We start from the raw sequence: 480,792 nt of genomic DNA, 5'->3' as shown, positions 1-480,792 counted from the left end.
CTCAATCCAGTGGGATTGTCTGCCACCACTGCAAACACAAGAGTGAGGTTACTGCCAGCTTCTCCTTTTAAAACATACATCAAAGCTGCAGGCTGCAAGCTTTAAATAAAACAATCTCAACCCTGATTTCAGTGAAGACTAGGGTAAGAAAAGCCCCAAATCTCCCTGAATCACCAGCCCCACCAACTTGGTACAGATGGACATAGTTAAATTTCTTTTTGTTTTCCAAAATTTTATCTCAGTCAAGGTGATTCATGTTACAATTCATACCAATTAGGAATTAGAAAATTTAATTAGAAAATAGACCCATCAGCATTACAGTCTGACAGAGGACAGCATGTACAAACACAAGCATCCAGAAAACCTGATACACAACAGTGCAAGCTTCAAAATTCAATCACATAAGCATCATGTGTGAAAAGGCTGAATCCAACTCCCAAACCTTGTCTGGGGCTTTTTTTTGGCTGAGACAAGCTAAATCCAGCTTTGACCAGTGACTCAAGGTGTAAATCAGAGAAATATCCCTAGCAGCAGTTCCCAAGGTATCTGTGCAGAGCTTCTGGTCTGCAAGGTCTGAGAGATCCTCAAGCCCTGCAGTGCTACAGCATAGTGTGAGAAATAGTGGTTTTGGTAAAAAGTTGGATGGAAAGGCCATCTAGAAGCCGTGTGACAGCTTAAGGCAGCACTGCTGAGCCTATCCCAAACATCAGCTCGTAGTCCTCCCAGCAGCTTTACCTTTCTTCTTGTTGGACAGAACCACAGAATCACAGGGTTGGGAAAGACCTTCAAGGTCATTGAGTCCAACCCAGCCCTAACATCTCAACTAAACCATGGCACCGAGTGCCACATCCAGTCTTTTTAAACACATCCATGGATGGTGACCCCACCACCTCCCTGGGCAGACCATTCCAGTACTTTATCACCCCTTCTGTAAAACTTTTTCCTAATATCCAACCTATATTCCCCTTGATGCATCTTAAGACTGTGTCCTCTGGTTCTGTCAGTGGCTGCCTGGAGAAAGAGACCAACCCCCACCTGACTACAGCCACCCTTCAGGGAGTTGCAAAGAGTGATAAGGTCACTTCTGAGTCTCCTTTTCTCCAGGTTGAAGAACCCCAGCTCCCTCAGCTGTTCCTCACAGGGCTCATGTTCCAAGCCCCTCACCAGCCTTGTTGCCCTCCTCTGGATGTGCTCAAGCATCTCAACATCCTTCCCAAAGTGAGTGGCCTAGAACTGGACACAGAACTCAAGTACTGGACCACTGAATAGCCATGTCCACTTGTGCCCTAATTACAGCATTTAGAAAAATAAGAGTATTCTATAATCTTACCCATTCATTGATATAGTTAAATAAAATAAAGTTATAACTTTGTTAATAAAATCCTTTCTTTTATATGGGAGGGGAAAGAAGATGGTGTGTCTAATGGAGAATTTCCTCCATGACCTTCCTGACAGTGCCTGAAACCACTGCAAGGAGATTGAAGGCACTCATCTGTCTCCTTCCATCATTTTAATAGTAGAAGGATACTAACAGGGATGCTGTGTTTCTCTTCACACAGCCTCATTCATCGTGAGTGATGCATATGGTGAGTAGCACAGAACCTGGGGAAGAGAAGACAGCATTTCACGGTCATGCCAGGATTCTTCACATGAAGTCCTGTGCCGAGGATCCCAATTCTTCACTGGCAGCTGAGCTGTACAACATCTCCTCCACCTAATAATTCCCATGCCAAGGGATGACAAGTATTTCATGTGCAAAGGTTGAAAGGGAAGAGCTGGAGCATCTCAAAGCATGGTCCTCATGCACTTCTGGGGCTGCAGAAGCTCCCTCCATCCTTAGCCCTTCTTAAAAGCTTTGGCCAAACTCATCTCCTCACCTTCAACGCCACCCTGCAAGCAAGGGCCAAATCCTGCCAGTGCCCTGATGAGTGACACTGAGGGTCCAGGAGTAATTCCTTGCCAGAGGGTGCCTGTAATTTGTAGCATTTGTAACATCACCATTACTTGCACTGGTGGCTGGGAAGAAACTTGCGTCCTTCAGAATTTAAAGCCTATAGAAACAAACAGGCTTCAGGAGATACTTGTGCTCCAGCTGGGCAGGGGCCTGTAAGGCTACCCTACATCTCATTTTGAGATTAAATCATACAGGGCAGATTCAGGTCTTTCTTACTTCCTAACTACAAAAGCACTTCAGATTTTGCCCCTAACACTGAAATTTCTCCTCCTGCACCCTATCACAACAATCAAGTTTAGTGCATCTCCTTTTCTGCCTCCTGAAAAGCTGTGTGGCAGGAGATGGGCTTTGAGAAAGAGCTGACTGGTTCCCAACCCTACCCAAAACATGCACCACCTCCCTGGGTGGCTGACTTGTGCCAGACCCTTGCCCAGCCCAGACACAATCCCAGGAGAAGCCTCACAGATGCCGAGATGTCTTTGGCTGGCTGTAACCTGGGCAGGGTGCCCAGCCCTTCCCAGCCATCACAATTTGATTCTGCAGAAGCTCGTTAAAAATTCAGGGGCTGATACATGTTCCCAACTGGGGCAGAGCTGGGAATTCTTGCCTTAGGGAAGAAGGCTGCCAGACTTCAATCTTGTTTGCCCCGCCTTGGGTCTCTGCAAATGGATTTTCCCATACAAAACCAAATGGGAAATCTGCCAAAGAGGCAGCTGCTGGGGATGTGGGGTGCAGGATCACATCACTCCATGTGCTCTCCAGAAGCCTCTGACAGCAATCCCACCTCCAGCAACATCAACGCTGCCTTGGGAAGAAAGAGAAAGCTCCTTGGGACTTTCCCAGGGAGAGGGGAGGGCTGACTCAGGAGAACCCTCAACCTGAGATGGGTATTAGCTTAACTTCGTGTTAAATGAGAACACTTCCGTGGGTGCAGTGAGAACACCCGCTGGCACAGACCCGTCAGTTCGTAGAGCTGGTGTTTTCCACCCACAGGCAAGCCGGCTATCGGCAAACAGCGCTGTCAATCCACTACACGTGCCGCTCGCGGGAACCGGCTGTTCCCAGGGAAGCGCCACACCGAGTGTCTGAGGACAGCTTTGCTCCAGGCAACCCTTCTGCCAGCAACAAACCTCATCTGTCCTTAAAAACCAGAAAGGATGGTATCAGCAGGATAATCATGTAACCAAGTGGGGCCATAAACGCTTAAAAAATGTGACCTGCTGGTACAGGCGGTGCTGCTCTAGGAAAGGCAATGTTGATGCCCCAGGCAAAACACACAGGCAAGAGCTTTGTAGAGGAAGTCAAATGGGTGAGCAGGTGGGAAGCAGCTGTCCCAGCAAGAAATAAGCAACCCATTCAGTTAAAACACATGGACAACACTTGAGTGATCTGGCCTGCCTGGTATCCAGGAAAGCAGGAGTGTCATGGTCTGCTAATACAAGCTAACACAAGCGGGAGTCATGAGAAAGAACATGGGGCAACTATCAGTCCAGCACCATGAGAGGCAAAAGGGGGAAAAAATAGGTGTGTAAATATTCATATGTAACCCTATTTTGCTTTATGCACTGAAAAATATCCATTTTAATGTACTTGCCATATTATAAAACTTATGGCAGGCTGTGCAGTAGCAATCCTCCCACAGCACACACCCCCATACCCAGTGCCAGGTGCTCCCACAAGACTAAGAATGCTCCCCACCAGCACTAAGAAACTTCCAACTCTTGAAATCCTTGAGAACTGAAAAGGTGTTGGGTTTACTATTGTCTGCAGACAGACTGACAATTCATTTCTGACCTACACAGACAAATTACTGCCTACTGTAATCCAGCCAGAGCCTACCACCAGACCCAAATTAAAAAAATCAAGATCAATCCCCAAATAAAAAAAAACAATATTATCCCCAAGAACAGTGAAGTCTATTAGCTCCCTTCCTCCACCCCAGTCTCAAATGAAATGTGCAATTAGAGTTAATATCTGTTAGAAAGTCCTACATAAGGCATGGTTATTCCAAAGCTGATGAAGAGGAGCCTGTTAGGAAACCCAGAGGAAATAGGCAACTTCGTCCAGGTCAACGGGATAGTCGGTGAGCAGCACTGGGGTCTTCTCAAACAGCTCCCCCTTGTAGCTGCGCCACTTGCCCGCTGGCAAGTAGACATCCCGCTCCTGCTTGCCCATCTCCAGCACAGGAGCCACCATGAGGGTGTCCCCGATGAGGAACTGGGAGTCGATCCGGTGAGTGGCCTCGTCGCGGGGCGAGATCCACCAGATGGGACGGATGATGGGGTCGCCTGTGTCGGTGACCTCCCCCGCCAGCTCCAGCAGCAGCGGGGCCACCAGCGACTCGTGGAGCTCCGTGAACTTCTGCGCGATCTCCACCACCTCCTTGTCGTAGAGCCAGGGAGGGATGGAGAACTGCATGGAGGGCATGAAGGCCGACAGCTCCAGCCAGCGCACGTACAGCTCCCGGTCAGGGATCTCCACCGCCCCATTGGTTTTATTGGGGAAAAAATTGCCCCCTATCATGTCAGCAGATATGAAGGGGTACCCCAGCATGCTGATGGTGAGGACAGTGGGGATGAGGGACTTGAGGCCAAGCTCGTAGCCCCAGACAGAGTCCCGGTCAATGATGCGGAAGAAGCAGGAGATGTTCTGTGACTGGTAGCCCACGCGCACCTCGGCCAGCTCGTAGAAGGGGATGGCCATCTCCGTGTAGCGCCGGGACCAGATGCTGGGGTCCGACAGTGGGCGGAAGGTGCTGAACTGCTTGGGCAGGTAGCTGGTCTCACCCGCATCAAACTTGAAGGATGAGATGCCGTACTTGTGCCGGAGCTGGCGCAGGTGGCTCTGGAACCAGTCACGGGCTGCTGGGTTGGTGAAGTCCAGGATGGCCCCGATGCCGTTCCACCACTCCACCATGGCCGGCAGCCGCCCCGACGGCTCCTTGATGAACAGCTGACGCTCAATACCCACACCAAAATTGGAGGAATTGTAGTTTATGAAAGGGTGAGTCCACAGAGTGACCTTAAACCCATCTTCCCTCAGCTTTGCAAACATCTCTGTCACATTGGGGAACTTGACAGGGTCAAAGTCAAAGTCTCCATAGGCTTGGGTGTACATGTCATCAATCTCAATGTGGCTGCAGTTAAAATGGTACTTCTTGATCTTTTCAGCAAACCGCAAGAGTTTATCCTGGTCAATATCATTCTTGTAGAGGGCCCACGTGGACCAGATGGGGTATCGGAAAGCGTTCTCAGCAGGGATCTTGGAGGGCTTGTTGAAGTACCTGCGCACCATGTACTTGTGGATGGAGGTGACATCGGAGCCCACGCAGACGCGGTAGCTGAGCTCGGGGAAGGGCTGCTGGCCCGGTGGGGGCTTGTAGGGTGAGTCCTTGTAGCGGGCCTGGAAGAAGAGGGTGCGCTCGGTGGCGTTGAAGCCCAGGTGGAAGGGCACGGAGTCGTTGATCTTGATGGCCGCCGCCTTGGAGGAGAGCCAGTAGCGCTCGAGGATGCCGCCAAAGCTGTCACGGAAGGAGTAGACGTCGCTGGTCACGTAGGGCACGGGCTCCTGGTAGCCGGCCAGGCGGATGGGCCAGTGCTGGGTGCTCATCTCTGAGCCCCCGTACCAGTGGGCGTCCTCCCAGAACATGGTGTGCTCCACGGCCGGGCCGGCCGCCAGCTCCTCCCAGCGCACGCGGTAGCACATCACCGTGTCCTTGGGCTTCACCGTCTGGATGAAGAAGTTGAGCGGCCCCCGGCTCGAGCGCGAGCAGCTCAGGATCTCGCCCTCCTTGGAGCACGACTCCAGGTCCAGGCTGCCCGAGCGGAAGGCCAGCCGGAACACCACCTCCCCGTGCTGGTTGCGGATGACGAAGCCGTCTGCCCGCAGGTCCATCAGCTCCGTCTTGAGCCGCTCCGCCTTCCTCAGGGACACGGTGTAGTAGCACCAGGCCACCACTGCAGCAATGAACAGGATGAGGCCCAGAAAGATGGCACCCAACATGGGCCTCAGCTCCTTGGAGGGCTTCTGCTTCACCGGTGTGAAGCTCTCTGGCAGGAAGGTGTACATGGTGCTGTGCTTTCTCTACAGCTTTCTGCAGAGGAGTGGGAAAGAAGCACGGCTGGGGTTCTCAGGCGTAGACACTGGATTGTTAGGAGAGCTCCCACCTCCACCATGTCCCATAACACCCGTCTCTGAAAAAGGAGAGGATATAAATAGTCTGAGAGAACCTCCAAATCAAGGGACAATGCGTCATCCACTTGCTCCCCCCAGCCCCCTCTGCTTGTCGGTGACGTGCCAGGTGCTGTTTTCCAAGTACCAGACATCATCTCCAATTACTCTGGGCAAGACAACACATGTGGAGAACAGCCTGAGCCCTATAGAACGAACAAACCCAGGGCTACAATGACCAAATCATTGCCATATTTAATGTTTTTTTGTTTTTGGGAAGACTTTCAGTGAGGTGGGAGTGGAGACTGTGTGGCAGTAGGAGACTGAACAGGAGCCAGATCAGCCCACTGACAGTGTCTTTAGGAGACAGAGATAACTGAGAGCTATAAAAGACACCATGTAATGAATTCCATGCAGCTACCCCTAATTTTAATCATACTGCCTCCCTGGCAGATTTAATTCATCTGCAGCAACATTCCCTTCTTGTCCCAAGCATGTTCCAGCTGCTCCAATTGGGTGATGCTTTCCAGTGAAGGTGGGTAAATCCCTGCTTCTCCACAGCTCAGAGAGAGCCAAATGGGGCTGGGGTACCAGTAGCTCATGTCTGGTTTTGTGAGGCATGTAGGGCGTGCAGTGAGTGGCACATGGCTGGCTCCTGCCAAGTGCTCAGAACTTTACAGCAGTTCTGGGCGGAAAAGAACTTCCAGATTTTCTGGATGAAAAGCTAACCTTGTAGGAAGTGAGCGGTGGGCCCTAAGGGCCCTTCCTCCACCCAGCAAAGCTCCAGGCTGTGCTCCATCTCCAGCCCATTCCCCCCTGCGTGGCCCCGGGGAAGTGGGCTGTGCCAAGAGCCTAATGGCTTTTCCTTGGCCACGGCCTGGCTGGGCTCCGCCAAGCATAACGCCCGGGATCCAAGAGGGAAAAGTAAAGTAAGGACATGGGAGAGCAAGAAACAAACACAGCTGCAGGAGGAGTAGGGGAGGGAGAGGAGCTGCAAAGCCACAGAGCAGCTGCCTGATTTCTTCCTGGTGCCAGCAAACACAGCCACCTCCTCCCCAGGCTCTGGGGCTGTAACCTGCTGGCTATGGGCAAACCAGAGGGAAACCCCCCTCTTTTTGGGCACAAATGAAACCAGTTGCAGAGACTCCTTCTAATGAGGTTATTTTTTTGGTAAAAAAAAGGAAGAAAAAGATCCAAAATGAATTACAGAACCCTCTCCCTGCCATAGGCATGGCAATCCAGAACAAGAGTTCCCCTGTGTCTCAACAGATCTTTCTCCCCAGGAAAGGAAAAGAAAAGCAGAAAGAGGTCCTGAATGCCACCTAAGCATTGTTGCTCCACTACAGGGATGGCCATCCATAAACACACAGCAGCATCTATGTACAGGCTCAACAAAGCGTTCTGTGTTTACATTCATTTTGAAGCACATATTGGACAAGACCTTGCAGTTGGGGGAACTTTTTGTGTAGCCAGATGGGTCATTCTAACCTTCCCCAGGGAGCCAGTAACTTTCTAGACAGCCAGTTGCTTTAAATGGGATTATAGAGGCATTAGGAAGTGATTAGCCTGAACAGGCGATAGGTTTAGTTAAACCACTTGTCCCACAGCCAACTCCCACAGAGCCCTCACTTGCCAGCGGGGAGCTCAGGCACGGGATGGGGACAGCTCAAACCACTCCAGCTGTGTCACCCAGTGCAGGATCCTGCCCCTCAGGAGGGCAACAGGGCTCTCACACACACAGTATTTGTGATGTAAGGCCAGCTGAGCACAGCCAAAATAGGGCAATAAAGACAGGGAGCAGGTGGTGGTGGGGTGAGGCTGTGTTTGAGATAACTGCCTCAACTTTTCCTTGGCTTTAAGGTGAACCAGAAGCAGCACAGGGCTATCCCTGGGATGGTGAGGGAGGAGGGTTTGCAGAAGCACCTTGGCCAAAAGCAGCACAGCTGAGTGAAGCCACAAAGTGGCAAGATGCTTCTGGGAATACTGACAGGTACACTGAGCCCAAACAAGCCCTCACCCTCTCAGCACTGGGAGATTTTGGGATGCCAGAGAGAGAGGGACATCAAATACCTGTCACTCTGAAGGCATGCTTGTGTCTCACTCGTGCCTTATCTGGGGACTGCAAAGCTGAAGGGGGAAAAAATAAAATGTACCCTCCACCAAGCAGGACTTGCAAATTATTTGAGAATTTTTTTTTTAAGTTTTCACGTTTTCTTTATAAAGAAAGAGGGGAAGTTAGTGTTTTATTTGCCAACTCTCATTCAGGGTTTTAAGCCCAAGAAATATCTGATACTGCTGCTGTGACTCCATCTAAAATTGACAGCAGCTCCCACGGCTTCAGGGAGTTTCTGGATTTTTATCTCCCTTTCAGGAAGCTGGTTTATTATTTATGAACGACTTCGAAGCTGCTCTATTTTTAGGCTGTTTCTTTCTTCCCCCTCCATGGACTCAGCTCATGGCACACATGAGGGAGCCATCGCTGCTTCTGTCAGTAGAGAAATAATGTGTTTTTTAAGAAAGGTTTTGCAGCCTCTTGAGTCCCTTGGACACCCATCTGCCTCAGAGGGATGTGCAAGCTGGGTGATTGAGCTGGTGGATTTAATCCTGCTCTGACTGCTGTGGCTGGGCCAGGATCAAACCCTGTGGCTGCTGATGGACATTGCCCACTTGGACACCACTCCAACAAAAATGCTGACTGAGAACAGTGTTTGCAGGCATCACCCAGTGATGGGCCCAGGAGATCTCCAGAAACAATCTTGGTCTGTGCCCTCTATTTTTGTGCCTTGTTAACAGAGTGTATGCTCTCCAGTGGGAGATTTGGCTCAGTCCCAGGTGAGAGCTAGGTCTCCCAGGCTCCCTGGAGATGCCTTCCGCCTCTCACTCACAAGCTGCAGCCTGCAGAGGTGCCTGCTCATGCACTGCCTGTTTCAACATTTACTGATTTATTTATTTATTTATTTATTCTCTCTCTCTCTCTCTCTCTCTCTCTCTCTTTTTTTTTTTCTTTTTTTTTTTTTTGGTGTAATGCTAACTTGTTATTTTGCTCCAAGATGACATTGTGGTGACCTTTTACTCCTCAAAACACCTCCCCCCCTGCCCCCTCCTCTCCACTCCCCCCCCCCCCCAAAAAAAAAAAACAAACACAAAAAAGAAAACAAAAAGGGAGTGTCAAAGTCAAACAGCATGTTTGCAGCTTGCTGTGCTGGAGCTTCCCAGCTGACCCAAAACAAAGCTTTTTCTCTGTGTTCTGTGGAAGCAGTAAGTCGCCTTGCCTTGACTTGAGATGAAAGCAAAACATCTGAGCAGGACACACTTTATGGAGTAAAAATAAAAATCCATTTTTTGACCGCTTCTATTTTTACCAACACCACCGCTAACCACGGGCTGCGAGACCCACAGCACCACTAACCCCAGCCACTTTGCAATTAGGACATTCATTTAAAGAGGGTCAATAACACACAACTGGTCTCTATTGCCCTGGCAGGGTCAGGTCTGAACCATGCTGGGGGCCAAGCTCCTGCTGCGGACACACACCCATTTCCCACGGGACGCCAGGAAACCCTCCCTCTTCCACTGCAAGGTGCTGCTGCCTCCTCCCCAAACATCTTGGCAGGAGTCGAGCTCAGGAAACAGTACAGAAACACTGCAGATTTTAGCAGGATGCATCTCCAACCCCACACAAGACCAGGGAATTAGGACAGCAAGTTAAGGGAGAAATTTCTTCTCTGCAAAAAAGCTGTGGGAACAAAAACGCCTCCACGTGCAGAGTCTGGTACTCCCTGCAGGGAAACTGCCCTGACAAAAGGACTTTGCACGTCTGAGATGGGGGACAAGCAAACCCTTCCTTGGGGGTTTAATTTTTCTTGGAGGGGTCTGCAGAGCACTGGAGTTCTCTGGAGGGCTTTTTGGAGTCAAATAGGGTGAAATCACTGCTCCTCCTGCTTGGTGCTGATGGGAGCCGGTGGGGGCACCTTGGTGACAACACTGGCACAGGGTGCAGGGCTGTTCCACACACACCCTGATCCACATGGATCACAGGCACAGATTTCCCCCTAATCCTGTGGATTCCCCCAAATACTGAACTGGATCACTCTGGGCTCGTCCCTGCAATAGTCCAGCCACCTCGGGGAGCGTGTGTGTGTGGTACAGACACCCTGCCCCAGAGCCAGGGCAGCAACTCTGCCTTTGCAGGGACAGCGAGGGAAACACGCTGCCCCAGGGGATCCCCCACCTTCACCGTCCTTGCTGTGGTGCAGGGAGGTGACACAGAGCAGGGATGGACACACTGCCTGGCCTGCGGGGTCCCTGGACATGCTGCCCTTGGGGGGACTGCTCAAATTCCCCACCGCACCCGGCTGTCGGACACAGCCCATGCAGGAGGCACCTCATCCCTGCGGGGCACGGCGCCCCAGAGCTTACCTGGCCATGGCTTCCTGGAGATCCCTGCCTGCCGCCTGGCTCCAGCAGAGATGCCTTTTTAAGCACATAAAAAAGGAGCACCGCTACACGTCCCCGGCAGCTCCATCCTCTCCATCACGCAGGGAGTTCCGGGGCTCCGCGCTGGCGGGTGTCCGCGGGCAGGAGGAGGGGACCCGCACGTCACCGCCGTGTTTTCTCAGGCACCGTGACGGATGTGTGAGCAGCCAGCCCTCCGGCCGGGGTGTGCCGAGGCGAGCGGAGCCCGGCCAGGAGGGGCGGCCGCACACGGGAGCAGCTTCCACCAGCCTCGGCTCCCGGAGACCCGGGATCCCGCACCTCCCCTCCCTGCCAGGTGAGCGGGAAGGGACGGAGAAGGCGCATCCCCTCCCTGCACTCACAGGAGCGCCACAATCAGAGAGCAAAACGAAAAAAAAAATAACAACCCCAAAATCCAATGCAGGGTTTGGGGACTTTTTTGTTTTCTTCCCCAATTCTTGTGAGTTTAAGCAGAGTCGTGATCCAGAACAGTAATGAGGCCGCCTTGTGTGGAAAGAAACAAGCTGCCCCACTGCTGCTGGCTGGTTTATAAGATAGGATTAAACGGCATTGGGCACTCGGAGGATAAACCCCAAATCCAAGGTGGCCATGTGAATACAGAGCTCATCTGCAAAGCGCAGACAGGCTGCCAGAACCTCGCTCCATCTGCAAGAGGAGGCAGGAGATTTGAAGCCCTGGCGTTAGCTCTGCCCAGCCTTACATACTTGCACCTTTATTACAGGAATTGTGACTTTGCAGCCTAGTTTTGTCCTTTTTCGGTTTCAAGTAATCAAAAAATCAAAAAAGTTTCAAGTAAAAAGTTTTCAGTGTCAAGTAATGCTCCAAACACCTCATCCAGTGTTAGACCATGAATACAAAACAGCCACTGGGAACCAATTCTGGCAGCAGAGAATTTAATATTTAACACCCCTGGCAATTCCCCCTTTACAATATTATCTTTCTTTGTTCTTCACCCCGTGCTAATTACCAAGATGAAGTTTAATAAGCTGGGTTTTCACTTTAACCCTGCACACAGCTCGTGGTGCTTTCGTCTCATGACTAAATCATGACCAGAGGCTTTTGCTTTTCCCTGCCTGGAGGCACATCAGGAAACCTGAATTTATCTGAGCCACAAAGATTTGTGGAGACTTTAAGACAAAATGAGTCCTCCTGGTCCACTTGTATCAAAGTACATTGGGCATGAGGGAGAGAAATCTTCAGGGCTGTCCCTTTAAGGACATGTCTGTCCACCTTGGAGGAGTCCTACAGGCTCTGGGGGAGCTGAAGGGAGGGAGCCTGGCTCTGAAATTGTGGTCTCTGAAATGAGGTAAACCTGAGCCCAGCAATCAGCTCTTTGGCAGGATCTCATGCCCAACAGTGGCAAAAGCAGAGCACCAAATACTGGTGCTATTAGCTTATTTCATTTGCCATTTTTGCCATGTAAGATATACAGCCACAAAGATTTTGGTGCCTTTGCCACTGTCTGTTGGTCCCCCAGCCCAACTCTGGCTGGTACCAGACGTGTGCCATCTACCACCCCATCACTCCAACAGCCTCTTGCCAAAGCAGGTGTCAATCTCACTGCTCTTCTCCGTCCTCCAAGACAAATCACCCCGCAACTGGGGCCTAGTGAGAAGTTTTGTCACACAGATTCTTTCTTCAAAGAGCTGACTCAGCGCCTTGGGAGCACTCAGCATTTGGGATGCTGATGAAGGCTGAAACCTGAGCCCACCCCAACATCCAAACACAACAACACGATATGGGGGAGAAATGGAAACCTAAGTACATCCCTCTGGCACAGCCCTGCCGATTTTCCAGCCATCAAGTCACCATGAACTCCAGGCACTGGCAGCTCCAGAGAGCTGTGGATGGCTCATGATGCTGGGCTGTTGACACAAGTCCCGGAATTTACATCGATATCCAACAGTCAGTGACGCTGGACAACCTTGGCCCAAACACAGTCACCAATCCCTTTAAGTGCTCCCGTGCAGCTCTTCCATGTGCAGATCCAGCCATGTAGACACAACCTCACAAACGTCATTCTCCACTGGGCTGTAGGTATCTGCTGTGGCAGGCATTTGCCCTTTGGACATCATGAGTATCCCAAGGCAGTAAGGGGAGAAAAGGGGAAGAAGCATTTGTGCTTTCTAACACAGCTTAGGCTGCTCCTTGCCACGGCCAGTGATGGCAGAGCTGTCCCAAAACCCAAAACCCACTCCAAACCCAACTCAGCACAGAGCACAATGAACTGCATATACCCATCTGCAAAGTTTTCACTGCCAAGCATCTTATCAAGCGGCAAAAGTTGAAGCTACACTTTGCAAGTGGTGCCGGGGACGTGTCTCCCGGCTCCGTTCATCTCCTGGCGGCCAGGCTCCCATCCATCACAGAGCTCCCGCGGTCCCTGCGGGGTGCGGAGAGCTCGCACCCCAAGGTCCGGGCAGAGCTCAGCACCCCCACCCCGCTCCCCTGGGGCCCGCCCGAGCCATCGCCGATGCCGCAGCCTGGGGTCTGCGGGAGGGGAAGCCCCTCGCCCGCCTCCGCCCGCACCCCCCGAGCCGGGCTTGTGCCCCCCGCCCGAGCGCAGCCCCGGCAGCCGCTCACTCACCGGCACGGCCGGGCCATGGCCGGGTCTGCGGGCCCGGGGGCTCCGGCCGCGGGCGGACCGCGGTTCCGGGGTTGGGCGCTGCCCGCCCCGCCCCGGCTCCCGCCCCGGACCGGCCCCCGCAGCGGCGCTCCCCGATGGGAGCTGTAGTTCGGCTGCGGGGAGGGCAGCTCCGGGGGGCTCCGGGGGCTGGACCTGCTGGGGATGTCCGGGGATGGAGGTGCCCCCGGGGCTGAGGGGGATCGGGGTTTGGCGCTGACGGGATGCTTTTGCTCGGGGTGCGGTTTTCATGAGATGCTTTGGGGCTGAAACGGGGTTTTAATGGATGCCTTTGGGCTGTGCTGGCCTCTTCATGGATCCAGCTTTGGGGCTGGGATGTGCTTTTCATGGAATGATTTTGGGCTGGGCCAGGTTTTACAATGGGGTGCTTTTAGGCTGGGACATGGGATGGTCTTAGTCTGGGATGGGGTTTCATGTGGTTTTCCCTGCTCCCAGGAGGACTGGGGTACTGCTTGGTGTGGACACAACATGGCAGGCTGCTGCAGCACTGGAATGTGGGTCCCCAGACAGCGCTGTGCTGGAGCATCCCTCGCTGTGATGACCACCGTGCCATGGATTTATGATCAGCAGCACACATGGAGGGGCCCGGGTGGTGTTGCCCCCTGGCACTGTGCTCTCAGATGATAGTCAGACAAGGGCATTTCATGCCTTCATCAATTATGTGCTGCTTTCAAAGCACCCCTCCTTATTTAGCCTGTGTCAGTGCTCAGTATCCCAGATGGACGGCAGCTCTTCCTGGACAACTTGCCAAAAGCAAGCACGTCCTCAGCAACCCAGCATGAAGCTGACAAACACGGGTGTCAATGACTGCTTCTATTTTTGGCTGTGTTACTATGCTCCCAGAGCTTTCCCTTGCATGCTTTCTTGGTCTCCAGCTTGTGCCTTGGTGGAAGGGCACCAGCCTGCAAGGGCTGTTAAAGTGCCCACCAAACCAGCAGTCAAAAGTTTCTCCACCCTTCTGAGTGGAGGGTCTGAGGGGAACGATTTCCTAAGGCAGTTTTAATGAAATACCACCTTTGCTCTTCACCAGTGTCATGGGGCAAAGCAAGCCTAATGTAGCCTGGCACTGCCATCTCAGTGAGCCGTTTCCAGCGAGTCTCCCTGCCTGCAAACACCACTCTCTCTTGCGTAGCCATTTCCTTAAAATTCTCGTTACCAAGCCCATGCCAATCAAGGAAAATATTCCGGTTTCTCAGGGGAGACCTTAAGAAACTTCTCTTTGTGGCTCAGGCATAGGGACATATATGGGGAATCCAGTGCTCCCTGTTTATTCCTTGTTGCTTGGTTTTGGGTTCTAAACTCAGGAATTTAAAGCAAATCACAGGTTTTCAGGTAAGACTCACACCTAATTTTGGCCCATGGGGGTTTGACGCAGTAGCAGAATGATGACTGTACTGGTTGAACAGCTTCTTTTCTGCCCTCTGCCCAGGGCTGAAAAAACCTGCTTTAGGGACAGGGACATCCTAAAGGTAAACATGTGGGGATTAGAAGGTGCTGCCAGACCTGCAGTGGGTGAAGGACAGGGCTGATTACTGCATAACAAACAGTCTGGCCAGGGAACATGTTCTTGAGTGCACAATGACAACAGAAAATAAAAGTACAGCACAAGAAACACTGATGTGGTCCCAAAGTCTGGGAGATGCTAAACTACATGCAGGCGGGTTCAGGGATGCCAGCAGGATTCCAGGTGTTGTACAGTCCCAAGCATGGCTTACAAACAACTGTCCTGGGAGTAAATCTGACTTTCTTAAGGATCTAGAGGTCATAGAGGTCTCTGGGGACTATGGGGCACCAGGAGAGCATTCCCCAGGCAGCACTTACTACCAGGGGATATTTATGGACCACTGGAAATTAGAACACTCAGGATGTGCAGACATCCCTGGGACAGGGACAGTCTCAGGCCACAGAAGATGGATGGCCATGGCAAAGACACAAGCACATATACTGAGAGAGCATCTCTTTGGCATTGGGAGGAAGACACGAGATGCAAAGAGGGGATAAACAGACTTGCTGCCAGCACCATCAGACCCCCAACCCCATGGAGATGTGCTCTCTGTGACACAGAAGGACAGCTGGCACCTTAGCAGAACTTTTGGAGATGGACAACCAGTTTGCCTCAGGCTGATAGGTAGCAGGGTTGATGGTGGTGTTCCTGTAGTGCTCCTGCACTGCCACCTCAGTTACCTGCTTGGGCTGACCTTGGCTCGAAGGATTTTTTAACAGAGGCATTGTTAATTCCTATAGACAGTAGGGAGTGGGAAGAGACACCCATTCCATGTGGCAGCATCTACCTTCATGCCTTCAGGACATGGTGAAACTGATTACCAGGCAGGACCTAATGCTGGAAATGCAGCTGGAGAGCTGAGCATCAAGCCTTCCTTGGGGGTCATAGCAACTCTGTGATCCTTTCTGCAAGCTCCCCACTCATCCAAAACCATGGGACAGAGGACGGCATCACTGGCTCCTCTGCCCTTGCATCCAGGGTGTCCACAGACATCTGAGCACTTTGCCTAGTGGGAGATGGGGTGAGTGCACTGGGACTGCCAGGAATGGGACAAGCAGAGCTTGGGAGGGGAGTTACAGGGCTGTACCAATGTCCTACACCTGGCAAGGCCTGAGAGGGCTGGTTTTCATGGAGCAGAGGGGGCCTGGTTGGTAGTATGCACTATTTCTGTCCTGCACAGTGGTGACAACCCTGTCCACGCCCTCCACTTGCTCCCTCATTACAATCCATATGGTAATGAGGCTGCAAGAGATGAGCTGGTTTGCAGTGAGCTTTGCCTCAGTGCTGATGACCTTCTTAGACTGTGAAGGGAAAGCTGTGTCCCACAGACACCCTTTGAGTGGGACCTAGCTCCTCCTGCAGGACCAGGGCTGGGAGGGATTTTTCAATGCTCAGAACTCTCCCCAGCCCTTCACATGGTCCCCTGGCATGGAGGACCCACCAGATGGAACTCATCTAAGTCAGGGAGCTGTGTTACAGCATGTCTCAGAACAACCCCATCATCACCATGGCACACAGCAGCCTGGCATGAGTCCTGTCACTGCCTTAGTTTCCCTTCTTCAGCAGATCTTGTGCCTGGCGCACTCTGAAACCTATCCATGGACAGGGCTGACATGTCAGAGCTTCTGCTGGTGACTGCCAGCTCTAAGAGACCAAAGCCACTGCAGGATGCAGCTCCAGAAGTCAGCAAGCACATGCCATGGGGTGTCAAACACTTTCCTGATCAGGGAGCATGACACTGTGACACTACAGAGATTCAGTGAGGCACCCTGTGCATGAGTCCTTGTGCCACCCTGCTGCATCTGCAACTGGGTAGGTGTAGAAACCCCAAAGTTTCCTCCTCCTGCAGGATTTACCTGTGTTACAAACTTGTTGTATTTCCAGAGCTCCTGTGCAGCCCAGTCTTGGATGGTCTCTTTGACAGAGCACAGCAAGCAGTAGTTGGTGCAAGTGCTGCTGAGGGTCCTGTGTTTTTCAGAGAAGAGGAACAAGCAGCCTGCTGGGACAGGTGTGGGTCAGCACTTGCAATCCAGGGTGATGCTTATGTATTCAGTGATGCCATAGAATGGGAACACTGGGATTTGGTGGCTTTTTGTCAGTCCCATAGCCATGCTCCCTGAGTGCAATTCTTGCCTACATCCTTCTTGGGCCATACCCTCCTCATTTTGTCTTGGCTCCCAGCTCCCTCCCCCTCTGCCGGCAGCTACCTTAACAATGGTAAGAAATAGTTTCAGCTGGTCATAGTCAAGATTATTTTATTTTGGGAGGTGCAGGAGCAGTGATTGTGGCTTTTCAAATGCCTTTCTCCTGTATTTCCTTGGAAATCATACAGCAATCCAGCTGCAGGAAGAGACCCCCATACCAGTGTAGCCAATGCTTGTGCCACAGCACCAGTGCAGCTGCCCAGCCTGATGAGATAGCCAGGAAAATTATTGTTTGCTGTCTTCCTTTTTTATGAAAAACTGGATTTGTGTGCCTTGTTTGCTGTTCCATACCAAGTAATGGTCTCTGTAATCAGAGTGGGCAATCTTCATCCATCTCAGTGCAGAGGCAGGTGGGTCATGCCAGAACGGGAGTGGCATGAACTGCATTTGTTTTCTCCAGATCTGGGGAGCTGAGCAGACATGCCCCTGCAGGGAAGGGGACAAGCCAAGTCCTGCTCTGATCTGGTCTGTAACACAGTGCCCATTCAGAGCCCTGCTGTCCTCTCTGTTCCAGCCTCTCTGCTGCTTCATTTTGGCAGATTCATGGCTGAAGACCCACATCTATCTTGGGAGGGAGGATGCCAACCCTGCCTGGTTTGCTGCTGGACGACTTGGAACACCTGAGTGGGACTCAACAAAAGTGAATTATGTGCCCTTAAGAGAAGAAGAAAACAAGCTGTCCTTGATTTTCACACAGGACTGGTCTCTGTTGAGCCAGGTTTAGGCTCTCCATCAGCCCCATCACCTCCAGGGAGTCAGTGGGAGGCTGGGAGGGGAAGCCTGCAGTCTCTACCCCTGCCCCAGGTCCCTGGCCTTGGACCAACCCAGGGCACTGGTCTGGGGAGCACCATTGTGCAGAGGTGGAATCCAAGCCTCTCAGTTGTGGGGGTACTAATCCTGCACCAGATTTGTTGCCAGTGTGATCCATTTGCCTCCATGACTGTCCTCTGTCCCTGGTGGTCCACAGATTTTCCAGCTGCTGGTATTGGACTTTAAAATCAGGGCTTGGCTCCTGTGCCAACAGCTTTGAGGGGCAGAACAATTGCAAGGCTGGAGAAAAGGTTATTTTACCCACTGGTGTTGTACAGATGCAGCAGTCTTTTCTGCTTCTTGCAGACCAGATGCAGGGGCTGGGTCCAGCCTTGTGTGCCTTCCTGCTGCCCTGTGGACTTGTGTTTCCCAAATGTTGGTAGCCAGTCCTGGATTATTTACCTTGACCATTCATAAAGGTCAAGCAGACACTGTTTCTGGGACCAAGCAGGCCACGGCATGAAGGCTGCACCCCTGGTTTCAGTATCTATGACTGCTGGGGGCTCAGAGGAGCTGATGCAGTCCACACCCCCTCGCCCTGGTTTGCTCCAATGAAAAAAAAAGGCTGTCAGGCTGGTTTTCATATGTATGCTTTTTAATATCATTAATTCCGTTACACTACACACAACCAGTAACAATGATAAATACTGCAATGGAAATGTTAAAAAAAAATATTATACATGTTTTTCATGTTTTTGAAAAAAACCCCCACATTTTAAAATAAATTAATGCATAAAACTGATGGTAGAAAAGAGAAAACCCAAAACAAACCATAACACAACTGATCTGTTTAAGGCAATACTCTACACAGACGGGAACAAAGGTACAACAGTGTGCTACATGATCTGAATGGGAAATAAAGAAACAAAATAAAACCCATACAAGATGCAGATTGATGCTTCGGGAGTGAAAAAACTCCCAAAACCAGATAAAAAAAAAATGGCCAAGTTAAGTGCAGCATTAATACACTCTGCATGTCAAATGATTAGCAGGTTCCTAACAAGGACTAAGGTCAAGCTACAACAAATTTATCTTCCTAATTAAAAGGTTACTCAGGTCAAACCCTACATTTAACTCTATTTGCGTTTGGCTGTTTCAGCTATATTTCACTATATGCAAGGACAGCCAGAAATTCATCTCCTGCTCTTGAGATTAACACAAAGATCGGGAGGTCTCCCATCCTGAAATGTATTTCCATTAAATAAATCCAAAAAGGATCTTGGTTTTGGTGGCCTTGAAATGCCTCCTACTACTCCTTCCTCTGGGGCACCAGGCACCATACGGGGAATGGAGACCTGGAAGGCATTTGCTTAGGTTGATTTTTTTCCATGTTGAGGACACAAAATGGAAGTGCAGATTTGATTTGGACTTGGAGGAGTGCAGTTTCTCTGTCTGCCAGAAGTGTCCATCTGGAGCCTGCTGAAAGTACTTTGCCAGCATGGAAGAAACCCATCCTGTACGTAGGCTCTGGCTACAGCCATGACATTTGCTATTAAGGTTGGTGCAGAGCTCCACACCTGCCTGGACAGCAAATGAACCCAAATTATTAATGCAGCCCAGAACTTGGCCACTGAAAGATGGACAATAATTGTTAATGCCAAAAAAATCCCTCTCTCCCTCAAAAAAGAAAAGAAAAGGGACAGTAGCCACTTTCTGCCAACTTCCTTGGGTGGATCCCCATCAGCTGCCACCCATTCAAGATCGGCAGTGCCAGATCTCACCAGCATCGACCCAGTACATTCCCAGTAAGGTGCATGTCTACAAGGTGCTGCTGGGGGCAAAGAAACTTCTTGGGACATGGTCAGAGCCTCCTGTACTGCCCTGCTAGAGTGTGTGGGAAGGAAGCCATGAAACACAAGGAAAGAAACCCAACTGGAATTACTAGACTTGTGAAGGCCAACAACTGTCCGGATTGCCTTGGGTTTGGGTGGGAAAGGGGGATGTAGAACTGGGCTGAGAGTCACTTTGGTGCAACTGCCTCTGATGCTCATCACTAGTGCACGGGGCAGGGGGAAAAAAGGCGACGGCTGCTTTGAGAAAAGGGGAGAGGAAGGAGGATGTGTGTGCAATATAACAAGGCTTGCAATTCTAGGACTAACCACTGGACACGGATACCAAAGATTACTTGTGACAACTAGCTATCCTTCTACTGCGGTTGCTCCTTCCCCTACTTCCTGGTCTGATTCTTCTTCAGTTTGGGAAGCTGTGGCTGTTTGGCATGATGGCCAGCGCTGACCCTCCCACCCCAGCTCATGGGGTGACTCTGCTACAGGTTGGACAATGAGGTCTGGAAATCACATCAGGCACAGACCAGCTCTGCATGACAGCCAGCACCTGCTTTCAGACCCTTCAGAAACCTATTTAATGGCAGCTCATCTCCCTTATTAAACTGAAGGTTCAATAACCTCTGTGGAAGGAGTAAAAAGGACTTAAAAAGTGCAAAAAGGGGAGGGGAAAAACCCAACTTTCTGAATTGTCTCCCCTGCAAAGACTTCATCCTCCAAGAGTGTCTTTCTCCTGGCAGATCTACAGGCCCACCAGTGTCTCACAGCACCCTGCCCCAGTGTAGCAAGAGTAGAGCCAACAGGCTCCCCACTAAGGCCTCTGCTGGAGGACTCCAGCCCACACCAGGAGCACGTGTGCTGGCAGGTCTGGGACCTGATCTGCAGACCTGGACCCAGAGCACTGAGGCCAGGAGGGTGAAGGCATCCGGCTTGATGGGCTGGATATCACCAGGTTTTGCATGAACCTGGTGAATCCTCAGCCCCACAGCCTTCATGTGGGTGAAGAGAAATCCCAGCCTCCTGTCTGATTCTCACCCCATTGTGTTCATTGCCCTATAGCTGGCCTGACTTTTGCTTGGGGTTTGTCTTAGGACAGAGGCAGCCACAAGTTGAAAACAGCTGCTACCACAGCTTTTCCATGCAAAGAAACTGAACAAACAAATCTGTGGACTGGGGGTGGATATGAAGGTGTGTCATGAAGAGTGCTTGCCCAAGTTTTTCAGCTCTTTCCATGTGTCTGTATTACATATCTCAACAAACTGTGTCTCCCAAATCATGGAGCCTTGAGGAAGGTGGGTACCAAATGGAATTGCAGCTTATTTAGGTTGCAAAAGCAAAAAGGCAGCCTGAGTGAAGAACAGTGCTTCCCAAGGGAGCTCATCTGGGACAGCTGCATGATCAGCCAGGGGAGAAATGCTGCTCCAGGAGGATAAATATCTCAGCAGCTATGGGACTTAAAGACCTTTCAGTGGCCTTTTCTTTTCCTGGTGCCTACTGCACTGTGACAGTCTGCAACAGTCACATTTTAATGAGGTTTATTTTGTACCTTCCACTCCTTTATCCAATCCCACCACCCATATCACCATTTGTTATTATGGAAATACCTCCACAGGACAAGCACCAACAGTGAGGTGGGCACCTTCCAGAAGCAAATCCATCTTTTGCTGGAGCAGCTTTTTAGAGAAAGCAAAAGGCTCAAAGTCATTGCCAGTGGCAAATGGGTTTTTAAAGCAATGGGAAAAGCTGCTCTCCACAGGCACCAGGGAAAGCTGCAACCTGTCATGCTGGCATCTGTGCTGCTCTGTGCCACGGTTTGCTGCATGCTGGCGTGGGCAGTGGGGCTGTGCTCTGTGTGACCTCAGTCAGACCCAGCCTCTGCCTCTCCAGAAAGCTGTCAGATGTGCTCACACAGGCAGCGTTCAGCTGCTGTCATCCTGGGACTGCCAGCAATATCAAGTGGGGCAAAGGAAGGGATGTAGCTGTAAGTTTTGGGAAGCAATGCGACAGCTCAGCTGCATAATACAGGAAGCTAAAATATGGACCACAACCCCTATGAGAAACCTCCACTGACCTGTAGATAATTCCAGACCACAAAATTTCCCTACACTAAATTCCTAGCCCTTCTGCTTCAGGTCTTGTGTGGTTTTGTAACAAAGGTGTGTTTGTCTGATGAGGTGTGGTTTGGAGAAATCCCTCTCACAGCTGAGCCTTGAAAGGAAGAGACAAGTATGCCTAGAGGTGAAAAGCAGCTTAAAATGAAGACCTTTCCATGCCTTCTCAGCTAGCCCTGTGGCACTGTTCATCTTTGCAATGTTGCTTTTGAACATGCAGTCCAAGCTTGCTGAGCCAAGCAGCAGCCAGGTGACAAAGCCTATGACACTCTAGGTAAGAGTGGCAATACCCCAAGTGGATTTGAAGTGAGAATGGAAAAGCAAAGGAGAAGCCCAGGCAGAACCACCAATCTAAAGCCTAAGATGATGACATGGTTGCTAAAAGGAAGAACATTAAACTGCCATGAAAATATCCCAAAAATGAGCCTTTCAATCCTCTGTTCCACTTCATGACTACTCACCATCCCAAGCTGCACTCCTGAATTCCTTAAATCTGCTATCAGTGGATGGTGCTGTTGGGCCACCAAATCTTTGTACATGCTCCCTCTGGGAGCAGGCAAACTCAGAAATCAGTTGTGCAAGAACCAGCTGCCAAGGAACTGGATAACATATCCTTGACAAACATCTTTCTCCAAAGATATTTAACCTCTGTACTGACCTCCACCCTGCTGCATTCTGGCATGATGTGAGGAACATCAGAAGATGGTAAACAGAGGGTAAGCAGAGTAGTACTTTGAAAATAGGAATTAAATTTCTATAGCATGGTATTCATATCCTGCTTGCAGAACTGTCCTATCAATGATACCTCTCACACTGGGCAGTATCCATGCAGGACGTGGCAGAACTTTGGGAAGGCAGGTTTCTCCCATGTGCTCCAGAAGGGAATGGATATCAGGAAGGGATGTGACTTCCCAGAGGTTAGAGCAAATACCAACAGCACCAAGGACCCCAGATCTCACTTCTGTGTTCTAACAGTCCAGCAGACTTGCTAGGGCTGTATTTGGCTGCAGTGACAGCTCAGGGACAGGGTGTTTCTGGTGTATACCAGTGTGTATCTGAAAGCAAACTTTGCTCCCTACTGGCATCGACACTGCACTGAGACAGATCAGCTTGGACAACTGGGATCTGCCCTAGGCCAAGACAGCACTTGGCAATCTTTCTAGTTATTGCTTGTTTTCCTTTTCCTGTTTTCCATCTGTTGCCCAGCTGGGTCCTTCATTTCTTCAAAAGCATCTTCATGTTTCTGTTGAGTCACACACAGGGTGCTGCATTTTTCATGCCTGCATTCTCCTGCACAGCTTGGAGGCCAGCCCAGGATCAGAAAGTGTGTGGAAAGGAAAGGATTCTGCTCAGGACTGCAAACCTGTGTGCCAGCCAGTGAACCACTGAACAGTGGGTGCCTCCTTTTGGGACAAGAGCTGGTGAAACTAAGCAGAAGGAGCTGAGTCCATCTTGTCTGTGGGGAAGCTATCCTGAAGTCCCTTTCAAACTCCATGCAGCAGGAATGGTTACCTGCTTTTGCAGTTGCAAGGCATCTGCAGGCAGGACAGCCAGAAGAGCACAGCAGATCCAATGACCAAGCACACATGTTAGGGACAGGCATGCAGCAATGTCAGATGTCACCCAGTGGCTCTTCCAAGGGTTGACTTCACGATGTGTCTGGTAAGATATCAAATGAGCCTTCAAGATTGGCATCAGCCTCCTTTCAACCTAAGTTTATTTATGAACACCAGGAAAGCAGACATGACCATGCTATCTATAGATCTTCCTCAAGACTAGGAGGATGTTCCTCCTCCCAAAGACATCTGGAAATGTGGAATTTGCAGACGAGAGAGAGGGAACAGAGTGCTGAGACCCTAGAGTTCAAATCCAGTTCACATTAAAGGATACTAGCTGATATTTTATCATATTAACATCTGATAAAAGAAAAGGATTTGCTGAAACTCAGATAATTTGGTGACTGACATTACATAAAATCCTAACAAAAACCCAGTCTGGCTTTAGGAGGCATCAAATGCAAATTCCATTGTGGAGGCACAAGCATCACTATCCTTACATCCTGTTTACATGGTAATTTAGGTAGACAGCAACGCAGGATTTCATACTCCATGGTGTTCCTCCCCTTGGTTTTCTGTACAACTTTGGATTGAAAATGTGGCCTAAGAGTGCCATCTTGTTTGGTGAAAAAAACTGAAGGAAGGAACCATTTCCTTTCTTGCATGCCATCTGCATTTAGGAGAGCACCCAGCAGCTCTATAGATTTTGTAGAAATGCTGTGATAGAGTCTGTGCTCTTGCCTTCTGCCTTCTGGCCATGGTGGCAGAGACTGGTCTAAGGAGAGCAGTGCCAGGATAGCCATCTATCTCCACACCTTCCCAGGAAACCACCACAGCATAACCTCCAACAAGGGCTGCTTGAACAGAAAGGCTGGATCAGATGATCCTACTGTGGCCCCTTCTGGCCTTACCCATTCTGTGACTCTGAGGGCACACAGAAAACCTGCTGGCTTAAGCAAAGGCCTGAACATGAGACCAGACAGGGGGAACCAGCCTCATCTGTGGTTGATACATACCAATGGGCAGTCCTCAATACTCCATAATAAGCCAACAAACATGCTGCATGGTCATATTCTGCTGAAGGGGCTGTAGTTCAGAAGGGTTAGTGTTCAGTTTTCTATGACAGCCACATGTGCATTGCTTTAAGCCACTCAGCCTTTCTGGTAACAACCCTACACAGCTAACTACTTTTCCCCACCCTCTCTACATTATTCCCCTAATAAAATATATGAACACAAAGCATAGAGAGGAGAAGCCAAAAAATTGCCATTTTATGGTCCTGTACTGTCATGCCAAACCAACTATTTCTGCAACCAACTCCTTCTATGCACAGGCAAAAATGCTTGAGTTGTGCTTCAGTTTGTATTTGGAGGAAGCACAGGATGGAGCATGTGAATTCATCTCCCTCCCTCATCTAGAAGCAGATGCACATCACAAAATGCAAAGGGCTGAAGGCAGTTGCAGGGTTGGGGAATGTCTCAGGGCACATGGCAAGCAAAAAACAGCAACAGGGACAATTAAAGGACTTGGGTCATGGTGCTATGGGACAGTGGGTGTCATAGAATCACTCATTGGAAAAGACCTGTAAGATCATAGAATCCAGCTATTAATCCAGCACTGCCAAGTCCACTAAGTGGAAGTCTGTCCCTCATAGAAGAGGTGTTAACTCTGAGAGATAACAGTGACAGCAAGCCTCATTCTGTCCTAGACTGAACAGGACATTGCTTGGTTATAGCTGGACTCAGTGATCTTAAGGATGTTTTTGAACCTAGATGATAGCATGATTCTATGATAGCAGCACGATGGACACCTGTGGGATGTGCAGCCCTCAGTGGCTGCCCCAGGTGAAGAGATGGCTTGTTGCTCTAGCAGGCATTCCAAATGCTCCGAGCTCCTGAGCAAGGGCTGTGGGAAAGGCTGAGGGTGTGTGGCCTGGCTGGAAGGCACAGAGACTGACCCAGGAGGATAAATGTGATGAAGACATTCCATGATACCAGTGCTGAACCACAAAGTCCCTCTCCAGAAGAGTGAAGATTTAAAGAGCCTTGGTCATGTCCTATAGGATTCGGTTTGACCATGATTTTTCTATTAGGTTTTGACTACATTCCCCATTAAAAAAGACTCCTTAAGGGATGTTCTTCTCTTTTATCTTTCTCTCTACCCTCTACTTACCCCAGCTCCAGACAACTTGATAACCTCAACCTGAGTTGTATTTTGGAAATGTTCCCCCTCAGAACTACCAGGTAGTGAGAAAAGGAGATGAATTGACTTGAGGAACACTATCCCTACAGGAGTTGGCAAGGTAACCATCACTTCTGCATGAAGAGGCAGGGATGCTCGGTAAACAGCACCATTCAAATCCTCTTCCTATGGCCTAGAACCAGGGTGGCAGCATGTTGTTTTAGCAGAGGTGACAAGCACAGCTTTAAAAGTTGTCAATACCATCAAGTAAGCCTGGGAATCTTGTGTGACTTTTCTTTCACTCATGCTATAACTGGTATCAAGCTGGCACTGCCCAGAATAAATCCCCAGAATGTTAAAAAAATCTGCTAATTATGAATAGGACCTCTTAAAGGCTCAGCTTGCTTCATACAGATTTCAGATGGGGGAATCTGTCTGTTGTGGTGCAGCTCAGGCTCTGCTTTGTATTTCATAATTCTGGTGGGAAGCTCAGAACTGCCCTCATTTTTTAACTCTCCTAGGCTACAAAGCAGGTAGTCCTTCTTCCTGAAATGCCAGGAAAACACAAGAATTGTGCCTGTGGCAAAAGATTGCAACACCAAGAAAAATGCCAGCCTATCCCTTGTATATGCTGAAGCCAGTGGGAGGACATGTTCCGTAATTCCAGAAACGATTCTGCATTCAGAACAATCTGCTGGTGAACTGGGAGCTCAGGCCAGCAATCTAATGTAACAGGTTTCCAAACTCTTCCAGCACCAAATAAAACACAACTGCTCCTGACCTGGGACCATGTCTGGCTCACAAGTGGGGGTGAACAGTAGTTTCTGCTCATGGGCATCTTATAGCTGAAGCTGTTCATAACTCTGCTGTTGCTGAAAATTCCTCTCAAGCCTGACCCCACCACACTGATGACTTCAGCATTAATGAGTCTCTCTCACAGGCACCCAGAGACACCGTGTCAAGAGAATATCAAGAGTCAAGCACTGTTAAAATGTGCTTTCTTCAACTAGCTTTTCCAGCACTGCAGTTCAGGCATGTAGTCCTGACTCATGCAGGATTAATTTCTTCTCAGTTGAACAAAGTTTAAGATTTTTGGAAAGAGATGGGTTGCACAGGGATTAAATACAGGCTGAAGTCAGAATACGTGACTGAACTGAAGTCACAAGCATGGTCGGTATTCCTGGGCAATGAGCACATCCTTGAAGGGCATGAGTGGATTGCAGATCGAATCTGATGTCTTTGGTGGTAATTTAATGTGGCGCTAAGAGTAGATTGCATTGACTATGTGACACAACAGCTCTAGCTAGTACTGACTCACAGTGAAATGTCACCTACTTGTCCCTTTTGCAAGTGAATGAATTGTGTCATGCTAGTCCTGGCTAGCCTTGCCATAAGAAAGGATGCCCTGGTCCGTCCCCATTCCTGTGCCCCAGTTATAATATAATTTTGGTTATGCAAATGAAACATATTTAGTGAATGAATTAAGAACTGACTTCCTCTCATTGGTAAAACACTTTGATACCTCCAACTTGCCCTAATCTTGCAGGTGGATTGGTTTCAGTGGGCAGGATTACCTGAAGTCCCACCTGACCTTTCCCATTCTGGAAAAAGACACTTTACAAAATATCCCCAGTGCCTAAACAAACCAAGGAGGTATCTCTGGACCCCTCTGCATTCGCTCTCCAGACCAGTCAGTTTTGCCAGGCACTGCCTGGCACTTTGAGCAACTTCTCTTTTGTTTTACCATAGTTTAAAATAAGTTATCAACCAATCATAAAATGAATTTTTTGGTTTCTCCTGGCTCCATGAACACAAAGAGGTGCACGTCCTACCATAGGAGGAAGCAATGGCTGTTAAGTTTTACAGTTATAGTGGAAAGCACTGATCACAGCCTGCCGGCCTCACTACTGGATGTGACAGGCGGTGGAGGAGGTGGCTTGGCAACACATGCAGGTAGGGTTGACCGATTTAGGAGGGATTAGGTCGAGGTCCTCGTCGTCTGGGATCTCATCTAACCGGTACCCATCCTTTAGCAGCTGGATGTTCAAGTCTTGGTTGATCTGCTACAGACAAAGAGACAAAGAGTCAAACACTTGGGACTTCTTACTTCTGGTGGTCAGAAGATGAAGGAGGTCCCCTATTCTGGAATGTATTTCTGCCCCACAGTCCTAGTTGAGAGTTCTGCCCCTAGTCCCTCAGGTGAGCGGGGGGTACTAGCTTCTCCAGAATAGGAATATCTAGAGTTCTGGATATTTGAATAGATAGATATCTGAATATCTTTGTTCGGGAATATTTTTTACCTGAGGACAAACCCTCAGTTACAGAAATGTAATAATAATATTTACTGGCAGATGGGCAGTCCCCCCTCTCAGTCTGGGGCACACTATAGCAGTTAAAAGATGGTAAAGTTTGGCTCTGTGATCTCAGATTCAAGTGCTGTCTCACCGGATGTGTATAAACAACCCTTCGTCAGGGCACAGAAACAGCTCCGATCATCTGATATGGTCACTGCTCTTGGCTGTTTCCCAGGGTTTCAGAGGTATTTTTTCCAATAAAGATATACATGGGGGAAGAGTTCTGAGCAGTTTGTGGGCAGAATGGCTGCTCAGTACCTTGAATACAAAATCCTGCAGAAGTAGTAACCAGAGGCTGAGCTACAAATTCATGAGGGAGTTCAGGAATGTACTCAGAAACAATGCACAGGGACTAACAAGCCTGAGCTTCCTGCCTTTTCTCTTTGAGAGGGCAAGAGTTCATATCTGCAAGTCCTCCCTGGAATTTCTGCTTGCTCCAAGTAAACACACACTGGGTGACCCTGACCATTCCAACAACTGGAAATCACAGCACACACTCGGATCCTTTATTTGTGTCCTTGGCATGCATATAGTTGCTGAGCTGCCATGGCAGACAAGATGATGCTTTTACACCTCATCAGTCACTTCAGGACTAAGCAGAATGAGGGAAAGTTTGAGTGAAACCAAAGGTAGCTGTGAAAACTGCTGATGGGCAGATCTCTGTGCCATGGCAGTGAGGATATGGAGCTAATTGGATCACCAGGGAAGAAAGTAACATGACACCATTTCTGCCATGGCCCCTTCTTCCAGACTCATGAGGTCTATACCACTACTAAATTTGTTATTGTAGCCATTTCTGCCTGTGCAAAGCCACTCTTAAGCCATTTCTGGCTGCTCTGTTATTTGTATTCATGGCAAGGATGGCAGGAGAGAGTATAACTCACCTCAGCTGATGAGTATCCCGAGGAGGAATATCTGGACATATCAAAGTCATCATCACTGCAGGGAAGTACAAGATACAGCAAAGAAGAAATTGGTTAGATGAGACCTGTATTCCCCACTTAGCCCTATCCTTCTTGTGCCATGAAACTGTTCTTGAGGCACGGAGAAGTTACATCAAGGGAGCCTGTAGAGCAGCTTTCATCTGTGACCCTCAGATCTTTCCATCACAGTCCTCTTTTCTCAAAGCTCTTCTCACTTGTTCTCACACGAAGTGCATAGGTCAGAGGGAACAGTGGAGGGCAGAGTGTGAGTGCTGCCCTCTGGCATGAAAACTCACTTAAACTGTCATGTATTTCACCTTTTTAACCTTTTGCATACCTGTCTGTATCCAGGGCTACCAGGGGTTTTTCATCTGGACTCTGGTCTAGCGACGAGTAGCCCTTATTTGGAACGACGAGCCTGAAATAATTAAATGTTGTCCATTAACCACACAGTAAAGCTCAGCACCACACACTGCCTAGGGTAAAACTATATGATAGTCAGCTTTCCCCATTTCACTTCTTTGCAAGCCCCCATTTATTGGTGAAGATGTTTAAATGAGTGCAATTCAGAGGGAGCAAGCTCCATCTCTGGGTAGCCTACAGAAGTTTCACAGGGATTAACACTGGGCATGCTTTGGGAACACATGCCTTCCTGGAAGATGAAAGAAAAAAAATATCAGGACACTCTGTACTTCATTCTGGTGAACCTGTTTGGCTAGCACTGCTTGTCATATCAGATTGCTCATTTTTGTGTTGCCTGTTTTTTCCTGGCAAGCGTACCTGACACCAGCAGGAAGTACATAGGAGAAGGAGGCTAGGGGAAGCCAGAGGCCCAGTGATCCCAGCGTTCTGCTATTGGACATCAGGGATATTATGTGGTGTCTCTTTCTGATTCTTTACCCAGGCCCCTGGAAACACAACACTTCTGAGGTCTCAGTCCTAAATTCAGTAATATTAGAAATCTTCTTATGGTGTGCCCAGCATAAGAAACCAGTCAGACCAACACTTTTAAAATTCCATTTTTTTAGTGATGACTTCCAGTTAATCAGAAATGTTACAAAGGCTGAGGATGACTCTGCACCTTTAACTGCCTGTGAGAGTTTGTGAAATGGAGTGAGGCTTCAGAACTTCTAGGATAAGGAAAATGTGTTAATACAATGGTATCTTGTTCACAACAGAGTTCTTGCATCCAAAAAATGGCAAAAATAGTTTGGTTCACATTTAAAATAAGATTAACTAAACCCAGAAAATGAAGTAAGATTCTTTGTTCACCAGGTAAGAACCGTAAGAGCAACAAAAATCTTCTCTTTCAATGAGTTAACAGGTTTTCTCCCAAGTAGTCTTTAACAACACACAATGATGCTTCACTAAGAGTTTAAGACATATAAATCTAAAGATGATAATCCATCTCATCCATGCTCCAACTATTCTCTAACTTCCTGAAATGTTTTTCTCTTTTTGTGCAGAAAATTGCAGCAAGCCACTAACAATTTTAAAAGTCCTGGCAAACACTGTCAGAGGGCAAGATCAGGGAGAGTAAGATATATCAAATCCTATAACAAAGCAGATATATAGGTTCACAATAAGTTATACTTTCTTACTGTGTTAATTGAAACATAAATTAAATAAATTAATTTAAAACCTGATGGAGACTTTCCAAACTGCTGCACCAGGGGACTGGAGAAAATGGGATCCACCTGCAAAATTCAGTAGCCCTTCTCACAGAAGGGGGACAGTCCTTCTGCTCCTGAGGTATGTAGGCAGGAAGGGAAGAAGTAAAGATGTCTGGAACTGAAGCTGAGATTTGGCAGCACAAGTTTGCCCATACAGATATCAGAAGTACTGACTCCTGTTTTCACTCTCCAGTTTTACAGTCCCTGCTCCATATATACTCACTGATAGTTGTTATTAAATCATCAGTGAAAAAAGCACTTTCTAGGATCTAGGAGGAGAACACTGTGGTAATATTTACTTGAGGAAAAAAACTCCCACTACATTTTCTTCTTGAGAAATGTCTTTTTCCTCAGTAATAAAAAAACTTCAATTTAACTGCAACAAACAAAAATTGTTATAGTGTCTCTGCCACTGATTTAAGTCCTTCCCTCACATCCTGACTGTCCTTATTTTCACTTCCCACTGTCCTTGGAATAAAGTTGGGTAGCTGTGGTAGCTGCTTTTTCCACAGCTGTCCCGGTTTAAGCTTCTTTGTGTTTTTGCTCACTTGAAGCAACACAAGTTGGACCACAAGGCCCAAGTTTAGGTTACCCTGAGTGGACTGTAGCATCCAGTTGTGTTCAAGTGGTGTGGATGGTGTTGTGGGCTCTGTCTGTGCTCATAGAAAGAATGCAGCATCACCCCTACCTCATTCACATTTAATTTGCTTTTAAGGAGACTGAGAGTGTTATGGATCCAATTACTCTCACCTGTAAGGCTGGCTGCACCCTTGTCCCAGAAGAGGACTGAATGGGGAAGGCAACCTTGTACTAGAGGCTGGATGTCAGAAATCCACAGGGATAATACAGAATAACAGAGGCCTTGGGGAAGGAGGAGGTGGAGTAGAGACTAGGAGAGGCAAAGCACAAAGGAAAACGTATTTGATGAGAAGAGCAGAACTGTCAAAAAGGGGAAAATGGAAAAATGGCTTTAGCTTATTCGCCTGCAGAGACCGGAGGAAGCCAACAGTTCAGATTTAAATCATAATCTGGAAGTTTTTCAGTGTATCCTCCTGGAATATATCCCATTATATATGTATCTATATATATATGTATATATATATATATATATGTATATCCATCCCAACTGTTACCCTGTGAGAAGCTGCTTGAACAAGCTTGGGGCATTTCTGCCTTGCTGATGTTGCCCAGTCTGTGGCAAGACAGACCAAACCATTCAGAGGTGCTCAGATGTCCTTAAGTGAAATAAAACTGAGCTGGCTGTTTGAAATCTTTTGTCAATAGGTGTCACTGCTCTGCTCTTTCCATCAGCAGCTTGGAAACAACAATCTCTCCATGGAAAATGCACTCATGTTACAGGTAAATACCTCTATTTATCCCATCTTCTCTCCCTTATTATCTTCCTCCGCTAATTTCACTGTTTCTAAACCCCTCAAGCAGCAAATCTGCTACCATTCCTCTCAGGATGCTAGCTTGCAGCCTATTGCCAGAAGAAAAGAAGTTTTTCCAGAATGTACTTGAAAGATAATGACAAACAGTGGGCATAGAAAACCCAGCTGAGCACAGTTCCTGAATTTCTTGCTGACATGAAGGGTCTGGCTCTTTTATATGGCCTCAACACCTGAACACAGAGAAGAAGCAATGTTGCATATTCCACATGTATTTCAGGGGCTTACAACTGAAAGTTGACATGGTCCTGTCAGGATTTATGACTAGTATTTTGGGTCTGGGGAACTAGTATGAACAAGAAATCTCATCTCTCAGATGCACTGTTACATAGAGAGGCTCTGACCTGCAGCTCCTATTCTACCTAATATATGGTTATCCAGGCAACTTCCCCATTCATCAGCAAACATCCAGCATTCTGCAAATTCCTCCACCATTTCAAGTGAGGTCCTCCACTAAAACTTGCCACCTTTCCAGCAGCATGTAAAGCATGCAATCCTGTGGGCTCACGGGGTTTCTTTCCTTCTGAACATAGGTAAGTAACACATTGGTGTGCTGTGTGGAAAAAAATAAAAATACTCTAAAGGAAAATATTCAGCTCAGAATGTCTATGTTTACAGCAGGTTGTAGCACTGCCTAATACTCTTTTACACAGCTCTTCCAAAGCATCTCCAGCAAAGTGTGACTGTGCTGTTCCAAGGGTGGAGGAGGTATATAGAAAGGCATACAGAGATGGGATTATTTACAAGCCTTCATTAAATCTGTCAGTAGCAGAACGGGTCATCATCAAAAAGGAACAGTGGAACTTACGCTGACAAAAGCAAACAAGGCAGAACTAAGCTCTAAACCAGTCTGTGTTTCATGAAGCAGCACAGTTCCTCCCATGCTGGCAGGATTAGGTGTTACCTGAGACCACTCAGAACCTGCGAGATGGCTCTATAAACACTCTGATTTTAACCTGGCTGGGCTGCCTCTGCCTTCTGCAGGCTGCGCTACCACTGATCCTGGGCTCAGCTGTCCCTGCTTCTTCCCAGGGGCTGGGATGCAACACAGCACAGAGCATTTGGGCCCACCACCTCCAGGAAGAGCCATCACTGCTCTTGCAGTTTGGCTGGCAGAGGGCAAATACAATGAACACTGTCCCTGACCACCCCAGGACCATTAGGGACTGCAGCTCAGAGCACAGCTGCCAGTACTTCTCCAGTCCTTTACCTTGTTCGTGCCATCACGTTGTTCTTCTTGGGCTGCTGATTAACTGGGCTTCCCATGTTGCCATTCTTCAGGGAGCCCTTCCGAGCCAGCTCCCTCTGCTTCTCTGCATAGGAGATAGGAATGGGAAAAGCAGAATTAGAGCAACAGCCTAGCTGGCCACCATAAGAAGAAACCCAGATATGATAGTGGCAAAAGGCACAGCAGAATTAACAGCAAAGGACATGAGCTCACCACCTCTTATGGAGGGATGCTGCGAAGGCCAGATGAGCTGTGTCCCACTTTCTCCAAGGTCACCAGGGACTAAAACTGATCTAGCTTCATTCACAGCAGCCTGTTGACAGCAACACACTGAAATCTTTGTCTCCAAGATCCATAAGGTCTTGGAACTTCTGGATGAAACCCAGCTGAGGTAGACAATAGACAAAGACATTGTCCCTGTCTGCAGCTAGTTGCTGCATGGGCCCCAATACTGAGCTGTACAAATATGGCTCTGCCTCCAGCAGGTATGGGAACCCAGGGATGTATATAAATTGATATTAAATTTTCTGATTCAAAGCCCTTCCTTGTTTCTTGTGGAAGATCAGTTGTGTTATCAGCTAGTCACAAAAGTTAAGCTAACTGCCCCAGTCTCATCATGCAGTGCCAGGCAAGGCTTGTATGGAAAAGCTGAGCATGGGGCCAGTAAGGCAGAAATAAGACCAGTTAAAAAAAAATAATTCTACAGAGTGTGAGAAAATGCTGGAAACTACTTTTGTGGCATGCCTGCATAAAAGGTGTACCAGACTGCTTGCCAAAGAACCTGAATAGTGAATTTGCTTCTGCCTCTTCTACAATGTGTGAATTCTGTTGTTGGGTTGGTTATTTTTGTTGTTGTTGTTTGGTTGGGTTTTTTTTGGTTTTTCTTTTTTCTTTTGCAGATTTTATTTCCCCTTGGAGAAAAAAACAGCTTTTCCCACTTGTTGTGGAAAAGCATCATGCTTCTGTGATGTGCAAGTTCAAGGTGGGGCAACACTTTCCCTTCCTCACAAATCAGAACAGAACATGTCCAAGGCGCCCTTTCTTGAGGGAGAAATAAGTAGGAGAAATAAGTAGCAGAGATGCCTAGAAATTGCGATGATGAGGAACATGGAGACAAGAATGCATACAACTACAAACCATACCTAGCCTGCTCCTGCTAACAGCAGAGGTGAATAAATTCTCATGGAACTTGGCAGGAAAAGGACTGAATTAATAACTCACTCTGGCTTGAACAACTAAGAGACTGATTCAGGATCAAAATCAAAACCTTAAATCAGAGTAATTTCTCAGTATGGCATTTGCAAATGCATTGGTTACCTCTGTCTCCAGAATAAAAAGCTGCTATTTTGCAGGCCACATAAATTTTGCTATTCAGAGAGAGATAAAGCAAGACTATGGAGGCAAATACTTATAACACTAAATACAACCCAGTTTCCACTCATTTCTATTAGAAGCTCCAGCACTGAGCACAAATACACAGCACTGAGACAAGCTGCCAATGCTTTAGGGTACTAATGAAATGGTTACAGGTGGCTGAATACACTGTGAGTGCAGCTGTGATGACTTGTGGGCAATCAGCACCAGCACCAGCAGGGCTGAAACAGACAGGGGAAGCCTTAACCACACCCAGGTTCCTTCTGGCTTTTCACTAATTTTCCAGACTGAAGCTTCCTTCAAGAGGCAGAAAAGAGCAGAGAAGGTTGGGAGAGCATGAAGCAGTTTGTGTGTGCCTTTGACATTACAAAATATGTTGAATTAGGAGTCTGAAGATCCTGTCTGATCATTAGCAGGATCACTGTGTTGGGTGATGTATTTGGTTTGTGAGTAAGTTTTTGTGAGAAGCTTCTAGATGTTTCCCTGTGTCTAACAAAGGCAATGCCAGCTGGCTCCAAGACAGACCTGCTGCTGATCGTGGTTGGGCCCATTAGCAATGCTGGTAGAGACTATGGGATAACACAGTTAGGAAAATGAGAAAAATCCTGCACAACTACAACCTGACAGAGGAGTGAGGGTGTGTCAGAAACAGCCTTGCAGACATCCAGGTCAGTATAGAAGCAGGAGAAGGAGCTGCTCCATGTACCAGAACAGATTCCCCTGCAGCCCCTGGTGAGGTACCACTGCAGCCCATGGAGGTCCATAAAGTAGCAGAGATCCACGCATGCCAGAGATCTGCAGTCCATGGATAACCCCACAACACAGCAGGTAGGTGCCTGAAAGAGGCTGTGACCCTGTGGAAAGCTCATGTTGTTTCTGTATTCTCATTCCTCTGTCCAGCTGAGTGATAAGAAGCTTTGATTGGCTCCTGCTGTCCAGCCTGGGTCACCCCACTACAGAAAATCTACCTGTCTCCGTGCTTGAATGAAGCAAAGCAGCGGTTTTCTGTGTCAGTGGACAACTTGGGGAATACAGACAGCTGTGCTGTCAGTCTGACTTACAGGGGAATTTGGCTGCACCAGTTCCACTTCAGCTAATCCTGTACGCTGTTTCAGAAGAATACATGAAGCAGCATGTGAGTCTGTGTGTGTATGTGAGGAGGGGGTCCAGCATCCTTTTGACACCACTATACTGCTCTGAACAGCATGAGGAACAGCCTTTTCCCTAGATCTGCCAACCACATCATATCTTGCCCTTCCTTTATTGTTCACCTTGTCACTTCATCTTTAAGACACTCTGACAAAAGTCACTATAATAGGTGACCATTGCCAGGCAGGACACAAGGCTGGCCCACACTAGCCTATGCTGCTTGCTGACTCCATCTGAGCAATTCAGCATCTGTTCCAAGTGCTGCCTCAAAATAAGCTCTGCTGGTGACAAGACAACAGCCAAGCAGACCATGGAGCATCCATTAAGGCAAGAATAATACCTAAGTATAAAGTGGCAAAGGAAATGCATTCTGCAGGCACAATCAGCACCACTATAGTGGGCCAGCCTTGTGTCCTGCCTGGCAATGGTCACCTATTATAGTTGCCTGCAAAATTAATAGGAAGCTGCCCCAGCATGCCAGATACTCAGCAGACTGTCCCTGTCCCAGTATTCACTTACCTGCCTGATCCAGGATGTGTTAGAGGGTGGAAGGACAGATAACTGTCAAGTGACAGACACCCCACAGACTCACTTTAGAGTGAGTCAAGAGAGGCTGAATTCTCCCCTTATCATGGGAATACCTATAGCCCTAATGAATGATTTCAAGCACTGCTTGACATGATTTAGTGCAATCTAAAATGGTTACCTGTTCAGCTGGCAGGGTCTGTCTAGCTGCTTTATGATGAGAGAAAATAGTAATGGACCATGAGAAGCAGAATGGACTTAACATGAGTGTGTCTAAACTAAAAATCAGACTTGGATGAATCCTTAAAATTATTTCTCAGGTTTCAGCATTTGAACAGTATCATAACGAGTTTTAATAACATTTTCCTTTTTTTTTTTTTAATAAGTGAAAGGCTAACAGTTTGTTTGGTGCATGTTGCTATGTAGGGGTGGCCTTAGTTTTGCCTACTATCTTCCCCAAATCAGAAATGCCAAAATTAGTCATATGCTTGAGTCTCCTGCAGAACTGCTCCTTTTGTGACATGAGGCAAAGCAGACAATGCAGGAATCTGGTGAACATCACGCTGAAAAGCTATTTGGAGAATCAGACACCCCAAATCCACATTTTCCACTTGTCCCATGATAGTGGGCGAGTCTGGCTATGATCAGACAGTGGTGGGTGGAGAGGATGCCATTGTCACACTGTCACTGTGCTTGCCTACCTGCAGCCCCCTCAGCGGAGGCAGACTGACTGCCACAAACACTATTTTATGGCAGATGAGGCTGATTTGCCTCCTTTGCACTGCGGGGTGGAACAAGCAGATGCTGATTGCTCCTGTCTCTGCTGAGAGCCACTGCTTGGACCACAGTAACTCAACTGCTTGTGAACCTGCCTGATGAGGAGAAGATGGAGCTTCCTGCTATGGGGACAGTGCAGTGTGGACCCATGGGATTTGCTGCAGTGGCAAGACAAAGAGAAATGAATCCAGTATGACAGAGTTGTATTTTTTCATTTTCAAGGCTGATGAGATGAGATTTTGGGATGTATTTCCCTCTTTGTCCCCCACAGTCAGCTAAATAGTTTCTGAGGCTGAGGACTGTGACTACCTGATGAATTCTAATTTCTCAAGTAAGCTGAGAATTTAAATGACACACTAAATGAAATTAATACGTCTGCTCAAATTCTGCTGAATGATGAACAGATTCATGAGCAAATGAAAGGAGAAAGAATGAAATGCTCTCTACAGCTTCTTCAAGCCCAAGTCTTGATTTCAGTTCACTTGCATTGCTTAGCTAGAGGAGATTAGCATGAATCTAGGTAACACTGAAATCTTCTTTACCTTTCACCTCTGACAGAGAGTATTTGTCAGTGAGGATTGTGTCACTGCTTGGAGAGGATTTCAGTATAGGTACAAAAATTTGAGCTTTGTCTGCAGGCTGCATGAAAAGGAAGGTGTAAGGAAGTTGTGTGATAGGACCATGATGATCTCAATGCTCCCTGGAGTGTGACTATGGGGGTGGCATTAGTGCAGTGTGTCTACCTGCATAAAAAAAAAAAAAAGGCAAAAGAAAAGTGATTTTTACTGAACAGGTGTAGCAGAAACAAAAAGGACGAATCTGTGGCCAGTCCCCTGCTGTGAATCCAGGGAATATGGTTTCAAGCTGATGCAGGCCAGGCATCAGCACTGATTATTCAGGACAGGCTGTCTGAATAAGGATTGTTTCACAGTTTTCTGAAAAGACTGTTCAGCTAGCAAGGGTCAGACAACTATGTCTGCTAACTACCAGCCTGGGTGAGATGCATTATTAGCTGAAGCATGTTATTTTTCTGACCAGACAAACTTGGGGAAAATAGTGAACAATTTTCTAGTTTCTAACTCCAGCCAGTCTGTGTGGACTGGCTAGAAAGAACAGATATATGAATCCAAGGTTCCTCTTGGACCAGGTTTTAAAGATCAAATAGCAGCATCTCCATAAATTCTGTTGATCTGGCTGCTGCCCCGTGCCTTTGAGAACTGTCACAAACACTAATGGGCTGGGAGTGCTTTTAAGTTCCCTCCAGCTCCCAAGAAGGCCTGAACAAGAGCTGGTAAATGACCTAGGGACTACAAAGTAAATGCTTGTGTCTACTGTTCAAGGATGCAGCCCTTCTTGTGAAGGAGCTACTATCAGCAGCAGCCAGCACATTGCATGCACAGCAGTGCAGGGTTCATTCTGAGCTAATGCTCAGCTAGAATGCTGCCTGTGCAAGTTACTGAGAGGTTTCTGAGAGCCTGGGTGATGCTATTTTGCACTTCCCTTCAGAAAACACACACCAAAACATCACACTATTCCTTAGCACAAAGGAGAATGTGTAAAGGAGTGCTCCAGTCCCAGATGATAGCTTCAAAGCTATCATCTGTTTAAACCATGCACCTCCAAAAGTGGTTTTATGTTCCAAACAGCATGTCCTCGTTCCCTAGCCATGTTATCCCAGCCCCACATTCTGACCCTCATGTGATTATGGGAAGGAATGGTTTCTCTGCTTCTACCCTCTATTTGGCTTAGCCCCAGAAGAGAGCAGGTAATTTCCTGCAATGAAAACCTCATGGCTGTACACTTAAGTAAAAAAACCCAAAAACTAATCAAACACTATTTTGGACACACAGAGCATTACCTCTTCATGGCACAGTACAATAGTGAATCATCTTTGTAAAATAGTAAGTTGTGTTTTACTACTGGTAGAAACTATATAACTGGTTTACCTTAAAGACATAAAGAGGATCTGTGGCAGCAGGGAAGCACAGAACCAGGCAGGTTTCCTGCTCCCAGCCCCCTGCTCCAGCTGTCTGCAGCCATTTTATGCAGACAGGTTGTGAGTGCATAGCAGCAGGCAGCAATTAATCTCTCTTCATCTTTCAACACCTTTCTGTACTGATTTCAAAGGCATCTATTGTCACAGCTCCTACCTCACAAGGGCATTTATTTTGTTCTCATTCAGCATGTGCTTTTTTACTTAATTTTAAAGGATTGAGATTTTTATTCTTAATGGCTGCAAAATATTGCATGTAAGGATTTCATTTATCACTGTCAAAACTGGAATACATGAACAGCACTAGTGATATTTAAATGTAATTTTTTTTCCATTTTTCACATTTACCTTCAGAAAGGAACTTATTTGGTATTTTCATTTACTTTTCAAAGAATATTTTTCCTGCCAGCCAGAAGAACAAAGATATCTGGGAAAACATTTTCATCCTGACAAGCACAGCTAAAAAGTTTCTGTTTAGAAACTGTTTAGACTTTGTTCTGTTTAGACTGATCTCTACAAGACCTAATCCGCAAAATAAAGTTATGCTCTCTTTTAATGTATTTTAAAGAGACAAAGAGGATTCATTTACTTCACCAGGGGAGAACTTCTACAAATGCCCCCTTATTATTTTTACTCAACTGAACATAGGTTTAAGCCAAAGCCATTTGCTTGACCTTGCTAAATGACGTGACAGACAAAAAAAAAAAAAAAAAAGGAGTAAAAAAGAACAAAAAAGGGAGTCTTTTTAGAGCAGTTTAGCTCCCTTCATTCAAATAGCTCAATTAATTTAAAACATTATTTATGCTATAGGCACAATCCACAGACACACAGAGGTAATATTAGTGCCTACATCACATTTATTATGAATTCTGATGTTCTGTGAGGAAGCATTAAGGTTACTGGTGCATGTACTAAATGTGACACCTATTTAGGAAAGTAGTAGCATAGACTTGCTTAGCTGAATATTCACAGCATTTGGTTACACAGGATGTCATCATACGGAGTGTATTTGTATAAAAAACCACTGGAATAGAGTCTGACATCAGCAGGCTTGAACTGCATAGACAGTCAAATGTCCACACTTTCACACTAATAATTGATCAATGGGAGAGAGAACGTGTTATGTCGCCTACATAAACTACAGACTCAAAATAATAATTAATAATTAAAGTATTTTTAATACATTGTCATTGGGAAAGCTTTCACTGACTGGCAGATAGCCTTGCTTGGAATGACTTGTTGAGTTCCATCAGTAGGCAAAACAAATAAAGTCCTAAGTGATAATGTGACAGGCAGCACATGAGCTTAGAAGGGACTCACAGCCTGCTGACTCCAGCACTGTGCTTGGAAAGGACTCTTGGCCTTTTATTTTACCAGGACTGGACTGCAGCTGACAGTACAAGCCATGTTTCTGTCTTTATTTAGCAGTAAAATATTGTATATTTGATCCATTCTGCTTTATCATCTGCTGCATTTGGTTTCTATGAACCTATGCATTTCAAATAAAATTCTGTATTTTCTGTCTAGTAAGATGAAAGCAGATGAAGACAGGCAACTAGGCTGGTTAACAGTATCGTTTTCCTTTCTCCTTTTTACCTGGAAAAGGTAAAGAAGAGAATTAATAGTAAGCAGAGTATTTGGAGGGCATGTCACTCTCTAATTACTCTGCTCCCCAGAAGGGGACTTTCAGGCATTGTTTTACTAGATGAATTGCCTGTTTACCATGAAACTCTGCAGGAGAACAGGATATGTACAGCTGAGGGTGCCTCTTCCTGCTATTCAATTCATGAGCCCCAGTCCTGGGTACTTGGCTCAGCTGGAGAGCTGTCCCACACAGCAAACCTGCTCCCCTAACAGGATTACTGACCTGATCCCTCCCTCCATGGGGCTGCCACAGTCTGGAAATTTGACACAGGGCCTCATAGCTCAATTAGTTATTTAATAAGTTTATGATTAACCAATCTGCTGATTAAGCTTTCATTAATTAGGTTGGCGGGAATTCTGTTTCAGAGGGATAGTAGCCTCTATTGTCTCGGAGCAGGGTTGGAGAGCCCTTGTGTTTTCCATGTCCTGACACTTCTCTTTACTTCTCCAGAAATACCTGCAAAAGCTGTTTGGGTAGCACCTGGGGTGCTGCCAGATCACTGGGGTATGGTGGCCCTTGGGGACAGCTCAGTATTGTGGTCTGGTTGTTACACCTGGGGCAGCTCAAAGGCTCCTGCTCCTCTCTCCTGAAGTCTTGCCAGACAATAACAAGGCAGGCAGGGTTTAGCTTTTTATAGGGCAGCTGGAGACCTCACAAGCACAGTTTCAAAGGGCCTAGCCTGTCATTTTGGTATTTTGATTAGGGTGGGTGGCTCATCTCAGAGAGGAGTGGGAACCCCTTTCCCCTTTTTCTTTAGAGAGAGTTTAGAGAAAGCTCATAGCTTTCATAACCTCTGGCTTTGTTCTGTGGTTTAGGCTCTGATGGATGGGGCTCAGTGAATGCTGCAACCTGCTCTCTGTAGGGTACCTTGGCTGAGAGGGCAGGTTGCTGCCACCTTCCTCCTCCATGCTGGCCCCTGCTTTGGTAGAGAAATCAGGACTGGGCTCAGGGATTCATCCCAAACTATTGGAAATTATTTCATATTTTCCCACCTGCAAGGCACCCTCTGTCTCCCTTCTTACGCAGGGCTGGTATCTGCTGGAGTTAGGAGAGGATGGCAAAGGGGATGGCAATCAACTGTTTCATGATTCTTAATGTCCTCATGTTACAGGTGCAGGCTAAGGGTTTGGCAGCTGCCTTCTTACACCTCTGAAAAGGACTGGTGAGAAATCACAGCCATACTTCTAAGTGGCAGAGGGAAACAGGACTGGCCAGAGAAAACTCATGTCCTTGCTGAAATCAAGAGAAAGAGGATTAAAAGACAAGATGAAAGACAAAGTTCTGGCTGTAGCTGTTTTAAGAGCTGCAGGAGAGGAAGCAGGACTGGGGGATGACAGATGCCACCCCTACTGCAGAGCCCTGCAGCTGGAAATCAGACACAAGCACTGCTGAGCTGAAGCCTCAGTCAAAGGAGTGGCAGTTTCAGTGGCAAGGAGAGCTCAAAGGGGCTCAGGGAAAAGCCTGACTCATGCTGAAGAAAGCAGTAATGTGCTGGGAAAGATGATGACATTTTTTAACACAGATCTCCAACATCATGAGTTTATGTCACAGTTCAGTATTTTAATGCTGATGTATTTCATGTTTTTGTCACCCTTTTTTGGTGGGGCAGTGGTGCTCGGAAGAGGTTTGTTCCCACAAGCTTCCAGCTGTTAGTGTGTCCCTCCAGGGCTGAGGTTATGGCACTGCCACCCCAGTCCTGCTCGCTGCCAGACCACAGGCAACCCCAAAGGATGGGTACTAAAGCACTGCTGGCCTGAGCAAGGTTCAACACTGCTTTTCTGGGGCTTTAAACAAGAGTTTAAGCAAAGGGGAGGCAGGTGTCATCAAGACTGAATGTGAGCCCCCTTCTCTCATGCCACACACTACCGATCTTGCAAAGACTCATGCCTTTTGATTGGCAAATGGGCCCATCTCCTCCAAACAGCTGGCAGGGGAGGCTCCTGATTCTGCCTCCCAGCTGCCTGCTCTCAACACCGTAGCACTAAATGAGACTGCTGGCAATGCTGCAGCTGCCACGTCCCCGATTCTGACCCTCTCTCCTAAATGAACCACTGAGGCAGAAATTCTGGCAGACCAATATTTTTACCTCCCTCTCAAATGGCCAGCTGTATGCACTGAAGGAAGGAAGGAAAAAAAATCCCAGCTTGGATTTGCTTATCAAAAGACAATTAGCTAAGGATTTTCTAAAGCATTTCTAAAAGAAAAGGAAGGAGATACGTAAAAGCAATACAAGAATTATCATAATTTTTGTGCTCCTTTCATGCCTGGGTCAGGTATGTGTTGGGCCACAGGGAGCACATGTTCAGCTTCATGTGGCACATTTGAGAGCTAAAACTGCCCACTGCATACAAACAAAAGGTTTATTGTTGTACAGCTATCTATTTGGCTGCCTGACTGGAGCTGTGGTAAGATGAAAGGAACAGGAGAGTTGTAAGAATAGAAGAAAAGAGGAGAGAAACGGCCTGAGGGTGTCAGCAAGCAAGGCTTTATTGAAATAGAGCTAAGGGACCAAGGAGTGTTTATAGAAGACCCAGTTTCTTGCCTGAGGAAACTAAGACAGAAGAGAGACTGTGTGTAAGGACTACAGGCAGCTAGAATGGTGGGTGTTTCAGTGATGCACAGTTCCTTTTAATTACAATTTCAGTCTGATTATCTTTTGATAATATAAGATATATGACAGGCTTTAACTTTTGTACACACAGAGAGCTAAGCACAGTGAAAGTGGGTTTAATTTAATGATGAAAAAGGGGAATGAGGAGAGTCCAGATATATAAAGGACTTTTTAAGAGTCAAGGGCCTTATTAGGGACTTTATAAGAAATGTCTTGCCTCCTCTTCAGTCAGGTTGTGCTGCTGGGTGGACAGATAGAGGTGAAGGGAAGAGGAGATGACAGTGGGAAGATCCTGGCTGGTTGCTGATGGAGCAGGCAGAATGTGCAAGAAATAAAACCCTGCAGACTCCACTGTAAAGCAAAAGATGTGACGGGAGGTATAATGTCAAGGCATGCTGAGATTTCAGAGAGTCTTTGCAAAGATACAAGCTTGCTGTGTGTTTCTTTTTGCTGTGCATCTTGTAAAAGAATCTTATTTTCCATTTATAATCTGATTTGAATCAAGAACACAGGTTTCCATTGCCAATCAATTGCATGCAGGTTAACGCCAACTGCTGTCTTTTTTTTTGCCTCATTATTTCTCTCCACAGAAGCATCAGGAACTTATAGGTCATACTGTATCTCAAATTACCCTGGGGACAGAAAACAAAGGTGTCAAATTTATCTGTCCTTAAGACAACTTCACTGTGAAGCAACATCAGAAACTCACGCAGAATTGGGATGTCTGCAGGAGAGACTGGGAATGAGGCACTGCGTCCCCTGAGGCAAGAAGTTCAAGCAAGTGCAGGGAGGATGGAGGAGCTGTGGTGTGTACACACAACACGCATGTTCAGTGACTCAAGTCTGGAATCCTTCTCTCACACTGTGCTGGAAGGAGCCTGGTTTTGGCCAAGACCCAGACAGAAACAGCGTTAACGCTGAGCTTTCCGGACAGCCTCTCCACCCCACTGATGCTGGCACAGTCAGTGCTGTAAAAGGAAAAGCTGTGAGCAGAGGGAAAGCAGGGCAGAAAACATTCTCTGCTTTCAACACGTCTTTGAAGCTTCCAACAGCTGCATTTGTGAGGTGAATGGAAGGGTAATGTCAGGCTTCAGGAAATAAAAACCTTTGACTTCTCTTCAGCAGAGATATGGAGGAAGCCCAGGGACTGACAGCCTTGTCCTTTCCAGGGATGGCAGTTAAGTCAAAATCTGGGAGCTCTGGGATCTGAAGAACTGTCTTTAACAGAGCTTCTCCTTGGGCAGTGTGTGTACTGGGAGAATGACAATTTTCTGATCACTCAATAAACAATCCAGCAAAGTCATCTGATTGAGGAGACATGTCCTGACTTGGAGCTCATAGGGATAAAAATGAGGACAAACAGAAAAAGAACTCAAACTAGCAATTTTCTATCTCTTGCATCTGTTCCCTGAGCGCCTGAAGTCATATTGACTCAGCCCGATGACAGAAACAAGGTTTCTTCCTACCAGGTCTCCAGGGTCCACTAAAATATAAAGGAAAGCAAGCTGCATCTCCTCCCTTGACCACACTATGACAAAGCTGTCAGAACATCTCTGACAGTATCACGCCTGCAGCAACGTCTGGTGAAAAAGCCACAGAGAGCCACTGCTCTTCCACATCTCTCTGGAGAGAACTGTACTGGAAACCAGAGCCAGAAAGTATTTTCCTCTGTGAATTTAATCTATTTCATGCTTAAAAGCAGTGAATTGGAATAAACAAGACCTCCAACAAAGTGTTCCTGCTTTGTCTGTTCTGGATAGGGTGCTTTGCAATGGCGAATTTCAGTAACATGGACAGATAAATTTGGGGGTTAAATCTAATATACTTTGCTCCCTGGAAAGGCCTCGGTGGTGGGGAAAGTGACTGTGGTTTTTGTACTTTACTTGCAGTGTTAAGGGCACTCTGCTAACATTGGCTGACCTTGTGAAAAATTGTACTTAGGATTTACTGCTGGCTTCATAACCTGATCATATGGAACAGTCCTCATGAAGGTCAACCAACATTTAACAACAGAGCAAGAAGCTGGGGATGTGAGCACATGTCAGTGCTTGGGTAGATGGTACCCAGGGGGCACTTTCTGGAAGTCTCTGGGGACCCCTTGAAAACAATTGGGTGACTTAACACTGATGGACTGGCAGAGGGATCTGTATGTAGCAGACCCCAGAGGCTTTGAAGGACTGTCTTGAAGAATTGTTTTTTTCAGTAATACACTTTTACAAATCATGTACTCCTGAGTTTCCATTTTTAGGACCTAAAATATTTTCTGCTTAGTTTTTCACAATTCTGTGATCCTGTCTTTGGATTATAGAGCTGGTCTGTGAGGTCTGTCAAGTTCCTTTTTTGTTGCATCCTGAATTCGAAAAGTTTTAGTATTGTTCTGTAACCTTGTTAGGTATTTTGTTTGAACAATCAGTTTTGTTCTAAACTCTTGGACCATGAAGGACTATTTATTTTTTCTGGACATCAGTTTGCTGCAGACCAACATTCGCTTTCTCCCAAGGCAACCTCTACACATCTAACAGTCTTGAACATCTGCCTGCTGCCTCCACTCCTGCCCTAAGATCTTCATAAGAAGATCAAAACAGTGTTTTTCACATTAAAATAGTCAACCTCACCCTCCAGGATGGATTTTAATCTTCTTTGTTTCAAATCCATTCCCTCATTCTATAGGAAAAAAAGCATGGAATTCATAAAGGAAGAAATGTGGGATGGGATGACTCATTTATTTTCATTTTCTTCTGCATTTTCTTACATTATTCATGGCATGAAGCAGGTAGGGATCTACGTGTGACAACTAGCCTCTGGGTCGTGATCTCTTTCTGCAAATCCCCTTAAAAATCCAAACTACAGATGAAAAGAATCCCTTTGCCAATCTAACATAAAAGTGCCTTTCCCAAAGGCTAGTTGAGACATGACCTTCTTCATCAAGAAGAGCTCAAATTGGTCTAAGAAATGGAAGTGTTGCACAGCCACCTTGGTAGCTTCTTGATTGTCACCTCATACAAACACATGCAGAAACGCTTTAATTTGGTTCTGCTTTGTACACTCTGTTAGCACCCTGTGCTAATGCCCCAGTGTTTTGCTAGGACACAGTAGGTAGAAGAAATCAGCTGCTTGCTCATATTACAAAATCATTCAGCACTGAGGAATGCAAGTTAGGAGACATCTGTGAAAGAACCAATCTCCCTGTCTCTGCACTGGAGCCAGTAAGAGATGTAAGCAAAAGAGAAAATTAGTTTTAATATGCTTTTAAATTCAATAAAGAAGGTTTGGTGAACTAAAGAGAAAAAATAAAAAGCAGTAATTAAAACTTATAAAGAGCATTTATAATGGAGTGAAAATCAAGCAGCAATTGGGTTTTTCTTGCTTATCAGTGGACTTACCAGAAGACTGTTCATGCAAGTCACCTAAGTCTACCTCTGCAAGTCCAGCTGTGCAGCTGTGGTTATTCTGGGAATCCAAAGGTATAACTAGATAGTTGTTTTTTTTTTGGTTTTTTTTAAACATCTTAAAAATCCAACCTGGAGTCCTAACCAGAAGAAGGATCACAGGATTACTTCAGCTGGAAGGGACCTCAGGAGCTTTCTAGTCCTGTTCAAAGCAGCATCAGCTATGAGATGACTGGGCTGCTCAGAGCTTTATTCAGTCACATTTTCAAAGCCTTCAGGGTTGGAGATGACACAATCTCCCCAAGAAACATTTTGAATGCTTGGCTGTCCCCATGGCGAAAAAGGATTTCTGTAAGGTGAGAGAAGTAACAGGCTGGGAATGAAGTACCCTCTGATGCTACAGGCAATTTACTGCCAGCTCAGGCATGATGCTATCATTCCTCCACAGCACAGAGGAAGTTTCACATGAAGCTTTGTCTTAGAACTCTCAAGATTATCCTGGTCATGTCCCATCTGATGGTCATAACCAGTTAATGCAGACAACTGGCACTGTGCTTTGCTCCCTTCAGCCCTTCCCTTTTCCTGCTCTCTATCTGCCCTGCTTTGAAGCAGTAGAGATTACAGCCTAGTTCAAGGTCAGATGAATGTTTGTCAGTTCACTTTATCAGTAAGTCCTAGAGCAGCCACAGCCTTCTCTAAACATAACTCTGATTTCCAGGGAGATGGGAATTCCTGGTACCTAGGAATGTTTAATTGCAGACAGAAAGAAGAACATTGCCAACAAAGGAGCTAAGATCATCTTTAGTTGATCATCTTTGTTCAATGAAGAACAGGAAACCCAAAGGACCCAAAGTCAAATTTGCCCCACGGATTCCCAGGCTGCATAAAGCCACACTTCAACCTGAGAGCTGAGGCATTCAGGCAGAAAAATAAACTAAACTTGAGTCTTTCATATTCTGGCTGAAAGTCAGTAGCTAAAAAAGGCATAGCTGCTCTATGACTTGAGTCCCAAACTTGTTATGGTCAAAACCAGCTTGTGAATTAGACATGAACTTGTGGAGAATTTTGGAACCATCAGTTATGTGTTCTTTAAGTCAACTGAAAAAAAAAAAAAAATAGTGCTATGATTTACTAGGGAGTCTAAGCCCAGGATATTTTTCTTTTATCTTACTTTTAAAGTAAGCAAATCTGAAAATCCAAAATTTAAAGGCAACCTCCATCATGGACTCAAACTACCCATGCCAGACAACATCACTTTAAATATTTAGTATGCTTGCCCTGCTCAAGACACACTTTTAGCAGTGTCATTTATTACATCAAACATGGTTTCTCAGATGAACTTATACCAAGTACAACTGTCTTACTTGTACTCCTCATCTGTTCTCCCAATTTCACAGTCCTAGAACTAGTAATGAAAGTAATTCATAGAAAATTTTTCCCTTTTTTTGAAAGACAGCTCTTGCTTTCAGGCTGGGTAGTGATGGGGGACAGAGAGGGGCTGTTTTCTGGCACCGGTGTGACTTGGGAGCTGAGTTGCAGAAAAGAGGCTGCCAACAGCCCACAGCTCTGAAACACCTGGTGTGATTAAACCTTCTTCTCACAGCCAGCTCACTGTTTACTCAAGGCAGAAATCAGTTTGAAACTCATGAGCTTCAGACTAGTGAACTAGACAGACCCACATCATTCCTCTAGAGCACATTAACACCTGCTGACTTGACTGTACCAATTTCACAGCTGTGATCAAAAAGGAGGGTATGTGTGTGGGCTGTTTGGAAAAAGCGGGGATTGCCTTCCATTTAAAGTAGAAGGCTGAAAAAAATCAAAGTTATAGCAAAAACTGAGATGGTTTTGGGTTTACAGTAGAGTTACCTTAAAGCCCCGTAGAGGATTTATTTTATTGTGCTATAAACAGTGTAACTTTATGAGACAAAGGGTTGGAACATTCACAAAGGCTTAGGCTTAATCAATTCAATCTCCTCTTATGGTAAGCAGCAAGTGGGATAAAAAAGGCAGAAAGTTAAGGGAAAAAAAATTTGGGCAGAATTCACAGGTGAAAGGGACATGAAGAGGAAGGAAGGCAGGAGTCACTGAGAAAAATGGCTCAGCTGTGCAGTCTCTAGAAGTATGGATGGATGATTTCACTGATACAGAAAGTGGGAGGAAGCCTGGGAGAGGAACAGTTTGCAAAGCAGTATGGAGAGAACATAAGTCTACTACTAGTAGGAGGCAGACACAAACAGATTACAATGATTAAATAGGCTAGAGATGATTCTTTGACAAAGACTTGGACCTATCTGCCGAGAACACACGTTACCCCTCCTTTCCACTTGTAACTGGACCTGGAGAAAGCATATTGTCTATAGGGCATGTTTTCCTATAGGTCAGTTTAGAAAGAGTCTGGACAGTGCTCAAATGTTTTAAAATTTGATCAGTAATTCCTGCTTTTCCTTCTGGAAGATGTTTCAAAAAGGAGACCACAGCTATTTTGCACAGTACCAGGCTGCAAATTCTCATCTCCATGAGTGATGCAGAAAAGCATACCCACAGCACAAGCTATTTAGCCATAAAGCAGGCAGCACTTAAAGCTTTTTGAATGATAGTTGTGTTTAACAACTGGAGAAATGGGATCAGACTGTCCAGTTACTGCTGTGACTTTTTTCTTAAATTAAATTTTATCCTGGTAAATATATGGCATCTGTAAAAACAGGTTTATTTTCCTTCAGTGTGCCCTCCTTTATAAAGCGTGACTGCCAAGCAGAACAAGGAAAGAACTGTGCCAAAAGACTGAGGTTTGAAAGAAACAGAGAGGTACCAAATGACTTTCTACACATGGCAGAGCAGGAAGGCTGTGGTCTTTTCTGGAGAGATCATTGGCCTGTTCCTGCCAGGAGTGAAGGGATTGTCAGAGAATGGGCAAAACTCCTTCCTAGTCGAAGTCAGGACTCTGAAGGTTCAGAGGCCTTTTTGCATAACTAGCCTTGCTATCCTCACTACAGCTTAAATCCCACTCCTAAAGCTTTTCCATAAAGCAGTGGTGTTGGCTGGTGTAAGAGGCTGAGGTGCTGGTTGCTTCTACCAGTGTACTAACCCAGAAAACATGTGCCCAGCACCAGCCCCTACTGCTCCATGTCCTGCTTCAATCACCTCTCCTTCCCTGAAAAAAAACAGAGTGGTTTCTTCTGTGCTGCCTCCTGCTTTTGGGACTTGCACCTCCCTAGACCTCTGCACCACAGCTGATGGACATGATTAAACGTGGCTGCTGCTGACTGGGAAAAAAACGTACTTGGTTGCTGCTGCAACAAACATTTCTTGTGGCACATCTCCCTGCCTGCCACATTAGAGCTGGGCCTTGCCGGTGGTGCTTTGGCTGCACCACTGGCTGTGTCTGGTAAAATGGGGCTCTGCTGTGCACAGATGGATGTAACACTGTCTGCTCTGCCTGGAACAAAGACAGGGGTCACAGATGAAGGGTTCCTTGGGTGTATCTCTGCTCATGCTCAGGTGAGGTCTGCATCCAGGACCACCATGGTACCCTCACCTACCAAGGACTCTGCTACTGACAGGACACATGATATGGATGACATCCGTGTCTATTCTGCTCTCCTGCTGTGGCACACCAAGGTTTCTGTGTTTTTCTTAATTCTGAGTCTCCAAAGGATCCTTTAGTATCTCAGAGAAGCAACATGAAGTTTTCATGTTGCTATGAACACATCCTCTGTGCATAAGGATAGCAGCTAAGCAGTGAACGTATTATACCAGGACATGCTCCTTCCCTTTGAGAAGTGTATGTTATCTCTGTTTCACAGACCTTAATCTGCTGATGGAGCATTTTAGTGCCCACATTCAATAAGCAGACAGTAGTCTTTCCCTGTTAAGAGCTGAGTGTGCAACAAAGTGAGAGCCCACATCGCCTGAAAATCAGAACAAATTCAATTAACCATAAAGCACAGTTTAAGACTTATCATTAATAAATCAAACACATTAAATAAATGCATCGCCCAACACTGTCTGTAGATGCTGTGGTCTGTTCTGGAGCCAATTTACATTAATTATACCGGGCTATACTTGCTTCCTTCAGTTGCTAGGCAGGAACTCATTTACCTTTGAAGACATCAGAAGGAACTACAGAAACAGTAACACCTGGGTAATTCAGAACTGGGGAAATGTTACACTGTGGTGGAACAGGTGGAACCTTCATTTAAGGACACAGGACTTTGAGGAGCCAGAATATAGTACTACTGCCCTTTTCTGAGCTGATTTTTTTTAAAGATACTGACATCTGAGCAGGCAGCCTTATCATCTCAGCTGCTGTTAATCTTTTTAATGTCAGGAACAAGCTGTAAATCACCTTCGGAGACCTCTTTCTTTTAAACCAGTTCTCTACATGCTTCACAGAAAACAGTGACGAGAGTAACATGTACCTGTGTAACGAGACCTCTGAAGAGACCACTGTGTGGTGTTGCCTGCTGGGGTTAGGCTTTGCTAGACCAGCTACTACCGTCATCACTACATCTTTTACTGATTTTTTTTTCTCCTTTCTTTCAGAGAATTTCAATAATTTGCTCAGTTTGGTTTTCCTCACCTCAACCTTCTGAGCTGCTTCTCATATTTGAGGTAACTGACTATGGTGGGTCAAACAGAAGAGAACCTGTAATTTGCATTTCTGGGCTTCTCCTTCAGGCATAAAACCTCCATTCAGACTCTGCATGCTTTGGCCCATTCTTGATATAAAATTAAATAATTTATATAGAAGCAGATCTTCAGGAATAGTTCTCCTTCCTAGACTATTAGACTGCAGGTACCACAAAAATATGGAGTGGCTAAAGGACACCCTAAAATCATCTGATTACTTTACAGCTTCTTTCTTCATGACTTTTTACCTGAAGGAGTATTAGCCAAGTGTGGTGTGTGCAACACAAGATGTCAGTGGGTGTGAGTCTATTGGCTTGTGTGCTGCTACCCAGGAATGTGTCATGGGAGTGGTGCACATACCACTGTGGAAGGCTGGTTAAGGCCACTGGAGCCCTGGTGCAATGGCATAACAAATCAAGCAAAATTACAGTGATAGAGAAAGCCACGTCTTTTGGTGAACCTCATGCCACATCATTCCAATATTCATGTGCTCATGCTCTGCCCCTGGGATTTGCTGACTGGAACCTCCCTTCCCTCTGTCTCACCCTCTCACACATGCCCTCCTGCCTGGATCTTTCTGCTGAAATCCAGTGATTGCTTTGTTCCAGTTTGTCTGAATGGCTTTGCTCTACTCAAGACTGTCTCAGGCAGCTCTTTCTTTCTGCCCCTCTACTTCTCTTCTAACTAATCTGCAATAATATGCCTGTCAGAACTGGTTTTCTGCCCTCATATTGGAAGCTCTGTCTTCAGACAGCCCTACTAGCCTTAATGTGATGCAGCTGCTCACTCTCTCATCCTTTCCAAAAACAGCCTGGAAATATCCTACAGGAAGGATGCTACCATAAATCTGTGTATACCATTTCTCTTATCAATGGAAAGAGTAATAAGAGATGAAAAAACGTTTAAATAAATTCCTCCCAAGCTCCATGAGACTTCCGAGTGGTGGGCTGCACTTCTGCCTTCAGGAAGAAAATCAATAGCAGTGGTGTACTGCTCCTGCTCTCTGGCTTCCACCCGCCCTTCCCCCTGCACAGTGCACAGACTGTGTTCAAGGAAATGGGTGCTCCCAGGGGAGCAAAATGGCTTTTTGCACTTAAGGTAATGATGTCACTTGAGGTCGCCATGCAAACAGTTATGGATATGAAAATCTGCTGTTCCGTCATCAGAGCTGGAACCTGGGGACCTAGCTTAAGAGTTAAAGCCTTTTTATAAAATGTTTCCCTAATTTACCTACAGAGCATCTTCCCAGAAACAACAGCTGCTGTACCTAATTAGCATTAATCACCTTGTTACAGAAGAGCAACTGGGAATAGTACAGTACTTGAAATACTGACAAAATTATACACTAATGGCATTGATCTGTCCGCTCTACTTCAACCTCTCTTTTATTCTTCTGTTTTCTGTATGAAAAGCTTCAGAAGTCACAAGTTTTGGAGCAGACTGGGAAGTGATGATGCAGAAAAGGAGCCACAGATGGGGGCAGATACAGAGCCTTTCACCCTACACAAGATGCTTGCTGCTGGCTCCATTTGTGACTGCACTTCCCAGTTCTGCATCTTGACGTGAGGCAAGAGTAGTTCTGGAAGGGGATGTCTGAGCATGGCATCCTTTTGAGCAGCACTGGGATAGGTTGCTTTGCTGTGTGCATTGTAGCTCTTCAATGCTACAATGGAGAGGTTTAAGACAAGCTCTGAACACACATCCCACCCCAGGAGAAGTGGTTAAATACCTACACCAATTGAGAGATCAATCTTGGAAGCCGCGTGAGGCAGTCTGTTGTTTACTGGGACCAGAGACCTTTCGTAAAGTTCCAGACAGGAATGCATCAATTTTGTTAAGTTGAACCCTGAGGGTTTTGTAGTTCTGAGTGATAATCCTGGTACTATTCCTCCCTGATCACACAGCAATTCAATATCTGCCATGAATACACTGCGGCAGGCTGGAAGGCAGGAGCTAACAACACAGACATGTCGTCAGCCTCCGTCCCCTGATGGATTATTTCCTCTGTTCACTTCAATCTCCACAAAGATGAGGCTCAGTCACGAATTAGCTTTGTCCAAGTCAGACACACCAGGGAACACCATTCTCTATGTCCTTGTGATGGTGTATCTTCTGCTGTTTAACCCTACCAGTTGTGCTTGGTCTAAGTGAAGAGCGTGCCAGCACTTCCTTGAGGTGTGACTCAGTTTCTCTATCTTAGACATTCAGCTTTCACATAGTTTTATGGCCCCTTTGAGGAACCTTCCAAAAACAGTGCCTTATTCCCTATCTAGTCCAAGGAGAGGAGGTGCTTACATCTAAGGCCACACCTTGGAGGGCTGAAAGCTACTGTGAGTGTCTCTATCTCTCTCCCACACGTTCATCTGCAGACAGGCATGCAGGATATTTACTGCCAGGCTCCCAGTGCAGTGGATGTGCTGATGAAGATGCCTCTGCCACAATCTTTCATCCCACCTGTTGTTTTTTTGGCACTCCAACCAATTTTGACATTGCCCATTCTGTTTTAACACAAACTAATGTCATGACTGCTAGGAAAGACAGACACAGACTGTCTGGGTAGGGATTCAGACCAGAGACGGGAAATTAAAAATGCAAAATAGAAAAGCAGATGGCATAAGCTTCATTAAAATAATATCTCATCTCCTGGGAATTCTAGGAGGATCTGTTGCCTTTCAGTGGATGTGGTGCCCTGAGATTTACACTTGGGGATTATTCTGTTCCTCTCTCTCTCCTTATCATAACTCTCCTCTGTTTTCAAAAGGCTTGTGGTATGTGCTCCATCTGGATATGGCTCCTAATAAGGATGTGCTGGAGACATCTCCTAAGCACTAATGTACACCCAGCCCCCAACCCATGCTGCCAGGAGTCTCCTTATCAATGATCTGAAAGAAAGAAAGAAGCAAGGCTGAGCATTGCAGATCTGGATAGAAAGATGAAGTGGGAGTTGCTAGAAAAGTGACAAGTACATCATTAATATGGATACAGTATCAATAAGGGTTTAAAATTATGAGCTGTGTGAACTGGGAGACCTTATTTCCCCTTGGTATAAGGTTCTTTTTTTTGATGTGGCCCTAGCATCAAGCACTATTCCATTTATGAGCCAGGTGCAACCTTTAGGAAGTCACTAAAAATACAAGATACCTGTGAAGTTTTTCCTGTATCTAACTGACCCCCCTCAAGCAAACATGTAGCCAAATGTATTTATTTAGAGGGGAAGAAACAACCAAGGAAAAGACCACTCAAGCAGCTGGATAAATCTGTGTGCAGTATGTGCAGTTTTCACGCTCTTTCTGTCACACTTCAATCACTGCAGTGTCTGGAAGAAAAAGTTGCATTCATGCTGGGTTGGTATTTAATTGAGCTCACTTGAACCAAGCTTCCAGCAAGCACATACAACAGATTTATACATGAATCTTCACAAACTGAAAAATGACATTTATCAACCTTCCATCAGAACATTTGACATTTGAACAATTGATTCTGATTTAACAGTGAAAAATGCCACCATCCATATGGAAAACCTACAATAGGATTAAGCCCCTAGTTGCTACCATCCCCAACAATGGCTCTGCCAATTAAGCTATTAAACATTTATGTACCACCTTAATTTTTTCTAGCCTTAAAGAGATTAAAAACAACCCTGGCAATTTTAATGCAGAAGGGACAAAAAAATACAGTCAGAGGAATGGGGGCCAGAGCTAGGAGATGCAGTGATTAAGCTTCTAGAAAATTGCAGAGGCTGAACAGATTTTCAGAATAAGAGCAGCAGGAGCTGGTGTGGATTAAAGGCACGTTACACTGTCTGCAGACAAAAATGTTAGTCTCATTTTGCCTCAGATAAGCTGGAGCTCATCTGGGTATGGCTAAGAGTAGATAAAGTGACACTAGTTATGCGTTCACTCCATCCAAGAGGAACACTGTTTCCAGTTTCCAGAGATGTGTTGGAGCAGAGTTCTCTCTGGAGACGAGGCAGGAAAATGCCTGTCAGTCTTGCAGGGCAATTCCCCTTCAGCACATGTGTTTCACCCACTATTATCTTCATAATCATACAGCAGTCAGCACTGAGTTCACTTGGTGGAAGCACCAGCAGGAAAAGAGGTCCTGGCAACAGAGTGCCTCTATCACAAAAACTGTTCAAACACTTCCAGTACCAGCACTGGCTAAATGAAAGAGAATGTTTTCTGTGTGGAAAAGCAAAAGTTCTGGAAGAAAGGCTGATCATTCTCCTCTATATGATTTCTGGAAAAAAGCTGGTAAATTCTGCAAAGGTGTTACTGTGCCCTATTTTCATGTACCAGTCCATTTCAATAATTGGTAACCTTTCAATGGATGTAGTCATCCCCAGTGGATAAATTCCAGCTTACAGAATATTGAGTTTCTCCCATCTTATTTTTCTCATTTCTATTATTCCAGTTTTCATGTTTTTTTCCTCTATGCTATTTCTGAGTCTTTATTGTACTTATTCCTCCCAAATATGCTCCACTAAATTTTCTTTGCCGACTCCTCTTTTTATGTAAAAGTCATTAATGAACATATATATAAAATGACTGTTGGACAACTCCATTAATAATGTCCCTTCTTCTGATACTTCCTCCTTCAACACTACCTTATGTGTTCTGATTTCCCAAGTTTCTCATTCTACCAGCTTTATTCACAATACTGAGATTGGTTAAGGATCTACTCAAATTACTTTTCCATTTAATCTGTATGAATTGAATTTGTCTACCTGAATCCAAACCGATTTTCAATGATCTGATCTCCTAGAAAGGTCTCATGACTTACCAAAGCCAAGTCTAAAAAAGTACCATTTCCTGTCACATTAGTGAATCACAGGAGGATATTTTTATTGCCTAGAAAGTCAAGAATATCGCAGACTTACCAATAATAGCATCAATTGCTCTCTAACCTGTTTCCTGGTGTTAAATTTCCCAAAACAACTACTGCAGTAGTAATTATCTGTCTACTAACACTAGAGAACTCTCTTGGCAGTGAAAAAGGATCCTGGTGGCATATGGCATGCTGGCAGTAATAATCTTTTACCAAACTATGAATTGTGCTGTCATTAACACACACTGCTGCTCCCTGCCTTTTCCTGAAAAGCAGCCACTGATTTTAGAGTATTCATGACTTGCATAACCACCCTTAATCAGCTCCAGCAGCATCCTCTCAACGTCACTTGTTCTGATGTGAAGGACAGCCAGGGGACTCCTTCCTGCTCCTACTGGGAAATTTTCCACACTTAGATTCCCATTTTTTAGCAAAAAGCACACTGCTCCTTTGGCTTGTCTGCCATCAGGTTCTTGAAGCTGTGTGGCTAAATAGCTGCCCAGATATTGGAGGCAGGACAGGCATGTGTGGATTGCTCTTGTAAGCATTAGTCTTGAGAGGAAGCAGTGTCTTGTGGTAACATGCCGATTCTGCTTCCAGAATTAAAAAATACTGATCAGAAATAGCATGAGTATTTGTGCGGGAACCTTTATGGATCTAAAAGTCCTGCATCTCACAGTAATGCAGCTCTGTCTTTTCCTAGTACTGTCTCAACTCTCTGATCCTTTTCCTTTTGTTGCAACTATTCTGTCTTCTCTTCTTTTACAGTCCCTCCATATTATCTTCATTCTTTATCTGGCCAAGCCTTGATCTCAGCTTAATAAAAAACCTGTAGGTTTAAAAGAACTATGCCTTGCTTTTAAGGCATTGCTTTCTTTCTTTAGCACATCCACGGATACAGGGACTTTACATGTTTGTAGGTCAATTCCCTGAATCACAGCAGCAGAATCACAATGATAAAACTGCTCTGTGAGCTGCTTTAGCCTTTCTGGCATGCTCAGCCACATGCACAGAGATCTGCATATGATCCTGTCTTTCAGGCCTTGGATTCAGCCTTTTCAGTCTCCATCAGCAAAGACTCACCTAATTTCACTTGAAGCGGGGATGGCTTATAGTTCATGGCTACAGTCTCTCCCTCTCTTGTATCACAATCTCTGTCCGAAATAGCTGCAGCTGTTGGATCCTGTTAAGAAAGAACAGAAACAAAATAGAACAGTTTAGCTGATAGTTCTGCAGCTTCTTCTTTGAGCAGCTATTAGGTGACTCCACCCCCTTCACATTCAGAGGCAGCAGAGAACATGCTGGTGTTTTGAATGCTGGAACCCAGGGGCAAAACACACAACTGTGGAAGCACATTCACTATGTTTAAAGTACCTCTGGAAATGCCAAATTTCAACATCAGATTGATATGATGGATGATACTGGGAATATAATGTGGATGGTGGGTCACTAGTTCAAATTCAGTCTGGGCTGGCAGTAGTCCCAAATAATTTTCCTGTGATGATTCTTTGGGGTGTTGTATGAAACATATTTACAGTTTCAGATGAATTCCAAGTGGACCACTCAACCTCAAACTTAAAACTAAGAAGTTTGAGACCAGGTCTGTGTGAAAGTCCAGCTTGGAAGGAAAGAGACCTACAAGGGTAGGAGAACTCAATTTCCAGTGCCTCCTGGGACCTAATTCATGGCTGACAGGAAAGATCTGTCAGCACAGTACCTTTCACTGTCACTAAAATTTTCCCCCTGGGAAACCAATCTCCCCAAATACATTCTGCTCCTGCCTACTGGCAGACAACATGTATTGAACTCTGTGGTACAGCACATCAGAGAACTTGAGACAGAAACAAATTACCAACTAAGACAGTTCTACTACTGATGAAAATAACTGAAGTCCTTTCACAGCAACTGTAAACCTATTGGAACTCTCTCCACTTAGCACCATAGTGAAAATTAAAACTGGTTTTCAAACATGTTCTTATTCCCACCTAGAAGACAGAAATTAAATTGAACATGCACATACATATATGTGTATATAAATTTGGGTATATAATAGGTAGAGCTGCACAGGCAAAGCAAGCATTCAGCAGTAGGTCCAATATATGAATAAATCATCACTTGTAAGAAATGGAACAAGGCACCATAAATTAAATACTAGAATACTATTCCAAACTGGTGAATTGATATTGTCTGTCTCTCAGTTTCTGGAGATTTTATTTTGTAAATAAATTTCATGTAAAATGCAACTCATCATTTGTCACTGACACCTGTATACAAAGCAGAGTCACAGAGTTTCAAAGCAAGGTAACATCATTCTTCCCTCTCAGTAAGCAAAAAAAAAAAACAAAACACCCTAAAAAAAAGTTATAAAAAACAAATAAAAAAAAATCACTTGTTGAGTCAGTCTTCTGCCTGCCTTCTCCCTGCCATGCACATTAGCTCTTTTTAATACACTGTGCTTAGGAGATGAAATGTGATTTTTGAATTAGGCTCTAGCTTGGTGGAAACCAGTTAAATAACATATGTAGGGTTATAACATTTTATGAAAATCCTGTTCCTTTGCACTACCTAGTAGACTTTGACAGTACTTAAAATGGACGGTGCTTACAAGCATTCAAGGACAATGCTGAACAAAAGGCAATTTCTTATGCTTTTCTCTAGTGCAGTAACTGCTGCACTTTTCCTCTAATGCAGCAGTTTAGTGACTAGTTAAAAAGTTGCAAACCAAAAAACCAGTCTCCAGGAGAACATTTAGGCATAAATTATAGATCAGTGGGAAGGGAAGGGGAAGGGGAAGGGGAAGGGAAGGGGAAGGTGCGGGAAGGGAAGGGAAGGTGCGGGAAGGGGAAGGGGAAGGGATCAGCAGTCCTGGCTCCATCATTGATGCAGCTGATGGGGTGTGCAGGGTGCTGGGGTACACACACAGGGTGCTGGGCTTTGTGCGGGTACCGTTTTTATAGATGAATTTCCCTGCACTGGAGGTAAATTTCTCCCTTTCTGTGTAATTTAGTTACTGTGGAAATGGATTGGAGGCTTCAGGGTATTTGGTGGTCTCCATATCCTCCTACAGCCCATGCCTGATTCTTGACCTCATTCCTACACTTGTGCTGTGTTGTGTTGCACTTATCTCCAGGAGCCAGGGCAAGGATGTGTGTCCCAGAATGTGCTGCTCTACTTCCATGTGGCCCCTTCTCCAGCCACATTCTGTTCACTCTCCCAGTGTGCTATTACTAACAATCCTTGGCTGTTACTACCAACAATCCTTGGTTGGCTCCACAGCCACATGGCTATCAGTGTGTGAGACATACACATAAGCTCCCTTTTCTTCAGGCTTCTACATATGGGAATAGCTAAATAACACAAAAGATATATCTGTAGTTCAGACATGCTAGGATCTCTCCAAGAGAGATGTCTAAATGGTGCTAAGTGGCACCACTTGAGTCCAGGCTTCCTGGATGAGAACCTTTAATCTGCCAATGTGGGAAAAAAGCAGGATACAGCCATTTATAGGAAACATGACTCCAAGACCTGCATGCTTCCTAGTTCTATTGAACACAATAATCAAGTCCTTGGAGCCCCAATATGCTGGTTGGAGAAAGGCACAGGAGTAGACATGTTACAGGAACTGACATAGTATGATGGCCACATACTGTCTCCTGTGCTGGTGCAGTCCAGCAGAGAGTTCACTGAGCCCAAAGCCAGAAGCCCACAGGGCAGAGAAGGGGTCTGGCCAGATCTGAACTAGCCCAGGCTCACACTGTTAAAATCATGCTAAAACTCTAAATCCAAATCAGCCCTTATGTTTTGTGGCAAACTGCTGTGCTGACAGTAGCTTTTCCTTTGTAGGTAACCCCACCATGACATAACATAACCATTTGCATCAGCAGAGGGAGGGGAGAAATGTTCTGAGGTACCTTTGAAGATCTGAACTCTGAGCCTGGATGAGTGGACGTAGCTGGAGAAATCTCAGAAATGGGCTCTAGACCAAACACACAGAAAAGGCTTCCTAGGACTCCAGAGAAAATTAAGGACTTTCAAAGAATAATTATTTCCATTCTGTCTAAGACACTCATCTTAAAAGGACACAAATCTTTCCTCAGAGATGTGTTTCCCTCTCCCCACTGTCTACAGAGGAGGCTTGGCAGCTGGTAGAGCTTGTGACACTGGAGGTGGGAATGATGCAGGACATGATAGCAGAGTCAGCCCTAGGAATTCTTCCCAAGGGTTTGGCATGACGCTTTTCAGCCCCAGCAGCACATTACAGCTGCACAAATGATCCACAGCTTGTACAGAGGCATCACAAACACCATCACTCTGGGTGCATGCTTGAGCCAGGCCCACTCCCCCCAGAGAATAAAATGGATTAGAGAGGAAACGGTGCTGGGCCAGGGACAGTGTTCCCAGTGCCAGCAGGTATCTATCCCTGGCCCAGGAGTGGCAAGACACCATCTTATTTCCCATCCATCACTTCACAGACATTCTGCAGCAACTCACAGAACTCCATAGTAACAATGCCCACTGTGAGAACAGCAGTATTCCCACGCCAGCTCAGCCGGAGCTGTCTCTGCATGAACACGCTCTGCTTCTGTGCATACTGAATGGATGCAGTTCTCTCTCTACAGCTCAACTGCCCAGAGAAACGTTTATTTGACTGATTAGCCTTTTCCTTGTGAATGCCTAAGAGCACACTGAGATTCAACACAGGCTTTTGCTATAGGAATTTACTTGGCAATTTTTTCTTTTTCATAAGCCTCCCTAAGCCAATACACTCAGCTCTGCCCCCAATACCAAAACCTTAGTTACGTGGTGTGACTAGTCCCAGGACAGATGATGTTATTTCTTTTTGCTCACGGGGAACAACACAATGCTCTCAAACAAAAGGCAAGTGCTGAGAAGTACCTGCAGGGGTTGCAGATGGCTAAAGGTATTTAATGTATTTAAGGGATTTTTAAAAAAATTTTTGTTGTTGTTGTTCCTGAGGCTTCTGTATGTCTTCATTCCTAAGGAAAATATACATTTAATCAGGGCACTGCATGAACATTTGGCTGAGGCCAGAGTTTAATCAAAGTTTTCTCCCCATATGCTTACAGCTTAATTGGGCATGCACAATCACAGCATTTGAACGGTGGGGAGTTTTCTTACTAGATTGTTTGTTTCTATAGGCTCGACACAAAGGATCTTGATAACTGTCCTCCTGCTAGGAGCAGCCATGTCCCACAGTGTGTGTACCATGTGCCATTTCTGAACATCAGAAATTAGTTCCAGTGAACCTTTGTGGAGCAAGAGTGCTGTGAATCATCAGTATGCAGGAACACAGAGAGAAGGTGAAAACACTTTACACTGAAATCTGGGGTTTCAGGAAGATGGCATGCTCAGCAGGCTTTTTATTTTTTCTTTTTTAAATCACTTTCCATCTTGCAGTACTTAAGAACGCATCAGCTCAATAACCTTTTACTCTTATTATCTACCCCTCCCAGTAACCCACAGTGACTTTGGAGGGGGGGGAATAGACCCAAATGATGGAGCAGGGTGCTTGGTACACACAAACCCACCCTGGTGGCACCTGTGAAAACACAACTTTCTTTGCCTTCCTTCACAGTCAACACTACTGACCCCTTGCAAGCTTAACTAGGCCTCACTTTCCTCTCTGGAAATCCTCAGGGACCCCAGTGCATGTGGAAGGGAATGGGCACACACAATTTCTTTGATCTTCAGCTGCACCTTGAAAATATACATGCAACTTGAGAAGTCTCTATCTGCCCTCCTTCCCATCCTCAAAGTCAGCCATATTTACAGCTCTTATGAAAATGTTCTCCACTTTGCTGTCTGTGGGAAATTCTATGATCACCAATGCAGCTCTGCTGGTTTTTTTGGATAAAAGCAGAGAGGTACAATTTTCCTTATCCTCTAATCTCAAGGAAAGACCCAGTATACAGGGCCTGACCTGACCATCACTTCTCTCCATAGTTCACAGGCTTCTATCTGACCGCCATCAGTTGTATCAGTATGAGCCAACTGATCAAGAGTATCATCCAGCTAACTTGTCTCTCTGCAGTACCCATCAATGATGTACTTGCTGTCTTCTGCCCTCCTTAAAAGACAACAGAAGTCTCAGTACCAACACATGTGTGACAGCTTACAGCAAGCGGCTGCAGCTCAGCAGATGTCTGCTTTCTGGAGCTGCCCATGTGGATTGCATACTGCACACAAATGCTAACAGGAAAGGACAAGTCTAAATGTTTTGTTTCTTTCCTGCATCAAACATTGAGTCTGGAAAAATGGATAGATGTTCTGTGCGTGGGGGACTGACTTAGTGAGCCCAGAAACAAGCGAGAAACCACACACCCTGAATACAGGGAGTACATTTGGGTCAACGAGATATTTCTGATTCCCATGCTGTCATTCAGACTCTTGGGCTAGAACACAGTGATGCTAATAAATATTTATACCTTCAGTCTCTGCCCTGGGGAACAGCAAGTCCTGTGCTGCTGGCAGATTCCCTCTGCCCCAAGCTGTACCATGCCAGGTATTCCTGAGAAATCTGGCTATAGAAAGCTTCTGGGAAGGGGACTCTGATGTCCACAGGTAGGTATGTAAAATCTCAGACTGTTTTGGACAGCAGACCTCTGTAGCCTCTACATATCACTACAATATCGACATAAAGTATCTACAAACATGAAGTGCCCAGAAAACCCACCAGTAACAAAACCATTGGGAACAAAGATGCGCGTAGTTTGATGTCTATGTAAGAAACAACATAAAGGAAAGGCTGAAATTTACAAGGGGTCAGATTTGTAGGGGATGAATCCAAACCCAATGTATAGATGAACAATGGTCAGTAGTAATGGCATGTTTGTCAAGAGAAAGTGTCACGGGACGATGTACAGCAGGAATGGAACCAGAAAGCCTCACAAAAGACTCTCTGATGATTTCTTCCTCAAGCTTCAGCTTAAGGAGTTTTGGAGCCCATTTTTTCAAGGAAGATGTAATTCCCTCATCAGTCCTATGGATAAAAGCTAGAAGCTACAACCACCCCAGAACACTAGAAGAATTGGGTTGCTCAGCGAAGAAAGGAGAAGACTAAGGAAGGATATTATAGCTGTGTTCAGTTACAGAAAGGGCTGCCAGAGAGAAAAAGAGGAGTACTTTTTCTCATGTTTCTGATCATGAGAAAAATAAATTATTATCTTAAACTGCAGCAGGATTACAAGGAAGTATCATAGAAAACTGCAGAGGCTAAGAAGATGTACATTTGCCCAATGAAGTTGTGGCATTGTTGTTGCAAACCCAGGTTAGAAACTGATGTCACACACAAAGTCAACGGAGCTGACCTGGTTTTCAGGCACCCTGATCCAAATTTGGTGCAAACTGTGAAGATCCCTGGGCTTTTCAGGTCCCTTTCCCCCATCTGTCTTAACAGGAGAAGAACTTGCTTCTAGGCCAGACTTATTTAGTCAGAACACCAGTCTATCCTGGAAGAGACATTCTCCAATTTCCCCTACTTACTGCCAAGGACCACAGCTGACTTCCAACTTCTCTCAGGGAGAGATGAAGAAAACAATTTTTTTCCTAAGTTTCACACGTTGAAGGAACTCCAAAATCACATGAGGTCCAGAGCAGAAGGCTCCTGGGAAGACATGATTGTCACTTTTCATCAACATGTGCACTCCATCAGACCTATAGCAGTAACTGTTCTTCTCAGCATCCCTACTCTTCCTGTACCAAAGTCAAAATAAATGACATTTTGGTGACACAGTGACTTATGTACTGAAAAACATTCTGATAGCTACTGACTCAGTTTCAACAAAGCAATAAAACAACTGTTTATTGACTTTCTACTACCTCTGCCAAAGCATCACTTACAACATTGCTGTTTTTCTTTTCTGAGCAACTACTGAACAGATCTTGCTTAACAAATTAGGCCTGGAATATCCACTACAAGATCCAGATTTTGAACCTGATTAGTTTATAATTGTAAGACAAATCGGTGTTTGAAACCATTTTATTTCAGCTATTGAGAAACCAACAGTATTAATATTGCTGCAAGATTAAAATCTTTAGTCTTATTAATTAAACTGAACCAGAATGTAACTAAAATGACTTTTTGCTGTGTACACCTGCAGCTGGGGTAGCCCAACTCACTGACAGGTAACCAGGAGTTCAGACCATTGCTTTACTTCAAATGGGGGCAGAAGAGAAGTACCAGTCTCCCTGTGAGTGCTGCAGTGGCTGTGCTGAAATGCTCCCTTGAAACCCTGGCCACACTGGGCCTGCCCGACTGCCACATCCAGGCTGAACAAAATGCAGCAAACAGAAAAGCATAAGCTGTGCAAAGGAAACAAGACATTTCAGTGGTCTGTTTTACTAGTCAAAAATGACACTTGCAGCACAGGGAAGAATTTTTATTTTTTTTTTTTTACATGTTGATGTATGACTAATCCTGGGAGTCTACAGTAGCAGAGGAAGCACCAATGCAGTAATTAGACCAAATTCTTTGGGAAAGCATTTGAGGGACAAAGAAAAAAAACTGAAGTAATTACATTATTTCTGTTAGATTTCCTTTTGAGAAGCCAGCAGCACAAGCAGCCCTTGGTCCTTTCCTTTCAATCATAATAGAGTATATTTAACACCGTATTTCCCTCCAGGCTCTTTCACACATATAAGCCATCTCTAATATCACATGCATTTATAAGTTTGGTATCTCATGCTAGCTTTACATGACTTAAATTGGATCATTAACATTGCAAATTAGAGATATGCCACACTACACTCCCCATTGCCTGCAGCACTTGCCAAGTGGCTGGCATGCAATAGCTATTTAAAATCAGCTATTAACTGAGATATGTTTTCAGGATGATTCAATATACAAATAAGTCCTTCCTGGTAACGGATACGTGAAGATATTACACCTTTCCTTTTGTGCCTCTGATTATACAGCCACAGTTCTGAGGTGCAACATGAGTATTCAAGGCACTAAAGAATCACGGATTCCTTGGTAGCTATTGTAAGAGTCAGTTTAGCAAATGGCATCTGGCCAAAGCAGGATCATAAAAAACCCCATACAACTTTACAACTGCTCTTTAAACCTCAACTCTCGCAGGGAGGATACCCCTTAAAATGATTAAAAAATTGAGCAACGTGTCAGAGCCAAGGTCACAGTGTGTTTGGAGAACAGAGGCAGGAACAGGAGCCCAGGCCCTTGGCTCTATGTTGCAGCTGAATCTTATGGAAAACTACATGCCCCAGTGCAGTCTGCAAGGGACCACGACAGGTTCTTGTGACTCAATTTGTGCCCACTGGTTATTGTTGAGAGCTTATTCCAGGTCTGTGTCCCATCTTCTTCAAGTCTTTAACAGAGCGTCATCAAGAGGAACAGCCTGTTTTCAAAAAGAGAGCTGTTTTCCACCTCAAATGAAGATTTTCACAGACTCTCCTGTCTGTGGTGGAGGGGAGCTGTGCTTCTTTCCCATGGACAACTCTAACATCTAGAGAAACTGGCTGAGGAAGTGCAAGACAAGTGGAGCCATCACTACTGGAATGCCATGACTGTCAGCACATACAGAATGGTTTATGGATCCCCTCCATGTGCAGGTAGGCTGTCCCAGCTGTATATGAAAGACAAAATCAAAGTTTGACTGAATGAAACACTAGAAATTTTGGTTGGTTCTAGCAGATACTGCAGAAGTGACATATTCTGACAAAAAAAAGACCTGGTGCAATACAAATGACAGCAGGATAGCCCTGTTGCAATGATGTTAGTTCCCCCAATGTCCTGGAGACCAGATAACTGCTTCCACAGGCCATTGACTGGATCCAGTAAGGATGATGTTACCAAGCTTTTACAGTCTCTGGCTGTAAGAACAATAGCCAAAAAAGCAGGGATAGCTCCACATACCTCTCAACACACCAAGGGCTCTAATCAGTGGTTCAATGTCACAGCTATTAGAAGCATAAATATGGGGTCACTTGTTCTTTTCTAGATGGTTTGGGTTTTGGTTTTGTAAGGCAGCTGATTTTTACATGTTCAACTTCTGCACAAGTGTGATGAATGAGGTCTTGCTTTTTGATTCAGGAATACCCCTGGCACCTTTAATCCAATCCCTCAGATCCTCTTCTGAGCTGTTCGATTGCTTCTTCTGTTCACTCCCTCTCAATTAATTTTTCATCCTACCTCTCTCCTGCACCTAGTAAATCTCCCTTCTTCCAGACAGCAGGCTCTCTGACTGTGGTTTCAAGCCAGGAAAGGAGATGTGCTGTAAGCAGGATACACACAAAGCCCTGACGAAGCACTGTGGAGCCTCACCACTCTGGAATGGAGGCTCTCCAGGGAAGCAATTGTGGCACCAAGCCTGCAAGAGTTCAAGAAGCATGTGGACAGTGTGCTCAGGCACATAACTTCTGGGGTTGCCTTGAGCAAATCCAGGAGTTGGACTCTATGATCCTTGTGGGTCCCTACCAACTCAGAATGTTCTATGATTCAAGAGATTTATCAGGAACCATAATGGATGCCCACAGGTATTCAAAGCTCTTTAACAAATATAAAAATCACACACTCTTCCAACACAACCCCAAAAATGTGCAGCTGTCCAGAGCTCATGCACCAAGCACATCTGCCACACTGAAAACAAGTGGGGATCTCAGTGGTGGACATCAGCTTAGCCTGGACAGAGCAGAGACTCTGACACAGCTCATGCTGTTGCTGGACTCAGAGCTTTCCCAGGAGGAAAGACTGATAATCCACTTGTCCATACTGCAAAGGGGGATCTCAGCAATAAAAAATTGCCAGTTTCTCTGCACTAGTAGAGAAAACAAAGACACCAAGCTCAGAGTTCAGCAGCCTTTTTCTCTTTAGCACCATGCTTTCAACTTATCCCGAGAGACAGAGCTCAACCATCAGATTTCCATATTTATAAGGAGAGAGTTTCTGTTTAGCCAAGCTTGTGACGGAAATAACCCTGCAAACAGCAGCAGGAGCAGCAGCACAGCAAACACATCTGAGGGGCAGGGATATGAAAGCCAGGGGAGATCTGAAGGCACTCCCTACCTTGGCATGGCTTTCCAGCCTTGCCTGAGAAATTCTGAGGGTGCAAATCATTTCAGCTTCTAAAATAAGAGCTTGCCTCGCCCCCGCCCCACACTTCTGTATCTCTGTGACTAATTAGGATCCGGAGGGATACAGATTCTCTTCTGATAAAGCAATGTTTGGCTCCCTTCTCCCCTGACACATTTGTATTAGAAATATCCTCATTATGTGACTAATCAGGGAAACTGAGACAAAGGCACAGAAGCTGACTTAAAGGGAAATCACTGATTTTTATAAAAGCAGCTTATTAATAATTCTGTCTCCAAAGGGCAGGGACATTTCCTCACCTCCCAGTGCTGAAAAAAAATGCAAAATTGAGGTTCCTGAAGAAAAATCCATTTTTATTACCAGAAGTGGTGGCTTTTATCATTCCCACTATTTACTGAGCTTGCTCCCAATTCCCTTGGTTACTGAAGGGTTGCAGCTAGTGCACTGCAAAGGTCCTGGAGAGCCTGCCAGCCATGTGCTGCACACAGGGTCTGGGATCAGCAAGGTGTCCGACAGCTGCAGTGCTACTGGACGGCAAGTGACAAGGCTAGTTAGCAGTTTACCACACTGAGTTTAAAAGTCAGCAGCACATGAAAAGCCAGCCACATCCCTGGCCATCCCTTGAGATGGTCTGAAGATATTTGAGCTACGCCTTTCATGTAGTACAGCGGGCTGAGCAAAAACCAGAGTGCATTGGGGTAATCTGTGCTTGGCAGAAGGTCTCTGAAGTAAAGGCAAGCAGACACCATTTGGCAGTAGCAGAAAAGCTTTCTAAAGGAATTTGTTTCCCTTCCATGCTCCCTGGAATGGGGCTGGTGTCCATCCACCTCCAGCTTGTCTCCTTCACCTCTCATTGACAGCACCAGAAAGAGGTATCAGGCCAGACAGCTTCTGCCTCGCTTCTTTCAAGGCAGCCTCTTTATCAGCTGAAATCAAGCCATCTGTCCCCAGCACCCTTAGAGGAGCCGCAGCAGATTGTGGAGCATGGCAGGATGCACTGCATGATGCGGAAACAGGAGGTCGAGGGACCTCATTGCATGCACAAAAATCCAAACCAGATTCCTGTTTGAGCTGGGAATGGAGATGAAAAGGGGAACGCACCATCAGTGCTCCTTGGGACAGGCTCAGGCACATGCACAGACTGTTGGTCTTTATTCAGCTCCCTCTGGGCTGCTGCTCCTTCTGCTGGTGATACACAGACCAACCCCAAGGCCCTGTGCTGGCCCTCCCAAAGGTTTTGCTGGAAGGCAGACTGCTGTGAGTCATGGCAGGGGTTTCTGGGCTTTGCTTTCTGAGTGTGACAACAGAAATATTTGGATTTTGAGACTTATTTCTTAGTTGCCAAATGTCTACTCTTTGGGGTGAAATTTTGCACTTTGGACATTTTCTTAGCCTAATTTGAAATATGTTCCATATTTGTATATAATTCTAAAAACACCCCAACTTTTTTCTTTTTCTTTTGTTCAGGTGGGGCGCTGGGAACATATTTGCCCACCTGAACCCTCCCCTCTTAAGTGATATTGCTCTCTGCAGGTGCAGCCTGAGGCTAAGGCTGATGAGGGCAGGGGGGCTGGCAGAAGGTGAGCAGGGAGGAAAAGCAGGATCTGGCAGTAGGACTAGAGTTGGCTGGAGAAGGTGATGGAAGAAAGAGACTGGATGTATCCATCCAGTCAGCCAGATAGCCAGGAGGGGAAAGAAGAACATTTGAATTATGTTCCTAGAAGAAAAGATCCAATAAGAAAAGGAAGAGACAGAACAGGGACAGTGAAAGGCATCCATGGTTAAAAGCACTGGAGGACAGAGCTGTCAGACATCAGTGATATGATGTACCCTCACAGGAAGTACTCTGCCAAGGCTCACAGACATGAAGGACAACATTTGACCATTGCTGTTACTTCTCTAGGTGATCCCAGACTACCTTTGAGTGAAGCTCCAGAAGCCTTCAAGCAATGAACGGATTTAGGAACCTGACTGTCTCTGTGACCTGAATACAGGTAAGGCTGGTGGCATGTAGTAACATGTCAGACAGAACCCAGTCACATGCTGATGATGCTGTGACAGGCCATGTTGGGGTTTTCTCATAGTACATTTTTCTGGTTTAAAACTGCAGAGAACCGGCATTAGAAGAAAATAGCAGGGATGGTTTTCTAAGCTCTCAAATACAGCTACTACAGCCTAGTTTGAGCCCCTGTAGCCTATGTGCTACAATACAGCCTGTAATGACATACCCATGTAAACCGTTTCCCTTGGTAGTTCAGCATGGACCTATGCTGGAGATGAATCGGGGTTACAAACGAAAGAACAGAAGCCCAAGTCTGTGGTTCCTAGAAGAAGCTGCAAGTCATGTAGGAAAAAGGGGAGCACAGAGACAGATGATTTTGTGATTATACAATGTGGAGCTGTCCTAGACAACTGGGACCCGTATGTTCTTACAAGAAATGTAAAAACTCTCTAAAACCAGATTTCCCACAAAGGGTCAGTAATAAGGTCTCCCTACTTTGCTGGAACACTGGATCAGAACCCTGCAGTGTGATACAAGTGCTTACAAATGCTACCAAAATTAAGTGGGAGTTGCACGTTGTGCAGGTGAAAATGGGGGGAAGGACTCAGGCAGTAAGTATCCTACACTGAAAACCCCAAATGAATTTCTGGCCTTAGTTGGTTTGTCACAAGCCCTTATCTGTGCAGTCACAAGATCATGAAAGAGGGAAGGCATTTTGAAAAGACATGGGGCATCTGGTAATTTCTGGCACCTCTAATGCGATCCCTCACCTAGCAGCAGGAATGTGGAGATGAGAAAGGACTTTGTGAAGTACACAGACACTATCTGTCATGCTAAATGCCACAGAACAGTCCACAAAATGTCTTTCTGGGCCATCAGGGAAGTTTTGTTCTTCTGCCTTTTTTTCATCTTATGTGTGCATGGCTTTGACATGTCTTTCTGTACCTGAATTGTTTTTCCAGAATTACCTTGTGAACGCCTTCATGGTCTTTGCTCAGTTAATTTTCTCACAGATTTACTCCTTTTCCATTATCATCTAAACTACTGCAATTCAGGGAGAGAGACAGTGCTTCAATTATGTCACTCATCCCTGGCCAATGTAAAGAGTCATCTCTCTACCAATCTGTCCTTCCCTCTGTCTTGAAAGCCTATTTACAAGCTTCCCTGCCAGCATCACCCTGCTGCCTGTGCAGCCATACTCCACTAAAAACTAGGTGAGTGGAAGATATCAGTGAAGTAAGAGCTATTGAAGTAAGGAGCTATTATCAGAAATGAGAGCAACAGCCCTAACTCTTACCTTGATTTTACCAAAGCCTTGTCCTCACCACAAACAAGGGTGCATGCCCTAGGATGACCTGGCACTTGGAGAAGTTGCCTTTCCAGACCTAGTATTTAGAGGCCTGCCAGAGGTGATGAAAAAAGAATGTCTATTCCTTCTCACAGTTTATTTCTCTGTTCTCTATTCTCTACCTCTTATTTATTTCTTACCTTATAGATCCCTGCATCCAGTAAAGTGAGTCTTGTACCAGTGGATACACAAGCTGTAGGGATGGATTTATAATTCAGCCTCTTCCTCCTCACCTCACTGACTCAGCTTTGGGATCATTCAGACTCACTAAGTCCTTAATACCTTGTATTTTGGAGCAGGAGTTCAAATATCTACTAACCCTTTACCTTATTTTTTCCCACCTATTTGATTGCTTTCTTCCTCACAGCATGCCTCCAATGTGCTGTTTCAAGAAGAAACAATCTCAGTATTTTCACCATTTCTTTCCTTCTTGATAGAGATGCTCAAACTCTTCCTGATTCCAAAATAATATTTTTAGGATGGCTGAGCAGAAACACACACCATGCTCCAGACAACATACTACTGATCTAGGATGGCTTCACAGTTTTTTGCCTGCATTTTAATCTCCCTGAACTTTTGTTTGCCTTGATGTTGCTATCACTACATTGCACAGTTGGCTTCATTCCTGTTCCCTGCACTGATGCTAAGTTTTGTTTCCCCCGTGTCTCAGCTTTTCGACCTTCCTTTTAATCTTCCATAGTGTTTTTGCAGGAGAAGTCTGAATAATTTTCCCCTATTTTGTATATGGGAAAATTGAGATCCAGAGAAGTGAATCTGCTAAACACAAGAGCAGGAGAATTGGGTCCTTCTCCAGAGTTCTGTCCCCTGCATATAGGCAGTTCTACTGAACACATTAGAGAGCATGCACCAGAAAGCAGTGAGGACCAAGGCTGCACTCCAAAATACAATGCAGGGGGAAAAAAAAAGTGGTCAGGAGCTGCAGTTCCAGCACTATAGTCCTGAAATATGGTCCCTTCCTGCAAGCATTTTAAATGAAGAAGAAAGTTACATAAATCACCAGTTTCACATGCCGGACCATTCATCAGATGTTTTAAATATTGGTGTCAGTATACAGGTTTGCATTCTCGTCCTATTATCCTCCTTTTTCAGCAAATTGTTTTTCCAGAATTAGCTTGTGAATGTCTTCATGCTCTTTGCTCAGTAATTCTTTCAGTAACTTACCCTCTCCTATTACCATCCAAACCATTCTAACTCAAAGAGAGTGCCAATGTTTTAATTATGTCACACATCCCTGACCAATTTGACGAGTCACCTCTCTACCAATCTGTCACTTATGACAATTTATTCTCCTGATGAGTCGTCTCACTCACATAAGGAGCTTGGAACTCAAAAGGGGAAGAGCAACAAGTGATTTTAAAAAGCAAATTAATAATGTGTATCTTTTCTCTGAAGGTACCCTCTCAGTTTTAAGTTTGGAGCTGCACACAGCATGTATGGAAAATCAGAGACTAGAGAAAGAAACAATGAAACATAAAAATGGGAACTTGTGGGGTTTCAATTTGGTTTCTAAGCTGCCAATAGAATTAACACAAGTGGAAGCATTAGGAAGACCTTTCACTATCACTGAAGCCTTTTAGATTAATAAGGACAGCTTAGACAACACATTCAGATAAAGGAGAGATGGTTCACATAAAATTTCTATAAGAAAGGTCCCCTGAGCCTGGTTCTAGCTGTGTGTCTTCACAGCTTTCAATTAACACTGCAGGTAGGCACAGAAACACTTTCAGCTCATTATTCTCTTTTCAAATAGTGGTGGACATAAGATATTTAGCTGAAACAGCCCTTTGTAGATCTTTTAAATTCCATTATCATTAGGAAGACAGGCATCCAAAAGAGATATTGTTTTCCTTACCTAATAGTTTTATCTTCTGCAGGGTAGAAGCAGCTTTGTGCATTAATTTAAGGTTTGCAATATCTGTGCTGCTGGAAAAATCTATCTGAAATGTTAATCTTCAGAGCAATGATGGATTGAAGCTGAACTTGGGCACTTGACTTATGGAGGCATAAATAGGAACATTACTGGATCAAATATTCATCAGCCTCCCAATGAAATAAAAAATGGTAAATAAATTGAAGTATCTCTGGGTGATCATTTTCATTATCTGGCTATACAACATAGCCACAGAATCACTAAAGAAAGTTTGTCATTAGTTGTTAATTGAAGGTACTTTCAGAAAGTGCTGCTTAAGCCTTGAAAGATTGACTGTCTTTCTAACCACTGCCTAATGTGTATGTTAGAGCTGAATTATGAAGCAATCTCATTAGGACCCTGCCTCCAGCACCACAACTCAGAGAGAGCTTCTGATGCTTTAGATGAAATTCATGTTTCAAATAGCTCATCTACATACAGCCTAACCCCTGGGCACATCTTCAGCATATTTAACTGCATACAGATCTATCTAAGCTGATAGTCATGTTGTAGAAACACAAGATACCTAAGTGCATTGTAATGACACTCAAAAGAGGCAGCAGAGTCCTGGCTCTTGGTGATGTACAATCACACAATAATAACAATCAGCCTGTAAAAGCTGAGAGCAGCTACCTCAGGACAAGATTTCAGGTTCACTTGCCTTTTATTGCTCTTTCTCATACCTTCTCTTGTTCTTACCATCTTCCTCTCCTTATTTCCAGAGCTTTTATTTTCACTCACTAATGGGAGCCTGTTAGTGTTGAAGAGGATCTCCTGTAGAGATATAATTCTTAGATGAGACACCATACTTCCCATGAAACAGCCAGCCACTATCTGCCTGTACCATGTTCTAAACTGACAAATTGTGAAGGCTTTCAATTTACTTTAAAGTGGATATACTTTCACTTAAACTTTTCTCTGCCTCTACAATTGTTGAAGCAAAAATCCATCTTCTACCTTCCTTACCTCCAAAGCAAAGTTCTCAGTCTAAGTATGGTAACTCAAAATCTGGCATCATCACAAGAGCTGGTGCAAACTGCCTACAGAACCACTGCTTTCAACTGAGGGGCGTGATGTAGGATGATCCTGAGACAGCACACAGGGAGCCTGAGCCCAACAGAACAGGGTCACAGAAAATGAAACAGGGTCATGGCCAGAAAACACCCAAAACAACTCAAGTGGTTCACCTATACCAGAGAGACCAACAGTTTGACTGTAATCTGTGCTTACAATAATGTTGCGGGAATAGTGTCTAAAAAGCCCTTGGAGGAGTTGAGGTAAATGGCCCTAAACAATACTGTTTGTGCTATTTAATATTAATTTCTGATCAAATAAATTCTGCTGGGATTTTACATACTGAAAGAGCAGAACAACTCTAAAATTACTGAAGTGGGAAATTCAGGTGAATTACATGTCTCTATGTAAGCACAGGTATATGCTCAGTGCTGCCTATTGTTCTGCTTCAAATGTTTGCAACTACTACAGAAGTGGAAGCATAAAAAACAGAGATAGGGTAGATGCATACCTCTATCCTGTGAACAAACACAACACAATCTCAGTGTTATTCTTCTCATCTGATATTTATTCTAGTGGCTGTGCAAACTATATCGTAGAACAAGCCGAGTTGGAAGAAGGGAAGGGGCATCATCAAATCCAACTCCTGGCCATTCACAGGATATCCCAAAAGTCACACCATGTGCCTTAGAACACCTGTCCAAACACTTCCTGAACTCAGGCTTGGGGTGACCTGAGTCATTTTCCCTGGGGAGCTTTTTCCAGTGCTCAGTCACCCTCTGGGTGGAAAATATTTTTCTGATATCCAGCCTAAACCTGCCAGGACACAGCTTCAGTGATTTGCTCAGGTCCTGTTATTGAGCACAACAGAGAAGATATCAGTGCCTCCCCCCTCTGCTTCCCCTCATGAGGAGGTTGTAGATTACAATGAGCTCTCCCCGCTCAGTCTCCTCTTCTCCAGGCTGAACAGACCAAGTGACCACTGCCACTACTCATAAAGCTTTCCCCTCCAGACTTTCACCATCCTCATGGCCCTCCGTTGAGTGCTCTCTGATAGCTAAATGCCTTTTCTATGTAAAATCCCAGCAGAATTTATTTGATCAGAAATTAATATTAAATAGCACAAACAGTATAGTTTAGGGCCATTTACCTCAAGTCCTCCAAGGGCTTTCCAGACACTACTCCCCCAACATTATTTAACAGGGTAGGGTTCAGGGAATTTGTGACTGACTGCTTTTGAAGCTTCCAAAACCACCTGTATGGCTGAACTCCAGTTTGAGCTGCTAGCTCTCAGGTCCAGTTTTTACAGAAGGCAAATTACAAAGGTAGCTGCCTCCTGCCATCATGCCCATAACATGCTTGAGCTGCTGACAGTGACCCCTGCATAAAGAAACAATGTGTGGCATCTTAATTACCCATTAATTAATGCCAAATATCTTCATTTACAACCATTCCCAGCACCCTGTACCCCCCCAACACTCACATAAACATTTTGGTTATCATTCTATATTTTCATTGCATAGGTGGGTTATTGCATTAGCACACCATGTTTTAACTCCAGACACAAAAAGTACACCAAGTAAAACAGGAGCTTGTATTGTGATTTGCGCAGAGCCAAAATCTATCTCACAAAAGCGTGGCTGTGTGAAGAGCACAGATGCTGAAGCATCCTCCCCTCATTTCAGTTTAACTCTTCGCTGTCTCTACTCCCTGACATATCCAACAACTGCTGCACAGCCTTTCCTGAGGCTGTGCATTTCTTCTGAAATGAATATAATTTCCCAAAGGCTTTCAGAACTAGCTTAGGTCTTACACCAGCAATACAGTTTTCAGGAGGCAATTATCACAGTGAAGGTGTCTTAAGGGAGAAGAATGCAGCCCACTAACAACCAGCAATCAGGGCTTCTTACTGAGTCCCTGTCAGGAGGAACTCCTGCTCCTTCTGTCATTGTGACCCCTTCAGACTTCCACCTGCAGGTGAGACGGACAAAAAGAAGAGTTTGGAAAATCACTTTTTAGTCACATCCCCACAGACAGTATGAACTAATAGAGGCAGGTGAGTACAGTCTATGACTGTGACTTGAGTCAAGACCTCAGCTATTCACGCGAGATTATTACTGCTAACACAAAGCATTCCTCCTTCCACTACAACCAACTGCTAGGATGACAAGTCTGACATTCACCCACAAATTGTGACATTTGCTCATATAATGTTTTTGTATTTCCTCCATCAGCGGCACAGTTAAGCTGGAATGCTGCTTTTTCCTTGAAAGAGGAAGGATATGGCTTTTCTGGCAGCATAGGATGCTGTATCATCTGATTACCTCCTCAAAGCTGTGGTGCTTACCTGCCCAGAGAGTGTGAGCTGCACTCCCTTGAGGGAAAGAATAAAGCTGGGATCACACCATTCTTTGCACACACAAGCATCCCAGTGCTTACTGCTGGGACCACAACTGCATTGTGGCCAAGACTGGCCGTTAAATCTGGGACCCAGCTCTGTGAAGACACCACAGCTGTGCTGTGCTGATTCACAGATGCTGCTGGCATAGCAAAGGGAGGGAGCTAGAGCATCTCATGTCATATTCAAGATGACTGTCACAAAAACACCACTGGTGAAAAAAGCAGACTTTGTAAGCAAGAGAATCCTACATCTGTTTAAGTCTGTAAGGTGTGTAAGAGGACACGTGGCTCTGCCTTGTGCAGACTCATCCCTGCTTCAGAAGCAGAAGCTTAAATGTTACCTTAGCAAGCTTTGTATTTTATATGCAAAGAATTACATTATTCTGATAAACTTTCCTTAGCTGGGGAAATGGAGTGAAGAAAATTTCAAGGTCTAGACCAAGCGTCTTTGACACAAATGCACTCAGTAGGTCCCGTGTACAATTGTTTATAGCTGGAGGAACTTTGTATTTCCATTCAGATCTTTCTAGCTGAGTGTGTTGCACCAGCACTGAAAATTAAGAAATGCAAGTCATTACTATTGTTCCCCCTGTTTTCAGGAGAAAAAATTGTAAGGGGGGAGGAGCAACACTTCACTGCAGAATTACTGGAATGACATTATACTTACATTGGAATGAAACAGCAGACTTACTTAAGCCCTGTCAAGATACCAGGATCTAAGAACAGCAAAAAAGCCCTACCAGGATGAGGAAGCTGCTTTCAGTGTGAGAACCATCTGTTAAGAGATTCACTTACGTTGTTGGAATAACAATGCCACAGCTGTTCTCCATGAAACAAGAAGAAAGCCAAATCTAAAAGAATTATGTGTATGTGTGTTTCAGAAGACTGTTAAAGAGACTCTTCCTTTTTACAGCATTTCAAAACAATACAAGGAGAGAGATGCCACTGGCAAACTCCTGTTTTTCCCTAGAGAAAACAGGAAAGCACATAACTTTAAATTAAACCTCACCATTGGTCTTCTACATTTCATAACCCAAGGAATTTCAGTTAATACACATTTTACCCAGTAACAGATATTTTGAAAATTGTATTAGGGTTTTGATCACTGTGTGCTAAGTATACTTCCAAAACAAACTACAAATCGCCTTGGTACTGAATACCCTGCAAACAGAGGTGGAAGTAAGCAAAACAAAGCATAAGGTTCTTCAACCTTCTCCCAGAGTGGACCTAGAAGTCTTCTTTTAGCCAAATGAAAGTTCCTCTATTGTTTCTGTTTATTTAATGATTAGGCAAGCCTCACACAAACTGGCATCCATTCAAATCTTATACAAAGACAAGATGCCAGTTATAAAAATGTCCTGTGTCCAAGTAATTATAAAGTAATTATAAAGTAATTCCTGAAGACTCCACTCAAACCATGTCCAGTGGCATCTGAAATGCTGCTAGCTCCCAGTGCAATGAGCAGGTCAATAGTCTGTATTCAGACCACAGGCTCCAGATATCAGTCTCAGGCAGTGTGATGACTTCTTTACAGCAGCCAGGACATGACAGATTTAGACACTGAGTACTGTGAATCATTCTCTGCCCTTTTTGCCTGGATGGATGTAGTCCTGACCCCTACCTGCTGCTTTTCTCCTGTGTCAGCTGTGACTTTCCTACTCTTGTTTCTGCATGAACACTGTGATGAACCAGTGCTGGCTAAAGGTGTGTCCCACAGTCTTTAATTAGTACAGTAAGCAAAGCATTTTTGTAAAGCAGCAAACCTGGATTATCAGGATGCTACTCTGCATAAGGAAAGGGCTTAAAATCCAATTACTATTTTTCTTTTCTGAACAGAAATCTAATGATGCTTTTTTTTTTTTTTTTACTGCCCTGGAGATATAAAAAGCATGGCCAACACTAGTCAAATGTAGCCTTTTCAGGAACACTGACTAACAGATATTGATAAGGCATAGATTAATTACTTTCCCTTGAAACCAGACTAACGTGGAAAAGTCTGGAAATGCTAAAAAATAATAAACATGAAAGTCTGTAATAGTTACTTTTATTTGAAAAAAAACCCCTAAACTGTTCTGCTTTTAAGAAACTGTCCTCTCAGCTTCATGGACTCACAGAATATTACTGGATGTACACGCTGTGCAGCACCATAAACTGTAAAGAACAGGGCTACTGCTTCAGGCTAATAGTGTAATTTTCCACAGGGTGGTTTTCATTTACAATTCACTTATTGTATCTGGAATTCTAATTGTAGCCAAGTACATTTTCGGGTTATTCAAGGTACAATAAAGAACCAAACAGCTTAAAAAGGCAGCTTTAACTTTATAATTAGAAACATTTGCTATTTCAGGTGGCTTCTCCCTACCATGTTTATAAGTTTCTCTTTATACCTTTCAGCATGTTGTAAAAATAAATTATGACAACCACAGGGTGACTCATAGATACAATAAGAAAAGGGAGAGAGGAGTCTGGATAAATCTGAGATGCAGAGCATCTGTATGTTCATAAGCAAAGTGTCTTCTAGACAATCTAGAAATAAAGATAGGAATAAAGACAATGAATATCTGCACTTGTGTCATGGTTTTAAAGCAGTAACTAAAAAATAATTACTTCTTGCTGTGAGATATGGATTAGAACAAGAGCAAAACAGGCTTAAAACTTAAAAGGAAATAAAGAAAGTTTATTAACAAAACTACAAGAATAAAAACACCAGAATAAACTTCCAGAATACCCTTTTATCCCCCACTACCTAACTATTCTCTTGTACACGTGACAACATAGAGACAAAAAAAACTTTGGAACTTTGGTGGTTAAAACAGTCCCAATTCTTGCTAGAGTCTTTTCATCAGCCTTTGTAGAGAAACAGAAGTCTTCTTCTGCTAATCTATGGAGTTTCTCACGAGAAAACTATTTCTGTTATAGTTTTCTATTTCTCCGATGCCAGCTGCCCGGAAATTCTGTCATCAGAGTTCACTCCTCCCATTTCACATCACTCTGAGGTGTGTATGGGCCATGAGTCTAGGGATGTCATTTTAAGGATGAGTTATTCAAAGGCAAAAGTCCTCTTCATCTGCCTCTGTGAGCTTCCCTGGAAACAGTTTACTCATTGGCCTCAAACAGCCTCAAATCTTTGCCTCACTCTGTTCCAACACCTCATTGTATCACAATTTCTCTCTTTTGCTCAAAATCCACACTTTGAACACTCCATTCCTCTAAATATACTGTCATGAATTAAAGGAGTCTTTTCAAAACACTATTGTCCATCTCCATAGCTTTAACAGAAAAATATTTCAGCTTATAAAGCATCTCCTTATTCTCTCTTCCCCATCTAAAACTTAACTCTTTTTCTTCACTGTTTTTGGTGGTTTTATGATGTCTTCTTCATGTTGATTGTCTCTCTCTCTGTCTGGGAAAAATGAGTAATCTGTACATTTTATCCAGGTAGTAAAAGAATTAAAGTCTTAGAAAAGCTGCAGATGTTCATGGTGTCAGGTTTCAGTCTGGCAGCAGAAACTGAAAATTAAGCCAAGCTGGCTGGCTCCATTTCTCTTCCTCCCCCCTTTTCTGCGGCCTTGTCCGGCCTGGAGGCGGGGGGGAGGAGGCTAAGACAGAGCCTTGTTACCGTGTCAGAAGCCAGAAACACAAAAAAGAACAAGAGAGCTTTGACTGTACATCTTAAGGTGGTGTTCACAAGTTCATCTCACTTTTTAATGGTCAAAACTGCTGTCAATTTTTAGAAATGACTGATAATTGGTCAGGAGAAAAGACTCCCATCAGCCACCAGCAGCTTCAACTTCTTAGCTCTCAAAGCTATCTTAAAGGTAAAGTCACCCCATGACAACTTGATTCCCAGAAAGCCCATTAAACACAAGACAACAATGGCAATTGCTCCCCATTTCCCCACATATGAGATGAGGATATGTTATCTGTCCATGTCAGAAAAAATGCTGTGCATTGGCAGCCACCATCCCAATGTAACCTGGTAGCTACTACCCACTGAAACAGCTAGAGATTCTTCTCCAACCACTCAATGACCCCAGTTAATACTGACACTCCAGACCCTTTAGTGCTGCTGGCAGCAACCCACCCTCTTCTAGGAAGTCACTGGGAGCAGTCTGCAGTGATGGGAACAATGCAGGCCATCCTGCAGACCCTCCAAGTTACACTAACACATGAAGCAAGAAGCTCACCATGATGGGGGAGATCCAACAGTATTCCTTTGCAGCCAGTTTGGTGAGATCAAGAGCAAAATTAGTAGAAGGCACGTTTCATAACCAACTTTTGTTTATATGGGCTCTGGTATGGCAGAATTCAGTCTTTATGAAAATCAGTGGTTTACTGTCCAAAGAGTATTCTAATGACTCTTGGTTATTATCTTTGCTAAACTGGAAGCAAATGTTTTCTACTGTCTCACCAGTTCTCCAACTCCCTAATTTGTCTCCGTGTAGGAAGACTATGAAAATTATGTTAGAGAAGATACAGAAAACAATACCTTAAATTTAAAAGGCCCAGAGTCAGTTGTTCTAAGGTTAGTGGAAGGGTCATAAATAAACGGTTGAATGAAAAGATGAAGTTTCTCATAATTCCAGGAATTTAAGAGTTAACCCTTTCCTACTGCTGCCCCTAAAGTGGATATTAAGGAGCAGTGCTGAGCAGCAAATATTTCTGATTGCTTTATTTTCTGCCCCATTTCACTGCAAGCTACCTTTTCTGTAAAATGTACAAGGATATAACTGCCATTGCAGAATACACAAGTAAACAAACAGCAAGTCTTCTAAAGACTCTCTCCCTCTTTCCCTGCTAGCATGTCTGGATGCAGCTTCAATCATCCTAATGACTTGGATGATACAGTTAAACTCTCTTTAAGGACATTTGTCCCAAATACCCTGTGAACAGTCACAAAAAGGAGGTCAGCAATCTACTTAAAAAAGGAAAGCAGCACTGGACATAAGCATAAGATCAGACACCACCTTTTCTGACTAGTTCTGTGTGTGGCTGCCAATCCTCCGCTGCACTGCTGCAACCCCTCACCTCCTGTCCACCATAAATGCAGCTCTGCATGCCAGCACTGCATGGGACATCCTGGTCAGGCTGCATACAGACTCAGTCAGCATGAGGACATGGCTTGGGGAGGGGGGGCGTTCCTTACTTTTTCATGCTATATTTTTGCATTCTGTAAAAGTAGATACATTGCTGATGGCTCTTTTTTATGTTTTGTGATTTTATCAGCACAGAGATTTCCACGCTTAGGACACAACACAAGACTGCAGACCATTCTCTACTTGCAGTGCATTAAAGAAACCTGAATAAAAACCTTTCCTTCCAGTGGCATTGCTTGAACTTTACATTTAAAGCACTTCTGCAGTCCATACAGCCTTGTTGAGGGCTCTCACCCCTGTCAAAGCAACACGTAAGAAGAGAATATAATACCTAAGTTTAAGCCCTTCTCTTTCCATAAATAACAATATGAACATCTCTATACTATCAACATTTAAAATATATGTTTGCATTTAACATCTTTTGTATTATTCCCATTAAGATGCCCATTTAAACCAACAGACTATTGCAGATAAGGAAAGATAAAGATCATGGAAACCAGCTACCTTGACCCTTACACCAAAAAAAATGAGAATTTCTGAATCCTAAAACTGTACTAAAAACATACTATAAAGAAGAAAGAAAATTTCTGACTTTGCAACTTGACAAAATATTGTCTGTTGCCTAATAAAGCAGGCTAGGGGTTGGACAATTTGATAAAGTCTGTCACTGTTAATTAGGAATGTTTAACAAGAAATTAAAATTAAAATTTTTACAAGTCTCAGTATAAGCAAGGGAATTAAGAGAAGCTATCAAACATATTAGTGACTGCCCCACTAAGCAAGCCACAGCAGACGGAGAGGCTGGAGATGGCCAGAGATTCTGCAGTGCTGTTAGCTCTCCCTCCTGTGGTGTCCATGTCTGCAGCGCTCCCTGGATGCAGGGCATTCCAGAACACACTCCCCATGGCTTTAAGAAATTAGTCTTTTATCTGTGATAAAATACTCTCTTGGTAGTACATGAGCTAGCTGTGTGATGAAATGGTGCCTTGCTGTGCTCATACCTGCTCTAGCTCTGCTCATGGCAGGTACCAGTAGCAAGTGCAGAGCACTGAGATCCACCTGCAGAACAGGAACCTAAAGCTCACCTTGGGCAATCACTACATGATAGTCATACACAGAACAGCAACTGAGTGACTATTTATCCATCATCTATGGCATGTAATTAACTAATTAGCATCTCCCCAGTAATATTCTGCAGATGAGGCTTATTACAACCAGACATCACAATCAGCTCTCAGTGCTTAAACTGATTTGAACCTAACAAGTTCCTTCTGCGTAATTTACTAGCTATGGCATTTCTAAAAATCACCATCTTTGCCACACAAATCACCTCTGTAGGCAAAGGATCAGCCACATGTCCTAGGATAGGTACTTCTGCTCTGAAGTGATTTATTTTATACAGCTGTTAGGTTATAACCTCTTTGCAAGATTCCCTAAAGCTGGAGCATATTGTCTTTGGAGTTAGTTTCTTCAGTAGTTAGTGTTGCCTTGCATGTCACGAAACACTGGGGCATTTTGTGCCTGCAGTGCTGCTGTCCTCCATTTCATCCAAGGCTCCAGCAAATTTCCCATCTCCAGACTGGCCATGGTGCTGGCTTCCAGCTAATCAGCAAAAAAGAAAGTCAGGGTTTTATGAGGCCATTATTCAGGTTCTTCCTGAATTATCTCTGAACCTGATGTTTTAAAAGTCAGTGTAAAATAGTTGCAGATAACATGGCTACTAGCAGACTTCAGCAGATAATTTTCAACAGCTAAAAATCATGTAACTGAGCCTCTAGAAAGTTTTAGGGGCATAATAATACCCTGGCAGATAATACTGAACAGCTAAAATCATGTAACTGAGCCTCTAGAAAGTTTTAGGGGCATAACAATATCCTGGCCACAATGACAGGCGACAGACACCTAGTTATCTCAACTGCAGCAGTTAACAGAAGTTTAGAGAGAACAAACAAAAAAATCTTATTTCAAACTTTCAGTATCTTTAATTGGATTCCTTAGGCTTAAGGTAGAGAACAAGAAATTCAGGGGAAAGAAATGGAAATGCTACAGATTAACTAATTTTAGAATCAACCACATGCTGTTTGCTTGCAGCTGGTGAGTGACCTTTCCATTATTCTCAGCTAGCAGGAAATTCCAATCTACATTAATAAGCAGAATATTGTTCACTCTTCCAACAGTGTTTGCTTTAAAGGCTTTCTTGCACACACAGACTTCAGTCATTTTCTATGCTTCGCACTGTCTGTTCATCTCAGAGCATCTGAATCAGTGAAGTGGTTTGCTACAGTGGTAATCACCATGTGGCTGCTCTCTCAAACGAAACACTCTACTCAGAAAGTTTTAAATAGGAATGGAGAGGGAGGGATACTTCACCCTTCACAGCTATTCACAGGCATTTCCAGATGGTCACTGCTACAAGATAGTTACTTTTAATCAGGGATTCACCCCAAATTTTCTGAGATTATTTTAGCAATGAAGGATTTCACGTAGGATTAGATGAAGACAAATGGGGTGCCATTTGTTGCAGATATTCAGTTCTCATTAAACTCAATCATGGCTGTACACAGACGTGACTGGATTTCCAGATTTTGACTTGCTAAAATGTTTTCAGCTACAACCAAGCATATAAAAAGGCAGCCACAGCACAGTGACAAATCACCGCCTTTAAAATATAATTGGAAGGAGGTCCTAAATTAATTTTATAGAAATATTCTTCTGGTTGTTTTCTGTAGAAAGCCTGTCTGTGTGAAGTACGAAAGTGTTCTCCACTTGAGTAGAAAACTCCAATCCCATCTAACTGGAAGTGATGGCAATGATCCTGCCCACGCAGCACCTTCTCCCCTCTTTGCCCTCACACCCACAGCATGCTGCTGTCTCCAAGAGTGGCTGCATTTCTCCAGCAGGGAAAGCAGGTGTCACTGTAAGAAGTGCTGAATGAGTTCTGTGGGTACTTAACTACAAAGAAACAAGTAGAATTTAGCACAGCATCCACTAATTTGATGTCTTTCTAGCAGACAGCAAGGGAACATTGTTCAGATGCTGGAAAGCCAGTCCAAGTCACGTGAAAGAACTTCTGTTTGACAGTGGACTCAGGCCCATGTTTTGGTTACAAGCACAAACTCTTCATCTCATTTGGGAACATCAAGTGTCATCTCTCAAACCTTGGATACCCCTCCTCCAAGAATAGGCTGGTGATTGCAAATGGCCCATTCCTCTCTGTCCAGCTGCACTTCTGCCAGCTGCTGACTCACAGCGAGGGAGCATCCTTTCCCTCCTTCTGCTGGCTAAGAAGGATTACCAGCTGGCTCAGGCTTGCAGAGACCTCATGAGGTCACCTTGTCCAATTTCCCTTGCTCAAAAAAGGCCACCTAGAGCTGGATGCCCAGAACCATGATGAGATGGTTTTTGAATATTCTCAGGCATGGAGACTCCACCTGTGTGGGAAATCTCTGACCATGCTCCACCAGAGAAGAGCATGTTTATGTTGCTGCCCCACTACCTGTATTCATCTCCCAAGGCAAATTGAGTCAGGCAAGCAAGTGGTTGCTCTGCTGCCCTAAAATGTGGAGACCTTCCCTAAAGAGGTCACCAATAAAAATTCCTACAGCAGTGTTGAGTTGAGGAGCCCTGGCTTATGCTAGGTCTGAAGCATTTAAGTCCCATAAGTATATACCCTTCCTTCTTTCTAGTAAGAAGACATTGAACCAGCTAGGGAAAACAGCCAATTAAACATTTCCCTGCAGGTCATAACCATAGCTAGAAATTTTTAATTAACAAGTTAAAACTCATTTACAAAAGGCTTATTAACATTTTCAGGACTGGTATACTCAGCTTGCCAACCAGAAAATAGCCTGAAACACCATATGGGAGTCATCAGATTTTCCTTTTGTATTTGTCTCAGTTCATATACAGCAAGTCTCAGAAGAAAGCATCTGATCCGCTGAGGGTGTATTTATCTGAGGGTTTCTTTCAAAAAAAAATTTTAAAAGAGCTTTTAAAGCTGTAGTTTATGACTGGTTTTGGAAACTGTGACGAAGTATTTACTGTCCAAGACAGTGATTTGAAGGTTTTTCTTCATTTAAGGATCAGTGGCTTTATCTAATCATCGAAATGAATGAGCAATTACATTAAAAAAAATGGACTTGTCAATTTGTCAATTAATTTCTTGAGATTTACTCAGGTGTCTTAATGCTGTAAGGCACTGATGAAGTACAGTGCAGCTTTTTACCTTGGTATCCTCTGGCTTAAACTGTTTATTTTATGAGCTGTTGCTTTTATGTAAGCCAACACAAAAAGAAACTGCAGGCCAGAACTCAGTCCCTAACAGAGATATGACCACATCTACCAGAAAAGCAAATTTTCACATGAAAGCAATGAAGCCCCTTTGCTTCCACATGTGAGGTAATGCAGTGTTGTTCTCCATCTGCAGACAGACAGGACTTTCATGGCATCTTGAGCTCTGCCCACCAGCAAGCACAGCGAGAACAGATGTTCTGGGTACTTCTGCTAGAGTGGAGAAAAGAATTGTGGGCAGTAAAAATTAACAACATCAGCTCTGCTTTACTCTGCTGATTTTGGAACAGACTGAAAAGCAGCTATGAGCAATTGAAAAAGATCAAAAAAATGGTCAGGGAAAAAGACAATGGGAATTCTCTCTTGTTCCCAGCCTATTGATGTACAAAACACTCGCTCGTGGTGAGAGACTTCCCCAGGGTCAAGCTGTTCAGGTATAAGCAGTTTATTATATGGGTAAAGAGAGGGAGAGACCCGTGTCCGCCACCAGCCTCGGTGTCCACGTGGCTTGGGGGGGGAGAGAGAGTGGGACGGGGAGAACAGGAGAGGTGAGGTTAAAGATAGGGAGGGAAGAAACAAGGGAGCACGAGAGAGAACGGGGAGAACCAGGGAGGCTTAGGAGAGACGGGAGGACAAGAGAGGGGTAAGAGGGGAAAAAACCAAGAGGGTAAGAGCAAGAGAGTAAGAGAAGGAGAGAGGGAAAAACAAGAGAGCAAGGGGGGGAGAAAACCAAGAGAGTGAATTTCCTGTTACATACAATATATGTCTTTCTATAGTGAATATTCTAATTCCCAGTAACCGATCACTATGAGATACACCCACTAAAGAATTTACATACAGCCTATAAGAATTACTACATTACTATAAAGTGTTGCATTTCAAACTCTAAAATCTTTACATATTCTTCCCTTGCTTCTTGACCTTTGGATTCTCTATCTGCAGAATGATATTGTTTCATCATCAGGGATTCTCCTTTAGCTGGCTAGGCTATTGTTCTTTGGTTATATAGTAGCTAGTACTCAGCATCTTATGACTCAAAGCAAGCTTTCATTTCTACTTAGATTCTAGGCTTCATATTTTCAGAATCTTCTGCCAAACAATCACATTCATAAGGTTTCCTTGTTTCATCCTCCCCAACACCAACCCAAACAACATGGCTTCGAAGACGCAATGCTCCTTCTGTCCAGGAATAAAACCAACTAGAAGATCCAACTCAGATCTCTTAATTTCTGTACATACTGACTAAATGGAGCTCCAGCATGCTAAACAGCAAGATCACTTCAGTAGGAATTATGACATATTTTAATTCCAGCACAACCCATGGCAGACAATGAAATGTCTCTCCCCTACTCTTTAGCTCCACCTCTTACATAAGATATGTGTAGGTATGTTTCATTAGCTTTATGTGAACTCCAAAACTTCTTTGCTACTCCATCTCTCCATAACTCTCCTACACAGAAAGCCTGTGTCTGAGATGTCTTGTGCCTTTTTTTTCAAAGTCAGACAGGTGTGCAATATTGGAGAAAGGGGAGAAATAGACTTCAGAGAGAATGAACATGCTCTGTTGGTCTCAAGCACTGCACCTTGTCTCCTCTCCACTTCCCACCATCCTCAGTCAGCTCAGAAAATGCTGCTTCATTCTGGCTATGCACAGTCAGTAAGAAGGACTTCAGGAGGATGAAGGTTTACAGATTACAGTGACTTACATTTCATATCTCCATCTGACCAGAATGAAATGAGCTTCCCCTGCACTGCAGTGTTACAGAGGGTAGCTCTGAAATTAAAGATAATGGGATAAAAGCCACATCCACCAAGACCCTTCCTTCCCTGTTTGAATGAAACAAGCAATTAGTGGTTAGCACAACCACCCCCAGAACTGCAGGCGGGTGACAGAAATAGGAGAGGAGCCCCGAGCTGTGCAGAGAGAACAGCTTGTCTCCACAGGGATATGCAGAGTGCAGTGAACTGCCTTTCCTGAGGTGGCCGAGCCAACGAAGCTCAGTGTGCCAGGGCTCAATCTCTAAGTGCTGTGTGGTGGAATGACACTTTTTAGTCCACAGTATCACCCTCTCTGCTGACTGTCAGCATCTGTCCCACCCCTGATTTGGCTACTGCTTTCAGAGTCTCCCCACAGGCTGGGAATGTTTAGGACTTCCTTGTCAACCACCATACCAGAACATGTTTGCACCAAGTTCCCAGAGCGTGAAACATGCTGAGATCATTACCCAGCCCTGCTGTGAGAGGCAGATGGTTTTCACTGAATCTAGCTGGTAGGCTGCTAGTCACGCCCATCCCTGCCCTTGCCAGGTGAGGGGCCTGAGGAGGGACTGCTCACAAAGCCAGGCTGCCACGGCACTGCTCTGCCATGGATTGTACATGCACAAGCAAGGTGACAGGTCCGTGTGCATGGGGACAGTCATTGACCTTTGTAACAGAACATCAGAGCTGCAGAGGCAAATGAATTTATATTTTGATTAAGATTTTGAACTGAATTCATACAAAGAAAAGAAGGAACTCTGCTTATTACAATGGAGCACAGCAGGACCTGAGTGGCTGGATTCTGCTACGATGTGGTGGAAGCTGACCCATTTAAAGGGTCTGAAACACTAGTGCAGGTTTCTCCAATACTGTTTTTCTCCTAAACACATCTTCCATTCCATTGGAATCTGTGTGAAAGGGGGAAGAGCCAGCATTATTGCAACAGAACGATTTCATCTGTTGCTTAGATTTTTTTTTTTAATTCACTGTCCACCTGAAAGAAATCACAACCTATAATTAAAAAGAAACAAACCAACCCCCAAAAAGACACACTAAGAGAACCTCAACAAGCATTATACAGAGGAACATTGGTGTACTGGGGACAATAGGAGATGCATCAGAGAGCTGGGGACAAAGCGTGGAAGGAATAAACTTACAGCCTCAAAAATAAGATGAAAGTTAACAACACATGATGCTCTCACAGGGGCCTTTTCTGAACCATTAATACTATTCTGACTCCAAGTGCTGTGCTATCCTGTGGTCAGAGTTCACCCTTTGTTAATATACTTTAAGCCTTCCAAGTTGTTGTCTAGTGGTTGTTTGATGACACCAATCCATAGCCAGATTTTTTTCTCTAAAGATCAACCTCTTCTGACTTTCTTCTAAAATATAACAGGCTGTTGCCTAACTAGGAAAATGAAAGAAACTTGGTTATAAATATTTATTTACTTACCCTTCAATACCCCTCCTGGAACACCACTGTCAGGAAGGAGAAAGCATTGCTCACACTTGCAGTGCATGGTCCAGTTTGCAAGCAGCTGCTATGCAAACCCCAGCCTGCCTGAATTCTGCTCATCCTTCCCACTCATTTGAGTCTTCTCTACTCTAACGCTGTGTTTTCTAGTGAACCCTGAAATATGGAATCCTAATTAGTTTTCAAGAAAAGCTCTAAAATGCTCTTGTATCAGACAACAGAAACATATGTCAAGGGGTAATGGACAGATTCACTGTCACATAAGCCGCCTGTCCCTCTGCAATCAAACTGTGCCATGGAGGGAGGATCTGCACTTCAATCATTATCTCACAAGACACTTCCACGTTTCAACATGCTGCTGAAAATACGCTGTCATTTTCCTGTGTGCCACAGAGATGCTTCAAAGTAGCACTTACCCCACAACTAAGCGAGGCAAATCGATAGCATTCTGGGCATTCACCTGCATTTCAATCAGGATGAGTGTAAGAGCATTTACCTCTAGAAATCTGAACAATACTGAATAACTGAAACATTGTGGGCTTTTGTGCACATGCCTCAGAAACTGGCAGATATTAGTGAGAGGTTTCCCAGGGCCACCTTTTTTCTCTCTTTCCCCACCATCCATACATCAAAACAGAGCCTCTGTGTTCAAGTCCTCTTTTGCTCACCTGAAACTATTAAAAATCAGGTTTTTAATTTTTAATTAGACTCATTAGATACAGATGTGCCTCCTTCAAGCCCAATCATGCATTTACAAGGGTCAGCCGACCAGTCCTCCATAGAAATTAAAGCATGGCTCTACATCTGGAAATCAGTTCTAAAAATATTATTGTAGAATCCACAAATCTTAATGGCCTAGATCAAACACACTCCTTAACATCTAGGAACATCTAGGAACATCTTCCTGGTGAGCAGTGTGCAATATAATCCTGTGGCAGAATCCTTTCCCACAACCAGAATGTAACTGTTGAGTGTTTTTAAAGACTCACAGCCATATTGTGGCAAACAGGGAAGTGGCAGTGTCAGAGACTGTGTGATTTGACCTGCACCACTTCAACTACAAGTGATGCTACATGAAGCAGAATGACGACCATCCAGGCCTGGACTGAGCTGCTCTTATAAAACAAGCATCTTCCCACCACAGCAGGTGAGAGCTAACCCAGTCAGAAAACCGGAAGCACACCACCACCATGAGCCAGGACCATTCTCTACCTGAAGTTTTGGGAAGCCAAACTCATTCTTTGTAGTTCAGAATTCCAGCTCTTTATGTCCAATTTTCTTCCTTATTTGCTCTGTACTACCCCCACTCAAAATTTTTAATTCTTACAGAGAAAACCCAGGAAGGCTTCACTTCCTCAGATCAACCAGCCTTTAAATAATGGACGTGTTACTGGTAAAAATCTGCTGATTCCCAAGGGACAGAAAGGCTCCTTGGAAAAACATGCTTGCACAATTGTGACCCTTTCCCCCCAGTTTCACACAGGGCACTGTACTGTGTCTGTAGTGATGCTAAGAGAAGGATTTTCAGCCCTCAGATTCCAAATCCAGCCTATCCTACCAGCACTAAACCAGGACTGAATAACTTCATGGCTCAAGATTAGGATCAAAGCTATTGTATGAAGACACTAAAATACAATGTAGGCACTATGACAACAATACAATGATTGTTGGGTTCAAGGGCAGCTAATTCTAGAAGGAGTGTTTATTCTTTTTTTTGTAATGATTCCATGAACAGACATTATTTTATGGTGAGAGAAAACACAGCCATGTTGGAACAGTTGAGTCTTTAGCAAAGAGCTTTATGAAACAGCAAGTAGTGCAAACACATTCATTAATGAGAACAACAGAAAATCCATCAAGAGCACATGCTGAAATAGAACACTCCATAAAGTTTTACAGAACAATAGATTGGAGACTAAGCTGTACTGTACTGATCAGAAGAGCATGAAGGCACAAGGCTTCACCAGGGTAGAATGACCTGTTACACAGAAATGACAAGGGAAAACACAACTTGGGTCCCTCTAGTATATTCTTTGAAGCACTGGTTTTCATTGCTTTGAATTGCAAGGGAAAGACAGAGGATGAATTTAAGTGATTTATACCCCTATTAACATCAGTGACTTAAAAATAAAATCAGCAAGCATGGAATATAAATTTATGTCATTAACTTTCCATTTATGCATTAGTTTTTACTCTGATAACTGGTCTTTCTTCATTTTTCAGACAAGGTTAACTTTCACTTTGCCACTAAATCTAGACTTATAGTTACTATTTTTGCTACTGGTATCAGTCTGCAAAGAAACGTAATCATCCATTCTTATGTTTATCCAGAGTCTGGTGACACAATAATATAAATCTGGTATCCCACACCCCCAATTCCTACTCTGCTACTGAAAGTATAGAATAGAAATTGGAGGTATAGTCAATTATTATGGATTTTAAAAAGCAATGAGAAGCCTTAAAAATCCAGCACATTTAAGATTATAAATTCATTTTGAAGCAATGTGTTGCAAAATTCATCAAATTTCTCACCACAAATCAACAAGATCTTAGAACAAACAAGTCTCTGCCTCAGTCCTATTCCAAGGGTTGATCTAAAAAAGAAAAAAAGCTTTCTTCCCTTTTTCTCTCCATTTCCCAATTGTGAAATTGTTATTAATAAACTGAAAATCTTTCTCATGCTCATGAATTACCAACAAAGCTGGAGTTTTGCATGCCAAACCTAGGCACCAGGTAGGTATTCACCAGTCCAGTTTGCTAGTTGGACCATTAAGTGTGGATATCCACAGTTCTCTGAAAGTTTTCTTCATACAGTAGAAAGTTTCTTTCATACAGGTTGAAGTATTTGTCTCAAATCTTTAAAACAGCTGATCACATGTTTAAAATTGTATTCAATTATGTTAGCCAGCAAATTGCCTGGCAAATTCCATGTGATTACGTTACCTGACAGACATCACTGGGTAGAGACTGCAGCAAAGAGCAACAGTATCATAATCCAGACTTCAAACTCAAGCAGCTTTCTCAATCGCTTTCTTCTTGAAAAGTGTGTGTAGTAACCACCACTCCCTATTTTGTCATAGTATTCTCAGAAACCTTCTCTGCACTTTGATATCAAAGCATTTCTCTGCTCAACTGGCTTTCACACAACTCCAGAAGTGGCTGCTTTAAAAAAGAGAAGTTGGAAACTGTCAAGAGAACAGGCTGATAACTAATCAGACACCTTTGAAGTCACCCTCTTTGTTTCCAGGGAGCAGAAGTGTGTGTTGTTCAGACTGGTACAGAACACTTCTATATGCACCTAACCAGACCCTGCAATTCTCCAGAAGCAGAATATTGCATATTCAAAGAAGAGGTAAAAATGATTCGCAGTCTTGAGTGTTTGTATGAAAAACAACACTTTCTGCTTTTGAATTCTGTTCTGCTGACAACCAGCTTTTTAGAAATGCACAACAGAACAAGCAAGTGTCAGAAAACCAGAGACTTTAATGCTTTAAGTGATTAAATGAGTGACTTACCTCCCCATGAATGTGTCAACAAGAATTTCTCAAAGTGTCATTTAAAATAAGGTGGCCAAAAAAGCTGGAAGTTGCTCTAATTTGAAGGCATTTCTTTTATGCTGCAATTGCTTTTGGTTTCTAATGTGTTGATTTCTATACCTGTACTGTGAAGGGACCAGCCTGGACTGTGCAACCCAACTAACAGGGACAGGAAAATCAGAGGGGTCTAGCAGAATCTAGAGGCCTCTCCCTCTGAAAATTCTGAAAACTGAGCTAAATTTATGTTGAATCGTTTAGAAAAAGAAGTTTGTGCTGAGAGGACCACCCAAAGTGCTGTATTTAATATTCTCTAAAATGCTCACTCCATTTCATCAGATTTTAGTGGCAGATTAGTGTCTACCAAGGTTTCAGAAACTCTGACCTTGGAAAAGATTTGACTTTTATGAGCTATTGGTTTTCTATCAGAAGCCTTGTTAGACCTCAATGGCCTCTGGCACTTCTTTATCAGTGCTATTGCTGCTTAATTACAGCCTAATTGCTGTCTCCCATCGCACTGAACACCCAACAAGCCTGTGGCTCCCTCTTCTGTGTGTGTCTGATGGATGGTAGACTGATCTGCAGTACTCCAAAGTCTCTTTACCTTTGCTCTGCTACACAAGTAGCCTGTATCACATCTCATGTAGTCCCATGACCTGTGTGCTGATACCTGCTGTCACCAGGTACACCCTGTCACACAAAAACATCCCCACAAAGCCTCTGCTGGGAAACTGCAGTCTTTCCTTAGCTGCTTCATCTCCAGTCTCTTGCAGACACACACAAAGCATGGTGGCTCTCACACCAAGGACAGAAGCCTATAATTGCAGAGAGGTGCACCTGGATTTATCCCAGTATTTAAAGTAAGATCTAACCCCACGGCAACCTGGAAGTAATGTGGGGGAGCAGCAGCAGAAGGGCTCACAGCAAAAAGGCATCTTAAGACAAGCATCTTTGGTGATACCTTTGAAAGCAAACTAGTTGATGTGTAGAACCATCATGCAAAATAGTGGCATCTTAATCAATCTAAATCTCAGCCAACCCCACTTCCAGGGCAGGGAAACCTCAACTTGCTGCTGAGCACAGTTGCATGGATGTCCAGGAATAAAAAGTCTGCGTCAAGGATCTGAGCCTTACAGATTGGCCAGGAAATGACACTGCATGTTCAGTCCTTTGGGGCTACTTGTCCTAAGAAACAAAACCCTGCATTGTAGCTCTAAGCCAGCGCTTAGGCACATCCATACTACAATGAATTGGCATCAACCCTTTTAGATACCTTTTTTCCATACAGTATTCTGACACAGCAATGGTCTAGCACAGACTTGTATTTTAGCTCACGTATTTACTATATTTGATATTACTGTCCTGAGACAAATCCTTATTAGAAAAAAAAGTTGCATGTAGTTTCTCCTGTGAACCCAAGGCTCCACAATCATTTGGCAAAATCTTAAATCACTGTTTGCCCTCTCATTGACTTACTTATTTTATAGATACAGCTGAGGCATATAGGTAATTTGAAACTCTGATCTGATGGCTTTCATGGGGGTATTGCTGAGCTCTTCCATTGTTTTCAATTTTCTTCATAGCCTAGTGCACCATGGCTGCATAGGAATCACAGAAAACCATCTGAAAAATGTTTAATGCGTAAAATTATTTCAGGAAAAAGCAGGACAAATACCAGAGGCAAATCCACACAGCTTGCCCATTTTCCCTACAGCTGCAGGATGCAAAAAATACTTTTCCAAAACACCTTCCTGATAGTTTTTTAAGAGGAAACACAGCAGCATAGCTGGCAATCCTGATAATCTGCAAAAGCTCTACAGACTGTCCTCTGTAATCACTGCCTTGAACAAATAAGAAAGATGCAGAGCTCTATACAATATTCAGTAGCACTTAGAATTTGCTTGGAAATCTGATCACAGTTTAGTTCAGCAAGTAACTGTAAAGGGAAATCACATTTTCTTCTCTATTTCTTAATCAAAGCCACTTGAACCCAAGTTTCCATGCCGCAACCCCTGTAGTTACCTACTAAACACATCCTTTAGGACACATAAAACTGCAGTCAAATAAGTGAATATCAAATAATCTCCCTCCTGGCTCTCTCTCTACAAGTAACCTGTCTGGAAGCAGCTGGAATTTGTTAGTAAATGAAGACACAAGTCCAAGAGGCAATGCAACCTCATTGTGACCAGCACACAACTCTTGCATAGCTCAGAAGCAAATCTTTTTCAAGCGGTTAGAACATTTTCAGTGCTCTGAGGGGTTTGGAACTATCTGAGTTAGTGCAGTGCAACTGAAAGACAAGTTCACTTAGTTTTAAACAAGTTACCTGAGGTATGTTTTCACCAAAAAACCACAAAGCTCACTGAAAGCTAAATGAACCAACTTTTGGCATGGTCACTGCAGTCCTGGAAGGCTTCATTCTGGCATGTCTGGACAGAGATACTCATCTTAACATTATTTCAGGCGTCTTTATATTATGCTGGAGTCTCATTGCGGTTACAGGATGGATGCACTCTCAGATATTCCTGGAAGTGGAATCACAGCACCACATCCACATTCACTTTCTCATGTGGTTGAAACCTCCAGAAACCACCAGATCACATCACTGCATACTGGACAGGAGGTTCCTCCCAGGAAAGAGACTTAAGAGATCTGTTAAAATAAAATGATACATAGCTCATAATGAAAGAAATAGTTCCATCCCAGTCAGCTGAAGGAGATGGACAAATCATTCAGTTTTAAGAGAGAAATTGTTACAGAAATGTTTTTTGTTTCTGGTAAAGGCATATTCATATACTTCTTCCCTATATAAAAGGTAAAGAATTCCAGAACTGTAGGTCTTGTATCATGTTAGCTTGTAACAAAACCCTGTCTGTAGGAACAAGAGGACTCGTGTTCAGGGAAAACGGAGGATGTCAACCTCACACTTCCAAAAGGCTTTTCCTAGCCCATGCTGGCTGCTACCCGCCATGACTTCAGCAAGAACAATCAGAGGCTAGAAAGAAAAAAAATCAATGCTGCAGGATTACATTAGAGATCATCTCTGGAAAACAAGTGTCTAGCTCTTGGGAGCTGTAAGGTTGCCTACACTGTTTCACTGTCAGGATAGAATTAATTTTTCTTTGAGCTGTTTTCATTGGAGAATCCCTACTGTTTCTAGGAGAGTCGTGAGCTGTTGAGCTCTAGGGGCAAGTTCACATGAACAGTTTATTAATTTAGGCTTGTTTTGCCCTCGTCTGTGTTGGTTTCTTAGGAGATGGCCAATACCTCCACAGGGAGACCTGCCAGTACCTCAGAGGCACTGCTGAAATGTGAGCCCCAAATTCATGTTTCACCCTTAAAAACAGAAGATGGCATTTTGTGATGCCAATGTGTTTGTCCCTGACCACCCCAGGAAGCAAAGAAAAGACAGACTTAAACAGAAAACTTCTTCCACAATGGAAAGACATTTAAAAAATAATCAATTGAGAACAGACATCTAAATCCCCGATCTTGTTAGCACTGCTGCAGTGTCTTCAAAGTGCTATCAGAACTCTCTTTATCTATGGGAAGAAACCTTGTTTGTACCAGAAAGAAAATGGAAACATTAAATATAAATCTAATATTAATGAGTTTACAACATGTTGGCTGCCCATAGAAACGAAAGGGCAGTATTGCCAGACTGCTTAAATGAGACTGCAATTTTAATCAATATTAACCAAGTGTACATCCCACCAGATGTTTATTCTTGACACAGAGCTGACATTTATGTACAACTATCAGGTTAAAAAGCTACTTTTTAAACATTCAAACCTGAGAATACTGAAAGATACAATGGTACAGCACCACAAAATTATCCTGTTCTTAATCAATACTGCATATAGAAAGTAGAAACCTTATAAAGAACAATCTAGAGGAGCATGAGACTCCTTCCTGGAAGTCTGGGAAAAATGTCTCTTGTATTGACCAGAAAATTTTACTGATTCTGACTCAACAGGATGTTTCTGCGACTTACCCACATTCCACACATTTTGGAACAGAACTGAACCTCTTCTGCACCAGTTATCCAGGTCACCCCTTTTTTCAATAGCTCTTTAGAGAGAGGTTCACAGACAGAACAGACTCAAAACAATTTGGACAAGAAGGATTTTAGCATTGATTTTATAACTCATCCCTTCAGCAGACCATAGTGGATGGAGCTTTGGCACAATTTTTAGCTTCAACAGGGAACCACAGAATATTCTGAGTTGGAAGGGACCTACAGGGATCATCAAGTCCAACTCTTAACTCCTACGTGTGTACCTGCTATGCCAAAACAGCAGAACAACAGCTTGCAGGGAGGCTTTGCCTTGCATGCCCTGAAGTACCTGAAGTACTCCACGATACCCAAACTTGTCAGAGGCGTGCAGGTAGCAAAGGAACCACCACACAAGCCTCCCACCATCCGCTGGATAAATAGCCAGATGGCAAGCCTGCAACAAAGGCACCATGACAACAGTCCATGTTCCTGTTCACTGAACCTTGTAATGCAGCTTAATTTCTCCAATCTAAATACCAAGCCCTGAAAGCTGCTCTATCTCTTGCCCATTTTCTAGATAACATTAGGTATCCAGAAGGGAGCTGTTTGCATTAAAAATAGGATGTGTCACATTAAGCCATTGGCACATTCTATAAAAGCTAGGGAAAATATTTTTAAGAAAGCACTCTGAACGATACTGGCTGTTCTTGACACTTCAGTAATTCAAGGGGGATTCAACACAGTAAAGGTGGCCTGTGGCCGAGTTCTCTGTGGGAAAAGTCCAAGCTCAGCACCATAAACATTGCTAAATCTATAGAAATCCTTGTCCAGGTTATAAGAAGGAGATAAGGACTTCTAAGAGCAAATCCTCTGGCAAATAGAGGGAATCCTTGCTAGCTGCTTCACCAGCAACTTTTAACCCAGCTTTGAACCACAGGTTTGTTTTCAAAAGCTTTAGCTCAAGAGTCCCACAGTGTGCAGTATAATTCAGCTGACACTGGGGCTGGTTGGTGCCCTGTCCTGTGATGTTTCCTGGCATGTATGATCACAAAGTCACCTCTGCAACATTCAAGACTGTGACCATACAGCTTGCTCTGGAACAAGTGACAGAAGCACACAGCAACGCTGCATCAGGGGCAAGGCAGCTAAGTTTACATATTTGTGTAAACTGAGCTTAAACACATGCTGAGGATGTTACAAACCAGCCACTGCAGTGTACATGTACGAACTGGTTTTCCTTAAATTGAAATGTTTGCGCACTATTACTGCCAGCCAATGCACTGTGAAACCCTTTCTGTTTCACCAGACCACTGTCATACAATATTACTTTTAGACACTTTCACTTACACTTAGAGCTCTAATAGTTCACCTGCTACAAGTACTGCTGGAAGGGGAACATTAGCCAACAAAAGCTTGTTGCAGTACCAAAGCCAGCACCTGAGAAAAAACTAGAGTGATGACCAGCACCTCCACTGGGACTAGGTATATCCTTCTTACCAGAAGAAATTATTGCAGCAACTCAAAGCAACATAAAAGAGTAATGTTCTATGCACTGACAGCTGTAAGAATCTCAATTATCCCATCATACCAACCTGATAATAAAAACAAAACAGATTTCAAGGAAAAATGTTTCTCTTCTCAGAAACCTACCAGATGAGGTTTGGAACAAAACAAAAAGGTAAAGGTTTCTCATTTATTTTTTTTTATTTCTTGACTTCAGAGGCATGAGGGAAAGAAAACCAGAGAGAAAAGTTGAAATATAAACATCTGTTCAACATCAAATAATCCTAGCTAGTGGTGAAATTCTACCAACACAACAGAGGAGAGACCTCTATAAAAAAATAGCAGTAAAGGCAGGAATTACTCAGAGTAACGTAAAACAATACCAAGGCTAGGAGAGTTGGTTACTCATGATTTTTAGCCCTTCACAGAGCACAATTTAGTGATGCAAGACAGGCCAGTAACAAGAAAATGCCTTCCACCTCTTTACTCAAAGTTTTGTAGCCTTTGAAATGGCTTGGAGTTTTGGTTGTTTGGTTAGGGTTTTTCAAGGTATCTAAAGAGACTGATACAGATCTTCTGTGTACTGGGGAATGTGCAGGTTTATCAGCAGCTCACTAGCTTTGTGAAACTGAAATTCATGCTGTATTTCAGCCAGGTCTGAAGACAGACCTGCACCCATGGCAGAGTAAAGCAATACCAAGACATCAGAGGTAATGGCTCATTAAGAGTCCTTAAGATGTTTTTCTCTCTCTTGCCCTCCATCACTGATGCTTAGATTTCAGGTACCAATCCTTCCATCCCAAAAGATACCTCTATTCTCAATTTAGAGCTTTTTGATGTGCATTCATCACTTAGTATACCACTCTGCCCTAAATAAAGTTTTTGCTCTTTTTTGAAACAAATCCAGTTGAGTTTCAGAGCAGGAACTCTAATCAGGAAACATTAATTAGGCTGAAATAGCTGGACATAGCTGGTGGTTTTCCAGGTGATCTGCCAAACTGAAGGAGGGCGAGGTTTAAAGAGCCACTTATTTCACTCCAGCAAGCAGTAAAAGAAGTTTTAAATAAACCTCAGTGGTTTCGAAGTCCTTTCCAGAACCTAATTTAGAGGAATTACCAAGATATATGTGAATATTAACAGGTAGAAACTGGACATACTCAGGAACTGCTAAATCATAGGTTCATAGAATGGCCTGGGTTGGAAGGGACCTTAAAGATCATCCTGTTCCAACCCCCCTGCCCTGGGCAGGGAAACTTTCCGCTAGATCAGGCTGCTCAGAGTCTCATCCAACCTGGCCTTGAACACTGTCAGGGATGGAACATCCACAATTTCTCCGGACAACCTGTTCTAGTACCTCACCACCCTCAAAGCAAAGAATTTTTCCTAATATCTAATCTAAACCTACTCCCTTTCAGTTTGAAGCCATTCATCCTTGTCCTGTCACCACGTGCCCTTGTAAGAAGTTCCTCTCCATAATCCTTGAAGGCTCTCTTTAGGTACTGGAAGGCTACAATTAGGTCACCTCAAAGCCTTCCCTTCTCCAGGCTGAACAAGCCCAATTCTCTTAGCCTGTCCTTGTATGAGCAGTGCAACAACTCCTCTTTTTAAGCTTTTATACTTCCAGGGTTGTTTATTTAAAAAAATAAATAAATAAATAAAAAATCTGCAAGATAAAAGCAAGTACTTTTGAACTGTTGACACCATTTAGGAGAGGTCCTATCCATATACAGTTTCTACCCCATCAAGGCCATGAGTGCCTCCTGCACTCTGAAAGAGGCTGTACATTCCACCACCACTCAAGTGACCACAGCACAGGCTCATCCTTCAGACAGGAATCTTCCTGGAAACTAACCAAGCAGCTCAGGTTTAGTGCTGTGTGTGCTCACCATCCAAGCACTGCCTGTACCATCTGATGCACAGTGAGACCGTAGTTCAGGCAATATTTGCTTACAATAGACTTTAGCTGTGGGCAAACACTTGAGGCATTAACTGGAGGTCATGCTGACAAATACAGCAAAATCTACTTAGAAACTCAGGGAAGGACAACAGCAGCTTTTAAAAAATCTGACCCAGCAATACAAAATGGCAACTGACAGAACTAATAGAGGATGGATTGAGTAAAGGATGGTATTTCCATATGCGTAACAATATTTTGAAGTTGATTCTGGTAACAGTGACAGATGCATAAGGGCATTCACTCTGAGCTTCAATACAGGATGGAAAGCACTACAATGTTCCAGGGAAGCAGCCCTGTCTTTGAAGAACATAGATCCATCTAAAAACTGATTTGGATGCATTGTATTTGTTAATAAAGAAAAAAAGAGGCTGAATGAGGACTGCTGAAATTAACAAAATACTCATTTAGAAGTGACCACCATTAAATTTCATACGATGTATCAGTTAAGCTGATGTTTTGTTATTATTATCACTGGCAATCAGCACAATTAAATCCCATGTCCTAGAAATGCCCCAGGAAGAGCACTTCTATTTCTGCATAATAAAAGGGATGAACTGACTTCAGCCTTGAAATATTAAAAGATTTGTGATGTTTATCAATTAAGACCACAGCCTGAAGTACAGCTTCAGACTACTAAGATAAAGTTCTTTAGCCCCACTAAACCAAAAGAACAAGTTTTTATCAAGGGGATAAAAACTCAGCAAGGGTCTAACACACTTCAGAATATCAAGCTTGGAGTGGTATTTACCAGACCTGCTTCATCCACACATCCTGGCTCTGTGTGTGTCAGAATGAACACATTATCACCGTTGCAACTGACTGCTGGCTGTTTCCTGTGATGTTAATGAGTTCTGAATTTATGCAAAATCTCTCAGCTGGTGCTTCCGCAGCAACTACCAACTGAGATACCAAGACAGGATACCTGTGGTAAAAGCATCTAGCTTTCTCCCAGTTATAATTAATATGGCAAGCCAGACTTCAGTGGCCATTTGAAAATCTTTCAAAACACAAAATGACTGGCCTAGAAAAAAAGAGTTAACAAAAATGCACCATGACTCTGTTTTGAGGTCCTACCTATCTTGAAAAAACTTTATGACATATCAGAAACCAGAAATAAAATGCTTGATCCTCAAAGCAATTAGGATTTGCAAAAAGCTGCCAGGACCTTGTGCAATCAAGTAAATCTGCAACGACAGAATAACGTCACAGCTTTTTTATAAAATTATCCATGGTCATTCAGAATCACAACCACCGTGAAGTTTCCATGGCTTAAAAAGGAGGAAATTAAGTGAGCCAGCATCATACACACATCTCTTAGGCCAGTAAAAGCACCTTCTGCCTGTCCATCCAAGTCCTAGGACACTAGCCACAAGCTTCCCAAAAACCAGCACTGCTATGCACATTATACTAAGTATTGATTCAAGGGTTAATCACTTGGATAAGCAAGGGAAAACTTTGGGACTATTCGAGTCAGTACCATGAAATACTGGTTTTAACGCTATAGTTGAAGAGAGAGATTGCAAATATGTTCTCCATCTCACATGCAGACACAACAACTGGGGTACCAGTCACTGAAAAGAGTTGAAGTGTGCACCTAATTCACCCATTTGTTAAATGGAGCACAATTTATGCACAACTTTTAAGCAGAAAGCATCACTTCTCTAAAAGTCACTACAGAAGCACCTCTAATCTTGTATATGCTACCAGTTAACCTTGTGGGACAAACTTTTCTTACCAAGTTGGATTCTATGTGAAGAAATTTTCTCCCAAAATTCAGGGATTAATCTTTGAGAATTCAATGTTGCAAATATAAAACCTTAGAGTTAATACAAATTCAGATCTGACATTTCTCACTGCAGCACAGGGGAACTTTTTTCCTGCAGAAGGCATGAATTATAAATTCTATGTAGCTACATAATCCAAATAAAATATTCTCCTATAACCAGATAATCTCTTTATAATAATTCTTACATGCACAGCATGGATCATCTCAGCTATTTTCACAATCACTTTGCCCTAATTTTTGCAAAAAGTACAAGAAATTATTTTCACAGAACTGCTTTTGTGATATGCTTTCTAAGGTACATCTACAAAAGGGTTTGGCTCTGCTGGAAATGATGAAAACAAGGGGCAATGTGACATTTTATTTCATCAGAGCAGCAGAGGAATGACTAATTTTTGCAGAATTGTAGACTATATCTTCAGGTTTTGCATTAGAATCCTGAAGCGGTAATTCCTGCCGGTTAAATCTCAGTGCAGATGTGTCACAACATATTTTCAAGAGCTGGACTTGCTCCAACTCCTTTAACAATACCCATTTCTGCCTAATCACAGTGATCAAAATTGGAAGCTGATCTGACTTTTGACACACACATTAACAGGAACGGAATCAGAAGCCAGCAGTTTCTCCTTGACTTATCAACTGCCAAGAACCCAACGTGAAGTGCAGCTTTTACATGCTCCAGTGGGTTAGGTGACCTCCATCCTCAGAGCCTGTGAACATGCTGTTCCTGTTACTATTCTCAGAACTGCAATTCCCATTTTTTCCCCTTATATAAAGGGAAATTAAGATTAGATATTGAGACAGACCCACAGGCCCAAAAGAGATTGGTAGGGGCAGAAAGGAATGGTCAAGTCTTTCCCTGGACTACAACACAATTTTCCTGCAAGATCCTTTGAAGTTTTAGAATTCTAAGCTTAGAAAAGAAAGCTTTTTCTGCTGTTTCCATTTCATGGGTCCTGTGAAAGCCCTATTACAAATGTCCATTCCCACCCTATCCATATATCCCTCAGCTTTTCTCAAGGGATATCATGCTTGGCTTTCTCTTGTTCTACATATATTCCAGAGACAGATGCTATGAGAAACAAGATTCAGGTATGGTGCATTGCCTTGTGCTTTCAAAGTAATTCCACTAGGAATTCCACCACTAGGGCTCAAAGCCACAACTAAAAAAACACCAGATAATTTTGATGATGCAGGCTGTACTTATGCTAATGTATTTTGCCTCTGGAACAAAGATGTCCCACAGAAGCATTAGTGGAAGTGTTGCTGCAGAGGGGAGGCTGTGCAGTCAGAGTAGATGCCTGTACTGACATGGGAGCACTGCACATTTCTCTGCACACCTCAGGCTCTTGCTCCAAACTAGTGAAGTCTGGAAGGTTGAGCCTTCATTAGTTCTGTTCCATCAGCATGATCACCCCTCTCCATGCACTGACTGACAAAGCAGTGACTGCACAATCTGTCTGTGGTGTTCAGCTGGAGAGTCTGCTCTGGCCATTACAGACAGTGTATTTTTCATCTGCATCACATGCATGTTGTTGGGGAAAAAAGTAATGCTTTCATACAAAGAAGTACATTGTTTTTAGACATGTCAGTTACAAGATCCTGCCAGACAAAACCTGTGCAATGCTACCTTCGATTAGGAACATTCCTATTAATTTTTTTCATTTCAATTAACAACATGCAACCCATGCAATGCATACCTCCTTCCCTCCCTTTCCCATTTCTCAGGTCAGTCTGCTCAAACAGCTCCTTGGATGTTCAGGTTCTGCAAACTTCAGAAATTTAAAAATTTGTCTTTTATTACACATCAAACTGCTTGCAACAACAACAATGAAACAAATTTGATATTAGAAATTAGGCTCTACAATCAAGTCACAACCAATAACGATAAGACCCATGACTATTAAAATTTTTAAGTACTTTCTTAATAAGTACTTAATAAGTACTTAAGTACTTTTAATCAGAGATTTCTGAACAAGCACCCCCAGATGCTTTCCTGTAGTTCAACCCTTGACCTTGTACTGGTGCATATTCCTCCCTAGGTGCAGGGCTCTGCACTTACTTTTGTTGAACTTCATAATTTGATCTGAATCCCCTTACCCTCTCTTCTCTAACAGGTATTAGACCTTATGCTTCAACAACCTTCAGAAAATACTTTCCTAGAACTAGCTGGCTCAAAACATGGGAAGTCCATCTGCTTCCCTTATCCCATCATTAGTCTGCTGTAAGGCTGGTACATCAGCCAAGGTGTGAAATGGGAACAGTTCACTGTCTGGGGACATGACTTAAGCAATACTAACGAAAGACCTTAGGCAAGTGTAAATTAATCTCTTCTGAACTTAGAAATGCAACCAACAAGTCCTTTTCAGTACTGCAATACACTACCAATGTGCTCTTCAGCAGGGACTGCAGTACTTCCCTCACTTTAAGGGAAAAAGCAACAGGTTAAGTCTGAGAACCCCATCACATCTGTGCAGGTAAGCACAGAAACTCAAAAAAAGGCAAATTACCTTAGTTAACTATGCAAAAAAAGTGAAATGATGAGCTGATGAAAACAAATATAACTGCATTTAAGGCAGCTAAATGCTTGGTCCATCAGGTAAAAAAGATCTACTGGCCAGCTGCAAGACATCTGTTTGAAAGGAAGGAAGAAATGAGCATGAGAAGCCATGTCTGAAGCAGGCTCTATCTCATCTCAGCTAAAAAACTCTTCCAATGCCTGTGGCAAACTTGCTGAAATAAAAGAAATCACCATGCCCCAAATTCAGTGGAGGATAGAGAAGGAAACAATAATTAGATCAGCATAAGCAACTCTGACATTGATTCAAGAACCAAGATTGGTTTTCACCTGGGGCCACATACAACAAAAATATGAAAAAAGAAATAACCTAGGTAATTATTTTGCTTGGATATGGGTGTACTAAATCACTAACCTACATTCCCATGCAATCAGTAAAATACGCAAGAGAGAAATGATCATTAGAATATTGCTGCTCTGCTTGTCTTAGGAAAAGATACTGTCTACAGGCTTTATTGGACTGAATGCTGCAGAGCCCAAAAGAAAGGTGCTCATATAAATGGGAGTCGGCTCAGAAAGGAAACTGAAGACAAACTAAGAAAAAGCAGTGTCAGACAAGAATGAATCAAAACACAATACCATGTCCAAGGAGGAACAGTCCATATCTGATGGTGCTGGATGCTGAAAGAAACAGCAGCTTCTCAGAAAAGCTCTAACACAGACTATTCTGGAAGAATGCTGAGGAAAGAGCTGAAGTAGGTTTGTTCTACCTGTTTCAGCTGCACACAAACTCTAAACAATGTGCTCTGGCAGGCAGATGGTGCTGGGTTACAGGAGTCACTTGGTGGCTAGTTATTTGATAGCCAACGACTTTGTTCTATGGAGTAGGAATCAGCAGGCTCAGGAAGAATTTAAATATGTTCTAGCAACATAAAAAAGGCTGCATCTCCACTAGACAGCTTGCCAGTAGAGCTGGAATACCTTTCAAAGATGAAACAGTACTCTCCCTTTTCCCTTTGGGATAGGAAATAAGGTCTTAGCCATCTTTAGAGAGCCAGGGCTCTTCTCAACAAAAGCAATGTGTGTGACCTTCAGCTTTACTAAAAATACTCTTTTCTCAGTCCACAGCTAAGATGACTGCAATTCACCTAGTAAAAGCAGCTGGGATGCAGCCTGAATACTCTGCACATATTTAGGAGAGCATTGCTTTGTGAAGAGGTTTCCTGATGTGATAAACCGTGCTATCCTGTGAATTGGTGATGGATGTGTCCAAAAGTTGAGCAGATTTGCTTGTAATTACTCTTCAAAATTAAGCAAATTTTCACCTACAATTTCATTCACTCTGACTCAGTAATCCTCAGAGACAAACCAGTGAAGCAAATGCTTGCTTCCAACTGCTTGCCACAAAATGGACACCGATCCATTGCACAAGATCACACTCTAAAATTAAAAGAATAATGGTCAGACTACAAGGGCTTTGAGTCAAACTCATGATTTTACTAGTGGCAAGTGGCTGCATCAGGACAATGTCAATTTTGCAGTGACAGATACAGAATAACCTTGGGGGAACCCTACACTTTAAATGGCACAAGACTTCACTGAAGATGTATGGCACGTGTGAGTGTGAGGGGAAAGTGTAGAAAAATTTCTACAGACCACCTGGGGAAAGTGACAAATAATTGATCTACACAGAAGCTGAAAGGCAGCTACTCCAGCCAAGGTCTTAAAATTTCTAGAAAAAACAGGCACACTATCATCACTGAATGACCAGAAGTCCTGCCATTAACCAGCTTTTAATCCTCTACCCCACAGATCAAACTGGTGGCAGGGTCTCCTCCTCTGTCCTTAACAAGTTCAGGCTTCAATTTCACCAAAAGTAAAATGTAACTCCAGACAGGTCACAGCCCTGTTGGCAAGATGAGGACTTTCCTGGAATGAAGGCTTGCAGATTTTAAGGCATGCCTTGTTCTCCTCTCTCACTCTGGAATTTTGCTCATCTTTACAGACCTGCCACTACCTGCTGGCAGAGAGAGGATACGGCTACATCAGTAGCAGAAATTGCTGTCTGAGTAGGTATTAACATCACACTACAAATAACAAGCTCTTGGGAATGACGATAGAATCCCAAGAGTGCACTGTGCAGATTTAATTGTTCATAGAGTTCACTGTCCCCTTTTAAATACCTTTCTTCACTCAGGAGGAGATTTCCAAATATGACTGACAGAACAGCTGTAGTCAGAGCTTGTACAAAGAAGTGGAGAAGAAGGAGCAATGTTCCTGCAGAGACAGTGCCAGCCAGAACACGCTCCCACATCCTGACAGGTCATTCTCCAGATAGCCAGCACATCCCTCATCACCTTCAATTGGGAGCCTATGCTGGATCACTGCTGGAGTTTCAGACTGGGCTGGGGCGCTAATAAAAATATTTTTGTATCTCTGCACCACAGGCCTGACATGGGACAGGGAAGTGACACAACAGAAACCCAATTAACTGAAGTATTCAGGCAGGCAATCTTTAGGCCACTGCTGTAGATGACATGACAGCACATTAAAAAAGCTGTGTAACTGAAAAACAGCACTATCTGAAATAAATCTTTTTTAGGACCCATAGTACTGCAACATTACAAATCTCATGTACTATAAGCATTTACAAAACATGTAGCTGTGTAACCCCTGGGCTACATTATGATGAATATATATATGGATGACATTTTCATTTTGAAAGCTTTTTCCTTCTAGAAAGATGAGGGTTTTGTGTACCTGCACTATAGACCTAATGTTATATTAACATACTATTTATAAGCCCTAAAGGTATAGCCTTTCTTTTCGCCTTAGCTACATTTGGTTTTCTGTTCTTCAGTTTTTCCTTGTTTTACAGAGAGATCTTAGCATGCAGCACAACTGTCTTAAGATGTGATAAGCAGTATTTTGCAGAAATAAAGAATACTGATTTTATAAGCATGCAAAGCACTCATACACTCTGCTGACTAAAATTACAGTTTGTTTTTTAAAAATTAAGTATCTGGTAGATAAAATAATTTATTTTTTATATATATATTTTATATTCTCTTCAGATGTTAAAAAGCAAAGGTGTACAGAAATGAATCTTCTGTACCTTCAAAATTTCTGAAAATTTTACACTTTCAGGACTGGTGCAGATTTGGCATCTCAGCTGAAAAGCCAGCAGTATCACTAGGATTTGGCTGAACAAAATCCTTAGTTTGGCTGTCATCATCAAAACTAGAGCTACCAGCCTGAGGCCCCTGCTGGCAAGGAACCTGGCCAGGCACAATGCTTCAGATTGAGATATGGGAACCACCAGCCCAATTTCTCTGGAAAGAGCTCCCATTTTTCAATGTGGGCTGAAAACTGAGAAACTGAAATACCGTGTTCCTGCTGTTTTCAGAAAGTGTGCCAAAGTCTTAGAAGTTTGTGTCAAAGCTCCACTGAAGCTGCTGCACTTTGATATATGCGCTCTTAGGAAAAGTGGCACTGATGCCATGTAAGCAAAAGCACTTTTACTCTACTTTCATTTTTGTGCTAAGAACAGAAACTGCCTGTGTTGGTCTATGGGAGCAAGGTGTGATCCAACAGTGTCACCTGTCAGTTTGCCACCACATGCCAGCCAGGGCTTGGTGTATGCTAGAGGTATGGGCTTGGGAGGCATCCATGTTCCAGCAGACTCAAAATACAACCCCACTACACTGTGCTCAGTACATTACATTTTAACAAATATAGTCAGGGTTTGGCAAGAGTCTAGGTAAGAATCCAAAACACAGATTTAAAAATCACAGGGAGAGTGTGCAGTAAGACTCCAGTGCCAAAGAAAAGATGGTTCTACACACAAATTCAGGGTCAGCCATTCTTATTTCAACGGGAATTTTACTTCTTTTTCATCCACAGCATCCTCACTGTGTAAGTTTCCCTTCATCTCTCTCTCCCTTTAAAATCTACCACTGTGATAATAATTTTCTGTTAGGAAACCTTCCCTGCAAAAATCTTGGGAGAAATCAAATCATCACAACAAATGTACCACCACCAACAGACCGGGAAAGATTGACTAGTTGGAAGTTAAGACATCAAATACCAATTCCATTGACTAAGAGAGCTATCTACCAAGTGTAAGTGTCCCAGAAATAATGAATTTCAGGCCTCGTCACATCCCTGCAAACTCTGAATCCATTTTATGTGGAAATAACCCACTCCTCAGCAGCTAAGGAAGAGAGACCTTTCTGTGAGTGCAGAAGGATCACAGGTCAAGTTGGAAATTAAAAGAATCTAAGCAGAACAGAGATCCTGCAGTTGAGCTTGCATCATGTTGATAAGGATGACGTGACACTAACCATTAGGAGAAAACAAAACACCCTATAAATTAGTTTATATTAATTTGAAAAGGCAGACATTTTTAGAATAGAAAACAAATGTGACCAATGTACAAGAATAGAAATGTGGATCTATTTTCATGGATAGGCACAACACGAATGTGACCAAGTGCCAGTTACCTGCCTTCTCTTCCAGGATGAAAATGTACACAATTGTACCACAATATCAAAATATGCAATGTAATGTGTCTCTCCAAGATTTGAAACACTGGGCCACATCCCATCTGACAAATGGATGATGCTTAACCAGGTTAAAGCAGGTTACCAGGTACTGTATGCTATCTTGTCCATCTGCACATAGCAACTCTGTCTCATTTAGTCTTGTGCTGAACCTCTCTTTCGGATCTGCATCACTACCCAGCAGTTCTCAAAACGCATTTGTAGAGATCACACAGAGTGACCAGTCAAGCCAGTTTGCCTGACTTCACAATGCTTATCCAAACAAGCTGGAAAGAGGAGGAAAACGACTGCCCATCTTATTAATCTCACATCACTGCATCCAGTGTGAAGTGCTGGAGGGCACATATGAAACCTGGCCAACATATAACCTGCAGGCCAAATGCTTCTTGGCTCTGCAACTGACTTGTTATCAGCAGAGAGAAACTTGCAGCAACCAGAGATCCTGTTCAGCCTGTACTTGTTGGGTGCTGCCCTTAGCCTTGCAATGGGACACCAGTGCAGACCTTGGTGGGACAAGGCTGTAAAAGAGACAATGTTCCCTAACCAGACACATTTGATCTTTAAAGAACTTAGTTTGCAAAAAGCTATGCCATGTCCCTGCTCTGTAAATAAAACACTGGTTATTGTCAGGATGTACAATCAGTAGACACCAAACATTAATGCACTATCACCCCTGACAGACAGCTGATCAATAAATGGTTCAAGTATCAGCGGCAGGTCTGAAGGGCAGAAGGGTTTCAGTCTGCTTTCTAAGAAAGACATAGCTGCCACACGCTGAAGAGAAGCCAATCTTTTTATTTTGAAGATAGGCAGACCAGAAGGCCTGTCAGATGGTTTCCAGGCAGATCAGCAGCAGTTGTCCTGGAGTTCAGTATAAAGACATCAAAAGCTAAGATGACACTTTATCCACAGAGATGAACAGATATTCAAAAAGTATGCATGCTGGTCAAAAACACAAAGTTCAGGATTTTGAGTAAAGCCTAGCTTCACAATCCTCATTTCAGGATCTGTCACACACTGGCCAACTCTCAGAGAGAACAGTGCTTTCCTGGGACACCCTGTTCCTGCTGGAACAGGATGACAAAATAATTCATCTAGTGTATGCTCTATAAATCAAGCAAGGTACCTTCTTTGTTTGCTTTTTAGCAGGAAATAATGTTTAGAAATCTTTTTTTAATATACAGCTTCAGTGGCAAGCCACAATGACTTTTAGGTAGCACGTGAAAAACAGAATTTACTTCAGCTTCCTGGATGTGGAAAAGAATTACAGTTACATCTCTCCTTGAGACCATTGGAACTGAAAGCTTTTCAACTAGGAAGAAGACAGTAAGTCCTGAGATAAGGTTATTCTGTACTTTTGTGCTGATTTTGACAGGATATTTTCTTCACAGTAGCTATGTTTTGGATTTGTGCTGAAAACTGTTGATAACACAGGGATGTTTTGGGTATTGCTGGGCAGCACTTGCAGTATCAAAGCCTTTTCTGTTTCTCATCTAACCCCACCAGCCAGGAGCCTGGGGGCGCACAACGGATGGGACAGCTGACCCCAACTGACCACAGGGATATTCCATACCATATGCTCAAGATATAAAATGGGGGGAGAAGAAGGACAAGGGGGAATGTTGGGATTGATGGTATTTGTCTTCCTGAGTATTCATGAAGCATAATGGAGCCCTCCCTTTTTCTCTGGGCATGGCTGAACACCTGCCTGCCCAAAGGAAATGGTGGATGAATTCCTTGCTTTGCTTTGCTTGTGTGCATGGTTTGGTTTTACTTATTAAACTGTTTTATCTCAACCCACAAGTTTTCTCACTTTCACTTGTCTGATTCTCTCCCCCATCCTGATGTGGGAGGGAAGTGAGCAAGCAAGAGGCTGTGAGTGATTTATTTGTTAACTGAGTTTAAACCACAACCTTAAAAGTACAGAATGGGAGGGAGAGTGACAGACAAATGGTAATTGTAATGGTACAAAGCAGTAGTATTGGCCAGAACTGTATCACCGAAGCAAAGGAATATGATAAACTGCAGACTTGCAAGGATTCTTGCAAGTATCCAGTCCCTATCTGCAAAGTACAGACCAGGAGCTACAAAGCAGAGGAAACCACCAGAAATGCTGTACCAACCTGCTACATCCCACTTCTGAGACCATAGTCAACATTTCCATGACTGTGTAAAAAATCCTATACACCCAGTAACAGCAATTGTGTGCATAGACCTGCAAACACTCAAGACCCCCAAAACCACAAGGTTTCACTATGAGCTCTAGTTGCTAGAGAAGAACTGAAACTCTGAAGCACAGATTCAGAGTATTGTTTTAATGGAAGTGTTAAAGCCCTTTGTGAATTTTTTTTAATTCTTCCCTGTTGAAGGAAACTGTTTCCTAAGCTTACTATCACTGCTGACCAATCCACCATTCTATCCTGAGACAACTGGGTTCCACCAGAGAAGCTCTTTGGATTCTGCCAGGTTCATGTCTGTGCAAACATGCATGTATCTGCAAATTCCACTCTTCCACTATTATCATGGAGTTCTTAGAAACACTTATAAGCATTGTTTTGTCTGGCAACACCTTTTTCAAGCTTGCTACTTTCATTACTATGACTGCAATAAAACAAAGAAAAACATCCATTCTTGTCACATTTGTTGTGTCCTCCATATAAAAGCACTAACAATAATTAAGGATGGCAACAGGCCCACATTAGCTAGTATAGTTTTTTGCCCCACAACAAAGCCAAAGAAACAACAAACAACAAACAAACACCACTACCAACAACAAAAAACAAAAACAACCTCCCCCAAAAAACAACCAAAACCCCCCAAAAAACCCCAAGAAACAACAACAAAAAACCCTCCCAAACAAAAAAACACTAAAACAACCAAACCCAGAATGCAACCCAAACTAAGCATATTTTCAGAATTTATCAACACTCCCACAATAGGAGAAATGTATTTCTTGCCATCTGAAGGATAATTTGAACGTAGATTTGTAGAGCTTTTCTGTTCTCAAGACAGTGTTCTTACAAACACTAGCTGCCACAAGGAACTGAGGCTGTTTTTACATCAACTCTAAATAACGTATGGCTCGATATATTAGAAATTTCAGAAGTGGTTCAGTGCTAGCATAAACCTGGCAACAACCTATCTTCACCTGCTGCCAAAAAAACCTGTGCAAGTATTTCATTAAAGTTCTTTCCACCTTCCCAAACAATTCATATGTCTGTCTCACACAATCAGATGCCGAGATGGGAACTGCTTACTCCAGGTGCCAAAAGGAACCAACACCTTGAGCAAGTGAGCCTGTTACCCAGGCTTGCACTTTAATGCCAAGATGAACTGTATTTCAGCAGGTCCCAGGTTACTAATGACACACCTCCAGGCAGAGACTGAGGAACACAGGAGTAAAGGGAGGGAAACACACTAGAGGAACCTCTTCTAGGTAGAAAACAGAAATGGTAAACACATTGAAGAGTTCTGTGGCAGACAGATGGGGCACAACATATACACAAACAATCTTGTGGCATTGGACCAGTACAGCTACATGCTCATTGCACTACTTGATGGTCTAGCATCTCCCCTGGCTGCCAGCCAGGTGGGCTCCCTTTGTAACTCATTTAAGAAGCTACAAAAAGCCCAGAACCACTCTACCTGCCCACTTACATATCTGCAAAGTCCTGTGAGCCTGCAGACTTCCTTCTCTGCAAAGATTCTCCAGGGTTCCACGTAGCAGTGTAACCATTTTGTCAGACTCATTAATTGAGTATAATTGTGTCTACGATGTGAAAAACACATATCCTGATATGAAGAACACATGCTGTGGCTCGGCATCAAACCCTCACAGATTGCCTTCCTTACACAAATAATTGTGTGACAGAGATGTTTCTTTGCAGAACACCTGGACTTTACACAAGATGAGCATCTCCTCCTTGCAGCTTAGTGTCGAGAGCAGGCTATAAAACCATCCTCGGAGAAGGTCCTGCGGCTTCACAGCGCGTGTAACTTCCCACCCACCCCGTTCAGTTCTGCTGTCCCCGGGGAGCATCGGTCCCCGCAGCACCCAGCCCGGGCTGGGCACAAACACCGCCCGATTCATTCCTCCTTAGACCTCACCTATCTTGTAAAAGTCAATTAAAAGCCCATCCGTCCTCAGCGCCTCCAACCGGGCTCCCCAGTCCCTCTGCCGCTTCCCCCTCGACCCCGGGCCATTCCCGTGCCCGGCGGCGGGAGAACACCCCGGGATGCTCCAAGAGGAGCGGCATTTCCATCGCGGCAGGAGCGGAGACGCCCGCCCGCCTCCGCCCGCTTCTGCTACCGACTGCTCCGGGGGAGGAGGAGGACGAGGAGAAGAGGACGGGGGAGGGGGCAGGATAAGAGGATGGCCCGGGATGACACAGCAGCGGCCCCGGGCCCGCCGGGGATGGCGGCGGCAGCGCCCAGGACACCCCGTTATATAACGGCGGCAGCGCCGCGCCCGCAGGGCCGACAGCCAGGGGCATGTGCGCGACCCCCTCGGCACCGGGGTCACTTCAACCGGGGCACAGCGCGGCCCCGCCCGCCCGCCCCTCACCAGCGGCTGCATCTCGGCGCGCACGGCGGGCACCTGGAACCGGTCTATCTCCTCCATCATCTTGGCGGCGGCGCCGAGCGCGGCGGGCGGAACGCGGAGAGCAGGGCGGGCGGACACGGGCGGCTCCTCAGGCGCCGAGAGAGGACAGCGACAGCGACAATGACAACGACACCGCCCGCGGCTGCGGCTGCCTCATCGCCGCCGCCGCCGTGACTCAGCCGCGCCGCTTCCGGGTCCGGCCGCCGCCCCGCCCCTGTCTGAATATTCATGAAGGGCGGGGCGGCCATTCCTCGCTCGGGGCCCGGATGCTGGGTTCCGCTGCCCCGCCTTTTTGAATAATCATGACAGGAGGGAACGCTGTTATCAGTGACCGAATGGTGGTCTCCTTGCGGCCCCGTCTTCTTTTAAGTATTCATTTAAGGGCGTGACCACTACAACTATTTTTGTGCCCGATCACTCAGTTCCCCGAGGCCTGCCCTGTCATTAACTATTAATGAAGCAGGAGGGGCTTTGATCGCCAGGTCGAGGCCCACCTGCTCCGTTCCCCGTGACCCCGCCCTTAATTTAAATATTCATAAGGAGGCGGTGCCCGCTGTCACTCCCTCTGGGCAGCGGCGCTCTGTTTGCAGAGGCAGGTGGGATGTACCATTCCCTCTCTCGAGGGGAGAGCGGGGGGGGTGCGGGAAATGGCCGGGGCCATCGCCGTTTCCGGCGCGTTGCCATGGGTGCCGCCATCAACTTCCGGCGTGCCGGGTGGGCGCGCGATTGTGGCGAGGGGTGGCCGCTGCTGTAAGGGTCGGCCATGCCCCCCAAGGCGGCCGACAAGCGCCGGCAGGTAAGGGCTCGCCGCACTCCCGTGGTGGCGGCGCCGTGGGGAAGTCACCGCATGCGCCGCGATATCACACCCGAATGGCGTCACTGCGGCTCCTTGCGGGAGGCGGTGGCCCACCAGAGGGAACGTCGCTGTGCAGCCCCGCTGTGATCCTGTTGCCTCCTGCTCTGAGCTCTATCCTGGTGTGACACCAGCGGTGTCACCGTTCCCCAAACCGCCCCCTTTGACGTCACAGCGTGTACGCAGATCTTTCCCTCGGGGTTCACAGAATCGTTAGGGTTGTAAGGGACCCTTGGAGATCACCCAGTCCAACCCCCCTGCCAAGGCAGGGCCACCTGGAGCAGGTGACACAGGAACACATCCAGGTGGTGTTCGGCTATCTCCAAAGAGGAGACTCCAGGACCTTCCTAGGCAGCTGTTCCAGTGCCCTGCCACCCTCAACATAAAGTTCTTCCTTAAGCTGAGGTGGAGCGTCTTGTGTTTTAACTTATGGACACTGCTCCTTGTCCTGTCACAGGGCACCACTGGAAAGAGTCTGGCACAGTCCCCGTGGCACATTTATATGCATTAATGAGATCTCGTCTTAGTTTTCTCCAGATCGAACAGGGCCAGAAGTGTTTGAGAACATGCAGTGTCTACTCATAAAATTGATATTTTGGGTCCCAAATAATCTTTGTGGCCTCTGCTGGACCGTCTCCCCTAGCTTTTTGTTTTGTGCTGAGGAGCCCAGAACAGGACACAGCACTCCAGATTTGCCCTCAGCTAGGGCCCTGTGGAGGTGTGGGACCACCTCCCTTGACCTGCTGGCCATACCCTTCCCAATGCAGCACAGGATATCATTGGCAGCAGGGGCACACTGTGGGCTCATAGTCACCTTGTCACCTGCCAATACACCCAGGTCCTACTAACCAGAGCTGAGGGGTTGAAGTGAGAACTTAGGCTGTGCCACAGAGCTGTAACCCATGGGGCTGGGTGTGGCAGTGGAGTCAGCACAGCCTCTCTTGGCCTTGTTGTGTCCTGGCTGCATCATATTGCGTCACCCTCTCCCTTCAGCTGCCTGTGATGCTCTGAGAGTTCTGTGGCATTTCACAGAATTCTGTGGCATCACACAGCTGTTCAAACCAGCCTGTCCCAAATCTGCAGCATCCCTTACTCTGTCACCATGCTGTTCAATCCTGTTAGACTACAAAGTCCTCAGACATTGTTGTCAGGCCATTTCATATTGTTTCCAGTATGCAACACCCCTTACAAATCAGGTTCTAATACACTCAAGATATCTCCAGCCTGCCCAAAGATCTCTGAGAGACACTGATAAAATCCAGAGACAAGATAAAATCCTTTTTCTTACAAAATTAAAAAAAATTCTTTTAGTTATACCCACCTGTAAGTTTTGTCTCTTTCCTTTTGCTTTGCTATTTGGTCTTTGCTCAGCTCAAGCAATGAAGAGGAGTCATTTTCTACTCTTCCTGGCCCTAACCATAGAGTGCTGTGGGGTCTCTGTGAGACCTCACTGTAATCCTTTGGGCTCTGTACGGACATGTCTGCATGCATCCTCTTTTAGAATGAAAAACTCAGATTAATTCAATTAATGCCTGGGTCTGGTGTGCTACTGGAGTATCGAAGTGTTTGATTTAAAAGCACATGATGGCCTGGCCATGATAAAACCCTTTAAACCCTTTTGTTGATATGTTTAGATCAATCTCAGGATACCTGATGTTAGGGTTGATGGGAGGAGGGTTAACGTGTGTGTGAGCAAGAATGAGAGGATCAGTGACATTCCTAATCCCCTAGTAAGTACTAATAAGTATCAAGATACAAACAGGTTCATAAAGTTTTCAAAGAGCAAAAACTAAGAATCCAAGCCCACATCCAGTACTAGATAATGAAGATGTTTATGCTAAAATTGTAAAAAAAAAAATTGATAATGATGAAAACTAAACTGAGCATGAAATGCTTTAATTGAATTTCAGTTTCTTCTGGTTTCAGAATTTCCATATAAATATTTTCAATCCTTTTCAGTAGTCACTGTCTCAAATACTCTGAAATGGAGAGGCTTCCATTGACATGTTGTTTGGAAAACTTAATGTGCTGTAAAGGCATTCCTTTTATTTTAAAGCACTTGAAACATCATATACTAATTAAACTCTGAGGATGTTTGTCTTTTCACACAACCTTTATCACAATAACTTAAAAGGAAATAATTTTAACTTGTCCTGTATTACATTTCCTATATTTGCCTTGTTAAGTCTGATTGCTGTTTCACATCCTTTTACCTGCTAGGATATTCTTGCAGTGGAGGAATTTTGTGGTTAACTGTGGAGCTCTGAGTCCAGAGGTTTTTGCCTCATTTTCCCTGACTCATAGTACAGATGACATCTCAGTCATCTCCTTTGGGAATATGGGGGTGAATGCCTGTGCACTACTCACTGCCCAGCCAGGGGCTGATGTTTGATATCTACTGGGCCATAGAGGCCACTGTAAAACTAATTGGTGGGTCAAGCTTTAAATTCCAACTCCTGACAAGAATTCTTCTGTAGTATTATGCTCTTTCCCCCTGTCCCTGTGCTTTTTATTCCTCTGGTTTTTATATATTGCTTTATTCTGCTCTTGCTCTTAGGTTTTTCAGTACTGACTGCTTTCACTTTGAAAATTTTCTTCCTGAGTTTGTTCTCAAAGCTGGGATACTTACCTGTACACCTATTCCCTTTTACCATATATCACTTCCAGCACCTCCTCTGCTTTCATGACTCCATGTTTTTCACATGCTTTGTGATCAATTCTTATTTTTTTCTTCTTCTCTCTTATGTGGGGGTTGTTTGTTCTTCTGTGCCTGTCTTGTATCTACCTTCTCTTCTAACATTTTTAGCAAGTTTCTTGCTTTATTTCACTTTTTTTTTTTTTTCCTTTATCCTGGATAAAGACTTCTAGCTCAGTCTCCAGCCACCAGTTGGTGGTTGAGATGGGTGAAAATATGTCAGAGTTGGGTTTATAATAAGAATTAAAAGCTGTCGTGTTCCAGATGACTTGCTTGACTTGACCAAGCCTTATTTATAAATGCCTGTAGGCTTCCATATGTTCATGTACATTAAAAAGAAATTTCAGTGTTTCAGTGTTCAAAGTCTTTAAATAGTGTTGTATGTCTGCATCTTTGTGCTTCCAATACAGCTTTGGAAATAACAACTCTGTATGTTCTGTACTTCAGAATAACAATAATACCACTCCTTTCGGATCTGAAGTATGTTACGCACAATTGTGCTCAACAGCTTTTTGTAGGAATGTGAAATTATGGAAAGGCATAAGGCAACTTTCCTGCATCAGACTGAAAGGAATGGGTGCATCAGATTCTCAGCTTCACTGAAAAATGCTCAAGACCATGGCAAACAGGACACTTGGAAGCGTGGTGTTGAAAACACTGACATGTTTGGCATGTCACATGCACTAAGTGTTAGGGCAGAGAACAGCACCCTATGGGTCTTGTATCAGTCCTGTGTGTGGTCCTGGGTAATGAGAGAAAGTGGCCAGTGATTTTGGGATGGTTATTTTGAACATGTTTGACAGGTTGGAAGTGTTTGTTTCAGATTTCCATGCCTTTGCTGTGTAACTCAAGGAAAATCCTTGAGTGAGCTGAGTAGAGCATCCTGTGTAAATGTGTACCTCAGTGTCTGCACCCACCTTAAGGAGAAGCAAAATCTCATTATGGTTCCTTAGCAGACTATGCATTTGGCATTTAAAATACAAAACCAGACTGTTCAGTCTTATCAGTTAGGGTTAACCCCACTGCAGGAACAGATCACTTAAGCAGTGTTAGGAAAGGATCTGAATTATGGCAGAGAGGCATTTCTTGTTACCCTTGTGGTCTTGCACACCCACTGACATGGAAACAGTTTCCTTCTGTTCAACAAGTCATGAAAGAAACAAATAGACCTATTCCCCAAGTACATAAAACAATGAGATGCAGTTTACTTTTTTTGTATTTTCTTCCTTTTCTTTTTTTTTTTTCTTCCCCTGAGAAGGCTTTTAAGCTGCTTACTTGTTCTTTTACATGCATTAAAACATCCATGGAATATAAAACAAACATTCCATTTAGTGTTGCTCAAAAACATTATAGAATATATTGGCAAATAGCTCTTAAATTGGCATCCCTAGTGTGTGCAAATATCTGCTGCAGGGCAAGCTGGAAGTGATTTTGTTTCCATGCTGTGATTTCTTGCTCCTTGTGCCAACTGGTGGTTTACTATGGAGTTTGTTAATATTCAAAACAGGAATAAAAAGCTAGCAGGAAACTTATGAAATAGTTCTACAAGATGCTGAGCTTAGCTCTCATAATGTCTCCACCTCTTTCTTTTAAGAATCCAACAAGCACATTACTACCTTATAGGTACATTTTCTCCACAGATCTAGTTATTTTCTGTGCTGTGCTGTAGAGGAAGTGTGAATGACTGCTTTTGCTCAGGAAGATGAGCTAGACTTAACAGGAGTGTTCTGTGATTCCTCAGCCTTGTAACCTGATTGTATTATGGTGACAGCTGGCATGGGGAGCAGAAAGGCTGCAGGAAAGTCTCTTTAATGATACTAAAAAAATATGGTCTGGGTTTGTCATTTGCCCCGATGAGTGTTTCATTAATATGTAATCAATTTTCAGCTCTTGGAAAATCTGCTTAATATGAACTGACACTTCAGCTTGTCAGAGTGCCCAACCTGCATCATCCCTGCTACTGAGTTCACTGGTATTTGAGGCTGGATCTGTGAATTCAGGTCTTCTTGTCCACCCTTAGGCTTTGAGTGTAAGGAGAAATTTTACGTTTCTCAGTGAGTCACTGAGTATTGGTGTCTGGCTTCTCACCATACGGCAACTCATTACAGGAACTAGTCTGAAAAGGACAGTTTAATCTGGCAGTATGGGAGAAGAAAACACCAGTCAGTAAAGGCTGTAGTGACAACCCTTATTCTGGATGGCAACACAGCACATGTGGTAATAATCACTACATTTTCTGTTTGGATAGTCAGGGCTGGACATTGCTCTGAACCTGAGGAATTGACACATTTTTCCTGGAGGATTTCTGTCCTCACTAATTCAGGATTCAGCCTGGTTTTAAATGAACGCTGGCTCTTGAGAGTAAATCTCTGCTTCCTAGGTCACCAGGATGATTTATTTACCAGCAGAATTGCCACTGACAAGTCAGAGGATTTGTGCAGCAAATGATAAAATAGTTGAAAAGCATTAAATAGTAGATTTAGTAGAAAATAATAGTAGAAAAAAATCAGAAGGAAATAGACTTGGAATAAACTTCAGAGCTTGAAATAGGCTTGAAATAAACTTACTATTTAGTCAAGAATACCAAATAGCAATAACTACTGATAGCCCTGTTTTGTATAAATTCAGTTAATAAGTCTCAGATCAGCAATTAGTGATTGTCATGCCACCAATGAAAGGGAGAATGATGTGGGAAAAAATGTGGATAAACAAGAAGAACAAGACTTGAATGTATGGTTGAGTGTGATTTTTAAATTTTCTTCATTGCAGAATCAATGTAATCAGGTAACATTACTAGGGAGTTTAGGGCAAAACTTCTACTAAGCATTGCAAGTCTTTGATGGTTGCCCTTGCCATCTCTTTCTTTTTGGATGCAGAAATATGATATCTCTTTTGAAATGCCAGCCTTGTAGGGCTTTCTTTTGAAACTTTTTTTTTTTTTTTTAATTCACACCAGTGGTCTTTAGAAAGTAGCCAGTAGTTTCTTCTTATTTTTGTTTTCCTATTTTATGACCACAGAAAAATTAAATATGCATTACCTAGACATCCTACCCAAAATACAATTGGAAATGCTTGTTGGATAGCTGAGCAGCAGGAAGACTCCCTGCTTAAGGACTTGATTTTGCAGCTATTTGTACCTCTCAGAGGCTTGTTTGCAATAGAGGGAGCTGTGAGAAGGGAAAGGAATATTAAATAGCATTTAAAACATCACTTTTCATCTGTTTCCTCTTTTCATTTTTATCATCCTGTTGGATTGTGGTATCTTTGCTGTAGTCTATTTGTAATAATTTGTCTTGTAGCATAGTAGATGTCTGGCCCAGGGATGAATTCCTAGGTGCTTCTATCATACACACTCTGGAAGAAGGATGCAGAAAGAAACAGTCACTTGGGTCTTCTGTAGCCATCACTTAAGTACTCTGACTGTTACAGGCTTCTAATATGTATTAGCTGTTGGAAGTGTGGCAATCTGTTAATTTATTTAATGTGAGACAGTCATCAGAGTAAAGCATTATTAGCCTCCGTTAGTTCTGACTCTATCATTTTTCTCTGGAGCACTTGAGCATCTCCTGGAGTGGTCAGAGTTACGATGGTGACCTGGAGGTGAAAAAGTCCTTAATACCTCCTGCCTGTTCCTTAGTTCCCTAGCAACCATGTCTGCTTTTGTGGGTTTTTTTTTCCCTAATATAAATTCCTCATGATTATTCTCGGTCCTGTTCTTGTTAATTAATATTATTATTAAAGCCAGGGATAGGAGCACATTTATTAGGAATATTTAGGAAGATGATTTCTTTTTTTTCCTGTAGCAAAAATGTCTTTAGTATATCTAGCATTTGATAAATGTAACTATTTTAATTGTTACATTCAATAATGTAACTATTACCCACCACTCTAGATGCTGAACAATGTAAACCGATAATCTACAGCAACATAACCTGGGAGGACTGAAGTGAGGCTGGAAACCTACAAAAAACGAAGTGTGTGACTATGGCATTAAGCTGTGTATCATAATGCCTGAGCCCAATGGGATGAAATGAATGTTTCCCCGGCAACCTTAATTCTCACATTTGCTAAGTTCTGAATGCTTCTCTTTGAGATGTTAATAATAGTCTGTTAACTTTTTTTTCCTGTAGCTAATGTGATACACAAAAATGTGCTTGAATTTTAAACATGCATATGAAGGCAAGATATTGTAAACATCTTACTAGTAAATATATAGTCATTATGTTGATTCACAGTTATAATTTATTTTTTATTTGTATTGAAGATGTGCTTGTGACCTCTTTCCTATTGTACAAACACTATGTGATGTATTTTAGGTAGCTGTCAGAGCAGAGGGATTACATTTTTAATCATAATTTATGGGTAATGCATTGTTACAGTAAAAAGAAGAGCGAGGAAGCAATAACAATCATTCTAAGCCATGGTGGCAGGACATAAACTACCTAGGTGGTATTGAGGACTCTTTACAGCTAATGTGTCAGAGAGAACTTTTAAGAAAAGGTATGAAAAAGGAAAGTGTGCTAGCTTTGGAAAGATTTACAGAGATCAGGAGCTTGCAAAAAAATCCAGCAAAAGAACAAAGCAGAGATACACCAATAAAAAGGAATGTCAGGGCTACCCTTTTCATCAAGCAGCACAGCAGTATTGTCTGTTCTATTATCTGAATTAGGAGACAGAGTAAAAGATTTTGTATTCTTGACTGACTTATGTTTGTTCCCCAGCTTGCTTCTTGTAATAGTTTTAAACAGATCTACTAGTTTTGATGACCTTCACCTTCTGCTAATATTGCCAAGATACTAGGATCTTATCTTTCCTCATATTTTTTCATTTTTGTGTCATCTTCCAATTGGGTTCCAAAAGTTTGTGATACTTTGGGATGAACCTTCTGCAGCATAGATGGCTGTAGCAGGAATGATATTTGCGGAGCAAAATATGTCCTTGCTTTCTTTACTGACTTCTGTAGAGTACTGAGTCAAGTGGTGTTACAATCTCTATCTTCACTTGCAAGAGTCCAGAATATTCGACAAATAAGTCATTCAACTTCTGTTGTTGAAGTAGGTCTCTGCCTTGTGAGGGATGTTTTATCTGGGCAAGAGACAAGAGTTTTGATGAACGACCCTGGAATATGGTAAGGATCAGCTCCTTTTTAGGCTGCTTCAGGTATGGCTGCCCTAACTTTGTGGAGCAGACATGGTAGAAAGCCGCAGACCCACACTGATCTCTATGTGCTGGCTCCCTTTATCAGGTCTTTGGTGTGGGCTGTGTCCATACAGTGCAGCTTTTGACCAAGAATCTGTATGATGACAAAGTAGTTCTAAAGCATAACTGTTCATCTTGGATGGTGGTTGGAGCTTCTTTAGTTCAAAATACCAGATATAATAAGTATAATTTTATGTCCTGTCAGTCATGTGCTTGCTCCCTGCTGTAGGGAACTACTTTGCTTAGTTCCAGGGAGCCCCAAAGCAACCTGTCATAGTCAGCAAGTAGAGGCTGGTAGAAAAGCAGACATGAGGTATGGAGAAGGCTGGTAAATCTCACTGACAGATGCAATGTAACCTCTTCCTTAAACACCCTCTCCCAGTCATCTACAACAGCTATCCTTTGATAAAGGTTAAAAACATGCATAGGGTCAAAGTTAAGACTTTCACAGCCTGGTTCTGTATTTTGGAATAGTCTGTAAACTTTGTTGCACTCAAAGTCTTGTTTATGGGAAAAGAGAAGGAACGACTTATAAAACTAAAAATTTCATGTCAGTGTGACTGAAATTTTGGTCTAAACGTTATCATAAGTCCAGATGTATTCATTAAAGAAAATAAAAAATACTTCTGTGCAAAAAAAAAAAAATATTAGTAATGATACTGTGATTAAAATTGTTACATGGAAACTTCCCAATTTCTAACTCTTTTCTGGTATTGTGCTTCTTCCAGTGCTCTGATTCCTAAGGTTGATGGTTTGATTTTGCTGTTGTTGGTGGTGTTGGTGGGGATGTTATGAGTTGTCAGCAACCAGAGACCTTCATTGGGGAGGATAAGATGTCCATTTTGATGGTTTCTTATTCATGTCGTTCCGATTGGGAACGGCGATAAAGAACGACACTGGACTCTCAAGGGAATCTCAACACGAGAATTCTTTTAGTTTATTGCTTCAGGCCTGTCTTATAGACAGATACGTGGAAAGTACAGAAAAGAAACTCTTATTGGCTAGCAAAGTGCTACATCACCATCATTGGTCAGGGGCACACTGTCCCCCTGACCCTCTCCTGCAAGGAGAACAAGAGGACAGATAAACAGCACCTGGCAGTTATTTTCTGTCTCTGAGGATTGTTTTGAAATCCTCCTTTGAATTCCCAGGCTAGTTTCTCAGGCAGGACTGAGAGGCCATGGGCCTGCATTTTCTGCAGCTCCCTGCAGCCTGTTCCAAAGCTAGCATCCATAACTCACCCTTTCTGTTAGAAAAAATAAAAAGCAGTGTTTGTTATATCTTACTGGGCCCTTGTAGGATAGAGAACAAACACAGCTCAAGAAGTTTCTTCACAAGAACTTTGAATGGATGCTGATCTAGAATTAATCTAGAATTTTGGCTTATGTTTTGGTATTTAAGAATTGTTCTCCTTGCAAGGACTTGATGGTTGACTCTAATATTTCTAATTCAGTGAATTAGTACACACACTATATACAACACTATATACGACATTGTTAGTCTGTTCGAATTGACAGTTTAACTTGTCAATAGAGTAGTTTGAAAGAACACTAAAGTGATAAAAACAATGCACAATGCAATTTATGCTGCTTTGATCCCCTCTTCTTATCCCATTTTTTTTGTTTTGTTTTTTTTTGTTTGTTTGTTTTTGTTTGTTTGTTTGTTTTTTCATTGTATTTTTTCTTCAAATATAATTGAGGGGGTTTTTGAGGGATTTATAAAGTTTACATGGTTGCTGTTATTGTTCATCGGGTTTGAACAGTAGTTCATGAATTTCAGGAAGGTTCAGGGAACTTGAAGTTACCATCTCCTCGAGGCTGGTTGTCAGTTCTGTAAACACAAGACTTAAAAGGTACAAGGTGAGTAAGTAAGTTTGGGTCCCGCAGGGACTGCAGGATTGTGGAGCGGCTCAGGCCGCTGGAGATGACGGACTCATCGAGGTATTTCTTCGGGTTGGTGCGGAAGGTCCCGGCGGAGGGGCCTGCCGCTGTCTTTCTTTCCCCCCGCCACCTTTATGGGTGCGGGGGGGCCGCTGCTAGAATTCAGATGTGTGCGGAGCACGGTTCGCTCTCGTCTCCCCGCGCCTCCCTGCTGGAGCGCGGTGGGAGCGCAAGGGCGAGCCGTCTCGCGCACGCGCGGGGCGAGCGAGGCCGCCGGCCCCCCCCCCGCGCTTTCTCGCCGGTGCTTCGGACGCGTGGGGGGGGCGATGCCCGCCACGGGCCTGGCCCCGGCTTCCGATCTGGGCTTGGGCTCGGCTTTTTCGGGGTTCTCGCGGCCGGCTGGTGGCCGGTCGGGCCGCAGCCGGTGGCGGCAGGCAGGCGCAGGGGGAGCGAGGTTGCTGTTTCCCCTCCCCCCGCCGCTCCTCTGCCGGGGGGAGCCGCGTGCCCCGCCGCGTTGGTACACGGGGGGTCTGTCCGCCCGGGCCCCTCGGCGGCACCAGGCGCGGGGGGGGCTGAAGGGAGGCCCCTCTGCTGGCAAAGCCTGCGCGCCGAGCTCCGCGGATGGCGGCCGCTCAAACCTCTCTGGAGAGGGAGATTTTCGGGCTGCAGATTGCTCTCTCTCGCCGCCAAAGTCCTCCGAGGGTCCGGGCAGAGCCGAAAAAACACTATGCAGCTCATCCACGGTTTCATCTCCTGGTCCCTTATCTTGTACAACGAAGGAACTTTCGGCATCAAAGTTTCTCATCCCGGTTTCACTGTCTTCAGACTGGCTCCGTTTCAGCACTTTAAAAAGCACTCCCCAAGTGGCTGCCAGGCTACACACGCTGATATCTCCGTTAATGAATTCCGACCATAAATGGTTCTCTATCGACAGCCAAAGTTCGAGATCAAAGGCATTGTCCATAGTTATATCAAAACCTTGCTCTTTAACCCACTGAAATAAAGCGCGCATGGCATCTTCAGAAACACTGAGTCCCATGCGAGGCAGGGCTTCCTGCCATGCAAGGTAGGTAAGCTGTTCATCAGCTGAAGTACAGTTCCCCATTATGAGGACTTTATCTTGGCGGCTCCGCGAATGCAATTATGCACACGCTATCGGCTCAGACCCAGGATTTTGAGCTCTGCTTCACCAAGATAGGTCGTTCCAAGCCCGCTCACCGGCAGGGCTCCACTATCCCGTTGGTTTCCAGAACCAGCTTCCTCTAGGAAAGCCCGGGAGAATTCCACTTACCCCTCTAGGGGGAAGGGCTGGCTTTTTCCCGCTCGCTGCTTACCCTCAGGGGATTAGCAGATCACGTTGGTTGCTTTCTGACCTCGGGGGTCGGCTGCACTTTACGTTGGGATTACCGGACCTCGGGGGTCGGTTCAACATCACGTCGGGGTCACCAGATGTCGTTCCGATTGGGAACGGCTAGGAAGAACGACACTGGACTCTCAAGGGAATCTCAACACGAGAATTCTTTTAGTTTATTGCTTCAGGCCTGTCTTATAGACAGATACGTGGAAAGTACAGAAAAGAAACTCTTATTGGCTAGCAAAGTGCTACATCACCATCATTGGTCAGGGGCACACTGTGCCCCTGACCCTCTCCTGCAAGGAGAACAAGAGGACAGATAAACAGCACCTGGCAGTTGTTTTCTGTCTCTGAGGATTGTTTTGAAATCCTCCTTTGAATTCCCAGGCTAGTTTCTCAGGCAGGACTGAGAGGCCATGGGCCTGCATTTTCTGCAGCTCCCTGCAGCCTGTTCCAAAGCTAACATCCATAATTCATCTGGAATTTCTTTTATATGTTAGACATATTTTTACATTTCCCTTTTTCCATTGGTTTGGTGCTCCACATTACACCTGATACTACTGCATATGTTGCTTTTTCAGTGTGCTAGATATTATTTTTTTATCTTCTTTGCTACCGCTAAGCCAGATTTTCTTCAGTTCACCTGTCTGTAGATCTGCAGTTCTCTAACTGGCCAGTGGTTAGATGCTTACAGCTGTGGGGTCTGTGATGTCAAGTATGTCTTACCACCCACTGCCTGTACTCCTCTGTGCCATATCCTGAGTCTCCTCAGGGTCTCTCCGTCACACCAGGCCTGTACTGCATCAATAAATACCAATTGTAGAACCATGATCCTGTACAAAGACAAGGGAATACAGACAACTTGCCACAGGTACCTGGCTGATTAGAAAAATGTTCATGTTCTACTCCACAATTCTACTCTACTGTTCCTTATGGTATGGGAAACAGATCAGGTGTAGTGGTTCAGATTTCCCAATTTGAGTTTCCCAGCCAATGCACCAAATAATGTGGTAGGTTTAGCACTGGCTAAAATCACCAGTGCACTTACTCATTTCTTGCTGTGAGATATGGATTAGGAGAAGGGCAAAGCAGGCTTAAAACTTAAAAGGTATAAAGAAACTTTATTAAGTTTCTTTAAGGACTACAAGAATAAGAAGCATCAGGATAAAACCTCCAGAACACCTTTCCTCCCCTGGCCCAACTTTTTCCTTTCCCAACTGACCACGTAGAGACAAAACCTGGGATGTTAAAGTAGTACCAACTATACAATAATCTTTCATCAGTTCTTGTAGGGAGAGTAATTTTCTCTTGCCGTGCCATGGAGACTTCTCTACAAGGAACAGCGTTCTCTTGGCTTTTCATTTCCATGAATAGCAGCTGCCCAGGAAAAGTTCTGCATCACGAAATTCCTCCCATTTTCACAGCCCTCTTAAAGGTGTGTCCATGGGTACATGTCCATGACTCATAGGGTGTTATTTTAAGGAAGAGTTGTTCAAAGGCAAAGGTTCTGTTCATCTGTCTCTGCGATCATCTCCGGAAACAGAAGTGTACTTCTTTTCTCCCTGGGGGAAAAGGGCCTTCATCACTCTCATCTCTCTCTCTTTTCAAGCTTCTCATGGGATCTGCTTGGCTTCATCAGTGGATGCCTCTGCTCACATCTACAGTTTGAATACTTCATCCCCCATACTTTTCTCATTAATTAAAGGAGATATTTCAGTACATCATTGTCTATCTCCATGGCCCTACCAAAAGAATATTTCAGCCCCATTCAGCATCTCCTCATTCTCCTTCCACCTGAAGCTTGACTGTTTATTGACCTTGGTATTTTCATGTTGTCTTTCTACGTGTCGTCACTGTCCTTTTCTCTCCCTGGAAAGAGGAACAAGGTCTGCAGGTCTCATCTATGTAGCGAAAGGGTTAAATCTCTTTCCCAGTGGCCACAGAAGTCACGGTGTTGGATTTCAGGCCGGCTGGGTCCCTCCGTCTATCCGGCAGCCACTGGGAGGGTTGGCTCGGCCTGGAGCCGTCCGTGCGGGTCGCGGGGAGGGGGTTTTGGTGAGATGTCAGCAACCATGTCCCGGCCCAGCCTGGGGCTGGGTCTCCATAGCCTCCATACCTCGTCTGGGAGCTGCTGGAGTCCAGCCCAGCTTCCTCCATGCAGCATAGGCTGTGGGGGAGTGGTGCCGGCCCTACCAGAGCTCCGCTACCTTTCGAGGCTGGAAGCAAAAGAGTTCCCGGGCTTGTGGTTTTTAAAATGTGGAATTCACAAAGGCGGGTCTAATTTCTCAATAGTGCAAAATGTTGTTGGTTCTCAGAACTAGCCATCTGTTGGCCTGTCCAAGGCTCAGAGGAAGCTCCCAACAGCTTCTCCTAAAGAAATCACTTCTGTGGGTGGTTCCTTACTTCTTCCCCACGTTGATCAATGTGAAACCACTACATCAGGGTTTGTGCTGCTTCATTCTGGTGTACTCATAGCTCTAGCTTTTCTTTGGTCTCACTTTTGGATTTTAATATTGTTGCAGATAATTATAAACAGGTGGCTCTTTGGATTATGTTAATTTAAATCTGTGCAACCACTAAAACCAATTATCCTCAGATTGCCTTGGCAGTGCCTTTGCTAATAGATGAATGCTTCTGTAGATACATTTACAAAGGATAATAGTAAGTAGACTTTGTTTCATGTTTGAAATTAAGAATTTGATTTTTATTTGGATCTGAATAAAATTCTGCTCTGAAAATCTGTTTAGGTCATATCTAATTCACACATAACAGGATCCTTGTCAGAGAGAGCCCTCTGTTAACCATTGTCAAGCAATCACATAGGGAGGACAAGTCAGCTGCATGATCCAGTCATCTCAGTAGTGGTTGTGACATGGGACCTCTTAGCTTCTCTGCTCTGTAATCAGCCTACAGTGGGAACATAAAGAAAATGTTATAACTTTTACTTTCTCCACCTTTATTACAAAAATTTGTATTTCAAAATTAGGCACATTTTCTAAGCACAGAATATTTTCTAAGCATAGAAAATGTATTGTTTTGCTCATTTTTCATAGCTTTTAATATGTATCTTCTGGAATAAAGATAATCCCTAATGCCTTGTTAGTAACAGCAGATTTATGTGTCTTAGCTTGTACAAAGCGAAATAACACAGAGACACAGTCTCACATTTTTGCTGAACTTTGTTCTCCTATGCAAATATTTCTTTTTTGAATTCTTACTGTCAAGTCTTAACAAGTAACGGGGCTTGATGAACAATGCTTGGGGATTGGAAAGGGTGGAAGTCCTTATGGCCGCTTAGTTGTTTCATACATAGAAAGTCATAGTGGAAGTGAATATTTAATTTTCATAATCAAGGGGAATCATGAGGAGAGTGTAGGAACCTCTGTGGAGGCCTGTGCTCCTGAAAGTGTTCTTAAGACATATGGAAGACAAGAGGAAGACTAGATACTGTGATAGAACTGGGCTTTCCAGAAGAAGAACTAGGGTAACCAGGTGAGAGAAACAAATGGCAGACTTCAAGCAGTGGTTCTTTGCATTACAATGTAGTTGTACTGCAGGAGTCCTTGATGTGGAAGTTGTGCATGCTAAAAGTGTGCATGGATTCCAAAATCACAGAATAAATTTGTGGAGAAAGGTTCACTGATATGAAGTAGAAAGGATAGCATTTTGAGTTCAAGTCCCTGTGGCAAGCTAAGAGGTCATTCTGGAGAGAATAGATGCCTTCTTTAGGGCAGTGCTGGTGGCAGATATTTGGCTAGGTGGAACTTTGATCTGAACTGAAAGGCACACTAATGTTCTTCTGAAGAAAATCAATCGGCCCATGGGAGCTTGCTCTCCCACCCCTTCATTTTCCTTCCCTCTTGTCTCGTATCCCCTTCTTTTCTGTCACAAAGTCAAACATTTTTCTAAGTAACTCCTCTGCTTCTTTCATCTGTACCATCAAATGTTATTTGTGATCCATCCCGAAACTGTTCTTGCCAAGGTTTCTAGTGTTGTTTCCTTTTTTTGATTTATCAGCTCTCTCTCTTCCTTCAGGGTTCATGATCCTGTCTGTCCCTCAGCATCTCCCCAAAAGGATCCTCTTCATTTCCTTTCTCACTTTCTGTTACATTTTCACAAAGCTTTGTCAATGGTGTTCTGTTATTCCTTGATTCTGGGTAGGGTAGTCTCCCTCTATAAGGCACCCTATAAACAACTATTTAATTGTTTTCCTTAAAGCCTGTCATAATAAATTTTCTGTGCTTTCATGTGTGCAGGGGGGTTGACAGTGGTTAATTTCCCAGCTGTTCATCAGTGTTTTCCATGATTTCTCAGTGCTCATGACTTTGTGGGTGTGGATCTGTTGTCTTTGAGCTCCCTTTGCTATGCAAGCATCTGGGACAGGAGCAACCTTTTAGTATGTTTGACCAAGGCACTAAAATGTGTGTATGACCTTTGGGTGTATAACAGAGTAGGACAGTCTAATAGTGTTGTACTAGGACAGAGCCTGGCATTTCTTTATGCTAAAAAATCGCTGTCTTGTGTTGTGAAAGTGACTGTTGTTCCTTCAGATAATTTATAGACGAATGCTGTAATACTCAGCTTTTAAAACATAGCCATTGGAGCAAGCATCAAACTTTTATTCTGCTTTGGTTAAGTTCGAAAAAAAGGTGCTTTGAAAGTTTACGTTGGATGTGTTCTCATTTTAGGGCCAAGGTGGACCTTCAGGAGGAAAGGCAGGAAAAGCTGGTAAAGCTGGACGTAAAAAACGGGTAAGATTCTCAAGTCTTAAAAAAATTTTATTTCCTTCTTTTAGCTTTGAGATGCAAAAAAGATTTAGCCTGAAAAATGAGGTTCTTTTTTATAAAGTTGATAAAATATCAGTTGATTTAGCAGTAAGAGTTTGCTGTAGGTTTCCACAGAGAAAGGAAATACACCAACAAGTTAGGACAAAATATGTCTCCTGACAGAAAGGCACAATTTGGGTAAAATGCAATATGAAAAGATTAAATAAAATGTTTGGGATGTGGATTCCAAAATACAAGCAGACTCAGACTGTGAGAAAACTGCCTGCTCAGTTTAGAAAATTTAAAGTATAGCCCATATTCACTAAACAAAGAAGTACAAGCCTTAGAGAAAAAAGCCTTAACTTCTTTGATTCACAATAATGTTTTTACTGTTGAGCAAATAAATTATTATAATAACCTGATTTAATCTACCTTCGTCTTATTTGGCTTCATTGACAGGGATGGAAGAACATTCTACATGCCTTTAAACAGGCGTAATAATAAACAGCTTTTCACTTTCTTGGGATGAATCACAGTCTCATTAATTGTTCCTCTTTTCACCATTTAAAAATGGAAAGTTACTTACTTTTAAAAGAGAATCATATATAAAAATGTTAAAACCACAATAATTCTTATCTGATTCACTTGGAAAAACAGCCACTGAACTAACTGGCATCAAATTGTGTATAATAAATATCCTTCAAGTAGGTTTTCTTGTGGAGAGCATTAAATCACAAACAACTGTTCTACAGTCATCGTCTCTTGTGCATCAGAGCGCCTGACCTTCTTTACAGCTTGCCTCATTTCAGCTCCTGTGGGGGAAGAAATAAGGCTGCAGCCTGTGACTTTCCCTGGGCTCTTGGATTATGCAAAATTTACTGTACTTTCAGCCACTGCACATTTTGACACAGTGTTGTGCTTTTTACCTTTGTGTTGTTCTGTAGGTAGCAAAGCATTGCTGGTTCCAGCCTCTACAGTTTCAGCCATAAGCTGTACTTACACCTTGGACTCATCCTCAGCTTTGTATGAATGTAAAGTTAGCAGGCCTGAGAGAACAGTATTTACAAGAATGATTGATTTATTTTAAATCAACTCATTACACATTTTGAACTGAGAAAGAAATTAAGGGAAAACTGCCTGGAGCAGTTAAGCACTTTAATCAGCAGCTTTGTGTTCTGACAGTTTTTTTGGTAAGGACAATTAATTGAAATTCATTCCTTCAGTGATTAATTTTCTTTTTAATGACCTTATATCATGGAATCAACACAGTGCTAGCTCAGGGAGGGCTGTACTCTGTTGTTGGAAGAATGGAGACATACTGGCCTTTGCAAGAAATTGGTTAACATTCCTCCAGGAGCCACATCTCTGCAGCTTTGTATTTCAAACTAAATTCTAAGCATAGCTTATAGAATAATACGTCAGGAGTAATTGCAGGTTCTTGGCTTGTGGCCTTGGGTAGTCCTTAAGTCCTATATTACCCTTGGGTATTATATGGCAAGGGAAACAGAATTGCCAACTTTTAAACTGAGATTGAAGTGAAATCACTTGAGTTTTGTTATTGGAGTTAATCTAGTTTTGTGTCAGGGCAGGAATTATCTTCAGATGCAAGGGCAGGAATTATCTTCAGATGCAGCTCCTCCAACCCACTGAACTCTTGCTGGCAAGTGTAGCCATATGAAAATCTTCAGATTTTAGCCTGCCATTTGTGTTCTTCTGCTCTGTTTAAAGCAAAGATGGATGGGGGAATGTTGTTTTTACTCTTTGCTCTGTGCCTCAGGAATTGCTGCTTTGGCAAGGAGTAAAACTGTCAGACGCCTGTTGCATTACTGAGCTTGTCATTCATGTTCTAGGATGAAGGTGACTTTCCTGAAACAGGAGAGGACGGGTTGTCAGCAAGGGCTGCAGCCAGATCCCCAGATCACCTGGAGCTTCCTGAAGCTGTGAGTAAAGCAACGCCTGTTTTGTCTTGAGATATGTATGAAACTCTATAAGCAGAAGTCTACCCACTGGTTTTGGAGTAAATTCTGCAAGAGTGAAACTGCAGTACTTGCTGAAGTGCAAGTGAAGTGTCTGCAGTACCGAGTGAAATGGCTTCAAAAGGAAAACAGAGAGAATATGCTTTGAAACCCAGTTCTGGGCTTACACCACTGTAACTGACTGGAGCTAATCCAAAAGGGAAATGGGGCTGGGGCTTCACTCATTTTAGGAGGACCCAGAACCAACCCTGAGCTTTTCACGTGCCTGTGTGCAATAGACAGGACAGGGAAGTGTCCTACAATTTTATTGCTATTTCTTCAGAGATTGGTTCAATAACATTTCAATTGGTCACCCTTCCAACTGCAGTTTTTTCTCTCTTCTCACTGTCTTATAAAACTCTAGCATTGTTCTCTGTCATTAAACTAGCTGTGAAAGGGAAGTTTTATGTACATCCCCCAACTCAGACAGTAAAAACAGTTAAGAGCAGTACTTTTTTTTTTGTTCACAGTGTTCAATCCTGAAAGTACTGCTACTGAGCTTATTTATTTTTGGACAGTGTAAATTTTAAAGACATGAGTTCTCTGTCTCACCCTATAGAATGCAGCTAGCATTTTCCAAGTGCTACCATATCTTAGATAAGAATCAAAATCAAGTCACAATCAAGAATCACTGAAATACTGTGATAGGAAGCAGGAGGACTGTTCTGGATTCCACTCTGAGACAGGTTGGTCCCAAGCACTGTTCTTGTGGTGGCATCACCTGCACATGAGGTATCTGCAGTGAACTGAACGTCACAGAACTGAGCATAAACATGGTGATTTTTGTTGCTGTACATTGTATTAGTAGTGAAGTTTCATTTACAATACTATTTTGTTTCCATTCCAAAGGAGTTAAAAAAGGAAGTTACACGTACCTTGACTGCTAATAATCCCCATGTTCCCAGGGATATCGTCAGATTCAGCTTTAAAGTAAGTGTGACATGACTCATAAAACTGGATTTTTTCTCAATTAATTGGTTTTGTGTTTTCATTTGGTTTATAACCAGGTAAATTTTCTTTTAATGTGGCTACGTCTTATTACATATTTACTGCCAGTGATTCCTAAAGGGTTTTTATAGAGGGTAGAAGTCTAAAAGCATTGATGCATTTATTTAGAAGTAGGATATGACAATTACAGAACAAGATCTGTCAGTGAAGATAATTAATGCAGCTAATCTCAGGTAGTTACTTTTTCCATTCTGTGGTGGTTAAAGGACAAAAAGTAAGGGTTTTCTCAGTTTGTAAGAATTATGCCTTAGTGTCCACATGTGGAGATTGAATTATAGGAGAGTTCAGAAATGTGTTTTGTGGAACCACTGACAAGCTTTATTCATGGTGAGTAGGAGTGAGCAACAGACAGCCAGAAAATATCCAAAGTCACATGTTCACATTTATATGTGCAAGGCACACACTGCATTACCCTGGAGCAGCCTTCTCCCACTACCATATACAGCCAGCAACAAAGGCAGTCACACGGGAAGGGTGGAGTGATGGCTTTGCTTCCCACTTGTCCCTGGGAAGGATTACACACCTTGAAAGAAAGGGCATGGGAACAGCTCCTCCAAATCTGGCATTGAATTATTCCTGACTTTAGGCAGGTGTTGTGGTTTAATCCCAGCTGGCCACTAAGCCCCACACAGCTGTTAACTCACTCTCCCATGGTAGGACAGAGAAGAGAATCAGGAGTAGAGGTGAGAAAACTCAAGGGTTGAGATGAAGACGGTTTAATAGGGAAAGAAAAGCTGTGCAAAGCAAAGCAAGGAATTTGTTCACCACTTGAGGCAGATGTTCAGCAATCCCTAGGAAAGCAGGAAACTTAATGGTTGTTTGGTAACATATTAATGTTCATTCCAAACATCCCCCCCATTTTTCTTCTTCCCCACAGCATTCTTTTCCCCCCAGATTTATGCTAAGCATGGCACCACATGGTATGGAACATCCTTGTGGTCAGGTAGATGAGGTGGGGTGGGGAACAGAACTCCACAAGCGCTGCTCAGCAATAATCAAAACATCCCTGTGTTCATCACAAATCAAAACTACAGCCCACAGTAGCTACTGTGAAGAAAATTATCCTTGTCAAAACCAACACCTAAGGGAAGAGAAAACCAAGCAAAATCTTCCCAAGTCTGTCTCACCTCTGTGCTACTGTTCTTGTTTGACCAACCATTACACAATTCCAGAGAAAGAAAATCAGTCTTGTGGAATCAAATGAAGCCCTTCTTTTCTTTTTGGAGCTGAAGTTTTCCATATTTATGGTATATAGATAGGTGATCAGTAATCCATATCTTCAAATTCTCCACAATGACTGAAGTGGGCTCAGTACTGTGCTGCGCTTCACATAGTAAATAATTATATATATAAGAAAAAACCATTGAAGCATCTGTGTTCTTTTGTGGTTTCTGATTGCTTTTAGGTACAGCTCAAAACTAAATTATACAGGTTGAGCTGTTCTTTACTGTGAAGATGGTGAGACACTGGAACAGATTGCCCAGAGAAATTATGGATTCTGCAGACCTGGAAGTGTTCAAAGCCGGATTGGATGGGGCTTTAAGCCCCTTGGGCCAGGGGAAGGTGTCCCTGCCCAGGGTAGTAAGGTTGCAACAAGATGTTTTTAAGACCCCTTCCAGCTTAAACCATTCCAGGATTCTAGGATTCTATGATTTGGTTGGGTTCTTCTTTTGTAGGAACGAGCATACAAAATAGTGGACGATATGGATCAAACAGCCGTTCACTTCACTTTGAATGGATATTTGATACACAAAGATTCAGATGAAGGCAGACGTCAGAGTATCAGATCAAGCACTGAAGAAGGTAGCTTTATTGTCTGAAATCACAATAAATTTCAGATAGGTACTGGTTCCTCTTATTCAACACGATGGAATGATCATGCTGCATTACCATAGAATTAAACAGCTCCAACTTCTGCTTGCATCCTTGTTGGCAATCAAAGTTAGAAAAATTATCAGCCAGATGTTTGCCCCAGTCTGGAAAATGGTGTGTGTTTTTTGAGTCATTTGAATGCTAGCACTGAAATTTTCAAACTTATGGTCTTTGAAACATCTTTCACTACATTAGTTGGACATACATGTCTAGAATACTTAGCCTGTTTTGAAAATTCAGACATGATTTAAAGTATTAAAGCAGAAATGTTTGGAATCTGGGTTTTTGTTCAGGAAACTATCACATACATGACCAATTCTTAAATTCTTACCAAGACATCTACTTTCAGACAATGTGAGATACAAAGCCCTGAACTACTTGGACCTTTTATCTGAGCTACTATCAACACCGCTAGGTGTTCAGACAAAAAGATGCATTAACCAGAGACTGAAAGCTCTGTTATTAGTAAAGAGTTCTAGGTTTGAATTTTCTGCTGGGGAGGATGTACTGGCTAGTGATTTTATTGTATTTCTACTGTTTGTGAAGGGAGAATTTCTGTCACAATGAGTGTTCTGTCAGGGTGGTAACTTCCAGGCACAATGATAACACTGGGTAAGCTCCCGACCGTAGTTCTTGGAGCTTCTGAGGGTCAGTGCCTCCTTTATTTTACACTTAACAAACTACGCATGATGATTTCAAGTAGGGTAAAGTGCTTAATGGGATCTTCAATGCCATGAAATCATGGAATTTTGCCCGTGTTTTTCATAGATTCCAAACCAATTAGTTTCTAATGGCTCAGTGCTAGCATGGCTATGCAGTCAAGGCTGTGATTGGAATGTAGACATCCATTATTCTCTAACAAGACTGGTATATTGATTTTTATCCATATAAATAAGAATAACCATGTTATAACTTCTGTGTGCCTTGACAACATTCTTAGTACTTGTATATAACTGCAGACAGTTCTGGAGGATAGAAAGGTCCAGAGCTGAAGGGATACCCATAAACAGAGTTACTCAGATCAGAAATGGGTTACAGAAGTTTGCTTTGAGTCAAAAGATTTATTTTTTATTTCAGTTCATCCAGAAGTCTTGCAGATGAATTCTAGAAATACAATTGTCACCTTTTGTGGCTTTGAGCAATCAGTTGTTCTCCAAAGTGGGGATTTGTTACTGCGTTGTCTAATGATACAGCATTAGGAAATGATGCATATGTATATCAATGCTCCAGAAGACTGAGGATCTGTAGAATATTGGATAAGATGTCCTGTTATTCTGGGCTCATTCACATATCCTTTCTCTCATCAGAAAAGGCTCCTGTTGAGGAGGAAAAGGCTCCTGAGGAGGCTTCTGCTGAGGCAACTGAAGAGGCAGAGACTAAAGAAGAAGAACCCACAGGAGATGCTGAGGTCATTCTCTATCGCCATCTAAGAGCTGTCCATTTGATTTTTAGTATTAGCTTTTAAATGACATTACTATAAAATGGGTTTCCTTCTGTGATTGATTACTTTATGTCTGAGATGTCAGTGCTGTAGGTGAGAACCTGCAGGTTCTGCTAGGCAGCTGTTGTCCGGATGCCTTTTTTCAGATGTAGGAGCTGAGTACGGGGGTCATACTGATCTGGCTTTATCCAGACATTATAACAAAATAAAGTGTAATTTGTTGAGACCTGGAATCTTTCTGGACAGTATGTCTATTGGTGAAAAACAAAATCTGGAGGGGTGAAAGCAGCAGGCATAACTGAATGAAAGCAGTGGCCCTATTTCAAGGCAGCTGGCTGATAGGAAAAGAGTAGTCTGTGAGAACTTCATTCTTATGCACACAGTGTCAGAACACACACAGTGTCAGAGTTTCAGGTGAAACTCATTGTCTAGCAAGGAAATGAAAACACAGGGTAATGGGACTCTAAAAAAATCTTCTTGTTCCTGAGTCCATTTTACCAAAGGCAACTGTGCTATATTATCTCTATCATGTCAGGCTTTGTTTTAAAGCAGTTTCGGTTCCTGAATGTCTATATTCCCATTCAGATATCATTTCAGAATCTCATTGATTTGAGTGGTGGAAGTCTCACAATTTGCATCTGAAATATTGAATCTTCTGTTACACTAGGCAGCAGAAATCCAGCAGTCTGAGAAGAAGGAAAAAGACAACTGGTTCTCTCAGGGTAGAGTCACTGCTCTATTTTCTTTCAGGCTGCAGAAGAGGGAGAGAGAGAGGGAGAGGGAGAGGAGGCACAAGCAGCTGAAGCAGCTCAGGCAGCAGAGGCAGAAGAAGCAGAAGAGCCTCCTCCCCCAAAAACACCAGAGAAGAAGCTTCCAAACCGGTTCAACTTCATTGAGAGAGGTTCAATTACATATCACAATCCTCTGCGGGTATGTTGCTGTTTCCTTCAGTGGCTTGGAGGATCTTTCCTTTGTGAGCACATGTAGATCACCTGTATTTGTGTCATATCCTGTGACATGTCAATACTATTAGGAAAAAAGGTATGGTGGTTGTACTATTGTAAAACATCTGGTGTGATGAAAATGGCAACAGAAAATTTCTTGCCTCATGAGCTCTTGGACAGCCTACAAAAAGTTTTGATGCTACTGTAAATCTTTAAGCCTCTACTTGCATATGATATTTTTCATGTGTATTTTCTCATCTGAAAAAGTATTGAGCAATGTTAGGGTAGCAGCTGAGTACTTGGAATGTGTGAAAGCAGTTTCTGTTTGTCACCGTGTACTTTTATGGTCTTGTACTTCAATTCTTATTAAGAGACTTCAATTCTTAATAAGAGATGTAAGTTCCCATATATTAAAAGGACAACAACTTTCACTTGTGAGCTCCCAGTCCATCGGGACAACTCACCACTCCATTGGCCACTGAAACAGAAAACCACAGACGAGGTCTCTTGCCCTGAAGTAATCCTCCCAGGTGCTGGGAGCTGCAGCTGTCCCAGGAATCAAGGATTCTCCAGGAGTGAAGCCTTTTCAGTGTCAGTGCCCCTGGGTGAGTACACCACTTCTTGGCTGGTGGCACTCCCAGGGGTGAAGTAGCAACCCTCCAGGGAGGATTACTTCAGGGCAGGGAACCTCGCTTGTGGCTTTCTGTTTCAGTGGCCAATGGAGTGGTGAGCTGTCCCAATGGACTGGGAGCTCACAAGGAGGTTTGTGTGAAGAAGGGGGGTTGGTGGGTGCCCTGAGTGGAAAGGGAGTTGAGGGTGGTCACTGGGTCCTTTTCTTTTAAGTTTCATCTTTTGCCACAGGGGAGGGAGGATTTTGTTGTCCCTGACAGCATGGATGCTTGTCTGTCAGGGCAACAGTGGGAGATTCCTATCCAAGCTGTGGGAACCCTGGTGGAAGTAGGGCTGAAGTTTTCTTGGGGTTTGTTAAAATGTTTTGTCAGATGGTTGTTTTTCCACTTCCCACATGTGTCCCCCAGAGAAGTAAAGACAGTAATTAACAAAAGCAGGAGATACTTCTGGGAGCAAGTGTTATCCCTTAAGGAAAATGATGGGAAAGTGGAAAAGCAACCATCTCAGTTTTCCCCAGTTCTTCCCAAAGCCCCCTTTCCCTCATCCTCTGATCCTAACCCTTTGTCCCCTAAACCGGGTAGGCTGGAGGGAGCAAACCACCAAGAGGTGCAGGGCTGCTACCGACTCCCTGGCTCCCCACAACCTCCTCGGTACCCTTGCCCCAGTGGCAAGGTGCCAGCTGCCAGGGACCTTTCTCTAACCCCCAACCAGTTCCCACACTCCCAGTTAATAGCCCTTGAAGTTCTCAGAATGGTTTCCCAAGCTGTGCCATTTCCATCATGGGTCACACCCTCCCCAGGAAAGCTGAAACATCCAAAATAGCAGCACCCATAACACCTGTGCCGGAGCCGGAGCTGGAATTTAAGGACAGTGCCCTTCTTTATGAAGAGGTTAAGAATTGTGCCCCTCGTGAAGAGGAGATTAAGGAAATGCTCCCCTCCTGGTGACAAGATCAAGAACTGGAGGAGATTAGACTATAAAGTCTTTTCAGTTTTGTTAAAATTTCTTAAGTGTTTGTTTCTGGTTTTATTTTCTTTATGTCTATCTGTTTAATATATTTTGTTATCAGATGCTTATGTTTTTAGTACCCCACAAAGCAAAGCAAATGCACTGTGGGGTTAAGTTTTCTGTTATAAAGGGACAAGATTTTCAAATATGAAGGTTAAGAATTTGTTGTTATTTTGTTAAGTAAATTTCTGTTATTATTTAATAGTAGATTATAATACTAATGTTAATTTTAATAGTAGTGATTTTACATTTTCTATTAATTCTTTAAGTGAAGATGTGTTCATTCATTTAAGTTCTATAATTTATGATGTTTTATCCCTTATGATTAAGTCTCAAGTGCTTTTATATTGCTTATTAATTTAGCTTAATAATGCTAATTTTAGTTTTGTAAACTATTAAGTAATATTCCCAAAAATCTCTCCCTCTCCTTTCAAAACAAAAAGGGGGAAATGTTGCAGTGCATTTTTGTTTTTTTAGATATAGATATAGATATATAGATATAGATATAGATATATAGATATAGATATAGATAATATATATATATACTATATTTGATTCAATTGCCTTCTTTATTGTTAAATTGTACCCCCTCACCTGTTAATGCTTTAGTCCTAGTTGCGTCCTCCTACCCCGGCTGCCAATCCACCCTGATACCTGCCCCTTGTTCCCGAATGTTCCCTGTTCCCCCTCCCATTAAGCTGTCAATCTTCCCTTGTGCCAACCCCCTGCCTGGACTGTCCCTTTGGAATTCCCCTATTCCTCCAAGCCCCACTGAACTACGTGCCCACTCTCCTCCCCTTGTGTTCCCCATTGGTTTATGTATTGTGTAACCCCACCTTGTGCTGCTCCCCTAAGTCTTCCCTGTTGATTTATTTGTACACTCCCCTTGCTCCTCTCCCACATATAAGTTGCTGTACCCCTGTATCTTTTGTCTTTCCTCCCTGGATCCTTCAAGAGAATACATCCCTTTTGGAAGCCACATGGAAGACCTCTCCCTCGTCCTTGCTCCTGCCCTGTGCCGTAGAGCATAAGCCCTAAGCTGTCCTGCTTTCCAGGAGCAGCCCACTCTTGGCCTGGTGCTGGGAGCTGGCTGGGAAAAATGTGTTTGTGCTTGTGTTAAGCATGGGTACTACAGTAACAAACTTATCTAAGTGTGACAAATCTGTACTTCTTGCACATGATACATGTCCTTCCCACTCTGCATGCACTTTCCAATAAGTACAGGCCCAACCCTTACTCTCTTTCTGTAAGCTTTTTTCTGAACCTACAGCCGTTCCTTGTGAGCATATTTTCATGGGGCCTTCTGATTGAGCAGTCCTAGTGTTATTGGCTCCTGATAGAGTGCTCAAGGAGTTTCCTACATCAGGGATTCAAGTTTCAGAGAGAAAATTATTTTGTTTTCCTTGCTACAATTGGATTTTATATTTCCCCAAAGAACCCCTCTGTTGTCTTATAGCCATTGCACCTAGGGTTAGATGTCTTTACATATGATAGACTTGGACAGATATATGAGATATATACTGTGCTGCTGGAGACAGAAGATCTCAGGAGAGTTTGTCCAGCAGTAGAAAGCTTGCTATGAAGTTTGAGCTAAGATTCTGCATTGTTCAAAAATCCCAGTGGAGGCCATGGAATATCTTATTTCTTTGTTCCCACATCTGCATATATTCCAAATGATTTTACTGGGAGAAGCTTTTGTGTCTCTGTGTGATTCTGCATTTGAAAGCAGAATATAGACCTTAAATAGCTGCATAGTACTGCAGTGTGCTGTACAGGATGTGCCACCTCTGAGATGTCTTCATTTCAGAGGTCAGTGAAGTGCCACAGGCAGCTTCTTAAAAATGTTCTGACACATCAGTTTTTCAGAAGAAGATGCTGTTCTTTTAAAGTAATGTTTCACAGAAATATATTAATTTATTTCAGAATGTTGATGTAAGGATGGTAAAAATATTATTTCAGTAACATCACATGAATTGTTTATAAGTTTCATTCTGTTCAATTCTTTTGTTCTAACTGTTGTATCTAACTGGCTGTTTTACATACAGGACAAAACTTTTCTAATTTGATAAGATGTCATAACTGATACCATAATTGGAACATTTCAAATGGTAGAGGTGAAAAAAAAACCCCACATTTGAGCTCTTTGAAAATTAACTACTGAAATATTAGAAGTATGTGGGGAAAAATCAGAAGGTCTAGTGAACATGCTTTTAGTCCACAGCAAAATCCTTTTGTAGTTGCACAATCACCATGATAGTGTTGTGCAGTGCTCTAAGTGTCATTTGGATATCAAGTTATTCATGCAGACTGTTTCCACCACTGGACTATGGTACTGCAGAGAGCTTCAATGTTGAGATCCTGCTTCTTCAATGCTTTTTCTTTTTTCAGGAAAAGGGATTGCAAACTGACCCTGCACCTTTTGAAACATTCTCAGACAATGTTAACCAGGTATATTTATATCTATATCTATCTATCTATCTATCTATCTATCTATCTATCTATCTATCTATCTATCTATCTCCTTTTCATCTTTAAAGTTTTTTTAGAAAATATTTTGGAAATTGAAATGTGAGAAGGTTAAAACCGAATTATTGTGTTTGCATTCCTTGCAATGGAATGAATTCCTTTACTGTGGCTTTGATCTCTGGTTTGAATCTGACAACAAACTAGTATGACCCTCTCTTCTGCCTTAATAGGTGAAATTTGCTCATGGTTTATATTTTTAAGTTTAAATGTTAAATTAGTTTAATTAAAGCAGTTTAGATGCTTTCAACTGGTTTATTTTTTGCCAGCCACCCTGACCTGTCTGCTTTAGAGTCTTAAGTGAGTGGAAATAGGGAAACCACAGGTTGAGAGTAGTTTCGTATTCAGCAAGAGGTGGGCTGTAGCTTGCAGGGTATGTCTCCTTTAGGGACATAGCTTCATAGCTCTCTCCTGGAGTATTGTTAAGAATTTGGCATATGCAGCACTTGGGTTTTTACTTTGTCTAGGTTTAGCTGTATGCAAAACAGGTTTCTAAAGCCCAAAGTTTAACCAAATGAGAACCACAGCATAAGGAACATGGAAGACCTGTTGCAAGAGACTTTACTCTGTTTTGTGTAGCAGATATGTGCCTATCTATTCATGATGAAAGGATCTGTAACATTTTCTGCATCCCTTAAAAAAGTAGAAAAAATTATTTTGAATGAAATTTCACACAAGAAGTACGTTACAACTTCCAGTGGAAGGGGAATCCTGCCAATTGTGCTGATTAACAGATATTTGTAAAACGTAATTGTGTTTGTCACAGATCTAAACATTGTTTCAAACTAGTGTATCAAAGTGGTATTGAAAACATCATTTTGTTACCAGTGAGTATAGGAACGAGGAGAAGACACTGTAACATAATGGCACCGACTTAAAATATGCTGTTACGGGGAAATGATAGGAAGGGGAGCGAAAGTTATCTTTGTCAGGTTAAAACCTATTTTATTCCTGAACCTGAAATTGCGGAGTAGTTGGCCTTAGATCTTGCCTCCCTCCACCTGGAGTTTTCTTCCATTTTAATTCTGACAGTGAGATGTCCTGAGACTTGGAACAGAGGTCCTTAAGCTAATTAGCCCCTAACTAAGATTTGCATTAAATGTTTGAAAACTAAGAGGAAACGTTTTCCATTGATTTCTTTTTATATTGTTGAAATTTTTAGTGGGTCTAAAATAGTGTTTTTATATAAACTCTTTTTTTTCCTTCATCTCTTTTGTCCTATCTTTTTTATGCTCACAGTTTCCTATTCCAGACTTTTCTGTTCTTCTCCTTCTCATACTTGTCTCATCTTTTGTCCTTTCCTTGATGTTTGGAACATCTTTCCATCTAATTTCTACCTGCAAATTTACAACACAATAAAGGGTTTCTTTCTTCTAAAGAGTTCTTCTACCTTTATTCCAGTATTCTAATCTATATTCTATGTTTGAATCATGCTCCCTACTCTAAAATATGTGTCAGATTGCCTTTTGTTTTGTCCTGAAAGAAATATACCTGCTTCAGATACAATACTAGAATTTTAATACTAATGAATAATTCTTAAGAGAAATTGCTTTTGGATCTACCCGAGTAAGACGTGTGTGGCATGTGGCATAGCAGAAGATGTAAAACTGCTCTCAATTTCCATTTGATCATATGCTGCAGAGTTGGAGTCCAAATTTTCCAATACCACATGAGAAATGTCATAAAGCAAATGTTTAATGCATATTTCCTATTAAACACAGGAATCATTAATTAGAAATTTATTACTAATAATTATTAATAATTAGAAATTAATTAATTGACAAAAATTCGCCAAACACAAAGTCCTTCAAAAATAAAGGTATGGACGGAGTCAAAACAGCAAGAGTGTTGGAGGAAAGAAATTGTTAAGAATGCAGTAATGTCTTCTTAAAATAAGATATGCCCCATCATGCTTGAAAAATCTTGGATGTTAACTCTTCATTTTTTATGCAAGAAGGCAGATGTTCAGCAAATTCCATCAGCAGTGGTACTGTTGCGATGAGTATCATGTTTTTATGATGGTGTAGATGGCTATTCTCTGGAATATGATCAGGTCCTGATAAATCCTGCTTCTGTCTGTCTCTCAGTGGTATATCTATGATACCTATATGGAGGAACTTGAGAGAATGGAAAAGGCAAAAGAGAAAGAAAAAACAAAACCTGTAGCAAAGAAAGAAGAAAAGAAAACTGGAAGAAAGTTATCCTATGTGGAGCCACCGGTATGTTGCATAATGTGGGGGAAAAGGCAGTTCCAAGTGATGGTGGGTGCATCTGTAGAGCAAGTTAGGTGAAAGCAAGTCATGCTGGCTGTCGTCTTAGTGGGCAAATAACACCTTTAAGAAACAGTGAGAAGTTACTTTTTGCTAGAAATTGTGTTCCCCAAACAGGATTTCTCTTGTGCTGCATAAAACAGGATTTTGATTTTGCATAATTTTATTTTCAAACCTGATTACTGAGTGAGATATATAGCTTTTGGTTTTCATGCACTGTGTTTGTGTCACATTTTTGATTATATGAGGGATAAGAGAACTAAATAGGTAGAAACACCTGTGATTTTTTTTAAGAGCTGTAAGTGATGATGGTTTTACAAACAATGTTTCAATCTGAAAGGCGCTGAAATTTAGGATTATTTCAAAATACAGCACTGTAGTAAAACACTTTTCACTATTTTTTAATTTTGATTTTTAATGATTTTATAGAACTACAATTCATACATTTTCTAATTATAGATATCTAAGTGGCATGCTTCTCAGAATATCAGGTGTCCTAACACCTGCCATGACCTGAGCTCATGCTGTGACCTTTCTGTGTGGGTGATACTGACTCCTAATCCAGAGTCAGGAGTAGCTGAGGAGTGCTTGTGGGAATGACGCAGTTCATTCTATCAAAGTGACAGTATCCCTGTCTTACAAATATCCCACTTAATACACTGAGTGTATGATATGTAGGACAATATGGCAACCCTGGAAGATTTTTTTCATGTTCCAGAATGTTTTCAAGGGGTTCAGGAAGTTTCTGTTATGGTTTATCTGGTTGGTTCTTTCTTCCCCAGTCTAAGGTAAATGATTTAGAAGGCAAACTGAAATAATTTCTATAATGACTGGAGCAAGATACCCTGAGAATCATAATACATAATCATGGGAATCAGTTCATAACTTGCTCCTAGAATAGGTGTAGATATATCAACATAAGTAAGAAATACACATACACATACACATACACATATAGACATAGACATAGACATACACACACACACACACACACATATGTGTTAGTGTGTGTAATAGGAGCTGACTCCTGAAAGTGACTTTAACACTTTCCAGGGGGCTTGAAGGGAAGCCAAAAAGTTGGTGCACTGAATAAGTGAAAGGAAAAGCTTCTTTATGCAGAGCCAGTGTCCCTAACTGAGGTCCTCTGTGAAGCTGGTCAACCAGCCTGAATTATATGGAATGAATTCTGATTAATTCTTCCCTTATTAACTGGAAAAAATGCAATGTGAAGTACATGCTTCAAAGCTCAAATCAGATTTACTACAGTCATTGTGTCTGTGTTCAGATGTAGGTATACGGAAATTAAAGGTTGATGGCATCAGAATGTATTTCTGGCCTCAAGTCAGCAAATGGAGAAGCAGGTTTTGTGGAGCTCCTAACTCAAATGTTACATATGTACACCATGCTAATTGAAACAGCTTTTCCAGTGGAGCACTTTTTGAGGCCAAAGTGTGCTTGGCCATTGCTGAAGGGAACTGTGGAACATCAAGCAGGAGACATGGCTGATCTGGATCAATGGCTAGAAGCCACAATTAATTTCCACCATTGTTCTGGTCAGGCTAAGTATTAGCAAGAAAAACTGTGATAGCTACTGAGATAGCAACAGATTTAACCCAAGGGAAAGAAGAAGATAAAATGAGTGGCTATTGCCACTGGTGGTCTCTCATGAAAGCTGTTGCTATGGTAGGAGACCGTGAAAGAGAAGCTCCAAGAACTAGAGCCACAACTGGAGATGATGGTAGGAGTTAGATGAGGATTTGAAAATGTAGTGAATGAAAAGAGAAAACAGTATTGGTATTGGTACTGAATAAGAGGTCAAAGGAATGCATGACTAGGAGAGAAAGGATGTGATCCATTAAAAAATGTGGCCAAACATAAAGAGACGAGACTCGAGGAGAGGAGACTCGAGGGGAGGAGACTCGAGGAGACTCGAGGAGACTCGAGGAGACTCGAGGAGAGGAGAGGAGAGGAGAGGAGAGGAGAGGAGAGGAGAGGAGAGGAGAGGAGAGGAGAGCTTTAGCTTCCTGCTAGGGGAGAAGAAGTAAAATGAAGCTGTGCATTGCTCTGAAGAATTAGGAAAAGCAAGAAAGACGTGGTTTATCAAAGGAGAAGATAGAGGCGGACAACAGGAAAAGAAGGGAGATAAACAAGGATTTCAATAGAAGGAAGGGTGAGAATTTTATAAAGAAGATGTATGAGGGAATAAAAGTTAGAATAATAGAAATTATTTGACTGGAGACTGTGATGAGAAACTCCTAGAAATCTCTCTGTGTGCCTTTCTCTCAAATGGATCTAGCAGGGAAAGGGTATGCTACATCTAATAGCAGTGATACAACATTTGAAACTTTTCCTCAGTATCGTCAAGGCAGAACACAGACCACTGGCAACACAGAATACCAAAGTGGAATGATACAAAATTGTCTGAGCTGAAAATACCTGAAAGCAGAGATAACTAGGCAGAAGTGTTGTATCTGCCTGTCCTGCTCTTTCTGTTCCTGTACCATCTGTTTATGGTTCTGATTACAGGGAGGATACTCAATGATCTTAAAGGTCTTTTTCAACCCAGATGATTCTACGATTCCACAGTCCTGACCCAGAGACATGCTTGGTCTGATCTATAACCCTCCTTACATTCTTGAATGAGCTTAGAAATTACAGTATTTGAGGCAGAAGCAAAATGCAGTGTTTAATGTAATTGATGCAGGCTTGCTCCTCATACCCTGAGATGGCAAGGCATGAAACAAGTCTGACATTAAGGATTTTGAATGAATCTATGCAAAAAGGGTTGGAGTAATGTGATTGGACCATAACAAGGATGTTGTATTCAAGAGAGGTAAAAATGGTACCATCAGTCTGACCTTTACAGCACATGAGGCAACAGAATTAATAAGGAGGAAAAAAATACAGAACACAGAGGGATTAAATATGAAATGGAATAAAGTAGCACATATTTACCAAAGGTAGGCTGTGTCCAAATAATCTCATCTCTTTTTTTAATGAAAAGCAAGTTGTTTTCTTCTTGAACAAGGAAAGTAGAGGAAAGGTAATCTATCTGGAATTCTTATAAGTATTGCTATAGTGCTGTTAGGCAATTAATAGTTACACCAGAAAAGTGGTTATTATTACAGCTTGGGAGGGACTGGTGGAGTGGAAGACTTAATTTTGGAGTATCTAAACAATCTTTGGTAAGGAGCAGGCTTACAGTCTGTAATGACAGGGAGAAACATGAGTGTATTGGTGAGTTGTGATGTGGCTATGAGAGACAAGTCTGTTGCTGGAATTTACCCTGTGATGAATAGCAGAGAAGATATTTATGTTATATAAGGTGGGCTGATACCTTTTCAGGAGTAGAACAGTGATATGTGATTTTGATCACTGCCTTTCAAAGATGATTGATTGCAAACCGGCATAGGTATGAAAAATATCACAAGAAATCAAAAGCTTTAGTATACAACACTAGAAAATCTTAGCATATTTATCTGTTAATGTTAAAGAGATAGAGAGACTGCTAAGGAAGAGGATAGTATCAACAGAAATAGAGATCATGTCAACCAGTTAGGGAAAAAATTAAAATAGAAATTAAATTAAAATAGGAAATTAAAGCAGAAACTTTCTACAGTGGAACAGTCTATAATCTCCTCTGAAACAGAGGTGGTTGATCGTTGTCCTAAGAAGTCCAAACAAAATTTATATTTAACAGAAAAATGTGCATCCCTGAATCTTGTGAGGTTCTGTCTCACTCGTCTATCTCACAGTAGCATTATCCCTATCTGAGATGTGCCTGGTGAGACAGCTCACAGGGTCATAAATATCCCTTGGAAGCTCTTGGATGATGGCTACTTTTATTTTTTATATAACAGGTGAATTTAGAATGCAGTTAACTTTCACATTATGGTTCGCCTGTTCCTGGCCATCCTGAGGAGTGCTTAAGTTTGTTACTGGCTTCTCTATCTTCAATTTTCTGTTTGCAGTTTATCAGAATTTAAGGCAAAGAGTGTAAATGAAGACATGAGTACAGTTACGGAATTTAATAACTACTTGACATGATTCGAGCTGGTGGACTTTATTAGGGATTTACAGTTGGTGTTTACATTCAGGTGTTGGCTGGGCAACAGATGACAACATCCCTGTACTGTGCTTCTTTCTTTGCAAACCAGGGGCTCTTCTAGTCACAGTGTATATATTGCTAGTGGTATGATCAGTTATTGCACTGATTTCAGTTGGGGTTTGTCTCCTGGATACGCAATTACACACCAGTAGAAGTTTTTTTTCATGCTTCAGTTTTATTGCAACTGGCCAGCTGCTTAGAGGCAAATACGAGACAATTAGTGATAAGGAATTACAGAGAAAGACCAAGACATTTTTTTCCAAAGCACTAGTCCGTTATCTGTGGATGCTAATTCTGAAACAGAGAGCTTGTGAAATTACAGGCTGCATAGCTCTCTCAGTTCTGCCTGAGAAGCTGGCCTGGGAAATTCATGTGAGGATTCAAAACAATCCTCAGAGACAGAAAACAGCCTTGCAGGTGTTGTTGTCTGTCTTTTGTTTTCTTTGCAGGAGAAAGAGGGTAGTGTGCCCCACTGACCAATGATGGTGATGTAGTGGTTTGTTAACCAATAAGAGTTTCCTTTCTGTACTTTCCACGTATCAGTCTATAAAACAGAGCTGAAGTAATAAACTATGAGACATTCTCCTGATCGACTCCATGAGAGTCTGTGTTGCTCATTCCCCGCCATTCCTAATAGAGCGACAATTATCCATCTTACATATGATTCAATTAACATTGTTGCTGTTCTAAAAATAATTTATGCACAGAAGGGAGAAAAACAAATGTGTTATCCTATGAGCTCTCCTTGTATTTGGCTAGCTGGCTTAGAATTGGGCTAAGATGGAAAAATGCGTTTCAAAAAGAATTCTTTTTTTGGAAGAAGAGAAATTAGGCCTAGCACTTCCTCTGAAGATTTATTTCAGCACCATACAGAATAAATCAAATCTGAAACAGGACAGGATATAAAGAGAAAATATCTTACTCTCATCCACTTATAATGTCAACAATGTAGTAATGGATGTGTTGTTAACAGCATAGCTACCTGACAGAAAAGATGACTTAAAACTTTTTGGATTCATCTGGAGAGTTTCCTGATTTGCAGGGAAAAAAAAAAAAAAATTGAATAATTGAATTGTTTCTGCATTTACAAGGTTGTTTTGTTTTTTGTTTTATTTCTTTTTAATGTATGGCCTGCTTTGCACTGACACCCCCCAAAAATAAAATTTGTGGAATCATAGTATCATAAATTCATGGAATGGTTTGGATGGGAAGGGGCCTTAAAGAACATCTCATTCCAACCACTGTACCATGGTCAGGGACACTTTCCACTAGACCAGGCTGCTCAAAGCCCCATCCAACCCAGCCTAGAACACTTCCAAGGATGTGATGTCCACAGCCTCCCTGGAAAACCTGTGCCTGTGCCTCAACACCCACCCTCACAGTAAAGAATTTTTTTCCCTAATATTTAATCCAAATCTACTCTCTTTCATTTTAAAACAGACGTTGCTCACCCTGTCACTATACTTCCTGATAAAAAGTCTCTCCCCGTACTTCCTGTGGGTTCCCTTTAGGCACTGGAAGGTGCTTTAAGGTCTCCCCAGAGCCTTCTCTTCTCCAGGCTGAGCAACCCCAATTCTCTCAGCCTGTCTCTATAGGAGAGGGGCTCCAGCTCATGCTCTTATTCATGGCCTTCTCTCTGGGCTCACTCCAGCAGGTCACTGTCCTTCCTGTGCAGGGACCCCAGCTCTGGATGCAGTCCTCCAGGTCAGTCTCACCAGACCAGAGCAGAGGGGCAGAATCCCCTGCCTTGATCTGCTGCTTTTCCCTGAATTTGGTTTCAAGTTCTACTTAATTTTTTCTAGGATGGGAAAAGAGGACTGCACACGTTACTGGAAGTGTAAGCAAACCATGGATTTATAAAAAATGTAACAGTTTATAGAATTTTTTTTCTCTTTTGTCTTCTTATCTCTGTGCAGCCATATTAATTTCATGCTCTTTGGATGAGACTCAATCTTCCTCAAGTCTGTAGAGCCCAGGAAAGAATCAGAGGGCTGGACACATAAGATGAAGTCATGTTCCTGGTTCTGACTGTGACTCTGTGGTGTAGTTTGGTCAAACTTCTCACTTTTTCTTTTCTTGTTCAGGGCACTCTCTGAGCTGTGTCAAGGGTGGCATAGTGTTGTCACTATGAAGGAAATCTTGCTGTGCTGGCAGCCATCAGTTCATAGCAAGGTTTGAAGGGTAAAGGCTTTGAAACACTGGTGGGGCTTTAGGGCAGCAGTAGTGGATGGGGATTCAGGTACTTAGAGCAGCAAGCTCTCAGAGCACTTTGTATATGCCTTGGCATTCTGACATAATTGCACAGAGCTGTGATGACATCATACTTATATGGTCCAGCACTTCGGACTTTCAAGCTTTGTCCTTCCCACTGCTGTCCACCCACACTGCTTGTTCTTCTTTCTAGTTAGTCCAGTTTGCATTTCACCAGTGGTAACACATACACATACAGAGTATAGACAGCACACTCACAAAAAAATAATTGAGAATGGAGTTTAGTAAGATATGGTGATCAGCCACAGGGTTCTGTCAGATAAGCATATGAACCAGCCACCTTCTGACAGACAAATGCCCCTGCTGGGGTCACTTTTCTCCTCTAGTCCATGGAAGTGTGAATGGATCAGGTTGGAATTACCCGGTGATTTACTGAAGGACTCCTAAATCTTGTGGTGTTTACTTAATGCATGAGACCTTAGTGCTCTCCAGGTAGAGATGAGAGAATGCTCATTCATGATTAAGCCCCCCTGATTTCATTACCAAATCTGATGAACTGTTACACAGAGTGAGATGGGGGAGGAGTCATGTATGTCCTTTTAAGGCATCCTGTCAGGAATTACCCTGAAAGACAAGACACTTATCTACCTTTATAGGTAAGTACCTGTATTGAACTAAATCAGGAATAAACACTGAAGTTACCACAGCTCAGCTGTGGATGGCATTTTGCTAAATTTATAATAAAGCAATTACATTTTTTCAAGCACCTGTATCATTAGATGCTGGTATAACACATTTCAAATTAATCTGTATTCAAGATCAAAGGACTCAAGTTTTTCCAGTCACATGAGGCCTGAGGCACCTGTAAACAGTCAGGAAATACAGTTTCTCTTCCTTTCTTTTTTCTTCAGCACGTTGATTCTCTAAGCAAGGTTGCGAAGGCTGCTAAAATAGCGGAACGGATGGTGAACCTGAACACATTTGATGACATTGCACAAGGTATGGCCCTCTGGGAGGTGCTTCTAACTCAAGTCTGAAGTGTCAGTCCTGCAGATAAGTACCTACAGCCACAGCAAGGACAGGACAGAACAGAACAGAATAGAGAAATGGAAGTAAAATGAGCAGGTCTAGGAACCTGCTGACTCACTCAAGGCAAATAGTACATCAGACCATGGGCATTCAAACAGCATGCCACTTTAGCCCTGCTCTGAGCTGGCTGGGGGACAGCAGGTCTGGTGAGCACTGCTCTCCCTGCAGCACTTCCTTCCCTCAGCCAGTACTTCACTCCTGGATGTAGGTGCTGGTGACAGCAGCCAGAGCAGAGCTGATCCCTGTTCACATACCAGCCATGGCTATGTACTCAGTCTTGATGTCATTTTGCAAGAGTAATTTTGCTGTCTCTGCTCAGCTTCCTCCTGCAGGGCCATGTGTAGCTCTGGGAGTGGCCTGAGGTCACACCTTGCTCAGGGCTTCTATTTTCTTGTTAATCCTTTGTCTGCTGATCATCAGTTTGATTATTTATTTTTCCTTTGTGTGACAGGAATTGGTAAAATGCATTTAAAGGGCTGAATTTCTGGTTTGGAGTTAGGACTTAAGAACTGAGACAGATTTTACATTAACAGTTGGGTAGTGCAGAGGCTGTGAGGGTAACCAATTGTCTCTTAAAGCTTCCATGACACTGAATTGTGCTTTTTTATTTCTGATTTATATAATGGGACCTTTTCCTCGGGTTTGTTTTGTTTTGTTTTGTTTAGATTTTAAATATTTTGAGGATGCATCAGATGAATTCAGAGGCCAGGAAGGAACCCTCCTCCCACTCTGGAAGTTCCAGTATGAAAAAACCAAGAAACTTGCAGTTACTGCCATCTCCTGGTAAGTCTCTTCATTCCAAATTTAGTCTCGACTGTTGAGCAGGGGAGAGGAATGGAATGTAAAGGCATCTTATGAAGGCTGATTTCTCTGGGAACATGACTTTGATTTATTACAGTCGGTTGCTTGGGCAACACTGAAATGTGTCTGGTTGCAGAGAAGATTGTGTAAGGCTGAATGTGACAGGCTTGTGCCCCTCAGCACAACCTGGAGGCAGAGCAGGCTCTGTGCAGCACTGGGAAAAGGTGCTGGAGTGTGGTTAGCAGGGAAACCACACTTTCTTGGGAAGGCTGGGAGAGATGTGTCATGTCTTTGGACAATATGTTGTAGGAATCAGCCTTGCACAGGATAGCCCCAAAAATCCTGCTAGAGAGTGCTTGAGAGTGTTGACCAAACACTTCTTGAGCTCTGTCAGGCTTGGTGCTGTGACCACTTCCCTGGGGAGCCTGTTCCAGTACCCAGCCATCCTCTGGGTGAAGAATCATTTCTTAAGATCCAGTGTAGCTGTCTCTTGATGCAGCTTGATGCCATTGCCTTGGCTTCTGTCACTGCTCACCATGGAGAAGAGATCAGTGGCTGGGCCTCCTCTTCTCACAATGACGTTTTAACTGCGTTGAGGTCTCCCCTCAGTCTCCTCTTCTCCAGGCTGAACAGACCAGGTGACCTCAGCCTCTCCTCACACAGCTTCCCCTTCAGAGAAGAGAGGTATTTGTGTATTGGGATCATGCACAGTTCAGTGCAGTAGGCATTTGCCCTGAAGTCTACTTTTACATATTTGGTCAGTTCAAAAACGATCACTCATACTTTCAAATCAACTTTCTTTTGTTCTGAGATATTATAGCTATGGTTATTACTTTGAAGAAAACCCACTTATCACCAACACAAATGAACCCTTTCACTTTTTAACATGCTCAATTCTCCTCAGAATTGGCTTGGTTCATGCACTGAGCATGAGATATACCATACCCTGCCCTGTGCTCGCCTGCAGTTAGGCCTCCTCTTGTTTGCATGAGCATGTTTGTGCCTTGACAAGGAGAATGTATGGAGAGACAGAGCAGGATTGCCATCTTCTGCCTTTCAAGCCACTGTGGTATTATGTAAGAGAGTATCAAGCATGCTGTAGAGTAACAATAAAACAGTAAAACAGTAAAAATGGAAAGCAAAATTGGGAGAAAAGGCATCTTTAATAGGTAGTTTGTACTGCTGTTAAACTTGTCTCCAGCAAATTATAACAGAAAGATTGCTCTGAAATTGGAAATATGACTCCAAACTGCTTTATGGAATAAGCTTTTCTAATTCAATTTTTATTCTCTCATATTTAGCAGTGATGGTGCATTTAGTGAAAAGAACAAAAGCATTAGTACACCTAAGTATTAGCCCAAATAAGAAAGGAGAAGTGAAAAGAGAAGTGGGTTTATGTTATCAATTCACAGGAGCAAGTCAGAGAAAATACTCATTAGATAATTTCCACATGTGTTCATTTCATGGAATTGTTACCCACTGGTTGTGCTATGTGAGCTCAGGGATAGCAACAAAACTGATCTTTGTCCCATGGAAACCTTACCTACAGTAACCTACCACTCACAGAAGAGGTTGTAGAGAGGGTAGATGTTTTTCAAGTACAGGGACATTAGATGACATAGTAGACAGCTAATTGCTCATTGTCAGTGTTTGCCACAAGAAATACACTGTTCACCATCTGGATCAGAAGGGAATTTCCCTTCCTGATTTGTGGTTGTGATCATGAATCTATGAACTGATAGCTGTCTCTGGAAGCATCTCTCATAATTTAATAACAGATAGGGAAAGTGAGTTTATTGATTTAGAAACGCTTTAATTCTTGCCACTGAAAGATGGGAACCAATATATTCCCGCCTTTTCGCTTTCCTCAAAGATCTCATTTTTAAAAGTAAACTTTCAAAAATTGTGAAATGGATAAGCCAAGAGATTGACATGTCTGTCCTTTTATCTTTTTCATCTACTGTTTTGATCTTCTGATGTTCTGTTTTTTGGACAAGTTACTCACAAACTTTATTAGTGCATATGGGCAAAGGGCAGAGTCTTCAGACTGAGTGTAGTCCTGTGAGAGTGGACTCTGAAGTTAATGTGTGAAACACTGCGCATTACTGTGGAACTACGTGGTTAATAATAAATGCAATCTTATATATATTTTCTCATTACAGGAATCCAAAGTACAAGGACCTATTTGCAGTGGGGTTTGGCTCTTGTAAGTATTAAATGTAAAAGAATCGTTGAGAGATTTAAAATATTTAACAAGTACTCTGAAATCAATTCAGACAATCCTCTGAGGCATGGGTTGCATCTCATAGCAAGGACTCACCTAATTTCGTAGCAATAAATTGAGATTTAACTCAATTCTGTGATTAGGGCTTTCCATTCCATGACATGAACATTCAGAAATACATAGGCATAGGCAGCAATTGTTGTAGGACTAAACCAAATTTAAAACAGGATAATGCGATATATAATGGGATTGCTGAACTTTTCTTCCTTCCTTTATGGTCTGGAGAACAGAAGTATACGTGGTTTCAAAAGAGTTTAGATAGATTCATGGAGGACCAGTTTACTGTTGGAGGGATAAGCCACCTGATTCAGTAAGCTGATAGCTGTGGTTTGCTGGAAGCTTGAGTACTTACAAGGGGACAGACCTATGTTTGCTGATGTTCTCAATTTAAACAATTTCTACATGTTGGTGTAAGATACTCAGCTAGAGTGGCTATAGGAACCTTTGGTATCATCCCAAATATGTATTAATTCTTGTGTCTTTTTTTGTGCTCTGACAATAAACCAGATGGGTTTTCTTCATTTATACTGGTAAGGACTGTGCTCTGCTTGCAATATTGCAATATTTCATTTTCCTTTTAAATTTACATTTTTCTTTTGACTTTCACTCCATCTGAGCTCTGGAAATGTTCTGTTAGTTTGCCAAGAAGCCTAAATTTGCCTGACACTTTTTAATTCAGTAGGCAGCAGCTATTCTGAAGAGCAGATTAGAATCAGCTTTTGGAAAAGAAAGCATGGTGTGAAGTTCTCAGGATGTCCTTGCCTTGTACAGGACAGCAAAGTCTTATTGTTCTCTCATCCCGGTACTGAGAGAGTGCAGAAATTTAGCAGTACCTTCCCACTGCCCTGCCAGCCAGGTGGCAGAGGAGAGATTCAAGCTCAAGGAACGTAATCTCCCTGCTTAACCTGTTCAAGCTGTTGTTCTAATTTCATACACTTTATACACTGGGCAAAATCAGTGTGCTCTCTGGACTGTCAAAAGTACTAGTTAGTTCTGCCAGGGTCCATTGTGCCAAAGGCAATACAGAGATGCAAGGGGAAGGAGACTCTTAACTCAGTGGTTTGCCACGTAAGTGGACAAAAGAGTCAAAAATCTTCTTGTCCCGTTTTGATAGAGGACAGAGGGCATAGCTTGTCTAAGCCAGCAAGGCAACTAACAGATGAGAGCTGAGTCTCTGCTCTAGACTTCCCCTTTAGTCAGCACAGATAGACCAGCACATCCAGGGGCCATCCATCCTGATGTTCAAGGGAGGAGCTGACTGGGTCTCTGGAAGAGTAATCCCTCCTCACTAGTGAGCTGAGGCAAATCACCTAGCCTGGGTGCTTGTCTCTTAGAAGACTAAAGTGAGGTGAGATAAATCCAGTCCAGAGGAAATGATCCAAGAGTCACACAATGGCTGGGATATCTTTGGTTCTGTTGTGGACATCATTACATCACCAGTCTTCTGTGCAGCAGGCATTTGGGAGCACTGCCAAAATACAAGTAACACATTTGTCCTACTGCCTGAAGTGTACTTCTTGAAACAAAAGATCCCTTGTTTACTGTGAATTGACACCACTCCAGAGTGGTGGGCGCTTTCTTTACAGAAAGGCCCCTAGCCTCTCCCTTGCTTTTGTACCCTATTTCTGCAGTCTTCTCCAGTGATTTATTTGATGGGGCTTCTGATGCTAACGTGCTTCTTTGGCATGAGACAGTCTCTTTTGAACAAGGAAATATTGTCGTCATAATTTGCAATTCAGGGTTTATTCTGCCTGGCTGGAACTAAATTTTATTCCCATGAGGAGGAGCTGTCTTTCTGCTTTTGTTTTTGCATAAACAAGATTCTTGGGTTTCTGGCTACACTGACAGCCTTCAGTGCAGGGTTCAAAGAGGCTCTAGTGGATGTTGGGCTTGTGTTCTGCCTTGCTGATGGGAACACTATGAATACAAGCTCAGGTCTTTGCCATCACCTCAGTTCATGTTCCAAAAGCAATTGTACCTCTGACAGGCTTCAGAGATGGCTTTTTATGTGCAGCTCCAACTGCCAGCCTATGAGCTAAGTAGGGAAAAACATTGTCTCTATGGCCAATGTATTTTATCCCACAGTTTCTTTGGATTTGATGGATGTAACTTGCCACTCACAAGGACTTATGAAGAGTACAGACTCACACACGAAGCACTGGCAATTGGAGGTATTTGGCAAAGATGTGTACTCAATTCTTCACAGTCTGAAGTAGGGCTTCATGCAGGCAGAAGCAAAGCACGTAAAGATACATACACTGTTCTAGTGTAAAGTCAGCATAAGTAATACTGGCACAGGGTCCTTACACTGGTGTGACTGCATCCAAAGTAAGAATTGCTGCAATTTTGTGATCAAACTAAATCAGTGTCAAGTATGGACCAGAGCTTTCATGGAGATGAGCTGGCTCTTAGTAGATGTCGTGAGGCTCCTCGAAGCTGGAGAGTAATGGTGGAACACGGAATATAGTACATCTCTGGTTGTACTCTCCTATAACACAGAGACAGGTAAATACAGGGACATTGGGCATACTTACTGGACTGTCTTATATTTTCCCATTTCTCAAATGATCTGCCCAATGACCATGGATAATCTTTTATTTCCTGCCCTGCACTGAGGTGGATGGATGGTTGGTCCCAAAGGATAAGTATGCAATAAGGATATTCCCAAAAAGGACATGCTTAGGGTGCTTCAGAAGGAACAGGGAGAGGAGAAAATGAATCAAGTAGCTTTAACAGCAAGGTACTGCCTCTTCCTGATTGCCTCTCTACTTCATAGGCATTTTCAGAATCAGGCACTTTAATTAGAGATTAGAATCAAGAAAATGAGAAGTAAAACTAGCTCACTCACAGAGGGAAAAAAATCATTCTGCAGGGACTGAGAGGAGATATGCATAGAGATATGCTATTTGTCTCCTCTTTTTCTTCAAGATGCCTCATTTCCCTCTATCTAGAAAACAAATAGTGGAAAAAATAATTAGTAGTGAATTCCCAATCCACTACTCACTCAAAAGATTTAATAAAAACTTAAATGAGCTTCATGTTACACCACTTAGGTTTGTACACAGCCTCTTTCAAGCCCCAGAGACTTGTTCTAGGCCAAATACTTCGTTTTCTAGCAAAATATTTTTCAGCTAAATATGAATTTGACAGACACAAGTAAAGCATCATAGAATCATACTGTGGGTTGTAAGGAACATTAAAGACTGTTGAATTCAAATCCCCCTGCCACTGGCAGGATTGCTACCTAGTAGATCATGTTGCTCAGGATATCAAACTAGTCCTTGAATACTTCCAGTGATGGGATATCCACAGTTTCTCTGGGCAGTCTGTTCCAGAGTCTCAACATCTTCACAGTAAAGTGTTTATTCCTAATATTGAATTTAAACTTTCAGTTTCAGAAGGTTATCCCTTGTTCTGTCACTATCTGCCTATGTAAAAAATCACTCTCCATCTCTTTTATAAGCCCTCTTTAAGTACTAGAAGGCCACAGTGTGGTCTTCCCAGAGCCTTCTCTTCTCCAGGTTCTCAGCCTGTGTTCATAGTGGGGGTGCTCCAACCTTCTGATCATGCCTGTGATCTCATCTGTACTCATTCCAGCCTATCCATGTCTTCCTTGGACTCCAGAGATGATCATCAGTCAGTGTAAAATGGAGTGGGAGGTGCTAAACATTGAGGAGACAGAAGCTGAAGAGATTTTGTGATGATGATGTCTAAATTTTGGCTCCCCTACCCGACTTCTTGACTATCAGGATTGAGAGCTCTTGCACCGTAAGAAGTCTCTAAATGTCTCCCAGCTCTCATTCAGTCTTTTATCTCTGGGAACATTTTCCCAAAGGGTCACACATGATAATCCTCTAAACAGCCAAACTTTTGGCTCTGGCCGTGAAATATTTTTTAATCCAGTTAGTGTGTGCTCTGCTGATTGAATTTAAATTAAAATCAAATCTTATTATATACTTAACTGGATTTTGAATGAATGCATTCATACTTTCGCTAGCACAGTAATTCTATCAGTCATCCTGACAAGAGAGATGGCAGTTTTGACAAGACATTTACCCTATCCTTAAGTCTAGGGATCCAGATAATAGGTGAGAAAATTCAGCAAGATTGGAGTCCTTACACTGAAAGAAGCCCACTGCATAAGGTCTGTGATCATTAATGCATGTTAACTACTTGTTAGCTGATCCTGAAATGTAGATAAGTCCTTCAAGTTTTCTATGAGAAATAACAATTGAGAACCATAGAATCATAAAATGTCCTGAAATGGAAGGGACCCTGAAGAATCATGAAAAGCCACCTCCTGGCACAGGATCATCCCTAAGAACCCTACCATGTGCCTGTGAGTGTTTTCTAAATGCTTCTTGAGCTCTGCCAGGCTTGGTGACCCGTTCCTTGGGGAGCCTGTTCCAATGCCCAACCACCCTCTGAGTGAAGAACCTTGTGATGATATCCAACCTAGACCACCCTTGACACAAGTTCAGGCCATTCCCTCAGGCCCTGTCACTGGTCACAGAGAAGACATCAGTGTCTGCCCCTCCTCTCCTCCTCATGAGGAACTTGTAACTACAGTGAGGTCTCCCCTCAGTCTCCTCCAGGCTGAACAGACCAAGTGACCTCAGCCTCTCCTCACACAGCTTCCCTTCAAGGCTCTTTATCATCCTTGTTACCCTCCTTTGGACACTTTCTAATAGCTTCATATCCATATCCATATTCATATTGTGGCACTCAAAACTGCCCCCAGCACTCGAGGTGAGGCCACCCCAGTGCTGAGCAGAACAGGACAATCCCCTCCCTTGCCCAGCTGGCCTGATGCCCCCAGGACAGGGATGTCCCTCCTGGCTGCCAGGGCACTGCTGGCTCATGTTTAAGTTCTCATCAACCAGGACCCCCAGGTCCCTTTCCCTGGCACTGCTTCCACATCTCATTCCGTAGTCTTTCTGTACATCCAGGGCTGCCCCATCCCAGGTGCAGAATCCATCACTTGTGTCTGTTAAACTTCATACGGTTGCTGATTGCACATCTCACTAATGTTTCAAGGTCTCTCAACATGGCCTCTCTGCCTTTGAGGGAGATATCAGCTCCTTCCAATTTAGTATCATGGACAAACTTGCTTAATATTCCTTTGAGACCTATGTCCAAGTTGTTTATGGAGACATTGAAGAGCACTGGGCCCAAGAACTGCAGAACCCTACCAGTGACCAGCTGTCAGCCTGATATAATCCCATTTACTATAACCCTTTGTGTCCTATGCATCAGCCAGTGTTCACCCACTCCATGATGGAACTATCTATCTGCAAGCTGGACATTTAGTCTGAAAGGATATTTAGGGAGCCCAGCTCTTTGATACATTAGAAAATAATAAAAAATAGAACTGAAATAATTCAAAGTTATTATTAAATTAAAGTTATTAGTCCATCTCCATACAAGATAATACTTTATTTAAAACATAGTTTGAGGTCTAAACTTAGTCCACCTAATGATGATCGCGTGCACTATAATTCCTGTCATCACTGACAGCATAGCCCTGTAGATGACAGGCAATCCTTGTGACAAGGACAGAAATGTATGTTTGAGAAATAGAACATTAGAAAGCCTAAAAACTTTGATTTAACAGTGTAGGCTGTGCGTTTAAGAAGGCTCAGTGTTACAAAATGTGCCAGATGTTTGCTTGTGTTTTCTTCTCTGCAGTGGTAGATTTAAAGGTTGTGATGTAGGATGCAGAACATAATCTGGAATGGATTTACATAACAAGCTGCAGTTAAATTTGGTATTTTCTGATGAATGACCAAAGAGCTTTAACTAAAAGCACCAAGTGGATTGAATTCTGCCTAAAAAAGTCAGATCTTTGTAGCAGCTCTCAGAAAGTCTCTTCCAGTATGTTTATGTATTTAAATTATGTTCCCAGAACAGGCAGAGAAGACTCCTGGGAGCAGAAATCCCTACTAATCTTTCTCTAAGCTACATGAATTTGTTTTTATATTGGGAATAGAGATTTAAGACCTTGCCAGACAGAGAGAAAACATTTTATATTTCTTGGATGAAATTTTTTGACTAGTATAAGGCTATGTGTAGATACAATTCATGTGAGGGGACTGCTCTGGAGAATAGAGGCTGGCATGTCCCCGGTCACATACTGGCCTGTGTGCTGGACCAGGTACAGCACTGACTGTCAGATTTTTTAGACTCTACAGTGAAGCTATTGAAGTTTTCTGAGTCAAGTACTACAAAAGGCTGATAGAGATTCATATGACCCACACACCTCACTCAAAGAGAAATTCATGTTGCAGTCTGGATTCAGTTTGGTGTTGGTATGCTGTAACAGATTCCAGCTTTGGGAAAGTGTCTTCATGTTCATTCAGTCATGTCCCAGTGTGCAAGTTGATAAATATATCTTCAGTGATAAAAGACTCATGAGACTCACTCTCTGTTTTTGGTAACAGGATTGAGAACTGCATTGTACCACGGCAGAGTTTGAGTGTTTCCTTTTAGTTGTGAATATATTTTTTATTGATATTTTAGATATTTGTACTGTAAATTGGAAGACTGTCCCCTTTTTCAAATGCTTGTGATGCCAGCTATTAAAGGTAGGTGGTACAAGATTAGTGAGATCTAAAAATCAGTAGTGAAATTATTGAGTTGAGATAAAAAAAGACAATCAGAAAGAAAACATGATTGCATAGTCACCAGTGATTTTAACTGATTATACTTAACTTGCTACTGTAAGAGGATATTACAATACAGAAAACAAGCATCAGTAGAATAAGCAGAGAGAATTAAAAGGGAGTTTGTTAGTCTTATTTGTGAATTGCTGTAGAACATTTGTATGGGCACTGAGTATCCCCACAATCAAAAAGGAGCACCCTGGGGTACTTGGGCTTGCTATGTACTAATTTAAGAGTGCTGTTTGTGCTATGTGACTTTTAAAAGCTGAAAGGAATTTTCCATTAATATATTGTATTAATTAAAAGAGGCTGCTGGGGAATAAAATAAGAAATAAAATGTAGCAATCAGATGTCTCTTAGGCAAGCATATCAAAAGCCATTAGTAACTAGGTCTAATGCCAATCTATTATTTTATCCATGAAATCACTGATGAAAAAAAGTTTCAATGAGACAAACATCTGGGAGGTGTCAAAAAATGGAATAACCATTCAAAAAGCAATTTAGATCCCATTTGTAGTAGAGTACAAGGTATCACTCTATGTTGTGGCGTTCAAAAAACTTCAAGCTGCGTACACATACAGAAGGAAGCCCTATTTTCAGGAACAATGATTTTTAAAAGTTTTGTATAGAAACCCCAATGCTGAACTTCATCACAGTTCCTTGGATCTATAGAGAAAAAGAGGAACTGAGGGATTGAAAGAGCTTTTAAATGCAGTTTTTAATACTGAAATGACTACTTTGGAAAGGCATGCCCATCACTTGTGACATGCCAAGGAGAGGGATGACAGATTGGGAAGGGTTCAAAAAAGAAAGAATGATCTAAGAGCAGGGCAGCTGACCTGGGAAACAAATTTAAGGAATTCAGTTTGTTCAGCTTGTCAAAGAAAAGCTTACTAAGTCATTGGATTGTGGTCTGTTAACTCCCTGTATTGGGAAAGCAGATCATATAACAAAGGGATCTTTAATCTGGCAGACAAATGATGTAACAAGATCAAAGAAAAGCTGGAGCTACATGAATCAGGCCAGACAATGTGTAACTCTTAATAGCAGATGAGCAATTGAGAACAATTAATTTTGGCATTGAGAACAATTAATTTTGGCATGTGGTAAATTACCATCTTCTGGAGAATGTAAAATGTGGAAATTTTAAAGATATTATATTTGTTCTCTGAAGTTTTGGTCTGTTGCAGATATGATTTCTTCATTTAAAGATTTAAAGTAGTGAAATCTTTTGTCCTCTATACATTATATTCTTCAGGATTCTGATTTATTCACCCTTATAAACTTTTTAGGAGCTTCTTTCTGCACTGTCTCCTGTCTGAGGCTTCAAAGTTAATTTGCAAAACATTTATATCCTCCCCATGGTCTGACAGTCTTTGAAAAACCTCCCTAGTGGAATCACTGATAGAAATTTAAGCCATCATACATCTGGTTTATTGAGATAACCAATTGTGGTCAATTAAAGATAATTACAATTAAAATTACAAAATCTGTTTTCCAAATACTGAATGTCTCTTACCACATATGGAGGGAGAGAAAGGACCTATTACACTATCAACTCTATTAGTAATCATAACCTAGTAACCATAATACATTAAGTGAATCATATGAAAGATGAATTTCATTTGGAGACTTAATTACTGATTTGTAATATAAATTCTGTGAGCTTGCCTGGTTTTTCTGAGCCTTAACCTTTTAATACATGTAATTTTCAATCAACTCACAATATTAACTTTGTTGTAGCATTTTGTTATGCGTGAAATAATAAAGAACTCTATTGTCGTGTTTGGGAAAAAACGGTATTAACAAATTTTCTAGATCCTGGGGATCAAAGGAGCTGCTGAGCCATCCTGTTGTGTCTCCAGTGCATTGCAGGCCATTAAATTCCACCTGCTTACCTCTCTGTGTAGCCCAGTTAGTTTGATTAGTACATTTTTATCCACAGGAGACAAAACACTTGTGTACCGTAGAGTCTTACCTGTTCAAAAAAACTAGTCTGACACCTTTCCTTTCTTAGCTTTGTCTCTGGAAATGGCTTCATTTAAGTTACTGTAGGAATTCTTTTCTTAGTATTTGCACATCAGAATCCAAGGATTGACATATTAACTCCCTTTGTCATCAATGTCAAGGGGATGGTCTTGTGATGAAAATCTGCCAAAAGACTTTCTAACCATCCCTACTGAGACAACCCTTGGCTCAGTAGGAGAAGACAGTCAACAGATATTGAGGACAGACAAAACAGTTCTAAACTCTCTTAAAAGGATCAGTTTTTGCTTTATTTTAAGGATCCATTTCCCCACACACGAATCTTATGCCTGTGTTCTATCACATAAACACTATTTGCTTTTTAATTTTGCGTTCCCTCCAAATACTAAGGTTACATTTTCACCACAGCTTGACTTTTCCATAGCAAAAGTTCTGGAATGAACTCTACTTCTCACACTCTAGTCTAAGTAGCAAAAAATTGGTCAGGCCCTGAGGCTATACTGGCCATTTTCACCACTGTATCTTCTCAAGAGCAGTGGGATGAGCCCTGGCTGCCCACTGTACTGCTGGCCACATTATTGTGCTTGGGTATCAGCTTCCTGTCTCTTAGGGAGTAGTAAGTGATTCCTGCAACCAATCCTGACACATGATCTGTCTTCCTGATAATCCAGTGCTTAGGTCAACAAATAGCAAAGCAAAATCTATATAAAACACAAGCCAACATTACTTAGCTGTAATGTATTTACATGCCAGATACTTAACTATTTTTCCATTTCACTTTGTATTTTAAAAGGCTTGATTTCCTTCTGTTTGCTTTATATTTCATAGTTGAAACCTTGATATGGGGTACAAAACAGATTTCTTAATCTGAGTGTTTTGGCTTGTATCTGAGAGATAACAGTAGTAAGACCAAAGATCCAGCCTTCATTTTACTCTTTGCATTATAATTTCAAGGATGAGGTTTGGCAACTTGGGTAGATTCACAAAAAATAATTATTTTTAAAAAAAAATTTACCTTACAATAGTTCAGATTTGTATGTGACTTCAGAGGAATTCCAGAGAGTCCATGTAAAGGAAAACTCAATTAATTAATTGGTTTGGCCCCCATAGTTCTCTTCAGGTGAATCAGGGCTGAAGAATGCCAGGAGGCATAAGATCTGTTCAGGGCTTGTGCAGGCACATACATTGGTTTAAGGGAGAGTTTGGTGTGCTACGGATTTGTTCTGGTTGCCTCCCAAGAAAAGGCTCTGGATCCAGTGACCCTGACACTTTTTCCATTTGCTCTGTTTGTCTGCAACTGTGGTTGTGAAATCAGCCACACAGATAAAAAACACTGTTGGCTCTGTAAGGTTTATTTATCAGTGAATGCATACTTTCCTGTGGTTAATCAGCTATTAAAGTTCAAAAGTTTTTAAATCCTTGCTAAGAAGATAGAACTATTGTTAATCTGTCATGACTATGGGAGTGCAGCCTCTGTAGTGAAGCATCGCTGTTGAGAAACTCAATCATATAAATAATTTGTACAGAATTCTGTTATGATTTTTTAAAAGGTTACAGCCTTAGATACGACTGTGTGATCTGCATTGTTCAGTTGAATTCAAAGTCTTTCAAGCTAAGGATGTACTTCAGTGGTAAATCCCTGTATGGTGGTTGCAATTTGGCAAGTGGTTCCCTGGGAGTAGGAGGGGAATTTCAGGAGTCTTCTTGGAAGAATTATGTGGAAATAGGTCCTGCAGGGAAGATGAGTCTGAGAGAGTTGGTTGATACTCAAGGATCACTTTTCCCCAGATTTAAGAGCAATGCATCCTGATGAGCAAGCAGGCAAAGTAGATGAGAGTCCCTATGTGGACCATTAAAGAACTCCTGTCATTACTCAGGCATAAGCAGGAAACACACAGGAGATGGAAGTGGGAATGCGCCACTTGGACAGAATATAGAAATCTAACAGAAAAAGTAAAAATGAGACAAGGAGGGCCAAGGCCAATCTGGAATTAATTCTAGCCAACTATGTAAAGAACAACTGGAAAATCCTTTTCAAATACATCAATAACAAAAAGGAAACAAAGGATAGTGTGGGCCTGTTACTTAATGGAGGGTGGAAGCTGGAAAGAGAGAATTCAGGTAAGGCAGAGTTACTGAACACCCTCTTGCATTAGTCTTCATTGACTAGAACAGCCCTCAGGGATCCGTGACCCAAAAGATCATTGTAAAGGAATGTTGGAAGTAAGACTTTCCTGTGATCATGTTAGAGAACACTTAGGCAATCTTGACATGCACAAGTCCCTGGGTCCTGATGGAATGCAACAAGCACTGAAGGAACTGATGGACACCATAGAGAGGCTACTCACAATAATCTTTGACAGGTCGTGGCAATCATGAAAGATGCCTGAGGACTGGAAGAAAGTAAATGTCACCCCAGTTTTCAGAAAGGGCAAGGAGGAACAGGACCCAGGGAGCTACCAGCCAGTCAGCCTCACCTCAGACTCTGGTAAGATGGTGGAGCTCCTCATTTTGGAGGCCATCACTTACCACATGGAGGACAAGAAGGTGGTCATGAGTGGTCAGCATGGATTCACAAAGGGTAAATAATGCTTGATTAACCTGATTGCCTTCTGTGATGAAAAAGCTGCCTGGATAGATGAGGGAAGAGCAGTGGATATTGTCTACCTCGACTTCAACAAGACTTGTCAGTAACACCCCAGAGTCATGTTGTAGTGCAAAAAAATCATCAATAAGAATGCATATAATAAAGCATGCAAAATACCCTTGGTACATCTTCTCTATATGCCTTGATCAGTCCCTTGCTAAACTGCACATCCTTAAAAGCAAGACCATGTATGAAACTAGTTTTTGTTACAAACCACTAGGGGCAAAAGATCTCTATATTTGTATGTAGTAACTTAACAACTATGTTAACTAGTGTTTGTTTATTTTTGTAGATGCTTTCAAAGCAGTCTGTGGGCTAGAAATTAATGACACAGGATGTGATGGAATACTCACCTTCTTGTCTATGATAAAAATAATATATTTTAAATTGTTTTGCTAATGACATAAGGATTTGTGATGTCTTCAGCAGAGTATTTGACATATGAAAGTGAGGAAACTGGAAGAACTACAAGTGGAAAAGGTTATAAGCATTGGGAGTTCATCTCTCAGGGAGTAGGTAAATTTTATTTGATAGCTAGGAATTTTTCCCCTGAGTGGCATGGTGTTGCCATCTCATCATTCAGAGATGACAAGGCATTATGAGATTAGTGATTAATTGAAAGACTTTATTTCTTTTTATTTGCCCTCTATAATTTCAGGGTGGAATCTGTTTGTTTTAAAGCCTTCTTTTATTGCCATGAAGGCTAGTGGTGCTTTGGTGTGAAACAAAGCAGAAGCAAAATTTTGTTTAAATAATAAAGCTGAGACTTGAAAAGAAAACTTCCTGCTATTGCAGTACTCCAGATTTCAGGAAACTGGAAGCCCTCTTGCAGCTTTTGCCTCTCTACTTGCATGACCCTCTAAGCAGTATCACTTCATGAAAGCAGAGGCAGTGATTCCCAAAAATTGGAGTTCTGTGACCTTAGTAAAATCCCAGTGGGCTGTGGCCTTTGCAAATCTGATGACTTGCAACTTTTGCATTTCATGTATCTTGTATCATGGGACTAGCTCACACCTCCACTTTGATCCCTAGAATACAGTAGGAAATCCCCAGTAAATCATGGGTCTGGTCCACCTTTGCTACTTTGTTGCTCCTTGCTTTTCATTTGCTTCCTTTAAAGCACCTCAGTTTGTTTGTAATGAGATTAAATTGCTCTTGTGGCTGAATTATTTATGGATTTTAATGTAATTTTCCAAATATGTATTCCCAAAGAAATGAGAAAAATTAATTAAGTTTTGCAAAGGCAAGTTTGAAGTACATTTTCAGATTTGCAAACGAGTTTTCAGGATTTCCACCCGAACCTCAAGCCCCATGGGATCTTCCATATTTTAAAGACATTAGAGTTTAGCCTCTTCCTAAACACCTCTTGTACTGCAGGATCTCTGACAGCCTCTAATCCTTCCAGGCTTCACAGCATGCTCTGAAAATTGCAATTTCCTTTTCTTCTTCAAAACAAATTCTTATCGTTTCTTGCATATGGTATTACAGTTGACAGCACGAAGTCCCAGCCTGAATATTAAGACTATAATTCTATTTCTTGAGTTGTGATGCAGTGTATAAATTCATTCAACTGGACTTTCAAGGTGGGTGCCACCGAAAGAAAATCTCAATTAATTTGCAAATGACAGTCAGTTGGGACCATGTTCTATGTTGAGCAGCAGCTGATTCACATTTTAACAAGCTTATTGTTTTCCCGATTTGAATGCTATGATTTCTTGAATCATCAGCTTTTCTCCAAGATGCACTGGGTGGTATTTGCATGATTAATCATGCATTTTGTCTTTTACTTAGCACATATATTTACATAACTGCAGGATTAGTTAAGAGAAAGGGCAAAATGTGGCTTCCAGATGAAGTGGAAAAAAATTCAGCTGTGGAAAGAAGTTTCAGCAAACAGCTGCAGGTCAGGAATTCTGAAAACCACATGTCTGAGATAACTGGGCAGTGAAAGCTTTTTGTGTCAGTTGGACTGATGAGGGTAATACCACTTCTTACTGGTATTTTCTGTGTTGAGTAGGAGAGGTCATTCGGGCAATGTCCATAAAATACTGCCAGACTGTATTTGGATTTCATGCCTAGGTTTACTAGAGTGTCTGGCTATGACATTATATCTAATTTCTGTTCACTGGAAAGGTATTTGATAGTGTCTGCTTTCTGTATTACAAGATAAAATTTTTCCTTGTTTGTTGAAAAGAACTTTTTATAAGCATGTTGGTTTGATTTTAGTCTTTGGCTATTTCAATGTCAGTTTCATACAATAAGTGTGAATTTGAAGAATTATATAAAATCAGGCTGAAGTGGGCCTCTAGTTATATCAGGAGAGACTTAATTCTGCCTGATGGCTTCTGACAAATGTGTGACACTTTTAAAATCACTGTCTTAAAGCTCAAAAGGGTAGGGCCTCATCTCCTCTTAAGCAGCTTGTCTCAACATTCTCAGACTCACCTGGTGGAGCAAAAACCTGCACAAGTGCACTTGGCACACTTTGCTAGAGGGCTTGTTGTAGATCCAAAGCTGAAATTCATAAGTACAGGGACAGACCTTGGACTGGGAATTAGATGAGAGATTTCCCACTTCAGCCAGGTAGGCTCTTCTTCCTGGAGAAGAGCCTCCTTCCCTGTGGCTGTGCTGCAGAGTTATTTTAATTCCTTGTGTGGATGTGCATGCACAGCAGCTTGAAGCTCATCACAGCCCTACTGATGTCCGTCTCTTAGGACAGAGCATCCTGGGAGGGAGCACCTCTTCAAAATAGGGGTCTGTTATATTAAACCATCCAGAGAAGCGTGGATGGGCTAATGACCCATCGAGTATTTTGCTACCTCTTGGGAAATTTTCAAAAGACACTGAGTATCAAGAAAGGAGTGTTATTTCTGACCCTAAGAACTAGCTCATGTTTTGACTGGAAAAATTAGGGCTGAGGGTTTACCTAAAGTCTCTGAAGGTGCTTCAGCTCACTTCCTTTTGTGTGCTGCGCGGAGATAGAACAGAAGAAAGTACCCAGTGTATCCTCTGAAAACTGTGGTGGCTGCTGTCAGCTGTCTACAGATTGGATCTGTCCGAATCCTTATATTGTATGGGCAGAGTCATTCATGGGGTGTTTGGTGTAGCACCATGTATTAATGGTGGCTGGCATCACCTCTGTACTATAAATGTCCCATTGGATAGCGGCACAGCATAATTCTTCCATGTGCTCATACCATTTTTACTTGCTTTTTCTAATCAAATATTTACAAACAATGTCATTGTATGCTCTGGCATCATCAGGCAACTCCCTAAAGGAAACCATTAATTTTCTGCTGTACAGCATTGGTTGATTAGATGCTTTGTGGAGGAGGAACTGATATGAAAGCATAGAAATGAAAACAGCAACTCTCCTGCCAAGCACTGTAGCCTGTTGCTTTCATTCATCAGCTCGTTCTATTCATTCGTCTGAAGGAATGCTAGTGAATGAATCTTATTGGAGAACTACACAGACTGAGGCAGCCGTCAGGAGCACAGCAGCCTCCCTTCCTTGCTGTCTTCTATCAGTATCCTTGTTCCCAACACCAGGGGTCAGCTTTCTACTGTTAATTTGAAGCCCTTTCTGCTCTAGCTATGGCATCGCGCTGTTAAAAGATAAAGGAACCCAATGAGAAGTTCCAGCCCTCCTCTAGATCAAACATACTTTGCAGAAGGGGTTAAGGTAGAAATACTTACGTGTTGGGTAACCTCTATTGCACTTCTCCCAGCAGAGCTAATTTCTAATTGCCTTTCTCTTCCATCCAGGAGCTGCAGTTATCTATTTGTTGTTTAGAGTGACTTAGGAGGCAATGTATGTGACAGCTCTTTCACGGTGGCCTGGGATTGCAGAGTGGGCAGGATCTCTGCCTGCCTGTTTTAGTTACTTACATGGTCTTCATTGCTGTCATATCTGAGGTTCCTTTCTGCCTTAAGAGTCTGTCTTTCCAGATGGTCATGCAATGCTGCTTTACTTCTTAATGATGAAAAAGCTAAGTCAAGGGGCTCACAGAAAACAGCAAATACCCAGATTAGCATTCATCTCACATCCTGTAGAGCAGCCCTAGAAACAGCAGGCTCTATTCCAGCAATCCCCATAGAAGGGAAGTGGCTTTAAAGGCATTTTTTTCAAACAGGTTTTTCAACCCTGATTGCTGCTTCTCCAGACTTGTGCCATTCCACCTTGATTCTTTTCTGGAGAGACCCTAACTTTTCCCAACAGTCCCATGTGAAGAGCAGGAAGCTTTCCAGCTCATCTGTCTTTGCTGGCTAGCATTCAATCAGACAGCTGGGTCACCAGGCAGCTTTAAAGACCAAGTCTTCCTTAGATTTATTTTAGGAATTGCTAGTTATATGGATTGAGTGTTACATAAATGTAATGTTGCTATCAGTACCCAAAGATGGCAGTGTCATTTAAAATTATTATTTTTTTCATCCAGGTCAACAATCACAGAGCACTGGGTTGAGAACACAGAAAAGGGAATCAAAAGTGGCGGAAAGAAAGAGATTAGCATTTTTAGCAGCCGCTCATGGTTAGGTTGGTTTGTGTCAATCATGAAACTGGACTTGAAAATAATATCCTGTCTTGGTGTACGTTCTGAGAAAGAAAACTTCCAGCTAAACCTGGAAAAGTGGTTGCAGAAATGTGTGTAAGGGGGTCTGACATGGAATGCCCTATGCATTCACTTACTTGAGAGTAGCAGGGGGAAGAGGTGCTATCTCTGTGTATGATGCTGGTGAAATCTTCCCTGGAATGCTGTATGCTGCTATTAATAGTTCAGTCTTCAAGATGGATTTTAAAATTGCAAATGGTTCAGAGATGAACCACATTGTGACTTGTGTTTGAAATCTCTGCCTTACAGTTAAATTCTTAAACAATTCAACCTGGCTTGTTAAAGAGAAGATTAAGTAGTGATTTGATTACTGTCCATTAATTACTTAAAGGGAAAGGAAGGAGATATCTTATAGAAAAGAACTCTTTCATCTTACTTTTTCATCTAGGACATAATCTAGCAACTGGAAGTAGAATTCAGAGATCTCAGAAAGCTGGAAATGAATTTTTAATGGTTGAAGTGATTAAGCATAGGAACAAATAAAGGATTTATTCATCAGAACTATCTTCTTTAGTCTTAGAATTTACAAATCTGCATTGAACACATTCCATCATTAATTCTAGCAATATGTAAGTTACTTTGTATGCTCCTGAAGTTAGATGGCTTGTCATTATTCCTAGGGCAGAATGATACAAAAGAAATGTAAAAGGCCCCATTAAAGACTTTTTCTCCAAAGACTTTTCTGTCTTTTGTCCTGGAGATGAGTGTGGATCATTTTTCAGCAGAATGCATTAGTAAAAACCTGAAGGAAATCTATCTAATTTAATGTTTTCATTAGTTTAAACTTGTAAGATATCCAGACTCTTCTTAGCTTACCTTTGGTTTCTTGCTGCAAAGCAGAACCACATTTTCTACAATGTAAAATTTTCCTCTGTTCATCCCTGCTTAGGGAACTCACTCATACTTTTTCATTTCTTCTCTTCATGCTTGGTAATACCTACTAGGCTGCCAAACCATAGAATATAACCAGAAATATCTGGTTGTTAGCCTCCACTGATTCATACGATAGGCCACTTCAGCTTAAGAATCTATCAGGAATACTTTGAAAATTCTGACCATTGAAAAATAAGTGCAGATCAAATTTGCATTTTTTGTAAACTTTTTAACATCAGAACAGAGTGAAAAACTACTCATTTTGTGTGGGTTTTTTTAAAAATTATTTTGCATGGTGTGTTCTCATGGGTATCACTTTGCTGTAGCATATGTGGGAGATGACAAAATTGATTATTTTTTAGGGTATTGTAAAATGAAGTCAGCTAGAGAAGGTAGGGAGGAAAAGTCTTCAGGGATGCTTAACTGTATCAGTGAGGGATCAAAGTAGTGAATCATGTAAGTAGATTTGAGTTGTTTGATCCTTACACTTCTGTTTTTCTGGCTACGAGACAAGCAGAATACAACTTTGCTGAGTGAAGAATTTGAGGTTCACTCTGCTTCTATGACTGTACAATCTATGTATACATAATTTTTTAACATTATCATGCTGGATTTAAATCATTGATTAAGCTTAGCAAGTGGCTGCTCTTGGGAAAAGGCTCACCTACAATAAAAGAAAGGCAGCAGATATTGCTCCAAGAGCTATTGTAAAGTCTTTCAGTCCTGAGTTATTCTTACCAAATTCCTCCAGGTATGAGAGAGCTGGCTAGGATTCACTGGCATTCTCCAGCTTCTCCTATCAAATGGTGTATGATGAAGTGGTTTCCACTACTGTATAAAAGATCTTCATAGAGGGACAATTGTATTGGTTCTTGTATTGTTTGGTGAGTCCTCGAAAGAGAAGCCAGTACAGTAGATTCTCAAGATGCTGATACCTTGGTTCCCACTGGCCAGGAGTGGAATTTTATGGAGTAGAACATGCTTTGTAGATGCTGTGCAGTCACAGGCTTCTTCCTCTGATGCAGAGATGCTGGAGAGAAGACTGACTGTCCAACAGCAGCCTGGCTGGTGGAGATGGGAGATAATGGGGACATAAATTCCCCTTTAACTCCCACAGCAGATCCATGTGTTGGCCAGAGCCAGATCTGGTTTAGGTAGTGGTTGGCTTCTCAGAGTTGCAGGTCTAAAAACTTGACTGTCACTAGAGAAAGATGGAAGTTTCTTATGTGGATAAATACCTGGTGGAGGGGAATGACAAAACCAGAGATGGACTCTTCTGAGTGGTATCAAATGAAAGGCAAAAGTAATTGATGCGAACTGAGAGATGAAAGTCCCTTAAAATGTAAGATAGAACTTCTTAGCTGTGGGTGTGGTTGAGCAGAAGAGCAGTATTTCCACACTCTAGAGACTGATTTTAAAAATCTGACAATACAGTCCTGGACACTCTGCTCTGACTGACACTGCTTTAAGAAGGCAGAATTGGACTAGATGTTCTCCAGAGGTACCTTCAAACCTCAGCTATCCTGTGATTCTGTGATTTCTTTCTTTCTTTTTCATTCTTTATCCATCATATCTAAGTGTAAGCCAAAATTTGCCTCATGTTTTACACAGATACTTGATGCTTTATGTGAAACTTTTGGACCACTTCCATTCCCTAGTATCAGCTTGTTACTCTTTTGTCCTTCACTCTGAAGGACTTTCTGTCCCTTTGCCATAGCTATCTTTTTCCCCCTGACCTTGTTACTTGGTCAAAGGATTGAAAACTATTGCTTTGTTGCAATATACAGTGCAAACTGATGTTATTCAGGTAATTTGGGGGTGAGGAAGGCCAGGGAGAAGCTGGAACTGAATATGGCAAGGGACACAAAAAAGCTTCTATAGATATATTAACCAGAAAAGGGAGGTCAAATGAGGTGCAACACTCCCAATAAAAAAAATATGGAAAACGGGTAACAACAAATGAGGAAAACACTGAGGTGGTCAGCAACTTTTTTGCCTTGGTCTTCACTGGCAACCTCTCTTCCTACACCTCTCAAGTAAGAGCAGGATGAGGACTGGGTGAGCAAAGTCCCCCCACTATAAGAAACGGTCAGGCTCCTGACCACATGAGGAACCTGAATGTACAGAAGTCTTTGGGACTCAACAAGTTGATATGGTTGCCAAGCCATTATCCACAATATTTGAAAAGTCATGGCAGTCACATGAAGTCCCAGGTGACTGGAAAAGGGAAGCCATTGTACCTATCTTGAGAAACAGTAGAAAGAAGAACTCCAAGAACTACTGACTGTCAGCATCCCCTCTTTGCCTGGGGAGATCATGAGATCTGGTTTCCTCCTAGAAACTCTGCTAAGGCACGTGGAGAACAGGGAGGTGAATTGAGGCAACCAGCATGGCTTCACCAAGGGTAAGTCCTGCCTGACAAGCCAGAGGCTTTCTGTGATGCAGTGTCTGCAGGAGTAGACAAGGAAAGGATCTCAAATGTCATTTGTCTGGACTTTTGTACAGCCTTTGACACGGTCCCCCACAACATCCTTCTGTCTAAATTAGAGGGAGACGGATTTGATGGATGAACTGTTGGGTGGTGAGGCATTGGCTGGATAACCACAGAGTACTGGTCTCAGAGTCACAGTGGACATCAGTGATAAGTGGAGTCCTTCATGGATCCATACTGGGACCAGTGTTCTTTGATACGATCATTAATGGCATAGGGATCAAGATCAGTGGCATGGGGATCAAGTGCACTCCCAGCAAGTTTGATGATAACACCAAGCTGATTGGTGCTTTGACACACCTGAAGGATGGGATGCTATCCAGAGGGACTGGACAAGCTCAGGGAGTGGGTCCATGGGAACATCATAAAGTTCAAGGCCAAGTGCTGGTGCTGCAGCTGGGTGAGAGCAGCCCCCGGTATCAGCACAGGCTGGGCATGAACAGACCCAGAGCAGCCCTGCCCAGAAGGACCTGGGGGTACTATGGGTGAGAGGCTGGACATGCCCTGGCCATGGCACTCACAGCCCAGACAGCCAGACGTGTCCTGGGCTGCATCCAGAGCCCCGTGGGCAGCAGGGGAGGGAGGGGATTCTGCCCCTGTGCTCTGCTCTGCTGAGACCCAGCTGGAGCATCCAGAGCTGGGGTCCCTGCACAGGAGGGACAGGGACCTGCTGGAGTGAGCCCAGAGGAGGCCACCAAGATGATCAGAAGGATGGAACATCTCTTCTATGAGAAAAGGCTGAGAGAATTTGGATTGTTCAGCCTGGAAAGCAGATGGCTTCAGAGGTTTTTGTGGCCTTCCAGTATTTGTACGGAGCCTACAAGGACTATTTACAAGAACATGTAATGATAGGACAAGGTTGGATGACTTCAAACTGAAAGAGGGTAGGTGTAGATTAAATATTGTGAAGAAATTCTTCCCTGTGAGGGTGGTGAGGCACTGGCACATGTTGCCCAGAGAAGCTGTGGATTCTCTGTCCTTGGAAGTGTTCTAGGTGAGGATGGATGGGGCTTGGAGCAGCCTGGTGTAGTGGTAGGTGTCCTTGCCCATGTCAGAAGAGCTGGAATAAGATGATCTTTAAGATCCTTTCCAATTCAGGCCATTCTGTGATTCTGTTTGAGACTAACAAATATTTAGGCATTTCTGTTTTCTTTTTTTCTTTTTTTTTTTTCCCTTTTTAACTATTTTTTTCTCTGAAATTTACTTTAAGTAGTTCTTAAAATCCATTTATGCTAGCCCCCAATTAGATACTTAACATACCTGCTTAAGATACATAATATTTCATGTACTAAAAATAAAAGCAAGCAAAACCTCCCCATGGTTTCTGTCAAAGAAGTGACTGTCTGGTTTATATCCCAGCCTTACACAAAGAGGAATGCTGAAAAATACTGTCCAAATTTAGTGTTCAATAGCTGACTGCACAGAAAAATGGGAAGAGGTCCATTAGGGACCTGGGAGACGCTTAACTACAAATTAGTAGGGGCCTAGGCAAGCCTCTAGAAGAAATATCATTGTTTTTTGTCCTGTTTTTGTACACTTTCCTAAACATTTGATGTTAACCACTGCTGCAAATGGGTTAGGGGCAGGTGTTGGATATGTAATGGCTACTCTTAATTTTCATGGTGCATGCTAGTGCAAAATTGACTGCATGCCCATATGTATGACTCTGTTTCTTCCTTGCTTCTCTATCAAATCTGGGTCTTCTGCCAAATGTCTTCAAAAATGTTCTCAGAGCTGCTATATCATTTCTCATTGTCTCCTCAATGGCCTGAGCTGTACATGTCCATCTCATCAGGCATCATCTATCTGCTTCCAAGAGACCACAGCACAGCCATAAAACACTAACTTTCCTGTCTCTTAATTATGGAATACATAAGCATCTCCTGCAGTGTGTGCGTCTCCCTTAGAGCTGTTCTGGTCAGGAATACTAAAATGCTGGCAGCCTGTCTGGTTTGCAGGCTGGTGTGATTATCCAGAGGCAGTACATTTGTAGATGTCTATTTGTGGCATGAGCCTGGGGATTTCTAATTGTTACATGATACCTGGAAGCCCCTCACTTGGCCACTTGATGGCAGTCTTAAATATTTAGTTGGTTGCAAATGTTCTCAGATGTGCCAGTTTCGTAGAACAAGGATAGAGGAAACAGAGACTCAGATATTAAACAGTGAAATACTATCAAAATTGGGGCTTATATCAATGAAAACAAGAAAGACAGGAGCAAAAGTTCAGGTAATTGTGCCAAATGCTGCCCAGTGTATAACGAGAGGATTAGCACCTGTCCGACTTCCCAGCTCCACAGTGGTCTGCAGAGACAAGAGCTGTCTCAGCCTTTCCTCATAGGAGAGGTGATCCATCATTTTGGTCATCTTGGTGGCCCCCTCTGGACTTGCTCCAACAGGTTGTGTATGATGTGCTGAAGACACCAGAGCTGGATGCAGAACTCCTGGTGGCGTCTTATGACAGCAGAGCAGAAGGGCAGAATCCCCTCCCTCAACCTGATGTTAGCTTTCATAACATACAGGCAGCTGCACCATTATTATTTACACTGTAAAATCATGTCCTTATGACCATCTTATTTAAAGAAGAAAATCTAAGGAAGAATTTTCGTGTGTGCTAGACCCATGATGAAAAAGCCTGTCTTGAGGCAGAATGAGAAAACTCTGGTTTTATATAGAGCATAGCAAACTCAGCCAAGTCATATATTCCTTCTTTTTTTGCACTGATCACCTGCTCACCTCGCTCCCAGGATAGGGCTTAGATGAAAGCCAGATCTTCCTGCTCTTTTCAGGAAAGTGCTACATCTTTTCACCCCTTTCTCCCCTGTTTTTGTTTGCTTTTGAGCCTCTGCTCTCACAGGCCCTGTGAGAGTGCCTGGTTCTCGTGGTTCCTAAATTCTCATTTTTGTTGGCCTGGTCGACTGTGGTTTCTCTTGTATTGCTCTGACAAACTGTATTTTAGAGTAAGAAAGGCTATCTCTATCTATCCATCTCTGCTTCTGAGGTGTGTCTTGCCTCTGACATGTGTAGGGCCCACAGCACATGTTGGGACTGCGACAATGCCTTAGGACATGTATAAATTACAACTTGCTTCATCATCTGTCAATTTTGTCTCCTCTAAAATATCCAGAAGACTTTGAAATTCTGGTTTTGTACATCTCTTACCCAAACTGCAAGTTCCTAAGAGCCCCAGCTAAAAATGTTAACTGGATCAGGAATAACAGGGATTAGTCAAGCAGCTGGTGAAAGGTGTCAAGCAGAATGTTAAATTTGACATTCAAGCATCTAAATCAGCATAAGCCAAAATGATCTATCATTTGCCTCCTCTGCACTGGTGGACTTGCTCAGCATTTGCAGATCTTGAAGTACCAGCACTGCTAATTGGAGGGTACATACTTCCTTGTGATAAGAGTTCTGCCACAGAGTTCAGACCAGTGCAGGTGGTCTCAACAGGGGTGTTCAACTTCTATTGACTAATGTCAGAAAATAAATGCCCAAGGAATTATCATCTGAGGCAGTGTCTCAGAGGGGGTGCTGTAGTAGACCTGGATCTTGGTATTGTTTTCATTGGTCCTGTGGATGGGAATATAAACTCACAGCAGATGAAATGTGTGACTGATGAAAAGGCAGGTGAAGTTGTAAATCATGCTGGGAACAGAGCTGTCGTAGAGAGTGATTAATGTGGTAAACCAGAATTATTCAAAGCAAATGCATTTTAGTGCAGTCAAATATAGTATTATACCTCTCTAGACAAAAAGAAGTGTTGTATTTTGGAAGGCAGCAACTCTTTAAAATAAAAAACAAAGAAAGCCCCACTTTTGTGTACAAGTAAGAAATTTGAGCCCCCAGTGTGGTATCTTGGCATGGAGGCTGAACATGATTCAGTGTGCAAATAGAAAAGCCTGAATAGAAGTAGAGATAGTATTTAAACAGTAGTCAGACTAATACTGGAATATTATGTTTGATTCCAGAGACAACATTTTTCAAAGCATGCCGAAAAACTGTAGGTAGTTCAGAAAGAGCCCCAAGTTGATTCAAGAGCTGGAGAGCATGCCCCAGATGTGGAGAGAGAAAAACATCCAGTTGGAATTTGGACTCTAAATGAATTATATCTGGCCCTTGCACAAATCCTAGCCATGTGATATCCTCCACTAATCTCTAAAAAGTTTCTTAATATTCTTCTCTTCTCTATGTCTGCTGAGAAGTGGCTTTCTTTTTGCAGCTGTGGAGGCAATGCCTTTCACTGGATGTGGCAAAGTTAATGTTGGTTCCTGGCTTTTTGCTAAGCAGCCCTCTCTGTGCATTGCTGTTGAAAATAAATGGGATTTTTTGAGTTCAGGCTGTGATGGCTATGAAAAGCGTGGTGAAATGTGACCAGTGTTCAGTTTTTAAGGTATCTTAATGAAGAGAAGCAGCAGATATAAAAGAAGTCCTTAATCCAGTCAAGGTAGGCATAATAAGAATTAGCAGTGGCAAGCCAGGTAAGTCAAGTAAGGAATTAGGTGCAGCTTTTTAATCACTCAAAGCGATCAAATGTCAAAACAAACTGCAGAATGAAACAGTGGCTTCTCTGTTTTTTGAGATCTTCATATGAAGTATGCATATACTTGCCAAAACCAAGTTATCAGGCTCAAAACAGGATATGCCAGTAACATTTTTGGATCTGTGAAAAAGAGGAGGCCAGGCTTTCTGGCCTTGAGTTACAGAGTAATGAGTTCCCAAAACATTTTCTTTTCTGGGAAAGGACTGTTTTGAAAGTTCAGTATTCATCTTTTCATTGCCCACAATATGGTTCACAGCCTGATGCATAGTGATGTGGGATATATCAACACAGCATTGTGTTGTACACAAGTGTGGTTTACCCGAGTACTTTGAATATTTAAGGGAATAGGAACAGAATGAGCACCAGTGATCCTAGTTTAAATTTCTCAGGGATCTTGGGATGCAGTCTGCTTGAGCAGAACCCTCTGAAATCCCAGCTCTGTTCCCTGTTCTAGTTTGCTGTAGTGTCCTTGGCAGTCCCCTCTGCTGCCCTTTCTCATTCTATAAAAAGGAATGCTGCATATATAAGCTTAAAGCACTCTCAAGTGCTATAAAACTTTGAGATATTATTGTTATTCCTGAAGAGCTTTGAAAACACATTCAGCACATGGCCAAACTCTCTGAGCTCTTGGAAAGATTTGTTCTTTCCTGATTTTTCGGAACTACTGGCATACAGTTATGCTCAAAGTGCCAGCTGTTTCCTTTCTTACAGCACACCAATTCTGCGACTGCAGCAAAGTGTGGAATTGACACAGCTTTTTAAAATAAGCCAGGAGAGTCTTGCTAGAGCAGTGCAAGGTCATTCAACTTGTTTCACAGTGGGTTAGATTAGCCTGTGCTCAGTGCCCTGCTGCACAGAGTTTGCTCATTGAGAAAATAAAATTGTACTGAAAATGCACTAATCTGTGACGTGCTCAGTCATCATGTCTATGCCATGCAGATGGAAGCACAGGAATATTCTTAGATTGTGCTCAAGGTTTTGAAGGTTTCCAGTTTGCTAGGGAAAATTTGCTGGTTTTTTTTCTTTGTTTGTTTCTTTGTTTGTTTTTTTGCCCTCTACACTTTAAATATTGGAAAGACAAATAAATAGCTGAGATATATCTTTGGCTACCAGCAATTTTTTTCTGTGAAACTAACTGATCTCCCCAGAAGAGTGCCTCACCAAGTGTAGAGCACAGCCATCCCCTTCCCTTGGCTTCTTAGAAAGCCAGTCCTAAAGGATAGAGTCCCAGCCAGCCAGCTCATCAAAGCATGAGTGTATCTGGGAGAGTAGAAGTGCTTGTGTAACTGTGATGCTCAGAAGAAATCAGCTGTTCACAAATGTACTTCATTTTGCTTTTTTTTTTTTTTTCCCAGATGGGCTCTTAGGGTACAAGGGACAGATTTTAGGCACCAGTAGTTCTTTTTAACATGATGATATCTTGGTCCAAGCCATATCAGTGAGACAGCTTGCAGACTTGATTTTTAGAAAGCCATCACAGGATCACAGGATCTAAGATATAAGGCTGCAGTGTTTTGGGTTTTAAATCCCCCAAAGAGAAAGTAATTTGCCAGTTTATCACACAAGAAACTGTAGCACTGGCTCCTTGTGTAGTGAAAATACTGACTTTAACTCATGTCCATGGAGAATCCCCACTCTGAGATTTATTATGTGGCTGCAGGATTTACCCTAAGCATTGTGCTTTCTTGAGGATGCTGTTGCTTTGAGCAACAGCAATGGGTCTGCCACTAAGCATTTTGGACGAAATGGAAGAAAATCATGAATGTCTCATGGCTTTGTTTGTGAATAAAGAGGAAAATACACAAATAATATTTTTTAAAATCTGTCCAGCAAACAAAAGACTTTGATACTGTACGTTTGCTGATTATTTTAAATTCAGCTAAGGAGTAATATAAATGAAAAATCTGTTAAAACATGCACTTAGTAAGCATCAGAACTAAAGAAAGATTCAGATGCTTTTCAGATTATTACTTTGCATAAATTATTTTTTGATATTACAATGATATTCTGGGGTACTTTTCTACCACTACAGTATTTTTCTGAAAAGGATTTGGGTGAATCTCTGCACCTTTAAAGGCATATGCAGAGGAGTATTTTAGACAGTGATCATAGTTTTGAAACCTATTTCTGTTTGCATGTGATGCTTACAGGCTCAGTTCTCCATGTTGAGAGCAGTAATCACGCTATCTGCATCTTTCCTTAGAAAACCTTGTCTTCCTACATGCACTTGTTATGTGTCAGGGTCTAAAATTTAGCCTCTGCTCAGGTGAACATTGAGGGATCCTCATGGCAACAAAAGTCTGTTCACTTCTTCTTGCTGTGCTGCCTTGTTTATTCCTGTGAGGAACAAGTCCTGCTGGCACTGATTATCAGAAGAACTGTCTGATATCTCTAATATGTCCAGCCCTTCTATCTCAGAAAAGAAAACCCCCACCAGTTTGCACTTTGTGGATCTGCGTGGGGCAGTTATTCTCTGTTCCTCCAGTCCGTACTGGTGCGTCCATGAGGTGCAGAGCAGCTGTCTCAGGTCTGAAGCCACTGCTTCCATTTCCAGCAGTGGTTTACCATTGAACCACTTGGGTTCTGTTGGTCAGATCTTGGGTCTGCACCTTTTGCTTGGCTCTGCCCAGGATGTCCTGGCTGCGCAGTGTTTTGGGGCAAAGTGCAGTACTCAACTTGTTTTTGCTGAAAACCAAAAGCCTTTTTCTTGAAAATGCTGCTCTTCAGAGTTATAGCACAGATGTTCTGCTGTGAGTATGTGCTGTGCTTGCCATTCTGGAACATTGAATATCACTAATGAAATAAGCTCTTTTTAAAAATTATTCATTAAAGGATATGTTGGTATGTCAAAGGTTAGTACTCTTAGTGACAATTCACCCTACATTAAAATGGATTTATATGCCTGTTCTCAGCAGGTTAGAGTTTTACTGGGGTTTATGTGTCATGCTTCAGTGTCAATTGTGGGTTATTCTCATCACATTACCTTTTATCAAGAATAGGCTGTACTTTAGTGATCATATTATTCAGCCTTACGTGTGATATTCACACATCTGTGATTTAACCCCCATTCCTGATATTTGATAACATAAAGGAGACAATATGAGTAGGATTCAACTCTTAGATTAAGGTGGTTTTAACATTCCTTAGTGGACACTGCAGTCAGTGGAGCCTGGAGAATAAACTGGCATTCATAGAAAACTCCCCTTAAAGGTGCTGCTGGTACTGATGGTAGCAGGAACTTGGACTCTGAGTGCACAGCCAGCCATACACTGACCTGCATTTGGGTGTCCCTGCATTTTTCTCTGCCAGAGCTTCTTCCCAAGGCTTTGCTTTTCTCCTGCCAGACTAACCCCCAGGTGGACTTCGTGAAGCTGCTGAGCGATTTCACTTGATAAAATCGCTCTACCACCTCTAACTGAGGAATATGGGTGGACTGTTCCTGTCAGATACTGGGAAGAGAACCACCTCCAAAACCCCATTTAGATCTCTGGCTGAATCACCCCCTGTAGAGGTGTCTCCTCTGCTGCCTGTGCAAGGAGCATGGGGGCAGCTTTCTGAGGCTCCTCAGCACAGTGCTAACAGATAGAAAATTAATGTATGCTACAGACCTTTTGGGAATACTCCTGACTGGTCAGCCCACTCCAAGAGAAATATGAGCATGAAATAGGTCGAAATCAAAGGCTATCCAACAAATTTGGCTTCATTCTTTTCTGAGTCACTCCTGGTGGTCATTTCCACAGCTCTCCCAAGCCCTCTGAGGAGATCACAGATTCATCCTTATCATGCATGGACCTCAGCTAAATAGCAGTTCAGTGGCATTACTTGGCTAAGAACAAAGACAATTCTGTGAATTAAAGGAACTAGGAAATCTCTGATGAAGAAAGTAAGTTCACTTCCTTCTCAGCAAGAATTCTAAGAATAAGCTTCCCCTTCATTAAAAAAAAAAAAAAAATAAAAAAAAAGTTAGAAATACTATTTGGAATCAGATATGTTTAAAGTAATGCCAGTTTTGGAATCTCACCTTTCTGCAAAATAAAGAAGCCATTTTCCTCATCTGTCCCCAGTACAGAGAGACCTGTGAAAATAGTCTATTTTGATAGTCTAGTACAAAGAAACAGTAATAGTTTTGTTAATGTGTGTTTCTTTACTGGTTGTTTGAATGCTTTTATTGTGGCCCTGTTAAATATGGAGTCCACAATGTCTGTAACCTGCATGCTGACTTGGAATCAGTTTACTGCTAAGGAGAGCTCTCTAAAGTTAATGTTATCACTGGAGAACACATTTGCCAAGACCTGATCCTGCAGGTTGAAGAAAATGTTAAGAAAGGTAGGAAACACTTTTAAAAGGAGAGAACTGTTCTGGAAATAGAATGTATAGTGAGTACTTGAAGCACAGAAAGCAGTAAATTTATTTCCCATATACTGTGTGCCTGAGGGCATTGGCAGTAATAAAAAGCACTGGATGGCTAGGATGCTCTTCGAGGCAGCATTGTTTTCATAGATTAGCAAAGTTCCTTCTTTGTTTCTGGAGAGCTTATCTACATCAACAGCTTTTCTATCCCTTTCAGAGAATTTGGAAATTGTTTTCTTACATGATCGAAATGCTCTAAGAATTGCAGAGACAGTCAGGGTATGATAAGAAAAAACACAAAAGAAAGATGGTCCTACTGAGAAAAGGGAGAGCTAATTTCAGGCAGCACAAAGAAAAGGTGAAAGTAAATAGAAAAAAGATTGGAAAGTCTTGGCAAAAAAAAGAGCTTCTGTGCCAAGCAGGGAGATGTTGGGCATGCATAGAAAATAAAGCTATAGTGACTTTTTTATTGTCCAGTTATGAGTAATGGAAATTGATACAATGCTTTACAGATATGTTAATAAATGTTTTTCTTTGAAAAAGTAGTGGGGACTGGAATATCAAATGTTGTCAATACAGAAATTGAAATGGTGCTATCCTTGTTCAGCCTATATGTCTGCAGTGTAGTGGAGTCCTAGCCCACGGAAGTGTAATCTTAGCCCAAGGAAAGAAGTGTCCACAAAATTATTTCTTTCCTTCACACTTCTGCTCCAAGGCTCTCTCTCCTTGGAAAAAAAAGCACACCAAAACAGTAGTTTTTCTGCATGAGTACATAGTGCCTATGTCCTGGGGGTGGAAAGGGTGTTCAGGCATAGGCACACTGATATTACTATTTGGTCCTGTGGTAACTTTGCATTCAGGTGAGTTTCAGGCATAGGTGGGACCTATCTGTTTCTACATTTCAGTAGCTGAGGATTCGGGAAACTGATCTGACATTTCCTAATTTAGATGACTTCATGAAGCAGGGTCATGGCATGCTCCTGCTCTACACCCTGAAGAACCCCTCCTTCCCAGAGTACTCCTTCAGCAGTGAGAGTGGTGTCATGTGCCTGGACTTCCACAGTGACCACCCCCACCTCCTGGCAGTGGGCTTCTACGACGGCAACGTGGCCATCTACAACCTGAGGAAGGCAGGCTCCCAGCCCAGCTACAAGAGTAGTGCCATGTCAGGAAAGCACACAGAGCCAGTGTGGCAGGTAAGGGTGCTGTTCATTTCCTGTGACTGGGGTGTGAATGGCACGGAGCTTGGGCACAGCAAGAAGAGTCCCATATGGGGAAAGGTGCTGTTTTATACATGCAATTGATTCAGTTGATTAAGTACTTCAAACTAATTTTGAAATATGCATAAAGGCAAAGCAACTGCATGAATCCTTGGTCCTCAGCAGATACTAAATGTGTGAGCAAAAGTTTGCTGTAAACAATTATTTCTCCTTAGTTTCACTATTATAATTGGCTTCTTTTTGGAGAAGAGCTGGTGTCCTCTTCATGTACCAGCATGCAACACTCTTTGTGTTCCAAACAGAAAATCACAGGACAGCAAGTGACAAGCAGTGCATAAAAACAAGTAAAACAAGTATATCAGCCTAAAAGAGAGGACTGTTTGGCACAGTAAGGCTGGGGGCAGCTGCCTGTGAACTGACTGCCTGCAGGATTCAAGACACACTACCCTGTAGTTGACTTCTAGTTTACCTTGAAGTACTCTAGCGAATTCAGGACTGTGATGTGCAGGTAATGTTCTTAAACTACTGCCACTCTGACATCTGTCCCAAAGGGCCACCAGGTGGGTGAAAGGTCAGGGTAAATCCAGCTACATCCAGCTAACTAGCTGTGTCTACAACATAATCTGAGTTCAGATTGAAGCACTGCAAGGTATAAGTGCTTCTGATCTTGTTCTTAGCAGAAGAAGTGTGGCAGCACATATTTCAACATGGTCTGTATGAGCCTGTTGAGGTGCAGGGGTGTGTGTTTGGCTTGCTAGCCTCGGCAAAGGGTGTTGCTGCCGTGACTGTGGCTGTCACCTGACAGGCTGGCTGATACAGTCACATGCCAGTGTTCTTTGGACTTTGGTACATGCCTTGCATGGATTGTCCCCCAGCCATGGCTCCTTTTTATTGCATCTTCCAGTAAAATCCGAGAAGTCAAGGGAACCTGATGGGACTACAGATGAATGTGGAATATGCCAAGAGCAAGACCACTGCTTCTATAAACAGAGAGTTTGTGCAAATGTAATATTTCAGAGAAGACATGAATTTTATATTTACTGCCTGTCTATCCAAAGCTTTTCATCTAGTAGATATTTATAGCTCTTCTAACAGGTTAACAGAGACACACACACACACGCGCGCACACACACACACACACACACGTGTGCACGCACACACACACACACACACACACACACACGTGTGCACGCACACACACACACACACACACACACACACACACACACACACGCACTCAGAGAGCGAGAGAGAAAAAATTTCTGAGCTTTTCCCACTGCCATTTAGGCTTCCAGTAACAAAGCCTGGCCAAATATGAAGTCCTGTGTAATGTTTTTCATGGTCTTGCCGCAGCATGCTATGGGAAGTCACAGCTGTTACTGCACATCAGAGACACAAAAATCCCAGATCCCTTGTACCCCAGATGATATTGGAAAGGACTGCATGCTGAAGGGGTGTTATTAGCCACCTGTTCCCTGCAGACCAGGAGCAGGTACATACATACAGCAGTGGAGGCATTCTGTGTGGGTGTTTAAGGGTAGGTTTACATGTACCACTTGGCAGCAGTAGGGCTGTGAACTGAAAAAAAATCATTAGGCACTCTAGGAAGATGGCTCTAAAAGGGCAATAAACTACTCCGTGGATATGGTTAGATATGTAAAGAAGTTCCTACTTCTTTATTTCCACAGGCTGAGTGCTGAGAATCATAATTGTTAGTTTTCTTTGGCAATAAGAAAATTTCTCTGAGCAACCTGGTCTAGTGGAAGGTGTCCCTGTCCATGGCAAGGAGACTGGAACAACGTGGTCTTGTTCCAGCCTTCCAACCCAAACCATTCTGTGATTCTGTGAATAAGGACCAATATTTTTACTGAACTTTAGAATTTTTAAACTTGCTACAAAACTAGCAAGCAAAGGTACAGCAATGCAAAGAGCTTGTACATCTGTTTCTGTGTTGGAAAGATATGAAGCATAAGCATTTGTCAATATCAGCCAAAAGGTTTAGAAAAAGGTTTTCAGGCCTTTTAGTGTGATGAAAAGCAGCATGGACTATCTGTTAGGTTGAGACATTGGATTGCTATTCCTCATTCAGCATTAAATGATTCTAGAAAGTGATGCTTTTTTTCTTATATTTAGCTCAAAGATTCCCTATTCTCCACCATCACCCCACTAGTGTGAGGCTCAGTCTTTGTCTAGATACTAGACCTCAAAAAATCCCCCTTTTTTGTAGGAAAAGTGAACAAAGTAGAAAAGTAACAATGTTATCCTGAGCAATTAGGAACCTTTGTTCTCTGGACTGCCTGGCATTTTTCTTTTGAAACAATGCAGCCCTTTCACAATGGAAACAAAATGGGAAGTGGGTAAAGCAGACTGACAGCTCTTTTCTTGTGCTGTTTCATTTTCAGTGATTTAGTAATATCTCAGTACCTTTGCATCAAACAAAGCTGATGTAATGTTCCCATTGTTAAGAGCAAAATAAAATAATACAACTTTTCTACTTCTGCTACCTAAGAAAGAATTTTTCTACCTGATAGCACTCTCTATTTTTTAAAGAGCAAAGCCATGGTTTCTTATAGATTTGGCAATTATCTTCCATGTATTAAGTGCTATTGCATTGTAAATAATGGAAAATTCTAGCCTGTTTTAAATTACACATTTCTAATTGCTTATTACTGGCATTATAACTGGTGAGGATCCAGATCCTCAGAGAGGAATAAGCAGAGAGAAATAAACATGTACATAGACATATGAATGGATATGCATTCAGTGCAATGTAGCTAATATCACCAAAATTCAGGTGTCACAGGACATAGAACTAGAAAATGTCTCCCAGGTCAGTGAATTCAGGCCTCTATCTTTGAATGTAAACACCAGCTTAAAAGGAGTCACCTTCTGAAAACTATGTCAAACCTGTCATGTTCTGCTGGGGAAAAAAACTATGTGGCATTAACCTAAACCCCACTTTAATCAAAGTAATATTAAATTAGTCAGCAAAGTCCTCACACTCCTGTTATCTCTGAGGTGGCCTACAAAGCAAGTCCCTGAGCAATGTATGTTTTTGAGCCAATGGTTCAGTCCCAGGGCTTGGCTCTGGAGGTTAATGAGGTTGGCCAATGTGGTAGTACTGGACTACACTTTGACAGCCACAGGAGCTGTGTTCTCTGGGAGGAAGTGACACCTTGCTGGGAAGGGGCTCTCAGCAGAGAGCATCTCCTTTTTCTAGCTTTAAATTTTTTCTTTCTCCTTTCTTTTGAAAAGATGATGATTATGGTTTATTTACAGCTGAGAAGAGCTCTTTCTCTTACCTTTCCACACTGAGATATACCAAATATTTTAGGTTTGAACTATTTGGAAGCTGGAGTAGTTCAGAATCAGGAATTGATAACTGAAACTATGTCAGGGTTTGTTTCTGTTGTTCAATCTCCTTCCTAAAACACATCTTATTTGACAGATGTGTTTTCACTGTGTGCTTCTATTTTATTTTCACATCAAGCCAAAAGAATGCTATTTCTGCTGAGGCTAGTGCAGAGACAGTACTGCTACAGAGGGTTGGAAATATTTTTTTATTTTACTTGCTCACCATCAGAGTTCCTGATGAAATTCCCACTGCAGAGTGTTGACCCTAGGATCTGTAAATGGAACATTTCTTTTGGTTGTGCTTCAAGCAACTCTCAGCTGTCACAGGCATGCCCGTGGTTTGGAATTGCTATGGAGACCTCACTGGTTGGAAATGCAACTTTTTTCAGTGTTCATTTACTGAAGCTGATCTGACCTCTCTGAAGAGCTGGTACCATGGAGCTTCAGATGGCATCCTGAGAGAATTATTTTCTGGCCTATATTCGTGCATGGGAAGAGAAATGGCTGGCCACTGCAGGCTAATTTTTCACCAAATGCCAGTCAGATTAAATGTGTGGTGCTCATGTTTTGGACAAAGAAGTCAAGACAGGATGGTAATAGCCTGCAAACTGCCAAAGGAAACTAAAAGGAGTGTCAGCTTGCAGAATAGTTTTCCAGCAGAACTTGTGGAAGTCCCATCTCAAGTGTCAACCTGACAAAACACACCTGAAATTGCTCACTGGAGTTTGCCCCATAATAGTGTGATCCCTTCTATTTGTCTATTTTCTGTGTTCCAATCTAAGTTCTTAAATAAATCTACACTGAACTCTTGCAGTTTGTGAAGCCACCCCAGAGTCACTGAAGTCTCGTTATGCTGATAGAAGTAAATGAAAATCCCTTTAAAGTAAGCATAGCCTGCTGTTCTTTACCCCATTCTGTGCTTCTGCACACAGCTCTACAAAGAAAGGTCTTTATGAGAAGCTGATCATAGTTGCTGCACTTAGGAGAAAAAAAAAGGATTTTGTTCATAATCCACTGTCACACCAGCACATTGTTTCATTTCTGATGATGAGCATTCTCCTAAATCTGTCATCTGCAGTCAGACAAACAGATTTTGCTGCTTGCATTACCTCTGAGATGTTATTGCTTCACATAATACTTTGTTCCTTTGGCTTCAGGCACACAAATTGTTTAATGCAAAGGAAATACAAGAAAAATATAAGACAGAAGGTTGTTATCAAGGTCAGAATAAAGATCAGCTGTCTCAGAACAGCCCCAATACTACTCCTGTTGCCTTCACTAAGAAGCACAAAATAGGTGTTTGCTGAGGGTAGTTCAGTGAAAAAAAAATCTCGTTCACTCTGTGATGATACTGCTGGGGGATAACTCTAGAGGAGAAACAAAAATCTAGAGAAGAAAGGAAAGCAGCAGAGATCTGAAGCCAAGGAATCTGAACCCAAGAAAGGGGGAAGAATGTAGCCTGAAAGCAAAATAGAGCAGAAACCTAATTATGAGGAGTATTTAACACCAAACCTCTTTAATAATGCAAGACAACTGTGTTTCTTATATTGGGCCAGTTCAATGTTTGCACAGATGACCTTCAGCTCCAGCTTTCTACTACAATTTTTGTGCTACCAGCCATGCCTTGCATACCTGGCCCAGTGCAAACAGGGAAAAAAGTTGAATTAACTTCTGACATCCCAGAAGCAAAAGAGACCAGAGAGGTCACTTCATTCATTCTGCACTTGCACAGAAATAGGAGGCAGTGGGAGAAACATCCATGGACCAGTGAGCATTCATTTGGGGTTCAGAGATATCAGTCTGTCAGAGGCTTCCTTGTAGGAGCAGTCCTTAGCTGCAGTTCTGCTCCCTACACTGAATTCTGTGTCCAGTAAAAGGCTGTTGCAGCAGCAGTTGTCCTGTCTGCTGGGTACCTGGTACTGGGTTCATCACTGCAGCACCATGAGGCATTTAGTGACTGACAGGCATCAGTTGTCTCCCTGTCCCATCCTGGAGGGACCTGGGGAGGAAGGGCTGTGCTTGGGAAGAATTGCCATACGCCTGCAGTAGAAATCAGAGTCCAGATCAGCAGCTTTTGGGTTGTCCTCAGTTGCTTTGAGAGCTCACTACAGGCACAGCCCTAATGGAGGGAATCCTGTCTCTCACAGAGTTAACTTTTACCACTTCTTGGAAAGGCTGTGCTGAGACACAAAAATTCATCTGGAAGCTTTGGGCTCATTTATGCATGGTAGAACTGGTGGAAATTGCAAGATAATCCTGTAGATAAAGTCTTTTGCAGCATGCTTGTACCTTGTCCAAAACTGTTGGACAGTTTTTAAGCCATTATAGGTTAGGAAAGGTAAGCATCCAAATGCTTATTCCTAAATGTCTTTGACAATAATGAACAAAATCCCTGATAGTTTAACTTTGGCATTTTACTTTCTGACATTATATCTAACTGTGTCTTCTGGAGACTCAGAAATTATTCATGGTTATTTTTAAATTGTGCCTTGGGCATGGATTCTTTTGGGTTAGAAATTGTCTAGCAAAGTGTCCATTGTAGATCATGTAATGTTTGTCTAAAAAATGAGCACTTTTTGCTTTGATGCTGCATTCCCTCTGTACTTCATTCAGATGCTGAATTTATTTTCAACCTTCTGCTCTCACTAATCCTTGCTAAACAGATTCTTCTCTCATGCTCTTATTGCTCTCTTCCTTTTACTTAATATCCAAACTCTTCTTATGTGGGTTTTCAGGTTGATTATTTATTTTCTGGTGTCTGCAAGCTACATATAAGAAACTTTCTTTGCCTATTAGTTGCACTGGGGCTAATTTGTGGAGAAAATTTCACTTATATAAGTCCCTTCAAGCCTTGGGATATTGGAAGATGTTAGCCTGAGGTTTAAAATATCAGAGAAGTTGTAATGCATTTGTTTGGTTGCTTGGATCCTTGAATTCTGTTCTCTTGCTTTATAGCATGTATATAAACACACTGATGGGTCTTAATGGCTCTTATACAGCCTGTGAAACAACAGAATGCTGCTCTGAAGAGGATGAAATAAAAGTAAAAGAATGTTAATGGCAGAGTTAGAGGCAAGTTAGGCAGGGATGGTGCAGGCAAGGTCACATTGATACATAGTGAGATACAGGGAGCTGGGGCAGGCCATGCCTTCCACCCTTCTCCCACCCCAAGAGCCACGGTTAGCTGCCACAGCTTGTGGACACACGTGGTGTCCAGGGCTCTCAGCATCCAGCAGGCCCCAGGAGAGTCTCCCCCATCCCTGCTGCAAGTGATCGACTTGATCCTGGGGTGATGGGAACCTTCTGTCAGGCTTATTGCAGACACTGTCTCTGATGTAGCAACATCAGGCAGCTTGGGGTTTTGGATGTGAACCTGACTGCCCTGTGTCCCTGCTTTTCCTGCACACAGAGTTGTAAACTTCATATTTTGTCTATTGTAAATTGCGAATCTTGCATCATGAGCACAGTCAGAATTGAAACCAAGAACTGTGAATTGCAACTGGTGAAATACCCCTGAGCTTTGTTGGCATGCATTGCTCAGCTGCATGCTGTGTCTGACATGGGAGCACAGCCACTGACGGGACAAACAGGTGACAGCCTAATGTCTGGTTCCTCCCTGCTTGTCTGTTAACATGTCAGCCTAATAAATCCATTGGGCAGTGCTGTGAGGGGAACAAGCACACAGATTCCTAGTGAAATGCTGTACAAAGCAGAGCATCCCAATCCCAGCAGGAAGAAAACAAACTGAAAGTAGGGCCAGCCTTATCTAGTGCTATTTATAACTGAGCTCTGCTTCTTCAGATAAATCTGAATCTCTGAAGCATGAGTGATGCACAAGCCTCAGGCTGGGCCTTTGCCTTGCCTCGGTGGCACTCCTATGTCCATGCTCTCTGCTTACTGCTGAGTCCCTCTCACTACCACCACATGTGCTCTTTAGAAGGAAAGGTTTTGCTACCATTTTCTGGACCCCAAATTTGTGGATGGTCTGATGCAATGGGCCTAATTCCTTGCTCCTCTTGGCTGACCTTGCACCCTTGAGTTCACTAGTGCTGAAGAGATGGAGCCTGGTCCTCTGAATCCCAGGAGGATCCCATCAAGGTGGTGGGCACTTAATCTAGGTATAGGATAGCAGTGTTTTTCTAAAGTGGAGTTTTTGTGGGACTAAATATAATGTGGCAGTTTATCTTAGAGTGTCTCCTCATTGTTGTTGAGTTCATCTAGTTGTTTTCCCTCAGCTAGAAGGAAGTTTTCAAGGACTTTGGAGGAGAATACCCTGGGAATGCTTGTAGTAAAACTTGAAAGTAGCCATATGCTGCTAGAAGGAGAAAAATAATTTGCAGAATTGTTAGATGGGGAGTTCCTGGTATTGCCTGTATCCAGAACAACTGTATTCCACCAGACATTTGACACCAGATATTTGGTGGTACCCATAAATAAAGTCGTCATCCAGCCTCATGCCATGACATGGGTACCTGACAGCCTGGAGCTGAGGACTGCTCCTGGAGCATCCAGGCAATGCTGGGCTGTGTCTTCTATTCCAGAGGGTTTTGAGATGCTTTTCATTATCATAGGTATTCTAAAAGAATTCTTCCTCCTGCATCTTTGCTTGGTGACATATGTTCCTGCCAAGTTAGCTGCCTTGGTTCCTGCCTGATTTCTTTGTAGATGAAGCATCTGACTTTGTTTTAGTACCTATTTACTGTTACCAAGCCTGTCAGCCACCCTGACTCTCCTAACTGTCATGTTCATCATCGCAAACATACAGTGGGTAAAGGAAGGAGTCATCTGAGTAAATCCCTTCCTCTGCTACAGATAGGATGGCAGGGAGTCCTTTAGATCATTTAGGAGTTGCTCATTAAAGATGTAAGAGAAAAGCAGGAAGCCTGAACTGAATGACAGACATTGGAATCTTTGAACACTTTGATATTCATCAGCTGTCTAAACCATTTCCTCTCTAAGGCAAACACTACAGCCAAATATTTAAATATTACTGACTCACCTTAGAAGGAATTGCTCCTTATAGACCTTACCTCTTCAATGGCTTCTGTCCTAGAGGCAAGTTTACTTCCTAAGCAAAGTGAACTGATCTATTCTGCCTTGTTGCATATTTAATGTTAAAATCTCAACAAATTTTTCTACAAAAGACTGAACAGTACTGAGAACCCTCCTTTGCTTAGCAGCTCCCTTATCTGCAGATTCCTGTCATAGCTGAAACATTTGCATTTAAAAGAAAACCCAGATTTTAAGATAGGAACATTTTTCAATGGATTTATTTTTAAGTAACAAGTAATTTTCATTTATCTCTCCCCATCAGCTTTTACTCACACTCAAAAGACTTGTTTGCTATACAAAGCAGTCTCATCTATTGCAGTGAACAAAGCAGTCACAGTGTGATTGAACATGAAGCACAGTAAACATGTGAGAGGTGAGACTGAATTTAAAATAAAACTGAACTTTCCTTTCTGGAACTGGGAAACTGTTTGTGAACCACAGAAATGAGAAGTGGCAAAGGCCTTGAGAGTGTCCTCTTCTTCCCATCATGCCTTCACAGATGTTGTGTTATCTTTCTTGCAGTGTTTTCTTCAAAGTGAGACTGGATAGTTTAACTGTCTTCACCAGTACTAACAGACTGGAGTCATTGCCTTCTGTGTCTTACATGGTACACACTCCTTAATACATGTGAAAATATTTCTGTGCCACTCCAGCAGTATCACTTTGCTAATTCCCTCAACAGCCACTGATGCTTTTCTGCACTACTGTCACTGAGCCAGAAATTCCCTAATTTCTACACATTTAATACTTTCTTCTTCCTGTCTGTGTCCCTCTGCCCTTGTCTTTGTCACATTTCACCTTATTATTTTCAGATTATGTCTCTGGTTTTTCAAGATAACTTTGAGTCCTTATCCTAATGGAATTCAGTGTCTTTCAACTGCATCATCTGCAAATGTTCTGTGGATTTTGCAATTCAGTATGCAACTTACTAATGAAAATATTGTATAGTGCTGAACCTGATGCCTTGGAGAGGCTACCTAGAACAGAGGCTAGACAAAGTTAAAAGAATAGAGCTAAATAAAGTTAAAAGAAACAAGGATAGTCCCTAGTGGGAACCATCTAGAGATGTCCTCCCATCTGGTTAAGGAATCGCCGTCTAAACTATTGGGAATTCATTTTCAAGCACTTCTTATTTTTCTTCTGAAGACATCACAAGGAATATGCCAAAAGCCTTATGAAATTAAAGGTAACAAATCTACTCTTTCTTTTAGACTTGTTACCCTGAAAGGGAAGAAAATAAATTCTCTTTGATAAGGTCTATTTTGAAGGAGACCATTTTCACTGATTCTCATTTTATCCTGTACATATATACAGATGACTTAATACTTTGTTCCAGCTCTCAAAGTTCAGCATTAGGCTGACTCATCCACTGTCCTTTAACCTATCCTTCAAGACAGGTTTGTTTTGTGTTTCCTGGGGACATTTTTGCCCTGTTCTTGTCCCCCAGGACCTTTCCACTCTTCTAGTTTTCATAGCTAATTGCTATGAAATTAAGAGATTGCTTCAGCTGCTCCCTTAAGTGCTCTTCTAGATGGAATTTCATCAGGCCTTACAGAGTCAGATATATCTGCCTGTGCTCCTTAAAGTTAGTTTTGTTAAAATTCTAGTTTTTGGGGTTTTTTTATGTCGCTGAAAGAAGGACAGCCTCAATGCTTCTGTTTTACTTGTAGTTTGATGTGAGACTTGTCTTCCTTTAAACAATAGATGGGTTCTAGGAGGAAGAGGTTCAGATGAGCCTTTTTGGGATATCTGATTTTGCCCTCATGCAGGCATCAGCCTCCTGGTCTGAAAAGTAATTTTTGCCTCAAAAGGGTCTCAAATATCCTCCCCATGGAGGTGTCTCAGGTAGTGGCAGAGAGGTGTCCCCCAACTCATGCACTCTTTACCATTAAGTTCATGTGCAAAGTCTCTGGAGTGTGACAGTGACAGCCCAGCTCTCACCATAAAGCAGGCCTGATTCTTCATCTCTGGGATGGCTTTTCCTCTTTTTTTGTGGCTTGATTCACTGTGCTTATACTAGTGTTTTTCTAGAGCCCAGGGGTGCAGATGTAGACAGGGACTATGCTTTCACAGCAGGGTTTCTTAGGAAAAAAAAAAAAATCAAGGAGTAATACCTTCGAAGACAATGTTGACCAAAAATGTTTTTTTTTAAAAAATTTTTGAGATCTTTCATTCTTGCACAGCAGAAATGCTGTCTGTTTCCCAGGTAATAGACAGGAATGGCAAAAAGTGCAGATACAGACCACAATCTGTTTTGCTCAGTGTGTGTCTCAGGGTGGGAGCCCTTTATGCTGACTCCAGCATGGGCAGGCTGGTGATTCCATGGTTGTGGTGCCCTCACTGACAGACCAGATGGGCATACTAAGGCTCCTGCCTGCCCACATTTACCTTTGGCAGGATGTCTACACCTACAGATAACCAGAGCACAGCTAAATCTTCTCCACAGTCATATCATATGCTCTGAGTGCAAGCAGGACCCAGGAGCTCTTTCTTCATCAAGTATAGCCTTAGCTAAAGAGTCTGACTGGGCTTTGACCTTTGACCAGGCTGCACTGAGTTATCACAGCCTTTAAAATCTTCATTACTGCCTTGAGTCAAAATGAGTCATCTGGACTAAGCTCAGTTTTTGCTTTTATCTCAAATAACCATGGTGAGGAATTAAGTTTTCTGTCTTCCTTCCTCCCACCTCTACATAGGATAACTTGTACTGCTGTCCAAGTTGGCACTGGGGAGGGGCTCCAGATACTGCACTGTTCCTCTCCTCTAAACCTTGCTCTTCCTGTCTCTTGATGTATAAAATCTGATGCTGGAGTTACTTTGCTTGTGAGTTAAGTACTCTGTACTTTCTAGATGGCTGAGTGATTAATTTTGGGGTATCTCTTGTGACTGATTGCAGGAGAGCAGCCTTGCATTTTGCTTACACTCCTCAGGGTGCCTGACCTTGGCTTCGCTTGTGGTAGCTGGCAGAGGATCCTCTGCAAGGTGTCAAGGTCCACTTATTGTGTCAGGCATGATAAGCAACAAATACAGAATAGCTGGCATTGTCCTTGATGGAGGACATCTGGGAACTTTGTTGTAGATGCACAGCTTTGTCTCAGCAGCAAGGAGGGACAAATTATTTGCTTCAGCAAAACAAAAAGTCAGTGGACTCTGGATAAACTGAGTGTAGAAGCAGACTTTCACACCAGCAAATCCCTTGGCAAACAGCATAGCTGAGTGACCCAGAGAGGCAAATAAACAAAAAAAATTGTGAGGTTTTCACTGACAGGAATAGAAAGTGAAAGATTTCTTCTCTGCTGGTAATTACTTATTGTTTCTGGATGCTGTTTTGCTGAAAGTTGCTGTCAGAAACCAACAAGAAACACATTTGAGGGTGACAGAATGAAGAAATAGAACTGCTTCTCAGTTCAAATCAGAGACTGCTGTAAGGTAGTCCAGGAGAATATTTGCACCAGAGCACAGGGGAAATCAAGCTGGCTTCAGAAGATGTGACCTGTGGGGCAATGTATTGTAGATCAGCACCTCAGCATGAGCCCTCAGCATGACTAAAGGCAGGCTAGTTGCAAAATGGAGAAAGTGTCCACTACACAGATCAAAGGTGCCCACAGTTGGGCTAACATGCTCAGGTTTAGATGGGTATTCCCAGCTGGAGTTTGGTCTGTCTTACTCTATCTCGGCAAGAATCCATATAGTGTTCATCTGCCAGCTGGTGAGCTGGGCCATTGTGCAACAGATGCAGCCAAACTACATCCATGAGAGTTTGAGTTTGTGCTAAATCACAGCACATGTTCAACTTGTCCACCTCGAGAGAGCCCCAGAGCTCTTCTGGCACTTTGCTTTGGCCCAGGCTTGAGCATACTGAGACAGGAAATGTGTTTGTACAGCAGGTTTGTGTCTGTGCTTGGCTGCCAGGTCAGGCACAGCAAGAGAGAGCTGAAGCTGATTCCCATGCTCAAGGAGCAGATGTTTGCCAGTGGGAAGCCTGGAGTAAAAGTGGTTAGCCAGTGTGAATGTAAGGAGAAGGGTCTGAATCCCACTGCTTACCTTGTGTGACCATGGTATGGGCAAAAGAGGGTGGCTGGAAGAGCACAGCAGGGCTGGGAAGCACTTGTGCTTCTGTGGTGTACACATGAACTTCTACAAGTCTGTGTCTCTCTTCAGCTAAGGAGGCAGATGAGTGAAATCCTTGAGCCCTGCTGGGCTGTGCAGAGTGTCAGAGTCTCTGAGAGGGGCCTGTACAGCTACATCTACAGCTCGACAGTGACTTACAAATAAATGCTTGAGGCACAGAAACAAAGACATGTCTAAAACTGAGTATTAGGGAAAAGCACAAACATAAATTAATAAAAGGAAGTGAATGTGCTAAGTGAGCTGTGGTTATCCTGGGTCATAAAAGGGAAAGGAAAAATATTTGGGAAGCATGAAAGTAGTTAAAGGAATGATGGTATAGATTTATTACTAAAGCAAGATTACAGCTACTACTAAGTGGTATGAATAAGGATGAAATATTTGATGCTGTGTTGTTTAATCTTTTAGTGAGTGCTTGAGACTGTCTGCTTAATGTAATAAGAGGATAAAAGCACAGGTCAGAATAAGGAAAGAGCATATTAAAGAATATGTAGATAAGTTCTTGCTCATCAGCAAGATCAGATTAAACATACCCTGGAATAAATACTTAAATAACCAGACCAGTTTCAGGCCATTACATGCATTTCAGAGAGTTTTTGGGCTACATCTGTCCTGTGTTTTAGGCAGAGGCTGGGGTTTATGTGCGAGCCCATTTACAGCATCTGAGCTGAATGAGTACCTTGACTCAGAGGGAGGGGTGGGATGTGCTCTGGAGCATGGGTGAGGGGAAGCACCACTCCGCTGTCACCTATGGACTCACACTCATTTGTGTACCTGTGACATGGGCAGACTGAAGTATATTAGTCTACTGCCATCAATCCCCACACACTTTTCAGTGATGCTGCAGAGCCAGTGTCTGGCAAAAAAATATCTGCAGGTTCTTTCTTCAAAGGCCCTGTCCTTCAGGCCCCTTCCCTGCTGGAGGGGAACTGGCACAGAGAGACTATCAGAGATCAGAAAACAGTGTCCGGACAATTCACCCAGCTAGAGGCATCCAAAGCCAGCAATAGGGGGTAGAAAAGTGTGGGTAATAGCAAAGCAGTGCATTGGGCTGCACACTGGCCTGTAGCACAAGCATGGCCAGGGAAAGGAGGAAAGATCTGAAAGGGCTGGAAGGAGTGGAAAAATGTCTGGAGGAAAATTATAGGATTGGACTCAGGGAATTACTGGCCAGTCAGACCAATTTCAAAGACTGAAAAAGGACTTGAATAAATGGCAACACTACTGTTAAGTGTCTAGCTATTAAGGTGATTCAAAGAAGCTGACATGGATTTGTCCAGAATAGATTATCAAGACAGTATAATTTCTTTTCCTATTTTCCCAGAGAAATGGGCCTCATGAATAAGAGAGAGGCAATCAAGGTTATCATCTCAGTACATCTTGACTTGACTGAAGCTTTTGATCCAGACTTACACAGTGACATACCAATAACCAAAGCAGAGAAATATTAATTAGGTAAAATTGCCATAAAGAGGCTGCTCAGGTGGCTCAGGCAGTGTGCTCAAAGAGCAGTTATATGGAGCTCACTATCAGACTCTGAAGGTGCTACAAGTGAGACTCTCCAGCTGTCACTTCTGGTCTTTTTTTGATCAATACTTTCATTAACTCAAATTACAGAATAGGGAAGCCCCCCCTGGGAGGACAAAGCACTTTGCAGGACATGAGTATGTTCAAAATTATCTTGATAAATTGGAAGAAAAGCCCAAAATCAATGCAGTGGAATTCAATAAAGACGAGCAAATTCTACATTTAGAGAGGGGAAATTAAATGCTCAGATACAAAATAAGAGATGGCTGGTTAGGCAGCAGGGTGCCCAAGGGGAAGCATAGCAGATCACCACCAGTGATCAGCAATGCAATACTTTTACACAAAGATATGTGTCATTCTAATTAATTAGTGAGAATGTAAGAGAGAGGAGGTTGTGACTCCTGCCTCAGGGTAGCCCTGTACCATGTGTTTGCAGCTGTGGAGCCAGGCTGAAGAGGAAGAACGGGAGTGGGTCCTGAAGACAGGACCTGAAAGCAACAGTAGAGGCAATTGATTTGAGTTGGAGAGAGGGGAAAAGGAACAGTGGCACAAACTTTTCTTGCTCTTTTGAAGACTGTTGGAAAAAGGAGAATAAACTGTTGTTCTTGGCATCCATTGGGGAGATGGTAAGGAGTAATTGGCTTGACTCTTGGTGAATGAAATCTTTTGTATAAGATAAATTAAGCTCAGATGTATCTACAGGAAGGTTGTTGAGTACCTGTTGTTGGAGACTTGTGAGAGCAACCAATGTGAATTGTCACCAGTGGCAGGGGAGTGTCTGACTTTGCCTCAGAAGAGAATAGATACTCTTTTTCAGTCCCTTCAAGCCCTGTATTGCCAAGATGGCTTTGCCTAGGATAGCCAGGTTGGCAATGGAAGGTCCTTGCCAACCTTGTTGTCCTTGGTCAAAATAGCATGGACTTTCCTCAGCAGCCCAAGGAGATGTTGGCATGCCAAAGTCATCTGAGTGTCTTACTTGTCCAGTTCATGTAAGGGTAATCTGTGGGGGAGGGAGAGGGATTTGATAATGCCCTTGTCTTTCCTCTTCTCTAGCTGGAGCAGATTTCATTAGTTTTTATCAGACCCTGAATGACAAAAAATCTGCCTTATTTCACTTAGGGCAGGTATCAGCAGGGTTGTACTACTGTGATGCTGACAAAGAACCCCTTGAAAGATAATTATAGGGAAAGAAAGGGAAGGAATTGCTCATCAGTCAATGTGTGTGTTGCATGTGGTACCCCATACCTGAGTTTTGGCAAGCAAAGGGCTAGCCAGATCTGTGCTTGCAGTAACTGGTGCCTGCAGCATGCTCCAGCCTCCTCCAGGGTGATTTTGACCAGTTGTATTGTGTCAGCGTAAGTGACTAACAGCCTGTGTCTTGTGAAAACAGATCAAGCATTATTTATTTCATAGGAATGACATCAGAAACATGGGCGTTTTTAAATAAGATTGGATAAATGGTCTAATCTCCTGCTGGACAGGAGCCATTACCAGCTGGCACAGATAAAAATGATAGTATTCTTGTGCTGGAAATGAATGGATTATCACCCTTCTAATCTGCTGTACATAGTAATGAACATGAAGTCTTATTATTTATATTTCTGTATATTAAATAAGGTTTTGAATAGTCTCAAATTCTTTATAAATAAATGAGCTTTAAGAAATCAAAAGAAGAACTGCTAGTCTGTTCTTACAGCAATGAATTTCACACACTAATTTTGCACTGCAGAAACAGGTTAAAGATCACTGAAAAAATGGCTTGCTTTTGTTGCAGTTTTCATCATGATCAGGGACAGAAAGTGCTTGCTGCTTTTTGTTTGCTTGTCTTCTCTCAGCTGTTTACACACACTTTTCTTTCTCATGTGCTTCTTTACTCTGACTGTATCATAGTTGAACTTTTGCTCTAAATAGCTTCCCACAGCCAAAATCCTTGGCTGATTATCACATGCTTCAGGGGAAAAATTAACTTCTTGCCACTGTGCAGACAGTTGCTTGGTTCTCTCCTCAGATGCTCCACCCCTCACAGCACGGATAGTGCTAATGACAGGAGGTTGTGCCATGTTGACAAGCCTCTGGGAGCAGAGAAAAGGCCAGTTCTGAGCAGATGCCCGATTTGATTGCAGTATCATGAGGGCTAATTACTCTAATAAGCATTTATGGGATTCAGAGATCAGGAGGAAAAAGATCACAAACACGATTAAGGTGTCAGAGGTGTTGAAGGAAAATTGAAAGTATTAAGTGCCAATTTCTGCTTTCTGAAATTCAAGCTATCCTTACTGAGAGCTGCTAATAGTCATCTGAGGGCAGAGCCTGGTGTCCCTGAGAGGCTATTTTTCAAGCTGTCTACAAAGAGTACCTAACTCAAGTGCTGTTGACTGCTGTGAATAGAGGAGCAGGAGTACCCCAAGCAGATCAGCCTACTTGATTTTTGGGGCTGGTGACCCCATCTATCCATGTAATAGAGAAAGAGCTGTGACACCTAACTAATAGTAGAAAAGCTGAATAGATCCTCATCAGGGTATTTGGAGTGGGCAAACCCTGAGGTAAAACTCTTTGCTTTGGGAATGCTGAAAGGATTTAACTTGGAAAATCCCCCATGAGCTCCTGATAGCTCTTATGCTGTTTTGTGACCTCCAGATGAGGTTCTTGCAACACTCTGTGTTAGTGTAGACATCAGTACTCAGAAGATGTGTCTGCACAGAATGATGGGGATGAACTACAGCTGTTGAACCGTCATCCGTGATGTATTTGCCATTGGTCTAATGGTCTGCAAAGTTTTCCCAGATATTTGGGAAAGCAAGCTGGAGAGAAAACATGAGTTAGAGGAGAACTGTGTTGGACATACACATAAAATCTTACTGTCAGATAATTTTAGAGTGACATTTTAAAAATCTTTGATCCAAAATATGACCCTTTTTCTGTGCCCAGCATGGGACATATTGGACATGTTTTTGTAACTGGTTTCCATGAGCTCTGCATTTCTCACCTTGAATTAAAACTCCTCACTACACCATCTCCTTCATCTGGAGCAGCTGCTGGTGACTATCACTGTCAGCAGTAGCTCATGATCTCAGGGAGATGTTCTTGGAATAGATATACCCAGCACATTTTGTCCACAATGGGTCAGCCTTGGCAATCACTGTCCTGTTGAACCTTCTTTTTAATCATTTGTGATTTTATTCTGGCTCATATTTAATTATGCCATACCTTTATTGCCAGATAGCAGAAGTAGTTCCACATGGAGACTTACAGTTTCACCTGTGCAGGGATGTGCAACTCAGAACTCTTCAGCTGTATCTTATAGGCATGAAACTGGCATTTTGAGGTATTCTTGGATGGATTCCTTTGACATTCTGTTTTTCCTTCCTCTGAAAAGGAAGAAAACATGTTCATTGGAGGGTTAATTACTCTTTGCTGAGTCTCTTGCTTAATTTTCATGCTCCACAGAACTTCACAGTATAAACAATTTTACAAAAGAGAATTAACAGTTTTTCCCAAGGACCTGTCACAAGAATACCCAATCTGTGTAATTAAAGTATTGAGAATGCTCTTTGTTTTCTGGACTAGGTACGAGTTACGTAAGTGGTCATGGATAGAGTATTTGGTAAGCTCTGGGATGATCAAACCCATTTATCATGTTTATGGGATGATGTTTAGGGAACTTTATCTGCTTCACTGCTTGGACAGGAACAGATATACCTTTGAAAAGCCTCTCAGAATCTTCTAAAGTGCTTGTCCCCATCCTGATCTGACAGATGCCAACAGGAGTGTGTGCTGACAGACCCAGTGACAAGTCATTCTTTTCCCTTCAGTCTGATTGAATTCCCAGATCTGAAAATCGAGTGTTCTTAATGCTTTTGGTCTAACTGAAATGTCTCTTCTAAACTGTAAGCCATTTATCTGAGTTCTAATCTCTCCTGCTGAGCTGTCACAGTCAAAAGGCAAATCTCCTTTACCAGGCAGACAGATGCTCTGAAGGTGTAGGGAGGATTTCAGTTTTAATGGAGAAGTTTTCATCTTCCTGAAACAGAAGTGCCCCAAGGACCCTTGTCACATGTTGCTTCCAAGGTCTTGTCTGCACCCCACATAGGGGCAGAAAGCTAATTTGAGGTTATCTGGCTGAAGGCTGGCCATATGGCACTGCACTTGGAGTAATTAGGCAAATGTGAAAGGCAAGGCTAATGCTTGGGGACCTCTGTGTGGCACCACTGGTGGTGTTTGGAGATGTCTTAGGGGTCTCTGGGATGGTGTTGTGCCACGGTGTAGGGGTCTGGTGCGTAGCTCAGACACCTCACAAGGTTCTTTATTGATGGCACTGCTCCAGTGGCCATGGGTAGGTGCAGAGTTCCTAGTTTGCAGTTTCCAGTTTTACTCCCTTGCTGGAGGATCCTGCAGGAAAATGACTGACTGGAGTGCTCGGGACAGTTCTAAAACTGCTGGTGGAGACAAGTCTTCACACCAGTAAGCCACCTAGTTGCAAAGCAGTTGCTGTTTAGGAAGGATTTTAAAAGATCTTGCTGAGGCCAAGGGATTCTGTCCTGCTAGTGCTGAATGCCCTGTGCTAACTGGGACTGTTTTCTTGTTTCTTCTTGTTTTAAGGTCAAGTGGCAGAAGGATGACATGGACAACAATTCCAACTTCTTCTCTGTCTCCTCGGATGGGCGGATTGTTTCGTGGACTTTAGTTAAGGTAAACAGTAGGTGGCAATTTCTTTTTTCCAGTCAAATTATAACAAATTGCCTCAAAAGTTCAGTGATTCATTAGTAGTATTTTTATTTCTAATGAGGAAGGTTTGAAAAGAAATGTTAGCAATAGCAGCTGGTGCAGTCACAGCTGGCTCTGGGGCTCCACATTAAACTCTGAAATGAAGCGGAGTCAGCGTACTCATTGTCAGGACCTAACCTTCATCCTGCCTGCACCTGTAGCACCCCATGGGCCTGAAAATGAGAGATCATTTTCCTGCTTGGCAGCAGCAGTAATTCAAGCCTGGTCCTTGTTCTCACACTTTCTTTGTCCCAGAAGGGTCAACTAGACACAGAACAGAATAATTTGCTTTATTCCACAGCTTCCAGATTCTCATCCCCAAAATGCTCCCCTACAGATTGCAATTTGGACTGGGAGAGGGTCAATTTAAATTTCTCCCTATGTGGGGCACAGTGAGCAGTACAGAGTAAGCTTGCATTTGCAGTGGGAGGCAGCATGCTATCAGAAAGGCAGAGGGTTTCTCCCTGCCATGATACTGCCAACTCACATCCAATACAACTTTTTAAAACTAGTTTGCGTGCCCTGCCTTTGTTCACTTTTCCTTTTAGAGTATGTTGAAATATGTTGATAGCAACCGAGAATTAATGTCCCGAAATGACCCTTAGAGTCATGTCTCTGAATCCCAATGTGTGGGTTTTTCTGCTGGCTATTTCATTTTACATTTGAAGATTTCAAATCTCATGCTAAAAAATAATTGCATTGCCCTAAATATGAGTTTGAAGCAGCTGTCCCATTATTTCCCAACAAAAGAAGAAATTTCTTTACATCCTAGGATGCTCATTTTTCAATCTGTTATACTAAGGCTTGCCTATTCTGAAATTTTTAGGCCTTGCTGCCATGTCAGGGATTAATTTCTAGCATAAATGTGTAAATCTTAACTTCATATCCAGTTCAGGAACAGGAGCATCTCCTAATGAACAGTATAAGCACAGGCAGATGACACAGATTTTGAAGTTATTTTTTAATATTTTACAGTTCATACATGCAGCTTCAGAATCAAAAATCCCTTCTGCAAGTGCATCCCAAGTCCTTCTCCCAAAAGAGATCCCTAGACAGGGACAGAGTAAGAATGTCCCAGCACTCAGCTCCTGCATTATTTCCTGGGTAGCAATGCCCAGAAGATTTGTGTTGAAGCAGGTAATGCATGCCTCCAGCCAGACATGTGCAGCTGAGGTGATTTGGCAGGGTACACTTAGCAGCTGAGCCTCAGTAACTGAGTGTGCTCAACACGGTCCCCTTAGGAGGCAGGAAACACTGGCTGAAGTCACTTCAGAGAAATGCCACAGCTGGGACAACCTAAGAGTCTGCAGATGGAGTCTGGTAGCAGCTAACCAAGTGGAGGCTCTTTTGCACCAGTCCTTAACTGTTTCCACATCATAATCTGTGGTTTTTCTGTCCCTTGAGCACAGATACTTCTTTCTAAGTATTCTTGGTGTGACTTCTAAGATCTGCATTCACTTAGCACATTGTCATTTCCACTTATTCCTTATTTTTCTGTAATGAACTTGGCCTTACCCATGTGAAAATACTATTTTAAGATTTTTTTATTTTATGAAATTACCTCTAAAATTGCCAGAACTAGTACTTACTTTGTAGGCAGGGGTGGAATACAGCAACACTTCAGATGCTGTCTGCTTTGGACATTCTTGTGAGGGACAGAGACTCAACAGGGAAAACAAGAAACAGGATGAAAATAATGTTTTGTTATAATCTGTGGGGGTTTTATACAGCAAGGCAAAAAGGACAATCTGCTTGATTTCCAGTTTCATGAGAGCTTCTTCTGGGTTTCATTTAGAGTAAAACTGAAGACACTCCAGAGGTTTTCTATTCTACAAAACCATGGAACAAATAGGGAATAAATGAAAGAGTGCTTTGTTTATCTTTTTGACAGAACTATCCAGAAATAAAGCTTCTTCAAACACTGGTAGCTGTTTGACACTTCCAAAGCTGAGAGCACAAAGTGAATAATTTAATTCTTTCTTCCAGCTGAATATTTGGCAAATTACGCTCAAGATTTAGATAGAAGAGTTGTCAAATGCTAGCCAGGGACAGCTGATCTGCCTTGACCATGTTGGTTGCCTCTGTTAGAAATGGGCACAACCACTTTGGACAAATTTCATGAAAAAGTACGCGAGTTCTGTGTACTTAGACTGTCTGGACTTGACCTTGTGTCCTCATAAATGTGAAAAACATCAAGGAAGGATGCAGGATTTCTGCTGCTGGATGATTCTATGCCCCCACCTTGGGTGCACACATTGCCTATCAAAAAGGAGAAATGTCATAGCCATTTCAAAGAATTGTTTAGGATGCAGCAAGGCACTGCTTCTCAGGCTGATGCTCAGCAATCCCGAGTTTGATTAGTATTCATAATTCACCCCCTCCTGTGTGACCTACAGCTAAATTACTGAACAGCTCTGGGCCTGCTTCATCACTTAAGGCTAATAAGAACTAAGGGGGAAACAGAAGCTGTAAGGCCTGATTCACTAATGCTTACAAAGTGCTCTGCAATTATTAGGCAGAAGCAACATACTATTGCTCAGTATTCCTGGAAGGCCAAATTGTCAGCAGGCTGTTTACCCAGAGGAGTATGTGTATGGCTGTGGTGATAAAGAGCCCCAGGAACAGAAGCACTTTTTATGCTGTGGAGCTGGGTACAACATAAAACCAGCACAGCAGGGAAGTCTGCACAAGCAGGGTCCTTTGTGAAGGAGAGGGGCTGCCAAAACTGTCCGTAGGGGCCTCTATCCTGTCATAGGTGCTGGGAGAAATCTTCAGAGGAGGGCTGCAGAAAGGTGTGTGCTTAGAAGGAAGGTCTCTTGAGGTTTGCCTTTCTACCAGAACACAAAGATAGTGTGCTAGAACATCTCTGGGCCTGCACAGATCACACATCTGTCACACTGGGTGTATCAACATGACCAGCTGCAGGCAGCTCCAAAGCTGTTCTTCAGACCAGACTCGTGTCTTGAACAGGGCACATGCTCTCTGCAGAGCAAGCTAACCTGGGGGTCTGAGCAGGGACACGTGCCTGCTCACTTTGTCCTGTCTGCACTCCCAACAACCCACCAGAACTCCTATTTGGATGTGCAGTGGAATATGCTCTGCTGCTGATTACTCTGGGCACTGATCTTTCCAATTCATGCACTTGTACACCAGCACACGTGGCCTCTTTCTCAGCATCACTCCTGCCTTTACCCACTGAATCAGACTTGTAACCAATGTGCTGTAAGGCTGCTAAGGTGGAACTCTGCAGTTTGTCCTGCTTCTTGCTGCTCTCTTAGAGAACAATTTACTGCCATCAATAGGCCAAGTGCATGTGGGTGTGCAGCAGTGAGAATTAGTGAGAAGGAAGAACATTACTATATGGGGTTTTGAACTTTGTTGAATCTTCTGTAACTTTGTACCCCCAGAGTATGATAAAAATGCCTTATAGAACATTATCCCCTCTCAAATGCAGTACTGAACAAGATCTTCTCCCACATTCCCCAACATGGAAATTCCTGGGATTGACTTTGCTAGGCAGAATATCTTTTTCCACCTGAGTTCTGCTCTGGGCTAAAAGAAGCTTCAACTCCATCTTCATTCACTGAGCTAAGAAGTTATGTTTTTTTCCCACACTACTTCAGTGGGGCAGATTTGCAGATTTTACCATCCCATCCACAGCCCATACTGCTTGCTAATCATTAGTTGTTTGTTCTTTATCACATAATCAGAGAATCACAGAGTGATTGGGGTTGGAAGAGACCTCTGGAGTCCCAGGGTGTTCTTACAGTCACAACCAACTCCATTCTGCAGTGGTATTTCAACTCCCAAAGCTAGTCTGAGAATGTATCTTTCCCTTTGGTAGTTTCTTTATATTTACCTGCATTGTTTCTATTTGCATCTGTCTTTTGTCTCCCACCTCGACTGTAAACTCTTTGGGACACAACTTTTTGGCCCTGTGTTAATACACCACCTTGCACAGCAGTGTCATGAGAGCTCTTTAGAGCTCTGCTGAGAACAGAAACATGGGGCAGATTTCCCTTGGAGCAAACTGCTTGCTAGATATTACTGGAATCTCAGAGCCCATGAAGTTGAGAGTATTTTGAACTGAGGCTGCCCTGGGGATTACAAAAAGATGTTAAGGAGCAAGAGCTGGCAAGATGATAAGTTACTGTTCATTAATGTGGGGCTTTAGTTAGCTCCATGAGAATACGAAGTATCCATCTTAAACCACATAGGGTGATTTAACTAAACACTATGATTTAAACTGACTGTTCCAGCTGTCACCAAAAAAACTGATCCCAAAACTCAAAATTTTCCAGGTCAAGTGCACGTGTCAAGGTAATGTACCAGGGGATCTCAGTTCCAGTGCACCAAAGCATTAGTTTCCTGAAGGTTTTGTGGAAAGCACCATGTTAGCAAGCTGCCAAATGTGAAACATTAAGCAGCTTCTGGGCAGCTTTTTAAAATTCCTCCATAAAATTTGCTGTTTCAAAGTACTGAATGTCTCTGTATTGTTGCTGCAAAGCATGCTATTCATGTGGAATCTCCTCTGCCTGCAGAATGAGCTGGTTCACATGGATGTCATCAAGCTGTCAGCAGATGGAACAACCATGCAGGGGCCAGAGGGGCTGCAGCTGCAAAGGCTTGGTAAGAACCCAAGTCCTTGCCATGCTGATTAATTACTGACACAAAGCCTCTAATCAGTCATTCTGGGAAATTAAATTGGGAGCAGGGTGTTGAGATGGAAAGGAGCTAAAGGAGGGTTACGCCTCCTTGCTTCCATCATGAAGAGGGCAAATTCTGTCTGGAGCAATGGCCACTGAGATAAGTTTTGGTGGTTACATATTGCCTTTACTTATATAAAAAGATTATTGAACATTAATTTGAAAAATGTCCATTTTACTGGGCTATCTCTTTGTGGGTAAAGCACATACCTGTTTATGTCAGAACTCAGTTTTATTCTTACTGTCAGACATTGATCTGGACTGGCAAAATCAAGGTGAAAAGCAACCTCTGCCCTTTGCTGGGTGCACAGTTCACCCAGTCAGCTTTGGGATGTGCGTCATTGAGTTTGGACTCTGTGAAAACACAGCATTTATTCTGAGCTAGTATGTTAAGCTCCCTCCATACTAAGTGGAGTCAGTGCAGTCCTTCTAGGCTGAATCCTCTCATCCAGATCATCCTGCGCTTGAGACAGGATGGGATGAGTCAGCTCTGGAGGTCCTGAATAACACAAGGTAGTCCTTCAGGAATCCTCTTATCATCCTTCTACACCCGCTTTTGGCTGAGAAGATGAGACCTCTGTTTGGAGGAGGGCCTTGCTCTGCTTTTAAGAATTGCTGTGTTTCTAGGCTAGAAACTGATGAACAGTTTGTGGGAAGCTTTGCAGTGCCACATAGGTTGCAAGAAACCAGCTAAAGCAGCACACTGCAGAACTCTTGGGGGCTTTGGGATTATTTGTTAGTTTTACTGGGAAATGGATTTTCAAAGACTTGTCTTGAATATTGAACAATCTATTTGAATGTTAAAAATGCAGATAGTATTAGAGAGTTGAAATTATTTTAACAATTCCTTTGAGAACTACATTTTGTTAAAGACATAATGCTTAAGACAACTACCTGTGTAGAAAGTTTCTGTAACTGTGTGTTTCTGAGCCTTGTCTGCTTGTTCCTGTTTCTTGTCTGATGGTTTCTGTGGGTGTCCCTGCCGGTAGGGACAGCCTCAACTAGCTCTGGCACTCAACAGACATCCCATCTTCAGCTCAAGAACCCTGCTGAAATTTTCTTTCACCAGCATGTGAACTGGCTTTCTTGGATGATGATGCATCTGCCTCAGGAGCAGAAGCCACAAAATCTCAATGAGTCACATCCTGTTTGTGGTTGACACCTGTTTTAAACATAGTTCACAATGTTGCACGATTCAGGGCTTTTGACATTAGCAGGATCCTTCTGTCCCTAGCAGAGGATTTCTAAACAAATCACATTCTTTGCTATTGGCTTTACTGAAGTGAGCCTGATAAATGGATTTTGAATTATGGGGAAAAAGAGCACAGAAAGGTATGATGGGGTATTTTCTCACTGGGCTCTTTTATGCATAGGAAACCACTTTCATTTCTGTGGATACTAAACAAACAGAAAAGATCTGTTCTTCTCCAGCAGGAGGTGGCCAGATCCTTACAATATTTATGTTTGTATCAGGCATTTTCAACTCCTATCAAAATGAATCCTAGGCTAAAGTAGTTTCCAGTTCCTTCTGGAAACATGTCTCTAGGGTGGCTGCTCAAATTACAGGTCTTGGGGACACACACAGCTTGGAAAGTTTAGTGGAAAGGGTGATTTTGATTTCTTTTGGGAGCTTCTGGCTAATAAATCACTTCTGAAAACACAGGCAGTGCATGTTTACTATAGGCAGGAAGCATGTTTTGGCCAGCTGAACCAATTCTCTGTGTGACAGACCTTTCTTTTGTTAACAGGCAGCGGGACATCATTTGATTTCCACAAAAAGATAGACTATTTGTTTCTTGTTGGTACTGAAGAGGGCAAGATCTATAAGGTAAAAATTATTTCTTTATCCTTTGTTTTACATCCCCTGACCCATGTGTGTCTTTCAGGCTCATCATCTGAACTGTTTGCTGAGGTGGTAACAAAGCACAGCTTCAGAGCCTGGTCCTGCCCTTGGGATGCCTGTGGTGAGCCTGAGACCAGACCAGCACTGCAGAGGGTCAAAGGGAGACTCTGCACAGACCCAATTAAGACCCTGTTTTGCAGAAACGTTTTTCATGCAAACTGCATCCCAGAAAACGCTTTGCAGATTGCAGCTGTGCAAGTGAAGTGTTAAGTAAGATCAGAGCAGAAGTTAAAAGGCATTGATCCTCTGTCCCCATGACTATGGGGAAATGGCAGGAAAAATATCAGCTCTTTTCCTTTTTTGCCTTGTTATCCTGTGAGCAGGGAGGCTAATGAAGCCATATTTTCTGTGGATTAGTGTCCTGCAGCCCTTCCCTTCCACAATCACATAGAATCATTTAGATTGGAAAAGACATCTAAGATCTTTCTAGATCCTTTTCCCAGTCCCACTTTCTCCTTGCTCTCCTCTCTCCAGTACATTGCTACACACTCAAACCTTCCTCCTCCTGATCACCCCATGCTGTTCCCAGCTCAGTGATCCCACCTCCACACTATAACCCCTGTTTCCTTCAGACAGTGCTGGCTACCTCCCCACTGTAGCCAGGTGCCTTGGTTCCCAGTGCCAGGCAGGAGTTGTCAGCCAGCCAGCTCCAGTCATGTGGTGAAGGCAGCAGCCACTCTATGATTGCCCTTTCCCACACTGGGGGCATTGCCCAGATGTTTTGTACTCTCTGGCCGTTGCTTTTCACAGAATGTGTAAGACCTTAATGTTACCACATCCCACATGCAGCCAGCTTTGGCTGAAAATGCCAGCGAGGGCAAAAGTTGTTTGTGAAAAGAGATGAGCACACAGAAGGACACAGGCACCATGATTTCTTGAGAAACTGAGTTAAAAATAGGAGGTTTTGAGTTCTGCTGTATTTAGCCTTGAAAAGAAAGCCAGTATTGCCTTCCTAATACAACCGTTATTTCTGAGCTGGCTCCGGGGCGCTATTAAATCTGTCACCACAGCCCTTCGTCATGAAGGGTGGACAATCAGCAGAAGGCTGACATGCAGAGCAGTTGCATTCAGCCATCCCTAGAGGATAAACCTAAAACAGAAGAGGGACCCAAAGGAAATCATATCCTGAAATCAGTATCAATCATTTAGGCAAGATGTGTTTAACACATTTGTATCCCTTGCAGAGGGATGATCCTGATTGAAATCTCTCCCTCTGCCAGGCAGTATCTACAGAGGATTTCTGAGTGGGGCTCACTTGCTTTGGACAAGATAGGTGCAGAAGGGAGGTGGGAGGAGTGGGCAGCTGAGCTGTTGGCAGTGGGCAGTGGGTAGGTGCGCTGTTTTTTGGTTTTTTTGCTGATGCTTTCAGGAAAGAAAACATCCATTCAGTCATGGGCATGTGTTCTGAGTTGCCTGGTCACCCACAGGAGTTGGTACCCTGGGTATTGTACTCTAAATTGATGGGTACTGTTGTGTTTATTCCTGATCAAAAGACAGTAAAGAACCACAGGTTTTAACTTTCTTTGTGGTTGGGTGAGTGATGGACATAGGTGAGTGTGGCAGGGGATACCAGTGTGAGATAGGGAGAGAGGAGGAATATTCAGGATGGTGTCCTGGCTGAATTATACAGGAAAGGAAACTCTTCATGGATGAGCACTGGACGGGAGAGAGTCTGGCATTGAAAAAGCTGTAGGTGTTTCTGCCTTAGATAATCTTCAGTGAAACTAGAACTAGGGTGGTTCTAAAACCATAAAGCCATAAAGCCATGCAGATATTTTAGCAGTTGTGTGGGCAAATGTGGACAGACACTGTTACATAGGATCCCTTTCACTGTCAGGGTTAAGCAACATTCCTGCATTGGTGAGCCTCAGTTAAGAGTGACCACTCTCATATCATGAAACACAGCCCTATAAAACCATAGGCAGGAAGAGCCTATCTTCAGTCAGACTTTAGGGGTTAACACAGGGAGGAGAAATCTTGTGTGTAGCATGAGCAGGCTCCTACAGTATTTACAAAAAACATGGGGAAGAGTGGTTCCACCCCTAGAAACCCCCAAGAGCTTGCTATAAGCAGTTTCAAAAGTTTTGGGGTCAGCTGCTGCTCTAGACACTTCTCCAGGAATACCATGCACCTTCATCACATACTTTACTGAAACACTGCACATCTGAACTCCTTACTGGAGTTGCCCATGGACTGCCTCTTGCAGCCTTGCTCCACTTGGATACAGGGAACAGCAGCAGTCCCACAGTAGCCTGAGCAGCTCTCAGGTCCTGTGGCTGCACTGAGCAGGAGCGAGCTGCTCAGATCTCTGTGCTGCACTTGTATCTTGAGTGAGACAGACAGACTCCAGTGAGACAGGGATCAAACATGGGCTGCTCTCCCCATGGGCCAAATTTTAGATTATTTATTAAATAAATTGGAAAGTGAATTCCAGGGGAACTTTTTTTTTTATTTCCCAAGAGAGAAGGCATGCCCACAAATAGTGTGATAATATGTTAATTCTCTATCTGCAGAACAATTATTGTGAAGTTCTGAAAATGGCTTAGTTAATAGTGTTTCTGAAGCCAAGAAATCATTATCTAAATTACACACAGACCTATCTATTGCCCTTTTTTTTAGAGGAGAAACTGTTTCTGCATTAATATGATTCTGTAATGCAATTCTGAATGCTTTTTTGCATATCTTACTTGCTGTTTAGGAACTGTTCAGCTTGACATCAAAAAGTATGGTCTCTGAGATTCGTGTTGAAACATTGTGACTTTAAGTCTTCGGTCAGAATAACTTCCAATAAACAGGTCTTCAATAGAAAAATTGTGAGGAAATTTGAATACAGTCATGTAAGAAAGATTTTGGGTTTTTTCAGTGTTAGGCAGGTTTTTTGAGAGTAACAAATGAATATAATAAAACCTAGTGCAAGACTGACTAGAAGAAAAGGTTATTCTAATTTTAAACAAAACTAATTTCACTCATAGTCATTCTCTTATACTATGTACCAGAATATTTGTATCTTTCTGTTCGGGACAGGATGATTATTATTATTATTACAGATGACAAAGGATGGTGGCTGTTGAATTCTTATCACATCTCTTGAGTTTTCCCTAAAAGAGGATGACAAATTATTTTCTGAACAGGCTCTGACTTCCAGTGGCCCGTTGGTAATAGAGAGATCATTTGCCCCAGTGTTTAGCCTTTCTTTGTCTTAGGCAAAGTTGTTTTCCTTGTCTGGATATTTTATGGTTTGAGTTCTGTTTCTCATCTTTCTCACCACCTTATCTTTGGGGCTTCTGTCTGTGTTCTGTCTGGTTGTCTAGTTCCTGGACTGACTGTATTTTTCATCAATTACCACAGGTTCTTTCTTTTACCATTTCTTGTAGTTCCTCCTGATATGTTCATGTGCCTTGGCTTCTACCTGTGAGCCCTCCTGCAAATTTCAGCATTTCTGTTACAGATCTCCATGAGCAGTCACTGACCTAAAACCAGGAGAGCCTCTGGTGTAGCTGGTGACAGCCTGGCCACCACAACATGGGGTGCATTTGTATCTGGTTTCTGAAGAGCATCCTGATGTCCTGAGCTGTTTGGAAGTGCCAGTGTTGGGCAGTGCTGTCTTTCTGTTGCCAGATACAAACCTTCCCTGAAAAAAATTGCTCTTGGATTTCTGTGTTGCGTAGATTCTCAGTGTTCCTGTTAGTGAACTGAAGAAACCCTCTACCTTATAAGGACAGTAATAACCACCCATTCACCAGGTATGTGGGAGAGTTTTGTGTCAGACTAACGTCTAGTGTAAACTGAAGTGCTGTTAATGAAGATTATTCATAAGTTTTGTGTCCTCAGAGTTCTCCTTTTCTCCCAGTATTCCTCCCCCATGTTTTGTAGCCTTGTCAAGAGTCATCTTTTACTGGTTTCCTGTATTGCCATAGATGTAATTTTGCATTTCTGTCTCATCATAAAAATACTGTTTACCATTCAAACACGTCAACCATCATTTAAGTAGGAGAAAAACACTCTCAGCAAATTTGAGCAGTGCTCTAGAAGATCAGAGAGGCTGCACAAATTCCTTCTCTCCGAATCTAGTCATCCTCTTCAAAGCTCTCCTGTCAGGACTTAGGTGTCACATATTCCTGTGGTTTTGTTTTCATACTGACATATCTAATAATTGTAGGGTTCTTGAACTGAATAGTAGGGAAAGACTTTACCAGCAATTCTAGTTATCTCAGAAACTGTTTTCATTCATTAAAGTCATACTTCTTTTTTGAGCTTTTTGTAAAGTTTGTGGTGTTTCTTCAAAATGCATCTTGGGAGGAAAGCAGCCCTGTCTTGCACTCAGAGATAATGATAAGGGTTGTGGTTAATTGGTGTGGGGCAGGCAGGACTGCCAGAGCACAGTGGATGCCTTAGGCTAAAGCACACATGCAAGGTTCATTTCTAACAAGGGACACAGGTGGGAGTCTGCCCTACAGAAATCTTTTTGCTGCTGATTTCACAGAAAAAAAATGCAGATACCCTACCTGTCATGGAGATTGCGAAGGCAGTTCTGTGGATCAGCACATCCCAAAGCATGATGGATCTCCTGTACCAGCGCCCAGAGAGCTGCACTGATCAAGGGCTTAGTCCCCACAAGTCTTTGAAAACAGGGCACTGAGCATTACAGTTCTGTTGGAGGCAGACAAATCTGGTTAACATCTCACTCTTCAAAGTTCTCAGGTTTTAAGGACCTTCAATTCACACACTTGAAAGGACAGATGGACAAAGCAGCTTCTCTCTTGTGTTAATTACTTGTGATCCGCTCTGTCTGTTTCCAGCAAAGTGACTTTCAAAACAACCCAAGTACTGATTTTCCTGATGGCTGAACATTAAGAATTATGAAGTAATGTTATGAAACATGGCATTAAAGGAGATTTCTGTCCCACAATTAAATGGAGGGGCAACAACACAGAGTATGCAACAAACTATTAGCTATAAGCTACAGCTATTAGGTATATATTTATTAGCTACATAAGCTATAACTATTACTATTAAAAGCTATAGACACTGTTGGTAAATCTCAATGGGACATGAGCCACTTTCTGTTTCCATTTCCTACCACAAGAAGGCTCTCAGGAATGTAGGAGCTGCTACTGTGGGAATGCTTTAGCACCCTTGTTTCAGTACCTGCACCAGTGAACAGTACCCAGGCAGTAAGTGTTGCTTGTAATAAGCAATTAAGCCTTATGATTAGTGAGATCTTTGGTTTGCAAGAATTGATGTCATGTAACACTTCAGCAGTCCTGCTACTTGGGCAGATGATATGGTGCTGCATTCAGTAGGGAGTAATGAAAAGTCATTGCTGTGACAGTAGTGAGGCAAACCAACAGAAAATTCTGAAACCAGCTCTAAGCTGCTGTATGGACAGAGCTTGTGTGAGAACACAAGCAAAAGGACATTTCATGTGAGATTGAGTCTTTGTTGCTAGTGAAGAAAACCACTAATGTGCTTGGAGAGAAGGAGGTTTGGAGAGGATAACCTAAAATTTCTGTGTACACAGAATTGACAGGATCTGGATCAAATCTCCTTGCAGGCAATTAGATCGTAATTTCTCCCTGCTTCATAAGCTCATACTCAAAGTGACTTTTCCAAGGGTGCCAAATGTTTTTCTTTTCCAGCTCTTGAAGACATCCTTAATTTTTCAGTTCAGCAGCACCCACAGCTGTGATGATGCTGGTCTGACCCCTGCATGTCTGTGTAGGCATTGTCCAGTTCACAGGCTGCTGTTGGCTGCCATTCAGCAGGGCTCCCTTGCCTGTCAGGGACATGCCTGAGTCCTGAACAACCTCTGTGGTTCTCACACCGCTCTGGGAAGTCTCAAGTGGCACAACAGAATGGGCTGCAGAGTCGTGTGATGTCCAGGGTGGTTACAGCAGCTTTCCAAAGTCCTTAGAGTCAAAGGGACTGGTAAGACATTCTTGTGCTGACAGCGCTGTTACTGGAGGTTTTAACTGTGCTGCTTCAAATGCACACAGAGCTGTGAGTGTTTGTGCTCCTGAGCAGAACACAGTGCTGGGAGCACACAGTGCTCCTGAACAGCACAGGGATCTTCTCCCCTGCCTTTCTTGTGAACCTTTTACACAGGAGAAGCACAGCAGGAGCCTAGGCTGGCAGGAAGGCAATGTAGCTCCCACAGTCGAGAATGGTCTCTGGGGTCTGGCTGATTAAATTCAACCAGACAACTTCAATTCCTATCTCTGTGTGTTGCAGAGGGGAGCAGGATGTTGCCTGCAAGTGGGGTGAAACAGCATGTGCTAAATTATTGATTTTCTGTAGCACCCCTGGGTACCAGCCACCTCTTCCCAGCCAGCCCAAAAGATCCTGAGAGGCCATGCAAGTAATCAGAGGCATCTTTCTACATGAATTTAAGCTTCAGGAGGTCTAGGTCTGATTATTGAATAATTCTTTCTATTGCAGTGTTCAAAAAGTTATTCAAGCCAGTTTCTGGATGTGTTTGAAGCCCATCACATGACTGTGGACTCAGTCAGCTGGAATCCCTTTCACTTGAAAGTCTTCATTTCCTGCAGCTCTGACTGGACAGTCAAGATCTGGGATCACACCATAAAGTAGGTCCTGCTGGGTTCTGGTGTGGGCAAGGAGGTCCAGCCTGACATGCCAGCAGCACATGTTGACCCTGCTCATACCTCAGTCTCAGTTTCCTTCCCAGGTGTTGATAATGCTAATTGCTTTTTTATTTTTTGTACTCAGATTTGTACTCCTCAGGTATGAGATACAAGATATAGCATCAGCTACCCCAGGAACTTGCCAAGCAGCATAGCTCAGCACAGAGCCTGACTGCTTTCCTTCAGATCTGGCTTCCTTTAGGCAGGACCTACTGTGGCAGAGAAATGCCACAGAGAAATGTTAGGTACTGGCCTATAGCTTCAGGGGCCAGAAACCTCCAACGAGCCAGAGAAGAAATAAAAATTGGACCATTTTAAAATATGGAATGGAGTTCAGGGTTAGTGGTTAAGAAATGTCTGCTTTCAATCAGGAAATTGATTTTGTTGTAAATCAGTCAGAGTCACATATTTCCTGTTGCCAATACTGCTGTAATATTCAATGTTGTTGTCAGAAGTCCAGAGAAGGGAGATGATTTTCTCCCATATAGTTATTAATATTAACCAGAGAGCCTCCATCTTACTGTGTGTTTTGGGAAGAAGTTTTCAAAATGCTTTCAGAAAGAAAGAAAAAAAGGAAGATGCTACCTCTCTTCTCATTGCAGCAGGTCAAATTCTGACCTATTTGTATTGATGCTCACCTTTGCTTTGCCTTTGGCTCAGACCTTGGCTGTTATCTGACATAGAGAAATACCCCATCTCCCACTTCTGCAGCATCCAAGTGCTCATGGCTTAGTGTCACACTTCCAGAGTGGCATGTGTTTACATGAATTCTTCTCTCTGTGTCTTTTTTTTATAGGACTCCAATGTTTGTTTATGACCTGGGTACTGCTGTAGGAGATGTTGCGTGGTCTCCTTACTCCTCCACAGTGTTTGCTGCAGTCACCATCGATGGCCAGGTGAGAGTCTGGGAGCAACACTGCTTTGATTTGAGCTGAGAGAAAGTCAAAGGAGATTAGGGTTGAGCGTGGGAATGGGCCAGCCCTATCCTGGCCAAGCCTGTCAGGGAGCCATCAGCAGGAACCCACCCTCTCTATACTTTACTGCCTGGCATACACATCCCTGGGCATTAATCTCTCAGTCCTTCTCAAAGTAGGTGTTGCTAATGCATGCAAGTCCCTCCCTGTTCTCCTGTTAACCATGTGAGCACAGGTGTGCAGCTTGTACATGGTATGACTAAAACATTGAACTTCCTCCATATGAAATCCCCAGTACATCCCTGGGGATGGAGAGAAAATGTTCCAGATCAGAACCTCCCTGTACAAGCTGATGTCAGGGTGTTTATTCTAAACTTTCAAGGTGTAGAGAAACAAGAAAATAAAGTGGTTATATACTTACACTGATATTTAAAAATCAATTATAGTAATATGCCCAGGGTCAGCCAATAGAACTGTGTCCCAGTTAAATTAAATCAATATTTTTGCACCCTGTGTGGGGCTGTCTTTAAGAGTAATATTTTGGTAATGAACTCCATAGACCAGTCCTAATATTGCCATGATGGCAGTTATATTTTTGCCTCTAACCATGTATAGCAGTAGCAGAGATGGTTAATTCGGGCTGGGCAGCTAGCCAGGACATGTAGCTATCCAACAATACTGGTTGAAAACTATAAGAACACATTACTCTATTACCATGAGCTTTATGTTTACCTGGTATAAACTGGAAAGTCCGTGCAGTTTGGCCAGAGTTACTGTAGCAAAAGAATAGCCTTTATGTATCCCCATCAGTGAATTGATGCCTTGGCTACTTTATTGTAGCTTAACCTTTATGTTATAGCAGGAAAATAATTTCAGTGATACACTGTCTCAGTCTGTGAATTTTTGTCTCTCCTGAGCAATACAAATATCTTCACTGGGTCACAAGGTCTCCCTGGAAAGCTCAGGATGCCACAGCCTACAGAATGTTGATGATCTTCCTTCACAGTCAGGGTCAGGATTGGGTCCTTCTTTTGTGGGTCTGTCTGTCCCCAGTCTCCCATACACCAAACGAGGGGCCTGCATGAAGGCAGTGAGTGCATTCAGTCACACCCTCTGACTTGTTTTCCACCAGTGGCACTGAGTGTGCAAGGGTACTGCTGGCAGTCAGCTTTGACTGAGTGCTGGGGTAAGCAGGGCAGAGAGCTGTGGGTACCCCAGCTGTGTCCTGGTGCCTAACTGGGGAAAAGGATGGAGATATCTGCAGACAGGGATACATCCTGAGCAGCGTGGACAGATGGAGGATAAACACTGTGTGTACTTGGATTTCCTAGTTATGTGGTCAAGTTTTGGCAGGGATAGTTCATCTCTAGAGATGCGTCATGCCACTCTTCTTTCTCAGAGCTTTACCTGTTGCATAGAAGCTGTTGTGGTCTTGGCAAGAGTTTGCACTGTGGGGTCTTCCCATCCCACCCACAGGTTGTCCACAGCATCCATGGACCTGGGGTCTGTATGAAGCTACGGATAAGGCAGAAATCTGTTTGATTTGGCAGCACTGCACCTAGGGTATCTCATGTGGCTATCCTTGGGATTAATTCAGTAATCCTAAATAGAACTTAGTTTAATAGGATCTAATTCTGCTTTATGCTTTCTATCCCAAACTCTGAGAAGAGTGATCATCAACCAGGAGCAGTCCAGAACTGGGCTGGCAAGCAGGACATGTCCAGCAACAGCTGCCTTCCTATTGCAGTAGGCTGGCCAGGGCTGAAGCTGAAAGGAGTACTGGGCCTCCGTGTTAGCTACTAACCGTGCTGTCTGCAGCAGGGTGTCTCTGAGACATAGCTTAGTTGCTATTGTTGAACAGAACCTTCTAGATCTGCAGTGGAAGTGGAATAAATAGTTGTTTACAGCCTTTTCTGTTCTGGACATATTCCACTGTGTAGCAGAGTGCACTTCTTGTGAATAACTCAGTGCGTCACAAAGGGCAGGCTCCATTAATGCTGGGGGAAAAATCTGCATTAATAGGATGTTCTATGATTCTCCAGAACAGAAAAATAGAGGACATGAAGCCAGAAAATAAAACATTAAAGGTCTCCTGTTTGCAAGCAGCCTCTGTCTTGGCATCTGCACATAGTCATGCCTGCAAAATTTGAAGGTGGCCTGGAGGTCATTTTAAAATCAGGCCCTAATTGCAATCTTCAAGAGATACCTGGCATATTCTGTAAAACACTTTTCCTTATTCAAGCTGATGCTATGTGTCCAAAACATATATGAGCCCCTTAAGACTGACTTGGAAATTGGGGCATTTTAGAATATAAAAATCTCTCAATCCCCATGAATCCAGGAGGTAGGGATTTAATAAAAGCTGTAAATATCAGGGTCATTATGATAAAATGTATTTGTTGGCAGCTGGGCATCTGCTTTGGATCGCACTGCCTCTTCATAAATAACCCAAGTGTGCACATTCCACCGCTGGTGCAGTGGATAGTAACTGCTACTACTGCTCTCCATCATGTTCTGGTTAATTTCCTTAGTTTCCTGCTCTCCTTGCTGATCATTTTATTTCAGAAAGATCATAAACAGAGATTCATAAAAGAGAACACCTTGGGTTGTAGGTGGTAAAAGCCTGACAGGAAGAAAAAGGCTAGCTGGGATGAGAGACTCACTTTGGAAATAAAAAAGAATTGAGGTCAAACTGAATAGCTGGACACTTCCATTTAGGGTACAGGAAATGTGGAGATATTGGTCAGATTATTTTAGGGGCAGAGGGTGGAAAAATTGAAGGGATGGAATTCAATCCTGCAGCATTCAACAGCATTTGCTTTTGGGAGTTTGCTTTAAGTCTTGAACTTACATTTAAAGCATAAAAAAATAATTGAAACATAAAAAAATGGGAGTCATACCTGAAACTTACTCTTGGTCATCTTTTACTTACTTTCATTAAGGAAGGAAATTATGTTGGCATTTCCTCCAGTTCTGTGTGTGCAGAATTCATGCATGAATTGTTACACCTGTTAAAAAAGCCAAATACTCATCTCACAAGTGTCCTCCTGGCTGGATCCCAGGCTGTGGGCCTTAGCTGCCCTAAGTAATGGGTGTGATGGTGTGGTCAAACTGGGCTTTTTCAGCCTGGAGAAGGGGCCCAGCAGCCTGCCAGTATCTCCAAGGAGATCATTGAGAAGCTTGACCCAAGATCTTCACAGCAGCACATGAAGTGATGCTGAGATGCAACAGCTGAAGTGAATTGAAATGAGGGGTTTGGGCTGGATATGTGGAAAAACTTTAGCTCTGAAGGCAGTTATGTAGTGAAATAGCTTGCTGTCTGTCCATGGGTGGCTTCAATACCAGATTAGACAGAGCCCTGAACAACCACATCTGTCTCCAGAGTTGACCCTTCTTTAAGCAGCAGGTTAGAGATTTTTGTGAGTCTCTTTCAGCCTGAATTGCCTTCTAATCCTGTGACTCAGTGATATGTCCTGTGTGAAAAGGAGGATCCCAGGGGTTTTACCACAGGCCTGTAAACAGTACAAGGCCATTTCCTCTCATGTTTTTGTGAGCTGTGTTCTCCCTTACTAGTGCAGCAAGAGAAATGTCCTGTTATAACCATCTGTATTAGATACTCATAGCCTCAAGATAAATGCCATTTACACTCTGCAGAGAATACTGGTCAGACATACGCTCCAGGGCTTTCCCCCATTAGTGAAACTGTTGACCTTTCAAGATGTGAAAAATTTGAAACAGCCCAAACCTTCAGGAAGTTAGTTAATGGTTTGTGCTGCTGCTCAGGAAGAGAGTGTGCTCTTTCCTGCTTATATAAATGTTTTACTGTTTTGTTGTTTTAGTACAACTGTTTTGAATGTGAAGCCTTGAAGACCAGCTTTCTGTTGAATCTAGTTCACAGGATAACGTGCCAAGGTTATTTTGCCAGCTGGTCTTGATGCCCGTCCTTTCTCAGTGAAGAGAGAAGCACTTGCTTAGTGCTGGCACATGTGTGTGAGTGCACACAGAGGAATTTGCAGAAACTTGCTGCCCATTTAGCATGGACTTGAAGCTAAGGCTAAACTCTATCTCTAAAGCATGAATGATTTTGCAGACAAGAAGCTTGTTAAACCTTTCAGGTTTGCAGATAATTCCCTGGGTATTTTTTATTTAGTCCTGCCTCTCCCTGTAGGGCATGAATCAGGGGTGCCAGCAGGCATCTCATCTGTTGATGCTTTTGCCTGGAGCATGACTACAGATGCCCTTGCTGCATTTGAATTTTGCCTCCTCCCTTTAATTAGGGGAATTATCCATACCTTATGGGGCCACCACTAGCTCTGCCGGGCTGGGAAAAGGTCTTTCCTAGCTCTCTGCACCATGACCGGAGCAATTGCAGGGATCTAAAGACATTGAATGTGCAAGAGTCTCTTTGCCATCACCCAGAAAGACCTTTGAGTAGGCTAAAGCAGGTAGAAGCTTTCTTAAAAAAAAAAAGAAGCTTTTGGCTTGGAATTGTATTTGCAGCATAAGTGGCTGTTTCTTTTAAAACTGTTCATTTTCTTCTGCTGCAAAACCTAAAAGGCTCATTCTTATTCCCTGCTGAATCCTTGAGATTAATGTGGACTGCTGGAGAGTCCGCTTTAGAACAAGGGCTGGTGGCATGTCAGTGCTCGATGAGATAGATGGTCAGAGTCCCAAAATTAATGCTGCCTTCACTTTGTGCCAATTAGACTGTTCCCCATTCTCCTCCCTCTGCCACCAGACGCTTTGTGCATCAGCATTTCTCTCCAGTAGCAGCTGTTTTTAGGGAATAAAGCTGGGCTGGAAGATTTTGGTTTGCTGTTGCAGGCTCTGAGTCCTCACTGCTACACTGATGCAGCCCCCATCCCATCATAGCATGCTCTAGTGGCCTCCAAGCCTCAAATGGGCATCAGGAATCTCAGGACCCTACTGCTCACTCACATCCATTATCTACTGATTGCAGATGAGGTGACTATCAGCATGGTAGTTAGTTTTAGTACAAAGTCAAATTTAAACCCCTTTTGTCAATGGCTTTACAGAAATAGTTTTTTTACAGAGAGGCTCACAGGCCAGTTTTTCATTACTAAAGCTATTGCTCTTTCAGATTATGAAATACAGCATTTTGACAAAACTGATCCACTGAGATTAACTTCAGGCACACAGGAACCAAGTTTGCCTTTTTCTGCTTCATGGATGTGTGAATCAAAAAAATTATTTTGACAGCATCTCAAAAGATTTTGCGTGTTGATTAATCTGTTAGGCTTTGTGTAAAGACCTACTGGGGGCACAGAATCCAACAGGAGAATCTGAAAGAGTTTATAAAGCTGCCCCTCTCTGCTCTTAATTAATTAATTAATTCACTGCTAGAAATGACACCTCACTTAGGTTTAAATTTGCAAGTTTGGACTTTTGTTGTTTTGGCCACTGAGAACCTCCAGCTGTGTGTCAAATCCTTCTGTACAGAGACAGCAGCTCCTGAACCTTGATCTTTATTTCTTGGCATTTTATAATGACCTGCAATCTGTGCAGGTTTGTTTTAAATGCCAGACTCCAAACCATGACAGCTCAGTGTCCGCCCTGTGTGCAGCTTTGCTGGCCTGCCATGGGGTGCAGGTGGCAGAGACCAGTGACTGCCTCTTCCATCAGATGTGGTGCTGCCCTTTCTTGTGCAACTGCCTGCCCTTGCCCTTGCCCCAGCCTACACTGCTGACTCTTCCTGGCAGGGCATAGCCAGCACCCTGCCAACATAAGAAGAGATGGGGCTTGGTCAGGGTGTGAGAGGACAGTTTCAGCCTGACATCAGGGTCTGAATGACCCACTGACTAAGGGTCACAGCAGAGAGAGCACAGAGGGACTGGCACAACTGGGGCATGTATTCAGATAGCTCAGGCTTAGGAGATTTGCCTTGGGCCACTCAAAGGACTGGTTGAAACAATCTCCCTGTTCTTCATCAAGTCTTTGTGTGGATGGCAGAGTAGGAACGTGTCAGAAGACTGAAAAGAAAGACTTTTTGCCTAGTATTCAGTATGGTTTCAGTATTCAGTATTCAGACAGTGCAGAGGAGATTAGCCAGCCTAAACAAACTACCAAGTAATATCCTGGGACAAATCATTGGTTGTTCTATTTGTGAGTAATGGTGGATCAAGGAGCAGGCATTCTAGTAAGGTTTCACTAAGGCTGTATCACATGAAACCAATCTAATGCTTTTCTTAAGAGTAACAGTTCTGGTAGATCAGAGGAAGGGGATGTAGCACATGCTTACATGTTGACTTAAGTACACTGCTTTATCCTAATCACCAAGACATTCAGGGGAGAGCCAGGCTGGCAGAACTGCTGACAAGCAAGGAATTTAGCTTGGATAAACAAGCACCTTCAATGTCTTGGGGTTTCCAGAAGAGGTCAAATAGTCCTCAGCTTGTCCGAATGAATAGCAGCTCTTCTGCATGCTGAGGCTTTGATTTCTTACAGACTTGCAGGAGCTGAGTCAAATCACCTAAGGCTGATGCTGCTTTCCTACCATGTCAAATTGGGAATGACCCAGTTCTTACTGAATGAGAAGATAAGAGATACAGCCCTACAGTTACGTCAGGTGACAGGCATTCTTTTCCCTGCTGTGTCATGTGCCCTGAAGCAGCAGGCTGGGATGCTGCAGGACGGAGAGATGTGCTTAGCCCTCTCCCATACCTCAGAACCTGCAGCTAGCTCCTGGCTGGCTCAGCCCAAAATGTAGCTTTCACATGTCTGCTCATCCTCCAAGCAAAAAGCTGCCTCTGAACATACCTGTAAAAAAGCTGGAGCCTGTTCTTTCACCAGTAGCATGAAAGTGCTGTGAAAGGCCATGAATTGTATGATGAGGACCACTGAGGATCAGGATTCCTGTGTTGTCATTGCAGAAGCAGGAAGGCAATGAATGCTTTTTGAGTCAGGTCTCCTGTACTCCTGCCAGGACCCTGACTGCCCTGCGTGTCAGAGGGACCAAGAACTGTCTTACAACATTCATTTGTAGCTGAAAAATGTCCTGCCCGAGAAAATTACCTGTATTCCAACCTGCCACAGTGGCAATACAGAAATCAAGCAAACTAAGGTCTCCAGTGCAGGGCAAGCTGGGCTGCCCTGCCTTCCCAGTGCTTTTGGCATGCTCCAGTAGCTGACATGGTGTTAGACAGAGTCTGGGGGTGGCCTGCCCACTTGTTAAATGTATTACCTGAGAGTTTGAAACAAATAATCTGTGGAGTTCTCAAATGGATGAGGGATTATGATTCAGTCAAGAAAATGAGGTAAATCGATCAAAAGGACAGTGAAAGCCAAGTACTGAAAGAGATGTCAACTGGTAAAGGGCAGCATGGTATTAAATTATCCCTCACCTTTTGATCTTACACTGATTTTATTCTTTGTTGCCAAGTTACCAGGCATATCTGCCTTGTTCTTACACACATAAATATTTCCCCCCAGTCTTGGCTCTGGATGCCATCAGGTTGTTTTTGAACATGCTAGCATTGTCCAGCCCACTGCTGGGGAATGAAGGCTTGTAAGACTGGAATAAAAGTATAGGAAAGGCTACAGCCATGGCAGATTCAGTAGGTGTTTGAAGACAAAATAAAGGTGGTGTCAGTAAAAGTAGCTCTTTAGCTCCCTTCTTCGTGAGCCGTAAGAATCAAGTGGTTTGTTCTGATGGCACAGAAGTTCTGCCAAGGGTTCTGCTTCCCTTCACAACCCCTTGCATTTCCCTCCCTATTGCCTCAGGGCAGGGAGTGAAAGGGTATAAGGACAGAGGTCCAAGTCACCCCAGAGGTGCTGAGCAGATAAGAACCTGGGCTGGCTTTCAAGCTGTAAGTGCAGTTGGTAGAGCAGGTAGGGAAAAATAAGTTCAAAACTCTGAATGTGGTTTGATGCTGGAGCTGTGGTCCTTACCTTGGATATGCACTATGCCATGCTTGCAGAGGAACTGTGTGGAGTTGAAGTGGGGAACAGCTGTACTTTAGGAGGTGGAACATATTAGCATGATTTATAGACAGAGAAGCTGTTGGTCTGGCTGAGACTGAGTTGGATTTCTTTGGCTGTTTGGAAGTCAAGCATCAAAGCAGCTCATTTATGTCAAACATTTTCTGCAATGGTGACAAAATAGACTTAGATCCATTATTGCATGTACATCAAGCATGAAGAGAAACTCTGCTGTTACTGTGATGGCAGTTTAAAATAGTTCTGATTGGATAAAAAGCATCAGAAACTCCAGATTTCACTTGGTCTCACCTCAGAGAAAAATGGGCATCTTCTTAAATTCAGTGCTTGTTTTCAGGGACTTAGCAGAATTGCTGCCCTTCCATCAAGAAATTTGCTTGAACATCTGCCTGTCTTATCTACTACCAGCCTGTCCAGCACTTCAGTACTGTGGGTCTAGGTTTCTTTTGATTGTGGCTGACACCAGCTCATAAATCCCCATGCTGCAAGGAACTGCTTAACTCAGCAGCTTGGGCTTCATTTGGAAGGTGCTACATTTTCTCTTGCACTTTCTTGGAGCAGGCACAGAGGTTTACACGGATCATAAATAAAACTACTGTCAGAGTAATTGGTTACTGCCCAGAGTTTTATTCTCCTGTAGTTACAGGTGAAACAGAACGGAATTCTTGCACTTCCCTATTTCAGACATTTTCAGAGTTATTTTACATCTCTCTTTGTGTCTTTTTCCATGTTTCTTGTTTCTTTTTCCTTTGAGCAAGCTGCCACATATTGCTCCTAAGTACTCTGTAAAAAAGAACTGAAATGCCCTTACCCATTGTATTTTTAGCTCATTAGCAGAAAATAAAATAAGGTGTCTACTGTGGTCTACAGCAAGCAGATTTCCAGGCCTTCCAGATTCCTCACTTGTTTCTACGGAATCTGCAGAGGGTACCGAAACAAGCTTGTCAGGAGGCTTCTGCTTCCTTCTCTGCTGATGTACACCAAAATGGAAATACTTTGGAAATCTGAAAAACAGAGGTTTGAAACCTTCACCCTGTAGTTTCTAAATTGCTCCTGGATGAGTGTGAGCAAATGTGACGGCTCCATGTCTCAGCACCTGCAGTGAGGGACCAGCCTCGACAGCATGAGAAGAGGCTAGAAAAGAGGAGGACTCTCCCTGGTTTGTAAACTCTGAAAGGATAATGACATAAGTGACAGCTTTTATAAAAATGCCCATTTATACCAGATGCCTGACAGTGTCTGAGTATCAGTTCTTGTTTGGGTGGGTGCTGGATGGGTGCCTGCCCTGGAACCTGTTCTCCATGAAGGAGGTTTTAGATGTAGTCCTGGTTCTGGTCATCCTGTCTCCCCATGAATTTGATACTGGAGTCACACATGGGGTTGGGTAGCACTTGTGGTTGCTTTTCTCTGGGTCATATACTCTGAGAGGGCTCATCATGCAAAACCTGAGAGGCCATCTTTGTGTGCAACTAGTGATCTTGAGGCAGAGGCCACCATGGCAGTAGGATGGAGAGAAAACTCTGTGTGGTTGGTGAGTCTCTGTGATGGGAGATCCAGCTAGATCCCACTCCATAATCCTTAATTTCAGAACCTGAGCCAGCAGAGCAGGGGTCTAGGGACTTTGAGACTAGGGGACTAAGAGCCTCAAGGAGAGCTGCAGGTTTTCAGTCTCCAATTCTTGGGGCAGAAAACCCTAGGCAGCTCTACAGATGGTGCTGGCCACATGTGGCTCTGCTGCTTTGAAAGCACTATTAACCTGTCTCTAGTGCTGTGGGAAGCCCTGTGCCCCTTTTTAGGCTACTTCCCAAAGCAAAACCAGTGTTGCTCTGACCCCATTTCCCTTTCTCCTAAGAGCTACTGTGAGTCTCTAAATCAAAGCCTCTGAAGTCCTTCTCAGTGCCCGTGACCCACCCCTCCATCTGGTGTGTCTGACAGCTGATAGGAGGCTGATGTCAGCTGAAGAACTGAAATAGTTTGTTCTTTTCCATGATTCCCTTGGCAAAGGAAAACAAGCCCATTTGTTTAGAAGCTCATAAAAGAGGAGCTTTATAGTAGGAACATTCATAAACTTGTTTGCTTTTGACCTTCTCCACATTGCTGATGGTTTCAAGTTCTTGTCCCAGGCATTGTGCTTGTCTGGGCTGCTCGTTACATTTTTGAGAAAGAGTCTCACCCAGAGTACTTTAAATTGCTCAGCACTCCAGCACTGAGCCTTTGGCCATGCCATCTTTATCCAGTGCAGGGCTGGGCAGGATGTGTGTGTGGGGGGGTGGTACATTGACAGCCTACAGAGCAGTGCAGAGCTGGCTGCCAAGAAGAAACCTGGCCACTAATTCCCTGACACTCTTTTTTTCTTTTCCCCTAGATAAAATAGTGCTACTCAATCAGTGAGCACTTCCCAGGCTCTTAGATTACTAAATTAATGAAGGCAAGGAATCAGATCTTTAATGAGCATGGCTCATGGGAGACTGATGTGTTTGAAAGAGTGCTTGTTCCTTTTCTGAGGCAGTAAGACAATAGGTGTAAAATACAAGCAGAGTGCTTTTTGCCAAGAGGCAGGAAATTGAAGTTACCTTTGCTGGACTTCAAGACCTCAAGTGTCAGGTCAAAATTCACAATGTAATGCTGGCATCTAGTAATTTGAACAAATAAAAATGCTTCTATGCTTTCACCTATGCTTCTGCTGACTGGGGAAGGGCTCTCCAAACTGCAAATCCTTGTCTGTGGCTGATGCTTTGTATTCCCTTCTTGAGTTGTACTGTCATGGATACTGTCCACTTTTCAAGCACTTTCCCATTTTATTTTACTTCTGTCTGGAGGCAGTGTTCCTCTTCTTGTTTTTTTGCATCTGCAAGACCTTTGTTCTCCCGCTCAGACCAAGGACATCACAAATTGCTAGACTTTTAGTCCTATGAAGACACAGCAGCTCATGAGACTGCCTGGGACATGTGCTTGCACATGGCTCAGCTCTATGCTATAAAAGGACTCAGATAAAATTCACTGAATCCTTGGTGTGTAATGGGAAAGTACATGTAGTGATTTGATACCTTCCACACTCTTTGGAATAAGCTTTTATAGTGTAGCATTGTCTGATTTCAGATAACTCCTAGATTCAAATTGTCAGCATGGCATATTGTTGAAATTACATGTTTCCTTTGTCTCTAAAGTGCTGGTAAACAAGACACAGCTGGAAGGAGGTTTACAAGTAGTTCAGTTCTAATTTCCTCTATATTCCCACTATACTTGTTAGCATAAAGCATTCCCTTCCTAATTTTTCTGAAGACAGAAAAGGGAAGAGAAACATAAGGCTGAAAGTCTCCATGGTGGATACCAGGTGGAAATCCAGGGTGCTGGAAATGGCTCACCTCAGCCCTGGGTAAGAGACGCACATCATGTTTTATTAGCCTTTGCAGTCTGTATCAGTAACTGGAGCTAATTGCAATTATTGAGAGATAATATTAGGTTAATTCATTTTCTCGAGTAACTGCCACTCTTTCCTCTGCACAAAGAAATGTGCATTATTGTGCAGCTGTGGATGTGGCAGGTCTGTGTCACTGGGCCAGAGGTCTGAAGTCCATGCCAGTGGGACTCCTGACTGAGTGGGTCCTTGGGCCTCTCTCCCTCCATCCTCACCTTTCCTGTTTGGCTTATCTTTACCTGGCTCTTTTCCTGACACTGTGGGAGAAGGACATGTGTGCAGATGTAGTGTCTGGGCTGGAGTGAGCTGCCAAGCTGTCCTGTGCTTCTCTGGCATTACCCCAGGGTACATTTTAATCATACTACAGCTGTTCCCATCACTTCCCCATTACCTACTGGTTTGTGTCTTTACTATTGTTATTATTAGGCTGAAAATGTTAGAGAGCTCTGTAATAAGCACTAATCAGAACTTACGACAGCATTCCCCATTTTGGGCATCAATCTGTGTTAGACTCTGATTCAACACCTATTTGTCTCATTATTTGCACTGAGAAGGGAGATTAAGGTCTGTGGGGTTAGCAGTGCTGGCTCTGAGCCTTCTCCAGCCCAAATCAGCTTGAGCCTTGCCAAGGCTTGCACCCACAGCAGGGAAGTGGTCCTCTGTCCGTGAGCCCCTGCAAGAGTGGGGGCAGTTGCTCACAAGCAGCATCTGACTTCTGCACACTGGCTACTTAAAAGAAGACCACATCCCTGAGCACAGATGGTAATTGTGTGCTGTGGCTGGGACGTTATTTCAGCAGAACCTTTTCTTTCTGATTTCTCCAGCCATCATTCTGTCACTGAGAGATGTTTTTGGGTAATTAATCCCTTTTGTGTTCTTTGCTTTTTTCTCCCCCAGGCCCATGTGTTTGATCTCAACATTAATAAGCTTGAACCTCTCTGCACCCAGCTAGTGGTGACCAGGAAGAAAAATAAAACAACACACGTCCAGTTTAATCCTGTCTACCCTATTATCATTGTTGGAGATGAACGAGGCCTCATCACCTGCTTGAAGCTCTCTCCCAATCTGCGCAAGAAGCCCAAGGTAAGGACAAGCTGCATTCCCCCAACCACAGAAGGTCTCTTCAGGCCTTGTCACCGTCCCCTCTCCTTCCATACCACGGTGTTTGCAAAGCTCCTCTCTCTTGCAAGATACTTACAGTTACCTCAAGCCTTTTGGGTAGGATGTCTGGGATGTCAAATCTTTGTGTCTGTTCCTGTTTGAGCAAGAGGACTCAGTTTGCTCCTGATGAGGAGTGGGGACTGGTGGGAAGGGGGTTTGCTGTCCCCAGTTGTCACCATGGTCCAGACAAGCTCTGGTCCAGCAGCTCTACAGATGTTCTTTTGTTTCCCAGAGTTCATATATTTTCTGAGTTTTGGGTTTTATTTTCAAACCAAATAAAAATCAAGTTTAAAATTGAAATCGATTTACTTGAAATCAAGTAAAGGAGAACTCAGCTCTTGCTCAAGTTCTCCCACAGAAACCATGCTGCCTGTCTTCTTGTGCTTCTGCATCAGAGCCTGTCAGCTTTCCTGTAAATGAGAAAGCAATATCTTTAGTATGTAAGGAGACTTGGGATCCTTGTCTCAGCGAGGAGATACATGTGCCTCTGTGGGTTGGTGAAGGTTTTTTTTAATGCATCCATGAGGGAAAATTGTGAAGGATGATAACATCTCTTACATGGATCTATTACTAGATTTTCCTTCTGGTCCTCATCCAGCTGTGAGTTGAATGGCTGTAAATGCAATGTCCTTTTACGCCCTTGTAATTCTCATATCCAGTTGTCTCATGTTAAGTGGAGTCTTTCAGTTTCAGGCTTTTTAGAACTGATCCAAGAAAGCAATCTCTCAAGATGATCATCTTTTATTTATGTACTCCCAAATGTTTTATATACTCTACTAATCTGCTGTATTAGGCAAGGTCTTTGGCCAGGAACTAATCACACTAGTGTCACTCCAGAGTCTTCAGAATGATTTTTAAAAGGTTCCTTCAGCTGGCTGCCACTGGAAATGTGAATCTTCCCTGTCAGAGAGGGCATAGAAAACAATAGTATGGCAATTTGTTTGGGACTGAGTTGTGGAAGCTGTGGAGAACAATCTCTCATATGCTTCACACTTTTCTATTTCCAACTAAACTTCAGCCTGAGACTGCCAAAGCTCTCCAGGATGTCATTAGGTTGACTCAGAATAAGTTTTCCTGGTGCTTCATGAGTCCTGCCTGGGCATGGGTAGGCACAGTGTCTGCCATGGACCCTTCCTGCACAAGGGCTTAAACAGTGGAGGGGAGTCACACATACAAAAATGTGGCTGCTCTCCTCTTCACCTCAGCTGTGGACTGACCAGCACTCAGCAACACTGCACTGTGGGCCCCAGTCATTGAATGATTTGGGTTGGAAGAGACCTTGAAGACCATCTAGTTCTAAACCACTGCCCTGGTGTTCCACTAGACCGGGTTGCTCAGAACTCCGTCCAGCCTGGCACTGAGCACTTCCAAGTGATGTGGCATCCACAGCTTCTGGGAAACCTTCTTCCAGTGCTCACCACCCTCACAGCAGAGATTTTTTTCCTAATATCTAATATAAATCTACTCACTGACAGTTTGGAGCCATTCACCCTTATTCTGTCACTGCACATCTTGTAAGAAGTCCCTCTCCATCTCTCTTGTAGGCTCTCTTCAGGTACTGTAAAGCCGCAATTAGGTCACCCCTTAGGTTTCTCTTTTCCAGTCTGGAAAATACCCAGTTCTCTCAGCCTTTCCTCATAGGAGAGATGCTCCACCCCTGTGATCATCTTGGTGGCCTCCTCTGGGCTCACTCCAGCAGGTCCCTGTCCCTCCTGTGCAGGGACCCCAGCTCTGGATGCTCCAGCTGGGTCTCAGCAGAGCAGAGCAGAGGGGCAGAATCCCCTCCCTCCCCTGCTGCCCACGGGGCTCTGGATGCAGCCCAGGACACGTTTGGCTCTCTGGGCTGTGAGTGCCATGGCCAGGGCATGTCCAGCCTCTCACCCACAGCACCCCCAGGTCCTTCTGGGCAGGGTTGCTCTGGGTCTGTTCATGCCCAGCCTGTGCTGATACCGGGGGCTGCTCTCACCCAGGCGCAGCACCAGCACTTGGCCTTGAACTTTATGCTGTTCCTATGGACCCACTCCTTGAGCTTGTCCAGTCCCTCTGGATAGCATCCCATCCTTCAGGTGTGAATTCAAATGTCTACTTTTGCTCCTGGTGGCCAGCAGCAGCTTTCCATGCAGTTATGAATGCTGTCATTTCTTTTTGCTGACCACCTTTAAAGGCAAGTGTTGTTGACAAAGAAATTTAAACTGTGAGTTTAGGAGTAACTCCAAAGCTTACTGCTGACCGTAAACCAACATGTAACTACATCCCACGCAACATTAAACGGGATGGAAATGGACTTTGCTGCTCTGATGTTATTAAACTATCTGTCTTCTGCTGGCCTGGTTAGGCTTGAAGGGACACTGAGTACTGAACTAAAACCTTCCCACACATGTGGAGAGGAAGGAGGGATGTTCAGGCATGACTGGTTATGTGTGCAGGTTCCTTGACTGCAGCCAGCCTGAAAGATACAAGGACTTAAAACAGGTGATGTGTAGTGTGGTGGCAAAGCAATGGACCTGGCCTAGCCTGCTCCATGCCATAAGTGAACAAGTGGTGAGGATATTTACCTGATGGAAGAGAATGTTTTAGCAGAGGGAGATCACGCCTTGTCAGAACAGGATGTGCCATCTGGTGTGTGCTCCTTCCTTTGCCAGCACCAGCCTTTGAGTCCTTAGCAGCAGGCCTCCAGCCGTGTTTGCAAGAATATCATGTCACAGTAGGAAGCCAGATGTACTTCCAGAGTATTGATCCAGGTTCCTCTAAAGATCAACTCAGTGTGCTCTTTACACCCTTACCCTGTGCAACCATCTTTCCTCTGTAAAATTACTCAACTTTTCCCTCTTTTCTGGGATTTCCCAGGCTGGAGTTGACAGTCACAGAACTTCCACAGACTTCTGTAAGTGGAGAATGTCCAAAAGTGTGCAGAGGAGTCATGACATCCCAGCTGCCTCTTTGCAGATAGAAAAGCCTGTCCATGCCTGGCTCAGTACCTGGGTATCCCAGGCTGTTCTCTTTGCCACTTGATCCTCTCAGAGCCCAGTGGGGAAAACTGACAACCAAGTGGACAAACTACAGCCAGTGCTTCTGAAGGTTGGGGCCTTCATACCAATCCCAGTATCTGGGAGCTCAGCTACTTTGGAGATAGAAGGAACTGTTCCAGAGCTTTTGGTGAGTTCTGGAAGAACCCAGGGTGCCAAAGGAACAGGGCAGTCAGGGGCGCTCATCCATGTCCCACTACCCCTCTGTTTCACACTGATGCTGCAGGGGGTTGCCTTCTCAAAAGAGCTGGGACAATTGCTTTTGGCAGGTAAAACTTGCAGACAAATCAACCTGTTCTGAGAGAACTGTTAATAGCCATATCATTCCAAACCCCATGCATCCGCTAAAAACAGACACAATGGTGTCTGCTCCATGTTCTGCAGATTCCTTGGCTATTGCTGGGCTTGCAAGATAGAGCTTACAAAAAGTGACTGAATCAGCCTGGTGAGATTTTAGCCATTCTGAGTTTATTGAGTTTTGGCTGTTAGTTAAAGCTGGTGTGGTGGATAAATGGAAATGGGGATGATAAGGATGCTTTCATTCTCTTTAGACCTTGGTCCTTTCCTCTCTCCATGTCCTTGAGCAAGAAGGGAAGGTTCGAGATCTCTTTAAATAATTCACAGGGTTGGCCTGCAGCTTAATTAATTCATGTTCGTAAAACACTTGGGGATCTTTAAGAAGTGTTATTTAATACTCTGAGTTTTGCTGTCAGCTACATTAGCACAGTCTCATTTATGAACACTTGGCAGAACAAATATGCCAAGGGGGGAACTTCTCGAAAGCACTCAGGTGGTGTTTTCAGAAGTGACTTTCACGAAGACACACAGTAAAATCTTTTAAAAAAACCTACAATTCCTTGTGAGTTTTGGCATCCTAAACTAATAGTGGCTGATGGGAAAAGGTGCATTTTTTTGTTGAGAGGGAGCTGGGGACAGAATTGCTGCCACCCATCAGGCACTTGTGTCAAGGTCACACAGAGGGCATAGGAGTCCTGTGTACAAGGGATGTCAAGCACAGTGGGTGTCCATGTGGCTGTGCTGTGCTGTGCAGATTTGAGTCCTGGATCTCTCCCTATCTCCACAGTATGAAGTCTCTGGGGAAGGACAGAGACATCCCCCTTGCCCCAAGCTGTATTTATTTCCATAAGGTGACACTAGTTTGGGTCCTTCTGCTCAGAAGTGGGGGGACAGAAATGCCTGCAGTATTTTAAGATGCAGCAGTAGGAATAAGTGACTCTCTACTGTCATCCAAGCCACTTTTAGACTCCAAGCGCTCTTTAAATATTGCAGCGGATGTCAGGCAGGAATTGTTTAACTAATAAAGTATCATTTCTAATTTGTAACGACCTTGGTGGTTGAGTTCACCCCAGGGAAGCATTGCTGTAAGAAGAATCAGTTTTGGGCAGAGCTGTTTAATTAGTGAGCCTTCTGAGTTTCATTTGAGGGTTGGAAGAAATTAAAGCATTTTGTCATCACAGTCAGAAGAATGTAGCTTCTCATAGGCTTTGGTTTGTTTTTTAAAAATTGCTAAAGTAGCCTGGCTTAACCTCTGCCAATGCCAAAAGTAAGCAGAAGATAGTAAAAAAAACATTGTGCAGTGTTTTTTAGAAATTTTAGGAGAGCACAGCAGAGTAGGAATAGAAGAGAAAGCAGATCAAAGAAAGGCTGTAATACAGAATTTGCTGAGGCTAAGGCAAATTTCTTGGCCAGTACCCAGGATGAGTGCCAGGGAGGCAGACAACTTCTTGGCCTGATGCTTGTCTTGGATATTTATCTTGGATTATTATCTCAGTCTCTGTTCCTGCTACTGTTTTCTTCACATGCAAAGCATCTCTTTTTCTGTTTCTTGGTAACAGCTGAATTTCTTCCCAGGCAATAAATCCTGATTGACTGGGTCTAGCAGGGCCAGTGTGGAGTGGGAAGGGGAACACAGCTGCTTGCCCACACCAGGACACAATGCCAGGACTATGCATGTTCGGGAGCTGCAGGCACACACCTGTGGGTCTGATGCTGTGTACCTGTGAGCAGCTTGTAATGTGGGAACAAGTGAGGGGCGTGGGCTGGCTCTGAGCCTTCATGTCCATGTGCACATGCTGGGCAGCTGCTCTGCCCTCTCTGTGCCTTATCAGTGTCACCCCTGGACTTCGTGACTCATTGCATCTTTGCAGCCCTGACGATTTTACCCTCGGCCAGATCCAGCCCAAGGCTGTTCAGTCAAGGAAGGAGCTTCTTGAAGCACTGTGGCTTTTTGGCCATAGCTGATGGCAGGGTCTGGGAGTGATTTGGGAACTGTGATGAACCATGGGAGGATGTTTAGGTTTTAAGGAGATGGAAGAGGGAAGGGGATTTGGCAAAGGTTGGTGGAAGTGTCCGAAGTTTTAAAGGAGAGTGGCTGAAATCTCCTCTTCAACCTATCCCCCTCCCCAGCACTGTATCCCAGCACAGAGATTCCCTGGGGCCTGAGGTTTCTTCCTCCTTCACACTCCCCAGCAGCACCCTCTGCACACAAGTGCTCTCAGGAAGGGACCTTGGTTTCCCGTTACCAGTTTCAGTGAGATGCAGGTACAAGGCTGAAACACTGTAAATAGAGAGTGGGATGCTTGATCATGAACTGCTTTGTAGCCTTGTGTTGCTGTCATGTAGAGTGACAGGGAGTAACTTAAAGGAGTAAAGGATCAGGAGGTTGTTTCTGTTCTTAAGTGTTTTCCTGTAGCTGTGGGAAGTGTAAGGGATCAAGCAACCAGCATGTAAATACAGAAATACAAACTTGAACTCCCTCCTGTCCCAACATGTACAGTCCATCTGAACATATGACTGTATTTAAGGAAGGAGCTATGGATTAGATCCATTCTCCAAGGTCAGTCAATCCTGGACTGCTGAGCTGTTTTAGTACTGAGGGAAGTATATTTTGTCCTGTTTTAGTACTGAGGGAAGTATATTTTGTCCCTAAATTTTCTATCCCAGCAGCTCTCATTCTGCATGAGAGAAAAGCACTTGTCTCTCCTCTCCAAACAGGTCAAGTTTTGCTCTTTTAGCGGTGTAATTCTTAGTCCCTCTGTTTTCATGCAAATGCTTCTCTCTCAATGCCTTCTGTGCTGCTTGAGCCATGGCTGATTTTCTGTGTCTCTTCAGAATTGGCTAATTGCTCAGTGACCCAGAAGCACAAAGCACAAGCAGTGCTGGAGGAATTTGGTGTGCTGCTGTGCCCTGCCTTCATGAGGATTGCCTCCTCCAGAGCCAACTTGGCCTCTGGATAAGGAGGCACATACGAATGAGCTTGGATCTCATAAAAACTGACCTGCAGCTTGATGGCTTACTCTGAAATTTGAAAATGCTTTCTGGTTTCTTTTCAGTCCCTCCCCCGTTATTTAGTCTAGTTGCAAGTAGCTGCTCTCTGTACTGTTAGGGGGAGAGCTGAGGAACATGGGGTGTATCCAGGGACTCGTGAAAGCCTGTGTGTGACTGTTCACAGCTTTCTGTGCCACTTTTGTAGGCCATGTAAGGATATATGTACTGTTATTTATTCTTTGGTATGGGAAGGAAACCGAGGGCTGGAGGCCTTCAAGAAGAGCAGGTTGAAGACTTGTACAGACAGGTGGCTCTGAGCCTTCCTTGGAGCAGGAAGGTCTGGAGGTGGTTGCTGTGACAGGCTCTGTTCAGAGCATGCAGGTCCCAGCAAGAGGCTGTGCCACTGGTGTGGAGCTTGCCAGGGTGCAAGCAGCGTTGCTTGTGACCTGCGGCTGTTTTGCTACACGGACGTGTGACTCATAACTGTAAATCAACAACCACCAAAGGGAATATCGGCAAAAGCAGGCTCCTGTGCCCCTTCTGCCTCCTCCTTCCCTTCCATGATTTCCTGCCCTGACACTGTGCTAGGAAAGCCATCAGCAGGAAGAACCTTGCCTCCCCACAGGATCTCTTCTCTTTCCAGTCCCACATGAGGTGCCTCCCAGTCTAGCATAGCCTGAGATGAAGTGAAAGGACTGTCTAAGCCTGAAAAGCTGTTACTTGGGAAATGAGATGGTCCATGTGCCAGCAGGCTACAGTTCCTGGGCAAAACTGAAACCTTTGGATATTACCTGGACACCCTGGGCACAGCCACTGGGCATAAATCCAGATGTCCAAGAGTGTTGCACCACCATTACAAATGGTTCTGGATCCTGAACAGAGGTGTGGCAACCTCAGATACTCACCCTGTTTGGAGAGCTAACCAGAACAAGCAGGGGCAGATCAACAGGACTTGAATAATCTCATTAAATCTATTTTCTTTGCTTTTGGTGAAATAATTTTTGGGATGCATGAATGTATGTGAAGGGAGAAGACAGCTCTATGTAGCAGAAGCCTTGTTGAACCCCAAGGTCAAGAGCTGGAATTTTTCTTCCTTTTACTGTTCCTGGCCACATCTTCAGCCTTCTTTTGTTATGTAATATCCCTTTCTGTGGCTGCTGTGTTTGGCAGTTGTTGGAGAGAAAACATCAGCGTATTTACAAGTTATTTTAAGCTGGAGTAAATTCCCAGTGGTCAGGATGAAATGTGTTTAGTACGTTAAATGAAAACATTGGCAACTGAAGCAAGAAAAGGTCCCATTTTACAAAAAATCCATAGTACTTATGAATAATTTCTAAAGTGCAAATCTCATTCTGTGAGGTGCTGTGTGCTGTTAAGGGGATACTGACAAAGCCAAGAGGACCAGCTTTGACTTTTTAGTTTTGTCTTTGAAGATCTAATAAAGGTATAATAAAAAGTGTTGCCTATGTTTGAAAGTGATATGAGACTGCTCCATTTTGCAATACTAGAAGTTTGGAGAAAAATGCTAGGGGGATTTGGTTTTATGATCAGTAATAGTCAAGACTTCTTAGGCATAAATCTGGTGTGTGTCCTTGGATTTGCTGTCCTCAGTAACTGAGATCTCAATTTGGCAGAGCAAAATTGGTTTCTAGTTGTGCCTTGTTTACATCTTCCCTTTTATTTCTCCGCATTGGTGCTGTTATGTTGCTACAAGCACTGTTTTATCTGCAGGCTTTGCATCCTCTTCCTTTGTGCACAGATTGTGTCTGTTCTTTGGTGTCTGCCATCCTAGAGCTCCCCAAGTCCCAGCAGTCTGGACTTTGCTCCTCTGCATCCTGAAGTGCCCATTGCTGCCTGTCCTAGAAAATGCCAAATGCATAATAAGGAACCTTGCCTTATGTTTTCAAAGGACTTTCATTTTGGTTAGATCTGAGATTGCCTGGATATGCCTGTTCAGCTTGCACAGTTCCTCTCTGAGCTGGAGCCTCAGCTTTCTTCAGTGCCTTGGCAGAAAGCAGAGAGCAATATTATGGCGAGTGAGGCACTGCTCAACCTCAGAGGATCTGCTTGGCTCACCTGCTGCTCCTGTTTCTTTATTTGTCCTCTGTGCATTTATTTCTCTGCAGTTGACTTAAATCCCATACAGGAAATCGGGAAATCCTGAGAAATCACCAGTTCTCTGCCTCAATAATAGCCCCAGTACAAAGGCAGAGGGACCCCTAGGGGAACAAGCTGTTTTCAATGCACAGCTTTGGCAGAGCCAGCAATGGAGGCTTTTTGGGAGACTCATTCTTCCAGTAATGGCTGGGTGTGAGTGCAGAACTTCCAGCCAGCAACCTGCCCTGCAGAGACAATTCAGTGTTCAGCCCCCCTGCCAGAACTGATTAGAGTGGCCTGATGAAGGAGGTAATGTGGATGCTTATCCTCCAGGTCATTTGAGGGTGAGCTGATTTTATGCCAGAGAGCCCCAAGCAGCTCTTGGGGAGTGCAGCTATTCCTAAGCACTAGCTCTGCACAGGGGAATGAAGGAGAAAAGCTTGTTAGCTCAGCCCCTGAGCCACTGGGTGTGTTTGAAGGACAAAGTGATGGCTTGTAATGAGGACAAGGTGCAAAGCAGTGCCTGGGGTCTGAGACCATGCCATGGTCCTGGCCTCTGCATCTCCTTGGATGAGATGCATCTCCTCTCCATGTTGAGTAGGATGAAGACACCCATCTCCCTTGGAGCCACAGTAGCCAAGTGACATTTGTCCATAGGGACCATGAATCTAGCCTCTCTCCTGTAGCCTCTTCTCTGTGCTTCCCTCCTGCTGAGTGCTTTTGGGACACATCCAGAAGTGGAGCTACACTTGGGGTGCAGTGATGGACAGCCGTGTCCCACCAGGGCCCATGTCCTGAAAGGCTCTTCTGCCTTCTGCCTGACATTTGCAAGTCACAGACTATTGAGCCCAAGATTTCAAGCTGAACCAGCCAGGTCACTGAAAAACTGAAGAAAATTAGGAAGTGGAGCTAGGGGCAGAGGGAAGAGGTGGCAGTGGTATGAATCAAAGGATGAGAAGCTGGATCATGGTACAAATAGGAAGGAGCAGGCATCCTGTGGGTGACCTGACCAGAAGTGTATGTTTGGCCTCTGTTTGCCACGGCATCCACTGGTCATGAAATGGAGAAATTAAGGTGGAGAAATTTAGCTGATTCTCCCCAGCTCATGGTTGTGTAGTGCTTTGAATACTTGAGAGCTCACTCAGCAGGGATGGAGAACAGGACACTGTTCTTCATTTGCAAGACCCATTCGCATCATGTTTCTGCCTTGCCTCACAGAGCCCAGTAATGCCCCAGAGCTTGAAGAAGGTGAGCTTTTACTCTTCTTTGAGCTCTACGAGGAGAATGGATACAAATTGAGAGGAGAAATTTAGGTTAGATATTAGGAAGAATTCTTTTGCTGTGAGGCTGGTTAGACCACAGGACAGGTTGCCTAGGGATGCCACAACCCAGGCAGTGTTCAAAGCCAGGCTGGATAATGCCTTAAGCAGCCTGGTCTAGTGGGATGTGTCCTTGCCCATGGCAATATGGGTGTTAGCACTGGGTGGTCTTTGAGGTCCTTTCCAACCCCTTAAGGTTCTGTAATTCTGTGATACCTTGTCCCTGGGCATCAACTGGGAACTCTGGGACAGTGTTCCTTATTGCAGAGCCTGGTGGTATTTGCTGCAGTGGCAAGTGCAGGAAATTTGTCATGACATGGAATAGGAAGAAATGCAGCTATGAGGGCCAAAGAAACAGTTTGATATCTGGCACATTCCTGTAACTCCTCCTGAGCCTCTGCCAGAGCCTGACACAGCCTTCCCCAAACAGCCGGCCTGGGCTGGAAAGGGCTGAGGCTGCCTGTGGAGACACGGAGGGCAGCTCCCTGCCTGGGAGATTCTGTCTGTGCCATTGTAAAACACATTCCAAATTGCATTGCTGTGAAAGGCCCTTCACTTGCAGACTTCACCTGTGGGTTTTGTAACTCTGGGTGCACCCATCTGAAGATCTTGATGCCCCTGCATGCCCTGATCAAAACAACCATGCTGCTTCCAGCCCTTCCCAAGCTCCTCCCCAGCTCACACTTGTGCCACCTACCAGCCTCCTCCAAAATAAAAGAAATGGAGACACCTGCACCTGCAGGCAGGGCAAATAAACATCCCTTTCACAAGTTAATTTGATGGGCTCATTGCAGAATTGTTTAAATGAGAGAAGGGAAGGAATCGCCAGTGAATAAAATGTCTCACTGCTCACAGAGATGGAACTGACGCAAGAGGATTATTTTTATCCTGTGGAGAAAAGGAAGAGCCCTGTGAAGCAGAGGAGAAGAGGGTCTGACTTGCAGTCCCGCTGGCTGTGTGAGATGCAGAGATGGCTACAATCAAAGCATCTCCAAGGTTCTCCTGGAGGGAAACTGTTATGCTCCAATTCACTGACTGATTTTGTGAGGAGTGCCAGGCACCGACCGTGTGAGGCTGTCTTAGGGCAAATGTCCCCTGGTCTCCTCTACTCCCATATCTCACCAGGGAGCTGCCAGTGATCCCACTGCTCTCTATCTAGCTTGTGCCTGAGCTCCTCACCCCTCACAGGGCCTGGACAGTGCAGGTACCTGTTCTGCCAGGACAATGTCGTGTTTTTCCACCTGTGGGGCTGAAATATTCTTGTTGTCCCCCAGACCACCTTCCATGAACTGTGCCCTTGCTGCACCATGTCCTGGGGGGGTGCTGCCCTGCCCAGCACAAAGAGATTCTTTCGCATGCCTGCCCGTGATGCTCCCATTCCTCTGCAGTGACAGAGCTGGCTGTTCTACTGCTTCACAGGAGTGCCTGGTCCCATCCAGGTGATTTTCCCTCTAACTCCAACCCTGATGGCACTCCCTCCCCACAATCCTGTATTTGTGCTGGGGATCGTCCCTGCTCACTCACAGTATCTTGTATTTGTCCTTGCTAATTCACATGCCGGTTTTCCAGATCATATCTCTGGTCCGGCAAAGTAATTTCAAATTCCAGTCCTGCCTTCCTGGACACCTGCAGCCTTTCCGTCTGTCCCACTATCCAAGCACTAACAGAAACTCTGACCAGACCCCCACCACACCACGGAGCTGTGAGAGTTACACACACCTCAGTGCTGACAGCTCTGGGTACAAGTATTCAGCTGGGTCTTACCAGTTTCTATTCACTTTATGTAGATCTACTGTCTCACTTCAGGATCAGAATATCAAGAGAGACAATGGCAAAGTCTTCCCGAGGTCATGGTTAATGACTTCTGTGCCTTTCCTGTCCACAAGGTGTATTGCACTGTTGCAAGAAGAACTCAGATTGGTGCAGCATGACTTCTTTAGTGCAAATTCACATCAGTAATGATGCATTTCAGGCACTTACACGTTGTTGACTTTTTCCACTCATCTTCTGAAAAATGAGATTAAGCTGAATTGTTTTCTTTCTGGATAGTTGCTGCATTTATCTTCTTCAGCTTCCTGATCCCTATCATCCCCTGAAATTCCCCCAGGAAATGCGTTAGATTAAGGCTGTTAGGTTGATCAGGTGTGGTAACTGCTGCCCTTCCCAACAGCCCCTTCCTGGGGCTGTTGTGGTCAGGATGATCTCAAACACAGTAATCAAGTCAAAGTATGTGGGTACAGATAGCACTTTTTTATTACGCAAATAGGAATTCCTGGGAAGAGAAGTGCTTTTGCCCTAAAGCTGGTATTTTATTCTCCAGATATGTATTATTTGAGTTGATAAAAGTCATTGCCTTTCCCTGCAATGTGCTGTCTGGGTGCACATTAACCCTGCTCAGCTAGAGCAGAAATCTCCCCACTTGGTTGCTGGTGTTTGCTCTGATATCCTGAGGAGAGGGGAAAGGAGCCTTCCCAGAAGCACAGGAGGGAGCATGAATATCAGCACTGCTCAATTACTGCTTTCTTATTTCTTTGCCTCATCTGACTTTTTGATGATTACATAGACTTGCTGTCAGAAGTAAGACACCAAAACAGTCAGACACAAGAATGACCAGAAACTACTTTGCAAATGCAGCTGTGAGACTGGAGGATGCTCATCCCTCTCCAGGATTAGGTTTTTTGCTTTGATCTGCACTGAAGCAACATGCTAGGCCAGGGAAATTAACTCAAAGGCTGTCATTTTATCTGGCCTGGCCAACCGATGGACATTCAGTGGGAGTTCAGGAAATTAATAATTTTGTTTATTTCATGTTAATGGCAAAAAAAAAAAAAAGCACCATGCCAGGCTTTTCCTTGGTTTGAGTTTGTAACACAACTGAACAAAAAGCTGATGCATTTGCCTGCTCAAGAAGAAAAGCTGTGCTTTAAAAGCTGTGCTGTAAAAACACTGCAGACCAAATGACTCCTGCAACCTGAGGGCTGAAAAAGTTAGGCTGCACAAGTGAAAGGGAAACCCACCCTGAGAAACCTCTTCTTGTCTGCTGCCACAAGGCCAAAGGAGCTGTCTCACTCAGCTCAGACTCATGGGGTTTTGCAGCCTAAAGCACCAGCAAAAGAGAGGGATGTGGGTCCCGCTTCTGCAACCAGGAGAGGCTGGAGTAGCTTGAGCCTAAAATGTAGTGCCGAGAGATGGAAATCCTGACTGGCTATGGGGTATAAAGACTTGAAGAAGGATCTGCCATCCCTTCTGCAGTGACAGGGAAAACTCCAAGTTGCTTGCACTCTGCTGTGTGGGGAAATTTCATTCTTCAGAGTTCTCTTACCCTTCTCATAGCCAGGGATATGCTGCCAGCCATGATTTTTCAGATGCCTGGGTGGTAGGCAAAGTCTTCTGCAATCAATCAGGCCTGCATTTCAAGTCAAGGTTAGTCTGAGCTCTGACTTACAAAAGCAGCAAGGAATGGGGCATCATCACTGCCTACTTGCAAAGGAAGATGGTGTGGCAGAGGTTAACAGGCTGAGCAGGGGTTAACAAGCCAAGGCAATTAGTATCTCCCTTTCTCTCTATCCCTGTCCCTTACCTGGCTTTAAGCCACTGGCAGGGGTTCACTGGAGAGGTACAGCCTTTGTGCCTGTGCTTCACAGCCTGTGCCTGTCTTTCTGCGGGCTTTAGTTAAACCTCTGAGTGCGCCTTGTCCCTGCCTCTCCCTGAGGGAGTAACCCCAGGTTTTTGAAAGGCTGGTGTGGATTGGGCTGGGAGGTGCTACAGAAAAGCCACACATTACGTGATGTGGTCGAAGGACTTAGAGGAAACTGAAACCTTGCAGCTGGCCTGTTTCCCCTGCTTTAGAAAGAATTGCTTGTCTATCAACATGAGATCTCTTAAACACTACTACTCCCTTAGACACATACTACTCCATGGGCTTTCAGCCTTACTTGCCAATTGCTGCTTGGATCAGACCTGTGGTAAAACTTTGTCAAGATACTACTTCTGCCTCAAAAAATGGTTGAACATGGACTTTTCTCTGGAAAATAAACACCCTGCTTGAAAGAAGGAGCACTACAAAACACCTATGTGGATTCTGTTAAAAAGAGCTGGGACCAGCAGAACTTTAAATGTAGCTAGGAAGGGGTCTCTGCACACATCCAGGTTTGACTCTGCAGTGGAGGGGATTGACTGATTGATTGATTGATTGATTGATAAGAAAATGGAAGGTAAGTCTTGAAGGACCAAGATGGTTGACATAAGGCCTAGAAAACATAACTTCAAGGAGGTTTTGAGGACCTTGCAAGTAAATTAAGCTTTATAACTTATAATTTAAAAAGTGTAATCTAAGATTATGTATGTAATACAATTATATTCTGTATTGTATGCATATATCAAATGTATAATATATAGTATATAATACAATTCTACATAATCTCTAAATATATTTTAATAAAATGTAATTTAATCTTAAGGCATGTAAATGGGGAGGGATTTGCAATGGAGGAAAGCACTTTAAAATTAGCAGACAGAGATATGATGGGATTTAGCAGCTGACCAAATTAAACAAGGACTTGAGAACACGTATTTAACATGGCACTAGCTTGTCTGCATCCCTCAAACTCCTTCAGGTCAAAACACCTTGTCTTTTAGTGAAAGCTGTGTTTTAGCTTCAGAAAGAGTAATTGTTGTGTTCAGGTTACTGACTGAAGCTGTGTGAATCATTATGGTTATTTCTGGGTTTAAAAATATATAAAATCTACTTCCACTTTTTGATCTTACTGAAATGATAGGGGAACTGTCAGGTAGCATTACAGTGGGAGATTCACAGCTTTTACAAAGGGGTAATGACAACTCAGAACAGGCCACATAGCTGCATTTACTGACTCCTGAACTTCTCAGTTTTGTTGATTATGGCTTGATTTTTAGCCTGTGCTTTAAACGATCAAACTGCAAGTGTTCAGCAACAACAAGGTGGTACAGTAACAGTGGGAATTTATTGACAATAAACCCATATTATCCTTTAACTGACACTGATATAAGCATAGTGGGAAAACATATACTTGTCCTACATGTCTGGGGTTATATAAGCTCCTCTCTTATGTCGGCTTTTCCACTTGTGGGAGGGCATGGGGAAACAATCCCCACTTTCTCATCCCTGTGGCACCAGCTCTCACAGACTCACAGTCCTGTCACCATCTGCCTCAGGCTTCTGCTCTCCAAGGGTTTTCTCCAGTGCTTCCTGGTTGTCATTTTTCACTGAAGGACTTTATTCTCCTCTTTACCCTTTGACACCAACATTGGAATTGGTCTGTGTAGCTTCCACAGCATCTAGATACCCTGGGAGGATGGTGCTGGTCCCCTCTGTGCCAGGAACTGGGAATTGAGAGCTGTATTGGTCTGCACTGATATTATGAGCAATATAAAGTTTAAGAGGACATTTGCTTAGAAATGATGTCTGCAATAAAACCATAATAGCAGATAGCAAATAGCAATAATAGAGATGCAAGACATCCTCCAGTTTATACTTGGTGATGAAGAACATGCTGGGATTTCAAAGCCACAGGCACATTCAGGCTGGAGGTGATGTTGGGGTATCTCTAGCCCAGCCTCCAGCTCAGAGTGAGTGTACAGCCTTGAGATCAGGCAAGGTTGCTCAGGACTTAGACTTCTTTTGAAGAACTCCAAGGCTAGAGATCTCACAGCCACTCTGGAGTCTTGTTCCAATGACTAAGTGTCACAGTGGAGAAAAACTTTCTTATGTCACATTGAATCCTTCCCTGTTTCAATTTATGGCTGTTGTGACTCATTCTCCTGCTGTGCACTCCTACATTTCTGTCTTCTTAATATCCTCCACTTGGGTGCAGGCAGGTGCCTGTTAGGTCACTCAGAACTACATCTTCTATAGGCTGAACAAGTCCAGCACTAGTGTCTGTTCAGTGCAAATCCTCCAGCTGTCAATAATCTTGGTAATCTCTGCTGGACTCAGCAGTATATGAAAACCACTGTTCACCCCTTAAACTACTTTCTGCCTTTCTTTCTGTAAGTGAAACCATTAGCTGAAAGTGAAGACCTTTCATAGCCTGTTTTTCATCACCAGGGCAGAGAACAGACAGAGAACTGTCTTGGGTTGCAATGCAAAATGTAACCAAAAGTGTGTGTTCTATTATCAGCTGTTTAAACCAGGTAGGACAGTGTTCTTTACCTCCTCCTTGACCCATCCTCCCTTCAGGGGGATGAATATCTTCTGTTGGTGGGCGACTGAGCCTCACTTCATGACTGATAAAATTACATCACCCCATTGTGAGATGCTCCACCCAGGGGGAGGAGCCCAGCATTCCTACCTGGATATAATCTCAGATTTGGAACACCAACACAACCTTTCTCCACTGGATTCTCAGAGGAAGACTGGACCAATCTACACCACCACTGGACCTTCAGAGAAAAGCTACAGCCTTCTACAGGATCATTGCTTCAACAGAACCACATCTGTCACTCCAGGAGGACTGCAGTCACCATTTAATTGGACTACTACCAACACCCTGACCAATAGTGGCATCAGATTGTATCCTGACTGTCAGTGTCTTGGGTTTTTTTGTACTACTGCATTTTTATTTTCGTTTTCTTAGCAAGGAACTATTATTCCTATTCCCATATCTTTGCCCTAGAGCCCCTTGTTTTCAGGATTATAATGATTTGGAGGGGAGGAGGTTTACATTTTTCCATTTCAAGGGAGGTTTCTGCCTTCCTTAGCAGACACCTGTCTTTTCAAACCAAGACACACACCAATACATCACAACTGTCATCTCCTTGTCTTATTTCTTTCTCTCCTAGAAAGCTCCTTTTTTTCCAGTGAGTAAGAACATGGCACATAGGACCAGGAACAGGAGGTGAGAAGGGTTCATCCTCTTTGCTTTCTTCCACCTCTCAAAATTTCTTTCATTAACACTCACCTAGTGTTTCTTAATTAGCGCCTTCTGGCTTGGAACTGCCTGCTTGCAGAAAATCCACTCAAGCTCTTGGCTGTTGTATGACAGGAAATATCAAACATTTGGGCTGTTTACTAGACTGACAGCTGCTCTTACACCGTGGATTACACAGGGGCTGAGTGTTGTTCCCTGCCTCTGTAGCCATCCTTGGCTTTACCTGTCCCTCCTGAGTGAACCTTCTGTGGTTCTGTATTTGTCTCCTGGTGGCGAGCCAAATGGCAAGTGCATGTCTGAGCTAAACCAGGAGAGTGCAGAGAGTGCAGAAGTTATGCCAGGAACAGGAACAGTAACCAGCTGAAAAATCACCCCAAAGGAGCAGTGAAAAAACTGTGATGAAATTGCAGAGAAGTCTGCAGATTTATTTGGGAAGGTGGATTGGTGTCCTCGCTGGCGTTTCAATTTTCTTATTCATTCTTCAGCTGATCTAGCAGAGTCCACTTATAAAGTCTTGAGAGAACCTGGCAGCATGGAGCTCACAAGGACTTTGAAAGGCCTTGTAGCAGATCTCCACATGGGGATATGGGCTGAAATCAATGAAGTGATTTCAGTGAAGACCTCCCTGAAATACCAGCAACATCTGCCAGGGCTGGTTTCCACTGTGCTTGATTCTGCTTAGGTGCAGAATGTGAATTAAGTTTCTGTGGTCCAAGGACTCAGAATTATGCTAATGTGCCCAGTTTAGTCAGTAATCCCATGCCTCCAACAGGATGTGATTTCATCATGGAGTGAGGTGAGAATTTGTCTCATATTATGTACACCACAATAGAATCCAAACCCCAGATTGTCATATAGAAAACAATGCCTTTCTTTATGGTGAAATAATAGATTGCTGGAATAAATCAGCTCTGTTACAGGTTCTCTGCTGCTCTTGCTGGATTGCTGACTCATTTACAGGTGGTTGCTGGGGAAGTTAAATTGCAAACAACCATTCATCATGATCCAGACTTCTTAAAGATTTTAAGAGCTAGGACGAAGCTGGCATTCTTTCTCCAGTTACCTACTTCTCACCTTCAGGACAGTTGCATCTTACCTAAGGATGTTATGTGTCTTTATGGCAAATAGGGTGTTAATGCAAGTATAATTACTGTAATTTAGATTTAATTTCCTGAGCACAAGTGCCTCCTTTCTGTCTTCCTTTTGTTTCCTGCTTGGTTGCCAGCTGTGAAAACATCTCTTTCCAAGATTGTTCTTGATGCAGCTGTGTAATGGGCTCATCCCCTGCTGGGCTGTGTCTCACCCAGTTCTCAAATGATGGTGACTATTCCCTCACAGACAGGGAAAGAGCTGGATCAGCCAAGGGCCTGGAGAAACCATTGTGCTGTGGTATTTCTCTCTGCATCTCCCTGCACTTTATATGATTAACTTCACAGGGTTAACTATTTTGTGGGAGAAGCAGTGGAATGTAGAGGGTTGAGGCAGCATTATTTCTACAAAGCAGTTGCTTCCACCACTCCTCTAAGCAAGTTTAGGCGTCTCCTTCGTGCTTGTGGAAAGGAACAACTCTGGTTGTCACCTTGAGCACTCTGAAAATATCATCAGGTTTTTGCTCAGTCCTTACTACCTCTCCCCCAGGCCTGACAACACATCTGAGTTTCAGGGGTCTCACACCAGGGTGATACCTGGAGTCAGTGCCTGGGCTCAAATCAGAATGGAAACAGAGAGCCTGGGAAGAAGTGACCCTTCCTGAGATGATGCTCTCACTATGCCACTGGAATCTACAGCCAGAAGTTGTATCCAGATGTGACAAGATCTCTGTCTTCTCTATCAAGGAGATAGCTCCTTTAAGGGCCCTCAGGAGAAATGGTGGCTGTTTGCCTGGCAGCATTGCCCCAGCCATGTCTGTCTGTCCTAGTTCCAGCAACGCAGAGAGCGAAGCAAGGATCAGGCCATGTTTGCTGGTGTTTTGAGGCTTTCAGTGACACTACAGTGGCTGATTTTATGTCATAGTTCCAACTGCTAACCCAGCACTGCTAAGCCCATCACTAAACCATGTCCCTGAGGGTAAACATATCTTTTAAATACCTCCAGATTGGTGACACCACAACTTCTCTGGGCAGCCTCTTCCAGTGCTTGACAAGCTTTTTTGGTGAAGAATTTTTTTGTAGTGGACATATCCAGTTATTGTTAAAGATGTGCATCAGTGTCAGCTAACTCTGTCAACAGGTCTAGTCTAGTCCTTACATTTGCAATTATTTGTCAGATAATTTATTTTGCCACCTTGGGCACTGTTTTGCTGAAACTGCCAGCTGCTGGTTAACCTTGTTCCATCTTTGGTACTTGTGGGACTTGCTTGGCAGTGGAGAGATTACTTTGGGAAGCGCTTGCCTTAAGGACCTTGATGACTTCCACATAATTTTCTTTCCAGCGTGCCTCTATTTTGCACTACTTTGTTGCAAAGAATATCCATTAGTTTCAGCAGCCAGCTGAGCAGATGGGTTTAACTGGTCTGTGGCTCTGAAGTAATTACATTTTGGTACAACAGAGACACAGCAGCAAACATGTAAAATTAATTCAGGTGCAGTATCCCAGTCAGTTTCTCAAAGCAAAGAGCACTTTAGGGAGGCCACTCCTGGCCACACTGTGACTGTGCTGTTGGCGGTGTGGACAATCACTAGGAATATCTCCTTCTGGTTTCCACAGATGACATTGGATTAGGTTTTCCCATGGCCAGTTCCTTCTTCAAAAATGTATTAGTATCAGAGAGGTTGATTACTGCTCCCATCTCTCTCTCCTGCTTCTGTTATAATTAAAACAGCAATATATGCATGAAGCAATTAGAATTTAATAATGCTTTTCTAAACAGGATGTCAAGGAGCTTAGTACAAAGACTTGGGCTGGAGCCAGATCAGCGTCTTAAGACTGGATTGTCGTTAAAATTGGCTGTCTCCTGCTTGAACAGCTTACATGAACACAGAATCTAGATCTGCTTTTTTTTCAGAGCGTACCTCATCTTTGTCTCCAGACAGGACCCAGAAGACCCCCTGTTCCTGGGTGGCAGGGTCAGAGCAAGGGACACATCACCGGTGCATATGGTAATCTGGGTCTGGGTGAGACAGGAGCATCCCCAACCCCAGCCCTGTTGCCATCCCCATCACTGCATGCCAGGGAGCCCATACTCAGGTCCATCCTGGGTTCCTCCCTGCAGAGCAGCTTTTGGTCAGGTCAGAGCATATCAGCCCTGGCTGATATGTATCACTGCTGGCAGTGTCTCACAGAAGGAAATGAGTGGTTCCGTGGGTGCCTGTGCCCCAGAGGAGCACTCCCTGAGCTGCCTCCCAGCATGTTGCTAGAATTCTCATGCACTGTTTTATCTTGTCTGCTTCTGGCTGATTGTTTGGGCCCTGCAATTGCAGTCAGATCAGTATGAATCCTGTTCTCTGCACAGCTCTTATGGACAGACCCTCTGCTCAGACCCTTATGGACAGTCCAGTGCAGCTGGGTCAGTGCACATGGATGGGGAGTGTGTGACATAACCTCAGCATCACTGCAGGATACGTGGGCTCAGAGGGCAGATGTCTCAACAGGCAGCAACAAACATGCTGCATGGACCAGCACTGTGCCAAGCCCATTCCAGGAGAGGACTGACACCAGCAGTCCTCAGGAGCTCCCAGAGCAAAGCAGCGCTGTGATGGGATACAGCTGGGCCCTGTCTCTGTGGGGCAGGAAGGGATTTCTCAGCTGCTGTAACTGTGTGAAATACCAGGGAATAACAACAGCTCTAGCTGCAGGATTTCCCGTGCTTGTCCTGCGTCCAGCTCCTCGCTGACCTCTTTTAAGCCCTGATTTGCATGCTGCAGCGTAACTCAGTCGTGGCTGATGTGATTTAGTGTGACGTTCCACGCTGTCCAGGCTAACAGAGGATCTGGTTCCCAGGCCTGGGAGTGTTTGTGTGGCATTTATCATTTGCCTGGCTGTTTCCTTTGCAGCAGGTGGAGGGAAGCTGTGCAAGTCATTTAATCTGAGGCAAATGGGGAGACTCAGTTTGAAGTAAATAGGGGACACTTCTGTGAGGATGGAGGCAAACAGAAGGAGAGGGAAAGGAGGTTGGAATAACTGACTGAGGAGGTGAACAGAAAAAGGTCTCACTTGCCTGAGCAGAGATGTACTGGAGAACACAGGCAGGAGAGGAGTGAAGAGGAAATATGATCTGATCTTGTAGACCTCTGCTCCCATTTTGGGTACTTGGGTTGCAGGACATGAGAGCAGGAAAGCAGCAAGGACAGCACAGCCAGCTGAGAGACTGGAAGCAGGGAGATGGGAGAGGTCAGCACTCAAAAAGAAATCTTGGGCTGTGCGTTGAGGTAACAAGACAGCAGGAAAAGACTTAGGGAGGAGGTTTCAGTGGGTATAAGAGGGACATGCTGACAGACATCTGCAAGAGATGGGTTGGCAGCACCACTCCTGGGGAGTTTCTAAAGAAATGGCTGTGCAGGTATTAGGAGCAGAGTGGGACAATCCACTGCTGGGGGCAGTTGTTGTGCTGGGCACCCCAAGGACTGGACAAGCATCTTACATTGTGTCAGAAGCAATGTAAGAGTAGCTGCTCCCCCCCTGGACATCCCACCATGGACAAGAGTGCACGAGTGAACTAACGCCTCCTAGCCTTGCCCCAGTTGACTCTGTGATTTAAATGAAAAATACACAAGGAGAATGCATTGTTGAGATGACACAATTGTTCACATGGCTGAAATATCTAGTGCAATTTCTGTATTATCTCTGAGTTCAGTCATGGAGAGCAGGAAACAGAAAGAGAGGAATGTGGCTTGACATTAAATTGCAGACTGAGTTCTTTCATAAGCAGAAGAGTATCAGTCATAATATATCTTTCATGCCATTGGCATTTAATGTTATTTCATATGAGGCTTCTTTGAGCAAGAACATTTATTTTTACTTCTAATAATAGCAAAATCCGGTTTCCCGTGTACTTGTATTTATCCAAAATGAAGTATATTCACATGCTTCCATGTAAGTAGTAACCAAGAATATACTTCCTATGCAAATACTTTTATGAACTGTATTTAAAAAAAATTAAAGAAGGTGCTGTGTTAAAAGAAAAACAGCAACTGGACTTTCTTAAGGCATCTAAAAGTTGATCAAGGTGGACATGTATATGTTAACAATGGTGTCTGGAGAAAAAGGCATTGAAAGAACTGCAACTTTTTAAAATATACTGTTCATACAACTGCAAATGTTCTCTCACGAGACACCATGCTCTATGATTTAACAGCAGTACCCAAGAGTTGCAGGAGCTGCATATTCACATCCGTGTTTGATTGCTTTTATTAAACTCTAATCCGTAGCAGCTTACTGAGCTGGCATGCCAAAATGCTAAAGTAAAGCTGAAGTAATAAAAAAAAAGAAAGAAAGAGATGCTGAGTGATAAGGAAATGTTGCTGGGTGGCTGACTGTGCTGCCTGCCAGGAATCAAGGGCTGCAACTTAAGAATGCTGGGGTCACTGCACTTCGCAGGGCATATCCTTGATTTTATCCCTCTGGGTGGTATGTGGCTATGGGTGCTGTGTGTGCCCAAGCCTTTCAAGTCAGGTTTGCCCACCCAGGTGAGGAGATGCTGCAGATATGGCCCCTCTTGATGGGTGCAAGAGACAGGGAAGCCTGGTCAGCTTTTGGATTTTCTAAGTTACACTGAGATCTGGTGTCTGGGTGTCACTGGAATTGCAGCAATATTTGAAGTTGAGCTAGAACAATGTATTGCCTGTCTAGTGAGTTTTATGGACAATCTCAATTAAAATCCCCTTCTTGTTTCCTTCCTCCATGCTGCTTGGGTCAGAGAGATCCCACAGCTAAAACACTGGGCACTGATGCCCCCATCAGCCTTCACATCCCATGCTGTTGTAACACATGGCAGGTAGACAGACTTTGAATATTAGGGCTTCCCAAAAAGTTGAAAGTTACTTAGAATAATTGATCCCATCCCAGTGAGCCAAATGGCACTGCAGAAAATCTGAATCCATTAGAGCTGTATACGGGGTTTATGTGGATGACGCACTGCCTGTCCCCACAGTGGGGTGAAGGAAAGGGCATCCCATTCCCTCTGTCCTTATCCCAGTGATGGTTTGCACCACCAACACTCCCTGGGCTTGAGGAAAAAGCTTTTAGGGGTTTTATTCCACTCTGACTCCTTCAGGAGGTCTCAGTGTGCCAGGACAGGGTAATTGCCTCACACAATGAGCACACAATGGTTTTTCTCAGTGCTTAGTACAAGTCACTTAAGTGATACGACTGAAAATCTTTTCCATGTACCTTGTGAAGAGTTTGTTTTCTCACCAAGCTGTTCTATTCGAATAGAGCCTATAGATGTTGGCTCATCTCAGCAACTAAGGCTGATGACACGCAAAAGAAAGCAGTTCTTCATCTCACACACACGCTCACAGTTAGAGCGTAGCTAAATTGTCCTCAAAGCTGACAAAACACACTGTGACCTCTTGGGACCCTGTTACTGATGTTTCCTAATCACCACATCTGTGCAGGATAGAGTTAAGGGTATAGGTTCATTTCAGACCCATAATGTCTTAAGATTACTTGAAAATTTATCCTTCTTTTTAAAGCCATTTATTTGATGATTGATGAACTGAGAGTCATGACAACATCCCTCTTTTGAACTTGTGTCAGAGAATGGAAAAGACAGAAGACCAACAGTTTTAAATGGTTTTAGTGGGTTTCTGCAGCTGCTACAGGGAAAAATTCAGAAGGAGGTAACAAATCATTGTGATGCCCAGTTCAGAGCAGCTGTGGGGACTGCCATGAAACAAATCTGCACTCAGCTTGGCCCCGTTCACTGAAGTTTTCATGCTAAATGTGGTCCTTTTATGGCTAAATTTAGGTGCCTAAATTAGTGGTCTGTAAGAGACATTTCTTGAGGCTCTGGAGTTAGCAAGAATAGGGAATGTTCTTTGGGGAACAGCTCCTGCTGTATGCACAGCTTCTGCTTGGCCAGAGGATACTGCAGTGGGGGTGAGCAAGGAGGTGGAGTCCCAGCTAGCCCCTGGCAGAGCAGACACAGAGCTGTGAGGATGCACAGGCTGTGCTCCCTGATGGCCATGGATTTGTCCAGGCTGTTAGCTTGCTGCTGCTGCAAAGCCCATCCATTCCGTCAGCCATTCCCTCCCCTCTCCTGTGGATGTATGCGAACTGGCCAGTTCTGTGGTGTGCTGTGGGCAGCTACCCACTATTTCGGGAGAAGTGATCCCTGCCCACGTGCCCTCCTCAGTTCCTTCTGGTTTATTTCCAGTGACAATCCCATCCGCTTCTGGGTCTGATCCAATTTTCTTTGCACCATCTGCCTGTTGGGTGTCCTGACCTTTGCTCCCGTGCCTTTCCTGGCAGGTGTGTGCTGCTGAGCCACAGGCTGGTCCCAGCACTGTGACTTACCCAATTTAAATGGTGACTTCCAAGAAGCAAAGGCAGGTCAGCTTGGGCCCTGAGACCCGTGTCTGCTTTAGCATGGGTCAGGGCTGATTCCAGGCAAGGTCTTTGAGTCAGGATGTGAGCTTGAGCAAGGTGGGAGTGCTTGCCCTGAATTGCACAGGTTGTACCTGAAGTGGGAGGTAAGAGCATCCTTGAGGCTGATGATCCTGTGTTGCTGCTGCCACCTGAATGACCCAACCATCCCCTGGGCTTTTCTGCTGGCTTCATTCCCTGCAAAAAAAGTTTATTGTGTCATTTATTTCCAAGCAGTAGCGGAATAAGCCTAAATCCTTATCTCCAGTGTGTCAGCTAATCCTTCCATGGGCCAGGAGCAGTGCTGTTGGATCAGGCTCTGAGTGTGCCTCAAGGCTTTCTGTGCTTGAAAAGCATGTTGCTGTTGCATGTAAAGGGACTTCTTGAGAGCCAAGAAGTCATCCTGGCACAGACATCATCCCCAGCTCAGCATAACTCCAGCTTCATATGACAGCGCTGGATTGCAATAGGGCCTTGATGAGGTAGATCTGTGAGGCTTCAGGGTTGCAGCTCATATCATATTCCTGTTAATATTCCTATTAATGTTTGGTTAGTGACCCAGAGAGATGATGAGGAAAATTTTTCTGTGTTCATGAAGGAGTTTAGCCTTCCTTGATCTTCCCGACAGAAATGCTCCAGGGAAGCTTCATCTTTGCTCTCATTCATTGAGTTCATCAGACCAGTCACTAGTGTGTTTTGATAATGGAGGAGCCCTTACCCTGGAGCTAGCACCTTAACCTGAGCAGAAGGAACAAGAAAAGGTCTTCTGTCAAAGAAATAAACTTCTGAATAGCTGGCAAGTTGTGTGCCCCTTCCCACGGAGGATAATAAGAATAAGCAGTTTCAGGTATCTTCTTGAAGCTTCTCACCCCTTTCAGAATGACTCTGTAAAAGCTTAAACCCTTGTGCAAGGAAAGCCAGTTCTTAGGTCACTGGGTTGCTTTATAAAATGTCTAGATCCTGTTCCAGCATGACTGTATCCAGAATTCCCATTGTGTAAGGAATGACATCAGTGTCATGACAACAGCAGTGCAGAGACAGGCCTGTGCCCCTTGGCCAAGCAGGGTCAAGGGTCACCTCTGCTCCCAAGGAAGTTGTGGGGACTTTCCTGACTATATTCATATCAGTGTGCTTGACTTCCTTGCTGCTTTAAAACATAAACATGTTTTGCCATGTTTAATCGAAACTTCAGAGCAGATGTTTTATGATTATTCCACCAATGGGAAAAAGACATGGAAGCTGAAAAGTGCCAGCATCACGGCTTTTATGGGAGAGTTTTATTAACTCAGCAGTATGCTGTTCAACTAGGGAATGAAGGCATTAGCCAAGACTCCAGTTTAAATGAATCCCATAACCTGAATGCAGAGTTCAGCATGTGCCAGCATGGGGATGGGTGGGGCTGAGGCTCACAGGGGTCAAGGGATCTGCAAGCAGACAGTCCTCATCCTCATCTTCTTTGCCCTAGTCCTCACTCCACCCTTCCCCCTGAGGCTTCACCTCAGTCATCTCCTACCTCCTGCTGCATTTCCAGTGCCAGTACTCACCCTGGGGCTGAGAGGACCATCAAGGGTCCTGCACACTGCCTCTAAGCCTGAGCCCCTTGCCTCAGATTTGCTCCTTGATGAGCCAGGGAAGACCACAGACATGAGGTATAGGGAGCATAAGGACTGTGCGAGACCTGGCAACAAATACAGCAACACTGACACAAAGAGGGAGTCTCTTCCCCATCTCTCCTCCCTGAGGTCACATTCTGTAAGCATGGCAAAGTCCATCCCTGCAGAGCACCTTTTCTGGCCCTGCCATGAGCTTTTCTGCCATGTCCCTCATCCCTTTTTCAACAGGAACATTTTGCTCGCCAGTTGGAAGCAGTTAACAATAAAGTCAATGCAAATGCTGCTCTGAGCAGCTCCAATACCTATTCCATGAGCTCCTCAGGGACAGACCTCCCATGTAATCTCAGCTCTGCATCTAACAGCTTAATGGGGAAGATGTTCTGCCTTGACTCACTCTCAGCCCCTGGTGAGCCCTATGAATGTGGTGTGAGCAGGGATGTAGGTGGAGGACAGGCTCAGCTATGCACATGGTGGCAGAGCCCCACAAGTGCCCTCTCCACATCTGGCTGTGGCATCTGCTGGAGGCAGAGCCTTTTGGCAACTGCATGTGGAAGTGACACTTCCCCGCCTCATGTGTGCCCTGGGACATTGCAATAGCTCTGCTCCAAGGACTGCTTCTCAGAGGTCTGATACAGCCGAAGCCCCTGGATTTTTAGGAAGCTGCCACGTGCATCCAAGCAGATCCCACAGTGCTGTGCTGGTGCCATCAGTGGCCTAGCCAGCTCACAAGCACAAGTGCCCCGGGAGAAGCAGATGACAGAATAAAGGGAAACTTTCCATTCCAGTGCCCCCAAAAGGACATTATAATTTTCATTCCCTGTGTCATCTTGCTTGCTTGGTTATGTGGCGTTAAATTAGGGCTCTGGTTCAGTTATGGCTCATTACAGGCTTGCGTATGGCTTTGTTGCAGCGTGCTCAGAAGCACCAAAGGAGCTGAGACAGTGTGAAAGTCAAAGTTTTAGGGACAGTTTAGTGATCAGGAGCTGAGCCTTGCCTGAGGATGGTGAATTCAGCAAGGCTTAGACATAGTTCCCATGGGCCTGCAGGACATCAGTCAGGGACTCTCCCTGACCCTACCAGAGGAGAGATCAAAGGGCTTGGGATGGCAGTGGATTGGTGGAAGGTGGCTTCAGCATCTTCTCTCCCCATATGAGCAAAGCAGACGCCTCTTTTGCCTGTCCTGAGGACCTTTGTGTGGTGCTGTATGTGACACAGAGTGACAAAGGGAGGGGTTTGAATGCTGTCAAACAGCAAAGCAGCTTTTTTGCAGAAATAGCTAAGTCCTGAAATACCTCAAGCAGCTGTGTTTATCCCAAGGCTCTCAGAGAGATGCTCTGCTGTGGGCCATTATTACAAACATCACTTGCAGTGCCCGGGCCAGAGCCACGAAGGGCACTGCTCACCTGTTGGCATTAATACAAACCAGCACTGTCCCAGCATGCAGCCAATGGACTCAGTAAATAAAACAACCTGTGCTCATCCCAGTGCTCAGAGCAGCAGTGGAGCTCTCTTCTTGGGAGCAGAGGGGTCTCCAGCTATCCCTGTCCTCATCCTTGCCCCAGGTCTGCTTCCGTCTCAGCAGTGTCCTCCGGCAGCTTGGGAAACCTCTGTTCCATCGAGGTTGTGCTGGGCTGGGAGGAGGGAACACACGGGGATTCCCCGGGGACTTCTTTGCACGTTTTCATCACTTAGCAATGCCATGTTTGCTAGAGAAACGGAGTGAGATCTGTGCAGGCTAACAACTTTCCCTGTGTTGTGCGCTGGCATTTCTTCAGCGCCGAAGGGAAGGTGTATGTTTGTAATTGCTGCACCCGTGGCCATTAGCGGGGCTGATTCAGCGGGAGGAGAATTGATCTGTTCTAAGTGGGGAGAGAGGAACGCTGGCAGTCTCCTTCCTCCGATGCTGAGAGCTGCTCCTCTGGCCTTTTGAGAGCACGGAGAGCAGAGGCTGTGCTTTGGGGATGCCCAGAAGAGCCAGTACAGCAACTTCCTGCAGGCAGCCTCCAAGCCTGGTCAGGGATGTTCCTTTACCTTTGCTCTGCTGCAGTGTTGGAGGCCTGCTGCCACCTCTCCTGAGCCCACCTGCAAGACTGTGCCAGTCCTCCTGCTTGCCTGTGCTTGGCAGCTGCTTTCTGGGGTGCCCAGAGCCATGCTGCACACAGAGGAGCTCCCCAGCCCCAAAGCAGGGGTATACCACCTCCAAAGGCAAGGCAAGATCCAGCAGGCTGGCAAAGGGCAAGGCTGTGATTGAAAGGCAACACTTCACAATGGAAGTGGTGGTTGTGGGGATGCTCTTTTGGAGAAATCCCATGGTGTACTGCAGGAGTATCCTCAATCCTCAGATGCAGGAGGGCTTGGTGGGCTCAGTGTAGCTTGGAAAATTCCTCTGCTGCAGCTGTCTTACATGATGTGAACCTGGAGAGCCTAAGCCAAATTAATCACTTTCCCAAAGTACCAGAACTCTGTTGAGGGCAATGTTGCAGCCCACAGCACAGCAGAATCATGCTCTGCCCAAAACAATGAGTGGAACTTGTGCCTTCAGCAGGGACATCATCCTCTGCCAGGCCTGAAAAGCTCCTTCTGCTCCCAAACAAGCAAGGGCTGACCTGAGCTGGTTCTTTCCCTTGTGCTGATTTTTCTCAAGATGCTGATAGTTTGCTTCAGCACTCAGGTAGGGAGCCCTTGGGATACTTGGGACTGTAGGAAGTGCTTGTCCTCCTTGTCTGTGCTGGGGTGTGCATCAGGGTTGGCACAGAAGTGTGTCCAGGCACAGGAGAGCCTCACTGAGGAGTTAACAGCACACCTGGGAGACCTGACTCACTTCTTCCCACCAGGTTAGGGTGTTGCCCTCCTGGGGAATGCCATTTGGGTACAAAAGGGATGGTCCCTGCTCCTGTGGCTGCCTCTGCCCAGGAGCACCTGCACGGGGTGGGCATGGTGGGGCTGTTTTTGGGAGGTCTGGAATTGCCCTAGCAGTCTTGCATACCTGGCACCTAACTACAGCTTGGGGGCATAGCTTAGAGGGTGGCGCAGTCCCACAGGGCTAGGGTCTAGGAAGAGAGAGGCAGAAAAGGCTTTGAGTCACTGTGGATCAACAGATCCACTCCCATTTCCATCCTAACACTTTATTAGTGTCCTTCCCCAGCTCATAGGAGCTTTCACATATCTAATGACACCTTGGGCTTGAAATATGAAGATGGGCAGGTGCATCCACTATGGATCAGCTTCCAGTGAGGGGTGAGATCTCAGACACAGCACTCTAGCATCCCTCCCTGTGTTGGACCCCTCCTCACCCCTGCTTTCCTCCCTCTGCTCACAGTTCTATCCTGCTTGGTCTTTTTGCAGCAGAAGAAAGGCCAGGAGGTGAAGAGAAGTCCCGAGGAGGAAATGGCAAAGCTGGAGAAGCTGCTTAGTGTGGTGAGAGAGCCAGGGAGCAAGAAAGAGAAGTGAGAGGGGGGAATGATGACTCTGTGGGCAGCCTCTGGCCAAACAAGCTTGGCTTTGATTGGTGGCTGTTTGGCATGCAAGCCACGGGGCCCCTGCTGCCCACTTTTTGCACAGAAGGAACACTTTGCCTCTGTGCCTGGACAAATAAACAGAGGTGCTGGGAGAGCTATGGTGTGCAGTCACATCTGGGTTAGGCAAATCTCACCACACTTGGCCCTCCAGAGCCACATGGCCCTTGAATTTCCCAATCCTTGAGTGGGCTTGCACCAGATGAGAGCCCTATGAAGGGCAGGAGGGGCCTAGGAAAACCTCAGGGCTGCAGCTTCATGGCAGCCAGTCCCACTGTGTGAGTGGTGGCCACAGAGATTGAGCTCCGAGCTGTAGCCCCCCCAGGCATTCGTGCAAGTCAAAAGGAATGCCACATCTGGATTTTGTGGTGGCAGCCCAAGGCAGAGGGTGCCTGGAAACCTGGCCTGGTGGCCCAGGACTGTGGGAGAGAGACCTTCCAGACAGCACATGGCAGCAGCTGCCAGTCAGCAGCTGTGGGAGGCTCACAGCTCCCCTTTCCCCAGGGGCCTCAGTGTGGGGCTGGGGTGCCTCTGACCAATTGGTGCCTGTTGGGAACTGCTGGGCAGCAGGGTTTGCAGAGCCTTCCACCACTCTGTGTGCAGCAGAGGATTAGCTGCTACGTGGCTGCGGTGGCAGCAGGAGCAGCAGTGGCCTCACAGCATGCTGATGAGCAGCGCCAGATCCTTGTGCACAGCTCCCAGCCCTGGGCACCAAAGCCACCAGACAGGTGTGGTGGCAGGTGTCCCCCATATGCTCAGCTGGCCTGTCTCCCACAAGCATCCTTGTAAAGTAAGGCCACAGCTTGGAAACTCTCCTGTGCCTCTGGCACAGAGGTTGGGGAATGCTCCCTGCTAACTCCCACATGCCCCCAGGCCAGGCAGGCAGGCAGGAAGCATCCAGTCAGGTTTCATTCGACCCAGCATTTAAAAGCCACAGACGGATGTGGACACAGCCCTTTCTTATCTCCATTCCTGAGCAAACCACGCACAGTCCTCCAAAGAAATCGGCCCCCAACCCCGCGGCAGCCACTCCTCAGCCCTGCGGGATGGCAGGACGTGCCACCTCCCCCCGAATTTTTCCAGGCACTCGGAAGAGCTCAGAGACACAACGGGGGGTCCTACAATCTGTTTATTAGTCTAGTAAAAACAAGGCTGCAAAGGGATGTGTTTGCTACACCTGACACGGGGAGGAGCCGCAGGCTCTGCCAGGCCTGGCCAAGCCTGTGCAGGAACCCTGACTGGCATCCCTCCCACCCCACCCTTCTGTCCCCTTATTGCAGTGGCTATGCCAGTGGTGACTGTGGCTATTGCTCGGCTCTAGGAAAGGCAAGGCAGAGCCCTCCAAAACCCACAGCACTCACTGGCAGGGTGGGGGATACAGCTGCCAGGCTTGCAGGCAAGCCAGATGACAGCATCCCTCCCCACAGAGCCACTGTGATCCCCAGGGAACAGGCAGGGTCAAAGAACCTTCAAAGATATTTGTCCAGGCACCTTCATCTCCCCATGTCTTCCATCTCCCCAGGAAAAAGCCACACCAGGCTGCTCTCAGCGGGATCGGGGATGCCTGCAAGGGCAGCTCTGCTGCTCACAAGCAGGGCAGGTACCACTGGCTGGCCTCGGCTGGGAGCAGACGGGGGGAGGGCAGGGACACACACCCAGCGAGGAGGAGGGTCATTTGCCTAGCAGCGTTGGTGCTAATGCTGGAAGGGACTGACACACAGGCCGGGGATGATCAGGCAGGCCATGCAGGCCCTCTCGTGCTTCATTAAACCTGCTGCTTGGGCAGACATCTGCCAAATACCCACCTGAGGCTGAGGGCATGCGGCACCCAGTGCCACCCCCAAACATCTGGACATGTAACACCCTATTCTGCCAGCAGGGCTGGGGCTGCTCAGGTTCCCCTGGCCACATCCTGCTATGGAGCAGCCAGCCTTTTGGGGAAGAAGCACTTGTGCCAGCCCTGCTGCCTCCCCTCTCCAGGCCCCCAACCAGCTTTGCTCAGATTTGTGACCTTGTTGCCACTGTCACAGGCCCTGAACAACAGAGAAGAGCCCACAAGCTCTTCAAAAACAAGGGGTACACTTGAAAGCAGAGCTCCTGCTGTGCTCACTGGCCGCTGGGACAAGCATGACTGTCCCTGTAGCATATCCCCATCAGCTGCCTTTCTATCCCCATCACCACTGTGGGCACTCACAGGAACTTCACACCAAAACCACAAAGGCATAGGACTGCACCCCCTGTCACAGCCCCTGCAAGCAGTTGGGTGTCCCCTCAGCCTTCATCATGCCTGATCCAGCACTCGAGTCGCAGCATAGGCATCCAATCTGGCACAACTCCTTCAGCACAGCCAGATTCCCCAGTCCCCAGGCAGATCAGGGCTGCAGCAAGTACTTCTCTTCATTCCTTGACTCATCCACATCAGAAGCTGGGGTCTTCTTGGGACATGAGGGGGTCCTGCAGGCTTTGCAGAGGATGAGGAAGAGGATGAGGATGAGCAATGCGATGACACAGTTAAAAGAAATTGCCACTATCGCTCCGGTGGAGAGAGCAGCCGCCATGGCCACCGTCCCGCAGGAATCAGCGGGGCCCACAGCCCGGTCTCACCCTTGGATGCCAGGGCAGTGATCGAGCGTGCAGCCTCCACCTGCTAGCATTGGCAGGGGCCAAAGGGGACAGCCATGGTGCTGGCGGTGGGATGGGGATGGGGCCAGGCCGGCAGCAGGACAGTGTCACCCCGTCAGTTCGGCCGCTCAGAGCTGTGTCCCGGGCTGCACCACACCACAGGGAAGCTTTTCCTCGGCTTCCCCTCCTCCAGCACGGCAGTGAGGACACAGGGATCACTGTTCTCCCTCCAGTACCTGGAAGAGAGAAAGTCACCGTGGGCATGAAGGGACAGGCTGTGCGAGCCCCTCAGGGTGGGCTGTGGGGGTGCCAGGGGACAGCGACCCCAGGACCCACGAGGCTCCGCTGGAGTTGGAAGGCTGCAGCGGCTCCCAGGTTAGGTGATGTTTGGGGGACATTTCCAGCACCCCTTTCCAACCCTGGCTCTGCCCTTCATCCCCTGCGTGGACCACCAGGCTGGAGGTGTCCCCAGTGGGAGACCCACCGCCTTATCCCGGCCCAAACGCTCCCCCCCGTGTACTCCCGGGTGACTCCGGACAGCCATGGCCCCGATCCGATCCCCTCTCCATCCTCCAACTCCTTTTCCTGCCGGCGCGACGCCGCTGCGAGGTCCCGCATCCAGAACGCGGCCGGGGCCAGGGTCGGGGGCAGCGGCGGGGGGGACAGGGCAGCCCCCGTTGTGCTTTTACAGAGGTCGGGCAGAGCCCCGGCTGCGGCGCTCCCCGGGTCCTTTGACCCCCCTCCCGCCGCGAAGAGGGACAACCACGGAACCCCGGGAACCGGACAGCAACAGGTCCCACCAACTCCACCCTCCCGCCGCGGGGCCCGGCGTTACCCACCTGCCTCCACTTCTCCCCGGGTTCCGCCGGGACCCCGGTGCCGGCGGGAGGGCGGGCGGCGCTGCCGGGGCCAGGGCCCCGCTCGGAGCGGGTTGGCGGCTCGGCGTCCCGGCGCGGAGCGGCCCCAGCGCGGCCCCGCGGAGCGCTCGGAGCCGGCGCGGTCCCGCCGCGGCCGCCCGTGGGTGCCGCAACCCCGCGCGCCGCCCGCGCCCTCCCGCCGGCATCGGGGGCGGGCCCTGCTGGAGCCCCGCCCCTACACTGCCATTGGTCACCTCCTCCACCCGACGCCTATCATTGGCCGAACGCCCCGCTCGGGACACGCCCCCTCGTCCGGCTCCCACGTGAGCGGCGGGGGACAAACGCCGGGCAGCGCGCGCTCTGCCGGCCCGGCCCGGGTCGCGACCCGGTATTGTCCCGGTACTGCCAGCGGTACTGCCGCGGTACTGTCACGGTGCTGCCCCGGTACTGCCTGTGGTACTGCCCAGGTACTGTCAGCGGAACTGCCAGCCGTACTGCCAGCGGTACTGCTTGCGGTACCGTCACGGTACTGTCAGCGGTACTGCCCCGGTACTGCCAACGGTGCTGCCCCGGAATTGCCTGTGGTACTGCCCAGGTACTGTCAGCGGTACCGCCAGTGGAACTGCCCCGGTACTGTCACAGTAATGCCCCTGTACTACCCCCGGTACTGACCCCGGTACGGGCCCCAGTGCGGCCGCGGCACTGCCCCCGTACTGTCCCCAGTACCCTCACGGGTACTATCACCGCTAGTGCCCTTGGTGCTGCCCGAACCGGCCCCGGTGCTGCCCTTGCGCCGCTGCTGGCACAGCCCTGCCAGGGTCCTGCTGCGCCTGGTGCAGACACTTGGTGCGCTGCGTGCCCTGCTCTGCCCGGGGGCCACCTGCCCTGCACACACACGAACACACGTGCACTTGGTCCTACACACATCGCAGCTTAAACATGCTGAGGATGGACTTGCCAGGGCTGGGCTGGGGTCCTTCCCGGGCCACAAGAGGTACAGGCAGACAGAGAGCTTAGAGCTCATGCTTAGAGCCCATGATAATCCAGGGAGAGGAGGGAACAGGACATCTAGGGAAAATCAGTACCTGGGAACGTGAGCAAAATCAGCCTCACCAGCACAACCGACTTCTCCCTGTCCTGTCAGTGGGGAAACTGAGGAACAGGGTTCACAGCCTGAACCCGTGCACAGCTGCCAGCTTCCATATGGACACTGGAGCCAGAGAAGCCCTCGTATGGGGCATCACCACAAAGGTGGGTGCACCCACTAAAGGACACAGATGTGGCACCCAAAGGAGATGGCTAGGAGACAAGAGGAGGGGCTGGAGGGGCCCTCAGGGTGCTTCCTGGAGACCCACAGTGATCTGCACCTGCAATTGCTCTGACAAACCACATCCAGGCCCCACATATGCCTGGTGAGACAGATGCACAGCAGTCTCACCGGGGTGTGTGGCAGCCAGGCATCCCCACATGGTGTGTCTCCATGGGAGAAGAGACAGCCAGATGAAGGATGGGTGAAGGGCAGAGCTGTAAGGGAGCTGAGACATCTCTCAGCTGACCTGAACCCACAGGTGTAATGGTCAGGTAAAGCTCAGTCCTGAAGGGACAGACACCAAGTCAGCTGAAGATAACTTCCAATGAAACAAAAATAAATAACTTGCAGCTTTGATGAGGCAGCTTTAAACGTGCCACGGCCATGAGGGAGGGTTACACAGGCTGCCTGAGGATCTGGCTCTCAGCTCTCTGCTAAGAGGGTGTTTTGAGTAAACACAGACACATTGCCAGTTGAAATGTCAGAAGCCATCTGATCAGACACTCGAGCATCTTCCTTGGCATTTATGGCTAATCTGCTAATTAGTCAGGAAAAGCAGTCTCCTCCTCAGATGTAAGGGAGCAGCAGCTGGGAACAGCACAAAGAACAGATTAACTCTGCCCCATTCCCAGGACTCACATCTGCTGGCACAGTGGACAGGTCCAAGCATTCCGCTGACTACCGCCAGGCAGTGGGGCAGGCAGCAGCGAGACCTCCAGAAGAGGAGGAGGAGTGTAAGCCTGGCACAATCCTGGCTCCACTGGGCGCTCGTTTGGATGCGAGGCAGGTGTCTGTGCGCCACGCAGGCTGCTGGAGTCTTGTCTGTTTGCATGGGTAACACTGCACCTCTCCTGCTCCTCCTCACTTAGGTAAAATCTCTTTCAACGCTTGTATTGTCACCCTTTAACTGACAGTGCAGAGTGCTGGGTCCAGCTGGAGCTCACTACACAAGCAGTGACACGGGAAGAGCAGGAAGAGCTCCTGGACTGCTCAGGACACCGTGTGAGCAGGGCTCATTCAGGCAAGAGCTCAGCCTGTCACAGGTACAGCCCTTCTCTCCGGCCCAGAATTACTTACCGGACCTGCTCCAGGAGGGAAACTACTGCACAAAAGACGATCCACCCTTTGCCTCACTCAGCAGAGTTCAGGATGAGCCTGTCTTTTTGAGGCTGTATTTCCAGCCAGTTTAAAAGAGGGGGAAAAAAATTAGCAAAAAGCTTCATAGAAAAAGCCCAGAACTTTGATCTATTTTGGATGTGAAAGGAGGTTAGTATTTGGATATTAACCTCCCATTGGATCAAGGTCCATTTACAGTCACGAGAGGAAAAAACACAGAGCAGCAGGAGGGCTGGAAGAGCAGAGCTTCAGCAGCAGCCACAGCCCAACCATCAATGCTTGCAGGGTGACCTCCAGTGGGATGAGGAAGACATGACAAATTTCCAAGTTACATGAAGTTACACCTTTATTTTAAAGCCATCTTTGTGCATTATCAAGGAGCATAAAGGGGAAAGAACAGGATCTCTTGGAGCTTCCTATTACCACCACCCCAGGACAGCCACAGAGCCACAAGATTTCAGGCTGCTTACAACATGAGTTGACTGCTGCCTGTTTGGAGAGAGAGCCATGACCACCAACTCCGCCGAGCCAAAGGGAGCTATGTGCACATGATGCCAGACAGAGCTGTAGCCTGGCAGTCCTACATTCAACCTCCCTGACAGGCTCAGCAGAAGGACTCTTCAGGCACAGAAATGGCTGACCCAGCCCTGTGCCCTGTTGTCTGCTCATGAGCTTGGGCAATGCTGGCACCTGTCTGGTGATTTCACATCAGGTCCTGTCTCTCCTTTGTATTGGTCAGAGCAACCTGCATCTGGCACACAGGCACGTGTCTGTCTCACTGCCTGGGCTGCTGCACCCCTGGGCACCTGAAACCTTGCTGGGCTAGCAGCCCTTTGCTGGGGCTCACTGACAGCACACCAACAGTTCTTGCTCAAGCAGAGGCAATTTCTGTCTTCCACAAACCCCTAAGGAGTACAGCCTGGCAGCCTCTGGCAAGGGAACTTGTCAAAACACATTTTCAGACAGCTACAATCACACCCAGTTATAACAGTCCACTCCTCCTGCCCTCCCCTCACACTTCTGTGAGCCCCCGTGTTCAGCAGCAGCTGTGCAGCCACAGCCCCAGGCTGGTTTCTGCAGCTCCCCTGAACCACACGCAGAGCTGCCGCCTCAAGGCCCCCCCGGCATTCCCCCGGTGGAGCGAGGGTGCTTCCCTGTGCTGCCAGCTCCCCGGCCTCCACCCTGCTTCCTCTTCATCTGGCCCTGTGATTCTGCTTTCAGTGTCTCAGTCCAGAAGACATCAAAAGATCCTGGAGCCTGGTACCCCGGCTCCTGAGGATCCAGGGCATCTTTGCTCAGTAGGACACATATGGCAGGAATGTTTCTCTTCACTGTCAAGGCATCGAGGCCTGCCTCAGGCACAATGGGCTCCCAGATTTCTTCAATCTGTTTGAAGAGCACTTTGGTGATCTGGTGCAGCTCCTTGAGCCTTCGTTTCATGATTTCCACACAGGTGATGGTCTTGCTGACAGCCTTGCCCGAGCCAGTGAAAAGAATCTGCCTCACTGAGTCCTGCTCCATCTTGCTCATAGCATAGCCCATCAGATTCCTAATCTTGCTCCCATCCTTCACCTTCATTTCAGTAATATCAGCAGGCAGGTCAGTGAAAGGAAGAGGACAAGGTTTCTCCACAATTTTGGTCTTCTTATAGTTCTCCATTCTGCAGTGCTGAAAAGAAAAATGGACCCATGAACATCCAGCCCACTGTAATTGCTGCACAAAGAAATTCCCATCAGTTAGCTACAACTTTTCCTCTCAAGGCCACTGTGAACTATCAGTGTTGGGAATCCTGGAAAGGCATAACCAGAAGATTAGCCCAGTCCTTGTAAGGACATACCTTCAGTATGAATGTTACCATAGGGCAGTGTGAGCCTTTGCAGGCAGGCTGTGAAAAAAAACTATTAAAATTATAAAAATATTGTAAAATATTACTATTGTGGGCATAAGCAGGGTGACTGTATCTCAAGAGAAGACAACACAATCAAGTGAGCTGGGGTGACTGAGAACAGAACTTGGGGGATGCTGGCCTCATCTGCACCAGAACATGCATTCAACCAGTTTACATGCAGCACCTCGTGTTACAGAAATAGGCTCTTAGGAACCCGGTCAACCCAGCTGAGGGCAAAACACTACATGTCACAAAGGAGATGGCAAGCTAGGGGTTGCAGGAATGATAAAAGGTTTCCTCGAGGGAAAGACAGAAAGGCCAGATCTCACAGCCGCCGTCTCTGCCAAGGCAGGTACCATCCTGACCTCAGTCTGCTTGGCCCTGTGCAGGGCACTCCATGTCCCCACCTCAAAGCCCAAGGTGCTGAAGGTCGCAGTACTTTGTTAACCGCAGGCTCCTGAGTCCCGCTGCACCCAGACCCTGTACCCCGCACCCCATTCTCCTCAGGGACACGGCAGAGCGGAGCTCCCTCTCCGAACCCTGGGAGCACAAGAGGCCCTCACCCCGACACGGCAGCCGCTGCCAACGGTGCCTGGGGGCCCGGGCCGCGGCCCGAGGGGAGCCGGACGGCCGCGGTGGGATGCGGGAATGCCGGGGAGGGAGTCAGGGATGTCCCGGTGGGACGTGCGGAACCCTCGCTCACCTGCGGCCGCCTCAGCGCGCCCTTCCACACAAGATGGCGGCCGGCGCCGGGCGCGCGCAAGCGCGAGAGGGCTGGGCGGGGCCCGATACCGGAAGCACGCCCATCAATCACCTGTTTGGGCTCACGGGGGGAACGGGCGGGGCGAGCCTCTGGCCCCGCCCACCGCCCAGGCCCGGTGCAGTCCCCGCTCGCACCGGCCCATCCAGCGGCCCCCGGCCCCGGGCACACAGACACGGGGACCCGTGCGCGCCCACGGACGGGCCTGCGTGAGCTCCCCAGGCAGCTGGAGGGAGCAGGGGTTTCCGCAGGCCTGCAGCCCCACTGGGGTTGCAACCAGCAAGGTTGTTGATCAAGGTTGTTGATACAGGGACCGGCAAGGTCTTCTGGACTTCCTCTGGGGATTCTGCCATGTCTCACCAACCTGAAGGGTTTGAGACCCTTGCTACAATCATGGCCTTGGAAACCAGGCAAGACATGGCTTGTGCCCTCTCTGGAAAGAGCCAGCATGGGCTTTGGCTTGCAGCAGCCCCAGGAAAGCAGATGCAGGAGAAAGACAAAAGCTGCTGCCTTCTCTCAGCACAGAGATGGGAGAGCCACAAGGCCGAAAGTTCCATGAGACCAGATTCCCCTGGGCACAGGCAATTCACACGAACAGGAAGAGCGTGGGGCTAGAAGGAATCCACCTGCCCTTGGCCCAAGGCTCAAAGGAACCACTGACCATCTCCTGGAAGCTGCCAAGAGATCACTACCTGGGGAAAAATCTCCAATCTGTGCCAGGAACAGTCCTTGCACCAGGGATAGACAGACAACCCAATTAGCATTTCACACTTTACTATGACCCACAGAGAGCACAGAAAGGGGTTTTAAAATACAATAAATGCATTTTAGAGAAGTGCAAGATTTCCAAAGAGTGGCAGATTAAGGAGCAGTGTAGCTTTGACTGAGGGCTGGCATGGCTCTGTAAAGTGTCCCCAAGATCCTGCCATTTCACTCCAGCATGTTCGCCCCAAGCGGGAAGGAGCTGGGACCAGCGGGATGCAAGCTGTACCACAGGGGCCCTGGACATGCTGTGCTCCCAGCTCTGCCATCACTCTGCCACAGGTTTCGCTTGCTTGGCTGCTTCCAGACGTGACAGGACTTCATTCCACTGCACAAACTGCTTGGACAGAAGCAGGGTCTGGATATGACACTTAAGGAAAGTAATGTGGAAACTGCAAGAAAGAAACCCAGGTCAGAGCATCCTGATAGCACCATTACAATCCTGATTCCTTGAGAGAGGCCCAGGGCACCAGGCTGTTGAAAGCCTACATGGATTTAATCCACCCAGCGGCTGAATCACTGCACAGCACCAAACACCCACAGGAGCCTGGGTGGCACTTGTGAACACCATGAACCACCGCCATACAAGGGCTTGCTACACAACTTCCCTACCCACTGTGGTTTTGGGATGTGCCTCAGCACTGGGATCCTACACAGCCAGAATAGGGACACAAGTGCCACCACATCAGAAAGGGTGTTAAACCCAGGGTTGGAGAGCCAGCAGGGTCAGCCATGGGGAAAGGGGTCATTTCAGCTGTCCCAGGCCCAAAGTTCCAAGGATACCATTTTGTTATAATCCTCAAGGAGTGTCTTGACACTGTCAGTGAGATCATGACGTTTCTCCTGCAAAGAGAAGAGCCACAGTGCATGAGCAGTAAATAAGGACATCTCTCCTTTCCCTGTACCTGACACCACTGCAGGAAAACTTATCCAAGGCCAGCACTGAGATCAGTGCTCAGGCCCTGGCTGTGGATGCTCACTGCAGCTGGACAGGTTTCCACAACCAAGAGAAAAGTCACAAACACTGATCCCATGAAGGACCAAAACCCCCAGGCTTGCACTTCTGCCTGCCTTTCCTCATTATCCAGGCTTTGCTTGCCCCAGGACAGAAACTCAGAGCAAAATGCTGAAACTGCCCAGGCTATTCACAGCCAGCTCTGGGAGTGCTCATACAGGGAGGGAAAGGGATACACAGAGGGAAAGGGTGAAGGAACAAGGTGGCAGTGTCAACAGTGTTCCAGATAGTAAGACACGGGAGGAACGCAATTTTTCACCTCAGTGTCTCAGTAAAAGGGGGAATTCAAGATGGTTAAACCCACTGCCACCTACTACATGTCACAGAAAGCAGTATTGAGCAGGCTTACAGTAGGCAAATTTCCAACTTGGACTCGATTGTGAGAAATTCTATCCCCTTTTCTCCCTTGGAGTACCTAAACTTCTTTAATAGTGTGGTATGCATATTCTGATTCTGCCATAAATGAGCAATTCAAGCAACCACAAATATAGGGGTGCCAGTGCAGCCACTGGCAAAAGCTTCCTATGCCCTTCCAGTCAATACTGATGGGAATATTCACACTACCTGCTGCTGTATGTGGATCTGTGAGAGTCGCTGCAGTTTGGCTGCATGGTCAGGAACCGCTGGAAACACAAAGGAGAAATCAGATTGGGTTGTTCTACAGCACATGGGAACAGTTCCCAAAGTAAAGCCCAGTCCTCCTCCATGAGCACGGCATGGCAGAACTCCTGGGTGCAAGTGTCCCACACTACAAGTAAAACTCATATATAGGATTTAAAAAAGCTGCTTAACTACCTAACTTAACTGCATACGGCACGAGTTCAGGGATGCCCACAGTGAGGGCTACTCAAGAACTCAGTAAACAAGCTGCATAGCAGAAAAGGTATCCCTGTCTATGCCAGGAACAGAGATGTTCTGGATGTAAAAAACCTCACAGGAAGGAATGACCTGTGTCCTGGGGTGACTTTATGATGCTTGTATCCCCAGTGGTCTGTTCTGTTTATGTTACATATTAAGTTCTGCACCTTTCAGACTGGCTCTGAGAGTGAAGAGGGGGAAGGAGCAGCTGCAGTTTGTGTTAAGGAAGAGCCCTCATTCCCCACATCCTGCTTTTGGACTGTGCTGTCTGCAGCACAGACAGACAGTGGGACAGAGCTCTCCTTTGCTTTTAGTTGGCTTTAGCTAGCTGAGGCAGTGAAGTTCCCTGGACTGTTTTTTTCCTTTTTCCTTGGATCTGTTCAAACCTGCTCTGGATTGAACACCCAGACAAACCCTGGGAGCTCACACCTGCGGCCCACCAGGGCCTGGGCCTCGGCACTTTCCAGTGCTGGAGGGACTGATAAGAACCTGAGCAAGCTGAGCTGTACCCCACGACAAGGACTTTCTGGATTTGCCATCTCTTCCAACAGTGAGAAGTTTCATTGTGTAATATTATCCTTTTTTTTTATGCTTGTAGATACTTTGCTTGTTAAAAAAAGTTTTTTCCACTTTTCTCCAAGGTAATTTTTCTCATACCAGTTGGGGGAGGGGCCACTTTAATTTGTTTTCTGGAGGAACGCCATCCAGAGGTTTTCTCCCAAATTTCCCTAAACCAGGACAACCTGCCAGGCTCCACCGTCTCTGCCACATTGCTGTCTCTAGCCTGCTTCACAAGCCACTCTATCACCTCCCTGACCTTGCAAGGGAGGCTAGAGCAGCATGAGGCAGCAGCAGACCAAGTTTGTACTCAGTTTACTCTCACACCACTAAGCTGTCCTCTTCTCTAGTCTCAGGCTCAAGAGAAAAGAAAAGAAAGCAGGACAGGTCACAGCTTAACAGGTGGCATTTGCAGCTCCAGCTTTCAGAAGAATGTGCATACCTTGGATACTGGTGCTGTCCAAGATGGGCTGGAGGGTCTTCACCTGCTCCAGAAGGGCTGCACGGGCAGGAATAGCCTGTTCCTCTGGTTATGGGGGGGGGGGGAATGGACAAGAAGCAGTATCAGTAAACACAAAATGCTGCTTTGACTTTTCACAAATAGTGGTAATTTTTCCAGCTGATCTGTCTTTACAGTAGGAGGCTTGTTCATGATTTTATTTACACTTTTGTGCTACTCATCCTTGGGTCTTGATTCACACCAATTTCATGCAAGAGAATCTCCACCAAGTTCTAAAGACAGGACAAGGAATAATGCATACAGATTGAAAGAGGGAAAATTTAGGCTGGGCATTAGGAAGAAATTCTTTACTGTGGGGGTGGTGAGACACTGGCACAGGTTACCCAGGAGGCTGTGGATGCTCCACCCCTGGCAGTGTTCAAGGCCAGGCAAGATGGGGGTCTGAGCAATCTGGGATAGTTGGGAAGGTGCCCCTGTCTATGGCAGGGTGGGTTGGGACTGGATGGTCCTTAAGGTCCCTTCCACCCCCTTAACATTACACAATTCTATGAAATTCCATTCCCAGATTATACCATCACAAATTGATCAAATTCCTTGGGTCAAAAGAGGAAAAGGCTAGGAGGTGTTGAAACACACCCAAATGCCTTCTATTTTTGTCACAGCTTGGAGAATACTGGAAATGAGGTGAGGAAACCCTTCTAGCTCCAGCTTTTTTTACCAGCCTTTGATTAATTCAGGGCTAAAGTGAACGATCAATATGGGAGAGATCAGAGCTGATAAAACTGCAGCATGGCTGTGCACGAGGGAGCACTGAGGGTGACAGACATCCTTGTACAAACCATCTCTCTGATACCTCCACAGGGCATGCTGTGCCATGTCTTTACAAATGAAGAAAAGAAACCCATCCCGGTCCATCTTCAGTAAAGGACACTGTTTTCTGCAGTGTTACAAAAGCCTCCTGTATCTCCTGGTTTCATGCCATACCTGCCAAGATGAACTGCAGCTTCATAGCATCTGGAACAGCCATCCTGTCAATGTACTGGGGGTCAAGGTATTTGATTACATCTTCAACTGGAGGGATAAACAGGTTTGGAGACAAAAAGCAGGGTACATGTTATGGCATTCACAAGAGCAGCTTCCCCTCCCACTATGTACCAGATTACTTTGCAAACACTGCTCACTTTCGTTATTTTGTTCCCCAGATTAATTAATTTCTATGTCACTTTGGAGCTCTGTGACCAAGACAAATAGCTCAAGCCAGGAAACCACTGCATTAGGGACAACTGGAAATCTTGCTTTTTGTCTGAATAAAAATTGTCAAAGGTGAGCGAAATCTGCTTCCTCCTACCCTCAGGACAAAACCAGCCAACAGATCCCCATCCAGGTCCTTAAAATCACCCACAAATACACAGCTTATGCTTTTATACTGAGCAGCTACTGCAGACCTGGACATAATGACCCTCCCTGCCCCTCCTGTGACAATACACAGCAAAACCTGGCCAACAGGCAGCTGGGCAGGACAAAGTACCCCCCAGTTTGGACACAGCTCCCCAGATCTGCCCACGGAGTGTGAAGCTCATTGCTCCCACCACACACAGAGGGCAGAGCTACTTCAGCATGGCCAGGAAGTCCAAGTGAACAGGAATTCATTTTATGACTTCATGCTCCAAGAGCCTTCAGGGGCTGCATTTCAGGCAGTGCAGATCCTGGCACTGACACGGGTGGATGGAAATTGAGCAAATAACAGGCTGCAGCCGCCTGTTTCCCACCCCCGACTGCTGAGCTGGTGGATCGCGAGCACAAAAACCTCGCTCAGTTACTTATTTCTGTGCCAACTAAACTGAAATAAGGGCCCCAAGTACACAGGTGCGGGGAAGATACTTTTGTTTACAGCAGCGAAACGGTTGAGAGCTCCCCGCTCCCGCCCTCCGCGAACCCACCCCTTCCGCAAGAACCGCTCACTTTTCTTAAACAGGATTTTGATCCTCTCCCTCTTGCCGGCGATATTGTTCAGCGCCACCTGCACCTTCACCAGTTCGTCCGCCACCTGCAGAGGCAGAGGGAGAAGACGGGGCTGTCAGGCTTCTCCGGGCCGCGGCATCCCGGACCCCGCCGGGCCGCACCAAACGGCGACCGGCCGCTCTCCGCAGCTCCCCCCCAGCACCTTTCGTGGCCCGCAGCCCCCGCCGCCGAGGCCGACGCGCTGCTCCAGCTCCTCCAGCCGCCACTGCAGCCGCCGCAGCTCCACAGCGCCCGCCGCCATCTTCGTGCCGGGCGGAAGTGGCCGCGCCTCACTTCCGGCGCGCCCCGGTGGTTGCTATGGCGGCGCGTTGCTAAGGACCGCGGTTGCCATGGAGACGGGAGGGGAGGCCGCGTCTGGCGGAGCGCAGCCCCTCTCGGAGGATGCGGGGCGGTCGATGGCGATTTGCACTGCAGAGGGAGGCGTACAGCCCTCCCGCCGCCTGGGAGGGCAGTCGATGGCCGCTTCATTCCGGCGTTGTCCTCCAGGAAAGAGGAGCTCGTATGTATTAAAAGGAATTGATATAGCGATCCGTGTGGATGCAGGCCCTTTGAAATCCGGGAGGCTGCCTCCGGCTTTTCCCCAGGCCTCTGTCTGCCCGCGTTCACCTTTCTCTTATCGACTGCCGCAGGTGACACTCACAGAGAAGAGAAGCACTAATGAATGGTGCAGCCAACCCCAGCCGTGCCGTTGCCTTCAGCTGGGACCCACAATTGCACGGATTTCTGACCGGGATGAAATGAATTCTTAATAGCAGCATCTGCCGCAGGAAAAGTCCAGAGAGTTTCCCATCTGCAGAGCAAGAAGTGTCCTAGGGTGCATCAGGAAGAGCAGCAGGCCAAGGGAGGTGATCCTGCCCCTCTATTCAGCCCTGGTGAGTGCTGTGTCCCCTTCTGGGCTCCTCAGCACAAGAAAAACAAGGAGCTACTGGAGAGGATCCAGAAGAGGCCACAAAGATGATCTAGGGTCTGGAGCATCTCTCCTCTGAGGAGAGACTGCAGGACCTGGGCCTGTTCAGTCTGGAGAAAAGACTGAGAGGGGATCTCATTAATGCAATATATTAATTCAAAATCAAATTCAAAATTTAAATCATTAATGCAAAATAGCTCAAAGGCAAGTGTCAGAGGGGGTGCAAAACCTTTCAGTGGTTCCCTGTTACAGGGAGAAGCAGTGGCCATAAAAAAAGAAAAGAAGGACTTTATGCTGAGGGTGGCAGAGCACTGGAACAGCTGCCTAGGGAGGCTGTAGAGTCTCTCTCTCTGGAGACATTCCAACCCCACCTGGATGTGTTCCTGTGTCATCTGCTCCAGGTGACCCTGTCTTGGCACAGGGGTTGTAGTGGGTGATCCCCAGGGGTCCCTTCCAGCCCTGATGATTCTGTGAATTTTCAAAGCACCTTCTGATGTTATTCTCTGTATCCCAGGGCTCAGCCAGCCACTGCCCTGTCATGAAAAAAATGACTTCAGCAGTGCCAGGAAGAACATGGGCCTGGGTATGGCTCTGCCATAGCCCAGGTACCAGGGAACACCAAGTCAAGGTTTCAGGCCACTCTTTTAGATAAAAACTATCTGCTAATACAGGTACTTTGCTAACATCGCTGGTAATATGAGCTGGATGGCTTTGGGGAACCTCTCATTGCCCTTTGCTGGAAGCTAAACCCACTGTACCCTGAAAAATTGTCCTTATGGGTACGTTTCTCCTGAACATTGTACAGGCCAACCAGGATGCAGGAGGAAGCTGTGGGGTGCTCCCTTATGCTCCCTTCAGCCTCTATGCCCCCCCAAATCACCTGCAGGAGCTGTGCAGAGCACTCAGGCAGCAGGAGAAGGCTGAGGCTCTGTATGCGCTGCCTTTTCTTCCCTGGGATCGATAACTGGGATCTTCAGAGGGGAAGAGCTGAGCTTTGTTCCACAAAGGCGACAAATAGAAACGGCTTCATTAGCAGAAGTGCCTGGGGGCTGCAGAAGGGGCTGGGGGCTGCAGAAGGGGCTGGGGGCTACAGGGTGCACAGACAGGAGCTGTGCACTCAGCAATGGTTGGTACTTAGAGGGTACCAGCTCTATTGTGGCCTGGGCCCAGCATGATGGGCAACACCCCAAACACACAAATCCCTGTACTAGAAGGTCCCAGACCACCCAGTACCCTGAGGTGAGAAACTCAGGCAGTCCCCTCAAGTCCTGGGGGGCTCTGGGACTGTCCTCATCCACCCTTTAGAGTCCCATCCATCTTCCAAGGCAAAACTTGGAACAGAGCTGCAGCTACAGCACTGATTGTCCACAGCCCATCACACAGAGTCTGTTCCCTTCTCCTCGGGAATAAGAGCAGGCCTTTGACCACATCCCCATCCCTGGAGCCTGAAGGGGCACACCGATTCAACCAATTGCCCCCAGCCCAGTGCTGAAGCTGGATCCAGTGCCCTGTTGGCTGGGCTGGATTGTCCCCTCATCCTCCACCTTCTCTCTCCTGCTCAATTACAGTCCCTGCAGGACATGGGGAAGCAGGCATCAATCACGGCTGGTTACTCAGGTGACAGCAGCTGTGTCCCCAAGCTCCCCAGGGAGCATGGTAACACACATCACCCTCTGAGCCTGGTAATGAGTGGGGACGCAGGTCCACATGTGCCCTGCCGGCTCCCTGGGGCTGCGGTGCTCGATGAGCTGTGGCCAGAGCTTCACAGCAGTGCAAAGGGACACAAGACCCCAATTAAGGCTGCATCAATCCCACTCCAGCTCTGCTTGGTACCTTCACAAACAACCTCCCCACCCCCGCCCTCCCCCCCCCCCCCCCCCCCCCCCCCCCAGCACACACATATATGCACATTCCTTGTTCAGGAACCTTCTCCCATCCCTGGTGGCCAGACCACAGGGATGGACCCGCCAGACCTCCGGTCCTCTGCAGGAGTTCTGTGTCACCCTCGTGCCCTCAACACGTTTCCAGCGTGATATCCCCGTATCCCTAGTCTGGGTCAGGGGTGGGCAGCTTTGCTGCAGCACCCTGGACAGCGACAGCGCTCCCCGGGTGGGCTCGGGGGTCTGGGCTGGGGGTGTCCCCTTGCCCTGGGAATCCGCGCTGGGATGTCGGCAGGAGTCTGGGTTGTGGCTGTCCCCGAGGGACTGGGGGCTGTCCTCCAGGGGCTGGGTTGGGGCTGTACCTGAGGAACTGTGGCTGTCCCCGGGAAGCTCAGGGTGTCCAGGGTGACCCAGGAGGCCCAGTCTGGCCTCAGAGACGGACTCTCAAACAGGAGTTTCTGTTCCCTTGGGTGCCAGGGACCTGTTTTCGTGGTTGCCTCTGGCCAGAGTGTGTGTCTCCGTGGGAGTCCCTGTGCCTCTTCTAATATACAGGTGGATGGTGTGGAAGTCTAGGTGTGAGCATGAGTGTAACAGTCTGAGTGTGCACGCCACTGAATTTATAAAAGGGAGCACAAGTGACCACCCACATACGTGTGTGCCTCCCAGCTCAACCATGGTCACCTGTGTCCTCTGTGGGCACTGCTCAGGTAGCAGGCACTACTACTGGCAGCACTACTGGCATCTTGCCAGGTGCAACCTCACAGCCCCACAGACAAGGTCTCAGCAGTTCCAGCGTCATGTTTCCTTTCCTGGCACAGGGCAGCCTAATGGGATCCCCACCCATGGGTGAGCTGCTACTGGGAGCTCATGGGGGCAAACCCCACAGCCTGGCTGGCACAGCTGGAGTTGGTGCCCTGTTGGATCCAGCCCATGTCTGAAAGCTCTGGTGGGTGCAGGGCACCTATTTGCAACTCAGAGCTCCCAGAAATTGAGCTGGAGGCAAGCATGAGGTGGGCTGTGAAACTTCAGGCACTACAGGTGTCACCCCAGGGTATCACAAGGCTGTGGGGGTGTTCTGCGCCTCCAAACTGGGCCCTGGAGCTCGGAGGGTGGCACCATGCCCTACACACCACCCTCAGCAGCAGTCTGGTTGAGTTTGATTCCTTTAATAGATACACGGAGTCGCGCGGCTGCAGTGGGAGTGCGGGGAACAGGCTGGCGCTGCCGAGCCGCCCGCGCTGAGGTAGAGGTGAGCGTCGCTCCACGCTCACCTGCTTTGGCACCCTGGGGCACACACGAGTGGAGGAGGCGCCAGCCCAGCCCCAACGAGGTAGTTCGGAGTGCCGCTGTCTCCCTGTCACCCGTCTGGGGACCCTGGCACCCAGGCAATCTTTGGCGGTGGGGGGCTCTGCTGGGCAACCCTCCCCTCCCCCCACCAACAAGCCCCACTCCGACATTAACCCCCAACCCCAGCCCCACCCCAATAAGCTCCACCCCCACCATTCCCACCAATATCCCCATTATTTGCCCCCCCCAGGGTGATCCCCCTGAGCTGAGGACCTGGGGGGCTCAGATGCCACCACCCTGGGGGTGTCTCAGGGCAGGGGCAGCAAGCCCAGGCAGCGCAGGAGGGCTGGGTAGGGGCATCTGCAGTGGGTAGGGGGTGCAGTATATATAGGGGCTGCAGTGTATAGGGGCTACAATTTATAGGGGCTGCAGAATACCGTGCCTGCAGTGTTTGAACGGAGGGTGTGTATGGAGAGGCAATGTGGGCATTAAGGGTGTGTGCAGGGGATACAGTGTATGCATTGAGGCATGTACAGGGGCAGCAGTGCGTGCATTGAGGTGAGTTAGGGGCTGCAGGATGTAGGGGATGCAGCATGCAGGTCCCGGGGGTCCCCCAGGCATCAGGGCAGCAGGAGATGTATGTGGGGGGTTACCTGGGGGTAGTGCCTTGGGAAGGAACATTTGTGTGTGTTTGTCTGTGTGTGTGTGAGAGAGAAAGGGCACGTGGGGGGATAAGGGACAAAAGGGCCCACGTGGGTGCTCACAGCCTTGCATGGACACAGCTCAGTATTGCAGCAAAAGCACCTCTGTGTCCCCCATCCTACCCTGGTGGCCCAGCTGGGTCCCACAGTTCAGGCCCCCAGACTTTGGGCACCCCCAGCTGTTTCCAGGGTGGGGGCATGTCTGCCTCACGGGGAGGTGCTAGTGGGAGTGTGGCTTTGAGAGGAGGCCGGGAGCAGGGGGTTTGGAGGAGGCATGGGGTTTGGACGAGTCTGGGTGCTCCCTCCACCAGATGCCAGGGTGGCTGAGGGCCGGCGGGCGAACAGGACACCTGGGGGAGAAGAACAAGCAGGTTAGAGCAAGCCCAGGGTTGGAGGATCTGCTCACCTGGCCCCTAGCACCCAGGCTGGGGAGAGTGGGACCAAGACTCAGGGGGTCTTCAGCCCCCTCGCATCACCTGTGGTGCCTTCCCCAACCCAGTCATCCTCAGTTACATTGGGCAGCCTGCGGGGTGGCCCAGAGCCCATTTGGCTGGCAGCCCCATATGATGCTTAGCCCTGACCTTTCCAGCTTGTTAAATATTTAAGTTCTGAAGGCAAAGCCCTCAATTTTAATTGTGGGGCATCTCAGCAGAACAGGCATGGATCTGGGGGGCATGGGATGGGCCAGTTAGCCAGGCTGATGCACATTAACACCCCAAAGGATCGTCTGCTCCAGCAAAGCATCCCAACATCTTTTCCTGCAACATGCTCTGCAATCAGGCAAGCCTGACATCCAGCCAGAGACCCTCTGGGCACACAAGCATTGGGGTGACCCCAAATCCAAGCCCTGCCTTTGGGACCCTGGGGGCTGGAATAACCCTAGGTGCAGGGTCACTTCTCAGTCAGAGTACACCCATCTATTCACACCCCATTTTAGCCCTTCATTGCTGCACCTGCTTTGGGCCACTTTCCATCCTTGTCAACCCCCTCCTTCTCCTGCCCCCTCTCCCCAAGCCCTGCCACTTCATTACGATGGATTTTATAGTAAAGACATCAGATTGAAGGAAGGACTTGCTGGCCAGGCAGTGGCTATAAGTTATTGGATTTCCCGGCCGCAATTACACGGGCCAAGCGGCCCTTCTATTTACCTGTGTAGACAACTCCATTTATTTCTATTGACATGTTGATACTGCTAATGCTGTTGGTGGACAGGTTCAATGCGGTCTCCTGTCTGTCATCTGGGGAAAGGAAATACCAATATGAGTGTTAAGCGAAACAGAAACAAGAATCTGTCCAAGATAGATAAGCCGGGACCCAGTCCCTCTGGGCATCCATACTCCTCGCCAGTTGCTGCTGTTGCTCCCACCTCGGCTGCCAGAGAAAGGGATGACCAAGGCTGAGGTGTTGCATCTCGTTACCTCGGTTGGAGATCTTGACGTTCATGGGGAACTGGGAGGCCATGGCCAGGAGGTTGTGCTGAAGCGCGTGTTGCACCAGCCGCTGCTGCTCCTCTGCTGTCAGGGCCACCTTCTTCTCTGGGGGCTCCCCTGTCTCCAGCTTCTCCCGCAGCTGCTCCAGCACCACTGCCTGTGAGGCAGCTGCTGCTTGGGCTGCCGTGAGATGATGCCCGGCCAGTCCCACCGGGATAGCAATGCGCCCTGGCACGGATGCTGCCAGCATTCCATCCTCTGCAATGACCAAGAGAGCTCAGCCACCCCAAGTGACCTCATTGCCACCCCACCTCACCGTTCCCAGTGGTCCCAACTCCACCCCACCAGCAATGGGGTGGGCCGGCCACCACTTCCAGCATCTAGGCTTGGTCCTTCTCCAAAGCCAGGGAAAATACACTTGTTTCACTCCCTGAAAGGGACTAAAAGAAGAACATTGTTCCTATTTTCCCCAAGCAAAAAGTGCAAGAGCAGACAGGGAACATCCCTGCTGCTGGAGCAGTGTCCATTCATGGGAAGAGATGGCCATTGCTGTGCAGCTGGGACCCTCACCCACCTTTCTTAACACTGTGCACTTGGTTGAGCTGGCCACAGCTGTGTGTGGAGATGCTAAGAGCTGGCAGAGGCATTTTGGGGGTGCCCAGCAGGGTTGGGGTGCTGGCCGGTGAGTAGTTGAAGAGTGCTGTGCCAAAAGTCTGCCTCCGCCCCTCCCGACGGTTGCTGTCGATGGCAGCTTGGAGCTCTCCGGGAGAGCTGAGCGCCCGCTTCTCACATTCATAGGGATACAGGTACTTCATGTATCTGTATGGGGAGAGAGCCAGGGGGACATCCACAATTTTGCACCTCCCAGCCAGCCCTGTGGTGAGCAAAGAGCCCTTGGGAAGGAGCAGAGCCCTCCAGCCACTATTGTGGTACTCCATGTCAGGCCCCACCCAGGGCTCTGGGACATCTGAGCCAGCAGGTGTCCCAGGGCAGGTGTCCCCCGCCTGCTGGGCTGCCAGGCACTCACTGTGTGCGAAGGGTGAAGGCAGCACTGGTGATGGAGGTAGGTAGGTTGAGGCCCTTGGTGATCTCCCGCCAGATCTTCTTGTTGATGACTTCGACCAGGCCACCCTTGTCTGTCACCAGCTGGTACAGTGTGTACAGGTCCAACACTTGCTTGGCCATGATGGGGATGCGGTTCACCGGTGTCCCTTCCAGCAGAACACAGGAGATGGAAAAGGGTGTAGGGGGCTGCCCACAGGAGCCTTTTGTACCTGGGCTCAGAGCCCCCACCTTTCCCCCACTGAAGGTACCCACAATGGCAGGCACATCCCTCCGTGACAAGGTGAGCACCTGTGGGCACCTGGGGCACAGGCAGGGCCAGAGTGGCACTGTGCCAAAAAGCAGCCAACTCCAGCATGCTGGCAAGAGAGTGACCTTTGATGGAGCTGTCAGTGGGGCTGGGTATGCTCTCATCTGGGATATGCAGCCATAGTGGGATGGGAAAAGCACCGCCCCCAGACACCCTTTGATAAGGTTGTCTCTCTACAATTCTCAGTGCTATCTGTACAGCACCAATCTGTGAAATATTTAGATCATCCTAGAATGATTCACTCTGTAAAACCCTTTCAGAGCCCCATAAAGATCCCATCTACACTTTAAAAAGGGACCCATCCTATAACCTTTCCGAAGAGGGATGACCCCCACAACCCCTCTGTGAGGACTCACCCAACTACCTCTCTGGAGAGATTTTCTCTTCCAGCTCCTAACTCTTCCAAAGAGTTCCTGAAAAACCTCTTAACCCTACAGATGGCCCCAGAAGTTTCCTCTGCTTAAAGGACTTCAGTGCCCTGCTTCAAGAAACCTGACCCCTCTTTAACTGCTCTCACTAGAGACCCTGACCCATGGTGCCCCAGCATCACCCTCCTGTATGAGGCTATGGGGCAAACGGACACGGGTTCACCAGGGTTCTGTGAGCCCAGTATAGATATAGATCAGCATGGTCTCTCTAGCCATCTAGTCTGGCTAAAAACCCCTTCCCACTTTCTCAGCACCCCCAAATAACCCCACAGCCTTGCTGTACTCCATGCCTCCTTTGGATGATGGTCTGGGCATTTGCTGGAAGCTGAGAAGGGACACACATCACATCCCATTCCACCCTGTCCTGTGCTGTGCCATTCGACCCCATATTTATTCCTCCTGCGAGGTGGCGGGGCACAGGCAGTATTGGAAAGCCATCCATTTGGCCGAGGGAGGCTGTCACGACTGTGCTTCGCCCCTCAAACGAAGCCGTCATTCACCGCCATCCTCCAGCATCCCTAATTTATGGCCCTGATATTGGCTTGGCTTCTTCACATAAGCCTGAAAAATGAGCTCTTTTTATTCTTTTACTGAGTTCATTTAACTTTTTTTTTTGTGTGTGTCTGTGTTGTTCACCAGGTTGGGAAGGGGGAGAGGAGTTCATCCCCCTGGGAGAAAGGCAGAGATATTGACTTGACATCTGCTGTCGCTAGCACACCAGCCTGCTCAGGGCTGTTGGCAGAAGACCCATCACCTCGGGGGGGCCCAGTTAGAGGGCTCTCCCCCAGTGCCAACAAATTTGCAGGATCTCAGGCCCCAGTCAATGGCCCATGGACTCCCTTCCCTTCCCTTCCCTTCCCTTCCCTTCCCTTCCCTTCCCTTCCCTTCCCTTCCCTTCCCTTCCCTTCCCTTCCCTTCCCTTCCCTTCCCTTCCCTTCCCTTCCCTTCCCTTCCCTTCCCTTCCCTTCCCTTCCCTTCCCTTCCCTTCCCTTCCCTTCCCTTCCCTTCCCTTCCCTTCCCTTCCCTTCCCTTCCCTTCCCTTCCCTTCCCTTCCCTTCCCTCTTCCCCTCCTCTCTTCCTCTTCCCTCTTCCCACTCCTCTCTCTTCCTCCTCTTTTCTCTCCTCTCTTGGTAGCTTACAAAAGTGCCTTGCCATTAATCTCGGGGCTGTGTGGGGTGCGTGGCCGATGCCTGTCCCACTGACAAAGGCACCTGTCTGCATCCCCACAGAGTGATGACCCCAGACCCAGCCAGGGCGAAGGGCACAAAAGCCCAGTGAGGTGATATTGCCATTGTGGTGCTGCAATTAGTGCCTTGATTGATTAATAGCCCTGTCTTATCAGCAGGGCACTCAGCTTGGTGGTGAAATTGTCGGGGGGGAGGGCCTGCAGAACCCAGTAAGCAAATGTGGAAATAGCCCCCTTGTGTCCCTATTACCTTTGATGTGCCACAGAAGTTGGGGCATTGTCATGAGCTGCCCCACTGCCTGTACCCCATAGGTCACTATGACCTCCATGAGTGACCAGGGCTAGCTGTGCCCTTGTCCTATGGGGTGGCCTCAGAGGATCTGCCCCCCAACCCATTTTTCAGCCCTATAGATTTTCCACTCTTCTGACAAATGTCAGTGTTGATACTATCCACATAAACAGTAGGGTTTGCCCTGTGGATATCAATCCCTCCTGGAGACTCTGAGGACACAGGCTGGGTGTCACAGTCCCCTGCCCATGCACCTCTGGGAGCCTCAGCTGTACCTGCAGTGGTTCTCAGGTGCTGCTTCTTACCCAGCTCTTGACGATCCCTGGGATGCTGTCCTTGCCCCTCAGCCCTTCTGTCCCCTTTCTCTTTGGTCCAAAATCCCTGTCTCCTCCAAAGAGTTCATGCACACCTGCACCTGTGCACCCACACCCTGCCTGCCCTCCCCAGAGGGATGGTACCCACTTGGAGGAGAGGCAGGAGGGCACAGCAGTGGGACATCCAGACACAGAGGGATGTGGAGCAACACTATCAGGGAAGCATTGGGCTTCCTCCCTCCTCCCCACACCAGCAGGCACTTAATTAGCCCCAGCCCCAATAGTGAGGAAGATAATTAGCTCTAGAGAGAGAGATAATGAAGCTGCAGAACAGCCCATGAATCTTGTAGCTGATGGATGCTGGGAGGGCCCAGATACTGCTGATGCTCTCACTCACTCCCCACAGATCTGCATGAAGGCCAGTGGGCACCCATGCGGCAGTACCCAGCACATCCATGGCCTACAGCTGGCCCCAGTGTGAGCCCTATGGCTATGCCAGCCACTCACAACACACCTATGAGTGCAACAACTTTGTGGTGTCCCAACCCAACCCTAAAGTCAATCTCTGCAGCCCCACAGCCAGGTGGAGATCCTCACCATCCTTCCAATGGTAAGGACATGCGGGTGACTGCCCCTCTCTGCTCTCCCTCACCCCAGGCACAGCCAGCCCCAAAGCCCCTGCACCCCCCTCAGCCTTTCCCCGTTAATTAGCTCGGCATTAACCTCTGCCTGGGGTTTACTGGCTATCGAGCGGCTTGTTCATTAATCCACACACCAGCAAAAGGCTCTAATTAATACGGCCAGCCACACGCCCGCGCTCGGCAACTTTTAATTGTCGCAGCCCCGGCCGGGGAGGGCGAAGGTTAAAGTATTTATCGAGTCCCTGGGAGCCAGCTCGGCCCCCCATGCCGATAGCAAAGATTTCCGATGAGGATGGGTTGGCTGGCGAGCCCTTAACCCCTGGATGCCTGGATTGCTGGCCCCACTCCCACAAATCATAGGCACTGCTGAGAGATGCTGATGGTGGGCATCCTCACCAGGCGCTGCTAACAGGGAGCCCTGATGGGCATTGCCAAGGGCATTCTCACCAGGCACCTCTAAAACGTCCTGAAAGCTGCTGATGGGCATCATTAACAGGTGTTGCTAATGCTTGTCACCAAGGGGTATGTTAATGCACATCCCCACCAGGTGTTTCCAGTGGGCATCCCTGCTGGACATCGCTAATGGGCATGGGATAGTGCATCGACAGATGCCCCAACTTGGGGTTAGGAGAGAAGGCCAGGGGGAGCACCATAGGACCTGCCTGTTTTGGAGGGTTTTGCAGAGACCCGGAGCAGCTCAGGGCCTGAGAACAACACACCAATAAGCCCCCCACCGGCAGCCAAGGCAGGGGTGGCAGTGGCACCCACCCCAGCCACCCACCTTTACCTCTCTTCTGCATGAAGCCAAAAAGGTCATCCAGGAACTCCTTGCGTTTTGGGTCCTCATCTAGTTCATAGAGCTGGAGGCAGGGAAGAGAGAGAGAGAGAGGAGGGGGTCAGTGCTTCCAGCACATGCAGGTGAGAATGGAGAGGGGAGCAGTGCCTGGGGCTAAACACTGCCTGTGCCAGAAGCTGGCATCACCCCTGGCTCCACCTGCCTGCTCTGCAGCAACAAGAGGCTCTCTGTGGACCACTAACAGAATCCCCTGACACACCCTCTGCCTGGGTGTGGGCTCTCCCCATACCTGGGGTCTGTCATGGTTCCCCACAGACCACTGACTATTTTGAATCTTTGCCGCGGAGATGCTGAGTCTGTGCCTGAGTTTGTCCTGTCCCTCATCCTCTTAGATGCAAGAGTCACAGCCCAGAGGCATCAGCAAACCCCAAGCACCAGACAGGACCCCAGGATCGTGATGCTCAGCTCTGCTCTGCCACTGCTGAGTGCTGGTGTTCCCCAAGTCCCAGCATGGGATCAGCATCCTCATCAGCATCCTCATCCGTCACAGGGACACAGGCCCCAAACAGTGGGGGCTGATCCCATCCTGGGGAAGGAAAGGTTGGCTCGCCCATGGCACTGGATACCATCGAGGGAGCTGCAAATGCCGGGGCTGCCATGAGCACAGGATTGCACAGACACAAACATGTGGCTTTGAGGATATTTCTGTGTGCTGGGAGGTCTGGACACATGGACACAGCCTGAGCTGAGGGACAGCACGAAGTGCCAGCTCCGTGTGGAAGTCCAAGCTTGCCTGATTCCAGCACAGTGCCTGAGTGACCATGACAAATTGGAGCCTGCCAGATCGATGGCCCAGCAGTAAAAGTCAGAGCACATGAAGGAAAAATTAGCACCAATCGAAGACGCTATAGACACCAATTCCTCCCAGCAAGCCCGGCAAGAATTTAAAGCCATTGAAAAGAAACAAAACTCAGCAGTCCAGAATGGATTTCCAAAACATATACAAAGAAATGCAAGCTGGAAAACAAAGTCAGGCACAAAATAGAGTCGTTTAAAAAACAATTGTGCTGGGAAAGGCTGTTAAAAACCAATAGAAAGGGAGCACACCCCCACTCCACACAGAACATCATTCACCAGACAGATAAAGGGAGCTGTGCTTAAGGGTCGTCAGGCTGCAGGGATATGGAGATGTGGGGATGGGGGTGGATGCCATGGGGGCACATGAATGCAGAGATATATGGGAATGTAGGGATGTGAGGTTGCAGGGACTCAGGGTACACAGAGATGTGGGGATTCAGGGGGATGTGGGGACCTAAAGGGATGTGAGGATGCTTCTACAGACCCCATGGTTCCCACCACTGAACAGATACACCTAACACAGTCCCATGTCTAACTCAGGTGCCAGCTTCTTGTCCCTTCTCAGGGACAGACTGGTGCTAATTGCCTGTCCCTAATTTCATCTAGGGGTACAACTGCCAGGATCACACCATACCCACAGGTCCTGACTGCCTGGCTCCATGGAGCTCCTTCTTTGCTGCCTCCCTGCTCTCTGGATCCCACTCACCTATTCCCTCCTTGCACCAGGGTGCTTTTGGAATGCCCTGACCCCTGGGTGCCAGTATTGTGTCCCTCTCCACCATGGTTTCCTGTCTCGCTCTGTGCACCCTCCCCATCGCCTGCTCTTTTCCAGGAGGTCCCCAAGCCATTGATTACAGTAACTAGGTCAGGCTCTTAGCAGAGCTCCAGGAGGTTGCTTTGATTTCTGCCCCAGGAAGGCTGTGTCAGCCAGGCTTTGCCTGCATTTCCCTGCCTGTCTCTGCCTCTGGAAGACCTCCACACCAAGTGCTTTGACATCTCCTGACATCTGGCTTGTCAAGGTAGGGGCAAACCCCCAAACCGGCAACTACCACTCATCCCACTGGAAGGTGAAGCCATGGCTGTCCCGAGGGTTGCCCAGTGGATGGGCTTCAGTACCTACACATGTCTGCCCTGGGTGCCTCTCATGTTTCTCCTGCATTGATGCAGGCAGGATCCCATCCAGAGCAGGCTGCTACTGACTCCAGCCCCCAAAACAGGTGCCCTCCGAGGGCCAGGTTCTATTTTTCCACTGTTTATTAACCTCTAACCTTTTATCTGTGGGGCACTGAGATGCAAAAACACATTACATCAAATGGGGAGCAAAGGTCAGCTTTTAAGTGGAGATGAGAGCGGAGCTGAATAACCGGGTACAATCCGGCACAGCCCTTGGGTAGTCTGGGATGCACGGGGTGTTCCATGAGATTTGGAGATGCTCAGGCTGGAGAAGAGGTCTCCTGGGTCACACACAGTCACTGTGCAGGGACACATGCCTCACCTGGGTGTACATAACCCCACACAGGCTGCCACAGTCCCACGTGGTGGGTGCAAAAGCCCATGTAAGCATATACTACCCTACACAGGCACACACAACTACTATACAACCCTACACAGGTTTGCAGAACCCCACAAGCGTGCACAGCCTTGTGTGGGTTCACTCAACCCCACACGAGTGTGCACAGCCCCTCATGGGCATTGCACAGCTCCACACAAGTATAGGCACAACCCTGTACAGGGACACAGAACCCCCCCTAGTGCCCCACAAAAGGTGGAATGGGCACATACAATCCTGCACAACCTTACACCCGTGTGCACAGCCCTGCAGGGGCACATAGAACATCACAGGAATATGCCCAAGCCTGTGATGCACATACACACACAGCCCACGCAGGCACAAATCACTACACAGGCACACACAGCCACCTCTGGAAGTGCACAGTCTCCCATGGGCATGTACAGCAGTGTGTGACCAGACTTCCATGGGCACACACCAGACTGCAGGAGCATCCACAACCCCCTACATACATCATGGGCACGCACTCCAAATGTGCATGCACAACCCCAGATGGAACACGCACATTGCTGTATGTGCACGCAGAAACCAAGACTGGAACACATATCAGACAGGCATTCATAACCCATATATACATGCACAATTCTGGACAGGCACTCACAACCCTGCAGGGGCATGTACAACCCCAGAATGGAACACACAGCTCTAGACAGGCATGGATAACTCTAGACAGGAACACAAAAATCCCAGTTGAGCATGCACAGCCCCAAATGGGCAGAGCCCCATACACGTGCGCATAACCCCAAACAGACATACACAACCCCATATATGCACACACAAGCACATACAACCCCAGACAGGCACTCCACATGGATGGGCACCCCTGACCCCGCAGGGCACACGTTGCCCCAGAGCATCCCCCCACCGTGCGCCTGGGAGCAGTGGTCTGAGCCTTGCCCAGGGGAAGTTGTGCAACACAACCAGAGGCTCCTGCTTGTGGTGACCTATGAGCAAGGACCCTTTTAATCGTGTTTGTATTGATATAATTAGTAACTCATTTAACGCCATCGATGTAACTATATTCCTCTATAAACGGAAGTATCAAACTGTCAAGCTCCGGGATCGATATCCCGCCGGTGCGCAGCGCAGCCCTGCTCTGCCGACCTCGGGGACCTGCCCATGCTTGGCCACTCCACCGGCCTTGGAACCCCAGCAGCACCCCACCTCCACCTGCACTGCTGGCCTGGGTGCTTGTGCAGGACTAGTTCCTCATCCTACAGCCCACGTTGGGTGCAGCTCTGGGACCTGCTCCAACCTGTCATCCTATTGCCATGGCGACATCTATATTCCTGAAGGGATTGGGATAACGGGGCTTGTCATGCAGGTTAAAGGTCAGCGGGTCGAACACCGTTTATTAACAGGACATGAATAGACCTTGTGCTTCCTCTTCCTCCTCCTCCTCCCACGATTAAGTAACATTGTTAGCACCACTCATTCACCAAGGAGATTACTTTCCTGGAGCCAGGAGGGCTTCTAGAGATGAAGCTCGGGTCTTAGACCTCTTAGCCTAGCTGACACCCTAGACAGTGGAAGGATGTGATGAGGTGCTAAGCCACTCCCCAGGCACTTCAGCTTGCCTCATCCTGGTGAGTCCCCACACAGTCCCCCCTGGGCCCCACTGCCAAGGGAAGTGGTCTCAGTGGGAACCCCACAGTCCCCGCTCAGCTGCCACCTCCTGCTGGCAGAGAGGGCTCAGATCAGCAGCCAGGATTCAATCCACTTAATATGAGCTGTATCGATCCTGGACCCTGCTCAGCTCCCCCCCACCATGCAAACCCCCCAACCCTGAGCTGCTTAATATCCACCACATTGATTAGCCACACTGCTAATTTTTCCATCTGGCCGCTGTTCACGCAGCGCGCCCAGGTAATGCTCAGCTCCCTGCACCCCCCAGCCACACACCACGGGTGGCTGACTGCTGATGCACTGTTTTGGAGTCACTGCACCTCTCCGGAGCTCAACTGTTGTCTCTGAGATCCTTCCCAAGGAAGATGGTTGGTGCACAACCAAGCACCCAGACACTGGTGTGTCCTCCCCTGTGCCCTGCTGGCATGCCTCAGTTTACTCTGCAGGTAGCCACAGAATCTGACCATTCCCATTGAGGAACAGCCCTGAGCACACTGGGGGTCAGGGATCCTAAGAGTATCCACAGTTAGAATCTTCCCCTGCCATGGGGCACACAAAACAAACTAAGGGTTTGCATGTCCCTCCCCCCATCCCCATTGCCAGAGCTGGGGGGCAGTTCACTCCCCGCCAGGCACAAACCACCCCCTGACCTTGCAAGCCACCACTCGCCTCTTCCACCAGTTGTTAATAAGTTAATGGTTATGGGACAGCTTTGCCGGGACAGCCGACTGCATTCGAAGGCAGTGCTGGCTCTTGGGGGGACAATGCTCCTCTGACCCCACAGCCCTGAGCAGTGTGGGGTGCTCACTCATCCCAACACCACCAAACTCAGCAGTCGCCCCACTAGCATAGCCAGACATCTCTGTTTGGGGACCTCTCCCAGCACTGTGGTTCCCCCTCAAAGCCTTTCATCATGCTTAATATTTAACGGCGCTTTATAGAGCAGGCAGGTTTAATCAGCGCTGATAATGCGGCAGATCCGGCAGGTCATTAGAACCCCCCTTCCCGCCGCAGCCGCTCCCGGGAGGGCTGCCTGCTGCAAACATTAACCCGGCCCCGTGCAAGGTTTGCTGGCAAGAGCTGGCCTTGGGACGGCAGCCCCCCACCCACAGCCTGGCCCTGACATGACATGGGGGGCTCACAGGGTCCCCAGCCTTCTGCTTAACACACTCTGCAGGAGGGGAAACTGAGGCAGGGGTGTTGGTATGGCTTGCCTACAGGCTGGGGCAAGAGGAAACATGGTGCTCATGGCTGTGTGGTGCAACCATGGGCACCATTCATGGCCCCTTGTCCCATCTGAGGGCTGTGGCACAGGAGAGGCGGTCCTGGCTCCCAGCAAACGTGCGTCCCCCATGATCAGCCCCTTGTTACTCGTTCATGGCTGAGCAGGCAGGGAGTCAATGAGCAGATTTGTTTGGGTTAACCTCCCTGACCCACCAGCGCTTGCTATGCCACTGCCTCCCCCTCCATCCTTGCTTTCCTCTCCATGTTGCCTCCCCCTTCATTCTCGTCTCCTCCTACCCCTGATCCCTCCATGGGTGACTGAAGTTGTGGGACATCCTTCCCCTCCAATCCCTTATTAGGTGATTGGAGCCATGGGACCCTGTCCCCCAAGGGACACGCACAGCACCCCTATGGTACTTGCATGGGTGAGCACACAGGGCATGCTCTAGCACACGCTGGGGTCTGTGCACGCACACACCTGCTATAGGGCTGTGTGAGTACGGGGTGCATGCCCATGGGGCTGTGTGCATGCCTGGGACGTCCATGGGCTGTTCAATCCCCCTCCCCACCATGCACGTCTAACCCCATTCCCTTCCTGCAACTTCTTTGAAGGGACAATGTAGAAGGAAAGGTTGCTGCCCCCTCTAACCACACCCTTTGAAAGCAACCCCAGCCCCCATCTCGGCCTCTGCAAGAGCTGTGTGCCTGTGCAGAAAGAGCATCTGGGCCTGGTTCTCACTCATGCCCTCCCACAGACATGGGATGTAAGCTCTGGATCCATGATGGAGAACACAGCCCCACCAACAGAGGCATCTCCAGTGGGTGCCCTGTGCCCCAGGGGACAGGCTTCCACAGCCCCCACGTAGACTCTGCTCACCCTCTGCACACTCATGCACACTGCAGCTTGCTCTGAAGATGCACACACATGTACATGCTGTTCTTGTGCACCCTCACCCTGGACAAACAGCCCCACCAAGCACACTCACACAAGTCTAGTATGTGCCCTCCCTCTGCACAGACCCTGTCCACACTTACACATCCCTACACACTCTTCAAATACACACAATCCTTCTGCACACCCATCCATCCATCCATCCATCCATCCATCCATCCATCCATCCATCCATCCATCCATCCCCTTGAGACCAGAGTCCACCACTCCAGATCTGACCGCCCCACTGCAGTGCTGCCCAGCCAGTTGGCAGCACAGGAGATTTACCTCCATTATTAACCCAGTTAGTGGATTATCGGAGGCCCAAATTGATGAGGGAGTGCATCCTCCCCAAAGACTCAACTGGCATCTGATTTCAGGGAGGTAGCTGGGGAGGGAGCTGGAAGCAGCCTTAGTGCGAGCTCCTGACCCTCCACAGTGAGGGTATTCTCACACCCTCAACTAGTTTTTACACCTCCTCTTTGGAGCCCCAATCCCAAACCCTTTGGACCCCTGGCTGGAAGATAATGTTGTGGCAGCTTTTGAGGGCTCTTGAGCCCTCAAGCCATGCCTCAAGCACCCATGGGTCCATGCAATTCCAACCCAGTGACACTGGTATGGGCATGCACATGCCCAAACACGCTGGGACACCACACGTGTGTCTATACATGCACACAGGTGTGTTCAGACTCGTGTGCACACACACACACCCCCCTACAGCCATATGGATCCACACGTGCTCATATGGATCCATGAACACTTTCTAGCACTTCCATGGGTTCACACACACTCTGCACGCTCCTGTGCATCCATACAGACACACAGGATCTCCCAGGGATTGCTACACACAGGGACTCTCACATGGGCCCACATATGCCCACGTACCCCCACACTTACGTGTGCATTTATACAGATGCACACACGGGTTGGTCTGTGGGCACACACACACCCCAAACACCTGTTTGCCCTTCCAGACACACCCCAGCAGCCCCCCAGTCCTGTCCCGTGCCCTCCACTGCAGCTGGGTTGCCAGAGCTGTTGGAGCTCCAGGGGTTAGCACACTGACCCTGTGGTCCCAGATTAGGGGCACAGCTCTGCTCACAGGTTCACTGGAGAAAAGCCCCCAGACAGACATGGACAGGGGCAAACACAGTGTGTCCATTCCCCCTCTCCCTGTCTCTACAGTGTAGCCAGAGACCCTCTAATTTAGCCTTGGGAGCCCTTGGTCCTGCAGCTAGGTGGAAGATGCACTGGCAGTGAGGAGTGGGCTGTGGCATGGAGACCACTACCCTCTTCTCAGAGTCCCCCTCTTCAGCTGCCTCCATTCTCTGAACATTCCTGCCTCTATTTCCTCTATCCCTAGGGACAACACCACAAGAGAAAGCAATAGGGACAGAGGTAGGAGGGTGCAAACCACAGACCCTTCCACCCCATTTTGGGACAATCTTAGGTGGCACAAGGAGGTCTTTGTCTACAGGTGTACAGACCTCCAGGCTCTGAGATGTGAGTGCACACATTCACAGCTGGCAAGCCCTCCCTAAATGCATGTTAAGGACAAATGGGTGGGTGCAAAAGGCAACTGCAGGCATCAGGGACAGGCAGGGCAGGAGGAACAGAGTTAGGCTGAGGATAATGGCAAACGGCTTCTGGCAAAACCAGCCACCCCCAAATTAACCACTGAGGCTACCAGACAGCCGAGAGTTCCTAAAGGGCTGGTTGGGGCTCACCCCCTGCAGCTGCTCCTGGGCAGGGAGGAAGGAGCTTCAGAGGTTCCTGATCCCCCCAGTCACAGATGGGTGTGAACATGTTGGAGGCGCCCTGGCAGGCAGGGCACCCCCCTGCCAGCACACATGCCACTAACAGAGAGCTGAATGCAGAGCCCAGATGTTTGAGTCCCTCTCAGCACAGGGGATGGAGAAGAAAGCCCCGGGTTCTGGTGCTGTTCTTCTATCACTTGGAGGAAACCAGTGCACCCATCCCTGTCTATATGTATGGTTTCCCTAGGGGGAAAGCTGAATTCAGCTCAGGAGGAGCTGAGCTTGGCACCAGAAGTGCCAGGTTAGCATGCTCTTACACATCCCCTCCAAGTCAAACATAAAGCAGAAACACAGAATTAAAACCTGGCTGCATCCCAGCCCTTAGGGAAGCTGGGGTTCATGGCTTGTTTCAATGCACCACCAGACCCCACCTGGTGGCCCTCACCTCAGGGCTGGGTCTGTCTGACAGCCCTGGGTGTGGAGACCTCCCAGACCTTTGCCCAGGTCTCTACCCATGTGTCCTTATCAATGTACATAAACCGGCGCCAGGGCTGATGCAAGAGGCAGGGGTGAGGGGGTCTCTCAGCCTTGTAACATTACAACAACCCCCCCTAGTCAGAGCAAAGGTCTCACCAGCCCCCCCCCCTCCCCAAACCAGTGCCTTAGGAAACATAAAACTACAGCATACATGTGGGGTATTTCCCCAGAAAGCCTCTCCATGCAAAGCAGCATTTGCCCATTAACCCTGTGGGTTTCACCACAACCACCTTGTCCTCTGCTCCCATTTTTAGCACCACTGTGCTCTGTGGAAACCCTTCCCTGGTTGCTCCTGCACCAACTTCCCACCCCATCCCCATCAAGGCATCCTCCCCACTGCAGAGAGATGGGGAAGTCTCTCTCTGCCCACTTTCTGCCAAGCAGCCTGGATTTGACGGTCTCTGTTCACTCAGGTGTGCCCCAGTCCAGGACGATGAGAGCAGAGACAAGCCCTGAACCCCACCCCAGGTGACGGCATCATGGATTGGGCAGTTTCAAGCAGAAAGTCCGGGTGGGAAATACAGCTCTGGCCACTACCATGTCTCACTCCAGCTCCAGGACCACATAACCACACTCCCATTGCCCCAGCAGCTTTCCAACAGACAGACACTGACCCCCCACCTCCCCCACAGCATCACAGCCCAGACCCTGGGGAGCCTCCAAAAGCTGAAGCACAGCCACCCTCCCAACTTAGTCCCTGCAGAGAGCAGAGAACCTGTTCCCCAGGCTGGGTGAGCCACAGCCCTGCAGCCTGGGGAGGACCCAGCAGGGACACATCCCGCCCAGGCAGGGCTGTGTCCCCTCCTGCATGATCTCAGGGGAGGGACAGGAATGACAGCCACCCTGCAGACCCCAAAGCAAGCTGGCACCGCAGCCTGTTCCAAACTGCAGAAGGATATCCAGTTGTTCCCTGGGCTGGCTGGGACATGCCACAAGGTGTGGGTCTCTGGATGAGGGGTACATCACTTTTTCAATCAGGGTTGGAAAAACAAAAAGAGAGCAAACAAGGAAGGAGCCAGCTCTCACCCTGGGAAGCGGTGGCAGGATTTATCCTGCACCCCAACCTCTCCTGTCATTCCTCTCCCACTATTCACAGCATTCCTGCCCTCCACAAGGAGCGCGGGCAGCCCCAGACAGGGGCAGGGCGGGAGGCTGAAGGACGAGAAATGCCGGGGATGCTTTCCTAGCCTCCCCGGGAGGGAGGAGCTGCTTCCCACCTCCCGGCTGACCCCGGGAACCGGACAGTCAGCCTTTTTCTGTGCAGCGGGGTGTAATGTAACACTTCCCGGACGAGCTGTTTGGCCTCTAGAGCTCACCCACTCCGGCCCTCCCCAGGCTGCTTCAAGGCAGCGTTAGGCGCTGGCAGCTTCCCTGGGCACGGCCGGGAGGCATGTGCTGCCTGTGCCCTGTTTGTACCTGTACCTGCCGCCCTGTAGGCAGGGGATGCGCCCCGGCCCCCCCCCCAAATAATAACTTTTGAGCAATTTGAAACAGAAAAGGAAGAAGCCGACACAGCAGCCAAAAGTTGCTGCTCCTCTCCTGCCAGACCTGGGTGAGACTGAAGTGCCCTCGTCCTCCTGTCCCTAAGCAGTGCTGTCCTAAAAAGCCACACAACAGCTGTGTGGGGACATCCTTGTCTGTTCTATCCCCTCACCACATCTTCCCTATCACCCACTGTGCCTCTCTGTCTACCCCAGCCGAGATGAGTGCATGGGGAGCACAAACCTGCCTGGCGCTGTGCACTCCATGCCCACACCCTTGCATGGAGAGGCAGGCACCTGCTCTGTGCAAACCAGAGCTTGCACAACACAGCTCAGATGAGATCCATATGCATTTAATAGAGGAAGACTTTTCTTCCATCCTTGATATGAACTTCTGAAACCTTTTCCCCGTGCCAGATGTCAGTTGCAAAAGTGTCTTCCTACACCCACCAGGAATGAGGGCACAGGGTGTATGTGCTACTCCCTCCAGTACAAAGAAATCAGTGACCTGCGTTGACCAGCTAAAATATGCCCTGGCCTTTGCAGAGACACAAGCTCCGTGGCTCGCCAGCTCCTTGGGGTGACCACACACCAGAGCCCTTGCCCTTTTCCACCTCTGCAAAACCTCTGTGGACAGAGGTCAGTCAGCCTGTTATACCCACTATGGAAAGCACCAGAGATGGAACTGGCACAGATCAGGGTGGACACAGGGATATGCCTGGACACTGGACACCCTACCATGATTCAGGGTCTGTGGACAGGCACAGGGGACACTGAGGAGGTAGGGTCGTGAAGCAGGGTTGAAATGGGGTTTGGCAGCAGGGAGATGGGGAGTACACAGGATGATGACGATGCCTATAGGGTGGAACAGGGCTTAGGAACAGGGGCAGTGAGGAGCATTCAGGGGGTACCCATTTAGGGGAGGATGAGGTGGCTTCATTTATAGGGTGCCATCACAATAATGTCTAGGGTTAATGGGGGTATGGAGGATGTCTGCTTGGGGTGGGTTGGAGCTTGGGCATGGTGTTGCCCATTTAGGGTAGGACGCAGACAGGGTTTGAGAGCAATGAGGGGCATTAGAGGTCTTCATTCAGGGAAAGTTGAACCCGAGTTTCAGTACCACGGTGGGGCACCGGGGATGCCTGCCCGGAGCAGCCGGTGCTGGGGCAGCGATGCCTCCTTACCTGTTTGAACTGCTCCTCGTAGGTCCATTCGTGGTGCGGGGGCGGCGCTGGGTCGCGGGGATCCCCTTCTTCCTCCTCTTCCTCTTCCTCCTCCTCGTCCTCCTCCTCCTCCCCCGCAGCGGCGGCCGGCGGGCGCGGGCCGGAGGTCGGGCGGCGGCGGGGAGCGGCGGCCGGCGGCCCGGGGCCGGGGCCGGGCTCCACCGGGGGCCGTCGGGGAGCGCCGTCGGGGCCGCGGGCCAGGCGGGCCGCCTGCTGCCGCTGCAGGCTCTCCATCACCGCCGCCAAGCGCAGCCCCCCCGCCGCCCCCGGCCCCCGCGGCGGGGCGGCCGGCTGCGGGCACAGGGCACGGCCTCAGCGCTGCCGCCGGAGCCGGAGGAGGAGGAGGGAGGGAGGGGAGGAAGCATCCCTCCACCCCACCCGCTCTCCCCGCCGCTCCCGGGGGCCTTGCCCAAAAGTTGCCCCGGGAACCGTCGCCTCGCCGGGCGCGGCTCCCGCCGCCGGAGGGGCTGCATCCCCCGCCGGGACCGCCGGCACCGTGCCCCGCGGGAGAGCCGGCCCTCCGGCACGTCCCCGCTGCTCCGGGGGACGCCGACCCCGCTCCTACCAGGGACGGGTCCGACGCGGGGAGCCTCCTTCCTCCATCCCGCTGGGGACCCGTGTCTTGGTGGGACCGCCGCCCCAGATCCACTGGGAACCGCGTCCTCCCGAGGACCCCTTCCCTCCCCGCTCCCAACGGAGACATCCGCCCCGACGGGGAACCTTCTCCTACCGAGCCCCCCGCCACGCCGTCCCCGCCGGGGACCCCGTCCCGATCCCGCCGGAAGGTCTCACCCTCCACGGAGGGGGCCCTGTCCTCTCGGGACCCCCCTCCCGCTCTCACCGGGGACCCCGATCCCGCTCCCTGTCCAACGCGGATGTCCCTACCCCGCTCCCGCCATGCACCCCCGCGTCGCCGGGGCCCCTCCGGCCGCTCCGTCCCTCACCAGGGCGGGTTTGGCCGCCAGGCTGGGGTTTTCCACCATGCCGCCGGCTCCGAGCGCCGCCCGGGGCTCGCCCCGCCGTCCCGGGGGGCACGGCCGGCTGCTCCGCCCGGTCCCGGCCCCGGCCCGCCGCTCACATGGCGCCGCGCCCGCCGATATTTCTTTTATTCCGCAGCAGATGAGGGTGGGTGGGATTTTTTCCCTCTTTTCTTTCTTTCTCTCTTTCTTCCTTTTTTTTTTTTTTTTTTTTTTTTTTTCAACAAGTGGCAGTCAGACAGCAACACCCCTCCCCGCTCCCATTTGCTAGCGCACGTCTAGGGAGTCACCCGGGGAGGGCTGGGCTTACGGCAGCCCCGGGGGGATCGCCCGGACCGGCCCGCCGAGAGCCGGCCAGGGGCCGCCCTGCGCGGGGCCGCGGGAGGGGCTGGGCCGGGGGCGCAGCGGGCCCGGCGACCCCCGGTCTGTGTCTGTGTGCGGGTGCTGGACGAGGGGAGTGCATGGGGGTGTGTGCAGGCTGTGCACACATAGAAGTGTGAGGGGAAGGCAGCGTGAAGGAGGGAGGGGTGTGTGAGGGGTCTGTGCGCACGTATGTAAGAGGGTGCTGCACCCATCGCACACCTTTCCGAGGGTCTGTGTGTGTGTAGATACCTGTGTGTGCTGGGAGAAGGTGCGTGCGTGTGTGTGTTCGTTGCCTGTGTGTGTACGTGTGTGCACAGTGGGATGGGTGAGCCACCCCGAGTGTCTGAGCACCCCTGTGCGCAATGGGAGAAGTGAGGGCATTACTCGTGTCTGTATGGGAGCCCCCACACACCAGCGGGAGTGTGCCCGGTGCCTAAGGTGTGTGTGCGCCCTGGGGTGCCTGTGGAGGACGTGTGTCCATCACCTGGAGCAGTAACCATGCACATGCATGTTCAAAGCCATGTGCACTGTCACAGGGGCTGAGCGCCTCCAGTGTGTGCACTCACGTGTGTGTTTGCTCTAATAAATTCCCTGTTTATGTCCGTGGGGAGCTTGGGCGTGTGTGTTTCATGTGTTCACCTGTTGGTGCGTGCAATCTCTCTTGGGAGGGGTAGGAGGGGAAGGTGTGTGCACACGTGCTTTTTTGGGGGAAGTGGGCGTGTGTGCTCCATATGCAGGTGCAAAGGAGTGTTTGGGACAAGCTCCAAGTGCTGAACCCTGGGCTCCATCCTCGAGGGCTGGAGTATCACAGCAGCATTACCTGTGACCCTGAGCCTTTGAAGGGATCTTTGTGGCAGGTGCTGTGGGTACCTGGCCCCTGGCTGAAGGTACTGTAATGTGGCCTGGATGCCCAAAGAGGCTTCCTGGCACAGGTAGAACAAGGCCATGTATCTCTGTCACTGGAGTGTCTTAGTGGCCCTGGCTTGCCCTGTGTCCCTGCAGTGGGGTGAACTGTGGCACCAGGGTATCATCAAGTGTGTCTCCAGATGTCAGACAAGGATGTAAGATGAGGTGAGAGCACAGCACCTCTCTGCCTTGGGTGCTGCCTGCTGGCAGCATCCCCAGATTGTTTCCTTACTCTCCCTCCACCTGCCTGGCTGCCAGATTTCCCTGACTCCTTTCTCTATGGATTAAACTTTTCCAGGAGTCAAAGGGCATTTTTTGGCCAGGGCAGCTGCAGGGTTAATGTGGATGCCTGGGGAGCAGCATTACCCCACAACACTGGGACACAAGGGACAGTGGCTTTGGTCCCATCCCACAGCCAGAGCAGTTTGTTGTTGAGACTTCCTACTGCTGCATTGAGCTTTGGTGGCATGGGATGACAGGAGACTGTGTGGCAAGGGCTGGTGGCTCTGTCCCCTCCATGGCCACCTGTGTGCTGCAGGGGCCAGGGGCAGCCAGCATGAGCCAAGTCCTCCCTTTTCCTCCAAGAACCCTGAGGAAAAACAGCTGCTGGCCATGCTGGTGGCAGGAGCTGACTGCTCTCAGGCTCCATGGCCCAGCTCTGTCCCCTTCACCTCTTCTCTCTATGGGGAAAAGCTGCTGCTTCTGTGCTCTCCAGTTTCCCTATGAACATCTTGTGAGAAACTACCCTGTGTCCTGCCATGGCTCTGATGACTCTTGGGGCTCCTTAAACTCCTGGCACCTCAGCAGCATTTGACACAGTGCACCATGCTCACCAGGGAGGCTCTCCTGGAAAAACCAGACCGTTCCCTGGGAGCACAGGGCAGCTCCCGACCCCGCAGGGCCCCCAGGCGCTGTTTATCTTTGCACAGGAGATAAATTAGCTGTCGGCCATCCTATTTCAGGGCTGGACAGCTGTAGCTTGCACTGGCCCATCCCATCCTGCTGTGGCAGAGGCAGGGACCTCCCCGTGCTTGACAGCTCTTCTGTGCGCTAGTCGGTGTGGCTGAATTGCCACTGAGGAGACCTGGCTCTGTTTCAGAGAGATCCACAGGGCCAGATGACCCTCAGGACTCATTGCACAGGATGATGCTACATGGCTCCAGCTTTCCCCTCCCATTGCTGCTGCCTTGCATCCCAGCGTGCTTCACCCTCTGCTTTGGGCTGTGCCTTATCCCCTGCACAATGAAAATTGCGCTGGGTGGGGTGTGACAGATGTGGTGACTTCTCCATGGCCCAACAGGAACCCAAGTGTTTGGGGAAGCTCCCCTTCTGCAAGGCAGAGGGGTAGGGGTGCTTGGGTCAGTTTAGCACCCAGGCCAGCTAGTGGCAACACCAAGGTCTCCAGGGGGTACAGCATGTCCCATTGCCTTGGGCATGGCCACCAAGGGACCTGTCCTACTCAGCTCCTCTCTAGAATGTCCACGGTGATAGCAGCAGCTCTGCACATGTGTCATGAAGTATGTCTGTGCTCAGGCTGTCTTTGGGGCAGGCAAGTAGGACCATGTCCCCTTTGCCCCTCTGCTCAGCATTTTGCACCGATGGGCTCTGGTGACACTCCCAGCTGGAGAAAAATTCCCCAGACGGCTATTGACAGCTGTGGAGGCACAGATAGATAGTGGAGGTATAGACGGGCACAGCAGACGGTGGAGCAGAGTGAGAGATACTTGGAGCAGAGAGATACCGCAGGAGGAATTGAGAGATAGATCCTGTGGGCTGATCAATACCCACTGCATGTGGAGGGACAGCAAGATAAAGCAAGTTGCAGGGGGAAGGTGTTAGGAGGGCAGCGATCTGCATTTGTCCCGGTGACAGCTCTGGGGAGATGCCACTCACGGTTGCTTCAGCTGAGACTGGGGAAGAGCCAGATCAGGGTTGTAGGTGCCTGTAGCTGACTCTCCTTGCCCATCTCCAGCCACTCCAGAAAGGCACAAGCCCTTTGAGGTGCCCTGGGGTCCCATCTGGCCTCTGGACACCAGAGGGTGCATATTTCCTGTGTGTCCTGGTCACACCTTCTGACTCTCCAAGGAGTACCTGCTGTCTGTGGGCATTTTGAAGGATGCTGTGTGCCTGGGCAGCCAAGCGGGAAAGGGGCAAATCCTGGCCCTGGCACAGGGGCTGTGCTGTAGCTGGGTGATGGCAGATGAGCTTCCAACCTGTGCCTCAGTTTCTCCATGAGAACCAAATGATGGGTCAGGCCAGCATGGATTTGGGCATGGATGACGAGGCACGGGAAGAAGAGGCGAAGGCACCAACAGCCTGCAGAACTTGCTGTGTTCAGAACTCATCTCTTCTCTGCTGGTCATTGGAGACACTTACCTGATTAGGAGGTTGCAGCCACCAAAGGGATGCTTTCTGTGACCCTTTAATGAATGCCTGGCACTCAGTGCTCCTGCTGGGATGGGGACAACCCCTCCTGGTGCAGCAGAGTTGCCAGGGCTCCTGGGTCTAAGCCCAGCTCCACTCTGCTGGCATTTTCCTGAGCCACCTCATGCTGAATGGTTTCTCTGTGTGTCGTGGTTTCTTTCTTCATGCCAGCTGAGCTGGGAATGCTGAGGAAGGAACCCCCAGAACAGCCTTTTGCATGGACAGGGCACCTTTTGCTGGCCCTGCAGCCAGACTGGGGGGGATCCCCCGCCCAGGATGGAGTTATTGACATGGGTGCTACAGAAAACACTGCTGAGATTGTTCACACTAATGTTATTTAGCAGCAATATTTCCGTAATAAAAGAAATCAATGGGCAAGAGAAAAGACCTGTCCAGAGCTTTGATTTTCTTATTTTAATGGCATACTTATTTACTCCCACCAGCGTGCCCATCGGATTTTCATTACGCGGCCTTCGCTGTAAGTGGAGCGGTATTGATACGAGCTGCTGAGTTAGCGCCTTGCCGTGCAGGCCAGCTCAGATGGGATTGCTCATGTTCCCCAACAGGGCTCTGCCAAACCCCAGGGAACAGACTTGGTGTGGGGCCAGGGAGGCCTGGTAGCCCACAGGAACACACGTATGTGCGCACACAGACACACACACACACACACACACACACGCACACAGACATGGCCTGCCTGCCCGTGAGCACACAGCAGTGCACACCTGCTGCCACGTGCACTGCAGGCTGTGCACACGCACAGGTGTGACACACTTGTGTCACCTGCATGGGCACACACACACACACAGAGGAACAGAACTCTTCTGATTATACCCATGCACATGTCCTGCGCACACGTGCCCCAGCATTCACACACCTGCAGTTGCTCTGTATGGACAGATACCCGATTGTTCTACCCATTTACAAAAATGCGCCAGCCCCACCTGTCATACCCACACCCACCTGAAAACTATTCTATCTAAATGCACACACGACCTGTGAACACACACACACACACACACACACACGTGATGTGTCTGACAGCATGTGTGCGCACCTGCATGTGAGTGCAAACCTCTCAAAACCACCTGCTATACGTGGGTCCAACCATCCTTGGGGGGCCGCAGACTCAGCACTGCCACTGTCCCTCAAAAGGATGGAGCCCCCTGAGCTCCAAGACTGCCCATGGAAGCAGGGACCTGGCACCAGCCCAGGCTTTGGTCATCAGTGACTGCAGTGGTGAGAGGAGTAACAGCACCATCTTCTGCCAATCCCCGGCAGCTCAGACTGAGCCGATCCTGTCCAGCTCGGTACCCCAGCTGCCAGGACTTTGAGGGGGATGATACCACCTTCCCTGGGGACACCCAGATGTCAGCAGGACTGCTGCTGAGGCTGGAGCTGGCCTTCACCATGGCAGGGCTCAGCACACTCCAGAGACTCTTCCAGAGACCCAAGTATGTGGGATGAACAACTTTATTACTGGTATCTCTTTTCAGGTAGCAAATTGAGAACTAGCCCGTGTGCAGGGCTGCTGGTCAGCAGAACAGGGACAGTCTGGGGAGCAAGAGGATCAACATGCTACAGGCCAGGGTGGCCAGGGACACACTCGTGTGTTTGGCAGCAGAATGGAGGTGAAAGCCCTCCACCAAGCAGTGAGCTCACACGGGTCTGACCACAGGGGTGCAAGCAGGGTGCACAGCTGGGTTTGGTTGGAGGATTACAGCACTCTCCTGGCAGCCGGGATCCCATGCCGGGAGCCGAGCAGAGTGGCAGTCCCCAGGGGGTCTCACAGCTGGGGGAAGCATTTTGAGGGATGAGATCCCATCCTGAGCTAGTACAGACATTTGGGCACTCGAGGACACTAGGTATGTGCATAGCCAAGAGGCCACGCAGAACGGGGTCTCCATTAAGGCGACAGACGGTGGGTTTCCCCCTTGGGGGGCACTGCCGGGAGAGGACTTTGGGGAAGTGGCCCTCTTCCAGCCCCAGCCATCCCCAAGGGCAGATGACACACAGGGGAGCAGGGGGCCCTCCAGCACAGAAGCTGAGCATCCCCTCACTGCCAGGGCATCTCAGTGCTGATCCTGCCCCGTGCCAGGGTGACAATGTGTGCTGCCAACCCACATCAGCAGGGATGGAGCCACAGGAGATGCTGCCAGCTGGACACAGCACTTTGCGCTGCCCGCAGTCCCGGCAGGCTGCCAGAGACATGGGGGACTTAGCGGCCAACCTCTGCAATGGGTGCTCTGGTCTGGTCTACCCTGTGCACCCTGCCCCAAGGGCAGCATAATTCCCCTGATGTCTCAGGAGCTGAGTAAATCTTTTGGGCCCAGGGACAATCAGCTCCACCTTCTCTCCCGCTGCATGCTGAGGGCACACAGGGATGTTTGTACACTGCAAGACCACTCCAGCCCTGAGGGATGGAAAAGCAGGACGTGACTCTGATAGAAAGGAGGGACAGGCAGGTAGTAAAGAGAACTGATGTTCTGTGTTGCTGTGACTGCCGAGGTCCCTCAGTCCTGGCACCCTGTTGGCCTGTGGGGAAAGGACAGAACAATCTGGGGAAGGCACAGGGGATCTCCTGCTGCCTCTGCTAGAACCTGGGCTTGGGGAGGAAAACTGCTGGGAGGAAAGAAGCCAACTGGGTTCAGCAGGGTGCCCTGGTGAGACGGGCTCAGCACCCAAAGGTGCTGAAGAAGGCATTTGCTTCCAGGAGCAGGCCCTTTGCGTAGACACGCAGGGTGTAGAAGAGGGTGACGAAGTCCTGAGTGCTGAAGAGGGTGTCAGCCAGGGCAAAGGCGAGTGTGGAGGGGATGAAGCCCCGGCCATACTCCACCATCCAGGTGCCTGCACTCCACTGCACTGACGTGGCCTCTCCTGCCTGGTGCACGATGGTGTCCCCTGCCAAAACACACAACCAGCACGGCTCCCAGCAGCTGCCCCACAGCTCCCAGCGGCTGCCCCACATAACGCCCAAACGGGAGACACAGGATCAAGGCCTTCCAAGCCCAACCCAGCCTTGCTCCCTCTTCTCTTACTGCCACCCACTGAGATGCTGGGATGTGCCACTGGGAACCCAAACTGCTCTATCTTGAGCTCTTGGCTTCCGTCAGCTCAAAGGAAGGGCCTCTACAACAGCAAGTGGCTGTGCCCCAAAGACATGGATGCAGCCCACAGGTCACCATACTGCTGCATTTACCTGGATAGTAGATCTCACTTCTGGTGGTCCCCTCCTTCCATTGCCGGAATGTCCCCGAGATGACAGTGTCAGAAATATCTGCCCAGTAGCGACCTGTGGGAGGACAGACAACACGGGCTCAGTGTCTGCCTGCCAGGGACAGCACAGGAGTCCAGGTCTGAATCGTGAGCAGCGTAGTCAGGACGGCAGCCCTGGTGTCTCAATACACCAAGAAGTGCCAACAGCTCTGGTACCCCCACTGTCTGTGCAAAGAGCCATATACCACCAGCCAGGGCTGCTGGGTGTCCTTAAGCCCTGTCATTTCCAACTTCTTTGGCATTTTCTCCCTCCTGAAGCATTGGGAGATGAGAAGTCTGCCATTGCCTGCCAGCTGGATGCAGAGAGTCCTGGCCACACAGCATGTCACACACAGGGACCTGCAGATGCTGCAGGACACCATGGGGACTAGTCCCCCTTGCAGGGAATGTTTGGCCAGCATCATTCACCCCATACAAGTAGTGAAGCAGTGGGCTCCTGTGCTGGGTACAACATGGACTGAATGAGTGGAGTAGAAATAGCTGAGAGAACTCCCCTGCCCAGCAGCCCAATCCCCCTGCTTACCTGAGTGTCCCCCAGTGTCGACAGCTGTTCCAAAGAGCAGCACGTACTCGGTGAGCGAGGCATGGAGCAGGCACATGGAGCCCATCCACCCGCCTGCATTCACAAACACCCACTGCAGGTCCTCGTCTGGCAGGATGTGGCCTGGGTGCTTCTTCCGTAGCTCCACAATGATCTTGGAGAAAGCCAGCTCATGGTCCAGCCCTGCAGCACCCAGGGGCACTTTAAGTCCCTGGCACAGAAAAAGCTCAGCCGACCACACCCCCCGCCACCCCCGAATCCCCCGCACAGGGACAGCCACAGGGTCTCGGCACATCCTTGGAGAGGTCTGCCTAGGGAAGATATCTCCTCTCTCCAGCCCTCCAGCTCCTGTTGACCCAGATCCACCACCTCCCTGGATGGTGATGGAGGATAAGCAGGACCCAGTGCTCCAGTCCTACTGCCCATCCCAGGTGCTGGGCAATATGGGAGACCTAAGCAAGGTGACAGTGCCCCTGTGCTGGTGACATGCACCCCCGACCAAACTCCCTGTGCCCTAAGGGGACAGCCCTCTTCTGAAGCCCCAGGCCTGACCCACCTGGGGCTCCAGCTCCAACCAGGTTGGATGATGCCGCTGCCCTGGTCGCCGTCCCTCCTTTGCTCCGGAGTCCCATCTTCCACCCCGCTTCCCCCGCACTCCCTGTTGCTGTTCCCCGGTGCCGATCTCCTCCCTGTCCCATTCTTGCTGCCCAGGCCCAGCTCCCTGCCCCTCCCTGACGCCGGCCCCCATGATCCCCCCACGATCCCGGCCTCCCTGTACCGGACCCTCCTCGCTCCTTCGTCCCCGCTACGGCTCCCCACTCCAGCCCAGGCCGCCGGTCCCCGTCCCGTCCCATGCTCCTCTCTTCATCCCCAACCCCTTGCCCATCCCCATCCCCACCCCCATCCCTCCTCGGCCCCGCTCCCCGCCGCCCCTCCGCGTCCCCACGGGCGGCGCGTACCCGCGTGGTGCCGGGCGAGCTGTGCGATCTCGGCGGAGGTGAACTCGTAGCGCTTGGCCGCCAGCCACCCGCGCAGCCCCTGCAGCACCAGCGCCAGCGCGCCCAGCGCCAGCCCGACCCGCAGCGCCCGCCGCCCCCACGCCGCGCCCATCCCGCGCTCCGCCGCCCCCGGCACCGGGAGCGGGACCCGGGCCGGGACCGCCCCCGCCGCGGCCACGCCACGCAGGGCCCGGGCGGCTGCGCCGGCGCGCCGGGGCGGGGCGGGAGGCTGGAAGGGGCCGATCCCGCCGGGTTTCCGGGAGTGGGGCGGCATGGAGCCATCGCTGGCGGAGGGGGGCGGCCGCTTCCGCGCCAGCGGTACGGATGGGGCTGCCTTCCTCCGTCCTTCCCTTCAGACCCCCGCGGAGCTCAGCACGACCCCGGGAAGCGCGAGCTGCGGGGACCTTCCCTGCCCAGAGCAGCGGGGCTGCCGGACTGGGGCAGGGAGGAAGGGGTGAAGCTGAGGGAGGGCGCGCAGACCTTGCCCCTTGAGGGGGCGCGGCGGGGGGGCTGCGTGCCCCCCTTGGCGGCGCGGCCTGCGCCTGACGCCCGCTGCTCTCCCGGCCCGCAGAGCACCAGCACGTTCGCTACAACCCGCTGCGGGACGACTGGGTGCTGGTGTCGGCCCACCGGGTGAAGCGCCCTTGGCAGGGTCAGCTTGAGAAGCCACCCCCTGAGGATGTGCCCCGCTGGGACCCCAAGAACCCCCTCTGTCCCGGGGCCACCCGGGCCAACGGCGAGGTACCACCAGGGACACAGGGACTCGGGCTCCCCCTGCCACCCCCTCCTGCCTTCATACCATCTCTCGACCCGGCAGGTGAACCCAAAGTACGAGGGTACTTTCGTCTTTCCAAATGACTTCCCTGCACTCCAGCCTGATGCTCCAGAACCTGGTAACTCTGGGGAGTGGAGTAGGCTGCTGGGTACCCCCTGACTTGGGTCCTGGGGCTGCTGCAGGGTCCCCTGGGGAGGCTTAGGTTCTGCCTCAGCACCTTCTTCCTGCCCACTCTCTGTCCTTCCCCAGATGACAGTGATCACCCCTTGTTTCGAGCTGCCCCAGCCCGGGGTGTGTGGTAAGTACCTACATGGCTCCAGCGGGTTTGGGACACAATTTGTCAAGAACCTGTGGAATGGTGCTGGACTGGGCCTGCACCCCTCATGCAGTGCCTATTCTGTACACACCTGCTCACTTCTGGGGTCATTCTGGAAGTTTTGGCTTTGTCCCTTGTCCCACTGCACCCAGCAAAGCTGAGAGGGTCTCTGCAGACACCTGCAATCGCAGCTATGCATGTTTCCTCTACAGCAAGGTGATGTGTTTCCACCCCTGGTCAGACCTGACGCTGCCTCTCATGTCCCTGCCAGAGATCCGGGCTGTCGTCGATGCATGGACAGAGCTGGCGACTGAACTGGGTGCTTCCTACCCCTGGGTGCAGGTGTGGGGCTGGTGGGAGCTGCTTTTTTGTGGGTGAAGGTGGGAGGGTGGCACTGGGTACTGTAGCAGTACTTGGGGCTGGGAGCTTCCTAGTTGTGTGTGGGTCTCCTGCTTCATGCCCTTTGAGCCTTGGTGCCCTGCTGAACCTTTCCATGTGGGTTTCTTCCCTGCTGTGCTGAGGACACCACAACAGCCTGCAGTGGGGGCCCTGTGGCTGGAACCTGCTCGCTGCACCTCTTCCTCTTCTCCTAGATCTTTGAGAACAAGGGAGCGATGATGGGCTGCTCCAACCCGCACCCCCACTGCCAGGTGAGCCACCTGTGACCTGGCTAAACTACAAGTCCCTTCGGTAACCCTACAACAAACCCCGAAGGCAGGTGTGAATGGCAATCGCCCTGCCCTGGTCCCAAAACTTTTTGACAATGAGGGTACCCCTGTGCCTGTCCCGTCACCTTCCCTCTGGGGACTGTCCCTTGTGGCTGCCACATGCCAGACCTTCCACCTGGTGGCAGCAGGGACCTTCAGATGGGAAGCGTGACTAGGAATACCCCTGCAAGTGAGGAGTACAGGCACCTCAGTCCTGTGCCCCAATGTCCCTCCCAGGTGTGGGCCAGCAGCTTCCTCCCGAACGAGGCGCGCCTGGAGGACCGGACCCAGCGCCAGCACCTGAGCCAGCACGGTGTGCCCATGCTGCTGGAGTACGCTGAGCAGGAGGCTCGCCGAAAGGTGACAGCATGGATGTTGTCTGTATTCTCTCCCTGGGAGCTGTTTGTGTGCCGGGGTGGGCTCTCCAACCCCCAGGAGCTGGGCACTAGGGGTGCCCTGGGGCGTTGGGACTGTGTATGTCCCCATCAGGTGCTGCATGTAACACCCCACTGCAGTGCTACAGGCTGGAGACAGTCGCTGGACAGCGGCCAGGCAGAAAGGGATGTGGGGGCGCTGGTTGACAGCTAACTGAACATGAGCCAGCAGTGTGCCCAGGTGGCCAAGAAGGCCAGTGGTATCTTGGCCTGTATCAGGAGTGGTGTGGCCAGCAGGACCAGGGAAGTCATTCTTCCCCTGTACTTAGCACTGGGGAGGCTCCACCTTAAATAATGGGTCCAGTTCTGGGTCAGTTTAAGAAGGATATTGAGATACTCAGATTCCTCAGGACAGAAGCAGCAAGGCTGGTGAAAGATCTGGAACACAAGCTCTATGAAGAAGAGCTGGGGGTGTTTGACTTGGAAAAAAGGAGGCTTAGGGGAGACCTTATCACTCTCTACAGCTCCCTGAAAGGACATTTTAGTCAGCAGGGGGTCAGTCTCTTCTGACAAGCAGCCAGTGGCAGGACAAGACAACACAGTCTTAAGCTGTGCCAAGGGTAGTTTAGGTTAGACATTAGGAAAAAAAATCTTCACTGAAAGAGTGATTGGACAGTGGAATGGACTGCCCAGGGAGTGGTGGAGTCAAAAAGACTGAGTGTGGCACTCAGGGCTGTGGTTTAGTTGATAAGGTGGTAGGTCATAGGTTGGACTGTATGATCTCAGAAGTCTTTTCCAACCTAGCTGGTTCTGTGATTCTGTGCCCTGCAGGAGCGGCTGGTGGTGGAGAATGCAGACTGGCTGGTTGTGGTGCCATACTGGGCTACCTGGCCCTACCAGACCCTGCTGCTGCCCCGCCGCCACGTCTGTCGCCTCCAGGACCTCAGTGACAGTGAGAAGGACAGTGAGTAGTTCTGAGCTTTATTGTACCCCATCCCATGTCCTTTGGGCTTGGCCTTTGTTAGGAGGCAGCTGTCTGGTGCTGGAGGGCTTCTGTCCTTGGAGTGGGGGCTGCCAAGCTTAGCTGAGGAGGAGAATGACAACTCTGTTTTGGTAGGATAAGAACTAGTTGTTTGGGCACAGCCAGCACTGCTGGTGAGACTCCTGTCCTTTTGGGATGATGAAGCACATGGTGCTCCCTGCTTTAGTGGGGGGCTTCTCCTGCTGCACTGCTCAGACTCCCTGTGTGTGTGGGGAGGGGTGGGAATTACCAAGTGCATCCCTCCTGCTCGTCACTGGTGTCCACCTAGGGAGACCTGCTGTGAGTAACCCCACCGCATGGGCTCAGTAACCCCACCCCCTGCCAGGGGCGGCACAGGAGCCCAGGTCTGGCAAGCTGCTGGCCAGCTCAGGGTGTGAATCCCTGTCACTTTTCTGCAGGCCTGGCCTCCATCATGCAGAGGCTGCTCATCAAGTACGACAACCTCTTTGAAGTCTCCTTCCCCTACTCCATGGGCTGGCACGGTGAGTGGTGGTGGCTCCACAATCCTCTCATCCACATCCCCATCCCCCTGCTGCGGCTCATGCAGTGCCTCTACCCTCTGCAGGAGCCCCCACAGGCCCCTACCTGGAGGAGGAGTGCAGGCACTGGCAGCTCCATGCTCACTACTATCCCCCGCTGCTGCGCTCCGCCACCGTCCGCAAGTTCATGGTGGGATATGAGATGCTGGCGCAGGCACAGAGGGACCTCACCCCAGAGCAGGTGAGTGCAGCTCAGGGGGATTGGGGGAGCCAGAGGGCTGTGTGCCAGGCCTGTCCCTAGGACCAGCCTCTGGCTGTCCCTTGTGCTGTGCCCTGCAGGCAGCTGAGCGCCTGAGGAGCCTCCCTGAGGTACACTACAAGAAGAGGACCGAGGAGGTGTGATGGGGAGCAGCACAGCATCCAGGCCTCGGATGTGAGTGTGGGGGGGCTTCTCATTGCTTTCTACCACTACCTGAAAGGAGGTCATAGCCAAGTGGGGCTTGGTCTTTTCTCCCAGATAATTAATGATAGGACAAGAGGGTACAGCCTGAAGTTGTGCTAGTGGAGGTTAGATTGAATGTTGGAAAATATTTCTTCACCGAAGGGTTGGTCAGACATTGGAACAGGCTGCCCATGGAAGTGGTGGAATCACTGTCCCTGGAAGTATTCAAAAAAATGTGTAAATATGGCATTTAGGGACAAGGTTTAGGGGTGGGGTTGACAGTGCTGTGCTAACAGTGGAGGTTTAAGATTGTATCATTTGGTGTGCTCAGTATAGCCACGAGTCAGCTGGGAGTGGTGAGAACCAGGGCCTGGGAATTCATGTCAGCTGTGACCCCTCTGAACTCCCAGATTGAACCTTGTCATGGCTTGGCTGGTTTTTGGGACTGGTTTTGCCTGTCTGGGGACTCAGGGCCTAACCCTGTGACATCCTTGCGTAGGTGGTGTTCCTTGTCTCTTTCACCATCCCAGGCACTGTCTTCTGCCCCCATGGCATGCTCCTACCACCACTAAAGGGCTTACCCTCCTTATCAGTCCAGTCTCACTGGTGGGACTGGGAGTTCTTCTGCCCCGTGGAGGGGCACAACCCCCCTGGACAATAAAACCTGGAAGCAAAGTGCCTCTACCTGTGCTCTTGTGGTGCTCAGCCCTAGGTGGGAGGTATGGGGTCTCTGGTGAAGACCCCCAGCTGCTGGTGGGAGGTAACATGGGGCTCAGGGTTACTGAACTGAACTGGCAGCCCAATACCTGTTGCTGCTGTCCCTGCCTCTGCGCTGCCTCCTCTTTCTCCCTGGGGGGAGCTCTGAGTCTGTCTCTGAGTGCTGCAGGCTTGTGGAGGAGTGAGAAACAGAGGAGGAATGGAGGCTCCCAACTTGCATTCCTTATCCCAAGGCTTAGCCAGCTCCTGGGAGAGGGCAGAGCCCTGTCAGACTTGCTGCACAGAGGCTGCTGGCTGCTCAGCCCTGGAGCTGTTCATCTTCTCTGGCTGGGATTGCTGGGCAGCAGCCCTCATGTTGCCTGCTGCAGGTACAGGGGCTGCTGGGATGTAGCCAGGGGCTGGTTCATCACTCACCTGGGGGCTGCCAGCTCTCTTCGTGGTGCTGCTCCCACCTTCACTGTGCCCACCCATGGCGTGGGATGGTGCCAGCCTGGACCCTGGGCCGAGCTGAGGGATGTTCTATTCACATGTGTCTGTGCTGTCCTCCCTTTCCTTCCAGGAAAGCCCTGTGACTCTGCAGGGGTAGCTGATGGACAGTGCTGCCACCACAGCTGATGTGGGGGGATACAAAGCACTGTGCACCCTCACTTCCTCAGAGTTAGCTGTTATTTGTCACTAATGAGCCATTTTCACAATTCTGTAATGAGACATCCTCTGTGTCAGGTCTGTGAGTGTGCTGCTGGGGGCTAGAAATACCTTTCAAGGTATTTCTCCTACCTCCAACCTCCAAGACAACAGCCATGTTCCCTGTGCTCCATCCATGTGTCATTCCCCCATCTGTATCCATGGACTGGGACAGATGGAAGGACCTCCTGACCTGTGATGCTGGATGCCCTCCTACATGCTGGTCCTATCTTTCTGCCTGATTTCCTCATCCCAGAGCCCACAAGGTGCCCTCACCTGCCTTCAGCGCTCCCCAGGTGCTCCGGGGCTGTGGGGAGGAGATGGTGGCTGACCCTTGAGCCTGGAGCCGTCATTGTACACAGCATCTCTCACCAGGGCATCGGGGCTGCCCAGCTGGGAATCTGACCTCTTGCAAAACTGATTTCTCCCCTCCTGGGGACAAGCAGAGTCCTTTTGGTCTCTGCCACCATCCCGATCGCCAGCCCTTTCCATTGCGAACAAGTGCCTGCGCTCCAACTTCCCTGCTTATTCTCCAGGGTCCTGGGAAAGCGGCAACAAATTGACTTTAAGTGTGGCAATCCGGCTCGGGGTAATTAGCGGCTGAAGCGGTTGTAACGAAGCTAGTCATCTCCCTGCACGCGCAGTTAGCTCTGATTTAATGGCCCGGCGGCTCCCAGCCCGGGCTGCCGCGCCTCGGCCCGCTGCCGTAAATGAAACTCGCAGTTAAGTCAAGCGGTATTAAACTTTACAGTCGCCGTCTTTAAAAACGGGACTCTCTCCAATAAATCAGGGCAAGTGGGATTGTAAATATCGAGGCAGGATCCATATTGCTTAATTAAACAGCGCCTAATGAACAGCCTGTTTGTTGTGCTGTGATTTAGGATGGAGGCTGGGGAAGCAGTGCGTGCTGAGGAGGGCTGGTGCCCGTGCCAGGGTGCCCTCTGCTGCAGGTACCACCTGCTCAAGTTTATCTGCTTAAAAAACTCAGAGATGGCCTGAGAATTAGTTTGTTGTTTTGTTTTTTTAATTAAAATGCCCCCCTGAAATCTGAAATGGGGTGAAAGCAGCAGTTAGAGGAGGAAGAGGAGGTGGTTCACACAGGTGTGAGAGCTTGACCCTGGTTATGCTGAGCTCCCCACTTCCTCACAACAGATCCAGCCTGCTATTGCCCTCATACTTTTAGATTGTGCATGGGGGGTGTGAAAGGCTGGAAGGGAGCAAGAGTCTTTCCCATGTCACAGGGAGACATCAGGGCGGTGCAAATGAGCTGCTGGGAATGGAAAGGCATTGCAATCCATAGGAGCCGTTGTTGTGCTGTAAAGCCTAAAGTCTTTTACTGCAAGGTGAATAAAAAAAGTCTGGCTGGTGAGGGATGAAGGAGTGGAGGGTCTGCGAGGTACCCAGCTGTTGTTCTTGACCTGGGAGCATCAAAGGGGAACTGAGCTGTTGGAAATCCTTGGAGAAGTATTTCTGTGACTGGGTCATCCTTGTCCTGAGTCTTCATCTCCCAGCATGAGGGCAGAAATGTCCTCTGCAATTGCTGCCTTGAGCCGCTCTGGGAGAATGAACAGGGCAGGTGGTGGGGAGAGTGAGAGGAACTCAAGCATGGAATTAACGAATTTAAATCCACTGAGGTCCCATAGAGGTGTTTGTACCTTCTGTGGTGCATTAATTAATTAATTAATTAATGGGTCTGTGAGGGACTAGGAAAGGGACAGAATGCTGCTGCACAGGGCTGGCACAAGCTGTGCTCTTCAAGGAGCAAGGGATACACCCACTGGGGGATCCAGAGATGCTTGAGAGGGTGTGGCCAGGAATTTATTTTCATTTCTCTCCCATTTTCTGATGCCACTGAAAGAAATGGGTCAATCTGCCAAGGGATGTGACTTCCCCAGATCTTCTGGAGCTTTTTCTTTACTGAAATGAGCCAATGTCCTTGCCTGGGTTGTAGCAGTGACTATGTGCATCATTGTGCCTGCCCTGCATGTTTGGGAGACCCAGAGCACCCCCAGCTCTGACACTGACTTCTTCTGTGGCCATGAGTGAGCCCTGGGATGCCAGTCTGGTGGACAGAGACCATTTGGCACAAGCATTTCATGTCTGAGGGCAGCTGCTGGAGGCATGTTCATCACCTTTAGTTGAGTGTCCATGTCTTTGGCATCTGCCAGGACATGGCAGGACTGCAGAGAAGCTGCAGCTCCTGAGTCCTCCATCCTGCCCACCCCTTCTCCTCTGCCTTCCAGTGCAGGTGAGACAATAAAATATTGAGCAAAGGAAGTTAATCTGTGACCAGTGTGTTTTAATCTGAAAGAAAAGTTACGAGTTGTGGCCTGCTGGTTCTTGCTGCAGTTTTACTGCCCTTCCTGATACCAGGTTAATGGCTGTCATTTCATTCCAGTTTTACTATTGGATTTGCCCTTATTGTTGAGTTTCTCCTTGTCGGCTGCTTCCTGTGAGATGCTAAACCCTCTGGTGCCCTGAAGCAGGTGGGCTCCATGCAGTGGGAAGAATTTGTGTGCCAGGACAATGTAAATCAAAACCCAGACCCCTTTTAGATCATGTCTTAGCTGGCCATGCAAGAGCAGCTGGGACAAAGAGAACCCACACTGTGCATCTTCCCTGGGTTTAGCAGCTTTCTTGACAGGACTTCAGACCAGCAGGAAACAATTTTGGAGGTGTCTTGCCCATGTTTCAGACAGCTAGTGTGTTTTCCTCTGCTGATGGTCACTGAGTCCTTCCTGCAAGGCCTTTTCAGGTTCCTTGGGGACCATGAGTAGTAGGATGACTGCTGGTCCTAGGTGGACACAATTGGATGTCTGGATGCTGCCTAGCAAGCTCTGCATGTACTTCAGGCTGGCAGCCCCAAGGGTGGAATTTAGTTGGTTAATCATCTAATAATACAGGTAATTAAATACCATCACATTACAACATCCATGTGGTCAGTATGCACTGGCACCCCAAATTTCCTGTATGGCTGGTGTTGGGGAGGTACCTTGGGGCTTCAGCTCTTGGCAGTGAAGACCTGTCATTGCATGTGGTTTGAGCCTTTCCCATCCTGGGACCTCATCCCAGAGTCAGCAGCCTCTGTTTAGAGCAAGGGAAACAACAGGAGCATCCAGATTCCAGCTGGATTCAACCCAAACAAAACTATCTGGGGGTGAAGGGGAGCAGGTGTGGGTGGGAGAGCAGGGGACTGGTCTGGGATAAGGGCAGCCAGAGGGAAGGTAATCTTTGACTGCAAAAGGGGGATTATCCACCAGCTGTGCAGATGCTGGGAGAAGGCTGGAGCCCTTGCAGCATCCAGGATCTGGCATGGCTGAGATTGGGCACCCTGGCACATCCCTGGTGCTGGAGCCAGCTGTGAAAGCTCACAGACATCTGCCTGCCCCGTGGGGCGGGATCCCCCTTCATTCTGATGTTCCAGAGAAGAAATCTGTACATATTTGCTAATTATCATGTGTGATGCTGAGAAGTCTGCTACAAAGCCCCAGGGGCAGCGAGACATTGCAATGCCAGGATGGATCAGAGGTGGAAAATCATCCCCTGGGATGTGCCTGGGCATGAGGTGACTCCTGCCAGAAGCAGAGCCCTTGGGAGAGAGGAGGAAGCCGAGAGATACTAATTAGATGCTAATAAATGAGTAATTAGTAGATCTCCAGCCTGCTTGGTGCCCCTGGGGCTCCCTTGCCCAGCTCCAAGCCAAACCACCTGCTTCAGTGTACCTAAGGTGGTTTGAGCCCCACAGGATATGGCTGGAGCAGGGATGAACCAGCTGCTGCTCTCCACGCACAGTGACAGGCTCAGCCACAACAAAATATCCTCATAAATTGCCCTCGTGAAGCAAAACTCGACAAATAAAAGCCAAAAGTGCATTTGCAGCCTGTTTGCTTTTAGTGTTTAATCCCTCACTTATTTTGCCCGCATTTTTCTCTATATCAGGGCAGCTCCTCCACTCCCTCACGGCTTTGTGCATGGGCAGGGAGCCAGGACTCCAGGGCTGCCTGTGCTGTCCCTGTGGGAAAGGCAGTGCCCCCTTTTTGTGCCTCAGTTTCCCCGTGGCTCAAACAGGATCAGTCGCACAGAGGCCAGGCCTCACTGCCTGACCAGGCAGTGGGAGGCCCTGTGACAGCCCTGCAGATGTCTCTGGGCTTTATAAGATCCCTGGGACACCCCCAGTGTGACACCCTTACAGCTCCTCTGGCTTGGATGGTGCTGTCCCATCTTGAAGATATGAGAAAAAAGGTTTCCCAGCCCTGAGACTGGCTGCTGCCCCAAAACAATGCTGTGCAACAAACTCCTGGCTTAGCACACCCAAACTGCAGGCTTAATATTTAATTCATACAATAATAATAAAAAAATAATCTATTTTTATTTTTAAAAGCAAATTTTTAATTCTCACACAGGCAAGAAACGGAGTGAGAGTGAAGCCAGGATGGGTCCCCAAGATGCCAGCATGCTTTTTAACCCTTCCCATCCTGCTTTCAATTTCCTCTTGGGATCAGAGATGCTCAAAAAGCATCTGTCTGGTTCCAGCTGCTTCCAATGTGCTTCAGTAACAGCAGGACCCTGCTCCATCACAGCCCGTCAGGTCACCTCAGAAGTATCAGATCCATTGGCACAGGAAAAAAGGAATGACCCCCAGTCTCTGCTGGGGTCTAAAATTCCCTCCGCCCTGGAAAGGACTAGCCGACACATCAGGGACTTGGAATGATTATGATAAAACCTGTGGGACACCAAGGGCATCACTATGATTTGTGCTGTCTAAATGTTAATCAGAATAATAATGCCTATTGAGACAGCTGTTTTAAAAGGCTGTGATGTCGGTGTAAAAATTCCAATAAAACTCTATTAGCCCTTCCTCGTTACACTAATGGTGCCTGCTGCTAAAAGCCCCCTGCTATAGACACCCGTATTAATGGGCTTATTACAGGAAATAAAATCTGAGGCTGAACATTACAGTGAAGCCTGATTAATTCAGCAAGGTAATCTTTTTTTTTCTTCCCCCTCCTCTCTGCCTGTTCTTTTTCTTCCCCTCTTTATTTAATGAATGTACTTCTTGAACTGCCAACTTTTGAGCTTTTCATGGAGTTTGGGGATGATTTTAAACTGATCTCGTTCACAAAGAGATGAATCTTTGAGCCAGCTCCTGGTGCAAATGGGGGGGAAGGCTTCTCAGATATCTCCATCAAACCAGGCAAGAGGAAAAGCAGCCAGGCTAGGAGTGAAGAGGTTAGAGATGAGGGAACAATGGATATCCCAGGGATATCCACCTGGAGTAGTGGCTTGTGGGCCAGAACAGCCCATTGTTTATCACCAGGTAGGTGCATGTGATATTGGCCAAGGTGAAGCTGCTGGGGGCAAGCAGCATCTGCCCTCAGCTGCTCCTTCCCATCCCTTCTTGTCCTGACTCATCCTCTTTTGCTGTCACCTCTGTCCCTGCAGGAAGGTTTGCCTGGGTCTCCTGTTCGCAGGTGCCATCCCAAAGACACTGTGGTATCACCCAGTGAGGCTGGCACCCTGGGCTCGTGCTGAGAGGCAGAAACACTCTGACAGGCACACCACTATTCATACAGGCTATAAATAACTCCCATAAAAATCCTCTTCTTAGCCTTTTGTGTTCAGCCAAACCCTGCCAATGGGAAAGGAGACGGCATCTATTTTATGGGCGGCTGGAAGCCGGCTTTGCATTTTTCTGGCTCACGTAATCCCACAGGTACCCTCGTTTCTTTTCTTTTTTAACAGACTTTTGATTCACATTCCTCCCAGCCAAGTTTAATTATGGCCTTGGCTCCTGGTGCCAGGGAGGGGAAGGGAAGAGGGCAGCTCTGCTGGCCGGTGCAAGGACAGGGAACATGGGGCAAGGAGAGAGGGAAAGGGGAGAACAGGAGGGAAGGAGGAAAGTGAGAAGGAGGGAAAGCAGGAAGGAGCAGACAGGCTGTAAAGAAGGAAGGAAGAGGAAGAGACAAAGGAAAAAAAGGAAGGAGAGTGGAGCCCAGGTGTGCACCCATCCTGGGAAGCCCAGAAAGGTGTTCACATCCCAGACTGGGTAATGACTGCATTTACTGATTTTCTAATTAACCACAGCAAGAAGCTGTGAGCACTGAGCTTTTGGAGTCGTCTGGACATACTGGGTGGTGGACTATCAAAGTCTGGAATTCATTGATTCAAATTCCACACGGGTATGTTGCAGTCGTACATGGGGCCAACATGCTACAGGCAGTTAATGTTTAAATTATATTGTAGGGAAGTTGAATTGCACTGGAAAGAGGAAGATGGTGGGATTGTAGAGCCTGCCAAGCAATCCTCAGGGGTCTGCAGGTGGGGCTGAAGTTGAGGTTTCCCACTGGGGATCTGTGGCCTCCCTACCTTGGGAAATATAGTGGCCTTGGATTGGGGATGGCTGCAGATTTTTTTCCCTACCCTGCCCACCATGCTGTCAAGGTGAACACCCCCATTAACAGCAGGGGTCTCTTCTGCCCTATGCAATAATACAGCCAATGCTCCCTTACTTACATGTCCACCCTAAAAAAAGAATGCCTTCCTTGTCGTTAGTCCCTCAGATCCTGCTGGATAGGTTCTTGCTGTGATCTCTTCACCACCACACCCTTATCAGTGCCATCTGGCAGTGAAGGTGAGGATCAGCATGGGAAGCCTTGTGATGAGGGAGAGCACTCTGGGGAGTGGGAAGAGGGCACAAAAGCATCCAAACAGAAGGGGGAAAAAAAAAAAAAAGATGAAGAAATCAATTTAGTTACAATAAAGCCTCTTACTGTATTAACTGCTAATCCACAAATACACAAACACACAGAGGGAGTCCTTGGAATAAAGGCATTTAATTAAGCTATTTGCTTGAAGCTGGCTCTGAAAGGTCGGGCACTATGGAGGAACAGGCACAGTGGGAACCTCGTGGGAGATGCTTGCCAGGACCACTGGTGGCCTTCCCCCTTAGGTCCAGGCCATGGAGCAGTGCTGTCCCCTCCATGGAGACACAGCCCACTCTCCAGCCCCATCTGGATCTTTGTGGACTTCCCTTTGCTGGTGGGGTAGAACATCTCCTGGCCCCCCCATGGATGCTGAGGAGCTGACTTTTCATGATGTTTCCCATCCAGCTGGGGTGTGAACTGTTGGCATCACAGGGCCATTTGCTTTTTCCTCCTCTCCTTTTCCTTGAAGGGAGGGGGCCGCAGTCAGGGGGGTTATAACTCTTCTCTCCTTTCATTTGATCTGCCAGAGGGCTCAGCAGGGGGAAGACCCTGTCTCGGCAGGCTGCCCATGAGATAAAAGGCAGAGAGGGCCAAGCCAAGACATTTTTTCCACTGTTCCCCCCACCCCTTCGCCCCTTCCTCCATCCCCCTGGTTTTCTTGGCAAAGGACAAAACAGGGAAATGAGCGTACTCCTTTCAAAGCCCTTCTTCTTTCAATATTGAACCGGGCCTGGATTCCCTTCTGAATGCCTGATTGCTGGCATTCCCGCTCTCCATGCAGCCTAAACTGTAACAGCTGAGGGCTGGGGATGCTGTCGGGGGACTGCAGGCACGTGTGGGGAGGCTGTAAGGGAAACACCAGCCCCTGCTTCCCATTCTAGAGTTGGGGCTGTGCTGCATGCCACAGACACCCTTGGGCACCCTCAGCCCCACTGACACTTTTTGCCCCTGAAGCTCTGCTGCTCTGACATGTCACGAGGTGTGGGGTCCCTGCTCCTGGCAAGCTCATGGGTTGTAAGATGTTTGGCTGTGTCACCGTGTCCTGCAAAGCCTGTGCTAGCATGGGTCATGGGAGCCAGCTCCACTGTACTGGGATTCCTGCTAAGGCTTGGGAATCCTGTCCCACCCCAAACTGGGATGAAAGCCACACCAGGGAACCTGGCAGAATTCAGCCCAACTCCCACTTGTTGCATTGGACTCAGTGAAGTGTTTAATTTTAACTTTTTCCAGAGGTTTTCTTTTGATTTCACCCTTTTTATTTGATTTTTTTTTAAAAGAAGATAACGATCTTGCATTTCCAAATGAAATCATTTGGCACCTGGGTGGGGTGAGGGAGAAAAGACTTATTTTTCATTTAAAGCTGTTGAAACTGGATAGCTAAAATGTTGCATGTCTTTTTTTTTTTTTTTTCCCAGAAGGTTTTTGGAAAGAAAAATTTGTTTGAAGTGACCTTTTCTTAGGAAGTGTTTTGATGAACTGGCATTTTCTGGATGAAAAAGCATTTCTGCCCACAGTGCCTGTCCCTTCTCAAAAGAAAGGGCAGGAGCAGAGGGGCCATGTGAGCTGCAGAGGGACAGGGCTTGGTTTTGGGATTTCTCCAGTGGTCTGGGGAGGATGCTTGGAGTGGTGTGGCAAATTTTGTGCCAGAACCTGGGGATAATGACCAAAGTGGTGGGGGCAGCCCTGGTGTGTAGGCTCTCTGGGGCTGCTGGTGAGGAGAATCCAGTGCTGCAAGGCAGCAGTGAAGGGGAGGTTAGATGGGACAGGCCAAAACTCCAGCACAGCACTCCCCAGTTCCTCCTTACCAACCTTTTAGCATCTTTGATGTTTTTATCATGCTCTGTGTAACTTCCCAAGGAAGAGGTCAGCCCACTGGTGGGTCCTTAGTGTAAGCCTTTAATTAGCAACCACTTCTAGTTATGCTTGAGGGCCTTTGAGGCAGGAGGATTTGGATTTGTGAAGGCACAGTAGGGGTGGAGATCTGCTGGGTGTGATCCACAGTTCTGCTCCTGGGAGAGTCTCCCATGGGCACGTTCCCCAGGTCCTGGCAGTAGAATTCAAAGGGGCTGGAGAAACACAGTGTGCCCCTGCTCTGGCAGGATCCTGCCTTACATCCAGGGCTGCAAAAAGCTTTTCAGCTCCAGCAGACAAGGACTGAGCTGGACATCCCATGGGGCAGCACCCAGATACTCTGCAGAGCTGCTGCCCCTGACCAGGGACCCACATGGTCAGTGCAGCCCACACCCTCTCCACTTCCAGGAGGGTTATCTCTTCTCTCCTGCATCCCATGTGAGATGGGGTGGGAGTTGGGGATGCTTCAGGAGACACTCTCTTGGAGGTTGTTCCCCTTTTTAATCCCCTTTGACTGTCCTCATTTGCTGCTTTCCTGCACATCTTGTGTGGCATGTCGATTTGCTGTCGTTCTGGTTTATTAATCAGAGTGTCAGGCAGGGGCAGATCAAATGGCTTACAAGAGCCTAAGTACGTTACAGCAACGCTATTATCTCTCTCCACTAAAATTTGTAATCTCCATGAAAAATTAGAGCAAGCTGCTCTGACAAGCCCCATTCTCCATATGCCCCACGAGCAGGACCCTAATTATTTTACCTTTCTTTAACTCTTTATTAATCCCATCCTCCACCAGCTGCCTGTTATTTTGCTTGGGATTCGTGCATTAACAAAAGAGATTGGCTTCACACATGCTTTTAAACCCCTAGTGCTCTCAGACTGCCAGTGTGAGACTGCTCTACTTGCATTGAAATACCTGTCAGAGAGGTAGGCAGCTGCTTTTGTGGGGTCCCTAATGGTTTTTGGGGTGACCTTGCCTGGCAGGGTGGCAGGGTCTGAGGATCCTTCCCGAGGTACCCAGCAGGTGGTGGTGATGTATAAGTAGTTCCTCACAGCCTTTTCTTATCGGAGGATTTTAATGTTTTATTCAGCTTCAGGTTGATGTTATCCATCTCTCGGGTTTGCAGTGGGGGATCACCATATCATGAGACTTTCTTTTCATGTTTTCCAGGCTGGACACAGGGAGGGTTTGGTCTTGTTCCCCTTTTTGTGCTCTCCAGACTGCCATGTGCAGACTTTCATATGGATGGAAAACAAGCAAAACCTCTTATCACTCCTGCAAGTCTAGTTTTCCACTCTTTGACTGCATTTAATACCTTTTACTTCATATCTTTCAGCACTTTACAATAGGACCAAACCAATATAATATCTGTAACAACTCCGGTTTTGAAGGGATGGTGTCTGGAGGGAGAGAAATTATCAACCTGGGACAGGGATGATGCTGTGGGCGTACCTGGGCAGAGAGAAACATGGCTGGACTGGGAAGCTGGGGTGCTCTTGTCCATTCTCTGGGGGTGAGAAGCAGTGCTGTGTTGTCACCCAGTCCCGTGCAGGTGGCTGTTGGGACAGCTATTGTCCTGTGGGGAAGGCACTGGGACAGATCCTGGAAAAGCTCACTAGTTCCCCCAAGAGCTGCAGCCAAGCTGAACCAGAGGAACACGCTGGGACTGGAAGTGGAGAAATCAGGAATGTGCCTGCCAAAATCTTTGGCCAAGGTGTCCAGAGGAGGGGCAGAGGGGAACTAAGGGCAAGCGGATTGAAGTTGTGCTGGGCTAGAGCCTGTCTGGATGTTGGTGAAGGGCTGGGACCTCATGGGCTGGGTCCAGCTTGGCACTGCTGGGTTTGCAGCCCCTTTTCATCCCAGGGATGCTCAGTCTCCCAGCTGCACCCCATGGGCATCAGTACAGAGCAGCTAAGGGGCACAGTGCTCCATCTACTGCTCTTCAGCATGAAAATACCCATAGGTACCAAGGGAATTTTTAATTCTAGGAGCCACCTACTTCCCTAGAGAGGCCAGAGGTGTTCTCAGATTCTCCATCCTGAATGACTGACCCCAATGCCACTGCTTTGCGTGGGAAGTAAGTGGTTCCTCTTTGCTTTTTACTGTCTGCTACGTTTAAGTCCAGGTGTTTAACTCTGATCTTGGATCGATTTAAACTTATCCGTTTTTTCTATGACAAGGGCCTCTGAGATGATGAAAAATTGACATGGTGTAATAGCAGAGAAATGTCTTTGGATCTGCAGCCAATCTCTCTTGCAGTGTAGAAATGAAGCCCTCCAAACACTACAGAATATCTGAGCAAATTCAATAGTTTCTCATTTTTATATAGGTATATATATATATATATATGTATGTATGTACATGTGCATAGCTCCATAATACTCATATTAAAATTCTCCACCCATTTCATTGCAGCATCTGGCCATCAGAAATGCAGCTCCTAATGCCGTGGGCTAATGGGATATGTTTTTATTTGTCCTTGTTATAAAATAGGTACCTCCGTATTAACTTTGCAGGACATTATATTGATGTAGGGCAGTAAACTTTATGGCAGATTTCACAACCCTGTTAAGTGCATCATCTTAGGCTGTAATATCTATCTGGGAAGGCAAGTGTAACCATTGCCAGCAATACATACCTGGGAAGGTGGTGTGAAGCTGGGGGAGGAGAGGAGAAGTGGTGCCGATACCTGCAGGATCCTGGAGTGTGCAGGAGGCTCTCCAGATCCCAGGGAAAGGGGTTTGCTCGCTGTTCTTTGGCTGCTCACGAGGTCTCTCTCTGTGAGCAGTGTCGGTGCCAGCAGTGATTGCATCCCTCAGGGTTCTGGCTGGCTGCTCCAGAGGCTGTTTGCTCTCCTGTCCCTCCACCTTTCACATCCCCAGTAAATCTGACGCTATGCACACTGTGGCCGCTGGTCACAGATAACTGCTTAGCTTAAATCCTGCTTGAATTCCCTTGGCTTATCTGCTAAATGGGATCTCAGTTATAAATAGAGTCCTGCAGACATGAAGGTCTATTTGGGCAGGGGCTTGTTTGGCAAGGAGTTTTACACAAGTTGGAGCAAATTGCTGGGGAAAAGCAGAGAGATAATAACAAGGAAAATTATATTAAACTGGCTTCTCTGCTTCCTCCTTATCCCTTAGCTGTTAGCAACTCACCAGGAGAGTACAGCTCTCAAGCAGACAAGGCATCATGGGTCTCCACAACTCCAGTCCAGCAATTGCAGCTGTGAAATGCTGTCTCAAAGCCAGGAAAAGGAGAGAAAGTCGTCTTCATGTGTGCCCCCATGCCTGCCCTCAGAGAGGGATGGATCTGTGCACGGTGAAGATGAGCCCCATGGCCATTAAGGCACAGAAGTTGCAGGGATGCTGGCCCTCCTCCCCCAGCTCTTGGTGGCTGGCTGCCATCACTGTCAGCTAATTAGGATGCTGATAATTATTAGTGTTTCATGATTTAATTTTCTCCTCATTACAGTCTCTGCCTCAGCCTTACTGGCGCTGAGCAGATCTCTACAAAAGGCCGTAGGAGGTGGTGGGGGTGGTCCACACCCTTGCAGGACGCTAGTGAAACCGGGTCAGATGCAAGCTGTGCCTGGGTGGGGCCAGGTCAAAACCCCATAGCTTTGGGACACAGTGAAGACCAGGCTGGGCAGTGGGTTAGCAAGGCTGGGCCTGCAACAAGTCAGAAGAATCCTAATTCTTCTGAAAGTCTCTGGGGGATGAGTTCAGCACCTGCAAAAGACCACCATCTGGAGCTGTGGGGGGGGTGGTGTGCAGGAGAAAAGCTTTGTTGGTGTGTGTATCAAAAATTGCACAGCAACTCAGAGTGTTATGGGTGAAAAACAGCCAACAAATTAATTTATGTGGCTTAGTGCTGGATAAACGTTGTGTGGGGAAATCAGTTGGCTGGACAGGCTGGTTGGTCAGTGTCTGGTGGTGATGGGAGCCTCCATCAAAGGGTTCTTGCTGTTGTGTCCTCAGCTAGGCCAGGAAAATCTGCCAAACTTTATCTTGCTCCGTTCTTGTGGCTTAGCCAGGCATGATCCTACCTGAGCCCCCAGAGCATGCATAATTCAGTACCACTGACACCTCAAGTACATGAGGAACATCTCCTAAATCCCTTAACTGCATACAAAGGACAATCCTACAGACCGTTCCTAGTGATGCCCTGCAAACTTCTTGTCTCTACACAGGGAGGTCACTGCTGCGGCAGGGATGCTTTAAGACTTTCCTGCCAGGAGATCATCCCTTTTGAATACACAGATAGGGCAAGACCATCTGAAATTCCTACCTGGAAGGCTCCTGTAAGAATTAGTCAGATACTTAATTGTGAAGTTGCCTTGAGGGTGTTTGCAGCCAACATGAATTTTCAGGACTTACTCCATCCTTTTGCTTGCAAAGCCTTTTAATTTCTTTCCCTTGTCTGGTGACCAAACCCCACCAGGGAAGAGTCAGGTTTTCCTGAGTCTTGGGGTGGTGCAGGGAAAGGACATTTGAGCAGACATTGCTGGCTGGAATTCAGCACCAAGACCCTTCCCTGTGCACAATCCCGGTTGCCAAATGAGCTTTGGCTTGGGCCAAATTTTCCACAAGGGCAGAGGTGGGTAGGAGAGGGACCTGGTGGTAGGGAACCTTGGAATAACCTCTGTCCAGGTCTGTGCAAGCCCAGATTGCTGCCAGCACTGCCTGGCACTGGGCTTGAACCAGGAGCATGGTGTGGTGCAAATGGGGAACGAGAAAAGCAGCTTGACAGAGGGCAATTTGGGTAAAGCGGCATCAGGAGTGTCAAAATAGATTTGTTTCCAATATAGAAAACACCTCCCCAGGGAGCATGAGGGAGACTTAGGAGTTGTTAGTTTTGGATGCGAGGCAGTGAATTTGATCTGCGAACAAAGGGGAACTGGCAAAGCTGACAGCTTTTGCTCTGATTGCTTTGCTTCCTCTGCGCCGGGCTATGTATTTTTTATTTTTTTTTATCCTTTAATTTTTTTTTTTTCCCTTTTAATTTATTGAAATGCTCTGGATCTCAATTCACTTTCTTTGCTCTTTACTTCTTATTGCTTTGGCTGAAACTTTAAATCCCCAGTATGACTGGGATAAGGGCAAGAATAAAAATATCCCATGGAAAAACAAACCAGCCCAAGGACATGAAAACAAGCTGCAGCATTTCTGATGTTCAGTTTTGGTAGCAGAGGGTGGCTGTCTCTTGGGAGCAGGACAGGGACAAGGGGGTGGAGGGCTTTGCCAGTCCCTGCACAGCAAGGTGGTCAAAGTGAATTGGTGGGCTGCACTCTGACTCCTAAGGATCAGAGTCTCTGCTAAAATCATCTGCCTGACTTGAAGGGCAGGATAAAGGAGAAATCTCCCTGCCAAGGGGTGAGGCTAAAGGCTTTTCCTGAAGCTAAGAAAGTGCCAAGAAGGAAGCTTTGCCTTGTGAAATGTCCTCTGAGAGCTAAAGGGACATTAAAAAGTAGTTGCCAAACCACCTCCATGCCTGATCCTGTTTTTTCAGAAAAGAAAATCCTTTTTCACAGGGAGAAACTGAGGCCCAGGGAAATAGTGTACTATCAGTAGGTGGGGAAGGCTTGGAGCAGCACCCCACATTTCTGGGCATCAGCTGTTTTCCCTCTGTGCAGACAGCTTGTGTAGTCAATGTGTCACGTTACTCTCCTTTCATCAGTCTGAAATTACCATTTGTAAAAAGGGGAAAGAAATCCAAATCTTCAAGAAACCACTCAGGCTGTTATCTGAGGCTTGTTTCTTTTTTTGTTGGTTTGGGAGTTTTTTTGGTTGGCTTTTTTTTTTTTTTTCCCCTTTTTTTAAAAATCAAAGGAACAGATGTTTCTTTTTGATATTAAGTGGGCTGCAGGGCTGGATCCTGCTCTTGCTTCCAGCACTGTGTATCTGGAGTGAAGCAGCAGTCCCTCCAGTGGGGAGAGGTACTTCTTTGCAGTGCCTGACCCCTGGAAATTTTGGGAAAGGGGCTTTCCCCTCTTTGTGGCACCTTGCTATTGATGACATTAAGAACAGATGCATTTACAGCCTGCCTGCTTTGGAGTGGCTCTGGGAATATTTCTCCTTCCTGAGTGCTGTTTTGTCTCCCTCAAAACAGGGCAGGTTTAGTTTTTCTGCAGCCTCCCCATGTGCCTTTGGCTCAGCTTCTCTTTCAGTGGTGCTTTTCTAGCACTGTCCATGGCTGCCCCTCAGAGAGACCCAGGGTGGATCACTGCAGCTCATCTCAAGAATTTCCTGGAGAAAACCATTTCCCAACGGGATCCCAGAGCCCTGCTCAACCTTAACCTTTCTGTCAGTGTTGGCAGGTGCAGACCAGTCTCCTGCAGGACTTTGTGTGCAGGGACTGGTTTGTAAGATGTTTTTCTGCAGCAACTGGCCTGTTATCACCTGTCTTGACCCTTCTTGCATTTCTACTCCAAAAGATGTGGTGAGTAACTATTTGCCCTGCCAATGACCTTGAAGCACAGGGCCACAGGCTTGTGTTCAGATGAAACCTGCACACCCTGTATGGATGTCATGGCCTGATGTCAGGGTCTGATTCTGCCAGCTGCATCTCTGGTCTGTGTCACAGTTGGAATTAGCTCCTGGTAAAAAATGATGAGAAAGCTGGAGCTCAAGTGATGTGCAAGGTGGGATCCTCAGGGCTGAAATTTGTCATTGATTTCCCCAAAACAGGTGATTCTCTACAGATCATAGTGGCATCTTCTCGCAGCGTATTCGAGCTGATGCTCAGGAAGGAGCTCAGCAATGCACAGTGATGAACCTCATCATCATCATCATCCTCATCACCAGATTGGCAATGGGGCACAGCACACAAGGAGCTGCAGCCCATGGACAGATGCCTGGTGGAGGGAACAGTTTCTCAGCCCTGCCTGTCTCCTCAGGGCTCCCTGCCCTGAAAAGAGAGAGGGGTCCGCCCATGAAATGCCTCATCCTGGGCCCAAGCGAGTAAACTTCATGATCATCCTGCTACTTTGAGAAGCAGCATCTCAGGGGTGTCTGCTGCATTTCTACAAATCTTAACACCTAATCTTGGAAGGGAGGAACCCTAATTTGAGAGACACGTGCTGGCCTGGAAAGTGCATGAGCGCTATTCCTGGCCACACTGCAAAGGATGGTCTCCACGCCTCCAGCACCACAGATATCCTGACAAAGCTGCTCTCTGAGGACAGTGGCCACATTTCAGAAAAGGTTATGGACTCCTGATCAATAGCTGAAGACTCTCACTGCTCCACATTAGGGCTGAGGTACGGGGGACTGTGGCTGGTTAGGTACAGAAAAGAGCTCTGGACTGCATCAGAGGCATCTAAGATGTCAGATTGTCTTTAATCATGAAAATACAAAAGCAAGAATGTAGTCTAACTACATGGCTGTGCTGAAATAATAGCTCATTTAGAAGGTGGAATTTAAGCCTAAAAGCTAACATTTTTGGTGTGTATTTATAACAGGCAGGCACACAGAACCTACCTACACTGCATTTAATTTCTTTCACAAGCTCCTTTGATCCAGGCATTACTGTCCGGGCAAAACTGGCACAAGCTCCTTTGCAGGCATGACCAACCATGCTGCTGTGAGCTGCCCAGCACTGGAACTGAGAGTGGATTCATTTTAATTGAGTGTTTGGGCTAGCTACAGCAGCCAGAAATCTTGCTTCAGCTTGTCACCATGAGCTCATTACCTCCAAAACCTAAAGCCTTGCCTACCTCACAGGGATGGAAAAATGGGGCACTTGCCAGGTGCCTGCAGCAGGTCTCAGCTACAGTGTGTTGGGGAGGACGATGCTGGGATGGGGTGGGGGGGACACCCAGTTTGACTGGGATGGAGCCAGGAGGTGTTTGTGCAGCCTCTTGAATGCCCATAGGACATGTGGAGTAAAATCACTGGAGAGAAGGGTGTGGATTCTGGGTTTTCAGCACTGTTGTCACTCTATTTGCCCCTGGGCAACCAGGAGGACCACAAGCTCTGGGAAACTCAGGAATTCCTTCCCTTTGAAGGCAGGCAGATGATTGCTGGAGTCACTGGTCCTGCTCCAAACTCCTCCTGCACTGGCCTCCAGAGTACAGTTATTTTTGCAAAGAAGGAGAGGCACTGCTAAAGGATGGCCCATTTTGATCACATCAGAGCCAAGCTGGACCACAGATCCATCTGGGAGGGAAGACAAACCCACTGCCTGGGCTCCTCCACTAGCACATGCCTAGCACATGCCCAGTAAAGCCTGCTCCCTCTCCCAAATAATACCTCAGCCTACCACAAGCTCTGGGATTGTTGGAGTTCAAGTTGCAAGTGCTGACCACTCCTTGTACCAATAGACAGTGAAGAATGTATGTACTCCCTCAGCACCTCCTCCATGCCTTTAAGGACTATTATTTTCCCTGGCTGTACACAATCTCTTTTCCAGGCAACAGTGTCCCACTTGACTAATTCCTCCTGGTACTGAAGCTTTCCCAGACCTTGGGTTGTCCCTGGTTTGGGATCTGGGAGAGCAGGAGCATACACACTGTCCATGTATAGAGATTTATGTTGTTACATTTATGGTGTTGTCCGTATTTTGCTGTTATGTCCTGACAACGGGTACCACTCTCTGGAGCAGCAGCACCTAGCTCATGAGCTTGGCAGTGCCCCAAACAGTTTATTTCCATTGTGTAAATCAACCTTGTATCTCATTTGTCATCTCGTTGATAAGCAGTTTTGGCAGGTCCTTTGGCAGCTTTTAGAAATCAGGTTACCCTAAACACGTGGTGCTGGCAGAAGATGTCACCTCAGTGTCTACACCCTTCCCTAATTCATTCAGCCACAGACTGAGCAGTGCAGGTGCCTGTGCTCCCTGACTGAAGGGCTGTGCTCCTCTGCTGAGAAACTGATCATGCATCCCAGCCTGTTTGTCCATTTCTAACTGGGAAAACACCCCTGCTCTTCTGCCACCACCTCAACTCCTTTAGGGGTTGTTTTGCTGCTTGTCTTCAGGTTTGTTTTGAGATCAGCCATAGAAAACTTATGGGATGGGAACCCTTCCAAACCTGCTTGCAGTGTTTGAATAGCAATGGTCCTCTGCTTTGTTCTGCTGTGGGCTTGTCCTCATTCCCTGCATCTGGGAGAAGGAATAACCCCTTGCACCAGCACAGAATGGGGGCTGACCAGCTGGAAAGCAGAAGGATAAGGACCTGGGGATCCTAGTGGACAACAAACTATCCATGAGCCAGTGGAGCCCTTGTGGCCAGGAGGGCCAATGGTGTCCTGGGGTGCATTAGGAAGAGAATTGCAGCAGGTTAGAGAGGTGATCCTGCCCCTCTGCTCAGCCCAGAGGTGTATCTGGAGTGCTGTGTCCAGGTCTGGGCTCAGTACAGGAGAGATGTGCTGCTCCTGGTGTGAATCCAGCAGAGGGCTATGAAGATGATTAAGGGATGGGAGCATCTCTCTTATGCAGTAAGGCTGAGGGAGCTGGGCCTGTTCAGCTGGAGAAGAGATGACTGAGAGGGGTCCTCATCAATGTTTGTCAGTATCTGAACGGTGTGAGAGGATGGACCAGGCTCTGCTTGGTGGTTTTGCACAATAGGGCACGAGGCAATGGGCAGAAATCTGAATATGAGGAAGAATTTCTTTACTGTGCAGATTTCCCAGAGAGGCTGTGGAGTTTCCTTCACTGGTGGTACTTACGAACTGCCTGGATGCAATTCTGTGTCACAGGCTCTAGGATGGTCAGGGTGGTGGGACCCTCTGCAGTACCTTCCAACATTCTGGAATTCTGTGATTCTGTGACCTCATGGTCCTGCAAACTCTGTTGCTCCTGAAACAGGGACCCTTGAAGGAGGGACCATTCATTTTTATGGTAATGGCAAATTGATCTTCATACTCTTTTCCAGCTGTCTTATTGTGTATTTACATTTAACCTGCCAGAGGCTGTGCTCTTTTAAAATTCCTTAGTTGAACAAGCCTTCAATATGTGAAATCTGCCCCCTTTTCTTCCTTGCTCTGTAGTTGTACTCAGCTGGCCTTTCAAAGGTCTTTTTTGTGAGGAGGAATGTGCCCATGCTGAGCCTCCAAAAGGATATTTTTATCCAGTCCCTATGTTTCCTGCATAGGGAAAAAGGATTCATCTCTTTGGCTCTTTATCTAGTTTTGATTCTTTTTAATGAGTGTCTTCAAGGCAATGTCATTCCCTTTTCTCAAGGAAACATGGGCAAGGGGGATTTTACCATATGTACGTGATGGGTACCTTATGTATGGGTGGTGGGCACTGTTTGCTTGGAGGAGTTTCACATCTTTTTGGTGAAGCAAAGTTTCATGTCTTTTTGGTGAGCTCAGGCACCAAGCTCTTTGTGCAAAATCCTCTCTAGCAGCAAAAATATCATGTCAGCATCACACAGGGAAATGGTCAAGAAACACTAATTTGGGTTCAGAGACCTCCTGAAGCCACAGTAAGAAGGGAGCCTGGAGCTGCTCTAGAAATTGTCAGCAGTGTTGTTTTCATTAATTTATTCATGGAAAGGGTTGTCAAGCATTGAAACAGACTGCCCAGGGAAGTGGTGGAGTCATCATCCCAGGAGGTGTCTGAGGAGGACATGGCCTTCGTGCTGTGCTCTGGTTGACAAGGTGGTGATTGGTCAAAGATTGCACTCAGTGTCTTGGAGGTCGTTCCTGACCTAAAAGACTCTGTGATTCCTCACTGCCTCCCATCCCTCCTCCTTCAGGAGAGGTCTGTTTTTCTCTCTGGACCCATGGCAGGGAGGTTTGGCTGGTCCTGCTCTGCAGCAGGGTGCAGCAGACGCCCCTGTCAGCCTGCAGTGGCTGCTCTGTCAGAAGAGGAATGTTGTATCCAGCTGGATCCATGAGGTCTCTGTGATCTTTTGGAGGGAAATGGCACCTCAGATGGCAAAAATTTCTGGGTACCTGTGGAGAAAATGTGTATTGGACCTTCTTTTAATTTTCTTATATTATTGTATTCTTTTAATTATCTTATTTTTTCAGTCTTCGCAGCAGCCAAATTGTCTTCTCCAGCAGCTTTGCAGCTTGCAATATTTGAGGCTGTTTTCCTGCCCTGGGCAGTCCCCCATGACCAGCCATGCTGTGCAAGGAATTTTCCCCCAGTGCTGCTTGTGCTCTTGTGCACTTGCAGCAGACCCAGAGCAGAGAGCTAAGAAGTTCTTACAGCAAGCTGCACTGTGACTGCAGCATGACAGGATTTACCAGATTTCTCTGAGAAACAGCACTGGTTTGCCCTACAGCAATGTTCCCTGCATGCTGTTGGTCTTCATGGTTCCTTGGGAAACCAGAGTGACTGCAGTGAGCAGGTGAGGATGGAGTCTCCCATGGACTGGGTTCAGCTGTGCTGTGGCTCCCTTGGTGTCTGCATGGTGAGGTTTATGTCCCACTGTTCCCCAGTTGGATACCCAGATCAGGCCAGAGGAGAAAGGCCAGCAGGAAGAGCTCTGCACCCAGCAGCTCAGTGGCTGCCTTCATCCCATCACAAAGGCAAGCTGAGGCTGAGCTGGGGAGCCTTCTGCACTGGGATCAGCCAGATGAGCAGACTTTTTTTTTAATTAGACATCTGGAAAAATCTGGCAGGAAGCCCACTTAATTATTCTTGGTGCTCAAGGATGCTCTCAGGAGTCCTTTCCTTTCTGCCTTCTCTCAGAGCTTCTTCCTTCCAGTGGGTCACCATTTGCACACCCTGGAGAGACCCTCACTCTTGGCCCTGGTGGGGAAACTACTCTTCCAAACTTCAAAGGCCCAGGAGTGTCCATCAGTCATCAGACACAATGTGGGCACCACAAGGTGGTGAGGAGGGTGAGATGGGGCAGAAAAATCAGGCTGTGGGACATCGCCCTTCCTGAGGACCTGTGCTGCATTGCCTGAAGCTGCATTTTGGAGTGTCCTGAAGGCAAGTTTCACATCTCTGGCTAACAGCAGTGTTTGCAGTGCTTTGTCCCTGGTGTTTGGCACAGCATGTGAAAGATCTTTATGGTTTGCCTTCCATCACCTCCCAGACTCAGAACAGAGTTGAGATGCTCTGTTTGAGAAATCTCAACACTGGTTTCCAGCCCTGTACCCAGGCTGCTATGAGCGTGGTGAGGCACTGGCACAGGCTGCCCACAGAAGCTGTGGATGCCCCATCCCTGGCAGTGATCAAGGCCAGGTTGGAGAGGCCCCTGAGCAATCTGGGATAGTGGAGAGTGTCCCTGTCCAGGGCAGGGTGGTTGGAAAGAGATGGAAAGGTCTTTAAGATCCTTCTAGTTCAGACCATTCTGTGATTTTGTAGTTAGCAGCTGTGCACAGGGCAGGGTGTTCAGATGCCTTGTTCTTCCCTGTAAGCACAGTACAGTAACCTGCAATCCACTGGGCAAAGAGGTCCTTGCTGCCTGCACTGCCTGCTTGCAGCCTGGAACCCCTCAGCTCTGCACCAGCCCCTGGAACCTGGCTCTGCATCAGACTCCTCTATTGTCCAAAGGGATGCTGACAGCATCCCCTCATCCCCTGATGGAACTAAATAGCTGCAAACTCCTCTCTGAACATCTAGTTCCATTAGCAAAATGGGGAAGGCCAGCTCCTCCATGCTGCAACTGGAGCTCCAAGGGTGGGTGCAGAAGCATGAAAAGCACTGGAGAAACACAGCTGCTGCCTTGATCCTTCCTAAAGCTTAAATGATACTGGTGGGCTACAGGAAACAGTTTGCAATTAGTATATGGGAGGCACAATGAGATAATTCGCCACCAGTTAATAGGGTGAATTTGACAACCATTCCCTGCTTGCTGATGTTTGGCTAATTTGACATCAGTGGCTTTGTTAAGTGATTATGAATTGCACAGGAGGTGCAACAAGCTGGATCTTGCTAACAAGGGTGCAATGATGTGTAAATTGTGCAGGGGACATTAACTGCTCCCAGGGCGACTGCTCCTGTCCTACATGGTTGTAGTGTCTCCTGGATTCTCCTGCTCCCTGCCAGAGCTGCCTGCTGGCCTTGTGGGGAGGGAAGGCACAGAGCCCACCTGGCGATGGCCCCTGCACCTTGGTGTCCTCTTGGGCTGCCATGCCCAGCTTGACAAGACCACTCTACCACCCTCTGGTCTGTCTGACCAGCAGCAGGGCTGGCTGTTAGGGGACATGGATCTCAGCATGGAAGGGATTAGGAGGCCTGGCAGGATACCTGCAAGGAGATGGCTTTTGCAGACAAAATAGTCAGCATAATGAGGAGTAAGAAAGTACTCCAGTGGATGATATTAAGGAGAAGGGGCAGATAGCACCAAGATGGGCACAAAGGAAGAAAGAGACAAACTAAAACTTTTGTGATGGCCCAAGGGAAACCTGCAGGATGGCACTTACCAGACAGGGAAGTTTGAGCTCCCTTGTGGTCCTGAGGGACTCTGACATGCCACTTCTGACATGTCCTAGGCAGAGGGAGTGGCATGGAGACAATCAAGAACACCCTTGAAAACCTGGGATGTTGTGGGGCTGTGCCTGAGGGTTATAGCCTCTACACCAGGAGACATGAAGTCTTGGTCTGGACAGGTGTCCATCTGCACAGTGCTTGTTTTGCTACCCCCACACCTGTGCACAGCGAGGAGCTGAGGGTGGGAGGGAAGCAGGAATGCCCTGCCCAGGCTTTGAGACAGGCAGGCACAGATGTGCCTGTGGAGGCAGTCCTGTGGCTGGGTCAGCACTGTGCTCTGGACTGAGCCAATTGTCCTGCTGGGAGATGGGGATAATTAGCTTGAGCCCAGCGTGTTGCTGATGGTACTTTTGAAAAATGCTGCCTTAGATATTTCAAGGGCGTGCAGCTAAGCAACCTGTTAAATGCTCTTACAAATCTAACAAGATAACCAGCCCCCTGAGAAGCTGAACAAACACTTGCTTTTCCACTCAGAGGAGGTGAGCAACCTTTGCAAACGTCAAGCCGTTCTCCAGGAGGCTTGGGGGCAGTGCAAGAAGAATCCTCAGGGGCCACAAAATGGGAATAGAAACCCTTGTAAAGTGGCTTGTCTTCAGCAATTTGTCTCTTTGCTCTCTGACTTGAATGAGAAACTGCAGAGACAGCATGAAAATGAAATATAACCAGGAGGAATACTCCATTTCAGCTCTCCTGCATCTCTTACTGCTCCCTCCGGTCCCTGCCACTCATCTGCTGAGGTCCAAGGCAAAGTGTTATTGAGCTGCTGGATCTGATTGAATTTTTTTCACATCCCTGAAGGGTCGCAGTGACTGGAGCACTGCTTTGAACAGGAGAGGACATGGTTAGCCAGTTGGCAGGACCAGTCCTCGTGAGACCCAAGCAATGTCTGGCTGAGACTGCTGAATGAACGGGTGGCAAGGCCAGCTCTCTGTTGCCATGTGGAGACTGCAGCAGATATTTGAAGCAATAGAGGCTGAAAGTAAACCTGCCTTGGTAACATGCTCAGATAATAGTCATATCCTGACATGTAACTGTGGAGAGGAGCTCTCTGCTGCCCCATTGCTGTGATTCCTCCTAATGGGATTTGATGGGCTCCAGGTAACACCCTTAGGAGTGTGTTTCTGTCCCTGGATTGAATGTCTATCTTGGGATACCCTGGGATTTGACTTGGCTCTGAGCTGCTCATCTGCTAGTAAGCCCTGGAGGGCTGCCAACATTTTGGAGAGGAAGTGAGAAGCAATTCATGGCTTCAAAGAGGGCTCTGAGCCATTTAACTCCCAAGGCATCTCCAAGAGTGAGCATGGACCCAGAGACATCTGAATCATCCTTCCTCTGCAGGCTACATTGTGGGGATGTGGTAGACAGCCCCTGCTACCATACAGCGGTGAAACGAGGAAGGCAAAATTCCAGAGCCTTTGGGAACACTCCTCTCCTGAAAGCCCAAGGCTGTTGGTGGCCACTATGGTGGCGTCATGGGGATCTCATGTGGAAATGCAAGGCTTGCTGGGGTCGAGGAGGTGAGGATGAAGAGCTGTTGCTCTGCACTGTCCATTGCTGTGGAAGAATTGACAGAGGAATCATCCTACTTTTCAGGGTGTGCTCTGCCACCTCTTCAAAGCTCTTCAGCCAGACCCAAGGCTACGTGGTGTAGCTCAGGAAGTGAGAATGCAACCTGTTCCCTGAGCTGCAGGCTGGAAGCACGAGGACTCCTGGGCCTTTGGGACAGGGGAAGAAGTGTTGTGAGGTCCTGCAGCTATTTGCACAGAACAAGTCCATCCACAGTTTTCAGGATCTCTGTGATGTTCAAAAGATGTCTGAGCTGTGGTTTTCAGTCTTGTCCCTCTCTGGGGGTCCCCAGCTGTAGCTTTGGGGTGGGGGGTGCTGCCTGTCTGTGCACAGCTGGAACTCACAAATGGGTGTGCATCTGCTCCCAAGCCAGCACTGCTCAAGCCTGGACAGGAGATGGCTCCTGCTGGCTTCAGTGACATCAGGCTGAGCTGCGAGCAGAGCTGGCTGGGGACAACATGTATTTCTTCTCCAGCTGGCCCCACCAAAGGCAGGAGCAGAGACCTGGCTGTGGTACCTGTTTCCACCTCTCTGCAGGGTGCAGTGGAAAGCAAACCCAGCCCAGCAAGGACAATAGGTAAATAGAGATGAGATGAGATGAGATGAGGTGAGATGGGCAAGGACGCTGGTGGTGGGGCTGGGCTGAGCATACAGTTGCTGGACCATGATGAAACCCCTCAAAAGGCAGTGGAGTCTCATAGATTGTCCTCCCCATTCCTTTGGAGTGGAGAGAGACCTCGGCTCCACATTTCTGTGGTTTCTTTGCTCATTATAGGAAAAACGAAGGGTGAAGACAGGTCCATGAATCATTACTGTTTGGTTTGGCTGCATCACTGCTCTGTGTTTAGGAACGGCTGATTCTTTTTCTTCTTGTGAGTTGTTCTCTCTTCCCTCACTCCTTCGGGTTTTGGGGTTGTTTTCTGGTTTTTGTCCCTTCAATTGTCCTGAATTATTGCAAGATGGTGAAATAGAAGATCTCTTCCTTTCCTTGCATTGGCTTCTCTTGCAGCAGATGTCAAATAAAAGAGTCCAGGTTTTGAATACCTCATCCCAAAAGGGGATCTTTCACCCATTCCATGATGAAACATTGCAGGAAGCCACTGGCGTGGCCTGCAGGCTCATGAGAGCACTTTCCAGGGAAAAAAAACAACAACAACCCTAAAGTAAAGAGGAACAGGATTCCTCTATCCATTTCTTAATTATGTATTTTTTTCAGGTTCTTGCTGGAACATCTGTTCTGAATTTGTGCACAACGTTAGTATCTCTAGATTTGTTTATTCCTTTGCTGCTGGGACACTGGGGTTGTACGGTGAGAGGGTGCACACACCACCACACCCTTGCACCTCAGCAGGGTGGGCAGGACAGAGGACACAGCAGTGTAATGACTGCTTCCATCTCATGCTCCACAGGAGAATTAGGGCTGCTCCCTTCCCCTCCCACTGCTACTCATCAGGGGTGGCCGTACTTTTGGCATGCACAAGCTCAGAGTCCAGTTTTTGTCTTGTAGCAGGTATATGTGCCTCTGTGCCTGGAGAAGGTGTTCTCAGACCCACCTCTCTTCTGCTGTTCCAGGCTGAGGCTGGGAGGGGAGGCAGCACTGCTGTGTTTGCAGTGATGAGGGTCCTGGAAAGACAGGGTGCAATTTTCTCATTTGAATCTGTGCTGGGTTATAATTTTTCCTAATTCGTCACCTGTCATGACACAGGAGTGAGGAATGAGAGCTCCCTCTTACATATCACTGCTTGATTACATGGTGTCAGAAGAGGCTTTCACAAATTATTCCACATAGGTGGAATAGTCTGGAAGGGGACTTTGGTAGGGAGCTACACACAGGCACTGCAGTCTTTGCAGCTCACCTGGCAGCTGGTTATGTGGAGGAGGCCATGGGGTGGACATCCTGGTCTTTCAGGTAGATGGACACCCTCAGGAGTCAAAAATCAGCTTTAGGTTGAACTGGAAGGAAAAAAGCAAGTCTCCCCCAGAAATCTGAGTGTGGCTGACATCCTGATGGCATTGTCCCTTGACAGGGCCTGCTTCTGCCCTGTCCTCCCAGGTTGGGTAGGGATGTTTGTGGAGCATCCTAATGGAGATCAGGCTGGGGTGTTGTTAACCACCCACAACTCAGCAGTGGGATTGTCCTGGGATTGCGGCAGGAGGGCTAATCAGGGAGCAAACTGTCAGGGGTATAATCAAATCAGGGAGAGGCTGCTGTGAGAATTGGAGGTGACATTGCAAAGTGTGTGTGTGTGTGTGGGCTGTTTGCAAAACGATGCATGTGATCACTGAAGGAGGGCAAGCGAAGAGTGAGTCTGGCTAACAGAGCCTGGCTCAAACGTGTGTTGAGGACAGGGATTTAGACATTTCTTCCAACTTTTTCTGTCTTAGTTTTCATGGGCTCTTTAGAGAAAGTGGGTTTGTGTTCCTTTGTGTCCTACAGAGACAATGAGGAGGCACAGATTTGTTGAATGATCACATGGGCAGTGGCTGTGGGAAGCAGTGGAACATCATAAACTGAGAAAGGATGATGAGGTACTGCCCTCCTGCCAAACAGAATTCCACCCCACTGTATACTTCATCACCTTCTTGTGACTGCATGGTGAGCCAAGAAGTGGTACTGATATGGCTAAAAAATGTATTTTGGGTGGTGTGGGGCATGCCAGGTTCATTTCAGGTGGGTCAGCTGCATGAATGGGCTCACTGTGCCATTGTATGACTAGTGGAGTTCAAGCAGAGGGGAATGAAGGGTGCAGGAAGGGGCTTTGTGGGAATAGCTTCAAAACTTTGGTGCAAAACAAAGCCAAAGCTGAAACCTTCTGCTGTCCTTAATCAGGCCAGGAGCTCCCTCAGAGTCTCTGAGACAGCTGGTACCAGCAGCAGCACAAATATTAGAGAGCCTGAACTGCTCAGCCCTTGCTATTACACTGTCCCCTGCTCAAGCATCCGTGCTCATGTGGGCTTGAATTCCCCTCTCCACATCATGTGCTTGGGCTCTCCTGACTGAGCTTGAAACAGAGGCTGGCTGTGGGACTGTGGTGTGGGCTGCTTGTGAGGGCCGGCAGTGAGCTGGGGCATTCTCAGAAAAGATCTCTGGCCCATGGGCTGGCCTTGTTCACCACAGACTAAGACTAGGGCAGCTGCAGGACAGATCCTGACACTGGGAGTCCCAGGAGAAAGAGCTGGTCCAGATGGTGGTGAGTGACAGCCTCCACTGTCTATCCAGTGGCTTGTACCCTAGCCCCAAAGAGTGTGTGGCCCTTTTCTTTTTGCCCTGGGAAGTTTGTGTGTTGCTGTAGCTGTTTGCCTTCACTGACTCTGGCCTAGAGACCTGGTCTCATAAAATCATAGAATGGTTTTGGTTTTAATGGTACCTTGAAGATCATCTCGTTCCAACCACCCCTGCCATGGACAGGAACACTTTCCACTAGACCAGTTTGCTCAGAGCCCCATCCAACCTGGCCTTGAACATTTCCAGGGCATCCACAACTTTTCTGAGCAAGTTTTCCGTGCCTCCCCAACCTCATGGTGAAGATTTTTTTTTTTCCTAATATCTATTCTAAATCTATTCCAAACATCTCCTTGCACCATAACAGCTCCAGCTGAAGTGATGCTGGCCAGCTCAGGGCCTCAGCAGCACATGCCATGCCTTGTCAGGGGAATTGCAGGGCTGTGCTTGAGCTGCTTGAAGATCCTAAGGAGATGCTTGAGCTGGTCTTCAAGCTGGCAGAAAGAGATATTTAAGGATCCCTGGTCCATGCTGGCCATGAAGGCCACCTTCCACATTCTCAAGGACCAGGGAGAATGTGACAATGGATATTGTGGGAGACCACGCACAGATCAGGAATAAATCAGCAATGGGCAGTGCCTTACCCAGCTCCCTCTAGCCCAACTCTCCTGCAGCACAAATGTTTTCCCTGTTTGCATCCCTGGATCCACTGTTTAATCTAGTTTCAAATGCCCTAGGCTTTCCTTGGGAAAAGCTTCTCCACAGCCTCATAAATCTTCCTGTCAGGAAGTTTTTTTCTTGCTACAGACCTGAGAATTTCCCTTTCTTAATTTCATGCTGCTTATCCTCCCTTTCCCATGCCGAGCCCTCCCCTGGATAAGCACTGAAGCAGGACAGCAGCAGCAGTCTCAGCAGCATATCTTTCTCTCAGTCTGCTCTTTTAAGGGTTATTTCTCACTTTGGACTTGTTCCTTTCCTCCTGTCTCGTCCCACCTGCTCCCAGGTTATGTTGTGAGAACCTTGGGTAGTTCTGGGAGAAGCACAGGATAAACCTTGTGGGGAGGCAGATGAGTTGGAGAGGCTCTCTGGAGCTTCTGGTCCCATGATCAGCTCCCCTTAGCTTGCCTGGCCTCTTTCTAAAATCCCCCTCACTTCTCACCCTCTGACAGTCAGGAATGACCAGTTGCTCTTTTTTTCTGCTGTCTAGCTTAAACTCTCTTTACTGCAGCTTCAGTCCCTCCCTGTATTGATTGCTTTGCCCAGCACGGCTGTGGAGTAGAGCTCATTGTTGTGACTTTTGTTTTGCAGCTTTCCCTCCACTGGAAGCTTGCTCATTTCCTACTTACACCACTGCTTAAGGTGACAAGAAGCACTGGTTCTGAAAGTCCTTTGGGCTCTCTTGGGAAAGAGTTTCAGGCTGCTGCCTTTGCTGCCCACGTACTGAAAACAGATGAGCCCAGAGAAGCACCTTGCAGGTTAATCTTGAGCCTCTAAATGTGGTCAGGTTGAGTTGCAGATGTTGATGCCAGAGTGTATTTATTCATTTCACAGTTTTGCTTATTTATCAGATCCTGTGATCATTAAATTGTGCATTACCATTTGGCATGTGGCAGGTTTTAATTCCTATGGCTGGTTTATGCCCTCTGCAGGTATTAGCCTAAATGCATTTCCTGACAAGTGATGGATGCTCCGAAAAGCTGTGGCAACATATTTATTGATCAGAGCTCTCCATAACCCCAGCTCACTAATGCAAGCTCTCGCAGTGCTAGGAACTATTGTCTCCTCAGACTGTTTCATTAACTCAGATGTGAGGGTTTGGTCTTTCCTTTCACGCAGGATGGAGTAAATCTTGCGTGGTGTCAACTCTGACAACAGCTCCGGCTCACTAAGTAGGGTAGACTTGGCCTGTGCTCAGCAAGGGGACCTCTGAGGGATATTTAGGGATAGAGAAGCCCTTCAATGACTTTCCAGAGAATGTAGAGGCAAACCTCCCAGGGATATTTGGGGCTGGAAGGTGCCTCTGCAATTGCCTGTCTTGCAGATAAGTCTGACCTACCTGTGCACTGGGTTGTGCAGCAGAGGTGGGAGCACAGCAGCTGGGTGCTGCTGCAGGCTCTCCCTAGCACAGATGGAGTTGGTTAGGGAAGTGCCACCTCGAGGTTCCCTGCAGGGTCTGCAGTGCAGAGCTGCCTAGGTGCTCCAGGGAATGGGATGTGTCTGCTGCCAGCAGGGCTCTGCTTGGAAAAAAAAAATAGTAGGGAAAGTTCTGCTTAGAAAGGTCTGTCTTGTCAAGGCAAAAGCTTCTGCTAACCCTTGCAGAGGTGGAGGACCAGAGAGGCACCTTGAGTTACCCCCTGTTTCCTAGAGGTGTATATGGATTCTGACACACTCAGGAACCTAAGGGACTACCACAGGTGAGGAGTAAATAATGGCGTGGCCAATTATCTACTGGTTAAAAATTGGTCAGGAAACAAATTCAGCCCAAATGTGAGTTATGGAGGCTTGAAGGAGTGACAGGCTACTGTGTAGTGGAAGCAGCATTGCCGTGTGATCCTTGCATACAACATGAAATCCTTTCCTTCTCTGCAGCTGCAAAGGATTGCTGCTGCCTGCTTTTCCCAAAACCACCCTGAATGAGTCTAATTTCTTCAGAAACAAAAACCAGAAGCCTTGAGAATTTCCCCATTCTTCTGGGAGAGAGCAGGGTAGATGCCCTGCATCCAGTAGAGCTGGGGCTTCACGAGGTGGAGTCACCTTGCAAGATCATGTCCAGAGCTCTGCCTGGCCATCCTCCCTCCTTTCAGAGCAGCAAGGTGGGATGACATCAGCTGGGAGCTTACTGGAGCCTCGTGCCTCGCAGGGGAAGTGGGGAGTTCACACTGGGACATGGCTTTGCAGAGCCACACCCAGACATGGGCACTGAGGGATGGAGAAAACAGAATGAAGCAGCCAAACCCCTGGCTGGTGGGGGAAAAGGTGAGAGGTCACAGAGAGCTGGTGGGAGGGTGATGTGGGATGCTGTTGGCACCTCTTGGAGTTATGGGAAACTCCAGCTGATCTAAACCTAAACCTGCTGGCAGGCTGTCTGCTGGAGAAGCTGCTCTCTGCTCACGCTGGAGGGGAGTGACATCCCACATATTGCAAGTATTTCTAGAAGACAGCTCCTCACCCCTTCTCCTGCAGTTTGTGTGACCTGAACACCGGTGGTAAGAGTAGATGAGGCTGTGAGGAGAGAGAACTCTGGTCTCAGTGTGATACCAGAGCACTCCACATGGATGTGATCCCTGTGGCCAGCACTGGCCTCAGCTCTGCCAGTCCTCACCACCTGAACACGTATTATTTGTGTGCTCCATGGACACTGGCTCATCTCCTCTGACCTCTCTTGCACAAAGCCTCTGGTCTGGGGCTGGAAACTGGAAATGGAGCCCCTGGAGATCCTGAGGCTAGAATAAAGACAAGCTGTGTGCTCACACCTCAGTCATGCCAACACTCACAGCTGTCTGACATGAGCAACTTTGGGTCTGAATTGACCACCAAGGGGGCAAATCCACCAACCACAAACCCAGAGCTGAAACTAGAAGAGTCCTCCTATGCAATCCTCCCAAAATGCCAGTGGTGTCAGGGAATGCTCATCCAGGTTCCACCACTTGGAGGGAAATTCTGTTTGGTTTGCTTGCATAAGCACCCCCATCTCTCATCAGCTGAGGGTCCTTGGGCCTGTTAGCAGATGATCACTAGGTTTGAAAGCTCTCAGTTGTCCTCACAGCTTGATCACAAATGAGAATGAATGGTGTCTTCAGGGGGCTGCAGCAGGGTATGAACTGGAGCCAGGGACCCCTTGTCAAGGGCACCTGGTACAGGTGGGTGCAAAATGAGAAAAGCAGAGTTGACCCTCCTGTCATTGCATGGGCAGCCAAATGCCTGGGGAAGAAGAGTAGAACGAGAATATTTTCACCTGGGGCATCACAGACAAAAGGACTCTTTCCACCTTCAACTTCCCATGCTGGAGACTGTGAAAAGTAAGTTGTTTTATAGAAAGAAACTGGGTCTTACATTAATAGAGAGAGATTATAGCTTTATATGAGAAGAAGAAAGAAGCTAAACGAGGTGCTGATGCAGTGAGGATCTTTATTGTTAAGCACTCTTAATAATGCATAGAGTTGTACTCATCTTTCAGTAACTTTATTCCACTATTGTAAATCTCATTTTAGTGATCTCATAATTTCAGCCTTAATTCTAGCTGGCATGGTGGAGCCATCTGCCAGCCAGGAGAATTTCTTACCTTCCCCTTCTTGTTCCAAACACTGGGAAATGCCCAGCTCCCACATACCTGGGGGACAGCACAGGAACCATCTGGAGCAAACAGACCTGCCAGACACTGCAGTAAGGAGACTCTGGCATCCAGTGGGAAACCAGAAACTGGGCAGGAAGAAGTCCTGGGAGGAATAGAAATACAGCTTAAGAGTAAAACTTGATAATGCTAAGTTAGAGTGTGCAGTTAGAAATACCATCTCTTTCACACAGGCTCTCCAAACAGCTGCGAAAGCTCTCTTATCAGAGGAAAAAACCCCAACCAAATAAATTATATATATTTTGGTTTGTAAATCACTAGAATGGGACAGAAACCAGCAGGTTTTCTCCTGCGTCCTGCTAATGCCTGTGTCACTTTGCTGGTCCTGGGAGGCTGGAGACAAACTTTGGGAAGTGCTCTTGGGGGGATCGGGTGGCAGTGCCTGAGCTAAGCTTTAATTAACAGAAAGTGGCCGCCGTTCTGCTCAGCACAGCAATCTCAGACTTCAATTGCTGATTGAGGCAAGAGCCATTTCTCACCAGGTAGAGGAAATAAGGCTTGCATCGGAACATAAAAGATTGTTTTAATTAAACCTGGTATTTCTAAGCCTGTTGCTGGCTGCAGCCGAACGGGGGAGGCAGCTGGAGTCAGTCAGAAAATTCCCAGAAAAAAGACACTTTTTATTTTTTCCACTTTGTAGGCTGGAAATGGAGCATGATAGAAAAATAAAAGGCTTTTGTTTTGTTCAGAGTTGTATTTGCCTCTTGGTCATACAGGCTGGAGGCATCACAGAATTGCCTGTGCGGTATCACAAAGGAGGAAAGGACCTCTTCTGCATCCAGCTCTGGGGGCTGCATTTGGCCCCAGGACTGACTGCAGCCCAGGACAGCCTAATGAGATCAAACCCCAGCCCCAGCCATCACTGTCTCTTTCTCTGCTCCATGGTTCTCCTCTCCTTTCCCCAGCTCACTTTTATCTCCAAAATGGCCTTTGTAGGAAGGTTGGTATCCAGATAAATTTCTGCTTCAGGACTGAGGTAAAAATCTTGGGGTGCTCTACACTTAAATCTGAGCGGTTTTTTTCCCCAGACAGCTGTGTATCAAGCCTGTGTCTCTAACCACCAGCAGCCAGGTTGAATTTTGGGTGGTTTAGTCGTGCAACACAAGAGCAAAACCAGGTAGACAACAAGCCCCAAGCTCACCAAACACTCTGAGCAGGGTGTAAAAAGGACCCCAGCCTCAGCTCATCTCCATGCTGCATTTTCCAAACCTGTGAGGATTTTGAAATCTTCAGATGGAGCAGCAAATCCCTCCATCTGTTCCCACTCTTCTCATCCAGCCCAGGAACAGCTTATGCTGGTCACTCAGCATCATCCTCCATGCTGGAGCAACCTGCTCCCTGGGCAGAGGCAGCCATCCAGGAAAAAGCACATTTTTATTTTAAAAAGCACATTTGCTTGTCACCTTTGGGGTTTTCCTGCTGAAGAAGGTAAAATTCAGGGCTCACAAAAAGCATGACTGGATCATCTGGATTTAGGCATGGGCTTCACAGGCAAGGGACAACCAGAGTCAGTGTCACAGTACAAACAACCCAGATGGGACACATGAGGTGGACCACGATTTTCTGTAGCCACTGGCTACCTCCCACCCATATATCCCTACAGGATGAAGAACATCTCCAGGTGGGTTTAGAATCATAGAATATGCTGAGTTGGAAGGAACCCAAAAGGAATCACTACAGCTCCTGGCCCTGCACAGGACAACCCCAAGAACCCCACCATGTGCCTGAGAGCTGTCCAGACACTTCTTGAGCTCTGTCGGGCTTGGTGCTGTGACCCTTTCTCTGGGAAGCCTGTCCCAGGGCCCAACCACCCTCTGGGTCTGCTCAGATGTTGCTCTGCACCATGTCTGGCCCTTTTCCTGCATTTGTTTTGTCTTTTTTTTTTTTTTGACCAACAAAGTAGCTCATGCTTCAGGAGTCCCAAGCTGCTTGTGACAGCACATGGTCAGGGTGGAGTGACCAGATGCACTCCCTGCATCTGGAGAAAGGGGCTCCTTCTGGCCCTTTGGAGGTGCTCAGGGCTTCCAGCATCTCCCAGGCCACCACAGCAAGCCAGGGGAAAGGCAAAGCCACAGTGGTGGGAGTGTGGAATGTTAGCAGCACCATCAGACCATAGCATCCAAAACGGAAACTTCCCAGCTTGCTCTGTGCAACTAGTTGATATTAAATCCTCAATTTCTTGCCTAAAATAAACACAATTGAGCAAACACATAAAAATATGTCTGTATTCATAGACAGAAATACACTTACACGCCACATATCTGGAGTTTCAAATGTTTCATTTGCCCAGAATGCTGCTTCAGCAAAACCAAAACTATTTGCAGAACAAAGTCAGTCACAAAATCCCAACTTTCCCAGCTCAGAAATTTCTGGGGGCAAAAGCAACAATGGCTATTAAAATGAAACTGCCTGCCAATGTATTTCCAAACCAGAGAACTGCAGATGAATCCAAATGGTCACATTTCAACACTGGAATAAATTTAGACAAACAAACAAGTAAATTGAAACTAGCATGAAACTACTGGAAGTTATCAAACCAATCTTCTGTTCTTCCCTTCCTTCTTCCTTGGAATTAGGAGCTTCTCACTACCAGTAAGAAGGCAAAAGAGCCCAAATTTTTGTCTCAGCACAAGACAGGAAATAGTCCTGAAATCTTAAATATTTCCATGGATTAGATTTTTCAGTTTTATTACTTATTTACAGTGTTTCATGCACTTCTGAAATACCTCCTGCCAATGGCAGAACTAAAATAACTTCACCTGATTGAGCAGAGGAACCAAGATGTTTTGGTGCTGCATCAGGGATGTTTTTCAGCTGTCTGGGTCCCGTTGGGAGGGCTGCAGCCAGCTGAATTAAACTGCATATGCAAATCTTAATTAATTAGCAATTAGGTATGGCAGCTTGTCAAACTGCAGAGCCTGTCACTGAAAGATGCACGCTGTGGCCATGTCCTTTCGGAGTACCACCCCTGAAGCAGGGCAGCATTAAAGCTTTTGTGACAGGGATGTGTCATTAAGATGTGGGTTTTGGGAACATCCTGCTCGGTTTCCAGGAGTGGAAAATGGATGGAAGTGTATTGAAGATGTTCTGCCCCAAATTGCTCTGTATAGCCACAGAAGAGGGGGTGTGGGCTCTTTTCTCTCCTCACAGGTTGGACAGATGCAGACAGATGTCCCCTGGCTGGGGACACCAGTTGGACACCAGCAGCTTGCAGAGGCAGGGGTCTTGCCTCCCTGGAGGTCATATTAACCCAGATCAGAGCCCATCTCTCCTCTGTGTTGGGACTAGCTCAATCCATGCCAACAGAGGAATTTCCTTAAAACCAGATTTAATTTTGGATCACCCTGGCTGGAGTCCGTGGGTGTTCACGTGGATGTGTGCACCACAACAGGTGTTGGGCAGCCGAGCCAGGGCTCTGGTGGTGCAGCACATCGGGGGCACAGAGCACGTTTCTCATCACAACCTCTGCCCCGTGGGAGGGAGTGCTGCCCTGCATGGCTGCAGGCAGTGCCTGCATCCAGCTGCTCTGCAGTGCCCATGGAAACACCATTTCCAGCATCCCAGTGCATGCAGGAGGTGCTGGGCAGAGGAGGTGGGACAGCAGGGCAGCCAGGGCCTCGGTACCCCTGGGAACACCACGTCTGCTGGAATGCCCTCCAAGGGTTTTTCTCGCTAAGCTTGCGGCTCACGTCCTGCTGCTGCTGTTAGCCAGCCTGGCCAGAATCAAATCATTTATTTCCCACACAGCCTGAAAAAAAAACACATTTCAAACCAATTTATTCTGAGGACCTTTACACACATTTTTTAACAGATTTTCCAGCAGATTTCTGGTGCATTAAAGCCCACTGACCATTGCCATGGTTCCTCCTGTGGGCCCCTCAAGCTGCCCTTATGTTTCCCAACAGAACAACATGATGGAAAAATACTGACCTACATTTCCCCATGAAAAGTTTGAAGTGCCACGGAGGAATGGCAGCACAGCTTTGGGCCAAATGATGTGAATGGCTGCCCACATTCACCTGCACTCTAAGTCATCACCAACACATCGAGTCAAGGAGCAATGGAGGGAGCCAGACAGGGTACATTAGAGACCCCCGTGGGAATGTTATTTTGCTGCTGTGATTTTAATAGCATTAGACAGGAGATAACCTATCTCCACAGATAAAAACAGGAACCCAACATGAAAAATGTAGCCATTATCCAATGAGACACCACTTCTTCAGGAAGCTCTGAGTGGAGGTAAATGCATCTAGGATTGGAATTTCAGTTTGTTCCAGCTTCCTCCTGGGGCCAGATCTATGCAGAGAGAAAGGAAAAGATTTGTTTCTTTCAGAAGAGGTGTAAAGCTCTTTACATATCACCAGGTGCTTTGGGCATCGTGCTGGCCAGGTCTACTCATTCTGTCTCATTTTTTTAGAGCTTTAATCATGTTAATGACAGTCCTAACATTTTTAAATGGCTCTGGATCAACAGCCAAACTCTGAGCATTTCACTCCAAAGAAGAGGATTCCAGAAGTTAGACTTCACTCTCAGGTGTCCTAGAACCCTCTCTGCTCTGCACCAGCATCTTGGGGGCATCTGCTGAAGAGATGGAGAGGTGGTCCTGGCTGGAAATCATCTTCTCAGCACATTTCCTGTTACAGCATTTTTGCTCCAAGCAGGACCTTGCAGAAGTCTTACTTGGGGGTCCATGGCTCAAGCAATGCTTGCAAAATAACGACAGCTTAATCCAGAGCTTCCAGGAGGAGGCAGAGGGGAGGGGTGAAATGTGTCCAGATACGTAGAAAGGAGCTGCAAGGGGGACTGGAGTAAGCAGAGCTCAGCTCCACCGAGCACAGACAAAACCAACTGCAGGCTGTCAGCAGGGAAGGTTTAGGTAAGACATCAGGGGACGTTTCCCAGTGATGCGGGCATCCCAGCACAGGAATCAGGTGCCAGGAGAAGGCAGGAGGTCTCATCAGCCGCACGCCTGGTTGGGCAGTGCTGGGCTGGGCTCAGGCAGGAGCGTGGGGCTGCTGGCTGCCCCTGACCACTCGCAGCATGATGACCTCCACAAAACACAGAGGAGACAGCCCTGCCTTGCTACCCGCGCCTCAGAGCAGGCAGGGAACAGCTGATGTTGTGGCTGCAGTGGCATCCTACAGGTCCTGTTAATCACACTGAAATAATCAAGCCCTGAGGAGGAAAGTCAAATGCATTAACTGCTAATTACAGGCGCTGCTAATCCCGCAGGCACTCCGTGCCCCCATCACCAGGCTCGGCACAAAGACAGGGAGCCTGGCACTGTGCAGGGGATGTGACAGCCCTGAGCATGACCTGCTGGCCTCACCACCCCTTTGCTAACACCTCTCCCTCCCTCCAGGGAGCTCACAGCCTTCCCGGCACATGCACAATGCACTGATTAAAGGATGTGTTAATGTTCCTGAAATAACCTCCCTGTTGGCTCCTTCCATGACCTTGGGCAACAATTTTTTCCCCCCTTGCAGGGAGGACAGTGCTTGGCCAGAGCCTGGCATGGGGCAGAGGGGAGGCTGAGAGCCAGAGCTGCAGCGCTCTGATCCAACTCGGCATCGTGTGTCCATGTGGTGAAAATGCACGAAAAGCTGGAATCCTGCTGCCATTTCTCTTCTGCCTGCTCGTTTCAGCTCTGCTTGTCTCCTCTCAGCACTCAGCAATGCAGCAGATGTGGAGAATCTTGAAATAACAGGGCAGTCTTTAGCACAACTGGAAGCTCTGACAAGATGAGATGAAATGCTGGAAATCAGACCTCTGAGCTGCACCAAGCGCCTCCTGAAATGCAGGGAGCCCTCCCTAAGGCGCAGCAAATCTTTGTCATTTTTCCTCCATGGTCTCAACCCTGCACCAGGACCAGAGCAAACCTAACTTTTCTCTCAGCAGAAGCAGGGCTGACCTGGCACTCAAAACCGAGGGCACAAAACCAGGAATAGCAAACTGTGCTTCAAAGCAGCAACTGTGCCCAGGTGTCTCATTGCTGCAGCCAGACACCCACCTCCTGGGCAGCCTCTAATGCACGATCACCACACAGACCTCGTTTCAACCAGCACGCCTCAAACCACCTATTTAATTTCCCGATATTCATCCCTTTATGAATCGCTAATTACTATGACCTTATTTGTGTTTGCACTGAATAGATGCCCAGGCAGCATCAGGCTCATTCTGCCACATTACTTGCCAGGTCTTCTACTGAGCTGTGGATGCAGATCTCCTTTTCCAAGTGAATTTTATTCCTTGCATTAACCCGGCCTTACAGACAAGGCTTTAAACACGGAATAAATTAACTCATTAGCCTCAAAGAATCCAGTGACCAAAACAGGCCGTGTTTCATGGACTCTTTTTCCAGCCCACACTGTCCTGGCAGCATCTGCAAACGAGAGGGTGGGATATTTTCTCAGTGGCCACCCTGGGGATCTCCCCACACGTGCACCAACTTTAGCACTCACGAAAAGCACCGGCAAGTTTAGAGGAAAAGCTGGACCCACATTTCTCCAGCCAAATCTTTCTGATTGGAAAATTAACATTTTCACCAGAAAGAGAACTGGAAGAAAAACACTGCAGTTCAGGCCAAGCGAAATGGGGCTGCCTGCAGTGTGGTTATGGCTTATGAGAAAGAATTTTTGAGCCTCACCTGCTACAGTTTGTGTGTGTAATGTGGGGTCTGTCCTGTCACCTGGGGCATGCATTTTATCCCCTCCTGCAGGTCACATATCCCACTGCTCTAGGGAAGCCTGGTGCCCGAGGCCATTTCCCAAGACCCACCTAAGTCTCTTTTCAGTGAAACGCCATGGATATCCACATAATTTCTCCTCTTTTACATTCAGTTCCAAAGCAAGCTGGCTGATAAGTGCAGGAACTCAGCCCGTGGGCAGCCAGCTCCCACAGCCTGACCTCCAGCCAGGGCTCTATACCAATTGTTCTGCACAGGCTTTTATGGCTCTTTCAGCTGCACTCAGCTTTGATTGTGCCTGATCAAAATGCACATGGCCAGCGTTGATAATCACTGATGATCAGGAGCTTTTAGGAAGCAAATGACAGGGCCAGTGCTCACTTGATGGATCAGGTCATTAGGAGCAGCTGTTTTCCTCCTTGACTTGCTTTCTGAAGGGAAATTTCGTTGTCATTTTTTCTCTTGCCCCTCTGGGAAACTGTGTGAAAGTATTTTAGGGGTCTCTGGCTATTGCACCTTCTTAAAAACATAAAGGTTTTGGTGGGTGTAAGGGGGCAGGTCAGCATGGTCCTGCTGTGTCCTGGTTGGCATGCACAGCAGTGGATTTGAACAGTAATTTCTGCATAAATCAGCTGCTGATCCTGCCGGTGCTCACAGTTCTCCTGGCTGCAAGGGGAGCATCTTTATCATCACAGACCCCCCCAGTGAGGACAGAGGCATAGGCGTGGTGCAGAGGGATTTAGAGGCAGACTCCAGGGCAGTGTTTGTGCTCCAAGCTCTGCCTGCTTAGCTGGGTGGGCTGAAGGCATGAAGGGTTCCTCTGTGGTGGCCCAGCTGAGCAGCTCCTGGGGATTTGGGGGTGAGGGGCTGCTTGGGAGGCAGTGAGGCAGCCCCCACCCTGCTTGGTGAAACCTTGGTGGGACACTGCCAGATCAGGTTCCTTCCTCAGTGAAGAGATTCTCCCCAAGGACAGAGACTGTAATTACCACCCACCAATGCAGAAGAGTGTAAATATGGTGGCCACAAACACCCTCATGCCCTGGAGGAACTAAGCTACTGCCAGAAGCTAGGGAGTTGGTTACAAACTCCAGGATGTGTTTCCAGCCCACCTGATGCTTTCATTCCCCGGGGTTCTTGGGACCTCAGACTGACCCTCAGTGGCCTCCCAGAGCACATTCCCACTGCACAGATGGAGACAGAGACCTGCTGCAATAATTGAACTTCACAAAGGGTGGTGCAAACTGGCCCCCAGATCCTGCTGGGCTGCAAGCCCCAGGGAGAAGCCAGGCAACGAAGAGTAAAGCAGTATTTAGAGGAACCCATCAGAGATGGTGGGACAGCTCTCTCTGCCTGTAGAGATTTGGCAGCCCTGGACTGGAGCCAGGCTGAAATGTTTTATACAGCCACAGGAGGTACTTCTGCCACAGTAGGGCTGAATGCATCCTCGGAGAGTTTCATCCTCAGATGTGGCACAGGTCCCTGGGGATGGGTGTGCATGAAAGGTTAATTGTAGGTGCTGAGTATCTGCTTCCCTGAGGATACCTAGCTAAGCCCCTCCTTGCTCTGGTGAGACATTGTCTGTTTAGGAATTAATTACAAACATGAGTTGCAAAAAAAAAATATTTTGTTTAATAATAACAAAACAAAACAAAAAAAAAAAAAAAAAAAAAAAAAGGAGGGGGAGGAAGAGAAAATTTGCCAGAGCCATATATTAAAAACAAATTATGTTCAGCAGGCAGGTGAGTCAAGGCCCGCCAGGCAATTGGGAAGGCAGCGTGCAGGCAGTAATTGAAAAAAGTGAGCCACAAGTGAACAGCCAAAGCTCTGGCATAATAACTCCCAGCAAACACACAATCACAAAGTTAGCAACAGGCACTGGCTGGGAGGGGAGCTGCCCCATGCTGTGTTCTGGGGACCCCTGGTACACCCCAGCACTGGCTTGGGTCTCTGTGCCTGGGAGCAGGACAGGGATCTCAGCGGTGATTCCTCATAGCGTTTCATCACCCACCGTGCTCCTCTCTTGGGCCTGATGAACCTCAGATCACCTCCAGGCATTTATTGAATCTGAGTTAGTGCCAGGGCTCCCTTTACAGCTCAAATTATGGGTTATTGCAGAACCTGAGCACTAAATACCTGCTGCAGGAGGATGCTGTTGTCCCTTGTCAATCGTCTGCTTCTCTTTCTAGCTCCCTCCCTGGGGAAAGCCTTGGCATCCCATCCTTCTCCACTTCTGCTGACATTGCTGCTGGGTCCAGCCTTTTTCCCCAGGAAGCCATCAATCCCCCCCTGGACACCCGTGAGCAGCTCTGGCCAAGGCTCTCCTGAGGCTGCCAACCCTGGCTAGCAGCTGAACTGGCTGTGTGCAAGCCAGCAGCCCTTTTCCTGGGTCGTGTGTCTGGGAGGCACTCCTCCTCTGGGCTCAGGCATTTCCTTGCCTTGTGAACTCATGAAGTGTGATGAGGGTCCCTCTCTTCAAGAGGAGCAGACACTTGCTGCAGAGAGAGCCCCTCTCACTCACACTATGCTGGCTCCCAAGCCCAGCTGTTCCTGGGGGAGAGCTGGGGATACAGGGCAGCCTTTTGGTCTCCTCCTCTTCAGCACCTAATTGCCAGGAGTCTTGAGAAACAATGGAGTGGAGACTGGGAGTCCTTTCCATCCTATGGCTTTGCTTGGGTCCTGTCTGCACACTGACAATTGGCACAGAGTCAGGCCCTGAGTTTGCACCAGTGAGAATCTGCAGAGCATCTGCATCTCAGGGAGTGCAGCAGCTCCTCCACTTAATGGCTACTCTGGCCCAATTGCCATCCTGGCCCCTCTCACAGTGTTGTACATAACATCTGCTGCTGCTGGTAATCCCTTTTCCAACCTGGTTCCCTCCTCCTGCCATTGCTCCCTCCCTCCCAGTTCCTTTGTTATCATGTCATGGTTTGGGCTCTGTTGCTTCAATTACTTCACATCCAATGGGTCAACCAAGATCAGGACTCATAAATGAGAGATGCTGTATATGCAGGGACCATCCCTGGGAGCCCTGGGAGCTTATGGGTAGCTCAGCAAGCTGCAGTTTATCCAGGGATGGCAGGGAATGGAGACACAGAGGGAGGAGATAACTTGCCCCATGCTGCACAGAGGACTCTACATGAGGAGCAGTCCCAGCCCAGGTGCAACCATGGCCCCACATAAGGAATGTGGAGTGCTAAAAACAAGACAAACTAAGCGCAGCTGGCATAAAATCCATGCAGTACATTGAACTGTAATGATTCTGACAATAAAGCAACCCAATAAATATTATGAAATGAAAACAGCCCTCCGGGAGCGTTTGCAATCGATTGCTGAGAGCTGGCATTTGTGCAGCAGATTACGTGAGAGACAGGTTTGCTCTGCCTTTTCTTCTTTCCCTTCCAAATGCAGAATGAAAAGAGCTCTCTGGAGTGGATGTTGTGGGGAGACCCCCTCCTGCCTGTGCTTGGGCACTGTCAGAAAGGGAGAAAAAGGTGAGTGAGATAGGAGAGGCTGTGAAGCCAGTGGGGTGGGAATTTAGGGGTGCAATTCCTGTCCTTGCAAGCAGTGACAATTCTGTCAGTGTCCCCCTCATCCCAGCCTGGAGAATTAGGGTTGCCTTTCCTACCCTGAGACATTAATATCCCAGTGGCTGATGCATGATATGGGTCTCCTGCCCCAGCATGGGGTGAGGGGAATTGTGTGGTGTGTGGGGCTGAGCAATGGAGTCTGGAGTGGGTTTGTCTGTGCAGGGATGGACTTGTGGTGGGAGGAGGTTGTTTGCTATCAGCACCTCGCAAAGACACAGCTCTACCCTCCCTGCCTGCCTCCCTATTCCTCACTTGAGCATGGCTGACTATAAACGCTCCTTGGCTGGCCTGGCACACAGACCAGTGTTCAGCTGGGTCTCCTGGAGCTGGTGCTGTGAAGATGGGAACGCTGGTGTATTCAGGATCACGGCTTGGAACCTCACCCAGTTTCTCTGGTCTTCTCCTGCCATGGGCTACTCACAGTGTTACCTTACCACCACAGCCTGGATTTTAATTTTGCACATCCCTCTGTCCCCTCGGTGTCCCATGAGATGCTCAGCTGAGCAGGCTCACATTCAGCTTCAATCCATCTCCCTTGGTGGATTATCTGATGCTGTGTGCCCACCATGGAGCATAGGTGGGGGTCCCTGCTCCTGCTTCCTGGCTGGTGTTGACCATGCACCTGGGCATCCTGGGCAGCTAAGCCGGGCTCTGACCTCCCTCACACGCAGCCTGGGCAGGCACTTCCCTTGATTTTCCTGGCTCCTGCCTGCTCCCTCTTGAATCCTCTCCACTGGGCTAATGATTCCTGCTCTGAGTAATGGCCTTTTTACTGCTGCTAATTACAGGAGCATCAGCCTATGAGATAAGTGTGATTGGCTGGAAACTTGTGGTTTGCAACCAGGTTGATCAAACTCACAGGATGTGAGAGGGGTATGGAAATTCCTCATAAGTTCAAGACATGAACCAGGTGGGCAAGGTGTCTCTTCTGGTGTGAGGAGTAGGATCTATTGGATGAAACCAGGTTCCAAAGTAAATAAGATATACGTCCAGGAATAAGCAGTGGACGTTCAGCAGCCTAGCCACAGATGCTAAATGCTTACCTGGATGGCAGGAAAGGCTGGGCAATTTTATAGAAAAGAGAAGTTTGTAGTTACATGGGGATTCTGCCTTGCTCGGGAAGTCCCTGAGCCACGTGGCTGCTGTGTCTTTAGCAAACACTCAGACACTGGCAAAAGAGGGCCCAGGTCAGCAAACCTCGGCACTGAGGAGGGCTCCTCCAGCACACAAACCTTCCTCAGCCACTACCTCTTCCTCTCTGCTTTCCACTACCACCATTTCATCAAAATCCTCTCTTCTGCAGACTCCAGGCAGGGCACTGAACACTGAGAAGCATTGCTCAGGCACTGCTGGCATGTTTGCCACAAATAGCTCTGTATCAAAAGAAATACATTTTAAAGCTTCTGCAACATAGCAAGAGCTGTCTTAGAGAGTGTGTTATCTCATCAAGCGTGCCCAGAGTGAGCTCAGCTCTTTCACCAGCCTCATTTTTCTGAGCAGCAGCTGATTGCAATTTACCAAGTGACACCTCTAGAGCTATGGGTTCTCTTTTCTTTTTCTTTTTTTCCAAATGTTTATTAAGTTATTAAGTTGTTTGATTTGTTGGTGGGGTTTTTTGTTGTTGTTGTTATTGTTGTTTTTCATTTTAGAGAGTTCTTCTGTGAACAGTTCAAACAGGAACAAGAAAAAGAAAAAAAGAGAAAGAACAATTATCCCTCATTGGAGAGTGAGGATAAATAGCTCCACCTATTGCGGGTATTTCACAGACTGATGGCGTGACCACCTGCTGGGCACATGACAAGGATGGGCCCAACTCTGCTCTTAAATACTTACCAGAATGACTCTGAAGTATCTGTGCTAGAGTCAATAGTTATTACACTGGATTTTTATCAGTGTGAATGATAGCAATTGGAGGTTTTTTCAAGGCATTTATAAATAAAAATGTTCCTGCTGGCTACATAGAAACACTTCTTTGCTAACTGGGAGTAATCATATGCATTTTGATATCAGCATCTGCTAAATAAGTCCAGGGCTGTGTATTAATGAAGGTGCTGCAAGAACTTTGGAGTACAGGCTCAGAATTCAAAACAACTGGGATGGATGGGAGAGAGTGTCTGGAATCAGCCAGATGAAATTTAGTACAGAGAGCACGGGGTACCACATTTGGGAGGGATAAATGAATGCATGAATGCATAGACAGGAGAGCCTGGAGAGGCAGCAGGATGGCAGGCAAGGATCAGGGGGTTCAGATGGATGACTAACTTAGCATGAGTCAATAGTGTGATGGTTTAGCAAAAAGGGCAGCTCACCTCCTGGGATGCATTAATGCTGGATGTTGGATGTAAGCCATTGAAATCTGCAATTCTGCTTTGTCTGAGCTGTGTCCAGGTCTGGACACTGCAGCTGAGGGCACCTGCAGATGAACTAGAGAAAAACAGCAGCATGTTTGAATGGAGAGATGCTGAAGTGGGCCAGAAATCAATGTTTCCTTCCTGTGAAAACATCTGTTTTCAGGGGCAGAAAAGGAAGGGCATTAGCTCAGTCAATTTCTGAAAATGAACCTCAGCCTCTTCTGAGTTTGACCCTCTGGGACACCAGTGCTTGCTTTTTGCTATTTCTGTCCCTCAGACCCTTCTCCCAGGTAATTTGGCCCAGCCCCAGTGGGATCCCAACCTTGGACACAGCAGCTTTCTTTTGGTATTTGTTATGGTACAGAGCAAACCATTCTCACTTCCTGTTTTGCAGATTATCTCCATTCCAACTCACATTTCTTGGGCTTGATGAGAAATGAGCTCTTTGACTGACTTCTGGGCAGGGAGTTTGACTTCAGCATTCATGCTCCAGGCTTTCCATTTGTGTTATTCCCTTAAAAGCTAAAAAGGGGTTTCTGGGCCAAAAACATGTCTCATCATTGTGACATGAACTGTAAGTCTGAGCAATGTTTGGGAAAAAGGTAACCCAGAGAGCCAACACCCCCTCTCACCTACTGCTCATGATACCTGTGCTCAGGATCCCAAGGACAAACAGCAGTAAACCAGAAAACAGCTATTTATACATGGAAGTGGAACTGCTTTGGGGCTAGCCCTTTCTGACTAGAAAATAACATTCTCCTTGTCTCCAAGACAGCCTGTGAAGTTGCTGGGAGGCTGCAAAAACAGTTCATTACCCAGTGCTGGATGAAAGCAGGAGGCAGAGTTTTCCACAGCGGCTCCTTCCTCTTTGCAATGCGCTGTGCATCGCGGCTCCTGGGTGACATTAGCGTTCGGGCGGGCGTGTGTACACCGGAGGAATACAGGAATGCCGAGCCAATTCCAGAGCAGCAACACGGCCTGTGGATTATGCTCCTCTTTCAGCAATATTAGGGCAAACCTGTAGGAGGTCTCTTGAAATCAGAGGGATGGATTATCTTGATAATAAAAGCAATCAGAATCCATCCTGCCCAGGATATTTAAGTGAGACTGCCGACTGCAGGAGTGTCAGGGATGTGCCTGGCAGTGGTGCAGGCAGTGTTTTCCATGGGGTTTGTGGCAGTGCCTGTGGATCTGGCAGGGCAGAGGGAGGATTAGAAGGATCACCTGTGACTTCCACCACCCTGACCCCGCAGTACCACTGTGTGGGATGGGCAGGGGAATGGGGCAGCAGGGCGGTGTGGGACTGAATGCCTACATTGAGAAAACAACAGCCTAGAGAGTGATTCGTCCCTGCCACTGGTGGCTGAAAGGAGTTGGATGAACCATCAGCCCAAAGGACTTGATTTCTCCCTCCCTTAATCTTGCCCACCTCCCCACTCCTGCCTGGAGGGCACCCATGCGTGCTGCTCTCCTCCAGTGTCCCATCACCCCAGATACAGACCCACGCCCCACACTGGCTTGGCAAGGATGGATCCTTCTTGTGCCTCCTCCCCCTCCTTGTCCATGTCCATGCATGCCTAACACAGCCCTCCTGGGTATTCCTCTGCTGGCAGACACACCTGCTGTCTTCCACATGCGTGTGTTATCTGTGGCAGCTGCAGGATCCCTTTCAGACAATTTGAGGGGCTGTCAGGGCACACCATCAGGTAAGTCCATGCCCTGGGAGCTCTCTCCTAGCACTGCCTGACATCCAAGGTACTGTCCCACTACGTGGGGTCAACCTGTGTGACACCAGAGAGCTTTGTGTTGGATGCTGGGTGATTCGCAGTGCTCCCCACCAGCTCAGTGACACCCCCTCGGTGTCCAGCTCTGCAGGATGCCAGGCAGTGGTTCTGTTATTTGTCTGCCTCTCCCAAAGTGTTTTGGGCTTAGCTGGATTCTAGCAGGCTGGGCTGGGGAGAGGAGCCTGAGGTGAGGTGCAGAGCCCTGACTTGCCAATAGTCCCCTGTCCCATCCCACCAAATCCAGATGAGCAGGTTCTCAGGGCCAGGGGCTTGGAATGTGGTGGGAGCTGATACAAATCAGCTCTGGCACGCCAGAGCACTCAGATGTCCGCTGCTTAACAGGGCTTGTGAGCTGTGTCTGAAGTACTGTGCTCAGATGAGATGTGTCCTCTTCAGAGGGCTGCACTTCCCTGTTGGCTGTGCCTTTGATTCCTCCTGGCCTTTTTTCTGTCTTTTTTTTTTTTTTTTTTTAATAGGGTTTTAGAAATGAGGCCAGTGCTTGAATATAAAACATCACTTATTTTTAAGGAATAGCAGACAGGTCACCTCGTTCAGTATTTGAACAGTGATGCCTCTGGTTTACCCCATCCTGTCTGCTGAGGGAGCGCTATGGTGGGGTAAAGTCTGCCCCATGTGTTGCTGTAGAGGTGCAAAGGCACAACTTACACACACACACACACACACAGAGTAACAGACACTGAAGCATGAACAGACACCTGACAAAAGCCTTTCACACCACGTCCCACACCAACTGTGCATGCAAAGCTGTCACCCACATTCCCTGTCATACAGCCTTACTGCCTAAATGCATTGCCAGAGCATCTCTTTGCACCCAAACACACATCTCCAGCCTACAGAGCCTGTTGCTTGGATGTTTTGCTCCATTTATCACACACAGACACACATCACCTCTCTCGTGCATTTCTTGAAACATTCAGAGGAGCAGACAGAGCCACAGTCTCCCATATGCTGTCACCTCAGCACAGGGATCCTCCCCAGTGCTGCTCTGCACCCATCACAACCTCCCAGCTGAGCACAGCCCATGCAGCCAGTGTCACCCCACCCCACATCTCCTACACACCCCTGACCCACAGTCTCGCTCTCCAGCATCCCTGCCCACCACACGGCTGCTATGAGAGATCACTGGTCCCTTATTAGCAAGGAAAACAAATCTAATCAGGAGCAGCAGCAGCTACAGGTCTCTCCTGGGCAAACAGAAGGGCTGAGTAAGCCATGGGTGCTGTGTGCAGATAGATTTTGTGGCCCTGGAGGTGTCACTTTCACAGCTGAAATAAGAATTGCCACAGATCCATGTGACATTTTGAGTCATAAGGCTGAGTGCACAAGGGTGTCAAAGGCCTGGCTGAGAGCAAAGTGCAAGGCAGAGATAAGCCCCTGTTTATTTCCAGTGGAGAGAAGTCAGACCTTGCTTTTCTCCTCTGAAAAACAGACCTGGCGATTGCATACATCTCAGGCTGCTAGGAGAGGGCAGGCTCCAAGGGGCAGGCTCTGATCCCAAGGATCCATAGCTAGCTTGGCATCTCTGGGATAGAATTTCCTCCAAAAGATACCCAGAGCATATTTTTCCATCCTCTCTGTTCCAACAGGCTCTCTGGAGGTACAACAGGTGGCTGCTGCCAGTTTCCAGCCCCAGCATCCCCCTAGGGCTGCTGATGTCTCCATCTCCTGCACCTTTTGGCACTTCTGTCTCCCTGCAGCTCCCCATCCCTTGTGCTCCCAGCTACGGGAACTGCAGCAGGGACAGCCAAGCGTGAGACACTACGTGCCGCAGGGAAAGAAGCCCTGTAACCAGGTGAAGCGTAAACGAGGCTTTTGAGTGATCTGATTGTTGCTGTTTCCTCTTGTCCCATTTTTCCGACAGCAAAGGGACCCCTGACCTCGGCTCTGTGCTGTGTTTCAGCCGCCGCCTTTGATTTCCTGTAGCAGGGATGCAGCCGGCTCCACACCCAGGTTTGCTGGCAGACGGATTTCTGGGAGTGTGTGTGCCTGAGGTTTGATCTCCTTTGCTTTGTGCCTCTGCAGAAAGAAAAACTGAGCCGTGCTGTGAGAAATTCCTCAAAGGAAAGGAGGGGAAGCATTACCCAGCAGGGCAAGTCACTCAGCTCAGGAACCGGCTGCCTCCTGTCACTGCATTATGCCCAGGGTCCTCGAGCAAAGACAGGGACCTCTTGTCTTTCCCATAAATGGAATGAAAATCAGCAGGAGACTGGACACTGAGGTTAGGACAGGGCACTGAAACTGGAGCTCCTGCCCGAACCTGGGGATGTTCCTCCTGCCCTCGGGGATGACTGGGCAGGTGGTGGCTGGTGTAACCTGCCTGTGAACAGCAGAGGCACAGGTGTGATGTGAGGCCAAAATCATCTCCTTGGGGGTGGAGAGGATGCAGGATCTGCTGTGGTGCTATGTGCAAGCCCTGAGTTCCAGGACATGGTGTCAGCAGCCCACACCTGGGATTGGGGTGTGAAAATGTATCAAGCTGAGGCAGGAGAAGGGAACCCTGCAGCTCTGAGTCCCCCAGCCTGGCAGGAGGAGGGAACCCTGCAGCTCTGAGTCCCCCAGCCTGGCAGGAGGAGGGAACCCTGCAGCTCTGAGTCCCCCAGCCTGGCAGGAGCACAGAACCCTGCAGCTCTGAGTCCCCCAGCCTGGCAGGAGCACAGAACCCTGCAGCTCTGAGTCCCCCAGACTGGCAGTGACAGGTAATGCCTCCCCATCTGCTCTCTCCTGGGGGGAACTTGGCGCTGTGCTTCAGCTACTCAGCCCCCAACTCTTCTTTAGCTCAGATGTCTGGTGCAGCTGCAGACAGCTCCCTGAGCACATCCTGGCATCACGGTGTGCTGCGTGCTACTAGCTTGCAGGCACAAAATGCTATTTTCCATGGTTTCATGTGCCTACAAGACAGGTGTTCTCCAGCCACTGAGAGTGATTTACAACAGCTCATCTCTGCTTCTAGACAGGCGAGACAGTTCTGATTCAGTTTGGGAGTTGTTTCTCCCACCATCATCAGAGAAATGGGAGTCAGGATGCCTGTGCTCCCATCTGGGATACAGCAGCACTGACGAGAGAGGGGGCTGGGCCTGGAGAACTGGAAAAAAGATATCTCCAAAGTCCATCAGCACCAGGGGGGAGGCTGCTGACTTGAGTGGCCTTCAGCCTGAATACACGTAGTTGCAGTTTAACTGCCCTGACCCTTCATCCCAGGGTCCATCTCCTGCCAGGAAGGACAAAGCTCCTTGGCACAACAACTCACATGTCTGCAGCCACTGCTGGGGTGATATAGAGCAGTGGTAGGGTGGCAGATGCAATAGCCTTGCAGGGTTTAGGCAAGTGGAGACAGGCAGGAGGGAGGGAAAGGGTAGGGGAGGAGAGCAGGCACACCAGAGAGGGGAGAGAATGTCAGGGGAGCACCAATATATGGCAAAGACAATTAAGGCACAAAAAAAAAGAGGGAAGTAAGACCTAAAAGGTAACTGACTAGAAAATTAAAATTGTTCAGCTACAAAAAATAGGTCTAATGGGCTTCAGTGTGATGCAGACTCCAGCAGATTGCATGAACAACATGTTAGGGGGAGTTTCCTTAAAGGGGCTGGGGACCAAAAAGAGCCTTAAGTGCTCTGGGGTCTCTAGAAACCACTTTCCTCCCCACTCACAGGAGCAAACCCCTTCCAGGCTCCTTTCAGGCCCCTGCCTATGCCTTGGTTTTCTGTTGCAGATGCCGGTCCCTGGCTGCCAAACTCATCTCCTCAGGGTGGATTAGGCACATTTGTCCCCATGTCACAGCTGGTGGCTTCAGCACAGCATGGAAAGGCTGTGCAGGTGCAGGAGGCTACATGGGTCCTTTGCCTGCAGGGCAAAAGGCCTCCTCTCTGGCTTGGGGGATTAGTTACTTCACCCTTCAACCTCAATTTTGTTGGATGGTTCTTCCACCTTGTTGAAATTATTTTAAATTCCAAAATCCTGCCCTCCCCCAGTGCTTGAAATCCCTCACAGCTTGCTGATGCCTGTGGATGGAAGATGTACCCTCAGCTTTCCATCACCAGAGCCATCACTTAGAGCATCAGCTGAACTGGGGCAGCCCACCCTGCTCACCAGGCTCAGCAGGAGACTGATGGAAAAGACCATTGGGTGTCCCTGCTAAAAGTGAGAGGTGATGGGGACTGAGGCTGTGGATACCAGGAGGGCAGGGATTGTGAGCTGCTAGGATCTGGGTCCTAGCTTTGCTGGGGCTGGGCAAGGGTTTTGCAGGTTGCTGAAAGGGTAGAATCTTGGGGCAGAAGGGGAATGCTTGATCTGGAGGAGCTGGGTCAGCCTCTTGATGAGGAGACCCACTCTGGCAAGGACCCAGGAGGATCCTCCATGGAGAGCCCAGCCCAGCTGCAAGGTAAGGGAAACCTAAAGCATGCCCAGTGAATTGTAAAGGGTTGAGAGACAGTCCCAGAGGGAGAGCAGATGGCCTGTCCATCCTGGGTCCAGCCCTCCTGACACCTCTGCTGAAAGGGGGAGGTGGGAAGATGGTTTGTGTTCACCAGCAGGCACCACCAGCACCAGATGCCCCAGTGCCTTTGGCAGCAGCCACTGTAAGGGTGGATGTGGGAACAGCTTCTCCTCCTGTTAGGGCGAACATCACAGGGTGCTATGTGGTGGCTACAAAGGGACACCCTGCTCCCCACACTTCCCCAGCATTTCCTGCCTAACACCTTGTTCTTTCTCTCTTTTCATCCAGTCTGGGCTCCCAGCTGCTTGTCTCCTGAAGACGTGCTGAGAAAACATTGCATATTATACAATGAGAAACGGTAAACAGCGTTCTTGCTAGTTTTCCACTTGTTTTTATTCTGTGAGCATCAGCTAAAGCCACAGGGATAGGGTATTTAATTAGAGTATTGTCTTTCACCTGCCTTTAGTCTCTGCAGGATCTTTTCAGGGGGATCCCATTCCAGTGTGGTTCAGAAATTACTTTACTGGGGAAGTGACAGGGCCACATCCCTGCAGTGTCTTAAGTTTGCCTAGCACAGTTTGTGCCTTGGAGCTCTCATTCATCTGGGTGTGGGATGCCAGGCGGGGGACAGGGAAGTCCCAGACAGATTTCAGACCTGTTTCTGGGCAGGAATTAGATCCTGGAATAGATTCTGATGGGGTCCAGTGGATTCTCTCTCAGAGACAATACTGCCACACAACTCTATTCCTCTTTAATATCATGTCCCTGAAAAAAAAGTGCCTATGATTTGCACTCAGTGCATTGCAGCATATTCCCCTGGAGGGTTCTCAGGCTCTTTATGCACTCTGATTAACAATGATCTCCTTTACCATCACAGTAATTTATTTATTCAGCACCAAGGGGCAGGCACACTGCCTTGCAGACAAAAACACCCCACATCCATTCAGTGGTACTGGAGGAAATACAATGGAAGATGGAAGTCTTGCTTTGAAACCAAACTCATAGCCCAAAATTTGAGCAAAGATGCCAGCTGGTGCTGAGGCTGCAGCCAAAGGTCTCATCCTGCAACTGGACTGTGCAGGGCAGAGCAGAGTAACTCCTAAACACTTCTGCAAGCAGCTTCTCTGCTCCTGCTTTGCATCAGCTTGGGTCATTGCCAATTTTTCAGCAACCTTGATGAAGGGATAGAGTGTACCCTCAGCAAGTTTGCTGAGGATAAGATGTTGGGGGGTGTGGCTAATAGACCTGATGGCTGTGCTGCCATTCAGGCACACCTTGATAGGCTGGAGAGCTGAGACAAGGGAAATTTGATGAGGTTCAGCAAGGGCAAGTGCAAGGTCCTGCACCTGGGGAGGAATAACCCCAAGCACCAGCACAGGCTGGGGTCTGAGCTGCTAAAGAGCAGCTCTGTGGAGAAGGACCTGGTAGTCTTGCTGGGTGACAAGCTGACTATGACTTTACAGTGTGTTCTTGTGGCCAGGAAGACCAGTGATATCCTGGTGTGCATTGGGAAAAGTGTGGCCAGCAGGCTGAGGAAGGAAATCCCCCTCTCTACTCAGCCCTGGTGAGGCCACATCAGGAGTTCTCTGTCCAGTTCTGGGTTCCTCAGCACAAGGAAAACAAGGAGCTACTGGAGAGGGTCCAGTGAAAGCCACAGAGATGATTTGGGGTCTGGAGCATCTCTCTTCTGAGGAGAGACTGTGAGAGCTGGGCCTGTTCAGTCTGGGAGGGGATCTCATTAATGCATGTAAATATATCAAAGCAAGTTCCAAGGGGACGGTGCCAGCATTTCCAGTGGTGCCCTGTGACAGGACAAGGAGCAGTGTCCATAAGCTAAAACACAAGAAGCTCCACCTCAACATGAGGAAGGATTTCTTTATGTTGAGGGTGGCAGGGCACTGGAACAGCTGCCTAGGAAGGTCCTGGAGTCTCCTCTCTGGAGATAGCTGAACACCACCTGTGTCACCTGCTCCAGGTGGCCCTGCCTTGGCAGGGAGGTTGGACTGGGTGATCTCCAGAGGTCCCTTCCAGCCCTAACAATTCTGTGATTCTGTGATTTATGTCAAGGATAATCCCACCAGGGATATCCTCAGACTCTTCCTGAAGTCTGCAGGCTGATGGGACCAGGGCTGTGTGACCCAGCTTCCCTCCAAGGTGTGCAGCCAGTCATGCTCAGACACATTCCAACTTTTGGATGGGTGAGTTGTGACCTAAAAGTTATTTTAGGTTAATCCTACCACAGGCTTGTGCAGGGCATCATTTATGAGCTCAAATCCTGCAACAGTCCTTCCCTTGCCATGTACAGAAACAAGCAGCTGTGCCTGGGAGGAGCAGTGGGCACACACATGCCCCAAGGATGGCAAGTGTCCTGATGTGGGGGCAAGTCCTGCCAAAAAGCAAACTTTTGTGGCAAACCTGTTCTGAAACTTATAGCCCTGTGTGACTCTTCTTTGGGAGAAGAAGAACCATCCTGCATGAGTAACCACCAGCCTGCAGAGCTGCTGGTGCTCTGAGTTTTTTAACCCCACCATGGCCACAGCAGGGGTGATACTGGCTAGCTCCAGGTTGAACATGGTTGCAGAGTGGTGGCTCGAGTCCTCCAGGCCGTTTGGAAGCAGAGAGGTGGGAGGAGGGTGCCTGATAAGCTGAGAGGTACAGGATGCCTGGTAAGATATATTGTGTTCTGTTTTCAATTTGCACATTGACAGAAGACAAACAGATGAGATTCCAGTACAGCAAGCTCAATTAATCAGGGCTTTGACAGCTGTGAGGCTGGACATTATTAATCCCTTTAGCAGACAGGCCAAAGGGGCAATAATTACACTTTTCCCAAAAATAATAAGTTAGGATGTTCTTTATGCTGCCCCTCTGCCCTTTCCCTGAAAGAACATTTCCTGATCACAGCATTTAATACTACACTAATTGCAAAAATACTTCAGCTCACCCATTGCCTGCAAAATGGGAAACAAAACGTGTAAGTGCAAAATCCTGAGAATATCCTTCTTGGGGTTCTGAGGTTCACAGGAACAGGGGCACTCCAAGCCAGGGCTCTGTGAGGTGAGAGCTGGTGCATTTCCCTGTGTGCTTGGAGCCACCAGTGTGTGCTGCAGTGTGGGACACCCTGGATCCATTCCTGGCCGTGAGGCTGCACGTTTGTGAAGCATGGCTGTGGGATCCAGCACCCTGTGTGAGCACAGGGAGGTGGAAATGTCAGCTGTCCACAACACCTCCAGCACCTGGGGATGCTGGAGGCTGAACTTTCAGCCCAGTGCTGATGGGATGCTCCAGCCTGTGCTGGGCCAGGATGGCTCCAACCATCAGAGGATGACCTACCTTTTCCCTTCATTATTCCCCCTCCAGGGAAGGCAGATGCAGTCAAGGCAACTGCAGCCACCAGGAATGGGGAGGAGGAACTCCTCCAAGGGCAGGGGAAAGGGCCTGTATTAACTTCCAGCCCAAACACAGCTTTTTATGGCTGTGCTGCAAAAGTCATGCTGCCTGACCCTGCCTTCACCACTGGAGAAGTCAGACAAGCAGAGCAGCCCATTGCTCTCGTGCACTGCACCTTGCAGACACCACCCCAATCCATCCGCCTCCAGACAATGTCATCTTCGAAGCGGGAGACATTTAAACAGTGAAATGCCAAAGGAGCAGCATGGTATTTGAAGGCAAAGAAGCAATTATGAAAGTTCTCGGGAGAGCAAGCACACAAATGAGGGAGGACTGGAGAGAGGTTGTTTATCCCACTCCTGAATGTGCCATGTGTTCACTGAGAAGGGGCTGTGCAAGCACAAGGCTGAGTGGAGCATCTCCGGAGGGGATGGGTTTGTTTGACAGTTCTCTATTACAGCATCTGAAAATCCTGGCGTTGCCTGTGGCCATGGGGAAGGTGAGGAACTGTATCTCCTGCAATCTTGTGCCTCACTGAAGCCTTGTTTCAGACATTAGTGGCAGAGGGAGGGAGCATCAAGGGTTAGGTTTGTCTCTGTACTAAGCAGGCAGGAGATCCAGCTGGGAAGGGAAATAGCCAGATGTAGTTATTAGCAGTAGGGCAGATTCTGGGATAGACCTCAGACTTTGGCCTAAGTCCTCTGCATGCTGCTCCCTCTTTCCCCAATTCTCTTCCCAACATATTTTGCATCCTCACCCTTCTCTTCAGAAGTCAGTAGCCTCAGGAGAGCTGGGGGGGTGGGAATCTGTTCTGGCAGAGGAATTGTGGCATCTACATGCTGATGCTGATGTTTGAGCTGCTGGGTGGTGCAGCAGTGGAGGAGCAAATAGACATGGGAATAATGCTGTCAGCACAAGTTCACCCACAGCTCCTGGCACCCGAGAACTGCTCATTTGCTTTTCTGATGAGGCTGGTCAATCCCCCACAGGGGAATTGCCAGCATGGATATGGGACTGCAGGTGTGGACAGCCTGCCTGTGGCTTTGCAGCTCCCCAGGGGAGGAGAACTCAGCCTCTTCCCCTCTTTCTGTGTTGGGCACACTAGAAAGCTTTCTGCCAATACCCAGCCCAAATCTTTGTTCTTTTGCATCTGTCAAGTGCCTTTGGTGCTAGGTAATGCTAAATAATGCTAATTTTATTCCAGCTGCCTTGCTTGTGCTTAAAAACACTGTTGGAGAGATAGAAAAATCAACATCAGCTGGAAGTGCCATCTTTGAGAGAGAAATGCTAGAGAAGCAGTGGGAGGCAGGATTGAAAATCTGTAGGGGGTTAGAGGCTGAGAAGGAGACAATGAAGGTGTCTGGGGGCTCAATCCCTCCGCAGCACCCAGGTTTCAGCATCCCTGGCTGGAGCAGAAAGTCTGCTTCCTCCCAGTCCTGGTAAATTTCCCTGCAGGTTGTGGTTTATCAGCCGACAAAATACAGCCATAGGGCACCTCGAGCAGCCACATGGTGTGGACAGGTGCCCTGGTATAAACTGCATCTCTTTGTTCTGGGATGTGAAGACCTTGCATTTCCTTTGCACCTCCAGCTCCTTGCAAAGGACAGAACATCAGCCCCAGCTGCTCTTTGGCTTTACAGCTGGTTAAACACACCACTACCCCCATCAAAATATCCAAGATATCCAAGATATCCAAGGATATCTGTGGAGGGACACTTTTTCTTTGTTGCTGTGGTGGTGAGAGCAGCCTTGAAGGGCAGACTGGCTAAAACACATGGAGGGAGGAAAGCAGGACGAGTCCCCAGACAGCTGAGGGGACAGGGCAGCACCTTCTCCTGCAGTGAGGTGGGGGAGAGCAGATGTCCACGGGGTTGTCTGGGACAAGATGTGGAGAAAGGCTGAGCCTGGGCCCTCCTCCCCTCCTCTCCAATGCTTTGCCTTTGGTCCCAAGCAGCAAAACAGGGTTTTCCTCCCTCTCCCAGACCCCTCTGGATGCTCACACATAATTTCCACATTGGCTTTAGGTCAGCCCAAGGCGTTATTTTATTTGACCCTAATTTTTTTTTAAGAGCTACACTAAATGGGGGGAAAGGTAAAAGCATTTCCCCTCTGCCCTGCCCTCCCTGCTGGAAGGTTAACACATTGGCCATTTCCTGCCTGAGCAGATGGGATATGCCTGGAGTTTGTCAACTCAAATTCAAATTAACTCTCAATTCAGTGGCTTCGTGTGAGGCCCCGGGGGCAGGTGGGGTGAGCAGCAGCTACAGATGTGGGCAGGCAGGGGACAAGAAAGGGGCAGAGGGGAGCTGCCAGCTGGCCCTGGGGAACTAGTTCTGTAAACCCCAAGATTTACAGGAAAAGAATTGGTAATGAAGAGAAAGAAAGCAAAAATGAGGAGAGGAGACTCGAGGAGAGGAGAGGAGACTCGAGGAGAGGAGACTCGAGGAGAGGAGACTCGAGGAGAGGAGACTCGAGGAGAGGAGAGGAGAGGAGAGGAGAGGAGAGGAGAGGAGAGGAGAGGAGAGGAGAGGAGAGGAGAGGAGAGGAGAGATAACCTGGGCTTCTTAGGCTAGAAGGAACTATTCTAAGGAGCTAATTTGACCTCCCATGTGCTCTAAATCATTGAAATAGAAATGTGCAAATACAGGTGAAAAAAAGTCCCCTTAATATTTGCTTGCCTAGGGGAATAAATTTGCTGGATTTGGGCTATGCCCTCTCCCATGTTTGCTTTCTGCAAATATCCAGTCATTGAGTTTTACCTGAACAGACATTTGGGGGAAGCCAGTCACAATCTTGTGCACACAAATTAGTGCAGAGATGAATTGGCTATTTCCAAATGCCAGGCATGAGCAGGACCCGTCAAACTGCCCTGAGCAGCCGCCCTGTCAGCCCAGACTGCCAGGAACCAGCCTCTTAGTGACTGTTTTTTAGAAAAATCACAGATTTTAACAGCATGTTAAATAACTGTGGTTTGCTATCCACATCTGAGGAGTCTGCAACCCACTTCCAGGCATGTCCTAGGGAGAAGAACAGGACAGGATTTCTTTGTGTGGAGTTTTGACTTTGTTTCTCTATAGAGGAGTGTGAAAAGTGGCTGATGTAGAGATCTGTGCTTGTGTAAAGGTGTGTTTGGAGTGGGACTCGTAGAGCTCTGGGTGTCTGTACATCTCATATATGTGGCTGTGGCCTGGCATGTGGTTTTATAAGATCAGCAGGATCCTTTGTAGCCCTCTGTTCTGGAGGGAAATCTCTTCCTTGCTGTGGCCCGATGTAGAGGCCAGGTGATACCTTCTCCAAGCCCAGTGGCTTGCTGAGGGTGTCTCACTGTGGTGTTGGCCAAAACCAGGAGTTGTTGCTCAGCCTCATATGGCTGCTGGGACATATACTCATATGTCCTGCTGGGACATAGCACATCCTCCTGGTGATCCCGAATGTCTGTGGGGGCTGAGAAGGGTATCTCCCTCCCAGCCATACTTCTTCCAGTTCCCTGTAGATGGGAGCAGAGGTCTCCTTTTCCTCCAGTCCCAGTTTGGTGGGATAGAGCAGACCCTCTCCAAGCAGGGGATTTCTGTCTGGAGGAGGGGACACAGAAACTTTTAGTACCCTTTTCACTCCCAGGTTTTGAGATCTATCAAGAAAACAAAAATGTCTGTTCTGGATACTCACCTGCTGTGGAGTGGGATGCTGTGTGTGGGTAGTGCTGCCCTGGAGCAGCCCCACGCTGTGATGGACAGAGGATACTGAGGAATTTGTGATCTGTCCCCAGAGCAAAGGAAGCCCACAGGGCACAGGGACCATCCTGTCTGGGCATGGGACAATGAGCATGGTCTGTCCAGTGGGTCTGAGGTGTCTCTGTAGGGTGGGTTGAATGGTGGTCCAAAAATCTTGGGCCTTCCCTTATCCCTGTCAATGCCAGCAGTAGTGGTGTGGGGTCAGGATGACCTATTCCCATGCTCCCTATCCTCACCCAAAGCCACAGGCTGATTTATTTCTTCCACTCACCACCCCCTCATATTTTCTCCAATTTTTCTATGTAAATCATGACACTGATTAATAACACTTAGCGCTTTCCAGTTCCAAAGCACATTGCAAGTATTTCCTAATTAATCCGCGCAACACTCTCATCAGGGAAGGCAGTGTGCCACCGTCCTGACTTCCCAGGCTCGCAGCCTTCTGGCGGACAGAGATGGAAGTGTTCATCTGCACATCGTTAGCCCCACGCTGCTGACGCTTAATGAGTTTCCTTGCAGCAGAAGGGAGCGTTGCACGGCGCAGCTCGGAGCAGATGGGGCTTGCTTGCATGCCACACCGAGAGGATGGAGAGCCCTGCAGTTTCCCAGCGTGCTGTCTCTTTGTGGTGCTTGTGACCAGGGACAGGTGGACGGTGACCGTGGGCTGCTCTCCCTCTCTCTGAGCAGGGCTTCTGCCAGCTGCGAATTCAGGGGACTTAAAGAACCAACTCCCACTCCAACTCTACTTCTGCTGGCAAGAAGTAGAAACCACTCAAGCAGAAAGAGCCAGCCAGGAGAGGGTTAACAACCTTCTCATGGAGACACCTGAATTGTCACCTCCTGCTAGATACTGCGGTGGCCCATGCCATGGGTGCTGGTGTATCTCATGGAAGATGCAGCATGGGAAGGGGTTAAAATGAAGAGTTTCCTAGCTGTGAGCCAGGAGCAAGAAACAGATCATTTTTACCCAAAGCAATTTCCCTGGCAGATCATTTTCCCACCTCCCCTCTGCTATTACGGCAGGTAATTGTGTCTGAATGACAAGCTCATCGCTTCTCTCTTGGTCCTGCTTTTTCTCCTGTTCTATCTTGCAGCCAAGTCATGAAACTGGCTGCTGGAGGTGTCAGGCCCCAAGACGCAGCCCTCAGCCTCCTTGCAGGCAGCAGCAGCCTGAGGCAGGCAGGATGGCCCTTTGGGACACTGGCTGGGGTTCCCTCGCTGGCTTGTCGTACCTCCTGCAGCAAGCCCATGAGCTTTACACCTGCCTCCCACAGCCTCAGACCTGGCCAAGAGCTATTTGGCTCCAGTTTTTCATAGAATCACGGGACGGGAGGGACCTTGAAGATCACCTAGTTTCCACACCCCTCCCGTGAGCTGGGACACCTTCCATCAGGCATTTTTCAGGAGGAGCAGGGCTGTGTGGTGGCTGCTCTTGGTGGTACCAGGCAGCTGGGAGGGATGGAGAGTCCCTCTGCCCTGCTCTCCTGCTGTGCTGCCTGGCTCCATGTGTTGAGCCCCTTGCTGTGCACCTTCACCTCAGCAGCCCTGGCTCTGCATTCCCTCCAGCGCTTCCCGGAGAGGTGGGACAGCCCCTTCCCACCCCTGCTCCCGGGGCTCATTAAAGGGGCTCGTGCAGTGCCCTCTTGACACTTGTAAGGCAGGAGCACATGTCTTCAAAAAGCCAGGCCCTGCTGATATCCCCTGGGCCTGCCGCTGGCTTTCCTTCCCCTGCTCTCACAGCCCTCCCCAGGAGAGCTGTAAATTTGGCAGGAGCTGCATTATTTCCAGACCAACCCTGTCTCACGTTTCCCCTGCCACTAGCTTAAGTGTCACCCCTTCCTGCCGGCCCCATAGCCTCCCCCCGTCCCACCTGCCCCTATTGCTGCCTGCTGCCCACCCTGCTGGGTTTCTGGACAGAGCCAGGACCCTCAGCTGGCACGGGCAAGCCTGGAAATGGATTTGTGGCTATCACTGCATGCCCACTGCACACATGCCCAGTCAGATATGAATGGGAGGTGTGTGTGCATGGGGATGTCCCTGCATGCAGTCTGGGTGTCTGGAGGCTCTTACAGTGCAGGGATGATGGCTTCACCTGGTCATGCATGGGGTTGGGATCCTCTGAGGCCTCTGTGCCAGGGTGTCTTGTCTCTCCCACTTGCCATCATGGAAATCTGAGGGCTGCTCTGTGTCTGAGGTCTTGTTGCAGGGCTTATAGCACCCCTTGCTTCCTCTCAAAAATGGCCAGAAAAATCTTTTCAGGTCACTGACTGAGGTCACAGTGACCCTTTCCAGAGGGGCTGACAACATCCTGTGACTGTGACTGAAATCACAGTGACCCTTTCCAGAGGGGCTGACAACATCCTTCCTGGTGTCACCCAGAATCCCTTAATCCGAGATTGAATAGAGATCCAAAGACAGAGTATCTCACTCATCACTGCATGGGCATCAGCTTCAGGGGGCCTTTTGTTCTGGGGGACCTGGTGCAAGCAGGGTCCTTTTCATCTTTCCCCCTTTTTGGAAGCTTTCTGGCAGAAAGCAGAGGAGTGGCTTCCTCCTTGCACCCACCAGGTCCTCGGTGTCTCAGAAATGCTAGCCTTGTTTGGAGGATCTTAAAGGCTTGTGATTTGTTAACCCCACCAGAGAGTTTCCTGGCAATTAATTTTTAATGGGTTGAAAAACTTTCTGCCTAACCCTGCTTTCTTCAGAACAAGCCTCCAAAGCCGTTGCTCACCCTCTTGATGTTTCTAATCATTATCTCCTACATTCCTTTAGCTGTTTTAGAAACCAAAGCTGGGGAAGAAATTGGAAAGTGTTATTATTTCATTTGGGTTAAACTGTATCGCTTCAAGTTTCACTCCCCCTGGGCATGAGCATCAGCATATCTGATCAGCAAACATCTGCCTAAGCCACCCGCTCACGCCTCCCGGGAAATTTGGGGAATAAAAAAAACTGCGACAAAGCCACTGACGTCACCTCCCGGCTTTTGCTCTTTCCCCCTGAGTTTTATTTCTAAGGGACATTTGCATAGAAAGAGGATCTTCGTTTCTGCAGGTTTTGCCAGCTCCCGCTGCCGACTCTCCCTATCTGGAAGCTCAATCCTTTCCCTGTGCTGGCTGCGGAAATCGGAGCTGCTCGCTGGAGCGCTCCCTGCCAACCACCCAAAGGTCCATCAGCCTCCTGTCGAATCACACCCCAAAATACGGCAACAAAGAGGCTTGGGGCAGCGTTTTGGGCTGTCTGAGGTTGCTGTGGTCTGGGCTCGCTGCCTTACCCATGCCGTGCCTCAGTTTCCCCGTGCAGAACTGCTCTGGTACGTGTGAGCTCCAGAGAACGTTGATGCAGATTCACTGCCACCCTTGAAGTTCTTGCAACACATGGAGGGTGACACTGGTGCATAAACCACCGGTGCATTTTGTGTGGTGCTCACAGGGAATGAAGTGCTGAATTAGTCATTCAGTGGCCATCACAGCACATCGGGCATCGCTGGCCCTGGGACCAGCTCGGCAGAACCCTGGGAAGCCCCCTGGACACCCATCCACCTCTCCCACTGCCTCTGCTGCCTGCCCCCACAACACACACACTGACTTTATTGCCTAAAACGAGATTTTTACAGCTCAGCTGCTTAAAACGTGTCTGGGTTTTCTTGTGGGCAGTTCCCCCTTCTCCCAAAACCATGTATGAATTCATTCTACTTTTTTTCCTTCTTTTCTCTAGATGAGAAAGAGATGGGTCACAAACTTCAAAAAAATCCAAACTTATTCCATAAAAATATTTATTTGTTTCGCTAAAAAAAAAAATCAGGCTTTTTTACATTTAGCTCCCCTCTGATGGAAATTTTTAAACAAAACAAAATTTTCCCAGGGAAATAATATTTTATTTTCTTGTCACTTGTCAAAAAGGCATATTTTATCCCTTCTGCTCCTAAAAATAATTGAGATGAAAAATATTGAGATGAAAAACATCTTGAGAGCTCTCAACCTCTGCGGTCAGTACCATGTTGAGGGAGGAAAGCAACAAGAGCATCTTCCCCTAAGGAAGAGAATGATGCTGCACGGCAGATAAATGCTAGGGTAAATCCTAAAGAATGGGCTTTTCTCTTTTTTTTCTTTTTTTTTTTTAAATCTAGAGTCTGAAATGTCACCTCCTTTAAATCAGCACAGGTAGCAGATGCAGATGCTTAGCTGGGGTTTATGTTTTGTAGCATATTTTGTCAGCTGGGCGAGGGCTCAAAACAAAACCTGCTCTGCCATTCACAGTGTAAACTCAGGGCAGCTTCTTGGGCTCCGCCATCCAAACACATCCCACCACCTCTGAAACTCATGCTGTGGAAATCAGGAAGAATGCTTTGGCTCCTGGCATTTGCAGTATTACCTGGGAATGAAAAACACCCCTGGTGTTGATCTGTGGGCAAGTATCCAGAACAGAAGGCTTGGAAGAGCAGTGCAATTCCTTTACAGAGCTTTATAATTGATCTGAAGTCACAGGGAAGCAATTAATATGGAGCCCCATGGAACTGCTTCAAAGCATGGCTGGATTTTTGACCCCATAGCAGCTAAAACCTGGGAAAAGGATCCAATGGAAACTGTGTTTTGAATGAATGAAGCTCCTCCTGCAGCATTTGCAAGTGCAGCTGGTTTCAGACAGATTTTTTTTGTTCTTTCTGTTGAAAATGCCAAACTGTTGAAAGCAAAACAGCTTGTGAAAATGCGTGGATTGTGAGGAAACTTCATTCTCACAGAAAGAAAAAGGGAGGAAGTGGTCAAAACATCAAAATGCTTGTGCATAATACACTGTAATGTATATAAAATAATTTAATAGTAATGGGTAATTAAAATCAGGACAAAACATTCTGATTTTATCCAACTGTGCTGAGTTGAGTGACTCAAAATCATTAAATTCCAGTTCACAGGGAAAGCTCTGCCTTTGTTTTGTTCCATTTTGGAATAAGGATTGTTTTGAAACACTGGTCTCTCCTGAGGAGCAACCTCTGAATTTCCTCCCAGCAATAGCTGCTGAGGGTGATGGGGTGGGTCTGCTGGAGGAGAGGAACAGGGGTTTCTACCAGGGAGCTGGGCAGGAGCTGGAGTGAATTCCTGTGGGTAAGCCAGGCTGACCAGGGACTGACCTGCAGCACAGCAGGAATCCATCCCGGGGAAAGAGTGAGGAGCCAAGGCTTGCTGGACAAGGGGGATAACTTTAGTGGTGTGCACTGAACGTCCAATTTCCTTGGACCTGTGTGCACCAGCTGGGGCAGTGACGTCTCCATGAGCTCTGTCTCCCAGTGGGAAACCAGCTGGTTGAAAGCACATGTGCCATTTTGGGAGGGTAACACACGCCAGGGTGTTCCAGCAGGGCAAAACCAGTCTGAGCATCGCCTCCCTGAGCGGGTGCTCTGCCCCGCGCCACGCACAGCCTGCCCTGGCCCACAGGCTTGTCTCAAACCCCACACAGCATCCCTGTTTTTCAGGGGCTGTTTTATGAAAGCAAAGACAACCTGTGGTGCTGATGACACAAGCGATGATGAGGAATTAAAACCATTACCAGCCTCCTTTCTCATGCTGGCAAGTCAGGAGTAAATAGGAGATGGCAACTATCTTTGTCTGAGCACAGCCAAAGGAAGATAGGCCTGTTTTTATGATTAATTGCAGATTAATTCATTTTATATTAAAAGAAGTACTTTCTGTTTCCTCATTGTGGGTTTTTTTTCTGTTTGTCGTTTGAGAAAGGCAATACATACCATTAGGCAAATGGGTTTCAAAGTGTCATGTGAACTGGAAACCTAAGTCCTCAAACGTGACTTTCATTTGGGTTGTGTGAGGGCTTTTTTTTTTTTATTTGGTTGGGTTTTGTTCTTGTTTAGTTTTTCCTTTTGGCTCAACTCCATTAAACACGTAGATCAAAGAGAGGGATGCAGACACAGAAACCTGGATGCTCAAGCAGTGCCACAAAGTAGGGTGTAGGATGCTGCAGCTGTGGCTTCACACCACACACACTGGGGCAATTTTGTTATCACACACTGGATGACATAGTGGGGGGAGGTGAGGAGACGCTATTATTTATACCACATGTTTTAAGAGCAATTTTGAGATTCTTGCATTCTAAAAGAACCCTTCTGCTATGGAAAAGAGGGTAGCCTCCTTTCAACCAGGCAGCTGGAAAAGCCTGCAAACTTTCAAAATCACAGTTACATTTGCAGTAGCTAAAGGATCCTTTAAGGGGTGGAAGTTCCTTCTTTCAGAGGAAAGAGGTGTTTTGGCTGTGTTGTGATTTAATTGCAACCTGCAACTAAGTACTTCGCTGTGACTCACTCAGAGCCCTGCTCTTCCCCTGGTGGGATGGGGAGTAGATTTAGAAAAAGGCAAAACCCACAGGCTGAGGGAAGAAAAGGTTTATAATAGAATTAAACTAACAGATAGTAATAACAACAATAATAAATATCAAAAGGAGAGGGGTAGAGAGGAATAAACCTAAGACAGACCAGTGATGCACAACACAATTCCTCACACTCACTGGCAAATGCCCCATCAGCAATTGGTGCCTTCCAGCCAACCATCCCCAGTTTGTGCACTGGGTATGATGTTCTGTGGTGAGAAATATCCCTTTGGCCAGTTTGGGTCAGCTTTCCTGGCCATGCTCCCTCTTGTGCACCTGCTTCTTGTGCATCTGCTTGCTGCCTCTGAAAAACCTTTAATTTAGGGTAAGCCATACTGAGGAACAGCTAAACCATCAGTGTGTTATCAACATTGTTCTCATGCAAAATCCAAATCACAGCACTGTACCAGGTACTTAGAAGGAAATTAGTTCTATCCCAGCAAACAGGGTAGGCTGGTGCTCTCTCTGCCAAGCCTCTTACAACTAAATGACATCTCAAAGCCTTCCTCCATCAGCATTTTCACTTACAAGGCCAGTTTGGATCAGTTTTCCTCTTGTGGTTAGAGTATGGAATTGGCATGTGCAAGTTCCAAAGTCTCCAGCCCAGCTGGTCATTATGGACTTCCCTTATTGCTGCTGAGATAACACTGTTTTTTCCCAGGGCAGGTTTTCCCTCCTGCTCCATCTCTGAAAACTCATGGTCCAGGAGGAGCATAGTCTCACCAGGTCCTGCATGGCAGGACTGACATGGAGAAGGTGGGGACCTGAAATGAGTTGGTGACACCCCCAGAAGATGACAGGGCTGCTCCCACCTCTGTTCTCTCCCCCCCTCCCTCCTTCCCACCCTACCAAGCCCCTGTCCCACCTTGTGCTTTCCTCCTGTGGTCAGCTGTGCCCACCCTTTATGCCCCTTTGTTTTGTTCTCCTGTTAGTTTTTATTGAGCTTCTCATTCACTGTAGTTTATTTGGGTCTGAATGTGATAAACTCCACATTTGGGCTCTTTTTAAAAGCCAAATATTTGTGGAAAGCAATACTTAGCCAGACTCATATTGCATCCTTAGCACAAATCTAATCCAGATACAAGCCAAACAGCAGGACGACAACTGCTCTTAATACTCACCGTGTTTTCAACATAGTAGTTTTCATTAAAGGGAGAAGATACCAGCTTTTTAATTGTTTCAGGATTCATTGCTGTGCCAGGGCTACCCTGGGCTTTCTAGCTGCTTTTCCCCTTTCAGGGGTAGCTCTGACCCTTAAACCTCCAAATTTCCCCTTGCTGCTCCAGCCTGGTCTTTCTTAGCCCACTTCGCTGAAGAAGCTGAACTGTCTGTCTTCATGGGAGTGTGAAAAGATGATCAGTGATTGAGGTGGCCACATTTGCAAAGAGGATTTGATTTAGTCTATTAATTGGATTTAGTCCATTAATTAATTTTGATTTGGTCTATTAATTTTCAGGCTTGGTTCTGATAATCTCTTTGTTATCCCCCTTGTTCTCTCTAAAGATTTCCTTTTATATCTGTCTACCAAGCCCCAGAGATCCTCCTGGGCTAAGTGGTGAAATGCAATTTATGATTCTGAATGCTTCCTTGTGGAGCTCATAAACCCATGCTAATCCACGGATATGATTAACAAAGCAGCTCTGCTTTACCAAGGGACCTAGCAGGGCATTGATGAGGAGGTCTTGTCTTCATGTCTGAACCATTCCCAAATCTCCCAGTCCAACTCTAACCTCTGAGAGAGAGAAGGGTTGGAGCAGGTGGTTAATACAGCATCCCTGACAGGTAGGAGTGACACAAGGTCTTCTGTTCCACAGCAAAGGAGAAGGAAGGGGTTAGAGAGGTGTTGCAATGCCAAGGAGCTTCCCTGGCTTCCACCTACCCTCCTCAACAACCCTTTCTGTCTCCAAAGATAGAGTAAACCATATGAGTAAGCCTTCTTTCCAGCTGAAAGACTACCTGGAAGCTTTCTCAGCTCCCTTCCCTTCTGATCACATTGTGATCTCACCCTGATCTGTAGCTGAGCTCTTCTCCAAAGTCAGGACCACTTACTAAGAAAATCTGTTGTTTGTTCACCTTTTTGGTACCACACACAGTGCTGATCCTCACGTCAGAGGAATGCTGCAGCGCAGCAAAACACTCACAAAGGATGATGAATAGTGTGGAACTGTCCCCTTCTGACAAGTGCATGAGTGACTTTGCTCATGCAGGTCCAGGACAGAGGTGGCCAGAGGTATGTGGTAAAAGGCGTGGTAGGGGAGTAAGAGGCAGTGTGAGCAGCAGAGGACAGAACAGATTGCTAGCAGGTGTTAAAAACAAGATAAAGGAACATCTGATAGACCTGTGGAAATGGTTGCTGCATAATGGTGTGGAACCTGAAAGATTTTCTGGGACACTGGGGAAATGGGTACCTGGTCCTTCCCAGCATGGCCCCCTCCCCTTTCAAGGCTGTGTCCCCTCTAGTGAGGCAAGCAGAGGGAACCACAGTGGTTTTGGAACCTTGTAGCATTGCGGCTGAACCAACATCAGACTCTTTGCACACACTGCTGAGTGTGAGACCCATACTTAGGGAGCCCAAGTGGGAGCATCTACCCATCCTGGGCTCCAGCACTGTGATCCCTCCCATGTCTGATCCCTGCAGGCTGTGTGAACAGAATCCAGGATACACAAGACCCTGCAGGAAGTCATGGAGGGTCTGAAGGGTCCCACAGTGTGTTGTGCACAGGCAGACCCAGCTGTGCCTCCTGCACAGGTGTGGGCTCAGGGCTGCAACAGGATCTGCTCCCACCAGAGTCTGTCTTGCTTGGATTGGCTCTGGAGTGCCTGTCACTGGGCTGCAGACTGGCACTCAGCTGTGTTTGTGATCTGCCTTTTGTATAGGTAAGAGAAAAGGAAAGGAAATCTCAAATGCCAGTGTTCTGCATGACTTTCCTAGCCTGAGGCTTCACCAGCTTCAGTCTATTCAGTGGATCACAGCCTCTCCTGAGCTCACGTGCTCCCACACTTTCTCCCTGAGAACTCTTTCCTCTTACTCCTGTGTCTTCCAGGCAGCACCTTGCAACCCCTCCTGCCTTCCTATCCTACATCTTCCTTTGTTACCAGCCTCTTGAGTGATCCAATTCAGCCACTGCCAAACCCTGAAACATTGGTGTGCTCTGTGATTTACAAAGCACATCGCCTCCAGTGAATTCCTTGCCTGATGTTTTCAGAGCTCTTTTGGGTAGCAAAGCAGCTATACATCACAGAGCAGTTGTGTTTTTCTCCTTTTTATGTTTCAGGGGATTGAGGGATTTCTGAGCGTTCCTTGAAGCACTATGAGAGCTCAGAGCTGAGAAGATGAGCTGGACTCAGACACCTGAACATGAGGTGTCTGAGTACTCACAGAAGTTAAATCCTGGCTCCAAGGGCCTTTCTCATCTTTCTTGGGACTGTCATCAGTGAGCTAGCCCAGGAAAACAATAGGGTTTAATGTCCTGAGCAGGGCCAAAACAGGCTGTCCTCTATGTGTGCCCAGAAACCCACGAGGGAGCCTGCAGGCATTGCTTTGGGAGTCTCTAAGGACAGATGAGCTCTTTCTCAGCTTGTGAAGATCCAGCTGCAGTTGTGTAGCACCTTCTCTCCCTCCCTGTGATGTGTGTGACCTGGAGCTGGGTGTACATGTGCCCACCCTGCAGCAGCTCCTTGGCTGAGAGTCGGCACACTCATTTCCCAAGAGGAGAACTGGCAGCCAGAGAGGCTGCAGCCTGGAAGGCAGCTCAGCAGCAGCGTTTGGCTACCCTTACCCCTTGTCTCCTCGAGCTCAGAGGAGGATTAGGACAGCACTTTTCTGATTTCTTGGGGTTTGGATGGGAAAAGTACAGAGCACAGCTCCCCACTGTACAGGAAGTTTGTGTGGTGGGCTATGGAGGAGGAGAGGGCTTTTATCCAGGTGGGTCCCTCTCTTTTCCTTGCAATTGGAAGGAAGGACAGAGGTTTTGCTCTGTACCACAGCTCTGCTGTCCCTTCAAGCCTCACCCTGGAGCTGTGGGGGAAACACTGGCACAGGGATGATAGGCAGGGTGGCTGTTGCAGAGGGATGGTGGGACCAGGGGGACCCTTCCAGTGGCTGAAATCTCAGTGCACACTCCCAGCTTTGAGAAGAACTCTACAGGCCTCACAGTTTAGCCACACCCCAACCTTTGAGAAGAAGAACTCTACAGGCCTCACAGTTTAGCCACACCCCAACCTTTGAGAAGAAGAACTCTACAGGCCTCACAGTTTAGCCATCCAGGCCTCGCACAGCAGGAAGCTGAATGCGCCTCTCTGGGGTGGTGAGCTGAAATTCTGGCAGCTGTGGTTCACAGGGTGAGGCTGTGTTCCCATCCTCCTCAGTCAGACTGGGAGGCCTCAGTGCCCAGCTCCATCCCTCCTGCATGGATGGCCTTGGAGGAGCCATCCTGTCCCTGGGGTTCCCCTGCTGCTGGGCCCAAGCCTGTCTGACACACTGGGCTGCCCTGTGCTGACAGGACGTGTGGGAGATGCTCTGGGGAGAAGCAAAGGTGCTGGAAGGATATGCTCATACTCATTTCCATGGGCTTGCTCAGCTAGGTGCAAATCCAGGGGCCACAGAGTATTGTATTTGGGAGTCTAAAAAATCTGTGTGGCTGGAAAAGTCCAGAAGCCAGAGGCTGGAGGCATCCTGAGATTAGTGCTGCAGGAGTGAGGGGGAGTATGCCACACTGAAAGGGGCTGGTGACAATTAGTTCCAAACACAGCAAACTGTAATCACCGAATTATTCAAGAATAATTATGCCTTGATAACAACATTACACTTTCTATTTCCCTTATTGCTGTTCTTGTTAAATATAATTACCATGCAAATTGCACAGCATAAGCAAGCCCAGGTGATTAAAAGGGCCATGGAGGCCTTGGGAGCAGAAAGTGAGGTGGCTATGAGTACATATCTCTCTTCTTGCTTAGTTGTTTGTCCAGATTTTCACTTGGGGATCACAGAATCATGGAATTATTTAGGCTGGAAAACACCTCTAGGATTATCAAGTCCATATTTCCCAGTGCCCCGTCTACAAGTGCTTTAAATACCTCCAGGCATGGTGACACCACCAAGCCTGTTCCAGTGCTTGATAACCCTTTCAGTGAGGGAATTTTTCTTACACCCAAACTAAAGCTCCCCTGGTGGAACTTGAAGCTGTTTCCTCCTGCCTTAGCTGTTGTTATATGTCAGAGGTGACTGACCCCCACCTGCCTACACCCTCCTGTCAGAGAGTTGTCGAGAGGGATAAGGTTCCCCCTGAACCTGCTTTTTCTCCAGGCTGAGCTCCCCCACCTCCCTCAGCTCTTCATCAGATGTATTCCAGACCCTTCCCCAGCTCCTTTTCCTTCTCTGGACACTCTCCAGCACCTCACGGTCCATCTTGCTGTGAGGAAACAAAGCTGAACACAAGATTCAAAGTGTGGCCTCACCAGTGCCCCCAGCACAGGGAGATGAGCACTGCCCTGGTCCTGCTGGCCACACTACTGCGGACACAAGCCCGGTGTTATTTGCCTTCTTGGCCACCTGGGCACACTCCAGCTCATGTCCAGCCACCAAAAAACAGCACCTCCAGGTCCTTTGCCACTCAGCAGGTTTCCAGCCACTCTGTCCCAGCCTGGAGCTGCAGGGGGTTGTTGTGACCCAAGGGCAGGACCCAGCGCTTGACCTTGTTGAACCTCACACAATTGGCCTCAGCCCATGGATCCAGCCTGTGCAGATCCCTCTGCAGAGCCTTCCTGACCTCCAGAAGATCCACACTCCACCCAACTTGGTGTTCTCAAACTGGCTGAGGATGCTCTCAGTTCCCTCATCCAGATCATCAGTAAGGACATCAAACAGGGCTGGCCCCAGAACTGACCCCTGGGGAAAACCACCATGACCAACCAAGATGATTTAAGTCCATTCACCACCACTCTCTGGGGCAGGCTAGTTTTTACCCACCAAAGAGTGCGCCTGTCTAAGCCATGGGCTGCCAATTTCTCCAGGAGAATCCTGTTGGAGACAGTGTCCTCACATAATTATAAAGTGAGTTCAGCCCAGAGAAGTGAGGAAGGACTGAGAGATGTGGCTCCAGGTTGACCAGACATCTGCCAGCAGGCCCAGGATGGGCTCTGCTGTCAAGACCTACAGCTGCAGCCTGTGCAAATTGGGGTCTGACTTCTCATTGCTGACCTTCAGGAACTGCCCTGCACAAAAGTGCCCCTGAGGGAGATGCTTTCCCACCTCCCAGTATTCCTGGACAGTTCAGCACCCATCCCACACCCTTCCTTGTGGTCACTGGGCACCTACTAAGCTTTCCATATTCCTGTGGCTTTGTGGTACATCAGCATTGCTTTTCCAGCTCTCACTGTGAAGCTGCATGTATGGTAGGAACTAGAAGATGCTTTTTTTTTTCTTCCTTCCCCTCTCATCAGAGTATAGGCATCTGAAGGACATGAACAGGAAGGCAGAGGAGGATCTGTTAAGCATAATGAAGTGGAGGAGTGTGACAGAAACTGCTGAACGGAGTTCCCTGGGGAGGGCTGGGAGCATTATCACCTGAGTCAGTGAAAAAGCTGCTGAACAAACCCACAGCATGGAAGGACAATCTCACGGATGCCCTGTGGGACAAGGACAGCTCCTTGCAGCAAGGGCTGGGAGCTGGGGTGTTCAGCCCTGGTGATCTGTGTGAGATTAGCTCTCCATGCAGTCTCCTGCCACTGCCTCTTATTCCCTGTTTTGAGGTCAATGGGCATGTTTGCCATACACCTGTCATTTCTGACTGACCCCAAGGCAGAGGTACCTTTTGTACCTCACCTGTGTTCCATGGCTGCAAAACAGCCTCTCCAGTCTGGCCATCACAGCTGTGCTGGGCTGGGACCAGACAGACACTTGCTGCCATGAGTCCTCTTGATTCTCCTGCAAACAGGTTCTGAAAAACAGACCCCTTGCCCAGCAGACAATCCCAGGGCTGCAGCTGGGAGGAGGATAGTGTGGGAGGCAAACCTTGCTTTTTCCCTTCTCTGGACCACCCCTTTCCTCTGCCTTCACCAAGCTGAGAAGTGCAGGTCAAGAGCACTTACCTGCTGTGCTTCCTGCTGCAGCCATGAGATCACACTAATTGTAGGGCTCTCAGCTCCTCAGATGAGATTCTCTTTCTGTATATACGTACATACATACATGTGTGCACAGAGTTTATTATTATTACCATGCCAGACAATCCTTCTTCATTAGGGCTTGGAATTTGCTTTCGATGCTCTCAGTCAGATCTTTAACATTATTTAAACACAATGGGTTTGAGGGAGTTTTTGTTATTTTTAATGCAGACCAGATTTTGCTGGGATCAGAGAATTAAATTGTTCTTCATCTAGACCTACGAGCTGCCTCCCAGTCTGCAGGAACCAGGGTACTCAGCAATGAATTCAGCCTGCAGTGCTTTTGAAATCACAGCCAGGTGTCCAAGGAGGGGGAAAGGAGGATGAATGCCTCTTCCCACCTGTGCCACGACTCCACGGTCAGCATGGACCGTGGTGACACACCAAAGGTTCTCCTGAGCTTGGGGCGAGCACCGAGCAGGCGCCAGCGGCTCCCTCGCTTTCCTCGTGCGTCACAGCACTCAAGGACGTCAGGAGCACATCTGGTGTGCCCGGTGTGTGACAGGGAGGGAGTCCCTGTGCTCAGCACAGCTGGGGCTGTGTGTCTGCTCACAGGCAGAGCGCCTGGCCCTGCTGTGTGGCACCTCCCCAGCTGGAGCGTCACGCTGGGGCTGCAGTCTCCCCAGGACCCCACGTGTCAGAAGCAACGCATCTCATCTCTCATCGCCCATCTGGGTCTGGTGTGTGGGTCCCAGAGAAGGGAGAGGCCTTTTGCTGGGAATGTGGGAGATCCAGGCAAAGGAGGAAGGGAATTGTCCGACATTCACATGTTGCAGGGATGGGTCTGTGTCCAAGCAGTCCTGGCTGTGCAATTGTGGGAAAAACAAACACAGACTGTTTCTGTGAGCAGTCTCAGTGCACCTAAAATGTGTTTAGTGGCAAAAAATAATTCAGAAGTGATGGTGCTGTGGATGATGTTACTTTTAAATGTTGTTTTTGTGAGTACTGAAAGGAAGGAGCCGTATTGAACCATATGCCAATGGTATCCAAACGTGTCCTGGGCTGCATCCAGAGCCCCGTGGGCAGCAGGGGAGGGAGGGGATTCTGCCCCTCTGCTCTGCTCTGCTGAGACCCAGCTGGAGCATCCAGAGCTGGGGTCCCTGCACAGGAGGGACAGGAACCTGCTGGAGTGAACCCAGAGGAGGCCACCAAGATGATCAGAGGGATGGAGCACCTCTACTGTGAGGACAGACTGAGACAGTGGGGATTGTTCAGCCTGGAAAAGGGAAGGCTCTGGGGAGATCTTAGAGCAAATTTCAGTACCTAGAAGGGCTACAGGAGAGCTTGAGAAAGAGTCTTCAACAGGAACTGTTGAACAGTTCAACAGGACAAGGGGAATGACTTCAAACAGAGAGTGAGTTTAGATTATATATTGGGAAGAAATTCTTTACTGTGAGGGTGGTGAGGCATGGGAAGAGGTTTCCCTGAGAAGCTGTGTATGCCCCATGGCTGGAAGTGTTTAAGGCCAGGCTGGATGGAACTCTGAAAAACCTGATCTAGAGGAAGGTGTCCCTCCCAGGGCAGGGGGTTTGGAATGATATGATCTTTAGGGTCCCTTCCAACCTAAACCAGTCTATGATTCTTTGATTCTATAAGGAAAGAGAGAGAAAAAGAAAGAGATGGATGGTCTTCGAATTTTATTCAGCAACTGAAAAACAGACACAAGTTGGATATCAGAGTAACATTTCTTCTGAAAAGTGGGGAAAAAAAATCCTTTGTGAGATCACCCTGGTATAGAAGCATTTGGAGGAAGAGATGGGAGCAAGCCACCATCTTGCAGAGGTGCCCAGGTGGGAAAGGGAGTGACTGAAGCTGAAATGAAATATTGACAGTAGAACAGACATGCATGAATGGGCCATGAATAAATAGAATCTGGAGACAAGGAGAAACTACCCACCCAACAAGAGTCCTGGAACTGCTTCCTGTAAAGCAGCAATGGGGGTAGAGAGATTAAAGGAAGCAGAGAGTGGACCCGGAGACCAAACCACCACTTTGCCTCATTTTTTGATAAGGCCAGGTCTGCTGCCCATGGGAGCAAAATCATGAAGTGTAATTAGAAATTAGAAAGAGGGTATAGGAATTTTCATAGACAGTCTGGAAGCAAAGCTTGGGAAGCCCAGAACTCTGAGCTTGGTGGGACTGGATAGCCTGCATCCCAGTGAACTGGCAGGTTGGCCAGAGGGAAATTATGCATCTCCTAGGACATGGTGTGATGTGATGGGACTGCACTGGCTGTAACTGAGCTGAGACTGGAAACTAAAAATTACCTCCTACCCATAAATGCAGAAAGCTTCAAGGAGCTACTGCCACTGTGGGCCAGCCAGGAGATGCAGGTAGGGCCAGAGATACAGTCCTGGAAAGCTGGAGGGACTCCCAGCAGGACTTTTTTTTGCAGAATAAACAGACCCAATGTTACACCCTGGAATCTGCAGAGTGAGGTGTCCTCAGCAGTCCCCTGCAGCACAGTGGAGGGGGAGCTGCTTCTCCACCTTCACTTTCCAAATCACTGCCTCCCTTGGCATCATCAGTCGAGAGAGCTGCCATCCACTTGAGGCTCTCTCCTTCTTCTTGTCCTGATTATTATGATCATTACTGTCTCATTTCAAGCTGTAAATCAGAAATATTGTGCCTCGTATTTTTCCTCCCTGGGGAACGCATAACTAGGGGTGAGATTGGCTCTGAAGTTCAGTGCTGTTCTGTTGAAAAACTGCCTCGACAAATCGAAACTGTCTCACTTTTTAGAAGAAGTTTTGATTGGAATCAATCTTTCTTTTTTTTATGAGCATAAAAAGGGAGTAGTTAAAAGTAAGATTTATTCCAAATTCATCTTATCAGCTCTGAGACATTCAATTTTGTAATCAATTCCCACAGGGGCTCCACCAAGAAGCCCATATTCAGAATCAATCTTGTATTTCATTAGGTTATTTCTGGTGTTAAAAAATAAGATTGATTCTTACTTTATGTTATAGCGCTACAGCAATTTATTTTTTAATGATATGAGGTAAGAATCAATCTCTGGCTTCTTTTTCCTTTTTTTTTTCTTTTTTTTTTTTTTTTCTTTTTTAATCCTGATTTTCCTGCATTGGTTTTGTTAGAGCCAAGAGAAGTTAGCAAGCTCTGAAGGATTTTCAAATTACTCTTGTGCAAATTTAGATCCTGTTGGTGCCAGTCTGCTGCTCACAGGATCTGCAGAGCACCACGAGGCCTGATGAAAGTCACAGTCTGCCCTGTCCTGGGATTTTGGGAGCACACTACACAAAACTGCTCTGATCTTCAGCCCTTGGCAGCAGCATCCTGACCTGCATGGTCTCCCACATCACCCCCAGCATGCCCAGGAGCAGGTATCCCAATGGCTGCTGGTTGCCAGCTTCTCCCTTAATCTCAATGACAATAAATAAACATGATTAAATTAATCCCTAATAACTCATGAGTTGTGTGTGATTCATCATGAGGGGTTCAGAAGTTACTCAAGCAAGCACAAGTGCTTTTCTTGGGTAGCTAGGTAGCTTGCAGCACTGGGATTTGGTGACAATGTTGGTATTTGCCTGGCTATTCTTACCGTATTTTGGTTTAGGTAGTGGCACCTTGTCTTTCCTTCTTTCTTTACCCCTTTGAGCCCAGAAGCATAGCACAGGTTTTCAGCAATGAGAGGGGTGAACTGCCAGAGTGACTGACCCAGATGGGAGCCATGAACTGAAGCTCCCTAAAACTCAGGATGATGAACCTCATGGCATCTTTCTGGCCCTGGTGGATTGTGGCACCCAGGGCAGTCAGCCTTTACCTTCCTGGGCTGCAGAGGCTGTTCCTTTGTGGTGTGATGCATGGGGAGCAAGGGCCAGTCTCTCTCTCTGCTCTGATTTGGGAGCTGCTGGGACATGGTCTCCAAACTTTGCTCATGATGGGGGGATCCTGGCTGCTCTTTAATGTACCACTGGCCTGCTGGCCTTGGAAGAGTGACATTTACCAGGTCTCAGTCCTCTGCTTGCAACTTGGTCACCCCTGACACTACAGGGCTTGAAGGCAAAGCTGAAAAGTGGAGCCAGAATAGCAGACCTTTTCCTGCCCAAATACCACCAGAGCCTTCTAAAATCCCTGCTAGAACTCTCGTTTATGAGATGTGACCCAAATCTAAATATCCAGCAGAAGTGAAAGGTTATCTCCCAGCAGTAGAACAGCTTTCATTCTCCAGCCTCAAGTCAACATCCTCAGCTGTGCAGGTGAGGCTGGTTGAATTCCATGTCTCAGGCTCGCTTTTGACCTTAGTGGAGGGCTGAACATCTGTTCCTTCACACAGGTGACAAGGAAGCACAGGAGTTTACTGGAAATTTTCCCCTTCCTCACTCCCAGAAGGACTCACCCCCAGATCAGATCATGCAGTGGGCACATCCTTCCAAAGCTTCATGGCTTGGCTGCACTGGGAAATATAGAGTTGTGAAGCTGATGATTGCAAAGGGTCCTTTCCCCTGGGGAAAATGGTGCTAGGTTTCATCAGATACCCTTGGGACTTCTGAAGCAGCATGGCAGGACTGGCACACATGGGGAAAACTGGCAGCAGAAGCCTCTCGTGAGCTGTACACCCCAGAACCATGGCTTTGAAGGTCCTTGTGGAGCAGAGATCCTTCCAGGATCACACATATGTTGTGTCCTTGTGCATGCCATGGGTGCGAATCCCCAATTTTGTCTCTATCAGCCTTCTACTCTTGCTGTCTCCTCATGCATGCCTCTTGCTTGTCTCTGTCAGTGTGTACATATCTGTCTGTCTGTGGCTCTGTTAGTCTTCAAAGGCCCTGAGTTCATTCGATTTCATTATCATTTCCCATCTCTTGAGCTCTATCTCTTTGTTTTTTCCCCTTTTCTCATTATAATTTACATGCGGCTTGGGTGCATGCTGGAAATGAAATGCGAATTTGATAAAGCAGCCACAGCTCTTGCTTCCAACCATGGCCTGAAAGCCCTGAACCCCTTGGAGAAAAGCAGGCTGTCTTTTTTTTTTTTTTTTTTTTTTTCCATAAAAGGGGGAAAAACATAATTTTTTTTTTTTTCCATTGCACTGGCATAGAATGAAATTCCTCCAGCAATTACCAGGAGATAATGGCCTGAAATTAAACAGTCCTATCTCGTTCTCTAACTATGGGACTTTTTATTTTTTCAAACTATTGAATGCCAGGCGAACAATAATCAGGCAGGCATTAGGCATTCACACACAGGCTACCTGGGATATGAAAGTCCATAGACATGGCAGAGCTCCTATTTTTTGTGATTAGCAAGGCACACGGAGACCTGTGCAGGTGGAGAGAGGCATTAGCCTGGTGCCCAGCAGTGCACTGCTAATTTAGGTGCAGGTACCATTGCTGCCTTGCTCGTGGAAACACCTAATTAATGATGGAGAGCCAAGGGGCTGGGGGAACTTCCCTGTGAGCAGGGCTCTTCCCTCGCCCATCTGTGCCATCTACATTTCCCACACTGCCATTCCTGGCTGCCCTCTCCTCATTTTGCAACACAGTGGATGTAGAGAAGGAGTTTGAGGAAGGATGGGGGTCAGGTCAGGTGCTGGTGCACTGCATGGAAGTTTTTCTGGACCCACACTCTCCCATAGGTGATCACATCCTGTGTTTTCCTGCTCTCCTGGTCTCTCCAGGGGCAGCTGCAGGGCTCTGCCATGGTCTTGGAGTTGGCACACGGTGTTGAAGCTGCCTGGCACAGACAGAGCCAGCACACCACTTCCTGCTGAGCCAATCTCACTCAAATTACCCAGGAGATTTCAGCAAAAGAGTAATTGAGTTGCTCTGACCGAGACACGGCTTGATGTACAAGTGGAAGGGAAAAATTCCAGGAGGATGGAGCTGGACTCCTAAAGCTGGTAAGAGGTAAGAAAAGGTGAGGAGACAGTTGAGATTTAACTGCATGCTCCATGGGGAATTAAATACGCCGTCAATGACCTCCAACCAAAAGGTTTGGAAAGCTGGAGTGATGTGGGGTGGGGAGGGATGGCTGCTTGCTGTGGCAGGGACACACGTCTGAGCAGAGCCCGGGACTTGCAGGAGGTGCCTGCACTTCTTGTTAAACCACAGAAGACATTTTGAGTCCAGGTACTGAATTCCAGAAGGAGCAGAGGACAGGGAGACATGCTGGAGAGAGGGGTGTTCCCCACATCATCCTGGAGAAGGTGTAAGGCTGGGGATGTTCTCCTCCTGATCACATGTGACAGTGACCTGCTACTGTCCTACCACGCACACAAGGGGGTGCAGCTCGCTTGAATGCACCCCCAGCTGGGGAGCTATTCTCATCCAGCAGCAGAGGTGCCTTCTTCATCTGTGATGTATGCTAAGCTAAAATTGAAAGGGATGGAATGGCCCATGGGGCTTTAGGAAGACCATAATGTTCCAGGTTCCTGAAATGGCTTTTCCACCAGAAAAACTCATATGGATTCCTTCTGCTTCAAAATTATTTATAAAAAGACCTTTTAAAAAAAATGTTGAAGCTACCTCTTTCAATATCTGCATGGTACAGTATCTTTTCTTTGCTTGGAAATACCTTCACTGTCTTGTCCATGTATGGTCACAAGTTAAAGTCAAAATTAAAATGGAAATCATATGAAGTACTACCAAGTCCACCAAACAGCACAACATATTTTTTACTGAGGGGAATTGATGGGTGGCTTTTCAGTTCCCCAGAACAGCTCTTCCTCTTGAAGTGAAACTGGAAATTGTTTCAGCATCATAAATGCCACATCCTCTTGATCCAGGCAGGAGACTCAAGAGAGCCCTAAAGGCTTTCTGTAGAGCTGGCCATGATCCCGTGTAGGCAGGCAGGGGCTCTGCTCTCTCACCCCAGCTGGGAATGCTCCAGAAGGGTTAACAAGATAACAAGGACTGGCAGAGTCGTGCCTATAATTTATTAAGGCTTTCAAAAGGCTTTTGATAAAGTCCCTCATAGGAGACTATTAAGGAAACCTGGTAACCACAGGATGAGAGGAAAAGCCAAGGCATGGATTAAAACCAAGATAAGACAGGGAGGGAAGAAAAGGAACAAATGTCCAATTCTCAGCAGGCAGAAAGGTTAATAGTGGAGAGCCTGAGGTCACCCCAGGCCCTGAGTGGCTGAATATATTTATTAACACAAGCACAGAGGGGAAGGGAGCAGTGTGGCTGTGGAGCTCACTGGGGGCTGCTGTAGCAAGGCGGATGGGGGTGAGATGTAGCTGGGATGGGATGGGATGGGATGGGATGGGATGGGATGGGATGGGATGGGATGGGATGGGATGGGATGGGATGGGATGGGATGGGATGGGATGGGATGGGATGGGATGGGAAGGACAGACAGTGGATGATACTGCATCTGGAGCTGTGCTTGGGGCCAGTGTGGGAGCTGGGGCACCCCAGGGGGTTGTAGCTGCTGGTGGGGTGCGCAGGGGGATTGTGAAAGACACTGCCCTGGGCTACCAGAGGAGCCAGGGCAGAGTGAGCCAGCTCACCTTTAACTCAGAGACAGAATGGTCAGATTCAGTTAGGAACAAACCCAAAACAGAACTAACAGTATTCCCTTTACAGCAGTGGGACAGATTTAAATCTGCTGAAGAGCTGCCCCAAAGGCTGGTGTTTCTACGACCCAGTGATATTCCCCAGAACAGACAGAATTTGTCACTTTTCATATCAGAAACAAGGACAACACCTCCTTCTCCCCAGCAAGGCAGGACTGCAGCCCTCTGGACCCAAGTGACATGCAAAAGCCAAGTTTGTGAATTTAAATATTGATCTAAGTGATGAGCAAGGTCCAAAGGAGCAGTCTGGAAAAACTACCTGATGAGCATGAAAAGCACTGCTTTGGTGAATATTATCCATCCTGTGCAAACACCCCAGTGGAGCAAACAGCCTGGTGGAACAAATAGCCCATGGACACCTGATTAAACAGTGTCTGTGATAACTAGCGGAGAAGGTATTTTTAATTGCTTTCATGTGGGGGAATGCAGATTTGGGTGAAAAGTCTCTTCTGTTTTGTTTTTATGGACACAACCAACTAGAAAAACTAACTTGGGAAATGGACCCAATGAAAAGTTTGGAAGATGGGAGAAAACTTTTCATCTTTTCTAAGGGAGGAAGAAATGTGCAGGTTTCCTCATTTTAAAAAATGACCTAATTGAAGGTTAAAAAGAAACCATAAAGGAAAACTGAACTGCCACAAACCATTTTGAAACTATTAACATACAACACATCCAAAATTATTAACTTGCGGTATTTCTCAAGAACTTCATTAATTCAAACAATTTTAATTAATTTTTCATTTCCAATTTTGATTTTTTTTTTCCTTAGAAGAGTAAAATTTAGAAAATTGATGAAACTTTTGGTGACAAAGCCTCACAGAGAAAATTGCTCGTCTGAAATCCATGTAGGGATGAGCTGTGTAAAGAGGAATTAGATCTCAGCAGTAATCTCAGTCATGGGGTTTTGTAATTGTGTGCTCCGTGTTTTGAACATCCGCACCCTTTTAATGGATTTTCCTAGGTTAATTATACCATTATTTCACCCTGCATGTATAAAACTGGCTGTTCAAAGTGAACTGTAAATGAAAATTGCAGCTGTTAAATCGCTGGGGTGGCTAACTTGCTGGCTGCAAAACAAACACGGCACCCACTAATTGGCCTGTAAACAAGGGTGGTGGGGAAGGGCTGAGTCTCCGGCATCCACCGGGCACCATCTGACAGAAAACTGAGCATCAGGAATGCCAGAGTCAGTGGAAGGACCCTCTGCATGCCAAGGTCAGCAGATGGCCCGAGGGGACAATCCAAGAGGCTGAGCTGTGTGCACACTTTCTCTTTTCTCCCAGTTCACTTGCTGCCTGCAATGTTAATTATCCATTAGGAAAAACAAGCAAGCAAACCCGTCTCCCTGCCCAAGGTGACTCCAGAGGGCACAAAATGCTGGAAGAGCACTTCTCACCTGCTCTGTTGGCAGAGGGAGGAGGACAGATGCCTGACCCACCTCTACACCACTGCTGACAGCAACTGGACAATAGACTCAAATAAACAAGGAAAAATCATCCAAGGGATCAGCTTTCTGGAGTTTCTGTAGATAGCTTAAGATGATACCATCTGAGGCTTTTCAGGCATTCTGGATCCTTCTATTTCTCTTTTTGCCCTCTTCTTCTTCCTCATCATCCTCATTGGAAGCTGACAGGAAAATAGGATGCTGAGGAAACATCCTTCAGCTGAATTTGCCACCTTGTGGATGTCGCAGCGTTTTGCAGAGATCCCTCCATAGTGACATAGAAGGAGGCAGGCTGTGCCTGCTGGGACCTCCATGGTTTTGCTGCTTGTGCCCCTCAGCTGCCCCTCACCTCTCACTGGACAGGCATCACCAAGGATGTGCAGCCTGGGCAGAGAACATCACCTCAGGCCCTTGGAGCTGCTTGGGACTTGGCAGACAGCCAAATGAGTTTCCCCAGGATGCACCTCCTCCCTTGGAGCACCATCAAATAGCTTTCTTTCCCTTTCTGAAAGATCAAAGTATTAAAGTCCGCCACTAAGCCTTACCATCCTCCACCTGGCAGGCATTATGTTAAGTGGAAATCAGTGTTCCAGCTAATTTTAGTTCTATCTCTGGAACTTACGATGGCAGTCCCCAAGAAACCCGAGGGCCCTGCTGGACCAGAAGGCATTTTTCCTCGAGGTCCCAGAGAGCAGTTCCTCCAGTCTCCCTCCAGCAGGAAAGGCAAAGAAAAAGCTGTGCAGCTGTGATAAAAGCAGGTAACACTGAATGCAGCTTTCTTGGCTGATCCTGGAAAGACTGTTCTATGGGCATTAAGTAAACAGGGAACTGGAAGACCCCATATGACTCTTTTTAGGCTGTTCCCTGACTTGAGACAGAAACAGTTCTAGTGTAGCCAAGCACATGCTTCTCACACCATCCTTATAGACCTAGGGCAGCAATGCCTTAACTCTACACAAAGCTCTTTTTTTAATGTCTCTCCATAATCTCCCTTGCTGGTGTAGGCAAGAGTTAGGGAAAATTTTTAAGTAAGCCAAAAAGTTAAGTTTACCCAAACACTTGTCTGCTCTGAGGTTCTGTTTGCTGTAACACCTCTTTGGTGCTGAACACACATGAGGAGCAAGGTAACAGGTTGGAATTAGTGACAATAAAGTTCGGGACATGGGCTGCCCAGGAACAGTACTAAGGGCTGGTGGTGTTCCAAGGTCCTGCAGGTGGGGTGTCACAATTTATGAAAGGGAAATGGGCTCTGTAGTGAGGCACAAGTCATGCCAAGATGCCTCAGGTGTCTCATCACCAGGCTCACGAGACCCGGGGGAAAGGGTGCACATGCAGCAGGTTAAAGGGAAATGAACTCTGGTTCAGGTGCAGGATTGGAAGGAGCTTGCTCTGAAAGAGCCTCACTGTCAGCAGCGTGGGTTGAAACTATAAAGCAAACTATGTGCCTCATCAAGTTTTTGCACTGCTCAGCAAGGTAGCCATCTTGTTTAACATATTTATTAATGATCTGGAAGTAGAGGTAAACAGCTTGTTAATTACATTCTCCTGCCTCAGTTGGGAGGCATTGTGAATGCCAGTGCAGATTGGGTAATAATAGAGACATCAGAGACATTAGGAAGACATGCAGGAAAGAAAATGAACTCCCTCTTGGCTCAGAGAAGTCGCAAAATAATCCAGGACTGGGTTTTTGAGCATCAACCTGAATTCAGGTTGGGAAAAGGTCAGTGACCAGCAAGGAAGAGAGGGATTTTAGAGTAGGCAAACATGTTTAAGGTACTCTTAGGAGGAGTGGCACAGGAGAGAGCTGAGCGTGAGTGTGGGAAACGATCCTCTCCTCTCCTCTCCTCTCCTCTCCTCTCCTCTCCTCTCCTCTCCTCTCCTCTCCTCTCCTCTCCTCTCCTCTCCTCTCCTCTCCTCTCCTCTCCTCTCCTCTCCTCTCCTCTCCTCTCCTCTCCTCTCCTCTCCTCTCCTCTCCTCTCCTCTCCTCTCCTCTCCTCTCCTCTCCTCTCCTCTCCTCTCCTCTCCTCTCCTCTCCTCTCCTCTCCTCTCCTCTCCTCTCCTCTCCTCTCCTCTCCTCTCCTCTCCTCTCCTCTCCTCTCCTCTCCTCTCCTCTCCTCTCCTCTCCTCTCCTCTCCTCTCCTCTCCTCTCCTCTCCTCTCCTCTCCTCTCCTCTCCTCTCCTCTCCTCTCCTCGAGTCTCCTCTCCTCTCCTCTCCTCGAGTCTCCTCGAGTCTCCTCTCCTCTCCTCTCCTCGAGTCTCCTCTCCTCTCCTCTCCTCGAGTCTCCTCTCCTCTCCTCGAGTCTCCTCTCCTCGAGTCTCCTCTCCTCTCCTCGAGTCTCCTCTCCTCTCCAGCTGCCACGCTCCCTGCTGTATTTTCAGAGCAGCAATGACTAACGGATGCTGTCTCAAGGAAGAGTTACAAATATGATCAGAGGCCCTGGGAAGGGCAAAATTGCTTCATGAGGAAAGATTAAAAGTGCTTGCATACGTCAAGCTCAGTTAAATGATGTTCAGGGAAGGTGGGATAACAGCTGACAAATATTTGAGCGGCATAAATCTGAACAGTGACAGTGGGCTATAAATACAGTATAGGAGCTCTTGTGGGGTGCAGGTGTCATTTTGAATATACCTAACATCTGTCATGGTGCAGGTTGGGAAAGCAGCAATGCCTGTGTGGCTGCTCCTCAGCACCGAGATTTGAGATACGGAAGGGAAGGGTGGAAGGTGAAATATCTGCATTTATCACTGTGACTTACCACTCTTGGGCAACAGCACAGCCAGCTGCTTCAAGAACTGTGAGCAGGGATGCTCCAGCCTGCTCCTTATCAAGTCTGAACTGTCTGCTTGGACAGTAATGGGGAGGGGGAAAAGTTTCTAAGTCTCTTTCAGCAACTGCGAGATAGGAAGGGAGCTGGGAAAAAGGTGCCCTGGATGTTTTGGGACACTGGGACCTCCTGGTACAGGTAAGCTTTAATGTGCCTCTGATGTCCCCAGGAAGTGAGAGTATGAAAATCAATGCATGACTGCAAACAATGGCTGGATCAACAACACATCTACACAGACCTGCCTGGAACCTCCCCTGTCAAATACAGGTCTTAAAACTGGGGTTAAAAAATGCAGTCTGGGCATGAAGAAAAGATCTGACATAGGGATGGATGTGTGAAGGAAGATCTGTGCAAAACTGCAAAGACTCCGTTTTGTCGAAGACAGTTTCAAGCAGAGAGGAAACCAGAATATGCCTGTCATTGGGAAAGGGGAATATATGTTATCAATACCTGTCCACAGCCTCAGCTGGCCTTAGGCCTCTCCGCTTCGACAAGGGTGTCTCAGAAAGCTCCTCAGGGCTGTCAGTGGGAATGCTGCAGATCTATTTATGGATTCACCAGAAAAAAATGCTCTTTTCTGTAGTTTGTCAGCCAGAATCGCTAGAGGAGGGGTCTGGAGCTGGGAATACAGCAATGTAAAGAGAAGGTTAATTTTGGCTCTCTTTGGGAGTCACTGTCTTAGTGAAACAATGGTATTGAGAATAAAGTGTCTAGAACTAAAATCCTGTCTCTGAGCCATGGAATTATCTCACTGGTAGCCTGAGACCACATAAACTTGTCTGGTGCTGGTCAGAAGTGAAAGATCTACTAGAAGATCTCCAATATTGCTTTCTTTACCCTCCCTGGGTCAGGATATTCCCCCCATTGCAGGAGTTTCCTAAACAACGCAAGGGAGCTCACTTGTCCATGAAGCTTTTAAAGAAAGTTTAACTAAAAGTAGGTACCTTGCAGAGAACACTCCTCTGTTGGCTTCAGAGAAATGAGCCAGCAAATCTGATGGCTTTTTCTCATCCTAAAAGAGTTAAGTGGCTTCTTTTTTGAATGCATGACACAGGAGCCTTCCTTGCACCCTGCAGGGTTCTTATGCCCTCCTCATACTGGTTTTTGAACCACTCTCCTGCCACTTCAGACTGCATCCCACTGTGGGATCCTCTTAAAAACACAAGCTCACTGTGCACTGATAACTGAGAAGTGTCTTTTCAGACTTAAGTTCCTCTTCTGCAGCTCCTACTAAATACAGCACTTAGGGCTTTTATGGTGTTTTTCATTTCCAAAGTGCTTTACAAACATTAATAATACAAAACACATGAACTCCACTGCCACGGTAATACCCTAATCCTTTCTCTTATCTCTTCTTAGGGCTCAGAACTTCCAGCCCAGCAAAAGCCCACAAGCTCTGGAGTTCTCTGACAAATAAACACCATTAAAAATAATCTCTAGATGTTTTCTGCTTCCTCTTTTAACAGTGCCTTTCTACATCCCTTCTTGTCAATAATCCATTAATCCAGTCAGTTGCAGAGTTACGAACCGTGTATGGTAATTGGCTTGAAGAGTACTGCATTTCTGGGCTACAACTCTCTGGACTACATTTGCAGCAGCTTTATAGAAGGAACTGCACACAGAGACCACATTCTTGTGAACCTGAGACTCTGTATAGGCACTGGATTTTCCAACCTTTGGAGTTAAACCCAGCTCCAGCCAGAGGCTGCAGCCTAAGACCCAGCAAACTCTTCTTTGCCAGTCTTGAGTGGTGAGACTCACCTTGTGCACCTGGCACAAAACTGTGAGGATGTGTTCTGTGATCCTTCTGCCTGCTCCATGTGCACCCTGCAGAGCCAGCAGCGGCTCAGTGAGCAGGGGTGGTCCAGCACAAATTGATCACATCTGATATTATGGAAAATAAAATTGGAGGTGACTCGCCCAAATGTGCCAGGCTGCAAACTGCAGCAGCTCGGTGGCTGTTTCATGAGCACCCTGGGGATTCCAGCATCTGGACTGAGCAGGACAAGAGACAATTATTTCATTCATCCCAAAGTACACCGTCGCTGAGTCAGAGCCATATGTGGAGTTGTGTCACAGTGGGATTTCAGTCTTGCTCCTTTAAGACAGAGGTTGGGCTTGTCTTCCATTCCCTACAGCATCCCTGCCTGATGCTCTGGATGCTGTATGGATACACATGGAATGACACCAGCTTAAATCCACAAACCAGACTGTAGAAGAAATGTCAGCCACAGCTTTCAGGTGAGGCTGACAAGGTAAATGAGCCAGCCAGATTGCGTTGGGATCGTGGCCCTTGTAACTCTTCCAATGACAAACCAGGTCATTGCTAAGTGCTTTGAAGCAGTTGTGGGTCAAGTAGAAGGTCTGTGGCAGGAATGTGGTTTAATGCCCACTCAGCACTGATCTGGTGCCCTCACCAAAAAGCTCTGCTTTCCTGGGTCGTGCCTTGCTTTCAGCTTGCTACAGTTAGCAACCATCTTTGCAGACACCTCAACAGCATCTGCCTCTAATGCTTGTCTGCACATTTTTTTTTCCCTTTGCCCCTGCTCCAATTTTACCAGCCTTAAAACATAATTTCCATTTCTATCCTTGATTTTGTATTCAGATTTAGCAACCTGCATCTCAAATTTATGCTTAATAATTCTCCTTATCAAGCCATCAAGTAATTTTCCTCCCTCAAATTACTGCCTCCCCCACTCTCTCTGGAACTCCTCCTCCTCTTTCTTCATCTCTCTTTTGTATCTGGCAATATTTCAGACTCCTTCCGTAATTTGCTTGACTGTGTAATTGATCAGAATAACTCAGTTTTATTACAATTTGCTTGAAATCCCTTTGTTAGCAATTAGAACACTTTGTTTAAAGACAAATAAGATTTAATGCGACTCTCTCTTCCTTGGCAGCCTCCCAGTCTGGTCTTTCCATGCCTCCTTGCGGCTGTCTGCTCTCTGCTACCCTGCTCAACAGCTGGCAACAAATTCTCTGTCTCTTGCCTCTGGGATTCTGCCCTCTGCCTCTCCCTCTGCTGCCTCTGGTGATGCCTGGTCCACCTTCCTCACTGATTTGCCAAGATTTATTGTGCTGGCATGGAGAATGTGGTGTGTCTTCCCTCTCTTCACTGTACTCACTCCCTGAAGAGGCTCAGGCTCCCGGTGCATCAGCAAATGGGTCTGAACCAGTCATCAGGATATTGAAATGGTTTTGGACCACATGAGGAACAGCCTCTTGCCCAGAGGGTAAAGAAGCTGCCTGTTATAAGGGAGCACAAAGGATTGTGAAAGAGACACAGGAATGGGTAGGTTATGTATTTTTAGATTTAAAGTCTCATCCATAGTTACACATGATAACAGTTCCTTGTATGTGTCTTGGGTATTTTTCCCAAAATACCTTCAGCATACCAGAAATGATGCCCATCTGATAAATCCCAGAGATTAGCTGTCATCTCCACTGGGAAGTGTCCCTCCAGCTGTCTGGACTACTGCAGCCCTGATGCTGTAAAAATCCAAAACCTCTCCAGTGCTCCCCTGGCTCACACAGCCATGTCCCTTGTTTGTGGCTGACTCTGAAGGTGACAGTCAGCTGCAGCCTGCCTGGAGGTTTATTGCTTCACCCTACCCAGTGTGGGGAGCAGGATAACAGCTGCTGCTGAGGGACCTGAGACCCTTGCTGTGGTCTCAGCTTCACTTGGCACTGGTCTTACTATAGGGTAGAAGTAGGTGGGCATGGAGCTGCACATGCAAGTGGTACCAGCTGGTGGCCAGCCTGAAATGTGCAGGATAGATGGGAGGATGACAAGGAGACAGGACATGACACCTGGGCCCAGACCATCATCTGAATCTCTCCTGATCTGTGCCCAGTGCTAAACCTTCTCTGCAAGCCCTGCTGCAGCAGTCTCCTTCCCTTATCCAGAGCCCTGTCCTCCTGATTCACGTGTCTTGGCAGGTGACAAAGTGTGGTGGGCCCCCAGAACAGCAGCTGCATCTGGGATGCAGGCTTTCCTCCAGGGAGGTCTCCCCCACCACATGGATGCGTTCTCCAGACGTGTCTGCCCAGCTGAGATCTTACATGTGGGGACTCAGCACTGGAGAGTCCTGACCAGGCAAGAGGTGTCACCTGTCACCTGAGGCCTCCTGGGCTGGCCCTGCATTCTTAATCTGCAGCAACACCAGCACTTGAAGCCAGGCAGTGGCAAGTGAGGTGATGGCAAAAACAATACAAAACTGTCCCCCCCACTCTGAAAAAGCCTCATCAGAAGCATTGTATTCAGTGTCTGCCTTGCCTTGCAAACTGCAAATGCATCTGTCTGGGAGGATGCAGCCGTGCAGGCTCCAGAACAGTGGTTATTTCTCCCAGGGGATTTTGGATCTAGCAACGTGATTTCAATAGCCTGATGCTTTGTGTGCTGGTGGTGGGGGGGCAGTCAGAGGGAAGAGCTCATCCAGACACTCTCCTTTCTGCCTGAGTGGGTAGCAGTGTCCATCAAAGCAGCGGAGGAAATCCGTACGGTTAACACAGTGTGTCATGGAATATCAAAATATGCCACAGGATTTCCAGACAAAATGTCAAGTAGGGTCTCATGAAAATATCTGACACCGGAATTACCCTCTGCCAAAGCTCAGTGGAATTGCACTGTGGCTGGACAGTAAGAGCGTGTTATTTGCAATCGACTCAGAGCTGCTCTGTTAGCACTGGGATTTACGCTGCTGAGCTCCTTCTAAGCACGTTTCATAAACCTGGGTTTAGCTTCTTGCTCTGTGAGCATTTTCTGCAGGCCAGTCTGGATTCTACAGCCAGCTCTCTGCCCTTTGGCACTTTGCTTTTGGAACAAAGAAAAGCTTTAAATATTTCAAAATATCCTTGGAAGGTGCTGTACATAACAAGTGTAGGTGACCGGGAACTCAACACCTTCAGCTTCATGGAAGCTCTGACTAGCTGATTTAAAAGCCCTTAACTAATAAAAAACCCCTTAACTGATTTAAAAACCCTTAGCTGATTTTAGAACCCTATTCTAAATCAAAGTGAGTATTGGAGCTAAATGCTTGAGAAGAGGAAAGTGATATTGAATGGTAGCAAGGCACACAGAATTTCTTGCTACAAGCTGACCACTTGTATTGGAAATAGCTTCTTTTATACCAGCATTTGCATTCTGACATTTCTGGTCTGAGCCATCACCTGGGCTCACCCAGGACTTAGAAAAAGAAAGGGAGGATGCAGTGACAGCCTGACAGAGCAGGCAGCAAACACACCACCCAGTGTCACAACTACTGCTGCACTTGGCTAGAGGATCTGCTGGTAGCCAGGAGGGCCAGGAGCTGGAGGAGGGACCTGGTGCTGGACGGCTCTGGGGCTGTTGCTGCTGCTGGAGACAGCTGTGTTTCACAAAAGGAAAAGCAAATAAACCACCACAACATTTGCATTATGCCTGACATTAATTCCTTTTACCTGCTAGCTGAGCTGGGTCTTCAAACAAACCTGTTGCTTTTGTTGATCTTTTCTGGTTCTTTTGAAAAAAAAAAAAAATCAATGCATTAAAGAGGTACAATTAGTGACGCAGTGGTGAGGAAAAATATAGGTTACTTGTTTCAGGGAATTATTTCTGCTGTTTCTTGTTTCTGTTTCTCAGAATTTTTTTTCCCCTCATGTTGCTGCTGCTGTCCATCATGACCACCAGCCACAAGCAATATTATTTTCTATAACAAGGTTTCTGGGGTTTTTTAAGAAAAGCTCTTACTGTCAGGGTATGGAATCTGAGCACTGAAGGGTTGCTGTACTCCTTGAGCTGTAAGAGAGCTGAGACAGCCAGAAGATAGTCAGCAGCTTTGCCTGTCAGTTCTCTGCAATAGCAGGAGCCCAGGTTTCTCACAGCAGATGGGAAGGACTCAGTGCCACTTACTGAGGGCTGTGGAGGTGTCTTGGTGCTGCTGGCCGAGATCCTGGCACAATCAGCTTGCACTGCTCATCCTTTCAGAGGCCAGTAATGCTGTCTGCTGGTGGAATTACTTTCTAAGAGCAACTCCAGTTCTCCGTTGTAAAATCCATCCTCAGAAAGCAGGGAAGTTGTAAACGCTGGTGGGGACTTACAGAGGGCAGATGTAAGGGAAGTGTTCTTGTGTTGTCTCAATCCCTGTAAAATTTCTGGGGTGGATTTCTCTGGGAGTCCAGGAGCAGAGGGGAGGAGACTTATCCCCTTCCCACACTGAAGCTGGTTAGTTTGACATTCTTATTTTTTGCACCAGTTGAGGTCTAAACCCCATGTGGCACTCCCTCCTCCCAATCTGATGAAGCAAAACCTTTGGGTAAAGCAACAACAGCAGTCACAGTCCAATGCTGAGATGGCAGTTCCAAGCCCAGCTGGTAGTGAGCTAAGCCACCTATATCCCTATGTCTTGATAAAAAATTTGCTGGTCTTCAGTCTCAGTGCAGAATGTCTCATCTAGTGTGAATAGAAACGTCTAAGCTTATATTAGACTTCTACATTCAGACCCTGGCATCTCTTCAGGCTCCTCTTACAGTGTGGAAGACTGCCTTCTCTCTGTCTTCCTTTCTCTCCAGCTTGGCAGGCTGCAAGGTGACAGGGAGAGGTGAAAAGATGCTTACATTCATAGCATGCTTCTCTACAGATTCTTGAGATCCTGCAGCATGAATCTAGCCCCTTGTGCTGTAACTCCTTTGCAGGGCTCCAGGTTGATCAGGACAGCCCTGATGTAAACTTGGCCGGAGAAGCCAATACAGCAAGAGTCAAAGTAGCAGAGCAAGCAGTTTGTGCTGCAAATCCTAATCCTTGCAAAACATGCAGATGAGATTCAAATTTTCCCCTTTTGCAGTATGAGTAGTCATCACTCACATGCTTCTTCCTTCCCTCTGCTCCTCAGTGGGGTCCAGAGGCCAGTTATAAAATGTTCCTGTCCCTGATCCCAACTCTGTGGTTCCCAATACAACACTACATTCCTTCTGTCCGCGGCCCGAGCTCCTCGGGCTCAGGGGACGGGAATCCAGAAGGCTGATGTGTGCCTGTGTTTATTTTTTACACACTCTTGCTGTTTTATGGTGTTTTTTGTGGTCGAGGGGTCAGCTGGGAGCAGAAATAATTTGCCTGCCTTGGGGAAAGAAATGTATCCATTAGCTTTCTTGGCTGCAGTTGGAAATGCTCTGCTCCTCCCTCCTCCCTGCTGGAGAGGCAGAGCATCTCCAAATAGCCCCGGGGACAGTGGAGTGCTCACTGCATCCAAATTGTGGGATCTGGCAGGATCAGGCACCACCTCTGGGGTGTGCTGCTTAAGCAGTTCTCCGTGGGTCACCAGCAGCCACCCAAGCCTGGGAAAATTTCTGATCTTGGAAATGGGTAGGAAGGATGCTGCTTCCTTAATAGGGAAGTGTTGTGGCCTGTATTTTAGGGATTGAGTTGAGGGGGGGATCTAGTGTCCTCTGGAGATCAAACCAGCCGTGTCCTTGTTCCATCTCTGAAGGTTCCACTCATTTCATCTCTCTGATGTGCTTAGTTTGGCTGGTTATGCCTCAAGGTGTGCACTGATCACCACAGGACAGCCTGGAGCTCTTCTCTGTTTTTTGGTGAATGGGAACCTTGCCAGGTGTTTCCTTTCTGTTTCAGCCACTCCATCCCTCTTGCCAGCAGGACTGGTACCAGTTCCTGCTACTGTGCATGGGGATCATACAGGCACCACAGCCCAGAGTTGCATTCAGCACCCAAGAAGAGAAAGAGGAAAAGGTCCACACAGCTCCTGACTCACTTTTTAAAACTGCAGAGCACCCCATGGCTTTGTGCTTTCAACAGGCTCCTTTTCATCCTCCAAGAAGCCTGAGTCCTGCACCAGGGCTTGGCTTTGGTACTTCACAGACCCTGAGTGTTTATGTTTGTCTGGTAACCAGAGAGAAAAGCAAAGGAAGATCCAAGGTTCCTCTGCAAACTCAGCATGGGGAAGAAGAGATACACTTCCAAGATGAGTCCTAAAGAGAAATTACTGCAAGTGATCTGCTCCCAGCCTAGGGTGTCTTTCTGGTCTCTACTTGACTGTTCTATCACCTCCTTTGCCATTGTGTCCTACTTTAAAGACTCTTTGGGTGATCACCAGGCAGAGGAGCTGCTAAGCTGGAAAATGGCAGAGGATGGGAAGACAAGCTGTACAAAGAAGTCAGAGCAGAGGTAAAAGGGGAATTGTCCCCATGACACAGCTCAGCTGCTTCTCTGTGTCATTGAGCAATAGGCTTACAACTGCTTTACTGTCATCATGCTCCTTTCCCCTATCAAAGTGAATTTTATGTCATTGGATGGTCTTATTTTGACAGTCATGGAGTGTAAAATTCTTTATCATGGCCTGTAGAAGAAGGGGATGGACAACAGCTTCCCACATGGAGATTCTTCAGCCATGCCAAAGAAAGGGCTGTGGATCCAGTTTCAGGCTGGGTTTAATGGTGGGAAGATGGGAAAATACATTGAGGCACTGGAACAGGTTACCCAAAAGAGTTCTGGATGCCTCATCCCTGGAATTGTTCATGGTCAGGCTGGATGGAACTCTGAGCAACCTGATCCAGTGGAAGGTGTCTCTGACCATGGCAAGGGATTTGGAATAAGATGATCATAAAGAATCCTCCAACCTAGACTGTTCTGTGATTCTATGTGTAGGGCCCATTGAAAATGGAGGTGTTTTTGCAAAGCAATCTTTTCTTCTGTGGGATCAATCCCTACCCTAACTGAGCTTTTCTACAGGTCTGAGGACAGTTTCCAGTTTGCAAACACTTTTGCATGACAGCTGAGGTGTCAGGGGTACCGCTATAAAGAGGCAGGGATGAAACTGAGAAGCAGAGGTGTCACCATGGGACATCTTCCCAAAACTGAGATGTTTTACTGCTGCTGGATTGCTTACACACCCTGCCCAGCCAGGCAGAGGTTTGACCATGGGTCTCTCAGTACTGTAAGGAGGTTGTCTGAGCAGCCACATCTGCCTCTGTCAACACTGATGCTCATGGAGATGATGAATGTGACACTGAACACCTTGAGCGTACTTCTGATTCAAGAAGTTTGGGGGTTTACATGTATCATAGGGAGGAAATGATCCTTCAGTAATTAATCAAGTTAGTGATTAATGCATTCTTGCCTTAGCAGAGATTTTACAACATTATTTCTCAGACACAGCTGGAGGGAAGGAAAATAATAAATCCTGAGTGGCAGGGGGACTGAGCACTGGGAGAAGTTGTTCATTGTTGTTTCCAACACAAGTACAGGGTGCAATGAGTGAAATTTGCAGGCAGCAGATTCAAAACAAGCACCTAATACAGTAGGGAAGTCCTTGTTGTAGGTGATAAAGGCTTTAATGAGTTCAAAAAGGCTGCTGGAGGCAACAATGAAAGCCAGACGTACAGCAGAAAGTCTCAAGATGCAAAACACAGGGCAGGGATAAATATCGATTAGATATGCTGGCTCCTGCTCCCCTTCTGCTCTTGTCATCTGCTGTTGGCTGCTCTGGGATGCTGAGCTAAGGGGACCTTTGGGGTAATCAGACAAAGCTGCTTTCATGCAGCAGCTGATTGCAAGCTTGGTTAAATTCCAATGTCCTGTTGCCTCATCCCCAACCTGAGCTGTTTGGGCAGCTCACACAATTCCAGCTCTGCTGCTGCTGTTGAGCAGATCCCAGCTTTCTGCATCTCCTGGGATGATCTCTGTGTGATCATCTGCTACAGCACAGGCTGCAGCGAAGACAGTCTTGTTTGTAAAATGAAACGAGTCCAAGAAGATTTGCCATTTGCATCACTGAGACCAAACAATACCCTTTATTTAAGAAAATTATAAAATAAAATTAAATCATTATTTAACACTGTTTCTTCAAACTTGTAGTGATAAACATGCAGGCAAAGCTTTGCTCAATAATCTTGCAGCCTTCCTTCTGCAGCAGGCGATAAAGCAGGAATAACAAACTACCTGAAACTGGCTACACACCAGCCACCACTCTGTCAGCACAGATAGGAGTTAATTATTTCCTATCGGCTGGCTAGGTCTGGGAAATAAGGGGCAGTGATTTCAAGGCTCTTCTTGTTAAGCAATGGCGACTGAAAAAAAAGGGAGGATATTAGGATTATTGTCTGCCTCTTTCATGAAGAGTAACAAGGATGGTTGGAGCAGATCAATTAAGGAAGAAGGGATTTCATCTCCAGCAACTGCATTAATGAAATAAGAGATAGGTCTGAGAGAGAGAGATCCTTGAAAATATGAAGGATAATGTAGTTCATCATGGGGAGGATATTTGAATAACAAAGGTTTCAGTTTCTTATTGTAGTGCAATGCGGGAGATGCACAGTGGTGAGAGAAACAGGCTCAGAACTTGAGCTGAGCATACCCTGCAGGGAATTGTCCCACTGTGGGGCTGCCATCACCTTTTCCCATCATATCTTTCCCATCACACATTCTCCTGTCCCTCCAATGTCAATGGTCTTTTTGAGGAGTCCTGGAAGATTCCTCTTCTGTGTGAGTGTTTTGCCACAAGAGATGAATTTCAGACTTTGCAGGATTATCTGGGCAGAGGTGGGGTGGGAAATGCATTGGGGTACATCTTTGGGCAGATGTGCCTGAGACAAACATGGGGCACCTGGTCCTGAGCCCACACTGATATCCCAGTACTCAGAGTGAATGAATCCATTTTGCTTTGCTGCCACATTACACAGTCCTGAGGCAGAATAGTTTATTCCCTGTGATGACCAAAGCAGACCAATGTATTCCAGTATGATATTGATGCAGGACGGTAAAAACGATCCTAAAAATCTTTTTTCTACACATCTTCCATCCACAATAGGAATTTCTCTCTCCATGCTGATGTTTCTTTCCTTATTTGAGCCATGTCTCTATTAGCAGTGTGATTTTTACCAGTTAAAGTTATGCCACTAAAAGCCTTGATTTACAGTTTTGGAATTATTCCTCTTCACACATGGAAATAGTTATACCAGCATAAGGCACCTTTATCCTGAGATAACCAAGTCCATGCAAAGGCAAGTTCTAATGCTTTTAACAATACCAGCACTGTTAGAGAGCCAGCTATCACTTGCTAAAGGCAGACAAGCCCCGTGTTAAAAATTCCTTTTAAGACTGCTGTTTTTTATAAAAATGGTGCTCCATTCCTCCCTAAGACTAATGAAATATGATACAGGAAATCAACATGGCACCGGATATTTATTAGAAATGTAACCCAAACCTGAGAAACATCTCAATGCAATAAAAATACAGATTTGCAAAGACAACAGAACATGACCAAATGCATCATGAGAAATAAATCAGAGACTACCTTCAGTTTATATTTGGAAAGATGACTGTTCTTTATTCACTTTAATCATAAATTTCTCCAAATAAGACCTCATTTTTACCAGGAACAAGCTGCCAAGCGTTATATTGCATTAACCTTATAGGGATTTTTTCAGATATGATGGGCTAGGTTTCTCAGCTGAGCACAAACTGCCAGACTCATTACAGGATGTCTGGACAGGTTGCAGTGAGGGGTTATGCTCTCTGACCCCATCACCTGCCCCTTCTGGACACACAATCCATGGCACCACAAGGAAGTGCCTCAACTTTTGTCCTAACGATGGTGGTACTGCAAAAAGAAATAAAGACATGTCCAGCTAATTATTTACAATGCAGCTGACAAAGATCCTCATGTCAGAAGTGGATTTATGGGAAGTCACACGTGTACATATTTTGCAGCCATGTTATATCTGCCCTGGGACTGTGCCAATCCCTTATTACCTATTAAGCAGCCACTGATGGTGTTTGTCATCTGGGATGGCAAAGCTTTATCATCCCACAATGCTATCACTGCTCTGCAGCTTCATTTATGTGATACTGTGCAACCTGAATTGTGTGTGTAGGCCTGTTTCACTCTGTCAGCCTTAGGCAACGACAACATTGCTGGGGTTTAACAGATGCTGAAATACCTCTTCAATCATAGAATTGTAAAGCTGGAAAAGATGTCTGAGATCATCGAGTCCAGCCATTAACCCAGCACTACCAAGTCCAGTCTGTCCTCACTGACAGCCTCCCAGCCATACACAGACCTCTGCCACTGATCCAGCACGGTCCCCAGAGAGGATAAATGCCACCACAGGGATCAAGTAGCCCATGTAGCTGCATGTCACGGCTCAGCCCTTGCAGCAGAGGTGCTGTTACATCTCATTAAGGCATTGCTGGAGTCAAGGATGTAGAAGCAGGGATGGGGTGAGCAGGCAGCCCCTTGAGCATGGCAATGTGATCAGGACCATGCAAATTATCCCTTGGAGGCACTGGGATTCTAACAGAATGTATGCCACCAGTCTGGTTCCATGTCTGCTGTCATGGGAGGGGAGACAGGTATAAGTTCCCAAGAAGACCCAGCTCAGTTTGGAAACCCTTGCTGACCTGATGGTGTGTGCTCTGCACGACCACAAAGGTGTGAGGCAGCTCCTGCTTTGGGGAAGATGGGTGTTGAGCTTAGAGGGAGCAATCCTTTGATAAGCTTCACTGTGAAAACAGCAACCTGGCAGACTTTGTGACAGGAAGGAGCAGCACAAGCATCTAAACCATGTCTTGAGGTGGATGCAGTAGGGAAATGCAGCACTCTCCTCTCTCCCACATGTGGCTTAATCTGTAGAGAAAGCTGTGCCCACCCCAGGCTGGACAACCATGCAAGAGGGTTTAGGAAATTGTCTCCCATCAGTTCCAGTACCAAAACCTTACAGGTTCTCCCACTTCATCTCTAGGATCTGTGATATCCCAGGAATTGTTAATTTAGCTTCCCATCAGACACTGGCTGCTATCAATAGCTCTCCCTGTTTGCTGTTGCAGTGCAAATGCCTTCAGTACAGCAAGCTTGGGTGTTGTCCCTGATATTGTGCTTTCTCTCTTCTAAGCACATCAGTTTCCCATCCTGGATACCAATGTCTGTTAAAGAACAAGGTGAAGTCTCTTATTATCTAGCAGGTTAAGGGTCTCCGGAGCACTTTGTCCACTATATAATCTCTGATCCACAGCATGTGCTCTTTATCTGTCTCAGTTACTTGTGCTTGGCATGTGGATTGATCGGTGCAGCTGGGAGTGCTCAGATATGTACCTGTGAGCTTAACTAGCTATCATGGGGGGGTCTTTTTCTGGGTTTGTTATTTCTTGTGTTTTTTTTCCTTGGGTTTTGTTGTTGTGGGTTTGTTTTGTTTTTTTCTTTTTAATTTTTATGTTTGGTTGGGTTTTTTTTATTGTTGTTGTTTGTTGGCATATTTGTTTGTTTTGGGGTTTTTTTGTGAATAATTATCTATCTATCTATCTATCTATCTATCTATCTATCTATCTATCTATCTATATCTATCTATCTATCTATCTATCTATCTATCTATCATCTATCTATCTACATACTTATTTTTAAGAACCCTGCTTCTCAAAAGAACCCAGTTAGAATACAAACCTGCGTTTTGGCTTCTGCTTGTATGCACAATGCTTGATAGCTCTTTCTTCACCTGACTCTCAGGCTGCATAGATGAGACAGACAAACAGCAGTGGAAGAAAACAGTAGAAAGAGAAAGAGTCACCCAGAAGGGACCTGCCAAGAGAGTGAAGTCCCCTCCCCTACATTCCTCTGAGCTGTGAGACAATACTGGAGGTCATGCTTCTTTCTAGCCCATCTCCCTGAAGTGGTCTGCCCTGGGATACTTCTGCTGGCAGAGCAATAGTGGTGGTACTTGGGCAAGAGAAAAGGATTTTTCTCATAGAGAAAAAAAAATCAAAAGCTTTCCCCTGTAGAGTCCTCCAGGATCATTCCCAAACAACCTAAGCTCCAGCAGTGGCTTTAAATATGCTCCAGCTGAGGAAAAGGGGACAGAATGATACCCTCATCAGAGCTGCATCTGCTCATCCTCAGTGGCAAAATCTGGCCAGGGATATTTGGCCATTGGGTCTAACTCCCTGTGTTCCTGCTGTTTTGCATGGACATACTTAGCTTTGATCAAACTGGACACATTTAAATGGTCTCTTCACTTCTTAGCTCTTGCATTGTTTAATGGAGGTAGACAGCTGAATCACACCTCTGTCTTTGTTCACAGCCACAAGATTCATCTCTTGATGGCTTCCTCCTTCCCAGGGAGCCCAGCACATCCTCCTGCAAAGTTTCTCAGAAAGTTGGAAGCAGCTTCCTTGTCCAAATAAGCTTGATTTTTCTCTCCAGAAGATTTATTTAGGCTTGTTCCTTCATGTTGCCAACCCATTATTTGTATGTCAGGGTGTGATATGTCTGTATTGAACCATGATGTCCGCTTTGTACCTGTACTGAAAGATTGGCACTGTAGCAGCATTTTGTTTGAACTTGCCTGCAGGCGGCCTGTTATGCTGGAAGATGGCAAAGCTTCAGTCTGGGACTGTTGCCTTTGATTTGGCTCTGAACTGCTGGATCATCTCCAATAGCTTAATGGTCATCCAGCAAAGGTATCAAAGCATGGAGAAGGGGGAGGAAACAGGGGCCCTGTCTACTCGTGGGGCTCTGATCCTTGCAGGGACTGAATGTCTGTAAAATAAGAGCTCACAGGCAGGCCAGCTCTGGGCAGTGCCGACCCCATCAGCTCAGAGCAGAATGAAGATGATTTTGTTACAAAGCAAGCTCCACATAGAGAGTGCAGCATTTCTCCTCACATTACATACATGTAGCAGGAATTTCCCACAGGCTAGTGCTGGTTGGAAGTCACCCCCACCACAACCACATCAAGGCATCCACAGTGCCAAAAGTTTGCAGCCCATACTTAGCTCTTGCTTTTAAGGACTCAACTGGAAACTCAGCCTAGAGAAGGGCATTCAAGGTCTCTGACACCTCACTGGAAGAAGGATGTACTGTGTCACCTGCACCATGAGAAGTAAGTCTTGGCACAGAACTGCTGCAGAAGAGTACTGCGTGGTGGGGGACAGTAGGATGTCCCAGGATTATTTGGTAAACTGTAGTGCTGAACACTAGGGAAAATTTCTTCACTGAAAAATTGGTTTACCTTTGAAACAGGCTGCCCGGGGAAGCTGTGGATTCACCACCCCTGGAAGTGCTCAGAAAATGAGTCGACATGGCAGATCATGATATGATTTAGTGGGAATGGTGGTATTTGGTCAAAGGTTGGGCTTGATCTTGATGACCTTTTTTGACCTTAATGATTCTATGATTCTGTGAACTGTGGCTTAGGGCAGATGCTATGCATGGCTTACTGCCAAAACAAGAAACCTTCTAGCTCAGAGAACTGAGAGAACAGAGAACAGAGGGCTTGTCACTGATGTCCATCTGCATTCTGAGCCACTGACCTCTACCCTTGCAATTGCAGTGTCCACCATCCCTGTGTGATTGGCTCAGGAGAGCTCCTGCAGCTTTTCTGGGCCCTTAGAGGATTATCACGTGCTGGCATGTTCATCCAAAGCCAGACAGAGTGGGGAATTTTATTGTTGCTTCAGTATCCTTTCTCTGAAGCAGCATTCCACATCTCCACTCCCCAGGACAGTAACAAATGGCACAGCTGATCAGCCTCTGCATCTGCATGTCAGACATAGCTAGCATCCCAGAGCAGGGGATATTTTGTAAAGGAGATACTTTTGCCAAACATATCCCCCCCACAGAATAATTCCTTGGTTATTTTTCATACAGCTTCCTGTGTCTTGTGACACCAGGCTACAAGGTGGGAATTCATGTTGTGACGTTCAGATTTTCTCCCTTTCAACAAACACTGATTGTTTTTTGTTGGTTTTCTCCTGTCTTGACAGGTTTATTTCTCATATAAGTTTGAGACTGACTTTAGCACCAGTGAAAGAAGCCATACTGACAGCCAGCCCTGAGGAACCAAAGTGTCTTGCTCTGCAGAAGTCATGGCAGCAGAGTCAAACCCACCTGGACTGGGTGCTCCTTATTGAAACAGAAGTGCCAGGGGCTTCTGTAGAGCTGCAATGAGCAAAATTAAAAACTAAAAGCAAACCAACAGCCAAAAGAAATACCATGTCATATTGTAAAGCAAACTTCTCCGAGAGGAAGGGAGCAGGTTGGCTTACAACAGCTTTGCATCCCGTCCCTAGCCCAGCCACATTAGTAACTAATCCTTAAAAAGCCCCAGGTAGGGGTTGATAAGCAAATGTTATTCCTCAGGAGTGCAGCAGGGAAATTGAGCCTTTGTGACTCATTTAGCCCTCGGTCTCACTGCTGAGACTGCAGGTTTCAGAAATTTCTGTGATGGAAGTGCTTCAGCAGAGCATTGCAAGCAGGGGTTTCTGAAGTGAGGCACTTAAACACAGGCACTGGATCCCAGGTAAATGGCCTGATTGGAAACCAAGGGGAGCTGCAGTGGCAAATTGCTATTTGGCTTTGCCTCATGCAGGCTGGATGTTGTGCAGCTAATGATGCAGGACTTGCATGAAAGAGGATAAAATCCAACTTTGTGCCAATCAATCCCTCCACAGTACACCCCTGGGACAGCCTGACCCCATCCCCTGGACTGTCCCCTGCCATCACTGCCAGGACAGGCTGTGACACTGGTACCCAGCAGGAGCACAGGGTTGTGAGTGCAGTTCCTCGCCTGACACAGCTGGATCCATGGGGCTATTGGAGACAACTTCGTGCAGCCAAAATAAATGGTGCTCATGTCAATACAGAAAACTTTCCAGCTGAGCCGGGGAGCCCCAGGAGGGAATCGAATTGCTCAGCAATGCTAGAGCTTTGGCTATCTCCATCCTGTTCACCCTCTCACATTGGACTTGCACATGGGCAGAATTCAATCTGGTCCATGTACAATTCACCTGGGAGTTTCCTGGCTCTTCAGCAGCAACTTTTATCAGAATGACACATTAAGATTTTTTAAAAGCTATTAATGCTGCAGGCTCGTACACCCATGTGGGAATTTTGCTGGGATGTGATTTGGAAAATGGGGCAAGCTTCCTATGCCTGGCTCTGCAGAGATTTATCTGTGTTGGTAGTATGTGAGGGTCTTTCAGAGACAGCCAGCAAGTGTAGGGCAGTGGAAAAACTCTTAGGGTACGTGGTGACAGAGTCTGCAAATGAGTAATATCCATGTGCGTATGTGTGCAGCTAAATTCTGCCTGCAAATACAGCCGTGACTCGTGTGTGTTCTTGGCCAGCTCACAGGCATTGTCTCTGTGTGTACAAATGTAATGACTGTTTCTGTATGCTTGGGGTGAGTGTGCATGTGTTTCTGTGTGTATTTCTGGGGTGTACAGGCATCCTGCCGTGTGTGCCCGCTGACCCAGTAAATCAGTGTTTGCATATGGGATGCTTTGTGCACTCGAGCACACCCACCTCCCTGTCCCTGTGCAATGCATGATTCCCTGGGGGCTGCTCACGCCTTCTCCCGTCTCCCTCTCAGTTCCAGCCACTTCTGTTCTGTGCCCAAACGGAGAACACCAAATAAATGTTGTCAGTGGCCAGCAGTTTGTATCAGTCACTGAAAGGGTCCTGAGTGCCTTTTGAATGCCTGGGGTGCAGGATGCAGCCTGGGGTGCCTGGGGCTTGGCTGGAGGCTCCAGCAGCAGGCACAAAGGCATCACCCAGCACTACCCTTGGCCTCGTCTCCAGGCCTGAACTGTGAAGATTTCTGTGCTTACTGTGTTGAATGAAGGAAGATAGCTCAGGTAGGCTTGTGTCTGTAATGTCACAGCTTTGGGTTGAGCAGTAGTCCCCCATAGCATAATGCAGGGCTGGTTCTCCTCGCACTAATTGTCGTCATTGCCTTCTGCAGGACTGGAACCAGGTGACTGTGAGCATCCAGCACCCAGAGGCTTCCAGGAGTCATTGCCAGTGAGCTAAGCCATTGTGTGATCTCTGCCCTCAGGCCAGGTCAAATCAGGCAATTCCTGATGGAAGAGAAGGATCTGATACATGAAAATAGTTGCTGTGGCAAAATCATCTGAGGGAAAGGACTGCCAGAAATAACACCATTCCCTAGCCAGAAGCATTTATTTTAGGAAGGCACACTTTCTCTGTCTGCTGCAGAAGTCAAATGCCAGGAAAAGACAGAGTTAGGTTAAGTGTTCATTCCTGCCACAAGGCAGGATTCCTCCCATCCTAGGCAGGTGTATGTTTAACATCTTTGTAGATGTCTGAAGAAATGAAGATTTTGCCTCTCCCCCACATAGCTTATCCTAGTGTTTCATTATTCCTAGTCTTAGAGATCTCCTAACATCTAATCTGAACCTCCTTCCTACACCAGAACTTGTCCCATTCCTGGTGTTGATAGAGAATTCCTTTCTTATTTGAAGCAGCTTTTTAAACATTTAAAAGCTATGCTCGTATCTTGGGCTTCTCTTTTCAAGACTGAAAGGTCCTGGTGTCTTTGATCTTTTCTTACATTGTTTTCACTGTTCTCCTCTGGAGAGCTGCCAAAAAGTCCAACTGTCTCTTGAAATACTGCACACACCTTGGACATGATGTTGTTCCCATAAGGAAATCCCAGTTTCTGGACAATTGCATCTGTTTTGAATTCAGGTCACATTCACAGCATGTGAGATTTGCAGAAATGACTGATAAAGGTGAGCAGGGCAATATCCCATAAGAAATCCCAAGTCTGGCACCTGGGTAGTCTTTTCCCCCCAGTACAAATGGAAATTACTCAAGAGGTGCACTGCTGGGTCAGAGCACATGGAGATGCCCTGAGTGATGTTGAATTTCATTCCCATGTTTCCCCAACATGGTCAGGGCAAGCTTGGCATCCTGTCTGGCATGTCCCCAGCCTCTCCAGCAGACAGAGGGCACTGCTCTTCCCCATCCCCAGCTGCCTGCATGGTGGAGTCACCCATGGCCTCAGTAGCTTTGGGACTGTGTGCTGAGCTGGCAGTCAGTCAGCAAACTCACGTGAGGCTGAAACCCTATTGTTCTGTGGGCATTCTGAAATATTTGACTTCCTGCTCCAGGGAAGAGATCTCCAAAGCCACAATGAGAATTTAGGGATGTGATTTTCAATGAATGCACACTCACTATTGCTTGCAAGACCCATATTAATAATACATCCTCAGCAGGAGAACCCAGATGCCACATAATCCTTATTAAATACACAAAAAGTGCTGTCTGTTCTGTTTCCTTCTGAAGTGTGAAACATGAGGAAAAGTCCTGATTCCCAAAGTCCAGCCAGGCCAGAAGAGCTACAGTAATGGCACAGCCCAGCACCTTCCTGGTGCATCACTTTCCCACAGGGTGCCTCTTCTCCATGGAAAGTGAGGTGACCTTGCTGCAGCAACTGTGGGAGCTCTTGCCCACACACCTGCAGGTGCTTCAGTGAGAGGTTTCTCTCAATGGCAGCAAACAAAATCCACTGAGAACTGCAAAGCCCTTTATTGATAAGGTGTTAATCTATTTTCCTCCCTGTTCTTTTGTTTTGTTTTGTTTTTGTTTTGGTTTTTTTTTGTTCCTCTCATTCGTGGATATTTATTAAAAGAGAGAGAGAGAGAGGGAGAGAAAGAAAGGGAATGAATAAAAATCCATTAAATCTAACCCGTAGCTTAAATGTTTATACCATGTCTAACTGCCTGATCCTGCCATTACTTTCCCCTGCATCCTGCTATACCTGCAATTCAAGAAAATTGCCTCCCAAATTGCCATCTTTAGTTTATGATCCACGTACACTCGAGTGTAAGCAGTGGATGGAAATGGACTAAAAATTTAATCCAGCCAGGATTTTCTTGTGTTTTTCAGCACTCTATGCTGTCAAACCATAAGTCCTGCTTATTAAAGGTCATGGATATTAGAGAAAGAGGCAGGGAGAACTACAGAAAATTACATCTATAGCAATGCATATAAATTAAAAAAAAAAAAAAAAAAAAAAAAAAAGAGAGACCAGTTAAAAGTTGTGTTTGTTACAGTGACATGTACATGCAGAAACCTTTGGCAGAAATCTTCAACATTCAAACTGCACTGAGATTTGCCCTTAGAATTGGCTAAAGTCCCTCTGTTTTACACTTCCATGATCAGATTTCTTATCCTAATTTGACCTAACAGTCCACAGAGATTAATGAAAATTTCCATGTAGTTTTTTTTTTGTTTGTTTTTTGGTGTTTTTCAAGTGAAGTGCCCTTCCATCCCCACTTTCCCTAAGGAGGCTTTTAAAAAATGCTCTTTTTGGAAATATGGTCCTAGTTATTCCTCCTCTATTAGGGACTTTCTAGTTAAACCACCACTGCCCCAGTTTCCAGTAAACTCACAACTTCACGTACAGATGCACACTCTAATCACAGTCTCAGTTGTTAAATTGGTTCTCAGATCATCTGCCCTGGCTTCTCTGGTTCCCAAAAGGCAACTTCTTGCCTCTAGCACTCTTTCTCCCCTTCCCCCCTTCTTCCAGTCTCCTTTTGGTAATCACTTATTTTTAGGACCATTAATTTGAAGGTTCCCAAACAAAGGCATAAAAAATATATGTAAAAAATAAATAGGAAGTGCTCATTGTTTTGCAGAGTGGTGGTGAGCTTGGGGAGAGATGAAGAAGGGGAATGAAACAGAAGGAAGGAACAAATTTGTGGAAGAATGGTTCTGTGGAGAATCATTCGCCACCAATATATCATCACTGGCTCAGGATGCCTCTGGTTCTCAAACTGCTGATGACTGGGGCGGTAAGATTGCTTTATTTTTCCAGTCTCATCCAGTTACCTGCTGTTGGACAGCTTTGGGAGTGGAACACGGGGTCTCTGGTCTGACCCAGACGTGATGAGGGCAGGACTCAGGGCGCTGAGCCCTGCAGGGCTGCTTGTGCCTGCAGTCACGTCATCCACATGCAGGCTCCTTGCTGAGGTGGCCACACCAGGGCCATGCTCATCTCTGCATGACCCTGGGGAGATGCCTCTGGATCCACAGTCCCTGGGATCTGGATCATGTGCTGGAGCTGACTGCCTCTCTGAGTACAGAGGGTTTCCTAGCCACAAGCAACAATATCACCATCTTGGGCATGCTCTGCAGAGCTGGTGGGAGTCTGGTGTGCCAGCCCTCATGCACTGACACCAACACACACCTATGGACAGGGGCAGGCACTGCTGAGGGATCTTGTCCCACTTCTGCTCCCTTCCTCATCAAGCCCCTGCTGGAAGGATGGACACAATAAATATTCATTGCACACTTACAGGTCTATTAAAAGCTACGTCTTTTTTTTTATTCCCTCCAAAGTAGGTTCATCTATTCTGAGTATGCTAAGGGCCTACCAAATCACCCTCTTTAAATATGCCATAGTCCTAGTGATAAATGCAGCTGCTGGAGTGGTACCTCTCTGGTGTTAATCGAATGCTTTAATGAAGTCAGCGTGCTGTTCACATGCATTAAAATACTCAGTCCCAGCCTGAAGAGGTGTGGTACCTCTCTGGCTCCTGTGCCTCTGCACCAGAGGTAAATAAAGTGCTTAAGACCTGTGTTGAAAAGGGATGAATATCTATTTGTTGCTGCTTCTCCTTCAGGCACTCCTCCCTCTCTGCCTCCCCCCATCCCTGACCTTTTTTTTTAAGGTATGAATGGTATTTAGTGCCTCCCCTCCCAGGATTACACAGGAAACTGTCATGGGTGTGCTCTGACAGCTGTTCTCTCTTATTCCTGTTGTGTGCAGCAAAGCTGGAGCAATGACTTCCACAGTCTTCCCAGTGTCCAGAGCAGGGGAGCCATCAGGGGGCTGAGCAAGCAGGGAGGCACAGTGACCTGTGGCACCTTGCACACCCAGGATCTTGAGTCCTGCATCCACAAGGGTAGTGGTGGCCTTGCAGGCTTGCAGGCAGGAGAGGGGCTTTCCCTGGAGAATCCTACTGTAGGTGGGGCCATGCTTGCCTTCAGAAGGCTTTCAACATCACTGGTGTGGCCACTGGTGTGGTCAGTGGCTTGCACGTGCGAATGAAGAAGGCATCAACAAGGGAAGTGAAAGATCAGGAGCACAAGTCCTGTGAGAAGTGTCTGAGTGTGCTCAGCCTAGAGAAAAAGAGGCTCTTACTGCTCTCTACAACTATCTGGGAGAAGGTTGTAGCCAGGTGGGAGCCAGTTCCATCTCCCAGGTAACGAATGACAGAACAAGAGAGAATGACATCTTTTCTCAGAACTTTACTGGAAGTTCTGCCAGACCAGGTTTAGGCTGGATATTAGGAAGAATGTCTCCATCTAAAGGAGTGTCCAATCACTGGAACAGGTTGCCCAGGGCAGAGGTAGAGCCACCATCCCTGCAGGTTTTATAAAGATGAGTAAATGTAGTACTTGTGGGCATGGTTTAGTGGTGGAGCTGGCAGTGCTGGGTTAATGGTTTCAGTTGATGGTCTTAGAGGTCTTTTCCAGCCTAAATGAGTCTGTGATTGTGCTATTCAGGGAGGCTATAAGCCATGGGTAACATAAAGGATAAGTAAAACTCCATCTTGAGACATTTAAGTCTCTGATGTACTCAGGAACTGGGTACCCAGGCTCCTGTGGGAGTCCAGAGAGCTATTTCTCCAACCCTGACTTAGACACTGACCTTTGGTCAGCTGAATCACTCTCTGCTTGGCTGTTTAGACATTTTTGTCTGCTGTGTGGGTGTCTGCTGGGTGCATGAACATCCGTGGTGGGAGTGAAATCCCACCCCACTCCCAGTTACATGGACAATATTAGAAGGTTTAGACCCACTTGGGACCTGTGGGATCCCTTTGGGCTTCCTTCTGACCCAGAAAGAAGAACTGCACTGCATTTGTAAGCCCATTTTTAGAAGGTCAGGATATTCTGAAATATCTCAGATGACACTATTTGTCTATGGGTAGACAGCTGAATGGAGTGGTGGTTCCCAGAGAAATGAAATTGACATGGTATGGCTGCATGCAGGCACCTGGATTCAGGTTACTGACACCTACACGAGGTATTTTTTCCTCCCTGTCTGTGGATCTCCATGGGAAAAGCTGGAAGGGCAGCTCAGGAATGTTAAACTTTGTACATTCAGGCTTGCTATTATCAACAAAAACTGCATTTTGCAGACTCTGAGTGTAGAACTTTGTGTGTGGTACGCAGACAAATAACTCCACAGGACCCAAACAAGACCCACCAATGAATTTCACATAGGCTACACAACAATAACAACTGAAAACATCACTCCCAAATAGAACCCCCCCCCCCCCCCCCAAAAAAAATGTTCCAGGGAAGGGGTGAGACTGTAAGCACTTCCCATGCCCTTGAGCATCCCAGATTTACTTATTTGGCATCTAATTGGAAAAGGAAGATACAATCCTCACTTGGGGAGCTGAGCCACGTGGTAAATTGTGTCTTGTGCCACACCACAAGTGAATATGACCCAGCTGAACACGGTTTAAAGGACACTGAATGTTCTGCTCTTTGTCATATCTGATCTATTTTTAAAAGAGCTTATAATCCATCCTTTGATCCATCTTTTCTTTCTTCCCACTGGTCCTTCCTCCTCTCTTTCTTCTTTTTATCCTTTTTCCTTGTTTTCCTACATGGATGGAAACCTCATTCACCATTGCTGAAGCACATGGCTGAAAAAGGGACCAGAAGGCTGAGTGGATTCCAATCACAGGGGTCCAGGAATCTTCTCCTAGACAAGCATAGTAAAAAATGCACAGTGTTCAATTAAATATCCATTCTGAGTTAATGTCAATAACTTACAGTTGATTAAAATACCTTTTAATATATATAGTATATATTAATATAGTATATATATTATATATATTATATATATATTATATATATATATATATATATATATATATATATATATAATATATATAGTATATATATATAGTATATATTAATTTAGTATATATACCTTTTAAGAGGCAATATACTGTGATGGAGGGCATCAGAAGACAGAATGTTATGCATCACTCTTTTGTGTTTTATCAATCATGTCTAGAAATAAAAAGTGGGATACATTTCCAAGCTTGAATTTGACTTGAGGTCCTTGAGACAGTCCCTGCAATGTCTTTCTTACAGTGTTGAACAGCTCCTGAAGATCTTTACCAAATTATCCTCGCTAAGGAGTGTACGTGCTGCTGCTACATGCCTCTTGATCTTGCTGTCAGTAATCTAAGGAGGTTGAGGGCAAGACTCAGGCCACCTGCTTCAGTAGCTAATAAGGAAAGTAAACACAATTCATGTCCTCCTGCTGGAGACAGAAATTCAGAAAACTCACAGTCCTGCTTGGAGAGAAAGCCTGGTGCCAAAAGAGTCACTCACTGCATTCTCCCATGCTTGGCCCTAAGCTCGAAAGAAAGGGACATTTAATCTCTTCTACCCTGGGGTGATTTTTGTGTGCAGCATTCCAGGTGCATTTTGATTGATCATTCTCAAAGTTAAAACACCTTCCCTACTCCTATTCTTGCTTCTACTCATTATATCTTGTATCTTGTTTGTCTATCCAAATATCACACAATAAATCTGCCATCAAAAGAGGAAATTGCTTTCCCCTTACAAACTCCTAATATTTTTCCCAATTGTTTGCTTTCTAGTGACAGCACCAAGACCACAACTTCCCTTCTTCCTGTGGGAGGGCACTCCCTTAAGCTCTGAATCTGTGTCCTGTCCTTGTAAGAACTGACCATCTTTGTCTCAGCCAATAGCTTCATTACCAGCAATTTTGCTTTTCCTCCCAGATTATGGATGACAAGACACAGTCATGGTAGGATTCCTACAGACCCTGCCTCCTCAGAAACACCCCCACCTGCCCTTGATGCCTCATAAACAACTTCTTTTTAGCAGATCACTTAGCAGTTCCTAATCCATTTAGGGAGCACTTCATGGACATTGCATCACACTAATTTTTTAATCAAACTGTCATGAGCTGCAAAGTCGAAGCTTTATAAAAGTCTAAATATATTATATTCACATAGTCACCTTTATCATCCCAACTTTTTATCTCATCAAAGAGTGTTTGACAAGTCCTATTTTCTATTAGTCTATGTTAACTGGCCCTAATTATGTTCCCATGCATTAATTCTGTTTTGATTGACTCCTGTATTAATTTTTCCATTATTGTGATGAGATTATGTCAGACTTGCCACTCTAGAGCTGCTGGGGTCAGACCACTTTCTCTTTTCTAATACTGGCACATAATGAGAGCTCCCCTACTCCTCTGGAATTTCCCTAGTGCTACAGGAGTTATCCAAGACTGATGTCAAGGGGTCAGAAATTTCCTCAGCCAGTTCTAGGAAGAGTCTTGGCTGCAACTTTGCAGATCCTGTTCATATAAAATGTGTTTATCCCTAGAAGAAGTTGCTTAACTTCCTTCTTGGTTGCTAGTAGAGTGGAAAATATTTCGACATCCTTGTGTGATATAAACACATCCCCTTCTTTCCTTCCAAACTCAGAGCAAACATATTTATTGAATATTTCTACCGACTCTAAATCATTATTCACATTTTTTCTGTCTCCACATGGTTGGCCCATGACATCGCTGACATTTCTGGTTTTCCTAATTAGCCTAGAAAAGTCTTTCCTGTTCAATAATTTGGATCTTTCCTTGCCACCTTTATCTTTTCCTTTCCTTTTTCTGTGCTTCCTATCTTAAAATTTATACTGATTTGCATTTCTGCTTCATGTCCTTGCTTTACTTTGCTATTCTAGGGCTAATTGCTACCTTCATGTCAATGCTGAACTAAAAATGTCTGTTTGGCCAAAAATTGTTCTGATCTTTTCCTTATGAAACCATAGGGTTTAGGCCTTTGTAAACTCCCCTCAAAGCTTTCCTTATAGATACACATACATGTTTCCATGCTATACATGTGTGTCTGTGTATGTACCTATGTGTGCATAAACATTTTTCCCATGCTCAGGGAAGTTTGTACTTTCCCTCAGCTTTGGGAAATTGTTTTCTGAAGTCACAACACACATCTTTTAGAGAGGGGGTTGTTTTTATTAGGTGTCATGAACAAGATTCCAGGGAACTGAACCACTTGGATGTACCCAGGCAGACCCTTTGATGTACCTTCCAAGAGCTTTTGCACTTTGTAGAGATGGATGTAGCTGGATGAGGCTGGTCAGGAGCAGGAAAGCTGTCCATCCAAGGCAATCCAACCTACAAATCCTCATGGTTATTTTCTTACCTCACCCCCAAGTCTGCAGTAAGGCTCTAATCTGAAGCACCCTGTCAGGGTCACAGGTATTCTACAATGGTCTCGGGATAGCTCTGCTGATATGTAACATTTGATGTTGACTGAACATAGCCATTTCATAAGACTCATTTGGAACTCAGATTTGTGTGACCACAAACTCCACTAGATGAAAAATCATTACAAGGAAAGGAGACACTATGCAGCTGGAGGGGAAAGAGCTCTTTTACACTAGTAACATGGGGAAGACAAGATAGATTTTGTTACTCTGAGTAACAAAGGTTGTACCTGCTTGAAGGCTGCCTGACTCAATTTGTTGAATGATTCAGAATGACCTTAGGTGTTGATAATTCTGTCTCCTGTGAGATTTCCCAGGAATTCAAGCTTTTTACAGCTAATATGACTTTACCCAAGCTGTGTATGTCTGAGGACTACTCAGTAATGACAGTCAGTTTGGTTTGTTTGTGCTTGTGCAATCTCATTGTGTCTGTTCAGCACGTAAGGATGTCAGAAGATGCTTTATCAGGGTTCAAGCTGAAAGAATATGAGAAAACCCTTGGCAAAGTAAGATGAAATTGTAGGTGAAATAACTATCATAAAGCAAGCTGTGGCTGACAGACACCGTTTTAGAATCATTACAGAAAAAGTTCAGCACATTGAAGGAATAAAACCCAGTTAGCTCAGCCCTAGTTGTTGAGTCTGAAACGGATGGTTCAAATCATGGTTAATTTATTCAAACTGGCTTTCCATCTTGATGTGATAGACAGGTATGATATGCCTATCCTGTAGTTAAATAGTTCTCACAATAATGCATCAAATTGAGTTCCATCATTGGTTATAATGCAGAACATTGACCTGTGACATTTGAAATTAAATGACAGGAGCACAAACACACTCATTCCCGAGTGATCAAGCTTTTCACACAGGTGGAACGTTTTTGTTCCAGCAGACATTTTGTTCCAGCCATAGCACCCGACTTGTGTCAATCACAATTCAAAGCAAAGAGAGCTCACAACATATAATTATGCTGCTGATCTCTTTACCTCAGGATGCTGTGGACAGTAAGAGATTACTTGTGTTTAAAAGTTGACTGGACAAATTACTGGAGGAGTGAGCTACTGCTGGCTATTACACAAAACACGTTCACCTACTTCAGGATGTCTGTGTGATAGAAAGTGCTGGAGCCTGGCAGAGTACTCAGAGGAAATATCACTATATCCATGCCATGTTTTTGTACTTTCCATGTAGGCATCTCCTGCTGGCCATTGCCAGAAATAGGACAGTGTTATAATGGATTTTTTGTCTGAGTGCACCCATCCTTAGGTTTTTAATCAAACCCAGTGGAAGTGCCTGACCATGATTAAAACAGGCATGGGAATGGGCTGTGGGTACCTAAAAGTTTGGCAAGGCAGCTCTTCAACTGAGAGTGTGTCACAGGAGCTGATGTACAGCTGGGTGCAGTACTGCATGAACAACAAAACAAACATCCTCCTTGGGCTGGGATTTCATAGCTGAGCTTGCACTCTCCTTGCAGACACGATATTAATGGTGAATGAACTTCAGGGTAGACTGCATTTGATGCAAGATAGCAGTCATTATTCAAGCTGACATTGACAAAATGACAGAGTGGTAAAGTAATGGCACATTCTTTGATACTGCTCTCAGGGTCAGGGTGCTCACTGCTGTAGGATGGCTTATCGATCTGGCTTGCCATTTTTAGAGACCAGACAAGATGTCAGAAGGAAGTTGCAACTGGTGAATAACAAGAATTAAAGGATTTTGCATTGATTCGTGGCCTTCACAAAACATGGACATTTTATGGTCTCTGAACAAATGTTCTGAAACTTGTGTTCCTCCCACATGATGATTCCATGGATAGGAGGTGCTTTGGTAGCCAGCAACTTTCTTATTTCTGCTCTCACAATTTTATTCCTGTGAGCTTCCAAGAATGTTACATACAGGGATGGATTTCATTTTGAGGCCCGTAGTGACACAAAAGGGCAGCTCTGATTTCATAGCTACACGCATTCCTTTGGAGAATGAAGGTTTATGCAAAGTCTTGGTGCACAAGGAGGATGCCAAGCCAAATGTATTTTTAGCTGCTCAGCCAGCTGGGTTTCTTGTGTCTATGAATTCACTGCTTTTCCCCACATAGATGAACAGAAACACCAGTCTTGTAAAAGTTCTCAGTAAAGCATCTGTAAAAATTGGTGAACCCCAAGGTGCTGTGAAGCTCCCAAACTTTCTTTGGATCCCATCCAGCAATGGCAGAAACACTTTAGTTTTACAATTATTCCCTCTGAGGAGAGATGGAGGAGATGATGTATCCAAGGAATTGTACTTTAGTGAACTTTTAATGTTTTATGCACAGTCTGTTTTCCCAAGCATCCGCTAGAGAGGACCAGCACTGTCCATGGAGCCAGCCAGGAATGAGCTTGAGGCATCCATGCAGACATTACGGATGCAAGGCCCAACGGGAACAGGCTGAGCAGCTTTGCTAAATACTCCAAGTAAAATGTGTGCTGCAGAGCCTAAAGCCTTCTAGTCAACACCTTCATAAATGCACACCAAGTTGCAAGCTCTATTTAAGCCCAATTCCATAAACATCCTGGCACTCTGTGTCCTTTTCAACAGTTCGTTGATTAAAGACAGATGACATTTGGTTTTGATCATTATTTATTTTTCACAGTTTGGTGCAGTCAACAACAAGGCATAAAGACCCTTCCTTTTTTAACAAACATAACAGAGGCATAGAGGGAAATATATGACTGAATGAAATTCTCTGTTGGGCATTTTTTTTTAAGGTATTCCTATGGGGCTTGAAATCTAGTCTGGAGAAGTGGTAAATTATTTCAACTGAGGTGCTGGCTTCAAAATCCAGATTGTTTGGATATCAAAAGTCAGAGGCTGAATTACAACACCAGTGAGATTTCATGCAGGTATTTTTCAGAGGTCTGGGGCAGAGATTCACCTAGGCTTGCTGGACACAGACATGGTCAGTGTGACCACATTACTTCCAGAACATCAACGGTGTCAATATAAAAATTACCACTTTGGACAAAATGTGTTCCTACTGATGGGATTTTTCCAAAATGCACTGCATTTGCACTGCAAGAAACACCAGGGGAATGTGTCAGGCTGATTGAATCAAACTGTGTGTTCACAAGGTGAGCTGGGATCAGGACGCGGGGAGCTCACTCTGACCCAACCACCAGCAAGGTCGGGAGGGGCTCCAGCTTTTCTGGACCAGAAAATGAAGCTTCAGGGTAGCTGTGAGGTTCCCAGATGTGACAAAGTCACTCAAAAGAAACTGTGAAGCAGAGTAAGCAGAGCAGAACTTCCGTGTGCATGGGTAAAGCTGAACAGCAGCTGAGCTATCGACTTTCAGGTCTCACCAAGGCTGGGTGCTCTGCACATTTCCCTGGCTGGGCAATCTTTAAGAAAATGGATTTTTCAAGTGTGATATAAACAAAGCCTGAAGAAAACTGCCCTGAATAGTCCATCTGGTGCCTTTCTTGGTGCCTTCCCATCCTATCAACCAGCACTGGTAAAAATAAATGTTCTATGTGGGGAAAGTAAATACGATCTGAGCAGGAAGAAAACTATTTGCCCTTGATTTTGCAGACTTTGCAGGCCTGTCTTCAGAGTTCAAGCAGGGGTTTGTACAGGTCTGGAGTGCTGACCCCAGCCAACTGAATCCTTTGCTTTATTCTATCAGCTTTGGCAGAAGCAGACTGAGGCACGCCAGCCCACTCACTCCTGGTCAAACTTTGTGTGCAGCAGATCAAAGCCGGACAAATGCTGCCTGTTGCTTGCCAAGAGGGCCAGGTGGCAGAAAGCTTCTCACATGTCAGCAGGCACTAGGAAAGGTTTGGGAAATGTTAATAGACAGCTGATGTCCTAGTGGAGATCTCAGGCTGCAGCTTTCAGAAGGTCACTGCACCTTCAAGCACAGCTGCTGAGGAGTCAGGGGTGCGTGCAGCTGGGTGGGATCCAGGGTTACAAGGATACAGGGATACAGGGCTGAACAGAGGTGTACCTGTTTCCCTGGTGTGGGTCAACACAGAGAAGACAACCAAGGAGCAGAGGCAGATGGCAAAGAGAGAAATATGAGTTCTTGTACCCATAATAATCAGCTTTGCCTTTCTTCAAATCACAAACAAGTGTTTGAAGAGGAACTCATCCTCTTCCCTGGGTTGCTTTGGTGGTCTGGAATACACTCCAGGAATTGCTTCCAGTCAGCTGTCTGTTTCTACACTCAGCTTGCAGAGTAGTCAGTGCCCCAGATCTTAGTGGAATTTAAATGGAAAAAGGGCAAAAAGGCTAATCCAGGGAGGGAGCCAGGAAGACATTTAGAAGCAGGAACATGGTAATGCAAAATCACTGCTCCCAACAACACTTCAGTCTCCTCCCTAGGACCAAGTATTAAATGGGACAGAGAGCTGCTGTGATTTGGCTTCTGCTCTTCATATGTTGAATTTTATTTTCCTATTTAATTTTTTATTGTCTCTTTTTCTTTTTCATTTGGGAAGTGACCCAAGAAACTGTGTTTCCCACATAGCCATTTCAAAGGAAATTTGATGCTGCAACAAGGACCCTGGGGGAAACACTTTGGGAAAACAGCACCAGCTCTGTCCTGCATTTCTTTTTTTTTTTTTTCCTTAGGAAGAAAAGAAAGAAAAAAAGAAGGGGAAAGAGAGAGGAGCCCTCAGTGTGGGGAGACATGAAGCTGGGGGAGATTGGGTTTCAGAAAGGAGGCAACGTGGCTGCTTCATCCTGCTTCTTGAGCCAAGGACTCTCAGCCTTTGCTCAGCCACAGAAATAACTCACTCTTCAAAGCTGACACTTTTGTGATCCCTTTTTTTTTGTCCCTTTACCTTCTTGTCCCTCCTGGAAGGCTCCACAAAACCTTATTTGACTCAGCCTGCCATAAGGGTTTCTGGACATATGAAGATGGAGACATGATCCCTTCTTGCCTTCCCTAGGAGACAGGAACTTTGGAGGGGGGAAAACTCCTGCTGCATGCTGTGGTCAGGCACTCCTTGGCAGCCTCCTGGAGATCCAGAGATGGAGTTGTTTATGTCAGGGCCTGGCACTTCCAGGTTAAGTATCCTCATGCACTCCACACCTCTAAATCTGTCCCCAGAGCAAAGATCTCAGTGTTTTACAGGATCACAGATTGATTGCTCAACACAGCAGTAATGGGGACTGTCAGGACACTTCATTCTGTCTCCTGAAAAAAGGATCACCCTCCTGAAACAGCCTGAGGGTGCAAAATGGTCTCTCCTAGTTGTGCTGAAGTTGGCTGGGGTTGGAGAAAGGAGGAAAAACCTTTTCCCAGCAGATGCATGCCCAGCTGTTTACCCTGCCTTTGATAACTAAACAAGGGCTTTGATCAAAGCTGCTTGCCATGAACATCTGCCCCAGCCTCTGAAACGCAGCTTTGCCTTGTCAACATGGAGAGACACGATACTGGAGGCTGGGATCAGCCAGTGCAGTTGGTGAGGGATATTCTGCTTCTCATGCTGGTCAGGTGAGCAGAGAGACAGGCACCAAGAGTTTGCACCTGAGCTGCTCCATCCATGCAGCTGCTGGGCAGGCTGGGCTCAGATAATTCTTAAGTCACAAGCTCCTGCAGTGCCAGGAGGGTCTGACCAGTGGAACTGGTCTCTGAAGGCTGCAGGAACAGTCTCACAGGGGACTCTGACCCTGTGGATCAACCAGAGAAAGGGTGGTATTTCACCAGCCAGCTCACTGTAATTCCACTTTGTGGGATGGGAACAGTAGTAGTGCTGCCCCAGGTTGTACACAAATGCCCTGAAGAGTCCAACAGCTGACAAAATATTTGTAGTCTTCTCCCCTTGTCCTTCTCACTCATGGTAACCTAAAGAGTGCTCTGGCTGATGCTGCCAGACTGGTGGGATTTAGTCCCTTCAGTCAATGAAAACAAAAGCTCATTTGTACATCCTTACGTCCCTGGATTCATTTGCTGTCTCCCCTTCCCCATGGCTGGGAGCTGTCTGGCAGAACATCAGGAATCATCTCCCAGCTCAGTGAAGGTCAAATCCTCACCCTCTTGCACAGAGTGACCTGAGAAGTGCTGCAGAAAAAAGCATTAGTGTCCCACAAGCCACTTGGAGCAGCATCCTTGAGTCCCAGGGGGTCACTGAGTGGGAAGGTGCCTGGTCCCCAGCTGTCCCTCACTGTGCCATCATGATGATGGCACCATGTCCAGATGACACAAGGGTGTCCAGATCCACCACTTGCACACTGCATGTCACAGGGATGTCACAGCATCTGGGCAGCTGAGTCCTGATCCCATGGACAGGATGTGCTAGTGGAGGCCTGAATGAGATGTGAAAATTAGTTCTTCAGCATTCCCCTTGTCCTCTCAGCCTCACTTCACACAGCTCTAAAGAGCCACTGTAACCCCTTACAAGCTCCTCAAGGTCTGTTCAGGCTCTGAAAATTCCCCCAGGCTGGCAGACTGCCCCTGTTCACCACAAAGTACTGAAAGGCCAAACCTGCTCTGCTGTAGCTGAGCAGTCTGCCCATTTAATAGAAATGTAGAATACTTCAGGTTGGAAGGGACCTTTAAAGGTCATTTGTTCCGAGTCCCCTGCAGGGACATCTCCAACTGGATCAAGTTTTCACAACCCTGTCCAACCTGGCCTTGAATTTTTCCAGGGATAAGACATGTATCACCCCTCTGGGAAACCAATGCCACTGTTTCCCCACTCTCATTTTAAAGAATTTCTTTATTGTATCTAGACTTCTTTTTGTTTAAAGCAATTCCCCCTGCCCAACTGCTGCAAGAATTCCCATGGCATGGTGCACTTCCCTGGGCAATGAGACTGCAGGAAACATCGGCTGGGTAAAGAGGCCATCACTAAATCCCAGCCCTCTCTTCCACGACCCATGCTGGTGCCCAGAAGATGTGACTGTGTATTTCCACATTTCCATTGATCCCCTGGAGCTGAGCATTTGGGAGACTGCAGGGACGAGGCCTGTGGCCACAGAGACATGGGATGTTCCCCTGCCTGTGTGAGGTTATCCTGGGTGTGAACATGGTTTACCAGGGTGAAACCCATTGTTTATGCCGGGATTCAGCTCAGCCACTCCAAGCAGTGCAGTCTGACAGACTTCATTTACTTCCCCTCCCACCATCCCGACAGTGGAACCTGGCTCTGCTCCAGAGCAAGGGACATGTTTCAGAGCAGGACAGGATTGTCAGTGTCCAGCACACTCTCTTGCCCTTGGCAAGGGATTCTAGATAAGATCAGCAGTTTTTCTTTTTTTTCTTTTTTTTTTTGCCATGTATAGATTTGCTCATCGAGGATGGACAGAGATCCATGAGATTCATTTCATGGATGGCTCCAAACAGCTGTGGCTCAGAAACAACTTTCAAATGCTCTCAGCCTGGTACCATCTGAGTGAGGACTGAGTGTTCTGGAACCCTGATTTACTTTCTAATCCATCTATCTGAATGTTTCAAATAAATATTGCCCCCTCAGCTTCTCCATCTCAGCTTATCTCCATATCTTATTTCACATTCCCAAGCGATGTGGAATAACACGTCTGTGATATTACTTTTTAAGTAACCTTAATTGTCTGATTTTGATTTGTGTTTAAATTGTGCTTTCTCCTGCAACCTGAGAGGCATCAGAATTATACACACAGGGTTTCATTGGGAAATATTTTCGTGTGCTTGTTCGGTGAGCCCTCCTGTTGGAGGGCATGTGCACGAGGGGGCAGAGTTAAAGCTTCTGGGGAAAGATCAACTTCTGAATTTTCTGAGGCTTATGAGATTAAAACCTCACATTTAATGTCTCATTGAAAGAGAACTGTCAGATTCTATTTCACATAAGATGTTGTTTCTGTGAAAAGTGCTTTTTACAAAACATATGGCCAAGGTAATTGTTTGGGGCTTGGGCGGTGGGAGTAGGGAGAGGGAGTTATTCCAGGGAAAGCATATCTTTTCAACAGCTCTGACCTGAAGAATCAGAGCCCTCAGTCAATGCATGAAAATGAAGCTGAGTTCACAGTGCAGCGACGCTCGCTTTCCCGTTTCCTTTGCCAGGAGGGAGACTAGCAAAGGGAAGGCTGCTCAGAGGAGAGAGCCATGCAGTGCCTCAGCACAAGTCTCAGACACCTTCCATGGCTCTAGATCCACCTCAAGCAGAGCTGAAAGACCACAACCCAACTGGCACAGGCCTGCTTGCACATGGGTGCATTTAATGAGCAACACACTTTGTTCATTACATGCCTTCACTTTAAATCATAAAAGATTTCATGAAGGCTTTTCCTTTCCAAACATATGTAGATTAGTCGCTCTCCTTTAAGGTGGCTTTTGTGTGTACAGCAGAGAGAAATGTTCAGCCAGGCTGAAGCTCAGGGCTGACATCAGTGGGAGCTTTCGTTAATTGAATTACTGTTTTGTGGCAGAATGTTTTAAAAATAAGCGGAAATGTCCCACATACTTTTTTGGCTGAGAGATCAAATGTATCCAAAGGAATTCAATAATATTCCTACATCTGTGAGTCCTGTCTGTCCCTGGAGGAAAAAAAAAAAAAAAAAAGTCAAATTCAGCCTCCACCATTGTTTGTGTTCATTATATTCCCTTATCGTCTTTTTGGCTTGTGGGCAGCAGGGGGGAACTAGCAGAGTTCCTCGGGCCTCAAATGGAAACATATAGAGTCATATGCATATCACAAGAGCAGGAAGGACAGTATCAGAAGAAAAGACTCTCCACTATTCATCTGAATAAGAGCCGTGGTTTGCTTTGAAGGCATTCACCTCCCCCATTGCTTGCTTTTCTTGTGAATACTTATTGTGGCAGAATCCAGGCTGAAAAGGTGCAGGTAAAAAAAGGAAAGCACGAGGTGAGATTCTTTGAACCAGCATTCGCATGCAGAGCCACATGTGGATGTGAATTTTCAGGCAAGTGTATCTCTAGATATGTATTGGCAGGCAAATCCCAAAGCAAGTACTTGCACTTATATGAACTGATGAGGATTTATCTAAGAATTTGCTGGCAAAAGAACACTCATGTGAGCACTTATTCAGAGATACACTAGCAGCAAAATATTTATTCATGGGCTTGTCCACAAATGCCTTAGCTGGAAGTTCATATGTAAATACAGGTGCTACCATCCTTCCATGTGTGCCCAGGGAGGGAAAGTGTGTTCATGTACAGGTGAGCAAGGCAAGCAACAAGAAAATGAAAATACGAATATGAAAGGAGGGGAAAATGGCATTTGGCACTCATGCAAATGGAGTTAGGTCCTCGTGGAAGGTCTGTGTGTGAGTGCCCAACCTGGGATGTTGGTGAGATCACACATGCAAACAAACTCAGACAGGGCTCTCCTGTGACAGAGGCTCATGCATGCTGGCAATGCAGTCAAGTACAAACACATATCCATTTTCCTGGCCAATGCTCAGGCAATCAAGTATTAATTGGTGATTTTATGGTGGCATAGGAAAGCAGGAACTTGCCTGTCAGCCCTTGGCTGGCTCCTTGGCTCTTCTGGAGTCCTCTGTGAGAGGAGGAGTAGGAACAAAGTCAAACATCTCACAGCCAAAGAGAAGCACCCTTAGCTCAGACCTACACTAACTAAACTCACAGAGAAAGAGCCCAGGTGGAACTGCCTTGCCAATTCCTGATCTTGGGATGTCAAAGTGAAAAAAAGGAATGGCATCAAATCCCTCTGGATATATTTGACCTTCTTCACCAGAAGAATTGTATTGGACATTCCAGCTTATTTTTTAAGCGTTCTGCCACTAAACAGCTTAATCTCCTTTGACATCAGCTCTTAGCTTCAGCATCAGGCCAGGATTTATTTAAACTGCCTTAAATGGATATTGCCAGGCTGGAAAGAAAAATAATTCCATGAAACAACTGATACTTTAAAAACAGTTGTTTTTAAATGCCCCATGCCCCTAAAACAGACTCTCCTGCATGGCTGTCTTGTAACATGGGATTTATCAAGAAAATAGGGAGGTGAATCCCCTCTACCAGGAGGCTCCATTGCAGACAGACCCCACCAGCCAGTGCCAGGCTTTCCATGGAACACAAAGGCTTCAGGCAGCTGCAAGTAGTTGAGCACTGGTCACAGCTTGTTGCTGATTTAAAGCCATTGAGTCCTATGTGCCTGCACAGGAAAGTGAGCTGTACATGGCCCTGTCTGCCAGCACTGCCACCTCCCCATGAGCATCCCGTCCTGCTGGAGTCCTGTGCTGTGTGGGAAAGCCACTTGTGTTGGGATTGGCTGGAAGAGGGAGAGGGTGGTGGGGGCAGAAATGGGGGCTGCCTGGATCTGGCTTTGAAAGAACTCTCCTCCTCACATGGTGTCTCCATTTATCTCCCTCCTTCAGTGAAGCTCTGCTTTCCATCTCTTTCCATCCCACACATCCACACTGTAGGGCAGCCCCTGCACCCACCTCACCTTTCTCCCCGTGCCTGCAGGACTGCAGGCCGCACACACGCCTTTCCTGTCACCAGACGTGCACCCCCTCACACACCCCATGTGGAAACCGCCAGCCAGGCTCCCCCAAATGCGAGCTTGGGGAGTTATAAAAAGGTAGATGTGTTTTTCAGGAACACAGCAGCCCAGCTGAGCAGAACTTCAAGGGGGCCACTTCTCGCTCCTTTTCATTTCCACTCCGAAGAGTGCCTGAATGATGTCCGGTGGGAATGAGCGCGCCAAGAAAAATGCAGCTGAGCTGCTGTCGTAAGGGCTGTGTTCTTCACGCCGTAAAACCGGAGTGGAGGAGCCGTGTGAGAAGCTAAGACCCTCACGCACAGGCCATTATGTTCTTTTCTGCTTTGAAGCGGATTTAGGGCTGGCTCAGCCTCCCTGGGGGCTGGAGGCTGCTGCCAATCCATGCAGCCTAGCAGCAGCAATAAGCAGCTGAATGTCCTCAAGCCTCTTCTTTACAGAGAGCAAAGAACATTCCACATCCCTCTTCCTCCAAAACAGCGGCTGTCATCAAGGAATCATATGATGGATTGTCAGAGAAAACCACTCTCCTCTCTCTGACAGTTTTGGACCTGAACACCTTCCCCCTCCAAGGCCTGTTGCCATCTCCTCATTCTGGCTCCACTGTCATGGCAAGGAATGCCTTGCAGGGCACCCTGGATGGGAGCTGGGTACTCTGTGTTCTCCCCACAGTTTGTCTCCAGGCAGAGGTCTTCTGGACATCATCCCACAGGTTTTTGAAGAGAGCTAACTCCTGTATGGATCCCTTGGGATTTACTAGGCATAAACCTTCCTTCCATTTTTCCTGTGTTCTGGGGCAGTTCTGGGGTTTTTCCTTCTCCCCTCCCCTCCCCTCCCCTCCCCTCCCCTCCCCTCCCCTCCCCTCCCCTCCCCTCCCCTCCCCTCCCCTCCCCTCCCCGAGTGTCCTCTCCTCGAGTTTCCTTGAGTCTCCTCTCCTTTCTCTCCCATGGGTTAATTATTTTCTCCAACATCCCAATTAGCAAGGTTCATCAGCAGTTGCCAGATGATTGGACTTGTCCAGCTGCCCTGGGGATGGCAGAGCTCAAGACTCTGGTCAGGGAAAGTGATGCTTTATAGAAGCTGGTCACAGAGCAAGAAATACCAGCTTTGGGACACTGTGGCAGAGCTTATCCCTTTCTGACATTTCTTTTTCACCCTTTTATCTCTCACAGTCTGTGGCTGAGTAGGGTATGCCTGGACTAGAGCAGATGGAAAAACTCCTGATTATCTGAAAACTCACCTGTGGGAAAAGGGGATTTTGGAGGAAATGCAGCTTTGGATGTTTGGGTTTCTCACTTTGCTTGTTCACAGCTGCCTTGCACTAAGTGGTCACTGCAGCACACACCGATAGCAAAGGACCATCCAGGGCTCAGAAACAAATCCTGCTTTGGCCATGAAAGCCAGCTACCTATTCCTAAAGCCTACCTGGGGGGCCTCAAGAACAAGTAGCTACAAATGTGTGACTTTTTTCCACCAGATGCAGCTACCTGAAAGCTCAGCATCTAATTTGCACTTGTCATTTGGGATCTCTCTTGTTTGTTGAACACCTTTTGATGCAGATTCACCCTGTCTGTCGAACACCCTTGCATGAAGAAGAAGTTATTTTCCTCATTCCCTGGAGGTATCTGCTCCTCCTCACTAGCTGTGAAAGGAGCAGGCAGCAGTTACAGTGTAAATCAGAACCATAGCATTAACACATCCAAAAATTGGTGGGATGAGCCCTACCCTCTGTGTCAGATGGGAGGTCACCCCTAGATCATACTGCCTGCCCTTTCTCACTGTCTATAAAAAGAACATTTTGATGGCTCTGGTACACTCAGATCTCAGGTGTTACACCAGGTGCCTGGGAGTGACAGAGGAAGAGGAGACAAAAACGAGATTTTCAATAATCTTTCTAGGACAGAAGGTTAAAAAAAATTTGTGACCAATCTCAGAGTTCCCCACATCTACTGGGATGACCTCTCCAGCCACAGGGATGGCTGGATATGACTTTTTCCCACCCCTCAGCCACTATGCTTTACAAGATTCTATTGCACTGATATCCACTGAGGCTCATTTCATGGTAGTGACATAAAAAAATCTGCTTTAACCATTGAAGATAAATGCTGCCAGTCCAGAGGAGCCACCATGCATGTTCTGTGTCCTTTGTAGGGGAAATCCTGGTGCTCAGCTCCACACAAAGAGTGCAAGCTGCCTGCAGAACAGGCATCTGCAGCACAAGTGCCAATACTCACGTTCATGACCTTCTCCCCAGTCAGGTCTGCTGGAAATCTCTTTGCTTTATTAATGAGAGCAGAGATTCCTTGAGAACAATTTAAAGAATTGCTGTAGGCATAAACAGTACATGTGCAGACCTATAGTGGTCCTTCAGGTCCTGTGCAAAAACTAGGCAGACTGATCAAGTCAAAGCCCAAGGAACACTTTTTCACTCAATTAAAGTAGTTTAAAATGAAAGCATCAAATATACCTCATAGTTCCTCTAATATACCCACCATAGTTCATCTCTCAAATGCATGTATTAGATACATTCAGATGGGCTGTCTAGGTTGATAACAGACTTGGGGAATGACCTCAGGTTGAACTGCAGGGAAAAGAAATTGTTTCCTCATTAATATCTCTGCAAAATAAATGTCAAGTGGAAAAACAGTTTCTGTGTAATCAATCTTGGTTCACAGACATTGTGCTCTGACAATTCCTCTCATGGAAAGGAATATATTTCCCATAGATCTGTAGTGTTTCATACATTACAGCTTTCATAATATCAAAAGCCAGTGCTTGGGTTACATTGAGCTTTTCTTTCTAACCCTTTGGTTTCACATGACCATAATTCTCTGTAAAATTTCTCTGTTCAGACTAAAACTTTCACACTCTGTATAGGGCAAGAAATGATGATTTTTCTTTCACTGAAGAAAATCCTTTTAGCTATCTTTGATTTATTAGAATGTGTGTAGAGGAGAATTACACTTTTATGGCTTTTTAAAATGTATTTTTCTTCTTGGCAACTAGCAAAGCTAGGAAAGGCCTTTTCCTAACCTGTTTGGCATTTTCCTTCCCAAGAAACTAAGCTTTTGTAGGGAGTGGACTGGGGAAATCATGTGCAAGAAAAACAGCCATTGAAGGATCACCTCTAAGCACGTTTAGCTAAGGTACACTGGCATTTTGGGGGGAAGGGAAAAGAGACCAGTTTAGACCTATTTATTGCAAGAAAACCTTGTGTACAGAATGTGCTGCTGAGCCTGGGGCTGGTTTAGGTTGGTCACTGGGTTAAGGACAGGAATGTAAGTTTGAATGATTCTCCCTTTTTTTTTGAGCAAATCTCCCTCAAATGCAGAATGATGGTGCATCTCTATTTGCAGTCTTAGCAGGTGGTGTGACTTGGATTCTGAAGATACTCACTTTTGCTGATTTTTCTCCTAAAAAGTTTCATCTCTGAAAGTCAAATGTTAAGGCAGAATCTGACATATAATTGCAAAGGAAGCACTTTCTCAGCTTCACCTTTATGCAGAAACGTGTGAAAGCATGGCTTAGCAAGACACCAAAGTTTCTCTAGATCCAGATTCTGGACTGGTTCCCACCTTCCTCTCTGCCCAGCTGCTCATGGTAGGGGCAAGTGGTTGCTAAATCACTGGTCAAGTAACCCCTGAGGAAGGGTCCTTCTGTGCTCCAGCCACATGCCACGGCTGCCCTGGATTTACGTGCCCTGGGCATAGAATCATAGACTGGCTTGGGTTTGAGCCTTCCAACCCTCCTGTCATGGGCAGGGCCACCTTCCACTGGACCAGATTGTCCCAAGTTCAATCCAGCCTGGCCCTGGACACTTTCAGGGATGGAGCAGCCGCAGCTTCTCTGGGCAACCTGAGCCAGGCTCTCATCACCCTCACAGGGAAGAATCTGTTCCTAATATCTAGTCTAAATTTCTCATCTTTTAGTTTAATGCCTTCCCCCTTGTCCTATCACTTCCTACCCTTGTCAAAAGTTCCTCCTCAGCTCCCTTGTAGCCTTTTAGGCACTGGAAGGTCCTATAAGATCTCCCCAGAGCCTTCTCTTCTCCAGGCTGAACAAGCCCCACTCTCTCAGGCTGTTTCCACATGAAAAGTGCTCAGCCTCTGATCCCCTGGCCTCCTCTGGGCCCGTTCCAAAGGATTCACATCTTTATAACGAGACGTGAACATCCCAGACCTGGATGCAGTATTCCATGGATAACATCCTTCTCTTGTCCCTGACCTGTCATGATGGATATGTGGAGTCAGGTACACTGGGAAGAAAACACCTGCAAGACCTGCAGGATACTGAGGTCAGTGAAAGAACCTCAAAATTATTTTTAACCAGTGTCATGTTGCCCATGCAAACTGGCTCACGTGTTTGAGCGCCAGGCATTGATACCTCCATGAACCTGCCAATTTCCAAGTGGTAGCAGAATACAAGAGAAACCCAGAAAAGCTGCACAGTGCTTTCTTCTACTCTCATTTTCTCTTACTAAGAGAGGCTAAGAAAATGTCATGCAAAATTCCAGTGTTAATGTGACAATAAAATTATATATCCTTTCAGTGAAGGATGGCAGGAAGTGGAGAGGTCGATCCCATCTCAGCCACATTAATTTGTAGCCCCTATTTGTTGTGCTGCCTGCCTCTAGTCCTGGAGACTGTGGCAGTTAATTCAAGCAGAATTTCAGCAGAGCTCAAGGGATCTTAGCTGAAAAGCAAATTTCTCACCACCACTGGAATTTTTAAAGCACAGGGGAATTTGGGCTCAACCTCTTGCCTTGCTTTCTGACCTGTGCAATAGTGCTTGCTCTGTTCATCTCACCTTCTTAACCCACTTCTTGTATTTGTCCTACATATCCCTTGCAGCCATTCAGAGACTGGATTCATCCTACTACCACAGAGCATTTTCCTCTGAGATCTCTGCTTTCTATGCAAGAAAATTCTAGCTGGCATTTGCAACTCATTGTAACTAGATCCAGGCATTGCCCTATTCAACACAGTTGGCTACCCCACAGAGATTTCCTTCACGTCATGATATTTGTCTTTGGAAATCTTAGTTGTAGACCTGTTGTCACTGCCTACTGCTATTTGAATTTAAACTAAAGCTGACAGGGATTTTTGGATCTCAGGCTGTTTTCTGCAACGTTCTCATACAAAATCCTTTGCTACTTAATAAAAATAAAATTACAAACAGCATGGCAACACTAATATCTGAAAGTATTTGGGGGAAAAAAAAAAAATCTGCCATCTGCTTGTTCTCAACAATTTTGTCTGTCTTCAATAATTGGGCTGAAAAAATCTATTAAAAAGATTAAGTGTACACACTGCTCAGGGTATGTTGGTTGGATCCTTCCAGACCCTGTATCACACTGATTTAAAATGAAGGCTATTGAGGCATTGCATGGCCAATGGGAGACAATTTGGAGGAAGACATAAGGCTATAGGTAAGCCACATAGATCTCCCATTGATGCTTGAAGCATGAAGTGCAAAGACCTTCCTAAGATACACTGTTCCTGAGAACTGCTGGTGTTTTCTTACCTGTAGAAATAACCCTGAACAAAACCAAACCAGCCAGGTCTTACTGAGATGGTAATTTCTGTATCTTCTTTCGGCAAGAAGCTGCACATCCTAATGCCCTGGTCCTCCAGCCCATGCAGCATCTGACCCTAAATTTATGGGGTAATTCACAGGGTTAATGGTCAGCTGACCTGGGGCCATGCATTGTGCATTTACAATACAAGCCAAAAAGACTGGCTAAGGTTAGGAAATGTGGGCTCTACAGTCAGGTGGGAACACATTTTAAGATGCTGTGTATTAAAAGTATATTTATGATATAAGAAGCCAGGCTGTATATTTCAAAGATCAATGGGAAGGGGCCGCTTTTGGTGATGTTTGAACTCTATCTCCTGGGCTGTCACATATATTCAAAGAATGCCTGCTCTACATTTAGATCAACCCCCATCCCAAATGGAGGGGAACGCAGCTCTCTCCCCATATGGGGCTAATCTCCGGGAAGGCAGGGCGAGCACATGGTACCAATTCCTACACACTTTGGTCCCTTAACTCAGTCCTGAAGGCAGGGAGCTGAGGTGGGGGCAGGGGTGAAAGCCTGGTGTCACCCATTTATCACACAGCCTGCTGCTCACAGGTGATGAGCTTGGCTTCCATAACAGGAGAGAAATATCAGAGGGCTGATCCCAGGGAGTGACACCTCAGGACAGGAGTGTCTCCTGATGGAGCTGCAGAAATAGCAGTTGCCTTCCACTCTGTGGGACAGCAGCAAAAAGTCAAATAGAACCCAGAATGAGCTCCAACCCTGCACAACTTTTTTTTGCAGCTGAGTCCTGCAAACCCAACCTCGTGGCCATACATATATATATATATATTTGTTGTACACAAGCAACACTGTGGAGGGAGAGGTCTGACTTGAGGGCAGCAGGTCTGCCTGAGCCAGCAGAGCTGCCCTTGCAGCCCAAGGGGCCAGATCTAGCTTGCAGGAGCCAGACACAGCACTGCCCTGCACACGCAGGCTGCAGGTGTGAGAAGCAGATGTTAACTGCTGGTGCTGGAGGATGGGTAAAGACACTCCTAGCAGGAGGGAAAATTATGGGTAAAGCAATGTCCCTTCTGTGGCAGGAGGGATTCTGCAGTGGGGTTTGCACTGGGAGACCCAGATGAGGACAGAAATATTTCAGGATTAATTAAAATCCAAGCTTTTAAACACCATGTTATTTCCTGGAAGTTTCCCAAAGCTATTACTATATTTTTTTTTTTCTCCTCTGCTACATTAATAAAGTAAATCCTGATTTAGCCAGTCTTGACATTTTTTTTTTATTTTTAAATCTCATTTTCTTTTTATGTGGAAGAAAAAAGTAAAAAGATGGAAAGAGTAATAATACAAGAGGGATAGATCAAGAACTAATGTTAATGCACCCAAGCTTGAAAAACCAACATTTTCAAGGGAACATCAAACTAGGGGAATGAGAGGGATCTCTTGCTTAAAATTTTGAAACAATAAATAGTAATACCTTTTTTCCCCAAACTTTGTTGATTTTTCACTCTTCTAGTTGTATTAGAGAAAACCGGTTTCTAGGACAAGCCATGATGAGAGGAGACACAGAGCTGTGAGGTGTAGCAGAATTGCTTACCCTCCTTAAGATTACTACATGAGATATTGTCTAAGCCAATTACATGAATATCCTGTTTTGGCTGTGTTCATCTTTCTGTGCACAGGCTGAGCCATGCCTTCTGATGCACCATGCAGAAATGTCTGTGCCTCCAGGCAAGAGATGGGGATCTGTTGAGATGATCATCCCAGTCCCTCTTCTGCTAAAACAGGGGCCTTTGCCTGATGAATGAACATTTTTGGTGCAGGGATTTCTGGGTTTTTCTGAGACATTTCAGAAGGAAATGAGTTATTCCCTAACAGTGCTAGATAGTCTCACTGCCTGTTAGGTATTAAAAGGGAATTGTATTTCTCAGAGCTTGTGTGTCTTACACAGCAAGAGCAGAGAGATTAACTGAGTGGACATCCCACCAGCCTTGCATGATTTGGCTGTGCACCTGGGGGAAATACCACACCCCAAATCTGAGTGACAGCTGACAATCACACCAGCAATTTTCAGATGCATGGCAGGAAAGAAGATTCCTGTCTTGTGTTAATGGCATCTGTACAGTCCCAAGGATGTGGACTCAGTTCTGGACACCACTGTTGGGTACAAATGAAGGATGCTCAGCTCCATGCCCTTGACCCTGCACAGCTCCAAAGGATCAGAGGGATTTTGGGATGGTCCTGTTTCTCGGGGCTTTCCATCCTTCCCAGATCTCACCAGCTTCCTGGAACCATGCAGCCTTGAGCACAGCCTGCCTTCATCCCACTCCCTGTCCCTGTCCCAGCAACTGCTGTCAGGCCTCAAACTCTTCACGCAGCTTTGTCAAACTTTAATTACGTGACTACAATCTGTCCAAGAATTTTATGACATTAATAAGAATGTTCCTAATTAGCATTTATTGTTTTTATTATTGAAATCCCAAATTACACAACCAATTGATTTTTCCCTGTTGCCCTCATTAAGTCGGAGTGAAATGCATTTTAAAATAGATTGGCATTTAATTCCTTTAGAAAGTGCTGATTAGATCAAGGGCCTGTTTCACTGCATTTGGTTGCATGAAGTCACTTTAGGTTTTAATTTCTCCTTGTTAGTATGAAGCTGAATAACTCAGTGAGTTCCTCTTCCCCCCTGCCACACAGGCACCTACTGGAAAAATCTCCCTCTATGGCTTAGATCGGGACTTTGGAATAAATGAAAGCAAAACAAATGTCTCCAGACAGCGGATTCGATGTGAGATGAAATGCAAAGCTCAGCTGGGTGTTGAAACTGTTCAACTTGCTTCGTGAGCTGGCAGGATGGGGAAATAAACCTGAAATTATTAAGGGGTGTTTGGCTAAATATACAGACTCTGATATTTTCCTGTCTTCTTAAGACAGCCTGCCTGTGCTTGCTGCCTGCTCCTGTCTCTTCCCTAGCTGCTAGACACTCCTCTGGTGTGCTGTGCAAAGCCATGGAAACTCAAGACACGGAGATCATCCTCTCAGGGATGGAGATGAGATCCAGGACACACTTCCAGTTGAGGCACAGGTTTATTGCACAGCTTGACCAAATCTCAAGCTCCCCATTAAGGTTCCTTTCTATATGATTGCCTAACAAAGAGTGTCTCCCTATCCCATGTGTTTAATGGGGCTGAGAATGTGTGGCTACATGAGAAATTCCATTGTTTCTAAAATGCTACAGCCAGCTTTCCCCAAAGCCTGCTACATCCCATGAAGACAACTTGTATGATATTGGAGCTTTATCTTCTTGGTCTTGATCATCTTGCTGCCCCTGAAGAATCGTCAAAGCAATGGTCTTTTTCATTATATTTCCTGATACGACATATATTTCCTGGGTGACAGCCAGATGCCTCTGCAGACAGGGCAGGGTCCAGCAGACTGAACTCTGACATAGCAGGGGATGAAGAGATGCTACAGTCTCCTGTCCTGGCTAGGACCTGGCCACTAAGTCCTCCAGAGTCCTTTACATATTTACATAATATGTAAAGAGTTTTCTTCCAGCTCAGGAGTCTGATATCAATGTGAGGGTACACACTTCAGACAAGTCCCTCCTTCTTCATCTTCCAGCATGTCTTCCCATATCAAATAAACAGCACAAAGACAGGAGAAACAAACCAGAATTTATCCAGACAAGCTGGTTGAAGAGGGACAACTTCCTTACAGCTGTGTCCTGGATTTTCTGTCCCAGCTGTGTATGACAACTCCCAGCCCCTCACTGGCTGTGGTGGTGGCTGTGCTGGGCTAGCTGTGGGCACAAGTTGTTGGCAGCACTCTGCAGGGACAGCATCTTTCCCTCAGGAGTGGATCTTCTCAAAGATCCTTTCAGAGTTATCTTCTCCTGCTCGGGGGTGATTCCTTTTTTTCTCCTTATAAAACCCAATTTTCTGGATTTTCTGAAATTTTCTGGATTGCCTTTTGGGGAATGACACTGGCTGGACCTGCACTGTGTCTGCAGCTGTGCCTGCTGTGGGCATGTGTGGGGCTGTGTGTGTGGGGCAGGTGACCCAGGGTGCTGGTCCCAGGCTGGTGCCACCATCTGCTCCTGGAAAAGTGGTGCTGATAACAAAACTGGCAACAGAAATGCCTGGTCCTGGGCTCCTCTCCTGCTGGTTCTACATGTGAAACAAGACAGAATACAGTGTATGTCTTTAAGGCAATTTTTAATATAAAATTATTATTTTTGCTAGGTAAAAATAAGGTTTATTTCCTATTTTGTATGGGGTTTCTTCTCCCGAAAATGTTTGGATAAGACATGTTTAGCATGGGTAACTGTCTCCTTAGAATTCTGCCAAAAGCAAAAGCGTTTGTCTCCCCACCATATTTGTTTGTGTGGGAAGAAAACACAATTCCTCATCCCTCCATCAGTGTCACCTGCGCACCAGTGGAACCTGTGAATGCAAGCAGAATTTATCCTGCACCCTGTTTTCTTCTTCCACTGTGTCAACTCCCACAAATCCAAAACATTTTTTTGCAACCTTATTTGCTAGATTTGTTACCTTTTGCTAGATTGTTAGCCAAAATCTGTGGTAAAACTGCCCTTGAAAATGGGTCATGCAGCGTCAGTTCGCCTTTGGGAGAAACTAATCCTGCATCTCCATCCCCATCCCAACCTGCATCCAGGGAGTGCTGGGGTTTACATTTACTGCTGGCTGAGACAGGTTTTCTTATGGCACAAATTGCCCACAGAGCCTGTCCTCTGTCCTGGGCTGGGGTTCTCTGTGCCACAGGGAACGTGTTGCTGTAGTTGGTAGGACAGGGTGGTGATGGCAGCAAGAACACGTTTTAGCTGTCTGCCAAGGTATGGGAAAAGGGAGCCTTAGGATCTTACTATGTATGGGGGAAACTGAGTCACAGAGCAGTGGAGCATTTTTTCTGGAGTTGTGCCAGAGCCGGGAAGGAGTCCAAGTATCCTGAATGTCGAGCCTTTGACTCAGACACCACCCCATGCTGCCTCTTTATTAAGCATCCTCTAAGATGTCTTTAAAAAGTCTCACAGAAAGGCTCTCTTGTTCTCCTGGGAGCTCTATATTAGCATCTGAAACACCCGTGCTAAATTTGAGGAGGGAGGGGGGAGGCGAAAACGCATGAGTAGCTACTTTGATTAGGTAATAAAGTATCAATTTATTTTTTATAAATACAGAGAAAATTCAAACCAGCTGGAACTTGCTGTACCTCTTTGCACGCCACATTTCTAGCAAAATTTCCTGCGGGTCCCTGGAATCTGCCCCGTGCATTATCATGCCTAAGGGTGCACGGACAGTTTCTGCGCTGTCTCTCTGCTGGCCAGCCAGCCACATACTGAGGCAAGGAGCAGAAGGCCCTCGACAACTGTTTCCACTGAATTTCTCTCTTCTTGAATGTTGAGGGGATTTTTCACCAGGGCTGCAGAGCCCGCGGTTACCTGGGGCTTTTGGGAGAGCTGGTTATTTCTCTGACAGCTCAGGGACCTGTGCTGCTGCCAGCACTGTGAGCAAAGGATGCTGAGGGGGAAAAAGGCTGGATGCAAGGTGTGCTTGGAAGCACTCGTGTGTGGCTGTGCAAGCCCATGTGCACGGACCTCCTTTGCCTCTGCTTCTCTCACCATGTTTGTGCCTGAACATCTACCTGAGTCACTCCAAACTGACCTGTACAGAGAAACTGAAAGCCTGGGGAAGTTGTGAGGAAGAAAAGGCTGGGGAATAGTCATGAGGCAGCAGAGAGGGTGGGAATGGTCCACAGCCATTGGACAGGAAAGAAGAAAGAGGTTTGAACTGCAGGAAGGGGATTTCAAGCAAGATACAAGTAAATCACAATGACAAGAATTAAGTGTTTGCTGACTGTCTGGAGGGAAGGAGGCTTGCTATTTTGGGGAATCTTTGAGAATAACGTGCCTGCCAGGAAGAACTGGAGAGAGACTAGTTTTGGGTAAGGAGATGACTGATGGCTCTCTGTGTCCTTTACAGCCCTCTCAGCTGTGACTTTATACCCCTTAAGCTACAGCAGTAACTGAGCTGTCGTAGTGCTGGTGGGAAGAAAACTGAGAGCAGCCTGAATGCAATCCCTGCTGTACTCCTTCCCCAGCACCTCAGGGCCTGCGCTGGATTAGGCAAAAACTCGTTCCTCCGAGAGACCTTTCAAGCAGCCCACATTCCAGCCCCAAGAAATGGCATCTTCTGGTATAGCTTGTTTTGATTGTGACATGCAGGTGAAGGAATATACAGTCTCCTGTCGTCGTGTTGATAAAAGCAAAGGTGCAGTAGCACAGTGGAAAGATCTTGTTGGTGAAGGAGGTTCCCAGTGGAGCCTCTGAGCACTTAGGACTGATCCTACAAGGAGGGGGCAGATGTGGGGCCTTGGAGCAATGCTGCATTTCTCCAACCCACACTGCACAGCACATCGTGTTTGTAAGATCCCGTTTGGATCTTTCCCTTTATGCAATTTTTTTATATATATATATATATGTATTTTTTTTTCTGACAGGAAAGCTATATTTTGCAACATGTTGAAGTCCACAAACAAACTAAGCTTCTATTTTAAACTTCAAATTGATGTATCCAACCGGCAAGGAAATTAGCATGAATTAATTAGGGTGAAGATGAAAGGCTTCGGTAAGCAGTGTTATGAGCAACAGCCTTTATTAAAGCTCCACAATACATTCTCCACTTATCGAAGAATATAGCATTTAATGAATACTAGATCTGAGCACACCACTGACTGGGGTTGGCAGAATGGTACCAGTGCTTAACTAGCACCTCCCGTGGTTAGGAATCACTGCTCTTGGGCTGCCAGGGGCGGTTTTGTATCCCAAAAGCCTCCCCCAGCCAACCTCTCCTGTGGCTCTATCCAGCTCTGCAGCCTCCCACGCTGCTTTAGCATCACACAAACAAGCCCCTGTTCTAGTCTGCTGATAAAGGAGCTAGCAAACAATCTGATAAGTAATAGCTTCGGTGGCAAACAATTAATCACAACAACAAAAGCGTTTGAGGGGGGGCAAGAGGGAGGTAATCAGCAAGCTGAAGCTCCAGAGTTTAGCCGCTGTGAGCTGTTAGTGAGCCAACATGGGGAATTCACAAGGGTCTGTGCCTCTCCTCTCCATCTTCCTGTGCTCAGAGTCTCTGTTTCCCAGAGTTTCAGCCCAGAGTGACAACCTGTGTCACTTCAGTGCTCTGACTCATGGCTGTTTTTCAGCATCCCAGAAGGGCACAGGGACACATAGGCTGAGTTAACAAAGTTTGGGGCAGTTAATTAGAGAAGACTTCAGTGCCCTGTAACCCTGCCCTCAGCTCACCGTGTGATTGCAGAAGATGGATAAAGTGTGTGTTACACTCAGGTCTTCCAGGACAGCAGCTGATTTTAATGAGAATCATATACTTCCACCCCTCTGGATTTAAAGGCATCACTTGGCTACTCAGCAATGCCCTCCTTCGCCTCCTCTTCCTCCTCCAGCTCTTTAATTGCTCCTTTCTACCCCCCACTGCTCCTCCAGCCCAATCAACTCCCTTCGGTCCTCTGATACACGTTATATATTTCTCATTATTTGGGTTTACGCTGTTAACTATTTGCTGTTTGAATTCCCTGTCGGCCCTCAAGTTTCCACCATAAATGTGATAAGTTACAACATCTGTTCTGCCAGGACTGGACTTTCACTCTCAAAAGATTGTTATTTTACTTCAAAAAGCCCCAAAGCGCAGCAACTCACAGCTCTCAGTGCTTCATGGGAGCACAGCAACCCCCTGCATGACACCTCTGCGGCCAGGGGAATGCCAGGAAATGACAACCTATAGGTGAAATTTTCTGCACTTTGGTGTGAGGAGCGCACTTTGGAACTGTGTATCAACTTAGCAGTGAATTTGGGTGAGAAAAGGCTGCTTCAGTCAGAAATAAGCGCTTCTACAAGCGCTTAAATTGCACTTTTTAACACTTTCATGTGAAAACTGTATTTTCTTCATTATGTTTTTTTTTTGTTTTGGGAGATCACTATAAGAAATATTTGGAACATCTGAAGAGAAACAAGAGGTTTTCTTTGAGCCAGAATAATGCTTTTCATCTTTCAGATTCACCCAAAGTTTTACTTCTGGGGCAAAAGTATTTTTCAACTCTCTTTTTGAAGCCAGCTTTAAAAAAATAAAAAAAAAAAAATATAAAAAAAGAGAAAAATGTTGTTTGTCCAAGCCACTTCTGAGCCTAGTTCCTCTCAAGTAATTATTTATTTACTGGCAGGGATTTCGAGTGTTAACCATAGTGTGGCCTTGCTGGGTGAGGTGCAAGAGGGCTTCCTTATGCTGGGAATCACCTCGAGGATGAGGCAGGAGTGAAAAAACTCCGTCATGTTTTTCACAATGGAGTGAAAAGCATTGCCTCCAAGGGCTCTCAAACGCCGTAGGAAAGACGAGGAGAGCAAACAAACATCTTCCTTGAGTTCACAAAGCTGGGTGTCAGAGGAGAGCAAACATCTTCCTCCAGCTCTCCGGGCTGACTGTCAGGAAAGAGCATGGCCCTTTGCCTGCCTGCCACAAGCACAGAGGCCACCTGTCGGACTTGAGGCCGGAAAAGAGCCTTTCCATCATTCCACAGGCTCCCAGTGGAGGAGCAAGCCTGAAGATCATGTCAGGGGTGATGGAGAGCTGGTCCCAGAGGATGCTGCTGTCCTGCTGGGGTGGACACATGAGGTGTGTGCTCCCTGCCTGGTACAGCGGCTGTGCAGAACTGGTGCTGCTGCTATTAACCCCTGCATCTCCAGTGCCAGCACTCAGAGCTCATCTTCAGGGAAATTTGTGGCATTGAAAGGCATTTGACTCACAGCTGAGGAGTCCAGCATTTTCCCTTTCTGCCTGGAAAAGGATGGGCAAGTTTTGTACTGTCTGCCTGCCTCTTTCAGCAGAGCTCAGCGTGAGCTGGGAGGATTATCTGGGGCAGCTGGAGAGTGGCCTGGGCTCAGTAACTTGGCTTCCCACCACAGAGGTCATCCCAAAGAGCAGGGAAGTGGTTGTGAGAGAACCTGGGGGAAGTTCAATGGTTTTAAGCGGTTTTCCGTTCCAGGGTGGAACAAAAGCCAGGGAGATTTAACCATCTTCTTGAAGGAAAACAGCAGGGGGAAAAGATGTGGGGATGACTCAAATTGTTCTGTTTCAGTTTCCTTTTTTCTTTTTTTTTAATTTTTTTCATTTGGTTTTACAATGTATTTCCCTTTTTGAAACAGGGGAAGAAGTCATCTTGAAATGCTGCATTCAAGAAAGACCCAAATGAAACACTTCAACCTTATCAAACTACTCATCCTCTTTTCTCCCCCCTTTCCTTCTTTTTTTCTCTTTTTTTCTTTTTTTTTTTTCAGCTTAAAATGAGTTTTGTCAGAAGGCAACACTTCTAAGCAAAACACTTTGCTTTGGATAAATCGATCTTTCCCACAGAAATATTGTTTTGGCAGAAGGAGGTTGCATGGCCTGGGAGGAGGTCTGGCACTGTCGGTGCCTGAACCGCTGAAACAAGGCTCAGATACCTTCATAGTCTCAAAAAATCCTTCTAAATAGTCTGTCCCAGCACCTCAACAGCCTCCAGGGTGTGCTTCAAACCAGCAGCAATGCAATGTGGTCATCTGATTTTTTTTCTTGAGTACCATCTTCGGGCTCACAACAAAACACCACTCTAGGATTAACCAATTTTTGATGAATTATCCCCCTGTGAAATAATCCTGGTAGCTTTCCTACCACTTTTTTTATAACACTTTTACCACCCAAAATGTCCTGTGGGTAGAAGTTACACAGGTTAACCCTCCACACATGAGAGAAAAATCCCTTTGCTTCTTTTGAACCTGCTTTCTTCTGGTTTGATGTACGTCTGTCTCAGAAAAGGCAGGAAAGCATCCATCCCTAGTCATCTTTTCCATGCTATTTTAGACTTGCTGAACTCCTAATCTACCCATCCTTAATCATCACCCAGGCCTTACACAGACTGAAGAGTACTAATCTGCTTGTTCATGCAGCCCTGTTTCCTTTTCTACAGCGTTAGCTGCTTCTTGTCCCCAGTTATTCTTTGACTTGGAGGAGTCCCAATTAACCTGAGTTCCCATATATTTAATAAAAAAGAAAGGGGGAAAATAAAAAATGCTGGAAGCTGTTCTATATTTCTGTACCTCTGATCCTGCTGGTACTTTTCCCATCCTTCCTTATTTAGGGGAATGCATTCTCCTGAAGTCTCTTACACAATGCTGAAATTGTCTCCATTCTGAGTGGAAGTAGGGACATTTTTTCTCACTGAATGAAACTTTTCCTCTTTTATGTCTAAAAATACACTTCGTGCTGATGGGGGTGGTTCTGATATTTTTATCAATTTTGTCAAACGCTTTCAGTCTGAAAAGACAGTGAAAATATATTTCTGAAGAGTGTCGGAACGTCTCGGTTTTCCATTTTCAATATGAAACTTCTGCATTTTTCTTCGAAATGGTGTTTTGCTGGTGTTAAGAAGGGGGAGCAAATGATTTCCTATTTCCTTAGGAACAACAGGCATCTCCTTGCTGCAGAGAAACACCAGTGTGAGAGACCTGACATTCTACCATGCTGGAGGGCAATTGTCAGGTGGGAGGGAAGGATCTGTGGTCTGGGAATGAAGAAAGAGCCAATGTGATATGATTTGGCAGCTGGTTTCAACCTGGCCAAACCCTCCTCACTGAAGTTTTCTCTCCTCAAAGATGAAAAGCCCTCAGCCCCCGATCTGAGCCTGACAGGCTAAAACCACCCAGATGCTGCACGATGCTGGTGACATCCTGCACACTGCAGTTTACAGACAGGCTCCCTGCTGGAAACTGGGACTCTTAGGAGCGACCGGGATGTGATTAGCGGTTCTTTGATGAGTGCCCAACAAGCTGTCAGCTCTCCCGAAAAAAACAAAATGAGGCGGTGAGGTGGCGGCTGCTCTGTGGAAGGCTGGTCCTTCCTCGGATGCAATCCTCGGGCTCCGGCTTGCTCCCGGCAGCGCAGCGATGAGAGTGGGAAGAGGGGAGTGATTCTTGTTCCCAGCACTCCTGAGCCACTGCTTAAAATCATTTAACGCCGAATAAATTATGGTGTAATTTAGTTGCATAGCATTTCATGCTCAATTAGTGCCACTTTAGAAGGAGGCATTTCTCCATGGAGGATGAAGCTCGGGAATTTCACTTTGCACTGGGGTGGGGTAGGGGGAAATGTATCTCTTAAAGATAAACTGGTAACCATGGCAACAACACAACTCCGGGAGAAGCCGGGAAGAGAGGAGCGGCTGGAAAGGAGGGAAAGGTAGATAAGGGGCAGGCTGGCAGTAGGTCTTACTTAGGAAACAGATACATCTGTGGGAGGAATGGTGCTGCTGGCTGCTGCACTCAGAGCTTCAGTGGGAGCCCACCAGTTTGGCAAGGGTGCTGTGCCCTGGAGACACAGCCATCCCTGGACAAAGCAGGGCCAGGAGGCTGGGACAGTGAGCAAGGGGAGGGGAAAAAAAGCCAGGAAGCCCCTACAGCTGACATCCCTCAGGATAAAACTATTGGGAAAAGCTAAGTGGGCTGGTGGTCAGAGCTTGGAGAGCACTGCTGGAGGTGGGCTCACTGTCATGAAGGTGAAACAGCCAGCTGTGACTTCCCATCCATCACGATGCAGGGGCACTGGTGTGGACACCAGTCCAGGATGCCCAGGACCCTGGGTAGCCCTTCTCCTCCTGCCCATCTCCCTCGCCACTGGCTCTCGAGCAGGAGAGATGAGACCCCAGGGGTCCAGCCATGGGAGCTCAGGGCTGGGCACCACGGGGAGGATGCACATCCCTCCTCCCCGCCTGTGAAACCAGGCATCCTGCGTTTCCAGGGCTACAGAGGGCACCCAGCAGCACCCTCTGAATGACATCAACAGAGCAGGGGTGTAACAGCAGTGCAGAGACTGCCCCAGCTTGGCACAGCTCTGAGAAAACCACTCCTCAACAGGACATTTCCCTTCAAGCTCAGAGGCTTGCTGGGTATGTCTTGAGCAACCATGTCCTCACCCCGTGCCTAATTCCTTAGCTAATACATCTAAGTGACAGAAAGCATTTCCTGATGTTCAGATCCAATTTGTCTCGCCTGATTTCATTCCCTTCCTTCTGGTGAAACCACCAGGGGACCCTTAATACCCTCCCTCCTCCTCCGAAGTTCTTGCAAGCAGGAAAATCCCCCTTTTACTCCTGCTCCGGGCCTTTCCCCACAGACTTTTCATCACTTTTGCCCATTTCTGGACTGCCTTTGCATTTCTGGCAACTTTATAGTGTCCAGGAAGTCACACAAGCACTATTCCCAGGAAAGAGGTCTGATCCAGATGGGTCCTGCCTCCAGATGTCTCCTTGCACAAGACCTGTGTGCGAGCAGCCGCGCGTTCAGCCGGCTCCCTCACGGAGTGCAAGGGCAGGGTCAAGCCTGCCCACACTCTTGGCCTTACCTTTGCTGTTAACTTAAATAATGGCAGCAAAACCAACCTTCAGCCTCTCTGCTCCATGTTAGATTCCCCCCCAAGTCCCCAGAGCCCACTGCTTCTCCCTCCAGCAGCATCTGAGCTCCTCCTGCAGCATTAAATCAAGGTGTATTTAGCATTAGGTAGAGCCAGCAGGAACCTCTCAGGAGCTGAATTCAGGGTACCCGGTATCAGGTTGTCTCAACTTACAAGAAGAAGAAGCTGTGCTGTTGAAAAGGATGTGAGCTTCACAACTGGGGAAAAAAGAAATTACTAGCACAGAGAAGAATAAAGTTTTCCTAAAAGAGAACACAGCATAAGTTTCCTTCTTTAATAGGCTCCTGCAGTTCTAGGAATAAAACAGGAACTGTCCTATCGAGATCCTAACCACAGGTATGGAAAATGCATGGGGAGCCACGAGCTGTGCTGTGAAATGACAGACAGCTGTGTGGGATAAATGAAGATGCTGGTATAGCAAACATGACAAAAACAAGTACTGCACAATATCTAGAATGGATAAAAGATGATGAATGAAGATCTGTAATTAAGAGTATAAAGAGGATATGCCAGCAGTTGTGGAATTGAAAGGAATGAGATACAACATAAGGTATTTAAACATCCTCTTCCAAGTAATTCTGGAAGAAAACCACAGGTCAACTGTCATGACCCTCTTTGCAGTGCAGCCCTCTTGTATGAAGCAGGGATTGCATCTGGTTTCTGCTGAACAGCGTCCAGTATTGGACTGGAGCATCTTACAGAAAATCATCCCTTGCTTTTAGATGTGAAGAAATTACCACGTCCCAGAAGTTACCACATCCCTGGGATTTTGACTGAATCTCTGGTCACATTTTCTGCTGCAAATCTGGGCCTTACGTCTTACTGGAATTCATCTGACCTTAATTTCCAGCTGTTGACTCTTTTGTTCCTTTCCCCATGTGATTGAAGAGCCTTTCACACCTTGTATTTTCTTCCTGGGAAGGTACTTACATATTGCAATCAGTTAAATCTCAATCTTCTTTTTGATGAGCTAAACAGATCAAGAATTTTCAGTCTCTCATTTCAAGGCTGATTTTCTTCCAGCTCCACAGTTATTTTTTTTCCTGCACTGTCTCCCACTTGCTCAACTTTGATCATCTCATTTTCCTGCCCTCATCTTCCTCCCCAAGAGTTTTGCTCATAATTCCCTTGAAATGTGGGAAATTAGCCTTTCTGAAGTATTGAGTGTTTGTGTGTTTCCCTAGCCAGGACCACACTCCAAAAGATGACATAAATGAAATAAAATGACAATTGCTGGTATTAAGCAATCACCAATTTCCAAAAGCAGGGATCTCACTGATCACTTCATGCTTGCTATTAATCCTGACACATTTATTACTGTCACAGCCTTCCTTTGGATGGGTGCAATACCTCTGGTGTTGGGATAGACAGCATCCCTGATTTTAAGAACTTGCCTGAAGGTTCCTTGGAGGGGCACAGCATCTTGTAGGGAGCACCTAGTTATGGAGACATAGCTGCCAATTTGTATGGCCCATTGTCTGTAGTGGCCTTCTGAGGCAAAAATGAGGATCTGGGGTGGGGTAGAGAATGGAATTGGACCCAAACTTTCTTACCCTCAGTTATCTCACAGTATTCGTCTCATGCTTCCAGCCTGGGCTCCTTTCCTAGATTCCTTTCAGCCCATTGACCCCTTTACCACCTCAAGTGCCCAAGGCACCCCTTGATCTTGATAACAAAAGCAAGAAGCTATGCAGGGTCAGCCCTTGCTCTGCAAATTCCTTCTCTTGGCTCCATCTAGGGAATTGTGCTGCTCAGTATCATCCCAGGATGTTATTAATGTGTTGTTTACTTCTCCCTCCCTGTCATTAATAAAGATGTTAAACTAGACCAGCTCTAACATCGATCCCTGTGGCACCTTCTGGACACCTTCCTCCCAATGCAGACCCCTGTAGTTTATCATGGCTCTGTGTTTACACACCTCTTAGGCAATTTTCCGTCAGGTGTCTCAGCTTGTATCCACTCCAATTCGAATTCATTTGCCAGGCAAGGCACTCTATCAAATACTTTATTAAAGGTGGCCTCTAGATACTTGCATTTTTCTTCTCTTGATACAAATGGCTCCATCTGAAGAGATAACACACAGGCTGGTACAGACATTTAGAAGAAGATAGGGCCACGTTTTATATACAGGCAGTGGTTATCAGCATCATGTTTAAGTTTAGGGGTGTTGGGGAATGCTAATTGAAGTTGCTCCTGCTTTTTGAAGCCAGGTGTTTGATTCTGGTCACCTTTCCTTGGTGTGAATGTGTTTGCTTGTTTGTTTTGTCCAAAACACAGTTTTTAAGAAGTTGCCACATAACAGATCTGTGAGATGTTTCCAAAGTGCTCTGTGACACTCAGTCAGGTGTATTTCCTGGAAAACCCCAATTTGCAAAAAAACCCACTCTACTTTGGGGGGACCACCACTCCAGGCAGGTTTGGACAAATGTAGCAAAGAAGGGAGGGAACACCTGACCAAGGCAGTGTTACAACCTGAATGCTTTCAGTGTGAATTCCAGCTGGTTTCCAGGTTGGAGCCCGTATGTGGGCAGTGGGAGGAAACCATGGATTTGCCAGATAGATGGGCTTGAGACACTGCTGTGTCTCCATGCCTTTTGTCTGGAAGCAGGAGGCACTGGTCCCTGCCCATGGGGACAGTCCTGGCTGCAAGGGCTAGCTCCTGGCTCACTCTAACCCTCTTGATGCTGCTGGAGGTCACAGTCAGCTCTTGCAGTCTGCTGGCCTGGGAGAGAATCTCCAAACCTTTGTGATTTTCCCCCAACCCAGCAAAAAGCTGCTTTTTACAGGGCTATAGATTTCAGGGGGAATAGTGCCAGGACAAACCTTGGAGGGTCTGCAGTCGATAAGCATCACGGCAGGTCAGAGAGGGATCACATTCCCATTGCCCTACTTCATCTTTTCCCTCTCCTTCCAGCCAGGCTCTCCATTACAAAATGTACAAGTCAGGCAGAACAGCCCATCTCCCCTCATTCGTGTGCGTGCTTGTGTGTGTGTGTGTGTGCAATCATTTTTCTCCTCTGTCAGAAGACAAAGCTGGCTTGTGAGAAAGCCATTAATCTGAGCCCATGCCTCGTGCTCCTTTTCTGCTGTGCAGGACTCCAGAGGAAGTGCTGAACGAGACATTCTGCTGTGCTAATGCTTCCTAATCTTCCCCTCTACCCTGATAGTCTCCAGCAAACCCTCGCTGAGCTCTGGGGCTATACGTCTTCACGGCTGCTCACCAGGGGCATCATTAGGAAAGGGCTCTTAAATGGCTTGACATTCATGGCTTCCCCGAGGAATGGAGCTGCTGACAGATCTCTCCATTTGGAATATGAAATCTATTTGTTCAGATGCATAATGACCGATTTGTCTTCTCAGAGGAGCTGCTGCTGAGTCCTGGGACTCAGTTATGGTGCTGCAGGCCAGCAGCTGCATGCTGAGACCACAGCAGAGCCAGCTCTAAGTGATACTGATTAGAGGAGGGGGAAAAAACAGTCCTGAGGGGGCAGAGGTTGTAGGGGAATTACAGTCCAGGGGGAGAAGGTCTGGAGAAAGAGGCCCACAGGGATCCAAGCCAGTGTGCTGGAGCTCCCTGGAGCTGGAGGGGGAAAAAAGACAGCAGAGATGTCCTGGAGGAGATGCTGGGTCATGGTGCCATCTCCTGTAAGGAACCTTGACCTCATTTTCTTGTTTTCAAGCAGCACCTGAGCATTCAGCCTACACTGCACCAGTCCTGAAAGCAGGTGGGAAGGGTCACTGCTGGTTCTTCTGCTGCTGGTCAGAGAAAAGTGGAGCAGGAAAGCAGCATTACAGTGCACTGTTAGGGGCACAGAGCTTCCATATCTCAGGCTTTTCCAGGAAAGGTCACACCTTCCCTTTCTGTCTCATCCCCCAAAAGCCTTGAGCAGCTTCAGGGCAGTGAAGGAAGCTCTGGGGCAAGAAAAGAGCAGAAATTCCTGATGGGAAAGCAGAGAAGAGATATCAGAACCCAGAAGGAATTGAGGAGGCAGAGAAAGTTGCAGAATCACAAAATCAGGGAATGCTGGTGCTGGAAGGAACCTCTGGAAATCACCTAGTCTAACCTCCCTGCTGGAGCAGGTCATTGCACTTGGGGTGATGTAGTCAAGAGTAAAAGAAGGACACAAAAAGGGCAGATGCTAGAAAAGATTCACCTGAAAAAGGGAGGAATCAAATCTCTGGAGAAGCAACCTGGAAAAAAGGCTCGTTCTGCAAGTGACCTGCATAGATCCAGCATTCCTACTGCCTTGTAATGGGAGCTCCTGGCAGGTTGTAGACTCTGTTCCCTGAGGGATGAGGGCAGAAGATGCTCATTCCAGCCTTCACCAAGAGTGCAGCTGTCACCTCCTTCCCTGACACCCTCCTTCTGCAGCTGAATCAAGGCACAGACCTCTACCACTGAGATGTGGGATTTTCTCTCCAAGGGGAATCCCAGCATTTCAGTGTCTGCTTGTTTTTCCCAAAAGGGATGGGACAGTTGCCATTTCAAAATTTTCCACAGAGTGGTAATTAAACAAACAAACAAACAAACAACATCAGGAGCAGCAGAAAATTTGGACAGCAGCAAGATGTTTTGATGCTGTGAGAAGGTCTGGCAGAATTGAACTTTTGTGATGTAGGAATATGCAGACTGAGGGGATATGGAAAGCTGATGAAAAATTATTCTCAGTTCTGAGCTCCCCTCTAACCCCCTGGCTTGGCACCAGAAAGTCAGAAAAGAAAAAGGCATCTCAGGACAATGCAGTACCTGCTACTTCAATGCCAGAATGTCTGTACTTGGTCTGCCTCCCAACTTCCACCATGGATGAATTCTTTTTCAAAGCAGGAAGCAGCTGAAGGTGCCTGGGCTTGTCCTGTGCCAACGGGAGGGCTTCCCAGGCACACAGAGCCCTGACTGCTGCGAATGCTCCCAAACCAGCTGCCTGCTAAATCAGAAGCACGATAATTGAATCAGAAGAGCGGGAGGGAAAAGCCACATCTCTGCTTTTCTGTGCCCCATCAACAGACCTGTTGGCTATCTGGACCTTGGGGCTCTTCCAGACACGCCTTGGCAGCACTGCTCACAGGACTGTTTGCCTCTGTAATTACAAACAGCACCGAGGAGATGCCCAGTGTGCTCAGGGCCACCTTTCATGCTGGGATTTCTCTATTTGCATTGGGTTATCAGTGTACCATGAATTTCTGGGCGTGCCAGTCAGGACAGGTGCCAGCTGGGGGGCAGAGAAGGAGAGAGCTGCAGAGAATGCCAGGCCCCTGGAGGTTCCCAGAAGACAAGCCCAGCTGTAGCACATGCCCTGATCACTGTAGTGGGATGAAGGGTCACTAAGGTGGCATTCCTGTAGCTTCCTGAGGCACCACTGGGTGTGCAGCCAGGTTGGATGTGGAGCTGCAGGAGATGGACATACTCTGTGCCTGGGGTAGGGGATGTGTGGTCTGGTTCAAATCAAATCAGCCTGGAATGTATCATCTCCATCACTATCTCCCATGGACCCACAGGCCAATCTACCACCTGGACTTCTGTTTTCCTCCTTACCCTGCTGTCAGATTAAGAGGAGAATGTTGATGTTACTTCACCTGCAACCCCTGTGCTGCTGTGTAGCTGTGGAAACAGCCCTGGAGCAGGCAATGAGAGGCTGTATGGCAAGGACAGCTCCAGCAGGGAGCAGGAAGAGAGGGGAGCAGGAAGCACAGCTCAGCCAAGGCACCCAAAATGCCTGTATTGGTTGCAAACAGTTCTCTGGTGGGAGTGCTGTCAGGATGTAGAGATGCAGGCAGCACACAGACTGAATGCTTGCTTATGGCCACAGAGAAGGGAGTGGGAGCTCTGCTCCAGCCAGACCCAAACTCAGACTCAGAGGCACACCCATTCCAAGATGAGCCATGGTGAGGTTGTACAGCCTAGCTTGGTTTGTGGGGTGCCCTGGTGATGTGTTCATCCAGGGCTGGGAGCACGTGTACCAACATTCACCCAGGCATGGCTGATCCATGGGAAGCTGGCACCCTGCAATCAGACTCCTGCAAGTCAGACTCCCAGACAGATTTTGTGGCAGGATTCAGGTGAGGCCCAGACAACTGTGAGAGGAAGGAGAGTGGCTTTCTCAAACTGTATGGAAAAGTACTATTCCCAATACAGCAGCAGAAACATCAATGTCCCTGGGACTGAAGCAGTTCCTACGGATGTGGATGGATGAGGATGCAGCCTTGTGGTGTATCTTGGAGCTGTTGGAGCAGCTCTGTGGGTGACAGAGTTTTCAGGTACTGTTCTCCAGGGACTGCTGGCTTAGCCCCTGTATGTGTAAAACCGTGGGTGTCCCAACAGTCCCTGTGTGTTTAAAGGCTCTGCTGGAGAGAGGCTGCCTCCTTCACCAGCAATTCACAGCAAAAGAAGAGTGACCCAGCACCCAAAACAACCCAGTCATCAAAAGCCTTCCTTAGAAGGCCCTGTTGCATGAGGGTGAGAAAACAAACATCATGTCAGACAGATGTTAGCTAATGAACTGGAAGGTGCCCAGGGTGCAGCATCCAGCTGGAGTCACACCAGAAGATCTGTGCAAGTGTGATAAACCCTGGCTGTAGATGTTTAGTGGGCAGGCTGTGAAATGAAACTTTGAGGCATTTCAAAACCAAGTGAATTTATTTCATCCTAGTTGTTCCTCACAGGGAACTAAGATATTCCAATCTTACCTGATTGGTGCCAAACTTCATTCTGGGGCAGTTTACTTGTGGAGGGAGGGTTGGAAGTTGTGCTGGTTTGGCTTTTTACGTCTCTCCCTGCAGCTCTGTTCCACAACATTGTGGGACACCACTGTATCTTTTTGGCAGGTTGTTTCCTAGATCCTGGTGCCAGAGGTGAGCACAGCTGGCCATGGAGCTTGTCTTCCTAAAGTCATTCCCAAAGGAGGTGACCTGGCTTCCCTGCAAGGGGTCTGCTGCCTTCTTACCTTTGTCCTGACCTGTTGGATGGTTTCAGGCCTGGCTGGCATTCCCACAACAAGCTGTATTGCCTCTCTCAAAGTGAAAGCGTTTCAGACACATAGTGGGGTGGTTTTGTACTCAGAGCTCGGAAAATTTCCACTGGGCCCCTCATGTAACTACAGGAAGAGAAATAAGTATAAACAGATAGCTGTGGTCATTCAGAATCCTGACACCTGGCTCAGGCAGCCTGGGCTCTGCCCTGTGACTGCCTCTGGAGGCTTGTCAGCCCTGAGTGAACACAGAGAGTATTGAGGGTCCTCAGCTCCTCCAAAGACCTCCTGTATCACTGCCATCACAGGACAAGGACAGCTCCCACCAGTCTGGTTTTGCTGTTCACTCTGAAGTCTCCTCAGATGGGAGAGTCCTTCATCCTCATCATGGAGTAGCTGCAAAAGGTTGTGACATGCCAGGAGCAGAACAAATCCAAAAGGCTGATGGAATCTTCTATCTCCCTATGTTCTGGGGGGGTCTGCATTGCACCCAACTCTGCTCCACAGGGATGGCTCCCAGCTGGGGGCAGGGTGGCTGTGGGGGCTGAAGGGGGATGCTTGGTGCATGTGAAGACCTCCTGGTCATGCTCCAGTTTCTCCACAAACAAATAGGGCAGTGGTACACCTCAGAGATCCCACTGATCCTCAGCTATAAAATCATCACAGCCCTGTTTTGTCCTCTCTACTCCATAGAGAGCAGCTGCCACAGTGGTACAGACATCTCATCATCACTGCAGGCCTGCACTGATGCACTCATTTTGTCTCTCTCTCCCTGTTGTCCTCCATCAGGGCATTCCCAGGTACTTAGGAGCATCAGCACCCCAGCACCACCTTGCAGTGTTCAGTCCTGCTCCTGCAGTGTGTTTGCAGACCTGGCTCCACATTCTGCATTAGACCCAGCAGCATTTATTGCTCAAGGAGCAGAGCCAAGCTGCAAAATAAATGTCTGGCTCCTTTACTGCTGGTTTCTAGCAATGAAAGAGTGTCATAAACTTTATGTAAACTCCCAGGTGATGGCTGCAGAGTGAGGGGACATATTTGCTATATTTTTAATTTCCCCTCTTTGATGTAGCATGTTGTTTCTCCTTTAACTGTGGTACAAGGGGCGTCTGTGTGGAGGATGGCTCTTTTCTCACTTTGCTGCTCTTTGGCGGCTTCTATTGCCTTTCTCCACCTGAGCTCCCCATGCAGAGTGATTTATCACTGGGTAGACAGTCACAAGACCACAGGGAAGATGGAGGACCTGTGTGACTGAAGCAAATTGGCATCTGAAGCCTTCCAGACGCTGTGTCCAGCTCTGTCCCCTTGCAGACATAGGGGAGGGTGTGTAAAGCACACATTTTGCATATGGTAAAAGCATAAATGTCACATTTGTGTTACAGGACAGAGACAAAGCCCTTCTCTTGTCTCTGTAGTCACTGGAGAGGGTTTGTGGCTCTGGTTTGCAGCCTGGCAGTGCCAGCAGCCAGGAGGAGGGAACAGGGTGGTGCTGTCTGCAACTGGGGTATCCCTGCAGCTGCTTTTGCTCCCCAAACCTGAGCTTTGTGTGCATGTCCTGCAACAGGCAGCCCCAAACCATGCTCCCACATACCAGAAATGATGTTTAAAGGCTCAGTATCAACTCCCCGCAACTCCTCCCCAGTTCATCCCTCCACAGAGGTGTGTCAAGTTGCTGTGTCCATCAGCACTTCTGCCTCTTTTGTGTCTTCCCAGCCACACAGGGGCCTTTTGTCTTTGCTCATTGGGTTGCTCAACACAAGGAGGTTTACAGGGCCACCACAACTAACCTTCCTCAGCCAGGCACTTCTCAAACAGCCCCAGCTGCTGCAGGGCTGTTGATGGACGCATGGAATGCCTGGACCTGCAAGGGTCCTGCCAGCTGAAATCACTTGTATTTTAAGGCACCCCTCCAGTGACCCTCTGGAGAAGGAGGGCTTGAGTGTCCACAGTCACTGGGACCCAGCAGGAGCCTCCAGCATGAAATCTGAGTGCAGTCCAAGTGCTTTTGTCCCCATGCAGAGTGACCTCCAGGGGCACGGCTAGGGCAAGGAGCCGCTCTTTACCTTGGGAATGAAACACCAGAGGACAGCTTGCCCTTCTGCCTCCCCTGCGGGCACCAGATCACTCAGCCCGAGCCAAAGCACGCAAAAAGGAAGTTCCTGTGGGGGTTTTGTGTGTTTTCTGGTGCTTCCCCCACAGTACTCTTGGAGAGCTCTCACCTGCTTTTGTTCTCTAGGATCCTCTTATTGCTGCAGTTCCTTTTGTTCAATGAGCTCTTGTTCTTCTGCTCCCTCTCTGGACTTACCATGCCAAATGGAATTTGATTGCCTTTAGCCAGAGATCAAGCGCTGTTCTCTCTCATTAGAAGCAGTATTTGTTGTACCAGGACTCGAATGACCCCAGTGCAGAGAACTACAGAACAATCTCTTTAACTGCTATGCAGAAGACAAATATTTGCTGGTACAAAACGCTTTGGATGGTGTTATAGGGAAGATTTCTGCACACCTCAAACATGCAACAAAGCTGACATGTCTTTCCACCAGGTCTCATGTACACTGACACCTGCTCTGTCAGTAAAGTTGGAAAACAGTGGTTTTATTTTACAGGGAAAACAGATTTGTTAAAAGTCTGCCTTTTTTTTTTTTTTTTCCCCTTGCTTATTTTTTCATCTTCTTTATCTTTTTTTTTTTTTTTTTCCCCGTTTCTTGAACTGGAATAAAACCAAGTTTCTTAATTTTATTTTAAATGTATTTATAGGTTGTGGGAAAAGAAATGAAAAGAGCAGTGCTCAAGACTGGCCAACAGCCAATGACCACTTCTTGGTGCAGGAGGGATGAAATGAGTCTCAGCCAGGCTGATTCCCCCTTGCCTACCCTGAGTGCTCTGACTTCTGTGCTGGTGGCTACTTTGCATCACTGATTTTCATTAAAAGTCTAATCAAGGACCTGTTGAATTTTTCCATCAAGAATTTAATCAAAAGCAGTTCATTACCATTACATATTTTGTTTTAAATATTTTTAATTTTTTTTTTCCCCTGAAGTGAAGGACAATGTCATTTGCAAGTAAAAAGAAAATTAATGACCATTTCAAGATGAGAAACTGAAGTGGAAGAGGTACTTTAAGCGTGTTTTCTCTTCTGAATCTTCATAGGAAACAGCGAGTGGTGAAAACAAATATTTTTCCAACTGCAGAGAGCAAGCTGGACTCTGAGCTTGGAGTGAGGGATCAAGGTCCTTTCCTAAAGTGTTACATCCTGCAAACCAGCAATTCCTTGTCTAGCTACACAGAGAGGGAGCACCTGAGTGTGGATGCTCTTACAGGCTCCAGCTTGCAAGTCAACAGGAGAACAGATATTTCAAAGGGATGGCAGCAAGTTTTGTGTCTCTCCAGTACTGAGCCATTTCTTTTACCCCAGGAAAGCATCCCCAGACTGTTGATGTTGAAGCAGGAAAGGCTAAACTGGGAGAAAGTGGGATGGGGAGGTCTTTGCTTGTGGCTGGCTTCTCCCAGGTGTGTTCACCTTGCCAGCTTGCTCAGTTTTAAAGTCAAATGAGACGTGCTGCTTCCACAGCTGGAAATTTCCTCTGCAATAATAATATTTTACCCTTCCCTAGCTGCCTCTAGTCCAGGGCCCCTATGTCTCCATCCAGTAACAGATCTTGTCTAGCCAATCAAACAAACCTTCCTGCAGACAATGGATGTTTCTTCCCTTCACTGCATTCTTCCCTTCCTGTGACAGGCTGGGGTCCCTCGGGGGCAGGTGCTGTTCCCTCCCTCTGACTCGTGGTGAGGTGAGAGTTAGGTGACCCACACCAGGCTGATTTCCCCCTGCAACGCTGCTTTCAGGGTTCCATTGCATATTTTCAACCATCAGGCTGAGCCTTTCCACAGGGAAATAGACCTCTTTCCCTTGGGACTGGCTGTGCTCCATGTAATGACCAGGGCACTAATCCATGTAATGCTGCCCTTGCTGCTGCTTGCCAGGGCAGCAAAATGATACTCTGCCACACATTTGCACCCAGTGCTCATGCCAGGCTGGGAAGCAAAAGCAAGCACAGTCTGGCGAAGGAAAGGACAGAAATGCCCCACTCCAATAAAAAATGAACCGTCAAAACACGGTGTCTGAGTGCACTGGGCACCAGAAGAGGTTTAGTGCAGCATGTTGGGGCCCATCAGAGAACTGGGAACAGCTCAGTGGTCATCAGCCCTGTGTTTGGGAGTGAGCTGTGCCAGGTGAATTAGGAGAGCCAAGCCCTCTTGTCCAGGACAGAGCAGAGCAGCTGTCCCTCGGGGCTCCCTCCTCTCCTTCCAGCCAGGCAGGCAGGGAGGGTTTTGCCACGTTCTTTCCCAGCACAGTCCCTCTCCTCCCACGTCTCAGACATGCAGGTGTGGACATCCTTCCAAGGCTCACAGGGGACCAGACTGTGACACTTGGTCACCCGTGCACTCTCTGTCCAGAGGATGTGGGGACTGCACTGATGGGCAGGTGTTTGCCCTTCCAGCCTACAAAGCACCTCCCAAAGGAAGTATTTGTGATCTCATTCCTGGCATCTTCCCATTCCCAGTGCTTGCTGGGCAAATGGTTTAAACAGGGTTCAAAACTTTCTGGTTGGCATACCTGGGTTGCTGGGTTGGCTCTAGTAACATACTTCAGACAAAATAAGAATGTTATAACATGATAAAGCTCTAAATAAAAAATAAGGTGACCCTTGAATGCACATAGACACTTCAGTTTCCGTCTTTGACTCAACTGTGCTTAAATTGGTGAGCTGAAGGAGGGTTTGGAAAGTCTTTGAAGGACCCTGCAGTTACCAGCATTACCAGATTAGGTCTCCCAGGGCTCCAAACATTGCTTCATACATCACATGGTGCCTAACCCAAGAGCACTGAGAGCCAGGGAGAAGGAAATTTGGCTTGATTTCTCATCTATCAACTCTCTGATGCTTCTCTTAAAGCTACAATCTGCCCTTTCCCACTAAACAGACAAAACTGTGGCCGTAATGAGTAGCTCCTTTCCCCATCCAGCTGCTTGTGAGCTCGTAATGACACTGCAAAGCATCTCTCATTCTGCAAATTCTCCTTTTAAGACACTTTAGGGTCATTCTTTTTTATGGGAAGACACAGAGAAGGGAGCAAGGAACGATCCTGAGGGAAAGAGATAAATAATCTTCAAAAAGAACAATTAGCAATCAATTGCAGCACTGCTGTAGAGCAGAGATAGACAGCATATTTCTGGCTTTTCATTCTGATTAATGAGAGAAAGCCCTGGCATCCCCTTTCTCCATCCTTGAGAAACTGGTCTCCTGATTATGTCACAACTGATCTGCAATTGTTCTCTCTGAAGATTGTTTATCTCTTTTCTTCATGGTTGCTTTCTCTGGGACCTTAATAAATTGGATCCAGCCAGCAGCAGTGCTTGCTAATTTCCCCCTGAAGAGGATTTGAGTTTTTGTCAAGCTCATAGGGCACCTGTTTGCTTGGTCTCTGCTGCTTCTTAAAAGATTGTGTTTTAAACATCACTTTCCAGCACTGCAGCATCAAGATTGCTGGTAGTTATGCGTTTGCACTGGATGAAATCAGCAGCAGGGCTCAGCATTGATCTCTAAATGCTCCACAGAGATGACCTTGGCCAACTGTATTTTTTTAGGATCACATTTTTATAAGCTATGGGGAACACCTTGTTCTTCTCCCCAGTTTTCAGAAAGGATTGAGATGGGACAGGATTGCCAGCAGCTTGAAAAAGCCCAAGGCTGAGCCAGCACGAGGCTGGACAAAGATCTCAGGATTAGTGTATATCAGTGGGTATCTAGGTGGTAAAGAAGGAAAACCCTCAGTGAAAGCAGAAGAGATGCTCAGAGCCAAGCCCACGACACAGCTGAATGCCCCTGAGCAGGAGGCTGTGGGTTCTGCAGGGGCACAGGGCCTCTGGTGTCCTGGGACTTGTGGTGCCTCTGGCATCCCTGTGGGCTCTGCCAGGACATCAGGCAAACTGAGGGCCAGCTCTGCACTAGATTTTTCTTGCCATTACAGGTGCTTTTCCTGCTTTCAAGCTGTTGTATGGATATGCAGTGAGGCAGCCCCTCCCTGCCACAGACATTCTCTTACAGGTAGAACAGTGGGGAAATGGATGGTGTCTGTTTTTGTGGGCAGCACAGAGGTGATGATGCACTTGCTTATTGCTCTGAAAGTGAAGATTAAAGATTTCTTGCCTTCCTTCCTTCCCATTCTCAAACCAATCCTCTGTGTGTGTGTATGTGTCAGCACAAGTGTCTGTGTTAGTGCCTGCATGAACACAAGGGTCTATCTTGCATTAATGCAGTCAGATAAGGAGGTGTCCTTGGGGAATCATTCCCCACTGTTTTTATTTCGATATGACAAACACTGTGTGCTTGAGTGGTAAATGAGATGGTGTTATTTCTCCGACTTCCTTTATATTCTTGTCCTAATATTCCCTCCTATTTCAAGCTGTTGCTACAAACCCTCTCCGTCTGCTCCCTTTTCTCTGTGACTCTCATCCTTCAGATGTTTAGGCTAAGTTTCTCAGTGGGGTCTGATGGGATCAGCTCCATAAACCTTCCTGCTCTTAGGTTACCTAGGAGAAAGGCCATGGGAAGAAGTGTTACCAAAGGCCTTGCTATCCCCAGGGCCATATACTGTAACCTGCTTTGTGACATGACCATTTCCTCTTGGTTGGAGTGATGAAAGCTACACCCATAAAAACCTGCATAAATATTTCAGCTGAAAAAGGAGAAAAAAAAAAAAAAAAGGAAGAAGAAGAAGAAAAAAAAAAGAATTCATGATGAGAATGGAGAACCGGCTGCACTGCCAGCTCTGCTAGAAAGTGCAAACTGGGATGTGGGTTCTCTAAAGGTCACCCTGAGCCAGAGAAAGCCTCAACTGAATTCAAAATACTTCTCCTCCTTACTGGCAGCAGCACATGTGTTTTCAGACAGTCTTTAGGTTTCACTCTTATTAAAGTCACTTCCCCTTTGCATGCTCCAGGGTCAGTCCACAGCTTGTGCAGGGATGGGAGCTCTCCCTGGTATTGGGTTCCCTGAGCCTAGTGTGGCTGGATGGAAATAAAGTTGTGTTTTCTCAGGATCCCAACTGGCCTCACCTTCTGCAGCACTGACCCTACCATCAGCCAGGCTGGAAGCTCATGTGGATTTCTCTTGCTGGGAATTTGGCACTCAGGACATGTCTGCCACTGCCCTGCTTAGGCAAGGAGACATCCTCCCATCAAGTCATGGAGAAATCCTGTAGAGGTGACAAATCCACACAGCCCTCTGGACACCTGTGTGTTCCCAGGTCTGTGAGAAATAGTGACTGCTTCCCACTTGCCAGCATCAGGAGGAAATCCTTGGGCACAGGATATCCCAGGGAAAAGCATCCAACTCTGCCTTGAAAATGTGTCAGGGTTATTAGCAAGCAGCAGCCTGTGAATGACAAACCCCTTGATTTAGAATTAAGCTGACATTTTATTTCAATCTATACCATGTTGTTTTTGAGGAGAAGAGCTACTCACGCAGCTCTGACTAGTGCCTGGAAAACCTGGAATGGCAGAAGGCAGATCTCGCTGGTCCCGAGCTGTGAGGTGAGTGTGAGGAGCCAGACTGTTACCTGCAAGAAGCAGCTGGGCTCCTGAATGCACAGACACAACTTCATCCTGCCTTGCAGCACACGAGAAGCCAGGCAGTGTGTCACCAGTGATAACCACAGCCTGAAATCACAGGTCAGGTTTAGACATCCTCATCTCTTTTCCCCAAGCATCATTGGCTCTTGGCTCACTTTTGTCCTGCTGCAGCATCTCCCTGACAGACCCAGCTGGCTGATGACCAGTTCAGGGTGGGAAGCTTCCTCAGAGACCCATGCCAGTCTCAGTGGTGCAGAAAATAAGTCATTGCATTTGGGGTTGAGACTTAAAAATTGAATCCCAGGGCATGGTGCCAGACCTGCCACTTGCAACTTTCTCCTCCTGGCTGTAAAAGACTTCATGATAACCTGTCCCAGACATGGGCTGGAGACCCACCCTGGTTTTGGCAGTGATGCCCCCTACTCTAGGCACCAATGCTGCAATTCCACTCTGTAAGTGTTGAAACTTGATCTGTCATCAGCAGAGAGAAATAAAGTTCTCATGTGCTGCGATCAGCCTCACCCTACAGCAGATAGCTCAAGGAAGGCTTCCATGCCTAGGAAAGGGAGGTGGAGGTGGCTGAAGTGCTCCAGGTTTTGTGTCCAGCTCTGGGGAGGTGGGACCTGCCCCCAGCATTGTTGACCCTTGGCACCCCTGGGCTTCTCAGCCAGGATGTGAGTGCTCTTGTAATGATGCACTGAAACCTCTCACTGCCTTCCCACCAAATGACAGCGGTAAGCAAGAGAGCATCAGACCCCTGGGAAGAAGAGTTCTGCCAAATCCGCCCCACAGTTTCCATGAACTGCTGATCTAGCCCAGTGTGCTTGCCTGGGGGAGGAACTCTGAGGACAAGCCTTGCTTAGGAGGTAGATGATGTTGTGCACTGACTTCCTCCTGCTGCAGTCTGTGCTGGACAGGGTGATCCCACCGCGGAAAGCAGAGGGATGGAGAGCAGTTCACTCCTCAGTGGGTGGCACTCATTACACGGAGCAACTGCCTAAAAGCAGCAGGGCTGTGCAGCCTTTCTCACTAATGGGGAGGTCTAGCCTGAAGACTGCAAAATGTGTTATTTTTGCAACTTCCATCCCTGCAACTACATGGAGTGTAACAGGAAAGATTGTCTTGACAGCTCTCTCACCTTACTCTCTCATTACAGCTCATCCAGCAAGGATGGGGGGGCGGGGGGAGGAGGAGAAGTAGTGAAGCAATGTTAGGAGGCTGTGCATTTTTTATGGTTATGTCTTATGATGTGTTAATTTGCCAAATCAAATATATGTCTCAGCACTTCCACCTTTACCTCCTGCTTGCCTGCAAAACAAATAGTCGTATTAATCATACTTTGCCATTCTCCCTGGGGACTGGAAAGCAGATTGGAAAGATGGCTTGGGCCAGCCTTGCTGCCTGTGGTGAGGTGCTCTGAGGGAAGCTGAGGCACGAGGAAAGTGGAGCAGCTTGCAGGGTGGCGGGTGAGAAGTGGATGGGTTAGCTCAAATCCCACAGCTCCCTGTCCCCAACAGGGAGGTAAAGTGGCCAAAGGCAGAGTGGAGGGGACCCACCAAGATTTCAAGATTGGGTCTTGTGAGCTCTCATTGACTGGCAAAGCCCAGCACTGGGTGGTGAAGGGTGGGAGGATAAGAGGTACCACAGATGTGAAAAGGAGCAATGAGGGAAAACCACCCCCCACTACATCCAAGTGGGAGCAGAACATGATGTAATTGTTCAGCTGTGAGCTGCTGAAGCTGAAATCAAGCAGCAGCTGGATATTGAGGGAAGAGGCTCTAATACTTCAGCATGGAGTTTGTCCTGCTTCCCTCTTCCCTACCCTCCCACCTGCCTACTTTAAAAAAAATATCCTTCCCTTGCAGTCTGCTTTTCCTCTTTCTTAATCTATGATGACTTCATTTACACTGGTTCTCTGTCTGCTGACACCTGCCATCAGCTGAGCCTCTCTGCTGGAGGAGTCTGTGACCCATAGACTCCAGCATGGTAGAATAAGTTATTAATCAAAATTATGTCATCCAGCAGCCTTGCAAGCCAGGAAAAAAAAAAAAAATCTGTGGAAGAGATGTTCCTGGGGATCTGCAATGAGAACTGTCACTATGTCCATGATGATATGTGCTCCTGGCCAGACACTTTCCAGGAAGAAATCAGTGTAGTACATTGAGGCCCACATTTTTTGGAGCACATGGGTTGTGGGACTCATTGAGATGTGAGCACTGTAACACTGAAGGCAATTTCCTCTCTCTCCTTTAAAACTCAGAAAACATGAGATGGAATAAGGAGCTCTCTGACTGGTCTGTCTCACCACTAGGACATTGTACCTGCAAGATGGGGCCCAGAAAACCCAAATGTACAAAAAAATCCCTGTGGTCCTGGAAGTAAGGAGGTGTTCTACATGCTGTGGGGAGGATCAGAGAAGTTTAGGCAGAGTCATGTGCCTCATCACCTCTCCTGTGAAGGGCCATGTCAAGTCAAGACCTTGAGCCCTCTGCAAACGTCAAAGTGCACTCATCCCTGAAGGAATCCTGCTGCAGGCAGAGGAAAGATTGTGCCAAGCTGCAGCTGGGAGAGGACTATTTTTTAGGACCTTACCTACTCCAGGACCCTTTCAGGTAGAGCTGACTGTAAATCAGAAATCAGTCCTCCTGGCTTGAAGTGACAAAGCTGTGCAGGCAGGGAGAGGATCCAGGAGATATTTGTCTGAGTAGGAGGTTAGAAAGAAAAGAAAAAGGCCTTCTCTGCATGGGAGAACTATCTCTTTTGGCTTGGGGTAAGAGACACACACAATGCCAAGCATGGCCCTGAGCCCCTCAGTTACAGTCAAAATGCCACCACATTGGCTTCTCAATCAGGCATCTGAGGTTCTCTCCAGACTCCCATCTCTGTACATCCACTGTACCATTGCAGCCTTTGGTGTTTGCAGATTTGGGCTGGGGAATGCTGACCTGCTGCTCCCCTGAGATAGTGCTCTAGGTTTCCATAACAAAAACAGGCTGAAGGAGCACCACCAGCAAAATTTTCCAGCCCCCCTGCTCCACTTCATGATGCAGGGGAGACCTAACATTGTGAGTGTGATGCTTCTCCTGGATGCTGATGACTGAGCCAAGGACTCAGAGCCACACATCTCATGGGGGTGTTATCAGTCATGTGGAACACAATCCCTCCCAGGGGTGTCAGCTCCAGGGAAGATGGGTCACATTTGTCCTGGGCTTCCCACAGTGCCCTGCATAGTGAATGACTCCTTCTCTTGTCCTCTGGACAGTGTTGGCAGGCCACCTTGTTCCCAGCACCTCTCTGGTGTCCCTCCCGTGCTGGCAGCCCTGTCCCAGTATTCTGAGGCTGCTCCCTGTGCAGAGGACAAGACAGAGCTGCAATAACCTGACAAGTCACTTATCCTTATGGCATGGCTCAGTTTCCAGCTTCTTTCCTATTATGTCCTTAGTCTCAAACAATTTGCTTTAAGATTATGGAATGAGACCAGATAGGATGGGAGGCTTTCACATCTTCCAGAGGTTTGGGGAAAAAGGGGTCACAAAGGCAGGCAAGGACTCTGTTGGGTGCTTCACACTCAGGGCAGGGGTGGAATCAGTCTCCTGCACCAAGAGGGGTAGGAAAGGCTGGAGATGCCTGCTTCCCTGCCTGTGCTTGAAACTGCAGTCATCTGCCAGCCCTGTTGCACAGCAGTTTTAGGAGGGAGGGTGGCACCCTGCAGTGCCTGTCCCCTGGCTGCCCGGGGAGGAAAAGCAGGCTCTGTGCAAATGTGCTCCCTCGGAGGCTGCGATGGGCTGAGACCAGCTAAATGCTGATGCGGCTCATGCAGAGACTGTCATCCAGATGACTTGTGGGGAGCAGCGTGGCTGAGGATGCAAGGTGCCACAGGAATTAAAATGACTGTCTCCAGATTATTTGTGAGCCCGGGATGGAGGCATTCATCAGGAAGTCTCTCTGTAGAGTACAGCTCCCCAACTGCTCTGCATTTTCTGCTGTAATGTGTATACATGTATTATTGCAGTGGAAGGCACAGCCCCTGGTGCCCCTGGGGACACCCCGAAGGACCCTAAACATCTGCACAGGGCTGGTGGATACAATAGAGGACAGCCCCTTGCACCCTTGAAAGGCCAGGTGGGATCTCCTGGACTTCTCCTCCAGGGCTGGAAATCTCCACCAGACACATGAACTGCTCCCTCAAGGTCACAGAGTAGAAAAGCAGCTGGAGTTGGTTCACATTTTCTTTTTTTAAACAAAATGAGCCTTTTCTTAGATACTGTTTTCAGGAATTTCACCAGGAAGGAAAAGATGTCTTTTATTTCAGGAACATTTTCTTAATGCTCCAAACTGACAGGCACACTGACAGCAAAAACATCCTGAACCCCCCTAGACTTTTATTTTTTGCACACAAGAAAATTTGCATATGTTAGCATATATATTTGATATATAATGTGTATATCCTCTGAAAAGTAATTAGTATTTTTTCAACCAGCTGCAACGATCACATGTTCCTAGGCTCCGTGCTGGCATAATTGGATGAGACTCTGTTGTACGTGTTATACTGCCGGTTTGAAGAACACATCCAAAAGTTCCCATCTGGCCCCAGGATTTCTGAATTTCTGTCAGTGTTTTAAAGCATCTCTACCATGGCCAAAAGGTCAGTACAACATGAGAGGCTGTGGGGGCTGAGCCTGGGTGTTAAAGGTCATGTCCAAAAAATCCATCAGAATTTATGCAGACTCCTGAAATCAGGAGACTTGGGAGACAAAGTAGTTTAGAAAGCCCCAGCCCCTGACAGCACACTTGAAGAGTGGGGGCTATGGATTCAATAATCTTGTTTCTGCTTGTTTTCAGTTATCACATCATGCAGCTAAACCTGGAAAGCCACTCCTGACAGCAATGTGTCACGGAAGAAATGGTTTCTTCTGAGGACACCGTGAAGGCTTTCTGAGGATAAAGAATAAAACTCGTGCAACTTGTTAAAGGAGCTGCAATACAGCAGGAAAACTGTTGAAAGAAGAACTCTGTGTATCACTGAGGATATAAACTACCTGCCTAAAATTGATTGCCAAGATACTCATGCTGTGGTAGGGTGAAAATACTCCTCATCCTCCACTCTGGCCGGATTTTGTCATGGGGAAAATAGGCAGGACAAAAAATGCAAGGTGACCAACATGTTTCTGATGGGGCAGCAGATGGAATATTCTTTTTTATCAGCAGATTTAAAAGACTTTAAATCTTGTGGAGATTTCAGGTGAAAAAGAGTTTAAGAAGTAAGAAAGGGTAAGGCTTACTTTCAAGTCTCCTCCACCAGGAGTTTTGTTGGTGCCTGTGAGCAAAACAGTTCTGGGTTTGAGAGGGGGCTAAATTCTCCATCGTAAAAAGGAGCTCAGCTGCACTTGTCCACCTTTCAAGGGCATTGTGGACATGAATACTGCCAAATGCTGAGATGCTACAGCAATCACACATACACTTGAATTAGAAGGTTTCTGTGTTGCCCAGAGGCAGCCATTTGCCAGCTGGAAACTCACTGCATTGAGAGGTTTTATTTGAAAGTAAGCTCAGCCACAACAGCAAATGACACCCTGGTTTGTCTGGTGGTGGAGGATGACGTGGTCTGAGGAGCGATCTAACAGCATGCTTTGAAGACATTTTGAAGGATCAAGTCTTGATAGCCATGCCTGAGGATGGAGAGCAGCATGGAAGGTCGCGGTGAGGGTGCTGTTTGCTGCTTGTGATGTGCAGGCTGGAAATCAGGTTCCAGGCTAGAGACAGCACAGGCACCTCAGATTTTCAGCCTAGATAGCAACAGGGAAGTTGTTTGCTGGCTCGTCTCGGCACACACTTGAGCTAATTGCAAAATGTGAAGGATGACAAATGGCAGCCAAAAGCACACCTGACAGAAGGCTCAGAAAAAGGCAGTGCATGTTCACAGGAGCTTGGACACTCACAAAGCAAATACTGTTTTCCTTCCAGTCAGGTGTAGCCAACAAAGTGCAGCTACTCTCACTGGTGATGCAGAACCCAAAGTGTGAAACAATGAAGGACATAGTTTAGGAAAGCTGAGGGAGGGAAAGAAATTCAGGAACATTTTTATTTCATTTGCCCTATGGACAAAATACCAGCACAGCAAGCTTTGAACCTACTGCTCTGTGCCTTTCAGTCAGAGGATTTGTGGGCATTCTCTGGTCAACTCAGAAACAATTCCCCTTAGCAGAAGGGTCACCAGCTTGCTGAGAGGGCAGGCTGGCCCACTGGCATGAGGACAGAACACACGGCAGCACTGTCACGCAACATGCCAGCCCAAGAATGCCCACACAGCACAAACCTTGCTAGGAACCACCAGGGCCAGGAGAGAACACCATGGACACCATTTAAAGCCTGCTGATAAATCCTCCAGGTTCTCTAATTGTTTTCTCACTCTACAACCTTCCTCACCAACCATAAGGCTCCTGTTTCAGGCTCTGAGTGTTACCATGGTGTTCAGGCCACCAGGGTCACCTCACCGGCTCTGTCAAAGCCCCTTGAACAATGAATTGCTGAAATCATGGGATATCTTTGTGATTTCAGCAAAAGGAGTGCTACAGGTCTCCTTTGTCCCCAGAGCAGATACTCTGGGATGTCTAAGGGTTTCATGAGTCCAGTCTCAGACCAGTTTCCCCATGATCTGTGCAAGCTGGAGGCGGAACTGTGCTCTCCCTGATACCCCTTGTTGAACTCTCATGTCTGTGGTGACACAAGGAACCCAACACCCATGTTTTTCTCACACTTTCTCATCTCACAACTTTATGAGGGATACAGAATGGCAGGAATATTTTCTACAGCTGCATTTTTTTACACCTCCAGATGTTTCACTTCCTCTTCCCCCTCCCACCCCCAGTGACATGATGATGAGAGACTCATTCCTGGAACTGGGTTAAGATCTTTGCCTACCAACTTGGGAATTACATTTTGGGGGATTGCTTTTAACATGCCTTTTCTCAACTCTAGCAGCTGCTGGTTACTTCCTTTTGCCTGATGCCATGTGGGTAGGCTTGTTCTCCCCTAAAAGGACTCTTCTAAACTCCAGCCCACCCCTGCAGAGCCCTTGTGAAGCGCAGACAGGCTTCCATGACTGCCCAGTTCTGTATTTATCTCACAATCCTCTAGCTTATTCATCTCCCAGTTTGATAAAATCTTTTCAGGCCTTCTCACAAGCCCTCATAGTTCTGTCCTTTCATCAATTTCTTTCCTTCTTCTATTAACAAATAAAACCCTACACAGTATGATGCCACCTGGATAGATCTCACCTCTTGCTCTGTCCTCTTGCTTCTCCAAACCATTAATAAATATTTTCAGTCATGCCCCTCCCAAAGCTAGTCCCTTGAGTCTCTCCCATTTAACCTCCCCCTGCTCCAAGGATCATTTATTCACTCCTACCCTTTGTATCCCATTGCTTGAGCAGTTTTTGACCCACAACAGGATGCTGCCCCTTACCCTGCAGATATTTATTTTCCTTAAGAGTCTCCTGTGAGGAACTCCACCAAAAAGCCTTTAGAAAAATCCGAGTAAATTACGTCCAGAAGCGCCCTTTATCCTATTTGCTGTATTAACTCTTTCTCAGGTTTTGGCAGCCTCAGAAGTCATAGATTTCTGTGTCTGCTGCATTTATGTTCATCCCCACATGCTGTCTGTTCAAAAAGCTTTGACCAGATTTTTGTAGGGCTGGGATGCTCTGACTTATTTACCCCACATCTGATTTCTCAGGATCCCACCAAACCAAAGATCCACAGGACCCCAGAGTATGGTGCAATCACAGGGAGGGATTTTAAAATAAGGGCAAATTGTGGAGCCCAGATGAATATTCCCACTTTAATTAGCCCAATCATCCCCATGGAAAATGTACTGGGGAGAGAAAAAAAAAATATTTCACTGTATATTTTCAGATTTTTATTAATTTCTGTATCTTTCATTCACTGTTTTTTGTTTACTTTTAAAGTTTCTGGGTTTCTTTGGAAACATGTTAGTTAATGTTCACTCTTACACCATGGGATCTTTTAGGCAATCATAAGCCTTTTTCAGATAGAAAAAAAAGATTAAAAAACCCCAGTGTTTTTTCAAATAGAAAAAACCCCTTCTTTCAACATGAGATCCCGGATTTATTCCCTATCATGTCCAGGGTGCTGCTCCCTACCCCTGAGTGCTGTGAGCTCATGGAGCAGGTCCACAATTTCTTGATATATAAAACATGAACAAGATCTTTGTTTGAATATTTTCTGTAAGTTTGGTGTTCAGCTTTTGGAAAGATGATGAAAAGATGTTGATTGATAAAACATGCTGTAAAAATGATGGGAAGCCTAGGAAAAGAAGAAACCTTGGAAATGAATGTGAAGAAATTTATCCTATTTAGCCTACCAGAGAGAAGGGTAAGAAGTAATTTGACCTATAGGTATCTATACAGGAAGATGGTATTTGATATTACAGTTCTCTTTAATTGAGCAGACAAAGCAAAATGAAATCCAATGTCTGGAAGCTGAAGTTGGAAAAATTAAAAGTGGATATAAGGTGGGGCTTTTTTTTTTTTTTTTTTTTTTTTTTTAAATAGGCTGAGCAATTAACCACTAGAGCAATTTCCAAGAATGGAAAAATTATCCATCACTTGAGGTTCTGGTGTCAAGACTGGATGGCTTTCTGAAATGCACATCCCATGTCAGTGCCCAGTCACGAGTGCCATGCGGGACTGCTGTAATTCCATGGATCAGGTCCTCCAGGAGGTCAAAACCAATTACCATAATTGCACTGTATGCTTTAAATTCCCTCAATATCCATGGCCCTTTCTCCACCATGTTTCTAAGACACGACTACTTAAGAGCAGCACATCAGAAACCTCTGTTTAGGTTGAAAATCTATCCAAAGGAAAAATTGCCATGATGTCCTCTCCTTTCCCCTCTCTAGATGGCCTTTGGGAACACAGAGGCAGCACTGAACACCACTTTTGTCTTGAAGGTGCACCTGGAAAGGCTGCCTGAGGCTGGTCCCTCCCTGTCAATCCCCTCCCAGAGCTGGGCAGTGGATTCCCACCTGCCATTGGATCTCAATCCTGGCATTCCCCAAACCAGCCACTTTGTGTGTTTCCCCACTGGGGCTCGTGTTTGTGAATCTCCTAAACCATGTTTGTTTTGCTGTGATGTTTGCCCCAGCACTGGCAAACCACATCTGGCTGTTCCCTAATACCACTGCCTGAAACTGGTCTCATCATTTTCATGCATTTCATCCATACCCTAAATTTCCGCTGCTTCCTATTGTTTCACACCTTGCATTAGGACAGTGAGATTAACATGTGAACCCAAAATTGGGCAGCCTGAAGTTTCTCTTTCCCTTGCTGCCTGTTTCTGGCACCATGAAAAGCTGATACAGAGTGTGACAACAAAACCATGTGTGCTTTTGTGCTCCTGCTTCCAGGAAATTCTCCTTGTTGTGTGTTTATAGAGCACCTCACAGAGCTGGCCTGTGATGCAAGTTCCCCAGGGGCATGCAAAGAGGAACTGTTACTATCAATTACTGCAATTATTGCAATTATAATAATTATTATTCTGTCACTTAAATTTCAGCAATTAATTTTTCCATAGTCTAGTTCAAGCCATTTTCTCTCTGCCAGATGCTGATCACAGCAAGAGCGAGGTGCAGCATCTGCTGCTGATCAGAAGCTGGTTTAACTCACGAAATACTGCAAAGGCAGGTGCCTGGTAAAGTGCAGGGGGTCTCTTTGATGGGCTCAGGGAGAGCCCATCAAAGTAGCTGGGTGTGCAGTGTGATCTTTTTGCTGCAGACCTGGCAGTCTGGGTATTGCAGGCTGGAACAGGACTACACTAAACTGGGCTACAAGGGTTCAGGGCCTGGATGTTGTCAGACTAAGGTGGAGGGTTGAGGGTGGATTATTCAAATTTAGACAGCTGAAGGCTGTGTCTCTGAGCTATGGCAGCTGTCAGGTGGCTCACCAAGAGAGCATGGACATGCCAAGGGGCAGTCCAGGAGCATCCCATCCTCAGAGAAGCACCTCCAAGCAGTGCATCACTCTCTGGAGATACCTCATTTTCCCCACTGGTTTTAGTGAAGCCCAAAGTGTCTGTCTAGACCAGATGCATGCCTAAAGTGGGAGGAAAATCATACCTTTCACATTCTTAATTTTAGGTTCGATAAGAAACCTTGACACGTGAGATGAATCCATCAATCCAGAGGTTTGGGAACCACCAGATCCAGATAAATATAGGAAAGACAAAGCCAGTGGCAGTTCCCTCTCATCAACCAGCATCAAGTGACACTAATAACACATTGTTTTGGCAAATACGAATACAGGATATACAGGTCACCTTCCTGAGTGACAGATCTGAGACCTAAGAACTGGCATCAGTTGGACAGGTCCATTGAGAAGTATTTAGCTTTTTTTTTTTTTTTGTATCAGCTCAGAGCTGGCTTACACCGTATTCAGGGTGTAATATTAACCTCACACGAGGTGCTCCTTCCTTGGGCATGACTGCTGCTCTTCATAATAAGCATTCTTCTACTGCAAACCTGGAGAAGTTCCTCACCCAGGCCAGCAAACTTGAAATGAAGGCAGGGAGCCTCAAGAGGCAGTCATTCTTGAAATGCTCATAATAGATACTCAGTTCACTGCTGTAAGAAAGGGACTGAATGATATCTTTGAATCTTTCAGTAGCAAGACAGTAGGCAGGAACTAGGAGATTGCTGCTGTCTTCTTATTGATATTGTGTCCAATTCTGTGTTTTTACCTTCCAAAAAGACCTTTAGTTAATTAGAGGAGGATAAGAAAACTGCTGCCACGATGACTTGATGTTGGGGAAGTTTGTCTTCTAGTGAAGAATTTACTTAGGTTATTTATCCAAGGGAAAATTAAGAGGCAATTGGATCATGGCCTATGGGTCTGGGCATTGAAAAACAGTCCAGAGAAATAAATGGGACTTTGATTTGCTGGGAAAAGACAGCTGAAAATCCGGTGGTAGGCAGAGGAAATACAGTCACACTGGTAAAAAAGTGCAAAAAGTGAGTGGGTAACAAAGCTTGGCAGGGTGTCCCTTACTCATCTGAAAGTCAAGGCTGGGGATGCTCACAAATGTTATGTGAACAATGCAGAAATTGGGGGGGTGGAACTTTGCTCTCCTTGCTGCTGTTTGGTGTTTTGGATTCTCTGATTCCCAGGGCTACAAACAGCTGCATTTTCTTACTAATAACAGATAAAAAGTCTTTCTCACAGCAGTATGAGTTAGTAGTGTAGCAAATAGTCTGCCATTTTTGGCATCAGGAACAATGTTTGTTCTTTAAAAGACACTATTTAACTGTACTTGTGTGGTTGCTTGAACATTTCTTGGTGATCCATGGGAAGATATCCAGAGAAAAAAATGAAATGAATGGACCAGAAACCAGACATAAAACACCTTGTTTTCAATTTGTCTTCTTCAAATTAAGAAAATTATAAAATAAAAGGCCAGTTTCTTCAGTATCTACCAGCAAAGCCCAAGTTTAATGCTGTATAAAGTAGGTGAAGGTTTCTACTACTTCAGTAGTCTTTTTGGTGAGCTATGCTTTAGTGATGGTGTTTCATACTTCTCTAGTATGAAAAAAATAATAAAAGTAAGGATGTTTTATCCTTGCCTGATGGCAGAGTTGCAGAAAGCTGCAGGCTGAAATCCAGGGCTGTGAGTGGGGTTCCTGGGGTGGGTCCAAGACAAAGCTGCACCCTGACCGTGCTTCCACATTTTTGAAAAGCTTTGGGACAGCGAGACTGGAGGTTTGAGACATTTAGGCAATTTGCCCAAGGTAACTGATCAAAAAAGCAATAGAGAGGTGGGAGAAATAAATTGTGTAAACAACTTCATGAGTGTGCTGTGTTTGACAGGGATAGAGTTAATATTTTCAACAGTAGCTACTATGGGGCTGTGATCTGGATTTGTGCTGAAAACAGTGTTGATAACACAGGAATGTTTTATTTATGGCTGAGCAGATCTTGCACAGAGTCAAGGCCTTTTCTGCTTCTCACGACACCCCACCAGTGAGGGGGCTGGAGGTTGGGAGGGGACACAGATGGGACAGCTGACCTCAACAAACCATGAGGACATTCTGTACCATATGGCAGAGTGCTCAGTATATAAATCTGGGGGAAGAATCTAGGCAAGGGGGAACATTTGGAATGGTGGAAATTGTTCTCCCAAGTAACCATGAGGCGTGATGGAGCCCTGCTTTCCTGGGGAAGGCTGACCATCTGCCTGCCCATGGAAATGGTGCTTGAATTCCTTGTTTGGTTCACCTATGAGGCTGTTTTCATCTCAACCCATGAGCTTTCTCACTTTAACTCCTCTGATTCTCTCCCCCATCCCTACACAGGGGGAGTGAGCAGGTGGCTGTGTGGGGTCTAGCTGCTGTCTGGGGTTAAACCATGACAATGAGGAATAAGTACCATTTCTTTAATCCGGCGAAGGATGGCACCACTCAGAACCAGCAGCTAGAATTCAATTGAAGCAGCCGAAATTCAATTCAGAGGGAAAGCACAGGTTTTTCACTGTGAGACCAATTAACTACTGAAACAAACAATGTAAGAAGCAATGGTTTCCAGCCCTGCTCGTATATTGGGCTCACATGCCATATGGAGCCACAGATGGATCCAAAATGGGGTAAAATTTTGGTAAAATTTACCAAAATGGGGTAAAATGTGAGGTGAGAGAACATCTCCTGATGGTGGTAGTCAGGTGAAGCTCTGCTCTCCAAGTTATCACTGGCCAGAGGGGATGACATGTGGCCCATTTGCAGTTTTAGACACAGACTGGACTTCTTAACCCATGAACATGCAGAGACATTTCAGCAGGCTCTGCTCAGCTACAATTGCATAATGAAGCCCTTTAAGGAGGAAATGTTTCTGTTTAGTTCACTAATAGGGCTTTATTAAGAGCCTTTATAGACCAAAAGACAAAGAGTAACCCAATCAAAGGTTCCTGATGAAGAGAAAACTGCAAAATAGGAAAACCAGAATTTACTACATACCAGGGATGTGTGAGCCCATTCCCTGCAGTGAACAGAGATAGAGTTTCTTCATTGACTTACAAGGATATTTAGTGCTTATTTGCATATGAAAACATGTGCACAGACAAGCCCAGGGAGGTGTCAGCATCCCCAGGGATCAGTCCTGGCCGTAGGTGAGAGCCTGGGTCAGTGATGGGTGCATCTGGAGGATGGAGTCTGAGAGGGTGGAAGAGACTGCAGAGTGGTGCCACAACAGGAAAAGATCCAGGCCATGTTCTGATGATCCAATTTCTTATATTTTGTACTCTCTCCAGGACCAGCTGAGGTGGCAGGTGATCCAGGAAATACACACATAACTACCAAGCTACCCTTCTCTCTACATGCCTAATCCAAGGGGTGGAGGGACCACATGAATGATCCCAAACCCCCCAGTGCTTCTCTTGCTGGAAGGCAAAGAGTCATGGCCAAAGTCACAGGTAAGTACAGCCCAGCAACCCAAATCTCCAACACCCCAGGACAAGAAGCCCTCCACTGCGCTTGTTCTTGTCCTTCTTTGTTGACTGGAGGTGTCTGATGGTGAGGAAGGGTGTCTGGCAGAGCTGCAAAGGGAACCTTGCAGACACTGCTGCCTCTGAGCTTGTCCTGCCAATCAGAGCTGTGCAGCCCCAGCTCTCTCCAAGACACACCATAGTCCCTATGTCTGGCCAGCCAGCAGCAGGACCTGGGAAAACAGACCTTCCTCTCACAGACAAAAACAGAGTAAAAGTAAAATATTGCCTATGTGAAACATCTCCCTTGCAGTGAGCTGTGGGACAAAATTTGCCAGTGGAAAGGACCTCCTAGGCTGCTGCAGTCACTCATCCACAAGAACTAAAGCCTCTAATCCCATTAAGAAACTTATCTTTCCTGATGGACAAAAAAGCTTTCTCCCATCAAACGTCTATTCTGATGGAAATCTTTATTCCAGAACTCTTTCTGTCTCACAAAGGGCCAGGGTGCAATCTAAGCCTTTGATGTTGTGTTTGGAGTATAATGAAAGGCATTAATTTGAATAGAATTATTGAAATGGCATGTCTGTTTCTGCTATTAATAGAAAAGTCTTAAAACAATGAGCAGCAGAGATGGGGTCTATTGCAGCGAGCAGGAACAAAGGCAGAGCATTTTGCTCCGGTTGTATTACGGGAATGGCCTCAGGTCTCTAATGTGCTGGGCTCTGCACAGAGCAGAAACAACAAACCTTGCACGAGGCTAAAAGAGCAAAATCTTCGGACCTGGGCTCTGTCTGCACATCTCCTGCAGCTCAAAGCTTTCTTTTTCATCAGAGCAAACTGCACAGAATGGATTCAAACCAAATCAGAGGCGACAGTCTTCATTTACCTGGGCAGCTCCTTGCCAGAGGGTGCTGTGGCTGCCAAAAGTTTATCTGGGTCCAAGGTGAGACTGAATGAATTCACAAAAGAGAAATGCAGTGAGGATCAAGCCTACAGTTCCCTCTTATTTGTAGCATGGGAAGGATGCAGGAGGGGAGGATCATACCTGTGTGACATGATGTTATTCCTTCCTTACACGTGCACTTTTATGAGGATGCTGAGACACCTGGGCTTTAATCTGACTTAATAAAATTGTTCTGATAGTTTTGAGTTCTTCTGATCCCTGTATGTAAAGAAGCATTTGTATTTTTATATCTCTGCATCATTGCATAATAAGCTGAAAATCATAGATCTGGGTGGATTATGTGGTGAAAAAAATAAAAAACCAGAACAAAACTTCCCAGGGGCTTGAGTTTCTAATAATTTTCTCTTTGTCTTTCCTGTTTGCTTTCCAGGAACAGGTTGGCAAAGTGACTCAGGGATCACTGCTGCTCTGCTGTATCCTGGGAGCAGAGCTGACAAAGTGGGATGAGGCACCTTGTGGGCACTGGCTCCACAAGGAGCTCACAGTGGGAAATAGCTTAAGGAAAGCTATCTGCATGGAATGAAATTAGATAGCTCCCCTGTCTCAGGACACTGAGAATCTCTGGGTAAAGATGTCAGAAACATGCTGTTGCCACAGAGTGTGACACAGAGCCCAAGAGTTCAAGAACCCTCAAGAAGAAACTACTTAGTGGTGGATGCCACAAATCCCACCAGCATCCCCAGCAGCTGTTTCCATGAGGGAAGTACCACAGTGAATGATGTGAGTTTATTCTTTGCCTTGACAGGTGTTTTCTGGCTAAGATAACCTCTTCATCTGTATCCACTAGCTTTGCCTGCAGAACTGGTTTTATGGGCACAGAATGGTGCAAGTTCCAGCTTTGGAAGGGGCTAAAAGCACACATGGGCAGCATCAGTTGCAGGAGGAGTCTGGAGAAAACCTGTGTGCTCTGGGATGTCATTCCCAGCATTTCCTTCTGCCCCCCACCCTGCACAGAGCAAGACTTGCCTTGCACATCTGCTCTGAGTCCCTGGCACGACTTTCCTTTCTCCCCAAGACACCAACACCAAGACTAGCCACATCCTCCCTCCTTTAGGCTCTCTGTGGTTCTCCATTGCATGGTTGGGTTTGAAAACAAGCACACACAGAGGTGTGAGAGGGCTTTGAGAAAGTGATCAAGGCTGGAAATTACCCAGGGTACAGACAGAAAGAAGAGAAACCAGCAGTGGATTTGCAGAGCAGAGGAGCAAGGGGCAGGAATGGGAGGCTAGTTGAAATTCAAGCTGTGAGATGGGGGAGACCAGAAGCTGAGAACAGAAGGAAGCCATCACAACTTCTGGTCTTTGCTGCTCTGGTTTTAATTACCTGGCAAATCCTCCTGCAACATTCCCATCCCTTTCATTCAGGACGCTGGGGTTTCTTTCCTGTTAGTCACCACAGACAAAGCCAGCACCACATTTTACCTTCCCCAGACTGGGAGAACAAGGGCAGAAGATTTGTGTTTCCAAATGGGAGAGGGTAGCTTGGCAGACAGCGCTGTTGTGCATTGCTCTCACTGTGTGTGAGGGGCAGTGAGGAGCTGCTGGGTGTCAGTGCCACTGAGCTTTCCAGGCAGTCCTGCTCCATCATCCCACACAGCCCTCTGCTCTGTCTGCAAGGATGCTGGACCCACTGTAGGCCAGGAATCAGTGGGCTGGTGGCCACTGTGCAACACTTAGGGCTTGTGGAGGTGCTGCTTTTCTTCTCTGCAGCGGTAACATAGCCCAGGCCCCCGGTTTGAAAACCCTGAGCTGCTATCACAGCTGCACCACTGTTACTTCTGTGTGCTGCTGCAGAGTGAGGCTGGATAAAATTCCCAGCAATGGGAGCAGTTAAGGGCATGTCTGTATGCACTGAAGGGCACAAAACAAAGTTTCAGTACAGTGTGCAGGAGGGTACACTGGGAAACTGGAAGCAGGAGACCCATGCTGCATCTCCTTCAAGGATGCAGTCTCAAGCTCTGGAGTGATCCTTGGGACCTGTTTAGTGCAGGGCATGCTTCATCCCCTGTGACAGAACTGCCCCGGAATGCATTTTGTTTAGTGCTGTATTTAATTCATCCCCCAGCTGCTGCACCATGCCCTCTTGTCTCACAGGCTGCCTCCAAAGCACAGCAGTGCAGCACTGTTCCGGGGGCTGACACAGAACAGATACAGAACCTGAAGAACTTGCAAGCTGTAAACTTTTCCCGGCTTATTATCTGGGCTGATTGGCTGCCAGGTTCTCACACACACTTACAGAAGCCTGATCTCCCAAGAAGAGCAGCAGAGAGGACTGAAAACAAATGGAAAATGGCAAAGCAAATGAAGTTTTTAATGGTGTCCAACTGAGCATCTACAGCTAAGGCAGACATAATACAGTATCAGTGATGTATGGGAGGAACAGCAAGCACCAAATAAAGCCTGGGACAGGACCAGCATCAGACAAAGTTCTGTAATGTAACCCACAGATTCATTAGAGTTATTATTTTAATATATTATTATTAATAATATATTGTTATTCATTAGATTCATTAGAGTCTGGCAACTGTACTGGGTGTTAATTGCTGCTGCACCAGTCTGGAACAGCAACAACTGCAACAGCACTGGCACCTGTGGGTTGGCACCAGGGTGACCCCACTGTAGCCCCGTCTCCACCACTCCTTGGCATTGCTCACCAGCTTGCTCCTCTCTGTCCTTCAGCAAACCTGGCCTGCACACTTGGAAACGATGAGATAAAGCTCACAGAATGAAGAGGTTTTGAGCAGGTGCTGGATCTATTGATTTGTCTGCTGGCCTTTCAGTTGCTGGGGGTCACATCTCCAAGTTCAGCCATGAAATAACAAGGACTATAAATAAAACAAACAGACTGAGGTTTTTCACAAGGCTCCAGTCACTAGCAACTTCTAGAAGACAAAGTACCAGGTGATACAGAAGTCCTCAGGATGTACAACCAAAGCTGTCAGGCTGTAATCCATGAGCTCTTTCACCAGCCATATGAGTGAGCACCTCTCTCACCACCTCCTCTGCCACCAGCAGCTCTTTCTCCCCTCTGCACCACTTCTGAAAGCAGAGGATGAACTCCAGGTGATCTGTCTTAGACATAGGTGTGAGTGTACATATCTCCATATTTAATACATCTTTTCAGACAGCTTACCTTCTGTCAGTTCCCTGACTGGGGTGGTTGTGTGGCTTCAGAAAAACGGGGTGCTTTCCCATAATTTCTACCATTTGCCATGAACAACCACTGTGCCACTGTGAGCTGTCTAGCCTGCCCTTAAATAATTTTAGCAGCAATTCCTCTCACGTCTTCCTATGGACAGAGTTTGACAGACAAAATCAGCTCTTCCTGAGAGCACTCCTCTGTATTTTTCAGCATGAATTTTCTTTTCCTTCTGCTTTGTGCAAGAGAGCTGTGGTACAACAAATGTGGTTTTTTTTCCCTCAGGATCATCAGCTGATAGGATCATTTAGGTTGCAAAAGACATTTAAGATCATCAAGATCAACTGTTAACCCAGCACTTCTGTATTCACCACTAAACCATGTGTGTAAGCACAGCAGATCTTCTAGACAAACCCTCCTGGAGGCACACAGAGCAGGTGCTGTGCAAAATCTGCTCATTGCAGGGGCAGAGGCTGAGGAGGAGGAACCCAGGCTGGTCTTCCCAAGGCTGCTGAGCCGAGGGAGGTGTCTCTGCAAGGTGTGGGACTGACCTGGCATCCCCAGGATTTGTGTGAATGTAGTTAAGACAAATGGATGCACGGAGACAAAGCTGTGGCAGGGCTGGGTGGATGATAATGGCAAGGAACAGAGTTTCTTGGTGGACCACCAAGAGGTGCTCCAAGAAGGAGCTTCCTTCTCCTAAGTATTGTTCCAAAGTATTACTGAGGGACAGGTGTGAGTGAGCATTTTTTTTGAGGATCCTGGGGTGTTGTGCTTTAGTTCCTGCTGCTCCCTGGTCCCTTGTGTGCATTCATTCCATCAGGTTCCCAGCAGACTGCTCTGGCAAGCATGTGCCAGCTGAGCCAGGTAACCCCAGGTGCTGCAGACAGAGTTAGTGGTGCTGAGTCAGAAGAGGCTGTTCAGATGCAAGTGAGGGGGTAAAAAACCTCAGCCAAGAGCAACACAACTGTTTGCTCCTACCTGCTGGCACTGACAGACCACTGTGTCAAAGCCACCCCCTGACAGGATTGCCACGGCTGTAGGGGGAGAGAAAAGCTGGGTCAGTCCACTGTGAGCTGTGCACATCCCTGCTTGGCATTGTGCTGTTACCTGAGACTACATCTCCCTTCTGCAAAATGGGAGCCTGTAGGTGAACTTCCTTCTCCTCAGCCTTTGCCCTGTATGTGGGACATGGATAGCCAGGGGTGCTGCTTTTTGCAGGGGTCAATCTCCTACCCACATTGGGCTGGAGGCAGCTGGGTGGGTTCTCCTTTGCCTAGCAAGGTGTGAGTGTATCACCATCACACCACAGAATCTTTCTGCCAACAAGAACATTAGAAGGATTTCCTCTCCTCCACCTCGTGCCCACTGCAATATCCCAGCAGCTTCTTGCCCTTCACAGGCCCTCTCTCCTGCTGAGTGGGTTGAAAGCTCCAAAACTGGGAGTGGAGGCACAGCAGCCCCCTGTGCACATCTGCACAGAGGCAGTGCTGGAGCAGATGCCTGTCCCTGAGGACACTGGGCAAGGTGAGCATGTTGTGCCTCATCTCCCAGGAGCCAGTGCCCTCTGCAAGGGTGAAACTTGGCAGGCAAGGTAGAAGGACAATTCAGAAAGGCAGGTGGTAAAATGTAATTTCAGATCCCATGCAGACAAGGAAACAGAAAAAAGAGAGACTGAGAAGACTGAATTATTTGCTAGTTTGGAATGCTTAATATTTCATCTTCCCTAGAGCATCTGCATAATCTTTTTTTTTTTTTTTTCTTTGTGCATGTAGGATTTTTTTGTTTTGTTTTTTTTTTTAAATTTTCTGCTTGAGATTTTTTTTTTTCTGGAACACTTTTTTGTCTGTGCTACCTTGGCAGCCTCTGTTTGAGCACCAGCAAAGTATTCTGTGTTTACTGCCATCAGAAGATGCCAGCCCTTGGGAGCCTCACAATGCAACTGCAACCAAAGCCTTGGAAAAGGGGAGAAGCTGAGGACAGG

At 46.5% G+C, this 480,792-nt stretch overlaps 9 protein-coding genes and 4 long non-coding RNA genes across 30 annotated transcripts; 3 read left to right on the top strand and 10 right to left on the bottom strand.

Annotated features, from left to right (window-relative positions):
• Nucleotides 1-211: 211 nt before the first annotated feature.
• Nucleotides 212-13,275, bottom strand: LOC111940963 (myogenesis regulating glycosidase). 3 transcript variants are annotated; one of them, XM_086869521.1, is made up of 2 exons: nt 13,188-13,275; nt 212-6,147 (listed from the first exon to the last, which is right to left on the bottom strand). In XM_086869521.1, the coding sequence occupies exon 2, from the start codon at nt 6,020-6,022 to the stop codon at nt 3,986-3,988; it is 2,037 nt and encodes a 678-aa protein (XP_086725647.1). In that variant the 5' UTR covers nt 6,023-6,147; nt 13,188-13,275; the 3' UTR covers nt 212-3,985. The 3 variants fall into 3 exon arrangements, 2 of the variants coding, with proteins under 2 accessions (XP_086725647.1, XP_023799671.2); XM_023943903.2 differs by lacking the exon at nt 13,188-13,275 and adding an exon at nt 10,544-10,877; XR_015281113.1 differs by lacking the exon at nt 212-6,147 and adding an exon at nt 11,477-12,662 and having other exon boundaries at nt 13,188-13,268.
• A 5,064-nt stretch (nt 13,276-18,339) lies between these two features.
• Nucleotides 18,340-113,372, bottom strand: FAM219A (family with sequence similarity 219 member A). Of its 4 annotated transcripts, none has more exons than XM_086869459.1 (6): nt 112,773-113,372; nt 57,026-57,125; nt 33,003-33,105; nt 29,009-29,089; nt 28,633-28,687; nt 18,340-27,454 (listed from the first exon to the last, which is right to left on the bottom strand). In XM_086869459.1, the coding sequence occupies exons 1-6, from the start codon at nt 112,797-112,799 to the stop codon at nt 27,299-27,301; spliced, it is 522 nt and encodes a 173-aa protein (XP_086725585.1). In that variant the 5' UTR covers nt 112,800-113,372; the 3' UTR covers nt 18,340-27,298. The 4 variants fall into 4 exon arrangements, with proteins under 4 accessions (XP_086725585.1, XP_086725584.1, XP_086725581.1 ...); XM_086869458.1 differs by having other exon boundaries at nt 18,340-27,457; nt 112,773-113,305; XM_086869455.1 differs by having other exon boundaries at nt 18,340-27,457; nt 112,740-113,288.
• Nucleotides 93,427-94,507, bottom strand: LOC147648579 (uncharacterized). The gene is made up of 2 exons (XR_015281112.1): nt 94,182-94,507; nt 93,427-93,478 (listed from the first exon to the last, which is right to left on the bottom strand). It is a non-coding gene; the product is annotated as an uncharacterized LOC147648579 (long non-coding RNA).
• DNAI1 (dynein axonemal intermediate chain 1) lies at nt 113,356-258,021 on the top strand. 3 transcript variants are annotated; one of them, XM_023944150.2, is made up of 20 exons: nt 113,356-113,574; nt 129,448-129,510; nt 131,376-131,465; nt 132,390-132,470; nt 134,225-134,351; nt 135,728-135,828; nt 136,612-136,791; nt 140,832-140,891; nt 143,054-143,185; nt 150,467-150,554; nt 151,310-151,427; nt 153,608-153,651; nt 182,836-183,083; nt 201,768-201,857; nt 206,474-206,561; nt 208,387-208,466; nt 214,980-215,128; nt 215,982-216,081; nt 228,371-228,556; nt 257,755-258,021. In XM_023944150.2, exons 1-20 carry the CDS (start codon nt 113,542-113,544, stop codon nt 257,857-257,859), a joined length of 2,163 nt encoding a protein of 720 aa, XP_023799918.1. In that variant the 5' UTR covers nt 113,356-113,541; the 3' UTR covers nt 257,860-258,021. The 3 variants fall into 3 exon arrangements, with proteins under 3 accessions (XP_023799918.1, XP_023799922.1, XP_023799920.1); XM_023944154.2 differs by lacking the exons at nt 228,371-228,556; nt 257,755-258,021 and adding an exon at nt 222,565-224,074; XM_023944152.2 differs by lacking the exons at nt 206,474-206,561; nt 208,387-208,466.
• Nucleotides 228,922-231,272, bottom strand: LOC111941120 (uncharacterized). The gene is made up of 3 exons (XR_002869856.2): nt 231,190-231,272; nt 230,104-230,192; nt 228,922-229,044 (listed from the first exon to the last, which is right to left on the bottom strand). It is a non-coding gene; the product is annotated as an uncharacterized LOC111941120 (long non-coding RNA).
• Nucleotides 258,022-260,165: 2,144 nt separating the features above from the next.
• Nucleotides 260,166-260,607, bottom strand: ENHO (energy homeostasis associated). The gene has a single exon (XM_086869460.1). The coding sequence runs from the start codon at nt 260,480-260,482 to the stop codon at nt 260,297-260,299; it is 186 nt and encodes a 61-aa protein (XP_086725586.1). The 5' UTR covers nt 260,483-260,607; the 3' UTR covers nt 260,166-260,296.
• Nucleotides 260,608-264,156: 3,549 nt separating this feature from the next.
• RPP25L (ribonuclease P/MRP subunit p25 like) lies at nt 264,157-266,526 on the bottom strand. 3 transcript variants are annotated; one of them, XM_023944008.2, is made up of 2 exons: nt 266,420-266,526; nt 264,157-265,496 (listed from the first exon to the last, which is right to left on the bottom strand). In XM_023944008.2, the coding sequence occupies exon 2, from the start codon at nt 265,485-265,487 to the stop codon at nt 264,939-264,941; it is 549 nt and encodes a 182-aa protein (XP_023799776.1). In that variant the 5' UTR covers nt 265,488-265,496; nt 266,420-266,526; the 3' UTR covers nt 264,157-264,938. The 3 variants fall into 3 exon arrangements, with proteins under 3 accessions (XP_023799776.1, XP_086725580.1, XP_023799777.1); XM_086869454.1 differs by having other exon boundaries at nt 266,280-266,471; XM_023944009.2 differs by lacking the exon at nt 266,420-266,526 and adding an exon at nt 266,124-266,256.
• A 707-nt stretch (nt 266,527-267,233) lies between these two features.
• DCTN3 (dynactin subunit 3) lies at nt 267,234-272,445 on the bottom strand. Its single transcript, XM_086869453.1, has 7 exons — nt 272,294-272,445; nt 272,092-272,176; nt 271,114-271,200; nt 270,112-270,195; nt 268,818-268,876; nt 268,022-268,081; nt 267,234-267,596 (listed from the first exon to the last, which is right to left on the bottom strand). Exons 1-7 carry the CDS (start codon nt 272,390-272,392, stop codon nt 267,507-267,509), a joined length of 564 nt encoding a protein of 187 aa, XP_086725579.1. The 5' UTR covers nt 272,393-272,445; the 3' UTR covers nt 267,234-267,506.
• A 51-nt stretch (nt 272,446-272,496) lies between these two features.
• LOC111941166 (uncharacterized) lies at nt 272,497-273,232 on the top strand. The gene is made up of 2 exons (XR_002869880.2): nt 272,497-272,650; nt 272,781-273,232. It is a non-coding gene; the product is annotated as an uncharacterized LOC111941166 (long non-coding RNA).
• A 2,856-nt stretch (nt 273,233-276,088) lies between these two features.
• On the bottom strand, nt 276,089-294,859 carry ARID3C (AT-rich interaction domain 3C). Its single transcript, XM_023943935.2, has 7 exons — nt 294,551-294,859; nt 283,374-283,446; nt 279,384-279,567; nt 278,931-279,175; nt 278,345-278,614; nt 278,075-278,164; nt 276,089-277,276 (listed from the first exon to the last, which is right to left on the bottom strand). Exons 1-7 carry the CDS (start codon nt 294,821-294,823, stop codon nt 277,134-277,136), a joined length of 1,278 nt encoding a protein of 425 aa, XP_023799703.2. The 5' UTR covers nt 294,824-294,859; the 3' UTR covers nt 276,089-277,133.
• A 5,855-nt stretch (nt 294,860-300,714) lies between these two features.
• SIGMAR1 (sigma non-opioid intracellular receptor 1) lies at nt 300,715-304,363 on the bottom strand. The gene is made up of 4 exons (XM_086867022.1): nt 304,036-304,363; nt 303,059-303,259; nt 302,459-302,551; nt 300,715-302,160 (listed from the first exon to the last, which is right to left on the bottom strand). Exons 1-4 carry the CDS (start codon nt 304,346-304,348, stop codon nt 301,934-301,936), a joined length of 834 nt encoding a protein of 277 aa, XP_086723148.1. The 5' UTR covers nt 304,349-304,363; the 3' UTR covers nt 300,715-301,933.
• GALT (galactose-1-phosphate uridylyltransferase) lies at nt 304,295-352,928 on the top strand. Of its 9 annotated transcripts, XR_015280087.1 has the most exons (14): nt 304,295-304,392; nt 304,646-304,815; nt 304,892-304,967; nt 305,099-305,147; nt 305,378-305,507; nt 305,759-305,815; nt 306,110-306,232; nt 307,078-307,210; nt 307,687-307,770; nt 307,854-308,008; nt 308,107-308,200; nt 335,565-335,723; nt 350,795-350,877; nt 351,762-352,928. XR_015280087.1 is itself a non-coding variant. In XM_086867017.1 (12 exons), the coding sequence occupies exons 1-11, from the start codon at nt 304,347-304,349 to the stop codon at nt 308,167-308,169; spliced, it is 1,086 nt and encodes a 361-aa protein (XP_086723143.1). In that variant the 5' UTR covers nt 304,295-304,346; the 3' UTR covers nt 308,170-308,200; nt 335,565-337,948. The 9 variants fall into 9 exon arrangements, 7 of the variants coding, with proteins under 7 accessions (XP_086723143.1, XP_086723142.1, XP_086723141.1 ...); XR_015280086.1 differs by lacking the exons at nt 335,565-335,723; nt 350,795-350,877; nt 351,762-352,928 and adding exons at nt 320,152-320,240; nt 324,853-326,709; XM_086867017.1 differs by lacking the exons at nt 350,795-350,877; nt 351,762-352,928 and having other exon boundaries at nt 335,565-337,948.
• Nucleotides 343,636-347,622, bottom strand: LOC147648578 (uncharacterized). Its single transcript, XR_015280088.1, has 2 exons — nt 347,479-347,622; nt 343,636-347,083 (listed from the first exon to the last, which is right to left on the bottom strand). It is a non-coding gene; the product is annotated as an uncharacterized LOC147648578 (long non-coding RNA).
• Nucleotides 352,929-480,792: the final 127,864 nt, after the last annotated feature.

Source organism: Cyanistes caeruleus, chromosome Z, assembly GCF_971803275.1.
Source record: "Cyanistes caeruleus chromosome Z, bCyaCae1.hap1.1, whole genome shotgun sequence".
In the NCBI taxonomy this organism is placed as follows: domain Eukaryota; kingdom Metazoa; phylum Chordata; class Aves; order Passeriformes; family Paridae; genus Cyanistes; species Cyanistes caeruleus.
Note: the sequence above shows the minus strand (reverse complement) of the source record. Positions and strands in the feature narration are given on the sequence as shown.

Bases quoted from the DNA above. Each gene is read 5' to 3' on its own strand.
- LOC111940963 (XM_086869521.1), bottom strand. From the start codon at position 6,022: ATGTACACCTTCCTGCCAGAGAGCTTCACACCGGTGAAGCAGAAGCCC.
- FAM219A (XM_086869455.1), bottom strand. From the start codon at position 112,799: ATGATGGAGGAGATAGACCGGTTCCAGGTGCCCGCCGTGCGCGCCGAG. The intron at 57,126-112,739 runs GTGAGGGGCGGG...CTTTCTTAACAG, and splicing joins GCGCCGAGATGCAGCCGCTG to GATCCAACAGCTGCAGCTAT. The intron at 28,688-29,008 runs GTATGCAAAAGG...ACTTCCCTGCAG, and splicing joins GTAGCCCTGGATACAGACAG to TGATGATGACTTTGATATGT.
- DNAI1 (XM_023944150.2), top strand. From the start codon at position 113,542: ATGCCCCCCAAGGCGGCCGACAAGCGCCGGCAG. The intron at 134,352-135,727 runs GTAGCTTTATTG...TTCTCTCATCAG, and splicing joins CAGATCAAGCACTGAAGAAG to AAAAGGCTCCTGTTGAGGAG. The intron at 201,858-206,473 runs GTAAACAGTAGG...CTCTGCCTGCAG, and splicing joins TTTCGTGGACTTTAGTTAAG to AATGAGCTGGTTCACATGGA.
- ENHO (XM_086869460.1), bottom strand. From the start codon at position 260,482: ATGGCGGCTGCTCTCTCCACCGGAGCGATAGTGGCAATTTCTTTTAAC.
- RPP25L (XM_023944008.2), bottom strand. From the start codon at position 265,487: ATGGAGAACTATAAGAAGACCAAAATTGTGGAGAAACCTTGTCCTCTT.
- DCTN3 (XM_086869453.1), bottom strand. From the start codon at position 272,392: ATGGCGGCGGGCGCTGTGGAGCTGCGGCGGCTGCAGTGGCGGCTGGAG. The intron at 271,201-272,091 runs GTGAGCGGTTCT...TTATCCCTCCAG, and splicing joins CAAAATCCTGTTTAAGAAAA to TTGAAGATGTAATCAAATAC. The intron at 268,877-270,111 runs GTATGCACATTC...TTGTGTTTCCAG, and splicing joins GGACAGCACCAGTATCCAAG to CGGTTCCTGACCATGCAGCC.
- ARID3C (XM_023943935.2), bottom strand. From the start codon at position 294,823: ATGGAGAGCCTGCAGCGGCAGCAGGCGGCCCGCCTGGCCCGCGGCCCC. The intron at 279,568-283,373 runs GTAAAGGTGGGT...TTCTGCTGGAAG, and splicing joins TGGCTTCATGCAGAAGAGAG to GGACACCGGTGAACCGCATC. The intron at 279,176-279,383 runs GTGAGTGCCTGG...CTCCCCATACAG, and splicing joins GCCTTCACCCTTCGCACACA to ATACATGAAGTACCTGTATC.
- GALT (XM_086867017.1), top strand. From the start codon at position 304,347: ATGGAGCCATCGCTGGCGGAGGGGGGCGGCCGCTTCCGCGCCAGCG. The intron at 304,393-304,645 runs GTACGGATGGGG...CCCGGCCCGCAG, and splicing joins CGGCCGCTTCCGCGCCAGCG to AGCACCAGCACGTTCGCTAC. The intron at 307,211-307,686 runs GTGAGTAGTTCT...ACTTTTCTGCAG, and splicing joins CAGTGACAGTGAGAAGGACA to GCCTGGCCTCCATCATGCAG.
- SIGMAR1 (XM_086867022.1), bottom strand. From the start codon at position 304,348: ATGCCGCCCCACTCCCGGAAACCCGGCGGGATCGGCCCCTTCCAGCCT. The intron at 302,552-303,058 runs GTAAGCAGGGGG...GTCCTCCCACAG, and splicing joins CGACACTGGGGGACACTCAG to GTCGCTACTGGGCAGATATT. The intron at 302,161-302,458 runs GTAAATGCAGCA...GTGTTTTGGCAG, and splicing joins AAGTGAGATCTACTATCCAG to GGGACACCATCGTGCACCAG.